This window comes from Mytilus trossulus, chromosome 10 (assembly GCF_036588685.1).
Source record: "Mytilus trossulus isolate FHL-02 chromosome 10, PNRI_Mtr1.1.1.hap1, whole genome shotgun sequence".
Lineage (NCBI taxonomy): Eukaryota > Metazoa > Mollusca > Bivalvia > Mytilida > Mytilidae > Mytilus > Mytilus trossulus.
In genome coordinates this window covers 37,970,745-38,543,617 of record NC_086382.1, presented here as the reverse complement: position 1 = coordinate 38,543,617, position 572,873 = coordinate 37,970,745, and the positions used below count along the sequence as shown (strand labels likewise).

At 32.1% G+C, this 572,873-nt stretch overlaps 10 protein-coding genes and 1 pseudogene across 24 annotated transcripts; 6 read left to right on the top strand and 5 right to left on the bottom strand.

Annotated features, from left to right (window-relative positions):
* Positions 1-35,849: 35,849 nt before the first annotated feature.
* Positions 35,850-97,352, top strand: LOC134687317 (F-actin-monooxygenase MICAL3-like). Of its 9 annotated transcripts, none has more exons than XM_063547509.1 (28): positions 35,850-35,975; positions 56,184-56,454; positions 57,781-57,988; positions 58,579-58,692; positions 61,586-61,687; positions 62,831-63,087; positions 63,835-64,092; positions 65,193-65,398; positions 66,910-67,028; positions 67,748-67,904; positions 68,519-68,715; positions 69,287-69,408; positions 70,545-70,613; positions 71,432-71,653; positions 72,190-72,382; positions 74,180-74,274; positions 75,061-75,139; positions 75,892-76,093; positions 78,012-78,047; positions 79,622-79,827; positions 81,196-84,294; positions 85,755-85,822; positions 86,986-87,190; positions 87,922-88,018; positions 88,912-88,985; positions 91,175-91,240; positions 92,625-92,739; positions 94,273-97,352. In XM_063547509.1, the coding sequence occupies exons 2-28, from the start codon at positions 56,200-56,202 to the stop codon at positions 94,388-94,390; spliced, it is 6,939 nt and encodes a 2,312-aa protein (XP_063403579.1). In that variant the 5' UTR covers positions 35,850-35,975; positions 56,184-56,199; the 3' UTR covers positions 94,391-97,352. The 9 variants fall into 9 exon arrangements, with proteins under 9 accessions (XP_063403579.1, XP_063403575.1, XP_063403581.1 ...); XM_063547505.1 differs by lacking the exon at positions 78,012-78,047 and adding an exon at positions 76,871-76,912; XM_063547511.1 differs by lacking the exons at positions 78,012-78,047; positions 91,175-91,240 and adding exons at positions 76,871-76,912; positions 91,011-91,028.
* A 38,279-nt stretch (positions 97,353-135,631) lies between these two features.
* Positions 135,632-138,244, top strand: LOC134687880 (uncharacterized). The gene is made up of 2 exons (XM_063548339.1): positions 135,632-135,662; positions 136,809-138,244. Exons 1-2 carry the CDS (start codon positions 135,632-135,634, stop codon positions 138,137-138,139), a joined length of 1,362 nt encoding a protein of 453 aa, XP_063404409.1. The 3' UTR covers positions 138,140-138,244.
* Positions 138,245-138,561: 317 nt separating this feature from the next.
* On the top strand, positions 138,562-216,754 carry LOC134687316 (E3 ubiquitin-protein ligase rnf213-alpha-like). The gene is made up of 46 exons (XM_063547504.1): positions 138,562-138,780; positions 144,158-144,516; positions 145,239-145,382; positions 145,797-146,084; positions 147,082-147,662; positions 148,494-148,647; positions 149,265-149,485; positions 149,687-149,839; positions 150,220-150,390; positions 151,753-152,443; positions 152,793-152,970; positions 157,442-157,578; positions 158,368-158,442; positions 161,227-161,333; positions 163,574-163,715; positions 164,819-165,014; positions 167,501-167,744; positions 170,070-170,210; positions 172,450-172,730; positions 172,944-173,112; positions 174,876-175,009; positions 175,527-175,724; positions 177,919-178,041; positions 178,713-178,833; positions 179,221-179,459; positions 181,013-181,081; positions 181,603-181,750; positions 181,932-182,024; positions 184,790-184,960; positions 187,216-187,376; positions 187,697-187,919; positions 189,303-189,473; positions 191,446-191,508; positions 196,061-196,170; positions 197,354-197,491; positions 197,856-198,018; positions 198,801-198,871; positions 200,188-200,320; positions 201,294-201,401; positions 201,818-201,903; positions 203,450-203,647; positions 204,685-204,817; positions 207,684-207,857; positions 209,509-209,645; positions 211,974-212,181; positions 216,443-216,754. The coding sequence occupies exons 2-46, from the start codon at positions 144,192-144,194 to the stop codon at positions 216,575-216,577; spliced, it is 8,106 nt and encodes a 2,701-aa protein (XP_063403574.1). The 5' UTR covers positions 138,562-138,780; positions 144,158-144,191; the 3' UTR covers positions 216,578-216,754.
* A 3,602-nt stretch (positions 216,755-220,356) lies between these two features.
* On the bottom strand, positions 220,357-364,710 carry LOC134687879 (E3 ubiquitin-protein ligase rnf213-alpha-like). The gene is made up of 92 exons (XM_063548337.1): positions 364,680-364,710; positions 360,328-360,694; positions 359,661-359,978; positions 358,462-359,067; positions 357,320-357,732; positions 356,764-356,834; positions 355,866-356,042; positions 354,573-354,769; positions 353,890-354,188; positions 352,647-352,894; positions 352,123-352,353; positions 351,481-351,682; positions 350,952-351,016; positions 345,807-346,098; positions 344,737-344,838; positions 343,464-343,556; positions 342,778-342,964; positions 330,543-330,830; positions 328,754-329,394; positions 327,802-327,955; positions 326,624-326,844; positions 326,115-326,267; positions 325,592-325,759; positions 315,922-316,564; positions 315,164-315,347; positions 314,729-314,865; positions 314,183-314,257; positions 313,795-313,901; positions 313,101-313,242; positions 310,521-310,716; positions 309,690-309,933; positions 308,532-308,678; positions 302,535-302,809; positions 301,463-301,631; positions 300,994-301,133; positions 300,209-300,406; positions 298,694-298,816; positions 298,197-298,317; positions 297,343-297,596; positions 296,454-296,536; positions 292,847-292,980; positions 292,359-292,451; positions 291,613-291,783; positions 290,778-290,938; positions 290,001-290,223; positions 289,180-289,350; positions 287,185-287,247; positions 285,989-286,098; positions 284,714-284,851; positions 283,514-283,676; positions 282,868-282,953; positions 280,139-280,271; positions 279,354-279,461; positions 278,546-278,631; positions 276,329-276,526; positions 275,749-275,875; positions 269,895-270,074; positions 266,711-266,847; positions 263,490-263,697; positions 262,652-263,042; positions 261,341-261,485; positions 259,835-260,175; positions 259,344-259,510; positions 256,973-257,194; positions 255,786-255,997; positions 255,409-255,511; positions 253,755-253,855; positions 253,188-253,367; positions 251,183-251,440; positions 249,178-249,298; positions 248,453-248,724; positions 243,863-243,983; positions 243,031-243,147; positions 241,669-241,776; positions 240,681-240,926; positions 239,715-239,817; positions 238,734-238,768; positions 237,669-237,766; positions 236,643-236,796; positions 235,759-235,942; positions 234,273-234,373; positions 233,758-233,815; positions 232,962-233,146; positions 232,383-232,524; positions 231,733-231,816; positions 230,709-230,901; positions 229,837-230,056; positions 227,519-227,593; positions 226,814-227,011; positions 224,144-224,233; positions 223,435-223,634; positions 220,357-222,692 (listed from the first exon to the last, which is right to left on the bottom strand). The coding sequence occupies exons 2-92, from the start codon at positions 360,656-360,658 to the stop codon at positions 222,497-222,499; spliced, it is 16,806 nt and encodes a 5,601-aa protein (XP_063404407.1). The 5' UTR covers positions 360,659-360,694; positions 364,680-364,710; the 3' UTR covers positions 220,357-222,496.
* A 238-nt stretch (positions 364,711-364,948) lies between these two features.
* LOC134687314 (uncharacterized) lies at positions 364,949-382,879 on the top strand. Of its 2 annotated transcripts, XM_063547502.1 has the most exons (10): positions 364,949-365,108; positions 370,927-371,772; positions 372,142-372,255; positions 372,959-373,111; positions 373,858-374,079; positions 375,027-375,041; positions 376,632-376,744; positions 377,582-377,730; positions 378,392-378,495; positions 379,928-382,879. In XM_063547502.1, the coding sequence occupies exons 2-10, from the start codon at positions 371,025-371,027 to the stop codon at positions 380,728-380,730; spliced, it is 2,421 nt and encodes an 806-aa protein (XP_063403572.1). In that variant the 5' UTR covers positions 364,949-365,108; positions 370,927-371,024; the 3' UTR covers positions 380,731-382,879. The 2 variants fall into 2 exon arrangements, with proteins under 2 accessions (XP_063403572.1, XP_063403573.1); XM_063547503.1 differs by lacking the exon at positions 375,027-375,041 and having other exon boundaries at positions 379,928-382,878.
* A 12,481-nt stretch (positions 382,880-395,360) lies between these two features.
* Positions 395,361-413,922, top strand: LOC134687878 (uncharacterized). Its single transcript, XM_063548336.1, has 7 exons — positions 395,361-395,631; positions 396,848-397,074; positions 398,541-398,748; positions 400,223-402,655; positions 412,119-412,206; positions 413,008-413,083; positions 413,830-413,922. Exons 1-7 carry the CDS (start codon positions 395,361-395,363, stop codon positions 413,920-413,922), a joined length of 3,396 nt encoding a protein of 1,131 aa, XP_063404406.1.
* A 2,499-nt stretch (positions 413,923-416,421) lies between these two features.
* On the bottom strand, positions 416,422-504,116 carry LOC134687313 (transient receptor potential cation channel subfamily M member 8-like). 5 transcript variants are annotated; one of them, XM_063547499.1, is made up of 36 exons: positions 503,974-504,095; positions 496,091-496,189; positions 494,850-495,044; positions 491,060-491,371; positions 488,728-488,910; positions 488,026-488,247; positions 487,201-487,408; positions 486,356-486,370; positions 480,690-480,888; positions 479,314-479,461; positions 478,646-478,739; positions 478,095-478,222; positions 475,742-475,936; positions 472,569-472,724; positions 471,581-471,759; positions 470,694-470,946; positions 468,703-468,796; positions 465,891-465,988; positions 464,405-464,533; positions 463,024-463,167; positions 457,633-457,866; positions 454,669-454,843; positions 452,022-452,078; positions 451,685-451,723; positions 447,131-447,251; positions 443,204-443,414; positions 438,858-438,994; positions 437,996-438,135; positions 434,488-434,606; positions 433,156-433,250; positions 432,080-432,283; positions 424,748-424,782; positions 424,461-424,642; positions 423,818-423,937; positions 421,244-421,540; positions 416,422-419,778 (listed from the first exon to the last, which is right to left on the bottom strand). In XM_063547499.1, exons 2-36 carry the CDS (start codon positions 496,130-496,132, stop codon positions 419,671-419,673), a joined length of 5,268 nt encoding a protein of 1,755 aa, XP_063403569.1. In that variant the 5' UTR covers positions 496,133-496,189; positions 503,974-504,095; the 3' UTR covers positions 416,422-419,670. The 5 variants fall into 5 exon arrangements, with proteins under 5 accessions (XP_063403569.1, XP_063403567.1, XP_063403568.1 ...); XM_063547497.1 differs by lacking the exon at positions 496,091-496,189 and having other exon boundaries at positions 503,974-504,116; XM_063547498.1 differs by lacking the exons at positions 424,748-424,782; positions 496,091-496,189 and having other exon boundaries at positions 424,461-424,677; positions 503,974-504,116.
* A 9,222-nt stretch (positions 504,117-513,338) lies between these two features.
* LOC134687877 (uncharacterized) lies at positions 513,339-513,764 on the bottom strand. Its single transcript, XM_063548335.1, has one exon. It carries the CDS (start codon positions 513,762-513,764, stop codon positions 513,339-513,341), a length of 426 nt encoding a protein of 141 aa, XP_063404405.1.
* An 11,756-nt stretch (positions 513,765-525,520) lies between these two features.
* Positions 525,521-525,937, bottom strand: LOC134687876 (ctenidin-1-like). The gene has a single exon (XM_063548334.1). The coding sequence runs from the start codon at positions 525,935-525,937 to the stop codon at positions 525,521-525,523; it is 417 nt and encodes a 138-aa protein (XP_063404404.1).
* A 19,788-nt stretch (positions 525,938-545,725) lies between these two features.
* LOC134687875 (uncharacterized) lies at positions 545,726-547,356 on the top strand (annotated as a pseudogene).
* An 8,356-nt stretch (positions 547,357-555,712) lies between these two features.
* On the bottom strand, positions 555,713-571,912 carry LOC134687312 (uncharacterized). 2 transcript variants are annotated; one of them, XM_063547495.1, is made up of 8 exons: positions 571,860-571,912; positions 567,710-567,859; positions 565,607-565,772; positions 564,528-564,748; positions 562,382-562,492; positions 560,999-561,125; positions 560,068-560,167; positions 555,713-559,652 (listed from the first exon to the last, which is right to left on the bottom strand). In XM_063547495.1, the coding sequence occupies exons 2-8, from the start codon at positions 567,826-567,828 to the stop codon at positions 559,513-559,515; spliced, it is 984 nt and encodes a 327-aa protein (XP_063403565.1). In that variant the 5' UTR covers positions 567,829-567,859; positions 571,860-571,912; the 3' UTR covers positions 555,713-559,512. The 2 variants fall into 2 exon arrangements, with proteins under 2 accessions (XP_063403565.1, XP_063403566.1); XM_063547496.1 differs by having other exon boundaries at positions 571,832-571,896.
* Positions 571,913-572,873: the final 961 nt, after the last annotated feature.

The window sequence follows — 572,873 nt, the reverse complement described above, 5'->3', positions numbered from 1 at the left end:
ACAAACATGACAGCACTTGATTTGTAAATGCAAATGTACATTACATGTGTCATATTTCTGCATTGTCATAAGAACTATCACGACTATGCAAAGTGCAATATCAGAGTTGCACCAAAACAAATAAAAATATATTTTGATTTCAGTCCTTTTTTCTGAAATTGATAATACAATTGTGGTTACGACCATTAGAACATATCATCAGTCATCTCTGAGAGGTATTCCAAAAGAAAAATCAAAACCAAGAACGTCGTTAGAACTCCAAAGCGAGCCAGGTGTGCATTGACACGAATGGCATTTCAAATTATGGTATCACCTACCATGCAAAGTAACATTCAGTCAAAATGTCGCATTAAGGAATAGGACACAATCGCTAAAAATGAGACGCGTTAACTTAATATAGCTAATTCACTAAGATGAGTTGTCAATGTTATAATGAAAGGAGAAAAATACAATACATTATTATGTATCGAAAGAGAAATAATTTTATCAACAAAATGATCCGTTTACAACGGCTTTAAGGTTATACATGTATTTGGTGACTGGTGTTTTACGAACGATGCAATATTAATAATTACATCGATCTGCATATTTAGCATTCATATTGCCATATATAAACCCAAAGTGAAAAGTATATCATTTTAACAATGTGTGATATCGCAATATTTATGTTCAATGAACAAACCTAACTAACATTTTGATACCGATATCGCTCTTAATATAATGAACACTTTCAAAGAAAAATTGATATGATAAAACACAGCTGTTTAAACAAATTATGCAATTGGTAACTTAAAATGCATTCAAATTGATCTCATATGTTTCAAATAGAAAAAAAAACTTTGTATGCAGTAAATTGATTATACAAAGAAATGTAAAATATGTTACGTCATACAAAGGTAATAATAACAAAATGAAACTAAAGCATACATAATTTAACTTTGGTAAGCTTTATCTTTTTTATATGATCAACTGTAGGGCACGGAATCAATTATTATGTATATAATCAAAACTGTTCACATGAGTGAATTCTCTTTTTTTGGGTCATTCGTTCAATAATTTTCGATACTTTATGTGTTTATCTGTATAAACTTTCTCGTTTCGGTTTGATGACGCTTCTATGATTATGTCTTGGCGATACATATCGTTGTATGATTGAAATTACATGATTTTTGTTGCTTTTTGTCACGGTCATATATTTGTAGGACTTAAATCTATGGTGGGTTAAAAATCTATGGCAGATTCATAATCTTTGGTAAATGTGACGTCATGCAATCTCAAATCTATGGCCAATTGTTTACAACCTAATTTATGGCAAGTTTTGTAATTTCCTTACCTATGGCGGATTTATTTTGTTTCGAAATCTATGGTACATTTTGTGCTAATGGAAAACAATGCAGTACATTTTCGACCACTGATTGTCTTCAGCAAGTACAAGTTAACGGAAGCATGTCTATAAACATTCCATAATGTTCAACCAAAAAAACATCTTAGATGATAAATTCATATACCTTCATACAGACATCAGAATAAAAATAATGTTCTCTGTAAAAAAAAAAGGGGGGGGGTATATGTGCATGGTACCTGTTTAACCTATTCATTAAACCAACTAGTAAGTTTTTAAACAAACAAGAAAGCCGCTTTTTATAAAAAAAAAACAAAAATAAAATTAAAGTAACAAAAAAAAGTGATCGGTTTAGATTTTCAGATAATTTTTATGTCAGCGATATCGTTAATACATCTTTTTTTGTGACGATTTAAATCACCTTTGTATCTGGTCATTTTATCTTTCACTTTATAAGCTGTGCTAGCCATAGACAGTAAACTACAGTAATTACCAAAAATCCTTTTTCTATAATTTGTGGTACTGATAATAGCGGTGACCTTCTTCATCGCGGGCATCTACCGGTATAGCACATTTAGGCCTTATTTGGAATAAAAGTCACATCTTCCTTTAAACCACCGCAAATTGTTATCAGAAGAAATACCTTCATCTTGAATGGTGTTCAAATCTATGGATTCCCCCATCATTAGCGGTGGTGAAGATGTAATATGGTGTTCAATTATGACGTTATATGTTACTCTTTCTCCCAGATCTGCCGTAGATGTGAAGAAACCACAAATCTGCCATAGATTTGAGTTGTTTGTCGTTTGTGACGTCACATTTGCCATAGAATATGAATCTGCCATAGATTTGGAACCCGCCATAGATTTGAGTCCTACATATAAAAAGGGGAATTGTGAATAGGTCAACTATCCACCAAAATTGATAGCGGTTGATGAATATTATGTTATTTCACAGCTATAAGGTTTCAATTCCTCCTTAAAAAAGTTGTCTGTAAAAGAGGGGCAAAAGATACCAGAAGGACTGTCAAACTCATAGATCGAAAATTAACTGACAACGTTATAGATATAGGAAGATGTGGTGCGAGTGCCAATGAGACAACTCTCCATCCAAATAACAATTTAAAAAAAGTATACCATTATAGGTCAATGTACGGCCTTCAACACGGAGCCTTGAACTATAAAGGGCCATAAAATTACTAGTGTTAAACCATTTAAACGGGAAAACACATCCCAGGGATTTAGTATTTTAACGTCATTAACAGTCAGAGAAGACAAGACTTGTGCAATGCCAAAAATAAATGTATCGACAGGTAGTAGGATAGTGAGGAGCGACTTCTATAGAGATAAGAAAATAACGTGTCTGTGTCTCTATACATCTCGCCTCAAAAAATAATAAAATTGAGTTCTGTTTTAATTTGCTAATGACAAAATCGAATGTAAACTATATTCAGAGATCTAATTACAATATTGGTACGATAACCCTTACTTATAAGTTTGTTTAAAGGTTCGATGAGTTTACAAGGATCACATAGTGATTTCCTCGCTTTAAGTACAATATTACCATAAAATTTAGGATGTGAAATACCATTTTTAATAAGTTTTCTACGTGTATAGCCAAATTTACTAATCAAATCTTTGTATTTATGAAAGAATTTAGTAAACGTTTTAAGTAATTTATGGTATCGAAATCCATGACACAACAATTTCCCAGTGATGCATTGATTACGTTCGTTAAAATCTATGACATCAGAACACAGACGGGCAAACCGAACGAGTTGGGATATATAACCACCGTATGGTGGAGCCAAAGGCACATCGCCGTCTAAAAAAGGACAATTAACAATAGGAAATTAAAAATCGTCTCTTTTGTCGTAAATTTTAATGTGAAGTTTCCCGTTTGAAATTGAAATGTCTAAATCTAGAAAAGGACAATTGCTGCTGTTTATGTTAGAGTTAGTTATAGTAAGTTCTTTTGGATAAATTTCTGAAGTATATTTAGAGAACCCTGGATTATTCAACAAAAAATATCATCCAGATAACGGTAGGTATTTCTGAATGTATCAACTAAATATAATAATGATTGGTCTTTACTGAGTTTGGTCATAAACTGAGATTCATAGCAATATAGAAATTTAATAGTACACAGGACACAACATAGAAAATTAAAGACAAAAACTGGGATGATCTCGTGTGTAAAAGGACTTGGCTATCACTTTTTTGTACTTGTTTTGTCATAAAGTTCTTTAATTGTTTCGGATCTGATGCATTCATTCAAATATTTAATTTTCGCAATGATTGTTCTGATGAAAATCAACCAAGAAAGCGCATCAGGCGCATGGGTTTATAAATGCGTTGTTCTCATTTTTTTTCGGTTCAATTGAATTGCCTAATCACTTTATTTCATTTCAACCAATGTTATAACGTAAGTCACAATTTCTTCGTCAATGTCGTATATTTTAGATGCCAAGTTATCAATAAGACGCAATGACAAATGATTCTTATTTGAATATTACCAAATCATATTACAGGGAGAGAATACAAAAGTGTCAGCCATTCTATCATATAAAAAGAGAGGCAGAAATATCCTCAGAGGAGATACCACAGGCATACTCAAACTCAAAATAAGTAGAAAGTCATTTATCATTTAATTTTGAGATTTAGAAATAAACGATGTATACATAACACAATGGGATGTTATTTCAAATATCATACAAAGGACTAAAGTTTTAAGAGGTTTTAAGTGTTATTTGCAGTGCTTTCTACTCTAATATTTAAGCTGTCAAAACACACATGTTCACAGATTTAAAATTGAAAAATGATGCCCGCATGTAATAAACTTTCCAAGGCTATTGAAAGTACAGAATTTTATAAAAGTACACGTATCCCTGTAAAACAAAATACAGGGATTCTTATTTACAAATATACAAATTAAATGAACATAACTATGTTTCAAAACTTTTCGACGTTACTCTGGAACTGGCCGATGGTTTGATCATTTGAAATGGATATACAATGTAAGTTGACAATCACTGTAAATTCAGAAATAAATGCGTCAGACATCATTGCCAAAAAGTAAAATAACAATCAAAACAGAACTCCGAGGAAAAACCCAAACAATAGGTCCGAACCAAATAGAAAAATCAAAAGCTGAAACACATCAAACGAATAGATATCAACTGTTATATTTCTGACTTGATACAGGTATTTCCTTATGAAGAAAATGGGGGATTACACTTGGTTTTATAGTTTGCCAATCTTCCTATTCATATGACAGTCGCATAAAATTTCATCATAATGACAAAAATAATATCTATAACAACAAACAAATGTGTCAACAAAGAAAAAACAAAAAGGGAGCCAATTACCAAGCACATTATATAAGCAAAATCGAAAAGTGAAACACAGATATTTACCCCTGTTAAACATTCAAAATTTATACCCGACATAACATTTTTATTACAGTAATTGCACCTTTTGTAAATGTGTAAATAATTGAATACTGAATAGTCCAATATGTATTGTCAAATCTTTTTTTAATTTTGAACCGGAACTATGCAAACATACATGTATAAAAGTCCAACAAAATTCGTTCATTAACTTTACTTTTTTAGAGTAAATACTGATCAAAACAAAAGCACGTTTTTAAAACAATACGTTAATTAAATGTGTAATTGAATGAACAACTGTTTATATGTGTGACAGAAATTTTCATAAAAGGATTAATGAGTACTTTTAATGAATCAAAACAGTATTTATGTCTCGCTGTTTCTCATTCAATTTACAATTTTCAGTTTACACAAATAAAACGAATTTCAGCTGAACAATTCTAGAAAGGTTGTAAGATAAAGCATCAAGAACATGTTAAAATTTTCCTAAAACAGTATTTGCGGTATCTTTTACTATACACCATTGAAATAAAAAAATATTCCTCACAATTTGTTTTCAAACCGTCATCTGTTGCATTATAAAGGGATAAAAACTGACAATCTAATAATAACTAATGTCATTTAATCTCATTTATTTAATATTAAAACATTTTACTAATACATGGTGTAATATATCATATTAAAACAGAATTTAATGGCGCGACTATTTTAAAAGACAGGCAAAAGATACGAGAGGAAAATTCGAACTCATAATTTGAAAATAAACGGACACCGATATCGCTATTAAAATAAAAGGCAAACAAACAGACAAGCAATAGTTTTCAAAACACATCCGAGAAAAACTAATTGCGTTGCGTTTTAATTGTTATGAAAAACATGTGTTATTCGTAACATCTACTAAATGTTGAGACAGGAATACACTTGTTTTGGAGAAATTGTCACTCTTTAACAATATAATCCTTAACTCATTGATTACATTTTAGTAAATTACAACATTTATCTAATAACTAAGAATTTGATATCCTCATCAGGAACTAGTCCCTTAGTGTCAAACATATTGTTGAGATTTGCAAATAAACATAATACTGAGCGGAACATTACTCAAATGAATAATAGCAACTTTCCAATCATTACGTGTGTGCGTAGTTTTATGTATAAGATATGTTTTTTTAACAATTTTAATAATTTAAAATAACACTAGAAATTTATGTTTTTGTCGATATTGTCAACATCGCAATGTCCAGTTTATGGTGTCATTTTTGTGTTTACATTATTTCTTATCTATATGTTCTGTACCTTTGTGTCAACATCGTTCACATCGACCACAATATGATAAAATTGAGAATGGAAATGGGGAATGTTTCAAAGAGACAACAACCCGACCATAGAAAAAAAAACAACAGCAGAAGGTCACCAACAGGTCTTCAATGCAGCCAGAAATTCCCACATCCGGAGGCGTCCTTCAGCTGGCCCTTAAACAATCACATACTAGTTCAGTTATAATGAACGCCATACTAATTTCCAAATTGTATACAGGAAACTAAAATTAAAATAATACAATGTTGACAATATAGCATAGAATGGAATTATAACAGGGATTATGTAGAAACAGCCATTTAATAACACTACAATGTTATCGCATATGTGTCGTATGTCATTTGCCGAAAATTTTCACAAAATCACAAAATGTGTGTAAAAGCATAATTGTATCAAAGTGGCGTCGATGAATCATTTGTAATGAGACGGATACCAATTACATTATGACGTTAAGAGATCAACGTACAGTCTTCAACAACAGTAGTGTGTCTTGTTACAATGTATGATTAATAATTAATCAATAGAAGGGCCTCCGTAAGTAGTATACAATTTGTTTTCGCAGTTCTAATCATGCATATCAACTTTTGATGAATCGGGATAAGCTACGGCATTATCCACTCCTGAATGACCTCCAAACTAACGACCTAGCGAACATTAAGCGTCTAGTGATCTATACTCAAATATATCTACATGCTGCATATTTCCATTTCCTGTTCCTTTTTATCCGGTTGATATATATAATTACATGCACTATGATTGTTGGGACACGTCGGAATAACTGTTTCTCGGTCTCCAGCAACTTTGTTAATCCATTTTTTTGTAACTGGTTGAACAATCTTTATTTTCTTTGAAATGTTTTTGAACTACGGTACTCCAGCTAAGATCAAAAGGAATATACATCGAAGCCATTTAAATACATTTGTAAACCACACAATGTATTTCAAAATTGAATAAGTTTTAAAAGTTTTAAACAACTTGTATAAAATGTTCCAACGTTGATTTTTTTCGACATTTTAATTCTGTCAAGGTTCCAATATTTTTTTTTATCTGAAAGTATGGTTGAAATGATCATTCAAATAAAAAAATAACCACCCTGTTTTCGTTGTAATGGTTATATCCTATGTGTTTTTATTCGTTGGAGTGTTTTAATTAATTAGCGATAAACAAAATACGGAGCTGAGAGATAATTCAATACTGAAAAGTCCATCAAACTGAAAAAGTCAAACGTTATTAAGTTATGGACCAAGAGAGCCGTGGTGCAGTGGTTAGTGCATCGGACTACTAATACAAAGGTTCCTTGTTCGATTCCTGTTCGGAATGAAAATTTCTGGGACTGAGTTTTCGGCTCTTTCTTTTTATTTACAACGAATGCAAATTGGAAGGATTACAGAAATATACTACTGGAATAATAATTTAAACCACTGTGTCGATGCCACTGCTGGTGGAGATTTATTTCCCCAAGGGTATCACAAGCCAACTAATGAATTGTCATTGATATGGTTATATTTACTAATTTATTGTTAACAATTTTTTTATTTTTTTGAAATACTAAGGCTTTTCTACCTCAGGCACAGATTAACTTATCTATATTTGGCAAAACTTTTAGAAATTTTGATTCTCAATGCTCTTCAACTTCGTACTTTATTTGGCATTTAATTTTTTTTGGATTCGAGCGTCACTGATGAGTCTTTTGTAGACGAAACGCGCGTCTGGCGTATATACTAAATTTAGTCCTGGTATCTATGATGAGTTTATTTAAACCATCAACAGCTAATCGTGAAAGGTTTAATCCGGAAAAATCGTAGAAACAAATGAAGGTAAACGTATTTTGAGGCTAAAATATGGCCTTGTCATAACTGTTTTTTTTATCTAGTGTAAAATACAGACGGCAATATTTAAGAAGCAGTAATTTGAAAATCTATACAAGTACTTACTTGTATTCTACAATTGGTTATTTCAATTTGCTTTATTTGAATGATAATAAGAAAATTAAGCTAGAAATTGTGTTAATCTTTTTTTATTTGAAATGTGAAAGTTGATAAAATAAAGTTTCTATTCCTCATCCGTATTGCATATTTAGAAACATGCAAATCGTTTACAGAAGCAGTTAAAGCTGTATAAACTAGCTTTTCAGTTAACTAAGTGGAAATTGAAATAAAACAATAAAAACGAATACCCTTTTGAAAATCTTGATATTTCAATCACATCAATATCACATATTAGAGAAAATAAAAGCAAATATTTCATACGAATAACGTTGATATGATTTTAGTGTATGTTTTATAACAGTGTTATGAAATAAACAGTGTCTGCTTTATCCCTTACTTCGATGTATTTATTTATAAAAGTATGTTTCCGTTCATTATCATCAGATTGCGTTTTATCTGATATAGTATAAACAAAGATGGTGTTTTATAAACATATACTGTTTTATGTTGTTTTGATATTGGAATCGTTTTATTTTTCTTTTCGAAGTCCATCATCACTACCATCACTTAAATATATAACAAATGATGCCTTGTCGACGATACAGTTTTAATTTTGATTTCATCTGAATACTTATACAATAACTGATGATTTTGATGCAAATATTCACGATTTTCTGGTCGCAAATGAGAATATTTTTTTTTTATATTGGTTGATATGCTTTGAAATAGTTAAAGTCAAGCCCTTTTCACTGATGTTTGTACTTTCCCCCTATGTTGTGCTGTTTCAGATAAGAAGGCGCAAAACATGTGAATTTTCAAGTTTCTGTCAATCCGAAATAATTTGATTAATCAAGTTTACATATACAGCAAGTGCTTTTGATGGTTATGATAACTAGATTGTAGAAAATGTCTTGCTCTAAATACATCTTAAATAACATTTTTCAAAATACCAAAAAGGTGAAAAAGTATGTTTTAACAACATATATATATATATATGTATCACGTGAGTAGTAATATTTGGCGGGTTGATTTCCCAATTAGATCATTCTCTCGTCAACTTCAAACTGGCCAAGATCTAATACAATGTTGATTCATCACTGTTTGCGTTTACTCATTCTCTACTATATAGGAAACGTCAACCAGCAGTGGCAGCAACACAGTGGTCTAAATAGTTATCAAAGGTACAAGGGTTATGTTTTGCTACGCCAGACGCGCGTTTCATCTACATAAGACTCTATGGTGACGCTCAGATCAAAATAGTAAGAAAGCCATAAAATTGAGAGCATTGAGGACCAACATTCCAAACAATTTTGCCAAATACGGCTAAGGTAATCTATGCATTTAAAAACTTTTCAATTATTAGAAGAAGCTTAGTCCGTTACTGTGTGTGTTACATTTTAATGTTGTGTCGTTGTTCTCCTCTTATATTAAATGCGTTTCCCTCAGTTTAAGTTTGTTACCCCAAATTTGTTTTTTCCCATAGATTTACGAGTTTTGAACAGCGGTATACTTCTGTTACCTTTATTTACGTTATCTCGATATCATTTTCAAAAAAAAATTATGTGTATCAATAACAGAATATTTGAAAATACGGTGTTCATCAAACTTCTAGTCTTTTTGGCAATCGACAACTTTAAAATGTGTTTGGAAATTTTTTGCCATTTATAAGTATAGTGTCAACGGAATTGTTACAAAAATAAAACACAGCTGGTTATGTTAATTATGTTATAAGTGCAGGGACGATTTCTTATTATCTAATTCCAATAAATAAAAATAACAGATTTACAGTTTGACGTATACTTGTTACTGTTCCTAAAGCTAAGGTGACGTCAACTGTTTTAAGATAAAAAGATAATTTGAGACGTTGCCGGTCATGTGATCTTCTCAACAATAAGAAACTGAAAATAATATGTTAAAATTAACATGAAATGAAAGACATGTGTCAGGCAGTTGCATTTATTTTGTACAAAATTTTACAAAGCGCTGTTTTCAATTCTGATATTTACGCATTTTTGGAATGCAAGATGCATGATATAACTTTTTTTTAAATTTGAAAGTAAACTTAAAATCAAAACCTCGTGAGAAATTGTATTTCTTACGGGTTCTCGTATAGTTTTGATGCAGCCTCGATGAAAATACGTCTTTAAAATGCAATTTATCTCTGATAAAGAATACAAATTGCATCTAGGTAATCTTGACATCCGATTAAAAATGTATTGGTTACTTCATGCATTTAATTCGCATCACCTCAATCATATGAGGGCGGAAACCATTTAAAGAAAACAAATCAATAAATTACATCTACCTATTATATAAAGTCTTATTTCAATTTCATGAAACTGTTTTTTCTGAAGAACAAGATAAACGATGTTTACTTCACTGAATATTAAATAATTGTTATTTTCACACTAAGCGTGGAAGTTTAAAGTTGTTTTAAGTATTATGTTCTTTGCTGCCTACAATAGCATCAGAACTGTCAAAACACATATGTTCTCAGCTTTACAACTGTGAAAAACGATGCATATACACCTTCGAAGGTTACGTCCTATTATCGGCTTTCATTACGACACACCAATAGAATCTTCTTCGTGTACAACAGAAGTTTTTTTTTGGCAATTCCAATTTTCATTGTCGAAAGACGATGCAATTGTGCTTTGCTATTTTGATGCTGAAAATAAAGACAGTTCTGAAAGTGTTAAATTGTTTGATTGAAACTACAGAAATAATTGTTTAAACTTTATAATTGTACAATTTGAAAACTTTTAATCGGACATTATTTTTATCATTTGATGACGCGTAATTTCAAAGATACATTTTGCTTCTAATGGAGACATGTGAACAGATTAATTCTTATATATTTAATATCGATATGTATCTGTATTTACACCTTTTTCTTTTAAATTAAATTAACGCATTGCTGTGTTTAAAAGATGTGGCAAGTTAAGTTTTCATTTTTATAACCTTTGATTTCGTCAATGAGCAAAGAAACATTGACATATATGTTTTCGTCACTACTATTGGATTGGTTGTATTATCAACCGCCATTAAAACTTAAAAAGGTTCAGAAATAATATGACTGAGATTTTTAACATACTTTTAAGGCACACTGTTTGGATTTTTTTAGGGATAATGAGGTCCATTATATTTTACAATCACTGGGTCAATGCCACTGCTGGTGAGGATTTAATTCTCCGAGGGTATCACAAGCTCAGAAGTCAACATTCCTGTTGTGACATGAAGTATCATTGATATGTTCATAATCATAATTTAACTGTTTACAAAACTTTGCATTTTTTTAAATACGAAGGCTTTTCTACCTCCGGAATAGATTCCATTAGCCATTGTCAACACTTTTAAAAAAAATTATTCCTCAAAGCTCTTAAACTTTGTATTTTATTGAACCTTTTTTCGATTCGAGCGTCACTGATGAGTCTTTCGTAGACGAAGGAAACATGCGTCAGACGCAAATACAACATCTCAACCTAGATATCTATGATGAGTTTACTTATATACTTTAGATCGTTTATTAAAACATCTTGAACATTATTTACATATTTTACACAACATCGTACCTTTGACAGATATGTATCAACATACTTACTTGAACATCATGGTTTTTTACTTTCGATCAGTTTTGTATGTGCACATAGTCCATTTCGCAGATAATCATTGATTCACAGACATTTAAAAAGAGAAAGTGAGTATCTTGTTGATGTTGCATGTAAAAATGGACTACTATTTAATAGAAAAGTTTGGGACATCTTGTGAAAAATAAGAAAAGAGAATGAAACGGGGAATGTGTCGAAGAGATCGAACATCAGAAAACAGCACAACGGTCTACAATATGTAGAAAACATTGGTGGCCTTCGGCTGTTATCTGCTCTTTGGTCAGATTGTTGTCTCTTTGACACATTCTCCATTTCCATTCTCAATTTTATTTACAATATACATCAATAAATGGATAATATTTATCCACAGTGCATCGTATTTCGAAAGATCTTTTGTGAAATGAACCCTTTAACTTTCGATTTTGTAACGAAAACTTATACAGCCATTGAAAATAACGATAAGATTTTATGCTATTTTCGCTAGTTGCGAAGGCACGACTTCATTCCTGATGACCATCTTAATAAAACAGCGGATTTTAGTTTGATTAGCGTTGCTAAATTTTTACCCTTTTCTGAAGTGTTTTGGATTCATGTTCCATTCGTATTTTCTCTCCCTTTTGTTGCCAGTTTTCTTGTCCTGCGTTCTTTTACGTAAATGCACGTGATTATTTAAATCTTAAATGAACTTTATTGTCAACATGTTCGCTCCTCTTGTAGTTATTTTATGGGTTTTTTTAAAACTATGATGTCAATGCATTTTACATTCATTTTTTTCAGCCTATAACCCATAGTGTTTCGTTTACATAAGACTCATCAGTGACTCCCCGATCAAATTAGTAATAAAACCAAACAAGTACAAAGATGAAGAGCATTGAGGACCAAACATTTCAAACAGTTGCTTAACTTCTCACTTGTATGACAGAATGTTTTACTCTTGTTTTTTTATTATTTGAAACGTATGGAATACAATCATTTGTTCTCTTGCAATTTGTCATTGTTTACTTCAAACATGATCATCGTCCTTTTTTTTTAAACGTATTGGAAAAACCATAGACAATGATAATTAATAATATTTCTCTTATTTTAGTGCTATTTTCACGTTTCCTGATTGGCGTGAGAAAAATATTTCTCTTCACTAGTGAAAAATCTGGTCTCGGCAAATTATTAGCCGAATTTTGATTATGACGTCAAAATGTTTTGTTTTCTTCTCAATTTTCCTATAGTCACGTAATGAAAAAGGCGACCTTGCATATAAAGAACACAAGTTTCGGAAAATCTTTAAAAAAGAATTATTAAAGTCATCAGAGAAACAGATTCCGACACTATAACTCGTGTATAACAATATTTTTCCACTCTCGTCAGTTAAATTTCATTATGTAAAATGCTCGACAAGCCTCGAGCTTTAAATAATGAAATTTTACTGTCTCGAGTGGAGTAATATCGTAATACACTCTTTGCAGTGTAGTATATTTCTTTCCTTCTGTATGTTTGTATCATATTATATGGTTCGTTTTCTGTTAACCGAAAACGAACATTTTCCGAATTTTTTTTTTTTTTTTAAATCTTTCTAAATGGTAGTTTATTTTTACATTTATTAAATTTTGAATTATGAATTTCAGATTGGTTTGAGCGAGTGTTGTAAATGTTTCTTTTACACACGGGCTACTGTACATAGTATTTTTCAATATCTGCTTTACAACATTCATGTTATTTCAGAACTAAACATGCATTAAACTTTAAATCATTAAACGCTCATAGAAGTGGCGTATTTTGGAATTAAAAGGGAAGTTCAAATGTTTTAGATTAAACAGACGGAAACAATTACATTTCTTATGTCTAATGGTCTTACAAAATGATGTTATTTGGTATAGTTTCGCTGTTTGCAAGTACAGTTTGACTGATAAAAGGTATTGAAAATGTCAAAACACATGTTTAAGAGAATATTTGATTTTATGAATACAACAGAATACCTAGATAAATTATCATCTTCAACTGTGTGCCATATGCATTTAACTAATGCATATGCATTTTTCTTCTTTCAAACAACAAAAAAACAGATTAAATTTGATTATTATTGATTATGTTTAAACAGCGGAGATGCGATGCCAGTTGCCAAAACAAAACTTGATCAATTGTGTCCTCATATCAATATGTGTTTACTGATAAAAACTTGATGGAGGAAAAGTATTATCGAAACTTACGTATTTTTGTTCTATTGAAGAATTTAGTTAAAAACATCCTGCTTATGAAATTCTAGATATTATTTTTCGGAACTATCCAAGGGAAGCATTTTCAATATTTGAGTAAAAAGCTTGTGATAAATATATAAAGAAACGACGCTTGTAGGGTTGGCAAGATTTTTGATTGACAGAAAGAAACTTTATAGGTCCAAGCTTCAAAATAATAAGCAAAATTAGAACACACTGAATACACAACGTCAAGGTTAAGTTCTTAAAATTATCTTTTAAGTATGATAAAGACAACCATTGTACATACCAATAAATGGCTGTTGTCTTTAAAAGACACAATTGCATCTATAATTGCGATAATTTAAAAAAAAAAAAAAAAAGAAGATACATTTATTTTAAGAAAGGCGAAAGATATCAAAAGGACAATCAAACAAGTAAGTCCATGTACACAATGTTACAATACCAGTTCCTGTTTTATGTTCATTCATTTACACACATTGTTGTTAATATAGTGGAATTAAACTTGAGAATAGAAATGAGAAATGTGTGAAAGAGAAAACAACACGGCCATAGAACAGACATCAGCATAAGGTCACCAATAGATTCTGAAGGCAGCGAGAAACTCCCGCACCCGGAGGCGTCCTTCAGCTGGCCCCTAAATAAAAATATACTAGTTCAGTGATAATAGCCGCCATACTAAACACTGAATTAAAAATCATACAAGACTTACAAAGGTCAGAGGCTGCTGACTTAGGTCAGGCGCAAAAATGCGTCGGGGTTAAACATGCTTTTTAATATCTCAACCCTCCCCCTATACCTCTAGCCAATATAAAAAAAGTAAACGCATAACAATACGCACAGTAAATTTCAGTTGGAGAGAAGTCCGAGTCTGATGTCATTTATGCACCTTTCATACAAATGAGAGGTTTAATTATCTATCAAACCAGGTTTACTCCACCATTTTCTACATGGGAAACTGCATGTACAAAGTCAGTTGTTATCCATTCGTTTGATGTGTTTGTGCTTTTGATTTTGCCATTTGATTAGAGACTTTCTTGTTTGAATTTTCCTCGGTTTTTATGTTATTTTACTTAATGATGAGAACATTTAAAAGATATATATACAATCATCAATGATTGTTTTAATGAGTTTAACCTTCAAAAGACGATTTTATAGACCATTAACTTTTATGATTATCATCCTGAAGAAATATGACTTTGTTTTTCATGGAATAACAATGAGTCTATGCACTTCAACTTTGTATGACCGTGGTCTTATCTTAATGATTTTGTTAACCCTAATAAACGGTTAGCCTTAGCATGTAATATGCTCGTAATTATTATCGCTTATCTTATAATGCTAATTGTGAAAAAGTTTGAATTAAATCGTTTTAATAAACTTACATTGCAGTGACCAAGACTTAAATCATTTATCAATAAACTCATCAAATATACCAGGATTGAAATTTTATATTTACCCCAGACGCGCGTTTCGTCTACAAAAGACTCATCATTGACGCTCAAATCAAAATATGTTCAAAAGCCCAAATAAAATACAAGTATTGAGGACCAAACATTCCTATCGAGAGAGGTAATCATGCATCACAATAAACTCATGATTCGAAATGGTAACAATTTATTTAAAACCGAAGACACATATGAACTCTAATATGTTTAAGAATCTGCTAAACTTTATAAAAAAAAAATAAGACAAATTTTCCTCCTATTAATTCTTTATTTTAAAACAAATATATTGACTTATCAAATGAATTATATTCGTCTTTCGTTTAAGATAATACACCATGGTTATTATTTAAGCTGCGAACTTATAGATTTCGTTTTAGAACTTTCAGAAAACTGCTTTGGTGACCGTGATGAATATTTTACAAAACCTAGTCACATGGCATGTAAAATGTATGTGAGTATTGGTCAAGGAATCAGATGTAAAACAACAAAGTTTCTAGGCGTACTTTTTAGCTTTAAAAATATATTCATCATCATCAATGATCAAAGGTCAAGGTGACTGCAGTAATGTAATTCAGAGACGATAATGAGAGATTTACACTTTACAACCAGCTATGCTTGAAAGTGACTAAGATTGGTCAGTAATCTTATGATTGAGAAACATGGTTTAGTAAAAAATACTACAAATTAAGATGTAAGGGTATGAATATACAGGTTGATTCAAATGCAATACTACAGATTAAAAAATAGGCTGGGCACTTTAAGTTTGGTCAACAAAATTCACATTTTAAGAAAAAATCACACAGATACTCTGCAGGGACTTCGAAAATCAAAACATCAAAAGGTATGTCTGAGACAATCCAACCTGAAATAAGACATTTTGAAAATCAAATCAAAGAAAAGGATTATATGATTAGTTCATTAAGAAAAGAAGCTCACTTGCATTTTGACATATCTCAAATATGTTCTTTTTCCTTTTTCTTTCAGACAAGTCTTGAAAGCTCCGTGGACAATAATAATGGACAGTGTTCTTTGATAGGTCTGTAAGTTTTGTCTTCTATTCAACGAAAACGGTCAGTATATAAAAAAAAGATGTGGTATGATTGCCAATGAGACAACTATCCACAAAAGACCAAAATGACACAAACGTTAACAACTATAGGTCACCGTACGGCCTTCAACAATCAGCAAAGCCCATACCGCATAGTCAGCTATAGAAGGTCCCGATAAGACAATGTAAAACAATTCAAACGAGAAAACTAACGGCCTTATTAATGTAAAAAAAATTTAACGAAAAACAAATATGTAACACATAAACAAACCACTGAATTACAGGATCCTGACTTAGGACAGGCACATACATAAATAATGTGGCGGGGTTAAACATGATAACGGGATTCCAACCCTCCCCCTAACCTGGGACAGTGGTATAACAGTACAACATAAGAACGAACTATAAAAATCAGTTGAAAAGGCTTAACTCATCAGATAGACAAAAAATACAAGTGGACGTGGCCGGGTACTTATACATCCCGACACAAGAAGACACAATGAACAGATCTGAGAGTACTCTGACAGCTAGTTCAAAGCCACTAACATCTTATTGAAAAAATCATGCCTCTAAGACTAAACACTCAATCCGTACACATCCAACATACAATGGATTTAGTGTAAAGACGTCATAAACAGCCAGAGAAAAACATGACCTTGTGCAATGCCAAGTTACAGGTATCGAATATTGTAGATCCATGAAAATGTATATAACATACTAGTAATATTTAGTTAGCTTTTAATCTGCTGATAACAAAATCAATATTTATACCAATAAAAACAATATTCAATGATCTTATTACAGTGTTGAAAAGGTAACCTTTTAGAATAAGTTTATTTAAAGGAGCAACAAGTTTACATGGATCATTTCTAAATTTCCGGGCACGGTTAACAACAGTGTCTGATTTTATTTGTACTTTCTTACAGGTAGTTTATATTTTACATTACGTTTTATACTATAAATTTCATATTTGTTATAAGCAAGATTCGAACATGTAGATTTCACAACAACTTTACGACACAAGAGATAATTTCAGCTTTCCAATTGTGAACTTTCCATTTCTAAGGAGCAACATTCCAGCAGCACTTGCATACGGGGTATATATCTCCCAATTGATACGGTATTCCCGTGCTTGCATTTCCTATCATGATTTTCTTGATAGAGAGTTGTTGCTTACAAGACTGCTATTAACCCAAGAGTTCCAAATGGTGAAATCGAAATCATCCCTTCTTAAATTTTACGGACGCCATCACGAGTTGGTTGACCGTTACGGAATAACCGTTTCACAAAGGATATCGGATATGTTCCTTACGTCGTAACTACAATCCCCTTCCCTTTCATGAATGTGACCTACCGAATTAGACTATTTACCGGATTTGTTATCACATAAACAACACGACGGGTGCCACATTGTGGAGCAGGATCTGCTTACCCTTCCGGAGTAGCTGAGATCACCCCTAGTTTTTGGTGGGGTTCGTGTTATTTATTCTTTATTTTTCTATGTTGTGTCATGTGTACTATTGTTATCTGTTTGCCTTTTTCATTTTTAGCCATGGCGTTGTCAGTTTATTTTCGATTTATGAGTTTGACTGTCCCTTTGGTATCTTTCGTCCCTCTTTCATACACGGGCTTCGTACATAGCATTTTTCAATATCTGCTTTACATCATTCATGTTATCTCAGAATTAAACATGCATTTAACATTCAATTATAAACGCTCATAAAAGTGGCGTATTTGGAAATTGAAATAGAAGTTCAAATGTTTTAGATTAAACAGACGGAAACGATTACATTTGTTAGGTTTTAATGGTCTTCCAAAATGATGTTATTTGGTATATTTTCGCTGTTTGTAAGTATAACATGTCTGGTAAAAGGTATTGAAAATGTCAAGACACATGTTTAAGAGAATAGAATACCTAGATAAATCATCTATTCAAACAGCAGAGATACGATGTCAGTTATCTAGACAAAGATGCAATCAATATGTGTTACTGATAAAAACTTATTTAGGATAAGAATTATTGAAACTGACTATTTTTTTTCTATTGTAGAATATAACTAAAACATTATCAAATTCTATACATTATATTTTCGAAACTATACGAGGGAAGCATTTTCAATATTTTTGTAAACAGTTTGTGACAAATATATAAAGAAGAGACCCTTGATGGGTTGGCAAGCTTTTTGATTGACAGAAGGATTTTTAATAGGTCCAAATTTCGAAAGAATCAGTCAAATCGGAACACACTGAATGCACAACGTCAAGTCTGAGTTTTTAAAATGATTTGTTAGTTGAAGAATGATTAAAACAACAGTGGTGTATACAACTAAATGTATGTTGCCTTTATAAGATACAAATGCATCTATATGTGACAATTAAAAAAAACCAACAGATTCGCTTTGAGAAAGGCAAAACATATCAAAGGGACATTTAAACACATAAGTCAGCAAAAAACTAAAAACGCCATGACTATAGAGAAAAAAAGATAGACTTACTAGCACGATCCACATCAATAAACTGGGGGAAATATCAGGTGCTTCGGGAGTATAGAAGATACTGTTCAAACCAGTAGGTAAAATACTAAAGACATTTTGTATACAGAAGTGCATAAAAACATTCGACATTTTTGTTAATTGGTTCGTTCACGACTGACTCCTTACCTACACAATGGTACAATGCCATTTCCAGCGTTGCGTACTTTTCATTTACACATATTTTTGCCAATGAAGTGGAATCGTATGTACCTATCATACAAGTGGGAGGTATAGCTAGCTATGAAACCAGGTTTAATCCACCATTCTCTACATGACAATGACAATAACAGGAATGTGACAGCTGTTATTCATTCATTTGATGTGTTTGTGCATTTGATTTTGCAATTTGATAAAGGACTTTCTATATAGAAATTTCCTCAAAAGAGTTCGGTATTCTTGTTATTTTACTTGATGAGAACATTTAGAAGATAAAGATAGTCATCATCGATTGCTTTTATGTGTTTAACCTTCAAAAGACGATTTTGTAGACCATATATTTTTATGATCATCATTCTGATGAAATATAACTTTGTTTTTGTGGCATACCAATGATGCCATGCACTTCAACTTTGTATAACCGTGTTCTTATCTTTATTATTTTGTAAAATTTTAGTCGTACCATCTTATATTCTCATGAAGATTATCGCTTATCTTATAATACTTACTACAAATCAGTTTAATTAGATCGTTTTAATAGTGCAGTGATCATTTGTTAATCGAGAGAGGAAATCATGCTTCAAAATAAACTCATATGATTCGAAATGGTAACGATGAATTAAAACCGAGGACACAAATCAACTATAATATGCTTAAGAATCTTTTCAGATAGTACTTCATAATTATTATCCGAGCTGTGGCGTTGTCAAGTTCGGTTTAGAATATTCAGAAAACTGCTTGGATGACTTTGATGACTTTGTTTACAAAATCTAGCCATATGGAATTAGAAATACAAGTTAATTGAAATGCAGTACTAGTGTTACAAATACTAGGCTGAGCATTTTTGAAGAATCACTGGTCAAAATCACTTCAAGTTTGGTCAACCTAATTCACATTTTAGGTTGAAAGCTCACAGATACTCTCTAGGGAGTCAAAAGGTATTTCTGAGCCAATCCAACCTGAAATAAGCCATTTTGAAAACCAAATCAAAGAATGAATTGTTCATTAAGAAAAGAAGTTCAGCAACTTAGTGAATTACAAGATAGAAACCAAAAGAAATATGCAAAATACTTGAAAACACAAAAAATTTACTTCAGAATCAAATCAGTGTTGTCAGTGAAGAAAAAATTTAATGAAATATTGAGATTAAGAATTTCACTCAGACTGGAACAAATACGAAATGACAATGAGAACTTAAAAATTACATTCAAAGAGAAAATCGAGGATAAAGATAAAGCAATTTAGAACCTTCAAAATAAAATACAGTCATTTCTGCATGATAGTGATGGAGAGACATGGAAACAACAAAACTGGTCTCTCAAGATAACAAATTTTCCCAAAACAATAATCAACAAGAAGACTCTGCATCCAAACTTGGTCTAACGACCGATGACCAACACAGCCCTGAATGTCTCCCACAACTGATGAAATACAGCCATCAATCCAACGATATTTAGAAACCGACAAACGTAATTCACACAATGACAAGAATTGTGGGAACATACCGGTATCCTCTTAAACTGAAACCTGCAGTAAACGGTGAATGGTGAACTTTTAAAAAATGAAAAACTTGATACTATTTTCTTTTATGATTCTTTTGGCCCCAGGTAGACATTAAAATATTGTCAGCAGGCTCTGTACAATCAGGTCTCAAACAAACAACATCAAAATAGATGGCGTTATTGAAGCATTAGATGATATTTCTTCTGCAAGATCAATTATAATTCATGTCGGATTTCATAATATCAAATTGAGAGAAGAATAGGCAGAGGAGATCTTCCCAAGATACGGAGAAATGGCAAATAAAGCTTCATGTAAAGCAAAGAGTGTCGTATTCTTTTAAGTAATTCCAACTAAGTACACCTTGCTAAATGAAAAATTCAAACATTGAATGAAATGATAAAATCAAAATTTAGGACAACATCTAAATTACAAAGGGGTGAAAATAAAAATTTCGCAGCCGACAACTGATATGTTATTGAAAATGTATACTCTGACTCGATTCGATTGTCTATCCATCAAGGCACTGGAGTCTTTGCGGGAAATCTGAGGACAGCTATTTTTCCACACCGGCAAGGTAAAAAAACAAGAGAGTGAGTCAGACTGACCTCTTTCAATATAGTACAAACTATAGAGGACGTACTAACTACAATTACAAGCACCGATTCAGGAATAACGGTTACAATTAGAGTTATCAATACAAGAGTGATGACACTAGGAGACCATTGTATAACAATTATTGGTATACACATAATACTAATACAGATATAACACAGATTGAAAAGTTAACTTATACCGGAATGAAGAGATAAAACATCTGAATAAAACTAATCATACAGACATGAAAAGGATAGAGATCTTAGTCAATATCAGATTTTTTTGACTTAGTGACCAGTATTGCATCTGCGTTTGCTAATGTACTTTCAATCATTAGAATTAGTAATGGTGATTTTTTTTAATTGAAGATATGAACATGCTGTTACTTAATTGAGGGTCTTATTCACGAAAGAAAAAATACTTCGAGTCAGGCCATATTTTCTTTTTGCTTAGATGAATAAATTAGAAAATATGTAAATTTTAGATTTTGTAGTAGTCTCTCTCTCAACCATTTATGATATATTTGCTAGTTAAAGAGGAATAACTCTAACTGTTTAATTCGAAAGCTTTTCTTTGAATTTTGCTATAACAACAACGACAACAACAACAATTTTTATTTGTCAATCAAGACGCCCCGAGGAGCAGTACAATTACAGTTTAAATTAAAGTCTACAAATAATTGTGTTGATTTTTTTCATTGAAATTACAATACATGACAGTAAAATTAAAACAATATTATATAAGAGAAGGGAGACAACAAATACAGTATGTATTCTCAAAGATAATGAGTGAGTGAACACAATCAGTACCGTTTTATAATTAGAAGAAGAGCTGGACTACTCATGTGTTTATGCTTAATTTAACTCTTCTAGATTTTATTAAACTATCAATTAATTTAATCATTATGTTATTAACAAATGGATCTTCATTTGACATCAACCATACAAATTTAGATTGGTCATTTAAAGTTTTAAAATTAGTAAATTTAGAGGATAAATCTGAAATAAAACTGGACCTTTCAGTTTTAAGTGATGGACATTGAAGAAGAACATGAATTTCATCCTCAACAATGTCATTATTACATAATTTACAAAATCTTTTATCTGGGGGTATTCCCTTATGTCTTCCCTTTTCTATTTCAAGTTCATGGGCACTAATTCTAAATTTGGTTAACTCATTTAATGTTTTACAATTATTTAACAATAAATATTTTTCAAGGCCTATATTATTTTTAAATAGTCTGTAGGTCCTTAATTTATTTCCTTGCACCATGCCAGGTTTGTCATTATTTAATTGGTTAAGCCAAATTTCATCATATTTAATTCGGAGTTTTTTAATGATAATTGACTTTATATGAGATTTGTGATTTAACAAATTTTCTGGGGTTAAATTAAGATATTTAAATAATGAATAAATGCTTTCCAACCAATTGTCTTTATATGTTTTAGATAAAATTTTAGACTCTTCAAATGCTTCTTTAATGAGAGAGTTATTTTGTTCTGTGAGTCTGAGCCAAAATTTAGCCATATTAAGAATAACCTCAAGAGATAGGGGGTAGCGCCCCAACTCTCCCATCACTGCTAAGTTTGTTGATCTTCTAGGTACCTGTAGAGAATATTTACAAAATTTAATATGTAATTTTTCAATAATTAGATCTTTGCACATTTGGAAAAAATAGTTGTCTCCTTTTGATTGTAACTTATTTGGAGAGAATTGACCCCAAATTTCTGAGCCATATAACAAAATCGGCTTCAGCATGTGGTCAAAAAGATGTAAAAGTGTTTTAATATTAGGTTTAAAATGGGTGAAATATCTTTTTAATTTAAAAAAGGCTTTTAATGCTTTATTATAAAGATTAAACTTAGCATCTGTAAATCTGCCAGATACAGTGAATATCATGCCAAGATAATTATATTTTTTCTCATTATTAATAAGCTGACCATTAAATGTGAATTTTTCCTTTGAAATTCTTCCTGCGTTATTAAAAATTAATACTTTTGTTTTTTTCATGTTAATTTCTAGTCCCCATTTACTACAATAATCCATTAAATTATCTAAACAATTTTGTAATCCAGATGAAGTTTCAGAAATCATAATGAGGTCATCTGCATACATTAAACAGTTAAGGCTTCTGTTGTTTATTAAAACTGGGCAACAGCCAGAATCAAATATTTCAGGTAAATCATTTATAAAAAGTTTAAACAATGTAGGGCTCAGATTATCCCCTTGACGAACACCAATATCTGATGGGAAATTTTCAGTTAGTGTGTTACTATTAGTTTTTACACATAGAGATTTGTTTTTATACATATCTTTAATTACATTATAAAATAAGTCGCTCAATCCGAGCTTTCTCAATTTAAAAAATAATGCTAAATGCCAAACCTTGTCAAAGGCCTTTTTAAAATCAACAAAACAGGTATAGAGGCGTTTATGTCCCTGCTTAGTGTATTTATCAATTAAGGTTTTAAGTACAAACATGTGGTCACTAGTTCTTTTTCCTTTACAAAATCCTATCTGCTCTGGACCAACTATATTTCTTTTAGTTATAAACTTTTCTAATCTGTTATTAAGTATCTTTAAAAAGAGTTTTCCTACGCAACTACCTATCGTGATGCCCCTAAAATTTGAGGGATCATCTTTAGATCCACTTTTATGTAATGGGACTATAAATCCTTTAGCCCATATATCGGGAAATTTTCCTGAAGTTAATACTTTATTAAATATCTTTACAAAACATTTAAGCAGAAATGATTGGCTGCACTTGAGCATCTCATTTATTATTGAGTCAAAGCTGCTTGATTTATTGTTTTTTAGTGATTTAACTGCTTCATTTATCTCTTTTTCTGTAATTTTATAATCCAATTCTGTGAAAATGTTATGCTTTTCTAGTTTATTAAGTGAATCAATTAGTTCTTTATTTACAGGTAAGGAATTTGAATTAAGCTTTTTAAAATAGTGTAACCAATCAGAGTTTGAAATATTAGATGTATCTCCTTTCGTAGAGGATTCATTACTGAGAGACTGTAGTAAGGCCCAATATTGGGATGGATTGTTATCTCTCATGTTGTCTAGTTGTACTACAAGATCTTTACGGAACTGTTTATATTTATTTTTCCTAGTTTTTCTATAAAGTTTTAAAAAACTGAAGAAGTTCCCTCTCACTATGGGGTCATTATTATATTTTTTAAATAACTTTTCCTTGTCATCTAATTGTTTACGCATTTTAATTAAAGAAAAATCAAACCACTTTGGTTGTTTCTTTATAGTTTTAGTATTTGACTTTACAGAGTTAGGGGTTTTTGGTAAAATTTGTTTTAAAGATTTATCAGCTGCCTCACAGATAATATCATTTAGTTTTAAAGTCATATTTTGAGAATCAGAGTCGTCAGACATAAATTTTGATATTTTTTCTTGCATATCATTAGAGGTCAGAGCTGTTTGAAATTTTAATACAGACTCATCATTCCAAATATATTTAGGGGGGGTTATCTGAGAGTGTTCACTCTGAATATCTAGGACAGGAACTTTCATATCTATATTTAACATAATAGACACCTGACTGTGATCAGAAAGATCAGCTAAAAAGTCATGAACTTTAAAAAAAGAAACTTTATCTAATAGTTCCTCTGATACTATAAAGTAGTCAACTACACTGCTCCCCCGAGGATTATGGCAAGTTAATTGCCCAATGAAATCCCCTCTGGTTCTTCCGTTAAGAATTCTAAGCCCTGTCTGCACACATATATCGTTTAATAATTTCCCTCGGGTAGATAAGTGCACGTCTTTACTATGACGGACTGATATATCATAATCAGGGTTATAATTATCATATAAAGGGATAAGATTATCTTGGGAATCATTATCTATAAAGTCAAGTTCCCCAGACCCAGTTCTGGCATTTAAGTCTCCTGCTAAAACATTTTTTCCCAATGTTGAGTACATTGCAATGTCTTTTTCTATAAGATCAAATATATCCTCATTTAAAGAATGGGTGTAAGATGAATTTTCAGGGGGGTCGTAAATAAAACATAAATATATATCTTCTGGGAGATTAAAAAGAGAGCTACTCAACTTTAACCATATGTAGTCATTATTTGAATGCTCAAGAAATTTTACCCCTGATTTAATTTCATTTTTAACTAAAATAGATAACCCTCCTGATCTTTTGTTTGTGCGTTTTGATTTCGGTCGTATCAAATTAACAGATTTAAATCCTGGTAAAGATAGTGAATCCTCAAAGGAGCAGTGTGTTTCCTGTAAACAAATTATATCTTTATTGCTCAGTTCTTTGATGAACCTAGGATCACTGTATTTGTTGTATCCCTTGTGTTTAAAACCGTTGATATTCCAACAAGCTAAGTGTAAACTTCTTTTATATGACATAATGTGATCAATATAAAGGCTAAATTTAAAGGTTAACCCCACCCTGTTCATATTTATAGAATAGATGTATAAATGTATATACAGTTTTAACTAATATAAAACGTATTTTATTGTAGTACAGAAATGAAAACAGTTGATACAATATTAAAGAAACATACATTTGCTAATTGCATTAGCTAATTAGGTTAATATGAACTCTATACTTGTGCATGATGTTTTTAAACACAAAAGTATGTGTATCATATATAGTGTCAAGAAATTCATCCATTACTTTAAAGAATGTAAATAGTTTATTTAAAAATAATAAAAGGAGACAGGTTATGTAAACTAAAAGATGAAAATAAAGTAAAATCACAAAAACACTGAACTCCGAGGAAATTCAATCGGAAAGTCCCTAATCACATGACAAAATCAAATGACAAAACACATCAAACGCATGGACAGCAACTGTCATATTCCTGACTTGGTACGGGCATTTTCAAATGTATTACATGGGCAATGAAAAAAAAAGTTTTGTAACTTTCGGCAACCTGTGCCCAACATCTTGGATAATCGGAATATGCCCGAACTGTCCCAATATCACATAAATGTTGGATATAACTGAGCCAGAGAGTACAATAAGCTCACTATCTGACCAGTTTGGCTTTCTTTTTGTTATTTCCATGGACAAGTTGAGTTTGACTGTCCCTTTGGCATCTTTCGTCCCTCTTCTTTAAGAAAGGATATCTACGTGGAAAGTATTTCGTCCCGTTTTGTTTACATAGGGAGTTACCGCTGTGCATGCTTTAATGAAGTGAAATTGACTCCAAAGCCTTATATACTGCATACATGTGCCTTCGAAATCACAACCTGATAGACTGTATGCATGTGCATACTTTCCAAATAACAATTCGATGTTTAGAATGTATGCATGTGTCTTCGAAATCAGTTGCATGTGCATTTATTATGTCTTCAAAATCACATCAAAATATTTGAAACGGCATACAGGAATAATGTTCCATAATCCCATCCAACTCTCCAGAAACTTTTTTTTTACCAATTATCTCTTTTTAACCATAAAAAAAATATAACCATATGGAAACGCAATTTGTTTTTAAAAAACTATAGAAACGGTACAACGCCGAAAACTAAACCAAACCCAACAAAGAAGTCAGGTCCACCGGAAGCGTCCAAGAACTTGAGTTCCTGTTCCATCAATGTCAAGCATCATACCTGGTTACCAGCTCTCGACAAGTAAACATCAGTTGAAATCATCATACCTGGTTGCCAGCTCTTGACAAATAAACATTAGTGGAAATCATCATACCTGGTTGTCAGCTCTAGACAAATGAACATCAGTGGAAATCATCATACCTGGTTGCCAGCTCTAGACAAATGAACATCAGTGGAAATCATCATACCTGGTTGTCAGCTCTAGACAAATGAACATCAGTGGAAATCATCATACCTGGTTGTCAGCTCTTGACAAATGAACATCAGTGGAAATCATCATACCTGGTTGTCAGCTCTTGACAAATGAACATCAGTGGAAATCATCATACCTGGTTGTCAGCTCTTGACAAATGAACATCAGTGGAAATCATCATACCTGGTTGCCAGCTCTTGACAAATAAACATCAGTGGAAATCGTCATACCTGGTTGCCAGCTCTTGACAAACAAACAGCAGTGAAGTCATCATACCTGGTTGCCAGCTCTCGAAAAATAAACATCAGTGGAAATCATCATTCTTGGTTACCAGGTCTTGACAAATGAACATCAGTGGCAATCATCATACCTGGTTGCCAGCTCTTGACAAATAAACATTAGTGGAAATCATCATACCTGGTTGTCAGCTCTAGACAAATGAACATCAGTGGAAATCATCAAACCTGGTTGTCAGCTCTCGACAAGTAAACATCAGTGGTAATCGTCATACCTGATTACTTGATCTCGACAAGTAAACATCAGTGGTAATCGTCATACCTGATTACCAGCTCTCGTCAAGTAAACATCAATGGAAATCGTCATACCTGGTTGCCAGCTCTTGACAAACAAACAGCAGTGGAGTCATCATACCTGGTTGCCAGCTCTCGACAATTGAACATCAGTGGAAATCATCATTCCTGGTTACCAGGTCTTGACAAATCAACATCAGTGGAAATCATTATACCTGGTTGCCAGCTCTTGACAAATAAACATTAGTGGAAATCATCATACCTGGTTGTCAGCTCTAGACAAATGAACATCAGTGGTAATCATCATACCCCCCATTTGAGGAAAATAACTTTTGTACTATTATAACCAAATAAAATATTCTGAATCTATATTTTCCCCATAACTAAACTTTTAGTGTTAATTTTTTTTAAATATAAGTTTTTTGACGCCACGAAAATCTAAAAAAGAAAGCACGAACAAAATTTGACATAGACAAAAATCCTCCTCCCCCTCATTTGAAGTTAAATATTTCCCTAAATGATGTTATTTGCAAGTATTGCGGTAATGAACATATTAATGTGATATCCTTTTATATTGAAATAAGATGTGATAGTAGTACCAACGAGACAACTCTCCATCCATGTCACAATCTATAAAACAGTTAACAGTATTGTGTCAAAGTACGGCCTTTAACACGGAGTATTGGCTCGCACCGAACAGCAAGCTTTAAAGGGCTCGAAAATGACTAATGTAAATCAATTCAAACAGGAAATTCCGTATAGGAAAACGTGAAAAATATTATTTAGCTTCTTTCCATACACCTGTAGGAAAAGTTATGCGGGAGATTGCCTCGGATTTCAAATAAGAAACAAGTCTGCAAGTGATGGGACGGATATAGTTGAATCACATACGAATGACAACTGTATATTGAAAAATAAGTTATCTATAAAATAGAGAATGGAAATGGGGAATTTGTCAAAGAGACAACAACCCGACCATAGAGCAGACAACAGCCGAAGGCCACCAATGAGTCTTCAATGCAGCGTACGAGAAACGGAAACGTACCGGACAGAACGGATGTCGGGCGTACATCAACGGACGAGTACTGCATAAAACGGACACCTGTCGGAAGCGTACCGGATAAAACGGATGAACAAGATACGGAAAAATAAAGTCGACAATAATAATGCATGTAAATCGCATAAATATTCAAAAAGTTTCTGTGGGACTGGTTTTGATTTGATCTTCAAAATGCAGCAAAAGGGCAGTGTCTGGCCTGAATAAGAGCTGCTTGATAGTGAAGACGTGCCCTTACTCTAAGATCGATTATGAATAATAAGAAATCATGATACTCAAGAAATCTGGCATACCCATAATTGGCATTTCTGACGCAAAATTTTCATTTGGCACTTATCCGTTTCAGATCCTATCATCATCCGTTTTATCCGTTATACATCAGGTAGAAGTCCGTTTCACAATCGTTCAACATCCCTTTTATCCGTTAAACGTCCGGTAGAAGTCTGTTGGTGATTTTGTCTACCTGACCTCCAACGGATATATATATAACAGACAAGTAACGGATACAAAACGGAATTGAAATGGACGGACGTCTCAAGCCTCGGTCACACCTTACCGGATAGCATGAAATAATTGACATTTCTGACGCGAAATTTTCAATTGACATTTATCCGTTTTAGATCCGTTTATCATCCGTTTTATCCGTTATACGTCCGGTAAAAGTCCGTTGGTGAATGTACGTATCTGCCAGACCTATAACGGATGTATAACGGACACCTAGCGGATACAAAACGGAAACGAAACGGACGAGTACCGTACAAAACGTACGCCTACCGGACGTTTAACGGACATTTCATCCGTTGGACGTCCGTTCAAAGTTTTGAACAAGCTCAAAATTTTCCCAAGGACAGAACGGACGTTGACGGATAAAACGACGGACATGTAACGGATGTGGACGGACGCCTAACGAATGTGGACGGACGCCTAACGGATAAGAACTGACTTCTAACGGACATGAACGGATTAAAAAAAAGTTATTCGTTCGGCATCCGTTTGAGCTATTCTTTAAGGTGTTGTCGTTTTCTGAAAAAAAGGAGTCAGGGAATCAGTTGGAATGTTGGTGAATTAGTGATTACCTTTTGCAGAACTTCAATGTAAAATTTACGTCAAACAATAATGATATTATTAGCAGCTTTATCAGCCGGGACAAAAACAAATTCCTTGACTAGTTCTTTTATGGACTTATCCTTTTTTACCTGGGAGGGGGGGGGGGGCTGGTCATTTTGAAATCAAACATACAAAATTTCTTGATCCCCCCTATAATATTTCACTATTTTTATTTAATCCCCCCAGTGAAAAAGATTAAAAAAATTGATCCCCCCTTTATCAAACATGCTCAGTGGATTGAGTCAAAAAAATAATTTGAGGGAAAATTTTCTTGAAATAGGGCAGTTCCATGAGGCCTCTTCCATGAATATAAGTTGGTAGCACAAGCCAGTGTTTTGAGCAAAGTTTTTCTGACTTTTTTTCTAATTTACAGTATTGTCCTTTTAAAGAAAACTTGATCCTAAGCAACTCTAACAAGTAACTTTTTTGAAATAGTAAGAACACATTATTCACTAAGAGGAATCTGTGATATGTCCTCCTCTTGAACACTGCTTAAACATATTAAGTTTTATGTAAGGCCTTATTAAAATGTCAATTGATTCGCTTAACTTTTATATGGAGATAGTTCATGCTTTCAGCTTGAACAATTAAGTTACTCATTAATTGTCACATTTCATTCATAAATGTGTGATGGTGCACGTAGCCTCAAAATTTTGATTTATTAGCCTAAAAGTACAATTTTTGCGGGTTTAAGAGGTATAAATGGACCCAAATTGATCTTGTAATGAACATTAGTGGTGTTCACCATCTCAAAATCATTTTGTATTCAATATTCAACTGTCTGTATGCAAATTCTAAGATGAATATTTAATCATTTATTGGAGAATTTATTACTCTACACTATATTCTTTCATGATGCGGCATGCTTTGTATTTTATACTTAATTTCTCTCAAACTATTAAACCGATTAAAACAAAACTTGGCAGTAATGCTTGATGATTTAGTGATAAAAGTGAGTGAAATACATGTATAACGACTGAACTGCGGAATCATCTGGATTATGAATCCCCTAAATCACCAGATGTCTTACTTAAATTAACTGTAAATGAATGACATGAATGGTGCTAAAACATATTTAGATTTGACTGTTACAATATAAAAAAAGAAGATATGGTATGATTGCCAATGAGACAACTATCCACAAAAGACCAAAATGACACAAACATTAACAAATATAGGTCACCGTACGGCCTTCAACAATGAGCAAAGCCCATACCACATATAGTAAGCTATAAAAGGCCCCGAGAAGACAATGTAAAACACTTCAAACGAGAAAACTAACGGCCTTATTTATGTAAAAAAATGAACGAAAAACAAATATGTAACACATACACAAACGACAACCACTGAATTACAGGCTTCTGACTTGGGACAGGCACATACATAAATAATGTGGCGGGGTTTAACATGTTAGCGGGATCCCAACCCTCCCCCTAACCTGGGACAGTGGTATAACAGTACAACATAAGAACGAACTATAAAAATTAGTTGAAAAAGGCTAAACTCATCAGATAGACAAAAAATAAAAAGTGGACGTAGTCGGGTACTTATACATCCCGACACAAAAAGACACAATGAACAGATCTGAGAGTACTCGCAGTTACCTGACAGCTAGTTCAAAGCCATTAACAACTAATAAAAAAAACATGCCTCTAAGACTTAAGCAATCAATCCGTACACATCCAACATACAACGGATTTAGTGTAAAGACGTCATAAACAGCCAGAGAAAAACATGACCTTGTGCAATGCTAAGTTACAGGTATCGACAGATTGTAGATCCATGAAAATGTATACGTATATAACATACTAGTAATATTCAGTTAGCTTTTAATCTACTGATAACAAAGTCAATATCTATACCAATAAAAACAATATTCAATGATCGTATTACAGTGTTGAATAGGTAACCTTTAAGAATAAGTTTATGTTCTTCTTGACATGTTGTCTCTTGAAGTGTGTGAAATACTTATTTCCATGTGTAAACAATATTGATCCCCCACTTTGAATTTATAAAAAAAATTGAACCCCCCTTTTCCACACACAGAAAAAACTTGATCCCCCCTGTATTTTGACCCCCTCCCTCCCAGATAAATAATGATAAGTCCCTTAGTTTATGTTGGGTACACAAAATAAGGTTTTTATGGTTTTTGTTAAGAGTAAAATGTTCTTTAAAGTGTTTTATACGTATATCAACTACCTTCATTACTAAATTAAAAAGTAATTATTAGTTAATATAAACAGGAATGTGGCCATAATACACGGATGCCCCACCTGCACTAGCATTTTCTATGTGCAGTGGACCGATAAAACCTTAACTGAATGCTGAACAATATCAGCATACAGCCGTGTAAAGTTGAGGTGAATGCATCCAAAGAAACAACCGATCTGGGAATAATAAGATCAGAACAAACATAGATGCTAGATTGGGCATAGTAAGGAGAACACTATACTCTCTTATAAAAACCGGAGTGCAATGGTCGAACGGATTAAACCCGGCAACCCCCTTTAAAATTTATCAGTGGTACGTACTCCCAAGACTGATATATGGCTTGTAACTTTTATCACTGAACAATTCACAGCTGGATAAATTAAATACATTCCATCTAGAGAACTTGAAAGGTTTCAAATCCCTACCTATATCACAACAGCTAACTGTGCAGTATTACTTCTTATTGGGGCAGAACCTCTTATGCGGAAATTCACAAAAAGCAACAAATATTTCTCCATAATGTACTTGTATGTGAAAATAGTACTAATAGCTATAGGGATCTCTCTGAGTGTCAAATCCTCATGAAGATGCATGCAAAATCCAACAAGCTTCTTTAACAAGATCGAAACGCTTCTATCATCATATCAACTGCCATGCAGATATTATACTGCTTTCCAACAATGCTTGCCAACCGAGCTTTTGTGGAAATCTACAATCAAAACATCTATTCGATAGTTCTGGACTCAAAAAATTAAAATCCGATTTTTCGCAAAATTCTTCTTTGGAACACTCAAGTCAAAACTGCTTATCTTTTAGTCCATTCGCCCATCTTGGAGATGTCTACATTTAACTATCTCGGATATAAAGAAAGGGTCTGTAAAAGTACGCCTTATGACTAGAACATATCTCCTACAAGGTATAAAATACAATATTCTGGAAGAAAGAAAGCATACACCAATTTGCAAATGCTGTGGTTTGACATATGAGGATGAGATTCACAGTGTAGATACTATTCTGTACGCTATCCGGAAGTCGCGATTTTCGAAGCGAGAACTTTTTGGATCACATTTTAAATTTGTTGGATATACTATATTAAACGGTAAGATGTTCATCTGTACATTGCTTAATGATTAATTCAGCTGACATCGATATTCACAAATGGTAAAATATAATTAAACTTAGCACATTCATTATTCGTATCTTTCTACATCTACATCTACGACATAGCGGAGCTATGTCGTCACTTGAAAAGGGTACTTCGACCCATCACTCAAGTATGGTTTAACTTTTGACGTCCTCCAACATGACAATAAACTTTCTATATTTACAAATGGTTCCAAAATTGTGCTAGAAATTTATATACAGGTGCAGGTTAAAAACATTTTCTACCAGTATCGACTGTCTGTGTTGCTAGCCACTACAGAGGAGCTTGGTGAGTTTGGTCTTGAATTCCTCACTGCTCTCGATCTCTAATAGTTCATCTGGTAGTTTATTCCAGTCTCTGATGGTCCTAGGGAAAAAGCTGTATTTGTAGATATCTTTATTTGGCCTTATTTGTACATATCTTTTAGTGTTCGGTTGATGGAGTCTCGACGTTCTTCTTGGTTTTATAATGTGCGTTGGAATAGGTATAGCAACTCTTTCATGGATGGCTTTATGAAAGAGTGTTATACGTGCTACTTTTCGTCTTATTTCTAGTGGTGTTAGATTTAATTCTTCTTTGCCTTAATCAAGAGATTTTCAAGTGCATCAATAAGGAAAATCAGTCGGTGAACCTAAAAACAATATTTTTGCACCCTTACTGTACAAATTAACGTCAAAATCAGACTTAATTTACTAAATAACATATATTTTAAGTGGTGGTAAAAGTTTCAGCCAGATCTTCGCAGCCAGAAATTAGAACATTACACTTGTTTGAATTTCTCACTGTACGATCAGTCTCGCTTGTATATTTTGAAACTGTATGATCAGTCTTTATTTCACTGTATTCTAGTGGTGATTTCAAAGTTATTTACGATACATTAGAAGATTGCATTTTTCTAAATAACACAAATATATTTTAATAAATTCACATCCTGAAAACTTATCAAACATGTTTGAGCTTGATAGCGTGTACTCGACTTACTACATTGAGTATAAGGATGTTTCAATGTTGCTGAAATAAGAGGAAGGTTTGTTTGTTTATATAAGTTTCAGAAATGTCCTCCGTTATACTTAAAATTGTACAAACACACAGATTTAATTGTTATATCAAAATGCATGTATTTACAAACATTCGAAGCCGTACTGTCGCCTATAATTGATCACAGTTCCGTCACTTTGTTTTGGATGTAGATCTGTCTCTTTTACACTCAATTGTACACCACTTTGTAAAGCGGTGGTTTATAGTGATAATGAAGACGGTCCGTCTTTCCGTTTGTCCGTTGGACCGGTACAACATGTTTCGCCGCTTTAATTTTGTAAGCGCATCTCCTTATAAACCACTTAATATACATTGGGGTTTCCAGACATTTTTAAATGGAGAGGGGGTCCAATCCAGGAGAAAAGAGGATTCCAAATATATGTTCCCATACAAATGCATTGAAAGTTAAAAAAGAGTTTCAAACCGCCGGATCCCCATTTTCTTGAATCCGTCCCTGGTATAACTATTAATTATTTTTTTCTCGGATTCCGTATCATAAATGATAATATAAAAAAGAAGATGCGGTATGATTGTCAATGAGACAACCGTCCACAAGAGATCAAAATGACACAGACATTAACAGATATAGGTCACCGTATGGCCTTCAACAATGAGCAAAGCCAATACCTCAAAGTCAGCTATAAAAGGCCCCGAAATGACAATGTAAAACAATTCAATCGAGAAAATTTACGGCCTTATTTATAAAAAAAAAGGAATGTATTTCGAATTTTATTAAAAATTCTTTTATGGGGTTTCTTTATATAAGATAAGGACTTGAAAATTGCATTATATGGGGGCACCCATCAGGTATTTTCAACCGTGACCTCCAAAACCAATTGTTAAACTTTTCTAAAATTGCTCCATTTTTAATCAATTAATGTATAATTATGGACCTTCTATTTCGAATTTTTGGTAAAAATATTTTTGATGTTTCTATATCTAAAATACGGACTTTCACGGTCATAACCTTATATTGGGCGTACCTATTTTATATCCACAACTTCCTTCAGGCACTTGTCATAACATGCATTACTTAATGAATCTTTTTCAGATTTCTTATCACTTAATTCAATTGTGCACCTCTTATTTTGATTTTCCGAAAATTTATCAGTTTTATATTTCCATAACAAGGACATTTCCACTACCTCATTGGGTGGTACCCGTTTACTATACGCGCCTTTCAAAAACTTACAATATATTAATAAAACTTCCTCATATTCGTTATTAAATTATGCCCCTGTGCACCTATAATTTAGTTTTTCTGGTGGTTTATTTTTTCCAAAACATGGACTATAGAAGTGGCGGGGTATAATTTCGTTAATACCTAAAGTTTTTAAGGTCAAGGAACAGTAAATGGGCTATGTCGCAGATTTTGCTAAAAAAATTGCATACAACCTTGGCTCGTTGAACTACAACTGAAAATCAAGCTCTTACTCGGATATATATAGCATATAAGTAGATGATTTTAAGATAACAGTGTATATAAAGTGGCTCAGTACTGAACAGTGCCGTCTGGTAATACTTGAACTATTGTTTTCTTTCTTGCATTGTACAAAATATGCTTTCCGATTTTAGGCTTATTCACGCTAAACTTGCAATGTATAAAGTACCCTTTTAGATTTTAAGCTCATTCCCATTTTACTTCTCCTGTATATAGTACTCCTAGATTTGAAATTTAGACTATATATTAATTTAAAATTTAATTTTTCATATTGATACTGTATAAAATTTGAGTGTTCACTTAGATTTTAAATTTATTAGTTTGAATAAGACTAAAGTTTTAAAATCGTGTGACGCGTTTCAATACACATGCACAACTGTATGTGGTGTTCCGTGACTGGAAATATACCCGTGCAATAGAAGAAGTGGATTACGTCCCTTTATCGGAATAAATTCTCAACAGATGTCCCATTTAATTTTCAATGGCTGTGTATCAGAAATGACGAATTTCTTAGTCAACAAGACCTACTCTATTCTTGCGTAACTTGGAATTGAACCAGCATCTTTTTTTAACAGATGAATAGGTAAGGATAGGTTAATGCGTAGGAATTCTTTTGTGTAGCCTTGGACTTGGAAACATATATCTCTTATAAATGCAAGGTAAAATAAAAACAATATTTGCTGAATAATAATAAAATATTGAAGTTACATGCTTACATGTATATATAGTTTGTTTACTGTTCATATTTTAAAAAAAGTAACTTTGAAATGTTCCAAAAAATATCTATATTAATTCACCCACAAATAAAATGCATGGAAATTTAAAAATGGTAAACTAAGATCTGTTTCAGTGTTGGCTTCTTTTGTTTTATGTTTGAATTGTTTCGTCTAAAACATGAACATGATGAAGATTCTGATTGTTGTAGATACTACTAGCTACTACTAGTATAAATAGTATAGGAACAAAAATTAATTGCAGGTTTATTAATTACACACCAATTAATGGTTATTTCTTACTTGTCATATGGCTTGTCACCTGATTGTTGTGTAACAGGTTGTATGTTTACCTTTTACTAGAAGTTAGAACAGTTGATGTCTTTGTTGTATGTTATGAAATTTGAACAATGTATAAAGACTTTCAAAAGAGAGTTAAGATTGTTGGAAGATGTTTTCTGAGTGTCCACATTTCAAAGTCAAAATATACATTGTACAAGCTAAGTGTGTACATTGTAGGTAACCTGAAAGGCTGTATATATTCTGTATATATATAACAAATAATCCTAAGGATATTTTACACATTTGTGTTCAATACACAAATTTCTAGTGTTTATAATGAATGAGTTACACCAGTTGACCAGAGATCAATAAGCATAAACAAGATCATAAATAAAATAGAATAGATTTTGAAACATTTAGACTAAATTGCAGGGGTTAAATATGGGACCACTAAGCCAGAAGCAAGTACAATCTCCATAGGGCCATAAAGACTACTAGCCCCATTGACCAGTATATTTGATTATATTTTCACTTGATAGTATTAATAGTGCAAATTTCATTTTGAGTAGGACCAGCAAATTTATGCTTTAACTGGTTCTATTGGCTATACTTTTAAATTTTGTTACCATGTAAATATTGAAGTAACCCTCTGCTAAATGTACTAATGCATTACAACACATTTAAAAGGAATTTAATCAGAGATTGCAAGAATGAAAGAATGCACATGCATGTCATGCATGTTGCATATTAAATACCTGCATGTAATAAAATACAATAATGTGGGAAGAAATCCAGTGAATTTGTATTTTATGTTTAATCTCAATTCTTCAATCAATTCGGTTTATTTATAAATAACAGTTAGCACAGATTGTAAGAAAATTAAGTCACAAAATTAAGTACAACAATAGACAATAGACAATAGACAATATTTTATTCGCACAAACACATTTACATTTACAACGTAGTCTAAAAAAATGGGTCTTCAAATTTCATTATTGTTTTGATGTTCAGATATTCATACCTAAGTTTGTTAGATGATATAGTGTGATTAGTGGTATTTCCAAGGTGGCTTTGATTTTAGATATAGGAAGATGTGGTGTGAGTGCCAATGAGACAACTCTCCATCCAAATAACAATTTAAAAATTAAACCATTATAGGTTAAAGTACGGCCTTCAACACGGAGCCTTGGCTCACACCGAACAACAAGCTATACAATGCTATAAAGGGCCCCAAAATTACTAGTGTAAAACCATTCAAACAGGAAAACCAACGGTCTAATCTTTATAAACAAAACGAGAAACGAGAAACACATATATATTACATAAACAAACGACAACTACTGTACATCAGATTCCTGACTTAGGACAGGTGCAAACATTTGCAGCGGGATTAAACGTTTTAATGGGCCCAAACCTTCTCCCTTTTTCTGAAACAATAGCATAACATCACAACATAGAAAAACATACGATAAAATATCAATTGGCAGACTTAACTCAATCAAAAAACGTATGATTACACAATGAACGAATAAATTTGATCTGCGATATCTGAATACAAATGCACAGTTAATTAAATATTAGAGACAAACATTCATGACCAATAGTAAATATTGAAAATATTGCCCAGTAGTAAATATTTCTCTATTTTTATACATCATGTACATGTTGGAATGTAGCTAGGAACCCAATAATATGTCTTATTCACAGTTAAATTTACAAGCCATTTAGACGTCAGTATACTTACCAGTAAAAACATATAAATATATGTTGTTTTAACCTTAAATTTTGGTCTACATGGACAGCTGTGGGTTTTAAAAATTTTAAGTGTAAGTTTAAATGAATTTATAAAAACAATATTTATTGTTGGGTTAGAATTGCTCAAGTTATGAAATCCACAGAATGTTAACAGACAGTGCTTCATCTGGACACAATTTGTAAGAATAGGAGAAGTCACATAAAAACGAGATGGAGAACTCTTATATGTGTCTATTTTGTTTTTATTATCAAATGAAATGATTTAGAGGTATACATACATGTACATGTAGGTCATGCATTCAGTTCATTTATATACTATGTACAATGTATATAATTTTTGTTTCAACAGTATAATACAAAAAACGAAAGCCATGATAGTGAAACATCAGGTAAATTAAGATATGTTGTGACTTTGCATTTTGTCTAAATGTGAACTGATAAAGATATATGGTTCAACCTTATTTGGTGTTTTATCAGAAGTGAAGATAACAACGTTAAGACATATTTGAATTTTCACTTGTGGATGTAACAAAATACTTCCTTAAAAAGAATCGTATTGTGTATGACTAAAAAATATAATCAGTGACATTTTTTGTTTCAATGTACCTGTCAGATTATGAGTAGTTGTATAGAGATTGAAAAATACTACTACAAGATACCATAAACTGAGTGAAGTAAAATGATTAAAAGTGTTAAATATATATATATGTACTTAATATGTACAATGTATCATTATACATGTTGAATTGATGATACAAACAGAATCTTTTATCGTTGTTATTCTTATGTTGATTTAGCATGTATAAGGTTGTTGGTTGTCTCTTCTGAATTGTTTCACATTTTGTCATGCCTGAGTCTTTTTAAAAGAACTTACTATACATATTATGTAAATGTACTGTATGGGTTTCATCAGTGAAAGCCATACTGTGCCCTACAGTTGTTTATTTTAATTCATTTGTAGTTTGGTCATTCTTGTACATGTACATGTAGGTACATGTACGTAAGTGATAGGATTTCATTTATTATTATTTTATACCACAATTCCTTATTTAATAATGTGTGAAATATTTGAAAGATTTTTGGGTTTCTGTTGATTTGTTCTTAAGAGCTAGGAAGTTATATCATACATGTATTTACATTTAATTTTACTTGTTTACTTTGAATTTATGATATCATATCTGAACTCAATTGATACATCATTTAAAAATCTTGATGAATCTTTAAATTTGGACTAAATAGTTTTGAAAATAATGGGTTCAAGACTCATAAACTCCCATTAATGAGAACCTTCAATTATAAATGAATAACTGTTATGAATCCTGAATATATATTTGATGCTGACATTTTGATGTACAGTAGTAGGTAAAAATAATGATGTTGACAATTTAATGTACCGTCATTATCCACACATCATGTGTCTTAATACACCCCTATGACTTGTAGGTTCAGTAAACAATAGTGGAAAGTGTAAACATTTTGTCATGATTGGATCTTTAAGAACTTATATTTTTGCTATATTATTGTACATGTACTGTATGGGTTTTGCTCATCAGTGAAGGTTATACTGTTTCCTATAGTTGTTTATTTCACTTCATTTGTACTATACTCATTCTGATAGATAACTGATAGGGTTTCATTTATTAATATTTTATACCACAATTCCTTATTTAATAATGTGTGAAATATTTGAAAGATTTTTGGGTTTCTGTTGATTTGTTCTTAAGAGCTAGGAAGTTATATCATACATGTATTTACATTTAATTTTACTTGTTTACTTTGAATTTATGATATCATATCTGAACTCAATTGATACATCATTTAAAAATCTTGATGAATCTTTAAATTTGGACTAAATAGTTTTGAAAATAATGGGTTCAAGACTCATAAACTCCCATTAATGAGAACCTTCAATTATAAATGAATAACTGTTATGAATCCTGAATATATATTTGATGCTGACATTTTGATGTACAGTAGTAGGTAAAAATAATGTTGTTGACAATTTAATGTACTGTCATTATCCACACATCATGCCCTTCTAAATACACCCCTATGACTAGTAAGTTCAGTAAACAATAGTGGAAAGTGTAAACGATCTACATTGTGTATGTATTATCTAGATTGTGTATCAGTTTCTGTTATGATTGTAATCTATTCATGATCAGTTCATTGCACTGGTATGTTTACATTTTGTTATGGAAATTGAATGAAATTGTAACTAGAAAAAAAGTGTTGAACAAAGGATGATTTCTTGGACACTGAACTTGACAAGTATATTTGATTGAAAGAAATAGAGCATAGTGTCTTACCTGCGAAGATGATGTAATTAAATTTGTAATGTTTTATTGTCTTTCTCAGCATGCATTGGTATTTTTATGGACTATAAATAAGTTCTTACTAATATAAAGCTGGAAGGATTTTATAATATTGTAAATTGAACGTATGCAGATGTAAATTTTGTGAAGCTGGATGTACACGATGTACATATTGACTTTGTTTTGATATATATTCCATGTATTCTGGTATCATTAATCATGTTCATGATTTGAAAGTAAGTTAGATTTTAATTTTGACAAGGAAAAAGTCTTCACAACTGACGGTGATCATTTAAGTGAGTCTGAACCATATTAATGATTAATTTTGGACATGGAATCTGTATTTTTAACAGATTTCTATTGTAAGGAGCATCTGGCCTTTGTTAGTCTTGTATTATTTTTAAGTTTAGTTTCTTGTGTACAATTTGGAGTTTAGTATGGCGTTCATTGTCACTGAACTAGTATATATATTTGTTTAGGGGCCAGCTAAAGGACGATTCTGGGTGTGGTAATTTCTCGCTGCATTGAAGACCTGTTGGTGACCTTCTGCTGTTGTCTGCTCTACCAGGTCGGGTTGTTGTCTCTTTGACACATTCCCCATTTCCATTCTCAATTTTATTCTATTGTAAGTTGTGTTAGACAATTGCTTAGTAATTTATCTGACATGTCAATATTTTTGCAAACTTTTGACCCTGAAATGGAAAGTCTCTACTGTACACACTGTACAAGTTGTGTTTTTTTTTTTTACTGTATTTTTCATATTATTAATAATAAGATTACTGTAGGTGCTTATAGTAGCTATAAGAATGTCTAATGCACAATTTTAATCCCATTTGAATATGAGATTTAATTAGCTACTGACCCTTGTAAATATTGACATTGTTGAATTGACACATAGTAAATGTAAACAAAAATGTTATTTATCAAATAGGGAGATATTTAAATATTGAGTATTCAAAAGAAATATTTTAATGTATTGGCATGAAAACAGTCTTGGTATGATTCAGCTTGGGTGCTGTTTCAACTGTCTTTTAGTGCAAGGATGTCAGAACTTTTGGAATAATGACAAATATTGTAAAGGTTCCATTTATAGAAAAGGTCAAGTTTAGAAAGAATTGTTCCCTTTTGGCCAGCTATTTCATAAACTGGATACATCCTAATATTTGTTTTATTAAATATATTTTTTTGGACTTGTGGTATGAAGTGAATTTTCAGTAAAACAGAATATTGAAGTGCAAATGGAATGAAGTCTTTTATGATATCATGAAAAAGTTGGCAATATGCATATTTTATGATTTGATGATTTACTCATTCATCAATAATCATCTGTTAATTTTCTATCTTCATCATGTTTATGATTGATAGACGATTGTCTGAGGTCATTATCCACTCAGCTGACTGGTTACAGTTGATAAGTGTATGGGTTTTCCTCTCAAAATATTTCAGTAGGCAAAATTAAATTATCAACATATTACACAATACACATAGACTGTTGTTTTCCTTCAGGTCATGTTTTGTTATTATTAGCCTTGGCAATTTCAGTTCATTTTCTTCTCCTTTCAGGGGGGATCCAGCCTTTTAAAAAGCGGGGCTCCCACTATATGTCCCCATTCAAATGCATTGATTGTCCAAAAAAGGGGTTTATAACCCCCTGGATCCCCCCTGCCTAAGATTTCTTATATAATATATACATGTACATGTATATTATGTAGCATAGAAAAGTGTATTTGTATATTATGAAAGTGTATATTATTTCGACTAAACTATCCACATATAAACACAATAACTCACAGTACAGTTTTTGCAATATTTAATATATTTATATTTCACAAATAAATGAAAGTAAAAAAGTATCATGACAAAATTTAGTATCATATGTTTCTTATTCAGTAACCGTTTGCAAGTCTAAACGTACATTAGTGAAACTTGATGAGAGAGAGCCAGCTTAAATAAGTTAAATGCTACTCCAATTTCCTCAACTAAGATTTTATTAATTTTAGAATACACAAATATTATTGTATATACCTTGGTATTGTTTAGTTATGATAGGTAATCAACACCTGTCTGTGTATTGCCTTTTATCTCAATTATACAGGTGATTACACAGGTGACTAGACCTGTAAATGATGGAATATGAATACCTCCTGTTGTGTTTAGGTTTATGATACTCTGGTGTATGACAGTTTGATTATTACTTATGGAAACATAAAACACATGAACATCTTTTTGAAATGGAACATGAGCATTTTAAAAACTTTTGTGCAAGTTTAATCAAGTTTATTATGAAAAGTATTATTGTTGACATTATGAACATTAATTTAATCATCAACTTTTTCCCTGTTTTTTGTTTGTTTGTTGTAGATTTTTTTTGGATTTTTGTTTTGGAGGGGGGAGGTAGTGGTGTTGAACAATCTGAAAGAGCTTTGTGTCCTTATGATTCTTGTTTGAAGTGGTGTAACATAGTTGTATTTCTACTTTGTTATATGTTGCAGTGTCAACAAAATTGTACATTTCATTACAAATGTCCTTCCTGCTGAAAAAAAATGCAATTTTTCTTACATTTTAGTACCCAATATTTGTTCATGTATATTAAATTCATTTTATAAACAATAAATTTTGCCAATTAACTGTAACTGTCAGGGGCATACCTGAAAAGGTTATTGATGCAGTTATTTAAAAAATCTTGTGCATTAAATTTGAAAAATAATTTTGCTACCATTGCTTTTATAAAGAAGTTAATTCACTAGTACATGTACATGTAGTACAAGTAAGTTTTAACTGTTGACAAATTATATTAGTCCAATCTGTATCAATATTACTACCCATACATGTTCAAGTTTATTAATTCACCTTGCATGTAGTAGTTCAAATGTCTTCAGGGTTAGATTGGCCACTCTTTATCTTTATTATATACATTGTAAGTTACAAGTACATGTAATAAGCCTTAAAACACATACACGGTATATATAATAATCAACAGGTGGGTTATATACTAGGTGTAGGAGGGGACGGAATTAGTCACAGGTCAGTTACTATTAATTATAGGTCATAAGATACGACCATAAACACCCATACTTTCCTTTCATATGTAATACCATTTTGAACTCATTATAATGGTACATGCATTTTCAAATTTTCAAAAGACTGCATTTTCATTTTATACTCCAGCGACAAACTGCCTTGTTTTTAAACTGTAGGCGTTACCTATGTAGCATCTCTCATTTCACAAATTAACTAAAACAATAAATCTGTCACCATAATCTGATAACTTGAGATTCTGCTACTGTTGGTATTTTTACTATCTGTATACACTAAATATTTCAAATAAATCTTTCAATTCACAACAATGTTAATGAGTCATCTAGTTTTTCATGTATTCCTTTGTTTGAGTTTATCAATATATAAATATGCAATTTATAAAAGACAATAGAAAATTTCAAATAATATGTAGAAAGTTTATATAGTGTGATACAGTCTATAAGTCATGATTGATTATTAATGAAAAAACAAGAAGAAGAAGAAGAAGAATTCAATGGGAAACAGCAACTATGGTAGGTTGAAATTTTTTTTACTTTTAAATTAAATGTTTATCAAAGTCAAGGTTCAATATTGCTTGGAAAATAGTTTAGAGCTACATCCATAATATTCTAGTGTAATTACAATACTGTAAATCATAACTGAAACAACCAAGAATTGTAACCCTTTCAAATAGAAAACAATTCCATCTTTTAAAGACATGGATTTCTACAATATATAATAAAATTCAATTTCAAAGAATTACTATGCTGTTATATATACAAATCTAAAGAATTTTGCATGTATTATATAGCTGCATGTTATGCCAAAGAATAGTTGATGCAACTAGCTTCAACTTGCTTAAATAAAGACCTGACCCACTGCAATTACTTACAGAAAAGTTTCCATCATGTATTAAAACCGACCGTGTGAGTGCCTTATAAGTGCATCAAGGCCAAAATGCAATTTACACTTTTACCAAAGACAAACCAATATAAAACCTATAGGCACTTAATGATTATACATTTGCAATAGATTTAATTTTTTTAAGGGGGGGGGGGCTTTTACAGCATACACACTTTTCCTTGATGTTCGCAAAAATAGGGAATCATTTTTTATTCTTTACTATTTGTTCTTCCAAGTTGATCCTGATTAGGGAAACTCAAGCAAAATTTATTGTTTTCACTCCTTTTTTTTTTCTTTTCTTAGGTTCACTTTTCTGTACTTGCCTTGAATAAGTTGGGATTTGAAGTAGATGCCTATGGATTGAATATAGATGCTGAAATTTTTTTTCAATTTTTGAAACAAAATCGCACAAATCAAGATTCCAAAATAATAAAGAAACAAAATATACTACGGGAAATTTCAACATTTAAAAATGGCTTGTTTGAAGATGATGGAGTTAAGAAACTTCGTGTAACATCTGTATTTGTACAATGTCAACTGGATTACTTTGAAACAATAGGACATCATGAGGCATCTTTACCCAACTTTATTTCCAAAGGTTGTTTAAGCAAACTCGACGATGGATCTATTCAGATTGAACTGGGATCGGACACATTTATCCAAGATCAAAAATCACTTATCACAATAGAAGAAAATACACTCAAGGAGAAACTGAGACAATGCCAACAGTCAGACAACAAAAAGAGCAGAGCAACAAAACGGAGGTTACTGGACACACCACAGAAAGGGAAAAGTGGCAAAAGGGTACAGACACAATCTACTCCAAGGTACTTTGATTTCATGTCTAAAATATTACAATATTATATTTATTCATTTATTTATTAGGAGTTATATTTAATGTAAGTTAATAGTAAGGCATGAAGCATTTGTCTTTTGAGGAGGCATGGGTTTTTTCAAGGACTATAATGAAAGCAAAAATTGTTTTATGAAGCAAATATTTTTTTCTCTCAAAAATTCTGAATAAAAAAAAGATATTAAAAAAATTGCCAACCACATTACAAGAATTGTAGATGCCTAATTAATATTGCTTTTTATCACTGTAAAAACAATGGCAAAATGTTTTTGATTTTTTATATGTACTTCATGTAAAATCCATCGAAAAGGAACTTTTAAACAGGAAATTCATGATGATTAGTCTTTTGCTATATGAACATGTATAAATGATATATATTGAAGCTGTTAAATGTGAAAATTTCATTATTTTGGAACCATAAACTAGGGACAATTTCACTCCTTCTTTAGACTTTAAATAAACTTGCTAAACTATTTACCATTTGAATGTAATTATCGAAACCATTCAATATTTAGTTGAATAAGAAATATTAATATTTTGATTTATATCTATATAGAGGTTATTTTTTATTTTCAGAAAATTGAAGACTACAGATTAAAACTGAGAAACAAATTAATGCCGTGGACATAATCCTTCTTTGTGTATTTATCATAATTTGACTTGTATTGTGATTTATTTTTCTGTGTAACACTTTAAAACCGAAAATGTAATTATTAAAACATCGTCTGCTACTATAAACATATTGTTTGTGTTACATATGTTATCAGCAATAGAGGTACAGCTTATCTCAGTATGGGTCACATTCCTAGTGCAATTAGAATTGTCAATCAAGAAGGGTGATCATTTTGATCAACAAACCAGAGCTTTGTCGCTGGAGTATTTATGGTTTGTCATTTATTCGGCTCATTGTTATTTCGTTTTAGCCAAGGTGTCTGGGTAATTTAAGTCTTTAGATGAATAAGACCTGTTTGACTTTGTTCAGCTTATTAAGATAATTTAAACCACAAGTTTAATCAAAATAGTTTTGTATGTATACATGATTGTACAGGATGGGTTTTTATATACAATTTAAAGTTAAACTGGCATAGCATTTTCAGATCTTTAAGGTGCGAATCCAAAATATCTGTTGACAAATTAGAATCTCATTAATGCTATTCTGAAGGAATTTTTATATACAAGTAGGTAAACATTTGTAAACATTTGTAAAAAGTATTTTAAGTTGTGTACACATGACTTCATCTATTTAAAGATAAAGATGTTTGAATATTTTTACTCTTGTATTATTAATCAAGTTAAAATTTGCATGTACATGTACTTTGTACATGTATAAAAAAAATAAGTAGTAAGTTTTCATTTAAGGGTATTAAAATGTTTTCCTTCAGATTGATAAATTTAATAAAAAGATGAAGTTTTTTTAATAACTTTGACTACCCACGATGGTGTTGATGGTGTCACACTGTAGGATCTAATAAGTAGAAGTTGATGGATCAATTTATAATGTTTTACCTTGATTAATTCATGTATTTTGATTTATATTATGCAAAGCCAAATACATGTATGTGTCAAAATCTGTTTTGGATGTCAAAATAAAATTATATGTGACCCTTACAACAGCCTTAGCTAGGGGCCTAAATGATGAATACTAACATAATATCAAGTAGTGACACTATTCTGATATCAGCCTAACAAATTGAAATATTTGTTCAGATTTGTTACAGTAGAAAGAATGGAGTTTTTCCATGAAGTCATGAATCTTCTTACTTGCATCTGATACAAACATAGGAGATTCAGTGTTACACTATGTAGCTAGTCTATTGGTTGCATTGTAATACAGTTATAGCTTTTGACTGGAAGTGATAAACCACTTAATTATGATCTTTTTATGAACTGAAAATTAAGCAACTAATCGTTTAATTTTCAATTGAGGTTTGAATAATTGCAATTTATGGAAAATTTGCATTTAGATTATGTATGTGTCAGATAGTAAAATTAAAGTTCTTATGATTGCAATACTTGTTAAACATTATTCACATTATATAGAAACCTGACAATAATTTCTGAATTTACAGTATATTTATAGTACTAGTCTACTGAGAGAAATTTTGAAGTGAATCAACCTTATAATCACCAGCATTCTGATTCACTATGAAAGTTCACTTTCAACAATGATATTGAAGGATTCACCTTGTGTGCACTGTATTTTTGGCCTTTCAAGTAATCTCAAGTTCCATAACCTTGTATCTAGAACATGTAACGTGTGAATATGCAAATATGCTGCAATTAGAACAATGTTAGAGTTTGTTTAAAGAATGATTACATAATATATTGCATACTTATAATTAATCAATGGACTAGGACAATTTCAGAGTTTGTAAAATAGATTCACCTTGGTATTACTGTCTTTACCAATGACAAGGTCCATTATGGTATAGCTGACCAAGATATAATCTCTAAATCTTGTATGTAATCGAAATATATAATAATTGTGCACAAATTTAATGATTATAGGACTGGGACAATTTCAGCAATGGTTTAAAAATGCAGATATTGCACATTATAGTATGTCCCTTTAAGTGAAACATAACTCTAATAGCAGTAAGTCAGTGTCAACCGCCATGAACTTTGCCATTTTAAATCTGTTTTATCTTGATTAGCATTTTAACTTAACACAAAACAAAAACATTGTAAAACATTGAGTAATTATAAACTACATGTACCACATGAGTAGACAGATAACAATCAAAGAATTCTGAACATGTTAAAGATGGCTGTACACTGGTAGAGGGATTTAAACCACATTTTAGGACTATGTATTGGTGCTCTGTTTAAGGCTAGGGTACAGACAAATAGTCGGAAGAAGTTATTTTTATGAGTGCATATAGAAAGAACATATTTGGAGTTGGCTTTGTAACACTTGGCAAGTTATATGCTGGATGTTGAAAATTTAAGCAATGATTTTGTTACTGTAAAAAAAAAATTGCATTGAAAGTGGTTGGAACATTTAGAATTCCTATCTTTCTCTTTTGACATGCTTGAAACACACTTGAGTGGCAATATTTGGGATTTGGGACAGGTATATATGAACAAATGGCAGGGATATCTTAGTTTATCGAGCCTTATTTCAAATATCCCCACTCTAATCCTGATCAGCTGAAAACTAAAATGTCTATAAATGAAAGTACATTTTTGTATAAAAATCAATTAAGAAGGCTTAACTGTATTACAATACTAGCTAGTAAATAATGTTTTCCAGTTTACATTTGGATGAGATGCATACATAGACATTATATAACATTTTAATAACTTGGGCGAGCATATAAGGAAATATTTGTCTTTCTATATATATGCATTCTTATGCATCAAGTATTTGTAAATAAACTTTTAATATACATTTATTTATAAAGTTGTAAGGAAAGATTTAGAGACCCTTTCAAGCAGACAGACTGCATCACAAAAAATATTTGCGTTTTTGCATAATAAGTATGTGTTCGTTGCTATTTTAATTTATAATGTAGACAATACATATAAATAAGGTGGAAAGCTATTACTTCACCCTTTAAATAATAATCCCTTTCTTTGGTTGATAATAAGTACTTGAAAGTCACTCAGCGGTAATATTTCATATTTTTGTTAAAGGATCAGTTTATTGGTTTGGTTTTTTGCCCAAGGAAATTTCATTTTATGATCTACATTTTTAAAATTGATTTGTTTTTTTATAAGCAAGATTGATAATAAAATGTCCCCATAGGGCAGAGATCAAACATTGTTAGTATCAAGAACATATTTCATGTAAAAAGGATCAAGTCTCAAAAGTGCAGTCGTATTGTAGATATATTGATTAAGAGTAAGTTATAAAATATCATTTAGTACAAAAATGTATTGTGATGGAATGTGCATATATATATATATAATCTAGGCTTTAAATGTTTGACTTGGGAAGTGAAAATAAACAGCCCCTTTTCATTCAGTTAATGCATAGGTTTTTGTCTACTTGAAATATGATTGAATTTCAAGTTCATAAAGTTGATGTAGAAGAATTTCAACTTGCTGTATGCAGCAATGAATTGAATTTTTTAGGGCAAGACTTTTTAAAACCGCCATGCATGGCTTATTGTATGCTGTCTGCACAGAATTTACATGGTGATTTAACTGGTACATCTTTCCTTTTTATACGACCGCAAATTTTGAAAAAAATTTCGTCGTATATTGCTATCACGTTGGCGTCGTCGTCGTCGTCGTCGTCGTCGTCGTCGTCGTCCGAATACTTTTAGTTTTCGCACTCTTACTTTAGTAAAAGTGAGTAGAAATCTATGAAATTTTAACACAAGGTTTATGACCATAAAAGGAAGGCTGGTATTGATTTTGGGAGTTTTGGTCCCAACATTTTAGGAATTAGGGGCCAAAAAGGGCCCAAATAAGCATTTTCTTGGTTTTCGCACTATAACTTTAGTTTAAGTTAATAGAAATCTATGAAATTTTGACACAAGGTTTATAACCACAAAATAAAGGTTGGGATTGATTTTGGGAGTTTTATTTTCAACAGTTTAAGAATTAGGGGCCAAAAAAGGGCTTAAATACGCATTATTCTTGGTTTTCGCACAATAACTTTAGTTAAAGTAAATAGAAATCAATGAAATTTAAACACAATGTTTATGACCACAAAAGGAAGGTTGGTATTGATTTTGGGAGTTTCAGTCCCAACAGTTTAGGAATTAGGGGCCAAAAAGGGACCCAAATAAGCATTTTTCTTGGTTTTCGCACCATAGCGTTAGTATAAGTAAATAGAAATCTATGAAATTTAAACACAAGGTTTATGACTATAAAAGGAAGGTTGGTATTGATTTTGGAAGTTTTGGTCCCAACAGTTAAGGAAAAAGGGGCCCAAAGGGTCCAAAATTAAACTTTGTTTGATTTCATCAAAATTGAACAATTGGGGTTCTTTAATATGCCGATTCTAACTGTGTATGTAGATTCTTAATTTTTGGTCCCGTTTTCAAATTGGTCTACATTAAGGTCCAAAGGGTCCAAAATTAAACTTAGTTTGATTTTAACAAAAATTGAAACCTTGGGGTTCTTTGATATGCTGAATCTAAAAATGTACTTAGATTTTTGATTATTGGCCCAGTTTTCAAGTTGGCCCAAATCGGGGTCCAAAATTAAACATTGTTTGATTTCATCAAAAATTGAATAATTGGGGTTCTTTGATATGCCAAATCTAACTGTGTAATATTCTTAATTTTTGGTCCAGTTTTAAAATTGGTCTAAATTAAAGTGCAAAGGGTCCAAAATTAAACTAAGTTTGATTTTAACAAAAATTAAATTCTTGGGCCTCTTTGATATGCTGAATCTAAACATGTACTTAGATTTTTGATTATGGGCCCAGTTTTCAAGTTGCTCCAAATCAGGATCTAAAATTATTATAGTAAGTATTGTGCAATAGCAAGTCTTTTCAATTGCACAGTATTGTGCAATGGCAAGAAATATCTAATTTCACAATATTGTGAAATAGCAATTTTTTTTTTAATTAAGAGTTATCTTTCTTTGTCCAGTATAGTAAGCAAGAAATATCTGCAAGAATTTTTTTTAATTGGAGTTATCTTTCTTTGTCCAGAATCAACTTAATTCTTTGTTATATACAATATACAATGTATATTCACTTTTTACTACCAACTGATAAATTTAAATAATCGTTACCATTCAGTGATAACAAGCAGTGTTTTTACATCATGTATTTAAATGAGTAGTAATTGTTGCAAACTCCATTAGAATATTTTAATTGAAATTAGTTTTGGAATAAGGGAAAGGGGGATGTGAATAAAAAATTGGGTTAAATTTTTCTCATTTGAAATTTCATAAATAAAAAGAAAATTTCTTCAAACATTTTTTTGAAAGGATTAATATTCAACAGCATAGTGAATTGCTCTAAGAGAAAACAAAAAATTTAAGTTCATTTGAATACATTCATTCTGTGTCAGAAACCTATGCTGTGTCAACTATTTAATCACAATCCAAATTTAGAGCGGAATCCAGCTTGAATGTTGTGTCCATACTTGCCCCAACCGTTCAGGGTTCAACCTCTGCGGTCGTATAAAGCTACGCCCTGCGGAGCATCTGGTTGAAATTAAGTTGTGTTCTAATTAGCTTTTGACTTTGGCTTTCCTCTTAAGCCATGTTCATATTTAAGCCGGCAACAATAGATCAATCAAAGAATTAGCAACTTAGTACATATTTTCTAAGGTCAATTAGTATTAAATGGTTGTGGTTTGTATTGACCTGATATAAGCACATGTTGTGTTTACATGTACTTCACTACTTGTTATTATTATAAAAAAAGGTACAGTGTAACATGTGTTATCTGACCCAACTGGGGGACCAGAAAAAAATGTCGGATTAAGACTTTAAGCAGCTTGACCAAATACTCTGTTTTTTTCTGCAAGGATAGGCATATTTTTGAACTTCGAAAATGTGTCGTTTAAAGCAGGAAGTTGGAATACTTCTGAGGTGTTGATGAGGCAGGTTACACTGTAATTGTTCCATCAGGGAAACTGACAATTATACAGTATAAACTGTATTAATAATGTTTACATTATATTATAGGATAGTTTGAGCTAAGATATTCAACAGTTTAGATTTGACTCTACCTGAATAATTTGTTTTCAATTTAATCAAGAGAAATAAGTTATGATATATTAATAACAAGCATGACAAGTGCATTCTTAAACCCTGAATAATTTCACTCTCCTTATAATGACTCTCTCCTACTTGTACCCTTTATAGAGCAGCAGAATATAAAGACTGAATTATTTGGGTTCATATAATTTGGAGTAAGAATAGGTACAAAACTCCTGCAGAACATATATTCCATCTTGTTATATCCCATTTATGGGCATTATTTTTTGCTGTCTGTGTGTTTGTTCGTCGTCTGCCTGTTTGTCCGTCTGTCCTGGTTCAGGTTCAAGTTTTTGGTCGAGATCATTTTTGATGAAGTCTAATCACTTTGAAACTTAGTGCATATGTTCCCTATGATATGATCTATCTAATTGTAATGGCAAATTAGAGTTTTGACCCTAATTTCACACGGTCCTGTGAGTGACTGAACATAGAAAATGAAAGTGTGAGGTTTTTTTTTGTCTATTTTGTCATTTTTTGCTTTTTGCTATGGTCATATTTGTTTCTCTCAGACTTTTGAACTCAAGTTGTTGGTCCCTTTTTTCATCTTCAGCCTCTTTCTCATATTTTTTTTGCTGTTAGGAAATTTGGTACATGTATAATTAAATGTTCCTTGTATTTCACTTGCAGACATCTGGTTTAAATATTGCATTGGTAACAAAATAAAGCAGCTGGCAGCATCAATAAACCTCAGATCTATATTGTCTAATTAACCAAGTGGATTTATATCATCCATTCATACAACATGTACAAATTGTAAGTGAATAGAACATTTTTGTTACCTATGTCTATTTATTCAAAACGATGCAAGTAAACAAATGTATAAAAAAATGTTATGGTTGATTCAAAAGCAAATTAAAATTGATATTCAAATTCATGTTTTCAATCAAAAATTTAATTAGCTCTGATTTTGATTTTTTGGCGTTAGACTCCTGCAGCGAATATATTAAAATATTATATAGACCTTTGTTCATTTTTGAAAGCCATTTGGGAGTCATTTGATAAGCGGTTTGTATTGTTCTAGGTGTCATTTGAATAGCAGAATGCATTGTTCTTGTACACCAACAGACACACATGTGCATGGAGAGAGATATTTATAAACTTTCTTAGAGTGACATGGCAGTTTTATTTCAATTAGATTCATCATCGTGAATTGTGTTGGTATTGCCAGACATAACATATGACACTAAATGAAAGAGACGGGTTAGATAAAACATTTATTAAATCAAATGTGTAGTTTTACAAGGTCTGTATGTTTGCAATATGTGTGGAAACATATGTTGGTGTTATCTGTGAAATTACAAGGAAGTGTGTGGGGGAATTAAACCTTGTATTAACCTTCCAGAGACAAAACAGCTGTAGAAAGGTACAAAGTATGGGGTAACTTCCTGGCTTCCTTGTATAAAAATAACTTTTTGTTGTTGAATCATACATGTATCTATTTCTGCATTTGATTTCAAACTTTGTCATTTCAATTTTTTTTTATCTCTGCCAATTATTGGATTTGTCATGATGCGTCATTTGGCTGATTTTTTGGCAAATGTCATTTATTGTAAAATGTTTGGTTTTTATACGCCCGCAAATTTTGAAAAAATTTTCGTCGTATATTGCTATCACGTTGGCGTCGTCGTCGTCGTCATCCGAATACTTTTAGTTTTCGCACTCTAACTTTAGTAAAATAGATTAGAAATCTATGAAATTTTAACACAAGGTTTATGACCATAAAAGGAAGGCTGGTATTGATTTTGGGAGTTTTGGTCCCAACATTTTAGGAATTAGGGGCCAAAAAGGGCCCAAATAAGCATTTTCTTGGTTTTCGCACTATAACTTTAGTTTAAGATAATAGAAATCTATGAAATTTTGACACAAGGTTTATGACCACAAAAGAAAGGTTGGGATTGATTTTGGGAGTTTTGGTTTCAACAGTTTAGGAATTAGGGGCCAAAAAAGGGCCCAAATAAGCATTATTCTTGGTTTTCGCACAATAACTTTAGTTAAAGTAAATAGAAATCAATGAAATTTAAACACAATGTTTATGACCACAAAAGGAAGGTTGGTATTGATTTTTGGGAGTTTCGGTCCCAACAGTTTAGGAATTAGGGGCCTAAAAGGGACCCAAATAAGCATTTTTCTTGGTTTTCGCACCATAGCGTTAATATAAGTAAATAGAAATCTATGAAATTTAAACACAAGGTTTATGACTATAAAAGGAAGGTTGGTATTGATTTTGGGAGTTTTGGTCCCAACAGTTAAGGAAAAAGGGGCCCAAAGGGTCCAAAATTAAACTTTGTTTGATTTCATCAAAATTGAATAATTGGGGTTCTTTAAATATGCCAAATCTAACTGTGTATGTAGATTCTTAATTTTTGGTCCCGTTTTCAAATTGGTCTACATTAAGGTCCAAAGGGTCCAAAATTAAACTTAGTTTGATTTTAACAAAAATTGAAACCTTGGGGTTCTTTGATATGCTGAATCTAAAAATGTACTTAGATTTTTGATTATTGGCCCAGTTTTCAAGTTGGCCCAAATCGAGGTCCAAAATTAAACATTGTTTGATTTCATCAAAAATTGAATAATTGGGGTTCTTTGATATGCCAAATCTAATTGTGTATGTAGATTCTTAATTTTTGGTCCAGTTTTAAAATTGGTCTAAATTAAAGTGCAAAGGGTCCAAAATTAAACTAAGTTTGATTTTAACAAAAATTAGATTCTTGGGCCTCTTTCATATGCTGAATCTAAACATGTACTTAGATTTTTGATTATGGGCCCAATTTTCAAGTTGGTCCAAATCAGGATCTAAAATTATTATATTAAGTATTGTGCAATAGCAAGTCTTTTCAATTGCACAGTATTGTGCAATGGCAAGAAATATCTAATTTCACAATATTGTGAAATAGCAAATTTTTTTTTAATTAAGAGTTATCTTTCTTTGTCCAGTATAGTAAGCAAGAAATATCTGCAAGAATTTTTTTTAATTGGAGTTATCTTTCTTTGTCCAGAATCAACTTAAATCTTTGTTATATACAATATACAATGTATATTCACTTTTTACTACCAACTGATAAATTTAAATAATCTTTACCATTCAGTGATAACAAGCAGTTTTTTTACATCTTAATATTTTATGATGTATTTAAATGAGTAGTAATTGTTGCAAACTCCATTAGAATATTTTAATTGAAATTAGTTTTGGAATAAGGGAAAGGGGGATGTGAATAAAAAATTGGGTTCAATTTTTCTCATTTGAAATTTCATAAATAAAAAGAAAATTTCTTCAAACATTTTTTGGAGAGGATTAATATTCAACAGCATAGTGAATTGCTCTAAGAGAAAACAAAAAATTTAAGTTCATTTGAATACATTCATTCTGTGTCAGAAACCTATGCTGTGTCAACTATTTAATCACAATCCAAATTTAGAGCGGAATCCAGCTTGTTCTCATTTGAAATTTCTTAAATAAAAAGAAAATTTCTTCAAACATTTTTTTGAGAGGATTAATATTCAACAGCATAGTGAATTGCTCTAAGAGAAAACAAAAATTTTAAGTTCATTAGAACACATTCATTCTGTGTCAGAAACCTATGCTGTGTCAACTACTTAATCACAATCCAAATTTAGAGCTGAATCCAGCTTGAATGTTGTGTCCATACTTGCCCCAACTGTTCAGGGTTCAACCTCTGCGGTTGTATAAAGCTACGCCCTGCGGAGCATCTGGTTATAAGATTTGAACTTTGAAACATGAGGAATTATGCAAATTAATACAAATGAATTAGAGATTTACAAAAATTGAAAATGAACATTGAACTGTTTTACAGTTTTCCTGAAACTTATTTTTTACAAAATAACACCAACAAAAACAAAACTTATAGTGAAAATAACTGTCTTATTCCTGAGTGATAGTTGAGGCAATACTGTAAATTCAAAAATGAATGCGAGGTTTTTATTATTGCGAAAAATGCTATTGAGTTGTAAACGCAATAAGTTAAACTCACAGTTTGAAATATTTTATATGAATTTAACAGGATTTTTCTCAAAATCGTAAAAAAATAAAAATGGCATTTAAGTCTAAAATGACAAAATCGCAATAATAAATGCACACAATAATTTCTGAATTTACAGTACCTGAATTACCAATTAACACATTGACAGATTTAATAGAGGTTCAGGTTACAAAAACATGGTATACAAAAACTATACATACATGTACATAATCATGATAATCATTTGAGAACTAGTGTATGTTTATCAACAAATTATTTGTATTTTTATCTTTTTATTTGCAGGTAACAGACATGCAGTATGAATGGAGGTGAGCCTGCCACGTTGGCTTGGCAGTTTGAAAACTTTACCAAGGCAGGCACGTGTAAATCTGTATTATCTACATTCCATGACCTCTGTGAGGCAGCAGGACTTAAACATGACACACACGCCAACTTTTATCGTAGACTAAAATCTAAGATCAACTACTGGAAGGCTCAGAATATCTGGGTTAAACTTGACAAGCATGCTTCCAGGAAGGAATACCGTAGAGGCGAGGCCTGTGCTAATACAAATGTAAGTTGATGATGCTTAAAATGTATGGAAACCAGTAAGGACTTCTTTCTCCATAATTTTTTTTTTTATTTACAAATGGCATGTTTTTCAGAAAGAAAATGATTTTTTACAGCATTTTGGTAAACTTGAATTAATTATTAAATTGTTTGCAATAAAATACTGTGTTTTTTTTATGTCAAATAAAATCTTGCGCTTAACCATATTTATATGTGAAATAAACCCTGTTTGATCTCCTCTTCAGTTACATAAAAAAATGAGAACTTGTAGAAAAACTTAGATGTGCAACTGTAACATACATTTGTAGATGACTTTTCTTTACACAAGGGGAAACCTTGAGAATACTCTCTACATTAATTTTGTTTTCTTATTAATGAAATATTCCTTAAAAGGCTGCTCAAAAGTGAGCTCAGAAAATACTTTTATCACTATTATGACTTTGTACCTGAGACTCATTTTTTGTTCATTTAAAAAATTTATGACAACAATTTTAGCAAACATGCCAAATTTGGTCTTCAGAGTAAAAATGGACAATGTATTTTACATTAGAACATTCTTAAATGGCTAATAAAAATTGATATATTTATTGATAAACATAATGATAATAGTACTTTTCATGCCACACCTACGATAGTAAAAGGCATTATGTTTTCTGGTCTGTGCCTCCGTTCGTCTGTGCGTTCGTTCGCTTCAGGTTAAATTTTTTGGTCAAGGTAGTTTTTGATGAAGCTGAAGTCCAATCAACTTGAAACTTAATACACATGTTCCCCATGATATGATCTTTCTAATTTTAATGCCAAATTATATTTTTGACCCCAATTTCATGATCCACTGAACATAGAAAATGATAGTGCGAAGTTCAGGTTAAAGTTTTTGGTCAAGGTAGTTTTTGATGAAGTTAAAGTCACATCAACTTGAAACTTAGTATACATGTTCCCCATGATATGATCTTTCTAATTTTAATTCCAAATTAAAGTTTTGACCCCAATTTCACGGTCCACTGAACATAGAAAATGATATTGCGAGTGGGGCATCCGTGTAATATGGACACATTCTTGTTTTATGCTATTTGTGCTTTTCCACAGTGGTCAGCTTGTATCTTTAGGTGAAAGGAGCCAAAGAGCCCAGAGAGAACCACCAACCTTCAGTAGGAAAACTAACAAGCCTAGTCAATTAAGTTTGGAGTGCACCTGTCCTAAGCTGGATTTAAACTCACAACCTCAGTGTTGACTGGCTAGTCATAGTCAGTAGTTTGACTACTTTAAATAGACAACTCTGCCACCGAGCCCCCTTTTCCTTTAATGAAAAATAATCTATCTTCTTTTACAGGTGTTGGTAATAGGGGCCGGACCCTGCGGACTAAGAACTGCTATAGAATTAGTATTACTTGGAGCTAGAGTAGTAGTGGTAGAAAAACGAGACAGTTTCTCACGGAACAATGTACTCCATCTCTGGCCATTCCTTATCACTGATCTCAAAAATCTTGGGGCCAAAAAGTTTTTTGGAAAATTTTGTGCTGGTGCCATAGACCATATCAGTAAGTAATGTTTTGTTTTATGTGTGAAATGCAAAATGACTAAAATACTGAACTATGATGTAAATTCAAAACAGAAAGTCTCTAATCAAATTGCAAACACATCAAACAAATGGATGACAACTGTCATATTCCTTGGAAAAGACATTTGTGTATGCAGAAAATGGTGGATGAAACCTGGTTTTATAGCTGGCTAAACCTCTCTCTTGTATGACAGTTGCATAAAATTCCCTTATATTTACAATGATTTGAGAACAAAACAAACAGACATTTTAAGTAAAAATGTAAAAAAAATGTGCATCAGTATTCTTGTTTCTAACATCCAAGATTTTGAGGATTATTTTAGTAAGATTAGTGTAAATTGATAATATTTTGATTTTGCAGTGATTTTATATTAGAATTTAGTGAATTGATACATTGAAAGTAATTTATATTTATGTATTATTTCTACACACAAAATGTTTGAATGTTTCACTTGTCTTTCCAAGTATACCTTTATTATTAGGAAAAATATTACTACCACTATTTCATATTTTTATGACAAAACTAAGTATAATACATATTTTCATTCTGCTGTTTTCCTGAATTTGTAGGCATCAGACAGTTACAATGTATACTGATGAAGGTTGCCCTCCTCCTTGGAGTAGAGATTCATGTAAACACATCATTTGATGGCTTGATAGAGCCACCCTCAGATCAATCTCACAGTAAGTATATGACAGAAAATCTAAGGATATAGGACATTAGGTTATCAACCATGAAACGTTTTAAACCAATCACATCATTTTGATGTATGGATTTTGAAAATATTACCCAGAATGCATTAGATTCTGAATAGGCGAATTACTGATCTTCATCTCAAAGTCTCTGAGTAACATACAATATTCACTGGTAAAAGTGTTTTACATCTACATCTATAGTTATTGAGGTATTTAAATCTCAAAACTAACTTTGCTTTCCAAATTTTAGAATTTGTGCTTTCAAAAATAGCTGAATAATATATTTCTTATTAGATAACAATATTGGAAAAAGTTTCTACAGAGTTTTGGACCAATTTGCCTTTCCAGCGATATCAATAGAAATGATAGAACAAATAAATAATAAATTGAGGATAAAGATATTAAAATACGCAAACTTTAGAGAATTGGAGCATGAGTGTTTCCATGGATAATCAGCTGTGAAATTTTAATCAATTAAACAGATTAATCGAACAGCATGCTTCAATTGAATTTTTGATTACTATCGTTTTTTTTAATCATTTATACAAACAATGTAAGAATTTAGTAACACACTTTTGTTATGTAATACTAGTGAATATCATATGAAAAGTATTGAAAAAGAATTACTCAAGTGTACAGATGCATAATTGCAAATTTCTACAAACCAAAAAAATGTGATTATGTACAAAATTGATATTGTAAAGGTTCATTCAATGGTACTGTTCAGAATACTGCTGGAGTTACGATGTGGTGTTTCCCTACCAAAAGTTTGTGGTTTTCTCTGGGCACTCTGGCTTCCTCCACCAATAAAAACAGTAAATATATATAAGAAGGAAACATTAAACAGTAGGAATGTATTCTTTCTATATTACAAAATTACAAAAGTTGATTAAGCCCCAACAAGTACCGTCTTGAAGATTGGAAATATTAATGTAAAAGATAATAGTATAAACATGGACTTCACTCTTTCTTTGAGTAATATTTTCATTTATGGTTGAATCACCAGTCAAACAATCAATCTGTAAATGTGAATAGAGTAAAATGGAAATGATGGCATTAATAAATAGTGAAGTAGTTCTCTTGTGAAGGATAAGATCTGTGTCAAGTCTGTTTTAACACAGGCTTAAATGAAAGGCTTGTAGATCATTTTCATGGTCTATAAGCTATTTTATATTGGATCAATCATATGAGGAAGAAACTATTTCTATTGCACTGGATATACTTTGATATCAATGTTATGTTTAATCTCCATGATCTTGTTAACCCAGTAAGCGTTATAATTCAGATTCAATAAACAGGGAAGAAACTGGTACCCTTATAGCATATATTATTTGGTTTGATAGGATTACATCTTAATTGATTGAATGATAATTGAAGTGACCAGAATTACCTGGTCAGTAATTTCTTCTTTTATTCTAGATTGACCATAAATCATAATTGAAGTGACCAGTATAACCTGGTCAGTAATTTCTTCTTTCACCTCAGATCAATCTTTGTCCAGGTTAATAATTATGTTATTGACCCTATGATCTTTTACTTGGTATTGTTTACATTGAATGGTGATCAGGGTTTGACAACTTTACAATAGTTATTGATTGTTTTTACGGTTGTAAGGTTCAATCCAGTGATGCTGATTTAATGTGCATAATCTGCTTATATACATGCACATGTTTATAAACAGCAGTATTTTTATTGATTGTCAGTTTTTCAAAATGATAGATAAACTGACATACTTATTTTATGAATCATGAAGAAAAAAAATAAATGAAATGTGCATATTCATGAAAAATAAGCAAGTAAAGAAAGATTAAAAAAAAATCTAAAATGTATTTGACAAAAATTCAGTGATAGAAATCAAAAAGGAAAATGCACTAGCTATCAATTAAACAAATTAAATTACATGTATGTAAGGTGTAATTAAATAAAAGCACCCTATTTCATTTTTTGTGATGTATTTTATTATCAATGACCCATTGGACTTTTTCAGAAAATTTGCCATCTCATCAATTAAGGCTGTCAGGAATGCTAATTTTATCAGACCCTTCAAATGATAGTAATTAAAATTCCTAAAAATAGTATTATAAATGATGTCAGATATGAGTATGAAACACTTTATATTTTTCTCAACATTTATCTTAAAATTATTCCATTCCCTTCCATCCTCTACTTTGAAGAGTCTTTATCATTTTGTTTTGTAATTATGCCCCCTCTGACCAGAGGGGACAAAAAGTTTAACACTTGTCCTTCTGTATATGCCGGCCTCAATCAAATGATATGAAACTTATACCAAATGCCTTTTACTACAACAAAAGAAAAAAACAGATATAGTTTTAAATTTGGTGGTGTCACTTTTACCATTCTAGAGTTATGCCCCATTACAAATTGTAAAAAAAATGCCGAATATTGGTTTCCTTTCCATTACTTTCAAACCAACCTTCTGAATCTTATAATCATTGCTCATTTCCACAAAACCCAGGTCAAGTATGGATTTTGTTGGTATGACTTTTACAGTTCTAGAGTTGTGCCCTTTTATAAATTGAAAAAAATATTGAATTTTCCATTTCTGTTCTCTAACTAAAGTTTGCCTCATCTAAATGTTATGAAACTTATACACAATACTAAATACAACTAAACTCAGACCAAGTACCAAATTGGGTAGTATAACTTTTACTGTTCTTAAGTTATGCGCCTTTATAATGTTATAAATGCAAGCCAGGGCATCGTTCCCCATTTAGTTTTTAGATGAAATACTTAGACAACTCCAATCACCTAGGCCCCCTTCCAATATCGATAGATATAAGGGTTGATTGGAAAATATATTTTATGCAAAATCTATATAAAAAAAACCAACAGAGCTGTAATATAATAATTGTATTTGCAGAAACAGGATGGAGGGCTAAAATTACACCAGAAGATAGTCCTGTTGCTGAGTTTGAATTTGATGTGTTAATTGGAGCTGATGGGAAAAGAAATACATTGCAGGGTAAGATTACATTGAGTTTAATTAAAAAAAATATTGTCTTAAGGTGGTACCCATCACTTCCACTAAAATTCATTTGGCTCATTTAATTTTTCATAAAATTTTGTCAAAGTATTTACTTTGACCGTTTAACAAAAATTAAAAAATTTCTAAAATTTTGAACCAACTGTTTTTTCAGAAAAATACACTGCTTATATAACAGTTTGACAAACAACAATTTTGATCATTGAGAAGCTTAATATTTCTTTTACAACACAACGTAATTAAAACGTTTAGCTGACTTTACAGAGTTATCTTCCTGTAGTGTTAGGTACCACCTTAATGTGAATATTTAATTTTCATTGGATACCAATTGTCCTGCATATCATGGTATAGGTGAACCACAAATTTTGAACATTTGACAACCTACAAAATTTTACAGGCATATATATAAACTTTGCAAAACGACATCTAATATCCATGAAAATACTATGAAAATTGGTACCCATGATAAATTAATCCACAGTGCTTTTTACTGTTTATTGACACTTTGACTGGTATGTAAAAAGAAAAAAAAGATTAAAGAGCCTTGGACTCTTGAATGCATGAAAAACCATTAAGTTTTATAGTTTTATCATGGTATAATAAATGAGTTTCATCAGCCCTTTGATGAATGTTGTTGATTTTGAATTTTCAAATATTTGGCCTTGAGTATCATTGAAGATAAATGAATTGTTGAAATTAGATAAGGGGCAATACAATTGATACTGTTTATGTTATAACTAAAGGATGACAAGGATGACTTAATAAGCTTTATTAATAAGGTATAAGCCACTGAAGTATCGGTCAGAAATTGTGGAGTTATTATTTTCTATTTGATACATATTTTCTCAGGTATTGGTAAAACCCCAGTTCATATTTGAAACGAAGAAAAAATATCTCTTAAAATATTTACAGACTTAATCTCAACCACTCACTCAAATAGCCATGAAAATGTAATTATCTTTAAATCCACGAAATTTTGTATCCATGAAAATATTTGAATCCATAATTATGTATTATTATTAAATCGAATTACAGATATTTAGAAAGTGTTCTTAACTTCCAAAATCAATCAGATTTCAATTGAAATATGAACAAAATAATAACATTTGTTGTTTTTATCAGGGTTCAAGAGGAAAGAATTTCGAGGAAAACTTGCCATAGCCATCACAGCCAATTTCATTAACCGTAATTCACAACAAGAGGCCCGTGTAGAGGAAATCAGTGGTGTAGCGTTTATATTTAACCAAAAATTCTTCAAAGATCTGAATGAAAAGACTGGGATTGATCTGGAAAATATTGTTTATTATAAAGATGACACTCATTATTTTGTTATGACTGCTAAAAAATCTAGTCTTCTGGATAAAGGAGTTCTTTTGCAGGTTTGTAACACTTTGTTGTTAAGTAGAAGAAAAAGAAACCTTATCCTCATATTCTGTACACAAGACATACGTTTTACCTTTTTCTGCACATTAAATACATTTGCCTACAAAAGACTCATCATTGATACTTAATTATAAAAAGTTATAAAAAGGAGCTATGCTAATCTATTACTGAAAATCCTTATAATTTCAAACATCCTGTCACATTGTCTTGGCATTATTTACCCAAGTAACATTGTCATCACATTATATACAGTGTCATTGTTTTATTTACATGTGATTCTTTGTAAACATCATTCACTGGTGTCACATTGTAATGGCATTATTATACCCCATGCAATGAAGTTGTGAGGGTATAATGTTTTTGACCCGTCTGTCTGTCTGCCCATCTTGTCATCACAACTTCTCTGAAACCATACAACATAATTTTATGAAACTTTGTAGATAATAAGGATATACATGTACTTTATGTAGAAGTGCATATTGACAGGAAATTATGATTTAATTTTCTTTTCTTATACAATTTTTTTTCTTGCACTTATTTTATTTCTCCAATGACAATTTAGGGATGTGGGGTAGGTGAGACTAAGGTTCTTTAATTTTAAATTTTATGGCATTATTTACCCATGTTACATTGACATGGCATGATTTAACTATGTCACAATGTCATGGCATTATGAACCTCTGTCACAATGCCATGGCTTTAATATTTATCAATGTCACATTATATATTGTTCTGTGTTGTAGGATCACCCAGACACAGCCACACTGTTATCACAACAAAACGTATGTAAAGATAAATTACTAAACTATGCCAAAGAGGCTGCCGATTTCTCCACAAATCATCTTCTTCCTCATTTAGACTATGCCATTAACAACTACGGACAACCAGATGTGGCCATGTTTGACTTCACATCTATGTTTGCTGCTGTTAATGCCTGCAGGGCTGTTAAAAGAAATGGTCATACTTTACTCAGTTGTCTTGTGGGGGATAGCTTGTTAGAGGTTTGTACAAATAAAAGTTTATGCTATACAGTGGCTGATCCAGGGGGAGGGTCCTGGGGGTTGGAACCCCCTTTTTTTGGGCGATCAATGCATTTGAATGGGGACAATTAGTTGGAACCCCCCCTTTTTCAAATGGCTGGATCTGCCACTGCTATACTTGTTCTATTGATCTTACATACATTATATCTATCATGTTCAGATTTGATATAAAGTAAGGTGTGGTAAATTTGAAATTGTTTAAATGTTATTTGGAAGATTTGCAAAATGTATCTGTTCCTATAAAACAATATTCAAGATTAAACAATTGCATAGATCACCTCACTTGGGTAAACAACAGCAAAGAGAACAAATCAAACTTAGATGAAATTGAGAAAGAAAATGGAGAATTTGTCAAAGAGTCAAAAACCCAACCAAAGAGCAGAAAACAGATTAAGGCCATCAACATAGCAAGAAAATCCAAATAGATAGTTTAATTAAGTCCAGTAGTTAATTATTATCTTTGCATAGTGAAAATAAATTTTTCATGTGATGATTTGAATTTTTAACCAAATTTTTGTGACACAAAGGTTGGTTTTTGATTTAGGAAGTATGGGCAGTAGACCAATGTTGTCCATGCATTTACTCATCCACCTTTCAACCACAGCTTTTAAAATTTTAATATGTTGTTACTGACAACAAAATGGAGGTCAAGTTGAATAATGATGATTTTGAAGTTTACCATTCCAGAGTTACTGTTCTTGAAAGATTGTAAAAATTGTGTTTCCTGTCGTGTTTGTGCATTTACTCATAACCTGTTCAACAAAAGCGATTTTGACGATTTTCACTTTCACTGTTCAGCAGTTATGGTTCTTGTGATATTGAAAAATGCCAGGACTCAAATAAATGTTTATAAATCTGGTTTGCCATCGCTCTGACAGCCTCTTGTGATTCAATGATTTCATAATGGTCCCACATTCCTCAACTATTGCAACCACATAACATGTGTCTTAAACACAATCATTTTAAGTTGAACATAAACATCAGTCCCCTTTTAAATGTATAATATACATCTATGCACAGTACAGTCACATGAAGCGAACCATTTTCTATTTCTATTTCAGCCTTTTTGGCCTACAGGTTCAGGTTGTGCTCGAGGTTTTTTGGGAGGATTTGATTCAGCATGGATGGTAAAGAACTGGGCCTCTGGGAAGATGACACCATTACAAGTCATTGCAGAGAGAGAAAGTATTTACCAAGTGTTATCTCAAACTACTCCAGAAAATCTAAATAAAAATTACAGCGAATATGGCTTAGATCCCAATACAAGGTAAATTAATAAATCTCAACAATTATCTTTGCAATCATATTTTTCCTCTAAACACTAACAATATGTTAGTAAACTGCTATACAAATTTCAGCAGAAATATACAGTCGACTCTCGTTATCTCAAAATCAGCCGGACCGGAGAAATATTTCGAGATACACATAGTTCGACTCAAACGAAAACCGGAAGTTTGACTGAACAAGGGACAGAACTCTTGCCTAGCATGGTAAAGCTAAAATAAATCAGGGTGAATATGGGAAGGGGATCGATATTCTGGTATCAGATCGATGTATTTGTATGTCATGCTCTTTCGTTATTATAATAACATTGTTTTACTTATTCAATTGTTTCAATTACAATTGTTTCCTATGGCTTTTATCCGAGAGAGTAATTTCCAATTGATAGTTTTGTTATTCAGGTCGTTTAAAGTTTACAAAATTGTTTATTCTCGGATACAAAAGACTTTAAAAAATTTTAATTCCTCTTCATTTTTTTTTTTTAAATCACTCTTTCTTTTAATAAAAGAAAATACAACAAGATTAAAGACGCCGATTGAGTAATTTTTAGGTGATCATCAACGGAAGTCATCAACCTTACTTTATACACACCCAAGCTCATTAGTGTAAATGACAATTAATTGTTTTGTAAACATTTTAAATACTTTTTCATGAACATAAACAATGTATCACTCATTATTTATAAAAATTCTATATAAGATAATCTTAGGTAAACACTCGTGGAAACAGCATAATGTCATAAATCAATACAGTGGTCAGTTACTGGAAATTTAATTACACGTGTATTGTCAGATTAACTCTTCAATCCATTTAAATGCTGGAGGTCATGTTTTGACATATGTGTATTAGTTCGAGATAAATAATGAATTTTGAATGGTTTTGTTAACCTTGGGATTGTAAATTTAGTTTGACTCAACCGAAATTTCGACACATCCAATTTCGACTCATCAGGAGTCGAATTACATACGTTTATATGGAACAAAGTTTGGGACCACGTGAAAACTTCGACTCATCCGAAATTTGAGTCAACCGAGTTCGAGACAACGAGAGTTAACTGTACATACATATGTATTGTTCATCTAAAAGGCACTTTAATAATAGGATAACCACCTAAAGAAACAATCTTATAGACCTGCATCCATTTACACAATATTTAACTGAAACCCACAATTGGAAATTCAATTTGCCTTCACTTGGTCCTGTTTATGTCTTTATGGAACATCCCCTAATCCAACCTGATAATCTAGAGTTCTAAAGAAAAGAATATGGTATTCATACATGAAAGGTTTCCAAGATATATACAACAAATATTTATAGAAATTACATATTTTATTATTCTGTCTTAATTTATTCCAATTAAAGTATCAAATTTTCTTTATTTTAAGGCTTTGGCACTTTCTGTACTTTCACCCATTGATATTAGATTACAAGGTCCTGAAAAATAGAGTATACACATAGTTGGTTCACAGTTCTCATTGTATATAAATTTCCTTGTAGATATTCCAATATGAACTTTAGGACAGTGTTACCACAACAAGTAAGGCATTTGTATGACACAGGAGATGGTACTTACAGTGATGAAATCATAGAGGTGCCTGCTAAACGACCAAGAAATGGTGAGAAATTATTCAATCAATTTGATCCATTTTAGAAAAGATATTAGATATAAGAAGATGTAGTGTAAGTGCTAATCAGACAATTTTCCGTCCAAGTCACAATTTGTAAAAGAAAAACCATTATAAGTCAATGAACAGTCTTTAACAGGGAGCCTTCAACTCAGAGCCTTGGCTCACACTGAACAGTAAAGTGTAAAGTATTTTGGATATGAAAATGTCAACCAGAAATATTTAGTCCCATAACTGTATTTTAACAAAACACAATCTCCCGATAAATTCGTTTTCCTGAAAAAATAATGTCTCAAGACGCTGAAGACAAAATAAATGGTGCATCCTTTTGTGACAGATAAAATCAACATTGAAATCTATTAAAAAGATTTTAATGCCCCCCACCTACGATAGTAGAGGGGCATTATGTTTTCTGGTCTGCGCGTCCGTTCGTCCGTCCGTTCATCCGTCCGTCTGTTCGTTCGTCCATCTGTTACACTTCAGGTTAAAGTTTTTGGTCATGGTAGTTTATGATGAAGTTGAAGTCCAATCAACTTGAAACTTAGCATACATGTTCCCTTTGATAAGATCATTCTAATTTTAATGCCAAATTAAGTAATTTATTCCAATTTCACGGTCCAGTAAACATAGAAAATGATAGTGCGAGTGGGGCATCCATGTACTGTGGACACATTCTTGTTTTCACATTGATAAATTGTTTTATGTTTTAGATGAGTATATTGACAGTTATTCATTGTTACGCTGGTCTCAGAGAGTATTGAACAACAGTGTGTCGTACAGAAATGTACACATCATCGATCTGACGGCATCCTGGAGAAGTGGACTGGCTCTTTGTGCTCTTATACATTACTTTAAACCTGATCTCATGTAAGTTATACATTACTTTAAACCTGATCTCATGTAAGTTAAATAAAAATGGCACATGGGTTAATGCATTTGCAACACAAACTACATAAAAAGACACCCTGATTGAAGTAAAATCCTGTACTCATGTTTTATTACAAGTATCTGAAAACACTCTATTTTACCTTCTGTTCTGGTAATTCTAATACATCAGCCAATCAAATTTTAACCTCCAAATTTTTGTGGAAATGAAAAGAAATGTTTAGACGACACCAAACCAACAATCACATATGATAAACAAATATTTCTATGTTAATGAGATACACATTTCTGAGCAATGGTATTGTATACAAACCTGTTATGTGTGTTTGTTATGGATAGAACAGTAACCAAAATTTTTTCTCATAATGATTAAAGTATTGACTAAATTATTTTTCGAATCGATTGATAAAATATTAGTCATTCCTTGTTATAACTCTAAATTCAGATTTTAAAGAGTAAATCATGAATAAAGAGATAATGACATCATGGTAAATTGAAACAAGTATGTCTTAGTATGTGCTGAGCATAGACAAAAAAAATCAGCCAATCGGAAGATGTGTAACATCCAAAATTTAATATCAGAAATATATTTTCAGAGATTTCCAATCATTATTATCTAATGAACCAATCCAGAATAACCAGTTAGCATTCAGTGTGGCAGAATCTTCACTTGGTATAAAACCTATGATGACACCCCAGGAGATGGTCAACTGTTCCCTTCCTGACAAACTAACCATGGTCTCTTATCTGTCTCAATTCTATCATAAATTCAAGAAAGAAAGACTTGCAAATGGTAGGTATTGAAAATAGATAGATATAAGAAGAAGTTGTAGTATGATTGCCAATGAGACAACTCTCCATCCAAGTCACAATTTGTAAAAGTAAAAAAAATTTACAAACAAAGCAAGCAAGCCAACCATAGTCTTTTTCCTCCCGCATTAGGAAATTAGCTCTAACAATTTAAAAGTAGTGTTCTGATTTGACAAGATACAAGTAACACTTGACTCAAGTTCATGCAAGTCAAGTTAACAATTATTTATAGAGATAATTGATCAATGTGTACCTCATTTTTGGCAACTCAATGGATTGCCTCTAAAGTCTTCAAACTAAATTAATTTGACTTTAAAATTGTATTTATATATTTGAGTGTGTTTCAAGCTTGTTAAAATCAGGATAATGGTTTTCATAATTTTATGTATTGAAGCTCAATGAAAGATCTAAATGATATATTTTATATTAATTTAGAAAGGTGTATACATTGTTTTTATTTACATTGTTTAATAGTGCATAGAAGATGACAATTGAAAAATAATTATGTTATGCAAATTGATTATATCTATAATTTTTTTTGTATTTTATTTTAGCTGAATCTGCCAGTACTGTGTTGTTGAGAGATGAGCCACAGAAATCCCACAAGTCTCCTCTAAGTAGGCTGTCCATACTACAAAAACTTAGGAATAGCACAAAGTTTCACAGATCAAAAAAGGTATTGTATACAGGGGGTCTCATTGGGGGGTTCTGATGTACACTATGTACGTAAGCAATTCCCAGGTCCCGCTAGACCTCATTTCCCGTTTTCACGACACAATAATTTGACATTCATGTGTCACGCTTACAAAAAAATCGACTATCCCGCGTCACGCTTAGACCCCAATGAGACCCATTATAGACAGGAATTTATATAGAGATTTGTATGATGTGCATAATTCTTAGAATTCAGCTACTGTAAATTTAGAAATTAGTATGTGCATTTATTATTGTGATTTTGCAAATTTAGACATGTAAGAGTAAAATGCGATTTTAATTTTGCGATATTGTGATATATCCTGTTGAAAAATTCAAAATTCGAACTTCAATTATTGCGATTATAACCCCGTGCCAATTTTTTCGCAATAACGAAAACATGGCAATAATTTCTGAATTTACAGTATTCAAAAGGTATAAAGGAAAAGTAGGACTTAGAATGTAATAACCCATGTAAATTTGAGAAGAAAAAAATGAAACATTATTTCATCAGTGCTGAAATAATGCAAAGTTATTTTTTCTATTCAGCTAAAAAAAAATCACTGAAAAAGTATAAAGTGGGTCTCATTGGGGTCTAAGCGTGATGCGGGATTGCCGTTTTTTTGTAAGCGAGACACGTGAAAATCAAATTATTGTGTCGGGAAAACGGGAAATGAGGTCTAGCGGGACCCGGGAAACGACAAAAGAATGAGAATTGCTTACGTACATAGTGTAAGCGGGATACTGGAATCTGATAAAACAGTAATTATATATAAGCGGGATACGGGATCGGAACCCCCCACTGAGACCCCCTTTAAATGCATTATTTTGGTTCAAGTTTATCAATGCTGCATACAAAAGGTGCTAAATTCATTAATTAAAATAGCATAACTTTATGATGCTGTGAATCTAAGATATCATTGTTTGGAAGAAAAATGATACCTGTAAAATATTTTAATTTTCATGCTTTTCTAAGTTGTAAATAGATATTTTGTGAAGTAGATTTTATACTAATTTACTAATACATGTATCTAATTCCCTCTTTCAAATAACTTGACCACCTACAGTACACAGAGTAGTGAGGATTTTCTTAGCTAATAATATGTTCTTTTATTCCAGAGAAAAGATAAAGATGAAGACAAAGTCATTGAATCTTCACTGTCCAAACGAAAACACAAATCACCTGAGGTAAGTGGTCTCCCCTTAATAATTTGTATGACCCTCAAAGCAGACAATTATTAGATGACATTTTCTTGGATTAAGGAAAACTTACATGTTAGTGACATTTAATTTTGTGGTTTTGCCAAAGTCTGTATACTACAAGACTATAAAAAAAGTTGGCATTCGTTGAATATTTAATTTTGTGGTTCAAATGTAAACATGAAATGCTTGAAAATTGGAATCCAACAAATAATAATGAATCCAAAGTAGTATTTTTCCAGAATTTATGAGGGATAAATTGTTTAAGATTATAAAGAATTCTATTTATTTTAAATAACTCTAAAAGCAGACAATTTTTATTTGGACTTATTTTAATAGAAAATAAGAGACACATGATTATGAATGTATTTAATTTATTTTTATATGTTTCTCCAAAAAGTACTTAAAACCACTAATTTAGTAAGTTATAAATAAAAACTTTTTTTTTTGTCAGCATAGTTCTAAATATTTGTACAAAATATGAATAAAAAATTGATATACATATAAATTTGTGATAGAGATACACATATACAAACTGTAAAAGGGGCTGTTACCAAATTGATCATATTGCAGAATGGGAGGCATTCAAGTTAAATATGTGTGGTGGCATTCTATTTTTTAGGTTTTTTGTAAAAAATAAATATTTAAGAAAGATGAAATTCATTTCTTTTTGTACAAAATATAGAAGTAAAATGAAATTCTATTTTCATGGGTGGTTGGGGTCTTCAAAAAGGGCCTTCCATGACCCTGATGCACTTTATAATTCAGGATCAGCTACAAAAAAATCAAGTCATTCTACTTTTCAGCATTTTGAGAAGACTGAAGTAGAGTTAACCAAATTTAACAAACTGCCAATGGAGGAGATTGCCAATAAACTTGACATGAATCAGAAGTTCAAGGACATCAGTAATCAAAATAAGATTGACATTGAAGGCAATGTCAAGGTTAGTGCCATGGCAGAAATATTGGCATCCAAATTCCAGAGTCAAGCAGAGCAAGCAGTAAACCAAACACCGGTCAAGAAACTGGTAAGTTTGTTTTTAGGGATTTAAGGGATTCCAGTCTTTACTTATAAGGAGGAGTATTATAAAGAAAAGTGCTGCTATGAAAAGAAAAACAAAGTCAGAATAACAGGTGACATTTCCAATGCTTAAATAGTATGAATGTAAACAAGGAACCAGATAGCGGTTTTCATGGTTAACAGACAATGTTAATTTCAAAGAAAAGATTGAAAATACAAAAGGGAGTATTAAGAGTCAAAGCAAAACTACTAAAATCATGAAAAAAAAACAAAAAAATGTCTACTAAACACTTCTTTGAAAAACTAAACAATAAGCAACACAAACCTCACCAAAAATCTAGGTGGGATCTAATTTGCTCAGAAAGGGTAAAGTTAGCAGATCCTGGTCTACATGTGGTGTCCATAATGTTGATCGGGGTGTGGTTGTTGAAAAATCTTTAAAAGTTTCCTTAAACTCTCCATGTTGATCATTTTACTTAAGCTCTCATTAAAATGTTTTATGAAATGTATTTACAAATGAAATTTTAAAATTTACTTAAACAGAAGACTCCAGGTGTATTACTAGCAGCAACCCCAGTAAGTGAGACCTGTTTCTTCTGTAAGAAACGTGTGTACCTTATGGAGAGGATGAGTGCTGAGGGTCTATTCTTCCACCGAGGATGTCTCAAGTGTGATTACTGTGACGTGGGATTACGCTTGAATAATTATAGTGCTGATAAACTGCCAAGTGGGGAAGGTAATTACTGTAAATTCAGGAATTATTTTGAAGTTTTTATTATTGCGAAAAAGGCGACATGGTTATAATCCTAAAAATTTAGATTCTCATTTTTATGCCCCACCTACGATAGTAGAGGGGCATTATGTTTTCTGGTCTGTGCCTCCATTCCTCTGTTCGTCCATTCCTCTGTTCGTCCATCCGTTCGTCCGTCTTTCCCGCTTCAGGTTTAAGTTTTTGGTCAAGGTAGTTTTTGATGAAGTTGAAGTCCAATCGACTTCAAACTTGGTACACAGTACACATGTTCCCTATGATATGATCTTTCTAATTTAAATGCCAAATTAGAGATTTTACCCCAATTTCACGGTCCACTGAACATAGAAAATGCAAGTGGGGCATTCGTGTACTGAGGACACATTCTTGTTTTTTTTAAATTACGAATTAAACAGGATTTTTCTAATAATTGCAAAAATTTAAATCGCATTTTAGTGTAAAATGACAAAATCACAATAATAAATGCATTCAATAAATTCTGAAATCACAGTACTCATATGACTTTCCTTATACTTGTAGATGTTATTTAGTTTGTAATGCAATCACAGTCTTATTACTTGTACAAATGTTTTATGAAATGATATTAATTAAGTGTGTAATTTCTGTCTTAAATGATGATTCTTTGACTGAAATATCCTTATAAATTTAAGAGATTAGTGTTATGATTACCAATGAGATAAGTATCCACCAGAGAAATCCACCAACTAATGGGTCCCATATTGCCTTTATCAATAAGGAAAACTTATTCTGTATCATAAGCTATAATAGGCCCTGGTATGACAAATGTGAAAAAATTCAAGACGGAAAAACAACAGCTATAAATGTGCTAAAAACAATATTAAAAAAAACATATATTGCATTCTATAAGGTTGCATTTCTGTAAATATTGACCATGCAATTTCCAAAAGGAACTTCTTTTACGGCTAATACTGTACCACTTTTACTATAAAGTTTTGAAAAAAATCTTATCATAGAATTGAAAGTTCATATGCACCACAATTTTTTTCAAAGGTCAAAATATAGGGCTGTGCCGCATATTTTTAACATTTATATGCCCTGAACTTTTCAGAGTTTAAACTAACACTAATTTTCTTAACTACCCCTACCTCGAATGAAAGGTTCCTACAGATTTCAATGTAAACAGTATGCACATGTTTATGTATTGGTAACATTCGCAAGTTATGTCTCTGTGAGATGGAACACAGAAAGCATAACTGGGAACCAGTATGTAAACAAAATTAATTTTCTATGAATATTCAAGATCTTCCCAAAAGAGGCGTGTTTTGAGAAACAGCTGTATTTTCAAAGTGCAACCTATAACCAACAACAGGCACTGAATGCTAGACACCTCATTTGAGATATGCAAAAAATAAATCTTTAAGGATTAAACAAGTTTATACAAATATTTTTTTTGTGTACTTTATAGCTTGCTGTTTGGTGTGAGCCAAGGCTTTGTGATGAATACCCTACCTTGACCTTTTATGGTTTACTTTTATAAATTGTATCTTGGATGGAGAGTTGTCTCATTGACACTCATACCACATCTTTCTATATCTATGATTGTTTGTGCTTAGCCCTCTTCTACATTGTGATAATGGTGTGATAACACAACTTATGAACAACAGTAAAAATCTGTTTAACAGAAATGGCTTGACTCATTAGAACAGCCACACTTAATAAAAAAACTGAATTATTATACAATAAAACCAATGTCATAAGATCTATGGAAGAAGTCTGTATATAAAGAATATGACTATTTTTCAGTGAAGTTTTTCTGCTTCCGGCATTCCAGGTTAGAAATGAGATTTTCTAAATTCAAAAGAAAACGAGGATACAATGAAGAAGAGGAGCAGATCAAGGTACATAGTTAGAATTTTATGCAGCACTCTACCTACAATAGTAGAGGGGCATTATGTTTTCTGGTCTGTGCATCCATTTGTTTGTTCGTCTGTATGTCTATCCTGCTTCATGTTAAAGTTTTTAATGAAGTTGAAGTCCAATCAACTTAAATCTTAGTACACATGTTCCCTATGATATGATCTTCCTAATATTCATGTTAAATTAGAGTTTTGACTCGAATTTCATGGTCCACTGAACATACAAAATGATAGTGTGAGTGGGGCATCCATGTACATGTACTATGGACACATTCTTATTTCCAGTTAAAAAATGTAATTATTTTCTTTTTTATATTTGTATCAAAATAAAATTTGCTTTCATCGCTATTAAACACAGAAAAAATAGTATGAGGTATCAAACATTCCAAAAGTCAATGCTGTGAATCTACTGACCTAACAAATTATAACAATTACCAAAAACTGTAAATTCAGAAATTATTGCTTGCATTTATTCTGGCGATTTTTCAAGAATTCACAAAGATATGAGATTAATTATTGCGATTACAGGAAAAGCTACATGCAGATGTATGCATCAGATATCAGAATGTGAGTTCTAATTGTTGTGATGCTCTACCAATCGCACTATTCTATTATTCTACCAATTAGTGACCGCCTTCAACAAATTGAAGATTATGTCATAGGACCGGAGGAAACTTACAACAAGACATAGATTTTTCTATGGTGGGGTTGTTGTCTCTTTGACACATTCCCCATTTCCATTCTCAATTTTATTATGTATGATTACAGGAAAATATTCCAAAGGTTGTCCTTGATGCTGGTCCATCACCAAAGCCTGAAAGGAGAACATCTCCCAAAAAAATTCCAAGTAAGTCACTCAATGTGTTTATGATCTAAAATGAATTTGTTTAGATAACAATTTTACGTAATTTGTTAATCATGTTTTCTAACTTTAAAATATCTTCTTATCTGAGAAAAGAAAAAAAATAAAAGAAAAAAAATGAATTTGTTTTTATTGATATTCAGTCCATCAATATCAAGACATACTAAGTACTACTTTAATATTACCATGATAAAAAGTATTTTTTTGTTGCACTGACTAAGTTTTAATGAAATATGTTTCAAAAGGAAAAGACAACAATGAAATTTGTCTATACTCCAATATGAAATGATTCATCCACAGTGTCAGAATACAGAGTTCAGAAATGTGTTAAGAAAGACAGAGATAGGAAGAGTATAGATTGTGATAGGAAAAATAGATAAAAATATTGACATGGTATCTTCAAAAACCAAGAGATACTGCTATTAAGATTAAGTTCAACAAATTTAAAAGGCAACAGCAGGTTATATAAATGCTATGTTCAAATTTCTTAAATCATTAAAGAAGATATATGAAGAATCTCAAGAACTTCAAAATGTGTCTACAAGGAAAGGGTCGCCTACTATACATGCATCAGCTACTTTACAAAATGACACTCCATCAAAATGTCAATTAGGAATTGGTAAAATTACAAATTTGATGATATTTCATTTCTTTTTAAGTGCCATTAACCCTCCATCAAAATGTCAATTAGGAATTGGTAAAATTATAAATTTGATGATATTTTACTTCTTTTTAAGCGCCATTAACCCCTCCGTTATCCCCACCTGATGATGAGCCAAAACCAAAGAAGACACCAGAGCGTATAGAGTTTGAGAACAGTATAGATGGTCTACAGGAGGAGTCTGAGGAGGAGCTTACAGAACACAATCTGAGGGCGTCCATGTCATCCGACGCCTTACTTCTAGACATGGACGATGACCTCAGTGACTCAGATTTAGAGTATGTATAAATGAATACTCTTGTGGCAGAGCTTACTTTTAATCTGTATTCACCTCATGTGGTTTTATTCTGAGTTGAAATTTATGTTATGGACTTGATATTTGATATTGATACTTGAATTGATACAGGATAATTTGGGATTTGTATTTAAAATGTCAAATAATTGTTTAAAAAAGGGGGGACTGGTACTAATAGAAATCTGGTACAAGTAGAAATGTGTTTTTTTATGGAAACACTCTTTGCAAAAGAAAAGTAGGAAAGTGGACTCTTTTGGTCTATGAAATAAATTTAAAGGATGCATGTTAAATTTAAATATGTACTTTATATATAATATATATTATAAAATATAGACAGTAAAATAATTATGCATCAGTCGACTATTCCCAAAATGAGACTTTTCTTTAATAATGATTTTTAAGTCCTAAGATGTACATGTTTTAAAAAAGTTTATTGGCCTTCTAAATCTTCTCTAGAATTTTAGTCTTTGTATTTTAAAGCTAGACATTACAGAAATCTTGGAAAATAGCACTATTTGCATAATGGAAAATTCAACACATGTTTTGGGGGATTTCATTGGTAAAATGTAAAACCATAAATTTAATTGCTCTATTAAACTCAAATAGTTAAACTTGTATTAAAAAGTGTTTAAAACTGAGAAACCATGTATGTACGAAAATAAAGGTTTTCTGAAACTTGGTACCCACTGCAATAAATGAATCCAAAATAGATCAGGTATTAAAATGATATGACCAGTAATAATTTGCATTGTATTTTCAGTGATTTAATAGATTATGAGATGGCTCACACGCTGAGTCAATGGTAGGCTTTGAATGCCAGTGTGTTAAATTAGTTCTTGCTACATTGTACCTGGTTGATATTTGTTGATTTGTGTAGCCTAGATTTCTACCTCACCAACGATCTGCACACGTTGTGTATCCGTAGAAACACTTAAATATGATATTGTTCATTATTTATGTTTGTTCCTGCATATAGATTTTATGTTAAATATTGATCCCTTTAGTTAGTTGGTTTTAGAAACAAGAAAGATGGGTTTCAATTGACACAATTTTATCAAGAGTTACTTCCCTTTTGATGCCTAAATGCACATGTACAATATCTTTATACATCAGCCAAGTTCAACTAGTTATACAGGACATGAAGACTTAAGAAAAATATGGTATTTTTTATTTCTTTTAGCCTTGCACTATAGAGAAATAACTTAAAATCAAATTTATGTCATATAGAAACCCATCTGTAAGAAAAACACACCGTTCAGACATACTTGTAGAAAAAATAGTTTTCGTGTCTTTTAATATAAGTCGTTGTTTCTATATTAAGTTCTCTTTAAGCATGTTTGTTTGTTTGTTTGTTTGTTTGTTTTACTTGGTTTTTTTTCTTGAATGTTCACAGCCTGTATTGTCATATATGTCGAATTTGGTCATAATGAAATATTCATTTATATTGCAATAAATCAGTCAATCAGCTAAATTTACTTCAAGAAAATCATCAGTAAACTTGAAAAAAATGAGAGAAAAAAAGGAAAATTGCAACAAATTTATTTGCAATTTGCATATTTTAGATCAAAAGTATATTCAGTCTTTATATGCAGGCTGTGATATGCAATATCCTTGTATTTTTGTGCAATTTTTAGAAAAAAATTATTTGTTTCAGGAAATACAACAAAAAGAGAAGGTAGAAGTGATCTGTTGTTCTCAGAAAATATAATGAATTTATTTTGATTTACAGCCAGTTTCTAGTTTGAACCTTCTAAACTTGTTTTCAATGTTTTATTAAAGTTGCTACTGATAAAAAAAAATTGACTGAGAACAGCAGAAATGCACAACTGATTTACCTCCATGTGAATCCCTACACACCCTAAGCTCCTCATTAAGTAATGGAGTGAATTTTTATTTTTCAGAATGAGATCATCATTAAAAACTTTACTTATGTTTATGTAAAGTATAAATTATTGCTATCTATCAATTAATTAAATCATTTGTAGCAGGGCTAAATGTAGAAACTAAAATTAAAGGAAAGGGCACAGTACTTCAATACTAATAGTTTTCACCCAAGAGCCTTTCAGCAGATGTTATTGGAAATAATTTAAAAAAAAAAAAAAAGTTTTTCAAATGGAAAAATTGCATAGTCAGTGTGTTTGGATATACGCCTGAGCCGGCTTATGGTTACCCATAGGTACGCAGGTTTGATATTTTATACTGAGGAGGCCTATGGTTACCCATAGGTACCTATGGTTTGATATTTTATACATAACCATAGGCCGCCTCAGGCGTATATCCAAACACACCCAGTATGGATGGTGGACAGGCATCCACAGCTGTTTCAATTCAAAAACTTCAGAAATGTTTAAAGCAATACTTCTGTAATTTTAATATGTTATTTCTAATAACAAACTAAAGGTGAAGTTCAATGAAAAAAGTTAAAAAGTTAAAAATTTGTTTACATGAAATCTACAGGGAGAACACTGACTAACATAATTAATTTATTTCAGTAGCTATATAATTCTTCATAATTTAATATCTGATCATTGCATATATAATAGTATCTAAAATTGCTGTTATTTATTGGAATTCTAAGCACTGAACCTAAAAGTTTAGGATTTAATACCGCTCAGTAAATCATTGCCATTACACACAATTTTACACAATCTTAGATTATAGTTATGTGCCCCTTGCTGCAATTAAGCCCATGTAGCGTTCAACCACCAGTATTACCTATGTCAACAGATTTTTATTTATTTAATAATTCTCTTTTAATTTTGCAATTTATTTTCTTTTGGTGGACAATATGAAACTGTATGTCATAAAGCCATTGTTTGATCTTCCAAATTGTTGCGTTTTTTGTTTTGTTTTCACAGTTAAAGTTCTAAAATTGAATACATAAATTAACCACTTTCTGTCATTAAGTCATTTAATGCACATATTTGCTTTTCTATCATTGCACTACAATTTTAACCTATCTTAGACTGGAATACATTTTGTACATTGAAATTGACTAAATAATATAAAAAGTAACAACTAGACAAATCAGAATGCAGACAACACAATGATTTTTTTTATAAAGTTTGAAAAAAATGGACGAAAAATTGAAAATTTCAGTAGTTATGGTCCTTGTTTGGTTGTTGCATGTGATATAAATGTAAGGGCTATGTGGTACAAAATTCATTACTAACTGAAATGTTTAATATATTAAGAAAAGTTCTAGTATTTTATACAAAGTATCCATTTAAAATGTCTGCCATTAGTTTGTGATTGTTTAAGTTATCAGTTTTTGTATGATTTGTTCCTTGTATACAAAGTTTGGAAATCACATTGAAGCCCTAAGAATATACAGATTGCAGAAAAGATGTTAATTTACTGTTGTCTTGTTTGTATATTATCCATTATAAGCAGAATTTGAATTTTTGTTATTTTTATTGTATTTTTCAGCACATTATAAACATGTTTAAATGTATTTATTATTGAAATCAATTGAAATGAACAAATAGAATGAATTCAAACTATTTTTCAGGCCAAGCGATGATGAAGAATTGAATGAGGTTCTCAATGAGACCGTGGGACACAGTAAAGATCTGACTTTAGAGGAAGCATTACAGGTCGTGGAAACATTGAAAAGAAAGTCACATGAGAATCTATTGGACGCTCTGAAACTTGAAAGTCAGATACAGTATGAAAAGATGAACAAACCACCAGAGGAGGAAGAAGAATCAGATGCTGGTATGTGTAAAGGGTAAAAATGAGGACAGTCAGTCAGTGTTTTCCCTACAAATGCTTTGAAGGATGGTGGGATTGGCTGAATGGATGGTGGGCATGAATTTTGAAGGATGGGGACTTGTATAGAGTAATAAAGAATTTCAAGATTTGAAGGATGGGGGTCTAAATTAATGCATGGGAGTACCACCATGCATAAACCCTCTAGGGAAAACACTGAGTCTAAAGTCAGATAGATGGATAAATATTATCAGATCGAAATCTAAAAAGGGTCTACAGCTAATTTTCTAATGCATGTGGAGTAAGACTTTGGTTAGCTTGCTTCCTTAGTTTGTATATCTTTACAACAATATTTGGGATGACATCCAATCTAATTAAAATAAAATATATATATAGGTTTAACAATGCCTATCTATATTGATTGCAGATGTCAATCTTTATAACAAAGCTTGAGTATTTTATACAAACAAAGCAAGAAATTAAACCAAAGTCTTACTCTATAAGCATTAGGAAATAAGCTCAAAGACAACAAAATATTGAATTTTGTTTAAGGTGGTACCCAACACCTTAACTTAAAATAATTTGGCTCGTTTATTTTTCTTAAACATTTTGACAAAGTATTTACTTTGACCCTTTGACAAAAATATAAAAACTTTAAAAAATTTGAACCAACCGTTTAATCAGAAAAAATACACTGGTTATATAGCAGTTTGACAACCACTTATTTTGATCATTAAGAAGCTTAATATTTCCTTTACAAAGCAACGTAATTAACACGTTATGCTGATTTCACAGAGTTATATCCCTGTAATGTTAGGTACCACCTTAAGGAGTTGTATTAAGGTGACAATCATTGAAATGTCCTATATTTTACATTGTTCGTCAATACAGTTCACATATTTTGAACTTGTGTGCATATGTTTAAAGAATATAAGAAAAACACAGAGAGTTTTTTTTCTCAGGAAATGAATACATGTTTCATTTGATGAAGGGGGTACCTTCAGCCACAAAATTTTACCCCAACATCACTTTAAAAGAATTTGTGCATCGAATACCATACACAAATAGATATATCAAAACAGAAAAAATAAACAATCAAACAGGTATTATAAGATAAGAAGATAAACAAAACAAAAAGCAAACAGAATGAAAATTAGATTTCTAACCAAGTGTACTACAAATTAAATGGAGAGAGTATTACGATTATTTTTTATTTATTGCTGTATTCAATTAGTGAGAAAAAACTCAAATTTGAAGTTCAATATTAAGTGACAAGATTTCAACAGGGGTAAATTCCATTCTCACCTGTCTATTTCCATTTAGATCAAATAGCCCTAGCCTGAAAAAGTAATCATTTCTTGAAATGAATTTTAGATTCTGATACAGATGAACAGGATGATTCTACAAGTGAAACTGAAAAGGAAACTGACCCCAGTAAGGAGAGTGAACCTAGTCAACACAATGGTAAATTATCTCTGGTTATCAATCAGGAGAAAAGTCCATCAGCAATGAAATCAGCCAGAGCAAACTTCTTTAATACCCCACCAGAACCAGTCCGATTAGACCCTTTTAAAATGTTCCCTGACATGGGAAATAAAACGAAAGAATTGAAAGAAGTGAAGAAATCCACATCAGAAGAAGAGGAAGAATTTGTAGAAGAAGAAATAATAGAAATTGAAGAATGGGAAGAAATCGCTGATGAAGCAGAAAAGGTAATCAAAAATGTTAATGGAGAACTGAGTGAAGAAGATGAGGGAGAAAATGTTGACGAAGATCAAGATGAAAATCAGGAGGAAAATGTGGACGAGGATCTGGAAGAAAATGTAGATGAAAATAAGCAAGATACTGGTGACGAGTTTGAAGAAGTGTTTGAAAGTGACAATGAGAATATGTCTGATGGTGAAAATGATAGAACTGCCGTTCAGAATGAAATGGAGAAATTATTGGCAGATCTTGATCATAAATCATCTGTCAGTAGTAATGAACATATATTAAAAACCGACAGTTCGTCAGTTTGTGACGAAGAGTTGGTGATGTCTGACGATAATAGATATGTGATGTCAGAGGATAATCATGCTGATATTGAATGTGAAGAAGAGGATCGTATCTCCAGAAATAATTCAAAAAGGACAAGCAGCAATGGTAGTTCTAAAAATACAACGCAGGCTGTCTTAGAAAGTGTAAGAAATATGGGAAGTTCTGATGAAAATAAAGACTTTGCAGGTATTGACGATAGATTTGTGACATGTTCTAGAGGCAGGGGTAGAAATCAAACCCCTGGTAAGAAACAATATAGGAATTCAATAGGATCTGATTCAAGCTTTACAATCTCAACTCCAAGTAATTCTGCTCATTCCTCATTAACTTCCCTTTCTGAAGACAATAGAAAATATGGCGGAGACGATGAGCGGGAGGATGATACCCCAGATAATGATTTGGACGATGATATTTTCCGTCAGTATCAAGTTACGATAAGTCAGAAACTTGATGATGACGATGAAGAAGAATACTCAGAGGAAGTGACTCCTTGTGTACTTGATAATTTAGATGATACATTAAATGCCGAAAAGGAAATTGAAATGGATAATGAGCCGAAAGATGTGGATAAAAGTATTTATGAAACCCCAAATGCAAGTGTTACTAGTGATACGTTTGTATCTGCTGGGAATTCAATTAATATGAATAATAATTATGAAAAGTCTCCAACATTGGAATCTAAAGAATCAGAAAGTTGTGAAAAATGTATCAGTGATGAAAGTGTACTCAGTTCTGAAAAAAATAGTGATACTATAAACCATGTGACTTCTCAGAAAAGAGTTATCTCCCCTCAGATCAGTAGTGATGGTAGTGAAATAGGCACTGAACAAAATGGTGTGAGCAATCAGAAAAAATTAATAGCCCCATTGATTAATAGTGATGGTTCTATCTGGAGGCCTTTACCCAAATTACCAGACCATTTAAATACACAACAGAAAAAGGAACAAATTTACGATAATGCAAGTCCCCGTAAAAGTTCCACTTCTCCAAAAATTTCAAAGAGTAAGAAATTGCTTCAAAGACAAAAGAAACTTCCATTAGATTCAGAAGAACAATCAAATAATGTAAAAAGTTCTGAAAGAAAATTGATTACAATCGATAAAAGTTTAGAGGATTTTAAAATTCCTTCTGCTGTGACGGAACATACGAAATCAGTTGGTGTTTTTTACAATGATGTTGAATATTCCGGTATTGAAAGTAAGGAGAAAAATTTATCTGTTAATGAAGGGAGAAAACTGCCAGATATTAGCAATCTAAAGAGCAGAATTACTCCCCCTGGATTCCAAAGTGAGTTCATGAGGAAACGTCTTGGATCTCCAACATCGTTAGGATCAAAGACGCCATCTAGTCCAGAACCTTCAAAATCTGTTTCAACAAGTACAAATACCCCTCGTGTTCTTTCAGATACCCCTGATATTATAAAAGATGTAAATATGAAGAAAACCAAAATCTCAGTTGACAAAACAAAATTAACGGCATTTAATAGTATTGAAGATAGTTCAAGTCAGAATGAAGAAGGTGCAAGGAAAAAAATAGGTGTTGATGTCAGTCTTAAAAATATTAGTCCCCCCGTTGTGTCAGTGGAACCAAAAAATATTGACGATATTCCATTTGCCGATGATAGTGAAGATGACTATTTAGAGGAAAAAGATCAATTTTACACTCCGAAGACATCTGTAAAAACAAAACCTGATAATAAGATCGAAATACAAAATAAGGATGTTCGTAAACGTATCTTGCCTGTTCCGCCAACACCAAGTACACCGAATGCCGATCATATCAGGGAACTTAAAAAGGAAGAAATAAGTAAAGCTAGAGAAAATGCTAGAATTAAAGCTAGGTTGAAAAGTGATGAGGAATTAGGATTATCAGACATAAATTATACCCCTATATCTGCTAAGAAAATTCAACGCAAGTTGCGCAAGGAATTAAGTACTGGGACTTCAAATACCCCCAGTACAAGTGACATGGTTACAGATAGCGAAGAAAACAAAAAAGTTGGAATCTTACATTCGACACCTAATAATTCTGTCTTTAAAACACCGAAAACAAAAGACAAGAAAAAGAAAAAGAAACAATCTTTAGATATTGTAGAAAGTGGACTATCAAAAGAATCTGATACCGAAACTCCTTCAAAATCTACAAAGAAAAAGAAATCCTTATTACAAATTCTTAAACCCAATAAATCTCCTGAACACAAAGAATTAAAGGAAAAAAATCGTTCATCTTCTACTGACACACTGGAAGAAAAATCGGCAAAGAAAAAGAAAAAGACTCCAAAATCAGAGAAGAAGAAGAAACGACAAAAGTCTACAGATATAGTAGAAATGAAAGATTTACCAACTGTGTTTTCTGAAAAAGTTAAACTTCGGCAGAATGGGTCTCAAAAACGTCCATCTTTATTGCAGAGAAGATCTATGCCACCAAGAGCTGATTGTAAGTTATTGTTTTAGATAAACTAGTCCAGCGATAATTGATTTGGTAGGAGTTTTATTGGCATGATTGGGGAGCACTTAAAATGAAGTGTTAAATTAATGAATCCATTAAATTAATCTGGATTATTTTTAATTTTTGGCTTAATTTCATTTTTGCAAATAGGATGGGTTGTGATTGTTTCATTTCTTTTAATTACATGTGATTTTATGATTTGGTTTGCCACATTTCATGAATGTGTTCATTTTTATAAATCTTCTGTTTACAAAACCAAATATTTTCTTATCCCAGGCATAAATTACCTTAGCTGTATTTTTGGAATTATAGATCCTCAATGTTCTTCAACTTTGTAATTGTTTGCCTTTTGGAATATTTTGATATGAGTTTCACTTATAAATCTTATGTAGACGAAAATCGTGTCTGGCGTACTAAATTATAATCTTGGTACCTTTGATAACTATGTATGCTTTCTGGTGTTTTCCGCTTATATTTCATTCCTTTTTTCATACAAAATATTGCATTTGTTTGATTGGAAGAAAGGTCGGGGTTGAAGTCATAAAACTTTGCTCAGAGCACAAAAATCATGCTTGATACATGAAATTCAGTATTTTAATTGATTGATTCTTGAGTCTTGAGTACAAAAAGCGTGCTTCGAAAGTTTTATGACCGCAAAGCCTGATTAGCCATTAGAAGTGAAAATATTATTTTTTTTAAACGCAGTCCTCATTTTGTAAATGAAAAACATTTTTGAAGTTTTCTAAAAAAAAATTATCAAACTGATTAACATGAACATTGTATTATTGATTTGTAACATATATAAAAGATCAGATATTGATCAATATAAACATGCTTAACTAGTTTGTATTACAAATATAAATGACATATATTTAAGTCTACATAAACATGATATAATATGTGATTATCTTTTTGCATGCGTGATCAAAGATTTACAATAGAAAGTAGATACTTGTAACTGATACATCTTTAAAGAGATTTTTATAGATTATTCTATTGTGAAGTAAATATCTAGGTTTCTTAATTATTGTACATGTACTTATTTGTAAGTAAAGGAATAAAAACAAATATGTCAGATAAAAAGAAAAGAACTGATTTAGAATTGAAAGGCGAAAAGAAAAAAGGTATTTTTCAAAATTGTTAAATGACCTTTATTTATAATGTTTTCTTTGGAGAAAAATTACAAACTATATTTTACCAAAGTAAGTAATAAGGATAGTATTGATTTATAAATAGGAATCATTAAATCATTTTATTAAACATGTCCATTTTGTACTAATTTGATATTTATGTACATGGATATATTGCTTAAAATTGCAATAAATAATTACACACAAAAATTTCTGAATTTATATGAACAGTTATGATATAAGTTGTTGTTTAAACCAAACTCACATTGTTATATATGCTGCTTTTAGCAAATTAAAAAATATTGTGTATGTTTACAGTTGATGAGTTCTCAGATTCAGATGAAAGTCATTTGTCAGCAGATGCCTCACTTAATAGAAGATCTAAGGTATGCATAATGCTGAAATGTATACACATAAACATTAAAAATATCAACTGATAAAGGGCACTAAAAAATTAATTGTGTGATTATTTTAAGAAAAATTATCTTACCTCCTATACATTTCTATCAATATCTTTGGTTAAAAGCTACAGGAGACAGTGTATATTTCATATGTGGATGGTTAGTATTGGTGTTACGTTCTTTAAAGAAACAATATGACGTTGAGAAAAAAACTGAATTGATTCTACCAACAGAAATAGATGAAGTATCAAAATAAATGCAGAAAACACAATTTTAGGGGCCAGCTGAAGGACGCCTCCGGGTGCGGGAATTTCTTGCTACATTGAAGACCTGTTGGTGACCTTCTGCTGTTGTCTGTTCTATGGTTGGGTTGTTGTCTCTTTGACACATTCCCCATTTCCATTCTCAATTTTAAATTGTTGTTATTGGAATTTGTTTTTCTTACAGATCAATAGAAGAAGGTTCTTTAAACTGAAGACTTGTTCACTTTGATAGGCTATTCATGATTATCTGCATTTGGCAAAACCTTTCAGAAATGTGGGCCCTCAAATTGGCCTCAATACTGTATTTGGCAAAACCTGTCAGAAATGTGGGCCCTCAATACTGTATTTGACAAAATCTTTCAGAAATGTGGGCTCTCAAATTGGCCTCAATTCTTTTCAACTTTGTACTTTTGGGGGCTTTTTTAGCTTTTGATTTGAGTGTCACTGAAGAGTATTTTAAAGATGATACGTGTGTCTGGCATACAAAATTCCTGGTATCTATGATGATTTTGTTTCTTCATAGTTTTCTGCCACAGGTAAAGAAAATCAAATCATAACGAGATTCAAATTAATAAAAACATGTATTATTTGAAGCAATACTGTAAACCAACTAAATTTCGCTCGCGATTTATTTTTGTGACTTTCACGAGTAGAAAAATAACACAAAATTACATCGTGGCGAAAAGGAATAACTTGTATATTTACCTATATTACTACATAAAGTAAATAAGAAAATCATGAAATAAAATCACCGCGAAGTTGACTAGCTGGGTATAAAAGCGAAATAAAGTATTCGCGAAAATAAGTTGGTTTACAGTAACTGGTCTTAATGTAACAATATAGCAATAAGTATATTGAACTAAAATGAACAATTTACCATTTCAGAGAAATTTAACAGAGGATGAACTGAATATAAAGATTGCTCGCCGTGTTCAATCAGCAGCTCGTAAACAGTTGAAGCAGAAAGAACAGAAGAGATTGAGGATAGCACAGGAGATACAAAGACAACTAGAAGAGGTGGATGTTAAACAAAAGGAGTTAGAGGAGAGGGGAGTTGTTGTGGAGAAAGCTCTAAGGGGAGAAGGAGAAGGTATTTATGCCATTAAACTGGAAATAAATACTATCAGAGTATAGGGTGTACCTTATTTGATATATTTTCTGGTATTCTTTAATTATGAAGAAAGGCACCTAAAATACTTGATATCAAAGTTAAAAATTGAGAATGGAAATGGGGAATTTGTCAAAGAGACAACAACCCGACCAAAGAGCAGACAACAGCCTGCTGATTGTCTGATTTGTATGATGGATTGATTGATTATAGGTTGCTGAATATTCAGAAAAAACAAAAACATCCCTGTCTGATTTTAATGAATACTATCAAAGAGTGTTTAAATAAGACACAAATTAAGGCTTAGTATTACTGCTTGCAATGATACTTGTATTGGAACTCTAAAATAGGTAACGTTACAACAAGCGGTAGCAGTTACACCTTGTGTGCAATCTGGAACAATACAGTATTGATTTAAGGTGGTACCCAACACTTTCACTAAAATTAATTTGGCTCGTTTAATTTTCACAAAATTTTGATAAAGTATTTACTTTAACCCTTTGACAAAAATTTGAAAGAAGAAAAAAAATATTGAATCAACCATTTAATCAGAAAAATTACAATGGTTGTATAGCAGTTTACCAAACACTTATTTTGATCATAGAGAAGCTTAATATTCGTTAAATAACGTAACGTAATTAAATCATTTAGCTGATTTTACAGAGTTACCTGTAGTGTTTGGTACCACCTTAAACTTCTAGTTCTATTTCCAGATGCAGGACGAGATGAGGCAGGATTGATGCAGGAATGGTTTAATCTGGTATATGAGAAAAATGCTTTAGTCAGATATGAATCTGAACTTATGGTCAAGTAAGTCCATATCCTATATATAGTAGAGATAGAGATACTTCAATAACAGGGGTTAAGAGTTGGGCAAATTTAATTGCATTTATATTTAGTTGACCATTAGTAGAGAAAAAAACAATTGCACATTTTATATTGTTTGGCTTGTGACAAGTTAAGAGTCGACATGATTTCAACACCACATTCAATTTTTCTTTTTATGCCCCACCTACTATAGTAGAGGGGCATTATGTTTTCTGGTCTGTGCCTCTGTTTGTTCGTCCGTCTGTGCGTCCGTTTGAAGAAGTTGAAGTCCAATCAACTTGAAACTTAGTACACATGTTCCCAATGACATGATCTTTCTAATTTTAATGTCAAATTATAGTTTTGACCCCAATTTTATGGTCCACTGAACATAGAAAATGATAGTGCGAAGTTCAGGTTAAAGTTCTTGGTCAAGGTAGTTTTTGATGAAGTTAAAGTTACATCAACTTGAAACTTATTACACATGTTCCCTATGATATGATCTTTCTAATTATAATTCCAAATTATAATTTTGACCCCAATTTCACGGTCCACTGAACATAGAAAATGATAGTGCGAGTGGGGCATCTGTGTACTATGGACACATTCTTGTTTTCTTTTTGTGAAAGAAAAAAAATCAAGGGAGATAATAAATTAAAAAAAATGATTTTAGATGAAATTATGAGTTATGTCCCTTGGAAATATTAAATATAATGGAATTCACATTGGATTTGCTCTGAATCCTTCATTTCTCAAGATATTAATTCCAAGTTAAGAAAAAACACAAAAGTGTTTTTATTTGTTTTTTCATTTTGCCTTGTATAAATAAAATATGTGTAAAAACATTGGAACTCTGTTCTTTGATACAATTGTAAAGTATGACTTAACTATTGTAGTGCCCAATACATGGAGCTAGAAGACAGACATGGCCGATTAGAACAAGAACTTAGAGAAAGAATGGCTATCAACAGTAAGTTTTATTTTCAACTATTAATTTGCATTATTTGAATGTACAAATAGTCACTTGCATGGAAGATTGCATTTTTGAATCTTTAATTTTCAAATTTTGGTAACTTTCTTCGTTCCATTTAAAATCTTATCTGGACAGTTATTTTGATGGTAACAATCAATAATGAAGAATTTTCTAATTTTTAAAGGCCGAAAACTTACTGAGATAATAGAGAAGGATATGGATGGCATCTTGTGCATGATTTACTAACATTCGTATGACTAAAATGTCTTATGATGAGATTTGCTTTTCATCATCAGTGCATCATAAATTGTTTAGCATCACAGAATCAGCTTGTATTCTTGCCACACACATAAAAAACTTTAGGTGTTCATTTTATGTAGAGAAAATTAAAACCCCAAACTGAGACTTAATTTACAAATTTATCACTGTGAACAAAAGAAGATGTGGTATGTACAATGAGACATCAACCTAAGATGTAGACATCTAGAGGTCAAATATATTGTAACTTTGATATTAGTAGGGAGTAGATGCATATAGGCAATAAACAGATAGAATATGACGTAAAATTTAACATCTACTTGAACATGTTACTTGTAGATATGAAAAGTATATAAAAAATTATTAGATCAAATGTATGAATCCGTCAAAAATTTAATGCCAAATAAAGTATATATTTAATTGTGTTTCATAGGTATTTTAAAATTACAAGTTCAGGATTGTCCATTGTCAGAAATGTTTAGAAAATGTGCCGTATATGGTAAAGTTTCCCACACTTACACATTAAGGGCATTGGTTATTTTGGCTTGGTATTTGGTTTCATTCTGGTCTCCCAGTTTGCACAAAACAATGGTTCTTGGCAAGCACTATTTCTACATTTTATTATAAAAACATGTATTTGTATATTTTTTTATTCTATAACTCAGTTGAAAATCGGCTCAATTTCTTATATTGGGAGTCAAATCTATGTGTGGGAAATATCCATGTTTTTCGGCACATTAATTTTTTTTAATGAGAATTTTTAAACAAATTCCATTTTGTTTTTAGTTAAATTACTTCTGAAAGGTAGTTTATCTTCACAGATAATGTTTTTTTTATGTGTGGGTGACAATTCACAGTGTTCTCATTTCACTATGTCTCATCACCCTTATGTTCTATAACTGAATCCTTAGTCATGCAGGGTTGGAAAAGAGGTACGAAAAAATACCATACACCAGATTATGATGACAATGTTTCACGAGTTTTTTTTTTCACAATTTTTGAGTGCATTTTGATGCAAAGAAATTTTTCCCCCTGATTGTCAATAAAGTTTGCCCTTTCAAAGCATGTCTACTGTGGATTCTTTTATTTTTGTAAAGCTAACTTTCTTGGATGGTATCGTTGATATTTGATTTTGCCAGATTTTGCCATAAACTTGAAAGAAATTTTCAATTTGTTTAACATACAAATTCATGGTTTTCCTGTATTGAGGTATACAAAGAAAATTGGTATCCAACAAATAATGATGAATCCACAGTATTTCAAAAAAATTAATAGCTCAAAGCTAATTTCAGAAAGAAAAAAAAAAAATGTTTTTTCATTGAAAAAATGTGACAAGATAGATATTGATTTTGAAATTAGAAAAACATAATTTGTATGCAACAATTCCTGAAAAACGAATTCTCTAATCTCGCATTTGTGTCCATTGTTCAACAATTGTGTGTGTAGTATAAAGACCTGCAAAGGATTCAGTCATGCATTTATACATGTGGAAAGGGTTATATATATATATATATGGTAATAGGGTCATCTTTTGAGTGATGATTTATAATGAGCACATGTTGTTGTATTGATGAGTGATTGCACTTTGATACTAAGGAAAACATACATCAATCATAAAAATTGTAAAATCATATATATTTCCTGTTAGATTTATGTTCCCACTTTATCCTACTTGTTTGTTTATCAGTGAATTGTCACCATGTTCAACTACTCGTGATGTGTATTGTGTAGTTATGTGTTCTGTTTCCTTGTTATTTCCTTAAGGATCCAGGTTATTGTACGGTATGTTCATTTGAGCATATGCTAGATGCCTTAAGCTTTTTGTTGTCATTATTGGTGCAATGGTTTGCTAAATATTGCTGTATAAAATTTTGAATTATTTTCTACAATTCAATAAAAATTGCTTAAAATGTGCAAATTTAATTCAGAAACAGGTCGTAGAAGTAACCGATTCTCGACGAGCGAGATGACCGAGGTTTATTTACCTCGGAAATGTGAGTTCTCACTTCCTGCTTTGCTCCATTTTATTTCCAAATTTTTTCCAAGTTTTTTCCAACAGTTAACATTAGATTTACTTACAATTTTTTTCCTTATAAACCTATATTTTTTCTGTTTGATGGCAGTGGGACATGGGATACCATGGGTTGTTTCAATTGATTTTTGGTGTAAGTCATAAATACTGAGATTTTGAACTATTTATAGACAGGATTTAAAGACGACAGATATCAAAAGTTTATACTCGTAATAAATAAATCATATTCCAGACATTTATATTTTTAATAACAGAAATGGTTAAACATTCATACTTCTTTAAACATACAGTATTAAAAGTAGAAAAAGATTTTCTAATAGTATATATTTTAAAGCAATTTAATATCTTTTTTCCAATTAATAATATATACAGCTATCAGCTTGTGTGCTCGTAGAAAAAAAATCATTCTTTTATAAGTAGATGTTTTTACCTATCCTCTTATCTGTTCTTTCATGGGAGATACATTTATGAAGACTAGCGAGCACATTTATTCTACTCATCTTACAAACTATTCATAGTAATTCATGTGAAAAAATTCCAAAAAGTTTTGTACCTGCTTTGATACACAACAAAGTATACTCCAACATGACTGATTGAAATTTGTTCATGCTTAAAAATATTCAGTAAACTCAATTTTAAGTAAGAAATTCCTGATTATCATTCTAGATAAGGGTGGTGGGGGGACCAATTATTTGAGTTGCACAAAATGATTCTGTAGATTCTTATCGGTCTCCTTTCAATTGTATTTTGATTTATCATATATTTAACTTTAACTGTTTAATCCCAGCATTGTTATCAAAAATCACTAATTATTATATATTGAAAAAATTCAATGTATAAACAATAGATTGGGAAACAATCTATTCCTGAAAACTACAAAATTTTTCATTTGTCAGGGGTTTTTTTAATTTGGAAATCAGTCATGTTACTTACCAGTTAATAGATAGAGAAAATAATGAACACATACATATATCAATTTCACACAGTCACAACATAAACACTGGTGTGTAAATTTTATTTTCAATGCTGCTTTCACAGTAACATTTATTTACCTGCGGTACGCACACTCAATTTGCATCTAACTAATTCTTTATTTTCTGATCATTTTATTATAATATGGTAGACATCTTTTTTATTTTCAATTTTCAGAAAAAGTCAAGATTTATGATTATAAATTTATTGTCTTTTAACTTTATGTTTATGATAAAGATAAAGTATACTATAATATTAATTTAAAGATAGCAGTACTAAATCTCATCACTTGACTTATTCTGTATGGTAGAAGTTTTATTTATTTTTATTTTTTGCTTGTGCATGTCTTTTTTATGGCTAACATTAATTTACAGATGAGCAAAAGACCCCTGAACAGGCAGCAGAGGAGAAACGAATCCTTGATGAATTGCTAGAGGTTGTTGAAGAGAAAAATAACCTTGTTAAAATGATCGAAGAAGATAGAGTCAGGTATTCAAAAAAGAAAATCTAATTTATGTGTTGTGGCGGAAATAAAAAAAAAGAAACTGATGCCAACTGTCTGGAGGGTGCAAAACACTCGGAATGTTATATTAAGATTACATTAACGCTATATGATAGGTCCTTAAATAACCTGATTTATGTGTTGAGGCGGAAATAAAAAATGAAACTGATGCTTCCTGTTTGGAGGGCAGAATGCTATATTATGATTGCATTAACGCTATATAATGGGTCCTTAAATAACCTGGTTTATGAGACCGAAGGGGTATTAAAACTCAACTGACAACCCCATGGCAAAAAGTAAAGTATAAAGAATAACCAACAGCAATCCACAAAATGCACCATAGAAAACTAAAGATTAAGCAACACAAATCCCACCAAAAACAGAGGTGTTCACCGGTGCTCTGGAAGAGTTACTAGATTCTGCCTCACATGTGACACCCTTTGTGTTGTTCTTGATTGTATATTAGGGATAAGTCTCATTCTATGATGTCACATGCAAGGGGGACAGAATTGTCATTATTATTTAAATGGTTTTAATAGTATATAAGGATAGTTTTGAACTAATCATTTAATATAAAATCAGTAATTTTGCAGTATAGCAATACATAGTTTTATTAACTGCATGGATTTAAATGTTAGGATTATCAAAGTTTCATAATCAGTTTAGAAATTACCTGAATGTATATAGATTTTTCCTATTATAAGAAAAACTTGCATGATTAGTTAAAGATTAATAATAATATACTTAAGAGGGTTCAGAACAACTAAGGATTTTTTTCAACATAAAAACTGTGTGTCAAACTGCTATATAAATCCTGTAAATCGAGTGGTTCAAATTTCTAGAAATCTTCATATTTTTGCAAATAGGTCAAAGCAAATATTTTGAAAATTAAACTAACCAAATCTACTAAAATGCTGGGTAGCCCCTGAAGTATAAACTTTACAAAGAAGGTACAATCCGCTCCTCTTGTTGTACTTCAAAGATGTAAGAAGTGCTCTTAAATCTGAAAACATGGCATATTTGGAGGATTCAGTTTTTTTCAAGGATCCAGTTTTAATTCTTTCTTGAATAATACACCTTATCCCTATTTGTCCGCCATTAATGGATATCACACAGATTCCCATAACATGTTGACGTCATAAAACAAATATCTGACCCCACAATGGAAAAGTGATTGTTGTATGACGTTTAAAGTTCAAGCGTCCGGTCAGCTGGGAATAGCAATGGTTGATTGATAAGTCACACTCTTTATACCTTTTATTTTACTGGTATAAATTTAGACATTCTTCTGTGGGCTATATTAATGTCATTTGGTAATAATAGAAATTTGCCTGTTTAAATGTTCACATAATTGGAAGTTGTACTTAACAATGTACTTACGTGTAATTGAACAAATCTAGAATTTAAAAATGATACTATATGTCTAAACAGCATAAGTTAAGGAACAAAATAAGCTACAACATTAAATATAACTTTTATTTTGTTTTAACTTATAACATGTCACATTTTCCTTTTTCCAGAGAGCGAGAAGAAGACCGAGACTTAATGGTCATGATGCGTGCCAAAGGTTTTGATTTGGATCCCATAGATCATACACGACACTTGAAGAATTCATGTGGATTCCCACTATCATGTTAACAAACTATTTCATATGATTTGTACTAAAACCATAAATATCTGCAGTGTAAGACTTCTGGCCATCTGAAGGGATATGTTCATTTGACAGTACTTTGCATTCAAAAGAAAGTTCTGTAAGTTGTGGTTTCGATAAAAATGAGGACCAATTATTTTGCATAATAGAAAGGAAGGGAGTTTCACAAAAAGCATCAAGTGTTGATTTAGTAAAATGAGAGGTTTCTTTTTCACCAAAAAAAATTTAACTTATTTCATTTTCTGGTCAAAATTTGAAGGTAAGGCTGATGTTCTTGGTAAATGTTTAGAAATTGATCTCTGTGTGTGGTTGATAACTGATGTTAATTAATTAAAAAATGCAAACAAGATTTTTATTAGACAAGACACCTCGAGGTATCTGAATATAGTTTTAAAAAATACTTGTAGTATAGATAGGACAATAATTAACAACTGGTACATATAACATGTATAAGCACCTTAAAGTGATAGGACTTTAGATCTTAAAGAACTTTCTAACAAGAATCATTGTGAAATTGTGAGTTCATTTATGTGTAAAGAAGTGATTCATATTTATTTTCTGAGTTTGTTGATGATTTGATTGTACAAATCCTCATCAAAACCTTCTGTGAAGGTACCAATATGTGCAATGTCTCATACAATGTAAATAATCATTATAGGTGTGTGTATGTGTGTGCTAATGTGTAGTGTGCATGGGAGATAACTCTGTCATTCAATGAGTTGTTGAAAGTAGGTTACACCCATTAGAAAAATAGCAAATAAAGCTAAGGTGGCAGTTTTGTTGCTTTTTACAAACATTTATAGAATGTTTTCATAGGGTCACAATTTTTCATACCAATTAGATATTGGATTTAAATACTTATTTATTTGTAGGTCATCTTGAGGGGAAATATAATATGTAGAAGCAATTTATGCATTTAAAAATATTATTTTTAACCCAAAATTGTTCATATTTTTCAACTTTTCACCATGATTTAATCACTGCCATTTTAATCTGTCAAAGATGGATTTTAAGTTTATATCAGTAATAAAAGGTTGGCTCAGATTTGATACACAAACCAGTTTTCATGGTTGATGTTAAACATAATAATACGATTTTGTTTATCATGGGTTTAATACACGCTTTAATACTTCTTTGATTTACACAAACAGTAATTGCTTTACTTAAAAAAATATAGAAATTGTTGGATTTGCAAGTTTTAATCTGATGAATAATTTAAAAGACTTAACATAGATATTACAAAGATTTGATATTAATAAATGATATGGAAGTAAACCAGTGTTACAAAAAAACTGCTATTAACTCAAAAAAATTATAACATATGAAGCTGAATGGTTGAAATGCTTTTAGCTACAAGTATAAAGTCAAAGGTACCATAAAAATACCTGCCAAGAAGAGAAATTTTTCATGTTAATTCAGAATTTGTTATTTGCTACAGTTTTTTGCTGTGATTTTGAAGATATATATCTTGGTTGTTTATTTTAAAATATTATGCAACATATCTTGTTAAGAAAAACAACATGGAGTTGTGTGATATACCTGTTTTGTTAAAAAAAACAAAAAACATTACATTTGTTTTTGGACTTTTACGATGATAAAATGAAACAAATTAAATTAAAGGATTTTTACATTACATTATGATCCTCATGTGACAACAAGATTATTTAGTTTACACATCATGATTTTGTCTTCATTCAGAGACTCAAATTAAGTACAGCTTAATTTTAAAAGGACAACATGCTTAAAAGGTCAAGGTTTCAAAATTCTATTATTCAAGTTTTTGCCAATATTATCAAATGAGATTTATAATATGGACTTAAAATGCATTACATGTATAGGAAAGCAATTCAGATATGGTCATAAAATATTGTAATCAAGATTTATTTACAAAAGTGTACTGTACTTTGAAAGCATCGGGAAAATGTTTCTCATTCTGAAAGCAATAATGCAGATTTTTGCTATAAGTTAATTTGACGTTTAGTGGTTGCAATTTTCAGTGTATGATTTGATATGCAAATACAAAAAAAACATGTTCATAGATATAAGAAGATGTAGTAAGAGTGCCAATATTCATGTGTATCAAGTATTGAATATTTTTATATCAGTTTCAAGAACAAATTTCAATAAGCAATAGATCAAATGAGTATATTCCATGACACATAATGAGGTGACAATGTTCAGTTATAATTTTTGTTATACAGACAAGTTGCCCACAAAAATATTCAAAAGGGTTGATTATTTGTTGTCAAAGATAAACAAAAGCATCTAAGTGGTATAAATATAAAGGTAGTTGGATGGCCAGACACAAAAAAGATTTACATAAATTGATATTTAGAATATAGATAATAAAGATAGGAAAACACATTTATTATATTTATGTGGGAACAAAAAGAAAATCACATATTCAGAAGTATTAGTTTTTTTCTTCTAGTATATCATTATTAAGGTAAACTTTAATAGTTTTTGGTTCGAGGGACTAAAATTTCTGCATTTAACTGGGGACTACAAAAGTCCTTATCACTAATTTTAAAATGTATATGTATTAAAGGTAGTGTAGTCTATGCACACATTGAGATTACACCTGATTTTAGTGTTCAGTATGTGTTTAATTAATACGATGAATAAAAATGTACAAATTATGTGAATTTTATTTTTTTCAGACCATAGTATCAAATACTAGCATTCTTTAAGATTCACATATAACTTGTATAATTTTTATTTATTTCAACGATATTTGTCATCATCATGAATAAAAACAAGTAACTACTTGACTTTCATGTAAGACCATTAATTTATTTTGTATACTTTTTAGGACTTATCATTTGTACTATTCTTTTACACATATGTCTAGTCACATTATATTTTGGTTGTACAGCGCTTGCATATTTATTATGTATATAGCTATCAGGGTTGTGAAGAATGGCCATTAAAATAATGAAAATTATTAAAAATTATCTTATTTCATTATGCCCATTTTATCTCAATTTATATCGCCTCTGTTATCTTGTAGAAGCTTTTAGCCTTAAATGCCAATGGTTGTTAATTTAAATTCTGGCCAGGTCAAACCAAAACATGAAACTTAGTATTTGTGTTTCTCTGCTAAGAACGCCAAGACTGGTCAGTTGTGAGTTGGAAAGGCTGTAACCTTATGAAGTAGGACATTTATGTTATTTTACTTTTATCTAATCATACACAAAACGTAACATGAATACACATGGACATTTCATTTGGTTGAAGAGTATACCAGAGTTGGAGAGACTGTTACCTTGTGAAGAAGGACATTAAAATCTGGCTCAAATAGTCAATCCAGTACAAAACTGGGTTCATATTGATATCAAATTATCATTTTCCTGTCCTGAATATGCTTTTAATTTGCCACTGGATGTTAAATATCCATCCATTTTGATTCATATATCCATTACATTTTGACATCATGTTATATAGGCTAACTGGATCCCTGTATGTAAAACATCCATCCACCTTGATTCTTATATCCATTACCTTTTGACATCATGTAATATAGGTTAACTGGATCCCTGTATGTATGAACTGAAAAAGTTATTGTGGCTGTTTGATATTTCATGCATACATCTTTACTATTAGTCTTCTACCGACTGAAGTTGAAGGGGACTTTAGGTTTGCTCTCAGTTCTTCTGTCTCTCTGTCTCTCCGTCCGTCAGTCCGGCAAATCAATTTTCGTTCCTTTTTAGCTCACCTGGCCCTAAGGGCCAAGTGAGCTTTTCTCATCACTTGGTGTCCTTTGTCCGTCTCCGTCTTCGTCTGTCGTTGTTTACTTTTACAAAAATCTTCTCCTCTGAAACTACTGGTATCTAGTTTTAAAAATGTGTCCGGTGACCCGGCCACAATCATCATTGGGGTATTTAGTTTAAAAAATGTGTCCGGTGACCCGGCAAACCATCCAAGATGGCCGCCATGGCTAAAAATAGAACATAGGGGAGAAAATGCAGTTTTTGGCTTATAACTCAAAAACCAAAGCATTTAGAGCAAATCTGACTGGGGTAAAATTGTTACTCAGGTCAAGGTCTATCTGCCCTGAAATTTTCAGATGAATCAGACAACCCGTTGTTAGGTTGCTGCCCCTGAATTGGTAATTTTATGGAAATTTTGCTGTTTTTGGTCAATATCTTGAAAATTATTATAGAAAGAGATAAACTGTAAACAGCACTAATGTTCAGCAAAGTAAGATTTACAAATGAGTATTTCGGTCAGTTGACCCCTTTTGGAGTTATTGCCCTTTATAGTCAATTTTTAACCATTTTGTAGATCTTAGTAATCTTTTAGAAAAATCTTCTCTGAAACTAATGGGCCAAATTTAACCAAACTTGGCCACAATCATCATTGGGGTATCTTGTTTGAAAAATGTGTCTGGTGATCGACCAACCATCCAAGATGGCCGCCATGGCTAAAAAAAGAACATAGGGGTAAAATGCAGTTTGGGCTTATAACTCAAAAACCAAAGCATTTAGAGCAAATCTGACAAGGGATAACATTGTTATTCAGGTCAAGATCTATCTGCTCTTAATTTTTCAGATGAATCAGACAAGCTGTTGTTAGGTTGCTGCCCTTGAATTGGTAATTTTAAGGAAATTTAGCTGTTTTTGGTCAATATCTTGAATATTATTATAGATTGAGATAAACTGTAAACAGCAATAATGTTCAGCTGAGTAAGATTTACAAATAAGTTAATATGACCAAAATGGTCAATTGACCTCCTAAGGAGTAATTGCCCTTTATAGTCAATTTTTAACAATTTTCATAAAATAGGTAAATTTTCACTTTCATTTTCCACTGAAACTAACTGCACCAAGTTCATTATAGATACAGATAATTGTAAGCAGCAAGAATGTTTGGTAAGGCCGTAGTTTTTGGGGAAAGACTGCTTCAAGCCGTCAATCCCCTATGGGGTTGACCAGAATGACACTCCCTCACATCATTCATTTTGTTTTTATACATGTTATATTGTGGAAAACCCCCCAACAAATCTTACTTAGATTGAAGAGAAGGCGACCCGGAAATGAATAGTTTGACTTTAAACACTTTTTTACACATTTCCCTTCTGTTTTTCACGAAATTATCGTATCTTGAACTCCCATTTACACTATTTACGTTTATTTTACAATTCGGAAAAATTAGTATTACGAGATATTCTAAATATATCCAACCTACATTGTATTTTATAGTGACGTCATTCTTGGAAGAAGCAGGGATATCCTTCATCAGTTCACTAGTTATTTAAATCATTCTTAGAGATCGTGCACTAATTACAAATTTGTATTTGTTAAAACTAAACATAATATTGTTTACTGTAGATGATTTAAACATCAACATACAATACTTTAATTTGTAGGTCATCAACTTTCAAAATAAACAAAGATCGCGGGGTTACATGAGACAGGGGAAAGAAACGATTTTATTACTTTTTTCGGGTCTCACTAATCAGACACAAAAAGCGTCAAAAAGCGACAAGAAGCGTCAAAAAGACTATTTAGCGACAAGAAAAAAATATTCTTCTTGTCGCTAAAATTCTTCTTGTCGCTAATTAGTGAGACCACTTTTTTCTGTAAAAATTCTGAGAATCTTCCTCCAATTCAGGAGCACCTCAATTGATGAGTAATTATCCACTAAAATAAAAGTTAATGTATTTATACACTTCAAATGTGACATTTCATTTGATTAGTAGTCTTCTATTAAAACTAAATTTTTGTGTACCTACATTTCATCATTGTAATGTTTAAAAAAAAATATTTTTAAATTGCATTTTGTAGTTTAAACATATTTATTATTTACAAATATTTCAAAAGTAAGATTTGGAAACAAGCTTCACACAGTTTACATCAATCATATTGTTTTTTTATTAGTATCCGTTTCCCTGTGATGAGAGTTGTAACTCGGAACTTTAACAATGGAAATTTAAAACTGAATAGATTTTTCAGTCCACACTTTCTAAAGAAAAAAACTTAAAAATCCAAGAGTACTGTCACAAAAAATGGAAAATGGCCCTAGCCTGCAGTTCAGTGGTACACAATCAATATTTCAAAAAATTTTGTAGTTGTTGTGAAATGACAGAATTCAGTTGAGTTTTAGATAATTAGCTATCAACTTTAATCAAATGTTTAGATTTAGAAGATGCAGATCTCTTCCATTGGTCCAAATTGAATCCTAAACTAAGGAAATGAAATTACATAAACAACAATTGATTTCAATATTGTCAACCTTTCTACATGTTCTAGCTGTTCTCTTTTTCATTCTTCATATGAAAACTATCAAAAGATACCCCCCTTTCCAAAAACATAATAAAATAGAAACAAGGGCCGTCCTTCTCCTCAGAGCTATTCAGCTCTTTGATTTTATTTTTAGTTTTACGAACCCTCCTACCCTAATTTTTGCTAAATAGGAAAAAAAAAAAAAAATTCTCCTCCGACCCAGTGTTTTTCATGCAAAAAAAAATAAATTTTAGTTCATAACTGCATGAAAGAATCTAAATTTATGCTCTTGGTGATTTAGTAAGTTGTTGCACATTGATTTTCAATTCAAACCTTGTCAAGAAAAAAAAAATAGTTGTTACACTAGTAGAAAATCTCCTGATGAAATAAAAAATAATAATTTTGAAATTGACGGTTGGTATTAAAAAAAAATCAGCAGCAGCATTTTTTTTTTTTCGTCCTCCTACCCATTGGTTTTGTCAAAAAATTTCGTAAAACTAAAAATATAATAACTATGGCCTAAACTAAGATCTACAAACACATCCCCATCACCAAAACACAATTTTTTCATGAATCCATCTGTGTCCTTTGTTTAATGTTCACATAGACCAAGGTGAGCGACACAGGCTCTTTAGAGCCTCTAGTTTAGCTCACCTGGCCCAAAGGCCCAAGTGAGCTTTTCCCATCACTTTGCATCCCTCGTCCGTCGTCGTTAACTTTTACAAAAATTTTCTCCTATGAAACTACTGGGCCAAATTAAACCTAACTTGGCCAAAATCATCATTGAAGTATCTAGTTTGAAAAATGTGTCCAATGACCCAGCCAACCAACTAAGATGGCCACCACAGCTAAAAATAGAACATAGGGGTAAAATGCAGTTTTTGGCTTATAACTCAAAAACCAAAGCATTTAGAGCAAATCTGACATAAAGGTAAAAGTGTTTATTAGGTGAAGATCTATCTGCCCTGAAATTTTCAGATGAATCAGACAAGCTGTTGTTAGGTTGCTGCCCCTGAATTGATAATTTTAAGGAAATTTTGCTGTTTTGGGTTATTATCTTGAATATTATTATAGATAGAGATAAACTGTAAACAGCAAAAATGTTCAGCAAAGTAAGATCTACAAAAAAATTAACATGACCAAAATAGTCAATTGACCCCCTAAGGATTTGCCCTTTATAGTCAATTTTTAACAATTTTTGTAAATCTAAGTAATCTCTTAGAAAAATAATCTCCTCTGAAATTATTGGTACAAATTAAAACAAACTTGGCAACAATCATCATTGGGGTATCTAGTCTAAAAATTGTGTCTGGTGACCCGGCATACCAACCAAGATGGCTGCATGGCAAAAAATAGGACATAAGGGAAAAATGCCGTTTTTGGCTTATAACTCAAAATCAAAGCATTTAGAGCAAATCTGACCGTGTTAAATTGTTAATCAGGTCAAGATCTATCACCTTTGAAATTTTCTGATGAATCGGACAACCTGTTGTTAGGTTGCTGCCCCTGAATTGATAATTTTAAGGAAATTTTGCTGTTTTGGGTTATTATCTTGAATATTATTGTAGATTGAGATAAACTGTAAACAGCAAAAATGTTCAGCAAAGTAAGATCTACAAAAATGTCAACATGACCAAAATGGTCAATTGACCCTCTAAGGAGTTATTGCCCTTTTTAGTCAATTTTTAACAATTTTTGTAAAATTTGTAAATTTTCACTTACATTTCCACTGAAGCTATTGGGCAAGTTCATTATAGATAGAGATAATTGTAAGCAGCAAGAATGATTAGAAAAGTAAGATCTACAAACACATCCCCATCACCAAAACACAATTTTGTCATAAATCCACCAGTCTCCTTTGTTTAAGGGCATATCCAACAGTTTATTTCTGACGGTGAGAATTTTTTCCCTTTAAGATATTTTATTCTTCAATTGACAGAGAATCAAATTTTGCATAAAAAAATATATGTTGCCGATTTCGTTTTTGCAAAAAATGCTGCTAAAAATTGATAATTTTTGTAATTTTGAAGTAAAAAACGTTTTTTATTCAAAAAAAAAAAATATGACTTTTTAATCAACATAAACTTATATAATTGGGCTCAAATGAAAGCTAAATAATTAAAGATTGTAAGAAAAATCTAACTTTACCATTTAAAGCAATGATTCTTGCTCAAATATAGCTAAAAACGTTATGGATTCCTCAAAAAACGGCAAGAAATGAACATTTGAAATGCACATTTTTGATTTTTTATATTATTTCCAACGGTGTCGATTTGGCCAAAGTGAGATATGTTATTCTTTCAAAAAAATGGAACGTCATAACGTTTTGAAAAATATGTGTCACCGTACTCGTTTTTGAGAAAAATCGAGTAATATAATATTGTTTACTCAATCCCTTCCGTAAGCCTCACAAATTGCGCCAAAAATTAGGACGTTGCGGGAAATAACGTTACATTTCCCGATATTTTTTTAGAGGCAGTGCGAGTGTGGCTGAAAAATGTATACATACACTATGATACTGACTATGACTTGGTTGGAAAGTTGTCTCAATGGCACTCATCTCATATCTTTTTATTTATAATGAACCCGTTTCAGGATGAAATAATGAATCTGTTAGTTTTACTGTTGTGTTTGTTAAAATTGTGAAACCCGCAAAACATGCAAACTGTGGAATTACGACTAGTTCAACAAAAATCAAGGTAAAATCGGGCTTTATTTTTCAAGTAGCAAAAATTCCAAAGTATATATATATTGCCAACATATTTATTATTTTATTTGATATTTCGTATTTATATCTGTCATTCCGGATCAAAACTTCCTTTCGTTTCTAATTTATTTTTCACACCTGGCATTCAATCGGAACTAATCAGGCATATTTCTAGTTGTTCTATGAAAACATAATGGTCATTCAGTTACGGTTGACCTTGCATTAAATTAGATTTCTGCAACTTCTTTAGAAACCTATTATGAAAGTGCTTAAAGTACAAAAACCATCGGACGGTGAATCATGATTAGTAGATTACAAGGAAGTAATTATACTTACAAAGGCCACAATTTACTTCTCCCTATCATCATGGATGTAAAATCTAAGTTGCGGCAATAATCTTTATTTACATCTTTTTAACCTATAAGTGTATACCTGGCCTTGAGTCGAAAACTTTCTAGTCAGTTTTTCGTACTCACACTCCAAAATCAACCAATCATGATGCTGGACTTCATGTTTCGAGCTTGACTTTTGTGCTTCGAGCACTGAGTAAAGTTTTATGACTTGACTTCTGGCTCATAAAAATTTGCTCAGTGCTTGGAGCACAAAATCATGCCCGAAACATGAAATCCAGTTTTTTGATTGGTTAATTCTGGAGTCTTGAGTACAAAAATGGTGCTCTAGACAGGAGAACCGTGGAACATAAGCAGAACACAATTTGACAACTCCGAGGCGGATGGGGAACATGATGGCGAACTGTGGTTTATATTTGACCAATAGTACCACCTAAGTCAACAATAGAGGCTGTTTTGATGCATTGTAGAGTATGAATGGATTGCTCATTGTTGAAGACAGTAATCATTGAAGATAAAGAACAATGAAAAGACCTGCACATTAATAATCTGTACTTTTTCTATGTATTTTGTGCTATTTAGTCCATGTACATTTACTCTATATCCCTTTATTTTCTACCGTATACATGATGTTTTTTTTAAATGTATGTACTGTATATATTCATCCAGTGGAATACTGATAAGTGACGTTAAAATGTAAAAGAAAACGACATTCATGAATAAATGAATGAAATATATTTCAGGGAACACTGTACAATAAAATGTCGAAATCTTAAATCTGCAAAAATAAGGGTCTAGTTGCTAATGCATACAGTTACATAATTTCTTTACAAGAATAACATAGCAAGCTTGTCCACAATTTTACTGTTTTTGGTTATTATCTTGAATACTATTATAGATAGAGATAAACTTTGAACAGCAATAATGTTCAGCAAAGTAAGATTTACAAATGAGTCAACATGACTGAAATGATCAGTTACCCCCTTTAGGAGTTATTGCCCTTTATAGTCAATTTTTAACCATTTTTCGTAAATCTTAGTAATCTTTTACAAAAATCACTCTCTGAAACTACTGGGCCAAATTAAACTAAACTTGGCCACAATCATATTTTGGGTATCTTGTTTAAAAAATGTGTGGCGTGACCCGGCCATCTAACCAAGATGGCCAACACGGCTAAAAATAAAACATAGAGGTAAAATTCAGTTTTTGGTTTATAACTCAAAAACCAAAGCATTTAAAGCAAATCTGACATGAAGTAGTATTGTTTATCAGGTGAAGATCTATCTGCCCTGATATTTTCAGATTAATCGGACAATCCGTTGTTGGATTGCTGCCCCTGAATTGGTAATTCGAAGGAAATTTTGCTGTTTTTGGTTATGATCTTCAATTTTATTTTAGATAGAGATAAAACTGTAAAAAGCAATAAATGTCAGCAAAAAAAGATCTACAAATAAGTCAACATGACCGAAATGGTCAGTTGCCCCCTTTAGGAGTTATTGCCCTTTATTGACAATTTTTAACCATTTTTAGCTCACATGGCCAAGTGAGCTTTTCTCATCACTGGGCGTCCGTCGTCCTTCGTCGTCGTCATCGTCCTTATATATATAATTTATGGATATAAAATCTATGGATGATTCTGATTACACACATAGGCACATATTTGACACAAATAGTAAGCTAAATATTGTAAGAAAGCTATGAAAAGGGGATGGTCCAATTTTTGAGAGCAAATTTTGATATTTTTCCTAACCTCAACAGTTAACTGCTTTGAAGATGGGATTTGCATTGAGTATTTAAAGCAGACTCATTTCAATTGTTGAACGAAATTGTTTTGGATGATGACACCTTTCATCTAACCTTTTCTGGATGTTGTTTTCTGTTGTTTATTATTTATACTCAACTACATGAGTTACAGAAAGACACAGAAATGTGAAACAAATCTGCCTTTACAGAAGGCACTTACAAGAATTAAAAAGTGCAAATTGTTCTTAATTTCTATTTTGCAGATATTTCAATATGTCTACTTTGACTTTTACTATAAACATTGTTTTTTGACTAACGGATTTAATTTAAAAAGAAGTTTTAAAAGTAACTTCTCTTCAGAATATTATTAGTGGTGTCAAAACTTTACATTTAATGTTAGGATTTGGGCTTCCCAATATTAAGTGTAACGTGTATACCACTAACTATAATTTATATGCTCAGATTCAATCACATTAATTTCCAACTTTATGATTTTCTTTTTCTTTAGGTCAATTAGACTAAAAAACATGTGTTATCTATTCATATGCACCGAACATTCATAATGTCAACCATGTAGTGTAGCAAAATGTAAAATAACAAAAATACCGAACTCCAAAGAAATTGTCTGGCGTACTTATGAATTTTTATACGACCGCAAAATTTGAAAAACATTTCGTCGTATATTGCTATCACGTTGGCGTCGTCGTCTGCGTCGTCGTCGTCTGAATACTTTTAGTTTTCGCACTGTAACTTTAGTAAAAGTCAATAGAAATCTATGAAATTTTAACACAAGGTTTATGACCACAAAAGGAAGGTTGGGATTGATTTTGGGAGTTTTGGTCCCAACATTTTAGGAAAAAGGGCCCAAATAAGCATTTTCTTGGTTTTCGCACTATAACTTTAGTGTAAGTTAATAGAAATCTATGAAATGTTGACACAAGGTTTATGACCACAAAAGAAAGGTTGGGATTGATTTTGGGAAATTTGGTTCCAACAATTTAGGAATTAGGGGCCAAAAAATGGCCCAAATAAGCATTATTCTTGGTTTTCGCATAATAAATTTAGTTTTAGTAAATAGAAATCTATGAAATTTAAACACAATGTTTATAACCACAAAAGGAAGGTTGGTATTGATTTTGGGAGTTTTGGTCCCAACAGTTTAGGAATAAAGGGCCAAAAGGGTCCAAAATTAAACTTTGTTTGATTTCATCAAAAATTGACTAATTGGGGTTCTTTGATATGCCGAATCTAACTGTGTATGTAGATTCTTAATTGTTGGTCCCGTTTTCAAATTGGTCTTCATTTAAGGTCCAAAGGGTCCAAAATTAAACTTAGTTTGATTTTAACAAAAACTGAATCCTTGGGGTTCTTTGATATGCTGAATCTAAAAATGTACCTGGATTCTTGATTATTGGCCCAGTTTTCAAGTTGGCCCAAATCGGGGTCCAAAATTAAACTTTGTTTGATTTCATCAAAAATTGAATAATTGGGGTTCTTTGATATGCCAAATCTAACTATGTATGTAGATTCTTAATTTTTGGTCCCGTTTTAAAATTGGTCTACATTAAAGTCCAAAGGGTCCAAAATTAAACTAAGTTTGATTTTAACAAAAATTCTTGGGCCTCTTTGAGATGCTGAATCTATACATGTACTTAGATTTTTGATTATGGGCCCAGTTTTCAAGTTGGTCCAAATCAGGATCCAAAATTATTATATTAAGTATTGTGCAATAGCAAGAAATTTTCGATTGCACAGTTATAAATTCAGCAATAGCAAGAAATCTTCAATTGCACAGTATTGTGCAATAGCAAGAAATCTTCAATTGCACAGTATTGTGCAATAGCAAATAATTTCAATTGCACAGTATTGCACAATAGCAAGAAATATCTAATTGCACAATCACAATATTGTGCAATTGCAAGAAATTCCAATTGGATTTCAATTGGAGTTATCTTTCTTTGTCCAGAATAGTAGTTGAATCAACTTAAATCATTGTTTTATACAATTTACAATGTATATTCACTTTTACTACCAACTGATAGATTAAAACATGTAAAATAATCTTTACCATTCAGTCATTGTCAGTGATAACAAGCACTTTTTTTTATATTTTAATATTTTATGATGTATTTAAATGAGTAGTTATTGTTGCAAACTTCATTAGAAATTTGTATTGAGATCAGTTTTGAAATAAGGGAAAGGGGGATGTGAAAAAAAAATTGGGAGGGGGGGTCAATTTTTTTCATTTCAGATTTCATAAATAAAAGAAAATTTCTTCAAACATTTTTTTGAGAGGATTAATATTCAACAGCATAGTGAATTGCTCAAAGGCAAAAACATTTTTTTAAGTTCATTAGACCACATTCATTCTGTGTCAGAAACCTATGTTGTGTCAACTATTTAATCACAATCCAAATTTAGAGCTGAATCCAGCTTGAATGTTGTGTCCATACTTGCCCCAACCGTTCAGGGTTCAACCTCTGCGGTCGTATAAAGCTGCGCCCTGCGGAGCATCTGGTTTATCCTGGTATCTATGGTGAGTTTATTTGAAACCACTCGGTCGATGCCACTGCTGGTTGAGATTTATTTCCCCGATGGTACCCCTAGCCCAGTAGTCAAAACTTCTGTGTTGACTTGAGTTATCATTGATATGTTCATATATATAAAATAACTGTTTACAAAACTGAATTTTTGAAAACTAAGGCTGTTCTACCTCTGGAATAAATTGCCTTAGCTGTATTTTGCAAAACGTTCAGAAATTTTTGGTCCTCAATGCTCTCCAACTTTGTACTTTATTCGGCCTTTTAAACATTTTTTTATTCGGGCGTCACTGATGAGTCTTTTGTAGACGAAACGCGCGTATAGCGTACTAATAAAATTTAAACCCTGGTATCTATGATGAGTTTATTTATTCAAAACGGAAAGTCCTTTATAAAATGACAACATCAAGGTCTCAACAACATCTAACGAATTGAAAACAACTATCATATTCCTGATTTGATATATTAGTGTAAAGACAAAAAAGTAAGTAAATCAAAATTAGTCTAGCTCGGTATATTCATTTTGTTGATCTATCATTTATGACTTTATGTTCCCCTCAAGTTGTCTTTTAGCTATTTTTGTCGTCTGGTTGCTCTAATTGACATCATAATTATATTTTCAGCAAAAGTAAATGGACAATAAAGAATATGTAATATGTAATAAGTTTCACAAAAATCACCATAAAGAAAACGTAATAAAGCATCCTGCAATCTTTGACAAAATGTGTTGTTTGCCATTAAAAATATTCGTTCGGTTCAAATTGTAAACACGTAGTTGTACATTATGAATTGATAAAAAGATAAAAAAAAAAAAAAAAAAAAACTGACGACGACATAGCTAAAAAGCGAGGTAAACTAAATTTGCGACAGTAAAACTACCGATGGACGTCATTAAAGATTCAAATACAATACAGTTATCTCTTAAATAACAGTAGCTTCGTCTACATATGCATCTTTTGATCTCTAGACGACATCTAAGTTGACATGCATATCAATAGTGTGGTCATTTATAAAATCCTGTTTACCAAACTGAATTTTTCGAAAATGATAAGGATTTTCTTATCCCAGGCAGAGATTACCTTAGCCGTATTTGGCACAACTTTTTGAAATTTGGGATCTTCAATGCTCTTCAACTTCGTACTTTATAAATATTTTGTTATGAGCGTCAATGATGAGTCTTATGTAGACGAAACGCGCGTCTGGTGTACTAAATTATATACTGGTACCTCTGATAACTATCAAACACAAATGGATAACAACTGTAATATTCCTGACTTGGTACAGGCATTTTCTTATGTAGATTAAATCTGGTTTTAAAATGTTTGTCTCGTACTGCATTGCATAATATTAGTAAACTTTATTGAAAGAAGTAATAAGCTAATAATTAATTTCGTCAGTCGCATGCTACTTGTAAATAAATCTCGTCAGTGACATTTGAAACAAAACTGTAGGTCAGCAAAATTCAATTTCGAAAATTAAGAATATTAAAAAAAAAACGTAAATTCCAGAAACAAATTATCGAGAATAATACAAACTGATTGTAAAAGAATCAGTCAATAATAAAATGAGGTTTCTTCTGCTTTTTTATGACTACTTTTTGTTATCTACTATTGGACAATCATCTTCGATGCTTAAATAAGTTATGAAAGGTAGCAGGATTATAATTTCATTATTACGCCAGATGCGCGTTTCGTCTACAAGTTGAACATGTTGAAGAAATTAAAAATCAAGAAAATGTATTTGATAAGATGTTGTTGAATGTTTAGTCAAGACAAAAGAGGCCAAGATAAAAAAAAACACAAAAAAAACCAAGACGAACGCAGGCATACTGATCATTCGATGAATAGTCAGTGGCGGATCCAGAGGGGGGGGGGGGTTCCGGGGGTGCGTACCCCCCCTTTATTTTTGCCAATCAATGCATTTGTATCGGGACATATGTTTTGCACCCCCCCTTTGCCCTGGGTTAGCACCCCCCCCCTTTCGAAAATTCCTGCATCCGCCCCTGATAGTTGTGTAAATAAACTCGACATAGATACCACGATAGAAATTTTATATTGACGCAAGACGCCCGTTCTATTTAGAAAAGACTCATCAGTGCCACTCGAATAAACAAAATGTTAAAAAGGCCAAATAAAGTACGAACTTGATATGCATTGGGGACCAAAAATTCCTAAAAGTTTTGCCAAATTAACTGAGGTAATATATTCCTGAGGTAAAAAAGCCTTTTTATTTCAATAATTCACAGATTAGTTAACAGACAATTTATAATAATGAACATATAATCAATTTAAAGGGGCTTCAGTCTACCATCTTGAAAGTTCTTGCTTACCTAATGGTTGATAATAAAAAATAATATACAAAAATAAAACTTGATCAAGGCTGCTGAAAACTACAAACTATTCTTCAGTTTGCCACGTTTCCTATAAACATGATATTGTCCTTTTTTTTCAAAATGATACAAATGCCGGGGAAGTGAACAAATGTAACTTTGAACAAATAAAATCTCATCTGGTGTTCAGTTATTACATTGTCATGGTATTGAGTAGACGTTGAAGAATGATGAAAAGATTGTATAAAATGAACCACGGTGATAATTTTTCGCGTTAAATGCACATGTTATGTAGACAAAACGCGCGTCTGGCGTGATAAATTATAATCCTTGTACCTTTGATAACTATTTATGATTTATCTTTGTGTTAGATAGCTACAGCTTGAAGTTTGGAAAGTGTCAGAATAAGGGTTATATATGACTGTACTTTTCATGAAACTCTGAGAGTTACAGATTACTACGAAATTTTATCAGGAATTAAAGATCTCGTCGAAATGATTCGGAACCTTAGTAGTTTGTTTTAGAAAAAGATATCAAATAGCAATCTTACCAAATTTGGTCCAACTTCGAATGAACACCTCGACCATCGAATCCATTGTAAACAAACAGAAAAAATGAGAAGTGCCATACATGTATTAAGTGGCATATATCTGATTGACTCCGTATCCAATGTTTGTTTTAGAAAAAGATATCAAAAAGCAATCTTACCAAATTTGGTCCAACTTCGAATGAACACCTCGACCATCGAATCCATTGTAAACAAACAGAAAAAATGAGAAGTGCCATACATGTATAAAGTGGCTTATATCTGATTGATTCCGTATCCAACATAACTTTATGTATGTAGATATAAGGAAATGTAGTACGAGTTCCAATGAGACAACTTTCCATCCAAGTCATAATTTGTAAAAGTAAACCCTTATAGGTCAAAGTCTTCAACACGGAGCCTTGGCGTATGTATGTTTGGGTTTTGTTTGTTTGAGAGAATTGTGTTTTCCTGCTACTAAATATTAATAAATCTATATCAGAATATGAGAAAGAGGAAAATTTTGAAAATCCTTGTGATGTTGGAGTTTCTTACCTTGCAGCAGTAATTTACCGTCAAAATAATATCTTAAGATGTCAGTTTTTAAGAATTTATTATATAGGATTATCTGAAAATCTTGTTGATGAAATAGGCAACAATTTAATCAATTGCACTTGAGCCTTTTTCGGAATGGTGGTATTCTAAACACATAAATAAGGGGATCCAATAATGGGTTGATAAATAAAAATAAGTCTGCAATACCCAAAGCCATTGCCAGATTAGCATCGTTAGGACTGTTAGCTACAGCTAATCCAATAGATACCTTTGGCACCACCGAAACAAGCATGACAAGCACCAGTAAACCTAGGGTCACAGAGGTTTTCCATACTCGGCGTGCACTTGATTGCGTACTTCCAGTAAGCTGTGCAACTCTTTGCGCACTGTTTGCTACTCTATGCCATTGTTGTGGATTGGTCTGTAATACATCGATTGAATCATTGTCGTTATTGGGGTTGTGATCTATGTATGAATTTGTTCTTAATGTGCACTGAAGTTGTGTAGTCACAGTTAGCAGATCCTGTCCAGGTTGTCGCGGAATATTCGTTCCACTAGGATGAACCTGTTTCCATGACTTATATACCCGCAAAATAACCACTATGTAGATAATCAAAATTGCAATTATTATAATCACCAACAGCGGTTGAAAAATATTTAAAACAGTCATTCTGTTCTTTCCAAACATAACAACAGCTAAACATGATTTTGACCAGAAATTTCCAAAAATTGCGTTTACAGGAACAACAAACGCTGAACAAAGAAGATACAAAAGTATTGTTGTAGGAACGATAGCAACTTTTTCACACAGAGTTTGATGTGCTGGGAATGTCGCTAACAGACGCTCCAAACAAATCCATAGAGTCTGCAGTAAAGAAAACAGAAGAGTTGTAGAAAGTAATATTCCACTCAAAAAACAATATGGCGGTAATCCATTTCCTGTCAATGTGAAATAAATCGCTTGGAAACTTGAGGCTGATAACACTAGACCAGTAACAGCATCACTCACGCTCAAAAATATTGTTAGCATGTAAAAGCGCTTTTGTTTCAGTTTTTTTCCCTTTGATAATACCACAAGACAGCATACATTTAATATGAAAATAGTCATGCCTAAAACCAAAAATGCAACAACACTCGCACCCAGATTGCTTTCTTTTGGCGACTTTGTTATTGAAATTGTGGTATTATTCTCCCCTCCAAAATCGTCTGCATCTGTACTCGACATTGAAGGCTATGTTGCAAATCGCCTGTTGGCACTTGCTGTCTCAGTATGTAATAAGTTAACTTTTCAATCTTCTATCTCAAATCGTTAGCAGAACTGACAACTTTTCATTCTGTTGAAATTCTATTGCGCATAAATATATAACATGTATAATATTGATGGTATAAAAGAATATTTTAAAAAAATCAATCGATATTTCATTTGATATCTTAATATTCATCTTATATTCATTCTATTAAAGTTCTTGTATATAACGAGAAATTGTTTTCTCAATTACGGACGTTAACTTTTTTCCTACGCTTTGATCCATAAGGATGTGTTCTTATGAATATGACTTCAAAAAGAGAAAGTACGTTTCACATAATATCATTATCATTATAATCTACGTTGTCAGCGTATTTAAATGTATCTTATCAAACTAAAAATTATATCATAGACTTCCAGCCATTGAATTATAAAAGTGACCACATTGTATTTATAGCTGTTATAGTTCAAGTTAGAAATGAGAATGTTTTTCTCGTTGTTGAAGTCCGTATGGTTTCACTTCATTTGCTTGACGTATCAACTTCATCTGATCTCTGGTGGTTATAAAAAGAACATGTGGTATGATTGTCAATGAGACAACTCTCCACAAGATAACAAGATATCAAAATGACATAGAAATAAACAATTTAGGTCACCGGTTAGTTGTCTTATTGACAATCATTACACATCACCGTATCTTCATATAGATGACTCATATTGTTGAAGATGCTTTTCAGTGTATGAAATCCGTCCTTTGACATTTAAAGGTTTAATTTTACACATTGTGACTTGGACGAAGAGTTGTCCCATTGGCAATCATACCTGTTTCCAAAGTTTGAATTTGTCGAAAAACTAAGGATTTGCTTATCCCAGGAATAGATTACCGTAGCCGTATTTGGCACAACTTTTTGGAATTGTGAGTACTCAATGCTCTTCAACTTTGTACTTGGTTTGGCTTTATATTTTTTTTGTAATTGAGCGCACTGATGAGTCTTATGTAGACGAAACGCGTGTGTGTATTCCTGTTGCCCTTGATAACTATTTATGATTCATATTTGTGTTGGATAGCTACAGCTCGAAGTTTGGAAAGTGTCAGAATAACAACGGCGATACATGATTTTGACCAGAAGTTTACAAAAAACTGCGTTTACAGGAACAATAGACGCTGAACATAGAAGATACAAAAGTATTGTTGTAGGGACGATAGCAACTTTTCACACAGAGTTTGATGTGCTGAGTCTGCAGTAAAGAAAACAGAAGAGTTGTAGAAAGTAATATTTCACTAAAAAATGTATCCTAGTATTTATTGTTTTACATTCCAATCTACAAATGAACTTTGATTACAATGTCACGTGGTAGCCTATCCACAGAGGCCGGATCGTATCAAAGACATAGATAACTACCACAGGCACTTGTCTCAAAAAAAAAATTAACTATATACCTTAATATAACATTAACATATGTTATATTTATAGATTATCGTTGATCATCTCAACGAGATTGATTTTCTCGCTTGAGCTGGTACAGCGAAAGTGAGAAAAGCAATCGAGTTGAGATGACCAATGATAATCTATTTATCGCTATTTTACCTATGACGACGTTGTCAATTTCATGTCAATTTCGTTAGCAACGCCACGTGGCCTCCTTAGTTTCTAGTGATAATTATTCCATATCAAGCGAGAAGCATGATATGAAAATTATCACACAAAAAGATCAAAAGAAAAATGCACAAAATAGCGATAATAAGGTATATAGGAATTTTTTTTTTGAGACAAGTGCCTGTGGAATCAAACCAATTTTCTGATAACATACTGTTACACACATGAACAGCCGTCTTTTCTACGATGACAACTATCGATTTCCAAAAATTGTGTAACAAAAACAACCATGATCAACCATGTCAATTTCAGCATGCATGTTTAGTGAATGTCGAGTCTGAAGCGTAAGACAACTTATACACTCCTGTTGAAAATTGGACAATGTTTTGTTATTTGTTTTTACTGTTGAAATTAGTTGTTATGTTAAAATAGATAATTATTCACCTTGAGCGATGTAATTATTATTGTGGAGCATTAGAGATTCTTTTCTGCGAAGCCGTCTTCAGCTGAATGTGTGATTACTGTATCTGTATCACCACGAAGGGCTGATTTGTTAAATTGCCAGAAAAGGCAATATCACATGTGTTAGTAACTGATGTAAGATGTTCTCCGGTTAAAACATATATAAACATTTATTGTATTATCTTATCTCATTGACTATAAAACATTAAACGACTAGGACAAATACAGATATAAATGTATTCAGAATGAGAAAAACTGACGATTTGAATTTGTTCGATATTATTTGGCTCCTTAACAAGTTACGTGGTATGGTACCTTGCATAAAGGATGTTAATAATAAAATAAAATCAATATTAAAAAAATCAATAGTCCGGCGTTGGCCTTGTTTTTGTAGGAATACCTGTTCTAGGTATGAAAATAGATGATGCGACGTATTTCCATGTACTATAATGGGGGTCTCATTGGGGGGTTCCGATTCCGGATCGCGCTTACTGTTTTGTCAGATTCCCGTATCCCGTTTACACTACATATACGTAAGCGATTCTCATTTTTTTGTCATTTCCCGGGTCCCGCTAACATAATTTACCAATCTTATCGAATGAAAAAAAATATCCAGTCAAATTGGCCCTACCTCTTTCGTAAACTTGCAAATGAATAAATGTAATAAAATAAAACATTTCAAGATCATTCTCTTATAATTCAAAACAATTCTCAACAACCGTCATAAATTACTTATCACCTTACCAAGTATGTTGGTTGTAAAATTTGAATTACTAAAGCTGCCCCTAATAAATGTGTAATAAGTATGACATAACAGGGGGGGGGGGGGTATTAAAAGTATATTTATATTTTATATCCTACTACTATTGAAATTTTATATTGTATTGTGAAGAAGACTTCATAAGTATGATTTACTTGTGTCTAATTCTAATATGACGTCCTGATTGCGATTTGTTAACAAAGCCGTGTTCTAATGAGCACAGAAGCTATTTGTTTGAAACTTGCGAACGGAATTTTTATATTAACGTTATTTCCATCGTTATCCTTTTAAATATTTACAATTACGCAGCTAACATAAACTTTTATAATATTTTTATCAAACAACATATATTTACCCTGCTGGAAGTTTTTAAACTTATCAAATATGAAATGTAATATACAGACTTCTTGGGGAGGAAACGGGAACAGCCAAACATTCTTACGGTATTTTCAAGGGATACGCTTCGACCTATAAATATATTGTATTTGTCATATTAGAATCGAGATAATCCCTTCATGTCATGCTTTATGCTCATGTTAAAATTAGCATAAAGCATGACATGAAGGAATTATTTCTTAATCCATTTTGCATTTAATGATATTTAAGTTAAAACTATATTATTCAGCTTCATGTCTTATGCAATATAAAGACTTTCATTTACATCCACTAGCCAAAATTCAAGTCACCTTTATGTCAAGTCAAAGAAGACAAAAAGAGCTGTTTTTAATATTAAAAAAATCATTTTCTAATATTAGAAAATCATTTTCTTATATTGAAAAATCATTTTCTAATGTAAGAAAATCATTTTCTAATGTAAGAAAATCATTTTCTAATATTAGAAATTCATTTTCTAATATTATTAAAAATTCATTTTTTTAAATTAGAAACTCATTTTCTAATTTTAAGAAATAGTGTTTTTCTTTTTTAATATTAGAAAATAATTTTCTTATGATAAAAAAATATTTTCTAACATAAGAAAATGATTTTCTAATATCAGAAAACAGCTCTTTTTGTCCACTTTGGTTTGCAATACATAGAGAATAATACATGGCAAAATCCGTATCATATGTCGTATGATATTGGTCGAGGGTGATACGGCATGTGATACAGATTTTGCCATGTATTATACGCTTTATCATATATTTCAACAGAAGAGTATTATAGTATATGACCTGTTTTCTTATCCATAGCACTGGGTTACCTTCAGTTCTGCTTTTGTCTTGTTTCAAAGCTTTGAAATAACTGCTCAATTATTTATACGAAGCACCTAGGTTACCTTACAATCTGTTGTTTTGAAAATATTTTGTTTATTATTGTATATATTTAAGTGTTTTGTATTTTTTATAGTTGCATTGAGTGTGCCAAAAAATATGTTCTAAAAGCTTGATGTTCGTGACGTCACATACAATATGAAAACTTGATGTACGTCACGTTACATACCAAACAATGACGTCATTCCAAAAAATTACCTATTTTTAGAAAAAAAAATCTTAAGCAAAAAAAACCCCTAAAAAACTGACTTTAGTTAAAAAAAAAAAAAAAATGAAAAAAGGTATGCGATACGGGTTTTACCATGCGATACGGGGTATGCGATACCGGTTTATCCATGCGATACGGGGTATGCAATACAGGGTAGGTGATACAGACTGGAAAAAAGAACCTTTATTAGATATACAAAATAGCTGTATTTTGTACTAAATATATGATAAAATACAATACAATATGCTTTATTTCAAAAACACTCGGCGTAACACTGACATGTGAAACAAGAGGTAAATTACAAAATACAATCACATACAATTAAAGAAATAAATAAAACAACTTAGAAATAATATATATAGAAAATTACTTTACTTTATATTATAATATTTTAAAACGATTATAATATTTTAGTTAACTTTGAAATGAATAAAGACACATTCAGTTTTAAGTACGTTAATATTAGTCCATGACAGTAGTCCTTTCATTTTTGCTTCACTCGGATATTTCACATGGTACTTTGGAATATGTTGATTTCTGATATTTTTTACTAATAAAGAATTGCATTCAAATAAATAATGGTATTCATTGCCAATTGCATTTAAACACAAATTACATGTGCTCTCTTCTTTTGGAATGTTATACCATCTTCCCAGCTCTACTGGAATTTTTACATTGCAGCCTCTTAATTTTGAAATATATTTACGTTCGAATGGTATTAATTTTAAAGGATAGTTTTCTAAGACATAGATTGTTTTAAAAAGTCCATAACATTCTCCTCTGGATGAGTTGTCAATTTGACTATGCCATTGTTGAATGGATGAATCTTTTAGTTTTTCTGTCAGTACGATTTTTAGTTGATTTATATCTAATGGGGATTGCTGAGTCCAAATATAGCTTAGTCCGGCATTGTCTAGGATCGATTTAATATAATCCCTCCATTTAAAAGTGTGATCATCTTTTAAGGTGAACCTAATTTGATAAAGCATACTGCTCAGTTTAATTTCAGTACCGGTGAGAAGTTTGTTTCAAAAACACACTATTCTACATTTTATTACGGTATATATTGGTGTACGAACAAGTTCTCCATATGTCATAAAATTTGATGTCACAACGATCTAATTTTCAACACATTCCTGCAAAACTGTAGATGGATTTTTCCAACATGTAATTGTTTCCAAATTCCCACATTTCACATCCATATGTCAGAATTGGAAGTACAAGTGCATCAAACAGTTGTTATTGTAAGTATTGAGAGGTTACGTATCTTTGTGTAGAGACTAAATGAGCTTTCTGTGCTTGTTCGCTAAGACGTTATTTCGCTGTTGCAAATGAACCATTGTAATTTAAAAAGGTTAGTCCTAAATATGGATAAGAATCTTGAATTGCAATTGACTGGTTAAATATTTGAAACTTTGGTAATGTTCTTGATTTCCGTTTGCAGAACACAACAAACTTTGTCTTAATTCGATAAGGCCACACCAATTTGATTTCTTGTTCTACGGATTTTTGGACACCAAAATTTGGGGCGAGCGAGCGATTTGAAAATTTAAATAAAAAAATATTTATTTTGCAAATTCTTGAGGCGAAGCTTGAAAAGTAAAGGCGAGCGATTATAATTTTTTTTTGTAAACATAAAATAGTAGGTTTCGACAAAATCAAAACTTGATTTATCACTTGTACTTTGACATTTCTTTAATTTCTGAAGTATTTTTTCCCTGTTCACCAACAAATAATTAAATCTGGTCTATGTATGTGTGACTGACAATGAGACAATTCTCCATCTAAGTCATATTCAGTTTGGGGGCAACCCCTTAATGTTATAAATATCCCTTTTTTCAGGTTTAATGAGTGATCAATATAAGTTATAATATATTTGTTTGTACAAAAGAGCTCATATTTTCTCAAAGAACTAAACATCTATCTCTTATTAAATGGTCAAAACATGTCCAAGAATTTTATAATATTCCTGTACTGTTAACCATGTTAACACATTTACCATGTTTACTTTAACAGTTTTAAAATTAACATTTAACTTCCATCGGGCTTGCCATAGCCATACACCTTTTGCATTTCTTCTTTTATTGCATACACCTTTAAAAATGTATTTGGGTGTATTTATTGTATGATGTGACTGATTCAAAGGAGTAGGTCCGGTAAGGACCCATTTTGGCCTCAAACAGTTTCAGGTTCATCTCACGAAAGATTTTGGACACTTTTTAATCACTTAAGTGTCTATTTCAATTAATGCATTTAGTTCATGTGAATCAGACAACCTGTTGTTTGGTTGCTGCCCCTGAATTGGTAATTTTATGGAAATTTTACTGTTTTTGGTCAATAACTTGAATATTATTATAGATAGAGATAAACTGTAAACAGCAATAATGTTCAGCAAAGTAAGATTTACAAATGAGTATTTCGGTCAGTTGACCCCTTTTGGAGTTATTGTCCTTGATGGTCAATTTTTAACCATTTTGTAGATCTTAGTAATCTTTTAGAAAAATCTTCTTCTCTGAAACTAATGGGCTAAATTTAACCAAACTTGGCCACAATCATCATTGGGGTATCTAGTTTGAAAAATGTGTCTGGTGACCCGACCAACCATCCAAGATGGCCGCCATGGCTAAAAAAAGAACATAGGGGTAAAATGCAGTTTGGGCTTATAACTCAAAAACCAAAGCATTTAGAGCAAATATGACAAGGGATAACATTGTTATTCAGGTCAAGATCTATCTGCTCTAAATTTTTCAGATGAATCAGACAAGCTGTTGTTAGGTTGTTGCCCTTGAATTGGTAATTTTAAGGAAATTTTGCTGTTTTTGGTCAATATCTTTAATATTATTATACGACCGCAAATTTGGAAAAATTTTCGTCGTATATTGCTATCACATTGGCGTCGTCTGCGTCGTCGTCGTCATCGTCGTCGTCGTCGACCAAATACTTTTAGTTTTCGCACTCTAACTTTAGTAAAAGTGAATAGAAATCTATGAAATTTTAACACAAGGTTTATGACCATAAAAGGAAGGTTGGTATTGATTTTGGGAGTTTTGGTCCCAACATTTTAGGAATTAGGGGCCAAAAAAGGGCCCAAATAAGCATTATTCTTGGTTTTCGCACAATAAATTTAGTTTAAGTAAATAGAAATCTATGAAATTTAAACACAATGTTTATAACCACAAAAGGAAGGTTGGTATTGATTTTGGGAGTTTTGGTCCCAACAGTTTAGGAATAAAGGGCCCAAAAGGTCCAAAATTAAACTTTGTTTGATTTCATCAAAAATTGAATAATTGGGGTTCTTTGATATACCGAATCTAACTGTGTATGTAGATTCTTAATTTTTGGTCCCGTTTTCAAATTGGTCTTCATTAAGGTCCAAAGGGTCCAAAATTAAACTTAGTTTGATTTTAACAAACATTGAATCCTTGGGGTTCTTTGATATGCTGAATCTAAAAATGTACTTAGATTTTTTATTATTGGCCCAGTTTTCAAGTTGGCTCAAATCGGGGTCCAAAATTAAACTTTGTTTGATTTCATCAAAAATTGAATAATTGGGGTTCTTTGATATGCCAAATCTAACTATGTATGTAGATTCTTAATTTTTTGTCCCGTTTTAAAATTGGTCTACATTAAAGTCCAAAGGGTCCAAAATTAAACTAAGTTTGATTTTAACAAAAATTAAATTCTTGGGCCTCTTTGAGATGCTGAATCTATACATGTACTTAGATTTTTGATTATGGGCCCAGTTTTCAAGTTGGTCCAAATCAGGATCCAAAATTATTATATTAAGTATTGTGCAATAGCAAGAAATTTTCAATTGCACAGTTATAAATTCAGCAATAGCAAGAAATCTTCAATTGCACAGTATTTTGCAATAGCAAGAAATCTTCAATTGCACAGTATTGTGCAATAGCAAATATTTTCAATTGCACGGTATTGCACAATAGCAAGAAATATCTAATTGCACAATATTGTGCATTTGCAAGAAATTCCAATTGGATTTCAATTGGAGTTATCTTTCTTTGTCCAGAATAGTAGTTGAATCAACTTAAATCATTGTTTTATACAATATACAATGTATATTCACTTTTAATACCAACTGATAGATTAAAACATGTAAAACAATCTTTAACATTCAGTCATTGTCAGTGATAACAAGCACTTTTTTATATTTTAATATTTTATGATGTATTTAAATGAGTAGTTATTGTTGCAAACTTCATTAGAAATTTGTATTGAGATTAGTTTTGAAATAAGGGAAAGGGGGATGTGAAAAAAAAATGGGTGGAGGGGGTGGTCAATTTTTTTCATTTCAGATTTCATAAATAAAAAGAAAATTTCTTCAAACATTTTTTTGAGAGGATTAATATTCAACAGCATAGTGAATTGCTCAAAGGCAATTTTTTTTATTAAGTTAGACCACATTCATTCTGTGTCAGAAACCTATGCTGTGTCAACTATTTAATCACAATCCAAATTTAGAGCTGAATCCAGCTTGAATGTTGTGTCCATACTTGCCCCAACCGTTCAGGTTTCAACCTCTGCGGTCGTATAAAGCTGCGCCCTGCGGAGCATCTGGTTTATCCTGGTATCTATGGTGAGTTTATTTGCAACCACTCGGTCGATGCCACTGCTGGTTGAGATTTATTTCCCCGATGGTACCCCTAGCCCAGTAGTCAAAACTTCTGTGTTGACTTGAGTTATCATTGATATGTTCATATATATAAAATAACTGTTTACAAAACTGAATTTTTGAAAACTAAGGCTGTTCTACCTCTGGAATAAATTGCCTTAGCTGTATTTTGCAAAACGTTCAGAAATTTTTGGTCCTCAATGCTCTCCAACTTCGTACTTTATTCGGCCTTTTAAAAAAAAAATTATTCGGGCGTCACTGATGAGTCTTTTGTAGACGAAACGCGCGTCTGGCGTACTTATAAAATTTAAACCCTGGTATCTATGATGAGTTTATTTATTCAAAACGGAAAGTCCTTTATAAAATGACAACATCAAGGTCTCAACAACATCTAACGAATTGAAAACAACTGTCATATTCCTGATTTGATATATTAGTGTAAAGACAAATAAGTAAGTAAATCAAAATTAGTCTAGCTCAGTATATTCATTTTGTTGATCTATCATTTATGACTTTATGTTCCCCTCAAGTTGTCTTTTAGATATTTTTGTCGTCTGGTTGCTCTAATTGACATCATAATTATATTTTCAGCAAAAGTAAATGGACAATAAAGAATATGTAATAAGTTTCACAAAAATCACCATAAAGAAAACGTAATAAAGCATCCTGCAATCTTTGACAAAATGTGTTGTTTGCCATTAAAAATATTCGTTCGGTTCAAATTGTAAACACGTAGTTGTACATTATGAATTGATAAAAAGATATAAAAAAAAAAAAAAAAAAAAAAACTGACGACGACATAGCTAAAAAGCGAGGTAAACTAAATTTGCGACAGTAAAACTACCGATGGACGTCATTAAAGATTCAAATACAATACAGTTATCTCTTAAATAACAGTAGCTTCGTCTACATATGCATCTTTTGATCTCTAGACGACATCTAAGTTGACATGCATATCAATAGTGTGGTCATTTATAAAATGCCTGTTTACAAAACTGAATTTTTCGAAAATAATAAGGACTTTCTTATCCCAGGCAAAGATTACCTTAGCAGTATTTGGCACAACTTTTTGAAATTTGGGATCTTCAATGCTCTTCAACTTCGTACTTTATAAATATTTTGATATGAGCGTCAATGATGAGTCTTATGTAGACGAAACGCGCGTCTGGTGTACTAAATTATATACTGGTACCTCTGATAACTATCAAACACAAATGGATAACAACTGTAATATTCCTGACTTGGTACAGGCATTTTCTTATGTAGATTAATTCTGGTTTTAAAATGTTTGTCTCGTACTGCATTGCATAATATTAGTAAACTTTATTGAAAGAAGTAATAAGCTAATAATTAATTTCGTCAGTCGCATGCTACTTGTAAATAAATCTCGTCAGTGACATTTGAAACAAAACTGTAGGTCAGCAAAGTTCAATTTCGAAAATTAAGAATATTAAAAAAAAAACGTAAATTCCAGAAACAAATTATCGAGAATAATACAAACTGATTGTAAAAGAATCAGTCAATAATAGGTTTCTTCTGCTTTTTTATGACTACTTTTTGTTATCTACTATTGGACAATCATCTTCGATGCTTTAATAAGTTATGAAAGGTAGCAGGATCATAATTTCATTATTACGCCAGATGCGCGTTTCGTCTACAAGTTGAACATGTTGAAGAAATTAAAAATCAAGAAAATATATTTGATAAGATGTTGATGATTGTTTAGTCAAGACAAAAGAGTCCAAGATAAAAAAAAACAAAAAAACAAGACGAACGCAGGCATAATGATCATTCGATGAATTGTTTTGTAAATAAACTCGACATAGATACCACGATAGAAATTTTATATTTACGCAAGACGCCCGTTCTATTTAGAAAAGACTCATCAGTGCCACTCGAATAAACAAAATGTTAAAAAGGCCAAATAAAGTACGAATTTGATATGCATTGAGGACCAAAAATTCCTAAAAGTTTTGCCAAATTAACTGAGGTAATATATTCCTGAGGTAAAAAAGCCGTTTTATTTCAATAATTCACAGATTAGTTAACAGACAATTTATAATAATGAACATATAATCAATTTAAAGGGGCTTCAGTCTACCATCTTGAAAGTTCTTGCTTACCTAATGGTTGATAATAAAAAATAATATACAAAAATAAAACTTGATCAAGGCTGCTGAAAACTACAAACTATTCTTCAGTTTGCCACGTTTCCTATAAACATGATATTGTCCTTTTTTTTCAAAATGATACAAATGCCGGGGAAGTGAACAAATGTAACTTTGAACAAATAAAATCACATCTGGTGTTCAGTTATTACATTGTCATGGTATTGAGTAGACGTTGAAGAATGATGAAAAGATTGTATAAAATGAACCACGGTGATAATTTTTCGCGTTAAATGCACATGTTATGTAGACAAAACGCGCGTCTGGCGTGATAAATTATAATCCTTGTACCTTTGATAACTATTTATGATTTATCTTTGTGTTAGATAGCTACAGCTTGAAGTTTGGAAAGTGTCAGAATAAGGGTTATATATGACTGTACTTTTCATGAAACTTTGAGAGTTACAGATTACTACGAAATTTTATCAGGAATTAAAGATCTCGTCGAAATGATTCGGAACCTTAGTTTGTTTTAGAAAAAGATATAAAATAGCAATCTTACCAAATTTGGTCCAACTTCGAATGAACACCTCGACCATCGAATCCGTTGTAAACAAACAGAAAAAATGAGAAGTGCCATACATGTATAAAGTGGCATATATCTGATTGACTCCGTATCCAATGTTTGTTTTAGAAAAAGATATCAAAAAGCAATCTTACCAAATTTGGTCCAACTTCGAATGAACACCTCGACCATCGAATCCATTGTAAACAAACAGAAAAAATGAGAAGTGCCATACATGTATAAAGTGGCATATATCTGATTGATTCCGTATCCAACATAACTTTATGTATGTAGATATAAGGAAATGTAGTACGAGTTCCAATGAGACAACTCTCCATCCAAGTCTATTTGTAAAATTAAACCCTTATAGGTCAAAGTCTTCAACACGGAGCCTTGGCGTATGTATGTTTGGGTTTTGTTTGTTTGAGAGAATTGTGTTTTCCTGCTACTAAATATTAATAAATCTATATCAGAATATGACAAAGAGGAAAATTTTGAAAATCCTTGTGATGTTGGAGTTTCTAACCTTGCAGCAGTAATTTACCGTCAAAATGTTATCTTAAGATGTCAGTTTTTAAGAATTTATTATATTGGATTATCTGAAAATCTTGTTGATGAAATAGGCAACAATTTAATCAATTGCACTTGAGCCTTTTTCGGAATGATGGTATTCTAAACACATAAATAAGGGGATCCAATAATGGGTTGATAAATAAAAATAAGTCTGCAATACCCAAAGCGTTTGCCAGATTAGCATCGTTAGGACTGTTAGCTACAGTTAATCCAATAGATACCTTTGGCACCACCGAAACAAGCATGACAAGCACCAGTAAACCTAGGGTCACAGAGGTTTTCCATACTCGGCGTGCACTTGATTGCGTACTTCCAGTAAGCTGTGCAACTCTTTGCGCACTGTTTGCTACTCTATGCCATTGTTGTGGATTGGTCTGTAATACATCGATTGAATCATTGTCGTTATTGGGGTTGTGATCTATGTATGAATTTGTTCTTAATGTGCACTGAAGTTGTGTAGTCACAGTTAGCAGATCCTGTCCAGGTTGTCGCGGAATATTTGTTCCACTAGGATGAACCTGTTTCCATGACTTATATACCCGCAAAATAACCACTATGTAGATAATCAAAATTGCAATTATTATAATCACCAACAGCGGTTGAAAAATATTTAAAACAGTCATTCTGTTCTTTCCAAACATAACAACAGCTAAACATGATTTTGACCAGAAATTTCCAAAAATTGCGTTTACAGGAACAACAAACGCTAAACAAAGAAGATACAAAAGTATTGTTGTAGGAATGATAGCAACTTTTTCACACAGAGTTTGATGTGCTGGGAATGTCGCTAACAGACGCTCCAAACAAATCCATAGAGTCTGCAGTAAAGAAAACAGAAGAGTTGTAGAAAGTAATATTCCACTCAAAAAACAATATGGCGGTAATCCATTTCCTGTCAATGTGAAATAAATCGCTTGGAAACTTGAGGCTGATAACACTAGACCAGTAACAGCATCACTCACGCTCAAAAATATTGTTAGCATGTAAAAGCGCTTTTGTTTCAGTTTTTTTTCCTTTGATAATACCACAAGACAGCATACATTTAATATGAAAATAGTCATGCCTAAAACCAAAAATGCAACAACACTCGCACCCAGATTGCTTTCTTTTGGCGACTTTGTTATTGAAATTGTGGTATTATTCTCCCCTCCAAAATCGTCTGCATCTGTACTCGACATTGAAGGCTATGTTGCAAATCGCCTGTTGGCACTTGCTGTCTCAGTATGTAATAAGTTAACTTTTCAATCTTCTATCTCAAATCGTTAGCAGAACTGACAACTTTTCATTCTGTTGAAATTCTATTGCGCATAAATATATAACATGTATAATATTGATGGTATAAAAGAATATTTTAAAAAAATCAATCGATATTTCATTTGATATCTTAATATTCATCTTATATTCATTCTATTAAAGTTCTTGTATATAACGAGAAATTGTTTTCTCAATTACGGACGTTAACTTTTTTCCTACGCTTTGATCCATAAGGATGTGTTCTTAGGAATATGACTTCAAAAAGAGAAAGTTTCACATAATATCATTATCATTATAATCTACGTTGTCAGCGTATTTAAATGTATCTTATCAAACTAAAAATTATATCATAGACTTCCAGCCATTGAATTATAAAAGTGATCACATTGTATTTATAGCTGTTATAGTTCAAGTTAGAAATGAGAATGTTTTTCTCGTTGTTGAAGTCCGTATGGTTTCACTTCATTTGCTTGACGTATCAACTTCATCTGATCTCTGGTGGTTATAAAAAGAACATGTGGTATGATTGTCAATGAGACAACTCTCAACAAGATAACAAGATATCAAAATGACATAGAAATAAACAATTTAGGTCACCGGTTAGTTGTCTTATTGACAATCATTACACATCACCGTATCTTCATATAGATGACTCATATTGTTGAAGATGCTTTTCAGTGTATGAAATCCGTCCTTTGACCTTTAAAGGTTTAATTTTACACATTGTGACTTGGACGAAGAGTTGTCCCATTGGCAATCATACCTGTTTCCAAAGTTTGAATTTGTCGAAAAACTAAGGATTTGCTTATCCCAGGAATAGATTACCGTAGCCGTATTTGGCACAACTTTTTGGAATTGTGAGTACTCAATGCTCTTCAACTTTGTACTTGGTTTGGCTTTATATTTTTTTATAATTGAGCGTCACTGATGAGTCTTATGTAGACGAAACGCGTGTGTGTATTCCTGTTGCCCTTGATAACTATTTATGATTCATATTTGTGTTGGATAGCTACAGCTCGAAGTTTGGAAAGTGTCAGAATAACAACGGCGATACATGATTTTGACCAGAAGTTTACAAAAAACTGCGTTTACAGGAACAATAGACGCTGAACATAGAAGATACAAAAGTATTGTTGTAGGGACGATAGCAACTTTTCACACAGAGTTTGATGTGCTGAGTCTGCAATAAAGAAAACAGAAGAGTTGTAGAAAGTAATTTTTCACTAAAAAATGCATCCTAGACTTTATTGTTTTACATTGTGAGAGAGCCGTGGTGTAGTGGTTAGTGCATCGGACTACTAACACAAAAAGTTCCTGGTTCGATTCCCGTTTGGGATGAAAACTTCAGGAACTCAATTTTCGGCTCTCCCTTGACACCATTTGCGAGTATGGTCTTGAGGAAACGATGATAGTCCGTCGGACGGGGACGATAAATGGCTGGCCCGTGTTAAGAGAGTGCCACATCTCTTGCACGTTAAAGACACCCTTGTAGATTTCGAAAAAGAGTAGGCTAATGCCGCTACAAGGCAGCACTCGCACCCGCAAAGTGGAAAGGGATTAATATAAGTTGCAAAACTTGTTTCCCAATCCACTATAAATAAATATGTTTAAACTAATTGTTTTACATTCCAATCTACAAATGAACTTTGATTACAATGTCACGTGGTAGCCTATCCACAGAGGCCGGATCGTATCAAAGACATAGATAACTACCACAGGCACTTGTCTAAAAAAAAATTAACTATATACCTTAATATAACATTAACATATGTTATATTAAGGTATATAGGGGAAAAAAATTTGAGACAAGTACCTGTAGCATCAAACCAATTTTCTGATAACATACTGTTACACACATGAACAGCAGTCTTTTCTACGATGACAACTATCGATTTCCAAAACTTGAATGTGTATGATTGTGTAACAAAAACAACCATGATCAACCATGTCAATTTCAGCATGCATGTTTAGTGAATGTCGAGTCTGAAGCGTAGGACAACTTATACACTCCTGTTGAAAATTGGACAATGTTTTGTTATTTGTTTTTACTGTTGAAATTAGTTGTTATGTTAAAATAGATAATTATTCACCTTGAGCGATGTAATTATTATTGTGGAGCATTAGAGATTCTTTTCTGCGAAGCCGTCTTCAGCTGAATGTGTGATTACTGTATCTGTATCACCACGAAGGGCTGATTTGTTAAATTGCCAGAAAAAGCAATATCACATGTGTTAGAAACTGATGTAATATGTTCTCCGGTTAAAACATATATAAACATTTATTATATTATCTTATCTCTTTGACTATAATAAAACATTAAACGACTAGGACAAATACAGATATAAATGTATTCAGAATGAGAAAAACACGATTTGAATTTGTTCGATATTATTTGGCTCCTTAACAGGTTACGTGGTATGGTACCTTGCATAAAGGATGTTAATAATAAAATAAAATCAATATTAAAAAAATCAATAGTCCGTTGGCCTTGTTTTGTATGAATACCTGTTCTAGTTATGAAAATAGATGATGCGACGTATTTCCATGTACTATAATGGGGGTCTCATTGGGGGTTCCGATTCCGGATCGCGCTTACTGTTTTGCCAGATTCCCGTATCCCGTTTACACTACATATACGTAAGCGATTCTCATTTTTTTGTCATTTTCCGGGTCCCGCTAGACCTCTATTCCCGTTTGACTTTCACGTGTCACGCTTACAAAAAATCGGCAAGCTGGCGTCACGCTTAGTCTCCAATGAGACCCACTATAATTAGCATCCATCGGGCTATTTAAAACATGATTTACCAATCTTATCGAATGAAAAAAAATCCAGTCAAATTGGCCCTACCTCTTTCGTAAACTTGCAAATGAATAAATGTAATAAAATAAAACATTTCAAGATCATTCTCTTATAATTCAAAACAATTCTCAACAACCGTCACAAATTACTTATCACCTTACCAAGTATGTTGGTTGTAAAATTTGAATTACTAAAGCTGCCCCTAATAAATGTGTAATAAGTATGACATAACAGGGGGGGGGTATTAAAAGTATATTTATATTTTATATCCTACTACTATTGAAATTTTATATTGTATTGTGAAGAAGAATTCATAAGTATGATTTACTTGTGTCTAATTCTAATATGACGTCCTGATTACGATTTGTTAACAAAGCCGTGTTCTAATGAGCACAGAAGCTATATGTTTGAAACATTCGAACGGACTTTTTATATTAACGTTATTTCCATCGTTATCCTTTTTAAAAATATTTACAAGTAAGCAGCTAACACAAACTTTTATTATATATTTTTTATCAAACAACATATATTTACCCTGCTGGAAGTTTTTAAACTTATCAAATATGAAATGTAATATACAGACTTCTTGGGGAGGAAACGGGAACAGCCAAACATTCTTACGGTATTTTCAAGGGGTACGCTTCGCAGACCTATAGAGAATAATACATGGCAAAATCCGTATCATATGTCGTATCATCCCGAGACATCAATATCAGCCCGAGGGCCTTTAGGCCCGAGGGATGATATTGGTCGAGGGTGATACGGCATGTGATACGGATTTTGCCATGTATTATACGCTTTATCATATATTTCAACAGAAGAGTATTATAGTATATGAACTGTTTTCTGATCCGTAGCACTGGGTTTCCTTCAGTTCTGCTTTTGTCTTGTTTCAAAGCTTTAAAATAACTGCTCAATTATTTATACGAAGCACCTAGGTTACCTTACAATCTGTTGTTTTGAAAATATTTTGTTTATTATTGTATATATTGAAGTGTTTTGTATTTTTTATAGTTGCATTGAGTGTGCCAAAAAATATGTTGTAAAAACTTGATGTTCGTGACGTCACATACAATATGAAAACTTGATGTACGTGAAGTTACATACCAAACAATGACGTCATTCCAAAAAATTATCTATTTTTAGAAGAAAAAAATTCTTTAGCAAAAAAAAAAACCACTAAAAAACTGACTTCAGTTAACATGTGTTAGAAAAAAAAAAAAAAAAAAAAGTATGCGATACGGGTTTTACCATCCGATACGGGGTATGCGATACGAGTTTAGCCATGCGATACGGGGTATGCGATACAGGGAAGGTGATACAGACTGGAAAAAAGAACCTTTATTAGATATACAAAATAGCTGTATTTTGTACTAAATATATGATAAATAAATATATTGTATTTGTCATATTAGAATCGAAATAATCCCTTCATGTCATGCTTTATGCTCATGTTAAAATGAGCATAAAGCATGACATGAAGGAATTATTTCTTAATCCATTTTGCATTTAATGATATTTAAGTTAAAACTATATTATTCAGCTTCATGTCTTATGCAATATAAAGACTTGCATTTACATCCACTAGCCAAAATTCAAGTCACCTTTATGGCAAGTCAAAGAAGACAAAAAGAGCTATTTTTAATATTAAAAAATCATTTTCTAATATTGAAAAATCATTTTCTAATATTGAAAAATCATTTTCTAATGTAAGAAAATCATTTTCTAATGTAAGAAAATCATTTTCTAATATTAGAAATTCATTTTCTAATATTATTAAAAATTCATTTTTTTAAATTAGAAACTCATTTTCTAATTTTAAGAAATAGTGTTTTTCTTTTTTAATATTAGAAAATAATTTTCTTATGATAAAACATTATTTTCTAACATAAGAAAGTGATTTTCTAATATCAGAAAATAGCTCTTTTTGTCCAATTTGGCTTGCAATACAATACAATACAATATGCTTTATTTCAAAAACACTCGGCGTAACACTGACATGTGAAACAAGAGGTAAATTACAAAATACAATCACATACAATTAAAGAAATAAATAAAACAACTTAGAAATAGTATATATAGAAAATTACTTTACTTTATATTATAATATTTTAAAACGATTATAATATTTTAGCTAACTTTGAAATGAATAAAGACACATTCAGTTTTAAGTACGTTAATATTAGTCCATGACAGTAGTCCTTTCATTTTTGCTTCACTCAGATATTTCACATAGTACTTTGGAATATGTTGATTTCTGATATTTTTTTACTAATAAAGAATTGCATTCAAATAAATAATGGTATTCATTGCCAATTGCATTTAAACACAGATTGCATGTGCCCTCTTCTTTTGGAATGTTATACCATCTTCCCAGCTCTACTGGAATTTTTACATTGCAGCCTCTTAATTTTGAAATATATTTACGTTCGAATGGTATTAATTTTAAAAGATAGGTTTCTAAGACATAGATTGTTTTAAAAAGTCAATAAAATTCTCCTCTGGATGAGTTGTCAATTTGACTATGCCAATGTTGAATGAATGAATCTTTTAGTTTTTCTGTCAGTACGATTTTTAGTTGATTTTTGTCTAATGGTGATTGCTGAGTCCAAATATAGCTTAGTCCGGCATTGTCTAGGATCGATTTAATATAATCCCTCCATTTAAAAGTGTGATCATCTTTTAAAGTCATAAGAAACCTCAAATCAAAAAAAAATAATGCATATGTTTTTTATAACTCAATGGATAGTTTTCATTATAAAACTTATGTACATATACTTTTTTCTGAAGAAAATTCTTTAATTTATTCATATTTAGAAGAATAAAATTGAGAATGGAAATGGGGAATGTGTCAAAGAGACAACAACCCGACCAAAATAAAAAAACACAACAGCAGAAGGTCACCAACAGGTCTTCAATGTAGCGAGAAATTCCCGCACCCGGAGGCGTCCTTCAGCTGGCCCCTAAACAAATATATACTAGTTCAGTGATAATGAACGCCATACTAATTTCCAAATTGTACACAAGAAACTAAAATTTAAATAATACTTTATTTTAATTGCTTGCTTCCAGCAACCAATTCCCCCGACATATTTTCCGTATGCAAAGTGACCTCAGTGTGACCTATCTCGTAAAAATCCGGTGATCACAATACGCATGGATGTCCTTAAAATAAACTATTATCTGAATTCACATGTTAAACACGTGCTCTCTTTCCATGCTTTTTTGTTTATTTTTTGTCGATTGTTGACAAACAGGTGACCATCGTTAAACTTCGGCTTCAAAACACGAACTTTAATTAACTGCCATAGTTTCACAACAACACTGACCGATTGAAAAAAAAATTGACGATTATACGAAATTTACACGAAAAAAATGATAAATTCGTGCACAGAAGACTAAGTTTACGATGTATGTATGCATTGGTTCAAGAATTGGAAGAACATAATTTTTCACCGGTCACTCGTTTCTTATGACTTTAAGGTGAACCTAATTTGATAAAGCATACTGCTCAGTCTAATTTCAGTGCCGGTGAAAAGTTTGTTTCCAAAACACACTATTCTACATTTTATTACGGTATATATTGGTGTACGACCAAGTTCTCCATATGTCATAAAATTTGGTGTCACAACGATCTAATTTTCAACACATTCCTGCAAAACTGTAGATGGATTTTTCCAACATGTAATTGTTTCCAAATTCCCACATTTCACATCCATATGTCAGAATTGGAAGTACAAGTGCATCAAACAGTTGCACTTAATTGTAAGTATTGAGAGGTTACGTATCTTTGTGTAGAGACTAAATGAGCTTTCTGTGCTTGTTCGCTAAGACGTTATTTCGCTGTTGCAAATGAACCATTGTAATTTAAAAAGGTTAGTCCTAAATATGGATAAGAATCTTGAATTGCAATTGACTGGTTAAATATTTGAAACTTTGGTAATGTTCTTGATTTCCGTTTGCAGAACACAACAACCTTTGTCTTAATTCGATAAATTAACATTTAACTTCCATCGGGCTTGCCATAGCCATACACCTTTTGCATTTCTTCTTTTATTGCATACACCTTTAAAAATGTATTTGGGGTGTAATTATTGTATCATGTGACTGATTCAAAGGAGTAGGTCCGGTAAGGACCCATTTAGGCCTCAAACAGTTTCAGGTTCATCTTACGAAAGATTTTGGACACTTTTTAATCACTTAAGTGTCTATTTCAATTGATGCATTTAGTTCATGTGAAAGATTTTAACTGATTAAGTCATTACAAACGCTCCGATTCAAGCTTAAATATGAAAAATCCTCGAGGAAAAATCTATCAAATATGCCAAAAAAAACCGTCACTTTTCAGTTTGTTTTTGTCAAAAATAAAAGTGGCCCTATCCGTGTTCATCCTCAACCTTTTTATATATATACTATAAAATTGAGAATGGAAATGGGGAATGTGTCAAAGAGACAACAACCCGACCAAATAAAAAAACACTGAACAGCAGAAGGTCACCAACAGGTCTTCAATGTAGCGAGAAAGTCCCGCAACCGGAGGCGTCCTTCAGCTGGCCCCTAAACAAATATATACTAGTTCAGTGATAATGGACGCCATACTAATTTCCAAATTGTACACAAGAAACTAAAATTAAAATTATACAAGACTAACAAAGGCCAGAGGCTCCTGACTTGGGACAGGCGCAAAAATGCGGCGGGGTTAAACATGTTTGTGAGATCTCAACCCTCCCCTATACCTCTAACCAATGTAGAAAAGTAAACGCATAACAATACGTACATTAAAATTGAGTTCAAGAGAAGTCCGAGTCTGATGTCAGAAGATGTAACCAAAGAAAATAAACAAAATGACAATAATACCGATGATAAATAACAACAGACTACTAGCAGTTAACTGACATGCCAGCTCCAGACTTCAATTAACACTGGTATTAAAGAGATAATAGTAACTGCAATTACGATTATCCCAATATGGCGACGGTAGATATAGGTAAAATTTTTACACTCGTTTTTCTTAAATGTAGCATGTATTTGTCAATAGTTACTCAGCTGCAAGGTTTATCTATACCATTTAATCATATTTGAATCGTAACGGTGCACTGGAATTGTCTAAGCGCTGTGAAAATAGCCGTTGAAAAATTCGGGATGATAATCGTAACTCGGAAAAAAAGATAATCGTAATTATGTATCTAAAAATAAAAAAGATAATCGTAACTGGAAACTGTTTTATTAATATTGACACTAAAAACGTAAATCTGAAAGCATATTATGAAATTATGGCGATGAATTATTTACGAAACGTACCAACATCTTATGACGTTTCTTTTTATGCATATGTAATTAATAGTTCTTATGAAAACAGCTACATACTAGTATATCATACAATTGGAAGGGTGAACAAACTTTAAGAAATTTGGAAATGGGAAAACACGAACTTTGTTAATTTACAGAAATTTCCAAACACTAGGTAAGCCACAAAATATGTGAATGAGCGATGGAAATTATGATACATGATAATAATTGTCAGGCGACACGCATGTGTCACCTTATATCAGATTTCTGATTAAGATAGTAAACAAAAATTAATTTCTGAAGTAAATAGTAAATATAGTTAATATTGTTTAAATTCATTTATTGCAGGTGGTTATATGTGCTATTTCTGCCCCCGGTGATTTAATTCTAGAACATACCCTATTATGTCATAACGAAGTAGGAAAGACATTTAGTATTCGTCAAAAACCGTTTGACGAGAAATAAGGCTACAGTTTTTATGTTACTTCGATCATTTTTCATGGATGATATCATAACTTAAAAGCTATGATGAACAAGGGAAAACTTTGAAAAGTGTTTTACAGTGTCATTTCGGAGTCTTTTATAGCTGACTATGCGGTATGGGCTTTGTTCATTGTTGAAGACCGTACGGTGACCTATATTTGTTAATGATGAGTCCTGTCGGTCTCTTGTGGAAAGTTGTCTCCTTGGCAAACATACCACATCTTCTTATTTATATTGGCTACTTCATGACTGTCACTGAAATTTCAGTATCTCAGATATAAACTTTAAAAAAATCAAATTTAATTTTGAATTATGATAATATGACATCCTTAAAACATTTAATGCTATATAATTACATTAGATGTATGTTTCATTATAATACGTTATTCTGATTGGCTAATTGCACATCACATGTTATTCCGTAAGCAGTTGCATGAGACAATAACATTTCATTCATGATGACACGAGGTCCCACAATAAAGTGCACAGGTGAATTTAAAAATTTAACTTCATGAAAATCGTGTTTTTATAATCCTAGCTAAAAAATGTAATTATAAGTATTGAAGGCTTCTTTTTGTAACTTTATAGGGTTGTAAAAGCGTTGACCGTGCGTACATTTTTAGAATGAAGCGCTTCCGCGCTTCATACAAAATGTACTTCGGTCAACGCTTTTACACCCCCAATAAATTTACAAAAAGAAGCATTCAATTCTTAAATAAGATTAGAGAAAGACTGGCCCTACATGGGATTCTTTGTGTATTATGAAATTAAGTAACGTGGAGTTCATTGACAAACATGGATTTGTGTTCTTTTATAGTTTGGCCAAAAGCCCGAAAATCAAGAAATAAAATTGATGTGGCTTTAAATTTTCTTACAAGAAATACTTATTCAAAGAATGACTGCAAAATTGAGAATAATTGAATAACCCATATTCCGCAAAATAGGAAACAAACTTATTAAAAATTCATAAATACTCGGTATATGAAAAATATGCTGCATACATATGCATGGAAGATATTGTAGAGAAAAATATTGAAGGTACTAAACAAGGAACATTTTTGTATTTGCATGCTTGCCATATAATTCGCACTTTTCTATTAAATTACATTTTAACATTTTTGAAATGCTGAAAGACACATTTATTATGTTTCAGTTACTATTATCCGATTAAGAAAATTACGATTATCAAAGAAGAAAAATACCATAGAGTTACGATTATCATCCCGAATTTTTCAACGGCTATTTTCACAGCGCTTAGACAATTCCAGTGCACCGTTACGATTCAAATATGATGTAATGGTATAGATAAACCTTGCAGCTGAGTAACTATTGACAAAAGCATGCTACATGTAAGAAAAATGAGTGTAAAGATTTTACCTATATCTACCGTCGCCATATTGGGATAATCGTAATTGCAGTTACCATTATCTCTTTAATACCAGTGATTAAACTGACTGAAAGATTATGATTTCATCATATGAACATCAGGAACAATCCTTCCCGTTAGGGGTTTGGTATCATACCATTATAACATACATGAGAAGAACATAACCCGTGTCATGCCAACAACTGTTTTTAGAATAAATGTGTTAAGTTCCGACGCAAAGACCTTATTAGTGACTCAATATTAACGCCAAAATATGCAATCTTTAATGACCTGACAACAGTATCGTAAGTATATCCCTTCTTAATAAGTCTATTCAAAACTCATAAATCCATGACATCTTACAATTTTATACATCTGCTCTATTTTGGGACCAAAAACATGAAAAAGGGGTCTTACTGAACGTACTCCTTTGTATTACAGATTGTTTTATAATTCAAATTAGACTGTTTTATATTTCCCTCGGTTTAAGTTTGTTACCCCGATTTTGTTTTTTGTCCATGGATGTCATGGATTTATGAGTTTTGAACAGCGGTATACTACTGTTGCCTTTATTTATATTATGCATAACCATGGAAGTAATATTACTTCCATGTTCCTTCTAAATATTACTTCCATGGCATAACTAATTTAAGCTCCCTAGAACTCAGTGTGTCATATAGTTACTTTTGCCGAATCAAAATACGTTTTTCTTATCTGATCCTGAGACTACTTTAAGACTATAACACATAGTAGTCTCAGTCTGATCGTAGGCATATGGTACCTAGGGTCATCGTATCTTAGTACTACATTCACTTCAGAGCGAGGTGTTAAACAAGGGGATGTTTTAAGCCCCACACTTTTTAATATTTTTATTGATGATGTTGTAAAAGATTTATTCAATGGTAGCTGTGAACCAGTCAGAGTTGGTGATTTGTCTGTAAATTGTTTATTATATGCTGATGATATTGTATTACTATCAGAAAGCAAAACTGGTTTGCAAGCCAGTCTCAATACTCTTAGTACATATTGCTCAAATTGGAAGCTACAGGTTAATGTTCAAAAATCAAAGGTTTTAGTTTTTAACTCTAATGGTAAAACATATCTAAATGAGTTTTTTTATAATGATAATGTCATACAAACTGTCTCCAAATATTGCTACTTGGGAATAATGTTAAAGTGTAATGACAACTTTAACTTAGCTGTATCCTTACTAATGGAAAAAGCTAGGAAAGCATGTTTTAAGATTAAAAAAACAATTGGATTGGATAATCCTTGTAAACTTTTAGAAAAATTATTTGATTCATTAGTAAGCCCCATATTGCTGTATTGTAGTGAGATTTGGGGTGTTTTTGATAATTCGGGAGACAATTCCATTTTGGAAAAATTCCATATGAAATTCATAAAAGAAATTCTAGGTGTTCATTGTAAAGCAATTAATGCTGCTTGTAGAGCTGAACTTTGCAGGCTACCGTTATGCTCAAAAATATCATTTTCTTGTATTAAGTTTTATGATCATATTTTAAGGTCTGGAAACGCACTTATATCCAAAGTTTTTCTGGCAACTGAAAAAAATAACCCCTGGACAAAGAAACTTTATTCTATTTTTAATAATCTAGGATTTTCAAACCTAGCTGGGGGAAACTTTTCTATTAAACAATATCTACCAAGTATTAAACAACGAGTGATTGATCAGTGCACACAGGATCAATCATCAAAAATTCATGATTCATCAAAACTAAAATTTTACCAACAATTTCATAATTCAAAGCAGCGTAGTTCTTATGTTGATGTTCTAAGTAATAGATTAGAAAGGTCATCTCTGTGTAAAATTAGATTGAGTGCACACAATCTTGCTATTGAAAAGGGGCGATATCTAGGTTTAGCCACCGACGAACGAGTTTGTAATGTATGTAAATCAGGTGAGGTAGAAGATGAAAATCACTTTTTACTGAAATGTGAATTTTTTTCAAACTATAGATTTAACTTTAAAAATAAGATATTAAATATACTTCCTACATGTTGTAGTGAAAATCAGCTAAATATTAATAGTTGTATTAATAGTAATTCTTTAAAAGTCCTGAAAGTGACTAGTTCTTATATACATAAATGTCTGATGTATAGAAACGAGATTTTAGCTTCTTATTTATAACATATTTAAATACTAGTAAATGTATGCTGTATTCATTGTTGTAATGCACTGTAATATGGGCCTTTGCCAATTATTGTAATTGTGTTTGTGCCAATAAAATATTTGTATTTGTATTTGTATAATTTTTTTGTGTCAGATATTCGGAATCCTCTAGTTTTATCCATTAAGTGCCATTAAGTGCCACAAAAAAAATTGCAACTTAACCTCTTCTTTTCTTTTCTTTTCGTAATGTTATAGATTTATTACAAAGTTTGAAAACCCACATTTGAAAATCTTATTAAATTCTTGTTATTTTTTTTTTTATAGTTTTGAAAGAAAAAAGGCGTAAGGCTAAATGTACGAAAAATCTAGAGAGAATCATTCCCGCCAAATTTTCCAATGACCAGCAAAACAAGAAACTTCTTGTTAATATGTACTATCAATTTATTGCAGACTTTTCAAATTTTATTTTTATTTTGAAACAGAGTAGCGATCGTCATAAAATATTGCATAACATTTCCTATTTAGAGAATTGGTTGCAGTTCATGCAGTGAATGTCGCAAAAACGAAAGTAGAAATAAAATTTCTTGAAACATGGGGAAATCAAATCCACCTGTCAGAGGTCAGTGACATCGACATTCACTAAGTGCAGTTTTAAAAAGGTAATGTTCAATTTCCAGGGGCGGATCCAGCCATTTTAAAAAGGGGCTATATGTCCCCATTGAAATGCATCGATAGGCAAAAAAAAAATGGGGGGTCCATGCAACCACAGTCACCCAATGTTTCTATCTATACGAAGGTCGACTATCCATATCTTCTATTTATATGGATAGTCGACCTTCGTATGGATAGAAACAAGTGCCTGTGGGTCCAACCCCCGGAACCAGCCCCTGGAAACACCAATGACCGATTTCGGTTGCAGTTCAGTGAATGTCGCAAAAACGAAAGTAGAAATAAAATTTCTTGAAACATGGGGAAATCAAATCCACCTGTCAGTGGTCAATGACATCGACAGTCACTATAAATTGCATTTTTTAAAAGGTAAAGTTCAATTTTCAGGGGCAGATCCAGCCATTTTCAATAGGGGCTATGTGTCCCCATTCAAATGCATTGATAGGCCAAAAAAAAAGGGGGGCGGGGGTCCAACCCCTGGAACCATCCCCTGGAAACACCAAAGATTTTCATCAGTCGTAAGAAGGCAGTCAAAATTAAGCCTAATTTGAACATTAAAATTTACAGGTAAACATGGTAAGCGTTAACAGTTTTTGTTTTACTAATTACAGAATATCCAATATTGGTCCAAATTAAATAATGAACATTGAAGAGGGGGTGACCATTTTAGCCGATTTTAGCAACGGGAAATTGGGATTGCCTTAATTTTTTAAGATCCGGAATTTTGGATAGAAAAACATCGGGATACGGGAAACCCACGTATTAGCCATGGAAATCAGGATATTTATGTTGAACTATAACGGGATTGACAAAAAACTTTACCCTGGACAGATAAAAGTGCCATTTTCAGTATACTTCATTCAGAATCGCATCTAGAAACAGAGTAGATCCAGATCTTATTGTTATTTTCTGCTCGTTTTTTGAAGTAAAGGTAGCCAGCGCCATATTTAATATCCACTGTACGTGAATGAAATGCTAACTAAAATTCATGATTAATGTCTAAGCTCCTTGGTATTAGTATCGCTCTGTTTAGAGAATCAGTAAACCCAAAGAGTGTGGTAAAGGTTTATTTAGTGCAACGTGTTTTGCCATTATTAATTTACAACCTTCTGTGAAAAAAGTTTGTTCTTCACTGTGAAATTGGTAAAAACAGCAACGTGCCAGCAATTTTTTAATTTTTCGTTCATCGTGAAATTGTAATTTTATTTCGCGTTTGTTCGTGAACATAGCACCTCTTTACAACCCTTCCCAAAAGTTAGACTTAGTATAGATATTTTCAATAAGAGTAAGATCATGTACGTAAGACCTAAAAGAAAACACATGTGTTTCCGGAACCCCTATATATATCTACCCTAATTTTAAGTACCTATAATCTAACTCTACTCTTTTTGGATGTTATGCGGACAAACTCTTATAAAGTCAGAATTTTTCTCCCATTATGAACCAGTCAAAAACTTTTGAAAAAAATAACTATCTTGCTTTCCTACCCATCCTTAATTTAAGGGGGAAGTTACCTGATATTCTGCAATTTGGACAAAACAAATACCCCAACTTGACGTGTTTAAAATGTACGTACTTAATATATTGGTAAAAATGCACAAATTGAATGCAAATAATTACTAACAACATTACTCACAGGGTTTAATTTTCAAAGTTTACCAGGACAGCCTCCTTTAAAAGTTGTGTAAGATGTGTCTATTCGTAACCTTAAATAGTGGAGGACCTCTTTATTAAATAAATGGTGATTTCTTGTTTATCAGGATCAGGATTTTTATCAAAATATGTCCAGGATTTCTGGATTTTCTGATATTAAAACTGGGAAATAGGTATGAGACCCCTTCTAGCCCCCTCATAGAACATGTTTCTAAATCAACGAAAAAAATGGAGAATTCAGTGGCTGATCAGAGGGGGCAGGGTCCCTGGTGATGGACCCCACCCCAAAAAATCATTTTTACAATGCATTTGAATGGAGAAATATAGTTTGAACCCCTCTTTATATTGGGTTGTAAAACCCCCTTTAAAAAATGGCTGGATCCAACTTTGAGAATAATACAGAGTTCAAAAGTATAAAAATTAAAAGGAGAAAAAATAATTATAAGTGCATTTACCATGTGTACATGATGTAATAAAATTCATTATCATATACTTATACTAAATAATTTTTTTTTACTGTATAATAAAAGCAAAAAAATTTACAAAGTACTGTACAAAACAATCATTTGGATACTGGAAAGTATATTGTGTAAAATAATTAGATAAAAACAACAACAAAAAAACCAACAAAAGAATTATATAATAAATGCAATTTTTAAAAGTTTTTAAACATAATTTAGAAAGTTACTTTTAAAAAAGTTGACTTTTCTAAACAGTGTTCATTATGTATATTGTAGAAATATTTTTCTTGTTGATTCGTACATATTAAAATATTTTTCTTCTCTATTGAGGCAAATTATAGAAAGAAAATTTGGAGGGCGACAGCTGTGAACTTTTCACTCCTTGAACTGCTATTTGGGTTCACATAAAGGATAAAAATATGAATCTAGCTGTTATTTTTATGCCTCGTTCACACGGACATTTAATTGGAATTGAATTCAAATCAAATGCGAATTGAATTCGCTTATCACATTCACACACTCTTCTTTTTATACGACCGCAAAATTTGAAAAAAATTTCGTCGTATATTGCTATCACGTTGGCATCTTCGTCTGCGTCTTCTCGTTGTCGTCGTCGTCCGAATACTTTTAGTTTTCGCACTCTAACCTAAGTAAAAGTGAATAGAAATCTATGAAATTTTAACACATGAAGGTTTATGACCACCAAAGGAAAGTTGGGATTGATTTTGGGAGTTTTGGTCCCAACATTTTAGGAATTAGGGGCCAAAAAGGGCCCAAATAAGCATTTTCTTGGTTTTTAACCGGATTTTTGTGACCAAAATGTCGGTTATTAAATTGGGGATGCTCGGCGGGCGGGCGGCAGGGCGGGCGGGCGGCAGGGCGGGCGGTCGGTCGGGCGGGCGGGCGGGCGTCAATCAAATGTTGCCCATGCATTACCTCAAGAACCGTTCAACCAAAGCTTTTAAAATTTGAATATGTTGTTACTGACAACTAAATGAAGGTCAAGTTCAATAATGGCTATTTTGACAGTTCTACCAAAGCTTCCCAAATTTTAATATGTTGTTACTGGTGACAAAATGGAGGTCAAGTTCAATAATGACAATTTTGACTTCTACCGTTCAGGAGTTATGGTTCTTGAAAGATTGAAAAATGGCGTTTCCAGTCGTGTCCGTGCATTTACCCATGAACTGTTCTACCAAAGCTTTCCAAATTTTAATATGTTGTTACTGGTGACAAAATGGAGGTCAAGTTCAATAATGACGATTTAGACTTTTACCGTTCAGGAGTTATGGTTCTTGAAAGATTGAAAATGGTGTTTCGAGTCGTGTCCGTGCATTTTCTCATGAACCATTCAACCAAAGCTTTTCAAATTTTAATATGTTGTTACTGATGACAAAATAGAGGTCAAGTTCAATAATGACGATTTTAACTTTTACGGTTCAGGAGTCATGGTTCTTGAAAGATCGTAAAATGGTGTTTCCATTCACGTTGTTGCATTTACTCACAAACCATTCAATCTAAGCTTTTCAAATTTTAATATGTTGATACTGATGACAAAATAGAGGTCAAATTTGATATTGACAATTGTAACTTTCACCAATCATCAGTAATGGTTCTTGTGATATTGCCAGGACACAAATAAATGCTAATAAATCCGGTTTGCTGTCCTTGTGACAGCCTCTTGTCGCACTATAACTTTAGTTTAAGTCAATAGAAATCTATGAAATGTTGACACAAGGTTTAAATTTTGGAAGCCTTGATGTAGATTCTTAATTTTTGGTCCCGTTTTAAAATTGGTCTACTTTAAAGTCCAAAGGGTCCAAAATTAAACTAAGTTTGATTTTAACAAAAATTGAATTCTTGGGCCTCTTTGATGTGCTGAATCTAAACATATACTTAGATTTTTGATTATGGGCCCAGTTTTCAGGTTGGTCCAAATCAGGATCCAAAATTATTATATTAAGTATTGTGCAATAGCAAGAAATTTTCAATTGCACATTTATAAATTCAGCAATGGCAAGAAATCTTCAATTGCACAGTATTGTGCAATAGCAAGAAATCTTCAATTGCACAGTATTGTGCAATAGCAAATATTTTCAATTGCACAGTATTGCACAATAGCAAGAAATATCTAATTGCACAATATTGTGCAATAGCAAGAAATTCCAATTGGATTGGATTTCAATTGGAGTTATCTTTCTTTGTCCAGAATAGTAGTTGAATCAACTTAAATCATTGTTTTATACAATATACAATGTATATTCACTTTTACTACCAACTGATAGATTAAAACAATCTTTACCATTCAGTCATTGTCAGTGATAACAAGCACTTTTTTAAATTTTAATATTTTATGATGTATTTAAATGAGTAGTTATTGTTGCAAACTTCATTAGAAATTTGAATTGAGATCAGTTTTGAAATAAGGGAAAGGGGGATGTGAAAAAAAAATTGGGGGGGGGGGGGGGGGGTCAATTTTTTTCATTTCAGATTTCATAAATAAAAAGAAAATTTCTTCAAACATATTTTTGAGAGGATTAATATTCAATAGCATAGTGAATTGCTCAAATGCAATTTTTTTTTTAAGTTCAGTAGACCACATTCATTCTGTGTCAGAAACCTATGCTGTGTCAACTATTTAACCACAATCCAAATTTAGAGCTGAATCCAGCTTGATTGTTGTGTCCATACTTGCCCCAACCGTTCAGGGTTCAACCTCTGCAGTCGTATAAAGCTGCGCCCTGCGGAGCATCTGGTTTAATTTGAATTGATTCAAATTGGCTAATTCAAATTATTCAATTCACATTTGAAATACATTATTTGGAATACAAATTCAAAGTTAACATCGTTTGGACAGTAAAGCAAATTTAACGTGCATTACAATTCGGATTAGAATTGATGGTTGGACGTAAAACGTTACGAATGCGAATTAAACTAATTTGAACTAGTTAATGCGAATCAAATTCAAATTACATGTGAACTCAGCATTATATGACATCAAAACTTTTTGTAGTCGTATATTGGTATAGCATCAGCTTCGGCAGTGTGGTCGTCTTCAGCATTGTCCGAAGACAAATGGTTTCTGGATAACTAAATTAGAGTTATCTTTCCTTGTCCAGAATGGTTGTTCCCAGATATTGAAATTTATTTTTGAAAATTGAAGTAAATTTGTATGTAGTTCAAGATTATTTCTCAGAAAAATTGTAGTTGAATCTTTTACCATGCAGTCAAGTATACTTTCTTTATTTTTCAGTTTTGATATAAAAGCATGATGTAAAATCTTTTCGATGAAGTGTAAAAATACAGTTAATGGGAAAATTTGTGGTGAAGAAATTCACCAATCCTCAAAGTTATGTCTGGCTTGTGGTGGTAAAGTAGCCACAGAAGATGATATCACTACTAAAGCTTGTCCTCAATGTTCATCTTTGATAAGAAAAATACAGAAATTCTGTATGGGATGTGGATGGAAAATAGATCCTACCATATTTTTGGCACCTAAAATTTTGTGCACTGGGAAGAATGTGTATGGTAATACATGTGGAGCAGAATTGATACCTGGAGTGAAATTTTGTACAACATGTGACACTGACCAGAGCAAGTTAACTGAACTTGGTAAAATTTTAAATTTAACAGTTGTCATGTTTTTCAATGGAACTGAAAATTATAAATTTTGACTGAAAGTCATATATATAATGAAACATCAAATTTAAAAAAATACATATTCTTGAATGGTTAAGTTTTACTCTAAAGAACTGAATGTGATTTTTTTATATATATATGTTATACATGTGTTATAAAATTGAATGTAAAACAAAAAAAACATGAATTAATGCAATACTTAGTTTAATCAGTACATATACTGTACATGTATGCATGCATTGGTTCAATAATTTTGATAACATTGAAATTTAAGAATCTTATTTATATGACCTTATCAATTTTGTTAATTGAAGTACAAATGTTATTACAATTTTATATACAAAGTGTAAAAAAACCCAAGTAAATTGTATTGCCAAGATATGATCTTTTGATATATTAGAATATTTTTCCAAAATACAGATAATTATTTTGTTTCTAAAAAGTTGAATGATTATCTATATATCTTTGATTTATTTTTATGGTTGAATGGAATTAATGATTTGTTTTCCAGTTTTGTATTGAAACTATGTGGTACATGTAGCATCATATACATTCATCTCATCTCCCTTCCCCATTGTGCAGCCATTATTGGCAATAACACAGCCATCAAATAATCAATGCCTTCCTTTTCCAATTTAATTTACAAGAAGTAAAGCCTTCTTTTTTAGCTGTTTTATGAACCCTTTCAATTTCAGGTGCCAGAAGCTCTAAATCTGTCCCTGTAGAAAGACCAGCAGAATACATTTCGAAAAATAATGAGGGCATGTACACAAGACGATCATCAACAAAGCAGAGTTCAGTATCTCAGTCACCAAGTCTTTTAGACAGTCCAGATCCATGTGAGTTGTGGTTGAAACAAGAAATTATTATCTGTATACTTTTTGGTTTTTATTAAAAAAAAATATTTTAGAGATATTGAGTTTTTTGTAAAAAAGGGGGTGGGGTCACATGTCCCACCTTATCTCAAAAACAATATAATTATGATTATCGCTTAAAACGTTACACACTTCTTAGTTATATCAATCTTAAGATCTGAATACTTTTTGGTGTTAATTCGAAATTTTATTTGGGAGTTATTGAGTTTTTTGTTAAAAAAAGGTGTGCTTCCACATGTTTCGCTGTATCCCAGACACTATTTATGATTATTGCTTAAAACTTGCACACAAGACAAAGGGGCAGCTGTTTATTTCCCCCTGTAATATCAATTCAAGTGTTATGGTATTTTTTCCACATCATAATTTTTATTTTTACAGGCAAATTTTCTGCATATTTGAAAGATGATTTTCTCCCTTTACTGGATAATTCCATAATTATCCTGAAAACTTTGGTTGACAAATTATTAAGTGGAAAAATAATGGTAAAAGACTTGCAAATGATAATGGATAAAAGAGAGAACTTTCAAAGGATTGTACAGGCTCTGAAAGATATGAAATACAAAGCTATAATGATGACATTAAACTTGAGGGAGAAGGAATTGCAAGCTTACATAGAAACTCTAAAAATAGTAAAGGAATTCCTGTCTTATTGCAATTACTGCAAAGGTAAACAATTTTGTATACAAGACTATAAAAATCAATAACCATGCAGGATCAAAAGTTATGATCCTGTCATCATGGTCATTCAGTGTAATGTTTCTATATATATAATACATGTATATCATATTTGTGTTAATTTATTGTTTGTTCTTGCTATATGGGTTTTGCTAATTGTTGAAGGCTGTGTGGTGATGTTTAGTTTCTACATTCTAAGTCATTTGTTCTCTGGTGGAGATCTATCAAGTTGTCTTATTCGTTGGTATTGGCAATCATACTACACCTTTTTTGCCAATCTATATTCAATCTAGTATTTAAGGAATGACTGTAATATTTTTTCTGTCTATGAAGAAATAACAAAAAAAATGTGGTGCACACTGAATAACGCTCGATCAGGTTATTTAACAGTGTGCACCACATTTTTTATGTTATTTAGAATAGACAGAAAAAATATTACAGTCATTTCTTGTATTTTAATTCTAAATTCCATTTTAAATCGTAAAAAAACATGAAAAAACGTTGATGACGTCACAGTCACATGACTAAATTATGTCTATGGGCTCATAACAAAATAACGTCAGCCAATCAGAAGATGCATTACATCCAAAATTAAATTATTGCCATTTGTTTAAAATACACAGATAAACCAAGGTGGTAAATTAACCCTAGAAAATGACATAACATATACAGGTGTACTATGGTTTCATCATTATTGGTGGGGTACAAATTTATGTGGTTTCCAAGGGTATAGTTCAACCACTAATTTAATGGTAAACAAAGTGTAAATTTTCTATAGGCTTGCATGCAGACTTTGGCAAATATATTCAAAATCAAATATTAATGAAAATTACAATATTTCCTAAATCCATGAAAATGGAATTAATTCAAAATATTAGAGGGAAAAATTTGTGATAAAATTATATATACCATTACCTTGATTGATGATAAGATAGCCACAGGCTGGTAAAGTCTTTAAATAAAGAAATTCAATTATTATATTTTACAGCCTATACAGGTGAAATGAAAGAAAAAATAATAAGTTTGGAAAGCTTAGACACATATCCTCTTAAGGACCTTGTTAAAACTGAACAGTTTAATGAAATAACTGATATAGAGAAGCACAGGCCATTTGTCAAAGTCTTTAAACTCAGTCAGGACCAGCTGGATATTCTACCAGATATCATGGAATGCAGCAGAAGTCTTCTTTTTACGAAACTATGGGAAGAAAGAGGGATTGAATTAAAGAAGAAAAAAATAAGAACACTAATTATTCAAGAAGTTTTCAGTGAGGTCTGGGATCCTACTGCAAAACTGTGGAAAACTATTTGCCAGAAATTGAAATCAGGAGATCTGTTATTTTCTGAATTTGACAGGTTCTTCAGAAAAACTGAAATTGCAACTTTGCAAAATGAGCTTATCTTACTGGAAAGGGAAGGAAATACAAGTTGGGTAGATGAAAGACTTTACCAAGTAGAAAATTATCGAAATTTGAAAAGTTGTGAATTTGGCGCTGAAGCAATACTAGAAGTGGTAAAAGCATTTGATTTGAAGGGAGACTTTAATCAAATCATCACAATATGCAAATGTGTAAGTTGTGACAATATGTTAACTGTTGTGAATTAGTTTAGTTTCAGTTAAGTATATTTTATAGTCTATAATTTGGCTTAAGTTTTAGAGATGTTTTTACGTAACAATAGGCCTGCAATGTCTGTAACTTGCCCACATCCTTGTATAACAATGACTGGAAGTAAAGCATATGAAACATTTAAGACCTTCTTGAGTTTATAGCCATTACTCAGCTTTATTATCAACACATTGAAAACATTAACCATGGAAATGAAGTAAATCAGTTTAAGGAAGTTTGCTACTCAATTTCAAAATGAATCACTTTCCAATTAACACTAGTATATATATCGATAAGGGGATTAATTAGGTAAGCAAAAAAGCAAAAAAAAAATGTAGGGGTCAATGTGATTGTTTTCGAGATATTAGCCATAAAAAATTTTGGCGGGAAAATGTTTTCTCTTGATTTTTCATTACTTTATCATTGACAAGTTAAAGTTCTCAAAAACTATTAAAAAATAATAAGATTTTATAAGACTTTTACAAATGTCTTATACATGTAAAAGATTTATATAAATAAAAATGGGGGTCAATAGCAAAAACCTTTAAGGCATTCAATAGATAAAACCAGAGAATTTGGAAAATCTGACAAAAATTCCATAACATGTCAAGCGAATATCCTTAAAACATTGTTTTTGGGAACTATTTTTATAGAACTGTAGGTAATATAATTTCATGAATAAGTGCTGTCAAGTTAGTATCTGTAGTGTGTTTGAGCTTAATGATTTTATAGACTTTTATAAGAGTTGATTTTTTCTGCAGAAATGCACATTTAATAATGCTTTCTCTCTTTAGACCAAAGGAGCTGATACCAATATGAATAAACTTGACCATTCATTTTTGAGAACCTGTTCTGTTCTGAGGGATTTTACAAAAGACAGAGTAGAATGTTTGAAAACATTTATTAGATGTAAACAGTTTGTTTATTGGCTACGAGAATCCATGCCATGTAAGTTGTTGGAAATATGCAAATGTGCTTTTTGCTACATTAAGCATCAGGGTGTATGCTTTCTCACCTTTTAAAAAAATAAGTTTTATGCTAGAATATCAATCAACTAGAATTAGAGGCAAGTAAATTACATTTGCTCTGATGAGGTTTTATAATTGTTTACAGCAAGGATTTTGCATTCTGACATTATACATACCTGCCAATTTTTCAAAATGCCCATTGGGGTTTTGCGGGCAAGATGGCTGTCATAGTCCTAAAGAACCTTCAAGGAGGCCTTCAAATACATTTTAATGTCTTTTCGTCCTCTTCATACTTTTATAAACCAAAAGTCATTGTAAAATTAATTGTTTTGTTTGAATTGTAGACAAAATTGCTATTCAAAATTTCAATTTGGGAGCCTCCATGGGGGGAAATCCCCTAAAAAATAGTGACAGTTTGCAGGTATGATTATATGGTGACAGATTTAACTATGTCCTTCTAATAAACTACATAAGAAGATGTGGTATGGTCAGTGCCAATCAAGTCACAATTTGTAAAATAAAACCATTATTGATCAAAAAACAAATTTACATGTCCTTTAAAAACAGGTTCATTTGGATATCCTAATTTACTTTAAGGTGGACTGAAAGAACTGAAGGTGTTTGTTAACTTGGCCAGTATTTCTGCTGGAGAAGGAGACATGGAGATTGACAAGGTCAACTGTCTTTACTCCGCGACAAATGGATATGCTCCACTGATTTTCAATCTTGATATTCACTGCAATACAAAGAGTTTACTAGATAAATGTCAAGAAGTCTGGAGAGAATTATCAGAAAACCCAGAACTTCCAAGGAAATTGGTATGTCATAACTCGCGCTACATGTGAAATTTACCTTAAAACAACCAACAACCATTTGCATTCACACTATTTTCTAATACTGTAAAATTTATTTAAAGTTTTAATTAATTGCAATGAAAATTGCAAAACTAGTTTGAGATTTACCTGAAACCAGAAATTACAAATATGAAAATAACTAAATAATTCTCTGTGTTTGTTTAGATTGATACCTACAGACAGTTGGCATGGTTACAGACTGTGAAGAGATCTTATGGTTCAGTAGAAGTTAGCTGCCTTCAACAGGCTGAAGCTATAAACACCAAGGGAATTTATCAAGTAGGAAACCTCAAGAAAATTGTAAATCTTAGAAAAACAGTAAGATAACTATACTTATTCAATTTTTTTAAGGGTTAATGGGGTACCTTCATGACAAATAAAGGTAAACATTCTTGCCAAATGATGTTGAGGTTTTTTTTTGGTGCATGATTTAAAAATATACTCTTTCTTTTAGATGAATAAAATACAAACTGATTATAACGAATTACATTAAATTTAAAAAAAAAATAATGGTAACAATAATTATTTGAGACCATGTCATGATTATGATTGGATTTTTTTTAATGGAATCCTACCCCATTTTAGATCGCCTCCGTGTAGGTAAGTCGGTGGTAGGACATTGACAACTATCCTATTAACTTGTTATTTATGTTCTTAAATTGTTGACTTTTTAAAAAAAAATAAAATTGCTTTACTAGAACTTGACAGATGTATTAGAACTAAGGGTTGCAGAAGATGATCAGGAAGGTACAGTAACACAGAGAAAACTCTACAGATATGATCAACTCCGTAACCTTCAGTCCAGACTGATGTTAATGGCCCACAAGGCAGAGAGTGGATTCAAGAATGAAGTGGATAGATTTTATGTGGTAAAGTCATTTTCATAGGAATAAAAGAAGGTATATGGTATATGTCAATACGATATCAACCACATGTCATAAAAAAACTATGAGAACATTAAGACACAAATGTTCATTGAAAAGTAACGAACTGTTTTACATTTTCCTGGATTGATATTGTGCATTTAGTTATATGGGCTAACATGTTTAACCCCGCCACATTATTTATGTATGTGCCTGTCCCAAGTCAGGAGCCTGTAATTCATTAGGTCCGAGAACACAATTAATTCGTAGTGCATTTCTTTTAGAACATAAATGAAAATAAAAAAAATCCCACCTGCGCTTTCTCAAAGAAACTTTTACAGTGTGTTGTACTACTTTTGGGACAAATTATATCAAAATTATAGAAAACTTCATCGCCTCTAACTCAAAATATGGACAGTTTTATGGTTAGGGCGTCTTGAAATCCTTTGACAGCTTCTGAAGTGCTCATTTTCAACCTTTTTCAGCTGGACCAAATCACTACTTTCCTTTAAAATTCTGGACCCAAATATTTTTACAGTGTAGTTTTATCCCCCTACTTGCAATTTGAGACATTAAACTTGGAGAAATAAATTTGGAAGGGGTATAAAAATTAATGGCAAGTAACCCACTGTCAACAGTAGGGACTATATTTGTGAACAATGAAAATCAAGGGACGACAATGGTGGTCTCGGACCAGTGGTTGTTGTTTATTTATGTGTTACATATTTGTTTTTGTTCATTTTTTTACATAAATAAGGCCGTTAATTTTCTCGCTTGAATTGTTTTACATTGTCTTATCGGGGCCTTTTATAGCTGACTACATGCGGTATTGGCTTAGCTCATTGTTGAAGGCCGTACAGTGACCTATAATTGTTAATGTTTGTGTCATTTTGGTCTTTTGTGGATAGTTGTCTCATTGGCAATCATACCACATCTTCTTTTTTATATTTTGGTCTTTCATTATTACAACTTTTCAATTTTTCCAAAATATTTTAATGGGTTGTTGATAACTTTGCTGTATTGTTACAACATGTTAAGTTACAGATGGAGACAGTTTGTTCTAAATTACATTGGCCATGCAACATATTTTTGCAAATTGCTGTAGTGATCATCCATTAAAATCCATTTTCACAAAAAAACCTCAGGAGCATGATCACTGGTATATGATGAAGTCTTAAAATTTTAAGTATGTCTCACAATTAATTTAGAAAAAAAAAGACTTTGTAATTTGAAAGTCTTCAATGATGCAAACCAGCAGTATTTAAATTAACCTACTTCAAATTATGATTTTAACGTCAAGATTATATGATTCATTCTTAAGATGAAATTCTGAAAATCACTATTGGAATTTTTTTTTTATTCTTACAGATTTTGGATGGAGTAGTCAGACTTGGAAATATTTATGCCAAATTAGTAGAAGAAGGATGTGTTCTGTTCTCTCAATGGCATTTTAAGTTTTTGTGTGACCGAGGAAGACTAGCATGTGCATTCATATACTTTGGATATGGAGAGGACAGGCATACATTAAAAGGAAGAGTTGATGAGTCCAGTCAAGATGTCAGCGCTATTATACTCAAAATAGCGAAATTTCTTGAGCAGTGTCATGAAAACTGGCTGAGATACATAGATGAGAAGAGAGAAAAATATTATTGCTTGAATTTCTTCACTATAGATCAAATGGTGATATTGCAACAAGAACTTGTTAAAATTGGCTCCAATCAAGAGCCGTCTGCTCTCATCTATCCACTGTTGTCTGCTGTTAAGCAGGGATGTACAAGAGAAGATCTTGTCAAAGCTATGTCTGCTGCCAAGGATGATGTGGAACAAATGGATAGACAAAGACGAGAAGAAAAAGAAACAAAAGATAGTGATGAGATTATTCAAGGACAAGAAGAAGAAGAAGAAACAAAAGATAGTGACGAGGCAGTAATAGAAAATGTAGAGGAATCAGATGAAATCAAAACCAGGAAATTTATACAGAAAATTGTGACAGCTGGATACAATATGGAGCTAGCAAAAGAAGGTCTGAAAAATGTGGAACCAGATGATATTAATGGGGGTTTGTGTTTTTGTCAAATTTATCAGATATTTTTTTTAAACTTTAATTTCCTGCATGATAATTAAAGAGAGGCAAAATCAAGAGAGATTTTTTTTTTTATCATTTTGAAAGATGTATTTGCTTTTTTGTGGCATTATTAACCCCAGTCAAAGTAAATGACTTGCAAATTTTATTATTAATTGTCATTTAAGTTTTTGTTGATATAACAGAATTTTCTTTTAATAATTTGTCATTTGATTCTAAGTAACTTGCCATTAGCTACAGAAGAAAATTAACAAAGTGAGATCACAGGAAAATTGTATGATGCCATATTTTTGACTAACTTTTGATGCAACAGTTCTATGATTAGGTATAGTTTGGTGCTTGGATCACGAAGAGGAATTCATGGAGGAAGAGGAACCAGTCATCAAGTTTCCTGGTATACCTGAAGAACAGGTTTCCAGTCAATTCACAGAATGTACACAGTCAGTTCAGTCATTGGCTTCATTAACTGGAAGTTTAGTTGATCAACTTGGAGTCGAAACTAAGTAAGTTTTGAAAGCCAGCACATATTGATATTCTAATTATTTTTTGTTACAGTTGATGTAGTGTTTCATCAAGAATTATTTGAAAGATATTAAGACTTTTTATTTACTATTCATATTGTATTTTCATGTAATTCAATGACATCTGCCACATGTTATTCTCAATAATGGATGAAAATGTCAAAGTTAACAGTAAACCAAAGATAAATGAATTTGGAAATTAAAAAAAAAAATGTTAATGTATTGTACAAATTCTTCAGAAAAAAAGTACATTGTACTGAATTAAGATATGAGCTAATTGGGTTGAAATCCACTTAATGCAATTACAAGTATACATGTACATGTATAATACTTTGCTTGATTTTGAGCATTCAAATATGAAATAAAACATCAATTTTGGTTTTGTTTTGAAGGGTTCTTATACCCAAGGGTCCGGAAACGGTCATATATGCCAGTCATGACCGATTTGGAAACTCAGAAGACCGAAATGATTTATTGGGATTTTGGTCTTTTTTTTTTTTTTTACAGAAATAATTTCGGTCATTTCATTACGATCAGGATTTTTCGGTCGCCATTTTGAACTTATTTTCGTTTTCAGGTCATCAAGAAAAATAGATTTGTTTGAGACAAAATAAAATGTTTGCTGATTTGAGTTGTGTTTTAATAAATATTTATCATTAGTTTGTTGTTTATTCTATAATATAAGTGAAAACAATGAACAGGACTCTGTCAAGTCACAGCGTGGGGTAAGTCTGGGTTGAAGCCACTAGGTTTGTTTTCATAGTAATTATCACCACTTGAGGATAGTAATCAATGTCCAGGAAGTTCGAATTCGGCTTGGGTGTCGTTATTGTCTTGATTAAAGCCATAAAGGCGATGTACACAAATCTCACCTGGAAACACCTGTTCAGAAATAAAAACAATATGGCGATTTCCTGTGCATCAAATTTAACGTTTTAACCATTCTGACCTAGTCATTTTGTCATTTTTTTATTCATTAAAGAAGACAAATGACACTGTTGACTAGAGAATCTTTCTATATTTATCCAAATAAAACATTTATAATCCATTTATAGTCGATCAGCTGATTTGGACACTGTTGGTTAAATATAGATTTATGATTACTGAGTTTGCGCATGAAAACTGGGGATCAACATGGGTTAATTGATAATTATCTTACTTGAGAGATTGATTTTACTGTTAACTTTTCGGTCGGGTATGGTAGTTAAAGATATTAAAAGATTTGCAAAAGTGGTAAAGCATATAATTTATAGAAAATGAAGAATTAAAAAAAAAATGTTTTAAAAAAGAATTAAAAATAAATAATGTAATTTACATTTGAAGCCATACAGCCTATTTTAAGAAATATCTCAGCGAATGAACAATCTAGATTTTTTTTGTTTTTTTTGCACTTCCGATTTTTTGAAACCATTCTACTCACAGAATGTAATGGGCGTTATCCTTTCTTTTGTTTTCTCTCCTAACTTCCGATTTTTACCCGCGGGTGAAGCCATACATCTTCACTGTCAATTGTTTAATATTTTTTTTTGCTGGTATAAAACCTTTGAATATTAAATATAAACTCATAACCAAATCCAACCATGAATAAGCGTAAAAGAGACTCGTCAGATGAAAACCAGAAACCTGCCAAAAATGCAAGATCTTTCAATGCCAAATGGTTGCAGTTGTTTGCATGGCTTACCTTTGACAGTATACGTAATGCTATGTTCTGCACCATATGCCAGAAACACAAAAAGAAAAACAATTTTGTATATCCCGGGGCCTCCAACTTCAGAAAGTCCAGTTTAGTAGACCATGCAAGTTCCAATGATCATGTTCAAGCCTTAAAGTCTGATGAAGCAGCCAAAGACAACAAACTTAAGACGTTGGTAGAGAAGGTTTACGAGAAAACAGATGATGCCATGACAACACTGTTTAGAAATGCTTACTACATTGCCAAAGAAAACTTACCCATCGACAAGTACCAGTCTATGAATGTGCTGTCCAAGATGAATGGGGCACCTATAACAACGACAATGTACCAAGAAGATACGACTTGCTCTGAATTCATCAAAATTGATTCATCCCAGATTGAGCAGACAGTTTTGCAAGATGTAAAAGACAGTCCAGCGTTCTCCATAATGATAGACGAGTCCACTGACCTATCTACACAGAAACACTTAATATTGTATCTCAACTATTTGAAAGATGCCAAACTTACCATCACCTACTCAAAACTGATAAACCTGACTGCCTGCGACAGTGTAGCCATAACCAGCCAAATTATAGCCTACCTACAAGCAAATGATGTTGACCTTTCTAAGATGTACGGCATGGGATCCGATGGTGCAGCTGTCATGATCGGTAAACACACAGGTGTATCCCAGCTCCTAAAAGAGAACAGTCCATATCTGATAGAGATGCATTGTGTTGCTCATCGACTAGCACTAGCATGTGTAGACCTATCCAAAGAGATCCCAGAAATAAAGTTTGTTGAGAGCATCATCAAAACAGTATACACCTATTTTAAGAGGTCACCTTCCAACCTGTCTGAGCCTCGTACCTGGCAAACCATCCTAGATGATCCACAGCTGAATCCATTAGATGTACACAAGGTCAGATGGTTGTCCATGGGCCATGCATTAGACAACTTGAGAAGATCCCTAGTTTCCATCGTCCATATGGTATCAGACCAAGGTGACAGTGATATTGTTGCCAGTTCCATGGTCCATCACATGACATCATACAAGTTACTGTTCCTGCTCCACTTCCTGAGTGACATCTTCAGCAAGATTAACATCCTTAGTAAGGCACTACAACAGAGAGAGCTGTCTTACAGCACTGTCCGACTGCAAGTTGACGGGTTCCTGACTGCCTTATCAGCCGAGTACCTCACTGATGAACCATCTTTTGGGCCACTTCTCTCCCAGTTCATCCTAACAACAAGTGAACAAGAGAACTTCAAAGGTATCGACTTCAGCCGCTCACCAAGAGATGCCACCCTTCCTGACAAAGTTGTCCATCTGGTATCAACTCTTACTGACAACATAAAAGACAGATTTCCAGACTCTAAGATTTTTGAAGCCTTTACTATATTTGAACCAGCCTCATTTCCAGTCAACATTTCAGACTTACCCAACTACGGTACCAGTCAACTGTCCACACTGACTAGCCATTACACCAATTTCGACGAAGACTCCACCTTACAAGAATGGAGTACTATCAAGTATATCATTTTCAACAACTTTAGACATCTGAGCCCTGCTGAGCTACTAACAGAAGTGACTCCAATGAAAGAACAATTCGTTAACATTGTGAACTTAATTGTGATCGCCAGTGTCCTACCAGTTTCTAGTGTAGAGTGTGAGCGTGGGTTTTCTAGGCAAAACCTCATAAAGACAAAGCTCCGATGCAAGACCAGCAACGACACTTTAGATCAGCTGATGCGCATAGGATTAGTGGGTGTTCCTGTAGAAGACTTTGACCCAAAACTAGCACTCCGTCAATGGCAGTCTAACCGCCAAAGACAAGTATACCAAAGTAATAAACAGAATGCTTTCTCAAAGCTTATGAACATTAGATAGACTAGTATTAACTCTGTGTACATGTATTTATGTGTTACCGTTGATAGACTCACTGCTAATATCGTGTATTGATTATTTATAGACTGTCATTCGTAGAGTATTACAATGTAAATGTTTTCATTGAATTGTTGTTATTGCTTACAAACTATCATTCAGATAAATTATTTATTTATTTAAAATCATGAATTTTGATATTAAATTCAATTGTTATCACTATACCAGACTTGAGTTATTTATTCACAGAAAAGTTTCCCCTTTTTGATCCTCGAATCGTAAACCAGGTGAATACACATTTATCTTGTTGTGTATTTAAAAGTAATCAATTACACTCATCCAAACAGCAACAATTTGAACAACATAAACGATATATCTACATACAATAAGAAACATAACACAGTTTATTTATTGGTTTATATAACTTTATTTCAAAATGATGAAACATGCCGCAATTACTCCTCTAGTAATTTATGCAAATTTATAGGGTTATGCATATGACCTCAGAGATGCAATACACAACAAAAAACGTCTCCTCGAGTAGTTTGTACATCAAATACATCACTGTTACTGATAGTCAAGGTACAGTTACACTTGTTTGAACTAATATTTCACAGAAAAGGTCTTTACTTGTTCTTGTGCAAGACTTGTCACCCTCAGAAACATGCATTATTGTGCATCATGATAATCATGATAATATTACATCACAAAAAAAAATGACCGAAATGACATGGAAAAATTTCCGGATCCTTGCTTATACCACAATTTTCATACATGAACAGAAAAAATCAAATCGAAAAAGATCAACAATTGTATTTATTTTTATTTGTATAAGGTTGCTTTTTATCTGGCAATGCTCATATTTAAAAAACAATGTATTTGTTCTTTATTGGCAGAGAAAATAATGTAGAAATATTAATCAAAGCTCTGGAAAGTCTGTGGGACACATTTCTTACCTCCATATCATCTAGTGTATCAGACTATCTCAGTGTAGAACATCTAGGGATGATTCTAAATAGACTCAAAGAACAAGGTTAACTTAGTGTAGAACATCTAGGGATGATTCTGAATAGACTCAATGAACAAGGTAAAATCTGGCTTATTAATACTTATTTTACCCTATTGGCTTATAGTTTAAATTATCTTTATTTATTGCAATCAAATTTTTGAAATACTGTATTTGAAGTTTACCAAAATAAAACCAATCATATGAAGAACATGGTATGCATGTTACACATCATGATTTATGGACAAAAGAGGGAGAGTCAAACTCATAGATAGAAAATAAACTGACAACGCCATGGCCAAAAATGAAAAGACAAACAGGCAAATAATAGTACAGAAGACACAACATAGAAAACTAAAGACTAAGCAACACGAACCCCACCAAAAATTTAGGGTGATCTCAGGTGCTCCGGAAGGGTAAGCAGATCCTGCTACCCGTCGTGTTACTTATGTTATAACAGATCAAGACAAGATATGCATGTTACACATCATGGTTTATTTTGATGATTTCTTTGTACATTACTATACAGATATTTTAAGCCAAAAGCAATTTTGGTAATACTTATATTAAATATTAGTTAGGTCTACATGTCTATCTGACAGGATTTATTTTATCTTGACTTCATTGCCTTCAATCTTTGAGAATGTTAAGTTTATTTGATACCTTCATCTTAAAGACTTTCAGCATTAATTTAATTATGATCACTAAAGCAGGCAAGACTTTTCATTGAAGTGATAATATATGTGGCTTGTGAAAAACGTCTCAGTAAATATACTGTTTTTGTTGGTCTTAAATACTTTTTCCATTTCTTTACAGAAACATTTGAAGTTGACAGGTCATTTTTACCATGTTTTAAAATGGGAGAGCCAAACATGATTATTTGTCATCAGCGTAAGTTTTTGTCATGTAACAACATATTTGATATTGCTCAACTGAGTATGTTACATTGTATTATATTTCTTATTCAAATACTTAGATAAGTAGCAACAAAAGAAAAGATCTTAAAAGTCATGTAACTTATTTTTTTTCTTTTAAAACATAAATAAATAATGGTGCCAAAATAATCAACTCAGAAATAGAGTTAAGATTTTATTATTTACACAAATGCCAACTTTTAAACTGAATTATTGTATATAGTATTTTCGTTAACCTAAGTCTCACTTTAGACTTACTTGTCTCCCCTGTGACTAAACCATGATGAAACGTCACAGAGGCAAGACATTAAAATTTAACATTCAGTTTTCTCCCTCTGAAAAACATTTTGGACACAAGCTTAAAACCTTAAGCCAAAGCTTCATCATAAAAAAAATTTGAAAAAAAAAGTTAAATATGTGCTACTGCTACATGTATATCATGTTTTAGGTTTTTGGCAGTCAGTTTTAGGCTTTTAACCTGACAGGAGCAATAGATGCCAAGAAAGAGGGTTCTGCATAATCCATTAGTTTTTTTTGGTGGAAGAAGACTTCAAGTCTTCTGAAGGCCTATGGTGCCGACTTTAAAATCATTGAACCTCCGTATGCCGCATTTGTTTCTGTGTATTACAATTTCATAACAACTTCTGATTCCTGACACCGATTTTTACACAGGATTTAGCATCTGAATCATTTAATTTGTAATTTAGGATTAAAAAACAATCACGATCGTAAATTTATATGTACCCTTTTATTTATGTAAATTATTAGATTTCATCACATCTACATGAACGTTATTTGTTTACTTGTAACCGGATGTTTTTACTGTAGATATTTGTAGTATGCATGCATGAATTTGGTATAGGGGCAACTCGCCCTTTTTCTGTTCGTCCTGAGTTCTTTTGCCCATATAGTACGTTCGCCCTGTGTTCATTCTCTTAATTTACTCTTATTAAGGACGTTTTATCATAAGTCCTTGCATTTATTAAAAAAATATTAATATTAAGGGTATCATTATAAAACTCTATAACATGATTTAGTGAAAATCATATAAGCCTTATTTCGTTTCCAAGGTAAGACAGTCGTGTTCAGCCAATCAAATTCTGTGTTTATCATGATCAATTAACAAGCCAATCAAAAATGTTTTTTTCTGAAAATTCTAACATGCTAAATTTTGAACTGGTGTTTTCATCTAGTTGTAAAAAATCGTGAACATGACATGTGAATTTTCATCTGCAAGCAGGTTCTTACACAGCTTAAGGGTAAAAGCATGGCTGATTAACAAAATTCAATAATGCAGAACTACCATAAAGATAATAAATAATTTATTGACATAATACTTGTTGTAACATATTTTATTTTTGTATTCAATTAAATCATTTAAAGGACAATGTACTATTCTTTTTTCACAAAGACCAACAAACTTGTTGGAACATATCCCCCCCCCCCCCCCCCCCCCCCCGTTTCCCCATTATGAGTGGTGTCCCTTAAATGAGGGACTGTCCCTAAAACAAGGGATAATTTTACCATTTTTAAGATTTTTTAACTGACAGTGGGAAAATTCTTTATATTTGGAACAACTTTTCTGAATGAGGGGTCAAATTAATAAAGAAGATATAAGTTTAGAAACATCACAAAATTCTTTTGACATGTTTTGACCATTTAATTCTTGATAGATGCATAGTTCTTTGGGAAAAGTTTCATCAAATAATATGAATATAAAGGTGCTCATTTTATACAGTGGGTTGTAATGTTCTTCCAATGAGGGTTACCCCTCATTTGGAGTGTTGTTCCCAACCTGTTAAAGGTCCATCTTTGTGCATTATTCAAAATTGGAAATTTAAACAAGCATCTAATATTCTTACACAAGAAAATAAACCCTGGTCTTCTAGCTACATTTTCATCTTTTCTACAGATTCAATAACTAGAATCATGCAAACAGACTCGCAGATCGTGCAAAATACTTCCCTAAAAATTAAAACCTTTAAAGTTGTTGATGTGCACTAAAAAAACCCATAGGAACTTTCAAAAGTTGGCTGGTATGTAACAAGTCTTACTATTTTTATGCCCCATTTATGGGCATTATGTTTTCTGGTCTGTCCGTCCGTCCTTCTTCTGGTTCAAGTTTATGGTCGAGGTAGTTTTTGATGAAGTTGAAATCCAATCAACTTGAAACTTAGTACACATGTGTTCCTTATGATATGATCTTTCTAATTTTACTGCCATATTAAAGATTTTACCTAATTTTCACAGTCCACTGAACATAGAAAATGATTGTACGGATGGGAAATCCATGTACTTATGACACCTTCTTGTTTGAAGAAAAAAAATATGTCATAAAAATAATGGAACAAAGCAGGCTGGGTTAGTGGGGCTGCTTTTATGGTAGTTCAAGTAACCTTTTATTCACCTTCTTCCACCTCAGAGCTAGCAGCTCTTTGATTTGTAGATTTGTTTATGCCCCACCTACGAAAGGAAGAGCGGCATTATGTTTTCTGGTCTGTGCTTCGTTCGTCTGTTCGTTCGTCCGTCTGTCTCGCTTCAGGGTTAAGTTTTTGGTCAAAGTAGTTTTTGATGAAGTTGAAGTCCAATCAACTTGAAACTTAGTATACATGTTCCCTTTGATAAGATCATTCAAATTTTAATGCCTAATTAGAGAATTTATTCCTATTTCACGGTCCACTAATCATAGAAAATGATAGTGCGAGTGGGGCATCCGTGTACTGTGGACACATTCTTGTTTAACTTAAGATATTGATTGTAGGTGAGATATACAACACAGTAATATCAGTCTATAGTTTTGAAGATAGTCGACCATTGCCACAGTCAGATGAAGTGTTACTCTGTACACCACAAACAACACTGGATATGGTAAAATGATTAACAAATAGAAATCATAATAAAAAAATAATGATAATTATTACAGCTTAAGAAACTTTGTTAATTTCCATGCTTATTGTATGATTTGTTGGTGTTTTTAACTTTCATTTAGTTTAAAAGTTTAAAATCATTTCACCAAAGGTAAAACAGATTAAAAATGTGTGCTTAATTTATTAAGGTTTTTTTAAATCAGCAATCTGTGACATCTGTTGAGCCTGCAACTTTTATTGCAGAACGCTTTATATTTTATAAGTGTAATCCCTGGATTCTTCATACTTTTGACCACTTTTGGTATGTAAAGTGTGCATTTGTGAATAGTGGGCGCCCCCTTTGTCTCCCAAGAAACTCTCTATGATGAACACATACAAAAACAGTAAGTTATGACAACAAGGAACATAGAGGCTTATTTAACAGACAACACAAGCTTTATTGTGTCTTTATTAAGGCATGGCAAACTTCCGGATTGCAAAACTGATGGACAACTTTACACGATAAGCGTAACAACAAAGATATAAAATGTATTATATTTGAATAAAACATGACAAATCAAGAACAATACGATACATATTACAAATATAACATGTAAAACCTATAAACTATAGAGGTTTCAGCAAAAATATTCCGTACTCTTCTCTTTACTTGGAAATTACTTTGTCACAGTTTGGACCTAAAAAAAAGACTGAAAAAATGTTTGTAGTCATGTATAACATGCACCCCTCTTACACGATACATGACCAATGGTATAAATGTGCACATTATACATACCAAAAGATGGCTCATGTTACGAACTTTCCGTCAGTCACATGTCCTTGACCTCATTTTTATGGTTCAGTGACTACTTGGAAAAAGTTCAAGTCAGATTGTTGGTAATGTTAAATTCTCTCTTATTATAAGTAATAGGATAATTATATTTTGTATGTGTGTACCTTGCAAGGTCCTCATGCCGTCAGACAGTTTTCACTTGACCTCCACCTCATTTTATGGATCAGTGAACAAGGTTAAAATTTGGTGGTCAAGTCCATATCTCATACTATAAGCAATATATCTAATATATTTGATGTATGGAAGGCCTGTAAGGTGTACATGTCCAACTGGCAGGTGTCATCTGACCTTGACCTCATTTTCATGGTTAAGTGGTTATAGAACTTTAAGTTTTTGTGTTTTGGTCTGTTTTCTTATAATATATGCAATAGGTCTACTATATTTAGTGTATGGAATGATTGTAAGGTGTACATGTCCAACTGGCAGGTGTCATCTGACCTTGACCTCATTTTCATGGTTCAGTTGTTATAGTTAAGTTTTTGTGTTTTGGTCTGTTTTCTTATAATATATGCAATAGGTCTACTATATTTGGTGTATGGAAAAGTGAACATGTCTCATGATGTCTGCATTGCATGGTTCATCTGACCTTGACCTCATTTTCATTGGTTAATTGATTAATGTTTAGTTTTTTTGGTTAATTTTGAGTTTATGTGACAGTTGTAATAAAGATTTATATTTAGGACTATCAACATAATATCAATGATTAGTAAAGAAGGCGAGACATTTCAGTGTGTGAACTCTTATTGTCATAGACCCAACATTTCAAATGCAATTTGAAAATAAAATGAAAATAATTCACATTTACACAAATATTTACTTGGTTATACAACTACAAAACATTGGCAGGATGCAAATTTGATACTCATGATTTAAGCAATAATTTAAAGTTCTTTGAATTATGTGTATTTTAGACTATTGCCCTTATTTATTTGCAACCAATTGTAAGCAACCTTTTGTTGTTTGCATCTGTTTGCAGTCAATTTTTTGGGCATGTATTATAAATTTATCCCGTTCAGTTAAAATTTTACACACTTATTTTTTTAATTTTTTTTAGAATTCTTGAAATTGAAATAGAGGATACAAACCATATTTTGAAAATTGGGAAATTATTGTGAGGTTTACATTAATGGGAATAATATGGGACTGAGCTAGTATTGCAATGATAACTAGCATTCTAATATCTGATGCATATACAAAATTGCAATTAAAAATATTGCTTTGTTGTCCATTCTTAAAAAAATGTAGTAAATGTAGTAAATAATTTCTGAATTTACAGTATTGAATTCAAAATAACTGAATGGTGTTATCTTCAAATGAAAAAAAAAAATCTAATACTTTCCTACTGATGAAAATGTAAGTTTAAACATGTCAATGAAGTAGAATTGTTTTTATCTAAAACTTTTCTGTAGCTGGAAATATTCTGGAGAAGAGCCTTGTTTGCAGATAACCGTAAAGTCTATTGTTTAGTAAATGCTGATCTCCTGGATTATGAAGTCAGTGAGAAGGGAGAGAAATCTTTGGAGAGACACATGAAACAGGCTGATAGTAAAGGTAAAATATGCTGCATGTAAATCATTGGTTGTTGTTGGTTGCTTTTCTATGCCTCTTTTTTTTTTAATGGTTTTGTCATAAACCAGGGTGTTTTAAACCAGGCTGTTTGTATTAAATGCTTAAGACCAGAAGGGCCAAGTGAGGTATTCTCATCATTTCGCGCCAATCCTCTGTCTTTGTTGTCCGTTATTGTCGTAATTAACTTTTTACATTACTTCTTCTAGAGAATCACTGAATAGATTGGAACCAAACATGAATGTTCTTTATGACAAGCTGACCAAGTGCTGTTACTTAAAAGACAATCCATCATCCAGCGGGGGACTTAGCTTAACAAAGGACCCTGTGGGAAATACAAACAAATGTCTTCTTTAAGAGAACCACTGAATAGAATGAAACCAAACATGGCATGACTTTTCCTTTTGAGGTACTCACCAAGTGTTGTTACGTAAAAGATGATCCATCATCCAAGATGGCGGCCAGAGGGGGACTTAGTTTAAGATAGGACCCTATGGTATCCATACAAATGTCTTCTTTTAGAAAACTACTGAATGGAATGAAACAAAACATGACATAAATGGACCTTATGAAGTGCTGACCAAGTGTTGTTACATTGAAGCTTTTCCACATCCACGTTTATCATAGGACCCTAAGAGAAATACATACAAATGTCTTCTATTAGAGAATCCCTAAATGGAATGAAACCAAACATGGCATGAATGATCCTTATGAGGTGCTGACCAAGTTTTGTTACTTTGAAGCCAATCTATCATCCAAGATGGCTGCCAGTGGGGGACTTAGTTTAACAAGGACCCTATGGTAAATACATACAAATGGCTTCTTACAGAGAACCACTGAATGGAAAGAATCAAACATTGCATAAATGTTCATATGCTGACGAAGTGTAGCTACTTGTTGCAGATTTACTGTTGGCCACCAGGATATTTTATCAAATTACGGGATCAATATTAAACCAAATTTGGCCTCTTTCATTATTTGGGTATCTGTTGGGATTTTTATCTATTTTTACATGATTTCCAAAATCAAAGTAGAGACAGGTGAATGACTAATGCTATTGAGAGCCTCTAATTTAACTGTTATTGTAGGAAGAAGATATAGACTGGTTGTGATATGTTGCAGTCAAAATGAAGATAGGTCGAGGATAGTGACAGCCCTTGATAAGTATCGTAGACCACAACTTTTTACAGATGGTGCTACTATCAGGAAATATCTCTTTACAAAGCTGAAAGTTGAATCATCATCTACTGGAATAACCCCTGCGTCAGCTGCTGATTTTGAAAGGTAGATAAATGCTGAAATATTTTGTCATGTTTAAACATTTGTCAAATATGTAAACTGAATTTTGTTCATAAGTATATTGTTAATTCAGGTCTGTTTAAAAAATGCTGACAGCAGATTGGTAAATTATATTAAAATTCCAGAAACAGAAAGGATAGAAACTTCAAAATTCATTGTCTCTGTTTTTTAATAGTGTACTCTCTAAAATTGGGAAAGGAAATGGGGAATGTGTCAAAGCGATAACAACTCAACCATAGAGCAGCCGAAGGCCATAAATGGGTCTTCAATGTAGTGAGAAACTCCTGCACTCGGAGGTGATATGATTGTTTGTCTTACAAAAAGAATAGAGTTTGAATGAGATTAATTTTACATTACACACAAGAAGAGAGCATGGTGACCTTTCTTAAAAGTTTTAATGCCTTTAATGAGAATTCATTGTCCAACACACTTTGTATAATTGTCTGCTTTAAAAACAATTTGTACCAGAATCATCAACAAAAGAACCTAAAACTACATTAGTGTCCTTATATTGCTGGGTCTTCCAAGTGCTCCACGAACCTCTTTCAAAATAGTTAACATCTATTTTATCAGCAATCAAAGCCGGGCTCCTTTATTGTGAAACTGCCTTTTATAGAGGTGGCGTGAATTAGATGTGAATACTTAAAAATTCTAAAGATCTTTAAGAGTACTAACAATCTAAGTCTCTCTCATCTTGCAATAGTATTAAAACATTTGACTTTTCTACACTTTACACAGGTGTTCCCCATTCCAATCTAAAAGACAAATTGCAAGAGTTGGTATTACTTTGTTTCCTTAAAAAGAATGGCAAACCTAGATACAAATATCTTGTCTTGGGGAGAGATCAATTCTACTTTGAAAAGAATCACTCTGATTCTAACCAAAAGTTCTCTGAAGCAGCCAAGGCTCTGTGTTGAAGGCCGTACATTGACCTATAATGGTTAACTTTTTTAAATTGTTATTTAGATGGAGAGTTATCTCATTGGCACTCACACCACATCTTCCTATATCTATTATCAAGATGCTTGATTTCTTGATTGACAACATATTTGTTAAGTTTGGAGGATGAGTTTTTCAACTGACTGTTTGAATACAATGGGAAACAATTGTGCCCCTCTTTTTGCTATCTTGTTTCCTTATTATAATGAGGCTGACTTCATACAGGAAGTTTTTAGAAAGAAAGATAAGAAGCAAGCAATATCCTTTAACTTTATGTTCTGCTTTATAAATGATGTTCTCTCACTGAATAATACAAAATTTGATGACTATTTTGAACGAATAGATCCCATCAAACTGGAGATAAAGGATACTACAGATACAGCTAAATCTGCCTCATATCTTGACTTACACAGGGGTACTGGAAGGTCCAGGACCTTTGACACTCCAAACTGAAAGGTCTACAACCTAAATTCCAGGTCCTACTTTTAGTTGAAATATTTCCAAACTCAGTAAGATACAAAACTGATGTTGACATGCTTTTTCTTTCATTTTAGAATTGTATCTTTTGGTTTTCAATTCTAATGTTTATATTTCATCATCATTGATGTGTTTTGTCCACTGTCAAGAAGTATTATTTTTTCCTTGTATTTGATCGGCAAACCCGGAATTACCCTTATCCTCCCCGGAATCTGATCCGGTATTGTTATATTTTTTATGGCATCCATTGTTTTTCAACGTTGTTTGTGTCAGTCAGATACAATTTTACTCGGATTTACACATTACTGGTTGTGGATTTTCAGTATTAACCTAGCGATTGAACAAAATGAACATCACTGTCATGAAAAATTTTGGTTAAAAAAGTCGGCAAAGTTATTTTTTATTTTCTTTCAAATCTAAGGTTAGTCGGGAGAAACCAAAATGAAGGTCCAATTGCAAAAATGGAAGGTTGCGGACCTTGGACCACTGCTAATTTGAACCCCTGCTTACATCTAGAAATTGACAATGAGGGTTGGTTGAAAACAAGACTTTACGACAAAAGAGATGATTTCAGCTTCCCAATTGTGAACTTTCCATATCTATGTAGCAACATTCCATCAGCGCCTGCATACCGAGTATATATATCTCACCAATTAATATAATATTCTTAGGGTTGTATTTCCTATCACGATTTCCTAGATAGAGGATTGCTAGTCACAAGGAAGCTATTAAACCAATAGTTCCAAATAGTGAAGTAGAAATCATCCCTTTGTAATTTTACGGACACCATCACGAGTTGGTTGACCGTTATGGAATAACTGTTTCACAGATGATATAAGATATGTTCCTTATGTTGTAACTACAATACTCTTTCCTTTTTCATGTATATGACCTACCAAATTAGACTATTTATCGGATTTGTAATAACATGAGCAACACCACAGGTGCCACATGTGGAGCAGGATCTGCTTACCCTTCCTATCTATGAGTTTGACTCTCCCTCTGGTATGTTTTGTCCCTCTTGTAATAAACCTTATTTAAGTAACTAATTGTAGATCCAGTGTAAGAGTTGTAAAATCATGGAGGGCAGGAGTTGGCAAGTCCTTGTACAAGAAAAGAATGGTAACAGATTTGTACAAACTTATAACTAACATTACCAGACGTAGAGCCAGTGATATTACCATCCCTTTACATGAGAAAACTATCAATGTTGATGATATAATGGACATTTTGTTGGAGGAGACATTAACTCCACAATGTCATGAACCTAGGATATTCCACATAGATATTTCACATGTTGTAAGTTGCTGTTTATTTTGATATTGTTGTTTTTTATGAAAATAAAAAGTATTGCTTACGAAAGAAATGGAATTCCTTTTTATATGTATTTCAAACAAAAAATGTGTCTTCAAATTAGCCTTTAGGAAATTAATTTGTTCCTCATTAATTATTTCAATTCATTGTTCACCTGTATCCACAAAAATTAGTAATCATATAGACTATATATAACTAAGTTGTAATGAATCTACAGTATTAATCTTTAAAGGGGCTCGCGGGTCGAAATCATTTTTTTCTATTTAATATAAGATTTCGCTATATTTTTTTCTATAAATGAACTTTATCTTATACCTAATAGAAAAATGAAATAAAAAAATGGGGTCACTGTTCATTTACACTCACAATCTGCCTTCAAAAAAAGCATACATTTTTTTGTTATATCCTTTTTAGCTCACCTGGCATAGCTATGTGAGCTTATGCCATCACTTGGCGTTCGTCATTGTCCGTCGTCTGTCGTCGTAAACTATTTCAAGAATCTTCTCCTCTGAAACTACTAGGCCAAATACTTCCAAACTTTAACTGAATGTTCCTTAGGGTATCTAGTTTATAAATTGTATCCGAAGTTTTGATCTATTAACAAACATGGTTGCCATTGCTAAAAATAGAACATAGGGGTCAAATGCAGTTTTTGCCTTATATCTCAAAAAGGAAAGCATTTAGAGCAAATCTGACATGGGGTTAATATGTTCATTAGGTCAAGATCTATCAGCCCTGAAATTTTCAGATGAATCAAACAACCTATTGTTGGGTTGCTGCCACTAAATTGGTAATTTTAAGGAAATTTTGCAGTTTTTGGTCATTATCTTGAATATTATTATAGATAAAGATAAACTGTAAACAGCAAAAATGATCAGCAAAAAAAGATCTACAAATAAGTTAATATGACCAAAATTGTCAATTGACCCCTTAAGGGGTTATTGTCATTTAATGACAATTTTTCACAATTTGTTCATCATATTTGCTAACTTTAAAAAATCTTCTCCTCTAAAACTACTCAACCAAATTCAACTTAACTTCAACTGAATGGTCAGTAGGGTGTATAAAATAAAGTTTGTGCTTTATTTTCTATTTTGTCAAAAAACATGGCCGTCATGGCTAAAAATAGAACACAGGTTAAAATGCAGTTTTTGGCTTATATCTCAAAAACTCCAGCATTTAGAGAAAATAAGACAAGAAGTTTAAGTATTTATTAGGTCAAGGTCTACCTGTCCTGAAATTTTTAGCCCAATCGGGTAACTGGTTTTGCAGGTATAATGCCCCTGAAATGATGATTTTAAAGAAATTTTGCAGTTTTTGGTTATTATCTTGAATATTATTATAGATACAGATAAACTGTTAATAGCAAAAATGTTAAGCAAAGTAAGATATACAAATAAGTCAATTTGACCAAAATTGCCAATTGACCCCTTAAGGAGTTATTGCCCTTTAAAGACTTTTTTCACAATTTGTTCATCATGTTGACTTACTTTAAAAAATCTTCTCCTTTGAAACTGCTGTATCAATTTCAGCCAAATAATAGGCTAAATGAGTTTCAGAGTATCTAGTATAAATTTTATATTTTATTTCCTTGTATGTCAAGAAACATAGCTCCTATGGCTAAAATAGAACATAGGAGAAAATGATTTTTTTTTTTGCTTTTGAAGAAAATAGAACGATTCAATGAACATTTAAATAAATTGAAAAGCCAAAATAATCATTGATGAGAGATTTAACCAAAAAAATTAAGGTGAGCGATTCAGGCTCTCGAGAGCCTCTTGTTTTCTGTTGAATTCATAGGAGAAATAGCAGTAATATTGAAAAAAGAATTTAATTACAGAAATCACTAAAATTTTACAAATATTTAATTTATGTACAGCTTATCTTCGAAAACAACAATAAAAAATATAGGTCACCGAAGAGTTAAAAAAAAATCAATTTTAATGCAAAAAAATGGCATTTTTTGCACCAAAGGGAGATAATTTGGAGCTTTTTCAATGATAACTACATTTTAAAAGTCACCTGGGGCCAACACATATTGATTTTTTAGAATGATTTTTGTACCATATGATAAAGTAACAACTTCTTAAGGTAATTAAAAAATTTGTAATGAAAAATATTTGTTTTTCTAAAATTTTTATACCCGTGAAGCCTCCTTAAATCAACATGCATAAACATTAATACTCATAACAATAAAGAAAATAGAAATAGCATAAAAGGACACATCTGGGGTTGTTAATATTCATGTGAAGCAATATTTTGCAGCAATAAATATTGCAAAATTACACAATACATGTACTATCATTTTAGGTACAAGAAGGAGTCGATGCCTTTCTGTTCCAGTTGTTAGTTCTTGGGTGTCTAGGTCACAGTTCAGGAAATGTCTGGAGAAGATCTGAACTTGATTATTATATCATTGAATCAATGCCATTACTAGCTAGAGATGAGGAGGTGAGATTTGAAACAAATCGACTGGTAAATGAAGGAGTGCATGAGATGTTTATATGTAAATGTCAGTCTGGAAAGTATCATCTAACCTTGACCTCGTTTTCATTCATGGTTGTTGGTCAATGATAAGTTTTTTTATAGGACTGCAAAAAATTGTATCACATTGTCGCCAGCATCGGCATCGTCATCGGCCAAAAACAGGCATTTTTTTAAGTTTAGGGACAATTACTTATGTTTAACTGATGGATCTCTCTGACATTGTACCACAAGGTTCCAAATAATGAAGGGAAGGCTTGGTGTCAGTTTGGGGTTGATATCCTGGAACATTTAGAAATAAGAGGCCAAAAAAGGGCCAAAAAGAGGCATTTTTCTCATTTACAGACAATAACTTGTGTTTAAGTGTATGGATCTCTCTGGAATATTCTACAAGGTTTCTTACTTGGAAAGGCTGGACTTGCGGTTTGGGGTTCTTGCTCCAAATAGGGTTTCAATATGTGAGGGGCCAAAAAAGGGGGCAAATAAGCATTTTTGTAGTTTTCAGTCAATAACTTGTGTTTAAGTGTATAAATCTCTCTGAAATTATACCACAAGTTTACATACTACAAAGGGATGGTTATATGGGGGAATACATCAAACCATTAAGCAATTAAGGGCAAAAAGGGGGTGAAACAAGTTTTTTTTCTGGTTTAAGGACAATTTAGACAAGTTAAAAGCAGTGTAAAGGAGGAAATCGAATTCCAATTCAAATTCAAAGAATACTGTTATATATATGTTTGATTACTTGATTACCTCCCTTTACACTGCTTGAACATTATGTTAAAAGAAGTGATAATTGTCTTGAGATGTGTAGCTGTAAATTTATTTTTAGAAATTACAATTAATTAATATTGCCATGGCTGTAAGATATTTTATATTTTAAAACTTTATGTTAAATGAGAAGTTATTGCTGCCAACTTAATTAGGAATTGGAATCGAGATTATTTTTGGAATAAAGGATTAGGGGAGGTGAAAAAGATGGGGAGGGGTGAGGGATACAAATTTTCTCATTTCAGATTTCAGAAATAAAGAAGAATTTTTCTTCAGATATTTTGTTTGAGGTGATTTATATTCAACAGGATTGTGTATCACTTTGAGTCCGGCGTCCTGGTCCGTTGTACGTCGTTGTTAACTTTTACAAAAATCTTCTCCTTAACCAGTTAAACTTCAGCAAAGTAAGATTTACAAATAAGTCAACATGACTGAAATGGTCAGTTGACCCCCTAAGGAGTTATTGGCCTTTATAGTCAATTTTAACCATTTTTCGTAAATCTAAGTAATCTTTTACAAAAATCTTCTCCTCTGAAAATACTGGGCTAAATTAATCCCAACTTGGCCACAATCATCATTGGGGTATTAAGTTTAAAAATGTGTCTGGTGACCCGGTCAATCAACCTAGATGGCCGCCACAGCTAAAAATAGAACATAGGGGTTAAACTCAGTTTTTGGCTTATAACTCAAAAACCAAAGAAGTTAGAGCAAATCTGACAGGGGGTTAAATCGTTTATCAGGTGAAAATCTATCTGCCCTCACAACTTCAGATGAATTGGACAACCTGTTGGGTTGCTGCACCTGAATTGGAACTTTTAAGGAAATTTGCTGTTTTTAGTTTATTCACATAGACCAAGGGGAGTGACACAGGCTCTTTAGAGCCTCTAGTTTTTATTGTTCATGTTATTTTTTTGTGTTTGTTCTATATTTCAAACACTGTAATCAATAGAGATCAAATATATTTATAGTTTATGAAATGAAAGTAAGGTGTACATGTCTGTCCGGTGTAGTTTATATGAGCAAGACCTGTTTGCTCATTGTTTATCGATTACATTTTTTGGTGTATGAAATAATTGTAGGTTGAATGTGTCTATCTGACAAGATTTATTTGACCTTGACCTATTTGCCATGGGCCTATGTAAGTGTTATGTTCATGTGATACTTGAAAATAAATCTTTATCTTAAGACTTTGGAGGTTGACTAAAAAATAGCCAGCATAGCGAAATTGGTTTAACTAGTTAAGGGGACAAGACAATGCTTTAAAAAAAGTAATTTCTTTTATGAAGTCCCTGAAAATAAGTGAGAAATCATACATAATTCTTTGTTAATAGCCAAGCTGGCCAGACATTTTAATGTGTGCATATTGAATAGAAATATTCTGACAATTTAAGAATGAATATAGTTGCAATGCTATCTGTATGTTTGATGATTTTAGGGAGGAAAACTGAGATGTTTACATCATTGTTTAGATATTTTACCGCATGTGACCTGCAGATCACCACATGAAAGTTTTGAGATTTTAAGTAACATCAGACGTCCAACACACTACACAGATCTAGACCATGATAGACTGTTTGATGGTATAGAATTGAAGAGTCCTACATTCCAGAGACCATATCAGTATCTTAAAAGGCTTGATACAAATTGTAGACTTCATGATGTAAATGCTCAAATACCAGAAGGGGATAAGACACAGTGTCTGAATACATTACTTAAGTATGTCTAATGCCAAACATTTTTTTCTTTCTGGAAGTTACAGATTTTTAGTTAGTTTCATGGAAAATCAAAACTTACAACTATATATTGACAAAAAAATGGAAAACCATGAAATCAAATATACACAAAAATGAAGTTTTCCTCAATCCACGACAATTGGTACCCAAAAAAATAAATTAAATCATAGTATTTTATATTAATCATTTTTTCTAGGCACTGTGGTATCAGAGATCCGTCATGGTCAGAGTTGTATCATTTTGTCAGCTTTCTAAATAAACAATTACAAGATTTTGAAGTGTCTGCTTTCTGTAGTTTAGCAGCAGCAGAGGACTTACCAGGTTTTTCCAAGTTTGTACTCCATCTTCTGATACAAATGTCTAGGGTAAGATAAAAAGTAAAATCACAAAAAATACTGAGCTCTGAGGAAAATTCAATCAGAAAGTCCGTAATCACATGGCAAAATGAAATGACAAAACTCATCAAACAAATGGACAACAACTGTCATATTCCTGACTTGGTATAGGCATTTTCAAATGTAGAAAATGATGGATTGCACCTGGTTTTATACCTCTCACTTGCATAACAATCGCATCAAATTCGGTTATATTTACAATGATGCATGAACAAAACAGACATGATAAATACAATAGTCAAAATATTGGTACAGCAGTCATCAATGTATTACTATCTCAAAACAAACCATCATTTACAAAAAAACACACAAAAGCATCTATCAAATTAAAAAACACATTCATTGCTTCAAAGAAGTGTTTTCTTTGAAGTATCTCACAAAACAAGAAAATAGCTGTTGAAATAGAAAATAACTAGTTGTCAACCGTTAACCGGTTAATCGGTCGAACGACCGAATACCGAATACCAAAAACACTAACCGGTTAACCGGACTTTTTTCAATTTCGATAGATTTGATAAAAACTTGTGTTGAATATCAAATCATTAAATAGTTATGTTTTGTTTAAAATTTGTCTTGTTAATTAGTTTGACAGATCAATTGTCCAGTATATTGATTGCTATTGTTAATCCTTAAAACATAAAATTAATTAGAGTTTGGGGCAGGATCTTCAAGAAACCTAATTAGTCAACATGTTTTTTTAACAGTAATTTTAAATCAGTAATGAGATTTAATTTTACTAATTACACTATTATTTCGTTTTAGACCTAATATTGTGTAAATCTTTATTTAAATGTGCAACCTCCGTAGTGCAAGGGTTAGTTTTACTTTAAATTCAAAAATTGTGAAATGCAAACCAATGTGAATGTTCTCAATGTATACGTGAAAGTATGAGTACCATGCTTAAAGAAAAAAGCAAACACAGTGAAAAAACAGGTCGTAAAGCATGTACAATGACCTATAGTTGTTAATTTCTGTGTCATTTTGGTCTCTTGTGAAGAATTGTCTCATTGGCAATCATACCACATCTTCTTTTTTCTTATATAATTTATCATTTCAAATTGAAACACACCCCACTATTTTCGGAGACAACAAGAGAAAAGGAAAGAATAATAGGTTACAGACATATGACATATTCAATTCTACGAGATAAAAGAATTTTTTTATGATTTTTAATCTGAAGTTGGTACAAACGCCATAGTTGATACAATGTATTTAATTATTAAAAGTCAAACTTTGCCAGGAATTCTCACAGACAAGCCTTATAATGCTAGAGGAAAAACTTCAATTCTAAAAGCGTATTTATGACTTGGATGAAAGGTTGTCAAATTGACACTCATACCACATCTTATATCTATGTGTAGGGTTCTATTGATAAGGCTTTCAAACACCAACTTAAATTACCGGTTAACCGGTTAATCGGTCGAACGATTATCTGAGAAACCGGTTAGGCAAAAGTGTACGATTTGACGACACCTAAAATAACATTTTAATTTCTTTCTTAGCAATTTTTATATAGTAGTGCACTTAGAAATGTATTTTCAACTTAATTTAAAAAATTCAATTTGCGAAATTGGTTTAACTAGGTAAAGGGACAAGAAAATGCTCTAAAAAAAGTAATTTCTTTTATTAGGTCCCTGAAAATAAGTGAGAAATCATACATAAAGTTTTGTTGATAGCATTTTTCTTTGAAATCCTTGTTGATAAATATTACTTGTATAACTTTTTGTTTACAGGATTTTTCTACCCGGTCTTTGATAATGAGTGAGGAATCCCCATTACAACTGCTACAGATAAGTGAAGAGGACCAAAAAAAGGAGGGAGAGGACGTTATACAGATGTACCAGATGAGGAGAAATTGGGAAACCAGGTAAAGTATCAGTAAGAGTATATTTTACAGCACAAATTTGGTGTTTATTTGATTTTGAAGTCAATTTTATCTATTTCGAATCATTGCATGTTTTATCATCTGTGTTGACATCCGACAGCTGAAATATTGACAGAGTACAGAAGATTTACTTTATTTTGAATAAAGTTAACAAAGGCTTTTGACAATTAGATTTTAGAATTAAAACTTTCTATATAGTTGTGTATTAAAAATGTTTGAATGATCATGAAATTATTGCAATTTCATGAAAGTTTTATAAAATATAAAAATGGTATCATATTTAAAAAGCAAATTATATAATCTCTTCAATAAATTGCAATTACAGTTTTGCACAAATTTCAAATGGTAACGAAGGGCTCCACTATGATACAAGGTGAATGAATATGTATAACATATGTTAATCTTGTGACTTTATTTTTACTAGAAATTGCTTTGAGGCTTTATACAATAAATGCTGAAATAAATCCATGCACTTTTAGATTGAATTTATGTCTTTCAGTCATTACCCTTACCTGTTTTTCAACCCAGACCAGCATTGCATGACTTTCTTTGGATTTAACATAGATAGAAGAACAGGAAACCTGGTTGATGTACAGAGGAATACCATTGTTGAACCAGAAATTATACACCAGTATTTGTTTGATGCTCTTGTCAAAAATGGAGTCAATCTTACTGAAAACTTTGATGCTCTCCCAAGGTAAAATTTAAGAAGTTGAAATTGTTGATGTTAACGTCTCTTGATATGCATAATTCATTTCAGGTATGCATTATTGATAGCCTTTTCCTTAATTCCTCTGCCTATATTAAATACTTGCATGCTGGCCTGTTTTAAAGCATTTGTCGTAAATTATGGCAGGTTATATATAAAAACAAAATCACAAAAATCTCCTCTTCTCTTTCTGTTAATTACAGCTCAACAAAAATGAGGATATAAATCAGAAAAATATTCCTGTTGATACTATCTTTTGATTGTAAGAAGCTTCTGTCCAAGTTTGGTAAAAATCAAGGATATTGTCAAGCCGGCAACTTTTGTTGCAGAAAGCTTGACATAGGGATAGTGACCTGGCGGCGTCGGTGGCGTTAGCTAACTTAATACTTAAAAGCTTTATATTTTAGAAGGTGGAAGACCTGGCTGCTTCATACTTTGAATATAGATGCCTCATGTTACGAAGTTTCCGTCAGTCACATGTCAAATGTCCTTGACCTCATTTTCATGGTTCAGTGACCACTTGAAAAAAAAGTTCAGTTTTTTGTAATGTTGAATTCTCTCTTATTATAAGTAATAGGATAATTATATTTGGTATGTGTGTACCTTGCAAGGTCCTCATGCCGGTCAGACAGTTTTCACTTGACCTCGACCTCATTTCATGGATCAGTGAACAAGGTTAAGTTTTGGTGGTCAAGTCCATATCTCAGATACTATAAGCAATAGGGCTAGTATATTCAGTGTATGGAAGGACTGTAAGATGTACATGTCCAACTTGCAGGTGTCTGACCTTGACCTCATTTTCATGGTTCAGTGGTTATAGTTAAGTTTTTGTGTTTTGGTCTGTTTTTCTCATACTTTATGCAATAGATCTACTATATTTGTTGTATGGAATAATTGTAAGGTGTACATGTACATGTCTAGCCGGCAGATGTCATCTGACCTTGACCTCATTTTCATGGTTGAGTGGTCAAAGTTAAGTTTTTAGGTTTTGGTCTTTTTATCTAATACTTTATGCCATAGGTCAACTATAGTTGGTGTATGGATATTTTAACAGCATTGTTAGCTGTACATATCTGCCTGGCATGGTTCATCTGACCTTGACCTCATTTTCATGGTTCATTGGTCTTTGTTTAGTTAATGTTAAGTTTATGTGATAGTTTTTAATAAAGCTTTATACTTAACATAATATCAATGATTAGTAAAGAAGGGAGACATTTCAGCGTGTGCACTCTTGTTTTAAGAATCTAATAAATGTTTAAAAAATTTAACTGCAGACTGAATGTAATGTTTACTGGAAGAAAACAAAATTTTCTTCTAGATACTAGCTTTTAATCATAAACAAGCTTCTTTTGAAGTTTGGTACAAATCCAAAATAGTATAAGAAAGTTATTAAAAATTTTAAAAATTTTAACCTAAGAGTGAATGTGTTGTTTCCTGGCAGAAACTCTAAGTAAAAGACGGAAAAATGGATTTATTGTTTTACAAAATTTACTTCTGGATACTATCTTATGATCATGAACAAGCTTTTGTCCAAGTTTTGGTAGAAATCCAGGATAGTTTAAGAATGTTAATAAAATTTCAAAAACATAAACCACAAAGTGAATATTTGTGGACGCCGCTGCTGCTGCTGACAGAATGTAGGATCGCTTAGTCTCGCCTTTTAGACTAAAGTTGAAGGCTCGACAATAAAGATATGTGGTATTGCCAATTAGACAAAAATCACTCAAAGTTCAAATGAAGAGGATGCAAACAAGTATAGGCAACTGTACAGCCTTCAATAATGAGAAAAACCCATACCATGGGGTCGGCTATTAAAGGCCCAGACAAAGCAGAAGAAATATGAAACTATTCAATTGAGAAAACAATCAGCATAATTTATAACAAAACAGTTTATGAAAAACAAATATGACAGACATGAACAAACAGCAACCACTTAACTACAGGCTCATGACATGGGACAGGCACATGAAGAATATTGTAGCGGGGTTAAACATGTTTGTGGGTGCTTTACTTACCCCCTAATCTAATACAGTGGTGTAACAGTACAACATAAGAACAAACTAGTTGGATACAAAAAGAAATACATCTAACAATAACACCTACCAGTAAGTGGACATGAACACCATGTTTTTTGTGTTGATTTGTCGAGTTAAAATATTCCTTTATTAATTTTCAATTTTAGACTTGAAAAAATCAAAAAAATGTGTTATGTAATGGGAATAGAAAATATACATGATCCTGATGAAACCTACGAGTTGACCACAGATAATGTGAAAAAGATACTAGCTATTTATATGAGATTCAGGTAATATGACTTAGAGTTTTATATGTAAAAACAAAATCTTTCTACTCTACTGTTTGAATTTTTTAAGTTCCAGTTAAAGTTTTTTGGTTGAGGTAGTTTTTGATAAAGTTGAAGTCCAATCATCTTTAAACTTAGTACACATGTTCTTTATATTATGACCTTTTTAATTGTAATGCCAAATTAAAGATTTAACCCCTTTTTCATGGTCCACTAAACATAGAAAATGATAGTGTGGATGGGGCATCCATGTAGTGGGGACACGTTCTTGTTTCTGCTGTCAATGGGAGTCATTGCTATGTTTCTAGATATTTTTCATTTATATATCATTTAATTACTGTATCTGATGCATAAACAAGGAATTATATGAATCTTTACAAATTTCAATTTCTGGAAAATTGGCTAAAAAATGATTAAGACTAAACCAATTAAATAGGGTTAGCCATGCATGCACAGCAAACCTTTATTTTACTTTCACTGATGTTTCATTACTAACTTTACCTAAATAAACCCAACATAGCCATGGCTAACCTGATTTATTTTGGTTAGCTTTCATCATACATTTCTTTTCAATTTTCCAGAATGAAATATGATTCCAGATTCAAATAATTCCTTGTTAATACTACTTTACATCATCCAGTTTTACTTCCTGTTACCAATGTTACTTATTTTAGATGTGATATACCAGTTATTATTATGGGAGAGACTGGCTGTGGTAAAACTCGCCTGATCACGTTCATGTGCAAATTACAGCAACCCCCAGGTGTTAATGTGAAAAACATGATATTGACGAAGGTATAATTATTAAGATTTTTATATAAAGAAGTTGTTCTTGAATTATAAAGATATTGTACTTAGTTTTGCATTTGGGAAAACAATTGAGTAATTTTAACAACAAATTTTGAATATTAAGTTTACCATTGTTGAAGATTCACAGAGACTCTGTTTAGTGATACAGGCTCTAAATCTAGTATTTTGAAACAATGCTTTGTTCATACCAATGATGATTCTTCATTGGTTTTGAATTCATATACTTTAAGAATGAAATGCTTGCAGTTAAACTTGAACAGTCTTTAAATGCTATATATTACAAAGGAGGTAGTAAGTAGTACGTAGCTTTGATCATTTATTTGAACAGCTGATAAAAAAAACTTGTTGATTAAAAATCAATAAACATTTCAGGTTTATGGAGGCACAAAAGCTTCAGATATTATCATGAAAGTAAGAAAGGCAGAAGAAATGGCAAGAAAGAATGCAGCAGATTACCCATTCATGGACACTGTATTATTCTTTGATGAAGCTAACACTACAGAAGCTATTGGTGTGATCAAAGAAATAATGTGTGATAAAACCCTAGGAGGAAAACCAATCAAACTGCATGAAAAACTGAAAATTGTGGCTGCATGTAATCCATATAGAAAGTAAGTGGGAAAGATTGCGTACTCAAACCAATTTTTAGGGCTCAAAATATTAAGTGTGCTTTTACTTTGTTATTGTCTGTATAAAACTGACTATATAAAAAAGAAGAAGATGTGGTATGATTGCCAATGAGACAACTATCCACTATCCACAAAAGACCAAAATGACACAAACATTAACAATTATAGGTCACCGTACGGCCTTCAACAATGAGCAAAGCCTTGACGGAGTCAAAAAGCAAGACATAGGTATGCTGTTTCCGGCGTCGGCGACGGCGTCAACAATGTATTAGTTTGTGATTAGCTCAGTTTTATGGGGAACCACTAGTGGTATGTCAATGATAATTGGTATACAGATGTATTACCATTGCCACATCTCATTGCCATGGAGATTATTTGGCTCCGCCCCCTCAGTCATGGTCTATTGACTTTGAATGGTTTGCTTACTTTACTTGTATTAGTTTGTGATTAGGTCAGTTTATGGAGATCCACTTGTTGTACATCAATGATAATTGGTATGCAGATGTATTAGCATTGTCACATCTCATTGCCATGGAGATTATTTGGCTCCGCCCCCTCAGTCATGGTCTATTAACTTGTGTAAGATGTTAAGGTATTGCTATTTTGATTTCAACATTTTCATAATCAAAATTACAAAAAGGCGAGACATATCTCTGTGATAACAGTTTATTTACAAATATTTTACATTTAAAAAATAAAAAGCCTAATAAGAAGAATCCTTCACTGTGATACTGTTATGTGGTCAAGAAAAACCTTAACATATGCTTTATTTATAGCGTTCTACAAAATTTTATCACCGTAAAAGCATAAGAATATTGCAAATTAAATTCAGCAGTACTAATTTATCATAGACATCTATCTACAAAGTAAATCTCTAGATTGCAGCTTCCAAATAAAAAGTAAAACTTAATTTAAAAACTGCAAAGGAAAGGTTTGTTTTTTTTAACATTTTTATTGAATTTGAGACCAAGTTAAAAAAAGAGGGACAAAAGATACCAAAGGGACAGTCAAACTCATAAATCTAAAACAAACTGACAACGCCATGGCTAAAAATGAAAAAGACAAACAGAAAAACAATAGTACATATGACACAACATAGAAAACTAAAGAATAAACAACATGAACCCCACCAAAAACTAGGGGTGATCTCAGGTGCTTCGGAAGGGTAAGCAGATCCTGCTCAACATGTGGCACCTGTCGTGTTGCTAATGTGATTACAAATCCGGTAGATTAATACCAGATACAATTACTGTAAACCAACTTATTTTTGTGGATACGTTATTTCGCGTTTAGTCCTATGTAGCCCATTTTGCGGCGATTAAATTTTGCGATTATCAAAATTACCTGAGGAAGTTAATTAAGAAATAATCCAAGTGTTAGATATTCGCAACAATTTATATTCGCGATTTTTTTTTACTTGCGAAAGTCGCAATAATAAATTGCTTGCGGAAAATAAGTTGGTTTACAGTATACCGAACCCGGCAAATACAAGTGAAGTTCTAATTAAACTGAAGTTCTATACTTTTAATTTTCAGACATTCTGATGATATGATAAAGAAACAAAAGGAGGCAGGACTTGATTATCATTTTAGTGACAGGGAGACCAGAAATATACATTATTATTTATAAATGTATTTATAAATCTTGTCTATATTTTAGATGGAAACATATTACAGTGAGTTGCCTAAAAGTGTTACTGTAAAACTTTACCTATAGCTCAACCTGTTTCAAAAATTGACAACACAATAGGGACATTTAAATTGACCAGTTGGTATTGTTAGATTTAAATCTACCTTCATGCTACCTGTAAAGATTTTTATTCACTTACCCAAAGTTTCAGCATGCTTTTTTTCTGAACTTTTTCTTACCTAGGATTATTCTATTGAGAGATTTTTATTGGAGGTTTAGCGCTATAAAACCAGGTTTAATCCACCATTTTCTACATTTGAAAATGCCTGTACCAAGTCAGGAATATAACAGTTGTTGTCCATTTGTTTTTGATGTGTTTTGTCATTTGATAATGCCATGTGATTTAGGGACTTTCTAATTTGATTTTCCCCTCAGTTCAGTATTTTTGTGATTTTACTTTTTACTATCAGTAATGAAGAGTATGTATAGTAATTTTGACATTGTTTTCAGGCCATGTTCCAATGAGACACTTGGTTTACAGAGTCCAGTCCTTACCACAGAGTATGTTGCCTTTAGTCTGGGACTTTGGACAGCTGAATACCACTGTAGAAGAAATGTACATCAGACAAATGGTCCTCAGATATGTATGTATTTCTAGTGGGTCTAATTTGGGTGAAAGCATGATTTGATGATTTTTTGTATTTGTGACATGTGAAAAGCCCAATTACTGTGAAAACGTGAAACAAAGTTGGCATGACGCATGAAATTACTAGCACTATTATTATAATGATAAGTAGGATATGATTTGATTTCTGCTATTTTCAGATAAAGAATGGCCAATTGCCAACATTACAAGGATTGGATACAACTGTCAGTAAAATACTGACTGTATCACAGGACTTCATGAGAGACCAAAAGGTAAATTACATGATATACATTTATAGATACAGTCGATTCTACTTAAGGGCATACGATACAGTTTTGATCCTGTATTTACAAGTTCATGAAAATTTGCATACAGGCTATTTTTTACCTGATTAAATCAAATATGTAATAAAATATATACCTTCATGTGCTACTTTTTGAGTAAAATGAGGTCGAAATTTTGTATATTTGCTCGAAATTCAGATTTGTGGCCGTAATTTCTTTTTCGAAAGAAAGACATAACTTTTTTGTTATAAAAGATAAAAACATATTTTTTTTGGTTAAATAATCGTTAATTTCTGTATTTTATAAATATCTTTAAAAAATATGCAATTTTTTATTCAGAAATAACTCATATTTATCAAATGTTCATAAATTGAGGAAAAAACGTAATTTTTTACTGCATGTTTATCACAATTAAAAAAAGTCCTCTATTTACAGTTTTATAAAATTTGGGTCACATAATCTCCCTGCAAAATGGAATCAAATGCAGTTTTGAAAAATAGGGGTCCATGAACTCGTTTTCAAATTAAATCAGTTTGAATGATAAAAATCAGTCGAAAAATGCATCTTTTCCCGATATGTCACCGTTTGACGTCGCGAAATTAACAAATTACGTTAGCAACGTCATTACCTTCCCTGTAACTGTATCGTATGCCCTTTATTGCATACCGCTTAATAGCATAATTCACAAAACAACTTCCAATTCATCTAATGTTAAATTGTCTAGATATATGATAGCTTTAAAAGGGGCCTTTCAGTTTTGGCATTAGAAAATAACCGCTGTCAAGATATACTCAGTTAAAACTGACAAGATTTTTTACAGGAAATGTCAATTTGGCGAGTATATTTTGGGGGATTGCATCCTTATTTTCGTTATTATTTCATATTTACTTTTCTTGTTATTTAAATAAAGTTTTAAAGCAGTTTCTTTCGGGTTTATATGATGGAATTTGATTTAAAAATAAACCGATGTCTACACAGGTAATGTTTCCCTGATCTATTTTAAGCCTTGAGGTCATAAAAATGTCAAACAGATAATTGTTGTAAAATCACTGACCATTCTATCTCAAAGGGTGTTAATAATTGATCGGATTTCAACAATTGTGCATAGATTACATTAGGGGTGAATTTTAAAAACAATTACTCCTATTTAGAAAACAACAACTCCTGTTAATAATTATCGATCATTATCCAATGTGAACTTTCGTAATTGGACTTAGGGTGATCTGTATTAATGTTAAATATTTTAGGGCATTTAGTATGTGGTTCAAGAATTTTATACATCAATCATTTATTTTTAATATTTTATGAAAAGAGAATTTACTTCTAATTATTATATATTTTCTCACTCGTGTCCAGCAAATAACCTGTTCAGGGCCCCATTACTGCTTTGCATATACGATAATAACGAGGTTAAACTAACAGTGTTACTTCACTGCAAAAGGCAAAGGCAATTCAATACACATCTATTGTTAAATGATTATAAACTGAAGTTTTGTTTAACAGTTTATTTTAATCAAAGCGTAATAATGCTTATGTTGTACTGTTATACCACTGTCCCAGGTTAGGGGAGGGTTGGGATCCTGCTACCATGTTTAACCCTGCCACATTTTATGTATGTGCCTGTCCCAAGTCAGGAGCCTGTAATTCAGTGGTTGTCGTTTGTTTATGTGTAACATATTTGTTTTTCATTCATTTTTTTACTAAATAAGGCCATTAGTTTTCTCGTTTGAATTGTTTTACATTTTCTTATCGGGGTCTTTTATAGCTAACTATGCGAATAGTTTTTGATAGAATAAATCAACATTCAGTATGTTGTATGTAGATAATTTATATACGTTCATCTTTCTTTAGGGATTTCCTTTACTGATCTGTTCTATCGATGATTTGACTCTGTAATTTGGCATTTCAGATATAAGAATAATCAATTTTATTGCATAATTTTGTCTGACAAATAGGCTATGCAAATAACCGGAATGTACTGTATACAATTATACAAACTTACATAGGGGGGACCAACCATCAAGGAAATATAACAATCGGAATCTTGAATAAAAATTCTGTCAATTTCTTTTTCCAAACCAATGAAAACATATTGTTTTTCTCTCAAAGTCTGCTTGTTGGCTTTTACAACATAGCTCCATCTAAACCTTTTTTTTATGCCCAATTTATGGGCATTACATTTTTTGGTCCGTGTGTCTGTCCGTTCGTCCTTCTGTTTCATCTGTCTGTTAGTTCCTCCTTCCGTCTGTCCCACTTCAGATTAAGTTTTTGGTCGAGGTAGTTTTTGATGAAGTTGAAGTCATCTGCGTACTAGGGACACCTTCTTGTTTATTTATGTCATAGAAAGTTAAACAAGGTTGATTAACTACTCATGCGTCTAGCTATCAAACCATCTCTAGGTTAATCCAATTAAAAGACCATTAGTAGAAAACTTTTGTCAAACATTTCTTGGCCTTTATGGAAAAGAATGATTTCATTTTTTATATAGAGATTTGAACTATGTGTATGATTTATCTTTTCTTCTATTGAGGGCAATGATCAGTCATGCTTCACTATACATTGATATCTGTAAATGTTCATAAACAATGTTATTTTAGAATGAGTTTTCTGTAGATTCATTTATTTTCGTGGGTACCAACGAATATTAATGAATCCACAGTAGTTTTGTCAGTTTACGAGATGTAGAGAGAGTTCTACAGGTGATGAGTTGGTTCTACAATAGTAGATGTTCATGATTATATAATTTATTTCAGGATGAGTGTAGTTTTGTAAGTTTACGAGATGTAGAGAGAGTTCTACAGGTGATGAGTTGGTTCTACAGTCAGTCACAAGATGATGACGCTTTGTTCCAAAGGATGAGAGACAATTCAGAAGATTCAGAAACTGATTCTGAAAAAGAAAGCATGGAATTGGGACATGTACAGGTATAATTCAGAATAAAAATGTTCCCCATTTACAAAATATTCTTTTGATGGCCCCGCAAGGAAGTTGTAGGTGCCATATAGTTTTACCCTCTTCCGTAATTCCATCCTTCGTAATTCCGTCATTCCACAACACACCATTATACAGAGTTTTTTTCTAAACGCCTTCAGATATTGGGCTGATTTTTGGTATGTGTGTTAACCATGATGAGTTACAGATCAAGTTTTATTTTCAATTTGCTCCACTAATTTTTGCCGAAATTACAGGCTTTGGACTTGAGAAATTGTTGAAAATCACAGTTATACAGACTTTTTTTCTAAACGCCTTCATATATGGAGCTGATTTTTGATATGTAACTAATGTAAGGTAACTATGACGAGTTACAGATTAAGTTTAAGTTTTGTTCTGCTCCACTAATTTTGCTGAAATTAAGGGCTTTGGATTTGAGAAATTGTTGAAAATTGCAGTTGTACGGACTTTTTTTCTAAACGCTTTCAGATATAAGGCTGATTTTTGGTAAGCAAGTTAACCATGATGAGTTACAGATCAAGTAAAAGTTTCGTTCTGCTCCCCTTATTGTTGACGAAATTACAGGCTTTGCTTTGAGAAATTGTTGAAAATCACAGTTATACAGACTTTTTTTCTAAACGCCTTCATATATGGAGCTGACTTTTGGTATGTAACTAATGTCAGGTAACTATGACGAGTTACAGATTAAGTTTAAGTTTTGTTCCGCTCCACTAATTTTGCTGAAATTAAGGGCTTTGGATTTGAGAAATTGTTGAAAATTGCAGTTGTATGGACTTTTTTTCTAAACACTTTCAGATATAAGGCTGATTTTTGGTAAGCAAGTTAACCATGATGAGTTACAGATCAAGTAAAAGTTTCGTTCTGCTCCCCTTATTTTTGACGAAATTACAGGCTTTGCTTTGAGAAATTGTTGAAAATCACAGTTATACAGACTTTTTTTCTAAACGCCTTCATATATGGAGCTGACTTTTGGTATGTAACTAATGTCAGGTAACTATGACGAGTTACAGATTAAGTTTAAGTTTCGTTCCGCTCCACTATAAATTTTGCTGAAATTAAGGGCTTTGGATTTGAGAAATTGTTGAAAATTGCAGTTGTATGGACTTTTTTTCTAAACGCTTTCAGATATAAGGCTGATTTTTGGTAAGCAAGTTAACCATGATGAGTTACAGATCAAGTTAAAGTTCGTTCTGCTCCCCTTATTTTTGACGAAATTACAGGCTTTGCTTTGAGAAATTGTTGAAAATCACAGTTATACAGACTTTTTTTTCTAAAAGCCATCAGATATTGGTCTGATTTTTGTTATGTGAGTTAACCATGATGAGTTATAGGTCAAGCTTAAGGTTCGTTCCGCTCTTCTAATTTTCGCTGAAATTATGGGCTTTCGACTTTGATAAATTATTGAAAACCACAGTTATACAGATTTTTTCTCTATTCCCCTCCAGATTTTGATCTGATTTTTGATATTTGAGGCTACCATCATGTTTGTGTCCTCATGTTTATATTGAATTTGCAGATTTTTCAACATTTTGGGAGGGGGACATTGGTGTCGCTTTGACACATCTAGTTTGAATTTAAAATTTCTTGCAGGATTCATTTTACTCTTGCAAAAAACTATGAAAAGATTATACTATTCTCTTGAGTGCTTTAAATTCATTTATTGAAAGTTGTGTAACAGTAATTTTGATTTGTACATATGATTTATGTAAATTTCTCTGTATAATAGAAACATGTCTTGCAGTCCATAATTTTAAGGATCTGCTAAACATGTTTTTGAGGTCAAAAACCCAGAAACATACATATATAGCAAAGGAGACAAGGTATGATTGCCAATGAAATAACTATCCATAGCTGAAAGGACAAAGATGCTTACAATTGCAGGTCATCATATGACCTGCAAGTACTTTACAAGTACAAGTGTGTTGTCATTTATTGTTTGAAGACTATTGCAGACTCTTGTTTAATCCTAATGAAAATACTGTAAATTCTGAAATATTGTGAAGTTCTAAAAATTCTGGAAATGCAATAGTATTTGTTTCTCAATAATGAAAACTCATATTCATAATTTCCTTAGTAGTTTTCAGCGGCACACAATTTTTGTAATTGAATAAATTAGATTTCACAATTCTATCAATAATAAATGCCTGCATCAATTTCTAAATTTACAATTATAGATACAATATTTATTTAGATAGAAGTTTTAAATGAAAATGGAATACTGTTTTAGCATATGGATGATGTCACAAGGTCAATGGTACTTGCCCTTGGAGTTTGTTACCATGCCTGTTTGAAGAACAGAGAGGAATACAGGGATACAGTGTCCAAGTATTTTATACAGCCTTTACATTTAGTTGGTGGTGCTGATGGCATCCAAGATGAAATATCCAGGTTTGTATGTAAAGAAAAGACACATCATAGCCTTTTATAGCTGACTATGCGGTATGGACTTTGCTCTGTGTTGAAGGCTGTATGTTGACCTATAGTTGTTAATGTCTGTGTCATTTTGGTCTCTTGTGGACAGATGTCTCATTGGCAATCTTACCACATCTTCTTTTTTTATAGTATCCATGCATTTTCTGTGTTTGTCTTTATTTAAAAAATTAAATGCCATAAGGGTGTCCCTCTTTATAAAGTGTTCTCATTAAAATTCATTCACTTTATAATGTACATTTGCAAATATAATTAAAAAAGAGTCAATCTATTTATAGATGCCAATCAGTATTTCTGGACAGTGTAGAATTAGCTCCAAACATAGCAAGTAACCAAGCCTTGAAAGAGAATGTTTTCATGATGATAGTTTGTATAGAATTAAGGATTCCTATGTTCCTGGTTGGTAAACCTGGTAGTTCTAAATCACTGGCAAAGACAATAGTAGCTGATGCCATGCGGGGAAATGCTGCACATAATGATCTTTTCAAGAGTTTTAAACAGGTAATTGGTATTGTAAATTTATCTCGATATTTTAGGTTATTTTGAATCATTTTGCAAAGTATGTTTCATATGATGAGTTGGTATACTGTGGATTCATTTATATTTTGATGGGTACCAAGTTATGTGGATTGACAAAATGTTTTGTGGATATTTGATTTCATCAATTTTGATAAAGTCTGCATACATTTCAAAAGAAAATTTGTTAATTAAAACATATTTATTTGTAGTGGATTGGAAAACAAGTTTTGCAACATATATTAATCCCTTTCCAATTTGTGGATGCAAGTGCTGCTTTGTAGCAGCATAAGCCTGCTCTTTTTTCGAAATCTACAAGGGTGTCTTTAACGTGCAAGAGATAAGGCTTTCTCTTAACACAGGTCAGCAATTTATCGTCCCCTTCCGACGGACTTTCATCGTTTCCTCAAGACCATACTCGCAAAGGGTGTCAAGGGAAAGCCAAAAATTGAGTTCTTGAAATTTTCATTTTAAACAGGAGTCGAACCAGGAACCTTTGTGTTAGTATTCTGAAGCACTAACCACTACACCACGGCTCTCAAAATTTGTTATTTGTCACTGAACATTTCAATTTGTGGTTCCCCTGCAAACATGAAAATCACCATATGCATTGTTATTCAATGAAGTAGTCAGTGTTTTTGTTTATTGACTTATTTTTATATGGAAAGCCAAATGTAATAGCACTGAATGTTTAGTATAATATTTCCTTAAAAAAAGTGAGGTTATACTGTTTTATTTCTGTCTGTCGGTCCGTCCGACTGTCAGTCAGTTTGTCTGTTTGTCCCATAGAATATATTTTGTCGCAACCTGACCTCAGGCACTACATCACAAGGATTTTTGAAATTTGATTTCAGGTTTTATATGAGTCAGCAGTACAGTGTGATGTGTTTTCAGATTCTTCACTCTACTTCTGTTAATCATAAACACTTACATCATTTTACACATGAGAAGCCAAGTTGAACATTTTCGTCACATTTTTCTCAGGTGACAATACAAGCCAGGATGTCTGAAATTTGGTTTTAAGCTAGGTTTATATAAGTCAGCTATACCATGTGGAATATTATACTGGATACAGCTGATTGAAATAAAGAATCATTAAAGCTTAGGAAAATAGCTACTTGTAATTATACTTTCCATTTGAAAACTGAAAATGTCCTTTCCATTTGAAAACTGTGAAAAAGTCTGCAAGTTACATACATCTGTATGAATCATGTAGGATATCATATATTTTTTTTTATAGAAATTATGATTAGTACTTGAATAAAAAAGTAAAAGCATAATTTGCAGTGGTTAATTGAATTAGTTGAATTAAAAAGGGTATGAGGCTTGACAGTACAACATATGAGAAAATATCTTACACTTTTTTAGAATCAGATGGTCTCCATCCAGTGTAGTTCTCTAACATCACCAGAAGGTATTGTAGGGACATTCAGACAGTGTGCATACTATCAGAAAGATAAAAATCTAGACAGATTTGTGTCAGTTTTAGTACTGGATAACATTGATCTAGCTGAAGATTCTCCTAGGATGCCTTTGACGGTAGATATTAATTATTTTGCGATTTATAGCTCTCTGAATACCAATAAAGATGTGTTTTACAACTTTTCAATAATGATTTTGTAATATATATTTTTATTCAGATTTTAAATACTGATAATTGATATAACTTATTTTTATTTCTAGAACAAAACAAATCTCTCATTCTGATATTTCTAAAATATCAAATTTTCAGGATTATTTTATCTTGATAAAACTATTAGTGAAAATAAACTACTGGCAAAAGTTTTATTTGTACTTTTTCACTCACCAGAGCTTATAAGCCCTGTAAGCCATTGCCACCACTTGTCATCTGTTGTTGTTAACTTTCAAGATCTTTTCCTCTGTAACTACTGAACCAATTTCAACAAATTTCAAGTATATTCTCTGTTTGCTTTTTTCCTTCATTCATAAAAACATGACCACCATGGCTTTATATAGGACAGAAAGGTAAAATGCATTTATTGTTTTACATCTTGAAAATCTGATGAAGATAAAATATTTGTTGCTTTGTATCTTATTTTTGGCAGGTGAGAAATAGAGACCCCTCTGTGTCTCTTGTTCTCAATAATTCCTTTTTTAGCTCACCTGGCCTAAAAGGCCAAGTGAGCTTTTCTCATCACTTGGCGTCCGGCGTCTGTCATCGTCCGTCGTCCAGAGTCGTAAACTTTTACAAAAATCTTCTCCTCTGAAACTACTGAGCCAAATTAAAGCAAACTTGGCCACAATCATCATTGATGTATCTAGTTTAAAAATTGTGTTTTTTAACCCGGGCAAACAACCAAGATGGCTGCCACAGCTAAAAATAGAACATGGAGGTTAAATGCAGTTTTGGGTTATTACTCAAAAATCAAAGCATTCAGAGCAAATCTGACATTGAGTAAAATTGTTTATCTGGTCAAGATCTATCTGCCCTGTATGAATGGGACAACCCGTTGTTGGGTTGCTGCCCCTGAATTGGTAATTTAAGGAAATTTTGCTGTTTTTGGATATTATCTTGAATATTATTATGGAAAGAGATAAACTGTAAACAGCAAAAATGTTCAGCAAAGTAAGATTTACAAATAAGTCAACAGGACCAAAATGGTCAGTTGACCCATTTAGGAGTTATTTCCCTTTATAGTCAAATTTTAACCATTTTTCGTAAATCTTAGTGAACTTTTACAAAAATCTTCTCCTCTGAAACTACTGGACCAAATTTTACCAAACATAGCCAGAATCATTATTAGGCTTTCTAGTTTAAAAAATTGTGTTTTGTGACCGGGCAAACCAACCAAGATGGCCGCTACGGCTAAAAATAGAACATAGGGGTAAAATGCAGTTTTTGGCTTATTACTCAAAAACCAAAGCATTTAGAGCAAATCTGACAATGGGTAAAATTGTTTATCTGGTCAAGATCTGTCTGCCCTAAAATTTTTAGATGAATTGGACAATTCGTTGTTAGGTTGCTGCCCCTAAATTGGTAATTTTAAGGAAATTTTTCTGTTTTGGGTTATTATCTTGAATATTATTATAGATAGAGATAAACTGTATACAGCAATAATGTACAGCAATTTAAGACTAAAAAATAAGTCAAAATGACCAAAATGGTCAATTGACCCCCTAAGAAGTTATTGTCCTTTATAATCAATTTTTAACAATTTTCATAAAATTTGTAAACTTTTACTAACATTTTCCACTGAAACTACACGGACAAGTTCATTATAGATAGAGATAATTGTAAGCAGCAAGAATGTTCAGTGAAGTAAGATGTACAAACACATCACAATCACCTAAACACAATTTTGTCATGAACTGTCTGCTTCCTTTGTTTAATTCACATATACCAAGGTGAGCAACACAGGCTCTTTAGAGCCTCTAGTAATTAAATACTGAACAATCTTACTGCATTAATTATAAGATCCTGCATCACAGTAAAAGACATGAGTACTCTGCAGAAGAAAAAAAACATTGTCACCATTTGCTTGTTTTGCAGACATTACTTTCCTTGCTAGAAGATGGTTGTCCTGACGATGAAGAACCAAGAGATTATAAAAAGGTAGGAATCTATTCCTTAAAAGGCAGAACTATGACTTAAATAATAGAAATAAAATGTGTATTTTTAGAAATTACCATACTTTTCAAGATTTTTTTTTATTGAAGGTAATGTAATAATGCATCATGTATGAATCTGTTAAAAATAGGTACAGCTACAAATGTTCAATAAAGAATAACACAAAAAATTAAAATGTCAATTGTTCTTGAACAATTGAGAGGTCTTTCCTTTTGTAATGTAAAATACATGTTCCAATAGACGTAGAATGTATTGAAAAGCTTTAAAACACACTCAAAATCCTTTAAATAAGGTCAAAAACACATAATTTGCTATATGGGACATGACCTTGACCTTTTGACCTTTGTCAAGGGCATTAGTCCTAAATGTCATTGCTGAAGACCCCATGGGTCTAGGACCTTTGGTTATATAGTAAAAGCTGATTTTGTCTTTTCAGAAACCTAAAACAGGCTTTATGCCCCTTAAAAAAAGGTCAAATCTGTTCGGTCAAAGTGTAACAAAGTTGCGCCGTAATGACCCAAACATTTTCAACTATTTAAAACCTCTGTAAGTATAATGGTTTCTGAGATTATCCCATAACAAGGTGTTAGGTCAAAGGTCAAGGTCAACATACAAATTTGACCTTGAAGTATTTTTGAAAGATACATGAATTGATTATTAATGTTGAAGATCCTAGGTGTCTACAACTTACGGTTTCTGAGTTTTGGTGGCCAACCGACACTTTAATTTTCATAGGGGCATAACTCTACTAATGAGTCATTGAATCTTTTCGATCCAAATGTAACAAAGAACCGGGGTCTGGTCCTGAACAAAATTTACCCTTCATTTTTTTTCTACCTATTACGGTTACGGTGTTGGAACGATAACAAGGTTTTTGGGTTTCTGAGGAATTACTCCGAAACCGACAAAATATTTCGTCTTACAGGGTGAGTTCCGGATAGGTATTCATGACACAGATACAAAGTCTGAACATGAAAGTGACACGTCTTACGGTTAACACGGATAAATTTGTCAAAGTTTGGCGGAAGAATAATAATAAACAGAAGAAATACAGTAAGGTTTTTCCCTTTTGTAAAAGGAAAAGACCTTTTAATAACAAATTTAACTATGCTTAGCAAAATTAAGTTCAAAGTTTATTAAAAAATTCCGAAAATTGCAAAATGAAATCAATCTTTACCCTTAAGGCTCACAAGCTCTTTGATTTTTAGTAAAGTATAAAAGATAAAGAAATGAAATTTCATATGAATAAAAATTTGAAATATTTGAAACTAAGACATTTTAGATCTTATTTGCAGGTTAATTTTATTGGTATTTCCAACTGGGCTTTAGACCCTGCCAAGATGAACAGAGGTATTGTGGTTCAGAGAGATGTTCCTGATATTACTGATTCACAGTGTAGATACTATTCTGTACACTATCCGGAAGTCGCGATTTTCGAAGCGAGGATTTCAAACTGGCTAACAGAACGGTTTTGTTTTGGTGCTTTTTCTCATCATTTGTTTACTCCTATATCTATAAAGTGCTTTGCACATCTTAAATGTATGTATAGCATCATACATATGAGTAACTGTAACAAAAACATGCAGTAGAATATAAAATATACGTGTGCATCACACCAACTTCATAGAAAAAAGTGAAATCGATTGACAATTTTGCTCTCGTAGTTCAAAGCAAATAATCTTTTATTGCAAATATTTGCATCAGTTTACAGTTAAATATGTACTGTTTCAATATTCCTATCGTATTTAAGTAGAATGTTCGTATTTCAAATACAAAATATGATTTCCTTAAGGATCCCAAAATAAATTACTGTACGATCAGTCTAAAACTGACTGTATTCTAGTAGCGATTTCAGATTTTTTGTCTGTATGACCAGTCGTGATTTTGAAGAAAAAAACAACAACAAATGGAAGTTTTTAACGACCTTGACTGAAAAACAACGGCAATTTGAAGGTGAATACGTGTCTATGTGAAATTATGATTGTGTCCCTGGAACTATAACGTGTAATTTCTTTCATCAGACAATACAAATATATTTCTGATGATTTTTGTAGACGGCAAAATAATTATATTTTTGTTCCATCAGTCTTACTTATAATCAAATGCCTAAAAAGCAATTAATGATTCGCTTGTGGACTTTGTATTAGTGTGTCATGTTTTGGAATAAAATAAACCACCAGACTGAAACTAAATTATAGGTGCACAGGGGCATCATTTAATAACGAATATGAGGAAGTTTTATTAATACTAGTATATGGTAAGTTTTTGAAAGTTGCGTATAGTAAACCACCCAATAAGGTAGTGGAAAAGTCCTTATCATGGAAATAAAAAACTGATGATTTTTCGAAAAACCAAATAAGAGGTACACAATTGAATTAAATGATAAGGAATCTGAAAAAGATTCATTAAGTTATAACACTTGTCTGAAGGAAGTTGTGGATATAAAATAGGTATGCCCAATATAAGGTTATGACAAAGTCCGTATTTAAGATATAGAAACATCAAAAATATTTTTACCAAAAATTTGAAATAGAACCTCCATAATACATTAATTGATTAAAAATGGAGCAATTTTAGAAAAGTTTAACAATTGGTTTTGAGGGTCATGGTTGGAAATACCTGATGGGTGCCCCCATATAATGCAATGTTCAAGTCTGTATCTTATATAAAGAAACCCCATAAAAGATTTTTAATAAAATTCGAAATACATTCCTTTTTTTATATAAATAAGGCCGTTAATTTTCTCGTTTGAATTGCTTTACATTGTCATTTCGGTGGCTTTTATAGCTGACTTTATGGTATTGGCTTTGCTTATTGTTGAAGGCCATATGGTGACCTATATTTGTTAAAGTCTGTGTCATTTTGATCTCTTGTGGACGGTTGTCTCATTGGCAATCATACAGATCTTCTTTTTTATATTATAATTTATGATACGGCATCCGAGAAAAAAATAATTAATAGTTATACCAGTGAAGGATTCAATAAAATTGGGTTCCGGCGGTTTGAAACTCTTTTTTTAACTTTCAATGCATTTGTATGGGAACATATATTTAGAATCCTCTTTTCTCCTGGATTGGACCCCCTCTCCATTTAAAAATGTCTGGAAACCCCAATGTATATTAAGTGGTTTATGAGGAGATGCGCTTGCAAAACCGGCGAAACATGTTGTTCCGGTCCAACGGACGAACGGAAAGACGGACTTTATTATTACTATAAACCATCGCTTTACAAAGTGGTGTACAATTGAGTGTGAAAGAGACAGATCTACATCCAAAACAAAGGAACTGTGATCAATTATAGGCTACATTACAGCCTCAAATGTTTGTAAATACATGCATTTTTATCTAACAATTAAATCTGTGTGTTTGTACAATTTTAAGTATAACGGAGGACATTTCTGAAACTTATATAAAAAAACAAACCTTCTTCTTATTTCAGCCACATTCAAACATCCTTATACTTAATGTAGTAAGTCGAGTACACCCTATCAAGCTAAAACATGTTTGAAAAGTTTACAGGATGTGAATTTATTAAAATATATTTGTGTTATTTAGAAAAATGCCATCTTCTAATGTATCGTAAATAACTTTGAAATCACTACTAGAATACAGTGAAATAAAGACTGATCATACAGTTTCAAAATATACAAGCAAGACTGATCGTACAGTGCGAAATTCGAACAAGTGTAATTTTCTTATTTCTGGCTTCAAAGATCTGGCTGAAACTTTTACCACCACTTAAAATATACTTTATTTAGTAAATTAAGTCTGGATTTTACGTTAATTTGTACAGTAAGGGTGCAAAAAGATTGTTTTTAGGTTCACCGACTGATTTTCCTTAGTGATGCACTTGAAAATCTCTTGATTAAGGCAAAGATACGAATAATGAATGTGCTAAATTTAATTATAAACCATTTGTGAATATCAGTTTCAGCTGAATTAATCATTAAGCAATGTACAGATGAACATCTTACCGTTTAATATAGTATATCCGACAAATTTAAAATGTGATCCAAAAAGTTCTCACTTCGAAAATCGCGACTTCCGGAAAGCGTACAGAATAGTATCTACACTGTGTGATTTGTATATTATTTACAGGTTGCCTTTATTGGTATATCCAACTGGGCTTTAGACCCTGCCAAGATGAACAGAGGTATTGTGGTTCAGAGAGAGGTTCCAGATATTACTGATTTGTATATTATTTACAGGTTGCCTTTATTGGTATATCCAACTGGGCTTTAGACCCTGCCAAGATGAACAGAGGTATTGTGGTTCAGAGAGAGGTTCCAGATATTACTGATTTGTACATTATTTACAGGTTGCCTTTATTGGTATATCCAACTGGACTTTAGACCCTGCCAAGATGAACAGAGGTATTGTGGTTCAGAGAGAGGTTCCTGATATTACTGATTTGTATATTATTTACAGGTTGCCTTTATTGGTATATCCAACTGGGCTTTAGACCCTGCCAAGATGAACAGAGGTATTGTGGTTCAGAGAGAGGTTCCTGACATTACTGATTTGTATATTATTTGTAGGTTGCTTTTATTGGTATATCTAACTGGGCTTTAGATCCTGCCAAGATGAACAGAGGTATTGTGGTTCAGAGAGAGGTTCCTGATGTCAAAGAACTTACAGAGAGTGCAGAGTAAGCAAATTTTATAATGAAATTAAAGAAAAACATTAGGGTGTTATTCATGACTTAAAATCTGTATATGAAAAATCAAATGATCAGGGCTATATTGCTGTTATTCATGTGTGTACCTTGTCCTTAATTCTCATGTAGGATGCTATGAAATTCTGCTACTTTCTGTCATAGGTGGCATGTAAGAATCAACATTGAAATGATATTAAGGTTTGTCAATCTTTACTTAAGTTATGAGGATCTGATATTATTTTATTTTTTGCCCTTAGTCCTTTGGTCCACCCAATTTTGTTCAAATATTCTTTGAATTATTATTTTTGCACAGAAATTCTTTGAAACAAATGCTCAGAATGATGAGATCTAATAGCTCTTGTATAGATGCATCAAAACTGTCGGATGACTTCTTACAGGAGTTATTGCCCTTAAATGAGGGGGGGGGGTCTTAAATAACAAATTTTACATATTTTTTCTTCAGTTTTGCCTATTAGTATCATCTTGAAAAATACAAAAGATAAATAAAAAGTAATAGAAAAAATTATTAACAAGACAAGATCTTCAAATTAGTCAAGTTTTACAGAAATCATTAGTAAACTTTTCATACAAGTGATTTCCCTTAAGGAGTATTAGAGTATGAATAAAACAAATGAAAAAAAACGTTCATACTTGGACAAAATGTAGTTTTTAAATTGTTATTTGGATGGAGAGTTGTCTCATTGGCACTCACACCACATCTTCCTATATCTATATACATGTTAATTGAGATATGTCTTAAACTATAATAAACATGATAGGTTACCAAGCATTTTCTCATAGTACAGGTTGTGTCAAAATGACAGCTTTTGTATGGATTATACATGTACAGGATAAAACATTATTATGTGATCATTAGAAGCTAGACTAAATGATAGAATTGTAAAATGAAATACAAGAAGATAGCTATTTATTTTGAATAATGTAAGGATATACACCTTAGAGGAATTCAGATAATTGTTAAGTTTGAGTGATATCAAATATTCTTAAAATCACTCTTTTTGCACTGTAAAATTTTGTTAAAATTGTTAGAAACAAAAGTTTAAATAACTCAACTTGAATTTTGAAAGGAAGTTTGGTTTACAAAGACTTATTAATGGTTATTAGAAGGTTTCACTGTAAAATAAACATAATCCATATATTTTTCTATTTTCAGAGGAATCTGTTCGGCAAATAAGACGGTCTTAAGATTAATCAAACCCATGATACCACTAATGGCTGAATCTTACTTAGATCTATGCAAGGAAGCATTAACAAAGTCGAGGGAATTCTTTGGACTCGAAGATTTTTATTGGTAAATATGAAAATACATCTCTTTTAAAAAAACAACCTGGAATTTATATAACAGTATTTGTTTCAAACATAATAAATTGTAAGATATATTTGTTTTAACATGACCTGATATAATGCCATTGCTTATAGGAAAGTTCCCAAGAGAACTACCGTCTTTTGGGGTGTATATTGCGCATTTGTGTAAAGAGGCATTTCTTGTCATTGGTCAAACAAAGCCAATCTACCTGCTTTTAAACTGTTGCGAACAAAAGGGAAAATATTGAAAAAGAAAAGGTCATATTGATTCACAATCTAAGAAATAAACTTTTAAATTACCATTATGTTTGATAAGAGAGTCTCTTCCTTAAAACTAATTTCTTTTACAGTTTGCTGAAGATGCTGTATGCCTTTGTGTCAGCGTCAAGAAAGAAACCAACATGGCATCAACTTGAACATTGTATTCTGAGAAACTTTAGTGGACTAGAAAATGTAAAACCTGTTGAAATCTTCTATAATAGTCTGTCAAATTTAGTGGACAAGAATGAACAGGTATAATTCCAGTCAGAATAAAAAGAATAAATGTGCCTGCATGTGTTCTGTTCATCATGATCTCTTTGTATCTAGTTCAAATAAATATCGAAAAACTTAGTCAATGGGGAAAATACCACGCTGAATTTATCAACTTATAATTTACAATCACACAGAACTTATACAAGCAATCGGACTTCACATTAGTCATCAACCTCCAGTCAAAACGAAATCCTGATGAATAAACCGGCTCACTGTTCAACCTGGCCCTTTTTTTTAGTCCTATAGCCAGCTGATTTATACAGGCTTTTACTCCTTGAAAACTATAATCTAAATAGAGAAATTTTAGATAGTAAAAATATTTAGCGAGACAAGATCCATTAATAAATAATTCAACATGACTGAAATCATGAATTAACTCCTTAAATCCCTGTAAGTAGGATCTTTACCCTCTTTTCAAAGAATTTTGAATCTCATAGAGCAAATGTGACATTGAGTAAACATGTTCATCAGGTTTATATCTATCTGCTCTGAGATTTTCTGATAAATCAGACAACAGTTGTGGGGTTGCTGCCCCTGAATTGGTAATTTTAAGGAAATTTTGCAGTTTATGATTATTATTTTAAATTTGATTATATTATCTAATTATATCTAATAATCTATAGGTATCTAATACTATTAATTATGATTTTAACCTTATTTTACATGATTTCCAAATCAACAGTAGATAAGGGTGAGCAACACAGGCTATTGAGAGCCTCTAGTTTGAGTATTTGCATGTATTCTGAATATTTCTTTCACAGAGTAAAGATGACCCAGATTGCACATCACCAGGTTTGATACAGGCATGTCTAACTGGAGAAAAATACTATAGGTCAGTGCAACCAAAACAAGTGAGATAATAAACCAAAAGGTTAAAACAAACTACCAAAAGATACAACATCAAAAGGTAGAAACAAACAACCAAAAGATGCAAGGTCAGTACAAACTACCTAGGAAGATAAAAACTCCAATTGGCCAGGACAAACAAGTAACAAGTCTGATAAGGTCAGGATGAACTTCCTCATGAGGTAACAACTTTGATAGGTCAGTAAAAACAACCAAGGGAAATAACCATTTCAATAGGTCAGGAAAACAACCAATGGAGGTAAGTATATAGGTCAGACCAAACTACCAAGGGAGATAACAAGTGCAATAGGTTAGAACACACACACAGGGGAGATAACAAATCTAAAAGATCAGAAAACATGACCATGGGAAGGTACCATAACAATTCCTAAAGGTCAGAACAAACAATCAATTCAGACTTTTGTTTTATTGAATCTAATTTGAACTAAAGTTCCAGATAACTTAACTTCTTGTATTATTATACTTTTTAGTATGAATTTTCATAAACTGGTTTATTTGATAGAAATGTTGGTTAATTTCATCCTGAACTGTGACTGGGGTATAGAATAGTGGCCAGTTTCCAATTGAACCCTTGCCAAAGCAAACATCTACACCTGTCTAGCAGGATACATAAATTCTAGTTGTCTGGTCACAATGTAAATGTTAAATATGATGCCTTGTGTAGAGAGTAACATGGTCTCTGCTAGTTGGAAAACTCTTTGATCAACTTTCTAATGGTGTTTAGTTGGCCTTTCGGGGTACAAAATTCTATCCACCAAACCATTGTTTTCTCGCAGCAGTTCAAATTTCACTACTTTCTTCCAAGTTGTCCAATCTTTCAAAAGTATTAAATTACTTAACAACTAAATTTTTTAACTTTATTAGGGTGTAAAACATTAGGGAAATAAATGTATAATACCAATTAAACTTTCTTTTCCTATGCATTGTTGTGACTTTGTCAATGTGCAGCCATGAATGTTGAAATATTATTGAAAGATATTATGTTACCGGTATATTGGAATGCTTTCAGACAATCAAAAGTACATTCGTGTCATGAATAAAATTGAGAATGGAAATGGGGAATGTGTCACAGAGACAACAACCCGACCAAATAAAAAACAACAGCAGAAGGTCACCAACAGGTCCTCAACGTAGCGAGAAATTCCCGCACCCGGAGGCGTCCTTCAACTGGCCCATACATGAAACATACATGAAATGTAATTATTTATTGTTAATGGTTTCTGCCAGTCCTCAATATTAATAATAGCTGCTGGTAAGCAATAAACAATCAATATATTTCAGTGAGAGTAGATACCTGTTACTTCTGACAGAGAATTATGGAGCACTGACTGTTTTACAACAGAAAATCTTCACAATGGACAATACTGTTGTTATCTTTGGAAGTAGTTTTCCCAGTGACCAGGAATATACCCAGGTAAAAAAATACCCCTTGATTGAGGAAGCCATGAGCTAGTTATTTCCTAATTGATTGTGTGGAAATCATTTTTATATTTAACATAGATCAAGTCATACTATGAGAAATCTAAGGAAATATCTCTTGAAACAAGCTGTTTCCTTTGAACAGCAATTAAAAACATATATCTTGGTTTCTATATTTTTCTTTAAAAGAATTCAATTTTCGATCATTAAGGAGGCTTGCGGCTATAAGATTTTCAGAAAAAAATTATACATTTGTTTTTCATTACAAATTTTATTAATTACCTTAAGTAATTGTTACTTTATCATATGGTACAAAAATATTCCAAAAATCAATTCATGTTGGCTCAAGGTGACTTTTAAAATGTAGATATCATTAAAAAAAACTCCAAATTATTGCCCTTTGGTACAAAAATGCCATTTTTTTGCATTAAAATTTAAATATCTTTTTTAACTCATCGGTGACCTTTATTTTTTAGTGTTGATTTAAAAAAAGCCAGTACAATAACTGAATTATTTTATTAATTTAAATGATTTCTGTAATTTAGTTGTTTTTTTTTTATTTCAATATTACTGCTTTTTCTCCTATTAGTTCAACAGAAAAAAAAGGACATAATCAAATTTGTGTGCTTTTTTTGAAGGCAGATTGTGAACATAAATAAATGGTGAACCCATTTCTTTATTTCATTTTTCTATTGAGTATAAGATAAAGTTCATTTATAGAAAAATAAAGCAAAATCTTATATTAAATAAAAAAAAATGATTTAGACCCGCGAGCCCCCTTAAGTGGGTTTAGAAAAACAAAAAAATTAAAAGATCTGTAAATGAAATTCTAATTTTCTTAAGGAGTGTATGCAAACATTTGTAAAACTCAAAATAAAATATCCATTATTTTACTTCAAAACACAATAATTGCTATGCATGATAAATAATAAATCCTTTTTTGATTTTGATACATATTTTTTTCTAAGGTGGTCAGAAACCTAAACAGAATAAAAGTTTGTATGGAAACTGGTTGCACTGTAATTCTGTTGAATCTGGAAAACCTTTATGAAAGTCTTTATAATGCTCTGAATCAGGTATGCCATATTATATATCAACTTTACAAAATATTTTGAAGCTTTTAATTTAGGCATTTATTCAGTTTTGTTATGTTATTTTGAAAATTTCGTATTTGTGTGGATATAAATTTTGAATCAGAAGGCATCCAATGGATAAGGTGTAAAGAAATAATAAGTCTCCTTAGAAAAGCATGGTTCTAAGTGCAATGGCAAAATATAAGTAAAGGTATGATTCGACATGACTGGGCATGTAATATGGGCACTGTTAAATGGAATTTGCAAAAACTGGTCTTTAGATTGAACACTAGGTGACTATAAGGATGAATTTTGATTATTTTACAAAGTTAGCATTAACACATTATTAATGTCAAATGACAGAATTATATATTACTTATCAATCCATGAATTGTAAATTATCTGAATTTTTGTTACAGAATTATGTTTGGTTTGGCGGAGAAAGTTATGTAGATATAGGATTTGGTTCACACATAGTTAAATGCAGAGTTTGTAGAACATTCAGGTAAAAAACCTGAAAAGTAGCAAGCATTTTGATTTTTATGCTACCTAAAATAGGGTGTGCAACAAATGTTTTTCTACTTTGCCTTTTTTGACTATCTAGCTGACAAAAATAGTTTCTAGATTAAAATCTTGAGACTTAAAATTTCTACATTTTAGCCATCCGTCGTCATCAGTCATTGTTGTTGTGATCAATAGCCTGGTGTAAACTATTTCAAACAGCTTCTCCTCTGAAACTGCTGAACCAATTCCAAATAAACTTAAGCTGAATGATTCTTAGAGTATCTAAAGTAAAGTTTGTGTTTTATTTTCTGCTTCATCAAAAAACATGGCTGCCATATCTCAAAATAGAACATAGGGGTAACATGCAGTTTTTGGCCTACATTTCAAAAATCAAAGCAGTTAGAGCAAATCTGACACAGTAAGAGTGTTCATAAGGTAACATTCTGTCAGCCCTAAAATTTTCAGATGAATCTAATAACCCATTGTTGGGTTTCTGCCATTAAATTGGTAATTTAAGGAAGTTTTGCAGTTTTTGGTTATTATTTTGAATAGTATTAATGATAAAGATAAGCTGTAAACAGCAAATATGTTCAGCAAAGTAAGATCTACAAATAACTGCATATGATCAAAATTGTCAACTGACCCCTTAAAGAGTTATTGCCCTTTAAGGACAATTTTACACAATTTGTTTATCTTATTTTTTACTTTAAAATATCCTTAGAGTATCTAGAATAAAATTTGTGTTTTATTTTCTGTTTCTTTAAAAAAAACATGGCTATTTGCGTATACAGATTAATCAATGTTGATGTAAAGCATCTTCAAGTCAACTTCAGTTAATCACCTTTTGAAAACCTAACAAACTTTTTAACTTGCTTTTGAAGAAAATATGACAAAAAACTGCATTTTCAAACACTTATTAATATACTTTACACCAAAATAATAAACTACGATGAAATTGGACACTTAAACTCTTAAATGAAAGATAAATGCCAAAAAATCAAGGTGAGCGATTCAGGCTTTTGAGAGCCTCTTGTTTTAATGAAATTATATCAAGCTTTTCATTTCTTTTTTAATACATTATTTTAACATTGTCACAGATATAGCTGTTTTATATTATTTTAAAATAAAATATGCATGCCTTACAATTGTTTGAAGCCAATCAAAATTATGGATTCTAGTTATGTAACATGCATATAATGTAATAATTGCTCAATAATTAGCAAACTGTTTTACATCTTCAAGGAACTACAATAAAACAGGACCAGGAAGTGTCAAACCTATATGAAACTACTTATAACAGTTCTGCTCAATTATAGACTCTGAGTCAAGATCTAGTTAGCATCCAAGAAGGTCTCTTAAAACCAAACAAATGAGATTTGAATGGACATTTTACAACTAAAAGATCAACACTTTTCCATAATTATTAAATTGTATTGGTATGGAGCGAAAAGGGGGTAGGCACAAGTTCAAACATTGTTCAATATAATCAGCCAAGTCTTAATCTTGAGATCTCAGTTTTCTTATGATCTCAGTTATTATTTTTTCAGATTGATAATAATTGCAGAGAAACAGATTGTTTATGATAAATTTCCTTTACCTTTAATTAATCGACTTGAAAAACATTTCTTGTCACTGAAGAACATGCTGACACCAGCACAGTTGGAGTTAGCAGACAAACTACAGGCATGGGCACAACATTTTTGTGAGGTTAAAGTTCCTAAATACTTGAGAAATTTGAGAGATAAGTGAGTTAAAGTTTTAAGTTTCAACTCTGCTATACTGTGGAGTTGTTTATTATTATTCATAATACATTAAAGTGAACCACACATTTAATATTCAACAAAATACAAATATCTGCTTATATGTAGAACTTGTCAAAATTATGAGTACATCATCATGTAACCTTAAAAAATAACAATGTTACTGTAACATCAGAAACTTTTGTGGAGGATTTAATTTTGTTTATTATGTGGAAAAAATATATCCACGAAATTAAAACCTCCACGAAAATTTAACCTAGATATAATATCATTTCAATTTACTGAAAACCATGAAATTAGATTCTCATGAAATTTTAAAAAAAAAGAGTCAAAACCATAAAAGTTTAACCCGACAAAAACTAATGTTTCTACAGTATATAAGTGTTGTTTATATTTTTATATGTTTTGCTTTTGTTTAGCAGAAATATATGCCAAAACCTTAATTTTATATTACGCATTACAAATGTGTTGATTTTTGTGATTGGATAACAACACAGAAATGTCAGTATATATTCATGAAACTGCTAAGGTATATACATTATTTTTATCCCCAATTGGAACCTCAAAAGCAACATCATAACACCTGTTGCTATGTGACATAGTCGAAAGCTAAACACTAAAGAATGTCAAAGCCTCACACAGCGCATATAATGATCAATGTGCAGTCGTCAATAATAATACATTTTCTAAAATATAGTCACTCAATTAACACTTCAAATACATAAATTTAATGTTTAAAAAGTGTTATAAATTATCGCTTACACAATAAAAACTAGTTTCATAGCAAATTACAAAAATCCAAATCCATCATAAATGCAAAACATATTAGGATGGGTTTTTCATTAAAAAAAAATTAAAAAAAAATAACAAACACATACAAACTCAAGACATGAAATCTAAATACTCAGCTCTTGGGATATAAAATGTATTGTTCTAACATGTTTGGACATAAACAGCATTTTAATGTATATTTGTGAAAAAAAATTCTTGCTTATTTTGATTTTAATATATTTTGAATTTAGAAAGGACTTAAGAAAGATAGGAGATGCTTTTATGGGATACCATGCTGACACTTGTGCTGCCATTATACTACTCGCGTACTTCTGTCAGGACAAAAGATGTAGTGATAAAGCTATGTCACAAATTGAGAATGAGGTAGGATACATATGATTAAGAAATATATTTAACACTTAAAATGTTTACAATTCATTATCCAAAGGCTTAAACCACTGTTCTAAACTGGTTATTCTGTTTATTTCTGTTCATCTGTGACACATTTTTATGCCCCACCTACGATAGTAGAGGGGCATTATGTTTTCTGGTCTGTGCGTCTGTTCGTCCGTCTGTCCCGCTTCAGGTTAAAGTTTTTGGTCAAACTTCAAACTTAGTACACATGTTCCCTATGATATGATCTTTCTAATTTTAATGCCAAATTAGAGTTTTTATTTTAATGTCACAGTCCACTGAACATAGAAAATGAAAGTGCGAGTGGGGCATTCGTGTACTGAGGACACATTCTTGTTCTCCATATTACAAGTTGAACTTATAGCTTCATGAAACTGGGAACCAACTTAATAATTTTTAGGGAGCAATTTATTTTTGCAACTTTTTGCACAAATTTAAATCGTCTTATATTTGTTTAACTTGGATCTATCCTAATTTAATCACCACTGGTAATAAAATCTCAAAAATAAATGGTCCTGAAAAAGACTAGATAGACCTAAACCAGGGCTTCCAAAAAATATTTGAGCCAGCCGGACATTTTATATCTGATCCCGATTTTAATCCCTTATAAAGACTCACTCACAAGAGGCAATTATGGTAATCAAATGGCCATTCAAATGATTGACATTAGATTAAAAAAAATTGATTTTAAACTTTACTTTGATATGAATTTGATGTTCAGATGTAAACTGTTAAATTGCAGTGCATTATTCAAAGTGTGCATATCAGCCTGCTCATATTTGCCGCATACTCTTTACTTGTGCAAAATGACATTACTTTAATAGATAGATAGAGATAATTGTAAGCAGCAAGAATGTTCAGTAAAGTAAGATGTACATACACATCACAATCACCTAAACACAATTTTGTCATGATCGAACTGTCTGCTTCCTTTGTTTAATTCACATATACCAAGGTGAGCAACACAGGCTCTTTAGAGCCTCTAGTTTTTCATTCTAGATGATTATTAGAACTTAATACATTATTCTAAAGCTTATAATTTATTAAAAAATCATACATACAAGAAGGGGAGATACATTTTCCATGCTTGCTTAAAAGAAATATCTTTGCTTGGTATAAGTGCTCTGAAGTCTTTACCAACAAAATGTCACTCAAAATACTTATTGACACATTATAACTAGACCATATTTAGCTTGAATGCTTTAATGATTTGTAATTATAACATGTGTATATAAGGGAAATGTAGATTTTCCATGGTAAAAAGGGGGAGGGGGTCAAAATACCATGGCAAAGTAAAATTTTCAAAATATCTTTTCCAGCAAGTTAAATATACATACAAACTACTTATTGGTGTATTCTAACAACATAAAAGAGTTAGAATTGCCAGATTTTTTAAAATTAAAAGTCTAGAGTATGGGGGGGGGGGGGGGGGGGGGGGTGGTGGTGTTGACTTGACAATGGTAAAACATGGACCATAAACAGATATGTAAAATCTGTGTACGTTTACAAAGCACGATTGAGTGAAGAAGAATTGTTTTAATTAAAGGTCTAGAGTAGAGGGTTCAATATACCGCAGGGGGGTCAAAATACCATGGCAAAGTAAATTTTCAAAATATCTTTTCTAGCAAGTTTAATACATACAAACTACTTGTATTCTAACTTCATAAAAGAGTTAGAATTGCCAGAATTTTTTTAATTGAAGGTCTAGAGTAGGGGGATCAATATACTGCAAGGGGGGGGGGGCAATTACCATGGCAAAACAAAATGTTCAAAATATCTTTTCCAGCAAGTTTAAAACATACAAACTACTTATTGGTGTATTTTAACTACATAAAAGAGTTAGAATTGCCAGATTTTTTTAAATTAAAAGTCTAGAGTATGGGGGAGGGGGGGTGTTGACTTGACAATGGTAAAACATGGACCATAAACGGATATGTAAAATCAGTGTACGTTTACAAAGCACGATTGAGTGAAGAAGCTCTTTCCACGTTATTTCTTCAACAAAATACTTGAAAGGTATCAATGATAATTTTAGCATTTTTGAAGAAATGTAGAATGCAATTTAAATTTCCCACCTGTGCACATGTGTTGTAGTTCATACAACGTAGTTCTGACGATTTTTCATTTAAAACCTTTTTAGATTTTTCATCAAATCATGTTGATAAACTAATTTCTAAGAATTTAATCTTTTGGACTAAATCTATTAGATAAAAACTGCTGAAATGTACGAAAATAATTGTGAATAGACCGATGAATTTATACGATGTCCTGTGCTGAAAATAGTTTACCTGTCACCTGAACAGGTAGATTTCAGCTGTCCAACAACTAATTAACCTTGATTAAAATTAGAAAGCATTGAAGTAGGGGTTGTCTTGATTGGAATTAATCATCATGTCACTTTTATGACCGGAAATGTGTGGTTTTTAAAGGCAAACAGTTGGGTCATAAAGATCGTGAATTATATTAAAATGACTGGAAAGGCCTTGAAAACGAAATGCGAAATAAAGTTGCAAAAATAATATGGTTTACAGTGTATGGCTCAACTTCATCTAGTTATGCCATGCCAAGAGATTTGAGTTCAGTTCCTTCAATGTTCTCTGAAAGAATTTAATAAAAGTTTTGTAAAATGACAAAAATAGCTGACTTTAAAATTCTCCAAATATACAAAGATTACATTTATTAAGATATAAACATCACTTCAGACACATAAAATATTATTTTCTCTGTAAAACTGATGTATCCACATCTAAATAAGGACAATAATTGCTATTTAGATAAGATTTATTTTTCAAGTTATTTTCCTTTATACGCTTATATCATATCTAACATATTTCAGATTCTTCGTGATGCCCAATCTATACTTTTATGGTGTGCCACTCCTGCAGCAGTTTGGCAACTTGATGATAAACCAGTGTTCAATACATATTTCACAGAACAACATCATGACAGTCTAGCTAATTATCTCCATTATAAGATGGTGACTGTCAACAAAGGCAGTATATATGCACAGGTAGATATACAAGTGTTTGTTTGATTCTGCTCATTATGACAAAAAAAAGCTCATCAGATATTAGATTATTTTCAAACTTTCAGAAAATGACTATCTTTGTTTAATTACAAAAATATGCTAATTATATGCAAATCAGTAGTACTTTGATGTTGGTACTTTCTAATCATCAAAAGACCAAGATCTTCTTAAATATTCATAAAATTAAAATATGATGAGGACTGTGACCACAAATCATCTATCCCACAGGAAAAAACTTGATTTCTTAGGAAAGATGCATACACTTAAACTTACTATTGCTTGTGTGATCCGTAGGGGACACAGGATCACCCAAATGTTAGGCTGGAAGGAAAACACCTGTTTCGAAGGCAAGTCTACTGAAAACCAACCACAACAAATATTTTGATTTTTGTAAAGAAATTGTATATAAACTGTTGAGAATGCTTTTAGGAAGAGCTATATTAAGTTTCCAAATGGGTATTTCAGACCTGCCAACTATCCCGATTTTCGCGGTATCATCCCGATTTTTACCCCTCAACCCGAATCCCGATATCGGGATCGTAAAATTAGTCAAAATCCCGATTTTCAACAAATATACTCGAAAAAGATATTGTTTACCGATTTTGAAGTTTTTCTGATAAATTTTTAAAAATCAATCATGTTACCTGGGGACATATTATGACAAGTTAATGAACCTACGCTAATCAACAGTCACAACAGGTGTCATAATTAGTGGTTGTATGTAATCAGATTACCTAATGGGTCGTAACGGTCCTCAAAATTAATTTGTATACACAAATTTGGTCAAACAGCCTTTCAATTTTAATCAATTTATCATACAAGCACAATTTGCAACATTTGCCGTAGTTCCACAGCAAAATCATAAGTAATTGAAAGATAAGAATTGTAATGAACTCTCAAGAAAACATCGTTTATCTTGAAATCTGTTTTATTTTTGAAACCAGACACATCGTGTGTCTGTTGATTTAAAATCAATGCCATGTTGTATACACTTCTACTGTGTTACTGTATAAGCCTCCGCCGGTAAGAGCACCTCTGAATACAAAGAAAGATAACTCAAATTTTATCCATTTTCTCATTTTTTATAAGACCAGTAAGCCTGACTAAATCAAAATATGTCTTCATCCTTCTTACTTTAGGACATGTGGTTTTAGGTGTTTTGAGTCAAAGTTCATAGATGAGAAGGTCTATGGAGGTGGAAAAAAGGGGGAATCTCTACTCTGAATCCTTTATTTTAATGCCATTTTCTCAGTTATTTTGTCAATTTTATAATTTCAGTACAAGAATCATGCAAATAAAAGAAATCAAGGCCTACCAGCTAATCATTAGTATACCAAAAGAAAAAAGAAGAGAACTTAGACTATTTTAGGAGTAAAAAACAATGCTCACAGAAAAGTCGCTAAGATTGTAACCCTTAAAATTCTTGTCGCGCGCTAAATCCCCCATGGAGATTTTCAAAAGTTGGCAGGTCTGGTATTTCTTTTTTCAGGGTTACTTTAAATTTTCCTTGTAGTCTCTGCTTAAATCAAAGTGTTCAGATTTTGAAGATCCTTACTATCATAAATCTGATATCACAAAGGTATAAAACATGTTAAAAAAACCAAAATTAAGTGATGTTTTGTTAATATTTCAGATAACAACAAATTCTAAACTTATGTCAACAGCAGACCTAGAGATCCTGTGCAGATTTATACCCATACAGAAACAGAATGTAACATTATTGACCCTACAGTCTTTTGACACAGAACAACAGTTCAACAGAAAAATCAAGTACAAATTGCTTTCAAAATTTTATGATTTTTCAATATTTAACAAGGGATAATAAATTTTAAGACTCATTAACAGTAGTCTTTATATTGATCTGTTCTGAAGTTTACAGGATGTATTATGGTATACTGTTGGTTATCTGTTGTCAACATGTTGGACAATATTTTTAAAATGTTTCACTTAGTGCAGCCTGATACGACTGCAGAGGTCGAACCCTGAACAGTTGGGGCAAATTTGGACACAATATTCAATATTGATACTGACTTTTGATTATGATCAAATTTTTGACACAATAAAGATATCTGACACAAAATAAGCGGGATCATCCAAATCTATTGCAAAATACTGTGCAACTGAAGATTTCTTCTTGAAACTTTTCAAAAATTTGAATTTTGAACAATTTTGAGAAAAAAAATATGAACCCCTTAAAAAAACTGCTCCTAAAGCTGTTTGAACCCCCATTGGAGCAATTACCTCCAAACTCAATTCCAGCCTTTCCTTTGTAGTATGGAACCTTGTAGTACAATGTTAGAGAGATCAATACACTGAAACACAAATTATTGTCTGGAAACTACAAAAATGCTTGTTTTTGGCCCTTAATTCCTCAACTGTTGGCACCATAACCCCCAAAATGAATACCAACTTTGTACTTGTAGTATTAAACATTGTGGTACAATTTCAAAACAATCGAAATACTTATACACACAAGTTATTATCCTGCAACTAAAAAAATGATTGTTTTTAGCCCCGTTTTGGGCTGCCTTTGTGGCCCATAATTCCAAAACAACTGGGACCATCATCCCCAAAATCAGAACCAACCTTTCTTTTGTGGTATTGAACCTTCTGAAAACATTTTATAGAGATCCTCTTAGTTATTGTCTGGAAACCAAATGTGTCTTTGGACTAAGATGCAGATGTGGCAGACGACGATGTCATCATAGCATTATACAAACCCCAAAAAAATATTTATGGTCGTATAAATTATAACATTTTAATCAATTTGTATGAAACTTTGATGAATTGTTTATATCTATTGACATGAGCACTTTTTCAATTTTTATTAATTTTAGCAGTGGTGAAATGTTAGACACCTACTTTCTATTTGTTACTACTTTGTATCACAATTGGAGTATGCTTACAATTGGCATAATGCCTACAATCTTGTTTGTTTTTATGCTGCACCTGCAAAAGTAGATGGGGATTATGTGTTCTGGTCTGCCTCCATTCGTCTGTTCATCCTTTGATCTGTTTATTCTTCAGGTAAAAGTTTTTGGTCAACAAGGTAGTTTTTGATGCAGTTGAAAACCAATCAACTTGAACACATAGATGTGGTGTGAGTGCCAATGAGACAACTCTCCATCCAAATAACAATTTAAAAAGTAAACCATTATAGGTTACATGTTCACTTTGATATGATCTTTCTAATTTAAATGCATACATGTATTAGATTTTTGACCCCAATTTCATGGTTCACTGAACAAAGAAAATGATAGTATGAGTTTCAGGTTTAACTATCACTTGATTTATTTCACTTGACTGGGCAGGGTTTAACCTGTTTGCTTATTTAAGACCAGTCCATCTATAGGTGTATAGGGATAAACTCATCGATGAAGTGTCCAGTTATCCCATATTGTATAAGCACACTCAGTTCATTTGTATATCCGTTTGGTGACACTGATAGGTGATTAGAAATCAATTATAATTATAACGGCCATCACCCTTATTTCACACATCTTGAAATAGATTGTACTTATGCAAATTTAAACGTAAGCTCCATCAGATCATTTGAAATAACATTGGTAATATTTGCTTAAAGTTTTTTGGTCAAGGTAATTTTTAATGATATTGAAGTCCAATCAACTTGAAACTTCATACACATGTTCACTATGATATCATCATTCTTATTCAAATTCCAAATTGGATTTTAGACCCCAATTTCATGCATGGTCAACTGAACACGGAAAATGATAGTGCGAGTGCAGCATTCCTGTATGGACACATTCTTGTTTTGTTTTGTTTTATATTTTCCTTGTAAGAGAATTAAATTAAAAAATTAATGGTGATCCAGAACATTTTATAAGGGGGAGACCAGCTGACTGACCTAAGGTTGGCCCCCCTCCAGTTACGCTTCAGTGATTCCCTATATAATCAACAATTTGTTTCCCACGAAAAGGGTCCCTCCATGGATTCGTCTATGATAATGCAAGTAAACAAATAAATATATGCACATCGTTCTTCTATCAAATACCAGTAGATGTATTGCACACAATTTGAAAAGGGTTTGTTGTATAACACTTGCAGTCAGACTTAAAGATTATTCTGTACTTTCAGATATTTTTTTGACCAAACCACAACATCTGATAGCTTATTGATAGTACAGTGTGATTGTGTGGACCAGAATGCTGACCTGATTGCCCTAGCTAGGTACATGGTTGAGGGAGAGCTACAACAAGATAGAGAGGAACGGCAGTATGCCATCAATGTGGTATTCCTGATTCAACTTCCAGGTATAGCTGGAGGCTGTTTTACTGGATTTCAGGTTAGAGTTTCAATATCTATACTATTAAATGAGAAGATCTCAATTTGTGTGACACTTCTCCTCTTTCTGCAAAAAATTAATCATCATCCCTCTATGTCCTATAGGTATTATGCATAGTCGCATTTGTCATCCATTCTTATGATAATTCAGTTAGGGTTATTTTGGGAGAAAACTTAAACTAGAGGCTCCAAAGAGCCTGTGTCGCTCACCTTGGTCTATGTGAATATTAAACAAAGGAAGCAGATGGATTCATGACAAAATTGTGTTTTGGTGATGGTGATGTGTTTGTAAATCTTACTTTACTAGTCTTGCTGCTTACATTTATCTCTATCTATAATGAACTTGGCCCAGTAGTTTCAGTGGAAAATGTTAATAAAAATTTACAAATTTTATGAAAATTGTTAAAAATTGACTATAAAGGACAATAACTCCTTAGGGGGTCAATTGACAATTTCCGTCGTGTTGACTTATTTGTAAATCTTACTTTGCTGAACATAATTGCTGTTTACAGTTTATCTCTATCTATAATAAAATTTAAGATAATAACCAAAAACAGCAAAATTTCCTTAAAATTACCGATTCAGGGGCAGCAACCCAACAATGGGTTGACCGATTCATCTGAAAATTATAGGGCAGATAGATCTTGATCTGATTAATAATTTAACCCCGTGTTGGATTTGCTCTAAATGCTTTGGTTTTTGAGTTATAAGCCAAAAACTGCATTTTACCCCTATGTTCTATTTTTAGCTGTGGCGGCCATCTTGATTTGATAGTCGGGTCACCGGACACATTTTTAAAACAAGATACCCCAAAGATGATGATTGCCAAGTCTGGATTAATTTGGCCCAGTAGTTTCAGAGGAGAAGATTTTTGTAAAAGATAACTAAGATTTACGAAAAATGGTTAAAAATTGACTATAAAGGGCAATAACTCCTAAACAGGTCAACTGACCATTTCGGTCATGTTGACTTATTTGTAAATCCTACTTTACTAAACATTATTGCTGTTTACAGTTTATCTCTATCTATAATAATATTCAAGATAATAACCAAAAACTGCAAAATTTCCACAAAATTACCAATTCAGGGGCAGCAACCCAACAACGGGTTGACCGATTCATCTGAAAATTTCAGGGCAGATAGATCTTGACCTGATAAACATTTTTACCCCATGTCAGATTTCCTCTAAATGCTTTGGTTTTTGAGTTATAAGCCAAAAACTGCAGTTTACCCCTATGTTCTATTTTTTGCCGTGGCGGCCATCTTGGTTGGATGACTGGGTCACGCCACACATTTTTTAAACTAGATACCCCAATGATGATTGTGGCCAAGTTTGGTTCAATTTGGCCCAGTAGTTTCAGAGGAGAAGATTTTTGTAAAAGATAACTAAGATTTACGAAAAATGGTTAAAAATTGACTATAAAGGGCAATAACTCCTAAACGGGTCAACTGACCATTTCGGTCATGTTGACTTATTTGTAAATCCTACTTTACTAAACATTATTGCTGTTTACAGTTTATCTCTATCTATAATAATATTCAAGATAACAACCAAAAACTGCAAAATTTCCACAAAATTACCAATTCAGGGGCAGCAACCCAACAACGGGTTGACCGATTCATCTGAAAATTTCAGGGCAGATAGATCTTGACCTGATAAACATTTTAACCCCATGTCAGATTTCCTCTAAATGCTTTGGTTTTTGAGTTATAAGCCAAAAACTGCAGTTTACCCCTATGTTCTATTTTTAGCCGTGGTGGCCATCTTGGTTGGTTGACCGGGTCACGCCACACATTTTTTAAACTAGATACCCCAATGATGATTGTGGCCAAGTTTGGTTCAATTTGGCCCAGTAGTTTCAGAGGAGAAGATTTTTGTAAAAGATAACTAAGATTTACGAAAAATGGTTAAAAATTGACTATAAAGGGCAATAACTCCTAAACGGGTCAACTGACCATTTCGGTCATGTTGACTTATTTGTAAATCCTACTTTACTAAACATTATTGCTGTTTACAGTTTATCTCTATCTATAATAATATTCAAGATAACAACCAAAAACTGCATAATTTCCACAAAATTACCAATTCAGGGGCAGCAACCCAACAACGGGTTGACCGATTCATCTGAAAATTTCAGGGCAGATAGATCTTGACCTGATAAACATTTTTACCCCATGTCAGATTTCCTCTAAATGCTTTGGTTTTTGAGTTATTAGCCAAAAACTGCAGTTTACCCCTATGTTCTATTTTTAGCCGAGGCGGCCATCTTGGTTGGTTGACCGGGTCACGCCACACATTTTTTAAACTAGATACCCCAATGATGATTGTGGCCAAGTTTGGTTCAATTTGGCCCAGTAGTTTCAGAGGAGAAGATTTTTGTAAAAGTTAACGACGACGGACGACGACGGACGACGACGGACGACGGACGACGACGACGACGACGGACGCCGGACGCCAAGTGATGAGAAAAGCTCACTTGGCCCTTCGGGCCAGGTGAGCTAAAAATGTGTCCGGATATTGTTTCTGTCATCCAACTGACTTTTAGTCAATGACTTCCAATCTTTCAATAGGTATGTTTTAGATCAGCGCAGTCCTAATACATAGAAGGATGGCTAATGCACCATATACAAATATACACCTGCACCCACTAAAAACTCATAATAACACACAAAGGAACATGCCAATAATCCACCAATTCATGCATATACATGTATATATATGCATGTTTATATATCAATATAAACGAGTCTATATCAATATATATATATATATACATAGGCAAGATTTCCCATTTTTAACTTTAAATCATAATTTTCATAACTATTTGGGGAAAGGACAATTATTTTCGTGTTATGATTATACTCCTAATAATATATAGAGACTCTATATGATATAGCAGTGAACACTGTGGAGAAGCAACTTGGAATTGATAGTTAATAGCAAATATAATATACGTATGGTCATGAAAGGCAGAAATCAAGGAATTCAATAGAAAACCAAAAAATAAGGGATTTTTGAAAAAGGGGGAGGGCTTAACATAATTGTCCTGTCTCCAAGTACTTATGACATTTCAGTGAGGAATCCAGAACTTTTTCATAAATGGCGCCAATTGACTGCCTAAGAGGGGGCCCTGCACAAGCTTTTTTAAGTCATGCTTCAATGATTCCCTATAAAAAAAAATGGAAAAGGGGTGGGGCATGCACCCTGAAAATCCCTTTGCAGTTTTGCTACCTTTTCTGAAATTCTCCAGAAAATATTTAAAAAAAAATCATCCTACAACACTCTACATACTTTCAACCAAGCTCTAAATACTGGCGATTTCGCTGGTGTGTTCTTGTTAGTGTCAAAACAAGAAGGGTAAATTTAGTTAAGACAGCAACCAAACATTACAACAAAACCAAACATTAAGAGGTCAAATAAGGTCTTAATTGCTTACTTCTTTTATATGCTTGATTTGGAACAGTTTGTCAGTATCTGATCTTTTTCTAATGTTTTACTCTAAAACAAAAAAACAAAAAAGAAGATAGATAGATACCGACACAGGGACAGTATGACCAACAAAGCAGACTACTCAATAAAAGGACATAGTGAAAATATAGATTATTGTAATTTGTCAAAGATGGGGTAATTATGGTTAAAAAAAAGACAAAATATTCCAAGAAACTAAAATTAAGAAATAATTCTTTTATGCCATGCTGTATGCTCATTTTAACAAGGGTAGGCATTATATTTGTTAATATCTTAATACTGAGCGTTAGGGAGGTATTTAATGTTTACAAATATAATGCCTACCCATGTTAAAATGAGCATAGAGCATGACATGATAGAATTATTACAATTCTAATGGGAATATTTTGAACTTTTGTACTTCAAAGCGGACCTATAGCAGACACTATAAATTCTCCATTTTCATTTGATGAACAAAAACGTCATACAAAAATCAGCAGTTGATCAATAAAAAAGTACAGTAACATTTAAACTTACTTTTGGAATGTTTTTATTAATTTCCGAGCGTGCAACGCCAACAAAAATGTCCATTTTTGATCTCTGGCGTTGTTCAAAATTCATCTGACGTTGCAATTTCAATTGTGACGTCAATCATGTGCAGCCCATGTTCTATTTGAATAAGAACATGGGTTTGTACCTAAAGCTAAAGAAGAACATCATATTAGAACCAAAATTAACTGTTTTAAAGGTAACATTTTTTCAAATCTTGTTTGGATATTAACAATTTGATAAAACATTTGATATTTTTTCTTAGTGTGGATTTTGGCATTCTGTTCACATAGATGATATTCATCCTGCTCATGAGGATATACCCTCCGTAGCTAATTCCAATCAGAACTGCAACGCTGAAAGAAACATTTATTATTTAAGAAAAGACTTAAAAAATTGATTTTAGCATACCTTTCCTACAAGGCTGGCATATGCTTAAAAAGATATTAACAGACACCAGTAGTAAAGGCAACCAAGTCAGCTCGTACTTTTTAGACTGTGCAGTTTTCCAAAACCAGTACATTTAAAAGTTTTGAGAGAGTGTTTTAGTTTATATTATATCACAATGTAACATGTAAAGTGCTATAGGTAAAATTGTAATACATAATTTATTTTAAAACTAGTATTATTGTTTGTATTTTTTTCATCTATTTATTAAATGATTTTATTCCATACATTTTAATTTTGATAGAGAAATCAACATTTGATTGGTTGAAACTTTCACACATGATGGCGAACAAATCTTCATATTCACCACTGAGTATCATTTTCCCCTCTGAATTGTCAAGACTAAATCATGTGACGTTACACACTGTTTATGTAAATAACGTCTAACTTCGTATTATGCCACACCTACAATAGTATAGGGGCATTATGTTTTCTAGTCTGTGTGTCCGTTCGTCTGTTGGTTGTACATTTCGTCTGTCCGTCCGTCCGTCCATTAGTCCCTCTTCAGGTTAAAGTTTTTGGTCAAGGTAGTTTTTGGAAAGTTTGCTATAGCTTGCTATTGCTACTTTCCTTAGGCGTTGACAAATTATCGCAATATATTCTGCTCCGAGATAGTGTAGTACTAGTGTTTGAGTTCTGATTCTTGGAAGATTTTTTTTTTAATTTTGGGTAACTACTGTTTTGACTGAAAAGATTACAAGCTTGAATAAAAAAGAAATTAATGTTCACCGACGATTCAGATAAATTTAACTTCATTTTAAAAAATTTCACAAACACTAGTTCGTGGATCTGCCATACTCTGAAGAGAAAATCACAAGAAATCTATGTGAGATTGCGTTTTCATTCATTCATGAATATTTCATGAATGAACATTTTCTTGCTCTACTTTTACCTGATTATTATATGTGCATACGTAAACGTGGTAAAATCCCGAGCCCGAGTGTATCGAAAGAATTGGGAATGACTGATTAAATAGTTAAACAGTTTTTTTTGCAAGTGGGTCATCCTGCCTTTTTTTTTTAACTCAAAACTCCTGTCCTGCCTATTTTTTTCAAATTTCATCCTAGTCCTTTTTACTCCTTTTCATTTAGGTTTATCTTTACAAATGCACCGTATATATGGACACACCTTTGATAACTATTTTAAAGAAATTTTGCTAATAAGGAGATTAGAAAAGTTGAAGATGGGGCATACATTCTACATGGTATTATTTCTTCTTCTGGGGGTCAAACTTTATCCAAGAAAATGTCGACCTATAAACTACAGAAACAATAAAAATTCTCCGTATGACTTTGGTTGGCTAAAAGGCAACAAGGGTCTGATGCCAATTATATTTACTGGTATGTCATCCGACTTTCTTCTTGATTTGATCTGTTCCTGCATAGGTATAGGCCAGGGGTTGAGATTTAAAAAAACATGTTTAACCCTACCGCTTTTTTTTCGCCTGTCCCATTAGTCAGGAGCCTCTTGCCTTTGTTAGTCTTGTATGATTTTTTATTTTAATTTCTTGTGTTTATTTTGAAGTTTAATATGACATCCATTATCCCTTCAAATTAGTATACTTTTTTGTGTAGGGGCCAGCTGAAGAACGCCTCTGGGTGTGGGAGTTTCTCGCTGCATTGACGACTCATTGGTGGTCTTCAGCCGTTGCCTGCTTTTTGATCTGGTTAATTTGTTGTTTCTTTGACACATTCCTCATGTCCATTCCCAATTTTAAAATCAATCTGTAGTAGATCAAGTGTCTGCTTTGAGCAATACTTTTGCTGTACTGATATATGCCCATGCCAAGAAAGTGGTATTTGTATGAATATATTGACCAATAAGAATGATGAGATTACAAGTTAGCTATTATATTGCGATATCGCAATATTCCGACATCTAAATGATTAAACATCCCATGGGTCCGATGTTTCGATCATTTAATTATACGATAACGGAATATTAACATTAGAAAGACAAATAAAAGGTTCAATATTAGTATAAATTTGTCCTCTATTTAAATTGGTGAAACAAGTTACCAAAAAAGTTATACTTAGTTCCAAAATAGCTGAACGTCATCACTAGCGTAATTAAAAGTACAAACTACTTTGTCAAGTGTTGATTGATTAATTAGATATCTCAAGATACACAGTGGTTGACCAAAGTAAAATCAAACACAGTTTGACGTACAATGAGTGATCATATTTTCCTTGTAATGTTTTATATCAAAATTGTCTTCTAGTAGTTGTTGATATAAATATACTAGTAGCACTTATTTAGTACTCTTATCATATCTGATTTAGTGATGTAAGTGAAATTGCAGTGTGATCTAGACTCAACATTATTTTACTACAATAATAATAAAAACAAATGTGCCCAATGGTTCTTTGATCTTGAGGCTGTTGGCAGGCTTTCAAACTAATAGGAGACCAAACATCTCCTCAATTTTAATGTACAGTTCATCATGGGACTTTTCTATGAAATAAAAAATATGTCATATGTTTTATTTTCCCCTTGCTTCAAATATTTTGTTTCAGATTATTTATATTAAATTTGCAGATATGTGTATGTAAATATGTGCATTCAGTTGATATAGAGGTATTATAAGATTTAAATAATGCAAGGACGACTACAGATACATTTGTTTGACTTAATGGTTGATTTTCAGACTCCGAGAGAAAACGTTATGTAACATGCGTTACTGTTAAAATCAACCAAAATGAAAGAAATTATTTATTTTTCCAATAGTAATACAGTATTCCTATAGTATAATTTCGTTTTTGCATTTGTTTTGACTCGATTTTTCTACTGGAAGTATCCCTGAATTGAAATTGCACCCATGACCTTTGACCCCAATTTAAAAAAAAAAATGCACCATAATTTCTTTTGACGACTGGGATATTTAGAAAGTACGCATTCTTAGCTTTCCAGTGATACATAATTTAGTCGTATGTTAGGTAGGTGCATTAAAAATGTACATTTGGCTCTCATATCACTATAAATGAACAAAAATTATAAGAACAATGTTACATCATGCAAGACCAGAAGTGCTGACTACCTTACTTGACTGGATGACATGCTGAGTTGCTCTATGAAATGCCAGCTCACAAGGTAACAGTCCACAGAATGACAAATCAACATACTCAGACACAATTCTGACGTCTTAGTAGTAAATTTATAATTTCTTTCTTTGAACATATAAAATGCAGTAGAGTCTTCAAGCAAATTTAATTTATTTAATTTGATTGCTCCAGACTTTGATCTTATCAACAACTGTCCAATTCTCATATTAAGCAGACTAACACAAGACCACTGTAGAGGTTACAAATAACTAGATGATTAATTGAGTATTGTTGCTTAACGTCCAGTGGGAAATATTTCATGAATGTTCAGGACGAAATGAATAGCAAAGTGACACTAAAATCCTTACTGTTTATTTTTTTTAAAGCTCAGCATTATTTAATACAGTTCAATTAATCACTCATGTACTGTTAACAAACATAACAACTCAACATATATAAAACAAATCATAAGAAAACAAATTACAACATGATCTCAAAATCAATTAAACATGAATCAATAAACTATAAACTACTATAAATTCAGAAATTATTGTTTTTATTATTGTGAAAAATGTAACACGTTTATAGTCACAATAATTTAAACTTGTATTTTCAAATTTATTATATGAATTAAACAGGATTTTTCACAATATGGTAAAAATTAAAATTGCATTTTTTTAATAGTCCAGAAATTATTTCATGCATAATCATGACAATATGTCATGCATGAGTAAATAATGTTCGACATTTTCAATTTTGATTTAATAGTACATTTTTACTGTAAATTCTGAAATTAATCATTATGTGAATTTTTAATGCATGCTAAAAATGTGAAAGGATGTGACATTGCAATAATTCCTTTTACAGGAATCCAAATAATTATTCTTACATTGTTGTTGGCTTAAGCTTGCAAGAATTACTTTACACAGATTAAATTCTTAGTTAAGGATAATAAAATCCCTGCCACAGTAATTTTATGCATAAAAGTTATTTACCCAAAAAATAATGGACATTACAGCAGACCACTGCAACCACAACCACTAACATGAGACTCCTCCTAACCCCTAACAACAGACTCTCCTCAACTCCTTACAACAATGTCTTCTCAACCCTTAACAACAGACTCCACCCAACCCCTTACAACTGACTCCTCCCACAAAATACACTTACAAAGATAAACAATAATATTTGACCTAGGTAATATTACTAAAGGTATAGGCACAAAATATGGTATGGTTAAAATAGATTAATACGTCTATTTGGATTATATGTTATTAGAGTAAAACATCATTTATATATGTTTCACAGAAGGTCGAGGGTATTTTAATCTCAGAATACTTTAATGGGACGGAAACAAAGAAATGATTATCTAAGGAAGCAAAAAATATTTGAAGGAGACAGAAAAAGACATTATTCAAGATTTTTTTTTCTAGTGCTACATTACATTCTGTAAAAAGATGTTAGTCTAGAAAAGACAGAAAATTAACAATATTATTGCCCCTTGTCATAGAAATTGAAAGGGAAATACTTAATCAAATAATATTTCAGTATCTTTATCATATAGTGAGTAAAAACAAACATTTTAATAAAGGCAGGGAAAAATCACTAAAAAATAAAGCTATCTGTATTTAAGGATGTTGCTTTACAAATTTCAACTGGATTATAATTTAAGAAACAATATTATAATGATTGCAATGCATGTACAAACAAAAGTCACAACTATTTTATATAAAAATCAATTATAACAATAAATCAAATATACTTTTCTAAAATAAGACATGAAAATTTACAGAATGAGTATAACTAATACTGTCTATATGTATTGCACAAACTTATGAAAGACAATTATTTATGATACAGGCTGAGAGAAAAAAATGTGTTACACAAAATAAATAAATTCTTGCCAACAATCAGATCAATGCATGATAAGCCAAACAATTCAAAATTATCAAGACTACAACTTGATTTACAATTTCTTTATCTCTATTGATCCTCTAAAGAAGGGAAAATGATGGCACTATTTTCTCTATATACATAAAGAATATTGCACTTAATAAGTTGTCAGTATTCAAATTTCAAAATGAAATAAGTAATGTTCCACACATTTTTTTTGGTCATATATATCACATCACAACAGTGAATATGTGATACATATTATGCATTATATATCACATTTTTAAGTACATGTATTAGTCTAAAATTTGTATACATAGCAACCCCAATATTATATTTCTAAGTAGTTCAAACACATTGCTTGGACAATATTTAAACTTGATTACCACTACATATTTGAAATTTGTGTTTACATAAATGTGTCCACAACTTAATCACATGCACTTTACATATGTTCAGCATATGACATATATGATTCAAATATGTGCCATGTAAAACAATTGTGTGGTAGACATTTGTCACATGTTTTGATTTTTAAAAGTATAAAGGCATCATACATAATAGCTAGGTTTGATTCGATCATACGAAAAATAAGGTAATAACAAGAAGGCAGGCAAAAAACATAAATCAAAGAAAGAACAAGATCAAAATACCATGGCCAAAAAAATAAAATACTTAAATATGAACAATAGTCTTCAAATCATTCTGCAGAAGAAATAAATAAAGCTTAAACTTTAAACACACAATAAAACTAATTGCAAGCTCAGGTATATGGTTAAAAGGTTTCATGATAGAACTCAAACAGTGCAAATCCATAATTAAATCCCGATGAAAATACAAACAAAAACAATTAAAAGTTTTTAGTAAAACAGTTTTTCTCGTATAACTTAAACTGTTCTATAGCACACTATTTTTTATCTATTTCAGCAGCATGATATCTAACGTCTTTGTCTTTGTTTACTTGTAAACACTTTATTAATTAGATTCCAGACTTCTATAGACTGTGCTGTCAGTATCCTGTTGGGATCCTCTGATGGTAACTGACCAATGGCTGTCATTAGAGTACCATCTATTGTTAGGTCCTCTTCTTCATATGGGCAAGCATCAAGATATCCAAACAAAGTATCACGTAAACTGGAAGACACATAAATTTATTATTCCTATTGGATTCATCTCTCATTTTAAACAATCAAAATACAGATTGTACAGCAAAATTACCATTCTTTTTTATTTATTTGAGGTCACAATGCCCTGCTTAGTTTGAAAATATAGTCACTGCTAAATTTTGGTATACACTTTTGGCTGAGATTATATTCATTTATGCAAATCTTTAGGTAGTGTGTAACTGTGTAAAGTTTCATAATTTCTGCATATACATAAAAAAAACAAGTTGTGGTATGATTGCCAATGAGACAAATCTCCACAAGAGACCAAATGACACAGAAATTAACAACTATTGGTCACAGTACAGTCTTCAACAATGAGCAAAGCCCATACTGATAGTCAGCTATAAAAGGCCCCAAAATGACAATGTAAAACAATTGAAATGAGAAAAGTAACGACCTTATTTGTATAAGAAAAATGAATGAAATACAAATATGTAACACATAAACTAGCGACAACCACTGAATTGCAGGCTCCTACCTTCGGACAGGCACATACATACAGAATGTGGTGGGGTTAAACATGTTTGTGGGATCCCAACACTCCTCCTTACATTGTTGTTTTAAAGGAACTATGCTGACAAGGCATTTGAACTGATTAACATACTGACAGAGCAATTTATATATCTTCCCTCCCCACAACTTTGTTTGTTGGGGGCAATATAAAATACAGATGACAAGCTATTACTTGAAAAATTATACATTATTCTTACCATATTTTAGACATATCAACATAATCTTCATCATCCATATTCTGTGGGACATCTATTTTAAGAACAATACACTCAAATAATAACTCAACCAAAACATCAATCTGTTCTAGAGGAAGTTTGTTTAAAATATCTTCTATGATGCCGATATGTTCTTCTGTTAATGCATTCTTGAAATTCTCTGATATTCCTTCAAATGCTTTCTGAAAACAAGAATTAATTTGATGAAGGTTGAAATTATTTATCTTAACCATACCATTTAATTATCTGTTACAAAAGAGTTCAAATTCTTTACTCCTGTTGCTTTGCAATTTTGACTCGGAGAAAATGAAAAATACTGATTCTTTGTTAATTGCATTGTTCATATTTTTAATGTTATATTTTTTTTTAGTTCTGGTCTTAAATGGTTTTAATTCAACTTGCACTTTAAAATATCTATGCTGTTGTCTAGGTTTCATAAAATAGACACTGCTAAAAAAAACAAATGAAAAACAAATGTTATGCATATTACATTAATGTAACACTCTCTCTCAACAGTCAAATTCCCAAATTATTTTTAAATCAGGCTATAAGTAATTTGTTTGTTACTTTCATATTGATGTATACCAACCAGTACCATCATCTCTTTTTATTTATACTGCATCTTTTCTTTTCTTAGATTGCATTTATAACATATTCATGAATAATTTCACAGGGATCTTTTGATACTAACCTTATCATATTTAGCTAAGCATTTAGCTCTTTCCATTGCGAATGTTATCCAGAGTGACATGGTATTCTTACATCTTGTGGCTTGGTGTGCCTAGAAAAATTTAAATGGAAAGAGGAAATTTTCTTAAAACAATTTATAAACTTCATAATATGTATTTGCAGCTATCTAAATATTCACCTCAGTGAAATTTCTTGCTTTAAACTGTGTCAGTGAATTTCTTGATTTCTATTTAGGATTCTCTAATAAAAAATGTATGGTTTTGATAAACTGTCAAAATGGTAAACAGAGGTGGATTTTATATCACCTTTCTTCTTTCCTAAGATCAGCTCATTCATCATACTGTGTAGCGGGTTTTTTCCTGGGGTGCAAATTTTCACTTATTTATGTGGATAGAACAAAATTACCAATTTAAAACGGCACATGCAAAGGTATTGATAAAAGTTTTGAATCTGACAAAATAATAACAGCCAAAATATTTCATATACCTTATTCAATGAAAATCGTAAAATTTTACACCCGGAAAATAACCTGATATACGATATATTGCAGTCCTTAGGGAGCTACCATTTGATTTTTATGGGGGGGCTAGGATGAAATTTGAAAAAAATAGGCAGGACAGGAGTTTTGAGTAAAAAAACTAGAGGCTCTAAAGAGCCTGTGTCGCTCACCTTGGTATATGTGAATATTCAACAAAGGACACAGATGGATTCGTGACAAAATTGTGTTTTGGTGATGGTGATGTGCTTGTAGATCTAATCATCTAACTTTACTGAACATTCTTGCTGCGTACATATATCACCATCTATAATGATTGGCCCAGTAGTTTCAGTTGAAAGTGTTGGTAAAAATTTACAAATTTTATGAAAATTGTTAAAAAATTGACTATCGATTTGTCTGAAATTTTCAGGGCAGATAGATCATGACATGATAAACAATTTAACCCCATGCCAGTTTTGCTCTTAATGCTTTTGTTTTTGAGTTATAAGACAAAAACTGCATTTTACCCCATGTTCTATTTTTAGCCATGGTCGCCATCTTGGTTGGTTTGACGGGTCAACGGACACAATTTTTAAACTAGATACCCCAATGATGATTGTGGCCAAGTTTGGTTAAATTTGGCCCAGTAGTTTCAGAGGAGAAGATTTTTATAAAAGATTAATAAGATTTACGAAAAATGGTTAAAAATTGACTATAAAGGGCAATAACTCCTAAAGGGGTCATTTGACCATTTCGGTCATGTTGACTTATTTGTAAATCTTATTTTGCTGAACATTATTGCTGTTTACAGTTTATCTCTATCTATAATATTATTCAAGATAATAACCAAAAACAGCAAAATTTCCATAAAATTACCAATTTAGGGGTAGCAACCCAACAACAGGTTGTTCTATTCATCTGAAATTTTCAGAGCAGATAGATCTTGACCTTATAAACAATTTTACCCCATGTCAGAATTGCTCTAAATGCTTTGGTTTTTGAGTTATAAGCCAAAAACTGCATTTTACCCCTATGTTCTATTTTTAGCCATGGCGGCCATCTTGGTTGGTTGACCGGGTCACCGGACACAATTTTTAAACTAGATACCCCAATGATGATTGTGGCCAAGTTTGGTTTAATTTGGCCCAGTAGTTTCAGAGGAGAAGATTTTTATAAAAGATTAATAAGATTTACGAAAAATGGTTAAAAATTGACTATAAAGGGCAATAACTCCTAAAGGGGTCATTTGACCATTTCGGTCATGTTGACTTATTTGTAAATCTTATTTTGCTGAACATTATTGCTGTTACAGTTTATCTCTATCTATAATATTATTCAAGATAATAACCAAAAACAGCAAAATTTCCTTAAAATTACCAATTTAGGGGTAGCAACCCAACAACAGGTTGTTCTATTCATCTGAAATTTTCAGAGCAGATAGATCTTGACCTTATAAACAATTTTACCCCATGTCAGAATTGCTCTAAATGCTTTGGTTTTTGAGTTATAAGCCAAAAACTGCATTTTACCCCTATGTTCTATTTTTAGCCATGGCGGCCATCTTGGTTGGTTGACCGGGTCACCGGACACAATTTTTAAACTAGATACCCCAATGATGATTGTGGCCAAGTTTGATTTAATTTGGCCCAGTAGTTTCAGAGGAGAAGATTTTTGTAAAAGTTAACGCCGGACGACGACGACGACGGACGACGACGCCGGACGCCGGACGCAAAGTGATGAGAAAAGCTCACTTGGCCCTTTGGGCCAGGTGAGCTAAAAAGGCAGGATGAGACACTCACAAAAAAAAAGTCAAGATAAACTAAAAAAAAAAGGCAGGACCGAACAGAGTGAAAAATAAAAAGGCAGGACAGTGATTACAGCTAAAAAAAAAGGCAGGACAAAATTTTTCATCCTAGCCCCCCCATAAAAATCAAATGGTAGCTCCCTTAGTTTTAAATGTCTGCTTTAGATTCTCTAGGTAGACTCATTTAGTATCAAATCCTATTGCAGTAACAGTAAATTGTTTTGTTGTATGACATCTGTTAAACTTCATGATGTACATAGCAAAATGTATCAGTACTTAATCAATATCAGCCCTCCTGCAGTATATCCTTCAACTGATATTGTTGGATATTTAAATTCATAAAACATCTTATACGATTTTCTGAAATTTAAAGATATCTTAAAACCTACCTTAGGACTAGGGAATGGATTTTCTATCTTTAATGTATTTGTCATGAAGTCACTCAAAGAACTTTCTGGATCTGATCCCACCGACTTCAGGAAGCTGATGGCTATATCTAACTTGTCCATACTCTCACATAAATCAGGGAAGGATTTAAGACGTAGCTCTCCACAAATCTGGCTCTGAACTGCTGGATTTAATCTTTCCTATTTAAAAAAAAAAATATTGTTGTCTATGAATTAAACTGTAATATTACTTGATTGGAATGTAATTAGTCAGCTTTTCTAAAAATTCCACGAACATGACATTTGTTCATCGAAAATCATAAAATTCTAGTTGTCCAAAACAAAACTACCCCCACTTTCTATGATCAACATTGTTGTTAAATGTCCAGTGGCAAATTTTTCTTGCATATCAGGATAAGGACATGTAATTTTATAAGAATTTGCACGCTGCTTTGTACAAGCCCAAAATACTGAGCTGGATTTTTATATGCTAGTTAATGGGGAAGACAAGTCACCCTAACCCAACACATTATTCTAACTCCTACCTGGTTTCAAGTCTTTGGTAGTGTTCATAAATGTTGAATGCTTTTGGTGACGCAGTAAATACCAATAATGAAGTCTTCAGTTTGACAATGTTGGGGACAAAACCCATAACTGCCTACACCTGAGGTGATCATGCTTCCACAAGACCACTGAGATAGTACTTACCTGCTTTACTCTCAGACATAAACTTTTGAAGACCACAGCATTAGTAGATTCTGATCTGTAGGTGATGGTCTCTATCTGTAAATACAAAGATCAAGTAACTTTAATTTTAACTACCAGTACTGTAGATTAACAAGATTAACATGATTTATTTATTTTCAATGGTACATTTTTTTCTTTTGGATTAAGAAAAAATTGTATTTTTGGAGATATTAAGATTCATGATTTTGCTAAAGTCTTTGGGGATATTATTTAAAAAAACACATACAAATTTGTACAAAATCCTCAAAATCATGTTTTCATTCTCAACTCTCAACAACAAGCTTTATGATTTATTCCTAAATTTTATATTTTTCATGAGATATTCTCATTTTGAACAGTTTCCTAAATTTGATATTTTTCATGAGATATTCTTAGTTTGAACAGTACAAGTAAAATGTTCAATTGAAGGGGGAGATAATAAAAACCAATTGCTTCTTTTTTTTGTTGCTATTTTGAAAACAAAAATACAAAAAAGAATAATTTCTTTTTTCTTCCATTTCCTGAAATAGATAGATCCAAATCAAATAATCTTCTTGCTTTATACAATTTAATTCTGAATCAATTCTGTACTTGACATACATGTGATGGACTGTGAAACTCAGATCAGGAGATTTGGAAATTTTGGTCAGGAGATTAGGACTCAGATCAGGAGGTTTTTTATCGACATAAATTTTGTCGTAAATGTAACCATATGAAGTAGAAATTGTGTTTTTTCTACAAATTGTAAGATGTTTAAAGTACCCTTATTGCCTTTCTATTTGAATAAAATAAAATATTAAGAAGAATTTGTTTCCTGTTCAGTTTTGTTTTGTTTTTGATCGACATAAATTTTGTCGTAAATGTAACCATATGAAGTAGAAATTGTGTTTTTTCTACAAATTGTAATATGTTTAAAGTACCCTTATTGCCTTTCTATTTGAATAAAATAAAATATTAAGAAGAATTTGTTTCCTGTTCAGTTTTGTTTTGTTTTTGATAAATGATTGTTCACTGCTTGCAAATAAATCATTATATTTATCTATCTTATCTGTATAGATTTTTATTCATGTCTCCATCTCCTTATCATTGGTAAATGTAAAGACAAATTAGAAAGAAATAAGCTCTACATGTTTGTTTGCAACATCATAAATTAAATAAAAAAATAACAAATACTAACAGTAGTTAAGCATTATGAAAGTCTTATTTGTAGAAAACTTAAAAAACACATTGTAAAATGTTTTGCTATTTCTAGATTACACAAGAAAATCTTATTAATTCTACAATTCTCAAACCCAAGGTTTTATAATCCCAATAAAACTAACTAGAAATTTATTAGTCTAAATGTACATATTGTATATTCTAACCACATAAGTGATAAACAGATTTATAATATACACTTCAATTTAATCCTTGAAAGGAGGTCTGGATTGCTAAAATAATTTATAAATTTATATTTTTTATTTGTCCCAAAACATTTAAATTCATTTAATCAACATCCGTTTATGATTATTTGATTAAAATATTAATCATTTATAGTCTTTTTACAATTTACATTTTTAAAAGCAAAATAACTGAAAACAGGATAAAACAAAGGGAAGTAACAAAAATGTATTTCAATATTCCCAATACATCGTTTTTATAACACAACGGCAGTTAGCCAGAGGTAAACATTGTTGATTACCAGTATGTTTGACACCCCAGCTGTCAAGTGAAGCCAGTTAATTATACATCTTCTTTGATGTACAGGTAAAATTTAACACAGGTGTCAATTACACCCGTACAGTAGTAAGAAATGATCAAATATGGCGTCTGAAAATTTTCATTCATGAAATATTTCAGACACGGGAGTTTTTTCTCCTGAACGGGAGGACGGGAGGAGACCCCTGAAAACGGGAGTTTTGTACTCCCGTCGGGAGGTTCACATGTATGACTTGATTTTCTATAGTATGCTTTTCTCAAGTCTGTGAGACCATTCCAAGGGAGATAATTAAACAAGAGTAAACTGCAAATCTATAATCTATATTTGCAATAGAAATTTAAAAAATTATATTTCTCAAAAATAAATTTGGTAACCCATACTTTTTAAATCAAATTTGAATATAAAAACAGATATGGTTATTACATTAAAATGCAAACATAAGAATTAAAAGGCTAGTTTTATATTTAACATGGATTGCATTCTCTTTCTGCAAAATTTAAGCCAGAACTAACACATTTCAATCTTAGAACATTCTGTTAATCATCACAAGTAAAACTACACATAAGCCACATTTTTCTAAAAATAGAATACACAATATTACCTCATTAATGTTGTTTATGATAGACTTTGAGAAAAGGAATCTATCCATGAGTTGTCTCTCTAGGTTGGTAAAGTTGTATTCCACTTTGGTTCCCTGACCCACTTCAAACGAGTAGTTACAATTGGCTAATACCATTGGCAACAAATCTCTATCTGGATGATAGCTGACTAGATGTGCTGCTGATATGTCTCTCACATGGACCTTGGGTAGACTTTCTTCTCTGAAATATATATCTTTCTCTTAAGGGTGACCTCTTTAGCCAAAATTTAATAATATTTTAAAATTTGAAATTTTTAAGAAATATTTTTTTGAGTGTTTCACACCCTTTTTGTTTTTAGATTTGCTCCATTTTAATTCAAAGAAAATGTACCATAGGCTATTTGCAACCTGATCAATGACGGCACCCAAAGAGATGACAAACTGTAGCATAGCATTTAGGTTTCAAAGAAGTACATATCTAGATCCTTAACAAAAGATTTTAAATGGCAACAAATGTGTAGAGTGGGGTGCTCATTTTCGCCATAACTTTCCATTTTTTCTGCAGTTTATGTTCAGGCCTTTATGTTTTTGAAGTATACTGATATTTACATATGAAGATAAAATCAAAAACAAAATATTCTTAGCTTGAAAAGGTGTTTCTTTGCAAGTTTTTCGGTCCTTTGCAGTAAGTGCAGAAATTTTGTCTAAGTTTAAAAAAAAATCATATTTGTTATCATAATATAATTTACCAGCATATTTCTTCCATTTCACCTATCCTTTAAAGTTTTTACACCTCAAAACTTTAAAACAGCTAAACTGTGTCCCCGTCGAATATGAGCGCCCCACTCTAATCAATTTACCATATCATTTATTGTATTCAAAACTCTACATACTTGATTTTAAATCTAGCACAATACTCTTGTAGAAACAGATTCTGTTTCTTCAGTAGGAAAAATAGCAGAACATATGAACAGAGGCCAGCATCCCTGTATGTTGGTATGAGGTGTGATATGGCAGTCTTCTCTGTAATGTCTGTTCTACAGTGTGCCTTATCCACTGTTACTATACTCTCATTGGCTGGACATGCTTAAAACAAGAAAACGAAAACTAGCTTATATGAAAAATGGATGTGCTATTACAAAGCACTACATAAAGGTATGGGTGGGGTTTACATTGATTAAAGGGCAAAACTGATAAATATATAAAATACTGGGGCGGTTAATTATGAAGAATAAACAATTGGTTTTATATAATTGAAATAAAGAATGGGAAAAAATGACTGAAAAGATTAGGGATATTGAAATGAATTGTATGTTTTACTTCATGTTTAAAGATGGGATACAATTTAAATAAAGCATCATTTCAATTCTTATTTTTTTGTGCACAAAAAAGTCATCATGTTGTAAAATGCCAATTGTCATACACATATCATGTGGCATGAATTTAAGGAAAATTTTCTATCAAGTCATGAAATCTTAAGTTTTTAATTTTTCAATTTAACAACGATCAGTCTCTTGCTTAAGATCAAAAGACTCATTTTTAAAAAGAATAGTACACAGATGACCCACTCACACTCATTTTCTATGTCCAGTGGACCATAAATTGAGGTAAAAAAATTTGGCATTATAATTAGAAAGATCATATCATAGGGAACATGTGTAGTAAGTTTCAAATTGATTGGAATTCAACTTCATTAAAAACTACCTCAACCAAAAACTTTAACCCAAAGTGGGACAGACAGAGGGACAAATGAACAGAATGCAGGGGGGAGGGGGGGATTGTTGTAACTAACCAAGTAGTTTCCCATTAAATGGGTATTCTTTACTCTACAGTTTGATCTTTTGGGGTATTAGGTGTTTTTTTCATAAATCATCAAAGTTTCAACAATTTATACCTTATTATAATTTCATTTCTTACCATAAGTTTCAAGAGATTCCCTTACACAGTTCCAAGCTTTTGAAAAGTCTTCCAACAAATGATTAAATTCTTTTAGTCTTCTCTCTGAAAGATAAAACATCGATATATAAAGAAAACATACAGTTTGAAATAAGTTAAATTAGTCTAGTTCCTAAAATTTTAAAATAATTTGACTACAAAAGATCAGAAAATTCTGAATAAATTCAATATTTTTCCGCTATTGCAGAAGAGGTCAACATTGGTAAAAGACTTAATTCTAAAGCAATTTTTATGTTATATTTTTTTTCATTGGCCAAAATTTCTGTCAAATCCACAGCTGACCAATTGTATCAAAGGAGTGACCTGCCATTTTGAATTGATTGGATCAATAACTGCTCGATTTGTACAATATAATTAAAAATAAAACAGCACCTACTTCAAAATTGCCTTGAGATGTGATTTATTTTATTTAAAATTAATACATTATTTAAAGCTCCAACATATTATTTCTTTTTGTAATGCATAAGAATCGGAATAACAGTACTGTAGCAATAATGTTGTCAATATCAAATTTAATTTGACAAGTAGACTTCACCAGTAAAACTGTGTTTATGACGGCTAAATCGCCAATTGACTGTTCATTTATAGTACTGTAATTCCTTAATTCTCACCTTGTCTCATCTGTAATCTAACATCAGATATTGTGAGTGTTGTAGCTTCAGCTCTGTCTAGTTTTCTGCTGTATTTCTGTATCAACATTTTCTGCAGTCTAATTATGCTTGGTACAAATCTAACAGCTCGCAAATGGTGTTCCTAAAAGCAGAACATGATAAAATTTAGTCAATTACTGAGATAAACAGATGGAAAAATATATTAAGAACATCAATGAAATTACAGTCAAAAACTCATCTCAACTAATTATCATTTAATTGATCATGGTTAAACTGTTAATTGGATTCTTAACACATCAAGGCACACTGAAACCATATTTTTCAGCATAATAGCAATAAAAGTCTGCACAGAGTCCTTTTCAGCAGAGAGTTATAATTCACAAAACGGTTTAGTCTTATCTTTTCATGTACATTTATCCTATTATGAATCTTAAAGAAGACTGAGTTATAACTTAGAAAACGATGAAATGCTAATGTGTATGTTTTTTTAAGAATTCTTTCCTTCAAATGACTGCTATTAATTCCATTTGAGTAGATTGAGTTATAGTTTACAAATGATTTATTGATAATTGATCATACTTCTTTAAGGAAAAGTCTAAGAACTGGTAACTTTTGTTTTGTAGTATCAAGATTCTGTCTAAGGTGGTTGACTGTTATCATAGCTCTATATCTCCATACAGCTGGAATATCATGTAACATAACTATGTCCTGTGCTTCTTGTGGTCGGTCTGTCTCATACAGAATCTGTAGCAATGGATCTGCTCCTAAAACATACAATTTCAATGTATTGGTATCCTTCTTTTTCATAAAGTGAACCTTTACAACCAATTGGTTTAGGAAGGTGTATATCAAAAACATCATTTGATCAATGCTATGGCAAGAACTCATCTATTTGTAAAATTAACTAACTGAAATTTATTTGTCTGAAAGTGACAGAATTTTTTCATCTATCCCAAGTTAGTCATTGTCAGTCTTGTATGTTTTTAAACATTTTAGATCACATATATGTTTCTGAGTTTGACTTCCATTTTCACTGAACTAGTACACTTTTTTGTAAAGGGGTCAGCTGAAGTCCCCCTCTGGATGTTTGCTCTTTGTTTGGGTTGTCGACTCTTTGACACATTCCTTATTTCCATTCTCAATTTTATGCTTTTAGCTTAACAATTTTGTATATGCTCTTCGAAGTTATTGAGTTCTGAAATGAAAATTGATCAGCCTTTACTTATTTTCCACTTTTAATAATAACATTGTCTCAACAAAAAGTAATTTTTAAATAGTTCTTGATAGAAAGACTTGCCACATAATAACAAAAAAGTTCACACCACAATTGTTTCTGGTGACCAGAAAATTTCTGTTGTACTGTAAGTAATCTTACCTAGTCTTTGATCTTGCAATATCCCATCATTACATTTTTTCAAAATATTTTCCATATCCTATAATCAAATTACAAAACATTATAATTCTTTAATCTAAAATGTTTCAATCTCCGAAATAAGAAAAACCACATAATGAATACACAATCACTTTTCTGTACATCTAAATGTTAAAAATAGAATATCTACACCTTTTAATAAAAAATATGTTAAACTAATAGTTGAGACTATTCATCAAAGTTGACATAAGATAATTTTGGCTGTCAATTAAAGTCCTTTTGATCATATAACTCTACAACTGTTCCTTTTTTTTATTTTTTTGGCTTTCAAATATTTTACTTTTGAGCATTTCTGATGAACGTAAATCCAGAAAAGTACTTCCGACCCCTACAATATACAAAATATTGTTTTTAGTTTTTATTGAACTCTGAATGTCATTTCTGGTTTTAATTGTACTGTTTGTTTGTAGCCACATTGATATATAGGACACATATTCTTATAAGTCTATAAGTCATACCTGTAGTATAGGCAAAATGTATCTTTTGGCAAAGTCATCTTCCCATTGTGTTCTGGAATCTTTGTCCTTTAATCCACGAACTTTAGCAGGATAATCTTCACCTGTAATAATCAGAAATTAGTCTGCTTTAGGTCTTGTATAAATAGTAATGTTACCCTAAAATAAAACCTGCACAAAAAGGTTGCCCTCTAGATCTTAACCATGGAAATTTTACCTTTAAAGAGAGACATTGTTTGAATTGAGGGACCAAAAGTCAATGGTATTACTCCAGCGTGAATAGATGAGGTTGTCCTGATAAGACATGCTTTTTGAAAAGAAGGAGGTGATCTCTGTATGAAAATATTTGTACAAAAACGATAAGGTTGGTGTCTAGCAAATGATATGGTAAGAGGTCTTCATGCAAATCCATTTGTGTTTCATGTATACCTATAACAGCTAAATTGTGATTGTTTTTATCTATAACAGCTTAAGCAAGTATGACTATATTGATTGATTGATTGTTGGTTGCTTTACGCCGCATTAGCACAAAAAGGCTATATCGCGGCGAGAGCTAATTCGACAAGTATGACTATAAAAAAAGAAGAAATGGTATGATTGCCAATGAGACAACTGTCCACAAGAGACCAAAATGACACAGACATTAACAACTATAGCCAATACTGTTTAATAATTTAACAGCCAGTTTGTGTGACTGTTCATACCTATAACATTAAGTAATTGTGACTATTCATACCTATAACAGCCAGTAAGTGTGATTATTCATCCTATAACAGCTAAAGTAAGTGAGACTGTTCATATCTATAACAGCTTAAGGACATATGACTGCTCATGCCTATAACGACTAAAGTGGGACAGTTTATACCTGTAACAGCCAGTAACAATGACTGTTTATACCTATAACAACTTAGGTTACTATGACTGTTCATACCTATTTAAACTAAAGTGTGACTGTACATGTTCATTACTATAACAGCTACCGTGTGACTGTTCATACCTACAACAGCTCAAGTGTGACTGTGAATACCTAGAACAGCTAAAGAGTGACTGTGAATACCTAGAACAGCTAAAGAGTGACTGTTAATACCTATACCAGCTAAAGAGTGGCTATTCATATCTACAACAGCTCAAATGTGACTGTTCATACCTAGAACAGCTAAATTAAGTGTGATTGTATCAAAATACCTATACCTCCAAAAGTGTGATTGGTCATACATATAACAACTAATATGTGACTGTTCATACAAATAACAGCAAAAGTGTAACTGTTCATACTTACAACAACTAAATGTGACTGTTCATTCCTACAACAGCCTTTAACAGCTCAAGTATGACAGTTCATACAGCTAAAATGTGGTTTTTCATACTGATAACAGCTAAAGGGCAACTTCATATTTACCTTTAACAATTTATGTATGACTGTTCTTACCTATTACAGCTAAAGTATGACTGTTCTTACCTATTACAGCTAAAGTATGACTGTTCTTACCTATTACAGCTAAAGTGTGACTGTTCATTATTTGAGCTAGGAGAAAATGAATTAAAGCCAAGATCTCATCTCTATTCTTTCCTAGAATATTCTGAATAGAGGTCAGGTCCAGATCTATGTGTTCAAGTATAAATAGTGGAACATCTCCTTGCTGTATGGTAGGTTTTATTGTCTGCATAGCTGCCTGGATTAAAAAAAACACAACTAGTAGACACAAATTTAATATTACACCCAATAATGTCTCAATCATAAACATCAAACTTGACCTCCATTTTGTCAACCGTGACAATATTTTAAAATTTGAAAAGCTTTGGTTGATTGGTTCATTCGTAAATGCAACGACGTGACGGGAAACGCTATTTTTCAATCTTTCAAGAACTACAACTCCTAAACAGGAAAAGTGAAAATCGACATTATTAAACTTGACCTCCATTTTGTTATCAGTAAAAACATATTTAAATTTGAAAAGCTTTGGTTGAAAGGTTCATCATACAGCTAATGCATTGACAGGACTGGAAACACCATTTTTCAATCTTTCAAGACCCATAACTCCTGAACGGTAAAAGTAAAAATAATTTTTATTTTACTTGACCTCCATTTTGTTATCAGTAACAACATATTTAAATTTTCAAAGCTTTGGTTGAACGGTTCATGAGTTAATGCACTGACAACACTTGGCTGCTGCCTGCCTGATGCCGGTCGTTCATCCTCAAATCAATAAATGAATTTTATTTCATAAATCCGGTTAAAAAATTGGTGTTCTGGGGCAAAATATGTAAACAAGGAGTCAAAAAATATGATGCAAATTCCAAAACATCATTAAAGGGTTTTATACAGCAAATTTTGTAACATTTATATCAGATTGATTTCCATAATAACTTTACCTGTTCATTGACATTAGCGCCTATATACATTGACATGTGGGTTAACAGTCTAAGAACAGCACATGAAGCTCTGTTTAACTTTCTTTCTGGTGCCCTTAATGGACCAAGTCTGGCTGCTGGGCCTAAAACATGACCTTTTTCAGTTCTGTCAACACTGAAAAAAATATAAAAATCAATTTGTCAATTATATGATGGTATCAATGTATAAGAGATTTAAATAAATGGATAAATGGGGAATGTGTCCATAGGGACACAGACTGTTCTACTGTCCACACACACATTTACTCCACTTTAAATGAGGGATAATTTAAACCAGTTTCACCCCAGTTTAAGGTGTTCACACTACCTAAATTTAACTAATTTGAGTTTAAAAAGGCATAGTGTGAACAGGGTATTGGAGCTATGAACATTGCATTATATAAAGCATTGATAATAGTTGATGTAATTGTTAAAAATTAATTTTTCAAAATTGGAGTTATCTTCCTTTGTCCATAATTGTAGTTGACTAAAATATTTTTTTTCAAAATTGGAGTTAGCTTCCTTTGTCCATAATTGTAGTTGATTTAACATTTTTTCATTTGTAAAGGGGCATAACTTAACAAAATGGTTAATGTGATGCCACCAAATTTCAAACTTGATCTGTGTTTTGTGTTAATAAGAATTTTGTATAAGTTTCTTAACATTTGTTTGAAGCAAACTAAAGTAAGAGAACAGAAACAAACTGATGTGATTACAGGCGGAAAAGGTTTAAACTGAAGGCCCCCTCTGATAGGGTGGAGGGCATAAAAATACAGTATCTTCAATTTTGTGCATGTTTTTTTTTATCTCTTTAATAATTTCTGAATACATTTAAAAGTTTTTGATCAAATTTCCAAGGTATTGTCAACTGAATTGACATTTTTGTTAGGAAATAAGGTGTAATATGCATTCTTCAATTGATTAAAATGATAATGTTATAATACTTGTCAAAAATGTGCAGGTATTTCTTATCATATGTTTGTACAATGGCATGTTACATACACTTACCCAGCATCTAATTCATTTCCAGGTCTAAGGTTGTATCCTTGGCCACCAATCTCTCTACCACACTCTTTACAGACACCAACATAAGCTGGGTTGCCACACTAAAATGTACATTTAAAAACATTTGAACACAGACTTATTCAGAAGGGTTAAAGTTACGATACTGTTGTTGTGTCATTAAAGATGGCATATTTTGGTATTAATATTGATTCCCTCATATGGTCTCTGCATTGGAACAGATTCTGAATTTTTTAAAACAGAGTTTTACTGTACGTATAACTGTGCATTTGTTTTTCTACTTTGGCTAGAGGTAAAGGGTGAGGGTCGAGGACTCCCTAAACATGTTTTATCCTGCAACATTTTTGCACCTGTCCCAAGTCAGAAGCCTCTGGCCTTTGTAAGTCTTGTCTGATTTTTAATTTAAGTTCATTTATGTGTCTTTCTATGTTGTCCTGTTACATTTGTCACAGATAAAGGTGAATTCAAAATGCCACCCCTAGACAACTTTCCCTATGTCAAGCTTTCTGCGACAAAAGACACAGGCTCGACAAAAAATAAAATCTTATGATTACGTAGGTTCACTGACTCAGACATACTTACTGTGTGTAAAATTACAAAAAGAAATATCTTAGTTAAGGATGTTCTCTTGTCATGTTTCCAGATTTTTGTCAGATTTTCGGAATCCTCCAGATTTATCCATTTGAATACCTTTACAATTTTTGCCCATTGACCCCCATTTTTCTCTTTATAAATCTTTTACATGTACAATTATAAGCCATCAGTAAAAGACTTATAAAGTCTTTGTTAATTTTTAATAGTTTTTGAGAACTTAAACTTGTCAATGATAAAGCTATAAAAAATCAAGAGATAACCTTTTCCCGCCAAAATTTCAATGGCTAATATCTAGAAAACAAGCACATTGATCTATACGTCTTTTTAATGCTTTTTTTGTTCCTTTTTTAATCCCCTATCAATATATACTATTGTTATGAAAAGCTTGGTTTTTTTAAAACTGAGAGGCAAACCTCCTTCAGAAACTCTATGATTTAAATATTACAATCTACTTACATTTCCTATGATGTAAGGGTGACCATTAGGACATCCTAAAATTAAATAAGAAATAAATAAGTATCCTGCCAACTCAAAAATTATTTCAACAAAATCAACATTCTTATTGAAGAAATAATAAAAAAACAGACTTGACATTATAATTGTTAAAATTCTGGTTTCTTTTTTAAAAATTAATTTGGCTTGTTTAATATTCTAAAAATTAAGACAAAATTACAGTTTTACTTTTACCCTTTGACAAAAATATAAAAATTTAAAAAAACAAAACATTTCAATTCTAATAAATCCATGTAGCAGTTTTTCACACACACTAATTTTTGTCACAGAAAAGCTCTAAATTTCCTTAACAATAGACCATGTTTATCTATCTGTATATCTTCTGCCAATTAAGGCACACCTCCTGGTACCCGGAGTACGGTGTATGATAAATGTTATACAGAATATCCTCCACCAATATTTACAGTAGATCCATAAGAATTATTTACACTGATAAAAGTTCTTTATCCACACATAAAACACATATGTATGATTTAAAATCTAAAATTTATAATTTAAAATTGAATTTTAGATATATATTGCATAAAGGTGATCTGACAACACTATTGAAATGATTAATGTTTAATGCCACCTTTTCGATTCTTCTTCTTAGGCATTATGTTCAGTAATTCATATCGCTTATGGTGCAATTTGTATATAAGATGCCTACACAATGGTTCTAAATGAATGTTAATGATTAAAACATTCAGCTGATTTTCACAGAGTTATCTCCTCGTAGTGTTATGTACCACCTTACTTTCCCCTTTCCTATCAATACTGATCGTGCAAGGACTGTATAGCCAATTAAGGTCCTTAAAAATGTCCATTGTCATCTTTCCTATCAATGCTGTTGAATTGATCTAACTAACTATTAATGGGTGGTGATATTTTCTGCTCAGTTTAGCTTGTTTATGGTATTAAACCAATTAATAAAACAAAACTTACTGTAAAACACTGGATTTTCATTCACATTACCCTTTCTAGCTGCTAGAACTGCTTCTTTTATCTCTAAAAGTTCATCTTGAGGCATTGTAGGTAAATATGAGGACTGAAAAAGACATTTAAATCATACATGTTTCATTGCTTGACACCAAAAGAGGGAAGATTTATCATCATCAAATAATTCAATGAAAACCAAATTAAACTGCACAAATATTCCTGATCATTTAAAATAAACAAATACTTTGTCTGCTATTCTTAGTAGTCAAGTTGATGAGATATTTTTTTTAATGTTTACAGACACTTCTAGGTATCACACAATTTAGGCATTTTGAATCTGTGTCAAAGTCGCTTTAAGTATGTCTGTCATAGTAACAATTTAGTTTGACTTTTTGTTCACATTGGATTGTATATATAATTACCATATTTTTCCTTTAGGTGAATAACACAACCAGAGTCAACTTGTGAAGCCTAATTTGTTTAACAATCTTCTACTTTTCTGAATGGGCCCATGTTTCCAGAACCTCATTTTCTGTTTGTTTGTAATGTAGTCCTGCCACTTAGTGTTGTCATTTTAGTGATAATTTTTTTAAACATTGCCATATAAATGGGAGGTTTGGCTAGCCATAAATCTAAGTTCGACTGACCATTTTTTTCTTTGAATATTCTGTACAAGTCAGGGATATGACAGTTGTTATCAAATAGTCAGTTTAAATGTATGTTAGTTTGTATTTGTAGCATTTCAGTGTTTCTTTTGTCCTGCTGCCATCCTTTTAAAGTTCATGTGTTTCCCTCAGTTTAAGTTTGTAACCCTGATCTGTTTTCTCTCAACTGCTTCATGACTTTTGAAGAACAGTATACTTCTGTTCCCTTTATTTGGCACCAGATAAATTTAAAAAAACACTAACAAAAATAAGTTAAGATACACTGAAGATAACTCTAAAGATAGATACCAGTATTTAAGATACTTACAACCATTTTCTGAGGTTTGCGAGCAATATTGACCAATGGTGTCAGCAGTGTGTGTTTCCCTGGAATTTCTGTCATCAATACAAAATAGTGGGTTAGAAGACAGGATATGTTCTGCTCGGCCAGAGGCATTCTGGGTACTATGTTTCCTGGCAATCTCCATATAGCATTCTGTAGTATTCTTTGTGGAACTTCTTTGTGTATTATTAAAGCATGGTTCATTATGAATTCACCTAGAAATTCTTTGCCCTAAAAAGAAAAAAAAGTGTTTACATTCATAATAATTACATTAGATGTATGCTTCATTATAATACTCTATTCTGATTGGATATTCTGCAATCTTAGGTTAATCCTTAATCAACTGCATTACACAACAAAAAATATCATTCATGATGACACAAGGTCCAGCAATAAAGTGCACAGGTAAATTAAATAAAAACTTGATAAAAATCGTGTTTTCATGATATTAGCTAAAAAATGTAATTATAAGTATTGAAGGCTTCTTTTATAAACTTCATAGGGTTGTAAAAGTATTGACAGTGCGCACATTTTAGTGAGAGTTCATAGTCGATGTTTAATAAAAACCATTAATAAAGTACTGTAAATTCAGATATATTTCTTATGTTTTTTGTTTATAACAGAAAAATGAAAAAAGATATGTTTGGCAAATTTTAAGGTACAAAGATATGAAAATTTCACTTCTAATTCTGATAAACTTATTAAACTGTATTAATCAACAGTAGCATTTCAAGGGGAGGGGGTCTCTGAGTTGGAACCTCCTTTTTTTTTTGGACGATCAATGCATTTTAATGGGTACATATATTTGGAATCCTGCCTTTTTCCTAGATGGGAAACACACTTTTAAAAATGGCTATTTCCACTCCTGATCAATCCCTCATGTGTGTCATTTATCAGTCAAATAATGAGAGCAAAAGGAACAGTGGTAGGTATTTCCATATTTATAGAAACTAACACACTGTCTGTTACTAACCTTGTCTGTGAACTTTTGTGGTTGACCTCCATACACATTGTTCATAGAGATCTCTCTGTGTAAAGCTAACAACAACCTTATTCTGGTCTGCCATTCTTCCTTTGGTCTCTGAAATAATACAACACGAGTGCACAAATCAAAATCTGAACTTTTTTTTTTAAGTAGTAACTGAGCCATGAAAATGAGGTCAATGACAATAGAAATATAACAGACTGAAACTTCATAACTTAAGGCATCTATATACAAAGTATGAAGCATCCAGGTCACTTTCTTTATTATAAAGCTAATGCCGCCACTGCCACTTGATAACTATTCCTATTCCTATTTGCCCCAAAGTTGGTCCTCATGTGCAAAAAGCGTAAATTTTGACGTTATTTTGTTCTTTTTCTCGACTTGGAAGTCCAAGGGATGCTAATAAATGCATCCAACTGTAGTTTACATGTAGAGTGGACCCCAGTGAACACATTTATTACAACAGTTGTTAGGTAGGAGTGAAACTGATCTGGGTATATCAGTTTAAAGAAGGTCATTTGCACCAAAATACAAAAAAAACCAATTTTTCCCAATTTTGAACTTTAACTGGACTTTCAAATGGAAGATGTCGTTTCCTTGGCATATTTTGATAACAAACACAATCAGTTAGTTATATGCCTTTGGGTTTACACTATTTGTCATAATTTCAGTCCTCATTACTCCATGTTTTAGACCTTGAATGTAACCCTACCCCTCCAAAAAAAACAATTTTGTCCGATTTCTATTTTCAAAGTTCGTATTTGAGCTCAAAATGAACATTAAAAGTGAGAACCATGACAATCAATAGTGTTAGATTGAGGAATCATGCATACACTTCAAATTTAAAGGCATTATGATGACCTCGAAATGTATGTAGTCCCATTGGTGCCATATAATGGTGGTCTTGGTTCGGATGTAATATTAAGGCCCTACATGGTAAGGGTTAATACATAATACGTTTTGGAATGCTGGTCAGTAGTAACTTGGGGACACTAGCATGTCTAGGTTTTTAACCGATCAGAAATGGGGTTTCCAAGTAACTGCCCTATGTGCTTCTCGTTTACTAATAGTTTTACGTAATCATATATATTATAATTAACCAATGAGATTCATAGGTAATTTTTAATTTATCAATCAGCACTTAATTAGCACGGCTTTTGTTTTAAGCACACAGGCTAAACTATTTATGAGGCAATGCTTGCCTGCAGAATCCATTTTAATTTTTCTGGGAAAAGATTTTCTTCTCATTCTTCAACACCAGATATTGTGGAAACATTTTTTTACTAATAAGTTGATTTCTTATATAATTTTGAAAAAAATGTTAAGCTCTATCCAGGACAAGATTAATACCTGTAATAGTTGTTGCAGTTTTTCAGCATCTTCATTCAATACTGTAGTAACAATGGTTTCTCTCAACTCTTTGTATTCATCACCAGTTACGATATATCTGTCATGGCATTCTTCAACCTGTGAATTGATAGATCAAAAGGTTAAAAATACATACCAAAATTCTGTTATTAGTTTCAAAATACATTAACCATAAAGTTGATAATTTCCATATTGTTGGAAATGGAAATATAGATTCTTACACTGCAACAAGTGTATTACGATATTTCTCCACTCGAGACAGTTAAATTTTATTATTTAAAGCGAAAGGCTTGCCGAGCCATTAAATCATAAAATTTTACTGTCGAGAGTGGAGAAATATCGTAATACACGAGTTATAGTGTCGGAACCTGTTTCTCTAATGCTTTTTATCGTTCTTTTTCAAAGATTTTCAGAAAATTGTGCTCTTTATATGCGACATCATCAGGCAAGGTCGCCTTTTTTCATGACGTCACTATAGGAAAATTGAGAAGAAAAAAAAACATTTTGACGTCATAATCAAATTTTCGACTAATCATTTGCCGAGAACAGATTTTTTCACTAGTGAGGAGAAATATTTTTCTCACACCGGTCAGGAAATGTGAAAATAGCACAAAAATTAGAGAAACAACCTTCTGTGTCTACAAAAAAAATAAAAAAATCTCCACAACTAAATGTCTCAACAGCAGACATTACATTTTGTAAAGATTTTATCAGCTATCAATTTAACAAGTACCACTTGTTACTTGTTACATTGACAACCTGAAAGCCTTTGACTTAACAGAAAAATTGTCATTTTGAAACTTCTAGTAGGTACCTTTTTTTCCTTCAGCTCTGGGAGACGAACCCATCTTAGGAAGCTGGCATCACTTTTGCCCAATACAGTCTGGTAACTGTCTATACCATAGCATCTACACAACTGCTTTACAAAGTATCGTCTGAAAATCAAATTTTGATGTAAAAATTAAAATATGTACGTACCTAAGCAATAGTAGCTGACATCATGCCCTACTAACCAGGGCTTCCAAAATTTTTCTGAGCCAGCCGGACATTTTATATCTGATCCGAATTTTAATTCCTAAGACAAAAGTCACAAAAGGCAATTATGGTAATCAGATGGCCATCCCAATGATTGACATCAAATTAAAATTGATATTAAACTTTACTTTGATATGAATTTGATGTTCTGACATAAACTGTTAAAATTGGCATTGCATCATTCAAAGTGTGCACATCAGCGTGCTCATATCTGCATTAGACTCTTTATTTGTGCAAAATGAAGTTGTCTAGAACTTTACTTTCGTTTTTATAAAGTCACATTTTTCAAAACCGGATGTTGACTTGACAATGGTAAAACATGGATCATAAACAGATACGTAAAATCCGTGTACGTTAACATAGAACTACTGAGCGAAGAAGCTCTTTCTACGTTATTTCTTCAACAAAATACTTGAAATGAACGTTAGATACAGGTATCAATGATACTTTTAGAATTTTTGAAGAAATGTAGGATGCATAATTGAATTTCCCACCTGTGCACATGCGCACACGTGTTCTTGTTCATACAACGTAGTGCTGACGATTTTTCATTTAAAACCTTTTTAAATGATTTATCAAATCATGTTTATAAATGTATTTATTATATATTTTAAATGAATTAGATACAAGCTGCTGAAATGTACGAAAATAATTGTGAATGGACCGATTAATTTATACGATGTCCGGTACTGAAAATAGTTTACCTGCCACCTGAACAGGTAGTTTTCAGCTGTCCAACAACTAATTAGCCTTGATTAAAATTAGAAAGTATTTAAGTAGGGGTTGTTTTGATAGTAATTAATCATCATGTCACTTTTATGACCGGAAATGTATAGCTGTTAAAGGCAAAATGTTGGGTCAAAAAGATCGTGAATTTATATGTTAAAATGACCGAAAAAGCCTTTGAAACTAAAAAGTATATGACCGTTTCATGCTTTGCCCAGCCGGTCTTTTACCGGACATTATACAAATGAATGGCATATATGACCGTTTTGGAAGCCTTGCTACTAACATTAGTGATTTTAGATTTTAGTTGGTGAAGCAATATATTTTACTTCAAATTTTGTTTCCAAAGTTAAAATTTTAAACTTTTTAGATCCAAAGCAATGTTATATAACTTCCTTCTTCTAAGTAAAAAGTCAATTTGATAAACAATCTTTTTGAAACTATATGCTATGGTCAGGCAAAATGCCAAATTAGACTCACAAAAAGGCAAACAATTTAATACTGTTGCTCAGGGCTACATTGTCAATTTGTCGTTTTTCACCCTTTCTATCATACTACAATTTACAAATCAAAAAGAAAACAAGAAAATATATGGTCAATGTGCCATTCTACCACTATCACAAATTTGATATTCAGTAAACAAAAATCTGGGTTAAACTCTTGTTTGGTCTATATCTAACCAGGTGCTCCACAGGGCACAGCTTTATATGACCGCATAGGTCGAACCCTGAACATTTGGGGTAAGTATGGACACAACATTCAAACTTGGTACAGCTCTGAATTTGGATTGTGATAAAATTTTGACATAATTTGATTTTCTGACGCAAAACAAAATGTCAAGACCTTACAAATATATTGCGAAATATTGTGCAATTAAAGATTTCGTCTACAAACTTTTTAACAGTTCAGAAGTTAGGGAAATTTTGGGTAAAAAATTGAAAACTGCTACCCCCTCCTCTTTTTTTTGCAATAAGTTTAAAACCTGACATTTCTTTATACATAATTTACAAAAAGTGTAAGGAAGGTAAATCAGAACATATCCAACATTGTATGTTAAATATTTTTGAATTACCTCCCTTCCACTGCTTTTAAATTGTCTTAATTGTCCATGTTTTTCCCCTTATTTGGCCCTTTTGCCCCTGATTCTAAACAATGTTGAGCGATAACCCCCAAAGTCAATACTAACCATCCCTTCATGATATGGAGACTTCCCAAGTCAAACTGAACTGCTATTATTAGCTGTTTTTTAGCTGTTATTTGCCAGTTCTTCATATTTTTAGCAGTCCTTTAGCTGTTCTAAGCATTCAATCTAACAGCAGTTTGAAAAACTGCCACATTTCACCATTTCTTAGCATTCGGATTAGCATTCGTCTTAGCATTCATCTTAACATTCGACTTAGCATTCCTCTTAGCATTCCTCTTAGCAGTCGGGACGACAGTTATGACAGCAGTTCGATAGCAGTTGACCTATTAATCTTTGTTATAAAAATGCTTGGATCTGGCTATGTTTTCAGCTTGAAGTTAAACATTTATTTGAAGATAATTTGATCATTTTCAAATGTGCATTTTGGCTCCATGATGTGTGGAAATACTTGCTAGTGAAAAACTGTATTTTTGTCATTTATAAGCTTAATTTTGGATGAATTGAATACTTTTACACACCTGCAGTACAGTAAGTTGAAAGTTACAGTTAATGCTTGTGTATATTCTGACATAACTTTGTTGGGGGAAACAGAAATCATACAGAAAGCCCACAAAAAGGGGGGTTGTTGTTTACTTAAATAGAATATCTGATGTTGACAGGATTGTATTAGAATACTAGCATATATATATTTACAGTTCAAGATGTTATTTGAAAAAAATAGATATGATTATTTTAATCTATTATTTTGTTAAAAAACAAATCTAATCATATTCAAGAGTTGAAAAAAGGGGGAGGGAATTCATAGGTAAACCTAGACTGCAAATAGCTGATTGGTTAAAATAGTCCAAACAATCCATTTAATGAAATTAATTTATAATATATAATTTTACTTTAGTTTGTTTCAGAAAAAGAAACATAAAATTGGCTCATTTAATTTTTAATAAAATTTTGACAAAGTATTAACTTTGACCCTTTAACAAAAATATAAAAATTTCAAAAATTTTGTCAGAAAAATTACACTGGTTATATAGCAGTTTGGTAAACACCAATTTTGATCATTGAGAAGTTTAATATTCCCTTTACAACACAATGTAATTAAAACGTTAAGCTGATTTTACAGAGTTATCTCCCTGTAGTGTTAGGTACCACCTTAATAGAATAAAAACAGTACATTTGGCATGTTTGGTAATAGAATAATGATAACAATGAAATAACTTCTTATTTGAAAATCACTTAGTCAAGGTAGTGATAAGCCTCTTAGCAGTAATAGCTCTTAAATAAGTTGCTTTTTAAAAAGTTTTGATAATTAAAGTGCATTTTTAATTGTTCCTATATCATTACGGCCACTTATATAATTGATAAAGGGTCTAAGACCAGCTAAAGTAAGTGCTACTCTTTTTTTTTTTTTTACATTCCCTTAAAATTAAGTCTGTTATTAGATTGTATAGTTACTGCTCTAATTACAAATATAAGTTTAAGTACAACTTTTTGAAATTTCACATAAGACTTACAGTAAAATATTAGAATTGTGATAATTTTGGCTTTCATATCTTGTACACTGTATATATTGATTACCAGTATTCATGCGTCGCCTTGTATTGCAACTTTTGGCAGATCTGATAGCATTCCACAGCAGTTATTAGCAGTTTATAAAACCATATTAGGATGTAAAACTTAGCAGTTGGCATGAATATTCATTATTGACAGCTGTTATTATAGCAGTTCTAATGAATATTTATTATTTGATAGCTGTTATTATAGCAGTTCTCATGAATATTCAGATCTCATTTAAATTTTTCGTTAAAAATAACTGCCAAAGAACTGTGAAGGCTAAATAAACTGCTAAGAAACAGCTATGGAATGCTATTGGAATGCCTTTATGCAAATTAATCATTGCCTTATATTTGGTAACTGTGAATGCTAATAAACTGCCAAATAACTGCTGTCAAGTGGGAACTGTGAATGCTAATTAACTGCTAAAGAACTACAGTTCACTTTGACTTGGGTAATGTGGTATCATTTCCATGAGATTCCAAGTTATTGTTTGAAAACTACAAAATTGCTTATTTTGGGCCCACTTTTTGTCCCCTTATTCCTAAACTATTTGGATCATAAACCCCCAAATCAATACCAACCTTCCTTTAGTGGTATTGAACCTTCTGTTACAAAATATAGAGATAAATTCACTTAAACAAAAGTTATTGTCTGGAAACAAAATGCGTCTTTGGATGAAGACAACGATGCAGACCACATGATACCATTATATGACGCAAAAATTTTTATTGCGATAATATGAAAAGTTCACTTCATAATTAAGATGTTAAATATTTTTTCAAGTTGAGACAACGAGCTACCTTAAACAAAAACTTTAACCTGATATGAAACAAATGGACAGACAAACACAGACTGGAAAACATAAAACTATCCTACCCAGGGCTTAGACAGAAAATCATGTAACAGGATCAAACTATATTTGTTTCTAATTGGTGAATATATTACCTTGGCCATGGTGATCCACATTCTTCACACAGCTTTGCTGCTGCATCAAACAACCTTCTGATATCTGGTTCTAGCCTGTTCTTCTGTCCCGTCCCAAACAAATTGTAAATGTACTTAGCCACAACAGTCAGGCAAAATCGAACTTTTGAAATATGGTCTATTTTTTCTAATGTTTGTACGTCCTGTGCTATATTTGGTATAGCCTCCCTTAACATTTTGGTTACTGTAGCAACTTCATCTTCTCTGTTCACATATTGTTGATGTAAGGAATCCTGGAAAATAAAGTAAAACCATGTGACTGATGTAAAGATGGATTATTCTTATGAGAAATGATGCTAACAGACTTAGAATTGTTTTACATGTCATTTTTAGGGCCTTTTTTAGCTGACTATGCAGCATTGGCTTTGCCCATTGTTAAAGGCCATACAGTGACCTATAATTGTTAATTGCTGTGTCTATTGGTCTCTTGTGGAGAGTGGTCTCAATCATACCACATCTTCTTTTTATATTCAAATAGTTTTTGATTAAAATTTTTACCAAACTGACCACCCACATGAAAAGTAGTTGTCGCACTAGTGAAATTCTCACTGGACCCAAGATATAATATAAGCAATAATAAACAATTAAAATAAGAATGCCTGTACCAAGTCAGTAATATGACAGCTGTTTTCCATTTGTTTGATGTATTTGAGCTTTTGATTGGACTTTTTGGTTTTTCTAATTACCTCCATACATTGTAGAACCAATTGACAAAGCTCAATCAGATGATGTGGATCTCCAGTAGTTCTGACTAATTCACTGGCATGGTCAAAGTATCTTGACAAATTCCTTTCAATTTCATGTCCACTGAAATGGATGAAAAAATAGCATTGTTCAAATGTATAAAGTACATATCAAACAATACAAATCATTTTGTTCTAAATCAGAGCAAAGAATATACATAATGAAACAGACTTTAAAAATTCTTAAACAGAGCAAATTTATACATAACATATAGATCTGTGGTGACGACTCATTTATGGCCTTGGACTGTTTTTTGCTTATTGGTTGGGTTGTTGTCTTTTTGAGACATTCCCTGTTTTTTTCCTCTATTCTATTTTTAAACATAGATTATAAATTAAAATGATTTTGACCTCCTGAACACTACACTCTAGCTATCTGGTGGAAATGTTCAGCATGGAATCTCATATTATGGATGTTTGCCAGTCGTTTGCTATTTAAATTGAAGAACCTTAGTGAGCACGCTCACATACCCCACGTCCCCACAATGTCATTGGAGAAATTAAATAAGTGTAAGGAAAAAAATTGTATAAGAAAAAATATTGAATAATAATTTCCTGTCAATATCCACATCTACATGCATAGTATGTCCTTATTATTTACAAAATTTCATGAAATTCTGTTGTGTGGTTTCAGAGGAGTTGAGATGACAAACTGTTGCAGAAGTACATTGAAGCAAATAAGTTCAAAGGGGCGTAACTCCTAGAAAAAAAAAAATGAATCAAAATTTGTTGTCGAAATGCACATCTACGTAGTATGTCCTTATTATCTACAAAGTTTCATGAAATTCTGTTGTGTGGTTTGAGAGGAGTTGAGATGACAAACTGTTGAAGTAGTACCTTAAAGCAAATAAGTTCAAACAGGTGTAACTCCTAGAAAAAAAATTGAATCGCAATTTCCCGTCAACATGCACAAATACATAGTATGTCCTTATTATCTGAAAAGGTTTTGTGAAATTCTGTTGTGTGGTTTGAGAGGAGTTTCGATGACAAACTGTTGCAGTAGTACATTAAAGTAAAAAAGTTCAAAGATGCGTAACTCATAGAAAAAAAATTGAATCACAATTTCCCGTCAACATGCACAAATACATAGTATGTCCTTATTATCTGAAAAGGTTTTGTGAAATTCTGTGGTGTGGTTTGAGAGGAGTTTCCATGACAAACTGTTGCAGTAGTACATTAAAGTAAAAAAGTTCAAAGGGTCGTAACTCATAGAAAAAAAAATGAATCGCAATTTCCCGTCGATATGCACAACTACATAGTATGTCCTTATTAACTGAAAAGGTTTCATGAAATTCTGTTGAGTAGTTTCAGAGGAGTTGCGATGACAAACTGTTGCAGTATTATATTAAAGTAAATAAGTTCAAAGGGGTGTAACTCCTAAAAAAAAATTGAATCGCAATTTCCCGTCAACATGCACAACTACATAGTATGTCCTTATTATCTGAAAAGGTTTCGTGAAATTCTGTTGTGTGGTTTGAGAGGAGTTATGATGACAAACTGTTGCAGTAGTACGTTAAAGTAAATAAGTTCAAAGGGGCGTAACTCCTGGAAAAAAAATTGAATCGCAATTTCCCGTCAATATGCACAACTACATAGTATGTCCTTATTATCTGAAAAGGTTTCGTGAAATTCTGTTGAGTGGTTTGAGAGGAGTTAAGATGACAAGAAACAGGACTGACGGACGGAAGGACGAACTGACAGACGGACGGACGGGTCAAAAACATTATACCCTCCGCAACTCGTTGCGTGGGGTATAATTAAAATAACAACATTTTCACACATGGCATTGCTAACAACAGATATTGCGTAATTCATTCAAATTGTACATATATTAGTGATCATATGAGAGAAAACAACACTTTCCTTTTTTTAGATGTTTAAATGCTGAAAAAACCTACATGTATGTAAATACAGATTGAGTAATTTTCAAGAGAAGTAAAGAAATTACCTCGTTTGCATCAATTGTTGCAGAAGGAATGACCTTACAACAGGTGTAGGGTCAATGGAGTCATCAAATATTGTCAACTCTTTAGACACGACTCTCTCTACTTTCTTTTTCCCAACATGTCCAATGATGTAGGATAGAAGTTTCTCTATGACTTCCTGTGATGGTGGTGTTCCTTCAGCAAAACAAAGCTGTGATACGACCTCCATGAAGAAACTGTTACATCGTCTTCTATAGTCTTGATATTTTCTAACTTCACCACTGCAATATTGTTATTTTGATACATTAAACTAGCAATTAATCAAGAAATAGGTCTATAGGCTAAACTATAAAATTGTTTGCATGGAAATATAAATTCACAAAAGAATACCCTTGTCCCTTTCCCTTCAAATTCAATTGTTTCCTCTTTATCAAGATAAATTGAGATTATAATATTCCATGAAGTACATCCTTAGTTCAGTGTACTAAGACTTTTCATCAATATCTGTCATGACGTTTGACATTATCTGAAGTAACTTGAAGTCAATCATCCCCCCTTTACATATTAGACAGTGATCATATTCCTATATATAATGTTCATCAATATCATAAAAACAAATTCTGTTTACATAGGTTTATACAGCTGTACACAGGAATGCTTTGAGCATTATACATTTATGGCTGCCATAAAATATATTCATTGATTTATCAAAATAAACAAGAGGCTCTCAAGAGCCTGATTTGCTCACCTGAAACGTTTTGCTTAAACCTTTCACAATTATTATTTTTGCTTTAAAACGCCATTTAAATGTTGATCATATTGATTATTTGTAGATCTAACTTTGCCAAACATTTCTACTGTTTACAGTTCATCTTTATATTCAATAATATTCAAGATAATAACCAAAAACTGCAAAATTTCCTTAAAATTACCAATTTAGTGGCAGCAACCCAACAATGGATTGTTAAATTCGTCTGAAAATTTCAGGGCTGATAGATCATGACCTATTGAACATTTTTACCCCATAACAAATTTGCTCTTAATGCTTTAGTTTTTAAGATATAAGCCAAAAACTGCATTTGACCCCTATGTTCTATTTTTAGCCACAGCTGCCATGTTTATTGATGGATCAGAACTTCGGATACAATTCAAAAAGTAGATACCCCAACGAACATTCATTTTAAGTTTGAGAGTATTTGGCCCAGTTGTTTCAGAGGAGAAGATTTTTTAATTTAAGCAAGTTTGATGAACAAATAGAGCAAATTTGTCTTTAAAGGGCAATAACTCCTTAAGGGGTCAATTGACATTATTGGTCATGTTAACTTTTTTGTAGATCTTACTTTGCTGATCATTTTTGCTTTTACAGTTTATCTTTTATCTATAATAATATTCAAGATAATGACCAAAAACTGCAAAATTTCCTTAAAATTACCAATTAAGTGGCAGCAACCCAACAATGGGTTGTTTGATTCATCTGAAAATTTCAGGGCTGATAGATATTGACATAATGAACATTTTTACCCCATCTCAGATTTGTTCTAAATGCTTTGGTTTTTGAGATATAAGCCAAAAACTGCATTTGACCCCTATGTTCTATTTTAAGTAACGGCCGCCATGTTTGTTGATAGATCAAAACTTCGGATACAATTTATAAACTAGATACCCTAAGGAACATTCAGTTAAAGTTTGGAAGTATTTGGACTAGTAGTTTTAGAGGAGAAGATTCTTGAAATAGTTTACGACGACAGACGACGACGACAGACGACGGACGACGACGGACACCAAGTGATGGCATAAGCTCACAAGGCTATGCCAGGTGAGCTAAAAAGCATAGAAAACTTTAATTCATGGTCTTGTCCCGAAATGTTTACATTTTATGGAGATTAATTTTCCACGTTCTAGAATGTGAAAGTATCATTCTTGTCAGTTTTTGGAAAAGGTCTATCTCAGAAATTAAAACCAAGAAAAATATGTGTTTTACTAGTTTTCATGAAATACAATACTTAATATTCTAATAAACTAAATCACCTCTTTTGAGCTTTGTTTGGGTCAAGATCTTTTGGGAATTCTTTCTGACAATTAGGACATACAAAATCCTTCAGAGTAATGCAATCCTGCAAACATTTCCTGCAGATGACATGCTCACATGGCAGTCTGACAGGTGGTCCTTGTATGGGGTTTTCACATCCAACACATATTACTTGTTGACTAAAAAAAAGGACAGAATAAATTAAACAAGCATTAACAGATTTTCTTGAAAGTGGTAAGTTCAATTCTATAAAGATCAAATGCTATCTTAAAAATGTTGTCAAATAATTTATCTAATTTATTTGAATGCTCTGAAATCAATTGTCTCTCAAAAACTCAACATTATATAGAACATTGTAAGGTTCAGATTCGTTAACTTTTTTTCTAATAAAAAATACTTATTTTACTACAAGTAGCTCAAGCCACATTGCCTAACATTTTCCTCTGGTGAAATGACTTTTAAGCTTTTCAAAGAAATGTTTTATAAAGCTAACATATATGCAAACTTTTTGGAACTTTACCATGTAAAAGGAAAATATGTTGATTCAGTTATACACAATTGCTTACCCAAAACACTGTGTAACAACATCTTTATTACAAGTTTTGATAAATTTTTCAACTTTTTCAAGTGACTGAACTTCTTTCATATTTGCCCCTTCTCTCAATGTCTGAAAAGCAATTAATACAGTATGGAATTAGAAAGGGTATATCATACTTCAGTTGTATCCTAGAGGAACTTCAGCTATTTTCTACAAGAAACTATTTATTTCCTACAAAAAACGTCTTTTATTTCCTACAGGAAACTAGTTATTTCCTATAAAAAAGTTATGCTATTTCCTACAGGAAACTAGTTATTTCCTACTGGAAACTAGTTACTTCCTACAGAAAACATCAGTTATTTCCTACAGGAAACTTCTGCTATTTTCTACAGGAAACTTCTGCTATTTTCTACAGGAAACTAATTATTGCCTTCATGAAACTTTAGATATTTCCTACAGAAAACTTCAGTTATTTCCTACAGAAACCAAGTTATTTCCTACCGAAAACTTCAGTTAATTCCTACAGGAAACTTCAGTTAATTCCTACAGAAAACTTCAGCTATTTTCTACAGGAAAATAGTTATTTCCTACAGAAAACCAGTTATTTCCTACAAAAAACTTCAGTTAATTCCTACAGAAAACCAGTTATTTCCTACAAAAAACTTCAGTTAATTCCTACAGGAAACTTCAGTTAATTCCTACAGGAAACTTCAGTTAATTCCTACAGGAAACTTCAGTTAATTCCTACAGAAAACTTCAGCTATTTTCTACAGAAAAATAGTTATTTCCTACAGAAAACTTCAGTTATTTCCTACAGAAAACTTCAGTTAATTCCTACAGGAAACTTCAGTTTATTCCTACAGGAAACTTCAGCTTTTTTCTACAGGAAAATAGTTATTTCCTACAGAAAACCAGTTATTTCCTACAAAAAACTTCAGTTTATTCCTACAGGAAACTTCAAGTAATTCCTACAGGAAACTTCAGTTAATTCCTACAGAAAACTTCAGTTAATTCCTACAGGAAACTTCAGTTAATTCCTACAGAAAACTTCAGCTATTTTTTACAGTACCAGTTTATCTTCTAACATTCAAATTTATGTATAATGTACTTTATGAATGACTCTTTTTGAGTGAAGGAGGCCTATTTATAATGCAAAGTATCTAAAATACTTCCAATATGTACAACAAAACTCTTAGATACATTTCACTGTAAAAAATGTTCTTGCATTTTTTTGTCCTGTATTTCTGTCAGATTAGTGTTGTCAATATAACCAAATTTTAAAACATTGCCATATTAGTGGGATGTTTCGCTAGCCACAAAATTTATTTAAAATGTCCTGTACCAAGTGAGGAATATGACAGTTGCTAACAAATAGATCATTTCTAGGTATGCTGCATTTGTTTTTGTTGCACTTCAGTGTTTCTGTTGTTCTTTTGTTTTCCTCGTATTGTTGATGTGTTTTCCCTCTTGTAACCCGTTTTTGTTTTCTCTAAATCCATCTATGACTTTTAAACAGTGGTATACTACTGTTGCATTTATTTAGAACACATAACCATAATTTTATTTTTTTGTTTTTTGGCAAACTAGAAAAATCGGCAGTAAATTTACTGTAAAAAGCTAAAAAAAATATTACTTCAGTAAAACTTGTTAACCAACTAATGTCACTTTACAGCAATACTCACCACCCACAATGGCATACATCTTCTGATCTCAACTTCTTCTTTACCAGCCGTACAAACATGTTCTATAAATAGCTTTACAACAACTGCTCTAGTCCATTGGTATCTACAGAAGTTGTATTTGTAAAAGACAACATATAGTTATAAGTAAATATCACTAGTAAGTTTCGAAGAATATATTTTACAATGACATTCCCCATATACGCTCAATTATTCAATAAGACTATTGTAGGCGAACATTTTTATGGCAGCAAAATTTAAAAAATTATAACAGCTATTTCTCAATGCACACATTCTTAAGCAATACGTTTGAAAATCTGAACATGTGTTCAAATCATGTATCAGTTCCTTATATAAAAGTTCACAACTTAAAAATCTACCTTGCATTTTCTATTCCTTTTTGACATCTCTCACCATACTGAAATTCCTTGTTTTCTATATCATGACTAAAATGTCCAAAAATTCTTTCCACAACTGGTCTATAATCACAGACTTGTCGTAACCATTTGGTTCTAGGTTCAGGTTTGTTCAGTGCTTCTTTATTGGGTTCTAGGTTATTAACTAACAGATGCAAGGCTAGTATATCAAGTGTCTGGAAGGAAAAATAATCAAATTAATTTAAAGTTGTACAATTTTTTTAAATTCTTTAAATATACTGCAGATTTGTTATTATTATTTGGACATCATCATTATTTGAATACAAATTTTGAAGAATTTTGTTGGCAAGGATGAACCAAAAATAAAAATGTCCCAAAAAGAGTTAATTTTCAATAGGAAATACAATGTACCCAGGAAAGCAATATTTCATCTCAATTCATGAAAATTAATTAATCCAAAGTTTTTGGTTTTACATAGCTGGAAACTGAAAACAAAACCTTTGGCACTCAGTTTACTCCAATAAACATGAGACCATCAAAGTAGTTTTAAAAATGACTTCTGTGACAAAAAGAATGCATGTGTCTTAGTGTAAAGCCTAGCCCCAATAGTCAGTCAAAGTTTGGGAAAAAAAGAAAAACAGGAGCCTGTAATTCTGTGGTTGTCGTATGTTTATGTGTTTTTCGTTCATTTTTTTACATAAATCAGCCGTTAGTTTTCTCGTTTAAAATGTTTTACATTGTATTATCGGGGCCTTTTAAAGCTGACTATGCGGTATGGGCTTTGTTCATTGTTGAAGGCCGTACGGTGTACTATAGTTGTTAATGTTTGTGTCATTTTGGTCTTTTGTGGATAGTTGTCTCATTGGCAATCATACCACATCTTCTTTTTTATACTAACATATTCAAAACTCTGACCCTAACCAGTTATGTAAACTAGTTCAGCAAAATGAATGCCTCACTTTAAACATCTAAACATACAAAACTAATGCACTAAAATTAAGAAAATATACAATACTGACAAAATGCTAAAGATTCCGACTTGGGACAGGTGCAAAAATGTGTAGTAGTTGTATTCTAACACAAATTAAGAGTTATCATTAAATGATATCATTCTTAAAATAAAATAACCTAAAAGTTTTTACATCAAAAAGCTAAAAAGGAATCAATTATATATAATCAAACAAACTTACCTTTTCCTCATCTGTAACAAGATAAAAGTTGGATGATTCCTGCTGGAAATCTAGAATTTTCTGACTGCATCCTGGCCATATGTGTACTATGTTAGCAAAGTTCTTAAATCTCATATCATTCAGAATATAGGTCATGTGACATCCTAACAAAGAGGGTAATAATCTTCCATATTCTCCTCTTACAAGATGTCTGCAGCCTGTTATCACACTTTCACATAAAAGCTGAAAAATAAATTTAGAATTGAAGCAAAAAAATTAGTAATGAATGAGTCATAAATTCCTAAAGAATGTGGAGCATGAATCCCATTTAATAATTTTGTGATATATTTTTTGTAAGACATGGCACTAAACATTTTACTTATGATTCATCTCAAAGACTGAAATCAAAAGTAGAATGGTAAATGGAACTTATTAGACCCCCATCATACAATGTATCCTGCAACATACTAAACTTTGCCTGCCAAACAGGTCTGGACAACACTTTGAGTCAAAAAAGGCAGTGTATTTGGATTTATACTATTTTAAAAATAGCACTTTCACAGTAAAAATTTCACTTTTTTTATATTAATATGTGAAATTTAATTCTTAAGAAATTCTCTTGTCACTTTTTCTATAAGCTAAATTTTGACAGCATAATTTATGTAAAGATCCAGGCCCTGACGTCATAAAATTCCAAGTACGATTATTGTACTCAAGACTTGGAATTTTTAACCAATCAAAATTCTGGATATGATTTTTCAAGAAAAACTAGAGGCTCTAAAGAGCCTGTGTCGCTCACCTTGGTCTATGTGCATATTAAACAAAGGACACAAATGGATTCATGACAAAATTGTATTTTGGTGATGGTGATGTGTTTGAAGTTCTTACTTTACTGAACGATTTTGCTTCTTACAATTATATCTATCATGAACTTTGCCCATTAGTAACAGAGAACTATATTTGGTAAAAATTTACATAAATTTACCAAATTAATGAAAATTGTTAAAAATTGACTATAAAGGGCAATAACTCCTAAAGGGGTCAACTGACCATTTTGGTCATGCTGACTTATTTGTAGATCTTACTTTGCTGAACATTATTGCTGTTTACAATTTATCTCTATCTATAATAATATTCAAGATAATAACCAAAAACAGCAAAATTTCCTCAAAATTACCAATTCAGGGGCAGCAACCCAACAACCGATTGACCGATTCATCTGAAAATTTCAGGGCAGATAGTTCTTGACCTGATAAACATTTTTATCCCATGTCAGATTTCCTCAAAATGCTTTGGTTTTTGAGTTATAAGCCAAAAACTGCATTTTACCCCTATGTTCTATTTTTAGCGGTGGCGGCCATCTTGGTTGGTTGACCAGGTCACGCCACACATTTTTTAAACTAGATACCCCAAAGATGATTGTGGCCAAGTTTGGATTAATTTGGCCAAGTAGTTTCAGAGGAGAAGATTTTTGTAAAAGATTACTTTAATTTTCGAAAAATGGTTAAAAATTGACTATAAAGGGCAATAACTCCTAAACGGGTCAACTGACCATTTTGGTCATGCTGACTTATTTGTAGATCTTACTTTGCTGAACATTATTGCTGTTTACAGTTTATCTCTATCTATAATAATATTCAAGATAATAACCAAAAACAGCAAAATTTCTTCAAAATTACCAATTCAGGGGCAGCAACCCAACAACCGATTGACCGATTCATCTGAAAATTTCAGGGCAGATAGATCTTGACCTGATAAACATTTTTATCCCTTGTCAGATTTGCTCTTTATGCTTTGGTTTTTGAGTTATAAGCCAAAAACTGCATTTTACCCCTATGTTCTATTTTTAGCCGTGGCGGCCATCTTGGTTGGTTGACCGGGTCACGCCACACATTTTTTAAACTAGATACCCCAATGATGATTGTGGCCAAGTTTGGTTTGATTTGGCCCAGTAGTTTCAGAGGAGAAGATTTTTGTAAAAGTTAACGACGACGGACGACGACGGACGACGACGGACGACGGACGACGACGACGACGACGGACGCCGGACGCCAAGTGATGAGAAAAGCTCACTTGGCCCTTCGGGCCAGGTGAGCTAAAAATTGGACACAAGTTTTGAGTAAAGTTAGTGACTAGGAGCCCAAAAGTCACATATGTCATGGCTATATAACATAACCAAGTAAAGGAAAAACACTGTTAGGCCGCAACATTGAAGTTAAACTTTTCCCAGAACTAATAAAATGAGAATGGAAATGGGGAATGTGTCAAAGAGACAACAACCCGATCATAGAACAGACAACAGCAGAAGGCCACTAATGCAGCCAGAAACTCCCACACCAGGAGGCTTTCTTAACCTGGCCCCTAAAAGATGTTTCAAATTTAAATATTTTACCTGACATTCAGAATTCGTTTGTACAGGATGAATCATGTAGACAAAGTCTCTGATGTAACATTGCAGTACTTCAAGGATGTAGGTACCCTCTACACCTGACAAAAGTTCACCTAGTGGTAAGGACTTGAAGATTTCTGATGCTTTCATAACCACATCAAAATGGCTTTCTGTAGAATAAAAATAAAAATTCAACATTCATATTTTTTTAAAGTTTTTTTCTATTTGGATTGAATTTAAAAAAAAACACCAGTGTATTCATCTGAAGAGAATTTATATTCACAGTATAAAAACCACATAAAATCTAAAGAAAAGGCTAACGATGGTACTCACCAATTTCATGTAAAATTGTGGTAAAGTATTTGAGGTTCAAATTGGATTTTCTATATAGTTGTAATATTTAACTCTTCCTTTTGAAATACGGAATGTCACAATGACTGACTTTTGGGTCCCTGAATATGAAATTTAACTGTTTTTTTTTCAAAAAAAATTACCTGTGCTTTCTTTTGTTTCAATTGATTTTCTCAAGATATCTTCAATTTGTCCAAAAATCAGCCAAGAAAATGGCATGACAGCTGGGAAAGGTTTCCCATCTTTAGAAGTAGTTTTAACTGCTACTTCTTGCAGTTCATGTTGTCTTGTAGGGGAAACAATCCATGAATATTTCAATTGAGTCAGTTCAGGATTATTAAAAATGTCAACCCACATGTGGACGTGCCAACTATCGGTTGGATTATTGGTAAGTATATCCATATTTCTGTTTGTATCTATGAAGGCAATGATTCCAGCCAATATTGGAATAACTTTAGATTCTAAGCACTGAACTGCAAACTTCCTGTAAAACAAATTTTGCATGATTAAAATGAAACATAGTTCATGAAAAATAAGTTTAATATTAAAACTATTCATTATTCTGAAGGAGGAGATTAAAATCAAAGATTTAAAGTAAATTGCCTGTATTGGTAGGATAAAGAAGATGTTGTAGGGAGAAAATGTGAAGTCATTGCTGGTACAATGTGAAGAGGGTGGTAAAGGATAATTTTCATGCAACATGTTTTGCCATTTTTATTCACGTGCAGTCATGAAATAGGTTCGTTATTCACCATCTTTCATGAAATCAGTAAAAAGAATAAAGTGTTAGACATTTTTAATTGTTCATTCATCGAGAAATAGCAATTTTATTTTGCATTCTTCCATGCAGATACCCCTCCCCCTTTAGCTCCTCTGTGAACTGTTGTTTGGAATAAGAACTGGCTAAAACTTAAACATAGCAGTATCAAATTAGGTAACTATGTTTTGTCACACTAACAAAATGCTGACTTTTAATACAGGAAGTGAAAACATTTCCATCATGTATAAACTTGCCAGCCAAAAGATGAGAGAGTTGAATATCTGGAAATCTCACAATATCTCGCGACATGCAACATATGTCCATACAGTGTAATTTTGTGTTTTTTAAAGACAATTAAATGTGGTTAATTACTTTTTCCTACTTTACTGTTATCATCTTTCTATAATCTACACAATTTATTTTTTTCAAGACATGCTGGTTATCTTTATTTTTTCAAAGTGCCATTCGTTTGATCTAAGTTCTTAACATTGGTAAGAATTTCGATTATGACGTCAAGTTTTCCTGCTTTCCATTAAATTTCCTATTGTGACATCAAGAAAATAGTCAACCATGCCTGATGATGTCACATAGAAAGAACACATTCTTTTGCAGATCATTCAAAAGGAAGGATTGAATTTGTCTGCATATATGTCCATTAAAAATCATTAAAGAAACAGATCCAACCACCAAATCTTGTGCAGTACAATGTTTATCCAACCTCATCAGTTAAAATTTTAGATATTCAACTCATGAGTGGATTAATAGCGTATCACACTCGATTCAGTGGTAGAATCTATATTCAACAGCTTCAAAATTACTTTTCATATCAGATTTATACACATAGCTAGGATATTATCATCCAGACATATTTTCATAAGACAATACACACCTGAATGTACCAGCCCTGTTGATATTCTCAGGTCTAGAGGCTTCTGTTGATAACCAGTTTGTAATTACAGCCCCAATACTTTCTTCCTTCTCTCTCAAGATACTACTTAAATGTTTGGCTATTCCAGACATTACAGTTACCTCCCCTGTAAAACAAAAGTCAAAACATTGATCTTAAAGTTAATTAGATAATTAAACAATACTCATGTAGACCACTGTGACTCATTTATATAAAACATTCATTTATTTTCATGGGTATCAATTTTCATGGATTTAAGAAAACCATATTTTTGTAAAAATTTGATTTCATGGTATAGCCAAAGTGTACATACAAGCTATAAAAAAGAGAGAACTTGCAAACATACAATGAATCTTGCAATTTCAACTTAAAGGAGAGCTATTTGTTGGGCTTAAGGTAGCACAATACAAAGATTTTATAACACCAACTCCCAAGCTTTAAAATGCTGTAACTTTCTTAATAATGCTTGAAAATTTATAAAAGTGGTAGTTTTGGATAGCTAACAGAATACTCTTTCAAATAATGCAATGTTAGTATTATGCAACAATTATGTAACCAATTATAATGTTAACTGTGTCTAACATATTTTGCAACAAATTTCCACTTTCAAATGAAATTAGCTTCTGCATAGGTATCCCTAGAGGGTTGATTTTATTATATGTTGTTCCTATGGCCATTATCTTCAAAAGGGTGTCTCAGATTTCAGATAGAATGTATAGAACAAATTTTACACCTAATTAAACATTATCTTCTTTTATGTGGTTAGGATGTTTACACTTATTTGAGATTTATGAGAGAATGGAATACCGTAGAGAAAATCTGAGACACTCTTTTGAAGCCCATGATGTGTTGATTAAGATTTCGTTAAAATTTTCTGTATAGTTAAAGAGATGACAGAGCTAAATTTATTCAAGTGAACCTACCCAGATTTTGCCACTAATTACATAATAATTAATTACATAATGATTGCATAATAAAGATATTACATTCATTTAAAAGATTAATCTTTTATCTATCTATATATACCTCTTTTATTATTTTCTATGCATTCATAAGAAAGTTACAGCATTTCAAAGGTTAGTGATTGGAAGTAAAAAAATCTTTGTATTGTGCTACCTTAAGAGGAAATTAGAGATCAGAATTATGTTTTTCTTCAAAACTTTATATTGCGTCTTTTAAACCAGATCCAAGCTAAAATTATCAATTTTTTCTATCTGTAGACAAAGTTTTATCTTACTATCATGGTCTGATTGTATTTTAATAATAAAATTTGTAGAGGCTAAATTATCTAACCTGCTTCATGTTTCAAACAGTTGTGTATTATCTTCAATCGATCTATAGCTCTGGAGGAATCTGACATAGGATCTTTAACATTACCCAAAGCTGGTTGTAAACATTTCATGATCAAATTATCAATTTTAAAATGTCTTTTGAATTTCTGTCCTTTTTCATTTGCCTTTACTTCTAACTGAATATCCATTAAATCAACTTCATCTTCGTTTGTTTCCATTCTTTCCATCATTTGTTCATTCGTTTCTTCTTCTACTTCCATATCGTCCTCTGGTCTAGTTTTTGTGGAGGCCAACAAAGCACTGACTGACGTCCCATGCATGTCAGCAACAGAGGGTATATCTTCGGGAGCAGGATGAATATCATCTATGTGCACAGAATGCCAAAGCCCACACTGTTCCAAAACAAATACATGTCATTTATATAGTTGCAAGTGAATATACCATGACAGATTATCATAAAATTGAAAATCATACTAGATATCTAGAAAATATTTTCTCAAATTTCTATGTTTGAAAATTTTGCTCTTTTTACAATACATATACCTCACTTTGAATTATTCAAATAATCTATATTATGACTATTGTTACAACCTTGAGCAGTCAGTTTGGTTAGTAAAACGGTCCCTGTGTAGGTTGTTGTCTCTTGTAGTTTTATTTTCAAAGTAATTTATTTGAAAATAATAAAGTGTGGCAAATCAACGAAATAAATGACAAATTTAGACCTTATTTTCCCCTAAATGTTTGGTGATGTTGTGATGTTTGATTTGCTATCTCAATGACATATAACCATCTTGGATTAATACTCATGACATTAACCCATCTCATACTTATAATCTAACCTGGAATCCAGTAAAACACCCTCCAGCTATACCTGGAAGCTGAATCAGGAATACAACGTGGATGGCATAATGTCGTTCCTCCCTAATCTGTTGTAGCTCTCCCTGTACAGTGTATCTAGCACAAGCAATCAGGTCAGCATTCTGGTCCCCACAATCACATTGCACTATCAATAAGCTATCAGATGTTGTAGTGTGGTCAAAAAAAGATCTGAAATTATGAAGTAACTATCTTAAATATAACTGCTGATGCAATTCAAGAATAGCTTTCAAATACAGTGGATTCATTATTTTTCCAAATTTCAAAGACTTGGGGGATGTTGGTGCACCACAAATCAAAATGTTTAAAATTATTATTCAACAACAGGACAAGTTAATATAAGAGATGCAAACCTGCCAAGTTTTCAAAATGCCCATGGGGGTTTTAGGTGCAAGATAGCTGCCATACTCCTAAAACTAGAGGCTCCAAAGAGCCTGTGTCGCTCACCTTGGTCTATGTGAATATTAAACAAAGGAAGCAGATGGATTCATGACAAAATTGTGTTTTGGTGATGGTGATGTGTTTGTAAATCTTACTTTACTAGTCTTGCTGCTTACATTTATCTCTATCTATAATGAACTTGGTAGTTTCAGTGGAAAATGTTAATAAAAATTTACAAATTTTATGAAAATTGTTAAAAATTGACTATAAAGGACAATAACTCCTTAGGGGGTCAATTGACAATTTCGGTCATGTTGACTTATTTGTAAATCTTACTTTGCTGAACATAATTGCTGTTTACAGTTTATCTCTATCTATAATAAAATTTAAGATAATAACCAAAAACAGCAAAATTTCCTTAAAATTACCGATTCAGGGGCAGCAACCCAACAATGGGTTGTCAGATTCATCTGAAAATTATAGGGCAGATAGATCTTGATCTGATTAATAATTTTACCCCGTGTTGGATTTGCTCTAAATGCTTTGGTTTTTGAGTTATAAGCCAAAAACTGCATTTTACCCCTATGTTCTATTTTTAGCTGTGGCGGCCATCTTGATTTGATAGTCGGGTCACCGGACACATTTTTAAAACTAGATACCCCAAAGATGATTATTGCCAAGTCTGGATTAATTTGGCCCATTAGTTTCAGAGGAGAAGACTTTTGTAAAAGATAACTAAGATTTACGAAAAATGGTTAAAAATTGACTATAAAGGGCAATAACTCCTAAACGGGTCAACTGACCATTTCGGTCATGTTGACTTATTCGTAAATCCTACTTTACTAAATATTATTGCTGTTTACAGTTTATCTCTATCTATAATAATATTCAAGATAATAACCAAAAACTGCAAAATTTCCACAAAATTACCAATTCAGGGGCAGCAACCCAACAACGGGTTGACCGATTCATCTGAAAATTTCAGGGCAGATAGATCTTGACCTGATAAACATTTTTATCCCATGTCAGATTTCCTCTAAATGCTTTGGTTTTTGAGTTATAAGCCAAAAACTGCATTTTACCCCTATGTTCTATTTTTAGCCGTGGCGGCCATCTTGGTTGGTTGTCCGGGTCATCAACACATTTTTTAAACTAGATACCCCAATGATGATTGTGGCCAAGTTTGGTTCAATTTGGCCCAGTAGTTTCAGAGGAGAAGATTTTTGTAAAAGATAACTAAGATTTACGAAAAATGGTTAAAAATTGACTATAAAGGGCAATAACTCCTAAACGGGTCAACTGACCATTTCGGTCATGTTGACTTATTCGTAAATCCTACTTTACTTAACATTATTGCTGTTTACAGTTTATCTCTATCTATAATAATATTCAAGATAATAACCAAAAACTGCAAAATTTCCACAAAATTACCAATTCAGGGGCAGCAACCCAACAACGGGTTGACCGATTCATCTGAAAATTTCAGGGCAGATGGATCTTGACCTGATAAACATTTTTATCCCATGTCAGATTTCCTCTAAATGCTTTGGTTTTTGAGTTATAAGCCAAAAACTGCATTTTAACCCTATGTTCTATTTTTAGCCGTGGCGGCCATCTTGGTTGGTTGACCGGGTCACGCCACACATTTTTTAAACTAGATACCCCAATGATGATTGTGGCCAAGTTTGGTTCAATTTGGCCCAGTAGTTTCAGAGGAGAAGATTTTTGTAAAAGATAACTAAGATTTACGAAAAATGGTTAAAAATTGACAATAAAGGGCAATAACTCCTAAACGGGTCAACTGACCATTTCGGTCATGTGACTTATTTGTAAATCCTACTTTACTTAACATTATTGCTGTTTACAGTTTATCTCTATCTATAATAATATTCAAGATAATAACCAAAAACTGCAAAATTTCCACAAAATTACCAATTCAGGGGCAGCAACCCAACAACGGGTTGACCGATTCATCTGAAAATTTCAGGGCAGATAGATCTTGACCTGATAAACATTTTTACCCCATGTCAGATTTCCTCTAAATGCTTTCGTTTTTGAGTTATAAGCCAAAAACTGCATTTTACCCCTATGTTCTATTTTTAGCCGTGGCGGCCATCTTGGTTGGTTGACCGGGTCACGCCACACATTTTTTAAACTAGATACCCCAATGATGATTGTGGCCAAGTTTGGTTCAATTTGGCCCAGTAGTTTCAGAGGAGAAGATTTTTGTAAAAGTTAACGACGACGGACGACGGACGACGGACGCCGGACGCAAAGTGATGGGAAAAGCTCACTTGGCCCTTCGGGCCAGGTGAGCTAAAAACTTCAAGGGGGCCTTCAAATACAGTGCTATGTTGTTTTTTGGCTTCTTCATACTTTTATTAGCCTCAATTCATTGTATAATTGTTTTGTTAAAGTTGTGGACATAATTGCTCTTTACAAAAAATAGTTTGGGAGCCTCCATTGGGGAAATCCCCCCAAAACAGTGACAGTTGGCAGGTGTGGAGATGCTGCTGTGGAAAATATATTGATGAGCCTAAATTCAACCTTATAATCCTGTTCTTCCTTGAAAGAATTAATAAGAGGTACCATATGAGAATCAGTTTTTTAACCAATGGATTTTGCATGTTGTTTTATTTCCTTTTAATCATAGTTTCTGTTAAAATTGTAGGAAATAGTATGCCTTAAATTATGGTTTTTGAAAAATCTTGTAGAGAATTTCAACAAGAAATAGTTAAAATGCAACAATGTTGATATATGTTTTATAGAGAGCATATAAATGTTGCAAAAGCAAATTGCATACTTGATTTTTCTGCTAAACTGTTGCTCTGTATCAAAAGACTGCAGAGTCAGCAAAGTTACATTTTGTTTCTGTATGGGTATAAATCTGCACAGGATCTCTATGTCTGCTGTAGCTAATAGCTTGGAATTTGTTGTAATCTAAAAATACATAATTTGTTATTTTGATTAAACAGAAAATGATTTGGAATTAGCATTCTGTGAGTATAGTATGGCAATACATAGTCCCCTAACAGTTAAAATTTATTGTTTTGGAACAAAAGTCTAACTTGATCTATAACGATATAACAAATATAAAGTCAAAATCTTAAGTATGAGGAAAAAAGTCTTGAAAACTGATTATCTGAGTGAATTTTCTAAGTTCAAGGACAAAAACTCTACTCAAAATCATCAGACCAGAACAAAAATCTATCTTGATCTGTACCTTGTCATGATAAAACTATATACCAATTCTCAAATCAATATCTTCTAGCATGACCAAACTAGAGGCTCTAAAGAGCCTGTGTCGCTCACCTTGGTCTATGTGCATATTAAACAAAGGACACAAATGGATTCATGACAAAATTGTATTTTGGTGATGGTGATGTGTTTGAAGTTCCTACTTTACTGAACGATTTTGCTTCTTACAATTATATCTATCATGAACTTTGCCCATTAGTAACAGAGAACTATATTTGGTAAAAATTTACATAAATTTACCAAATTAATGAAAATTGTTAAAAATTGACTATAAAGGGCAATAACTCCTTAAGGGGTCAATTGACCATTTAGGTCATGTTGACTTATTTGTAGATCTTACTTTGCTGAACATTATTGCTGTTTACAGTTTATCGCTATCTATAATAGTATTCAAGATAACCAAAAACGGCAAAATTTCTTTAAAAATTACCAATTGGAGGGCAGCAACCCAACAACCAGTTGTCCAATTCATCTGAAAAATTCAGGGCAGATAGATATTGACTTGATTAACAATTTAACTTCTTGTCAGATTTGCTCTAGATGCTTTGGTTTCATAGTTATAAGCAAAAAACTGCATTTTACCCCTATGTTCTATTTTTAGGCGTGGCGGCCATCTTGGTTGAATGGCCAGGTCATCGGACACATTTTTCAAACTAGATACCCCAAAGATGATTGTGGCCTAGTAGTTTCAGTGGAGATTTTGTAAAAGATTACTTAGATTTATGAAAAATGGTTAAAGATTGACTATAAAGGGCAATAACTCCTAAAGGGGTCAACTGACCATTTTGGTCATGTTGACTTATTTGTAGATCTTACTTTGCTGAACATTATTGCTGTTTACAATTTATCTCTATCTATAATAATATTCAAGATAATAACCAAAAACAGCAAAATTTCCTCAAAATTACCAATTCAGGGGCAGCAACCCAACAACCGATTGACCGATTCATCTGAAAATTTCAGGGCAGATAGTTCTTGACCTGATAAACATTTTTATCCCATGTCAGATTTTCTCAAAATATTTTGGTTTTTGAGTTATAAGTCAAAAACTGCATTTTACCCCTATGTTCTATTTTTAGCGGTGGTGGCCACCTTGGTTGGTTGACCAGGTCACGCCACACATTTTTTAAACTAGATACCCCAAAGATGATTGTGGCCAAGTTTGGATTAATTTGGCCCAGTAGTTTCAGAGGAGAAGATTTTTGTAAAAGATTACTTTAATTTACGAAAAATGGTTAAAAATTGACTATAAAGGGCAATAACTCCTAAACGGGTCAACTGACCATTTTGGTCATGTTGACTTATTTGTAGATCTTACTTTGCTGAACATTATTGCTGTTTACAGTTTATCTCTATCTATAATAATATTCAAGATAATAACCAAAAACAGCAAAATTTCCTCAAAATTACCAATTCAGGGGCAGCAACCCAACAACCGATTGACCGATTCCTCTGAAAATTTCAGGGCAGATAGATCTTGACCTGATAAACATTTTTACCCCATGTCAGATTTCCTCAAAATGCTTTGGTTTTTGAGTTATAAGCCAAAAACTGCATTTTACCCCTTTGTTCTATTTTTAGCGGTGGCGGCCATCTTGGTTGGTTGACCAGGTCACGCCACACATTTTTTAAACTAGATACCCCAAAGATGATTGTGGCCAAGTTTGGATTAATTTGGCCAAGTAGTTTCAGAGGAGAAGATTTTTGTAAAAGATTACTTTAATTAACGAAAAATGGTTAAAAATTGACTATAAAGGGCAATAACTCCTAAATGGGTCAACTGACCATTTTGGTCATGTTGACTTATTTGTAGATCGTACTTTGCTGAACATTATTGCTGTTTACAGTTTATCTCTAACTATAATAATATTCAAGATAATAACCAAAAACAGCAAAATTTCTTCAAAATTACCAATTCAGGGGCAGCAACCCAACAACCAATTGACCGATTCATCTGAAAATTTCAGGGCAGATAGATCTTGACCTGATAAACATTTTTACCCCATGTCAGATTTGCTCTAAATGCTTTGGTTTTTGAGTTATAAGCCAAAAACTGCATTTTACCTCTATGTTCTACTTTTAGCCGTGGCGGCCATTTTGGTTGGTTGACCGGGTCACGCCACACATTTTTTAAACTAGATACCCCAATGATGATTGTGGCCAAGTTTGGTTTGATTTGGCCCAGTAGTTTCAGAGGAGAAGATTTTTGTAAAAGTTAACGACGACGGACGACGACGACGACGGACGCCAAGTGATGAGAAAAGCTCACTTGGCCCTTCGGGCCAGGTGAGCTAAAAAGAGGGGACTGATTTGCTGGACTGACGGATGGACAGGCAGACAGACTGAATACAAACCTAAAGTCCCCTTCTACCTTGTTGGTAGGGGACTAATAAAACAGGACTTTAAGTGATGAAAAATATATATATAGAATAATAGGTAGTTTCTTTTTTGATACTGACTATCTCATGTGGAATATCTAGACAAGCCTGTTAGGGCGAGTTAAGCTATTCCACATGATAGTCAGTATCAAATACGAAACTACCTATTATTCTGTTTATCGGTAATTATGACGTCACACAATGTATTGCCTAATATTTTCAGTGATACAGCCAGTACATTGATACTCGAAAATATTAGGCAGTAAGATCAAAGGGAAAATATACGAATTACCGAAATAAAGGTATATCATACAGTGAGATAGTCAATATGTTCTGTTAAAATAATCTTACCTGCACATGAATATTATGTTTCTGTTGTTGTACAATCTTATACTGGAGGTAATCTGCCAAACTTTCATGGTGTTGTTCTAAAAAGTAGGTCTTAAAAATCTCTCCATGTTTGTCACCTAGCTGAAAAACTGCTGCAGGGGTTGCACACCACAATAATATTGACTGAGCTTCTCTAAGTATCTATAAATAATTTAATTTTGGATGTAACACGTCTTCTGATTGGCTGACGTTATTTTGTTGAGCCCATAGACATAATTTAGTCATGTGACCGCGACGTCATCAACGTTTTTTCAAGGTTTTCTACTGTTTTAAATGGAATTTAGAATTAAATTACAAGAAATGACTGTAATATTTTTTCTGTCTATTCTAAATTACATAAAAATGTGGTGCACATTGTTAAATACCCCGCTAGTGTAGTTTATAATGAAAGAGAATTTCATCATTAAATTTGATTAAATTTTACTGTTTTTTAGAATTTCTTAATATTACTTTCAGCCTTTCTTTATATCTTTTTTTTTTGTAAAGGAAAACAGCTGTACATGACAAATGAAAATCAGGTCAAGCCTAATTCAATATGTCCCACACAGATGATCTTCTACAAATGTACATATTTGCCAGTCCTCTTTTCTTATTAAGGTAGTTGTTATTTGTCTGTGAGGAAATTTAATAAAGTAGCTATTTTAAACTGAAATTTACAGTTTGTTCTTATATTGTGCTAAGCACTCACAAACATGTTTTAACCATTCCTATTCATTTGTGACTGTCTAAAACCAAGGTCCTGTAATTCAGTACTAGTCATCAGTTACTGTCTGTCATATTTGTTTTTATTTATCTTTTTTATAATATAAACTGTTATCACAGAGATATGTCTCGCCTTTTTGAAATTTTGATTATGCAAATGTTGATATTAAAATAAACAATACTTTAACATCTTCCACAAGTTATGAAAATATTCAGTCATTGAAACATGACTGAGTTGCATGACTGAGTTGAAACATGACTGAGTTGCATGACTGAGTTGCATGGCTAAACAATCTCCAATTAAATGAGATGTGCAACTGCATACCAAATATCATCATGACCATTGATTTATTATAACTCATTCCCAAATCTAAATACAAACATTAACTAGTCAACTATAGAAAATTTTCAAAGTCAAAAAGAGGGGTGGGGCTATATAATCTCCACGGAAACGATGCTTGCAAATGCCAATAAATTTGCATATTGAATATCATTGACTTAACATTAGCATGCAGTTCATCTTAAACAGATCTAATCACAAAATAATACATGTAAATGACGATAAGTTTCAGTCATTAGACTGTGAATGAGGGGTGCGGCTAATTAAGTATTCTCTATGGAAATGAGATGTGCCAATGCTTATACAACTGAATACCAATTAATAGTGGCCTACCACTTATAGTTCCCCTTGAATTCACCTAATCACTAACTAATACATAATAATTCAGAAAATGTGAAAGTCAATAGACCATGACTAAGAGGGCAGGGCCAAATTATCTCTATGGGAATGAGGTATGCCAATGCTAACACAACTACATACCACATATCATTGACCTACCACTTGTGGTTCCCCATAAACTGACCTAATCACAAACTAATACATGTAACTAAGCAAAAGTTTTGAAGTCAATAGACCATGACTGAGGGGGCAGGGCCAAATAATCTCCATGGATATGAGATGTGCCAATGCTTTTACAACTGCATACCAAATATAATTGACCTACCACTTGTGGTTGACCATAATTTAGACCTAATCACAAACTAATACATTGTTGTTGCCGACGCCGCTGATGCCGGAAACAGCATACCTATGATATCTCTCACTTTTTGACTCCGTCAAGGCGAAACAAAAACCAACTGTTAATTTTTTTGTATTATCTGTTTCAAATTCTATCATATCAAGGACTTCTGGCTGCATATACTTTTGCTTTATTGTTGGAGGCCATACTGTGAAGTTATTTGGTCCATTAGTCTCATTAGCACTCATATCATAACCAGATGCTCCGCAGGGCGCAGCTTTATACGACCGCAGAGGTTGAACCCTGAACGGTTGGGGCAAGTATGGACACAACATTCAAGCTAGATTCAGTTCTAAATTTGGATTGTGATTAAATAGTTGACACAGCATAGGTTTCTGAAACAGAATGAATGTGGTCTAATGAACTTAAAATTTTTGTTTTGCCTTTGAGCAATTCACTATGCATTTGAATATTAATCCTTTCAAAAAAACAATTGAAGAAATTTTCTATCTTTTTATTTATGAAATTTCAAATGAGAAAAATTGAACTCCCTCCCCCCTCAATTTCTTCTCACATCCCCCTTTCCTTTCTTCCAAAACCGATCTCAATTCAAATTTCCAATGGAGTTTGCAACACTAATTACTCATTTAAATACATCATAAAATATTTAAATGTAAAAAGGGCTTGTTATCAATAAATGGTAAAGATTGTTTTAATTTATCAGTTGGCAGTAAAAGTGAATATACATTGTATATTGTATAAAACAATGATTTAAGTTGATTCAACTACTATTATGGACAAAGAAAGATAACTCCAATTGATTTCCCACATTGTATATGGTCCGAGAACACAATTAATTCGTAGTGCATTTCTTTTAGAACATAAATGAAAATAAAAAAAATCCCACCTGCGCTTTCTCAAAGAAACTTTTACAGTGTGTTGTACTACTTTTGGGACAAATTATATCAAAATTATAGAAAACTTCATCGCCTCTAACTCAAAATATGGACAATTTTATGTTTAGGGCGTCTTGAAATCTTTTGACAGCTTCCGAAGTGCTCATTTTCAACCTTTTTCAGCTGGACCAAATTACTACTTTCCTTTAAAATTCTGGACCCAAATTTTTTTACAGTGTAATTTTATCCCCCTACTTGCAATTTGAGGCATTAAACATGGAGTAATAAATTTGGAAGAGGTATAAAAATTAATGGCAAGTAACCCACTGTCAACACTAGGGACTATATTTGTGAACAACGAAAATCAAGGGACGACAATGGTGGTCTCGGACCTAATAGGGTATAAAGAGTTGACAAATCTTAAAAAGACTTGGTATGACCAAAGCTTAATGAATTATAACACTGCTTACAAAGTTTCATGACAATAGGATGTATATTATAGACATTAAGTAAAATTCTATACTCCTCTTTGCGTGTAAAATTTTGACGTTAAAATTGAAAAATTTCAACTATCAACATTTGGGGCTTTAAAAATTCAAATATTGCAAAAAAATACTTTTTAAATGACTCAATATATAACTTATCATGTACTTAAAGCAATAGAGTACTCATTTGATTTATAAGACTTGGCATAATTATTCAAAAGTCAAATTTATATGAGCCTGCGCCTAAAAATTGAGGTTTTTCAATGAAGGGGGGCCTTACATGAAGATGTAATATTTTCCACCAATTTTAAATTTGTGAAGCTTTTTGGTTATAAATAATCCTTACATATGTATTGAAAGTACTTTAAATGGAAAGAAAAGTTACAAATAACATATCATATTAGTTTAAAAGGGTCATGGGCCAACTAAGAGTGGAAAAAATTTAGGGTCAATTTAGGCCGTGCCACATATTTACATTAAAAAATGCATATCGAGACTATAAGAAATAAAAATTTGTGTCTTTTTTATCATTTCTATACTCATGTGACATGATACAACAAATCTGAGCACAAAAAGACTCTTGCAATTAACTTTTCTTACAAGCAGTATGGGCTGATACAAAGATTTTTGCCTTTTTAGGGAAAAACTTGCATGCAATTTATTCTCAACAGGCTTATATTTAAACCACTTGCTATCCTACAGAAGAAAAGAAAGATAGTATGTGAAATGGAACAGGTACAATAGACATTGTAAAGTGCATTTGATACAAATTTAGAGAGGTCTTCAATATGGACATCAAATTTTATGTACCAAGCTCCCCACTATTGACTTCATCCAAACAAGGCGTTAGACAAGGGTCATTTATATAACACATTTTGCACATTTTGTCTGAGATAAACTTCTTTTCTGTAGATTCAGAGTTCATAAATAAGTAAAAGAAGTAGATAAAGGCATAGAAACACAAATATTGACACATGAAAACCTGCCAGATAGAAAGTCAGGATGCCATTTATGCATCAATATTGAAAAAGTTATAAAATGCCTATTTTGACCATAAAATGCCAAAATTGGTTATTTTTGCAGAAATTCTATAAAATAAAAGTTTAAATCCTTTAGTTTCATGCTATTTGACAAGTTGACACCATCAAATAATTTAGGGAAGTTGCCAGAGTACAAATTCTATATTTACAGATTTCACCTCTTAGGTCCGAGAACACAATTAATTCGTAGTGCATTTCTTTTAGAACATAAATGAAAATAAAAAAAATCCCACCTGCGCTTTCTCAAAGAAACTTTTACAGTGTGTTGTACTACTTTTGGGACAAATTATATCAAAATTATAGAAAACTTCATCGCCTCTAACTCAAAATATGGACAATTTTATGTTTAGGGCGTCTTGAAATCTTTTGACAGCTTCCGAAGTGCTCATTTTCAACCTTTTTCAGCTGGACCAAATTACTACTTTCCTTTAAAATTCTGGACCCAAATTTTTTTACAGTGTAATTTTATCCCCCTACTTGCAATTTGAGGCATTAAACATGGAGTAATAAATTTGGAAGAGGTATAAAAATTAATGGCAAGTAACCCACTGTCAACACTAGGGACTATATTTGTGAACAACGAAAATCAAGGGACGACAATGGTGGTCTCGGACCATATTGTATAAAACAATGATTTAAGTTGATTCAACTACTATTCTGGGCAAAGAAAGATAACTCCAATTGATTTCTTGCTATTGCACAATATTGTGCAATTAGATATTTCTTGCTATTGCGCAATACTGTGCAATGGAAAACACTTGCTATTGCACAATACTGTGCAATTGAAGATTTCTTGCTATTGCGCAATACTGTGCAATTGAAAATTTCTTGTTATTGCTGAGTACTGTGCAATTGAAAATTTCTTGCTATTGCACAATACTTAATATATTATTTTGGATTCTGATTTGGACCAATTTAAAAACTGGGTCCATAATCAAAAATCTAAGTGCATGTTTGGATTCAGCATATCAAAGAACCCCAAGAATTCAATTTTTGTAAAAATCAAACTAAGTTTAATTTTGGACTCTTTGGACTTTAATGTAGACCAATTTGCAAACAGGACCAACAATTAAGAATCTTCATACACAGCTAGATTTGGCATATCAAAGAACCCTATTTTTTCAATTTTTGATGAAATCGAACAAAGTTAATTTTGGACCCCGATTTGGACCAACTTGAAAACTGGGCCAATAATCGAAAATCTAAGTACATTTTTAGATTCAACATATCAAAGAACCCCAAGGATTCAATTTTTGTCAAAATCAAACTAAAAAATCTTTACCAACCTTCCTTTTGTGGTCATAAACCTTGTGTTTAAATTTTATTTTTTTCTATTTACTTAAACTAAAGTTATTGGTCAAAAACCAAGAATAATGCTTATTTGGGCCCTTTTTTGGTCCCTAATTCCTAAACTGTTGGAACCAAAACTCCCAAAATCAATCCCAACCTTCCTTTAGTGGTCATAAACCTTGTGTTTAAATTTCATAGATTTCTATTCACTTTTTCTAAAGATACAGTGCGAAAACTAAAAGTATTCGGACAACGACGACGACAACAACGACGCAGACGACAACGCCAACGTGATAGCAATATACGATGATTTTTTTTTCAAATTTTGCGGTCGTATAAAAATAATTGTTGCCTTAGCACAAAGAATATGAATATTTCTATACCTCCTCTTTAATCTGTAATATAGCTTCATCATTACATCTTTTCTCCTGACAGACATGAAGTATAATGGCGGCACAAGTGTCAGCATGGTATCCCATAAAAGCATCTCCTATCTTTCTTATGTCCTTCCTAGAATCAAAACAAGCAAGATATTTTCTCAAAGAGGAAAAAAACCCATTAATAATGCTTTGGTCTTAATTTAGGCCCAATAATATTTGGACTGCTTTTTTGCACATGTAAATTTGTATCATTCCCTCTGATAAATTCATAGCCACAGCTATTGCTTAAAACAATAATAATTTGTAATGAAAAAAAATAAATGAACAAATCAAAATTGACAATAGCAGAAAAAGCAAAATTTTAATGAGTTATGCTTGTGTGAAAGAAAATCGTGTTTAAATGGTAACTTGATGATGTGGTTTTGACAAATTCTTCATAAAGGCAAATATATAGGAAACTTGTACTATGGTGAATGTTAAAATTAATGGATCACAAATGCCTATGAATTTCATGACAACTAGTTCAAACTAATAATATTGTCTTCAAAGTAAAGCAGATTTATAAAATAACACTTTGACTTACTTGTCTCTCATATTTCTCATGTATGCAGGAACTTTAACCTCACAAAAATGTTGTGCCCATGCCTGTAGCTTGTCTGCTAACTCAAGCTGTGCTGGTGTCAGCATGTTCTTCAGTGACAAGAAATGTTTTTCAAGTCGATTGATCAATGGTATAGGAAATTTATCATACACTATCTGTTTCTCAGCAACTACTATCAATCTGTAAATAAATATAATGAGTTTAAATCATTACTTCACTTTCAAAACAAAAATAAAGTTAAAGGAATACATTTTTTTTTATCAAAGCCTGATTGATGCTTTTTAAAGCAATCCTGAATATCAACTAGAGGCTCTTAAGAGGCTGTGTTGCTCACCTTGGTGACAGGTCTATGTGCATATTAAACAAATAACACAGATGGAGTCATGACAAAATTGTGTTTTGGTGATGGTGATGTGTTTGTAGATCTTACTTTGTGGACAAGTTTGGTTAAATTTGGCCTAGTCGTTTCAGAGGACAAGATTTTTTGATGGATGACGACGACGGACGCCAAGTGATGAGAAAAGCTCACTTGAGCTAAAAATGAGGTATTATTTCTTCAACAGCAAATTCTTATCTATAGATATCAATCCAGGTTTAATTCCCCATTTTTTTGCATGAGGAAAAGCCTATACAAAGTCTGGAAATTAGTTGTTTTCCATTGGTTTAATGTGTTTGAGATTATGATTTTGCCAATTGATAAGTGACTTTTCGTTTCTACTTTTCCTTGAAGTTTGGTATTTTCTTATTCTATTTTTATTATTTTCATTCCTGTCAGGAATGTTTTATTAATGCCATGAAGATTTTTATAAAGTACTCAACCCTTAAAACCATAAAGAGACAAATTTTGCTAAAAGCTTAGTGTTCAAGGGAAATAACTCCTGAATTGTATCAGTAATAATTAATTGAACTGAACCTGTTTTTACAACCCAATGTAGTAGTTTAGGGATCTCCATGGCCTGTTTAACGATGGCGCCCCGCCATCGTTCAAATGTCTTGCGCCATCGTCAAATGACTTGCGCCATCGTTCAATTGTCTTCCGCCATCGTTCAAAACTGTGGTTGTTTTATAGCCTGACGCAATTTTTGTAGCAATTATAATCAAATGCTTGTAATTGCATAACCCTCAGGCTTTTTTTATAGTATAATCCAATGGCAATACAGTTCTAACGCCTGAGGGATATCCCGATTAAGATCGCTAATCACTTGTACCTGAGCTTGTACAGGTAGATTAACAAACCAGACAGGAGAATATTATTCGAAGATAGACGATTCATTTGTTGAATTATTTAACTGAGTTTCCGCAAATGCTTATGATAATTCAGAATAAATAAATTAAATCTAATATACATCCTTGGCTTCAACAAGTCGAACACGTGCATTTATTTTGACTTACGCAATCAGCATCCCCCTTTTTAAGAAGTACAAAATAGCACGTAAAACAGTAAGTATTATTTCATCGCAAATAACTCAAGTACTGCTGTATTGTAACGATAATATAGAATTACTTTAAAAGTTAAAACTATAAACTTTTAATATTTCCTGTAAAGAAATATCGTATCGTAATTCCGAATTCATTTCGTAGTTAACAATGAAATTGATACATCCGCGTTTCTGGTTTCTATTCAGACTCGAAAGATGCATGTTGCATAGCACCGATTTGCTAAATAAAGTCATTAAAAACCATTTCATTTGACAGAGTTTGCTTTACAAATCTTTTTTAACCTTTTACATATAAACCCGTAGGACTCGTTTTTTCGTTGCTGCAAATCAGCCATACCGGTAATGGTTTCATGACTTCTGAATTTGACAGTGTTGGTGAAAAATAAGCTCCACATGATTTTTAAAACCCAAAAATAGCAAGAGAACTACATGGTGACCTCCATGATAGCTATTGGTCATTCTCGACTAAGGGAAAGGGAGGGGGCATGAAGGCTTGTACTTTGAAGAGTTACAAACAGCAATTATTGAAAATATATATATACTTCTATAAATACATATAATTTAAATAAGCAATGAATTTGCATGTTCACCTATCCTTATGTGGAGGAATGAAATACTTTCGATCGCGCTACACTGTACGGCTTAGATACTGTTTATGATGGTTAAAGTTCCTCCATGGTTCAATTTTCATCCATGGAGATCCCTGCAGCATAGTAAAAATTTTTATCTTACAATTATTTGTGTGATAATTTTCAATTACCTGAATTTCTTATGTACTCTGCATTTAACCCTATGTGAACCAAGTCCTAAATCTACATATCTTTCTCCTCCAAACAAAACATAATACTGAAATTAAACAGATCAGATAATTCAATATAAATGAATGGACAATTTATTATCTTTCAGATAAATTATACTTTTCAACACATTCATTTTTGAAATGCAATACATATTATTACTGGTTTATTTTGCTTATTTCTATGTTGATATTGAATTTGAAAACAAAATCATCTCAGTGGAAAATGTGAATATATAACTTATGAGAGCCCAGGTGTCCGTGGGGTCTAGTGGGACGGCTGCAGTGCAGGCGATTTGGTGTCACGATATCACAGTAGCATGGGTTCGAATCCCGGCGAGGGAAGAACCAAAAATTTGCGAAAGCAAATTTACAGATCTAACATTGTTGGGTTGATGTTTAGACGAGTTGTATATACATTATGTACACAGCCATGTATCACCATCATTGATGGCGATCCGATGGATACATCTGTTGTAGGGTTGTCACTGACTCAGACGTACTTATAACTTATGATATATATATTAACTGTGCCTATATCAAATTTTCAGTCATGTCTTCAAGTCATGCCTCTACTCATGTCATAGCATTGCACAAAGACATTGTTTTTTTCAGACTGCAAATGATGTCATCACACAAAAGCTATTGGATGTTTCCTGATTGATATTTTATTTCTACATAAATTTAAAATTTGCATCAACAACTACTGACAGGATACCCATTTCAAAGCCTCCTACATGTATTTGGAAAGTTGATATATAATATGGCATACCTGGTTCAGAGCATCATACAGACTTTCATATAGGTTTTCCAGATTCAAAAGAATGACAGTGCTTCCAGTTTCCATACACACTTTTATTCTGTTTATATTTCTGCACACCTGCGATAAAATAATTTATCATATACTTAAGACTAAATAACATATGATTTTTTACTAAATGATAATAGCATTAAATTTACATAAATTCCATATTTTTCTAATTGGTGCTTAGCAGGCTGATATGAAAAGTTTATCACATGCTTCAATTGTTATCACTAGCCTTTCCGTAACGTTATCGCATGGCATTTTGGTGATACTTGGCATATTCTGGAAAATACACCTCAATGCTACGTTTTCAGTGAAAAATAGTGTACATAACAATTATTCAGATACTGAAAAGTATATTGTGTAAAATAATAATAATAATAAACAAAATTAATAAACAAACAAATTATTAAATAAATGCATTTTTTAAAGTTTCAAACATAATTTAGTAAGTTACTTTGAAAAGGTTGACCTTTCCTAACAGTCTTCATAATGTATATTGTTGATTATTTTTTTTGTCAATTCATTCATATTAAAATCTGTTTTTTTTCTCTGTTGAGGTATATGGTAGAAAAATTTCATATCAAAAGTAATAAATTTTGAGGCCGACGTCCGTGGACTTTTTACTCTTTGAACTTCTATTTGGGAACTACGTAAAAGGATCAATATATGAATCTGTTATTTTTCTCCATTGTTGAAGCATATGATAAAAAGATCATAACATGTCATGGTGAGCTCATTTTCATATATACCTGTGTATATTCCTGGTCACTGGGAAAGCTACTTCCAAAGATAACAACAGCATTATCCATTGTGAAGATTTTCTGTTGTAGAACAGTCAGTGCTCCATAGTTCTCTGTAAGCAGCAACAGGTATCTACTCTCACTAAAATATATTGATATGTCAATCAAGTACTGTAAATTTAGTAATTATTGTGTGTATTTATTATTGCAATTTTAAGATGACAGACCATAATGTGAGAATAATTTTTAGGACTGCAGGAAAAGCTACATACAATATGTCAGATTTTAGAATGTGACTTCTGACTATTGAAATCCTCACACAATAACATTATTGGCTATATTTTCTGAATTTACAGTACATAAATATAAACTAGAGGCTCTAAAGAGCCTGTGTCGCTCACCTTGGTCTATGTGCATATTAAACAAAGGACACAAATGGATTCATGACAAAATTGTATTTTGGTGATGGTGATGTGTTTGAAGTTCTTACTTTACTGAACGATTTTGCTTCTTACAATTATATCTATCATGAACTTTGCCCATTAGTAACAGAGAACTATATTTGGTAAACATTTACATAAATTTACCAAATTAATGAAAATTGTTAAAAATTTACTATAAAGGGCAAAAACTCCTTAAGGGGTCAGTTGACCATTTAGGTCATGTTGACTTATTTGTAGATCTTACTTTGCTGAACATTATTGCTGTTTACAGTTTATCGCTATCTATAATAGTATTCAAGATAACCAAAAACGGCAAAATTTCTTTAAAAATTACCAATTGGAGGGCAGCAACCCAACAACCAGTTGTCCAATTCATCTGAAAAATTCAGGGCAGATAGATATTGACTTGATTAACAATTTAACTTCTTGTCAGATTTGCTCTAGATGCTTTGGTTTCATAGTTATAAGCAAAAAACTGCATTTTACCCCTATGTTCTATTTTTAGCCGTGGCGGCCATCTTGGTTGAATGGCCAGGTCATCGGACACATTTTTCAAACTAGATACCCCAAAGATGATTGTGGCCTAGTAGTTTCAGTGGAGATTTTGTAAAAGATTACTTAGATTTATGAAAAATGGTTAAAGATTGACTATAAAGGGCAATAACTCCTAAAGGGGTCAACTGACCATTTTGGTCATGTTGACTTATTTGTAGATCTTACTTTGCTGAACATTATTGCTGTTTACAATTTATCTCTATCTATAATAATATTCAAGATAATAACCAAAAACAGCAAAATTATCTCAAAATTACCAGTTCAGGGGCAGCAACCCAACAACCGATTGACCGATTCATCTGAAAATTTCAGGGCAGATAGTTCTTGACCTGATAAACATTTTTATCCGTGTCAGATTTCCTCAAAATGCTTTGGTTTTTGAGTTATAAGCCAAAAACTGCATTTTACCCCTATGTTCTATTTTTAGCGGTGGCGGCCATCTTGGTTGGTTGACCAGGTCACGCCACACATTTTTTAAACTAGATACCCCAAAGATGATTGTGGCCAAGTTTGGATTAATTTGGCCCAGTAGTTTCAAAGGAGAAGATTTTTGTAAAAGATTACTTTAATTTACGAAAAATGGTTAAAAATTGACTATAAAGGGCAATAACTCCTAAACGGGTCAACTAACCATTTTGGTCATGTTGACTTATTTGTAGATCTTACTTTGCTGAACATTATTGCTGTTTACAGTTTATCTCTATCTATAATAATATTCAAGATAATAACCAAAAACAGCAAAATTTCCTCAAAATTACCAATTCAGGGGCAGCAACCCAACAAACGATTGACCGATTCATCTGAAAATTTCAGGGCAGATAGATCTTGACCTGATTAACATTTTTACCCCATGTCAGATTTCCTCAAAATGCTTTGGTTTTTGAGTTATAAGCCAAAAACTGCATTTTACCCCTTTGTTCTATTTTTAGCCGTGGGGGCCATCTTGGTTGGTTGACCAGGTCACGCCACACATTTTTTAAACTAGATACCCCAAAGATGATTGTGGCCAAGTTTGGATTAATTTGGCCAAGTAGTTTCAGAGGAGAAGATTTTTGTAAAAGATTACTTTAATTAACGAAAAATGGTTAAAAATTGACTATAAAGGGCAATAACTCCTAAACGGGTCAACTGACCATTTTGGTCATGTTGACTTATTTGTAGATCTTACTTTGCTGAACATTATTGCTGTTAACAGTTTATCTCTAACTATAATAATATTCAAGATAATAACCAAAAACAGCAAAATTTCTTCAAAATTACCAATTCAGGGGCAGCAACCCAACAACCGATTGACCGATTCATCTGAAAATTTCAGGGCAGATAGATCTTGACCTGATAAACATTTTTACCCCATGTCAGATTTCCTCAAAATGCTTTGGTTTTTGAGATATAAGCCAAAAACTGCATTTTACCCCTATGTTCTATTTTTAGCCGTGGCGGCCATCTTGGTTGGTTGACCGGGTCACGCCACACATTTTTTAAACTAGATACCCCAATGATGAATGTGGCCAAGTTTTGTTTGATTTGGCCCAGTAGTTTCAGAGGAGAAGATTTTTGTAAAAGTTAACGACGACGGACGGACGACGACGACGACGGACGACGGACGCCGGACGCCAAGTGATGAGAAAAGCTCACTTGGCCCTTCGGGCCAGGTGAGCTAAAAAATTAGTTATGAACATTGTAAAACAAAAATTTAATTAATTCAAACTTTTGTTACCTCCCTTAGTTGTGAGTACTGACCTATTGGATTTGTTATCTCCCTTATCTCCAGTTAAACAAGCCTGTATCATTCCTGATGATGTACAATCTGGGTCCTCTTCTCTCTTCTGTGAAAAGAAACATACAGAATTATTACTAGTATTGATTAACTGTTGACATAGGTATATGTCTCTCCATTTTTGTAATACACCTTATCGGTATTTGTCCGCCATTACTGGTAATCACACAGGTTCATGTAAAATTTTGACGTCACAATCCAAAATATCTGACGCCACAATGGAAAAGTGATTGTTGTATGCATCAAAAGTTCAAGCGGCCAGGTCAGCCGGGATTAGCGATAAGGTGTATTTAGATAGTGTTTGAGATGCAAATGATGAAATTTGAATGTCAATCTGTTAAACAAGTACACTATCCAAAACATTTCAAGTCAATAGACTTGATATGGGACCAAATAATCTACCTACCAATGCTAATACAACTGCATACCAAATATCATTGAATTACCCAGGTGGACCTATCACTAGTAGTTTTCATTTTAATGGCATACTCACAAACTAATACTGCAAAGCTGACACCATCATGGAAACAGCATGCCTGAGCAGTCTTTTTTTTAATTAAGGGGCAGGACATTAAATTAGAGATCACTTTTTCATGACCAATTTATTACCTGTTCAGTCTTGTCCACTAAATGTGACAGACTATTATAGAAGATTTCGACTGGTTTCACATCTTCCAGTCCTCCAAAGTTCCTCAAAATACAATGTTCAAGTTGAGGCCATGTTGGTTTCTTTCTTGAGGTAGACACAAAAGCATACAGCATCTTCAGCAAACTATAACAAATATAATCAGTTCAACATAATAGACTCTCTCATCAAACATGGATCAAATTTTCTTTCCAACATTGTAAAGCAATAATTTTTTTTCTATTTCAGTAGTGTGCCAAACAATACATTTAGTTTACTTGAGGCCTAAATTAAAATATTGTTTGTTTCCCCAATCCCGACCCTGCCAAGCCAGGTGTGGGTAGGTAGGTAGGAAAATAATTTTATTTTTCCGAAAAGCTTGAACATTATCAGACGATGCGGCAAGCCTGAAAATCCAAAATGAATAAAAAAATATTTGACTTAGTTTTGACAATTAAATTTTATGAGTAGCACCAATTTTGCAGGGTCGAGTCGGGATTGGGGAAAAAACAATATTTTATTTTAGGCCTTAAGGCAGATTCATTGTGTACCTCCATCTTGGATTGTACAATCACAGTACACAATCAGTCTAGATCTTTCCAAAATCTGCAAATTTGGAGCCAGTTGCAATTTATAGGTTAGACTCTTTATTTATTGAAAGAAAAGTTGATGATTTGTTGCATTTTTTAAAATGTTTATAGAAATACCAAATAATTGTGTTTTTAGAATCATTTTTCAACTTGGCCATTTTAGTAAAAAAAAAAATATACTGAAGCGATAGGGAAATTTTAATTTTCAACTTTTCCAGGCACTTTGGCTTCCTCCAGCAATAAAAACTGGCTGCCACACAATAGCCTAAATGCGGTGCTTAAAATTGGCGTTTAAACACCAAAAATCAAATCAAATCAATTTTTTTAGTTGTAGCAAGAAAACAATTTCGGTGACATCAATTTTTATTCTTATTTTCGTTAAGTATATTATTAAACCTATCTTTTCATATTTTATTTCAAAATTCTCTCATAGATTTCCTTTTATGTGCAAAGATATTTTTTAATGAACAACCATCCTCATTTCATACAATTATATATGGTATAATTAATTATTATAAGCAAGAATGTACATGCTAATCAACTTTGGAAACAATTTGTATAAAATTAATTATAACCTTGGAACAAAATTTTTACCTGTAAAAATCTCTCAGTCCAAAGAATTCCCTCATCTTTGTTGATGCCTCTTTAAATAGATCTAAATAAGAAACAGCCATTATTGGTATCATGGGTCTGATTAGTTTCAAGACCTTCTTACTGGTTGAGCAGATTCCCCTGAAAATAGTAAAATTCATTGATGATTATGTTTTCTTTTATAGTGAAACCTTTTACCAGTAAATACCAAACTTTCATTTAAATTCAAGACATAATAATTCAACCTTTTATAAAATTTTAAGGTTTTATATTTTGATGTGTTATGTTGTGTTTCTGCTGTTTCTCGTTAATTTCATCACTTCTTTCTTTGACATTGATTGTGTCTGTTTTATTGATTTCCCTTTTAATGAGGTTTGCTACTCAGTTTCAAAATAACAAGCTTTTCATAACACTACTATAAACTGATAGGGGATTAACAAAGGAACCAAAATGCAAAAAAAATATATAAAGATCAATGTGCTTGTTTTCGAGATATTAGCCATTGAAATTTTGGCAAAAAAATGTTCTCCCTTGATTTTTCATAGCTTTATCATTGACAAGTTAAAATTCTCAAAAACTATTAAAAAAATAACAAAGATTTTACAAGACTTTTACAGATGGCTTATAATTAAAGATGTAAAAGATTTATAAAAAGAAAAATGGGGGTCAATAGGCAATTTTTTTTAAGGCAATGACATGGTTAAAACCAGAGGATTCTGAAAATCTGACCAAAACCGCAAAACATGACAAGCGAACATCCTTAAGGGGGCTCCTGGGTATAAATCAATTTTTTTTCTAATATAGGATTTTACTATATTTTTTTATAAATAAACTTTATCATATACTTTAAAGAAAAATGAAATAAAAAAAATGGGGCACCGTTTATTTAGGCTCACAATCTGCTTCCGGAAGAAGCATACATTTTTGTTAATGTCCATTTTTTCTGTTGAACTAATAGGTTAAATAAAGATAATATCGAAATAAAAAAATAACCAAATTACAGAAATTGCTTAAATTTTACAATAATTTAGTTTATGTACAGCTTATTTGAAAACATTATAAAAAATATAGGTCATTGATGAGTTAAAAAAGATATTTCAAATTCAATGCCAAAAGATGGCATTTTTGCACCAAAGGGAGATAATTTGGAGCTTTTCAATGAAAAAACATTTTAAATAAAGGTTTATTTTTTGCTGAAATTTTTGTACCCACGAGCCACCTTAAGTTAGAAATTAACACAACATATCCCTTCTTTTTTTGTCATAAAAAATTACTTACTCAGCACTTTCTGTAAGTTCTTTGACATCCGGAACCTCTCTCTGAACCAGGATACCTCTGTTCATCTTGGCAGGGTCTAAAGCCCAGTTAGATATACCAATAAACGCAACCTGTAAATAATATACAAATCAGTAATATCTGGAACCCTCTCTCTGAACTAGTATACCTCTGTTCATCTTGGCAGGGTGTAAAGCCCAGTTGGATATACCAATAAAAGCAACCTGCAAACAATAAGCACATGCCTGTTTCAAACATCTTCAATTATAGGCAGTGTTCTCCCCAGATATTTCACATAGCATCCTGGTCAACAAGGAAATTTGAAATACCATCTTGTTTCTAAAAAAGCATCACATCCAATCGTCATCCATAACACAATCTTACAATCAATTCAGATAGCATCACATTCAGAAATATAGCATCACATTACCATCATGCTAAAAGGCCCTCGAGAGAACACTGTTTAGGTTATGTAACAAAGTTACATTTTCATTCTTTAACAATAAACTGTGAGCTACTACTCCCTGCTGAAATATTTCAGCAAACAAGAAGTTGAATCTGAAAATGCATCACACAGTATAGCTGACTTATATAAACCCTGAAACCAAATTTCAGACATCCTTGTATTGTAGTTCTTCAGAAAAAATGTAATGAAAATTTTCAACTTGGCTATGATGTGTAAAATGATACAAGTGTTTAATAAACAAGAAGTTGTTGAGTGATGAATTTGAAAACGTATCACATGTTATAGCTAACTTATATAAACCCTGAAACCAAATTTCAGAAATCCTTGTATTGCAGTTCCTGAGAAAAAGCAATGAAAATATTCATGGGATGGACGAACTGACACATGGAAGGACAGACAGAGGTAAATCAGTATACCCTCATTTTTTTAAAGTGTGGGTATAATAATTATATGAGTTCTTATCTTAAAATCAAGTACCTGTGTTTAACTGTTTTCCCATCTTAAGTATTTTTAATTAGTGTAATTCAATACAGTATAGTGGGTTATTTTTGCGGGATGTAAATTTTTGCTTATTTTCGCAGAAAGAACAAAATTGTCAAAATTAATTTCGCCAAACTAAAGGTGTACATGCAAAGGTATTGATAAAAGTTTTGAATCCGCCAAAATAATATCCACCAAATTTTTCGTAAGCCTTATTCATGAAATATACCGCTATATGGTAAAAGATTCCTACCTTTTTATATTTTTCAGGTTCTTCATCATCAGGACAACCATCTTCTAGCAAAGGATGCAACGTCTGCAAACAAATGAATGGTAAAAATTATGCACTGTGCCATAACCAGAAGGTTTCTTCTTTACCATCAACTAACATTGTTGCTTCAAGAAAAGCATTTATGACAATTTTCATAATGCAATATTCACGTCTATAGAAAACAAGAGGCTCTCAAGAGCCTGAATCGCTCTCCTTAATTTTTTGGTTAAATCTCTCATCAATGATTTTTTTGGTTTTTCAATTTATTTAAATGTTCTTTGAATCGTCCTATTTTCTTCAAAAGCAAAAAAAAAAAATCATTTTCTCCTATGTTCTATTTTAGCCATAGGAGCTATGTTTCTTGACATACAAGGGAATAAAATATAAAATTTATACAAGATACTCTGAAACTCATTTCTCATTTAGCCTAAGTTTTGCTGAAATTGATACAGCAGTTTCAAAGGAGAAGATTTTTTAAAGTAAGTCAACATGATGAACAAATTGTGAAAAAAATCTTTAAAGGGCAATAACTCCTTAAGGGGTCAATTGACAATTTTGGTCAAATTGATTTATTTGTAGATCTTACTTTGCTTAACATTTTTGCTATTAACAGTTTATCTGTATCTTTAATAATATTCAAGATAATAACCAAAAACTGCAAAATTTCTTTAAAATCATCAATTCTGGGGCATTATACCTGAAAAACCAGTTTCCCAATTCGGCTGAAAATTTCAGGACAGGTAGAACTTGACCTAATAAATACTTTAACTTCTGTCTTATTTGCTCTAAATGCTGGAGTTTTTGAAATATAAGCCAAAAACTGCATTTTAACCTGTGTTCTATTTTTAGCCATGACGGCCATGTTTTTTGACGAAATAGAAAATAAAGCACAAATTTTATTTTATACACCCTACTGATCATTCAGTTGAAGTTTGGTTGAATTTGGTTGAGTAGTTTTAGAGGAGAAGATTTTTTAAAGTTAGCAAATATGATGAACAAATTGTGAAAAGTTGTCATTAAAGGACAATAACCCCTTAAGGGGTCAATTGACAATTGTGATCATATTACCTTATTTGTAGATCTTACTTTGCTGATCATTTTTGCTGTTTACAGTTTATCTTTATCTATTATAATATTCAAGATAATGACCAAAAACTGCAAAATTTCCTTAAAATTACCAATAAAGGGGCAGCAACCCAACAAAGGGTTGTTTGCTTCATCTGAAAATTTCAGGGCTGATAGATCTTGACCTAGTGAACATTTTTACCCCATGTCAGATTTGCTCTAAATGCTTTTGTTTTTGAGATATAAGCCAAAAACTGCATTTGACCCCTATGTTCTATTTTTAGCAATGGCGACCATGTTTGTTGATAGATCAAAACTTCGGATACAATTTATAAACTAGATACCCTAAGGAACATTCAGTTAAAGTTTGGAAGTATTTGGCCAAGTAGTTTAAGAGGAGAAGATTCTTAAAATATTTTACGACGACCGACGAGGACGACAGACGACGGACGCCTGACGACGCCAGACGCCAAGTGATGGCATAAGCACACATGGCCCTTTGGGCCAGGTGAGCTAATAAAATTGAGAATGGAAATGGGGAATGTGAGAAAGAGACAACAACCCGACCATAGAACAGACAACAGCAGAAGGTCACCAATAGGTCTTCAATGCAGCGAGAAACTCCCGCACCCAGAGGCATCCTTCAGCAGGCCCCTAAACAAATATCTATACTAGTACAGTGATAAAGGACGTCATACTTAACTCCAAATTATACACAAGAAATCAAAATTGAAAATCATACAAGACTAACAAAGGCCAGTGGCTCCCGAATTGGGACTGACACAAAAATGTGACAGGGTTAAAAAAACACATGTATACATAACAAAATGATTTTTGCAAAATAGCCAACCAACATTTTTTATCCTTTTCTTTTATTATAGCTTTAAATCACATGATAACTTATATCTGTACCTTCAGTGGCATCCTAGGAGAATCTTCAGCCAAACCAATTTCATCCAGTACAACAATAGACACAAATCTGTCTAAATTTTTATCTTTCTGATAGGCTGCACACTGTCTGAATGTCCCTACAATACCCTCAGGTACTGATAGAGGACTGCACTGGAAGGACACCATTTGAACCTAAGATAAAAGACAAATTTCAAATCATTCAAAGGTGATGTTTGATTTAATCCCTTAAACTGTTATTATAATTATACAATATATTCATCATTTATTACAGGGGTACTAATTTTTGAAGATTTTGCAGTAAAGAGTGACCCTTAAACATTTTAAATGTTCAAGGAAGTAAAATTTTTCAATAGGCTTGTGTGCGGCACTATCAAACTTCTTCTGGTAATTGATAAAAAAAAAAAGGCAAAATATTGTTATTCTAAATTGTCCTTGTAGTGTAGTTTCTGAGAAAACATGTGAAGAAAGTTTTTAACTTGGATGTCATGTGAAAAAAATGATGCAAGTGTTGGGTAAACAGGAAGTTGTTGAGTCATGTGATGTGAAAATGCATCACATGGTATGGCTGACTTATATAAACTCTGAATCAAAATTTCAGAAATTCTGCTGTATAGCCAGTCAAGGTCATTAAAAACTTCCATTTGTTTGTTTGTCAGAAATTCTTGTAAAGTCAAAGCTCCTGTGAACAATGTGTTGAAAAATATTCATGGGACAGACAATTTCTCTCCACGTTTTTAAAGATGGGGTACAATAAGAATTTGTTTGAAGGGATTATTCCTGGAATTGGTTTTTGGATCATTTTCAATACAATTACAATATACCTGTTTGTAGCTCTTGAAAAGATCATTATGTGCAGCATTTCCTTGCATGGCATCAGCTACTATTGTCTTGGCCAGTGATTTAGAACTGCCTGGCTTGCCAACCAAGAACATAGGGATCCTTAGTTCTATACAAACTATCATCATAAAAACGTTCTCTTTCAAGGCTTGGTTCTTCGCTATGTTTGGAGCCAATTCTACACTGTCCAAAAATACTGCTTGGCATCTATAAATTGATTGATATTTTTAAATCCTTTTTGCAAATGTACATATATCGTGCATTTACTACACTTTGCAATACCTGGTCCTGTAAATGGTGTTTTTTCTGGGAAATATCTTTATGTCGCAAGGTCCAATATGACATGTGTATCCCCAAATGACCCCTGGTCAACCAGGGCAGATCATTCATAAAATCAAAACTTCAATCTTGCGGTTACTGGGTAATAGACATTGGACATATGGATTTTCTAAATAACTTTTATAGATATGAACATTGGAAATAAGGATTAACATTCTAAGAATAGTATAATAAGAAATACAAACCAAGGGTTAACTAGGGTATAAAAATATAACTAGCAACTCTCTGAAGGGTCCCTAGGTGGACTAATATAAAATTTCTGCCCATATCCAATACACTCTTATTTTTCAGTCTAAACTTCCTGCCCTCCATTCTGGTTAATTTTTCTAATGCATTATTTGTGATTTTGTACATGACCTAAATATGCACGAAACAATTTCAAGCAGAGGTTAATTCAGATAGCTACAATCAATCATATATACCTTGATATTTCCTCTTCAATGCCATCAGCACCACCTACTAAACGTAAAGGCTGTGTAAAATATTGTGCAACTGTTTCCCTGTATTCCTCTCTATTCTTCAAACAAGCATGGTAACAAACTCCTAGGGCAAGTACCAGTGACCTAGTGACATCATCCATATGCTGAAAAGGTACTTCACATTTATTATCACATCTATGTATTTCTAAGCATGATCTTTATTTTCATTTGGAATTTTATTTTGGAGGAATGTTTTGTAAAGAATTATAATCATAATTTCAGGACATTTTTCCATGTTAAAAGAAACAGCAGGAAAAAACCAATTATGTATTATAAAAAAATATCATTGCATAATTATCAATACATGTATGTGCATCTTAAAACAGTCTTCATGCTATGAAAGTCAAAATGACAACTAGAACCTGTTGTGAGCCTTTGTTAGTCTTGTATGATTTTTAATTTTAGTATCTTGTTTATAATTAGGAGTTTAGTATGACGTTCATTATCACTGTACTAGTATACATATTTTAAAGGGGCCAGCTGAAGGACGCATCTGGGTGTGGGTGTTTCTCGCTTCATTGAAGACCCTTTGGTGGCCTTCGACTGTTGTCTGCTCTATGGTCGGGTTGTTGTCGCTTTAACACATTCCCCATTTCCTTTCTCAAATTTATCTTGACCTTTGAAATAATCCGCCGCTGATTCACTAACCCTATGTCGAGCTTTTTGCAACAAAAGTTGCAGGCTCAACAAAAATCATACAAGACTAACAAAGGCCAGAGACTTCTGACTCGGAACAGGGTCAAATTGTGGTGGGGTTAAACATGTTTTTCAACTTTACCTGTACATGTCCTAGTTCCATGCTTTCGTCTTCAGATTCTGTTTCAGAATCTTCTGAATCATCTCTCATCCTCTGGAACAAAGCGTCATCATCCTGAGACTGACTGAAGAACCAACTCATCACCTGTAGAACTCTCTCTACATCTCGTAAACTTACAAAACTACACTCATCCTAAAATACATTTGTTTTAAAAAATTAACTAGAAATTAAATGGTAAAGAAAACCTACTGAAGAGAAAATTTGAAAGGTATAAAAATACCAAATTTAATGGTGACAAGAATATGTCCAATGTACACAGATGCCCCATCCACACTATCATTTTCTACCTGAAAATGTGGACAAACCTCGAATTTGGCATTACAATTAGAAAGATCATATCATAGGGAACATGTTGATTGGACCTGAACTTCATCAAAAACTGCCTAAACCAAATATGTTAACCTGAAGCGGGACAGATGAATGGAATAATGAACGAACAAACAAACAAATGAACAAATGGATGGACAGACCAGAAAACATAATGTCCATAAATGGGGCATAAAAAGATCAATACTGTGTCTAGACCTATTGCTGCATGCAATTGATTGAGGTAACAATATGTACAAATAGGTTGCACAGACAGGCAGGCAATACTTCTTTCTTGATTTGAAAAAAAAACCCAAAAGTTGGCGGAATTTTTAATCAAGATTCTGATAATAAAATGTCTATTGACAACAAATCCTACGTTATTTTGTTATGTAATTTACCTTTTGTTCTCTCATGAAGTCCTGTGATACAGTCAGTATCTTACTGACAGTTGTATCCAATCCTTGTAATGTGGGCAATTGGCCATTCTTTATCTGAAAATTGCAAAAATACAGAAATATAATTTTTATTACAAATTATAGCAAAATGACAATAGATTTTAGAACAATTCTTCTCAGTCTTAATGGTGTGGAAATGTAACATAAAGCCCGACTTTGAAATAAAGATTATTCATTTACTTAAATACTGGCGCACAACTTCAAGAAGAACAGTTTTAAGGTAAAAAAACAACAAAAAACAACAACAACAAAAAATAAAATATTAAGGTCCTTAGATATTTTAAAATTGAAGTTCAGATGTAGAAAAAAACTAAAATGTGATATCACTGTTTTTAACAATGAAAAAAAAACTGAAGATATATAAATCTGAGCCCTTTTATTTTAAAAATTTGTGTTGATTTATAACATTCAAAATTCCTAGAAATACATACATATCTGAGGACCATTTGTCTGATGTACATTTCTTCTACAGTAGTATTCAGCTGTCCAAAGTCCCAGACTAACGGTAACATACTTTGTGGTAAGGACTGGACTCTGTAAACCAAGTGTCTCATTGGAACATGGCCTGAAAATTGCAGCAGGATTACTATATATACATTCTTTTCATCAATGATAGTAAAAGCATTGACACATGAAAATTTATCATTGAAATAGCAGATGACTTTGTCATAAAATACCTGAATTTCAAGTAAGTTTGCTTTTAATACATAACCTATTAAGGGACGACATCAAAAGATCAATGTAAGATAAAAAATTAAAAAAAATTAATTCAAATAGTTTGGGGTGGGGGTTTGAACTGCTGCAAGATGTGGTTATCCGACATTGATTTTTACATATATCTATATGGGTCAATCAATTTTTTCCCAAATTAAGTTTAGAGTGGGGGGTGGTCAGTGAAAAAACTAAGTGAATTAAGTTTTTTATCCTTCATTGAACTTGTGATGTCGTCCCTAAATGAGACCTTTAAAAGATTTTTAACTTGTGGGCCCTCATATATAAATGTTTACTATGTTCCATTTTTTTTGCTAGTAACAGCAAATCTAATATTTTCATAGGTTAAATTGAGAATGGAAATGGGGAATGTGTCAAAGAGACAACAACCAGACCATAGAAAAAACAACAGCAGAAGGTCGCCAATAGGTCTTCAATGTAGCGAGAAATTCCCGCACCCGAAGATGTCCTTCAGCTGGCCCCTAAACAAATATATACTAGTTCAGTGATAATAACGCCATACTTATTTCCAAATTGTACACAAGAAACTAAAATAAAAATAATACAAGACTAACAAAGGCCAGAGGCTGCTGACTTGGGAAAGGCACAAAAATGCTGCGGGGTTAAACATGTTTATGAGATCTCAACCCTCCCCCTATAACTGTATATTTTAGTGTAAGTATGATATTTGTCAAACTTTTTATGACTGCAAGGCCTAACCAATTTAATTAGTTATCCTATGAAAGGTTTATGATTTTTTATTTCCTCTCAATTTTTTTTATCAATGAAAATCATTACAAAGCACACATGAATATTGTACAGCAATAATAAGAAAAATCCATAAATTGTGCAAATGTTTATCCACATGCAAAGCATAATTCAATATTCTGAACTAACATAACATGTTCATTGTAACACATTTGCATGTAAAGTATAGACTAAATAGATAATTAGTAGTGTTGTCAAATAATACAGTTTTGCCTAACAAGTCAAGGCCGTAGTGCATGTCCTTTTAAAGTGAGGCATTTTGCCGAGCGGACGGAGGCGAACATTTTTTGGGCCCTTTTTTATTGGGGGGTTCGGATGCATGAAACAGAAGAAGCTTATTTCAGCATTACTATCTATGATAAAAAATTAAAAAAAATATATAACAGAAATGCGGTTTTTTTTTATTAGCTAGCCTAGTAAGTAACAAAACAAGTTTCAATATTAAAGTTAATCTCTGTTGGTCAACCAAAACTTTCCGATTCTCCTGTGACCTGTACTATTAAAAAGCTTCAACACATGTTCTGATGTATATATATATATATTATATATCATGTACTGTAGTACGCCGCTAGATTAAAACTGACATAGAAAGGTAACACATGGCCAGCGAAAGCTCTTTTTTTGAGAGCCCAGGTGGTCGTGTGGTCTAGCGGGACGGCTGCAGTGCAGGCGATTTGGTGTCACGATATCACAGTAGCATGGGTTCGAATCCCGGCGAGGGAAGAACCAAAAATTTGCGAAAGCAAATTTACAGATCTAACATTGTTGGGTTGATGTTTAGATCAATTAGGATACATTTATTATACATAATCATTAACCATAAGAATAGGTACGGAGAAGACTAGACCAACATTGTTACTTAATCAGATGTTTGACGTTCTAATGTCACAAGTGATCACAAGTTATCTGTAAACATCTAAACATTCCGCTGGAAGACATGTCAACCTACCTGGACACATTATTCTACCAATTTTTAAGTCATTGGTCTGACCTACCGTTTCGGGGTTTGAACCCATGGCCTACCACAATAGAATCAATGGAACATGCTAGCATACAACCAGACAATGCTAATAATAATAATAAAAAAAAGAAACACGAAAAAAATATTTTCAAATAATACCAAAAATATATTTCATATTTTTATTAAAGATAAATAAAAATCATGAATTGCCTTATACATTAAAGACTTCCATATAAAAGGCGCTTCATGATTTTGTTTAAATCAATTATAAATAATCATTATAATTTTTGGTCAATGAATTATTTTATCGATTTGCATTTGCAGCATGTTTGTTGTTCAGTGTGTTAACATTGGTAGATTCAAAAATAAACCAAGAGGTCCGAGTACACAGTTATTTCGTAGTGCATTTCTTTTAGACAATAAATGGGAATAAAAAAATTCCCACATGCGCTTTCTCAATAATATTTTTACAGTGTTTTGTACTACTCTTGGGACGAATTATATCAAAATTATAGAAAACTTCATCAGCTCTAACTCAAAATATGGACAATTGTATGTAAAGGGGGTCTTGAAATCTTTTGACAGCTTCCGAAATACTCATTTTTAACCTTTTTCAACTGGACCAAACCACTACTTTACATTAAAATTCATGAATCAAACTTTTTAACGGTGTAATTTTATCCCCCTTCTTGCTATTTGAGGTATAAAACATAAATAAATAAATTTGGAAGGGGTTTTAAAAAAATTGACAGGTAACACACTGTCCACACTAGGGACTATATTCGTGGACTACGAAAATCAAGGGACGATAACTGTGTACTCGGACCAAGAAAGTTATAAGCCAGCATACTTATTGGGGGGTGTTTATACTCATGAGTTTCCCTTTTCGTCTTTTCTTCTCTTTAAAGAACCCGTCTTCAACCAGTTTTGTAACGACATAAATAAGATTTGTTTCAAATTTTGTATTTTGATTTGTAATCGGGACACTTATTTTTTTACCGTCACCGCTATGGTAAAATAATTATATTCAAAATCGCTGCTGCAGATTGGAAACACTGTATGTAGTGTGCCGGTAGACAGTTTGAAACTCGAAACTCACATATTGATAATGTCAAATACATGAAATTTAAAAAAAATGGCACTTCTAAAGTTTGATCGTCGTTTCAAAAGTGAGACATTTGCCTCCATTACGCTACGGCCCTGCCAGTTACTCAAATAATCATTTGACCGGTAGTTTACAATGATGTTTGAAGGTCTTATCTATAGAACCCTTCAAATGTATGTCTTTATTATGCGATGAATTGAAGTTTGTCCTTTTTTATTATAAGACTTGTCAGCTGGGTTTCCTTGAGAAGTTTGACTTTAAATTAATCAATATACCATATCTTCTATGGAGTTTGTAATAACTTCAGATTGAATATTATAGATGATCAAGCCTGTTAATCGTACCATTAATTATACATTAATAACTTTCAGGTAAATTCTGCATTTCACAATTTTTGAGTTGGCATTTTGTTGACAAAGCCTTGCACGATGGATGATGCAAATTTAGATGTAGTCTACCATTGACAACACTTATAATTAGTAATGATGTATACCTAGTTTATCTGAGGTCTCCCTGGCACTGACATGATAACCAAGTCCTGCTTGCTCTAATCTCTTTATCAGGTCATCAGAATGTCTGAAAAATGATTATTATTAATTTATTTGAGTGTTAAGTCTTTCATCTGAATACATTTTTATTGTATTTCTATATATCATATTCATAATACTGTAAACATGACACCCATAGGGCAAAATACAGACTTTAAGTACAATTGCAATTTCATATAGAAAACAAGCTTTCTCCGATTATAATCCCTTACTGATAAAAAAAATCATTGTTTTGGAACATCATTCTCCCTAAATCTATAAATTATCATTGTATATAAAACTATATAACAAATATCAAGTCAATATCTTCAAGCATGACGAAAACAAGAATGTGTCCACAGTACACGGATGCCCCACTCGCACTATCATTTTCTATGTTTACTGGACCGTGAAATTGGAATAAATTCTCTAATTTGGCATTAAAATTAGAATGATCTTATCAAAGGGAACATGTATACTAAGTTTCAAGTTGATTGGACTTCAACTTCATCAAAAACTACCTTGACCAAAAACTTTAACCTGAAGTGTAACAGACGGACGAAAGAACGGACAAACGGACACACAGACCAGAAAACATAATGCCCCTCTACTATCGTAGGTGGGGCATAAAAAAGTGTTGAAAACTGATAATTTGAGTAGTCCAAGTACCATAACTCTGCACAAAATCAGCATTTAAACTCGGGAACTGTAACTTGTAATGAAAAATTTCAAAGAATGACAAAAAAAAAGTGTAGAAAACTATCTGACAAGAGTTCAACCCTAAAGTCCCCATTCGACTAATCACTTATGCACTATAATATTTAATTAATAGTGTTCAAGAACTCTTCCACTTACTTTCTGTATGGATTACATGCAGCCACAATTTTGAGTTTTTCATGCAGTTTGATTGGTTTTCCTCCTAAAGTTTTATCACACATAATTTCCTTGATCACACCAATAGCTTCTGTAGTGTTAGCTTCATCAAAGAATAATACTGTGTCCATGTTACGATAATCAGTGTTTACAAATTCTGCTGCATTTAGCCTGGCAATTTCTTCTGCTTTTCTTACTTTCTTGATAATATCTGATGCTTTTGTTCCTCCATGCACCTGTAATGTTTTATTGATTTGAATTTTTGACAAAAATATTTTTTTATAAGAAGGTATAATGGTCTGATCAAAATAATTACTTAATCATAACAGATCAACCAGTTTTAATAAGACATTGCAGATAGATATATAGCAATAAAATACAATTTGATTTGAAGACAACAATCTGTGTGAAGAACATATTATCCTACCCAGACCAATATTTTTCTTCTTCCCATAAAAGCTGCATGCTTATTGGAGAAGTAGATAATGCTAATTTTTTTAAAGTGTTTGGCTTGTTCCAGCTTGAATGAAATTTAATACTTCCTGCAGTTGAGGAAATTTTTATATTGTTTATTCAATAACTAAATATATGCACCTGTCCTAATTCAGGAACCTGATGTTCAGTGGTTGTCGTTTGTTGATGGGGATTTTCATTTTTTATTTAGATTAGACTGTTGTATCCTGTTTGAATGGTTTTACACTAATCATGTTTAGGGCCTTTATAGCTTGCTTGGTTTTCATGTTGAAGACCTAAAATAGTTTACTTCACAAATTGTGACATGGATAGAGAGTTGTCTCATTGGCACTCATACCACATCTTCTTATATCAATATTAACCTTCATCAATATCATGTTTTCCACATTAACACCTGGAGGTTGCTGTAATTTGCACATGAACTTGATCAGGCGAGTTTTACCACAGCCAGTCTCTCCCATAATAATAACTGGTATATCACATCTGAAAATAAATATGAAAATATATTTTTGAAAACATTATTATAAGTAGGATATCAAATTTCATGGCTTCCGTTGGTAAAACTGAAACAGAAATCTAAATGTTCAACAAAAGTACATATTTTCTAAGGCTTTTATGCAGACTCTGGCAAAACCACTAAATCAAATATCCACAAAATAATCTAATTTTAACTAAATCCATGAAAAAAATATTGGAACCCTAAAATATGAAATGAAATCACAGTAACACATGTACATGCACATATAGTTTAGCACAAAATTTTAACAGTGTAGTATGATCTAAAAAAGTATCAAAAGGCTTATGATAATTCAAATAATGGATTAAGTTTTTTTAAATTAAAAGCAATATCCAAAATTACCTGAATCTCATATAAATAGCCAGTATTTTCTTCACATTATCTGTGGTCAACTCATAGGTTTCATCTGGATCGTGTATGATATCAAGTCCCATTACGTTGCACAACTTTGTGATTTTCTCTAGTCTAAAATTGAAAAATAAAGGAATATTTCAAGCAAGACAAAAAAGAGTATAAGAAAAAAAATAATCCATGTCTTTTATATAAGGCATTTAATCGTCACTTTAGAAGCTGTTTATGATATTTATATTTTTCACATACCTACCAACTTTTCAAAATGCCTATGTGGGCTTTACATGCAAGATGGCTCTCATAGTCCCACAAAACCTTCAAATATATTTTAATGGTGTTTTTTTTGGCTTATTCATACTTTGACATGCCTATAGCAATTGTGAAATTAATTATTTTGTTTAAAATTGTGAGCATAAAATTGCTCTTATAAACTTCCATTTAAAAAATATCATTAACTGTTTGAACATAAATCAGGCTGTAATTTTTCTTGTCTAAATTGGATTACATTCGTCATTTTGGGGCCTTTTATAGCTTACAATGCGGCATGGGTTTTGCTCATTGATAATGGCCATACAATAACCTAATTTTTAAACTTTTACATAATACTATCTCTGGTGGAGAGTTGTATCATTTGAAATCCAAACAAATATTCTTATTTTCATATAAACTTATACATAATTTGACAAAAAGTTTAAACAAGTGAAATAGTAGTCAGGCCATTCAAGATTGCTTTTTTGGCTTTAATATTAATTCACTTATAGGTTCTTTGCATCGGAACTAAACACCTTTATTCAAAAACCTGTCTAGTCCTTAATATGCATGAAATATTTGCCACTGGACGTTAAGCAATCAATCTTTAACCTGTTGTTGGCATGAAACAGGTTATGTTCTTCTCATATGTTTCAAGATGGTATAATATTAAACCCCTGACAGGAGGGATTGTGTCTGATGTTCGTATGATGAAGACGTAATCGTTCAATCAGTTTAATTGAGGTCTGGAGCTGGCATGTCAGTAATTGCTAGTAGTATGTTGTTATTTATGTATTATTGTCCTTTTGTTTATTTTCTTTTGTTTCATATTCTGACATTGTACTTGGACTTTACTGTGCATATTGTTTTTTCTACATTAGGCTAATAGCTAGAGGTATAGGGGGATGGTTGAGATCTCAAAAAAACTGTTTAACCTCGACACAATTTTGTCAGGAGCCCGTCTTTTGTTTGTCTTGTATATTTTTAATTTTAGTTTCTTGTGTATAATTCAGAGAGTAGTATGATGTCCATTATCACTGAACTGGTATACATTTTTGTTTGGGGGCCAGCTGAAGGATGCCTACAGATGCAGGAGTTTCTCGTTACATTGAAGACCCATTGGTGGCCTTCGGCTGTTGTCTGCTCTATGGTCAGGTTGTTGTCTCTTTGACACATTCCCCATTTCCATTCTCAATTTTAATTTTACTTGAATTGTTAAAAGACTTTAATTTTAACATTTTTAATTGTAAATTTTACCTTGGGAGAGCATCAAAATTTTCAGCAAGGTTGACTGTATTTCTGACAAGAGCATCAAACAAATTGTTCTCCATAATTCCTGGTTCTAAAACGGTATTTGTCTGTACATCAACCAGGTTTCCTGTTCTTCTATCTATGTTAAATCCTAAGAAAGTCATACTATTCTGGTCTGGGTTGAAAAACAGGTAGGGATGAGGACTGAAACAAATTATAAAATATTGAATTATATGGATACTGTAAACCAATGTGTATAAAGATTTATTTAATTAATTAACTTAATTCTATTTATCAATTTTAGTAAACCAATTTGATTAAAATAAAGATCCTGTGTCCATGATTTACCTAAAAATGCTCAATTCTACTTTCTGTTTTAAAAAACATTTTGAAATCCTCTGGCATTATAATTCACTTCTTCAAAAATTTGTAAGCTGACATTTCATTGGCTGATGCTTGAACAGAAAATAGAACCAAGTGTTGTCAGATCCTTGTAACAATGATTGGACATAGGATGCGTACTTAAAGCAGACTGACTGAATACCAAATTAACTTTCATGGGCAAATCATTTTTATAGTTATTGCTTGCTGAAAACATTAAATAACGTGAAAATAAATCATTACAAATTTGTTTAACTTGTTTCTTTTGTTAGACTTATACATCACAATTTTATAAAACTGTAAAAAAATATCATCAGGACAGCTCTCAAGCTGTAAACGAAAAAAAAGGCACATGGAAAAAAGTTGGATTACACTATCTTAATTTAGACTCAATGAATGATAAACATTACCTAGTTTCCCAAGTTCTCCTCATCTGATACAGCTGTATAACATCCTCTCCCTCCTTGTCTTGATCCTCTTCACTCATCTGTCTCTGTAGCAGTTGTAATGGAGATTCCTCACTCATTATCAATGATCTGGTAGAAAAATCCTGTAAACAAAATACTTCATCTGTAAGATTTCTCACTTTTTATGAAGGATTTCATGAAAAATCTGGTCAACAAACATTATTTCTCCACAATTTTCACTTATTATCAGCAACTTCATGGAATATTGTATTCAGAAATCACTTTAAATTTATAGAATATTTTCTTGTCACCCATGTTTAACCAATTTTGCAGATTGGATTTTTCAAAATTTGCTATGAAAGTATGTTTTTGAAGTGCATAACTATAAACTCATTAGTGAGAAAGCTCTTTTATAAATTTTACATTTTATTCAACAGTTTTATTTGTGTACAGAGAGAAAAACACCACTTACCCTTGACATTTGAATGAGGAATCTGAGTACAAACTTGGCAAATCCTGGTAAGTCCTCACCAGCTGCTAAGCTACAGAAAGCTGACACTTCAAAGTCTTGTAACTGTTTGTTCAGAAAGCTGACAAAATGATACAACTCTGACCATGATGGATCTCTGATTCCACAGTGTCTAGAAAATGATTAATAAATAAGTTTATTGTAGTTTGTGTGTATTTTTTGTAACATAAAGTACTGCAATTAAGAGGAATCCACTTTCTTTAATAGTTTTACTTCACCCATAAAAAAATTTGCAGTTAGAGAACTAATACAGAAAGTTCAACAACTTTTCCATTTGTTAAGGGGCATCACTCAAATCCAAATGTGATCTGTGTTTTGTTTAGTTAAGTTTAAACATATTTATTTATAGTGGATTGGGGAACAAGTTGTTTCAACTTATATTAATCCCTTTCCACTTTGCTGGTGCAAGTGCTGCCTTGTAGCAGCATTAGCCTGCCCTTTTTCAAAATCTACAAAGGTGTCTTTGATGTGCAAGAAATATGGCTCTATCTTAACACTGGTCAGCCTTTTATCATCCCCTTCCAAGTGACTAGCATTGTTTCCTCAAGACCATACTCGCAAATGATGTCAAGGCAGATCTGAAATTTCAGTCCCTCAAATTTTCTCCCCAGAGCAGGATATGAACCAGGAACCTTTGTGATAGTAGTCTGATGCACTAACAACTACATCACAGCTCTGTGTTTTCTGATTGTAAGTATTGTGTATATGTTTCATAACCTTTGGTTGAGATGGTTCTCTTAACAAATGGAAAAGAGAATGGAAACCAATTTTAGGATGTACGGACGTATAAACATACAGACAAACAAGGGTAACACTCAATACCCCCTGGGCTACAGGGGAGATAAAATTAATACCTTAATACGTCTATGTTTGTGTATAAAACTAAAAAAATCTGTTAAGTTTGTGACAATAACATTGGATTTTTTTTTTTTAAAAGAACCAAAGGTATTTCTTTTTATTTGCTATAAATTCTTCAATTAAAACTTTTCCTGAAGACAAATAAAAGCAGACATACTTAAGTAATGTATTCAGACACTGTTTCTTATCCCCATCAGGTATCTGAGAATTTACATCATCAAGTCTACAATTAGTGTCTAGCCTTTTAAGATACTGATATGGTCTTTGGAATGTAGGACTCTTGAATTCTATACCATCAAACAGTCTATCATGGTCTGTGTAGTCTGCAGGACGTCTGATGTTACTTAAAATCTCAAAACTTTCCTGTGGAGATCTGCAGGTCACATGTGGTAAAATGTCCAAGCAATGGTGTAGGCATCTCAGTTTTCCACCCTGAAATCAACAAAAAATATCTTTAGTTCTGTATCCATGTTCTTTTTAAATTCTTTGAACGTCTCCCTGGAGCATGCAACTTAATAATTCCTTTTTGTTCACATTACTTCAAAACATTACCATTAGGAACCATTTTTACATGGAAATAATTCACGGATCATTTTTCCTTCAAATGTCATGTTAAAGTCTATGAAATAATAATATATCATACCATGTAATCACTATATTAAAACTAATGAAATCTTTTGAAAGCAAGAGAAAACAGTAAAAATTTAATAAAACAAGAATGTGTCCCCAGGACACGGATGCCCCATCCACACTTTGTTCAGTGGACCATGAAAATGGGATAAAATCTCTAATTTGGCATTAAAATTAGAAAGATCATATCATAAGGAACAAGTTTCAAGTTGATTGGACTTCAACTTCATCAAAAACTACCTTGACCAGAAACTTTAACCTGAAGCTGGATGAACGCATGGACGAACGGCCAAACGAATGGATGAATGAACAGACACATAAGACCAGAAAACATAATGCCAATAAAAAGGGCATAAAATAAAATTGAGAATGGAAATGGGGAATGTGTCAAAGAGACAACAACCCGACCAAAATAAAAAAAACACAACAGCAGAAGGTCACCAACAGGTCTTCAATGTAGCGAGAAATTCCCGCACCCGGAGGCGTCCTTCAGCTTGCCCCTAAACAAATATATACTAGTTCAGTGATAATGAACGCCATACTAATTTCCAAATTGTACACAAGAAACTAAAATTTAAATAATACAAGACTAACAAATGCCAGAGGCTCCTGACTTGGGACAGGCGCAAAAATGCGGCGGGGTTAAACATGTTTGTGAGATCTCAACCCTCCCCCTATACCTCTAACCAGTGTAGAAAAGTAAAAGCATAACAATACGCACATTAAAATTCAGTACAAGAGAAGTCCGAGTCTGATGTCAGAAGATGTAACCAAAGAAAATAAACAAAATGACAATAATACATAAATAACAACAGACTACTAGCAGTTAACTGACATGCCAGCTCCAGACTTCAATTAAACTGACTGAAAGATTATGATTTCATCATATGAACATCAGGCACAATCCTTCCCGTAAGGGGTTTAGTATCATACCATCATAACATATATGAGAAGAACATAACCCGTGTCATGCCAACAACTGTTTTTAGAATAAATGTGTTTAGTTCCGACGCAAAGACCTTATCAGTGACTCAATATTAACGCCAAAATATGCAATCTTTAATGACTTGACAACAGTATCGTAATTATATCCCTTCTTAATAAGTCTATTCAAAGGTTTTGTAAGTTTATGAGGTGAATACTGACACCTTTGTGCTTTATAAAGAATATTTCCATAAAAAATTGGATGTGAAATACCTGAACGTATAAAAAGTCTGCATGTTGAGCTATATTTACGAATGATGTCTTTATACCGATGATAAAATTTAGTAAATGTTTTGACTAGTTTGTGATATCGAAAACCCTGGTGTAATAATTTTTCAGTAATACATAAATTTCTCTCGTTAAAATCTAAAACATTGTTACATACACGAGCGAATCGTACAAGTTGAGATATATAAACACCGTAAGATGTTGACAAGGGAACGTCACCATCTAAAAACGGATAATTAACGATAGGAAATGAAAAATCATCCCTTTTATCATAAATTTTAGTATTCAGCTTTCCGTTAGTGATATAGATATCAAGATCGAGGAAAGGGCAGTGGTCATTGTTAGTATTAGCTTTATTTAAAGTAAGTTCACCAGGATAAATTTCATTAATATACATACTGAAGTCGTCATTATTGAGAGCCAAAATATCATCCAAATATCTAAAAGTATTATTAAATTTGTTTATCAGATGTTGTTTTGATGGGTCTTTGCTTATTTTTGTCATAAATTGTAACTCGTAACAATACAAAAAGAGGTCCGCAATAAGTGGTGCACAGTTAGTCCCCATTGGAATTCCGATAATCTGACGATATACGGAATCCCCAAAGCGAACAAAAATGTTATCTAGTAAAAATTCCAGGGCATATATAGTATCAAAGCATGTCCAATTAACATAGTTTTTTTGTTTATTGCTACTAAAAAATGACCTAAAAGAGTTTGAACATATATATTCACATTCTGATTTTTTGAATGCCCATTTAATTAGGTGTGTGAATTTTTTCTTAATGAGAATGTGAGGCAATGTGGTATACAGGGTAGAAAAATCAAAACTTTGAACAGATTCAAAATCACCAATATATGCATGCAATTTATCAAGTACTTCCAACGAGTTCTTGACACTCCAAAAGTAATTTATTCCACTATTTTCGAAGGCCTTATTTGAACAATTTATTATAAGGTTTTTAATTGTACCAAGTGTGCTGGTGAGAATAATAGACAATTTAGTAGTTGAACAATGGCTTGAAGACGAAATAAATCTATATTTGTAAGGGGTTTTGTGTAGCTTCGGAAGCCAATACATAATTGGGACTTTCATTGTATTTGGCTCTGCTTGTAAAGCGGTGGCTAAAAGTTTATGTTTGTTACAGATTTCGTTTTCTGAAAATGGAGTCAGTTGGAATGTTGGTGAATTGGTGATTTCCTTTTTCAGAACCTCAATGTAAAATTTACGTCAAACAATAATAATATTATTAGCAGCTTTATCGGCCGGGACAAAAACAAATTCCTTGGTTAGTTCTTTTAGTTTATGTTTGATACGAGAAATAGGTTTATTGTGGTTATTGTTAATAGTAAAATGTTCTTTAAAATGTTGAATACGTATATCAACTATCTTCATTACTGAATTAAAAAAAGAGTCCAAAGATTTTTTGTCAGCTTTTTCCCGTTTTATCCATTTCATACAGTAAGTATGGAGTGAGTCGTAGATGATATTACGACACTCATTCCAATTAATAATTGACGGGGGACGATATTTAGGTCCTTTACTGAGAAATGATTTTAACTCTCGGTCTTGAACGATGTTAAGATCTCCTGTTATAACATGGGAAATGGGTCCATAAATATATTCGGAATTACTGCAATTACATGAAGTAGGTGTATTTTCACTGATATTAACATCTTTACACAATTGACTATAATTAAACACAAATTTCCGGGTAGATTTCTTGTAAATATAACAAATAAGAGGTAGTTCAGTATTGTCAAAATATCCAGGAATTTGTTCTTTAACAGAATGGTCGTTAAATATACCGGCAATATTTACAAAATCAAAGCCTTTATTGACATACTTAATTTTAATAAAATGTTTTTTATGATCTTCAGGGCGATCAATTTTGGGAAATAATTTAGAATAACAATATGCCATAATAATTTGAACAATTTCATACTTAGGACTGCTATATGAAATTGTGTTGCAATCCTCCAAAATTTTATTTAACTTATTAACCGGTAACGAACAGAGTTTTGTTAACAGATAATGTCTGCCGTTGTTTTTTGAAATAGAAATTAGGTCTGAAATATTGGTATGATTGGCCCGAAATTTTCTTTGATTGCGATTTGTTCTACAACCGTGAGAACGGTTTTTACGAACAGTTTTAGAAACAATATCCAAAATGTTAACGGAATTGGTTCTAGATATATTACCAATTCCCATGATATTATCATTTAGACCGAGAGGGTAAACTGTCTGTAATTTTTTAATCCAATTTAATTCAATTATTTTCCGTGATCGTACAAACTTTGAATGCGATTCACCAGGCTGCTTATTTACTACTTCTAAAGGTTGAACTGCTAAATATTTAAAAGGATGGTTGTGCTTCTTAAGGTGTTGGTAAATGATACTTTTGAATTTATTAGGTCTTTTAAAACGATACAGATGTTCTTGAGTGCGTTTTGATAAATATCTTCCAGTTTCTCCTACGTACTGAATACCACATCCCGGTTTGTTTCATGTGAGTAAATAAATAATACTGTTTGTTTTTCAAGTAATATCAGTTTCAAAATTTAAAGAAAATGTGCGACCATTAAACGTGGACCTTACCGTATTGTTGGTGGAAAGACGGGGACATGTAAGTCATTTTTTGGAATGACACTTATCGATAGAAGGGTAACCACGATTTTTATTGTTAAAAATGTTAGCGATGGTAGTATTTTTAGATAACCGATTTTGAAGATTGAGACGTGTAGATACCCTTTGAACAAGTTTATTATTAAGTATTTTTCCGTTTCGTAGCTTCACAATTGTTTTGTTAGTGAATTACATAATAAAGGAGCAAAGATTGGCGTCCAGAATATGAACCAGTATACAATAATTAAGTTAAGTAAAAGTGATAAATTTGTTCGGCTGAAAATGTCAAACGCTATCAGTATTAATTACCCGAAAAAGATAGTGTATATCAGGGTAGGACTGATGGCTGACCAATTAGTAGAATGGGGCTGAATATTGAAATACTACTTTTTGATAAACATTCCTAAAGTAATGAACTAGAGCAGTTCTCGCTCGGACACACACTCCATAATCTAGTATATTATTAGAGCATAAACCTGAAGCACGGGTAAAAATCTACTATTGTGAATCAAAGAAATTTTAACCGGGCAAATTAGTAACCTCCCAATCCAACTGCATTCTACTACACCATTGAACTATCAAATATATATATAGTCTGTATATATGGAACAGCATACCTGTGCATCCATATCTCTAGCTAGTAATGTCATTGATTCAATTATATAATGATAGTTCAGATCTTCTCCAGACATTTCCTGAACTGTGACCTAAACAGCTGAGAACTAATAACTTACTTGTACACCCTTATATCTAGCTAGTAACGGCATTGATTCAATGATATAATAATCAAGTTCAGATCTTCTGCAGACATTTCCTGTACTGTGACCTAGACACCAGAGAACTAACAACTTACTTGTACACCCATATCTCTAGCTAGTAATGGCATTGATTCAATAATATAATAATCAAGTTCAGATCTCCTCCAGACATTTCCTGTACTGTGACCTAGATACCAGAGAACTTACAACTTACTTGTACATCCATATCTCTAGCTAGTAATGGCATTGATTCAATAATATAATAATCCAGTTCAGATCTCCTCCAGACATTTCCTGTACTGTGACCTAGACACCCGAGAACTAACAACTTACTTGTACACCCATATCTCTAGCTAGTAATGGCATTGATTCAATAATATAATAATCAAGTTCAGATCTCCTCCAGACATTTCCTGTACTGTGACCTAGATACCAGAGAACTTACAACTTACTTGTACATCCATATCTCTAGCTAGTAATGGCATTGATTCAATAATATAATAATCCAGTTCAGATCTCCTCCAGACATTTCCTGTACTGTGACCTAGACACCCAAGAACTAACAACTTACTTGTACATCCATATCTCTAGCTAGTAATGGCATTGATTCGATAATATAATAATCAAGTTCGGATCTCCTCCAGACATTTCCTGTACTGTGAACTAGACACCTGAGAACTAACAACTTACTTGAACACCCGTATCTCTAGCTAGTAAAGGCATTGATTCAATAATATAATAATCCAGTTCAGATCTCCTCCAGACATTTCCTGTACTGTGACCTAGACACCCGAGAACTAACAACTTACTTGTACATCCATATCTCTAGCTAGTAATGGCATTGATTCAAAAATATAATAATCCAGTTCAGATCTCCTCCAGACATTTCCTGTACTGTGACCTAGACATCTGAGAACTATCAACTTACTTGTACATCCATATCTCTAGCTAGTAATGGCATTGATTCGATAATATAATAATCAAGTTCGGATCTTCTCCAGACATTTCCTGTACTGTGACCTAGACATCCAAGAACTAACAACTGGAACAGAAAAGCATCAACTCCTTCTTGTACCTAAAATGTAAATAATTGTGCAAGAAATTTCAGTTCCATGGAAATACATATTAAGATTTCATAAAAAATAAAGGTATGGATGAGTAAAATTAGGATATAATTGATGCAAGCTATACTTTATTGTAGTTTTAACACTGGTAGGCATTATATTTGTGATTATTTTTGCCAGAGCAATAGTGATGGCTAATTTAACACGAATATAATGACTACTCATGTTAAAACTACAATAAAGTATAGCTTGCATCAATAATTTCTATTCTGAATAGGACAATTAAGGTAATTTCTATATCAGATAAGTAAAAGTGTTTATGTAGACTCTTAGATGAAGCTCCCATTTTTGTTTGTAAAGAACCAAACAGCTGGCACTGTGATTTTTCAGAGGGAGGAGTTTGAACAGCCAGCATTAATGGTTGTCGTATCTAGGTCAAAAATGTCAATTTTGGAATGCAACACATTACAGTCATAATAAATAAATTAGCAACATCATGTGCACATTTTAAAAGTTTGAAAGTGTTTTAAAGTTTGGGAAATATATTAAGTGCATGATAATTTGTTAAAATTCATTATTCTAAAGAAGTCAATATACGCATGTGCAAACAAATTTTAATGGATTTAGAGCATTGTTTGTTCACAAAGCGAAAGAAGCACGTCATATAAGAATCATGTATAACAACTGTGCCAATGCATTACATGGATTTCCCAGTGAAATAAAACCCACATGTGAAATAATCTTGATACAAGATAAAGTTACTTACATTTCTACTTTAATTTCATAAAAAAGCCCTTTACCAATGTCATAAAAAACAATAACTAACCAAAGATTTCAAATATAAAAAAAAAGATTCAAGTTGTGACCGACCAACACTGATAATTAGCTCATGTGTTCTGCACATTCATGAGCTCATGTGTTGTTTGGTCACTTGTTGAATATTTTTCTATTTGAATTCTTTGATTAGTTATTCTATAAATATTTTCATCATAATAATAATATCAGAAAAAATGGTGACTTACAACGTGTGAAATATCTATGTGGAATATCCTTGGTTCATGACATCGTGGTGCCAATGTCTCCTCCAACAAAATGTCCATTATATCATCAACATTGATAGTTTTCTCATGTAAAGGTATAGTAACATTACTGGCTTTACGTCTGGTAATGTTAGTTATAAGTTTGTACAAATCTGTCACCATTCTCTTCTTGTACAAGGACTTGCCAACTCCCGCCCTCCATGATTTCACAACTCTTACACTGCATCTACAATAAGTTAATCAAATGACACTAAGTTAGATGATTCCTGATGCAAAGTAATACAGAAGAAACTAAGTAAGTATGCGACATAGTGAATTATCATATAACATTATTGACAGTTATTACCAATTTAAAATCATTTTTTTGGTTTTCAGAAAGGCCACCAGGCCTTTTCATTATGGCAAAATTAATTTAAAAAAATTTGGAAATGTAACATCATTTAGGTTTTTATCATGGAAGAAGATTTGAGACAATATTGTATACAATAAAAATATGAAAATGTGATATGATTGCAAATCAAACAACTATTTATCAAAGTTCAAATGAAGTGGAAATGGAAAATGTTCATATATTAGCAGGGATAGGACATTTATCGGGACTCCAGGAACGGGTGTTTATAAGCTCGGAATTTCAGGATTGACCCTTTCGGGATCCGGGAATTCTTTATTCAAATTTCGGGACCTCAGGATTATGTTGTTTTTATGCCCAGGATTTTGGGATTTCGTGTTTTTAAGCCCGGGATTTCGGGATCAGGACCCCTCCTACCCACCCTCATATATGAAAACATATTTAGTTATTGAAGATTTATTTACCTTTCAAAGTCAACAGCGGATGCAGGTCTTATTCCAGTAGATGACCTTTCAACTTTTAGTTTAGTCAGGAGATATTTCCTGATAGTTGCGCCATCTGTAGGAAGTTGTGGTCTACGATATTTATCGAGGGCAGCAACTATTCTCGACCTATCTTCATTTTCACTGCTACATATCACAACCAGTCTATAGTTCCTTCCTACAATAACAATTAAAGAGAACATGCATCATAACAGCCACTGTCAGGGTAAACAATCATAAAACACCATAGCAACAACAAAAGTTCATCAAATTCAGACATTTTGAATTCACAGATGATCTTCAACAATGAAGATTAGTGATCTCTGTATCATTTGACAAGTCCAAACTATTTTTTTCTTGACAACTTGTAAAGAATTCAACAGAAAAGACAGAAAATTGTTGAAAAAGTTCTTTTCTTTTTTTAATTTTAGATTTAAACCAGATGCTTCGCAGGGCGTAGCTTTATACGACCGCAGAGGTTGAACCCTGAACGGTTGGGGCAAGTATGGACACAACATTCAAGCTGGATTCAGCTCTAAATTTGGATTGTGATTAAATAGTTGACACAGCATAGGTTTCTGACACAGAATGAATGTGTTCTAATGAACTTAATTTTTTTGTTTTCTCTTAGAGCAATTCACTATGCTGTTCAATATTAATCCTCTCAAAATAATGTTTGAAGAAATTTTCTTTTTATTTATGAAATTTCAAATGAGAAAAATTGAACCCAATTTTTTAATCACATCCCCCTTTCCCTTATTCCAAAACTAATCTCAATTAAAATATTCTAATGGAGTTTGCAACAATAACTACTCATTTAAATACATCATAAAATAAACTGTAAATAAAATGTAAAAAAACTGCTTGTTATCACTGAATGGTAAAGATTATTTAAATTTATCAGTTGGTAGTAAAAAGTGAATATACATTGTATATTGTATATAACAAAGATTTAAGTTGATTCTGGACAAAGGAAGATAACTCCAATTAAAAAAAATTCTTGCAATAAGATATTTCTTGCTTACTATTTTGGACAAAGAAAGATAACTCTAATTAAAAAAAAATTGCTATTTCACAATATTGTGAAATTAGATATGTCTTGCCATTGCACAATACTGTGCAATTGAAAAGACTTGCTATTCCACAATACTTAATATAATAATTTTAGATCCTGATTTGGACCAGCTTGAAAACTGGGCCCATAATCAAAAATCTAAGTACATGTTTAGATTTAGCATATCAAAGAGGCCCAAGAATTTAATTTTTGTTAAAATCAAACTTAGTTTAATTTTGGACTCTTTGGACCTTAATGTAGGCCAATTTGAAAACGGGACTAAAAATGAAGAATCTACATACACAGTTAGATTTGGCATCTCAAAGAACCCCATTTATTCAATTTTTGATGAAATCAAAAAAGTTTAATTTTGGACCCCGGTTTGGGCCAACATGAAAACTGGGCCAATAATAAAAAATCTAAGTTCATTTTTAGATTCAGCATATCAAAGAACCCCAAGGATTCAATTTTTGTTAAAATCAAACTAAGTTTAATTTTGGACCCTTTGGACCTTAATGTAGACCAATTTGAAAACGGGACCAAAAGTTAAGAATCTACATACACAGTTAGATTCGGCATATCAAAGAACCCCAATTATTCAATTTTGAAGAAATCAAACAAAGTTTAATTTTGGACCCTTTGGGCCCCTTTTTCCTAAACTGTTGGGACCAAAACTCCCAAAATCAATACCAACTTTCCTTTTATGGTCATTAACCTTGTGTTTAAATTTCATAGATTTCTATTTACTTATACTAACGTTATGGTGCGAAAACCAAGAAAAATGCTTATTTGGGTCCCTTTTTGGCCTCTAATTCCTAAACTGTTGGGACCTAAACTCCCAAAATCAATAACAATCTTTCTTTTGTGGTCATAAACATAATGTTTAAGTTTCATTGATTTCTATTTACTTAAACTAAAGTTATTGTGCGAAAAACCCAGAATAATGCTTATTTGGGCCCTTTTTTGGCCCCTAATTCCTAAACTGTTAAAACCAAAACTCCCAAAATCAATCCCAACCTTTCTTTTGTGGTCATCAACCTTGTGTCAAAATTTCATAGATTTCTATTAACTTAAACTAAAGTTATAGTGCGAAAACCAAGAAAATGCTTATTTGGGCCCTTTTTGGCCCCTAATTCCTAAAATGTTGGGACCAAAACTCCCAAAATCAATACCAACCTTCCTTTTATGGTCATAAACCTTGTGTTAAAATTTCATAGATTTCTATTCACTTTTACTAAAGTTAGAGTGCGAAAACTAAAAGTATTCGGACGACGACGACGACGACGCCAACGTGATAGCAATATACGACGAAAATTTTTTCAAAATTTGCGGTCGTATAAAAATTGCACAATATTAAATTGTTTGGGATGATCAACACAATGAACAGAAATTGGTATAGCCAATGAATAACATTTTCATTAAAGCTATTTTGAAATCTTATCAACCTTTTTTTCACTTAAAAAGATTACTTCAAAATAGAATTTTGTTGGACATTAAGCATATTTTACCTTTACTATCAGCCTGTTTCATATGTCTTTCCAAAGATTTCTCTCCCTTGTCACTAACTTCATAATCTAGAAGATCAGCATTTACTAAACAATAGACTTTACTGTCGTCTGCAAACAGGGATTTTCTCCAGAATATTTCCAGCTACAAAAAGTTTTGAATAAAAATCATATTTCATTGGTATGTTTTGTTTCATTTTCATCAGAAAGACCATATAAAATTTCTAAGATATCAAAAATAGTATCATTCAGTGATAATGAATTCTGTTTGATATTCATAATCTATTTCAACTCAAATACAGTTGGCCTACCTTATCCCACACCTGATATTCAAACATCCTGCTTAATCCTGCTTAATCCGACATTTTTTTCTAGTCCCCAGTGTGTCGGATTAGGCTAGTTACACTGTATGTTTATTATCTAATATGTTCCATTTTTAGCTATATCAGTAATACTGGTCAGCAGGCATGGTCAAATGACACATATTCTAAACTATATCATACAATGTTGATTGATGATTCAAAGTAGTTTCAAAGGAGAAGATTTTTGAAAATTTAATGGAGGACAAGTGGCCCAGGTGGGCATACAAATGAAAAAGATAAACAGTACATAACACATTAGCCTTAGCCTTGAATGCCAAGCAACCTTACAAAAAAAAAAAATTCATTATTATAATTTTTTCCTATGATCAAATTACCATATCCAGTGTAGTTTGTGGTGTACAGAGTAACACCTCATCTGACTGTGGCAGTGGTCGGTCATCTTCATGGCTGTAGACTGATATTACTGTGTTGTATATATCACCTACAAATATATCTTTGATAGAATAAAAAACAAAAAACAAAACCAAATTTTTAACGATTCTTCAAAGCATATGTGTTGTCTGTTATTTCTTTTAAAAGTGTAAAATTAACAGTTAAAAACAATAAAAACATACATATCAGATGTGGTAAAACAACCATCAATCTGTGTGGATGAGTCTTCATCTTTTCATTGTTAACTTTCATCAAAGTTTTCAAATAAAATCACAATATACCATGTTCAGTTGAACAATAATAAATCAAATGTTACTTAAAGAAACTTACGTTGACGACAAATAATCAAGTTTGGTTCTCCCATATTGAAACAAGGTAAATATGACCTGTCAACTTCAAATGTTTCTGAAATTAAAAAGAACACATATACAAGTGTAAATATATTGGTTTCCGATACAGTTGTTGTGACATTGATAACACTAAGTCAACTGAGCAGACCATACATAAATAAGGATTTTGAGAAGGGATTTAGAAAAGATTAAATTATAAAACAAGAAATAAAAAATAAATTCAACACAAGTGCTTTTTTAGAAGTTCTTTATCTTGGGTTGTGCTGGAAGGTTTTAACTCACATGCTTGATAGTCTCTACTTTTCACTTGATAAGACATGTTATAAATTTCTTTTCATATATGTCTAAAAAGAGTTGTGAGATATACAGCAAAGCAACGCTAACAGCAACAAATTGACAAAATGAACCAAAATGATGTGTAATGTTCTAACCATGATAACGTTTTGTTCCTTAGAAACATTATTCAATAATTTTATAACAATATAAGATCATATACCATAAGTTTTCTTAATAAGCCTAAGTTTACCTTGTTCTTTGAGTCTATTAAGAATCATCCCTAGATGTTCTACACTAAGGTAGTCTGATACACTAGATGAAATGGATGTAAGAAATGTGTCCCAAAGACTTTCCAGAGCTTTGATTAATATTTCTACATTATTTTCTCTGCAAATAAAAAATAAAAAAATATCACTCTAAACTGCTTTAACAGTGGAAATATACTTTTAAGAAAAATAGTGCAGTATTGTCAAAAAATATCTTATATTTCCAAATTTATTCATTCATCCATTATAAAGTATAACATGCAATTTAAAAAACATGTAATGAAATACATGAAAATTTAATTGCAAATACATATTGTTTACCTTATACTTTTAAAAAAAAAAAATTTATACAATTCTTATACAATTGAAATAGTATTTTCAAGATTAAAAATTATATTTTTGGCTCTCCAAAAAATTACCCAGTTCCCATTCCCAGGTGATGGACTAGACTTCCTGTTCTGGATGCCAATGACTGCTCTGACTGGGTCCATCCTGTAAATCTACTGAAGGCCTGCTCCTCTGGTAAACCAGGAGATTTTCTGCCTGGTTCATCTACATCCATGGCTTGGAAATCATCCTCGTTATCCATGCACCAAACAATACCTATAAATTACAGAATTGCTGCCAATCAAACATTAGTTTTAAATATGGGGTCATATAATTCATGTAGCTGAATATGTTTATTTTTTCTGAACTTTTATTGCAAAATGTCATGTAACCTATAAAAACAGACAAAAGTAAAATTGAAGATTTTTTTTATCGAAAGAAAAAATGACAGTCATATAATGAAGCTATTGAAAATTTTACACACCCTTTAACGGTATGAAATTTCCTATTGAAAAGTCTGTGCCAACACAAAAATGACAGGTGTACTTTGTAAAGAGCTTTAAAATTTCAGTAATGTAGAAATACAGTATAGATAAATTTGAATGATAAATAATGTTATAATTAATAAGCATATAATTTTAAACAATTGTGACTTGAATAGAGTGTTGTCTCATTGAAACTCATACCCATGTTCATCTTTTTATATCTATATTTATCTAGATGAAGAAAATAATCTATGGTGTGCATGCCAGGTGCTTTATATCTTGATTGATTTGCATTCATCATGAGCACTTGACCCTAAAATACAGTTTTTCAAATAAAAACTGATAAATTTTACAAAAACACAAACCTCCATCAACATCATCTGGTCCCACATTTTTCAGAGCTTCTTTTGCTAGCTCCATATTGTATCCTGCTGTTATCATTTCATGTAAAAATTTACTGGTTTTGATTTCATCTGGTTCTTCAACTTCTACCATAACTTCTTCTTCACTTTCTTTTGTTTCTTCTTCTTCTTGTCTTCTTCTATCCATATGTTCCACATCCTCTTTGGCAGCAGACATAGCTTTCACAAGATCTTCTCTTGTACATCCCTGTTTAACAGCAGACAACAGTGGATAAATGAGAGCAGACGGCTCATGATTGGAGCCAATTTTAACAAGTTCTTGTTGCAATATCACCATCTGATCAATTGTGAAGAAATTCAAGCAATAATATTTTTCTCTCTTCTCATCTATGTATCTCAGCCAGTTTTCATGACACTGCTCAAGAAATTTCGCTATTTTGGGTATAATAGCACTAACATCTTGACTGGACTCATCAACTCTTCCTTTTAATGTTTGTCTGTCCTCTCCATATCCAAAGTATATGAAAGCACATGCATGTCTTCCTCGGTCGCAGAGAAATTTTACATGCCACTGAGAGAACAAAACGCAGCCTTCTTCTACTAGTTTGGCATAAATATTTCCAAGTCGGACTACACCATCCAAAATCTGTAAGTAAAATTTATATTTTTATAACCCTTTCTGAAATTTATCTTAAAAATCATTTCTCATGATTTAATAATCATAATTTGAAATAGGTCTTTTCACCTTGATGAAGCTAATTTCATTCAAAATCATAGTTTAAATTAATTGAGAGATCACCTATTTGTTAAAGTCTTATCATTTCTGTGTCATTTGGTCTTTTGTGGATAGTTGTCTCATTGGCAATCATACCACATCTTCTTTTTTATATTATCAGTTATTTTTCCTAAAAGTTTAGTGTGTGTGAAATTGTCTACTTCACAATGAAAACCTAAGATCACAGTATAGAAACAATATTCTAAAGTCCAGGGGCAGTAATTCAATTCAAATCAAACTTGAATGAAAACATTTTCTATCTGAATCTTATCGTTATATACCAATAAGACAAAATTATATCCTGGCACATAAACAGCTATTGTATTCAACTTTTGATATCTGGAATTTCAAAATAGAAAAAGGTCAGATAAATAATTTTAAACTAAAAACCTGTCAACCTATGACAAAGGCTTAACAAATCTGGATTTTAGGCATTTCATGAACAGTAAATATCTATAGATGTATTGGTTGGTTTTAGACTTTTAAATTAACAGTTTTAAATATCTGATGTCTTTAGGTTTAGTTGTTGAATATTTGTTTCATTGATGTTTACCTGGCTCGAGAACACAGTTATTTTGTAGTGCATTTCTTTTAGACAATACATTCAAATTGAATCAAAGCGCTGTAACCACTGTAGGCAGTTAACCAAAAACCAAGACAAACATAATTATGAAAACTGTGGCAATGTTGCTTCAACTTTTTTTTAAAGATTTAAAAGAACAAACATTAAACATTCATATATAATTGTGCATTTATGTTCATTTAATGAACTAAACATTAAGGCAAATAATTCATATTTTATCAAGGTTTTCAATAGCAACGCACATGACCACGAATGGTCATGAGTCTTTCATGAGTCAGCAGTGGTACAAATTTGCAATGATTGCGGTTCTTCTAGTTGAGCGTAATTGTTCGTATTAGTTGACTGTTGGTAGTTCAAGTTAACTTTAGTACGAGCTTGTAAAAGTATGAATAGACTTGCGTCCCTGGAAAGAAAACTGAGTTTGTGTTTTACAGTACAAAAGTTATGAGACACAAATCAGACAAATGTTTACTACTACAGGGATCAATGGTGAGGTCTGACTGACCTGTCCATAGTAAATGTAAATGACTCCCACCTTCACCCCAAGTCCATGATGTCTAAGTTTGGAATAAAATGACAGGTGTAAGGGTCTAGCAAAGTGATATGCATATGTGTCGCTATGAGATTGACCTTGTATGTCATTCAATCTTTTTGAAATGAAAAACAGGAATGATAAAATTGAGAATGGAAATGGGGAATGTGTCAAAGAGACAACAACCTGATCAAATAAAAAAACAACAGCAGAAGGTCACCACCAGGTCTTTAATGTAGTGAGAAATTCCCGCACCCGTTGGCGTCCTTCAGCTGGCCCCTAAACAAATATATACTAGTTCAGTGATAATGAACGCCATACTAATTTCCAAATTGTACACAAGAAACTAAAATTAAAAAAATACAAGACTAACAAAGGCCAGAGGCTCCTGACTTGGGACAGGCACAAAAATTAATATGGTTTAAAGGCGTTGGTATCTAAATCTTTTACAAGTTCTCAAAATACACACAAGAGGGTGTGGGGTGACCCTAGGGACAACCCCTACTTTTCATTTGATTTTTTATATTGTCCCATACATGAATATATATGGTTTATTGGTGGGGATCTCGACTATTAACAAGTTTTCAAACAGGAGGGGTTGGGGACCCCAGTGACTTCCCCTATATTTCATTTGATTTGTTATAATGTCCAATACATGAATATATGTGGTTGAGGGGTGGGGATCTCATCTGTTGCTAAGTATCAAACAGGAGTGGGTAGGGTGACCCTATGGACTCTCCCTATATTTCATTTGATTAGTTCTCATACATGAATATATATGGTTTAATTTAAAGGTGGGGATCTTGACGGTTTCCAATTTCACAATCAGATGACTGCAGGGACTCCCCCTATATTTTATTTAACTTAGAGTTGGGGGTCCCAACTGTTTCAAAGTTCTTAAACATGAGGGGTAGGGTGACCACAGGGACTTCCCCTATATTTCATTTGATTTGTTACATAGTCTATCTGTCGATACCTGTTACTTGGCATTGCACACGGTCATGTTCTTCTCTGGCTGTTTATAACGTCTTTACACTAAATCAATTGTATGTTGGATGTGTACGGATTGAGTGTTTAGTCTTAGAGGCATGATTTTTTTATTAGTTGTCAGTGGCTTTGAACTAGCTGTCAGATAACTGTGAGTTCTCTCAGATCTGTTCATTGTGTCTTTTTGTGTCGGGATGTATAAGTACCCTGCCACGTCCACTTGTATTTTTTTGTCTGTCTGATGAGATAAACCTTTTTCAACTGATTTTATAGTTCGTTCTTATAACACTGGCCCAGGTTAGGGGGATGGTTGGGATCCCGCTAACATGTTTAATCCCGCCACATTATTTATGTATGTGCCTGTCCCAAGGCAGGAGCCTGTAATTCAGTGGTTGTCGTTTGTTTATGTGTTACATATTTGTTTTTCGTTCATTTTTTACATAAATGAGGCCGTTAGTTTTCTCGTTTGAATTATTTTACATTATCTTATCGGGGCCTTTTTTAGCTGGCTATGCGGTAAGGTCTTTGCTCATTGTTGAAGGCCGTACGGTGACCTATAGTTGTTAATGTTTGTGTCATTTTGGTCTTTTGTCAGTAGTTGTCTCATTGGCAATCATACCATATCTTCATTTTTATATTATACATGAGTATATATGGTTAAGGGGTGATGATCTCGAATTTTTCCAAATTCTCAAACATGAAGGTGTACAGTGACCATAGAGACCCCCTTATAATTTATTTGATTTGTAATATTGTCCCATACATAAATATATATTGTTTAAGATTGTGGATCTTGACCGTTATAAATTCTCAAACAGAAAGGGGTAGAATCATTTCATATGATTTGTTATATTGTCCCATACATGAATAGATATTGTTTAGGGGTGGGGATCTTGACCTTTACCAAGTTTTGGTCATTTTGGTTTCTTGTGGATAGTTGTCTCATTGGCAATCATACCACTTCTTTTTTTTATATACGAAACTTCCAGCTATTTTAACTGACCTATCAAAATTGAGAAGAAAAAATACCCCTTGAAATTGCAGTAATATGTTTAACTTGAAAAGCATTTAACATGCATTACCAACATTTATCACTGATAAAAAAAAATTATACTGTTACCAGGAACATATATATTGTTAGATAAACTGTTCCCAGTTGTAACTTGTATTGGATTTTGACATTAAAATTGGTGTACAAAATATTTTCTGCTTTTTCTTTCTTTAAAACAATTTTGGTTTTCAATTCTAGTGTTTATATTTATTTACCATGCATAGCTGTATTTTGTCATCTGTCTGGATTTTTTTAGTTGAAAGCCCCAAAACCTGGGATTACCCTTATCCGCTTCCGGAATCAGATCCGATATTGTAATCTCGCGGCAGCCATTTTATTTACAATGTTGTTTTTAACAGAAAGTGAGATATGATTTTACTCGGATTTACACATTATTTATCAGCGATTTTCTGTATAAAGCTAGCAGTTGAACAAATTGAACATCGCTGTCATGAATAGTAATAATGAAAATAAGTTTGAGATTGTTTTTTTAGGAAACTTTGGTAAAAATGTTTGCAAAGTTATTTTTTTATTTTCTTTCAAGGTCCGTCGGGGGTAGCACAAGCACTTGTTTCTATCCATTGGAAGACCCACTATCAACATACATTTACGAGTAGGTCACAGACCACGGACCAGAGCTAATTTGGACCCCTGCGTCCAAATTAAAAAGATACGAAAATTTCGTCTACTAATTCAAAATTGCCGCCAACAGCGTGATTAGTTGAACTTATATACGTAGTTGACTACGTATATTGACGACTAACAATATTCCTACGAGTTTTGCAATTTCGGAAATCTTAACTACTTGTCTTTAGAGATTTTTGGCGATTAAATATTTCATACATTTGTTCTTTGACATCTTAGCCAAAAGCTCAGCGGATAACAAACTACATAAGGATTCCTAATGTGCTCTACTTCCTAACTTCAAAACTTTTGGGAAAATCGAATATCATTTAAGATTTTTCTGGTCATATTTTTTGTAATCTAGAATGAAAAGTATGAAAAAACTGTCCAATAAGTTATAAATAATATATTAGCCAGCTAGATGATAACAATGGCACGTATTTCAGCATTTATTGGATAGTACACAAATCCAGGGTGATCTGTTTTCACTCATGAAAAATACTAACATTATTCCTGGGTATAAGACAGATCATTCTGCTATAACTTTCACCTTTTCTGCCAGTTTAGCAAAGCGGGGAAAGGGATATTGGAAATTTAACTCCCAACTGTTGCGAGATTTAGACTATATCAAAAAAGTTAAAACATGTATAAATGAGAGTATTTTAGAATATTATGAATCAGGCAACATAGATGATCTGTTAAATGTTAAACTCTCATGCAATGATCAAGTATTTTTTGAGTTGATAAAAATGAAAATTAGATCTTTGTCTATTGGTTACAGTATTCAAAAAGCTAGAGAGGAAAAAGCTGCAACACTTTTACTGGAAAATGACATTCAAAGTTTGGAAAATCATATGAACATATCTCCTGATGGTCAAATTCATGCAGCTTTAAACCAGAAAAAGTTAGAATTAGAAAATATAAGAGAAAGAAAAATTGAAGGTGTTTTTTTAAGATCCCACGCTAACTGGCAAGAGAATGGGGAAAAGTGTTCAGAGTTTTTTTGTAAATTGGAAAAGAAAAATTTTATTAAAAAAACGATAACTGAGCTCATAGATGAAAATGGAAAACATATATCAGATCAATCTAGAGTTTTACAAGAAGAAATGAATTTTTATAAAACATTATACTCAAGTAAAAATCTGGAATGTGATGATGATTCCTTTTTCAAGCACAATGTTAAACTCACAGAAGAAGAGAAGGATTTGTGTGAGGGTAATATTTCTTTTAAAGAATGTGCAGAATCTCTAAAATCTATGTCAAATGGAAAGAGTCCAGGCTCAGATGGGTATACTGTAGAATTTTACAAAGTCTTTTGGCGAGATATTGGACCTTTTCTTTTTAGATCATTATATTTTGGCTATGAAAATGGGGAATTTTCTAAATTTCAGTATCAAAGTGTCATTACGTGTATTCCAAAAGAAGATAAAGATAGACGTTATCTAGCTAATTGGCGCCCAATTAGCCTTATGAATACTGACACCAAGATTGCTTCTGCCGTTATTGCTAATAGAATAAAACCTGTTTTACCATCTATTATCAGTGACTGTCAGAAAGGCTTTATTAAAGATAGATTTATGGGTGAGAATACACGTCTATTGTATGATTTGATGCACTATTTGGAAAAGCATAACAAAACTGGTCTTTTACTACTAGTAGATTTTGAAAAGGCTTTTGACTCTATTGAATGGTCTTTTTTGAAAAAAGCATTGAAGAGTTTCAATTTTGGGCCATCTATATGCAGATGGTTTGAAGTATTTTATTTGAAAGCATCAAGTTGTGTTATAAATAATGGCCATCTTTCAAGCTTCTTTAATTTGGAGAGAAGCTGTAGACAAGGTGACCCCCTCTCCCCTTATCTTTTTATTATAGGTGTTGAGTTACTTTCTATGAAAATAAGGTCAAACCCCAAAATAAAGGGAACTTTTGTTCATGAAAATGAATCCCTTTTGAGTCAATATGCTGATGACACTTTCCTTGTTTTGGATGGAACTGAAACATCTTTGAGGGAGACTTTAAATTGTTTCGACTCATTCCAAAAAGTATCTGGGTTAAAAATTAATTCTTCTAAAACTAAAGCTGTGTGGGTTGGGAATAAAAAGTATTCAGATCTGATTCTCTGTCCTGATTTAAAACTTCAGTGGTGCTATTCAAATTTTAAACTTTTGGGAATTGAATTCTCTTTAGATCTTGATAGTATGCCAGAAATTAATTTCTCCAAAAAGATAAAGGAAGTGTCAGGCATTCTTAAGAGTTGGCAACATAGAAAATTAACCCTAATGGGAAAGATTACTGTTATCAAGACTTTGGCACTTCCAAAATTAATTCACCTGTTGACTGCACTACCCAACTTGCCAGAATCAAAATTAAATGAGTTGAATACTTTATTCTTTCAATTCATATGGAATGGAAAACCTGATCGAATTAGACGAAGTACTTTAATCGGAGATATTCCACAAGGAGGTTTAAATATGATTAATATACATTATTTTAATATATACCTTAAGATTGGCTGGATAAAGAGGTTTTCATCCAATTTATATGGTAGTTGGCAATCATTATTATTAAAAAACATTGAACAGTATGGTGGAGAAAGGGTATTGCATTTTCAAAAGGAGAAACTCAGAGAAATCTCTGATAGTCTTAGCAATCCTTTTTGGAAGGATGTATTTTTTAGCTTTCATGTAGCAAGGCCTGCTACCAATATTTCTGTTCAAGATATTTTGTCATTAGATATTTTAAATTTTGCACCTCTAGTAGATTTTCCGTATTTTATTCAGTGGCATAGAAGGGGAGTGCAGTCTTTGTTTGACCTTATTAACTTAGAGACTAAGGACTTTTGTAATTTTGATCAGATAGGACCAAGACTTCAAACAAATAATTTTTTAAAGTATTATGGTCTCATTGCTAACATTCCAAAGTATATGAGAGAATATATTAAAGAAAAGATTGCTCATGTAAATTTTGAAACTTTTAACTGTATTGATATTTTTTTGGAAAGATTATTGTGTAACAAAAAGGCAAAGTTTGTATACAAAGATCTTGTTGACAGAAATGTGCAACTGCCAACAGAAAAGTTCTTACAATGGGAGGAATCACTAGGTATTGAAATTGCAGATTGGTCAGAATATTATGTTATTTTAAGAAAATCATGTAAAGACACTTATTTAAGAACTTATCAATATAAATTTTTACATAGAATAATTGCAACTAACACTTTCTTATATAAAGTTAAACTTAAAGATTCAAAGCTTTGTACTTTTTGTAAGGTTTCTGATGAAACCATGGAGCATTTATTCTATGAATGTCCAATAACACATTTTATATGGCAAACTTTTTCACAAAAACTGAAAAGATATTTTGTGAACTTTACATTATCTAAGAAGCACATTTTTCTTGGTCTTCAAAATGAGAGTTTACTGTTGAATTTGATTATTATTATTGCAAAGAACTATATATACAAATGTAAATTGTATGAAAAGAAACCAAGTATTATAGGGTTATTAGCAAAAATAAGAAAATATCAGGAAAATGAACATTATATAGCAAAGAAAAATGGTACCACACCTTATTTTCAAAAATTCTGGGCCCCATTAGATTACATTTTTACTGATTAGTCACCATTACTTTTGATTCAAATCATATAAAATAAAAAATGAAACTTACAGTTCATAAAGAGCAGATCTTTACAAAGATAACATTTTTCTTTGCAATACACAAGTTGATTTATGTTATGTTAATGCAAGTGCGAGAGTGTGTGTATGTGTGTGTGATTATTTCTTTTCCACTTTTTATTATAATGTTAATATTTAAATAATATATATTCACATTAAAAAAAAAAAAAAAAAAAAAAAAATGTTTACAGTGGGTTAGCTTTCATTAGTCTTCACTATCTATAGATTAAAAACTTTTGGTTATATTTATAATTTAGAATCATCATTGAAGGTGGAGCACGATTGCGCAGTTAATTAATTCTATAAATGTGCCATTTGTATGCAAGAGTGACATTCCGTTGTATTATGTGCCAATTCGAAAAAGTTATGCGAGTATTCTCTCCCCTTAACAGGTTCATTATTTTATAAATAAGTTTACATTTCTGATATAATTTTGAATAATTACAAAATGTATACATTCAATATATTTCAGTTTTTGTTATTGTTGTATCAAAAACATTGATGTACGAATATAATTTCATTAATTTGAAACGTTTAAAAATATTACATACCAATATAAAGAACCCTTCATCATTTTTGAAAAAGACTATGAATGAAAATCGCATGAATTATCTGCTCTTGATGATAGATTGATTGGCAAATGAACATGCGTTATCTTATAGTAATCACAGAAACTGACCAGCGAGCAATTATTAATTGTAGCTTATTCAACCTTTAAACAATTGTCCACTACTAACGAATGTTACTTTATACAAATATAACATTATAAGGACTAAGTTAGCTAAATCTACCAATTTTATTAGATATTATGATTTTTTATTGCAATAGATTATATAAATATGCTATTACATTGCGTTATTGTTACATGAAAAAACGGCAATGTACTATGAGACTAGTAATATGTACTAAATAATAAAAGTTGAAAACATTTATTTTAGATTTACAATACATACAATTATTTTATACAAAAAAAAAAAAAAAAAAAAAAAAAAAAAAATCCAGGGTGCTCGCATAAGGCAGCTTAACTGCCTAAAAAAATGCCCCTGCTCTTTGTCAAAAAGATTTTTACAGTGTAGTGTACTACCTGTGAGACAAATAATATCAAAATTATAGAAACTTCTACCAGCTCTAACTCAAAATATTGACAATTCTGTGTTAAAGGGGTGTAAAATTCAGTTTGACAGCTTCAAAAGTGATGAAATTTGACCTTTTTGAACTGGACCAAATCACTACTTAACATAAAGATTCAGCAATTTTGTTGACATGTAATTACACCCCCCTTCTTAATATTTCATGCATTTAATTTTAAGAAATAAATTGAGAAAGTGTATCAAATAAAACGTGCAAGTTATGCACTTTAAACTAGGGACTATATTTGTAGACAACAAAAACTAAAGGATGATTACTGTGTCCTTGGACCACCTTATTCATATCAAAATTATGTTACCTCCATAAATCTATCCACATCATCTTTTCCTTTCTCTGCTTTCCCAGCTACTAACATAAGTCTGGACTGAAGGTCATGAAGTTGATCATATCTGTAGAGCTTTCTCTGAGCAACATTGCCTTCAAGATCATCTTCAGCAACTCTAAGTTCCAATACTTCATTCAAGTTCTAATCAAGTGATAAAAGTAAATGCATCAAATATGGAGAAAAATTAATCAAACATTTTTTGAACAGATGTACAACTGGAGCAACCTACTTTCCTACCCAACACCAAACAACCCTAAATCAATAACTTAATTAAATGTCAAAGGGCTCTAACTCCTTCAAATCATCATTGCAATATCTAGCACACTATTCACTAAAATCAAATAAAAAAATATATATTACACAAAAATAAGCTGTGAAAAATTTGCCAATGAAGTAATTACACAAATTTCACAAGTAACAAAACTGTCCTATTTCTCAAATGGTTTCTGAATGATATGAATGTATATGAAACATAAAATAATGTATCAAAACTTACAGTTTTTCGAAGATTTTCAATTTTCTTCAAATTGCCAACTTGATAAATTCCTTTGGTGTTTATAGCTTCAGCCTGTTGAAGGGAGCTAACTTCTACTGAACCATGAGATTGTTTTACTGTCTGTAACCATGCCAACTGTCTATTGGTGTCAATCTGCACAAAAAGATTGCATAGTAGAGTGGTTGTTACATTTTCAAGCTAATATCATTTTTTCTTAACAGTTCTCATATCATAATCAGATTTGAAACAGTAAGTCCAAATTGAATTTTTCAAAAGTATTGAAAAAGTTAAGAAAAGAAACAATATAAATGCTGGAGTAACGGTTTATTCTTTTTTCATTTTTGTACATAAATGAGGCAGAATTTTTCTGGTATTATTATTTTTTTAATTTGTAATTTTGAGGCCCTTTCTAGCCATATAGTTATTTAACTTCTATGTCATTTGGTCTCTGGTAGAGATTTGTCTCCTTGTCAATCATTCCACATCTTCTTACTTTTATATAAACATACCAATTTCTTTGGAAGTGTTGGGTTTGCTAACAATTCTTTCCAGACTTCTTGACACTTATTCAGGAAGATCTTTGTATTGCAGTCTTTCTCCAAATTGAATATCAGTGGAGCATACCCAGTTGTTGCTGAGTGGAGACAGTTGACCTTGTCAATCTCCATGTCTCCTTCTCCAGCAGAAATACTGGCCAAGTCAACAAACACCTTTAATTCTTTCAGCCCAGCTGTAAAAATTGATATCAACATCCATGCAAGAAATAAAATTTCATTTCACAATAATTTAATTTTGGATGTAACGCTTCTTCTGATTGGCTGACGTTATTTTGTTATCAGTGTATAGACATAATTTAGTCATGTGACTGTGACGTCATCAACGTTTTATCATGGTTTTCTACGGTTTAAAATGGAATTTAGAATTAAATTATAAGAAATGACTGAATTATTTTTCTGTCTATTCGAAATAACATAAAAAATGTGGTGCACACTGTTAAAAACTTGCTACGTGCTATTCAGTGTGCACCGAATTTTTTATGTTATTTCTTCATAGACAGGAAAATATTACAGTCATTCCTTAAATAACTTTGAATTAATCTCTTACAAGAAAAAAAAATCATGATACATTTAATCTTTTTTACTTCTAAATAATACTTTCTTGTAACAAACAAAGCAGTATGCAGTTTGATTAACAGTTCTAATGTAAACATAAGCATAGCAGACAATATTACTTTGGAGTAATTTATTTTCATGGGCACCAATTTTCCTTGAGAAAAAAAAATGTGTACACACTGATATTTCTGTATCTGTATGAGAATGTTGTCGATACCAATACTGGCTTTGATAAAACGGTATTTGAATTCATAGATTTATCAAAGTTTGGTTTGTCTAAATACAAATCAAAAGAAAACTGCTACTTCGTTTAAATTTTAAATGTGTGGTTTAGTTTTACTCATGAAATCAATGAAATCCACTTGGTATACATATTCTAAATAAATGTTATACTGAAAATGTAAAGGGTTATTTTTTATGCATATCTCATGGAAATGAATTCTCGAGTTAAGAAATATTTCACTTTGAAAAACTTAAATATGAAGATTTAAAGTTTTAATTTTGCTGAATTTATGGGTCAGTAGACTATTAAGACATTCTGTATTTGTATACACTAAGAATTCAAGATAACATACATGGCATAGTTTTTCTCAACCAATCAACAAGTTGTTTACATCTGATAAATGTTTTTAAACATTCAGCTCTGTCTGTTGTAACTTCCCTCAGGACAGAGCAGGTTTTCAGTAATGATCTGTCAAGCTTGTTCATACTAGTGTCAGCTCCCTTTGTCTAAAATGAAAAGAAGGAAATAAACACAAGGCATACCACCAATCTTTAGAAAATCTGCATGAGGTTAAGGGCATGACAACAGTTTTGAAGGTAACTAATTGATCAGTGTTTTGTATGCACATTTTCTAACTCTAGAATAGTGTCAGGTCTCGTCTTTATCATATGGAATACTCACACAATGTGTTAAAAGCCTTTTTTCTTCTTTTGACTTACATGATTTTGTTTTTAGTTTATTGAAAGTAGCAAAATGATTAAATAACTGAGTGCTGATATTTTCCATATATAAATAGTATACATGTGAGAGCAAAACAGACAGAGGGAAAGACTAATGAATGGACAGGCTTACTCAGTATTTCGATGTCCCCGACAGTGTGTTGTACTGGGACGAAAATGATAACAATATAAGAATCAGGTGATATAATTGTAATGTCTAGATAATGACCATTAAACATAGCACTACGTCTCAAACTATTACTAGGTGAGCACACTTTATTGACTTGAATTAAAATTTATATTTAACAGTCTAATCTAACTCATAGCAATGAAAATGTTTTGTGAACAATTCTTTTGTTTTAATTGCATAATGCTTGCTTTACAGTCTTGAGTTGCTTATCATCTGCTCATACACTGATGATACTGAAGACCTGGTAGTTGTTTGAGCAAATTATGTTTACTAAAATAAAAGAAGAATGTTTCTCAGGATACACAAATGCCCCAGCTGAAACTTGAGTTTTGTCATGCAAATGGGATGGACAGTGAAACAGAAGGAAAGGGTAACACTCAACACACCTACTTTACCATATTAAAAATCTGTGATGTATTTAAAGAGTAGTATGGCTTATCATATATAATGCTCACATATTTGCAAATCTCCATAATTTGACGGAAGTCTCCCTTTAGATCAAAAGCTTTTACTACTTCCAATATGGCCTCTGCACCAAATTCACAACTTTTCAGATTTCTGTATTTTTCTATCTGGTCAATTCTTTCTTCAACCCATTTTGTATTTCCTTCTCTATCAAGAAGCATTAGTTCACATCTTAAATTGTCTATTTCAGTCTTCTTGAAAAACCTTTCAAATTCAGAAAATAATAAATCCCCTCTTTTTAACTGCTGACAGATAGTTTGCCAATGATTAGCAGTTGGTTCCCATACATCACTTAAAACTTCTTCAATATTCAATTTTCTTCCTAATTTTTTCTTCAACTCAATACCTCTTTCTTCCCATAGCTTTGTAAAAAGAAGTCCTATGCTGCATTCCACAATGTCTGGTAGTACATCAAGCTGATCCTGACTAAGTTTAAAGATCTTAACAAATGGCCTGTGTTTCTCTAGATCTGCTATTTCATCAAATGACATAGTATTAACAAGGTAGTTCAGAGGATATGTCCCTAAATTCTCCAAATCTCTGATTTGTTTCTCCATTTCAAATGTATCAGCTGGAATAAAGGATAGTTATATCTGCAATTCTTTTTTAATTGGTCATAATGCAGTGAAGGTTATTATTAATGGATTTATTGTTGTTTAACTAAAATGACTCACTTTCAAGCTGAATTAAGTCTGAATAACTTTATGTTAAGTTTTTGAGTAAAAAGGCACAGTTTTCAAAACAGTACACTCCATAAAATCAACCATTATTAATTACTTACTAGAACACACCCGGGATATGGCGGGTCCATGACTGAATTAAAGTATATGGCTATGCGTAAGCCTTATTTTAGTATTGGTATATTCATCTGATAAAATCATGCCCATTATAAGATACACGGTTTTCTTCTGCTTTCAAATCTTTCTGTTTAATACGTCGACCTGGAACTTATTGATAATATTAATTATTTGGAAAACAAAAGGTCCTGACATGGAGTATTTTTTTATCAACAGCATTGTCCTATATTAGTTATAAAGTTGAATTCTTTGATTCGCTGTTTAAAGTCATGTCGGGTAACAAATTGAAAACTGTATTTTAAGTCCATATTTTTAGTATTTGTATTGTCATCTTAGAAAGTCTTACTAATTGAAATACTACAAAAGGGAACAATTTGACAATGATTGAATTTAGTAGTGTCAACCCTGTGATTATGACCCGTGTATATGGCAAAATCCTAAATACACCGTTTAGTGGTGCGCCTGTCAGATGCAGAACGTACAGATAAGGTAGTAGGTAACAGGTGAATATACTATTGGTATCGTATCGGAACTTGTTAATTATTGGCAATATTGATTATGTGGAAAACAAAGGGTCTGAAGTGGTGCAATTTTTAATCTACACCATTGTCCTATATTAGCTTTAAATAAAGTTGAATTCTTTGAAATGTCGTTTTTACCCCATGACAACCTGACAAATTGGACTTCGTTATTTTAGTACTATAGATAGTTCCAATAAAATACAGTTGAATAAGGTCAAAGTCTCAAATTGTCTGGTTACAATATTTGTGATTAAATTTTGCAGAAAAGTTAATAATTTTCTTATGTTAAGCAAATGTTTCTATCTTGATCATTTGTAAAAAAAACATGATTGTTTACAGGGAAGAATAAATCATGGAAAAGTCTTGAAAAAAAAGGAATTCAGTAAGATTATTATTTTTACCTTTGCAATGGATGCTGTAATTCAGGAATTCTTTAACAGTCTTAAGAACTTTAGCATAAGTCTGGAACTCTTTTTCTCTTAGATTCAGGGTTAACATTGTAACGTTGACCTTCTCATCTTTCATAGATTGAACAACTTTTTGAAAGTTCTCTCTTTTCTCCAATATTATCTGCAGATCTTTTATCATAATACTACCACAAAGTAACTGAGCAACTGTGTTCTTCAATATCTTGATTGATTCATCAAGTAACTTTAGGCAATCACTTTTCAAATGCTTTGAAAATTTGTCTGAAACATAATTAGAAAACATTTAAGATTCATTAGCCAAGTAACTAAAACTTGTTTAGAAATATCAACAGGGAACAGTGGCCAAAACCTCTTATACTTCAATAATAAATTTTCAATTCAATCTGTCTTTTTTAAATTTGCCGTTACACTGTATGACATGATAATTTTTGTTCAACATAATCATGAGTAAATAAACTCATCATGATTAAGAGACCATCAAATTATTTACTTCACAACTTCTGGTCCTTAAAGGTTGCCTAATTTTATAAAGTTACAGATAAAAAATTAAGTCATAACTTCATACAGACGATATATTATGTTATAAACTAGAGGCTCCAAAGAGCTTGTGTCGCTCACCTTGGTCTATGTGAATATTAAACAAAGGATGCATTTGAATTCATGACAAAATTGTGTTTTGGTGATGGCGATGTGTTTGTACATCTTACTTTACTGAACATTCTTCTGCTTACAATTATTTCTATCTATATTGAAATTGGCCTAAAAGTTTTAGTCGAAAAATGTTAGTTAAAATTTACAAATTTTATGAAAATTTTTAAAAATGCACTATAAAGGACAATAACTCCAAAAGGGGTCAACTGACCATTTTGGTCATGTTGACTTATTTGTAGATCTTATTTTGCTGAACATTATTGCTCTATCTATAACAATATTCAAGATAATAACCAAAAACAGCAAAATTTCCCTAAAATTACCAATTCAGGGGCAGCAACCCAAAAAGGGGTTGTCAGATTCATCTGAAAATTTCATGGAAGATTGATCTTGACCTGATGAACCATTTTACTCCCTGTCAGATTTGCTCTAAATGCTTTGGTTTTTGAGTTATAAGCCAAAAACTGCATTTTACCCCTATGTTCTATTTTTATCCATGGCGGCCATGTTGGTTGGTTGGCCAGGTCATGCCACACATTTTTTAAACTAGATACCCTAATGATGATTGCGGCCATGTTTGGTTTAATTTTGGCCTTATAGTTTCAGAGGAGAAGATTTTTGTAAAACATAACTAAGATTTACGAAAAATGGTAAAAAATTGACTATAAAGGGCAATAACTCCTAAACGGGTCAACTGACCATTTCGGTCATGTTGACTTATTTGTAAATCTTACTTTGCTGAACATTATTGCTGTTTACAGTTTATCTCTATCTATAATAATATTCAAGATAATAACCAAAAAACAGCAAAATTTCCTTAAAATTACTAACTCAGGGGCAGCAACCCAACAATGGGTTGTCAGATTCATCTGAAAATTTCAGGGCAGATAGATCTTGACCTGATTAACAATTTTACCCCTGTCAGATTTGCTCTAAATGCTTTGGTTTTTGAGTTATAAGCCAAAAACTGCATTTTACCCCTATGTTCTATTTTTAGCCATGGCGGCCATCTTAGTTGGTTGGGCGGGTCACCGGACACAAGTTTTGAACTAGATACCCCAATGATGATTGTGGCCAAGTTTGGTTTAATTTGGCCCAGCAGTTTCAGAGGAGAAGATTTTTGTAAAAGTTAACGACGCGGGACGCCGGACGCCGGACGCCAAGTGATGAGAAAAGCTCACTTGGCCCTTCGGGCCAGTTGAGCTAAAAATACAACTTCTATGTGACTGTCATACAAGAAATGGTTTTAGCTAGCCATTAAACCAGGTTTAATCCACTATTTTCTACATAGGAAAATACCTGTACCAAGTTATAAATATGACAGTTGTTATCATTTGATGTGTTTGAAGTTTTGATTTGGGACTGCTTGTTTTGAATTTATTTTCCTTCAAGTTCGGTATTTTTGTTATTTCACTTTATACAAATGGACTGACGGACAATGACTTATTGTATACACATGGAAAAAAGTATCGCAACACCTTGATTTTTTAAAACTTGAAAAATCAGCCTCTTATTTTGGATGGAATATGATAAAATATTTGTAAAATAATATGTTAACATAGTTGATGATAACATTGACATTAAAACGAAAACAAAAATGTTTTTTATCTAACCATAATTTTAATCAAAGAGCAGAATGCTCTGAGGGATACGATTGCCATAGTTTTCATTGACACATGTATAGCAGTTCTGCCAAATTTTCATTAAACAAATGCATGAGATTTGGCCAAAATTCAAAAGATCAAAGAGGAAAGAAATAGATCCAAGAATACTGTTGCAAAAAAAGCATGAACATGCGCGAGTCTCAAGCATTTTTGGCCGGTAACCCTGGTACAGCTGGATAGTATTATTCTCTAAACTAATTCAACTGCACATGCAAAATGTAACAATCTGAATAGTCACTCAACTTAAAGAATAGCCAATCCCCGTTACAAGTGTATGAGCCATTTACTTATTGTGTTTTATCGAATTATAGTTATCCTGTACCATTGTAAACTCGTACCATTAAAAAAAAAAAAAAAACTCGAACCATTGCTAACTCGTACCAACTTATTTAAATGCATTCAAATGGTGTTAAATGATGAATATACATGATATACGTTACTTTCACCCAATACCTCTTAAGTCTGTAAAATGTATATAATTTGAAAGTACAATGACCAATTTGTAGCTTATGTTCCTTGTATATTGGATAGAAAATACTGTGGCAGATGTAGATAATTCTTATTCATATTTCGCCTTCGGTCTCAAGTAATGAATTAGCTTAACTTCTCTTTGAGGGGTGAAGCTTACATATAATATCTCTGTTTAAAGAAACAAACTATAGTATAATACCTGACCAGACCATATAGCTGGCCAGTGACCTTGACCCTAGTATATAAGCACCTGTTCCATAATAACTTGTCATTATTTTTCTTGAGGGTGGAAGTGGACACTTCACGTAAGTTCTTTTTAGTTATTTTATTTTTATCTTAAATTTGGGAGAAAGTTCTTAAAGTTACATTAACTTGGCTACGAAGTACGACAAGTTCTAATGTTATTTTGTTATTTACAAATAATAATTCCTCAATTGTCTACGATGTATGACAAGTGTTGATGGAAATGAATTTAAAAATTTCTTGTCTACGATGTATGACAAGTGTTCATGGGAATTTAATTAAATATTTTATTGTCTACGATGTATGACAATTTTATATTTTCATTAAGTTTTTGCATTAGTACGATGTATGGCACATGTGTTACTTAATTCATACTCCTGTTTGTTAAACAGGTAGATATTTAAAAGTATTTTTATTCACCTGAAGGTCGTGAGTACTCTTCACAATTTACACGTGTTTTACCTGCACAGGTACACATTTTTGTATTACAATTGCTGAATTTGTTTATGCAAATGTATTGTTTTTGCAAGATGTTTAGAATGATGTTTACACTTACTAGGGTGATGGTTATGATTTTCATCACCTCTGGAATGTTTTAGAAATTAAAGATGATAAATTTAATAGGAAATCAAGAGGTATTTTGAATAAATCCTCTTCTTAAACAGTTATAAAACCTAGTAGTTTTATAATCGGTCATAATGGCATATGGCAATTGGAAATAATTGACAAAGCAACAGAACCTGTAAAAAGTAAGTTTTAAAATGTAGTGCTACTTGTATAACTTCAAAATCTACTTGATTTGTGAATGTTTCTCACGAAAGTGCTGTTGAGATTTAAGATAGGCATGTATATTGATACATTTACTCATTATTGTTAATGTAGTAAAGAACCTGTATGAATCATGAGGTTTGAGACAGTTTCACTGCCTTCAACTCTAGCAGAGTTTGTAGAGAAACCTGCTGCTTTATTTGAATTTTGCCATTAGAGGCTTACTTTTATTAAGATTTATTTCTAATTCTTGATCTGATCTACTGAAATGATACGGTGTATGTACCTCTTTTTGGAGTTTGTGCCATGGCTGATGATAGTCCAGCCGGAGTTGAATTTGATACGTCTTTTGATCCTGCATTAAGGTTTTCAGAAGCCTTTAAAGCTTCTTTTAGTGAGATTAATGGTCCATTATCTCATCCTGTTTGTTGAACAGTTTAATCATGATTTTGATAAAATCAGGAAAATATAAAGTTCATAGAGGAAATAATACTATCACACTGAGAACTGTGACAATCCTAGTGTGTCTAGGATAAATAAAAAATTGAAATGGCATTGCTTAGACAGGCCCACTCTGTGGTTTCAAATATGCAGGAAACCCAGAGATACTTTCTTAAGGGGTTGATCATCACCCCTATTGTTGAGTTGGCTATTTCTTGTTGTAAGAATGAGCCATTGGATCTTGATAATACAAGAATTTTATTGTAAAATTCTATTTGTTTGTTTGACCATGGGTTTATGCTCAGAAATATTTAGATGATAAAACTTTTTTGTAATTCTGTTGTGATAGTTGCTTTTTCACATTTTCTAGTTATGATTGCAAAAAGCAAACTTGTGTTTATACAAAGATTCTAAAGCAAATTATAGATGCCTTGGAAGAGGTTCTAGGTCTAACAATTAATTTACTCCCAGCTGTTATGGGAAAGGCAATATCAGTTTTTTAACTGCAGATGCTCTGTTGGTCAACTAGTGTACTATACTAGTAGGCAATTCCCTTCATTGAGAGGGAGAGGTTTCCAAAAAGGGAACAGAGAATTTCGAAGAGGTCACTTTTCTCAACCAGTTGCTATATATACAGTAGATAACTTAAATATTATGATTTGGAAAGTGTTTCTAATGATCTATTGATATTAGATATATTAAGAAATGATTATAAAATTATTCTTAATGATGTACCACAAGGTTTATCATTTTTGAATTAAATACATTTCACCTTTCATAAGGATGAATTATTTTCATAAGTCCAAAAATTGATAGCTAAGGGAGCTGTTTAAGAGGTTGATCGATCAATGGAAAATCAGTTTTTTTCCTATATTTTCTTAGTTCCTAAGAAAGATTGGTCTTCAAGGCCTGTATCTATTTGAAAAATTCAAACAAACTTAGTTTGTGGCTAATCAGCATTTGGAGCAGGACCATTTATCTTTTGTTTAGATGTAATTTTTTTTAGAATAATTATCTATATATATATAGAGAGAGAGCTAACATCTATAGATCTCACAGATGCATATTTAAGTATCATTTATGATTATATCACAATTTCCTGATTCATGTGGAAAAGACATTGATATGATATTCATGTTTTTTGTTTTGGATTGGCTTCTGCATCAAGAGTTTTTACTAAGGTTTTAAAACCTGTCTTATGTATTTATGAAATAATGTCACTTGAAGTATATACATGCTATAGTTTATACATTGATGGTTCTTTTATTATGGATCAGAGTTTAGATGATTGTATTGTGAATACAGAAGAAGTGGTGCAAATGCTTGATAAGCTGTGCTTCGGAATAAATTTTGAGAAGTTGGTACTCATTCCTTGGAAGCACATTGTTTTCCTTTGTCTCATTATTGATACTGAGCTATTTAAGTTTTTTCTGACAGATGAGAAATGGTAAAATTATCTCCCTTGGGAAATTTTTCTTAAATAGAATTGTGTAACTGTATTTTAGATGATTTACATCATATATTGGTCTTGTGACGAATGCTTTTAATGCAGTATCTGTGGGAATGTTACATTGCAGAAACATGACGAGAAATAATGTTGAAACACTGTATAGTTGTTAGTGTTTATTATCATCAATAGGTGACATTTTTTAACGTTTTTAAATCAGAAATCAAAAATTTGATTTATAGACCCATCCAAATATTAGTTTTTGAATTGAACCAGATTCCTCTGACAAAAGAAGGATTTGGGATCCAAATTTGAAGAAAATGTTTCTGTTGGTAGAATTTATTGGAGCTTCTTTAAGAGTATGCACTCATTTAATATAGATTTCATAGTATTGTTGGCTATATTTTTCTTTTGGAGAAAAAGTTTTAGTCACAGAGAGTTATACAATCAGAAAATACTATTTCAGTAGCTTTTATTATGCAATAGGAGGTTTTAAACCTCTTTGTCACTTAACATACTTACTACAAATATTTCATTATTTGGGCTTGGTGTTCAAGAAAGAACATTTTTATCACAGCTCTTTATATTCCTGGTAAGAAAATTTTTGATGCTTATCATATGTCTAAAAAATTTACAGATTCAAAAGGATGGCAATTGAAAGAAGATGTATTTGTTTTGTTATTATTACATTTTCATTTTCAAATCTGTAGATAATTACTTCATTGTCTTTAGACCAACAAGCTCCTTTCAGAGATGTTTGTATTTTTCATGATCAGAATTAAGACCTTATATTTTCCCATCTTTTTCATTGTTGGGGATAATTATAAAGAAAATTATTTGTGATAAAGTTCAGAAGGCTTTTGGTTATCCTTTTTGGCTTGCTCAGAGTTGGTTTTCTTTGCTAAGACCAATTTTAATTTATTTGCCAGTTAAACTGCTAAGCATAAAAATTAGTAACAATGTTGTATACTGAAGATAATGTCTTTCCGTCAGGAAGAGACTTAATTTAACTGTATATTGTAAAAAATATAAGTGAACCAACACCTGAAGGGTTGATTGTGCAGTAGGGTAAAAACATGTGTATTATACTCAGAAATCACTTTAATATAAACAGGAGATTTAGAATCATTTGTAAAATATAATTTACACTTCATCTTGGAGACCTTGCATCTATAATCAAGCATTATCAATATTTTTTGAGAAATTTCCTTATTTGGTGTGATCAATTCCTTATCACCATCTAAAAAGGATGTTATTGATTATTGAAATTTTTGTAAACACAAGCTTTTCATATTCAGCATGTTTAATGTGAATTTTCCTTGTTCTATGTTGAAACAGACTTTATCCTTTAAGAAAAAGATGTTACTTAATTTGTTTGTTTACTACATGTATTTGTGTAAGGTTGCTTAAACCTGAATCTGCAATTGAAGAGTTAGATACTCTTTCATTTGGGAGATGAATTTAGTGCTATCTTTTTTAGGTTCTTAATATTCATTGGAGTATTTAACATTGATGATTGTCTTTTATACTTGTGTCTTTATTTACCTTGACTACATGTACTTCTGCCTTAAAGTACTATCTTTATCAGCTGTAGATTTACATTCTATGTCTTTCATTCAGAGACATGGCACTTTATTTTTTCATATACATGAGTTTTTGAAAAATACTAGATCTGTTAGTTAGTTTACCTAATGAGGTGATCAAAGGTTTTGATAAACCAAAACTTTGTGTTGTTAAGACAGTGATTTATCAAGTTTTGTGTACAAAATAGGTGAGAGAATTCATCTAAGTCTTTTCGTAAAGTTTAGATAGTTAGAGAAAGTTCTAATTTTATCTGAGGTTTTAAGGTTTACTCATTTAGAGGAACCTCTTTTTAAGTGCTTTTTGCTTCAGGATGTTCTATTAAGGACATTATGGCAACAGTTTTGTTTGGACATATGGTAAAACTTTTTCAAGTTCTATCACAGGAAAGTAAATAGTATCAGTACTAAAACACAAATACAATTCAGTTGTAGCTACTGGATGATCTTGTGATTTTTATCCTTTATTAAATGTTGGCATTTATATAAAAATTGTTTTTAGTTTGTGTCTACACTTTAAACAAGCTAATTCATTACTTGAGACCGAAGGCGAAATATGAATAAGAATGTTCCTTCATCCAAGCATATCTTGGATGTGCAGGATGAAGGTCATTCTTAGAATATGAGCCTGAGGCTCGAAAGTAATTAATTCCCACCCTAGGGATTATCAGTCAGACCCACCCTTTTCCACTGGGTTTTATATTTGGTCGACACAAACTTGCTTTAAATTATGACAAGTTATTATGGAACAGGTGCTTATATACTAGGGTCAAGGTCACTGGCCAGCTATATGGTCTGGTCAGGTATTATACTATAGTTTGTTTCTTTAAACAGAGATATTATATGTAAGCTTCACCCCTCAAAGAGAAGTTAAGCTAATTCATTACTTTCGAGCCTCAGGCTCATATTCTAAGAATGACCTTCATCCTGCACATCCAAGATATGCTTGGATGAAGGAACATTAAGGTATATACAGTTTCACCCGAAGAAAATTTTTCATGAATAATAAAATCTTAGCAGTTAGTCAAAATGATTGCCAAAATTATTTTTACTGTCTATAAATAAATGTAACAATGAAATTTAACTGATTCCTGTTAAGGGGGTCCGCATTTTCCCCGCAAAAAAAGCACATGGCTTTCAACAATTGTAAACATAGCCTTCAATTTGTGATCATGGATTACAGCTTTAATTAACTTAAATTGGATATATACATATTCAACATGTTCAATTTTAATAAGGTACAGTTAAAGCAATGTTTTAACTTTCCTCTGGATTAAGTTCTACAGTGGCGGATCCAGAACTTTTCCTAAGGGGGAGCCCGCTGACTGACCTAAGAGGGGGCCCGCTCCAGTCATGCTTCAATGATTCCCTTTATTATCAACCAATTTTTTTCCACAAAAAAAGGGGGGGCTGGATCCGCCTATGTTCTAGTTTGAAAGATCAGTTAAAACATTAATGCTTTAAAACATTCTTTATTTTTGTCTAAGTTTTCATTTAACTCCTGTGTAAAATTCAAGTAATTCAACTTTATTTCTATTAAGTTTACAAACAGAAACCCATAAAACATCATATTTTTTATATATTTTTCTGAATGTTACGACTTCCCAGTAGTACAAGTTAACTTTTTTGGTTCCAATGCCGTGGTACGAGTAAACTTGCTTCCGTATCTTATCACCGTAATTCTAGGAGGAACCCTAAACTGGACCCCTATCATATTGTGTTCACTTATCGCTACACTGACCTTCGGTGCGAAGCTATATATAGAACGGCGGACCAGTTTAGGAGGAACCCCATTTCTTACTCTTTAATTATTGAAGTTCCTTTGGGTCAGAGGGCATGACTCCTTTCCGTACACACTCCTCTGTTTACATTGAGATCGTTCTTAATATAATACGACGTTTACCGGCATTAACGAGTTAATTCTTCTTGACGAATACTTCGAAAAGGGAGACAACTCGAAACGATAACATGGAAGATTCCATTTCTGCTGAAGGTGTGTTATAGGTAATTTTTACGATGAAACATTTATTTTAATTTAAATTATGCATGTGATTTAAAATTATGCAACAACAATAGCCCTCCATATGCAGACAGACATAGAAAGAATCCCATGAGTTTCAAATTAATCAATGAAGCGGGGAATCACTCAATCTGATACCCCTTGAAATCAGGAAAACTACACGCATGTGGGGTCTCACTAATTAGCGACAAAAAGCGCCAAGAAGCGACAAGAAGAAAAATAATAAGTGACAAAAAGCAACAAGAAGCTATTTAGCGATAAGAATACATTTTGTTATCAAATACATTAAAATATTTTTTAGGATTATATTGAAAGATGAAGAAATAAAAAAAAAATCGATGAAGAGATTGTGTACTTTTTATTATCATATTGATAGATGTAGAAATTAAACATGTGTAAGAGCAAAGGAAATGTAAACGCTATAAAATGAAAATAAAAACAAAGATTTGTCACCTTCCTTTTGAAGGATTTAATAAAACAAAAACATGAAATATTATTTCCTTCCTAACTGTACAATTAATTTTTCCTGATAGGACCAACATTAGCTGTGGCTTCACTCTAAGGTAATACACAATTAAGAGCAACAAATGAGATTAACTAGGTGCGTGTCCTTTGTTTTATTGCAACAATAACATCCATTAACACCTTCATCAATTACACGCACCAGAATATAAAATTATTGTACCGAATAGTGAACACCTGTTGAAAACTCAAGATTGTCATCAGTTTCCTTTAATCTTCAATCTATATGCATAAACATATCGTTATATGAGACAATACACTAAATAAAATGATGAAAAATATTCACATTTTAATTATGTTTTCCTCTTGTTTGATTTCAGTTCTTAATTTGTATTTCACAATTTGTGTATGAATTTTCTGGACAATTATGCACAAATAATGCATTTTGCAAGTTGATTATATATTGTACAAAAATGGTTTTAAAAACAAATAAAAAGACAAAATATACTTCCTGTGATACCTTATAAAATATCATGTAAATAAATGTAGCAACTGAATTAGATTTACAAGTTTCATTCCCCCCCCCCCCCCCCCCCCCTATCAAAATTAACTTTCCTGTCGTTGAATTGTTTTCTTTTGCATATTTTTTTAATATTTATTTCGAATAAGTAATATAAATAAAAAAAAATGTTTTCTTGTCGCTAAATAGTTTCTTGTTGCTAATATTATTATTCTTGTCGCTTCTTGGCGCTTTTTGTCTCTACAATTCTTTTTGTCTCTTTTTGTCACTTAATTAGTGAGACCACGCATGGACATTAATACATAAACAAACCGCGACTTGCGATTTGGAACAAGAACGTTTATTAAATGATATGATGAATGGTTCTCCATTTCTTTATGAGAGTACAGTATCAAATATCAGTTTCATAACGGTAAAATATAGAAATACTCCACTTCAGTTCTTGTGACAGAAATAGAATTATCGATCGGCTTTCAGAGATCTCTCGCAAGTTATCAAAATTTGGGAATTCCCTCTGACGTGTTTCTAAATTTATAAAAACACTAAATATAAATACTGTTTAATTCTGATTTTCCGTATTGTTAAAAACACGCATATAAGTCAAGGAAAATATCATACATGAAGACTATGAGTAAAACATTACAGGAAAGTTGTTTATGTTCAATTGTTTTGCTTGTTTTTACCTTTTAAAGCAAGACAATCATAAGAATCTGAGATGTTGCCGAATGTTTAGAATAAAACGAATGACGTGAGGGAGTGTGTCATAGGGTCAATGGTAAAAGTCTACAGATTGCTTGACAGCAATCGTATCCCAATAACAAAATGAAGTGTTTTTTGTACAAAAAAATGCATTTACAACTTTTAATGTAGTCGAATTTTACAATGTCAGACATTTCAAAATTAATCTTTAGATGATTGTTCACATCATGGTTTATTGTTATACCCCAAATAATTAGTACTTTGTGAGCAGACTCCATTTAAACGGATAACCACCTCTTAATGTTTCCTGATTCCTGCCATAAGTTGACTAATTTGTTGCGAAGATAGCAGCAACCATTCCTGACGAAGAACATTGTTTATTTCATGATGTGTTTGAACTTGGGTGTCCTTTTGCACACTTTATGCCAAAAAGTGTCCCATATATGCTCAATATAGTACAAATCTGGGCTACCATTGAAGGAAGATAAACCAAATTCCATTGGAACAATGAATCTTCCTCACGATGCTAATTCCAAACTTTGGCGAGCTCTGTACTACATTGGATATGAGCAACTGTGTGTCTGATCGTACGCAAAGGTCCCCTAAATGGTCTTATTGCAGGATAACCAGTAGCAATGAGTCGATCTAGAAACAGTTCTTGTTTAAAGGCTCCTGTATGGCCACCACTCTCTTTTTTGGATTGTCTTGTTTGCAATGGGTTTCCTTCTGGCCAACCTTCATTATGCTTGATTTTCCCTAGCAGATGTTATAGAGGGTTTTCTTGATCTCGGAAGGTCTTTAACATCGTTTTTTGCCTGATTTTTAATCTCAAAACAACTTATAGTGGACTGGTAATGACCAACAATATGTGCAATTGTCACAGTGACATATTATTCAATATTGATGAGATTTAAATAATGTTTAACTAGCTCTATTTCAACAAATTATATCACAAAATAATAAAAAGCGTTTTTTTAATTTGAATTTCAATTTGGTGTTGTAATACTTTTTTCCATGTGTATGGTATACACCCCACTTCATGAGGGGCTATAAAATGACATTTCATCATTCTTTTCTGCAACATTATACAATTATTATTTCAGCAGCTTAAAGAGAAAATCCTTTGCAGATTCCTAATTAACTAATGTCATCAATGTGCAAAGCATCATCAGTTATGAGCTCATTATGACCTTCCTATCAATAATTTGTAATTTTTTTTTTAGCTTTAATAGAAAAACTTACAATACATTTCAATAAACGTTGGAAAAGGAGCCCAAGTTATTGCATGCTCTAAAGTCTGATGAGGGTTTCTGTTCTGACTTTGGTCCCAATTTCTCTCCAGAACATTGTTGATCAAATCTCCAAACCTCATTACCACTCTGTCTTCACTCATGATCTTCATATCAAAATTTCTGCAGTTCTGTATAGCCTGAATGTAAGCAAATTTTTACAAGGAAATATAAGTGAGAATGGAAATGGGGAATGTGTCAAAGAGACAACAACCCGACCAAAGAGCAGAAAACAGCTGAAGACCAATGATAATTCTTCAATACAGTGAGAAAATCCTCCACCCAGAGGCTTGCTTCAGATGGACTCTAAACAAAAATGTGTACTAGTTCAGTGATAATGGACTTCATACTTAACTCCAAAAAATATAAAAGAAACTAAAATTTAAAATCATACAAGACTAACAAAGCAGGTTTACATCATTTTTAGACCTTTGTAAAGGGTCAACAAAATATGAATTAAATAGTTTTTTTTATCTTCAAATATATCAGAAACAGAAAGGTCTTGAACAATATATAGATTTATAGTGTTAGTACATATTCAACAATTATTTAACAAATTTGATAAAAATCTACCTAAAAGTAAATACCTACATAGATTAATAATCATTTAATAAGGATCGATGTTACTTCACCACATACCTTAAGAGCAACTTCACTTAAAATTGCCTGCACAGCACTCTCAAATGCTTCATTGTGAAGTAGGTAAATCTTCACCAATTCATCATCAGAACCCTGTTAACAAAAACATTGTTAAGATCCAGAAATTGTCATTTATAATTTTCAAGAGAAGAAACTAAGTGGAACACAAAATAAATTAAATGGTTATAATTATCAGGTAAAACTGAATTTTACAACCAAACACACTTCCTTGGATTATTGATGCAGTTGCATTGATTGAAGATACATTCCTATTTACAAAAGGGTTTTTAGATATTGGTTTAATACAGATAAATCTTAGTGGTTCTAACTACCCTTTTAATATAAGTTAGAATAGTATGTTATAAATGTAATTTTTAAGAATTTTTGAAAATAATAAGTGCTAGGTACCACAACATGGAAAAACAAATGAGTAATAAAATTACAAGTAAAACCTTTATAATAAAGTATGTGGATTTTTTGTAAACCTTGCGTGATTAGACACAAGATCTCAATATTGCATAATTAATAATTAGCTAAAATTCAATATTCAACTATTTATTTTTCTTTAACAGTAACTTAAATGCCATTTGCAAATCTATATCTGAGTTTACAATGAGGGTGGTAAAGACATGTGAAATAAAAATCGCAAAAACGTTGCAAGAAAATTAAAAATCGGGAAAAACAAAGCATGAGAAATAAAATCGTAAATATTAAGAAAAAAAGTAGCAGCAGTTATTACTCAGCCGTTCTTGGAGATCATGTAGACATTGTAAATAAGCATAAAGACCTTGTGGTCACCTTAAAGCATCTGCTACTTTTATCTGTTTTGAAAAAAATATTATTATGATAGACTTTAGTACATGTATAGCATACATATACAATAGAAAGTAGAATGGTAACAATACACATCAATTTCTATATTACACAAGTTTCAAAAGGTACTATAACTCACTGACTTTAAGTTAGTTCCAATTTACTTTTTCATCAAATGCGGAACAATGCAAGAACAAGAAATTAAGAGCACCAACACGAAACACGGAAAATAAAAAAGGGGAAATACGAAGCACGAACCAAACACGAGAAAACGAGAAATAAAACACAAAAACACGTGATATAAAAAGGCCAAAAACGTTGCACGAAAATAACCCTTTATCACCCTCTACAATGTATTTGTAAGGAAAATAATTTTATTTTACACTTCTGTCCACAACACATCTATCCATAATTCAAAACAAGGTTATTATATGTATCTTGTACTTCCAAATTACTTTACCTTTAATTGCATTTCCAGCTGAAAATGTTCCTCCACATGCTTGAAGTAGTCATCCCTAATAGGACCTTTAGGTATATTGAATTTTAAAGCAGCATTCCAACGCTACAAAAATTAAATCCAGTAGAATCTTAAAATATAATAAAACTATGAAAACATATCAGGTAAACATTTAATTTAAGTTAATAAACAGGTGGGCAGTGTTACATGAACAAAACCAAAGCATGTTTTTCTTAGTTTAGTTACAAGAAATACTTTTTCCCTGTTTGAATGGTTTTCAACTCTTAATTTTTAAGGCTCTTTATAGATTGCTGTTTGGAGTGAGCCAAGGCTCCATATTGAAGATCCTACTATGACCTATAATGGTTTACTTTTAAAAATTGTGACTTGGATGGAGAGTTATCTCATTAGCACTCATACCACATCTTCTTACGGTATATCAAATTATTCTAGAAAACAAAACAAATCCAAAAGATTTGGTAATTGTTGCATACATAAAATATCACATGGGTTTTACATGAAAGCATAACAGAAATAATAAATAGTAAAGGAAAATGAATGTTGTTTTAATATTTCAATTTCATTATAAATGTTTCCAATGCGTCCTGTGTGGCATATTTTTTTTTCTAAATTCACGAAATATATCATGAAGTCAAAAATGAACCAAGTCCCTTTTACTTCAAATCAAACTGCGACATTGATTAGGCATATTGTTACAGAACTTCTCATTACATTAATTATGCAATTTTTAATATGACTATAATTTGAATGAAAACAATGATAGATCACTTTATATGTATTTTGAGAGATATGGTGCGACATGTAAAAAACACACCCTTGTTTTAATTATAAAAGTCCGGTAACTCAAAAAGTTAAAATAAATTTATTTTCACTAAAAAGTATACAGATCGTTTGACCATCATAATAAACAGCTATATTAAGTTTCATGAAATTTGGATAAGTGGTTCTCAAGTTACAGTGCAACATCTGGACGTCAGACAGACAGACATTTGTATACCATAATACGTCCTGTCAAAGTTTTGACGGGCGAATAAAAACTAAATTTTATTTACCTCAAGATATGCTAGTTCCTCTTTGTAAAATGGTGCTTTTGACATCCAGTCACAAAAATCAAATCTAAATTCTGCAAAAAATGCCATATGATCCTCTTTGGATATTTTTTTATCTTTGATTTCTTTCCTCTTGAAATCAGCATCTGTTTGTGTTTTGTCGTACAAATCTAAAGTCACCAGAAATGCTTCCATCATAATCATTCTTGTTGGTTTGGTCCCATATTTAAATCTAAAATTTTCCCTCACAATATCTGCTGATATCTTTAATGACCTCCAAGCATCAATGAAAGTTCTGAAATAAAGAAGTTTGTAAATTATTGTCCAACCTGCAACCTATATATAAGTCAATGACATGTGTTGCCCTGCATTATTTGCAACAACTGGCTGAGGTTTCAGCGAGTGACATGTTGTAATGCAAAATATTTGAACTTTCTTGATGCAGCCCAAATTGCATTCATGCCCTTCATCGAGGACAACCTAATATTATTAAGCAATTATGTGTTCTCCTCCAAAATATGCATGTAAAAAATGTGACTGAATCTTGGTGTCAAAATAAATCTTTTTTTACCTCCTAATCAATCAAACAAACAATATCAATTTACATCATTTTATCAATCGTGTAAAGGGGGAAGCATAAGCAGTTTAGCATGATTGCTTCCGGTATTTTCAAGTTTCAAGTTCTTTGAACACAATGTATTGTGAAATCTTTCCTTTGCAATTGATAAACATCCAAATTACAATTATAAACTTACATCCCAATTTTGGTAAAATATTTTTTACTTTTTTTATTTGCTTACATAATTTGTACCGGTATGCAGTTCATTATATATTCTTCCATTTCAAAAGACCACATAGATCTTTTCATAATAATTGATGCTTTTTTGCAGGATAACCGATTACTCAATGGAAATTAATCTTAAACTGTATACATTTTGTTTTCCTTGTTAGGAGACAGCCATATTGTTTAGTTTGTTACTAAACTTACTCAAGCAGATTGGTATGTTTAAGGGGGCTCGCGTGTATAAATCAAAATTTTTATTTAATATAGGATTTTGCTATATTTTTCTATAAACGACCTTTTTCTTATACTTAATAGAAAAATGAAATAAAAAAATAGGGTCACTGTTTATCTACGCTCCAAATTTGCCTTCGAAAGAAGCATACTTTTTTGTTAATGTCCTTTTTTTCTGTTGAACTAATAAGAGAAATACTGGTAATTTCGAAATAAAAAAAGAACTAAATTACAGAAAATCCTTTAGATTTTACAATTAGTTAGTTTATGTACAGCTTATTCGAAAACAACAATAATCAAAGAGCTGATAGCTCTGAAGTGGAAGAAGGTGAATAAAAGGTAACTTGAATTACCATAAAAGCAGCCCCACTAACCCAGGCTGCTTTTTTCCATTATCGTTATGGTGTACTTTTTTTTTCTTCAAACAAGAAAAGGTGATAAGTACATGAATTTCCCATCTGTACAATCATTTTCTATGTTCAGTGGACTATGAAAATTAGGTAAAATCTTTAATTTGGCAGTAAAATTAAGAAGATCATATCATAAGGAACACATGTGTACTAAGTTTCAAGTTGATTGGATTTCAACTTCATCAAAAACTACCTCGACCATAAACTTTATAACCAGAAGCAGGACGGACAGACAGACTAGAAAACATAATGCCCATAAATAGAGCATAAAAATAGTAAGACTTGTTACATACCCGCCAACTTTTGAAAGTTCCCATATGGGTTTTTACTGCACAACAACAATTTTAAAGGTTACAATTTTTAGAAAAGTATTTTGCACGATCTGGATTGTCTAGAAAAAGTGTCATCTTTGTATGATGAACTTACATGCCTTTTTCTTAAGTCTGTTTGCATGATTCTAGTTATTAAATCGGTAGAAAAGATATACATGTAGCTAGCAGACCAGGGTTTATTTTCTAGAGTAAAAATATTAGATGCTTGTTGAAATTTCCAATTTTGAATTATGCACAAAGATGGACCTTTAACAGGTTGGGAACAACACTCCAAATGAGGGGTAACCTTACTGGAAGATCATTACAACCCACTGTAAAAATGAGCACAAAAAAAGTCATTTATATTCATATTATTTGATGAAACTTTTCCCCAAGAACTAAGCATCTATTAAGTACTGAATGGTCAACACATGTCAAAAGAATTTTCTGTTGTTTCTAAACTTATATCTTCTTTATTAATTTGACCCCTCGTTTAGAAAGATTGTTCCAAATATAATGAATTTTCCCACTTTTGAGTTTAATAAAAATCTTAAAAATGTTCTTTATTTTTTTCAACAGTAAAATGACCCCTTGTTTAAGGGATAGTCCCTCATTTAAAGGACACCACTCATAATTTATGGTCCCAACCTGAATACAAAAATAAAATATGTTACAACCAGTATTATGTCAATAAATTGTCAATAAATTAGTGAAAAAAAATACTATTTACTATCTTTATCATGTTTATGGTAGTACAGTAGACTCCTGCCAATGGGATACCCAAATTGTCAGCTAAAAATATCTGATTACCCTATATATTCAATTAGACGTCGGATGAATGTATATTCATTGAATATTCTACAATAATAAGTAGATCTATTGCTTAATATGTGAAAGGGCTGGAGGATTGATTGAGTGATTTTTATCAATAACATCATCACGATGTTTGCGAAAAAAATTATCAGCTTTTTATGTAGCTAATGATTAAGGAGTAGGTCCGGTAAGACCCCTTTTTGGCCCCAAAATATAACAGTTTTACCAAATTGTTAAAATGTAAACTTTTAGTTATTTATTGGACAGTTGAATGCTTCTTCTACATAAATATGAGCTGTTTTTGACAATACAATGCACATATATCGGGTTGTAGCACCATTAAGTCATGCTAAATTACTGAAATCTTCAAAATTCTATCATTTTAGTTAAATTTTAGACGGTTTCCGTGTAAAACGAAAGTGGCCGTATTCGTGGTCATCCCTAATATTGAAATGTAAATTGTATTTTATGATAATACATAACATAACATAAAGGTTGTGGATGAACACGGATGCGGCCACTTTCATTTTTGACAAAAACCATCTGTAAAGTGACGTTTTTTTTAATATTTGAGATTTTTCATATTTGAGCTTGAATCAGATCGTTTTTGATGACTAAATTAGTTAAAATCTTTCACAAAAACTAATTGAATCAAGTGAAATAGACATTTAAGTGTTTAAAAAGTAGTCAAAATCTTTCGTCAGATGAAACTGAAATTTGAGGCCAAAACGAGTCCTTACCGGACCTACTCCTTTGTTTCCACTTGCAGTTTTTAAATCCTATATTTATTAAAATCAATCAAATGTCCTGAAGTATTTATGTTAATTATTATCTTCCATCCATAGTTTGTCTTTACTTGTTTAGTAAACAAATTATTTACATTTTCACACAGGTAAACTAATTTGGCTATAAATAGATCAAAGCATGTCTGTATAGAATCTCTAATCTAAAATCGTAATTGTTTTAATTTTATTTCTTTGAATAATCAAATTTAAATTTATGAAAATATTCATGATTGATAAAATAGTGTTGCTTAAAGTTTACGCTTTCAGAAATTATTTATGTTTAGGTCATGGTTCTAAAGGCTTCTTCACATAGTTGTAAACAAACCAATATGGCCGCAACACGTGATTACCTTTGCACATGTGAAAACAATATTTCTGACAAAAGTCAGATTTCTCTTGTCAAAGGGGATTTATATTTCTATTGCAATAAATTATTCAGAAGAAGGTACATTCAATTTCAATTATATTTCTTTTTCTATGAGCATTTAGAGTTTAATCAAATTCTCCAAACAGCAACGTGCTCTTGTCAACTGAGTCTTGAATAATTTTATAAATGAATTCAAACCATTTGAAGTAGAAGGGCATCTAATTCACATGACAAAGAAAAACAATGAATAAAGACAACAATTAAATAAGAAATAGATCCTTTTTATTTATAAAAAAACAAAATCTTCTTGTCTACAGGATTGCAAATTCGTAACTTCAAGGGCGAACTTGTTAACAGGGCGAGTTGTCCCGATACCAAATTCACGCATGCGTAATACAAATATCTACAGTAAAAACATCCGGTTACAAGTAAACAAATAACGTTCATGTGGATGAGATGAAATCTAATAATTTACATAAATAAAAGGGTCATATTTACGATAGTGATTGTTTTTCAATCCTAATTTACAAATTAAATGATTCAGATGCTTAATCATGTGTTAAAATCGGTTTCAGGAATCTTAAGTTGTTATGAAATTGTAATACACAGAAACGAATGCAGCATACAGAGGCTCAATGGTCAGCCCCTAAGGTCTTCAGAAGACTTGACGTCTTCTTCCACCAAAAACAAGTGAAACTGCGAGCTACTGCTCACTGATGATACCCCTGCCGCAAGTGGATAATATTAATAGTGTAAAAATATGCAAGTGTTCGGTAAACAGGAAGTTGTCGAGTGATGAATCTGAAAACGCATCACACAGTATTGCTGACTGATATAAATCCTGAAACCAAATTTCAGAAATCCTTGTATTGTAGTTCCTGAGAAAAATGTGACGAAAATTTTCAACTTGGCTATCATGTGTAAAATCATACAAGTGTTCGATAAACAGGAAGTCAATGAATGATGAATCTGAAAACGCACGGTATGGCTGACATATATAAATGTTGATACCAAATTACAAAAAGGGTGGATGTGTAGTTCCTGAGAAAAATGTGACGAAAGTTTCATGGGACGGACTGACTGACGGACGGACCGACAGACAGAGGTAAAACAGTATACCCCCCTTTTGTGAAAGCGGGGGTATAAATATAGGTTACCGATGAGTTAAAAAAGATATTTCTATTTCAAAGCCAAAAAATTGCATTTTTGCACCAAAGGGAGATAATTTGGAGCTTTTTTAATGATATCAACATTTTAAAAGTCACCTGGGGCTAACAAGAATTAATTTTTTGGAATAATGTTTGAATCATATGATAAAGTAACAACTACTTAAGGTAATAAATAAAATTTGTAAAGAAAAATGAAAGTTAAATTTTTTTCGGAAAATCTTGTACCCGCGAGCCTCCTTAAGTGAATTATAACGACTATACATGAACTATAAACATACATTGCTTTAGTCTCATCTGCCGTATTTTGAATTATAACTTGTTTGAACAGCTCTGTTAAAATTTTCTACAAGAAAGAAATGAAAGAAGTTAACAGTGAAAATCAAATATGACAAAATAAAGAAAGAATTACTTTTTAAATACAATGTAGATATTTTTTTCCTTTGGACAAAAAAATATACTTTAATTGTGATCAAATTTCAATATGATATCTCAAGTATTTCTATAACATTTAACAATTTTCTATTTCAGGAAATACAGCATACAAATAATGCTTTAAAAATTTTAATTGAAAATGCAGATGTTCATTTCTGTGAAATCTCAAATTTTGCAATATTAAAATTATGACAAATATGTCTGAAATCACAGCAAAAAATAAAAATCAATAGACATAATTTTATGAACACTTTTCTTTAGAGGTGTTTGAACATCATAAACTACTGTTGCCACAAATTTGAACATTATTATCAAATTAGTTTATTCTAAAAGGAATAGAAAAGGGACGTAATAACTATTTTACACAAAAATTACATCTCTTGTCTCTGTTGTCCAACTTGTTGAAGTCATTTTTGCATAGTATGATATCGCTGCTAAAATTATGTCAGATTGAAAGCATCCACTCCTAGCAATGTCTGGTATCTGTTCTAACTTCAATGTAGTCATAAACGACCTTGGCAAAAGGTAATCCATTGTGAAATAAGGATTAAGAGCCTTTAGGACCATAGCTGGTGAGCTGAAAATATAGCAATCAGAAATTAGGCCGACATTAGAGAAAAAAGTATTCACTAAAAGATATGATACTAAAGCCTGGCCTTTAAACATTGTATCTATTTTCAAAGGGTTTGTCCATCTTATTGTAAATGAAATAAAAAATATCCCATTATCTGCTATATCTGTTATATATTTGTGTTAGTATGTTATTAATCAAAATTTTATTCAAATCGGTGAACATGAATTTGAAAGCCTTTAGCCTCAGATAGTTCAAAAAGTAATTTTCTTAGGATGCCGAGTCTGATTTTTAAGCTAGTATATATGTAAATTGTCCAGTAGATCTTGTTACAGTATCACATAATATGTTCCTGGAACCCTGATCAGCAATCATTGCAAGTTATATCAAGGGAACAATTAATTTTTACTGTACTACTCGTTATTTTTTATTTCAATGTATCATACCTTTCCCAAGGCACTGATTTTGCTTTAAAATAATCAATATCATTCTTGTATTCAACAGTTCCCCACCATTCTGGCCTAACATCATTATGATTCACTTTGGTTGGAGTTTGTTCAAATGGAATACATTTGCCTTGCAAGAAATGTATCACTGGTATACAGTATGTCCATAAAGGATTAGAGGTTGAGGCAGCAATACGCCTTGATAGATTCAGTACTCCTTCAGCGGCAATTCTGAAAAAAAGGTTAATTGATATCTGTTGTTATTTTTCTATCAAATTTTTCCCATTGTATATCTCTATTACATTTTTATATTTGGCTTTTGGGTGAGCAAAAGTAACAGGCTTGATTACTATGTAGCAGTCAAATTGTTTTTGCCTAATCAATGGCATATTATTTACTTTGAAATTTCTAAAAATCTTTTCCAGGAATGGCATAGTGCTTTTTAGCCAACATAAGGTATTGGTTTACTTTAACAAACTAATGTTTATAATTCAAATGAAATTCTAAGTTTCAGTTAAACTTACTTCATTGTGTTTGGAAAAAATGACTGCAGTCCTTCAAGATTGTATGGGTGCTGTTTCTGGAAATCAATCAAGGGCAGTAACACTTCACATAAAACATTTGTTCCCCAATTTTCCAAGTTTATGTTATATTCTGTTGACAGATATGCAATAGTTATACCAGTTACTAAATTCAATAGCTTTGCCTCATTTTCAAGACCTTCCCTGTTTCGAAGCACAACAAGAATCCTAAGGAGTGATGGTTGCAGTATCTGAAAAAAAACACATTAAAAAGTAGTTTAATTATTTAAATTCCTAGAACAAGATTTCAATTTGATTTACTCTTATATATATTTGTCTCCAACCTATATCATGTATATGCGGCAAAATCAAAATTAAAAACCATCTCAAAGTTTTAAGTAATACAATTTTATCATGCAATCAAACCATTTACTAAACAAAACATGGGTACTTATAAAATGATGTGATAGATAAAAAGTATGCATATGTAGTCTCTCAGTGCTTGAGCAAAAGGTATCATTTGAATACTGTTTACTTTACCATTTCATTATGGGTCCCCTTCCCTACTACTTTAAATATACTGCACACCCAATATCATGGAATTATTACAAGCAATTATTATATATTAGTCTTAATCAAACTTTTATGTAATATGTGACACAGCTATTGAAACCTTCACATCCAAACATACCCACCCTCTGTCTCATAAATTAGAACACACATAAGTCTAGCACTCTATGCCACATGAAAAGTCAGTCAAAACTAGACAAAGTGATGCCCCTGCACTCCACTCTGAAGTTACTGTATTATAACAAAGTCAATGAGAGACTTAATTTGAGATATTATTGTGACTGGGAGATACAAATAATGCCCCTGCAGATGCAAAGTTTTATTTTTAAGTACACAAAGTTGAGCATGTTAGCACATAGGTTTATGGTTCACCGTAGGAGGACCTCTTATAAAAGTAAATACTCCAAAAAAAGACAAAGTTAAACTATCTCCCAAAAGAGCAAATATAAATCAAAATCAAAACCCTGACCACATGAACACCTTCAACATATGTTCAAACAGCCAGAAAAGTGAAACTTCCTAGCATGCAAACTGTAGGAGTTATGCGGAATAACTATATACACATAATTGGACGGACAGAAAGATGGAAGGATAGACAGATAGACAGGGTAAAACAATATGACCCCCATCTTTCAGTTGCAGGGGCATAAAAATAGATCGTAAATTAACTACTTACAGTTGCTACCACTTTGTCAAAGTCTGAACCATGCCACAAACCAGCTAATCTGCAATATGTTTCTCTCAATCCATCAACAACAAAGTTGACATGGTTTATAATTTCTTCTCCATTGATTCCATCAGCACTGAGAGATGTAATTTGCCAGTGGGGTAGGAATGTCAAACTGGCATGCTCAGCATCTCTGTATAAAATCTTCTTGTATTCATCCCCAATAAAGAATTCTTTAAACTGCTGTAGTAGTCCTTTATTCTTTGTTGGATTGTCTCTCACTACTCCATCATATCTGTGATATACACCTAAAATATGAAAAAGAAGTTGAACTGTGAGCTATTGCTAACTAATGACAACCCCTCTGTAAGTGTTTAGTAAACAAGTTATTTAAAAGTGTTAGATGTAAAAAAAAAAAAAAACAACAAAAAAAAAACACATCACATAATATTCCAAATTTAAAAACTTAGATTTGTAGTTCCAGAGAAAAAAGTGACTTCAATTTCATATATGACCAGTATAAATATAGGTTATTATATGTAATACTAAAGTGATTATATAATCATATGACTTAAAATGGAACCACCCCTGTCAATGACAAATCAGTATAAAGCAATTATTTTGAAAGAGGAAATACTTGAAAATGAAAGGTGAATGATCACACAAATGATGTCTTTGACTAAAGTACTTACCTTTTTTCAAATCCTTGCCGTTTATATTTAAAGTTCTATACAATGAATTTCCTGAGAGTCCACCAGAGTAATAAACAAACTCCCATGTTTCAGTCTGTCCATGTGTAATGACATAATTGTAGTTTTGTCTACGGTACACTTGTCCCTTTGGCATAGCAACAACCCCAGAAAATTCAACAGAATCATCCTTTAAGACTCTGAAATTTGATACAGTCAAAAATTAACATCAGGATTAAGGAATGAATTAAATTATCAATTGATTGATTACCATTTAATATTCTGCTGCATTTCAAAATATGAAAAAATACAAATAAATGGGATGCCTTTGATTGCATATGACTTTATAAAAGGACATAGTTCAAGAACTGCAACAGTGATGCCATCAACATTCAACCTGATCTGTGTTTGATGGTTATAACACTATGTTGAGGATTTCTAAAGTTGAAGTGCAGAAACAGCAAATTTAACAATTTTTTCCATTCTTAAGTGACGCCAATTCTATCTGAGTTTGGAGGTAATAAGCATTGTTTTTAAGTTTCATAACATTTGGCATTGAGTGGTAATAAAAAAAATCTATTTAGATAAAATCTGGCCACAGACCACAATTAATTCCTCTATCATTTCTTTATAACATTTGGCATCATTAAAAAAATTGCACCGTGCACTTTTGTCAAATTTTTTTGTGTGTGTAATGTATAGTCCTAGTCCAAATATATATTCAAAATTCAGAGAGATTGAACCAATCACTTTTACAAATTTAGCCAATACACATTGATACCCCTTTTGAAAAGTCAAGAGATGTTCCGAAAACTGTCATATTACCTTTTTGCACTTGGCCTAATCACACATTCCATATCAAAATCAGTTTAAATACAACATCCAAAAAATTATTTCACCTCTCTTCTTTCATTTCTACCCAAAAAAATCTAAGAAATGAGTGAGGAAGGGAAAGAAAAAAAATAAGGAAAAATACACTCTAATTAAAAGGAACTATATTCGTGGACAACGAAAAAGCAGGGTCATTAATTGTGGTCTTGGGCCATCTACTAGTTGGCTTGTTGTGACACTGAAGTTGTCTCCCTTTTTTTTGCAATGTACAAGCTGTAAAAATGTGAATTTTGAGTGGACTTTTCCACCACCTTCCCTATTGGTTCAAGGTTGTAAAGAAAAGCAGTTTCCCACAGTATCATAGATAATTATTTTACATTGTACCTTTGTGGCTGTTAATAAAACAACTTTAACTGCATTTAATATTTTTTTTAAATAAAAAGAGAATTACTATAAAACTTTTACCTGAGACCTTTCATTTGATATTTTCTTGATTTCCATCCACCAAGTGTTGTATCTTCAAAAACAACAAATAATTTGTCTCTCTCAAAACTTGATATTAAGTTTGCAGCAACAATACAATGAAAGTAAATATCTACAAACTGTTTCCCTTTCTGGTTTGACCCTTTGCCTGATGTAGCACTGCAATGAAAATAAGAAAGTAGTAATCATTATACTGTAGATTCATATAATATTAATTGTATTTTATGAAACTCATACACAATGGTTATGAAGAACATCAACACCAAGTTGATAACGCAACATCATTTTCCAGACATGTTTATGGCGTCAACGTCAACTGCTAATCAAATTGCAGAATGCTATTGCGTACAGATTCATGCCATAAATGTTTCCCTTCAACTGAATTGCCAAAGAATCAACTGAAGGAAAACCTTTTAAGCCCTCAAGTTCCAACCGCATAATTGCCCAAACCAATTAATGGGTTGAACAAGGGAGAGCACAAATTTGAATGTTCCAATGAATTACAAATTTTCTATATGAATGTATTCAGACTTCGCCAAAACCATGAAATCAAATATCCAAATAATGAGTTTTCCTTAATACACAAAAATTAGAACCAACGAAAATAGTATAATAATGATTCTATAAGGTGAAGAGTGAGATATCAGAAGATGAAAATAGCTTTAATGTAAATTGAGTGGAAAGATGCATGAGGGTGTATCATATAGACTTTTTTTTAAATACAATATATTTTTTCAAGAATTTTAGCTATTTCTGCAAATTTCAAGAGCATTTATTTTGTGTGGAATTGACACGATTAATCTAGGTAGAGTGGTAACCATGCTTTTATTTGCATAGCCTCATTTATACTAATGGAATTAAAATAATTTAAATGCCTTACTTGTTAGCAGTCACACTGGCATATGATTGCCCTGATGCTTGTGTGCTGGTTGAAGCAGTTTCTGTTGATTTCTGAAAATTAAAACAAAAGCTTTTTTTAAACGCATTTTACTTGAAAATGTTGACCTACTAGACTGAATAAAAAATGTTATAAAATCTGAGGTCAAGTTCAATGTATCAAACTTACAAAGGGATATGGAATTTATAAACAGGAAGCATGCTGCAGATACATTTTTATTCATGTTTCCACACAATAAAGTTAAGATATTGCTAATAAAAGTATCTGAAAAATGGAAATAACAACAAAACTTGACATTAACTCCCTGAATCATAACAATCAGATCAAGGTCAGATTAACTCTGCATGAGGGACATGCAAACCTAATATTTAAGTCAAAACAGTTTTTGGGTCTACTACATAATGAAATTTCTGTTATTCCAAAGTGAATTGATAAAAAATTATATGCTGTAAAGCCAATCAGAAGACGTGTTACATCCAGAATTAAACTATATTGAAATAAAAATGATCTTACCATCTTACCCCGAGTTATGTCTTACTTGAATTTTTTCTGCAACAGTAGACTTATTTGTTTGATTTTTTCTATCTTTATCACCCACTCTGGTTTCTTCATTTGCTGCTAACTGTTTCATTTCCTCATCTTTCTCCTCTTTAGACTGTGTTTTACCTTTCTTTTCTTTTTTGTCTTGTTTCTTTGAAATGTCAGATGTCCCATCAGTTTCAGCCTTGTTTTTCTCTTCTTTACGCTTTTTTCTGTCTCTCTTCTTTTCTTCCTCCAATTTTCTTCGTTTCCTCCCCTTCTTCTTATGTTTTGATTTGACAGATGGATCTGGTTTTGTGTCTTCTTCTTCTTCTCCTTCTCCTATGTCTTCTTTGTCTGCATCTTCTTCTTCTTCTTCTCCATCTTCATCATCATCACTACTGGAAGAATCAGGAAGTGGGGAATTCTTCCCTAAAATTTATTGGTAAACAGATGTTAACATGGTTAATGAACTAAAATTGGTACACATTTAAATTCTTTTGAAAATATTCAAACTGAACATTAGTGTAACCTCTTTAAAGCTTTTCTTATACTTCATAGTACACATTTCTAATTCTTTCAAAAATATAATATCAGAAAAATATATAGGTTGTTTTTTTTGGCTTTGGTTAGCTCTTTACATGTCAAACAAGAAATTATTTGAATCTGGAATCATTTTGAATTCTGGAAAATAGATAAGAGATATATTATGAAAACTAAACAATAAATGAAAATTTTTCAAGAATTCAAGATAACTCCAGATTCAAATAATTGGTTGTTTTAGCTATGGTATGCATGTTATTGATGTTATCTACGAATGAATATAAAATTATTTGATATATTTGCTATTTACATATAATTTTTTGTCATAAAATTTGAGGAATTACGTTTTTTGTTTTACGTTTGTAATTTAATAGAACTTAATGAACAAGGAAATGAAAAACTAATATGGTTATGCTCAATTCGCATTATATTCTAATAGAATATGAAAGCAGTTACAACAATTGACATGCTGGTGTAAAGATAATGTTAAGAAATGTTTAGAAAAACACAAGATTGTAAATGTGAAAATTATGGACGTAAATAGGAAACCCTATGAACTAATATTTGTTGTGTCTTATTAGAGACAATGTAAATGTTTAACTTTAAAATCATACATACAGTCTTTTTCATCTTCTGAAGCTGGTGGTTTGGCATCTCCAGTTTCATCAACATTTTCTGAAACCACTGAGTCTGGAGGAACATTTCCATTCTTGACATCTTGGTCCTGTTGATGTTCAGATCCTGTTGCTTGTGTTTTAACTTTCTCTGGACTTCTAACATTGACATTCTTCTCAAAAGTTTGAGCTAGCTGCTGTACTTTATTTTTTGCACCTGCATTACCCATACTATTAGCTACAAAACTATGAGGAGGAATTTCTTCATTCACAGGGGGAGTTGTAACTAGTTTTTCTGTTTCATTGGTTTCAGTTTTTGTCAAACCAGTTTCTGATACTGGGACTTCCATTGGCTCATCAGAAGTTATTGGATTACCTGATTCTGACAAAGAAGGTCCTAGAGTTGGACATTCTGGTTGAGTAGATTGGTCATTCATGTTATCCTCAGATGTATGGTCACTTTTAGGAGTTGTTTTTTCTTTAGTTTGAGTTTCATCAGTTTCCATTGCTTCAGATTGTTGATTGTTCTTGTCCAAATTGTTAACTGGTGACTCTGAAGGCTCATTTGAAGCACTAGCTGGAAGCTGTGATCCAGCTTCTTTGGTATTTTCTACAATAAACATATTTATTGATATTTTTATTCAATTCATCTCATAAAGTACATCATAAACACCCTTAAACTTGAATAATTATAGCAGTATTTTCAAAGCAAAAATATGATAGTATATAAATCCAAGGACAGTTTGTTGTTTTGCCAGAATATCATTTACCATAAAATACTGAAAATAGACAGATTTAAAATGTTTTAATATTGATTCACTTTACTTCATGTCCTTTGAATATATATCTATTAAGCTATACATTTGTAATACATGTGAGATGCTTTTAAAGTGTAAACAAATTACTGCAATTTTAAAGGGGTATTTTTTTCTCAATTTTGTAGGGTCAATTAAAGTAGCTGGAAGTGGCTTACTTTATTTGCACAAATAATGCAACTATATTATATAACACCTGAATGCAAGCATATGATATATAAGTGGCGATATAAAACGTTTTCAGACATCAGCATGATCTGTTCTTAAAAAGAGAATGATGTAGCCATACTGATTCAAACATGTTTGAGCAGGTGCACACTCAATGAAAATTTACCCCTTTATTATCACTTAAATGAATAGCAAATCATATTGTAAAATTCCTTCTTACCCTCATTCCTGACTGTATCACCTTGACCCTCCTCATTCTGTACTGCCATTTCTCTGTCATCAAGACATTCTGACAATCCAGGTTGAGGACCACCAGCCACTCTCTGCATGTCACTATCCACTGTGTCCTCTTCTGTTGAATCTGGCATGGAAGATAACATACCGGGAGGTTTCCATGCATCAGGACTATCTGATCGACTTGATGACCCAGATCCTGAACTTTGTTGTGGGGAGCGTCTTGTGTTTGGGAGATAATGTACCCTTGAACAGTCTTCTGTTTGTCTTTCTACAGGAACAGATTCAGATTCACTTTTTGCAGCTAAAATCAAATTGATTTTATAAAATACTTAAAAATGATTGGTAATGAAAGATAGATAACTGTTTGATGGCTGAGTTTCATTTCCATGTCAGCACAGTGTGGTAGTCAGATGAGATAATGTCACCATAGTCACGTCAAAATATACAAAAATAAATCATTTAACATACAAATATGTCATAAGCTATCTGCAATTTACAACATTTAAACATTATTCAACCCAAGAATAAACTTATGTAAAAAAAATTCAGAAGTTAACATTGTGGCAATAACTGGCAATACAATATTCAAAGTCTGAACCTCTAATTAACTGCTAAAATATTAAATACAGGGACTGTCAATACATTTTTACCTGTATTTTGTTCATTTAACTTGCTCTGGTCATTGCCACATTCTGGACAAAATTTAACTCCAGGAATCAATTCTGCTCCACATGTATTTCCATCATCATCTTTCCCAGCGCAAAAAATTTTAGGTGCCAAAAATATGCTGGGATCTATCCTCCATCCACATCCAGAACAGAATTTCTGTCTCTTTGTTATTAAAGATGAACAATGAGGACAAGCTTTAGTAGTGGTGTCATCTTCTCTGGCTACTTTACCACCACATGCCAGACAAAACTTTGAAGACTGAGGGATTTCTTCTCCACAAATTCCCCCATCAACATTGTTTTTACACTTCATTGTAAATGGTTTTAAATCATGCCTTTATTTTTAATACTGAAAAAAAACAAAAAAAAACATAATTCTTTTTAAAATTGTCAGCAGTGAAAATGACTCCATGTAGCATTTATTGGACCCTTTTGATATTCCCCTATTTAAATAGTTTGGGTTTTTTTATCTTAAGATAGTCTTTTATCATCCTGTAAATTTTCCAGGTTGAAAAGCAATGTAGAGTTGATATTAATCATGATAATATTATGAAAAAATTTGTAAGGGTTCCGCGGAACACAGTGTCTCGCCTATTTTTGCTGTAAATCTCAGGCTTAACAACAATGAGGAAAAAAATCAATAAAAATATTCCTCTTGTTACTATTTTATGATTGTAAGAAAATCTAAGTCCATTTAAAACTAAATTACAGAAAAAACGGAGTAATCTTTTTACAAACTTTACTTCTGGATACAATCTTATGATCATAAATAAGCTTCTGTCCAAGTTTTGTACAAACCAAGGATAGTTTAAGAAAGTTATTAAAATTTTAAAAACTTTAACCACAGAGTGAATGTAATGGTTCCCCGCAGAAAAACTAAGTCCATTTAAAAGTAAAATATGGAAAAATGGATTTAATTATTTACAAAATTTACTTCTGGATACTATCTTATGATCATAAACAAGCTTCTGTCCAAGTTTGGTACAAACCCAGGATAGTTTAAGAAAGTTATTAAAATTCTAAAAAATTTAACTACAGAGTGAATTTAATGTTTCCCCGCAGAAAAATCTAAGTCCATTTATAAGTAAAATACAGAAAAAATGGAATTTTATTTTTACAAAATTTACTTCGGGATATTATCTTATGATCATAAACAAGCTTCTGTCCAAGTTTGGTACAAACCCAGGATAGTTGGAGTAAGTTATTAAAATTCTAAAAACTTTAACCACAGAGTGAATGTTTTGTTTCCCCGCAGAAAAAACTAAGTCCATTTATAGTAAAATACGGAAAAAATGGAATTTTATTTTTACAAAATTTACTTCTGGATACTATCTTATGATCATAAACAAGCTTCTGTCCAAGTTTGGTAGAAATCCAGTATAGTTGAAGAAAGTTATTAAAATTTCAAAAACTTTAACCACAGAGTGAATATTTGTTGACGCCGCCGACGACGCCGACGGAAAGTAGGATCGCTTAGTCTCGCTTTTACGTCTAAAGTCGAAGGCTCGACAAAAAAGAAACTGGTATCCAAAAACATGTATGTAAACAACAATAACATGAACTAGCAACTAATGGTGCAGATATAGCCTTACATGACACCAGACCAATAGTCCATTTGCCAATTACCGATTTGATTCTGTTATTACACACTTTTTAAACAAATTACTTCCCTTTGTCAATCATAGGCTGGTTCCATACGGGACAAAATTGGCTTTAGCCAATGCAAAGCATGACGAATTGAAAGTGACGTTACAGCTGTTTAACTCATTTTTCCCGAAAAATAATTTCTGATGTCAAAAGTATATAGTTTAACAACAAATTAATGTTATTTAAAGATTTGAAAACCTTATAAATTTATCACATTACTCACAAGTAGATTTGCACTTTCTGCTAGCTTTCCATTGTAAATAAAAATTTATGTCCCCCATCATGCTCACAAGGGAGACAAATTTTTTAGGGATCTCTAATTACAGGGTCAATTACGGGAATTGGCAAATAGCCTATTAAGCATAAAATGTAGATAGGTCTCATCAGTTTTATTAGTAAACCATGACATGAAGTAAAAGTTGAGTATGCTACAAAAAAATTGCACTTGGTATTAATGACAGCAAGTAAGTGAAATATGCCTAATATTGGAGTAACATTTAGATGAATCAAAAGTACAATCTTCAATAAATAAAAAAATAAAAACATCAAACATCAACCTTCAGGGGCCGATCCAGCCATTCAAAATGGGGAGGGTCCCAACCCAGGATAAAGGGGGGTTCCAACCATACTTGTATGTCCCCATTCAAATGCATTGATTGTCAAAAAAAGGTTATCAGGTCCGTTTGCAACCAATACACTTTCGCACCCTACACGTTGGCACCCAAGGTCCGTTCGCACTCTACACGTTCGTGTCTGATTTTAATTTATATTCCAGTTGAATAATTTGAAAATCATGATTTTGTTTTAAATTGCTTTGGTGTAAATACTGATTGTATTTATAGCTTGGTACGAGTAAAACATTGAAGATTTTAAATGAAAAGCACAAAAGATAATTGTTTTAACAGCTCGGTCCCTTTCATCTAAAACATTGAAACAATATACAGTCAGGGGACTTACTTAAACAAGTGATTTTCTAAATCAGTGATTCAAGTAACATTATTTCCATAAAGGTTGGAAGTTAGAGTTGTCTTTCTTTAAAAAACACCTATCTAAGAAGTACAAATTAATCATAAAAATATAGAATACTAATGATCCAGGGACTAATCATGTTTCTAAACTTATCAGAACCAACATCTGTGTTGTCTAGGATGACCAGGTCATTTCAGGTGATCTGAATCTAGGATAATGACATAAAAATCACTTGTTTACGTATCAGACCTCAATTTCCTTCCCAAAAATCACTTCTTTAAGTATCATTCTTTTAATAATCCCCACTAATTTCAACACCCCCGAACAGTGGAATTTTTATCGCGAACAGTAGAATTTTATTACATAATCTTGAAAGATGAAACCTTGAACTTCACAAAGAAAAAACTCCCACTGCTGTGAAAAATCTTTTAAGAAAGTATCAGTTTATTATGTAAAGCCATTATTATAGCATTTTTTCAATTGAAATAGAATTTTCAGCTAAATTATAGCATCAAAGGCATAAACCTTGCTACTTAAAAGAAGCAAAAAGTTTATATTTTTTAATTTTACTAATTAAAAGATATTATTTAAATCTATGTGTTTTAAATTTTGAAAAAAAATACAAAATCCCAATTTGTGACAAAAGCTTGAATTTGTTACTCAAATAAGTGATTTAAAAATCACTTATTTCAGTAAGTCCCCTGACTGATATAGCATTACACTATTATAACCAAAACATGATAAAATTTATTCAACACACAAAAAAAAACGTAGTCAGAATCTCACTATATTTTGAAACAGGTCAATGAAACATAGTTGTAGCAATACACTAACCAAAACATGATTAAGAGTTATTCAACACAAAATAAAACGTTGGACAGAATCCCACTTTATTTAAAAAGGATTTTTTTTTTTAACAATACACTATCCAAAACATGATTAAAATTTATTCAACACAAAAAAAAAGATGTTGTCTCACATTATTTTCAGACAATGACAACAAATATACTAAAAGAATACACTAATGCCAAAACTTGATTACAAAGTTATTAAACACAAAACCAATATTAAAATTGGGCATGATCATGCACAGGGGCTTGTTTAGTGGGTCAGACAAGGTTTAACTGTCAATGGCGATCGCTATCCTATGAAATAATAGGATAGCGATCGCCATTTTAGTGGGTCAGACTTAACAAGCCCCTGTGGATCATGTAGTGTGCGAACTGACTTTGGGTGGGAACATGTAGAGTGCGAAAGTGAAAAGGGGCAAACTTATAGGGTGCAAACGTGAATGGGCAAAACTGACTCGGATTCCCAAAAAGGGGGTTCTAACAATAGGCAAATGCCAATACAATTAGATGACATGAATATTATGCCTATGTTATTTAGTTTACATAATAATTTCCTTATTACGTTTTAATATTAAAATGAACATACCTTTTTTTAAAGTGCATAGTTTTTTAAGAACAATTGTGTATCGATTTCAATGTTACAAATTCCTGACAAGTGGATTTTCAAGAAATGTTACTTCTACTTTCGTTTTTGTGACAACTGTCAACTGGAAAGTTTCGTTGAAGACGTCACAGATTACGTACTTATACTTTCTTTTTAATACAAAATGTTAGACTGATTAATAAAATGATAACGTGTTGCACTGTCAATGACATCATGTTCTTACTGAATTATTACAAGAAAACACTTTTTTTCTAAAGGTTTACCTTCGAAACCATTCTAAGAAATTCCAAAGGCGGTAAAAGTGAATTGCTAGTAGGCGGCTATATATCCCGACCTCGTAAGAAAACCTTTAAGAAGAAAATCTCAACAAAATAAGTAATTTGTGATTGTCCGAATAATAATTTGATATTTTTATAATTAGTAGATCTATTCAAATGGTACCAAAAAAGATAATTGTGTCTAAAAATATACAATATATCATGGTGTGAGTCCGGAAATGTGAAACATAACTAGGGAAGACCATAGACGAAACGAAAGTAGAAAGTTTGATAAAAATAAAACGAAAGAAGGAAAATATGAAAGTAAAACCTGGTCAACATGGTCATTATTTTCTTCCTGAAAGTGTCAACAACCTGGTTAAATCAATGACTCAATGTTCTGCTTATTCACTTTACATATGACATGTAAAATTGGTAAATTAGTACTCTAAATATTTGCATAAAATTTTCAATTGAAATTTGAAGCTCATTCAAAAGATTTTTTTTATTAAGAAATTAACATGATTAAGTTGACCAATAATAAATTGAGTTCACTGATTAATGTCTTTGTAAATTTTGCAAATAGGCATTTTCTATATTTTACCGTTTTGACTGACAAATCAACAGATACATAATAAATAGAAAATATATGGTGTTTATATATCTCAACTTGTACGATTCGCTTGTGTATGTAACAATGTTTTAGATTTTAATGAGAGAAATTTATGTATAACTGAAAAATTATTACACCAGGGTTTTTGATATCACAAACTAGTCAAAACATTTACTAAATTTTATCGTATAAGGACATCATTCGTAAATATAGCTCAACATGCAGACTTTTTATACGTTTAGGTATTTCACATCCAATTTTTTGTGGAAATATTCTTTATAAAGCACAAAAATGTCGGTATTCACTGCAGAAACTAACAAAACCTTTAAATAGACTTATAAAAAAGGGATATCAGGGGTGTAGCTACCCGGAGGCACGACAGCACGTGCATCCACGTTGTTGTCACAAAAAAAAACAAAAAAAACCAGTGGAATCAGACAGCGTGATGCATGGAGACTGTTAGCGTTGATGTCTTTTCCGTCTATCCTAGATATTAGTTTGACGTAACCTAGATACAAGTGTTGAAGAAGCTGTTCATGCAGAAAAAGATACTAGTAGTAGCTCCGCAGTTGCGTGCACATTGATTCGGCATGCAAAATATATGGGTTTTTTTATTGAATGTTAAAGGAAACACCTATGTTGTCCTTTTTTTTAATTGATGAAATATCATTAAATAACGACATTTGGTTTCAAAATATTTTTTTTTTTGAGATTATAACAATATCGGAAAGTAACTTGTATCTTTTACAAGATTTGAATTTGAAATACTCAGCTAAGATATGTAGTTTTGGGGCACATTTTACAGTGAACAGTTCATCAGTTTGCAGTTTAGAATGAGATGTACCAATCGACAATAGAATTATCCGATCCCTTCGATATCGTTGAAAATATGCCGAGGTGATGTGGTTGACAGACTACCAGAGCCAATCATCATGATGATCCTGCAACCGTGCTGCAACCATGCCAAAACAGTATTGGAAAGTCTAATTACTTTTTGCGTTCATAGACCATATGATAAGGGAACTGGAAAGTGGAGTCGCGTCAAGTTATCAGAAAATCGCCTCTTGCGCTGTATATGCTTCATTGTTTTGTAGGAAATAACACAAACGAACAAATCTTCAGACATACGAAACTGACCTCTGGCATGTAATTTTGAAGAATTCAATTTGGAGTTCGCTCGATGCCGAACAAGTACATCTCGCAAGTGCTACCATGCCATGATGGCCCTGAGATCTATCAGTCACGGTACTACGTACGTAATTGAAAACAAATGTACGATCAACAATAAACAACGACATTTACATAGCATTACTGCATATTCATCGGGATTTCAGTGAGAATGTCGACAAAGTAATAGAGAAGTTTGTTTCTGCCCAGACCCGAAGAGCAGATTTTGGACAATTTTGAGTAAATTCTGTATCTCAAATATGTGTTGTTTATGTATTACTACTGATATTCAGAAGATTTATTAATAGTTTTACATTCATAAATTTTTATCTATATATAGCTCCTCTTTTGACCATCCTATGACTGAAAACAGAAAAAGAACATTTTTCTGCATAATAGGGTCCCAAATTTTTTTGGCCACGCTCGCTCGGCAGTCATGCTTCCACATAGTTTCTTTCTAGCTAAACCCCTGGATATAGTTACGATACTGTTGTCAGGTCATTTAAGATTGTATATTTTAGCGTTTATATTGATTCACTTATAGGGTCTTTGCATCGGAACTAAACACATTTATTCAAAAACCAGTTGTTGGCATCACGGGTTATGTTCTTCTCATATATGTTATGATGGTATGATACTAAACACCTAACAGAAAGGATTGTGCCTGATATTCATATGATGAAATCATAATCTTTCAATCAGTTTAATTGAAGTCTGGAGCTGGCATGTCAGTTAACTGCTAGTAGTCTGTTGTTATTTATGTATAATTGTCATTTTGTTTATTTGCTTTCGTTACATCTTCTGACATCAGACTCAGATTTCTCTTGAATTGAATTTTAAATGTACATATTGTTGTGCGTTTACTTTTCTGCATTGGCTAGAGGTATAGGGGGAGGGTTGAGATCTCGTAAACATGTTTAACCCCGCCACATTTTTGCGCCTGTCCCAAGTCAGGAGCCTCTGGTCTTTGTTAATCTTGTATTATTTCAGTTTTAGTTTCTTGTGTACAATTTGGAAATTAGTATGGCGTTCATTATCACTGAACTAGTATATATTTGTTTAGGGGCCAGCTGAAGGACGCCTCTGGGTGCGGGAATTTCTCTTTACATTGAAAACCTGTTGTGACCTTCTGCTGTTGTTTTTTCTATGGTCGGGTTGTTGTCTCTTTGATATATTCCCCATTTCCATTCTCAATTTTATATATGTTATATTAGACATTAAGAAAAAAAGCAGACAAAAACGTTGCATTATACACTCCGGGTCCCAACAAAAACTTAATGTTGAGCATTATATCTCAAACAAAATAGACAATTCACTCCAGTAACCATGATGCATTGCACTGTGTATAAAAGACTGTTTGAACTTTGCAAATTCAGGAATCATACTAAATAACCAAGGATTTGTCTTAAATAGTTTTGATATAATAAACATATGATAAATCAGTGCAAGAAAAGTTTTGTGAATGTACACATAGTCCAGTCAAACTAAGATTTAACCTCAAACTAATTGCAACAGAAAATGTTTTAGTTCTTATCAATAGCATTATGCCCTTTATATACACAGAAAAAAGTCCCATAAAATCTAACTTGAGGAAAACTCAAAATGAGCATTTTCAATATCCTATGGAAATTTATATTGAAAGGGGAGATAACTCTTGCAAAAATGAGTCTTTTTGGGTCAGTTTTTGGTTGTTTGTCTTGAAATTTTTGGAAAGTATAATACTTTGATGGGGTTATAAGTTTGTATTTGACTAAATTATATCTGTATATTATATATTTTCAGCAACTTACTTATCTATAGAAACTTTAAACCACAAAAAAAAGAATACATGCTTAATTATTTTCATTAAAGGAGAAGGGGCAATAAGGCCCTTATTTGGCCCAAAATTTATTGCAAATTCAAAAGTTATCATACATATTTTTAAATTACTAAAAACTTGACTAAGGTATAAGGTAATAAGAAAAACAAAACAAATTTGACATCGAACAAGTAACAATGGCAACGAATCATGACCTTATTTGCATATTTTGTTAAATTTCGTGATTTTCCTTGTTTTTTCATCAAATTTTAAGTATATTTTAGATAGAAAAAGTATGTGTGCACCCAAGAAACAACTTAATATTTGGTGAGATTATGCCAATAGTTATAATAAAGCTTCAGTTAAATTATTTTGTTGTTTCTTGGCTGCGCAGGATGTTTCCTCAAATGAAATAATGATGGAAAACTGCATAAATTCTGTATTTTTTAGTATTTTTGTGAAAACAATACACATTATGACATAAGTGTGACGTCATCAGATAAAAACCTTTCTGTTTTTAATTTATATTTCTTGACCCTATGCATTTCTAAACATTATGTGTCAATTTGAAATGGTTATTAAACATTTTATTTTCTTGGGCCAAAACTAGGCCTTAATGCCCCTACTCCTTTGAGATTCTTTACCTTGACATGTTGAAATATTCAATAAATGGTCAACTAATGAATTACAAAATTTAGATTTATAGCTTGATAAAAGATATAAAAACACCTTTAGAGTTGTTTGTTATACTCTAAAGACTGCTAAAAAATCAAGAATCAATACATTCTGATGAATAGAAGCGGTAAAGTTATAATTTTGTATTAATTTTTATTGATATTTTTGCCTTTTTTACAAGAGTTATCTCCCTTTTCAATCAAATTTCCATAGGAATATAAATGGTGATTTTTTTAGTCTTCCTTTAGTTAGATTTTATGGGATTTTTTTCTGTGTATATTTGGGGTATAATGCTAAATATAAAAACTCAAAAATTTTCTGTTGCAATTACTTTCAGGTTAGGGTAAAATTCATGATGCTGAGAAACTTTTAGAATATTGTCGGATGATAGCATTTATTTTTGCAAAGACCATCATAGACCGTCACAATGACCTTTATTCTAAGCTTTAATGAAAGTAAACTGTTAGTGAAGATCTTCTTGAATCTACAACTGCAAATCATTTTAAGCCATATATATGTTACAGTGAATTTGTATAATCAGTGATTATGTAGAATCCCTGAAATTTTCAGGGATTATGTAGAATCCCTGGCTAGTTTAGTGATTATGTAGAATCTCTGAAATTTTTAGGGATTATGTAAATTCACTAGAAAAAATGTCAGGGATTCTACATAATAACTGAAATGAAGAAATATTTTTATTTTTAAAGAAAATGAATAAAAGTACAATAATTTATTCTATAAAATCACATAAACATCATAATAAAGTAACAAAAATTGTGAAATGTTAAGCACAATATATCAAAATGATAAACCAATTTTTTTTAAAAGTAGTTAGGCACACTATATTAAAATGTTAAACACAATATATTAAAATTATATGCTTCACATCTGTTTTTACCACAATATCCACATTTCAAAAATCCTTTTCCTGCACATATCAAATCAGATTAACACCACGCCTAAGAGAAATAAAAAGTTCAATAAAAACATCCGAAGGTACACCCCCCCCCCCCCCACCCCCACCCCCAAAAAATAAAAAAAAATGAATAAATAGGAATTTGCAACCTTGAACTGGTTCGAGCAAGAAAGATACCATTGTTTTATGGGCAGGAAATATCCTTCTTCAGACTTTTTTTAGCAATGGATATTATGTTTTTTTGGGTTTCCCTTTTCTTTTTTATCCTGTCGAATTGCTATGAAAATATGCAAGCTTCCTCTCAAAGTTTGTTCAATTTGTCAATCCCAAGTTCTGTCTGTTTTTTCTATACTTTGTCACAGTTTGAATTTCTTGCAAATTGTTCTTTGAACAAAAAAAACCCACACAAAACAGTTGTTCCATAATCTACTTCACCATTTGCTTTACATGTATCACAAATAGCATGCTTGTGGATTTACAAATAGAGCATGCATATCCATTTGATGCTGGCTTTTCTAATAAACAAACAATACATGTAAAGCTATCGTTATAAAGGGAAGGTTAATATTATTAATTTTGAAGTCTTCAACTATATCTCGAAACCTTGTGTTGGTTTTAACTTTTAGATCATCCTCTGTCATGTCTGTGTTTAAAAGCAAATTATTTCATCTGGCAAGGAAAATGAAAGAAACTAAAAATTATAATTTGTCTATATTAATTTTGTTTATCAAACAAAAGACCATTAAATTATTCATAATCCCTGAAATCATATAAGGGAATTTGTAGAATAATTATTACAATGTTCAGTGATTATGTAAAATCACTGGTCATTTTCAGGGATTATATATAATTACTAATGATTTTAGTGATTCTACATATTCCCTGAAAAATCAGGGATTCTACATAATCCCTGATTATACAAATTCACTGTAACATATATATATATGTAAATGATCTTTTACAACTGCAGGTTTCATTATGTCACCAAACTTACATATATGACTGTTAATGGCATTTATTGGCCCCTATTTCAACATGTTTCCGAAATTTAATCTATAATTATGATCTTGCATATTTTTTCCAGGTGGTCACTGTTGAAAAATATTGACCATTAAAATGATACGAACAAAACATTGGAAGATTGTTATCAGATGACTTGGTTGAGTAAACTTGTATTCACCAATGGAATTGGAATGTCCTTTTGTTGGCAGAAGAGCACATTTTGAAGCTTTGATAGAAAGATGGCAGGATTTAAGATGTGTCGGAGTGTATGGGATGAGATCTATAGGCAAATCACGATTTGTGAAACAGTTATTACATTTTATATCAAAACACTTCAATGACAATGATTACACAGCTGCATGGGTGGATCTCAGAAATCTTCAGTCACTCAGACAAATTTTTCTCAATTTATTTGAAAAATGTGAAATACATCAATCTATAGATGGAGATGATGATGAACTCTACCAGGCCATTTTAACTTATCTTTCAAAAACAAACAGAACATTTTTCATCATATTCGACAATGCTGAGGATGCAATTGATTCCGATTTCAATCCTGATTTTATTAATCTCATAAAAGATATCTCAGATCAAAGTGCAAAGGTCAAAGTGTTAATAACATCAACTTCTCATTTGCAAGGTCATGACTTTTGCCATGGTGATGTATACCAGTATGTTGAGTTACTTCCCCTGTCAATGCAGGAATCAAGAGAGTTATTGCATATGTCAGCCCCATCTGTTGACTTTGGAATTTACCTTGATAAAATAGTAGAGCTTTGTGAGGGTCTTCCTCTTGCTTTGTTGTTGACTGGTTCTGAGCTAGAGCAGAATGATGGGTTGTTGGAGCCATGTGATATGGTGGAACTACTGAACAAGTGTCGTCTGAAAGTTCTTAGTCAAGATTTATATCCAATCCAAGAGAGAATTGGTGAGTAGAGAAATATTTGGATAGAATTTAATGAATTTTGAATCCTTGAAATGTTTTTATGATTAAAACAAAATTTTACTGTAGGTGGTATATACTAGATCATACTAGTTAAGATATTGTGCTCAACTTCAATGTGACAGTAAACTTAATAACAATGCTATGAAAAACAACACCAAAAGACACTTGACGCCACAATATGTGAAACTCTGAATGGCACAGAATCTTAGAAAAAAAATCAATTTAACACATATATGTTAGATATTAAAATCCCTATTGCCCAGATGAAGTAACTTGCTTTTATACATGTTATATACCTTAATTAGTTTAACTAATTTTATTCAATATTATATATATTTTTTTTAATTTTAGCTCCAATGTACAGACAGTTCTTAAACAGATTATCCACAATACTAAAAGAGAAGCTTGGAATACTCAGTTACATTCCAGGGACATTCTCTGCACAACAGGCAGCAAGGTTGTTGGGTAGGTTGAGGTTTACTGAGCAACATTTTAAAGCTGTTCAAATTTTGTTTCTTGATTAGGGTAAGTGTTTATTTAAAGTTCTTTGAAAGATATATATAAATAGTAATTTACATGAGACAAAATTTGACTAAAAACAGCTTTAAAACATATTGAAACAATAAAGGACTAAATTACAGAAATCACTTAAATTTTACAATAATTTTTAGTTTAGGTTAAGTACAGCTTTTTTTTTTAATTTAAAAAAAAATATAGCTTATTGATGATTAAAAAAATATTTCAATTTTAATGCAAAAATGACCCAATAGAGATAATTTGGAGCTTTTTCAATGATATATACATCAGGGGCCAAACAATTTTTTTTGGTTGATTTTTGTACCATATGCTAAAGTAACAACTAATGCAGAAATAAATAAAATTTGCTAAATTTTTGTACCCTCGAGCCTCCTTAAAGTGTAACAAATACTACCGTTGTTCAATTACACAATGTATAGCTAAAATATTATTTTTATCTGCTTGAGAAAAAAAACAGCATTTGTTGGCATTAAACCTAGAGGTTTTACACCTAGAAAAGAGGGATGATGACCAGCTTAATTTTCATAGAATTTACAAGATAAAAAATGAAATCCAAAGAGAGGGGGTTGCTAAACCTGTAATTCCCTATGGATTTGACATTATATATTAAAACTGTAATTAATCATTTCAGATGAGGAGAGTGACGACATTACCATGACAGAAACACTGATTCCTATTGTACAACGCCATGTGGTACAGTATGACAAACCTACAAAGAGATTTGATATACATGGTATATTGAGAGACTGTATTTCAGAGTTCTTGAAAATACAAAATCTACCAGGTATGCATGCTCCTCTGAAATATTAATGCAAGCTGTTATCTTTTTTTAATGAATTGTTAGTGAGTGAGAGATTTCACTGTGCCAACATCCATCTATATATCCCCTTTATATATGCATGATAAGAGTAATGGCTTCAAAAAATTGAACTACTTCGTAAGAAGTTATAGTTTTTCTCACAGTTTAACCAAACATTCTGCACCTGCTATTTTAGTTTTTAATTGGATGGTTTTTTTTTTTACTTTCCAATGCTAAACTATGTTATGGTTATAGCTACTTCTGCATATGTATATGGGGACAGAGGCAACACACATCTTCCTTGGAGGACTCTTTAAATTTCATTATTATTTGAAGAGGTAGTAATTAATTTTTATGTATTTTTTTGTATATGAATTTTATCAAAGACAAATTTTGTATTTTCTACATCCATCACCTCTTAAAAAAATAAGCCAAATTCATAAAACAAAATCTAAATTATCCAAAGGCTGCTTTAGATTAAAAATATAATTTATTAAGGGATTTAACGTTGTACATAGTTAAACAATGTTTGAACTTAGTTATTATGGGGTTCCCTTTTAAAAACAAAGTTGTTCAATATTCAAAGTGAATCAATATATGTAGAGACTATATAAGCAATACAGAATCTTGAAACCTAGTCAGAATTCTGAAAACCTATATTCAGAATTCTGAAATTGTAGTCAGAATTCGGAAAATCTATACATGTAGGTTAAAAAGTGATGATTTTTCAGAAATAAGGAAAAGATACTGCAAAATGTTTGCTGAGCTTATGCATGACATTTGTGATAAGATGGAGACTTCACAGTATGCAGAGGCCCTGAGTATGTATAATATGGAACAGCAGAACTTTCAAAAGCTGATGACAGATGTAATGTACACCACTGAGGACACTTACCCAGTATATGTAGATCTGGCCACAACAGCCTTCCCTACTATGACTAGATTTGTTGGAGGTTGGTAGATTTAGTTTTATCATTTGAATTTTTAAGAAATTTATTATCTTATATGATTTCAGATTTTGTGTCATCTTTGAACTTAATGTGGTCTCTTAACTTTCGATTCAAATTTCACTGATGAGTTATTTGTTGACGAAACTTGTTTGACATAGTGACTGGCATATATAATTATAAGCCTTGTATCTTTCATGAGTTTTATTATAATATGTGTATGTTGTTTTCCTTGCCTACCTGAGTCAGTTAACAATGTTCAGATGTACGGTATTTTTGTTGAGCCTTTGACTTTTGCAAGACATAGCCATCCTACATTGCGTCAGCATTTTCCACAAATATTCACTCTGTGATTAAAGTTTTTGAAATTTTATTAACTTTCTTCTAGTAGAAGGTAATTTTGTTAAACTTTTGTACCTGTTTTCTCGTATTTTACTCATACATGGACTTAACTTTTCATCCATTTAATATTACATACAGTCTGCTGTTAAAGTTTTTAAAACATTAGATTCATAAATTATCCTGAATTTTTTACCAAACTTGGACAGAAGCTTCTTACAATCAAAAGATAGTATTGAGAGGAATATTTTAATGTTTTTTTCCCTAATTTTTTGTTGAGCCTGAGATTAACAGCAAAAGAAGGCGAGACACTGGGTTCGGCAGAACCCTTAGGAATTTTGTTTCTATAAAAGTCTTTTTAAAGTATAAAGATCAAAATATATATCACTGTGACTTGGTTGTGTGTGTTGCTGTCCATCTTCTGCAGTTTATTAAAGATTCTAACCAAATTGCGAAAATGGGATTTTCTCAATGTTGAATTAAAGGCTGTACAATGGCCATAATTGCTTACTACAACTTTAATTTAACTTTGGTTGATATTTTTCTCATAAGCAATCATACAACATCTCATTTTTATATGGATAAAGTTCAAGATTATAAGCAATTCATTACAGACAACAAGTCCTTGTGTAAGTACAAATTGCAATAACAATGTTGTGAAAAGCTTTAAACTAAGATGTATACACATATATATACAATGTACCACTGAGTTACAATTTAATACTTATTTTCAGTGTCTTAAGTTTTTCTTGCACATATATGTCAATTACATGCAAGAAAAATTAACATTTTGTTTTAAGCAATATTTATGTTTTGCTTTTGTATTGACTTGCTTTAAGGTGGTACCTAACACTACAGGGAGATAACTCTGTAAAATCAGCTAAATGTTTAAGTAACGTTGTGTTGTTAAGGGAAAATTAAGCTTTTCAGAGATCAAAATAAGTTTTTGTCAAACTGCTATATAACCAGTGTAATTTTTCTGATAAAACGGTTGGTTCAAAAAGATACTTTTTCCAAATTTTAAGAAGATTAAACAAGCCAAATTAATTTGAGTTAAAGTGTTGGGTACCACCTTAAACATTTAATCGTTATGTTGTGTGCTTATAAATAGTTTAACAATTCAAAATTTTCAGATTGTGCATCTTGATTGCCTCTGAAATTGACTTTGAAATATATTTTATTCTCTATTAGTTTTGGCCTGTTATCTATTTCTTGCATGAAAAGATATTTCCTGTATCAAACAGCTACATGGAGTTTAATACAAAAGTGGAATACAAAAATTGTGTTAAGTTGATAGGCTTATCCAGCATGAAACAATATTGGGACATTTCCAGTGGCTGTTTTTTTGTCATGGATGATGTTCAAAGGTATAATCAGCAATGTGGATTTCCTCCATGGCAATGATTTTTCAATAATGTTCAAACACTCACACTTGTATTTTATATTGAAATTTGATAACTTTACTTGATATCAAGTGATGTCTTATTCTTTCTCATTATTAAACCTTTAAATTGAAGAAGTTTTAACAGTTGTTGTTTTAAAGGACTGAAATAAAAAAATCTATAACAGGAGGTTCAATGGGATTTATCACGATTTAAGTATTTCAGCAGTGACGGATCCAGGGTGAGGGTTCATGGGGTTGGAACCTTCCATTTTTTTTCGACGATCAATGTATTTGAATTGGAACATATTGATGGAACCCCCACCTATTGTATTTCGGATTGGGAACCCCATTTTGAAAATGGCTGGTCTGCCCCTGTATTTCAGTCTTATTCAGTACAAAGTTAAGTTGTGTCACCCTTTTGGAATGAGAAGATCAAACCTCAGCAGTTTAATTAGATTATTTTTTTTATTAACAGTACACATTTTGCTTGACTTATTCTACCATGTAAAGTATCTATAAAGCACACATATACATATAATATGCATTTACTTTCACAGAATATACAAGTAACAATTAAGTATAATAATAATTGGTTCCCATTTTACTGACATTTAAAAAAAAAATGTTTCTGCTTGTGTTTCAAACACTTTCATACAAGCAGTTAATATTGTTTTCCAATTTTAGTCAGTAATTAGTTTTGTTAACAGACATTTTAGTGTTAACTTCAATACCATTTGAAGGTTGTCTCATTGGCAATCATACCACATCTTCTTATTTTTATATCAAGTATGTTTTTCTTTATAATACATATAAAATAGTTCATTCATTTCTACAGTGGATACCTTTACCTTCATAGAGAAAGTTCTACAATTAACCAGAAGTAATAAAGAAGAATTAGATGAGGCATTTGTCAGTGTGACCTATGGTAGTGTTCTTACTAATCTAAAGGTTAGTCTCAGATGATCATTGATTTAGAGTCAGGAACCTCTTTAATAATGGCCTTAAATCATGCCTTGATTTTGGAAATTTAAAGAATTAGGTATTGATAGCAGATCTTTTATAATTTCTGCTTGATTAATTTTTAACTTGAGACTGTTTAGCGTGTTTAGAGATTGACATAATGCATATTATGGAATACTGTTTGATGCCATCAAAATTTCTTCTAGATATTATAATATCTATTTGTGTCATATGGTTGCTGTTTTGTACACATGCAAAAAAAAAATGTCTTCTAAATTATCTGATGACTTCCCTGTATACCATCTGGTAATACTGGTATGGGGGTTGGGGGGTTGGATTGGTCCTGATCCCTAAATCCTGGGCTTAAAACACCAAATCCTGAGGTCCATGATTTAAATAAATTTAAATCCAGACATCCCAAAATTCAAAAAAAAGAATTTCGAGATCCTGAAAGGGTCAATCCTGAAATCCTGACCTTAAAAACACCCTATCCTGGAGTCATGATAAAGGTCCTATCCCCCCCCCCGATGGTATCTACTTAAGGGAAATCTACCAGCACAAAACATAGGAGGTGTTGGTTTAGTAGCCCTTTATCTTTCATTAATTATTTTTATAAATAGTCACATCTTAGAATATCTGATAAAAATATCAGTAACAAGCTTAAGAAAATAAAGTAAATAATTGATAAATAACCTATGTTTTTCATCAGCTACTAACATTTAAAATCTTTTGTGTCATGAATGGCTGAACCTTTTTGGGGATTTCATAAGTTAGATAAATTTACTGCAAACCTACTTATTTTCTTAATATATGATTCTTTTATAGGGAGATTTTCTTGAAGGAGAAAAAAGTTACAATTATTCCATATCTGTGATGGCTAAGTATAATGTGTCTACCTGTTTGATGAAGATAAGAGCTCACCAGGGTCTGGGATGGAATCTTGGATGTCAGGGGAAATCAGCAGATGCACTGAGGTAACTTTAAACTTCAATATAGGTTTGATTTAAAGAAAATGTGACATACTTAAAACTTGAAATTTAATAATAATACTGTCATTTCTAAATTAAAACCCCATTACATTCAATTAGCATTAGAGACAATCTTAGATATAAGTTGGGAAAAAAAGTTACTTTAAAGGTCCATGTATCCTTTACATTACTGGAAAATAAACAATACCTTTATAGTAGACCTCAATTCAATACGTTGGATTGGTCATGATTCAAGGTAGTTAGTAGGCTTTTATTCCCTGCCTTTTTGTGATGGCATTATCTTAAAAATTTAATATATAGGAGTTTTGATGCATTTTTATAATTTGAAAGTTTTTACCTAATATTTTACTTCGTCAATAGAAAAAACTTATAATGCCTTTTGATAGTAATATACATGTATGCATACTGTGGTTTCATTATTATTCGTGGGATACCAACTTTCGTGGATTCCCTTGGTACAGGGGAATCAAGAAATTAAATGTTCAACGATGACAAATTTTATGTAGACGCATGCAGACTTTGTCAAAACCATGAAATTTAATATCCATGAATATGTAAGTTTTCCTTAATCCACTAAAAATGGTACCCACAAAAATAAATGAATCCACAGTACTATAGTAATTTATTGGAATAATTTTGTTTACAGTACCCTGAAGAAAGCTTTTCAATATGAAACAGAACTTGGTATGGAGAATGAAGAACTAATTCTACAAACTTTACAGTGTCTGGCTCTCTTTAACACATTTGCAGGTGAGGATTTAATTAATTTATTGAATTGCAGATGGTCAAATCTGTTAAGGCCATTGATTATAAAAAAGAAGATGTGGCATGATTGCCAATGAGGCAACTCTCTAAAAATGACAACAGAAATTAACAGCTATAGGTCACCATGCATACAATACATCTTTCAACAATCAGCAAAGCCCATTTTATGATATAGTTAATGATAATGTTAAACATCGTTTCTTAATGTACAGTGGCAAATATCACATGCATATATGGACAAGAAACTGTTATTGAGATATGAATATGAACCTTACTTTAAACTGTACCATTATGCTGAGTCTGAATTTTAACTTGCAGGTTTGTAAGGTAATAGGCTGCATGAAGACATGTCATCCTTCCTGACACATTATTTTAGCCAACCTAGATCATGCAACCCAACAATGTATTCCAGTGGAATTACAGTGGTAAAATTTTCCAATATCATTATTCCACTGGAATTGCAGTGGTAAAATTTTCAAATGTCATTTCAGAGGAATCACCAATCAAATTCCACTGGAATTTTTAGTTTTATATGATTAACCAGTGGAATTCCAATGGGTCACTGCAAACCAGTGGAATTACAGTGGATTCAACTGGTATTTCACTGGAATTCCATTGATATTTTCTATGGGGCTGTCTTTGGTCTTTCTTCGAAATGATGTGTGCTTTAGAAGTAGCAAAAAACAATTTTAGATTTGGTTTGATCTGGATTGGGATAAGGCTGAATATGATTAAACAGAATTCTAATGCAATTAGTTTGTAACGATAATTTTCATTGGACGTTGATACATATTTTGAGGGGTTAGATTCCACATTCTACCAGTCCGTAACTAAGAAAGCCACCATTTTGAATTCTGGGATATGTAATTTCTCAAAATATAAACAAGATATTCACATTTTGAGCCTCAAAATCTTCTTTTAGTCTATATTGAAATCATTCTCAAGCGTACGAAAAGTAAAAATATGTTTAGTATTCATGTTTGACATCCAGAGTAAACACATGACGTCACATTGTTTAGATGCTAAAGACAATGCAACAGTTTCGCGGACTTTTTCATTTATGCCATTTTTAAGCCAAACTATTTATTAAATGACATTTATTTTAATATGTGGCATTAGAATGGAGATAACTGTATTGTATTTTAAGCTTGGCCTTTGTAAAACTTGATTTTACTGTCGCAAATATCCGTTTACCTATCTCCGCTCCGCGTCGCTAGGTAAACTCAATTTGCGACAGTAAAATCTACGTTTTACGAAGGCCAAGCTTAAAATACAGTACAGTTATCTCCTAAATCTTGTGTTACTGCAATGGCAGCAATCATACAATAAAAGTGTTTAATATTTGACTTTTAGAGTTAAGACATGGCTTTTAGAGATTCATTATTTTGAAAATTAAAAAAACATTTTAACATTTCAGGATTTTTGGATGAAGGAGAGTTTTACCATTTGAAAGTCCTGAAGAAGAGAAGAGCTCTTTACGGCACAGATGAAAACCCTTCCATTGGAGCATGCTTCAATAATATGGGAATTTTATACAAACAAAGGGGAGATCATTCCAAAGCTTTGGAGTATTATCAGGCAGGACTTGATATTAAAAGAAAAACAAAAGCAACAGACAAAGCAATAGTCATATCAATGAACAATGTAGCCAGTACTTTGTCTGAGCTTGGTCGCCATGATGAAGGTATTGACATTTTAAACGAAGCATTTGATATTGTAAATAAGTACCCTGGTTTCCTGTCTGATTGCCGTGATCTCTCCAATGATACAATGGGACTAGTTTATTTACACAAAAAAGATTTTTATAATGCGATTAAATATTTTAATAGAGGATTGAAAGGGAGGCTAGAATCGTCACCAAATCATATTTGTGTATTGGAAGAAAAAACAAGATTGGCCGAAGCTTATGTTGGACTGGGACAATATAGTGTCGCACAAACTGATTTAGTAGAAACTTTAAAGTGCAAAGAGGGTTTCATTAAACAAATGCCACAGAATACCTTTATATACGATTCTTATAAAATATTAATGGAAGTTTCACATCACCTTGGTGACAAGAAAAGTATGGAGTCTTACTTTACAAATTGTAAAGTTGAGATATACAGGCTAACTGACTTCTTTGAAGATTTAGGTAATTTGACTAGAGCAAAAGAAATGGCAGATAATCTAAAAATAGTACAAAAAATATATCATGATTTTATGAGAGGAAGGAGAGGTTAAAATTGCATATGTGTTTAAAAATCCATATTTATCATTGTAGAGGAAACTGTATATTAAATTATTTTATCTTTTATTTTTTAAAGTTTAAAGCATTCTTATTGACTTCTGTGCAATTTTATTTCTTTTTTTAATTTTCAATATTCTTGTTATGTTTTGATTTAAGGTAAGATCCCAGTTATACATATTCACGAAGATTTATATTCACAACATTTTTCTACAAAAAATAATCATTAAAGATTGCAAAATACATTGAATCATTACAAAAAAGTTACTTGTACCATACACTGACTGTATACAAAGGGTAAAGGGCTTCATTACTTATACACAAACTGTATTATTTGTGTATCTTAATTTAAAGTGGTGTACTTTAGATTTTGCTTTAATCATATGACATACATGAATTATACTATATTTTCTGATCAACATTAGCATGACTGTTGAAGTGTTCTTAATAATTCAAACCATAGTGTGTTAACAATGAGCTTTGCCTATTCCAACATTCTTTTGACCAATGAGCTCTGACTTATTCCAAGATTAATGTGATCTATTAGCTGTTTTATTCATTCTACCATTTGTGTGAACTATGAGATTTTGTATTCATTCTATCATAGTGTGTTAACAATGAGATGTTCTTAAACATTTCAGGATTAGTGTGAACATTGACCTGCTCTTATTAATACTACCATCTGTATGACCAATTATTTGTTCTTATCCATTCCACTATTTGTGTTACCAATGATCTTTTCTCATTTATTCCATTATTTTTGTGACCAATAAATGAGTCTTATTAATTGGCCGTTTCAGAATCTAATGCATCCTGGGTAATATTTTCAAAAGTGTACACCAAAACGCCCTGATTGGTTTAAAATGTCATAAACAATGGAAATTTAACCAATAATGTGAATTTATTTTCATTTTGGGGTACGAACAATGAAATTACCCATGATGCTTAAAATTCTGAAACGACCAATTTGACCATCTGTGTTTCCAACGAGCTATTATTATTGCTTCTGTGTTACAAATGAGCTGTTTAAATTTATTCCAGCATTTGTGGCACAAATGATCTATTCTCTGTCATTCCATCATCTGTGTAACCAATGAACCGGTCTTATTAATTCTATCCTTTGTATGACCACAGTTGTTCTCATAGATTCCATTAATAATGTGAACAATGAATTGTTCTTATTCTTATTCATTCCACCATCTCTGTAATGAATTAGCTATTCTTATCTTTTCCTTCATTTGTGTGAACCATGAGCTGATCTTATTCATTCTACCATTTTTGTGAAGCATGAAATTTTCTTATTTATTCTACTTTTTGTGTGAGCATTGATCTGTTATTTTTCATTCTTCCATTTGTCTGACCAATGACCTGTTCCTATGCATTCTAAGCATTATGTGACCAAACAAGTGTTCTTATTTATCAAAAGCATAATTAACCTATCAAGTGTTCTTATTTAACCAAATCATAGTATGATCTATAAAATTGCTAATTTATCAGTAGCAGAGTGTGACCAATGATTTGCTAATTTATTTAACTAGATGTGACCATTCAAATTTGCGTAATTCATCTCAATGTGACCATTCAAATTTGAATATTTATCTCAAGCATAATATGAATAATAAAATTTGCATAATTAATCCCAAAGTGACCATTCAAATTTGAATATTTATCTGAAGCATAATACGAGTAATAAAATTTGCATAATTAATCCCAATGTGACCATTCAAATTTGAATATTTGTCTCAAGCATAAAATGACTAATAAAATTTGCATATTCATCCTATGCTTATTTTTACTATCAATGTTGCCTAATTATCAGAAGAATAGTGTGATCAGATAATCATTACTTGTATACATCCTTAAGCATAGCACAACTCCTGAAATTTGCTTATTTATAACCCAACCATAAAAAGTAACCAATGAATGTTGCTAATTTATCAAAGTATTTTGTGACCATGTAATTTTGCTTATTTATCTATTAGCATACCTGGCTTTTTGATTCCAAGCAGTGTGTGACCAATACATTTTGCTTATATCCCAAGCAGTGTGTGACCAATACATTTTGCTTATATCTCAAGCATAGTGTGACCAATACATTTTGCTTATATCCCAAGCATAGTTTGACCAACATATTTTGCTTATATCCGAAGCATAGTGTGACCAATACATTTTGTTTATATCACAAGCATAGTGTGACCAATACATTTTGCTTATTTCCCAAGCAAAGTGTGACCAATACATTTTGCTTATTTCCCAAGCATAGTGTGGCCAATACATTTTGCATATATCCCAAACATAGTGTGGCCAATACATTTTGCTTATATCCCAAGCATAGTGTGACCAATACATTTAGCTTATATCCCAAGCAGTGTGTGACCAATACAGTTTGCTTATATCACAAGCAGTGTGTGACAAAAAAAAATTGCATACATTCATCCAATGCATAGTGTGACAATTAAAGTTGTGTATTTATTGAAACATTGTGTGACCAATGAAATCTGCTTATTTTTTATCCATAAAATAGCACGATCAATGAAATTTGCTTTTTTATCCCAAGCATAGCATGACCAATGCAATTTGCTTATTTATCTCAAGCATAGAGTGGCCAATAACATGTATTGCTTTGAGGTTTGACTGCATTTTTTTTTAAATTCTTTCCATAAACAATATGTTTTAAAGGAGATTATCATATATCATTTCTCTGGGCACGCTGACTTCCTTAACCAATAAAAAACCAATAAAAACTGACTGCCATGAAATAGCCTAAGTGTGGTGCTTAAAAGTGACGTTAAATCACCAAAAATCAAAAAATCAAATCAAATCATATATCATACCTTCCTTATTCATTTTATTCCATTAACATTCTACTTCATTGTATTCTTTTGTATATTTCCATTGCTTGATGTTAATCAGGAAATGCTGTAATATTACTCTTGCTAGTTTCATTCTTTTTTAAATGAGTTTTATGTGCATCTCTCTAAAAATTAGTGATTACAATTCTTTACTAATAAAAGGTTTTATCATTGAAGTTGAAATCCACTTCAAAAACTATATATAAATTTATGTTTTCAATCATAACAACTTGGTAATCATGGCAATCTTTTAAATTCCTAACTCACTATTTTTTATAGTAAATATATTTTTAGAAGTATAAAAAAATCAAAATCGGATTAAATATTAGAAAGACTGAGGACAAAATAGCATAATAATGACACACTATACAATGTTGTAAATCTGTTATATTATTTCTGATAACTATCTTTAAAAAATATATGATTCAAATTATATTTTATTATATTTTTTTAACATTTTTATTTAATATATATCTTTATTGTTAATTCTGTGATATATAATTTGTTTTAGTATACTGTTATCTATGACCTTGTAACTTAATAAAAGAAGGTGCTGTTGAAAATTATGTTTTTGCAATAAATCATTTGAGCTATGCTGTTTAAAACACATTGAAGAGAGCTCACTAGTGGAATTTTTCATGTCAAAAGATTACTATTAATCTATAATCTAATAGAATCTGGAATGACACCAGCAAATTCATAAGAGGGGTTGAATGTAGATTTTTAATCCGAAAATATAATTTTTGACACAAAAGCATGCTCAGCGCTTCTTTTAACCAATTATATCTTCGCCCCTCTTGCTTATATATCCAAAAGCATAGCATGACTTATGAAATTAGCTGATTTATCTCAAGCATAGTGTGACCAATGAAAAGTTGCTAATTTATCCAAGGCATAGCATGACCTCTGGAATTTACGCATTTATCGCAAGCATAATGTGACGAATGACGTACACACCAATTACACAATAACACTAGACATCAAGATGGTACAATGTACTAGCAAATTCTGGGGAGGGGATGGGAATAAGCCTTTTGATCGAAAAAATAGAATTTTTTGGCCATAAAATACGCTCAGCGGGTTTTGTTTTTACCATCTTGGGCAATTACATACACCCTCTTCCCTTCTTCGTCCAACTTTTGCCTCCAACCCTGGATAAGGTGTATCATCTTTACCATTGCCTAGTTTCAGAAAGTACAAACCACAGTCTTAAAATTCGACCCGCAGTTTTAACTTTGAATTGAAGAGTAAAGATCGATATGAACAAAGGGAGAATGGCTGTATATATCAATTACAAAACACGCTATAAACATCAGAAATCAAAGCATGTATATTTCGCCATTCGAGGTAATTCGTAAACAAGTATGTTAGTTGATCCTGAAATTATTTTTTTTCCGTTTCAAAATAACCTACTTATTTTTATTTTATGACAAAATGTAAATACAAAATTAATATAAAAAAAAGGGGGAATGAGATGTAAAACAAAATCAGAAAGACAACTTTGACCTTTGACAAAATGCCACAGGCACTTGTTTCTATCCATTGGAAGACCCACTATCCAAGTATATACTCGTAAATATACGTTGATAGTGGGTCTTCCAATGGATAAAAACAAGTGCCTGTGCAAAATGCCGTTAAATAAAAAAACGTACACATGCAGGTAAATAAAAATAATTTTGTAGTCAGGAGTACTGTAATATGTATTCTGCCAATGTAGGCACACCTCTTCCGAGTAATGGAGTTCCCAACGTGAATAGAAATATCTTCCACCAATATCACAGTACACTATTTACATTGTACATCATATTCTTGACGACAAAATTGGGCTTAATGTCAATATAGGCAGCATCAACTCATTAAATACTTTAAAATCTAAAATATTTATCTAAAGATATCACTGTTTAAGAGTAGACAACCAATCGTCACTAAGGATTCATATAATGTTATTATCTACTTTCTCTTCTTTTTCTTTATATCATCTAATTGCAACAGTCTATACCTTTCATAATGGAGATTGTAACATAATCGTCTACATTTGACGTTAACACGTTAATAAAAAAATGTGGTAAAGATTCTTCTGTTTCATTACACAGTTTGCATATAGACAGTTCTGTATTATTTATAAACTTGGCTCATAACTGTTTGCAGAATGTAACTCCCAGTAGCTATTTTCAATTTTGTAGGAATTCTAATAATTTCCCTTGAATTCATAGTATTTGTATTTGCTATAGGATGACAACGTCCTGGTTTATATATCAATGATAAATATTTTAAACTGGTATAAAGTTTTGCTTGATTCAGTATCTTCTCAATCCAGAATTTTTGAACTTTGAAAGTTCAAGGGGAATGGAAATATTTTTTACAAAATAAATAAATTTGTTGTTCATAGTACGAGAACAAAAGTGAAAATTGTCGTCATACTAAATACTTATCAAAGGTGGTATATATTCAAAATAGTGAGATGAGATACAACACAATAAGTAAACATTAATAAACAAAAATGCATTACAAATGGTATCAACAGTTTAAATTGACACGAAAATACGATTTGAGAGAACTCGCAGTTACTGAAAGCTAGCTAGTTAAAAGTCAAAAAACAATTAATAATAAAAAAAACATTCAGATACTAAATTCAGCTAAACCACATCCCAGTGATTTAGTGTTTTAACCTCATGGACAGTCAAAGAAGACATGACTTGTGCAATGCCAAAATAAAAGTATCGGCAGGCAGTAGGATAGTTAGGATTTAACATTTTAATGAATATATATAATGTTATATATACAACTCGTCTAAACATCAACCCAACAATGTTAGATCTGTAAATTATATATATAGATAAAGTAAACTCTATATAGAAAATTAACCTGGATGTGTATTTACACATCCCCAAAAAATATTTGAAAATGTTTATAAAAATAACAAGCAGATGCTTTAAGATTGCCAATGAGACAACTAACTACATCAGAAAAGTCGTCTAATCTGCAATATTTAGGATTGTGTCCTATTTTGGATTGTGACATTTTGGGTAAGTGTGGATTCACATGACAGGTGTTGCATGCAAAATAGAAGACGATTACTATAAATCTGTCGACGCACCCGCTTCGCTCTTTTTTCAGTTCATGCAATTCCCTCAGATTTTGTTTGTAACTAGATTTGTCTTCTTTATTAATGAGATTTGCACATCGGTTATAAACAAAGGTTGTCTTAACTTCCCTCAATTTCACATTCATGAGGTATTTTTTTAAATGAGTTATGTTCACTGCATAATGCGCCTGGCTAACTGTACGAGATATACACACGCTAAGTTATGCTGCTGCATTCACCAAACAGTTGCAAAACCACATGCTTATATACGCAAAGTCATGAATGCTGCTGGGTTCATCAAGCAATTTTAAAAATGTGCTTATACCCGGAAAAAAACGCGGCTTAATTTGTCTAAAACTGTGCATGTAAATGTTTGCTGAACTTGGCATACTTTGTTAAAATTTCATGCCATATGCACGCTGCATGATTCGACTGGTTTACTGTACGAATGCACAGAACATGTACATGTACATTAACTCGTCACATATTTGTACTTCAGACGCGTGTTTCGTCTAAAAATACTCAATTATAGACTCTGGTTTAAAAAGTTTAAAAAGGAAAAATAAAGTACGATGTTTAAGGAGACGGGTCGGAGAGCAGTGAAAACCAATGATTCCGAAAAATTCAAAGTTTTGTAAACACTTAATTCATAATTATGACTATATCGATGAAAACTCATGTAAAAACAGAAACACGGTAAAGTTATGAGACAGGGTTTATAAAAAAAAGTTTTAATAGGTATCAGAGAAATACCGAACTCCAAATCAACCATAGGAACAATCGCGCGGCTATCCAATATCAAATTGTATTTACAATAAAATACAACATTCATGACTGCAGTTGCTACCCATGGCAACATCACGAAAATCGCACAAGAAAACAAACCAATTTAAAAGCTTGATATAACTCATAATTTCATGGTTGTAGAATTTAAATGTGATTGTAAGAATTGAAAGGGTTTTTTTTAATAATATTTATAGGGTTGTAAAAGCGTTGCTCGTGCACATATTGTAAGCTTCCGTTTTTCATACAAAGTGTTTCGGTCAACGCTTTCACATTTCAATTAAAATACAAAAAGAAGCACTCAATTCTTAAAAGATGTGTTTGTGTAGTTTTTTCCCTTGTTTTGTTTACATAGTGTTGTTGGTTTTTCTTTGACGTGAGAGATCTGAATGTCCTTTGGTATCTTCCGACTATCAAATGTTAAAAGATATCCTAAAATATAACAACACTTATACTAAAGTGATTTAAACGATGACAAAAAATGAGAGAATATTTTCATGCGCGCAGTTTTAGATATATACTGTAAGTTATTTGATTACCCTATTGTAGAGTTACATAATATTTAACGTATATTTAAGCATCCAATGTCTGATATCAAATACGATTAATTGACACCTCAGCAAAAATAAGCTCACATTTTCATAGCATTAAACTAAATAAATTAGTGTCAAAAACTTTTCTAAATCGCAATGTCATTAATTGTAACAAAATTCTGAGACTTATTATAAAGTGCAAAATGAAGGTAGAAAGATGACTACATATCACTAATAATTTATTCAAAGATATAATTATTTCTACATATCACTAATAATTTATTCAAAGATATAATTATTTCAATTTTGTAGTCATATGATACGTTTGAATTGCAACACACATTGTTTTTATTATGGAAGAGTCTCCCGGACTCTTTTATATATATAATATGAAGACGAGACACAGACGAGGATCTATTTGAATCTTTATACTGAATGCCGACTCTTGAAGTAAATATTAAACTTGGCGAGTCGAAAAATCTGTGTGGAAAAGTCTAAATGCACTTTGTTTTCTTTTTTGTTATTTATTGTCGAGCCTTCGACTTAAGTCGAAAAAGCGAGACTAAGCGATCCTACTTTCCGTCGGCGTCGTCGTCGGCGGCGTCCACAAATATTCACTCTGTGGTTAAAGTTTTTGAAATTTTAATAACTTTCTTAAACTACACTGGATTTCTACCAAACTTGGACAGAAGCTTGTGTATGATCATAAGATAGTATCAAGAAGAAAAGTGGTAAAAATAAAATTCCATTTTTTCCGTATTTTACTTATAAATGGACTTAGTTTTTTCTGCGGGGAAACATTACATTCACTCTGTGGTTAAAGTTTTTAGAATTTTAATAACTTTCTTTAACTATCCTTTGTTTGAACCAAACTTGGACAAAAGCTTGTTTATGATCATAAGATAGTATCCATAAGTAAATTTTGTAAAAACATAAATCCATTATTTCCGTATTTTACTTTTAAATGGACTTAGTTTTTCTACAGAGAAACATAACATTTACTCTGTGGTTAAAGTTTTTAAAAATTTAATAACTTTCTTAAACTAGCTGGGTTTGTACCAAACTTAGACCGAAGCTTATTTATGATCATAAGATAGTATCCAGAAGTAAATTTTGTTAAAAGATATTTCCATTTTTTCTGTATTTGACTTTTAAAGAGACTTACATTTTCTTCCAGTTAACATAACATACAGTCTGCAGTTTAAGTTTTCAAAACATTAATTCGATTCATTAACTATCCTACATTTTTACCAAACTTGGACAGATGCTTCTTACAATCAAAAGGAATATTTTTATTGATTTTTTTCCTCCTTTATGTTGAGCCTGCGATTTACAGCAAAAGTAGGCGAGACACTGGGTTCTGTTGTAGGTGCTTTTAAAACCTTTTTTTTTTTTTTTTTGTTGTTGTCAATCTTGATTTTGGTTTTTGTTTTCATATGACCGAAAAATTGGGTCACATAATGGTATTCCACACACGATGCCGACAGAGCTGTACACTTCTTTAATTCGAGGAAGAACGTCCTATTACAAAAGAGTCAACAAACATACCAATATAATTAAATCATGATGAACACGCTATTTCACTGTCCTTTAAATTAGTCACTCAGCAGCGGGGACAGAACCTCAATCGATAAGATATTAAACGAAGAAAGAATTTTGCGTGTTGTGCATGCATAGCAGGAGACGCTTACCATGTCGACACACCCGGTCGAGCCTTCTTTTTTAGTTCTTTCGTTTTCCTAAGTTGTTGTTTGTTACCTTGTTTTATCTTCTTAATTGATTTATTAACAATTTTTAAATACTGTTGCCTTGACTTTTACCGAAATATCGTTTCAATACGATCAGGTCGTTTTACCCCAGGTAAAGAATGCCTTAGTCTTATTGGGCACAAATTTTCGAGGTTTCTTGTGTGGACGAAACGCGCGTCTGCCGTACCGAATAATAAGCCTGTTTTTTTTATTAGTTTTTACAACCACTTTGTCGATACCATTGCAAGTGGACGTTTAACCTGCCCTGTAGTCAGCAGTTTTGTGCTGTCTAAATTTATCATTGACAGCTCATTTTCTGTAAATTTACTATTTATACAATATTAAAATATTAAAAAAAGATTTTTCTTCCCCCAGAGAAGGATGGTCTGAGGTGTATTTTGCACAACTTTTCTGAGTTTTCGGTTATCAATGCTCTTAATCTTCCTAGTATTTGATTTGGCTTTTCAAATGTTTTGATTCAAGCGTTACTGATGAATCTTGTGTGGACGAGACGCGTGTCTGGCGTACTAAATTATAAGTCTGGTATATTTGATGAATTTTTTATGCGCATGTGTTTTATTTTTACTTTGCTTGCAGCAGCTAAAAAAAATCGAAAATTTAACCAGCGTAAATTTTCCAAAATAACTAGTAATACTGCATAAACGTTTCATGCATTATACTGTTACTTATGGAGTATAGTGTGTGAACACTTTTCAACCTAAATATTGAACAAAATAAAATACAACCAGTCTTTTGTGTTATTGCGAACCCTATTGAACCTTTCCATAGATTCACCTGATAGTTACCTGTCCATTTAAACTTTTGGCAGTTCTATTGTCCCATTGAACAAATACAACAGGCATTGTTCCCTGTATAGTTTATTCACTCAGACCTTTAAATTTATTCCAAGAGAAATCTATCACTCATTGATTAATCTACCAGAGTAAAAAGTTTATCTGCTAAACTGATAGAAATTACATGTTTCACATTAAAAAAAATGCCTGTGATTTCGTGTTTATTAATCATTTATAATATTTTTTTCAATCTGGTCAAAAAAGATAATAACTTAATCATAAAAAGTTTGTTTTAAAAAAAAAAAGTATTGTTCGTATGAAAATTTGCATCTTTTAGTTTTTGTTTAGATTGTTTAGTTATAGAATACTTTTAAGAAGGCCTTAATATATAAAAATCACCATTTTTAGGTTTTTTTTATCAATAATTTTTTAGAAAAAGGAATAATGTTGATTTGTTTCAGAAATCAACTTTTATTAATGTCTGAATCAGTGTTTACACTCAACAGTTTGAAAATATAATACATTCAAACTCATACACAGTTTTAATATTAATAGTCAACATGTTATTTCCATCAATTAAGCAGATATTTTTTTTGCTCATGTAAATTAATCAATGAGTGATAGATTTCTCTTACAAGAAATTTAAAGGTCTGAGTGAATAAACTATACAGAGAACAATACCTGTTGTATTTGTTAGATAGGACAATAGAACTGCCAAAAGTTTAAATGGACAGGTAACTATCAGGTGAATCTATGGAAAGATTCAATTGGGTTCGCAATAATAGGTAAATTATAGAATATCTTTAGTTACCGGAGATCTATATTTTCATTACAACTAAATAGGATAATCATAACTGTTGACATGTTCACACTCTATTTTTCTGACACACAAATTACAAGCAATAGCTCTGCACAAACCATTAGGCAATAAATGAGATTCGGCTTCTGTATCGTAGACCTCTTTTATCTCCCAAAGATGCTTAAAATTCTTTTATTTTTGAGTTTTAAGTAAAGAAGCTGTAAAGGTTCTGAATTTTAACGTCTTGATTTGGAGCTAAAGTTACACGTGTCTTCCGCAGCAAAAATCGGATAACTTTGAATCAATGACTTGATAAATAATAACCATGCAATTTTTGCAGGATCATGGAGAGGTCGAACACATATCAAACTAGACTCTTACTGCGTCTGTCTTCTGCTGCAGTTGAAGAACTGCAAAATAATGAACTGTAAATATATTTTGATGGTTTTTGTTAGCGAATATATGAATTGGTAGCCATGTATCAATTCGATGACGTCAAATGAACACTAAATATTACCAATAAGCAAAAGGTTCCATCTCCAAGATGAAATTTTAAGTATTCAAAAATGTATTCAAAGTTTTCGCAGTTTTTGTATTTGTCTAACCAAGTCGGCAATGAAGAGAGCGATTTATTAGAAATATGCAGTAAGATAATTGGGGATACACTTCATTACCTTGTTTGTCCGTCAGTCCGCCTATTCGGAACTTTCGTTACATATACATTTTGTATCTAACCGTCTGTAAACTAATTTATTTAAAATTTGGTCTGAATATTACACAAAATGAGGGTAGAATTGAGTTGAACCGTGTTTAGCAGTTGAAATATACTTCGCAGTCATTGCGTGCAGCTTTTCATTTTTGTTTGAAAACATTTTGTTAAACATTGTTACCAAATCTATATGCAACAAAAGTAAGATATATGTTTTAAGTGTTATATTACAATTTTTAAGTTATGAAAGACGGACTACAGTTGGGATTTTTAATGACTCTAGTATTTCAATGATTTCATGATGATATAATAAGAAATGGAAATTTAAATATTTAAAAATTCTAAAATAGTTTTACAAAATATTGACTTTCAACTTGTATTCTTTCTTTGCATTAATTTTTTATTATATATGTATATATACATTACATAGGTACAGCGATAACAAATACAACAATAAATATTCAAGACATCATGAAATTGCGTCAGAGGATAACATGTGACTGCAGATCAAGGAATTTAACATTCATACCGACGTATTGTCTGCCAAACGCTATTATTTATATACATTAAAGGTAAGGAAACATTTACTTAACATATACGGCTGAAATATCTGGATAATATTCTAATATAACTTCAATCCACAAATAAGTTTTGAAAATTTAATACTGAGTTTATTCAATAATCTAATGAAAATATTTAAAAAAAAATTATTTGCACCACTTAGGGGTCTTCGAGTTATTTAAGCATCGCATGAGTTACTTTCAAAGTACTAAAGGTATTCTTAGTCAAAAACAATTATAATAACAAGGGTGTTTAGTCTTGATGGCTCGTCGAATCAAACAATTACGGATACATTTTCGGCCATGTATAATCTTACTTACTCCCAAAGTGATCATCAATTTGATATTGTTTCAAAAATGTACGTTTCGTTTCTTCAAAAGGACGCCATTAAAAATAAGTATCAAAGACAGTTTACTGGTCGTCGAAATTGATACTTTATCACATTTATGATTTCTTTCTAGTAATGTTATTCCAAATCATAATTTCTATAAATTAAGGCAATATTAGTTTACCGACTTGCAAATCTTATGAATCAATTAAAAAGACATATCATAATTAATATGGTCATAATCATAAATTAGCTGTTTTAAATACTAAGGAGTTTCTACCTCAAGGAAAGATAACCGTAGCTGTATTTGGTAAAAACTTTTGGAATTGGGTCCTCAATGCTCTTCAATTTCGAACTTTATTTGCTCTTGAATCCTGGTATCTGTGATGAGTTTATCTTGTCAAATACTTAAACCATTGAATACATTGTCATCTATATTGACTAATGGATGAATAGATTTCAGCAAATTTTTGACTCTATTGGGAATACGTTATAACAAATGATTTATATGCATTTGTGTTAAAAACTATCTCTAACTAGAATTGCTATACTGACGATCGATGCACCGCCGATCAGAAAATGAAGTACAAACAATTTTCATATTACCGTGCTTATCTAGTAACCTTTGGGGTATCACAATAGCAATGGCTAAAACAGTTTATCATATTGCAGTTTGAATTCTTCTCCCACAAACTGATCAACTGGTAAATTATTTTAACAAATTACTCAAGTGAAAGGTTGTAAGTATGAAGTGAGTGCTGTGAAATAAAAATGTATTACTTACTATCCTGCTCCAGTATGTTGATGTCTTTGTCATGAATTTCAAACAAAATAATGACTTACTATAATATGAGTCACTGATTTAGAAGGTCTATTTTTGACATGAAAACTTCTATCATAAATAGATTTTATAAATAGTTCAAACCATTGTTTTGTTGGTCAGTTTTTTATAGCTTTGTTTTCTAAGAGGAAGTTACGATGTAATTGTGATTTGGATACTATTTTCTATAATAATTACTGATCTGCTGGCATTAAAGGGAAATCATTTTTATTGAGTTATTGCATATTAAAATTTTAATTAATGATACCAGGTTATGATTTTGCCTACAAAAGATTCATCAATATGACTTGAATAAAAAAATTGAAATGCCAAACTAGTACGAAGTTGGAGAGCATTGAGGACACAAAATTACGAAAGATTTTGCCCAAAACTGCTCATTAGTTATCTTATCCTCGGTTGTAGAAAATCATTAGAACTTTGAACAATTCAAAGTTTTGCAAAACAGTTAATTTTTAATTTAACCATATCAATAAAAATTCATGTCAAAATAGAATTGCTGACTACTAGGCTGGTGATACCTTCTTAATTCACAGAGGAATTTGTATGATTTATAGATCTTAGATGTGTTCCATATAAATAGGTTTTTAACAACTTTTATTTCAAAATTTTAATCATCTTAAAAATAAATTTCAGTGTTCTTTTCGGAACAGAGGAAAATAGTTAATAAATAATCATGGAAATAATGTTACAAACAAATTACTTATAAAATGCAGGAAGTTGATATAAATTTGTCAGACAGAACAAAGTTTTGCTGATTTTATGGTAGTGTATATTATTTCCCTTTAATAGCAGATTCGTATTTGTTTTAGAAAAAAATATATCCAAATTACAATTTCGCTCTAACTTGCTGTTGGAAAACAGACTTAAAAAACAATGTTTTGAACTATTTATTTATAAAATCTATTTATGATAGAAGATTTTAGACCTTCTAAATCAGTGACTCAAATTAAAGTAAGTCATTATTTTGTTTAAAATTCATGACAAAGACCTCAACTAACTGGAGCTGAATTAATTGCATTGTAAGTGCACTCACGTGTACAATTCTTGCCAGATTTTTATGAAACTTATAATATAGGTTAACATTAGCAAAGTCTCGGATAAGTTTGAAAATCAGTGACGATCAATTATTTTTGTAAGAGTTATGCCACTAGGAAATATTAATTGTATACAAAGTGCATTGTAATTGCTCTCACGCGTACAACTCTTGCCCGATTTTATATCAAACTTAAATCATAGGTTTATATAAGCAATGTCCTTGGATAGATAAAGTATGTGTTACACAGAGGACCATGGAAATCTGTTCTTTTGTTATTATTATTACTAATAGTTTTATTATTATTTTTATTATTAAACTACATAGATACATATAGATTTATCCATTCATTCATTACGTATATTATTTTATGTCGAATTAAATGCTGAAATTAATTCATTTTAATTGAAGCATATACTTAGATAATATTGTACAAATTATTTTTATTACACTTCTAACAGGTGACTTACTGGTGTTGGCAAAGATGAAAAACGGAGTTTGTGACTGAATACAGTGGATCAAATATATTCCACAGAATTTCAAAATTATCCTAAATAATCATGACCTCGATTTCACAACTTACAGAAGAAGAAAGAAACTTCACCAAATTTGTCTTGCTGAACTTTAAAGTATCACCTGATATTGCCAGACGATTCTTTGACGGAGTAATTCGGCCAACACAATTGGCTAAAATTGTCAATAGTAATATACATGCAATCATCAATTTACAAAAATCAAAACGAATTAATGTGACTCAGTTGAAAATACTAAGAGATGTTCCTGGAACGGTATGGCCATCATATCTTCCTCCGATGCCCATGGGAACAAAAGGTTAATACTTATAATAGAGTTAGTTGTTCTACAACAATAACTTTAATAACACATTATAAATTGCTTGCGTCCGAGGCGATTTTGACTGAGGGAGTAAATTGTGAAATAAAACAGTAGGTCATAATGTGTACGGACACCGTCACGAATTTAATGACCGATACGATTGCCGGTGTCTAACTAGCGACATGCTTTCACGATCTGTATATAATAGTTAAGTCCTCAGATCTGTAATTCTACCGATTGTGTTCTATTACCGATTTTAACATTTTAACGATTGTGTTCTATTCCCGATTGTAACATTTTGACGATTGTGTTCTATTCCCGATTTTAACATTTTAACGATTGTGTTCTATTCCCGATTGTAACATATTAACGATTGTGTTCTATTCCCGATTGTAACATTTTAACGATTGTGTTCTATACCCGATTGTAACATTTTAACGATTGTGTTCTATTCCCGATTTTAACATTTTAACGATTGTGTTCTATTCCCGATTGTAACATTTTAACGATTGTGTTCTATTCCCGATTGTAACATTTTGACTGAATGTTGATTCGGACTATCGGTGATGCATGCATAGCAGGTAATGCATACCCTGTTTTTAGAGTTCATGCGATTTACTCACCTTTAGATCAATACCTTTAGCTGTCTCTTCTTGCGATTTACGAGATATAAGGATCGGTAAACTACTGTTGCTTTAATATCCCCCTTAGTATACGATTATGGAGTCGATTAAAGGACTAACTAGTTTTGTTTGACCAGAAGACCAAATGGTTATATATTTTTGTTGTTTTGTTAACGCATTTTATATAAAATATACAAAAGTTATAAATCGACAGTTTAGAATAATTAGGGCATCAGTTGTGGGAGTCTTAGACATTTATGAACTATCTGCTTACAGAACCAAAATGTATGTATCTTTAAGACGCGTATTGGCTTAACTTCCGAAAGAATTCTGGTTTTGGTTCAAAATGTACTCATTCCATTATAATAACTTCTCAAAATTAGCGCCAAAGTCGTTTAATGATCAGGCCTACATTTTCCAAAATACTACACAATACTATTTTAACCCCAGAGTAGTCACATGAAGTTATGATACCGTATACTTCAGTGAAGATTGTAGAATTTTATAAAATGACACTAATGTCAAATAAAGTTTTGGATCAATGACCCTACCTTTAAGTCTTTTCGTATTTGTTTGCTTTTCTTTTACAGCTACATCTTCCATGGACTTTGATATATCACTAATGGTATGTCTGCTGCGTAATCTAGGAGGTTTATTAACACCCTCCAATGGTTGGGATCACCTTCCACATCCGAACGATATGTTACCTGGAGCTCACTTGGCAACACTGAAGTGGTACAGAAATCAGTTGGCTCATGCAACAGTTACTTCTATGGATACACATGAATTTACAGACAAATGGGTTTGTGTGGAAAAGGTATTTTATTTATAAGCAGAAATCATACAACACAAAGAAAAAAACAAATATTTTACAAAGTTCTTTTATTCACTTTCTGATATATTAATGATGTACAGTCATTCAAAACCCTACTTTCACTGAGTTTTTGTATCTCGCATATCCAACTGAGATTAAGGACATTACCCAAACTAAAAGATCTGTTTCATGTCTTGATCTTTTCCTCATTATTGACAGAGATATGGAGATGGATCTCTAAAATCTATGACAAACGTGATTATTTCAACTTTCCTATCGTCAACCCATTTCTTAGTAGTGAGCATTTCCACTGCCCAATCGTATGACGTTTATATATCTCAATTGATCTTTACGCGCGTGTGTGTACGGGGTTCATGTTTAGGGATGTGCTATTCCCTATTGTGACATTTTAACTGAGAGAAGATTTGTATGGCAGGTGGTAATGCATGTATAACAAGATTTAGTTCCCCTAGTTCTTGTGTTCTAAATTGATTGGTCTTCTTAATCGATTAAGAGATTTGAACATCGGTATGAACACTGTTGTTGCTTTAGACAACAACAAACATAGAGAATGCTTTTCAATAGAGTTGCCATTTCGTTAACAAATAACCCGTCCACAGTGGCGGCTCTGATTTTCACATCACCATTATGACAAAAATATGGATAATGCAACATGAAAACTAAAAAAATATATAAGTGTTGTCTTCAAAATTTGTATGCTCTTTCTACGTTTATTGACCTAAGAAGAAACAGAAACAATTATCAACAATACAAGGTCAACAATTAAAAATATTTTGACAATGCATTATATTGTAGTGTATAATGTAAGATAGTGCTCATTCTTGAAGATGCAAATAGAACAAGCATTCTGTGAGTATTGCATAGCAATACATAGTCCCCTACCGGTTAAAAACCTACCACTAAATTCTTTAAACAATTTACTAAAGAACAGGAAAAAAATCCAAAATGTCATTTATCTTAATAAAATGTCTTTTACAAATCTTTTTAAAAAATGAGTTATTTCCCTTTGAACAGAAATCTAGTAATTAATAAGTATTTCATCAAAAATTTAAATCTAGGGAAAAGGGCTTTAACTGAACAAGGAGAAAAGCTAAAATCGTGAAAATCGAATTTGACCTGTAACTTGTCATGATAAAACAATAAACCAAATATTAAATCAATATCTTCAAGCATGAAGAAAAAAAGTCTGGAAAACTGATTTGCCGGTCTGACGGATGGACAGACGGACAGACGGACGGACGGACAGACAGACGGACAGACGGACAGACGGACAGACAGACGGACAGAATGCAAACCTAAACTTATAAGGGCTTTTGAATAGACTCTAGTTTTAAATGTATTAAATATTTTCAAATGAATACACAAAAACACTGATAAAATGTTTAAAACTGTATGCCCCTTTGCTTATTAGCGTATCATTTATTACTTAAATAATCCTCTCATTGAAGGCATTGACATCTTTAAATAATGGTCAAAGACCACATGAAGTGACCGATATCTTAGATCTTGATCTTGACGGAGAAATAGCAAAAACAGTTGCAAATGCAGAACTGAATCAGATTAAAAAGGAATACCTTGATTGTGAAAAAGAAAAGGAACAGATAGAAAGTGATTTCTCCTTTTACAGAGAAGGGAATCTTCCTAAAAACATCGCAGGTTTGTGCAATTTTTAATGAATTTTCATGCATTATTTTAAAAACATTGCACTGACAATGAAACTAATTCATAAATACAACCAACCAAGAGATAATTTGAGCCTTGATCACTTTATTTCTGTAAATGAGTTACAAATGCCCCGAAGCACATTTATCAGCTGGAAAGAATTTGTGATTAAAACTGACTAAAAGTTAAATTTTGAAACAAACAAAAAAATCAAAAAAAGATGAAATTTATTGGTGCAGTAGCATTGGTACCGTGAACGTTATTATGAGAATATAAAATAACTTCAAAATACTAAAACAGACAAAAAATGAAAACAATTCTAGAAAGAAACAACTGTTTTGAAATTGAATAAAACCCAAATCTTAGGCTTATATTCTTTCAAAAACTGATATAATTAAAAAAAAAAAAAAAAGGAATTAAGTTTAGCTTTTGAGTATATTCTAAGCTGTCAAAGTCATTGTATTTGAACATTTCCATGACATTATGAAGTAGTATTTAATATTAAGGAGTGGACTAAAATATTGGCTGTAAAATAAAATTTAGTTGTAACTAAAGTTTTGAATTTATTGATTTGAACTGGAAATAAACAAAATTATACTTCCTCGCTAAAGTATTACATGCTTTACAATCATACTCACAATCAGGAAACATTTCTTACTATTTCATTGTACTGTCACCTAATGTATAAAACAAAATCATTTATTTTTTTCAAAATTATAAGAAAGTCCTTATATCACTAAAACATTTACACCTCCATAAATGAAATGCAAAACAAGGAAGTTATGCATTATTTAAAAACATTGCACTGACAATGAAACTAATTCTTAAATACAACTAATCAAGAGATCATCTGAGCCTTGAGCACTTAACAATATTCTAAGTTTGTAAAATAATGATAATCCCTTCTTCGTGATAAGTACTCGCTAACGCTTGTACTTAATCATGAAGAAAGGGATTATCATTGTCTTAAATGTACTTATACCTGGTTGGTTGCTTCATCGTTAGTTTTATATGTTGTATTTTGTAAATTGTTGATTGTCTTTTCGTAGTGTATCGTTTTTTACAATAGCATTGTCAATTTTTCTTTGAATAATAAGCCCTACTATCTCTTTGATATCTTACGTTTCTCTGTCGATTAAAGGTTGTATATGATAAAATATCTTGATACATTTGTTCTTCTATAATCTGGATAAATGTAGAACGCAAGATCAACGATAACAAAACGTTAGTTGAAATATTTGTTATTTCGTCTCTGAATATACAAAAGAAAGATAATGTATTAATTTAAGACGAAAGCTAAAGACAAGGAAATTATAAATCTTCAAATAAGTAAATAAAAAAAAAGGTTGTTTGATTTTGTCTGCAAAAAAACCATCTATACAATGAATTACAAGTTGGATCTACTCAATCAGTTAGAGTTAGTTTCTTTTATTTCTTTTATTTACTGATGATATCTAACTATTTACAGAAACGAATGTAACTTTGTTAGATGCATGGCGGATAGAGGACAACATCTTTTACGAAACAAAGGGATCAAAACTTGTTTATGCCAAAGTTAAGGATTTTGGTTGTATTTTGGTGACATCAAATTCAGGATTAGGCAAGACGGCCATCATCCGTCACATCGCATTGAAACTGCATTCAGAAGGATTTGAAATTGTTCCCGTAGAGTCCCCTGAGGATATTATCAAATACAAAACAAAACAAAAACAAGTTTTCCTTATTGATGATGTCCTTGGAAAATACGATTTAAGTCTGACACTGTTGGAGAAATGGGAAAGAATAAACGAAAAGCTGACTAGATGCTTAGGGTCTGAATTAGGTTCAAACAAAGTTTTATGTACAACGAGATTACAAATAGCACTCAACACAAGATTTACGAATGCTTCGACAATTTTAAACCAGGTAATCGTTAATTTAGAGGAAGGGTCTAGTGCACTCTCAAAGGAGGAAAAACGAAGAATATTATTAAAACACCTAAACCGAAGTAGCAAAGAGAAGGAAATGAAACCAGAAGAAATTGAAATTCTGTGTCAAACAAAATATGCATTTCCGCTTCTTTGCAAATTAGTTTCAACTAATGAGGAAAGATTCAGAAACAGAATCGCATTCTTTAGGCAACCCATATCCCTCTTGAATGAGGAACTTAATAAAATGAGTAACGAAAATAAGAGTCTGTATTGCTCATTGGTGCTATGTATGTTGTATAATGGTACATTAAGTAGAAGTATATTTGACTTTGACTTGCGTAAATGTGATGAGAAAATCTACAAAATAATGCAACATTGCGGGCTGCAAAGAAACACGCCTAAGAAAGAACTTTGGGATAGCGTTCTATGTGCTGTAGGATCTTATTTCACCCAGGAGAGTGACAATATCCGGTTTATTCACGATGCTTTGGAAGAGACTGTTGGTCATCATTTCTGTTCGTTTAATCCAAAAGTAATGTTTTCAGAGTGTGATATCTTGTTTATAAGAGATCGAGTCCGAGTTCATTCCAATAAAAATGGAAATGAAAATAAGGATGAAAATATTGTGATTATTCAGGAAGATGACCTGAATAAGGATCATCTTAAACCATTATATAATAGACTATTTAAAGAATTGAAAAGTGGAAGATTTTCAAGTCTGTTGATGAGCCACCTTTTTAAGAATAGAAACTTCATCTGTATATTTGGAACTATTATTGACAATAGTGGAAGAATGCGTTTACATACTTTGTTGATAAAGGTATGTTCTGAAAGGTTACAAAGAGACCAGTCAATCCTCGAAAAGGCTATAGAGTGTTTTTCCAGTTATAGGGACCAGTCAGCTGTAGGAAGAAAGGTAGAAAAAATATTTTCATCCAACAAAGAATTTCAAGATAACAGTGATGCAATTAGTCGAAATGTAGAGGCAATATGGTCCAGAAGTACACTCATGTACTGGATTGTAGCTTTTGGCTGTTATGAGTTCTTTCATTATGTATGGAACAAGATTACTACTTTAGAGCGTAAATGGTTACTGACTAGAGATATTTTTTACCAACCCTCAGTAAAGTCATTCTTTCCCCTAGCTGTTCTAGGCGGTAGCATAGATATTGTTACAGAATTAATTTCTTCTGGTGCCGATGTTAACTGCTTTTCGGAATTTTGGGAAACATCTTTATATATAGCAGTTAGGACGGGTCAATATGATATGGCTCACTTACTGGTGAGAAATGGAGCAAAGGTAAACCTGAGAGGATGGTATGCAGTAAAGACTCCAGTTTTGGTTACAGGAAGCAAAAACAGATTTACTAGTTTGCTACTTCAGTATGATTTAAACCAGACCGAACTCCATATTGCAGTACGACAAAACGAATTAAAAAAGTTGAGATCAAATATTACATCAGAGAATATTGATTCTAGAACTGAGAGTGGATGGACAGCTCTTCATTATGCTGTAATATTGAATAACGTAGAGGCTGTTATGACTTTATTCCAGGAAGTATTGTTCCAAGACGATGATTCTCATTTTGACTCTAACTTTGTTCAAGATAACGAAGGAGAAATAATGAACAGAAAGCCGACACCAAAAGTAAACATAGTTGACAATAACGGACTTACTGCTGTCCATCTAGCAGTTATAAACAATAATATCAAAATACTATCCCTTCTGCTTCGTAATAAAGCTAAAGTGGTGGTTAGTGATGATTTCGATAGAACCCCTTTACATTACACGAAGAGTGATCGTGTAACAAAATTATTGCTTTCGCGTGGATTTCAGAACAACTGTTTAGGCAATAATCGAAGCACCGAAGATGGGAATTTGTATAACAGAAAACCTCTGTCAGCTTTCAGGACCGTATTTTCTAATATTACTCTACATACTAGACTCGGAGTTATATGTCGGGACTTTGTAAACACGCCAGACAAGGAGGGTAATACACCCTTACATTCTGTTATAAAGAGGTGCCTTTCAATTTCAAAAAAGGAGAGCAGTCATTGTATAGAAGAATTGCTAAATAATGGGGCTGATCCTTATTTATGTAATGAAAGTGGCCTTTCAGCATTTGAGTTCATCGATTTAAATTCTGATTCAGTCAAATATTTAAACTACAGTGAAACGTATATGCAATCAATAGAAAAGACTCATGCCGTATTTGCTTTTGTCATGTTAATCTTAATTGCACCGACTATTGGTCTATCAATATATCTTTCCATTGTGATAAGTCAAGAAAGCCAAAATGCAGTTTATTGCATTGGCCAAGTCGCAGAATTTGGTAATATTATCTTGGTGCCGGTGAAGAGAGTCAACTTTGTTATATGGTTTACTATGGTACTTGCTTTGTCATCATCAATTATGTTTAAAACGACATTTTCGGTTTTCGTAAGGCGTTTCTTTCAAATTTTAGTATTAATAGGATGGTGCGGTTTCATATTAATAGGTGAATTTTTCTACATACAATTTATTTATAAGTTCATGTATGTGGCTTTTTTCTATGCTATTGTATTTATCCTGCTTATACAAGGAACGTCAAATTTAAATACTGTAGTATCAATCCATAGGCCATCTTGGACAGGACTGATTGGTTTTGGATGTTTACCCCTGATAATTTCATTAATTGTAGAAGTTTTTCTGAATGTTGATATTATTGTAAATTCTAGAGAATCTCTTATCCACAGTCAGTTTTATACCATCCGAAATATTAATATCCTGAACATTACAGCTTCAAATTGTACTGAATTTAGTTCGAAAAATATCACATGTATGCATATGAGTTCATCATATAATGATACTTATACTAATGGTATAGATTTCTCTGTACAATGTCGTACTGATCCAAATATTTCAAGTTTTAATGGTACACTTACAGTGAACTCAGATTATACAGACTCAGAAATAAGCTTTATATTCTTATTTTGTCTAAATTTTTGTTTACATGCAATATTTTTCTATTGTTTTCTCCACTGTATATTCATTTTTGTCCAAAAAATGTTCAGAAGGATTTTTAAAAAACCAGTACTGTTTTTAAATGGAGTTGCAATATGTAGTCACATCAATATATCATTTTTCATTGCAGGTTATGTATATTTTTCAATGAATAAGTAGTGGATTTTAATTTTCAGACAATGAATGTTTTAGATATTACTAAAAAAAGTATCAAATGAATAAACGAGTAAAGAATATTGTAAAAGCTGCGTTACTAAATCAATCTATGAATAAACAGGTTTCCGATCTGGAAAAGAGACAACAGATGTACCCTAAACGGGTTAAATGATAAAAGTATACATACCAGTAGAGTTTTACCGAAATGACAATTCTCAATTATACTCTAAATCACAAACTAAAAAAAACACGTAATTCATGGAGGTTTTTAAAAAATTAAGTTATTATGTCTCTATGTATCATTCCATTAATATTAGTTTGATTAAATAAAGATAAGTCAATTATTATTTATGAGGGTCTGTTTGACATGTAATGCTAAATTATGCACCATGTTTAAAATAGCGTAATTCTCCCGAATAATACCAACTTACTCTTCTCTATGACCATTTTTCTTATTTTTTGTAAGCACTGTTTAATGTGTTTTTATACCACAGTTAGTATTTAATTTAAATTTAGTAACTTAATCATGTTAAATCTGTATATATTTATATAATTTTATAATGTACGTACATGTTGTTTGTATTCTTAGCTTTGTATGAACACATTTAGAATGATAATTTTGGCGCAGTTTTATTGACCATGTTGCTATCTGAATAAATGGTGTGCTATATTTTTTTTTATTGAAAAAGTGCTATTTGAAAATATTGGACAGAACGTTCATATAGTACGATTAAGATAAATTTCGAATCTTTTGAAAGTCTGTAATGATATCAATCATTTGTATTTACTTTAATGTGCTTATTCAATGGGCTTTGAGGTGTCACAATAGCACTGGCTGAATTGCAGAAATCTTTGACCCTTCAATATGTTTGCCGTAAGATTGCAGAAAACTTTGACCATTCTATATGTTTGCCAGAACATTGCAGGAATTACACAATATTGACTTGGCATACCTAGTTGGTACTTCCTGGATGCTAACAAACAGGTGTATTGATAACACGAAGCGATATACTTATTCTTAGAAGTTAACCAATAAAGATCAACGTGCGGTCTTGTTTTAAGCTCCACCCTTATGAAACGGAATTGTTTGCCGCAAACTTGCAGCATACTTGCTGCTAGCTTGCGACAAACAAAAAGTTTGCAGGAACACAGAAAATATTTTTTGCAGATGTTTGCCGCTAGCTGAAAACTTCTGGCAAACATTGCTGCAAGGTTTGCGGTGAGTTTGCAGAAACATCAATGTTTGCCGTAAGATTGCCAGAAAGTTTAAAATAATAAAAAATGTTTGCCGCAAGATTGCAGAAATCTTTGACACTTCAATATGTTTGCCGTAAGATTGCAGAAAACTTTGACCATTCTATATGTTTGCCAGAACATTGCAGGAATTACACAATATTGACTTGGCATACCTAGTTGGTACTTCCTGGATGCTAACAAACAGGTGTATTGATAACACGAAGCGATATACTTATTCTTAGAAGTTAACCAATAAAGATCAACGTGCGGTCTTGTTTTAAGCTCCACCCTTATGAAACGGAATTGTTTGCCGCAAACTTGCAGCATACTTGCTGCTAGCTTGCGACAAACAAAAAGTTTGCAGGAACACAGAAAATATTGTTTGCAGATGTTTGCCGCTAGCTGAAAACTTCTGGCAAACATTGTTGCAAGGTTTGCGGCGAGTTTGCAGAAACATCAATGTTTGCCGTAAGATTGCCAGAAAGTTTAAAATAATAAAAAATGTTTGCCGCAAGATTGCAGAAATCTTTGACACTTCAATATGTTTGCCGTAAGATTGCAGAAAACTTTGACCATTCTATATGTTTGCCAGAACATTGCAGGAATTACACAATATTGACTTGGCATGCCTAGTTGGCACTTCCTGGATGCTAACAATTTGAAACTGTGGCTAGGTCAATCTTGGTTGTGTTTTGAAATGCAAGGAGGCATTTTGGTTCAATAATACGGGATAATCATTGTGTAATTAAAGTACAAATGATTAATAGAACTTCATGCTTTAATGAAATAATTAATATTATCATCATACATAATAAAGTAAGCAACTATATAAACATGTATGTGTGATTGAAAAACTTAAGCTATCATAAGTTTTAATTTGTAACTGATGTACTGCACCTTCATGGTCATGTTTATTAAGATTCTGTAATGCAATTATTACCTACCTTTATAGTCTCAAAATGCATTTGAGATTTTACCTTGTTCATTTTTTAAAACAGGTATATTATGTCATTTGAGAATGACTTCTGCCCCTCTTTCAAAACTCAAATGCATGTATGTATTTCCTTAAATCTCATGGGTTTGCAAGAATTCTTTCAATGAATGTTTGTATAAAGACAGGAATTGACTTTGTAAAATAGTTGCTGTGTAATTTGAAAGAGATGAATTGAATGTGTCTTCACACATGACATTAGTATATGTGTAGTTCCTGCAAGTGTGCCGCAAGTTTGCAACAAACACGTGCCGCAAGCTTGCAGCAAACAATTGCCGCTAGCTTGCGGCAAATTTAATTTGCATAATTATGTTCGCAGCAAGCTTGCCACAAACTTCATTTGCATGGTGAAATGGTTGCGGCAAGTTTGCAGCAAACGTTTGCTGCAAGCTTGCGGCAAATGTTTGCCGCAGGGCTTTTTTTTGGTAAGGGTGCAGTTGCCACAATTGATAACTGGATGATATCTTGTTTTCAGTTACTGTATATGATTTTGGTCAATATCATTTTGATGTTTAAATTGTTTTGGCAGTATTTGTCAGTCTGACATTTGTCGTATGGCATTTTCATGCCCAAGTGGTCAGGTTAGGTTTATATCGTGAGGTCACCATAAATATAACAGTTCAACAGTATTTGGTATATAGATTGATTGCGTATATGTAGAGAACAGGTATGGTGTATCAATTCTTGACAAAAAATCACATGAAAAAAGCAGAGGAACAGCACTTTTATTGCCATTAACAAACAGTTTGCATAGTTTTAAGGGAGATAACTCAAATAAAGAAATGAGATTCTTTTGAACTGGGTTTCTTATCTCCCTAACTCATCAAATGTTCATTTTTCAAAATAAGACAACTCAGATTGATAATTTTGTTGATTGTCGATAGATGTTGCGATGGTTTAAATGTGATAACTGATTATTCAGTGGCAATATTGTAACATCTAATATTGATTGTATCAGGTTCTGGATGGAGGACCTTGATATCTGTTTTCTTTCACATTTTAGCCAATTTTTCTTTTAATATAAATCTTTATAATTGGGGTTCGTGTTGTTTATTCTTTAGTTTTCTATGTTGTGTCATGTGTACTATTGTTTTTCTGTTTGTCTTTTTCATTTTTAGCCATGGCGTTGTCAGTTTGTTTTAGATTTACGAGAAAAACATATTATTCTTTCTTTTTTAATATAACCGTAGAACTAGTTGATCATGTTACAGTTGTTTGATGGATTTTGAAACTTATTGTGGCCTCTCAATGCGAAATAGGAATAGCAATATTTTGTACCTTAAAATCTTCTTAATAAATTCTTACGGCATATGTTTAACTCCTTTTTCGAATTATCCTTTTTTTCTTAATATTGTTATTTACTTGTACTTGTACTTCTCAGTCATAGTTTTGTCTACCTCTAAAAATATGTTGCACTATATTTGTATCACGTCCATACATATTTACAAAATAATTCTTAATTCTTAACAAACTGGTAAGTTTGAAATAGATAAGTCACAAAGGACATTGGACTGTTTTAAACATATGAAATATAATCAACAGGAAAGATATGCAGTGTCACTTGACGCTTAATTACTTATTTCTTAAATTTGTATGAAATATAAAACTGAGGTGTTCCCTGTAAAAACAGCTGTTGTTATATATATAGTATATCAGGATATTATATCAGTAAATGACCAACAGTTTCTCACTTAGATTTAAAATCCCCAATTCTGATTTATCTAGGTAAATATCTTTCATTAAAGGGCAAACTGACACGCACGCAAAAATATATAAACTTCATGTTACCAGATATATTATAATGAAATATCATCTTTTATAAAAAAAATATTCAGGAGATCAGTGAATAAACTCCTTATATCAAAACATCAGGCTAAATAATTTGTACACAAGACACAAATGTCTACAAAAGACTCGGCAGTGACGCTCGATAAAAAAATTATTAATTAAAAGGCCAATATGTTGAAGAGAATTGAAGACCAAAAATTCCGGAAAGTTTGCTAAATATAGCTAATGTAATCTATTTCTGGCCAGGGGTGGGGGATCTTCGTATTTCAAAATATTAAAATCCGTTAATTCATAACTATGACCATAGTAATACCAATGATAATGCATGTCAGCATAGCATTTCCCATGTATTTAAATGCTGTGAAAGCAGGATTGTAAGTATTACTAACCCTATGTAGGTTTTTTTTAAAATTACACTGTCTATTAAAACTGTGTCTGGTACTTTATAATAAAGTATATTTGCGAAAAATAATAATCAATACATCAATGGAGTGTTTGGCACTCCCAAATAAAGGCAACAGTAGTATACCGCTGTTCGAAATTCATTACTCGATAGAAAAAAAACAAATCCGGGTAGCAAACTTAAACTGAAATATAAGAGAACTACGACACAACAGAAACACAACATTAAAATGTAACAAACACAAAAACGAACTATAATATAACAATGGCCATTTTCCTTACTTGGTACAGGGCATTTGAAAATAAAAATAGTATGTTGAACCTGGTTTTGTGGCAGGCAATATTCAAAATTAATTATTTGTTAAATTTGTTTGAAATATAAAACTGAGGTGTTCCCTGTTAAACAGCTGTTGTTATATATAGTATATTAGGATGTTGTTCCAGTAAATGACCAACAGTTTCTCACTTATATTTAAAATCCCCAATTCTGATTTATCTAGGTCAATATCATTCATTAAGGGCATACGATACAGTTTTGATCCTGTATTTACAAGTTCGTGAAAATTTGCATATAGGCTATTTTTTACCTGTTTAAATCAAATATGTTATAAAAAATATACCTTCATGTGCTACTTTTTGAGTAAAATGAGGTCGAAATTTTGTATATTTGCTCAAAATTCAGATTTGTGGACGTAATTTCTTTTTCGAAAGAAAGACATAACTTTTTTGTTATAAAAGATAAACACAAATTGTTTTTTGTTAAATAATCGGTAATTTCTGTATTTTATAAGTATCCTAAAAAAATTATGCATTTTTCATTCAGAAATAACTCATATTTATCAAATGTTCATGAATTGAGGAAAATACGTCATTTTTTGCTGCATGTTTATCAAAATAAAAAAAATTCCTCTATTTACAGTTTTATAAAATTTGGGTCACATAATCTCCCTGCAAAATGAAACAAATTGCTGTTTTGAAAAATAGGGGTCCATAAACTCGTTTTCAAATTAAATCAGTTTGAATGATAAAAATCAGTCGAAAAATGCATCTTTTCCCGATAAGTCACCGTTTGACGTCGCGAAAATAACATTTTACGTTAGCAACGTCATTACCTCCCCTGTAACTGTATCGTATGCCCTTAAAGGGCACACTAGCAGGCACGCAAAAAATAAATAAACTTATATCTACTAATAATTACATTAGATGTAAGTTTCATTATAATACGTTATTCTGATTGGCTAACATGTTATTCCGTAAACAATTGCATCAGACAATAACATTTATCATGCATGATGACACGAGGTCCCACAAAAAAGTGCACAGGTGAATTAAATAAAACTGGATAAAAATCGTGTTTTCATGATTTTAGCTAAAAAAATGTAATTATAAGTATTGAATACTTCTTTTTGAAACTTTATAGGGTTGTAAAAGCGTTGACCGTGCGTACATTTTTAGAATGAAGCGCTTCCGCGCTTCATACAAAATGTACTTCGGTCAACGCTTTTACCACCCAATAAATTTACAAAAAGAAGCATTCAATTCTTAAATGAAATATCATCTTTTTCACAACTGTGTTATAATTAAGAATGTAAAAAAAAAGACTTCTTAAATACACTCATCAGGTTTAACTATATGTACACCAGACACTTGTTTTGTCTTCAAAAGACTCTACAGTGAAAAAAAAATAAGTACGATATGTTGAAGAGTATTGAGAACCAAATATTCCGGAAGGTTTGCAAAATACAGCTTAGGTAATCTGTGTCTGCCCAAGGGTGGTGGATCCAAAACATTCAAAACCGTTAATTTATAAGTATGACTATGGTAATATTAATGATGCATGTCATATTTATTATACTTCTGTATTTACATGATGTTGTAACCAGTATTGTTAATAACCCAATGTATTTTTTTAAATACACTGTCTATCAAAACTTTGTTTAGTACTTTATAGTTTGTTCGTCACAAAAGTCTATTTGCGAAAAAAAAAGTACATCACTGGAGTGTTTGGCTCGCTTAAGCATTGACTAATGAGGACTCAACACTACCCACATCATCTAATCCTACGCAAATAAGACATCTACTGCCTTTGATATGTAACAGACTATACATACAGTTGTTGTCGTGTTTGATGTGTTTGAGCTTTAGATTTTGTTATTTAATTAAGGACTTTTCGATTTGAATTTTCCTCGGAGTTCAGTATTTTTGTGATTTTACTATTGCTGACTATACCATTTAGACTGTATGGACATTTTCAAATCAATACAATCTACGTGAAATTTCTCGAGCTCAGTTGAAATGTAACAAATCTTTGAATGTATGATCTGCGCCTTTGTACCTTGATCCCGTAACGATAAACTGAGATTTGCCTGTGGGTTTTGCTGCATGTGTGTTTGTTAATCCCGCGGTAGCTAGAGGTATAAGTGGAGGGTTGTAATTGCACGCAACATGCTTGACCTATTTGCGTGTTCGCATCTCTCCCAGATTAGGAACCTCTAGTCTTTGATAGTCGTGTGTTGTTTTTTATAATCATTTATTCATTTGTATGTTTCAGGGTGTAGTACGGCGCCCATTTTGCTGAACTTATACTCATTCTTGTTTAGGGGCCAGCTGAAACCAGTATTTTGATTCAGGATTTTCTCGTTGTGTAACATACCCATTTATGGCCTTTGGTTGTGTTCTGTTCTTTTGTCAGGTTGTTGTCTCTTTGACACTTTTAGCGTTTTCATTCTCATTTCTATCTATGATTCGATGGACTGATTGTTCCTTATAGTAGTTAATATTCATTTATCCAGCTGTTGAAATAGTCATTTCCGATAATAACATCTATATCAAAGGCTTTGATTGGAGTTTTTCCAATTAATATTATTTGATATAGAATTGCTGTCAGGAAAAATATCATTCTTTCGTTTTTTTCGTTCATCCATTCATATGTTCGTTCGTTCGTTTGTTCCGTTCGTTTCGCTTGGTTCGTTCTTTCGCTCATTTCTTTCGTACTTTCGTTCGTTCGTTCGTTCGTTCGTTCGTTCGTTCGTTCGTTCGTTCGTTCGTTCGTTCGTTCGTTCGTACATAAATAAATAAATAAATGAAGAAATGAAAAAATTAAGAAATGAAGAAGTGAAGAAAGAAAAATGAGAACTCATTGTACTCTCTGTACACATTTCATCATTTACTTGCCAACGTCAAAGTTGTAACTTTTCTGTTAAAAGTTTTTACCCAATGATATTTGGTTCCTTCCATAAGAAAAAAAAACAAGTCACCGAAACCTTAGAAACCCATATTATTTTTATACACCTATATAATGGATTATGTGTCAAAACTTTATAATGGCCGAAATATATACAAGGTTATATATCAGGAAGCATTGCTGCAGCTAACTTCCTGAGGTGGAGCAGGTGAGGTTGTTTCTTTTTAAAACTTCTCAAAATTAAATTCTTGCAGAAGGGAGGCAGTATACGTTTAATTTTTGTTATCCCCGTTCAACAAGATTTTACAGAAAGCAGGAACAGAATAAGGACCAAAAGATTAGCGCACAATTGTGGACATTTGTCTCATTAAAAATCAAAACTACATCTCCAACTGAAAAAAACCTAAAAAAAAACCATGGGCAATATATTAAGAAAATGTATGATGAGCAAATATAAAATGAATTATAAGATTGCTGAAAAAACGACATTAGTATATGTATGTTTTTGAAAAGTAATCATGCATTTAATCCAAACCTGGTATACATAATTGAGTGTATATTTCACAGTTGATATATTAAGCGTAGATTTGAATTTTATTAATCTAAACGTTGTTTAGTTTCTTATTAAGTTTTCTCTCTCCTTATCTGTGAAATTTTATCGAGGCATTTGCCAAAATATATTTGTATTTGTAGTCAAATTGGCAACACAAAGCATTCAAGTGCAGAAGGTCGAAAAAGAGGAAGAAGAGGGAGTGGAACAAGTTAGATACAGATTAAAGAGGTAACAATAATAGTATTTGTAATGAATTATCTCTCAAAAACAAACCCCTCACACAATGTTAAACCGTCTTGATGAATCATGACATTCCCAATTTAATGTTGGTCTTAAGAAGGCAATCAACATGATCAAGGTACATTTTTATATTATTGTATAAAAAGCATTAAAATGAAAAATGGGTTATGAAAATAAATCTCGTGCATTTAACTTTTCGCGGTGCATTTAAGGTTTCACTTAATTTTTAACGCAAAACTAACAGGATTCATTTTCATATTTATAATTTTATTTTGAAATTTTCGTTGTTAATTATATTATAAACTAGTAGATTTTTTCTATTTGGATAACCCCTTTTCTATCCAAATTCATTACACAAAATAATTGTCTATTAAATGTTTTTTTCTGCCTTTATTTATCACTTTTTTGTTTGTGACAAAAATAACATACCTATAATTAGGATAGTTCTAGTATTGAATATTGATAGCACGAAGACAACTTCGGAAATTCGAGTAAAGCTGAAAATTGATAAAACTCACACATACGATACTTTAAATAGAAAACGTTTACTGATAAAACTTGTTGAATCATGCATTGCCTCGAAAAAGACTGATATGGTTGTATTTATGCCTTGTATTTAATTTCATTTCTTGATTTAGTATTTTTTTACCACATAATATGAAATGATTTTTTTACGCAAAACCATAGTTTTTCTGTTTTGTAATTTACCCGGCTTTTTTTGACGAAAAGACAAATAGTCGACACCCATATAATATATATGCAAAATAGATAGAAACTTTTATCGTTTAGATCAAGCAATGATTCCAAAGGATCAAATGATTCAAATTCAAGTAACAGAACTAGTGAAAGAAAATCTAAACTGTTTGTAAGTTTCACAGTTTATCATGATATCCTTATTACTATTCCCTTCTAAATAAATGCAACAGTAGTATACCGCTGTTCGAAACTCGTAAACTGATAGAATAAAACAACTCAGGGTTACAAACCAACACTGAGGGAAACGCATCAAATGTAAGAGAAGAACAACGACACTGTGACAACAGAAACACAGCATTAAAATGTAACACACACAGAAACGGACTTCTAAAACACAGCATCAAAAACACAAACACAAAAAGAATACAAATGCCGATCAATAATTCAACCTGGGGCTTCAAAACACCGCATTATTAAGTTATTGAAAATGCCAAACTTCAGTAATTTGGACAATGAACTATGCATCTTCAAAAATAAGCGTTTTCACTAATTTTTTTTATTGCTGAAAACATAAGGTAAGATCTTCTGATGTTTGAATTCTCAATATCAAATCTTTGAACAAAAGAATTTTAGATTGCAATCATAACAAATAAAATAATACATCTGTGATTATTATGCATTTTATGTTTCTGTCATCATTTCTCTACTTGTAAAAAAACTAAAATACGTACGTGTATAATTAAGACATTTTCAAATTTGAATATTTGAGAGAACAAAGAAGACTTCATAAACCTGTTACAACTAGATTATTTAAAATCGCTATGATTAAAGCTCCAATGATAAAACATCACAAGATATACTATCAAAATCAATTTTATACAGACTCAAATCACATTACTTTGTTTCCTATGATAGGGCACGAGCTCAAAACAGAGCGAGATTCGAAAGGATACATGTGTAGCTGCTCTGGACATTGGAACTACATTCTCAGGGTATGCCACAGATTAAAACAAAGATCCCTTGAACATCAAAACATTCAACTGGATATCACGTTTTGATGACCACGTGACGTATAAGATGCCACCAGGCTTTTTACTTCGACCAGACGGTACTTTCCCTAGTTTCGGATACGACGCTGAATACAATTATATGAACCCTCCGACAGGGGAACATAAGTTATGCTTCTACTTCAAGTCATTCAAGATGATGCTGTATAAATCGCCTGTAAATATATTTATCGCTATTTTGTGCATTTTTCCTTTGATCCTTTTTTGTGATAATTTCCATATCATGCTTCTCGCTTGAGATGGAAAAATTATCGCTAGAAACTAAGGAGGCCACGTGGCGTTGCTAACGAAATTGACATTGAAATTGACAACGTCGTCATAGGTAAAATAGCGATAAACAGATTATCATTGGTCATCTCAACTCGATTGCTTTTCTCACTTTCGCTGTACCGTCTCAAGCGAGAACATCAATCTCTTTGAGATAATCAACGATAATCTATAAATATTGCCTTAATATTTCTGACTACACCTCCTCGCTCTTATTATAAGTTTTAAAAGTATCTTTATCTTTAATGTCACCCGCAAAAATAATTACATTATTGTTTATCTTTTTCCATTCATCGATCAGTTGTGTTAATTAAAATTGTTGTGTTTAAAGTCAGTCATCAATATATGTCCAAGACATTGACTTTATCATTTTTAACGTCCGTATCACAATATCTGTATATGTGTCCGTACCAAGTATTTGTAAAACACGTTTATTTTGGAGGTTCGAATTTCAGATACATGTAATCAATACATTAACTGTTTATTTTAATTGTGACCTCATAGTCTACGGCTATAACATAATGAAAAAAAAGTTAATGATTTCAACTTCCTAATTCTATGTAGCAACATTCCATCAGCAACTGAATAAGGAGTATATATCTCCTAGTTGATCATTATTCCAGCGCATGCATTTCCTGTCATCATTACCTTGATAGAGGTTGCATGCTCATGCAGAAACCAGAGTTTAAGCTGTGAAGTTTAAAGTATCCCTTCAAACATTTTAAGGTCACTAGTTAGTTAACTGTTATGGAATATGTTTCACAGATGACAACGGATACGATATAATCGTTGCAACCACAATCCTGTCCTCCTTAGCTTGAATGAGTCCTACAGAATTACCGGATTTGTACTTAAATGAGCATCAAGACAGGTACTACATGTGAAGCAGGATATGTGTATCCTTTTAGAGTACCTGAGATTACCACTGGGTTTTTGGTGGGGCTCGTGTTGTTTAGTCTTATGTTTTTATGTTGTTTTTTGTTTATAGTTGTTAGTCTGTTGGTCTCTGCTTTTTTTATCATGGAGTTGGTTATTTTTTTTTACTTTTTACTTTTTAGTTAGTATGTCCCTTTAGTATATTTTGTGTTGGAAGACTACAGTATGGTTTACACAATCATTGACGGTCAACATCTAGATGTCATTGCTGTTTTTGTTTATTATTTCAATGTTTTATCATAGACCTCATATAAATTAAAATAAAGACAAAACAAGAATGTGTCCATAGTACATAAATGACCCACTTGAAATTTCGTTTTCTATGTTCAGTGGACAAATCTCTCATCCGGCATTAGTATTAAACAAGAATGTGTCCAAAGTACACGGATGCCCCACTTGCACTATCCTTTTCCATGTTCCATGGACCGGGAAATTGGGTAATAATCTAATTTGGCATTAAAATAAGAAAGATTATACTATAGGGAACATATGCACTAAGTTTCAAGTTGATTGGACTTCAATTTTATCAAAAACAACCTTGACCAAAAACTTTAACCTGAAATTCCCATATCATAAGCGATCATATCATATCATAAGCGACAAGTGTATTAAGTTTCAAGTTGATTGGACTTCAGCTTCATCAAAAACTACCTTGACCAAAAACTTTAACCTGGTAACGAACGGACACACAGACTGAATAAAGGAGGAACGAACGGAGCCACAGACCAGAAAACATAATGCCCCTCTACTATCGTAGGTGGGGCATAAAAATCATATATAATAGGAAAAATGTGTACTTCATTTCAGGTTGATTGGACTTCAACTTCCTCAAAACTCCTTTGACCAAAAACTTAAACCTGCTCACTTGCACTATTATTTTTATGTTCAGTGGACTGTGAAATTGGTGTCAAAACTCAAATTCAGCGATATAATTAGAAAGATCAAACTTACACACAGACCGAAAAACATAATGCCACTATATTTGAGTCATAAAATATTTGGATAATAAAATTATGCATCTAAAATTCATGAGACAATGGTATCTAAACTAGCCATTGGATATTTTTCTATGGAGTGTTAAGTTGATAGTCATTTGTCTGTTGCATTTTTATTCAATTGGCCATGCAGCATTTCTTTCTTCAAATTTTGTTTTATTGCTGCCTCTCCCTTTCTTTTTCAGTATCTTCTTCCCTTTTTTGACAGTTCAAAAATAACAAAATAAAAGCTTCATGTAATAAACAAACAATGGTGATGGTTTTATTTCTATATAAAAATAGCAAGGATAACAAATAACATATATAATATAAAATTATATCCATGATTTGGAATTCAATCACATCAATCATTACCTTTGTTCATTCATTTTTAACCAATGCATCTATCAAGTAAAAGTCAAACATCTTAAAACTTTAGGAAGATCACTAACTCTTAAAAATGCTTTTCATAAAAGGACATGATATAAATTATCTTATCAATACAGAACATAAACAGAACATACCCTTAACAAAATACTAACAAGACTAAAAGAAAAAAGCTAAAAGAAAATGATAAAATTCAAAGAAAACACATGTTATATCTGTACTAACAAGAGACATCAGGCTTGCAAACTCTCCTACAGCTAATTTCCTAATGCATGCAGACCAAGACTTTGACTAGCTTGCTTGCTTAGTTTGTAAATTGTGCAATTGTAATTGGGATACCGTGCAATCAAATTTGAATATAATATTTACATGTTAAAATATGCCTATATATATTGTTTGAAGATGTCAATCTTAATTACAAAGCTTGAATAAACATTTATACAAACAGAGTAAGCAACCATACCAAAGTTTTACTCTACATGCATTAGGAAGTAAGCTTTATTGCATTGGAAATTTAAAAAAAGACAGGTATTGAATGTACTTTTACAATCCCTAATTATATAACATTAACCTCCAAAAAGATATTATCATTATTATTACGGCATATAAGTATATATGCATTTTCTGTAAATTCAGAAATTATTGCATGCATCCATTTTTGAAATTTTTGAAAACTGGGCAAAAAAGTGAGATTAATTATTGTGCTAGAAAGGAAGATCTGCAAACAGATGTATCTGTCAGGTATACAAGTTCTTATTATTGCTATTCTAACCCAGTCACATTAATCGCATCAATAAATACCTGGCACTTATTTCTGAAATTATAGTACTTATATTGGTAAAAACCCCATGGAGATTGTGAAAAGTTGGCAGGTATGAACGAAATCAGATTTACTTTAAAACACTCTTAAAATAGTTATACATGAATGGAAATATATAAACAAACAACTATGTGCACTTTTTGTACAGTTATTTATAGTCCAAGGACTTATGATATTGTATGTCAGAATGATTAACAAACTATGTGTAAGCCAAGGTTTCAATGAAACTGGATAATGAAATACATCATAAAAACAAATTATAAATAAGAGTGGACACAGATAAAAGTCTTGCCTGTTTAACGGAAATAGTTTTTGTTTGTTTTTTTGAAAGTTATTAAGATCAAGGTCTATAAACTATTATTGAAATAAAATTGTCCTATTACTAATTAATATAAAGCTAGATAAATCCTGATGATTACAAAAATAAATAAAAAAATTTGTAAAAAGCTGGTTATTTGTCTACCACTCAAACTCAGTTCAAGAACAATGGAAAAATAACAAACACAAACCCACACTCAAGATGTGTGTATATTTAATATGAATCATAGGCAACACAAAAAAATGAGATCAACCCTAATTTGACATTTAGACTTGGAAGTATCAATTTATTACTATTAGCATGATTAGGAACACTAATTTGTTGCATGTACTACTTTTGAACACTAGTTTGTTACTATTTTTGGACACTACTTAGTAACAGTTTTTGAACACATGTCATAAACAATATTTTATACAATTTTTTCCTAAATAAATTGAAATTATTTTTATAATCAGTCAAGACAATGTCAAATCAATAATTATCATAAAAACACACCAATTTCTCATTTCTTTTACTTTTATTCTTTTTTCGTTACTAGGTTACTTTTAACAGCTTCACAAGCAAAACTTTCTAGGTAAAACATTGTATCTGAGGTTGTATATATTGTTGGTTTCAAAAGGGAAAAGAAAAGCACATAAGTGACTTTCACCTTCAGTTATGTCTGAAGTCTCATACATGATTAATGATAAAATTTTATAATACAGGCAAAGTGAAAGAATTCCAATTTTTGTGATACACTAGCTTTACAATTGCAACTATATCAAATGTTTAGCTCTTCAAAACTATGGTTTAAAAATTGTCAAAAATGATATTAAAAAAATTGTCAATTTTACAAAGTTCATCAGAAACAAAATGCAGGCTTTATACTTCACAAAGACATTACACTAGCAATAATCGATCAGTATATTGTGAATTCATTATTATTCGTTGAATACCCATATTAGTGGATTTCATGGTTACAGGTGAACCATGAAATAAAATGTTAAACAAATGACAAATTCACTAGAAATAGGCTTGTATGCAGACCTCCGCAAAACCATGAAATCAAATATCCACAAACATACAAGTTTTCCTTTATTAAGAAAATACACAAGGGGTAACAACTTCAAAAACACAACATCTGTGTCTGAGAAAATTATTTTGAATTGTCTTGTTTAATAGGCTAGGCTAAAAAAAATGGTCGTGAAAAATATATAATGTCTAAAACTAAGAGATCCTGTTAATAAACTACAACTGTGTTTCACACTACACTAATTTCATACCAGCACCTTCATTATTAAGTAGTAAGCAATCATCAATCAATAAAGAATCATTTACATAATCTTTAAAAACATTATTAACAGTATAGCATATTAAAAAAATGTATTTACAACTAATTATGCACAAAAAACTAACAAATTATGCAAAAAAAAACAACTAACAAATTTTGCATACAAAAAACAAAAAACAAATTTTGCACACAAAAATAAAACTAAAAAAAAGTAGGCATAAAAACATTAAGTTATCAATATTGAAGAAAATCTAACAATTATGCTTAAAACAAATGCTTTATAAAATATTATGCTAAAACTTTCAAAACTACCTTTGCATTGTTGTTGCAAAAGCGTTTGATGAATTACTGGCAATAAACATACACCACTTTCTGTCTTGATATGGTGACTGAGTTAAAATTAGCAATTCAGAGTTTTGAAAGGGGGGCTTTTTTAAATTATAAAATAAATAGAAAACAATAAAATGAAATGATTACAAGGACAAGTAGGAAAAGGGGAAGGTATTCCAGGCCTTATTTCAGATTAAAAAACAATGAGAAGAATGGAGAAGTTGCAGTTGTTGTGACTCCTATCCTCCATTTTCCTGTATAGTGATACTGATACACTAATGAAATCATCTATGAAACATGTTCTTTCATAGAAAATCCCCTTGAACTTAAAAATATAATAAATTGAGACAGCAATAATCATTTATACACATAGAAGTCATGATTCATTAATAATAAGCATCTTGAATTTTAGCAGCTTCCTGAACAATTACACCTTCATTTCCAAATATCTTCACATTGGGCGATACTTCTTTCCATGTTACTCTGGAAGTTTCCTGTAAAGACAAGTAAAACATTTCTGATTTAAAAAGACTCTAGTTTTTAATGCAAAGACACTTTTCCTCCCATTTTTTTTTTATTGTTTGGCTAGACACAAGTTTTACAACTTGGAAATGTCTCCTCCAAACCCTTTACCATGATTAATATGCAGGGTCCTTATAAGACCTAAATTATCCAATAAATATAAATATAAAAATAAGGAGATGTGGTAAGATTGCCAATGAGACAGCTATTTACCAAAGTTCAAATGAAGTGGATGTAAGCAATTATAGGCAACCATACGGCCTTCAACAATGAGAATAAACAGCTGTGCCATTAGTGCATGATACGCCCGTCGTCTTGTGTGCAATAATCATAAATAGTTTCTGAGATACGGCGTGACATGTGAAAACCCACCTTTTTTTAACAAAAAACTCAAAAACTCTAAACTAAAATTTTGAATCATCACCAAAAAGTATACAGATCTTAAGATAAATATAACTAAAAAGTGTGTAAAGTTTTAAGATATAATCATTAATTGTTTTTGAGATACAGTGCGACATGTGAACCCCCCCCCCCCCCCTCTTTTTTTACACAAAAAAATAAATATTTCAAAAATAAAATTTTGAATGATCACCAAAAATTATACAGATCTTTAGGTTCATATAACTAAGAAGTGTATTAAGTTTTAAGCAATTATCATAAATCATTTTTGAGATGTGGCGTGACATTTGAGAAAAAAAACCACCCCCCTGTTTAAGTTACAAAGTCCCGTAACTCAAAAAGTTTTAATCTTATTTTCACCAAAAAGTATACAGATCCTTTGACCATCATAAGGAACAACTATATTAAGTTTCATGAAATTTGGATGAGTCGTTCTCAAGTTACGGTGCAACATGTTTACGCTGGACAGACAGACGGACAGACAGATAGGCGGTTATTTGTATACCATAATATGTCCCGTCAAAATTTTGATGGGCGTATAAAAACCCATACTTTTTTTTCTTTTGCTGATTGCTGATTATTTATAGACTACAATAAAAAAAAAATCAAGAAATGAAATCACAGGAGATATACCAGTTACTTTATATAAAAGTAAATCATTTTAAAACCTGTTCATTTATATCTAATAACCAATATAACCAATTATATAAATGAACAAGAATGTGTCCATATTACAAGGATGCCCAACTCGCACTATCATTTTACATGTTCAGAGGACCGTGAAATTGGGGTCAATACTTTAATTTGGAATTAAAATTAGAAAGATCATATCATAGGGAACATGTGTACTAAGTTTCAAGTTGATTGGACTTCAACTTCATCAAAAACTACCTTGACCAAAAATTTTAACCTGAAGCGGGATGAACGGACAAACGAACGAATGGATGGACGAACAAACGAACGCAGAGACCAGAAAACATAATGCTCCTCTACTATCATAGGTGGGTCATAAAAATGGAAACAATTACTAATCATTACCTCAGGCAATTTTACATCAAATGTATCAGATGAATCGTAGTGAAAATTCCAAACTTCTGCTTCTACCCAGGCACTGTCTGTATTTCTCGGGTCATCAATATATCCTTTGTACAACATAGTAGCACTAAATCCAGAGGAATCAATATCTGTCCGTAAGCTTGTCTTTGATCCAGCACGTGAAGTGGCATAACTTGCTACACATGGCTGGGATAGAGATCTTATGGGAAAATTAATTGAAGATCTAGATGCTATATTTCCTATACTGCCTAAATTAGGAGCAGCAAACTGGGAAAAGTACTAAAAGGAAAGAAAACATATGTTAAATACACTCATACCATTTACAAATGACAAGGATTGTTATAAATAAAAGAGGATACGATAAAGAATGGAAACAGGGAATGTGTCAAAGAGATTTGCACGTGTTCCATCGAGCCCAGTGTCTCACCTTCTTTACAGAATGTATGATCGCTTAAGACTCACTTTTGCAACAAAAGTCTCAGGCTCAACAAAAAATGGGGAAAAAAGATTAAAAATGTTCCTCTAGATACTATCTTTTGGTTGTAAGAAGCTTCTGTCCAAGTTTGGTAAAAATACAGGAATGTTTATGAATCTAATAAATATTTAAAAAATTTTAACTGCAGATCTAGACTGTATGTAATGTTAACTGGAAGAAAAACTAAGTAAATTATTCGATAAACAGGACTTTTTTTTACAAAATTTACTTCTGAATACTATCTTATGATTATAAACATTATACTTCTGTCCAAGTTTGGAAGAAATCCAGGATATTTTAAGAAAGTAATTAAAAACTTAAACCACAGAGTGAATGTTATGTTAACTGGCAGTAAAACTAAATCCATTTCTAAGTAATAAACATATACCCAGATTGATTTTTTTACAAAATTTACTTCTGGATACTATCTTATGATCATAAACAAGCTTCTGTCCAAGTTTGGTAGAAATCCAGATTTGTTTAAGAAAGTGTTTAAAAAATGTCCAAAACTTTAACCACAGAGTGAATAGTTGTGGACCCCACCACTGCTAGCCACGACAGAGGAATGTAGGATCATTATTTCTTGCTTTTGCGACAAAAGTCACAGGCTTGACAAAAGCAGAATATAGCTCAGACACCCAATGTGTCAATAAGGGACGACATCAAAAGTTATATGTAGGATAAAAAACTTAATTCAAATAGTTTTTTCACCGAACCCCCCCACCCCCCTCTTAACTTAATTTGGAAAAAATTGATTTACCTATATGGATATATGTAAAATCAATTTTGGATTAACAAAACTTGCAGCAATGTTGACCCCCCCAAAACTATTTGATTTAAGTTTTTTATCCTACATCGATCTTTTGATGTCGTCCCTAATGCAGTGAGAAAATTCAGCTCCCTGAGGTGGGCTTCAGCTGGCCGTAAAACAATAAACAAGTTACACATTATAGATGAAACAATAAACCTCAACATTCAAATGAACCAAAATTAAATAAATTGGGAATGTGTCTTAAGTTTGACCTAACCAAAATGGCCCAATGTCTCAGAAAAATAGAGCCTCAGAAGTTCTAAGGATGCCTAAAATTTATCATAAAAGAGTCTACATTGATTTAGTAACTACCAGGGGTTGAAATTAGCACTGGTCTGGTGGGAAGAGACAAGTAGAATGTGTGTGGGACCAGTAGATTTTGTCAACTGATGGTCCAGCTGATCAGTAGAAATTTGTCAATAAAAATCCCTGATTGCATCGCAATCTAGGTTGGTAAACAAAACAATTCACCTGCGAAAACAATTACACGGTACTGGGGGATACTAAGTATTACAATTGTTCAATTTAATTACAGCATATTTCAGTGAGTGTGTAGCTAATGGTAATATCTTTGGTTAGCTTGCTTGTTAGCTGAACCGTGAAGTCATTGTTAGGTAAGGTAAACTTCCCTCCTTTAATAGTAGACTAGCCCAACAGATAACCAATATATCTCTCTGTAGGATTAAGCTACTTTAAAAAGAGGGTATTATACCTAACCTAACAATGACTTCATGGTTCAGCTAACAAGCAAGCTAACCAAAGATATTAGTCCATAGCAACATACTGACTGAAATCTGTTGTAATATCTTGGAATGAGTTAAACTGCTGGACAAAAAAAAAAAAAAAAGTGAAATTCAAAAGGAAGGTTAGAATAAGTTTATGAAACTGACAAAAGGAAATGTATATATCAAAAATCCTTGGAAAAAGATTGGGAATGGTTATATTATATAGTCGATCGCAATGTAATATATTGTATATCATGTGAAAAATTTGCAGTGACAGACCTAGATAAGAAATGTATCTTTGAAACGAGATATTCAAATTTTAAGTTAGATTCTGTACTTGCTAATGAACAATCAGAACAGCACAAAAAATCTATGAGTATAAAGGAGAGGTGAATATCATGAAAATAAAAGTAAACATCTCTCATTTATATTAGTGTTTGTCAAATGAATTTCATTTTTGCAGGACCAGTAGATTTGGAGCAGGAGCAGTAGATTTTCTGTCCACTGGGCAGGCTGGCCAGTACACAAAAAAACTTTGACCGTACCTGAATAAGATCTCCTTGGTCAAAGTTTGGTTTACATTCAAATGTATGTTCATCCAACACTTCTACAGCAAAAGCTTCCACTAAAGTACTGTATGGGGAAATCAAACCATGCAGAGCTCCCTGAAATAAAACACAATTTTAGTTTACAATACAGGCACATTTAAAACAAACAAAAGGATCTAAAATGTAATTCATTTAACTAGACTGGTATATTTTATATCTTGAAGCTAGCTATGATAAAAAAAAACACAAAAAACTCATACATCATTGTGAAGTTGTATTGGATTACTGAAAAGTGGGATATAGTACTGTGGATTCATATGTTTTCCCTGGTACCAATCGTTTTGGATTAAATAAAACTTGCATTTTTGTGGATATAAACTGATAAAACATTTGTTATATGTTGAACATTTGAATTCTTGGTTCACCTGTAACAAAGAACTACTTGAAAATTGGTACCCATGTAAAATGCAAGTCCTTAGTTCATCATTCAAAAAATAAAAATATGGTTTTATCGCATTCATTAATCAACTTTTAAAATGTATAAATGAAACTCCTGAGGATTCCCAACTGGAACATTTTTTTCCCCTTAATTAATCCTCTTAGTAAAACAAAAAGATATTTCCCATCAATTAAACCATACCCCAGGTAAACCAAAACAGCTGTCTTCACTTTCGTCATTTTTCTTGACAGCTATAAATTCCAATACTTTCTTTCCTTCTACATAGAGATACCCCTGAGGTTGACCTTCAAGTGTATCAATCCTCCTCCATCGTGTACACACAGCCAAGATCTCATGGTTTGGACCCCAACGCCATAACACACCTTTACCTCTCAGACCAGTTCTTCCCATTGGATTCCTATAATATCAAGCAGAAATATAAAGACAAGACCTTTCATTTATGGACTGTTAACAACGCCATAACACACCTTTCCCTCTCAGACCAGTTCTTCCCATTGGATTCCTATAATATCAAGCAGAAATATAAAGACAAGACCTTTCATTTATGGACTGTTAACAACGCCATAACACACCTTTCCCTCTCAGACCAGTTCTTCCTATTGGATTCCTATAATATCAAGCAGAAATATTATTACAAGACTTTTTATTTATGGACTGTTAACTAGCACCAGTTCTTCCTATTGGATTCCTATAATATCAAGCAGAAATATAAAGACAAGACCTTTTATTTATGGACTGTTAACTAGCACCAGTTCTTCCTATTAGATTCTTATAATATCAAGCAGAAATAAAAAGACAAGACCTTTTATTTATGGACTGTTAACTAGCACCAGTTCTTCCTATTGGATTCCTATAATATCAAGCAGAAATATAAAGACAAGACCTTTTATTTATGGACTGTTAACTAGCACCAGTTCTTCCTATTGGATTCCTATAATATCAAGCAGAAATATAAAGACAAGACCTTTTATTTATGGACTGTTAACTAGCTGTTAGGAATGTGGTATTTTAGAGACATTTAATTTGATTTTATTTGATTTAAACATTTTTTATTCATAAAGGTTTAGAAGAAACACTTATCTTACTTAGTGGAATAAATGAAGTAATGTTGAAGCGAAACAAGAATGTGTCCATAGTACAAAATGCCCCATCAACGCTATCATTTTCTATGTTCAGTGGACCTTGAAATTGGGGTAAATAATCTAATTTAGCATAAAAATTAGAAAGATCATATCATAGGGAACATGTGTACTAAGTTTCAAGTTGATTGGACTTCAACTTCATCAAAAACTACCTCGACCAAAAACTTTAACCTGATGCAGGACTGACAGACGGACAAAAGAATGGATTGACGAATGGACGGACGGACGCAGACCAGAAAACATAATGCCCATAACTGGGGCATAATAAAAATGGAAAGTAGGACATGGTATGGTAAAGGATTTATTCATGAAGAAAAGGAGATGAGGTGAGACAGCACACCACCTACAAAAGTATCCGTAAGTCATTCAGAGTCAATAATAAAGGTGTTGAAAAAAGCAAAACTAGAGGCTCTAAAGTGCCTGTGTCGCTCACCTTGGTCTATGTGCATATGAAACAAATGACACAGATGGATTCATGACAAAATTGTGTTTTTATGATATTGATGTTTTTGTATATCTTACTTTCATAAACATTCTTGCTGCTTACAATTATATCTATCTATAATGAACTTGGCCCAATAGTAAAAGAGGAAAATAATTTAAAAATCTTTACAGAATTTATGAAAATTGTTAAAAATTGACTATAAAGGGCAATAATTCCTTAAGTGGTCAATTGACCATTTTGGTAATGTTTGACTTATTTGTAGGTCTTACTTTGCTATACATTATTGCTGTTTACAGTTTATCTCTATCTATGATAATATTGAAGATAATAACCAAAAGCTGCAAAATTTTCTAAAATCTGTGTTCCTACATCTAGTTATCTCCCCTTTAATTCAATTCTGTAGATTATCTCCCCTTTACCACTTACAAAGGAACTCCAAGTGGATTATAGAGCAGCTTTGGACATCTTAAAAGAATTACTACTGAGATATCAAAGAACTCATTCAATTATTATCGCCGGCGATTTTAATGCTTCATTTCATAGATATTACAAGGACACCCAAGATGAACTATTTAAAAACTTTTGTAAGGACAATCAAATAGTGCTACCATCTAACTACCCTACAGACCATACGTACCATCAGGGTGATTCAAAATCACAGATAGACTACATTTTAACAAAATCTAGAGAGAATGATGATGAGTCAACTGAATATATGCAGGTGAAAATCCTAAAAGAAGGCCATAACACATCAGACCATTATCCTGTCTCCGCTGATTTTTCTGTTAGTTTACAGACTGCTCAAAAACAACTGAGTGGAGATATTGTGACTAAGATTAATTGGGAAAAGGTTGATAAAACAAGTTATGAACAATATTTGAAGGAGGAACTAAAAGATAGAAAATATCTGAACATGAGAACACCTTACGGTATTGAACAAGCTACAAACCAGCTAATATCTGGTCTAACTAACGCTTAAAATTTGAGCTATCCCCGAAGGAAATCCAAATTTAGTAGAAAAAAGAAGATCAGCTGGTCTCCACAACTTGCTAAAGCTGTAGGTCTGTCAAAAAAGGCATTTTATCTGTGGAAAAAGGTTGGTTCACCTCCGTCGAAAAATAATATTTACAACTTAAAGAGACTAGAGACAAAACGTTCGGTCAGATCGATACAAAGACAACAAACCGCTGACAAAAGAATTAAACTACATGAAGAAATTATGATGGCTTCAGATAGGGACAAGAATCTGTTTTTTCGACTTATTAAAACTCAACGGTCTTCTTCTTCTCATTTCACACACACCCTTAGAACTGAAGAAAAAGAAGCATCAACTCCAAATGTGATAAATAATGTCTTTAAAGAACACTTTGAAAAATTAGCCAAAACCAATTCAAATCCTTCTTTCAACTCTGGTCATGATAATCTTGTCAAGCTAGACATGGAAACCATTGTCAACATCTGTGAAAACCAAGAAATAACAATTCAACCTGTTACTTCAACAGAAATCACCAAGCGTATTTCGATATTAAAAAGAAAAAATTTGTAAGGGTTCCGCGGAACCCAGTGTCTCGCCTACTTTTGCTGTAAATTGCGGGCTCAACAAAAATGAGGAAAAAAATCAATAAAAATTTTCCTCTTGATACCATCTTATGATTGTAAGAAGCTTCTGTCTAAGTTTGGTAAAAAACTAGGATAATCAATAAATCTAATGAATGTTTTGAAAACTTTAACTGCAAACTGTATGTAATGTTAACTTAAAGAAAATCTAAGTCCATTTAAAAATAAAATACAGAAAAAATGGAGTTATCTTTTTACAAAATTTACTTCTGGATACTATTTTATGATCATAAATAAGCTTCTGTCTAAGTTTAGTACACACCCAGGATAGTTTAAGAAAGTTATTAAAATTTTAAAAACTTTAACCACAGAGTGAATGTAATGTTTCCCCACAGAAAAACTAAGTCCATTTAAAAGTAAAATACAGAAAAAATGGAATTTTATTTTTACAAAATTTACTTCTGGATACTCTCTTATGATCTTAAACAAGCTTCTGTCCAATTTTGGTACAAACCCAGGATAGTTTAAGAAAGTTATTAAAATTCTAAAAACTTTACCCACAGAGTGAATGTTATGTTTCCCTGCAGAAAAAACTAAGTCTATTTATAAGTAAAATATGGAAAAAATGGAATTTTATTTTTACAAAATTTACTTCTGGATACTATCTTATGATCATAAACAAGCTTCTGTCCAAGTTTGGTAGAAATCCAGTATAGTTTAAGAAAGTTATTAAAATTTCAAAAACTTTAACCACAGAGTGAATATTTGTTGACGCCGCCGACGACACCAACTACGACGGAATGTAGGATCACTTAGTCTCGCTTTTTCGACTAAAGTCGAAGGCTCGACAAAAAGGCTGGGGATGTAGAAGGCTTAACTGCAGAACATCTAATTTATGGTGGAACAGAGTTGACTAAATTCCTGGTAACCTTAATTAACAGTATATTCTATACAAAGCATGTACCTGAAGTCATCAAAAAAGGTCTTCTGACCCCTGTCCACAAAAAAGACAAAGACCCTACTATTCCATCCAATTATAGATGCATCACAGTCATTTCCATCATTTGTAAGATTTTGGAGCTTTGTATTAGAGCCAGAATTGAGGGTACACTAAATAAACATCAAAACAAGCTTCAGAAAGGTTTCACTAAAGGTGCATCCTCTATTAATATTGCTCTTCTCATCTCTGAAGCAATTAATGAAGCCAAAGATAACAAGAGTGCACACACTGAAATGTCTCGCCTTCTTTACTAATCATTGATATTATGTTCATAGTCCTAAATATAAAGCTTTATTACAACTGTCACATAAACTTAACATTAATCAAGATAGCTAAACAAAGACCAATGAACCATGTAAATGAGGTCAAGGTCAGATGAACCATGCCAGGCAGACATTTACACCTATCAATGCTTCCATACAACAAATATAGTTGACCTATTACTTAAAGTTTAAGAAAAATAGACCAAAACACAAAAACTTAACACTGTGCAATGAACCGTGAAATTGAGGTCATGGTCAAATAAAACCTGCGGGATTGACATTAAGATCATAATATATTTCAGTACACCAAATATAGTTGACCTTTGGCATATAATATTATATAAAAAGACATAAAACTTAAAAAATTAACTTTTGACCACTGAACCATGAAAATGAGGTCAAGGTCAGATGGCATCTACCCGCTAGACATGTACACCTTACAATCATTCCATACAACAAATATAGTAGACCTATTGCATAAAGTATGAGAAAAACAGACCAAAACACAAAAACTTAACTATAACCACTGAACCATAAAAATGAGGTCAAGGTCAGGTGACACCTGCCAGTTGGACATGCACACCTTACAGTCCTTCTTTACACCAAATATCCTACCCCTATTGCTTATAGTATCTGAGATATGGACTTGACCACCAAAACTTAACCTTGTTCACTGATCCATGAAATGAGGTCGAGGTCAAGTGAAAACTGTCTGACGGGCATGAGGACCTTGCAAGGTACGCACATACCAAATATAGTTATCCTATTACTTAAAATAAGAGAGAATTCAACATTACAAAAATTCTTAACTTTTTTTTCAAGTGGTCACTGAACCATGAAAATGAGGTCAAGGACATTGGACATGTGACTGACGGAAATTTCGTAACATGAGGCATCTATATACAAAGTATGAAGCATCCAGGTCTTTCACCTTCTAAAATATAAACCTTTTAAGAAGTGAGCTAACACCGCCGCCGCCGTAGCCGCCGCCATAGCCGCCGCCGGATCACTATCCCTATGTCGAGCTTTCTGCAACAAAAGTTGCAGGCTCGACAAAAATGAGTGTCTTATTCTAATAACTCTGGATGCAGAAAAAGCTTTTGACGTGGTAGACCATATACACCTATTTTGGAAATTATATCATCAAGGAATTAATGGTGCTTCATGGTTACTAATTAAGGAACTATATAACAAGACAACTACACAAGTTTTAAAAATCTCAAGGATACATCTCGGAAACATTTGTAAATGAGCAGGGAGTCAAACAAGGAGGAATTCTCTCTGCCAATTTTTACAAGACCTATAATAAAAATATCCTTGATACTCTTGAATCCACAAACATAGGAATTAAAATTGGAACCAATTATGTGGGTTGCCCAACGTGCGCAGATGACATAATGCTATGTGCTGGTTCAGAACATGATGCCTCAACCCAACTCTGCATCATTGAAAACTGTACCAAAAACGATCGGGTAAAGATAAACAGCAAAAAAACTGAAATTCTAATGATTAACAAGAAGAATAAAGATATAAGTCTTCAACTTTTTAATTAAAAAATAGACGAAAAGCAAAACATCAAACATTTAGGAATTGAAAGACAAGAGAAAAATAATCCAAATGTAGAGAAAAGAATCTCTGCTGCAAGAGCTACAATGTATTCACTATTAGATGCTGGATTACATGGAATAAATGGTATAAATCCTCTATTATCTTATAAGTTATGGCGGACTTACGTTATACCAAGAATGCTCTATGGAATTGAAATTCTCAACATTACTAAAACTGATATCCAAAAATTAGAAGCTTTTCAGAAAAAATCATTTAAGCAAATTCTATCTTTACCACAAAGAACTGCAGATGCTGCTATCTATATCTTGCTCGGAGCCGAATCCATTGAGCAACTCGTACATAAAGCTGTCATTTCCTTATTTCTAAGAATATCGAAAGATCCCAACTCAATCGAGTGTGAAATTGGAATTAGACAGCTAGCTACAAAAGATGATAAATCAAATAGTTGGTACATAAATGTGGACAAAACTCTCAAATCTTATGATCTTCCATCCGCACATGAGATTATACTAAATCCGGAGAAAAATTGGAAAAGATTGACTCATGATGTCATAGACCAAACCTGGAAAAATAGATGGACCGAAACTGCTAGAAGTAAATCAACGCTCAAATATATGGAAGTAAACAATTGGAACTTTAAAAAACCAAACTTCTGTTGGAGCAGTGTCAGAGATCATAAAAGAGATGTTAGCAAAGGGATAATAAAATCCAGGATACTTACAGGAACTTACAAAACCCAAAGTATTACCAACCGATTTGACGTTACAAAATCTGCAGAATGCAAATTATGCATGGTAGGACCTGAAGATTATAAACATTTTCTAATCAAGTGTGAAAGTCTGAGTTCTGTGAGAAAAATTCATCACAATAGTCTGAAATCCCTACTAGAGGATAATCAAATCCCCTATTGCAGTATAATTGATTCTGATGAGGATCTTCTCGAATTCTTGATTGACTGTTCTAGGGACGAACTTATAACTGTGTCTCAGCAGAGAGATTTAGAACGAACCTGCAAAGACTGGATCTATGCATTGCATGCTAAAAGAACCCAACTTTTGGAAAGCAAATGAACAATCAGTTGAGTTCTGAGTTTAACTTGCAAGTGGCTGTCAGTCGTGGGAATGTAACATATAAGAAGTATTAAACTACTATCTCTATATACTTAATCAAATACTAGGTGATATAGCTGAGTACTTCATAGTTAAACCATAACTAGAGAATATGAATGTTAATTACCCCTGTAAATAATCTTGTAGATCCAAATTGTATTGACAAATTTTACTGTTTTACTTATAACTAATTTTTACAAGTTTCTTTTTATTCGTATCCTTTACCATTTAAGATTTTAAATACATATATATAATTTAATTATGAAACCATATGCTAGCCCATAAAATTTAACCCATTACTAATACGGATTAGTAGTTCCTTTCAATTTCCTTTGTTAAGAGAAAGTTAAACAACTGATAAGATATTATTTTTATCCATTTTAAAATTTTAAGATGTATAGTGTACATACAAGTTCCTGTTTTTAACTAATTCTTAGTTTCATCCTATTCTAACTCTGTTACTATTATTTTAAATTTTAACTAGTAGATAAGATTTTAAATAACGCAATTTTAAAAATAAACAAAATTTTTAAATGCGGTGACCCTGCAGATAGGGTGGACTTCCTGAAGAAGAAGAAGAAGAAGATCAATTTTATATCTACAGATCTGATTATCCAACATCACCCAAGATCTTCTATCATACATCTGTGTTCCTACATATAGTTATCTCCCCTTTAATTTAATTCTGTAGATTATCTCCCCTTTACCACTTACAAAGGAACTCCAAGTGGATCAATTTTATATCTACAGATCTGATTATCCAGCATCACCCAAGACCTTCTATCATACATCTGTGTTCCTACATCTAGTTTCGATGTCACAATCTTGTTCCACACAATATTAATGGAAGGTAAGGGAGGTAATTCTGCTCTTTCTTCCTCTGACAACAGGTTACGTGCTTGTCGCTGTTGTTTGATGCTACAAAAGATAAATAAATAACACTGCTGTTGTGATGTATGAGTAAGTAATTTGTTAGGAAAGATATTAATTTTCAAAAAGCAATATAAACCTACAATTGAAGTTAAGAATTGTATGCAACTTTCCCAACCGCAAAACATTTTTTTTTTAAAACATTAACTTTTTTTGTGTAATATTATTTATGATATGGCTAAAGGTTTTTGTTTTCAGTAATAAAAAAACAAAATGTATGCTGAGAATTCTAGATAAGGAAAATGAAAGACATTAAATATATAAACAAATCTGAGATAATATACTACATTCATTTAACAGAATATCCTGATTGAAATTACACACATTCTATTATATTGATGAATTATGCGAGTGAAATAACAGTGGTGGATCCAGAACTTTTTATAAAGAGGGGATATGGGGTGGGGGGGCTGACTGCCATAAGAGGGGGCCCACTACAGTCATGCATCAGTGATTCCCTATATATAAGCAACAAAATTGTTCCCACAAAAGAGGTGAAAGGCCCCCCTGGATCCGCCTATGTATCTGCTTTTCATCAAGTATCTTTTACAGCTATTCTATAAAAGCATGCAAAGCAAACATTTGATTACCTTGATTGCTTTATTTGTTTGGATGTTTGTAAACAAAAGGTAGGTAGTCTGTTTACTATATACTGGAATTTGATTGGACAATAAACATTAACTTCATTGAATGTCAATTTTTATTGTCCAATCACATCCTTGTAATGTATATATAAAACAGACTGAAACTCCGCCTACCTATTGTTTGCAAACATCCAAGCAAATATAGCAAGCAAGTTGATCAAAGGTTTGCTTTGCATGCTTTTAAAAAAGAGCTGTAAAAGACTTTATAATACTTACAGTATAATATCTTCATCCACATACAGTCTTTCATCTTCACTGAATGAATCTCTTTGCTTTGTGTATATTTTGGCATCATAAACTTCATATGGTTGCTTTAATTTGAAACAGTGAAACTCACACATTTAAATGTCATATAGTTTAAACATATTTTATTGTTCAAAACAAATGGATTAGACACAAGTTTTTCAACTTAGTTCCGTCTTTTCCATAATAGACATGAATATACATAATATTTATATAGCACATTACATAAATTTGTAAAAAATCAGTCCAAAGGGAAAACGCCTACTGATATTAGTGTGTCATGAATAACAAAATTCTGTTCTTTGTTTCTTCAGTAATTTAATGTTTCTAAAGCAACAGGTTTGGTTTTGTAACACTTGTATGATTTTTTTTTCTTGGTCATCTACCATAAGATCATAAAATAAAATATCTTTGGTTCAAAATTTCAAAATATTAACATATATATAATTAAATTTTGGATGTAACGCATCTTCTGATTGGCTGACGTTGTTTTGTTTATCAGCTCATAGACATAATTTAGTCATGTGACAGTGACATCATCAATGTTTTTTCATGGTATTCCCTCGGGTGTAGGATGGAATTTAGAATTAAATTATAAGAAATAACTGTAATATTTTATCTGTCTATTCGAAATAACATAAAACATGTGGTGCACACTATAAAATAACTGCTACGTTATTCAGTGTGCACCACATTTTTTATGTTATTTCTTCATAGTCAGAGAAAATATTACAGTTATTCCTTAAATAAACAATCCCTTACGGTTTAAAAGGTATAATACTTAAGAAAAGTTGATTAAAAAAGTTAGGTAGTGTGAGCTTGATTTTTAAGAGACAACCAAATGAAAAACAGAAAGTTTTCGTTGTGATGAAGGTGTCATTATTTTCATATGCAATAAATGTTATGAATTTACCCCTACAGAATGAAACTTGATTGAACACAAACATTTTTGGGGATTAAAACTGCCAAATACCAACATGTTTCAGAGTTAAAATTATCATGTTAATGGCACTGCTTCATATAGTTATTTGTCTTGAAGTTATGAACTTCAGTGAATTCATTTATTTTTCGTGGGTACCAATTTTTGTGGATTGTAAAAATCTTACATGTTCATGGATATCTAATTTCATGGTTTGTGGATGTCTGCATACCATCCTATAGAATATTTGAAATTTGTTATTCAACAAATTATGATGAATCTACTACAGTACTCCCTGATTTTTACTTTTCTTTGATTTCTATTATCAAACTCTTTAGCAAAATAATATTGTTTCTATGTTGCACTGGTAACCTTACAAATCTTACCTCCCAAGGAACATATTTATCAAAGACAGGGAATCTGGCAACAGTGGTTCCTGGGTAAGGTGATTGTCTGGCAGCCACATGAACAAGTAGACCTTTTACTGTAGACACTCCAAGTACATCTGTCATAATAAAATACACATAAACACATGGACAAGTAGACCTTTTACTGTAGACACTCCAAGTACATCTGTAGAAATAAAATACACATTAACACATGAACAAGTAGACCTTTTACTGTAGACACTCCAAGTACATCTGTTGAAATAAAATACACATAAACACATGGACAAGTAGATCTTTTACTGTAGACACTCCAAGTACATCTGTTGATATAAAATACACATAAACACATGGACACGTAGACCTTTAACTGTAGACACTCCAAGTACATCTGTTGAAAAAAAATACACATAAACACATGGACAAGTAGACATTTTACTGTAGACACTCCAAGTACATCTGTTGATATAAAATACACATAAACACATGGACACGTAGACCTTTAACTGCAGACACTCCAAGTACATCTGTTGAAATAAAATACACATAAACACATGGACAAGTAGACCTTTTACTGTAGACACTCCAAGTACATCTGTTGAAATAAAATACACATAAACACATGGACAAGTAGACCTTTTACTGTAGACACTCCAAGTACATCTGTTGAAATAAAATACACATAAACACATGGACAAGTAGACCTTTTACTGTAGACACTCCAAGTACATCTGTAGACACTCCAAGTACATCTTTATCTTTCGTCAGACGCAACCTAAAAATTAGTTCAAAATTAGTGAAGGAAAGAGCATATCAAACTATAGTAAGACCAAAACTCGAATACTGTTGTACCGTTTGGGACCCATACACATCAGAAAATATATACAGACTGGAACAAGTGCAAAGAAGAGCTGTATGATATACATGCAACAGATTTCACAACACCAGCAGTGTATCTGATATGCTTCAAAATCTGAAATGGCAAACTCTACAAGAACGAAGGCTTAAAACCAGATTACAAATGTTCCACAAAGTAATAAATAACGAAATTGCTATACCATCACAAGATATTCTGATAAAAAGCCAGTCCAAAACAAGATCTACTCATCAATTAACATTCAGACAGCTCCAATGCAATAAAGACAGTTTTAAATTCTCATTCTTCAGCCAAACAATCAAAGACTGGAATAAACTACCACCTGAAATTTCAAACAAAACTTCAACAGACAACTTTAAGGATGCACTTACCCATGAAGTACTCCTTAAAACCTTTTCTCACTTAAACTAAATGTACCTATTGTTTTTATCTTAATTTAAAAAAAAAAAAAAAAAAAAAATGTAAAAATTAAAAGTTCAATAGAAATTGTAAATCTTAAAAATAAAGAAAAATTGAAATTAATTTTAAAAAGCAACCTCAATCAGGCATGCGCCAGAATGTAATCTTCAAAATGTTGATGGTATTCTGTAACTAAAGAAGAAGACATCTGTTGAAATAAAATACACATAAACACATGGACAAGTAGACCTTTTACCGTAGACACTCCCAAGTACATCTGTTGAAATAAAATACACATAAACACATGGACAAGTAGAACTTTTACTGTAGACACTCCAAGTACATCTGTTGAAATAAAATACACATAAACACATGGACAAGTAGACCTTTTACTGTAGACACTCCCAAGTACATCTGTTGAAATAAAATACACATAAACACATGGACAAGTAGACCTTTTACCGTAGACACTCCCAAGTACATCTGTTGAAATAAAATACACATAAACACATGGACAAGTAGAACTTTTACTGTAGACACTCCAAGTACATCTGTTGAAATAAAATACACATAAACACATGGACAAGTAGAACTTTTACTGTAGACACTCCAAGTACATCTGTTGAAATAAAATACACATAAACACATGGACAAGTAGACCTTTTACTGTAGACACTCCAAGTACATCTGTTGAGATAAAAATACACATAAACACATGGACAAGTAGACCTTTTACTGTAGACACTCCAAGTACATCTGTTGAGATAAAATACACATAAACACATGGACAAGTAGACCTTTTACTGTAGACACTCCAAGTACATCTGTTGAGATAAAATACACATAAACACATGGACAAGTAGACCTTTTACTGTAGACACTCCAAGTACATCTGTTGAAATAAAATACACATAAACACATGGACAAGTAGACCTTTTACTGTAGACACTCCAAGTACATCTGTTGAAATAAAATACACATAAACACATGGACAAGTAGACCTTTTACTGTAGACACTCCAAGTACATCTGTTGAAATAAAATACACATAAACACATGGAAAAGTAGACCTTTTACTGTAAACACTCCAAGTACATCTTGAAATAAAATACACATATACTGATAAAAGGTATGCATGTCTCAACTACAAGTGACATATTTCATAGTGTCTAAAAATACATACCACAATGGGCATTAGATCTATAAATTCAGATTGTGTCCTGTTGTAAATATGACCATTTTTTTGTGGGGGGGCTATGGAAATACCATTTTCTAATTCCAATTAAACATGGGCTGCATGCAATTGACATTAAAATTGAAAATGCTACCTCAGTTGTATTTTGAAAAAAAATAGATATCTGTGTTGGTTTCTAGCTAGGAAATAAACTAAAATCTTTCTTAATGTAAGTTTACATATATCTGCTCATTTTTTATTCCTAACGTTTTGGCTACCTAAAATACACAATTTAAACCTCACTTACACCAGGTACAAAGATACTGACAAATATAATGCCTTCCCATGTAAAATGAGCATAGAGCATGGCATGAAAGAATTATTTCTTAATTTCCTATTGTGACTTTTTGACTGAATTTGGATTCACTTATACATGGATGACAACATGAGATACAGTTTTTATCTTGATTTGTATAGCAGTATTGGATATACGAGTTTAGAACACTTGTATACTTTGATTGCCTGTTATAAACCATACCCCATTTCTTCCCTGGCTAACCTTAGATATACACATGTATGAAAGAAGGTGTAGGGTATATGTCAATGTGACAGAAACCTAAGAACACATTACAGACATTTGGAGGTTGATGTACAATTTTTTAATAATATACAAGTTTGCCTTAACAATTTTAAGAATCTTTAAAAGATCTGTTATGATCAACAAATTTTAATAAAAGTCATTTTTTTAAATTAGTCAGCAAAAACCAGACTCCTGTTTTCTATGTAATGTTTGGTGAACAGTTGTTTCAAATTGTTTGTCTGTTCATTTCTTTTTCTTTTCGCCATAGTGGATTTATTTTCTTTGAGATTTGTTCTTTCTTTGAATAAAATTGAGAATGGAAATAGGGAATGCGTCAAAAAAACAACAACCCGACCATAGAACAAACAACAGCAGAAGGTGACCAATAGCAATGCAGCGAGAACCTCACCTTGAGGCATCCTTCATCTGGCCCCATAAAAAATATAACATCTTATAATACCCCTCCCTTTTTTTTTTACCTGACTTGTCCAGTTTATGTGAGATATTCTCTAGATACATCCTACTGGATTGAATCATTCTCTCTAATTCAAATATTCTATCTGTCATTCTCTTGATAGTCTTCTTTTGGAATCTCAAATCATCCTGCATATTCTGTAATCTGTCAACACATGAAGGAAATAGGTAAACAATTTATAAATTGTCTGATATGATTTATTTTTGCAAAACATATCATAATGCAGTGTGGCAATGAAATAAAAACAACACAATAATTTCTTAATGTACAGTAATCTACTCACAGTGGAAGATCTAGGGGGAGAGTTCCGAGGTTGGAACTCCCCCTTTTTTTGGACGATCAATGCATTTGAATGGGGGCATATAGTTGGAAGCCTCTCTTTGTCCTGTGTTGAGACCCCCCCCCCCCCCCCCCTCTTTTAAAATGGCTGGATCCGTCCCTGCCTCATGTGAATAATTGACAGTCATCCCGTCTTGGTAGGGACAAATTCCATGACTGTTTCCCCAACTTCTTTTTTGAAGTTCTGTCTTGGTTAGGACAAACTCCTAGACTCTGTGTTTTAAAGTTTTATATAAGAAGAGACAAGTTCCCTGAATCAGATCCCTGACTTTCTTTTAACCGGTTTTTCCACAAACTTTCTACTGTAAATTCAGAAATTATTGCATGCATTTATTATTGTGATTTTTCATAAATGGACAAGAATACGAGTAAAATTTTAGAAATTTTAGAAAAATCTACATACAAATCTATGTTTTTTTTTTTTATCTAAATGAGTTCTTATAATTGGGATCATCTTGTCGCATTATTTGCATTAATAAAAACCTCGCAATAATTTCTGAATTTACAGTATATAATAATGTACTTACATTTCAGCTTGTACCTTTGGTATATCTTCCATTTGAAGTTTTTCCTCCTTTGCATTAACATAATCATGGGAGCATTTCTTCCAGTAATTATAATCCTCCGACCTTTTGGTCTTTTTATGACTCTCTGATTTCTTCGTCTGAAATAATTATGAAAATTAATCAGCCTATAAGCAAACGGTATGTGATGTGCACTTTGTGTGAAAAAAACCTAAGAATGTGTCCATAGTACACAGATGGTCCACTCGCACTACCATGATGAACGGACAGACGGATGGACGAACGAACGAATTGAATCATAGACCAGAAAACATTATGCCTATAAATGTGGCATAAAAATTAGTCCGCCTATTAGCAAACAGTATGTTATGTGCACTTTGTGAGAGAAAAAAAAATGGAGAAAAAATTCACATTGTATATTGTGGAGCTTTACACCATTACCTATGAATTTTGACACGAAAATATTTCAGTCAAAGGCAAAATGACTTCACGCTGCCTCATATTTACTTTTAAACTAATACTGATTTTATATGACTTTTAAGTTTTTATCCTTTTTAAGGTGGTATGGGTGTCTTCCTCCATCTTGGATCGTAAAAAAACAGAGAACCAAAGGTCCAGATTTTCCATCAAATTCGCAAAAACTGATGCAGGAATGCAGATATTTAATGTGAATTTTCAGTTATAAGAATCAATTTATAAGAATCTATAATACTAAAATTACGAGGTCCAATTTGTCAGCCGTCATCACGTGAAAACGACGAATCAAAGAATTCAACTTTATATACAACTTATATAGTACAAAGGTGTAGATTAAAAATTACACCACTCCAGGCCCTTTTGTTTTCCACGTAATTAATATTGCCAATAATTAAGAAGTTCTGGGTCAAGTCCGATACCGATACCAATAGTATAATCACCTGTTACTTATTACCTTATCTGTACGTTCCGCATCTGACAGGGGCACCAACAAACAGTGTATGCAGGATTAATATGCTATATACACGGGTCATAATTACAGGGTTGACACTACTAAATTGTCAAATTGTTACCGATTATAGTATTTTAATCAGTAAGACTTTCTAAGATAACAATACCAATACTAAAAATCTGGACTAAAAATAAGGCGTTTACATAGGTACAGTTTTCAATTTGTTAGCGGGCATGAGTGATGTAAAACAGTGAATCAAAGAATTCAACTTAATTTATAATTAATATAAGACAATGCTGTTGATTAAAAAATACTCCATTCCAGGACCTTTTGTCACACAGTTTTCCAAATAATTAGTATTTATCATGACCAATAATTGATAAGTTCCAGTTCGACGAGTTCAAACAGAAAGATTTGAAAGCAGAGAAAACTGTGTATCTTATAATCCGCATGATTTTATCAGATGACAATACTAATACTAAAGCAAGGCTTGCGCATAGTTATATACTTAAGTCACGGACCCGCGATGTCACGGGTGTGTTCTAGTAGAACTTATAAATATTAAGATTTTTGCAAATGTTTACTATTTTTGGTTGTTTTTAGTTTTTTTAAAATTGGCATTATAAGGGGAGGTAACTCTAAAACAGTGCATTTTCTGAAGGATTCTACATGGAATTTTCCTATTTTAGCTGGAAAAAATGTACGGTGACCCTATTTTTTCTTTTGATATTCTCAAAGCAGTGTCCGAAAGCTATCTTGTCCTGGAGTATTTAACAATGCTATCATTTTGTTTAGTTTCTAATCACAAAATGGTGTTTTTTCCTGAATAATCCATACAAAATGTGTCATTTTGTCCCGTCCTGTAGCTTGAGAAAATGCGCAGTGACCTATCATTTTTATTATATTTTTCGACATGTATCAATAGATACTACGTTTTGGCAAAGTATGAACAAATTCTATCATTTTTATTTTAGACTCCCATACCACCTTAAATCAAATCAGACCTCACCTTAGGGTTTGGAAGTTTTATTCAGTCAATTCTAAATTTTGTTTTTATTTACAGCTGATTTTAATGAGTGTGTAGGCAAAGTTAATATCTTTGGTTAGCTTGCTTGCTAGCTGAACCGTGAATTTATTGTTAGGTTAGATAAACTACCCTCCTTTAAAAGTAGACTATTCTGACAGATAACCAATCTACCTGTCTGTAGGACAAGGCTACTTCGGAAGGAAGGTAACCAAAGAATTTACCTTTAGCTACACACTCATTGAAATCGGCTGTAAATAAAAACATAATTTAGTTTTGACTAAATAAAACTTACAAGCCCTCAGGTGAGGTCTGATTTAATTGAAATCAGCTGTAAACCTCAATTAAATAAGAGTTAAGTAACTGATGTCTGATCTATAAAAAAAAATCCAAATTACAAGTTACCGTATTCGGCCGTGTATTGTCCGCATTTGTGTATAGTCCGCACCCCTTCTTCATCCCCAAATATCGAGGAAAAAGTGTAGTTCGCTTGTATAGTCCGCGGCAACTTTTGACAAGATCGGGTCCGCGAACAATGACGGAAAATGCCAAATTTGCGGTATTTTTTTTAAATTTTTTTTTTGCCGAGATCGGCAATATAGTAAGTATTGTTGTTAAAGAGATGTCAGTTAAAACTTATGATAAGTTTCTGAATGGGATCTTTAAAGATATATTTTTAATCTTTGTTAAAGATTGCAACACACTAATCATTGTGGTTAAAAGATTGATGATGAATATAAAGTTATGATCAGTTTGTAAAAGAGGACTTAAAAGATATGTATTTAATCTATTTTAAAAGTCTTCAAAAGATTCTATTTAATTGCTTAATTAAATCGTCTTACAGACTATCATTCTTTACTAATTAATTTAAAGTCCCAAACAATGAAAGTAAGAACTGTATTCATGTAATAAATGTTAATTAATTCAATCATGTACATTTAACTATCGGCTTATCACTTTTGATATCATTGTAAGTGGTAGCTCATTATGTTATAACTCTTTAATCTTATCATTTCTTTTATTGATTTGAGGAACTGCCTCAGGTTATTGAATTACATTCATCACTTGTCAAAAGTTGACATGGTTAATTAATAGCTTTCAACACACACCCGTAAACTCATTCATGAAAGACGATACACCTGCACAATATGACCTTTCACCTGGAAATATAGTTTCGTATACAAAATTCCACTTCTTTTGGGTTTACACTTTCAGTATTAATGGTTACAATTTACAATTAAAAAATGTCAGGTCTTGATTCATTTACGTCGATAAGTTAAGAGTTGAACACAAAAAGTCGGAATACGAAAATATTTGATACTTTAATCACACACTTTCAAAATGGCGCTTCGTTGTTTACCTGTTACACACACAAATAATATTAAACAGAATCGATCTTGGGAAGATTTCACTAGGTTTCAACTTGACTATTACGGTTTTACCATTGAAGGGTTCATCTTTCATTGATATTCAGGATTCAGGTACACTGTTTAGATGTAATGACACAAATTTGACCAAATCCGAAATAAAGCGGACATTCGATCAAAGGCTGAATTTTATGCAAATTAATAAGTCATCACGGTTAAATAGTTTATTTTATTTAAAAAAATACAAAGAGTAGTCAAGAATACAGTTGGATTGTTTATTTTATTTCTAAATAATACAAAGAGTTGTCGAGAATACATTATAACATTAACAACACATGATGTTTCTGTTTCTTGGCCAAACCTCGTTCAACATCGTATCCGAACTCTGGAAAAAAAAGGTCATGAAATCCTATAGTACTGCATAGTCTGCACCCCTTCCATCAATTTCATTACCAGGGTAAAAAACCGCGGACTATACACCCCTTTATACGCAACAATAACTTTCAAAACAGAAGAAAAATCTAATAACTTATAAAAAGTCGTAACCATAGAAGGGACATATTCAACCCTCCCAATTTCTGTATGTGCATGTCCCAAGTCAGGAGCCTGTAATTGAGTGGTTTTCGTTTGTTGTTGTTTATCATAATTGAATTTCCTTCATTGGTTTTTACACAAATCTGGCCAGGATTTTTTTTCGTTTGAATTGTTTTACATTTGTCATTTAGAGGCCTTTTAGAGCTGACTATGTGGTATGGGTTTACCTCATTGTTGTAGGCCATAAATGATATATAGTGATTCAAGGTCGTTAAAAAAACTTCCATCATCAGTATATCTACAGTAAGCTATAATGCTTGACCAGTTGATCAGTTTGTAGATGTGAACTGCAATTCAGTGAAACTTTTTAGCAATTGGTATTGTGGAAGGACCAAGCCTTTCAACTATACACAGTAAATGGTTGTGAAAGAGGGGTGAGAGATACCAGAGGGACAGTCTAACTCATAGATTGAAAATAAACTGACTGTGACCCTACCTTATGCAGTTTTTCACATGTACAAAAGTCAGAACATTTCTTCATGCAGCCTTTTAAAAGTCGATGTATAAAAGTTAGAAAAATAAAGAGGTAGTTGATGATGGTAAATGGTGGTGGAAAACATAGTCTGTCCTCAAAATCCATAATTATCATGTATCGTTGGAACTTCCAGATCTCAGCAGCTTCAAGGTCTACCTTGGTTATCGTGAGACTGAAAAACAAAACAAAACATTAGAAATTGGAATGTGTATCAATAGCTAGATATTAAAACTAAATAAAATATATATACCTTTTGATTACTCCTGCATGATGTCACACCTTTACATTGAATATTCAATTTTGAGGTAAAAAGATATATAAATAAAAAAAAACTAGAGGCTTTTAAGAACCTGTGTCGCTCACCTTGGTCTATGTGACTATTAAACAAAGGAAGCAGATGGATTCATGACAAAATTGTATTTTGGTGATGGTGATGTGTTTGTACATCTTACTTTACTGAACATCCTTGCTGCTTACAATTATCTCTATCTATAATGAACTTGGTCCAGTAGTTTCAGTGGAAAATGTTAGTAAAAATTTACAAATTTTATAAAAATTGTTGAAAATTGACTATAAAGGACAATAACTCCTTAGGGGGTCAATTGACCATTTCGGTCATGTTGACTTATTTGTAAATCTTACTTTGCTGAACATTATTGCTGTTTACAGTTTATCTCTATCTATAATAATATTCAAGACAATAACCAAAAACAGCAAAATTTCCTTAAAATTACCAATTCAGGGGCAGCAACCCAACAACGGGTTGTCCGATTCATCTGAAAATTTCGGGGCAGATAGAAATTGACCTGATAAACAATTTAACCCCATGTCAGATTTGCTCTAAACGCTTTGGTTTTTGAGTTATAAGCCAAAAACTGCATTTTACCCCTATGTTCTATTTTTAGCCATGGCGGCCATCTTGGTTGGTTGGCCGGGTCACTGGACACATTTTTTAAACTAGATACCCCAAAGATAATTGTGGCCAAGTTTGGATAAATTTGGCCCAGTAGTTTCAGAGGAGAAGATTTTTGTAAAAGATTATTAAGATTTACGAAAAATGGTTAAAAATTGACTATAAAGGGCAATAACTCCTAAAGGGGTCAACTGACTATTTCGGTCATGTTGACTTATTTGTAAATCTTACTTTGCTGAACATAATGGCTGTTTACAGTTTATCTCTATCTATAATAATCTACCAGATAATAACCAAAAACAGCAAAATTTCCTTAAAATTACCAATTCAGGGGCAGCAACCCAACAACGGGTTGTCAGATTCATCTGAAAATTTCAGGGTAGATAGATCTTGACCTGATAAACAATTTTATCCCTGTCAGATTTGCTCTAAATGCTTTGGTTTTTAAGTTATAAGCCAAAAACTGCATTTTACCCCTATGTTCTATTTTTAGCCGTGGCGGCCATCTTGGTTGGTTGGCCGGGTCACTGGACACATTTTTTAAACTAGATACCCCAAAGATAATTGTGGCCAAGTTTGGATAAATTTGGCCCAGTAGTTTCAGAGGAGAAGATTTTTGTAAAAGATTATTAAGATTTTCGAAAAATGGTTAAAAATTGACTATAAAGGGCAATAACTCCTATATGAGTCAACTGACCATTTCGGTCATGTTGACTTATTTGTAAATTTTACTTTGCTGAACATTATTGCTGTTTACAGTTTATTTCTATCTATAATAATTTTCAAGATAATAACTAAAAACAGTAAAATTTCCTTAAAATTACCAATTCAGGGGCAGGAACCCAACAACGAGTTATCTGATTTATCTGAAAATTTCAGGGCAGATAGATCTTGACCTGATAAACAATTTAACCCCGTCAGATTTGCTCTAAATGCTTTGTTTTTTGAGTAATAAGCCAAAAACTGCATTTTACCCCTATGTTCTATTTTTAGCCATGGCGGCCATCTTGGTTGGTTGGCCGGGTCACCGGACACATTTTTTAAACTAGATACCCCAATGATGATTGTGGCCAAGTTTGGTTCAATTTTGCCCAGTAGTTTCAGAGGAGAAGATTTTTGTAAAAGTTAACGCAGGACGACGACGGACGCCAAGTGATGGGAAAAGCTCACTTGGCCCTTCCGGCCAGGTGAGCTAAAAATGAAAAAAAAAAAAAAAAAAGATCTTGAATAAACAATACAAACAATATTAAAAAAAAAAATTTAATTTTTAAAAAATCGAAAAAAATGTCTATAGCTGTGTTTTATTCACATTTTTTTACCAACTACATATTTTCGGTTTAAAAGTGCAGACAATACAGGACCAAATATGGTACTGTAGGATAATAAATGTGTATCAATAGTAAACCATGCCTGTTGGTATTATTACAATTATCAATGTTTTAAAACAAGGCATAGTACCAGTAATAATAAATACATGTTTATATTCACAACAAAAAGTGTTTGAGAATTGGTGTTCATAAACTGAACTAGAGGCTCTAAAGAGCCTGTGTCGCTCACCTTGGTCTATGTGCATATTAAACAAAGGACACAAATGGATTCATGACAAAATTGTATTTTGGTGATGGTGATGTGTTTGAAATTCTTACTTTACTGAACGAGTTTGCTTCTTACAATTATATCTATCATGAACTTTGCCCATTAGTAACAGAGAACTATATTTGGTAAAAATTTACATAAATTTACCAAATTAATGAAAATTGTTAAAAATTGACTATAAAGGGCAATAACTCCTTAAGGGGTCAATTGACCATTTAGGTCATGTTGACTTATTTGTAGATCTTACTTTGCTGAACATTATTGCTGTTTACAGTTTATCGCTATCTATAATAGTAATCAAGATAACCAAAAACGGCAAAATTTCTTTAAAAATTACCAATTGGAGGGCAGCAACCCAACAACCAGTTGTCAAATTCATCTGAAAAATTCAGGGCAGATAGATATTGACTTGATTAACAATTTAACTTCTTGTCAGATTTGCTCTAGATGCTTTGGTTTCATAGTTATAAGCAAAAAACTGCATTTTACACCTATGTTCTATTTTTAGCCGTGGCAGCCATCTTGGTTGAATGGCCAGGTCATCGGACACATTTTTCAAACTAGATACCCCAAAGATGATTGTGGCCTAGTAGTTTCAGTGGAGATTTTGTAAAAGATTACTTAGATTTATGAACTAGAGGCTCCAAAGAGCCTGTGTCGCTCACCTTGGTCTATGTGAATATTAAACAAAGGAAGCAGATGGATTCATGACAAAATTGTGTTTTGGTGATGGTGATGTGTTTGTAAATCTTACTTTACTAGTCTTGCTGCTTACATTTATCTCTATCTGTAATGAACTTGGCCCAGTAGTTTCAGTGGAAAATGTTAATAAAAATTTACAAATTTTATGAAAATTGTTAAAAATTGACTATAAAGGATAATAACTCCTTAGGGGGTCAATTGACAATTTCGGTCATGTTGACTTATTTGTAAATCTTACTATGCTGAACATAATTGCTGTTTACAGTTTATCTCTATCTATAATAAAATTTAAGATAATAACCAAAAACAGCAAAATTTCCTTAAAATTACCGATTCAGGGGCAGCAATCCAACAATGCCAGGTGAGCTTAAAATGTATTTGTTATCAGGTCAACATTAGATAAATTGATAATATGGAATCACATATCAATTTACCTTGGCCTACTTCAATTCATCCAATTCAGGTTAGTAGAGTCTGTTGAGTTTGATGTGATGTGGAACAACGTGCTTCATCAAATTCATGATGTTAGGCCTTTGAACGGAGAAAACGAACATATAATAGCTGAAGTAATCTGCCTTCATTTCAAAGGTGTATAATATAAATTTCCCTGTGTTCTTTATACAAATTAATAATAAATTATAATAAATTATAAGATTAAAATTTCTGGTCATACTTACGCAAACATTGCAAACAGCAGTGTGACTAAGACAAGTTTACAAATCAATAAATACTGTATGGTAATGATATAACCACCCAAACTTGACATAGGACACTTTTGGATGGGTTCCACAAGTGGTTCTACAAGTAAATTATCAAATTATATCATAACTCACAATAAATTTTCTATTACTGCAAAAAGTAAAATCACAAAAAAACTGGACTCGAAATTCGAATGAAAATTCAAAATGAAAAGTCCCTAATCAGATGGCAAAATCAAAAGCTCAAACACATCAAAAGAATGGACAACTGTCATATTCCAGACTTGGTACATTGTTTCATTTAGGCAGAACTTATATTTAATACATGCTCGTGAGGTTTTATTTGTTCCTTTGTTGTAGGTTTTTTCATGTTTATAGTGGTTTTGTATCATGAACTGATACATCATATCTTTTCTTTTCTTTTTTTATCTAAATTATTTTCCGATGAACTTAGAAACAATAGATAGCTTCCACTTATGCTGTGTTTTTCTTTTTGTGTCTAATTCTTTAATTTTCCTAAGTAATGGAATAACATGTTGAAGCGATCTTTTTCACCATATTTAATTAAAATTATCAAATATTTTTAAATGACATTATGATGATTTAATAATGTTGCAGAGGTAATTTTTGCCAAAGTTTCATTTTTTTCCAGATTATTTTAAACAAAGCAAATGTTGTTTTCAGCTGTCCAAACAAGCTATTTTATATGCATGAACCTATGTAAATTGAGAAGACGTTGATACATTTAAACCTTTATATACTTTTACATAATGAATTAAATCAAAGTGCTGGATAGCACCTGTGGAAAGTTTGCAACGGTAGATTGTAATATTTCAAATAGATAGTGTGTAGATTGCATGGTTACCTTTTTTTCCTACTTAAAAAAGAAAAAACTTTATCAAGAAATAATTGTAACAGGATGCTGCAAAACAAAGCTCTCAAAATAAGTCATTCCCACGGGTCGCTTGACATTAAGCAAAGTCCAATACAAATTGGTCCGGTCTGGTAAAGTGATATTCATGATTTGGGGGTGGGGATCTAGACAGTTTACAAGTTCTCAAACAGGCAGGAGGTAGGGTAAGAGTGACCCTAGGGGACTAGCTTTTTATTTCATCTGATTTGTTTTATTATTCCGTACAAGAATATATGTTGTTTCAGTGTGGGGATTTCAACAGTTTTCAAGTTTTCGAAAAGGGGGTGGATCTTGACTGTTTACAAGTTCTCAAAACAGGATGGGGTGGGGTTACACCAAGGGACTTAATTATATTTCACTTTATTCGTTTTATTGTCCAATACAAGAATATTTATGATTAAGGGTTGGGGATCTCAACCGTTTACAAGTTCCCAAACATGAGGGGTTGGGGATGACTCAGAGGTACTCCCACTATATTTCATTGGTTTTGTTTTGTTGCCCCAAAAAATAGAATATATATGGTTTAGGGGTGACCATCTCGACCGTATAAGTTTTCAAAAAGAAGTTGTTTGGGTCACCCCTGTGGACTTCTTCTATATTTCATTTTGATTTATTTTATTTTCTCATACAAAAATATATATGGTTTGTGGGTGGGGATCTCAGCCGTTTACAAGTTCTCAAACAACAAGGGGATGGGAGTGACCCCTATGGACTCGCCTTCTTTTGAATTTGATTTGTTTTGTTGCCCTATACAAAAATAGATATGGTTTAGGGGTGGGGATCTCGACCGTTTACAAGTTCTCAGACATGAGGGGGGTGGGGGCTGACCCAAAGGGACTCCCACTTTATTTTATTGCATTTGTTTTGTTGCCCTATACAAAAATATATATGGTTTAGGGGTGGGGATCTCGACCGTTTACAAGTTCTCAGTCATGAGGGGGTGGGGCTGACCCAAAGGGACACCCACTTTATTTCATTTGATTTGTTTTGTTGTCCTATACAAAAATATATATGGTTTAGGGGTGGGGATCTCGACCATTTACAAGTTCCCAAACATGAGGGGTTGGGGCTGACCCAAAGGGACACCCACTTTATTTCATTTGATTTGTTTTGTTGCCACATACAAAAATATATATGGTTTATGGGTGGGGTGACTGACCCCTCTGGAGTTCCTCTATATTTCATTTGATTTATTTCATTGTCCCATACAATAATATATATGGTATATGGGTGGAGATCTCAACTGTTAATAAGTTCTCAAAAAACCAGGGGGTGAGAGTGACCCCAGGGGACTCGCCTTTTATTTCATCTGATTTGTTTTATTGTAACGTATAAAGAACATATAATGTTTAGGAGTGGGATCTGACTGTTTTTAAGTATTCAAACATGAGGGGTTAGATGGGGTGACACCATGGACTCAACCTTAATTTAATTAATTTGATTTGTTTTATGGTCCTGTGATCATTACTGAAAACCATGTGTGTCTGTCACTTACTGTTTTTTTCAAGTTTATAATTTATTATTGTTATTGAAAATTAAAAAAAAAATCCCTTAGGGTTCTTTAGTAAATTCCTCCCTTCTGTTGGCCCCTCAAAATACAACTAAATAGACCCCAAGGAGAAAAATAATAAGAACTGAGCAAAACTTTGTTTAGGAGTCTTAATAGCAATTAGTATAATTACGATTTTTGTTATAGTCCGATTTCTAATGCCGAATATGTAAAAGGCCGAGTTTATTATAGTCCGAGTTTGTTGTGGGCCGACATCAGATGAGATACCATGATACTTCCAATACTCTCGGGCTTTTACATATTGAATAGAAATTTGTAAAAATCGTAGTATAAAGCGACGAAAAATGTTCATTCATGAAATATTTTAAACACGCTATTAATTTTCTCTTCAACCGGAGGAAGGTAGGAAACCTTTGAAACCGGGATTGTAGTACTCCTGTTTGGAGGCACACATATATGGATCTGACGCATGTCTGAAGAATACCGATAAAATCATAACGTAAAAACTGCTGTCTCATGTGTGTATTGATTTTACTTTCCGCGTAGCGCAGATCCACGAAGAAGTGTTTGTTCGTCTTTCAAATGAAGTTGAACTATTTGATTTATCGATGAAAATTCAGTACATTTTTTATTCAATCTGTATGCTATTAAAATAGAAGAGCTCAAAATTTCAAAAGCATCTTTCTATTATTAGTTTTCAAACACCAGTACTACATTATCTAGAAGTAGGACACACTTCCTAAAGTAAATTAGGCTGTCTCTTTTCCGGTTAGGCCGATGCCTTAAAGTTTATTGCTATAGCAAGCTATAGCAAACTTTCCAAAAACAAGAGTGCACACGCTGAAATGTCTCGCCTTCTTTACTAATCATTGATATTATGTTGATAGTCCTAAGTATAAAGCTTTATTTCAACTGTCACATAAACTTAACATTAACCAAAATATCTAAACAAAGACCAATGAACCATGAAAATGAGGTCAAGGTCAGATGAACCATGCCAGGAAGACATGTACAGCTAACAATGCTTCCATACAACAAATATAGTTGACCTATTACTTATAGTTTAAGAAAAATACACCAAAACACCAAAACTTATCACTGTGCAATGAACCGTGAAATTGTGATCATGGTCAAATAAAACCTGCGGGACTGACATAGATCATAAAATATTTCCACACACCAAATATAGTTGACCTTTGGCATATAATATTAGATAAAAAGGCCAAAACTCAAAAACTTAACTTTGACCACTGAACCATGAAAATGGGGTCAAGGTCAGACGACATCTGCCCGCGAGACAGGTACACCTTACAATCATTCCATACAACAAATATAGTAGACCTATTGCAAAAAGTATGAGAAAAACAGACCAAAACACAAAAACTTAACTATAACCACTGAACCATGAAAATGAGGTCAAGGTCAGATGACACCTGCCAGTTGGACATGCACACCTTACAGTCCTTCCATACACCGAATATACTAGCCCTATTGCTTATAGTATCTGAGATATGGACTTGACCACCAAAACTTAACCTTGTTCACTAATCAATGAAATGAGGTCGAGGTCAAGTGAAAACTGTCTGACTAGCATGAGGACCTTGCAAGGTACGCACATACCAAATATAGTTATCCTATTATTTATAATAAGAGAGAATTCAATATTACAAAAAATCTGAACTTTTTTTTCAAGTGGTCACTGAACCATGAAAATGCGGTCAAGGACATTGGACATGTGACTGACAGAAACTTCGTAACATGAGGCATCTATATACAAAGTATGAAGCATCCAGGTCTTCCACCTTCTAAAATATAAAGCTTTTAAGAAGTTAGCTAACGCCGCCGCCGTCGTAGCCGCCGCCACCAGATCACTATCACTATGGCGAGCTTTCTGCAACAAAAGTTGCAGGCTCGACAAAAAATGGCAATGACCACAAAATTTACTATATCTTTTTGAGTACTCTGTGTGATGTTGATGTTTTACAATTCATATTTTATACTTACAAGTAAAATTTCAAATTGTAAGGGAAATACTCAAAAGCTAGCTTTTCAATAATTTAATTTACAATTTAAATTATCAATCACAACATATAAGAAACAGTTTGCTTACCAGGCTTGTACATGTGAGAACCTCTGAAGTGGAAGGCATCTGAAAAAGAAAGTTATACATAAGTTTATATTAATCCATTTTTTTTTGTATCAACATTATCATAATAATTTATTAAAAAAAATCATTTGAGGCATAACAAATATTGCATACAAACTTATTCAACTCTGACACACTGTAAAATTATCTTGGTAATAAATATCAAAACTCACTTATTTTTTATTTTTTTTTTATCTTATTCTGGTTTCAAACATGTCAAAAAAATTTGATTATGTAAATATATTTAGACATGAAATCCAATGAGTTCAATATAAGAATATATCATTAAAAGTTCTCTTACCAGTTGCACAGTAGCTAGTTGTCAAATTGGCATAATGTGGACTACAATCTGGATCTCCTGTAAATAAATATATGCCATTAAATATATGTACAAGGTTTCATAATAATAAAGAAAATAATCTTATAGACATCAAGTACCCCACACTCAAGTACAAAATAAATAAATTATATAAACTTATAAAAAGTTTACAAAACAACACCAATATAAAACAAGAGGCTCTCAAGAGCCTGAATCGCTCACCTTAATTTTTTTGGTTAAATCTCTCATCAATGATTATTTTGGCTTTTCAATTTATTTAAATGTTCTTTGAATCGTCCTATTTTCTTCAAAAGCAAAAAAAAAAATCATTTTCTCCTATGTTCTATTTTAGCCATAGGAGCTATGTTTCTTGACAAACAAGGAAATAAAATGTATACTAGATACTCTGAAACTCATTTAGCCTAAGTTTGGCTGAAATTGATACAGCAGTTTCAAAGGAGAAGCTTTTTTAAAGTAAGTCAACATGATGAACAAATTGTGAAAAAAGTCTTTAAAGGGCAATAACTCCTTAAGGGGTCAATTGACAATTTTGGTCAAATTGACTTATTTGTAGATCTTACTTTGCTTAAAATTTTTGCTATTAACAGTTTATCTGTATCTATAATAATATTCAAGATAATAACCAAAAACTGCAAAATTTCTTTAAAATCATCAATTTAGGGGCATCATACCTGAAAAACCAGTTACCCAATTCGGCTGAAAATTTCAGGACAGGTAGACCTTCACCTAATAAATACTTTAACTTCTTGTCTTATTTGCTCTAAATGCTGGAGTTTTTGAGATATAAGCCAAAAACTGCATTTTACCCTGTGTTCTATTTTTAGCCATGACAGCCATGTTTTTTGACGAAATAGAAACTAAAACACAAACTTTATTTTATACACCCTTCTGATCATTCAGTTGAAGTTTGGTTGAATTTGGTTGAGTAGTTTTAGAGGAGAAGATTTTTTTTAAAGTTAGCAAATATGATGAACAAATTGTGAAAAATTGTCATTAAAGGACAACAACCCCTTAAGGGGTCAATTGACAATTTTTATCATATAAACTTAAATGTAGATCTTACTTTGCTGATCATTTTTGCTGTTTACAGTTTATCTTTATCTATAATAATATTCAAGATAATGACCAAAAACTGCAAAATTTCCTTAAAATTAACAATTAAGTGGCAGCAACCCAACAATGGGTTGTTTCATTCATCTGAAAATTTCAGGGCTGATAGATCTTGACCTAATAAACATTTTTACCCCATGTCAGATTTGCTCTAAATGCTTTCGTTTTTTGAGATATAAGCCAAAAACTGCATTTTAACCCCATGTTCTATTTTTAGCCATAGGCGGCCATGTTTTTTCACAAAATGGAAAATAAAACACATTCTTTATTCTAGATACCCTAAGGATCATTCAGCTAAAGTTTGGTTGTAATTGGTTCAGTAGTTTCAGAGGAGAAGATCTTTGAAATAGTTTACGACGACGACGACAGACGCCAAGTGATGGCAAAAGCTCACATTTCCTTTTAGGAAAAGTGAGCTAAAACTAGAGGCTCTAAAGAGCCTGTGTCGCTCACCTTGGTATATGTGAATTAAACAAAGGAAGCAGACAGTTCATGACAAAATTGTGTTTAGGTGATTGTGATGTGTTTGTACATCTTACTTTACTGAACATTCTTGCTGTTTACAATTATCTCTATCTATAATGAACTTGTCCGTGTAGTTTCAGTGGAAAATGTTAGTAAAAATTTACAAATTTTATGAAAATTGTTAAAAATTGATTATAAAGGACAATAACTTCTGAGGGGGTCAATTGACCATTTTGGTCATTTTGACTTATTTTTGAGTCTTAAATTGCTGTACATCATTGCTGTTTACAGTTTATCTCTATCTATAATAATATTCAAGATAATAACCAAAAACAGTAAAATTTCCTTAAAATTACCAATTTAGGGGCAGCAACCCAACAATGGGTTGTCTGATTCATCTAAAAATTTTAAGGCAGATAGATCTTGACCAGATAAACAATTTAACCCCATGTCAGATTTGCTCTAAATGCTTTGGTTTTTGAGTTATAAGCCAAAAACTGCATTTTACCCCTATGTTCTATTTTTAGCCATGGCGGCCATCTTGGTTGGTTGGCTGGGTAACCAAAAACAAATTTTAAACTAGATACATCAATGATGATTGTGGCCAAGTTTGGTTTAATTTGGCCCAGTAGTTTCAGAGGAAAAGATTTTTGTAAAAATTAACGACGACGGACTACGACTACGACGACGACGGACGACGGATGCCGGACGCCAAGTGATGAGAAAAGCTCACTTGGCCTTTTGGCCAGGTGAGCTAAAAAGGAAACATTAAATGTATCTATATATACATACTATTATAGAAGCTAATCTATATATATTATTTGGGCTCTGTTGGATATTAAATGTCTTATTGTCAATCATACCATATCTTTTTATTTTTATATCAATAAAAAAAAATAACAATATGTTGCTGTCACTGCTGATTCCTTCATTATATAATAAACAGCAGGACAAAGCCTTATTTCCACAATTTTGTGTTGAGGCAAGACAAAACAAGGCAATAAATCCAGATATTATTTTCAATTTATATTACCATCCAAGTCATGAATCTGTGTAAGGAACATAGCAAACAGAGGCCTGGTCAGAACCCTCTTCATCAATTCAACTCCTAGTGGGAAGTTTGGATACAGAATTGCCTGTATGGTTACACCACCTGATATCATGAAAATCAGGAACATTCTTACGAAAGACACAAAGTCAACTCTTATCTGAAAATAAAAAGTGTAAAATAGTTTTAACACATTCACAAATAATGATAAATGAAAATGATTTTTATCCCATCAACTTCAACATATAACAATGCTTCCTACAATCACTGAAGTCTTTTTTTTTTGTAAAACAAAATTTGAAGTAATTTTTTGTATTGTATTTATAAACCATTGAAGACAACACTGAACTTGTAAAAGGCACAAATGAATGTTGCTGGATTGGATATTGAAGGGGTCTTATACAAGGCTTCCAAAATTTCCTGACGACAGCCGGACATTTTACAAAGAAATATTTTTGACGGTCAATGATCAGCTAGATACTTAAATGTAACTGAGAGGATGCATAAGATATATGTGTCTAAGTAATTAGAAGTGTTATATGCAATAAAATTATTAAAACCTTTTTTGTTTTCTTCATTCTAAAAATACAAAAAATATTATCCTCGGTATCGTGTCATTTTTCTGTGTTTATCATAATACAGGAACAATAATTGCATCAATCAGCTTCACATGCTTCAGTACCTGACTTTTCTCATGTTTTTGTTTAAATATCTTCTCTCTGAGTACTTTACACGTTGTTAATTAAGGCCATCTTATTTGAAACTGTTGATGACAACTGGCTTTTATTGTAGTACAACTTGATACACCTGATACTTTTCTGTTTGTGTATTGATTACCTGACCACGTGACTTTTACAACTGATTTATAGATAACACTGAGGAGTCCCAATGAAGGATATTGTTTTAAACCATGTAAAATCTACTGAACAGAGGACAGAGATAGCACTTTTCTTTGTACACGTTTGCCCATGACGGTAGATTTACAAAGTTCAATTTCAGACAAATTCTTTATAAGATTTGGAGATTGTCATTATTGGATATTATTTTTTATGATTTCAATTGTAAAAACATTTTTTTAATATAAAAACAAGAATAGAGAACGCCCCTCTTATTCATAGGACATGTCAGCTTGGTATACCCAAGCGAAGCTATTCTTGGTGTTTTTAATATATATTTCAAATAATGTTCCCCTTTAGAGTACCCCAGTATTTAACACGATGTACAGTGTTAAATAAATAATACATATCTGATATCATACTTATTCATTTATAAATATACTTATTTGAAGAATAACTTTTAAATATCAGGAAACTTTGTTAAACATGTTAAACTGAATGCTCATTTAAAATAATATCTATAAAGCGTAATTAAATAGGATGTTGTTCCGTACACGCTTACATATTTGACCTCGTTACCTGATCACCTTTATGCACATTGTTATGCATCATTAGTTCTATTGATAAAGACAAGCTAAGAACACCTTATCAAAGGTAACAAACCTGTAATCAGTGAATGATTTATGGCTTCAATATAACTTATTGAGGGATAATTGTTTGACAGCTTGTTGTTATTTAAATAAAAGAAAACATGTTTTTTCTACTTTTTATTGATGTACACAAGCTAAAGACCAAGCCGTACATTTGCGTACCCAGAGAATTAGACTAACTGAGACACTTTAAAGTATCTTAAATATGCTGCATCTGTTGTAAAAAACCCAATTATGACCGAAATATCTTTGTGAAATAGAATGCCCAAGCGGACATGTCCAAAACCCAAACGGACATTTTTAATGATCGATAGTTGCTCAAATTTGAAATGATCGTTTTATAAAAAATGCCTTGAATAAAAAAAAGTGGCAAACCAATTCTATTTGACCGTTTGAGGCTGAGAGCACCCCGACTTTTTATGAAAGTTTCGGTCATGTCCGGAATATATGACCGTTTTGGAAGCCTTGGTCTTATATATGAACAAGAATGTGTCCCCAGAACACAGATGCCCCATCCGCACTATAATTTTCTATGTTCAGTGGACCGTGAAAATGGAGGGAAATCTCTAATTTGGCATTAAAATTAGAAAGATCATATCATAGGGAACATGTGTATTATGTTTCAAGTTGATTGGACTTCAACTTCATCAAAAACTACCTCGACCAAAAAATTGAACCTGAAGCGGGACGAACAGACACACAGACTATAAAACATAATGCCCATAAATGGGGCATAAAAAGAATTATGAAGGACTAACGATGAGAAATGTAAATCACTTGATATTAATTCGTCTAACCTAATTTCAATGAAATTATAACAGAGCTTAAATGGTAAATTAATTTTTACCATTGAAATTAAAAATCTATAAACAGGAGAAAGAAAATAACAAAAATACCAAACTCCAAGGAAAATTCAAAACAAAAAGTCTGTATTCAAATTTCCAAAATCTAAAGCTCAAACACATCAACGAATGAATTTTATTTGACAACTGTCATATTTCTGACTTGGTACAGGCATTTTCTGTAGTAGAAAATGGTAGATTGAACCTCATTTTACAGCTGGCTAAACCTCTCACTTGTATGACAGTTACATAAAATGGAGCTGATAACAAGTGATATCCAATTTTCACGAGAATGTAAAACATGTCTCTCTTATAGAAATTATTGTTTTCCTTACAAAACATTTTTGAAGTGATGGAAACCCAGACTACTCTTCAACACCAGAAATTTTCCAAGGTTTTTATAATATTCGCTTTTGTATGAAATCAAATTTGACAAAAAGAATATATTTCAGGTGAAACATGTGTTTTGAATATTATCATAGATTCACAAATCTCGGTTGTTAAGGGGGAAATGTGAACTTTGAAAGTCACCATTGACCTAATAAATAGCCAATCGAAATGTTGCTATTTCACAACTTATGGCTTTAATTGGGTAGTATATGTATCAAAAGATATTCTTACCATTCTGTTCATCCTAACAAGCATAGGTCCAAGAGTTGGACTCATAGGCAAATATACATGTGGTAATCGATAGAAAAAGAAGATCAAGCCCGTGCTAAGTACAGCCTTGGAAACGTAGATATCGGAATAATTGATCCACTGTGGCATAATCCTCAGAAACAGGTAGAACACGATAAAAATAAACATAAGTAATATTTCTATACAGCTCCACATTGATAACGTGCTTTTATGTCTCTGAAAAGAAAAGAAAAAATCCAATTGAAGATGTGCTGACTACTTTGTGTTTTAGAGGTTAATAATACATAAGGCCAAAAAAAAATATACGTCTGTTTTCTGTTCCCGACCGACCCTGAATTTTTTCTTTAAATTCCAGAAATAATCGTTTCCAGTCCGGTAAAAGTCCTTCCGGTCTGATCCAGATCCATATCTTACTATGCCCAAACAATAAAAATGGCTGCTCCCAGCACAAATGTGCTACAATTAAGGTTTAAAAAATGTCGGCACTTGGAGGAGAAGTCAATTATAGCTTTTTTAAAGAGATTAACTCATTTTGGGGTACAGGACCCTAACCAAACATGACGTGTCAGACCACCAATTACTCCCTCCAATTTAGAACGTATGTGAAAGTAGGCATACTCGGACAAAAATAGTGCATTTGATGTCATTGTTTACTTAAACTAACCAACAAATTTGCAGAAATGAAACTTTTGGTGAAAGGGAGATATATTTAGACCATTTTGAGCCAAAATTTACTTGTCTATGACTTTGCATTAACAATTCAAGATTAATGCGCTACATAGTACACTAATTTAAGATTTCCAGAAAACCGGGAGTTATTTTGGTAGTACCTGTGTTTTCAAGATCAGAAATTTCTAATAAGACTTTAAACATTGGTTGAAAATTGGCATGTAGAAAGGTGATACATGTACAATTCAGGATATACCTGGTTTCCTTGAAGTTAAACTTATGGTAAAATATTTAGAAAGCTGTGAAAATTGCAAAATTTGGTTGAACAGATAGGGATTTTAATTGGTGGTCTGACACCTTCAGGTGAAATGCGGTGAAACCCCAAATTCAGAAAGCAATTGATTTTTATGTCTTAACTGATCATATGAAATGATAATAGTCACATTTCAATCTTTTTTGGGGCAAAAAGTCACATATTGCAAATTTAGAGCCTGAAACCTGAATTTGTGCTATTTTTAGCTTTTCCACCCTGACAATATGCTTTCATGTAAAAAAAAATGTCCTAAATTGTTATAAATGCACAGTAAGTTGTTTCTGTGGTGTTAAACATTAAAACATAGTTTTTTTAATACCAAAACAAGTTGTTGTCATCAAGAATTAATGAAATTATTTGATTTTTATCCCTTATATCATTGCGTCATACCATGTATTTGGCAGATAACATAGCCTGATGTAAACATTGCATAAACTCACAAAAATCCTATTATTATCTCAAATGAAAGTTTTATACTTTAAATTGTATCAACTGATAGTAAATAATCAAAGAGCTGAATAGCTCTGAGGGGTAAGACGGCCCTTGTTTCTATTTAATTATTTTTTTGGCAAGGGGGGGGGGGGGGGGGGGGTTATCTTTTGATAGTCTTCAAATAAAGAATGAAAAAGAGAACAGCTAGAACCTGTAGAAAGGTTGGCAATATTGAAATCAATTATTGTTTATGTAATTTCATTTCCTTAGTTTAGGATTCAATTTGGACCAATGGAAGAGATCTGCATCTTCTAAATCTACACATTTGATTAAAGTTGATAGTTAATTATCTAAAATTTAACTGAATTCTGTCATTTCACAGCAACTACAATATTTTTTGAAATCTTGATTGTGTACCACTGAACTGCAGGCTAGGGCCATTTTCCATTTTTTGTGGCAGTACTCTTGGATTTTAAAGTTTTTTCTCAAGAAAGTGTGGACTGAAAAATCTATTCAGTTTTGAAATTTCCATTGATAAGTTCCCAGTTACAACTCTCATAACAGGGAAAACGGTACTAATAAAAAAAAATATGATTGTTGTAAACTGTGTGAAGCTTGTTTCCAAATCCTAAATTTAAAATATTTGTAAATTTTATGAATAAATAGGCTTAAACTACAAAATGCAACATTTTTAAAATATTTTTTTTACCATTACAATGATTATGTTGGTACACAAAAATTTAGTTTTAATGGAAGACTACTAATCCAATGAAATGTCACATTTTAAGTGTTTAAATACATTAACTTTTATTTTAGTGGATAATTACTCGTCAATTGAGGTGCTCCTGGATTTGAGGAAGATTCTCAAAACAGAATTTTGACAGAAAAAATTAATAAAATCGTTTCTCTCCCCTGTCTCATGTAACACCACAATGTTACTTTGAAAGTTGTTGACCTACAAATTAAAGTATTGCATGTTGATGTTTGAATCATCTACAGCAAACATTATTATGTTTAGATTTAACAAATTCCAATTTGTAATTAGTGCACGATCTCTGAGAATGATTTAAATAACCAGTGAAGGATATCCTTGCTTCTGCCTAGTGTGGCATTCCAAGAATGACGTCACTATAAATACGGATGCCCCACTCGCACTATCATTTTGCATGTTCAGTGGACCGTGAAAATGGGTAAAAAATATAATTAGGCATTAAAATTAGAAAGATCATATCATAGGGAACATGTGTACTAAGTTTCAAGTTGATTGGACTTCAGCTTCATCAAAAACTACCTTGACCAAAAACTTTAACCTGAAACTCGCACTTTCATTTTCTATGTTCAGTGGACCGTGAAATTGGGATCAAAAGTTTAATTTGGTTTTAAAATTAGAAAGATCATATCATAAGGAACATGTGTACTAAGTTTTAAGTTGATTAGACTTCAGTTCATCAAAAACTACCTTGACCAAAAACTTTAACCTGAAGCGGGACAGACGGACGAACGAAACGGACGGACCGACGAACGAACGGACGAACCCACAGACCAGAAAACATAATGCCCCTCTACTATCATAGGTGGGGCATAAAAAATCAACAAAACTGATCTTGATATTGAAAGTTTATGTTTCTGTAGTCCAAAATGAATTTTTCAAGAATTTTCTATCAAAGTCATACATTACAGTCAGTTTAAATTGAGCTGTGAAATTTGTAATATAAGTCACATTATGCTCAGATAGGGTGTTTTTAACTACAAATTAACTAAGGATTAAGAATAAAGCAAAACAAAGATTTCTGAGCAATTTTTTGGCTCTTTAGGTGTCAGACCACCAATTACTCCCTCCAATTTAGAACGTATGTGAAAGAAGGCCTACTCGGACAATAAACAGCTGCGCCATGAGCGCATGAAAAGCCCGACGTCTTGTGTGGAAGTTTTATGCAATAATCATAAATAGTTTCTGAGGAAGTTTTAAGCAATAACCATTTATTGTTTTTGAGACACGGCGGGACATGTGAAACCCCCCCACCCTGTTTTTTTTTACAAATATCACTAAAATAAAATTTTGAATCAAACCAAAAAGTATACAGATCTTTAAATTAGTATAACAAAGAAGTGTGTACAGTTTCAAGCAATAATCATAAATTGTTTTTGAGATACGGCGCGACATGTAAAAAAAACAACCTCCCCTTTTTAACAAAATACTCAATAACTCAACAATAAAATTTTGAGTCATCACCAAAAAGTATACAGATCTTAAGATTAATATAACAAGGAAGTGTGTAAAGTTTTAAGCAATCATCATAAATCGTTTTTGAGATACGGCACGACATGTAAAAAAAACCTCCCCCTTTTTTACAAAATACTCAATAACTCAAAAATGAAATTTTGCATCATCACCAAAAAGTATACAGATATAAAGATTAATATAACAAAGAAGTGTGTAAAGTTTTAAGCAGAAATCATAAATAGTTTTTGAGATATGGCGCGACATGTAAAAAAAACCTCCCCCTTTTTTACAAAATACTCAAAAACTCAAAAATGAAATTTTGAATCATCACCAAAAAGTATACAGATATTAAGATTAATATAACTAAGAAGTGTGTTAAGTTTTAAGCAATAATCAAGAAATGTTTTTGAGATACGGTGCGACATGTGAAAAAAAACACACCCCTGTTTTAGTTACAAAGTGCCGTAACTCAAAAAGTTTAAATCTTATTTTCACCAAAAAGTATACCGATCATTTGACCATCATAAGAAACAACTCTATTAAGTTTCATGAAATTTGGATAAGTCGTTCTCAAGTTACGGTGCGACATGTTTACGCCGGACAGACAGACAGACGGACGGACACCGGACATTTGTATACCATAATGTGTCCCGTCAAAATTTTGACGGGCGTATAAAAAATCGTGCATTTGATGTCATTGTTTACCTAAACTAACCAACAAATTTGCAGAAATGAAACTTTTGGTGAAAGGGAGATATATTTAGACCATTTTGAGCCAAAATTTACTTTTCTATGACTTTGCATTAACAATTCAGGATTAATGTGCTACATAGTACACTAATTTAAGATTTCCAGAAAACCGGGAGTTATTTTGGTAGTACCTGTGTTTTCAAGATCAGAAATTTCTAATAAGACTTTAAACATTGGTTGAAAATTGGCATGTAGAAAGGTGATACATGTACAATTCAGGATATACCTGGATTCCTTGAAGTTAAACTTAAGGTAAAATATTTAGAAAGGTGTGAAAATTGCAAAATTTGGTTGACCAGATTGGGATTTTTAATTGGTGGTCTGACACCTGAACTGACTGCAAATCTGACAGGGAGTGCAAAAAAAAAAAAAAACTCAAATTGTTGGTGTGCTGACTACTTTCAGTTTCAAAGGTTGATGCCTTAGGAAAAGTTTTCAAACATATTGCAATCTTTCAGAAAAGTGTTAAAAGATGACATAAAAATTGTCAAAAATCTTTTCCATTTTCTTAAAGACTATGAATACATTTTTCATTCTTACTATATCTAAAAAGAAATAATTTTTAATACATAATATTGAATATACATTGCTCTTGATACTGTTTCACAAAGTAATTGTAAAACTTTTAATTAAGTATAGTATTGTGTACATCTTAAAGTAAACAATTCTACAAATCAAATTATTCTGTAAAGTACAGAGATTTGTATCCCATCGGTCAAAAACTCAACTAAGTACTCATATGTGCAACCTTTAGAAAGACATGTTTATAGTTTCTATACTCAACAAAATCATTGGAAAAAAAGGTAATTTCCCCCCCCCCCTCCCTTAAATTGAACCAGAAGTAAGCTTCAGCCTTCATTTTACTTCTTTTAGATGCTCTTACTTGACCAAGTACAAGAATGTGGTACAAGAGTAGGTAACCTTTTGAAAATTTATATTCTTAGGAGTCAATAGTGGGTAATATGAAAAATAGCCTATTCATTACCTGATGCTTGACATATGTATGTCTTATTAATTCTGTAAGCATAATAAGAGTCCAGACCCACACAACCGTATCTAGATAAAGATTTCCACAGGTTGGCCACAGTACTGCTAGGCTGAATATACCCAAATATATGAAATAAAACATCTGAAAATAAAAAAAGACTTCAGATGTTACATTGTTTTAATGATTAAAATGTTATTCATCAAACGTTGGCATGGTTTATTGTTTTTTAGCCATTGTTTTGAAAGATTATATTTCAAAAATGATAGTTTTTTTTGTAATATAAAAGTGCGTTTTTCATTGAAAATATAAATACCATGGTAACTTTGATGATTAAACCTTTATTGTGGATTTATTGTTTTTCCTTGGATAACAAATTTTGGTAGATTGCGTAGGTACAGGTGGACCACGATTTTTAAATGTTGAAAGATATACAAATTGTCCATATGCTTGTATGCAGACTTTACAGATGGAACTTTTTAACAACCTTGACTGGCTATACAGCCCTTGCACAGTCGGAAGAATTTAGCAAAACCATGATGTTAAATATCCACAAAAGTGTAAGTTTTGAAATTGGAACCCACGAAAATAATAAAATCAACAGTAACTTATTCACTAAACTCCACTAGATTCATGTTTTACCTTACTTTTTGAAAACCCTCTTTTGGTTTCTTATAGCTTCTTGTTTCATCTCATCTGGGTGGTTTTTTTTTTATCTTAGACCTCAAACCTATTTAGTTTAACACTTTTAAAACTGCTATTTCTCGTCAGATGTCAATTTGTCTTCATTTCATATAAGCCTCAGTGGCCAGTATAAAACAAGAATAAATGGTATAATTGCTGATGAGACAAATAACAACCAGTGAGTATTTGGGATTTCAAAATATTCAAGTGGCTTAAGCAGTGGACTTATCTGAACTAATCCTTTTGATCTTTCTAGCATTTTTCAAGTTCTATGACTAAACCATTTAAAAGAATGTGTCCATAGTACATTGATGCCCAACTTGCACTATCATTTTCTATGTTCAGTGGACTGTGAAATTGGGGTCTAAAATCTAATTTGGCATTAAAATAAGAAAGATCATAGCATAGGGAACATGTGTACTAATTTTCAAGTTGATTAGACTTCAACTTCATCAAAAATTACATTGACTAAAAACTTTAACCTGAAGTAGGAAAACAGACAGATGGACAAACAGACCAAAAACATAATGCCTCTAGGTGGGACATACAAATGTTTTTCAAAATGATATTTTTGTCTGGGGAATGGAATTTATTAATTATAAAATTTTATTTTTTGTACAACATCCTATGTAGTTTAAACACATTTTGAAAGTCTTAAATGTTTGTTAAATACATAATTTTTTCTACTGTAACTAACCTGTGTTATCCAAAATTTGGTAATAGGTGCAGTCCATAATAAATTCATTTGTTTCCATACTGGCAATTTTCTGTGCCTCTTTGCTTTTAAAGCACCACTAATTTTGTGCTTCAATGACTTTCGTTTCATCTGCAAATATGTAGTCAATGTACAAATAATCATCTTATTTTTAGAACTGATAGATATAATACATTAATAGTATTTAGTCTTCATAAAATAAGGATAGGACTGTTCCAATAATTGCTGTAAAAACCTTTCCTCCCGAATAACGAATGGACAAACAAACGGAAGAATGAACGGACAGACGCACAGACCAGAAAACATAATGACATACAATTTTTAAGAATACAGAATAACAGAATAAGTTAACCACATGCCCCCCCCCCCCAAAAAAAAAAATCAACAAAAAACAATAAACAGCTGCGCCATGAGCGCATGATACGCCCGTCGTCTTGTGTGAAAGTTTAATGCAATGATCATAAATAATTTCTGAGAAAGTTTTAAGCAATAACCATTTATTGTTTTTGAAATACGGAGGGACATATGAACCCCCCCCCCCCCCCCCCCCCTCTTTTTTTTCAAAAAAACTAAATATCACTAAAATAAAATTTTGAATCAAAACCAAAAAGTATACAGATCTTAAGATTAATGTAACAAAGAAGTGTGTAAAGTTTTAAGCAATAATCATAAATAGATTTTGAGATACGGTGTGACATGTAAAAATACCCTCCCTCTTTTTTACAAAATACTTAATAACTGAAAAATGAAATTTTAAATCATCACCAAAAAGTATACAGATCTTTAGATTAATATAACAAAGAAGTGTGTAAAGTTTTAAGCAATAATCATAAATAGTTTTTGAGAAACGGTGCGACATGTAAAAATACCCTCCCTCTTTTTTACAAAATACTAAATAACTGAAAAATGAAATTTTAAATCATCACCAAAAAGTATACAGATCTTAAGATTAATATAACAAAGAAGTGTGTAAAGTTTTAAGCAATAATCATAAATCGTTTTTGAGATACGGCGCGACATGTAAAGTAAAAAAACCCTCCCCCTTTTTTACAAAATACTCAATAACTCAAAAATGAAATTTTGAATCATCACCAAAAAGTATACAGATCTTAAAATTTATATAACTAAGAAGTGTTTAAAGTTTTAAGCAATAATCAAAAATAGTTTTTGATATACAGTGCGACATGTTTTAGTTACAAAGTGCCCTAACTCAAAAAGTTTTAATCTTATTTTCAACAAAAAGTATACAGATCATTTGACCATCATAAGAAACAACTATAATAAGTTTCATGAAATTTGGATAAGTCGTTCTCAAGTTACGGCGCGACATGTTTATGCCGGACAGACAGACAGACGGACACCGGACATTTGTATAACATAATATGACCGTCAAAATTTTGACGGGCGTATAAAATAAAACAGTGAAGTCCCCATTGTGTTTTAATATGATTCAAAAATGGTCACTTACACCATTTAATTCTTTCACCAGTCCTGATCTAGTAAATGGTAAAATTGGATCTTCATCAGATGACGAGCTTGACATATCATCTTCTACCAGGAACAAATCTTCAAAAGAAACACAAATGTTGCTCTTAAGATGGTACATAACACAACAGGGAAGTAAGTAACACTGTGTCAATAATGGCCCTAAAAATTTGTTGTAATTTGTTCATTAAACGTAGCAAAAAAGTGTGGAAAACTGATTATTTGCATGAATTTTCTTAATCTGAGTACAGTTACTCTGCAAAAAAAAGGCATCCTATAGGATGCATTAACTAGAGGCTCTAAAGAGCCTGTGTCGCTCACCTTGGTCTATGTTCATATTAAACAAAGGACACAAATGGATTCATGACAAAATTTTGTATTTTGGTGATGGTGATGTGTTTGAAGTTCTTACTTTACTGAACGATTTTGCTTCTTACAATTATATCTATAATGAACTTTGCCCATTAGTAACAGAGAACTATATTTGGTAAAAATTTACATAAATTTACCAAATTAATGAAAATTGTTAAAAATTGACTATAAAGGGCAATAACTCCTTAAGGGGTCAATTGACCATTTAGGTCATGTTGACTTATTTGTAGATCTTACTTTGCTGAACATTATTGCTGTTTACAGTTTATCGCTATCTATAATAGTATTCAAGATAACCAAAAACAGCAAAATTTCTTTAAAAATTACCAATTGGAGGGCAGCAACCCAACAACCAGTTGTCCAATTCATCTGAAAAAGGACAGATAGATATTGACTTGATTAACAATTTAACTTCTTGTCAGATTTGCTCTAAATGCTTTGGTTTCATAGTTATAAACCCAAAACTGCATTTTCCCCCTATGTTCTATTTTTAGCCGTGGCGGCCATCTTGGTTGAATGGCCAGGTCATCGGACACATTTTTCAACCTAGATACCCCAAAGATGATTGTGGCCTAGTAGTTTCAGTGGAGATTTTTGTAAAAGATTACTTAGATTTACGAAAAATGGTTAAAAATTGACTATAAAGGGCAATAACTCCTAAAGGGGTCAACTGACATTTCGGTCATGTTGATTTATTTGTAAATCTAACTTTGCTGAACATTATTGATGTTTACAGTTAATCTCTATCTATAATAATATTCAAGATAATAACCAAAAACAGCAAAATTTCCTCAAAATTACCAATTCAGGGGCAGCAACCCAACAACCTATTGACCGATTCATCTGAAAATTTCAGGGCAGATAGATCTTGACCTGATAAACATTTTTATCCCATGTCAGATTTCCTCAAAATGCTTTGGTTTTTGAGTTATAAGCCAAAAACTGCATTTTACCCCTATGTTCTATTTTTAGCCGTGGCGGCCATAGATACCCCAAAGATGATTGTGGCCAAGTTTGGATTAACTTGGCCCAGTAGTTTCAGAGAAGAAGATTTTTGTAAAAGATTACTTTAATTTACGAAAAATGGTTAAAAATTGACTATAAAGGGTAATAACTCCTAAACGGGTCAACTGACCATTTTGGTCATGTTGAATTATTTGTAGATCTTACTTTGCTGAACATTATTGGTGTTTACAGTTTATCTCTATCTATAATAATATTCAAGATAATAACCAAAAACAGCAAAATTTCCTCAAAATTACCAATTCAGGGGCAGCAACCCAACAACCTATTGACCGATTCATCTGAAAATTTCAGGGCAGATAGATCTTGACCTGATAAACATTTTTATTCCGTCAGATTTCCTCAAAATGCTTTGGTTTTTGAGTAATAAGCCAAAAACTGAATTTTACCCCTATGTTCTATTTTTAGCCGTGGCGGCCATCTTGTTTGGTTGACCAAGTCACGCCACACATTTTTTAAACTAGATACCCCAAAGATGATTGTGGCCAAGTTTGGATTAATTTGGCCCAGTAGTTTCAGAGAAGAAGATTTTTGTAAAAGATTACTTTAATTTACGAAAAATGGTTAAAAATTGACTATAAAGGGCAATAACTCCTAAACTGGTCAACTGACCATTTTGGTCATGTTGACTTATTTGTAGATCTTACTTTGCTGAACATTATTGCTGTGTACAGTTTATCTTTATCTATAATAATATTCAAGATAATAACCAAAAACAGCAAAATTTCCTCAAAATTACCAATTCAGGGGCAGCAACCCAACAACCGATTGACCGATTCATCTGAAAATTTCAGGGCAGATAGATCTTGACCTGATAAACATTTTAACCCCATGTCAGATTTGCTCTAAATGCTTTGGTTTTTGAGTTATAAGCCAAAAACTGCATTTTACCCCTATGTTCTATTTTTAGCCGTGGCGGCCATCTTGGTTGGTTGACCGGGTCAAGCCACACATTTTTTAAACTAGATACCCCACTGATGATTGTGGCCAAGTTTGGTTTGATTTGGCCCAGTAGTTTCAGAGGAGAAGATTTTTGTAAAAGCTAACGCCGGACGACGGACGACGGACGCCGGACGCAAAGTGATGAGAAAAGCTCACTTGGCCCTTTGGGCCAGGTGAGCTAATAAAAACAGTGCAATAATTTGTGAATTCATATTATTTTACTTACTTATTTTCTTAGATATTTTTTTTGCAATTAGCCCTTTCTAGCCAACTTTGCGCTGATATATTTTCAGGATTTTTTTATTTTGTAGATGTATTTACAAATTGAAAGATAAAAGTTTTATATATACACATGAAGATATATATTCACGTTATTTTTCTACTCATAAGTCACAAAAATATGTTAGTTTACTGTAAAAGTTTTTAGCATTTCCTGATTCTACTTCTTAAAATTTTACCGTTCATTGTAAGTCCTTTGTTCTTATAACCAGCAGATCTTCCAAACACAATCCAAAAGAACATTGGGAAGAAGAAAAAAACACTCGACAAAATCTGAAAAATAAAATATCCTTAGAGCTGTTCCAGAATAAATGTATAGAGGAGGGGAATCAGAAGGCACTTTTTATTTGACCCCACCATGTATAATTATTTAATCGATATTTCCTTTATATGTTCATGCAAGCTTTTTTAAATAACCACCACCCATCAAATTTTAACAAGAGGCTGTCACAACGACAGCAAACCGGATTTATTAACATTTATTTGTGTCCTGGCAATATCACAAGAACCATTACTGATGATTGGTGAAAGTGAAAATTGTCAATATCAAATTTGACCTCTATTTTGTCATCAGTATCAACATATTAAAATTTGAAAAGCTTAGATTGAATGGTTCGTGAGTAAATGCAACAACATGAATGGAAACACCATTTTACGATCTTTCAAGAACCATAACTCCTGAACGGCCATCGCCATTATTGAACTAGACCTTCATTTAGTTGTCAGTAATAACATATTAAAATTTTAAAAGCTTTGGTTGAACGGTTCATGAGTTAATGCACGGACAACATTTGATTGCCGCCCGCCCGACCGACCGACCACCCGGCCGCCGAGCATCCCCAAATCAATAACCGACATTTTTGTCACAAAAATCCCGTTAATAAAAGTGCCTTCCGACCCCCCCCCCCCCCCCTTTTACAATTAATTCTGAAAAAAAACCTTAGTATGCATAAGCATTGAGAATGAACAACTGTCATATTTTACATTTGTCATTTCATTCCTTTTATATGTTACTGTGTTGTATGGGTTTTGCTTATTGCTGAAGGCCATAGTGACCTATAGTTGTTAACTTCTACATCATTTGTTCTCATAGGCAATAATACAATATCTCTTTATTTATTAACTTCTCTTTGACAAATTCAGTTATTGATAGCTGATAAACATGCAGCAGTGAATATTTTATTCATATTCAAGACCATCAGAAATTAACAATCATTTTATGTTTGATTGTGTTACAATACAGCTGGCCTACACAAAGCAATGAATCAGATCAGACGACTAGAGCTTGATGTATTGTACAGAAATCTAAAAACCTTATGTGTTCTAAAATCAATGCAAGTCAAAAATCAATGCTGTGAAAGCAGGATGAAAATGTGACCAGGTCTTTTGACATAAAGGTTAAATAGTGTTTGGCAGATACAAGATTCTTTCGCAAGTATTGCTATAAATTACTGTGGATTCATTTATTTTCGTGGGTATCAATTTTCGTGGATTGCTGAAAACTTGCATATTCGTGGATATTTGATTTCGTGGTTTTCCTAATCTCTGTATAAAAAACCTATGGAATATATGATATTCGTTGGAGATTTGAATTCGTGGTTAACCTGTAACCACGAAACCAACGAAAATTGGTATCCAACGAATATTAATGAATCCACAGTAGTTTATTTTCAACTGTAGTGCCAGTAGAGAAAAAATTTACTAAGTTCAGGTTATTTTGTGATGATTTTCTTATTGCAAATAAATTTCAACAGGATAGGTCTTACAAAAAAAATATTTTTCAAATTTGAAAGCATTATTTAGATGTATCATTTTCTGAAATAGAAATAGTTTATCTTGCAGTTTTTGTCTATTTCTCAACTTTCATTATACATGCATGTGAAAATTACTGAATTAACAGTATTTTGTTATACTGAGGATTCATTATAACTCTTGAGATACTCATTTTCATGGATTTCATGGGGATAGATGAATAATGAATTTCAAATTTTCAGAGGACTTGTATGTAGACTTTGGCAAAACCATGAAATCAAATATTCATGCTAGTCCAAAATATTTTCCTCGATCCAGGAAAATTGGTATCCACACAAGTACACACAGGTAATATACTAGGACCGTTTTTGTTATAAGTATATTTGAATGATCTGCAAGTTAGCATTGATCAGTATACCTTGAACCAGTACGGCAGTCTGCAAATTCCCCAGTCCAATTCTTTCACTTGGATAGAACCAAACAATTTTCTTGTTAACCACTTCTGACAACATGGATGTGCAATGAAGCTTCCATAGCTAGCATCATAGGCAATTTCTATAGCACTCTTATTGTTAAAATCTGGTAATGGTTTACTAAGCATAGCATATGCTTGTGCACTAACATCGCTGTAGCTTATATCTAACACTCCTAGAGCCATCATTCCAAATTCTCTTAAAACAAATTAACTAGATTAATGTCTTATGTTATGTGTAAGGTTTCTTTGGAGAATTTTGTGTTTATATTTCTTTTTAAATAATTCACATTTTGTTTTTAAAACTTGTGAGTGAAACAGAGTTTGATATATTTTATATACACCTGATTCTGGTTCAACATTGTATATGGTCCTCTAAATGTTTGTTTTTTTTTGTAACTCAAATTTAGATTTAGAGCTTAAATATATTAGGCCAAAACAAATATATGTCGTGGTCTGGTAAATAAAAAGCAGGTGCACATTGTTAATACAGGTGTAATCTTTCTGCAGAAAACTGTAGGAGATGATGACATTAAAAACATGAAATCCATACTACATAGTGTATATAACTTGTAAGGGCTGTTCCAAAAATAAATAAATTTATGGGGGAAGAAAGGCAATTTTTATTTGACCCCACCATGCATACATTTTAAATTGGATATTTCATTTAAATGTTCAAGCAATCTTTTTTAAGTAACCACCACCCATCAAATTTTGATAAAAGTGCCTTCCTTCCCCCCATACAATTAATTTTGGAAAAGCCCTAAGACATGTAAGGCTAATTTATAACAGGTATTTTGAATACATCAGTTGTCATGGTAATTTATACATACTTTGCACAGGTCTCCATTTCAGTCCGTTGATACAGTTCCATAGAACATTTTGACAGTTCTCTGTACATGTTACTACAGATGAGAGCCACAGGAATTGGTTCATCACATCTATACCACAGAACTTTCGCTAGTTTAGGTCGACTAAACAAAACAGCCCATATAATGAGACAATTAATAGCCTGTAATATAAAGTTATAACATATGTTACAACAGAAAGCACTCATATTTTAACCAATTTTATTCATCTGCCATTGGCTATAAAAATACTGGTAAAATTCGGTACCCAGTAAGGGTTGTTCCAGAATTAACTGCAAGGGGGCATGAGAGGCACTATTTTAAGACTCTGATCACTCATAAAATAAAAATTTTAATTTTGCTTTTAATTCTTACACAAATTCTAATGAAAATGCAACCACTCATATTTAATTAATTTCATCCTCCCATTCGATAAATTTTGGAACCACACCAACCTTACCTTTGATTTACTTGAACTCAACAAGAGCAGTAGCTCATAATATGCAAATAAAGCTCAATGAAATATGAAGTGTATCTGTATTTTGGTAGATTGCATAGATTGAAGTATTTACACCACATGCAATTTACCTGTTCACAAGTTTATTTGCTAGTGGTCATCAGTTTCAAATATCAAAACCAAACTGCTTCTTTTTTCATTTTTGCAATTGTTAAATGTAAATTATCTCCTAAATTTCATAAGCTTGTTAACATTATCTGAATACTCAGATGCATTTTGATAAAAAGTTGTATAATTATTTCTAGCAGAATCTCAGAATTTTATTTATTTTTATATTTTTATATTTTAAACTTTTACCTTCCCATCTTAATTTTTTTTTATCGATATATAAAAAAAGAAGATGTGGCATGATTGCCAATGAGACAACATTCCACAAGAGATCTAAATGAAACAGTAATTAACAACTATAGGCAGTACAACCTTCAACAATGAGCAAAGCCATTATATGCATCTTACCTTTCTTTCAGCAACTACTGGATCCAACACATAAAGTTCCACAGAGTTCATAGATAATTCATAAGGCTGAACAAAGTCCTTTATTCCTGACAACTTGGCTACAAGTTTGTTTAAATCATTCACTAAAAAATCCTGTGGTAAAGGCTGATCTGGAATCTATAAAAAAAATAGTACAATGTGTTACACTGCCGTCTATAAGGGCTAATTTCCTAATGCATGTAGATTAAGGCTTTGGTTGACTTGCTAGCTTTGTTTGTATAAAGGTTTGCCCAAGTGTTGTAACTAAGATTGGCATCTGAAAACAATATAGCTAAGCAAAGTTAAATCTGTATAAATCTTATTTAGATTTGATTGGACATTATCAAATAATCAAAATCAACCCTTAAACAAACTAGATATCATTGAGATGGGAGCCATCTCTGTGGGCCCCGCTGTCAATAACGTGGGGTAAATAAGTTGTATGGATAATCTGATATGAAGCATTATTTGAAGTTATTACATAGTCTCATGTGTGAATTTAATCTAAGATTTTAAGTTAAAACTGATAAATATTCTCAACTTACTTTCATAGTTTAATAGTGATATGACTGCATGATGTGAACTCATTGTTGACTACTCTAAGGTGACTTCTGGATGTATGGATTGATATTTGAACAAAATGTTTAAGTGCTGCCCAATTGATATTTGTCACATATTTTTAGAATTATGCCTTCAATATATTATGACCCACCAAGTATAAAGTATGAAATATTTACGGTTCTCGAGAGGTAGAGCGGACACAATTTGTTAAGAGCAACGAACGGATGGACAGACCAACGGACTGACCTTTGACCTAAGATGCATACATTATGACACATTCTCTGGTGTTGGTTAATATATATGTTAAGTTGAAAATGTTTGTCAGGTATAAAGTATGAAATAATAACAGCTGTCCTCTCAAAATATAGTGTGGATCAAATTTGTTAGCGATGGACAGACCAACAGACAGACAGACCTTTGACCTAGGAAGTGGTACATACATCATGACACACCCTCTGGTGTTGGTTAAAATGGATGTCAAGTATAATATTTAAAATCATAACGGTTCTCAAGATATAGAGCTGACACAATCTTCACAACAGGACACGGGGTTTTCAACTGAAACCAAAGTTTTTTTTATGTTGACCTTTGACCTAGGAAGTTGTACATACATCATGACACGCCCTCTGGTGGTGGTTAAAATGGATGTCATGTATAAACTTTGAAATCATAACGGTTATCTAAATATGGAGCGAACACGATCTTCACCACAGTACACAGGGTTGTCAACTAAAACCAAAGTTTTTGACCTTCACCTTTGACCTAGGAAGTTGTACATACATCAAGACACACCCTCTGGTGTTGGTTAAAATGGATGTCAAGTATAAACTTTGAAATCATAACGGTTATCTAGATATGGAGCGGACACGATCTTCACCAAAGGACACAGGGTTGTCAACTGAAACTAAAGTTTTTGACCTTGAACTTTGACCTAGGAAGTTGTACATACATCATGACACACCCTCTGGTGTTGGTTAAAATGGATGTCAAGTATAAACTTTGAAATCATAAGGGTTCCCAAGATATAGAGCGGACACGGTCTTCACCAAAGGACACAGGGTTGTCAACTGAAACTAAAGTTTTTGACCTTGACCTTTGACCTTGGAAGTTGTACATACATCATGACACACCCTCTGGTGTTGGTTAAAATGGATGTCAAGTATAAACTTTGAAATCATAAGGGTTCTCAAGATATAGAGAGGACACGGTCTTCACCAAAGGACACAGGGTTGTCAACTAAAACTAAAGTTTTTGACCTTGACCTTTGACCTAGGAAGTTGTACATACATCATGACACACCCTCTGGTGTTGGTTAAAATGGATGTCAAGCATAAACTTTGAAATCATAACGGTTCTCAAGATATAGAGCGGACACGATCTTCACCACAGGACACAGGGTTGTCAACTAAAACCAAAGTTTTTTGCCTTGACCTTTGACCTAGGAAGTTTTACATACATCATGACACACCCTCAGGTGTTGGTTGAAATGGATGTCAAGTATAAACTTTGAAATCATAACGGTTCGCAAGATATAGAGCGGACATGATCTTCACCACAGGACACAGGGTTGTCAACTGAAACCAAAGTTTTTTACCTTGACCTTTGACCTAGGAAGTTTTACATACATCATGACACACCCTCTGGTGTTGGTTAAAATGGATGTCAAGTATAAACTTTGAAATCATAACGGTTCTCAAGATATAGAGCGGACACGATCTTCACCACAGGACACAGGGTTGTCAACTGAAACCAAAGTTTTTGGCCTTGACCTTTGACCTAGGAAGTTTTACATACATCATGACACACCTTCTGGTGTTGGTTAAAATGGATGTCAAGTATAAACTTTGAAATCATAACGGTTCTCAAGATATAGAGCGGACACAAAGTTAAAGTGTTACGGACGGACAGACAGACGGACGGACAGAAGGACAGACGGACGGACAGACTGATCACTATAGGGCGACCCGCCTTAGTCGGCGGGGCCCTAACAAAGCAAGCCAACCAAAGTCTTAATCTACATGCATTAGGAAATTAGCTCTAAACAATACTGTAAACTTAGAAATTATTGTGAGGTTTTAATTAAGTGAATAATGCGACTGGGTTAGTATCGCAATAACAAGAACTAACATTTTGATAACTGAAACATAGACCTTTAAGCAGATTTTTACAAAATAGCAAAATTTGTAATAATTAAACTCAAATTTTTGTCCATTCTTGAATAATTGCAACAATAAATGTCCTAATATCTTATTAAAAATAAGACAAAATAGGCTAAAAAAATGAAAAGATTTATGATAAAAAAAATGTTAAGAATAAAAATATTTAGGACATCCCACCTTCTCAGGGCTGATCCAGAAAATACTATGTCCCCCCCAGGGAAAGCAAGTCTTTTTTAATATTATGTGGGTGGTTGTATTTGAAATACCAAAATGCATAGGGAGTGAGGTTAGGGTTAATAAAGTGCCTTCCATGAGGGGATATAGTACTTTCTGGAACAGCCTTCCATGAGGGGATATAGTACTTTCTGGAACAGCCCTCATCCATCCAGACCTTCTTGCATACACTAAAATAAATCAGCTGTAATAGTCTCTTACTATATGAGTCTTTCCAAGTACTCCTTCCAGACAAACTGTTGTAAAGAATTCTGAATCTTCAGCCTTATCAAATAAATACTTAAGATGCTTATGGTTCAAGTATTTGTGAATTAAGAATCCTTGATCTAAAAATAGAGATACAAATTCTTCCCTCTCAGTCTTCATAAGGGACTTCTCAAATAATGTCTTGTCAACCTGAAATAATAAAATATATTGTCATTTCAAATCATTCACAATAGTAATTGTAATCAAAATAAGGAAAGCTTGTACAAACTTAGTTGAAATAAGTTATTATTGATGGAAAATATAATTTTTCTACATACCATGTGGTAAAGAGTAAAATTTAGTGTGAAACAGGTGCCACATATGGAGCAGTATATGGTCACCCATCAGAAGCACCTGAGATCACCCCTAGTTTTCATGGGGTTCATGTTGCTAAGTCTTAGTTATCTATGTTGTACTTTGTATATTGTTGTTGGTCTTGGATTCTGTTTCAGTTTTTGCTGTGGCATTGTCAATTCAGGTTTTGCTGTGGCATTGTCAATTCAGGTTTTGCCGTGGCATTGTCAATTCAGTTTTAGTCTTAGAGCTTGGTTATCCCTTTTGTATTTTTTGTTTCAGTTTTTGCCATGGCATTGTCAATTCAGTTTTAGCCTTAGAGTTTGGTTATCCCTTTTGTATCTTTTGTTTCAGTTTTTGCCATGGCATTGTCAATTCAGTTTTAGCCTTAGAGCTTGGTTATCCCTTTTGTATCTTTTGTTTCAGTTTTTGCCATGGCATTGTCAATTCAGTTTTAGTCTTAGAGCTTGGTTATCCCTTTTGTATCTTTTGTTTCAGTTTTTGCCATGGCATTGTCAATTCAGTTTTAGCCTTAGAGTTTGGTTATCCCTTTTGTATCTTTTGTTTCAGTTTTTGCCATGGCATTGTCAATTCAGTTTTAGCCTTAGAGTTTGGTTATCCCTTTTGTATCTTTTGTTTCAGTTTTTGCCATGGCATTGTCAATTCAGTTTTAGCCTTAGAGTTTGGTTATCCCTTTTGTATCTTTTGTTTCAGTTTTTGCCATGGCATTGTCAATTCAGTTTTAGCCTTAGAGCTTGGTTATCCCTTTCGTATCTTTTGCTTCTCTTATTTTAATTGGTTTTTTTTTCTTTATCTCAATTCATATGAGAAAAATTTTAATGGTTTTTAAGGAGAACAATCTCATCAATAAATAACAATCCTAATAGAGATTATGACCAAGTTTAGTAACAAATAGCTTCTTAGAAGATTCGGGAAATATTCTAACAATATCTGATGGACAGAAGCCAAATGCATCAAAATAGGAGGGTTTTGTGAATCACTGCATATCCCCATCAAAGAGAAAAGGATATATAAAGTAATGGCATGGTTATTTATAAAACAAGAATGTTTCCCCAGTACAGGGATGCCCCATCCGCACTATCATTTTCCATGTTAAGTGGACTGTGAAAATGGAGGAAAATCTCTAATTTGGCATTAAAATTAGAAAGATCATATTATAGGGAACATGTTTACTAAGTTTCAAGTTGATTGGACTTTAACTTCATCAAAAACTACCTCAACCAAAAACTTTAAACTGAAGTAGAACAGATGGACAAACAGACGGATGAACGAACAAACAGATGAACAAACGAACAGAGAGACGCACAGACTAGAAAACATAATGCCCATAAATGGAGCACAAAAACTGTAGACACAGATATATGGCTTGCCTGTCTGCATAAAATTCGGAAAAAAAGACAATTTGGTAGACAGCAACAGTCTTTATTAATTCAAAGTTGCTGGACCATGAACAGGCCCTGAAAAGTTTCAACAAACTCAGATCTACATTCAGTGATTTAACTTTATAGAAAATATTGTAAGCAATTGTTGACACCTATGACAACGTCGTAGGAAAAGCAATCTCTTTTTAAGAATTCCTTTACTGCGGATTCATTTATTTTTCGTGGGTTCCAATTTTCATGGATTCAGGAAAACTTGCATATTCATGGATATTTAAAATGTTTTAGTAAAGTCTGCACATATTTCTTTAGAAAATTTGTAATTCTTTGATCATTTAAATGTGTGGTTCCCCCTGTACCCACCTGAAAATTAGTATCCAACGAATATTTATGAATCCACAGTATGTGACACTGCATGTTTATGAAAATAGAAAACATTGTTTAAAATGCCATATGATAGTTATTTGTTCCTAACTATAACTGGTTGTTAAGCAGTGGCTGCATTCTAAATATCAATCCTTATTCTAATGTATTTGTTAGCTCTTTCATACCTTTATTTAGCTTTTTCATACTTTAATTTAGCTTTTTCATACTTTAATTTAGCTTTTTCATACCTTAATTCTAGAGAAATCTCTTGATGAAAATATCTCTGACTGAGCTAAATCTGGTCTGTTCCAGTCGAGCAACAGAGTTAAGTCTTTGTAGGCTCTTTCTCTCCACCTAGAGTTACTCTTTATTTCACCTACAAGTACCATTCAAATTATCTAACACAATGAGAAATGCTTTTAGATATTCCAAATAGTCTCAATCGAGTAACTTAAATAATCTGCTCCAAAAATTTGTAAGATTTTCACACAATTCTTTTTCATTGTTACAAAAAAAATGACTTGAGCATTATTTTTTCAAAAAAGTGGAAACACAGAGGCTGGAACCGAGTTGATTTATAGAGAGAAATAGCTAACACTGATATAATTGTAACATTAAAACATCCTCATGTTGCAAGCTGCAGCACACCCTCAGTGCGGGATTTTTTGTTGTATACATTGAAGACCCATTGGTGGTCTTTGGCTGTTGTGCTCTATGGTCGGGTTGTTATCTCTTTGACACATTCCCCATTTCTTTTCTCAATTTCATCATGCAGGAGGTTAACAAATATTCTACTTACTTTTGAATAAAGCTTTCAGTATATACTTGTCTAGATCAGCTAAGTTAGCATCCCAACCCTGGGTATTGAGAATTGTCACAAATGTTCTCTCATCCTGAAACAAGGGTAAGCAGGTGTTATATATATATTCCTATTATGGTGACTTGAGTAACACCAGTATCACTCAGATTACAATTCTTCCTTGACAGGTAAGTTTGGAATTGAAGGGTCAGTTTATCCCATTCATACAATAGAAGTTCCTTTGGTTTCAACGAAAAATTAGTATCCACGAAAAAAATAACCTGTAGATTAAAGATGTTAATAAATAAACTCATCATAAATACCAGGATTAAATTTTGTATTTACCCCAGACGTGCGTTTCCTCTACAAAAGACATATCATTTTAATTGATATGAAAGTTCTTATCTACGAGGAAACATGTGGTGTCTTGAAAGTCTTTTTGGAAAATGTCATCTGTGATGCTGTCACATACACTGAGATTAAAACTATTAAAAGAATGAACTAAAAAGATGGCATACAACCAAATCATATTGTACATCACATCCAGTTGTATACATTTGTAGAAAAATAATTCTACATTTGTAGGAAAATAATCCTACATTTCATACTTCCACCTCTACCAAATATAAATTAACCCATATTTGAGAGCAAAACTTGAATAAGCTTACTTCTGTGGCCAAGGACACACATTCTAGAATTTTGTCTCTCAGTACATTCTTTGCAAAATCATTTTCTTTGAAGGTGTTAGGAAATGTATGGACAATCATCTTCAGCAATTCTGGTTTTAAATGATGTTCTTCATAATCACCATCAGGTCTGGAAAATAAATAACCTCAAAATAGATGGACGAATTTGAAGGAATAAATATATAATGTTCAGTAGTTGTTGTTTGTTGTTGTGGTTCATAAGTGTTTCTCATTTCTCAATTTTTTTTACACATTAGACTGTTGGTTTGCCAGTTTTAAACTAGTAACTATTGGGGCTCGTTATAGCTGGCTGTTTGGTGTGAGCCATGGCTCTGTGTTGAAAACAGTACTTTGACCTATAATGGTTTACTTTTACAAATTATAACTTGGATGGAGAGTTGTCGCATTGGCACTTATATACCACATCTCCTTATATCTACAACAAAAGATCAGCTTTCCAACGTCCCTGGGTTATATCAAATTTCCAAGGGATATAGTTGACGTAAATCTTCATAAAATTTCATCAGTATCTATCAAGAATTGAACACTTGAAAGCACTTGCAATGCAATTCTATAGAGTCAACATTTCTAATGGACATAAATTCTGTAAATAATAATTGATTAACACTGATTTTCTAAGGAATTCCACTCTGTTTATATAAAACTTAGACATTTCCTTCCAATACTACAAGATTTGAAGGCTTGATAGTGCTTACAATACAATTTTTCATTAAATTTATAATTCCAAGGGGCATCACTCCTGATTTTAACCTGTCTCAAGACACTGGTTATGAAAACCATATAAATAAATAGTTTCATAAAAATCTGGCAAGACTTGTTCACACGAGAGTTTACAAGACAAAATGGACAACTAGTGTGTTCATATTGAAGCATATCTTTACACATTCTCACAAATTTACTACCAGCACATCTGCAAATATGATAAGCAAAGACAATCACATAATACATCCCCCTTTCTATAAGCATTTAATTCTGGAACACAGGCCTGTAGCCAGGAATTTCCAAGGGGGGGTTTGTTGGACTCACAAACTGGACTTTAACAGTCACAATTCGAACAGAACATTGACTTTAACAGTGCTTATTTGTTTTCAAGGGGGGGTCGTCTGAACCCCCAAACCCCCCGGGCTACAGGTATAGAACAGGTCTTATAAATAATTAATGAACTATCTGCAGACCTTTCTTGTGATTCTTCTATTGCACAAGCCAGGAGGTCTGCACATTTGCAAATAAGTTAAAGAAAAGAAAATCACATAATACATGCCCCTTCCCCTCCCCCCCCCCCCCCCCCAATTTTTTTTTCAATTCTGAAATAGCTCTATTATGAAAAATTAATGGACCTTTCTTGTGATTCTTCTATTGCGTAAGCCAGGAGGTCAGCACATCCACCACTTCCTTTGACCACAACAATCGGCATTTTATTCCTTAGATAAAAGAGAACTAGATCTATCCCTCTTGGCGATCCCTGTATGACAAGTCCAATCACTGGAATAGGCTGTGTTGTTGGCTCAATTATTTCTGAGGTCTCATCATCAGAACCTGTCCAAAATTATTACTTGAATTAAAATTTAACAAAGACTACTGTATTCGGCTGTGTATAGTACGCGGCTATGTATAATATGCACCCTTTTCATCCTCCAAAATTGTGTACCGTTAAAATCGTTAAGTAAGCCGCAGGTTTTATTCTCTGACTCTGTCCCTGTGTGTTATACTCAGGTGCGCTTTATGTATGTATTTTTTTCTGTTTTCGGGACGAGCGTGAAAAAAAAAATATCTGGATAAATTGTGTACAAGTATTTAAGACTACAGTTGGCTATTTAAAAAAAACATACTGTGAAAGTACTTTTATTCGTGGGGTACCAATTTTGTGGTTTTCGTGGATGACTTTATCCACAAAATTTAAGTGCCCAACGAAATAAAACAACCATTGTCCAAATCAACATGATCAAGTCATGTAAAGATCCCCATGAAGGTTTGACTACTGATACGATGTAGAAAATATGTTGAATAACCTCGAATCTGAGAATACTTTAATAGCAGTCACAGAACTACAACTGCATGCAGGATTATACCCATTTGATCTTTAATAACCTAAACTGTACAACTTTTGATCTTTTAATTCTCATAAAAATATTTTTTTCGATGAAAGTTAGATTTCCGGTATTGATATGCTAGTATGATAGTGCTCATTTATATTCTCATAGTTCTCGTACATATGGTAAATAATAATTTCAAGCTGGGCTTGATTTTAATTTGAATTATTTGACAATTCAAGATACGTTTAAAGCATTTGTTTATGATACTGATTTCTGTAGGTGACATGTTTATGGCCTAATTAACACCTTTGATGGTCCTTAATTATAAATCTGTTGCTCACTTTATCTTGGGTTAATTAGTGTTGACATTACGATTACTCGGGTCATTGTTTACTTTGCAATTTCCTTCAATCGAATCCAGAATATTTGTAACGTTCGTTTCTAAAGGCTTAAATTTTTCAATTTTGTTTTTTAGAATACTAAAATCCACGAATTTAAAAACCCACAAACATGTAAAAATTGCTCAAACCACGAAAATTGATACCCACGAATTAAAGTACTTTCACAGTAGTACAAACATGTACTTTATACTGTGGATTCATTATTTTAAATAGTGTGTACAAATTTTCATAGATTGTGGAAATGTGAAAATATCTTGCATGATTGATATTTGATTTTGTCAAAGTCTGCAATTTGCAAACTAACCAATAGCAAATGTGTATACTACCTTAAACATTTAAAGGAGTAGGTTCATTAAGACCCCTTTTTGGCCCAAAATATGGCAATTTTACAAAATTGTTATAATGTAAACTTTTAGTTATTTATTGGATAGTAGTATGTTTCTGCTACATAAATATGGGCTGTTTTTGTCAATACAATCCACATTTATTGGGTACTAGCACCATTAAGTCATGCTAAATTACTGAAATCTTAACAATTCCAGCATTTTACTTAAAGTTTAGACGATTTCCGTGTAAAACGAAAGTGGCCGCATCCGTGTTCATCCAAAATATTGAAATGGAAGTTGTATTTTATGATTATACATAACATGTATAAAGATTGAGGATGAACATGGATGCAGCCACTTTCGTTTTTGACAAAAACCATCTGAAAAGTGACATTTATTAGTATGTTTGGTAGATTTTTCATATTTGAGCTTGAATTGGATCGTTTTTAATGACTTAATAAGTTAAAATCTTTCACATAAATTAATTGAATTATATGAAATAGACACTTAAGTGTTTAAAAAGTGGTCAAAATCTTTCGTCAGATGAAACTGAAATTTGAGGCCAAAATCGGTCCTTACTGGACCTACTCCTTTATGGTTCGCCTATACCAACAAAATACATGAAATTGGTATCCCACAAATAATATTAAATCCACAATAATAATTATAAAACAACCATATCTGATAGTGATCTATATTCACAAAGAATAATATTATAATGAATTTTAATTGCTCCAGTTTAGGTTTGAACAAAACAAGAAATATCTCTGCTACATGAGCTTTATTTGAAACAAAATCAAGTATTCTATAGTGATAATTTTTTAATAATTTTGCTATAGTCTTACAAACAGAAATAAAACTTCTATGGTGATTAAGAGACAGTCAGTTTTAAATAACTTTTTACATGTTAAAACAATTTGGTGGCAGTTAAGGAAGTTAGTTTGCTGCTCAATTTCAAAATAAATAACTTTCCATAAAACTAGTATATATTGTTAGGGAATTAATTAAGGAATAAAAAAAGCAAAAAAAAATAAAGGGGTCAATGTGCTTGTTTACGAGATATTAGTCATTGTTATTTGGTCGGGAAAATGTTCTCTTTTGACTTTTCATTGACCAGTTAAATTTCTCAAAGACTATTAAAAAATAAATAAGATTTTATAAGACTTTTACAAATGAGATAAACAAATTATAATTAAACATGTAAAAGATTTATAAAAAGAAAAATTCCAAAATCTGACAAAATTCCAAAACGTGACAAGCAAACAGCCTTAATTCAGGAGAAAAATCATTTCCCCATAGCCTAGGCATGCATAATTTGAAAAGGACAATAAAAAAACAATAATAAAAGTCCTGACACACATGTCAGTTTTTATTTGTATTCAAGTACACTTATCTTAATTGATATATATAACTACTTAAATTATAATTGCTGTTACATGTAATATGAATTATTTATAATATTAGTATGATTTTTTAAGAGTTATATACATGCGTCATATATTTCATATATAATTTACTTATAAATTGTGTGTATTACTCATGTGTATAAACTAGATGTTCCATCTTTAAATTAAGTTTTGTTAATATAAAGTGTTGCAGAATTTATTGGACAGGGATAGAAGACACTCAAATTACCAATAATGGGTGGTTGCATTTTCCTTACAATTATATGTAAAAAGAACATTCTTGGAGAAATTCAGTTTGGAACCACAACATCATAACTTTATTTTGTGATTTTTTTCCTTTAGTATGGGTATCATTTTAAAATTTATAATTGATGCTTTGATATTTATAAAAAAATAAAATGAAAATACAAACTAGAGGCTCTAAAGAGCCTGTGTCGCTCACCTTGGTCTATGTTAATATTAAACATTGTACACAGATGGATTCATGACAAAATTGTGTTTTGGTGATGGTGATGGGTTTGTAGATCTTACTTTACTAAACATTTTTGCTGCTTACAATTATATCTATCTATAACAGTAGTTTCTGTGGAAAATGTTGTGAAAATCTTCATATTTTGTGAAAATTGTTAAAAATTGACTATGAAGGGCAATAACTCCTTAGGGGGTAACTTGATAATTTTGGTCATGTTGACTTATTTTTAGTTCTTACTTTGCTGTACATTATTGCTGTTTACAGTTTCTCTCTATCTATAATAATATTCAAGATAATATGAAAAAAACAGCAAAATTTCGTCAAAAATACCAATTCAGGGGCAGCAACCTAACAACCGATGATCCAATTCATCTGAAAATACCAGGGCAGAAAAGATCTTGACCTGATCAACAATTTTACTTCCTGTTAGATTTGCTCTTAATGCTTTGGTTTTTGAGTTATAAGCCAAAAACTGCATGTTACCCCCATGTTCTATTTTAGCCATGGCGGCCATCTTGGTTGGTTGGCCGAGTTACTGGACACATTTTTTAAACTAGATACCCCAATGATGATTGTGGCTAAGTTTCAATTAATTTGGCCCAGTAGTTTCAGAGGAGAAGATTTTTCTAAAAGATTACTAAGATTTACGAAAAATGGTTAAAAATTGACTATAAAGGGCCATAACTCCTGATTTGGTCATGTTGACTTATTTGTAGATCTTACTTTGCTGAACATTATTGCTGTTTACAGTTTATCTCTATCTATAATAATATTCAAGATAATAACCAAAAACAGTAAAATTTCCTTAAAATTACCAATTCAGGGGCAGCAACCTAACAACAGAATGTCCCATTCATCTGAAAATTTCAGGGCAGATAGATCTTAACCTGATAAACAATTTAACCCCATGTCAGATTGCTCTAAATGCTTTGGTTTTTGAGTTATAAGCCCAAAACTGCATTTTACCCCTATGTTCTATTTTTAGCCATGGCGGCCATCTTGGTTGATTGGCCGGGTCACCGGACACAATTTTTAAACTAGATACCCTAATGATGATAGTGGCCAAGTTTGGTTAAATTTGGCCCAGTAGTTTCAGAGGAGAAGATTTTTGTAAAAGTTAACGCCGGATGCAGGACGACGACGGACGACGGACGCAAAGTGATGAGAAAAGCTCACTTGGCCCTTTGGGCCAGGTGAGCTAAAAAAGTTGTAATACTGTGCAATATAGGTAGTTAAACTTGAGGTCAACTAAAACTAGTTTCTGTTAATTAAAGTGTATCAGAAATTATAGAACCAATATATGCATAAATATAATCTAAACTAAGGAACCCTACATCCCTAATGCATGCAAATGAACAAAACTTAGTTTTCTGTGCATGTTTTTTAACATCAATTGAGTACTGGTACAAACCCTAAACTTAAAAAGTTATTTTCTTCTGCACTTGCAATGGTATTGCAGAATTTATTACAAGTGGTGTCTTGGTTAAGGATAATACATAGAAAAAAGCTATCAGCAATTAAGAAAACAGGGGGACAAAAATTATACAGCAGTACAACTGTTAAGATTTATGGTTTTCTGTTAAAAGTAAATCTAAGCACAAATGTTTTATAGTAAAACTTAGTAATTCCAATATATATAAAACAACTTCACCCTTTTTGCTTAATTTAAAGTATCAAATGGCCACAACCTATTATATGATTCCCTTAATAAGCAACAAATTTTTCCTAAAAAATGGGGGATGGGGCCTGGGCACCCGGGGTTCCCTGAAATCTGCCTCTGTACTGTCAATATTTTTGTCGAAAAAGCCTATTGTCCCTTTTCTCTCAAATTGATTTTAACGTTATTTTACACATGAAATAATATATGGGATTTGATCTGTCAAGAAGAGAGATAATGCACAATGTCATATAAACTTTTTTTTTTAACGTTGCCTTGTAATCAATGATTAAAGATTATCAATGGTTTTTCAAGCTTGAGAATGTTTCTCAGCTATATATCATCTCAGGGCAGACTCATTTGATGAAATTTTAGCCCAGTAACTCCATCTCATTTTATGAACAATTGATTATCCATATTACACTAACCAATCATATCTTACAAGTGAGAGGTTTAGCTAGCTATAAAACCAGATTTGATCCATCATTTTCTTCATAGAACTTTATTAGGGAAAATACTTGTCATCAAATTTTATTATTAGTACACCCTGTATATTATCAAAACATAATGTTAATTTTTATTTGTATGTTACCGACACCTAAAAATTAAATGAAATTACTGAAAAAAAGACTACAGTATCACCCAGTGGTATATATATTTTTTTAGTAAGAAAATTACACCATTTCTATAACAAGTCAATGTACTTACTCATGGACCTAGCGTCTGGAATGAATTTTCAGAATAATCTTTACTGGTATATTTTTGTTAAAGGGTCAAAGTAAATACATAGTCAAAATTTTATGAAAATTAAACGAGCCAAATTATTTTAGTGAAAGTGTTGGGTACCACCTTAAGATGTCTCTTAATACAGGTTAAAATGTAACTAAAAGGAGTCATGTCCGTACATATTTCAGCCTGTGTACAACAAGTAACTTTAAAAATTTGTGCCACTTTAATTATTGGTATCATACAATAATCACTTTCCTTTTGTTACTTCATATATTTTCTCTAGCTACTTAAAAATTTATAAGGCTGTTCAATAAAACAGATTTTTAAGCATCAAATGGATAGCAGTTGTCCTTTCTTACAAGATATATTTTCCAAATTTTAACATAAAATTTATGTAACATCCTCAAAGTATTGGTAAAACATTCTAGAAAGTTTTACATCTCTAGGTTGAAAACTATACAAGATGATTACATGAAATGGTTACCCTTCATTGACTATTTTGCTAAAAGTTAATCCAAGTGTAACCATTTTGAAAATCTGAAAAATTTACCAACCATGTACAATTTATGAGAGAAGAATTGCACAACTTCAAAATATACACAGTTTTCTAGAAAATGTTGTATTTTGAAAGTTGTAGGAAGAGTTTATTACAACTTCGGCTTTTCCTCATCTGTTTCCCCTTTCCAACCGCCTGCATGCAATTCACAATAGCATCTGACAGCTTTATTGACAATTGTGGAAATCTTACCAAAAAGAGGTTTAGTTAAGTGCCATGTCAGAACGTAACTTTATACAGAAATAAATTTTATATCAGAATATCATACCAAAACTTAAAAGCCGTTTATAACGTCTAGGTCTTCCAAGCTGACATTGTAACTGCCTCTCAAAATTAAAGCGGAATTCAACGTATTGCACCTTTTCTTTATCATCTGGCGTCTCAGTTTCTACCACGATAAAATGGGTGTGGTCAGGATTGAGTTCATATATGTCTTTCTTAAATTTACATCCTTCGTTGGTTACATTGATACAATCCTGAAATATAAAACAGAGCAATCTGGTCATGCCTTATGTTTTCTTCAATATAATGCATTACTGGGGATTTTTTATTATTCATTAGATACCATTTTTTGTGGATTTCATTTTGAAACAACTTTTTAGCTGGTCTACAGGCCTGTTGCATGGTAAAACTTCTGAACCAATCCAATATACACTCATTTTCAAGATCCCAGTCTAAATTCCCTCTTCTTGCTCAGGCAGCCTCTTTGAAGGAGCTACTTATCTTATCAATGTATTGTTAATTTAATCTCTTCCTGAAAAAGCATGTACGGTAGTATTTATAACTTAACAAACCAATCTATCCAAAAATTGATCACTACAAGGAGACCAACCAGCCAGTTGTGAACTGATAAAAGCACAAACGATTTAGGGGAAAATAGTGTAAATATAGTTTTTCAAAACGAAAAATGATAAAATATTTAAAAATTCACAATCTGATACACATAAAGGATTTTGAAAAAGGGGGTGCCATAACTAGACAAAGTTTGGAGTGGAAATGGTAGAAACTATAAATGTATTTCCATAAAGGAGGAGGGGCAAGATACCCTCTCCCCCCCTAATTCTACCTCTGATAATAAAGTGTCTTCACTTACAGAACCATCCAGTAGATGTTGATAAGAAATTTTATGTTTTGGCATGACACCTATCATAGTCAGTTTGTGGAACTTTTTTACCGCATCAGGTCTGAGCTGACTCAAATTATATCTACTGTTAGCTCTCAGAATATTCTCCTCTTTTACAGCCTCGCCGATCATACTTGAGACTCCATCATCATTTCCATTTGTAATTACCCACATTTCTGTTCTATTGGCTGCCTAAAAAAGTCATGTAAAAGGGGAAACTAAATTTTCATAATGATATCAGTATAATAAAAAGAAATATACATTATCATAGGCGTAAACACTTGAAGCTATGCAGTATTTATTTTTGAGTATAATTATCATACTTTAACACAGAATTTGACTTATCAAAATGATGGACTTGCTGTTCAAGTACAAATTTTGTACTCCTGAGTATTTCATAGTTTGCCGGTTATACTCAATTCAAAACTTTGCATCAATTAAATTTTCCTACTTCTTTTTTAAATATAGCTGAAAATCTCCATTACAGTTAGTACAAACTTTGCTCGTTGTTGAAGGCTGTACAGTGACCTATAGTTGTTAATTTCTGTGTCGTTTAGTCTCGAGTGGAGAGTTGTCTCATTGGCAATCATACCACATCTTTTTTTTTAAATATAAAGAACCATGTTATTCATCTACAATGTTAAATTGCCTCCTCTATTTTTTACTCTTTACCCTTATGATTCCTTTCTTAAATTGGTCCTTCATTCGAGGATTCTTCCAAACTTTGAAATGATGTACACCTGAGATGATGGATAAAACAATCTTAGGACTTCTCATGTTCCAAAACTTATCCATGAAAAACGTCAGATCATATGGAGCAGAGTCCCATGGAACACAAACGTAATGCTTCTTTAACTGTAAAGTAAAAAAATATCAGTGAAATTGATATAATTGGCATAATGGCCTGTTGTATAAATTGATAAATGATGGTGTTGGTGTGAAATTTTATACTTCTTTGAAAAATATGTATAGTTTATCCCAGTCTGCACTGAAGATTGGCAATGAACACTCTTTGTTTTTTCCAATAATTAGAGGTGTAAGACAAGGGGACAGTTTAAGTCCTACTTTGTTTAATTGTTATATAAATAATTTACATTCAATTTTTGATGTAAATTGTAACCCTCCAGTTCTTGATACTTCAAGTATCCAAACTCTCAGCTATGCAGATGATTTAGTGTTACTGTCCGAGACACACCAGGGGCTTCAAAACGCATTAGATAAACTAAATAAATATTGCACTAAATGGCAGTTGAGTGTTAATACAAACAAGACTAAAATCCTAGTTTTCAGAATATTTATAAACAATCCCCACCCCTCTTGTTTAATAATAAATTTTTGACTGAAGTTAAGGACTTTAAATTTCTAGGGAATATTATTAACTATAGGGGAAATTTTACAAAAACTACTGAAGAGCTGTCTAAAAAAGGCATTAAAGTTTTATTTTTATTGAGAAAATATATGTCCAATTTTAATTTTGTTCCCACTAATTTGTCATGTAAATTATTTGATACTCTTATAAGACCTTTTTTGACATACAACTCTGAGATTTGGTTTATGTATAATTTTCAGTCAGCTTATAGGGCATCTAATAGAGCTGCAGTAAATAATACATTTTGTGATACTCTTGCATTAGCAGAAAAATATCCCTTTGAGAAGGTTCATTCTAAATTTTGTAAAGCAGTATAAGGACTGAAAAAGACAGTCACTAACATAGGTGCTAGATCAGAATTAGGTAGATTTACTGTGAACTCCTATATAAAAACTCAAACACTCATGTATTTTTATAGAATAAATTGTAATGATATTAATCCCCTGGTTAAAGAATCTCTACAAACAAACATAAATTTACATTCAGAAGGAATTTATTCTTGGTACTCTTTTGCAGATAAAATTTTTAAAGAAATGAAAATAAACCCAGAAAATTACTTTAATAATAATGTACCTTTTAAACAATCAAAAAACATGTTAAAATGTAATATAAAAAAGTGTGTTTCAGAGAAATATGAAAAAAATACTTTAATTAAACTTTCAAAAATGGATTCCTCATCCAAACTTTGTCTTTATGGGAAATTAAAAAATAATTGTCAGTCTGAGGAATATTTAAATTGCAATAATTTTATACATATGAAGTTACTCTCAAAATTTAGACTAAGTGATCATTCCCTAGGCATTGAATTAGGAAGGTACAGAAACATTCCAAGAGCACAAAGATTATGTAAAAAATGTGAAGTCCTAGATGATGAATATCATTTCTTTTTGTATTGTGACATTAACATATCTTTGCGTTCTAATCTTTTTGCTCATATATATCTAAAAGACTATGTACCATTATTTCAGCATCTTGATGCATTCAATAAACTTAAACACATTCTAAACCCCATCCCTGAACTTGTTTGTCATATTGGAGTCTTCATTAAACAGTCTTTAGAACTGAGGGAGTCAAGACCCGTGTCAGGCAAGGTAATGATGGTGTTTTTTACATACATTTATAATTGAACTCTAATGTTCTATTATTCCATATATTGTATTGTATTATTTTGTATTTCATTGTATTACATTGTATTTCATTGTATTGCATTGTATAGTTTAACATTATTGTTTCATTGTATTGTTTGACCCTCATGGGTGTAATTTTGCAATAAAGATATATATATTAATAATGTTAAACTACTGCATCTGAGTACAACACGATAATTCTCCACTCGAGATAGTAGTTAAATTAAAAAAAATAAAAATTTACATCATAATTAAATTTTAATTTACCTATGAAGAACTGAGATGATACAAACCACCCATTGATTAAAAATGCGAATCAACTCAAAAGACAGATTAATGGTTAAAATCCTTATTAGTGGACAACTGAAGTCTGAAATAATTCTTTTGGTTCAAACAAAAAAAAGTTTTAGACTTTTTCAAGAAAGATATGATCTATTAACTTCAAGATTTGTAAAAAATTTGTAACCATTCAAAAACTTTTAATCAATTTCTGAATTCATTTTTTTACCTCAACACCCTCCTCTCGTTTTCCGGCAAATCTGATATTACCACATGGGAATGGTGTATTCTGGTAAGTAGCACTATCTTGTGTGTCGACAGAAATTTCCCCCATAGATTTAACAGTTCTTTGAACATCATCGTAATGGTCTGGCAAGAAAAATGATGACCTTGAGGACGAGTTCGATAATTTCCCATCATGCTTGTCTTCCTCGGCAAAATGTATTGAGCTGACATTGCCGGTATGTTGCGATGAAGAATGAGAGTTATGAGACGACTGTCTTCCATGTACAACGCTTGTTTGACGTTGATTAAACAATTGCTGAAAAATAGAAAAATGTATGAAAAATTAACTGAAAACAAAAAGTGTTTGGGTGAATTTACTTGTTCAATAGACTTTTTTCATAATACCGACTTTTGACTCCAGGTTATAATATTTTCAACAGGTTATGGTACCTCATCTATGTTCTGACTTCCTGGTACTGGTTCAAGTAAGAGCAACAAAAAGAAGTAAAATCAAACCTAAATTCTGTGCACTTTCGGAGGAAAGTTAACTGTTTTACAATTATTTTGTCGTACATGTACAAGGAAAACATAAAACAGTTTATTTCCTTTTTAAATGTATCAATTAAAAGCTTGATTTACTTCTTTACATTGCTCTTGGTTGGATGAATACAAGGTTGTTCAACCAGAGAGAAGGTTACCTGCTGAAAAAATATATAAACTCCTAAGTCAAGTCGATGATTATAAAACAAGAGTCTATGCGGGAACTTCTGTCTTCTGTCTCCTTATAGTTTAGGCTCCCGGGAATTTGAATTGTTCACATTACAAAAATGTTATTTTCTTGTTTTGTCTTGCTAACCCCTTTTTAAAAATAACAAAATGAAAATAAAACAAGGAAAAGTATTCATTTCTAAGAAACCATGACCAGCTCCCAATATCCATTTTCCATGTTCATAAAAAAGTGAAATATTGATAAAAAGCTTAATTAAAAATGTTCATCTAATGAACACAAGTTCTAAATCTCAAGATGACGTCACAAAAAAACTAACCTAGACCAAAATTTAACATAAAACAAGTTATCAAATTTTTATGTGCAGTGAACCCTATAATCTGGAAAACCCATAATTTGGCATTGGTATCAAAAAGTTATTTGGATATATTTTTCTATTGATAATTTTTGCCAAAAATTAAACCCACAGAAGTAGACAAAATTTGTCATCGAAGAGCACGATCTATGAGTAATTAACTGACTATTTAGATCATGTTGTCTTACTTTCTTCTCTCTATCACTTGGTCAGTTTTGCTCTTTAAAGTTTCATTCTATCTGTTATAGTTTTCAAGATTTAAATACATGTCAATAAATGCACCAAAAATATGGGCAAAATTCAGCATTGCAAAGCAATGGCTTCTATTAGTATTAAATAAAGAATTAACTGATGATTTTAGCTTTCAACCTTTTGTGTTGATACTGTCTTGCTAATAATTTTCACTGTTTTGACTGTTTACTTGTAGATTTTTTTGGCTGATCATTTTAGCTGTCAAGTTTCTCTTTGTCTGCTTTACTTTAATGAAATAAATGTCCTTAAAGGGCAGTTACAGCTATAGGGTATAGGGAGTGAACTGACAACTTGTCTTATTTGTAGATTACATTTTCTGTTCAAGGTTTCTATCTTCATATTCAGGGATATTCATTTCTGTATTTTTTAAATTTTCTATAACACTTTACTTCTTTTTTTTCTAATTTTTCACCCAATTTTTATCTATTTTCTGTATTTGATCACCACTTTTTTTGGTATCATTTTCTTGTCCCATTTTTTCTGGTCCTTACTTACTGGTCCTTCCTTTTCTTCCATAACCCCACAAAAAACATCCTATATAATAGTTTAAACAAGAAAAATTAAAAATGCAAACATGTGTTATACAAGAGGCTCCAAAGAGCCTGGATCGCTTACCTGGTTAAAAATAAGCCATTTGGATATTTATCGTATATTCCTTCATTGCAAAAGAGGGACAAAAGATACCAAAGGGACAGTCAAACTCATAAATCTAAAATAAACTGACAACGCCATGGCTAAAAATAAAAAAGACAAACAGACAAACAATAGTACACATGACGCAACATAGAAAACTAAAGAACCTGAATCCGTTGCAATATATATATATGTATATATATATATACAAGATAAACCAACTCTCAAGGACAATAACTTTTATAAGCAGTCAAAACACAATTTCTGCTAAGGTGATTTCTTTATAAATCTTACTTTGCTCAACACTTTTGCATAGTACAATTTCTTTCTACCTGTTATAGTTTCTGCAAAAAGCACAATGAATAGGTAAAATGTGTCTTTCAAGGGCAATATATCCACTAAGAGACAAATGTGTCCATAGAACACTGATGAGTGATGACCCACTTGCACTATTGATTTCTATATTCAGTGGACCGTGAAATTGGGGTCAAAACTTTAGTTTTGTATTAAAATAAGAAAAATCGCTTCATAGGGAACATGTGTACTAAGTTTCGAGTTGATTGGACTTCAAACTTGACCAAAAACTTAAACCTGAATGACAAAAAAATTTAAGCTGAAGCAGGAAATATGAATGAACAGATAAACGAAAGGACACACAGACCAAAGCTATAATGTCCCTACTCCCTGGGTGGGCAAAAAAACTGCATGTTCTATTTTTATTAACAGCAGCCAAGTTTGGTTATCAATTAAATTACAGGGTCATAACTTTAAAGTAGATACACTAGGAGACATCAATTAAAAGGTTTGTAACATTTGGACAAACAGAGGAGATTATTTTTTTTTCCAATTTCTACAACGACAAACACCAAGTGATGGCAAAAAGTCACATGGATATTTAGTCCAGGTGATTTTATAAATGTAGGTCAAATAAAAATTCAATCTAATGATTATATAAAGTGAAAGATTATAGCTGAAAAGGAAAAAAAAAAGTCATTTCAGGGCAAAAACTTCTTTAAATATTATTATTTCTAAATCAAATTATAAATATAATGGATTGATTATTTTGAATTGCATATTGTATACCATTGATACTGTGGATTCATTCATTTTCGTAGGTACCAATTTTCATGGACTCGAAATCTTGCATTTTTGTGGATATTTCATTTCTTGGTTTTGCTAAAGTCTGCATAGCAGCCTATGTAAATCTTTATTCGTTCAACATTTGATTTCATGGTTCACTTAATCTACAAAACCCACGAAAATTGGTATCCTACAAATTATGCTGAATCCACAGTAATTGACTGTTGAAATGTGTCAAAGTCTCAAATTCGTCAGACCAAAAAAAAATTATATGTCTGTTTAAGGTAACATACTTAAAAATAAAATAGGATAGGTAGGTCCGTACTTCCATTTTAATTTATTATTTCATTTTTTGTGACATTATTTTGAGTCATGCGGTTTCGTCTTGTCGAGGTCTGAGTTAAACATTAACCTGTATTTTAAATGATTGGATTATTTCCTTTTGTTAATAGTTGGAAAAAAAATGGCGGCAAATGTTTATTTCATCACGAGTCACGGTTTTCCTTAAGACAGCTGTCATATTCCCAATTGTGAACATTGGGCTGTATCAGGTAATTGATTTATATTATTGGAAACACTATTTTCACTTTTGACATGGATTCAGTTTATTTTTCACTTTACGATGGAAATATAAAAATGACTTAGGGTTGGCGGTCAAAAGTAGGGTAGGTCAGGTAACCGTAAACAGACATATATTTTTTTATTGCCTCATTTAAATTAGACAAAAAGCCCAATAATATAAAACACCTGTAATGCTGCAACATGCGGACTTGTGACATTACTATCTATAGACGGACTTGATGCTCCAGATATAGAATGTGGATTTCTAACACTTGAGAAGGTCTGCAGTGAAGGGCTAGTCCCAGAATTACTAGACGGCGATCCAATCAACGGAGTGTTGGGAGTACTGGGTAATAACTCAAATTCTTCATCTTTCTCATTCTGAAACAAAAGAATGATATATATATATGCAAATTTAAATCACAAAAATACTGAACTGAGAGGAAAATTCAAAAAGGAAGGTCCCTTATCAAGTGGCAAAATCAAAATCTCAGACACATCAAATGAATGGATAACAACTGTCATATTCCTAACTTGGTACAGGCATTTTTTTTATTTGAAAAATGGTGGATTAAACCAGGTTTTATAGCTAGCTAAACCTATTACTTATTTGACAGTCACATCAAATTCCATCATAATGACAATGATGTGTAAACAAAACAAACAAACGTATCAAGTAAAAATGTCGAAATAGGGATACAGTCAGCATTGTGTAATAATCTCTCAAAGGGGCTGGATTTAAATATATTGAATTTCTTGATAATCTTATCAGGGTTCTAACTAAGATTTTTTTGGATTGCAGGAACTCGTAATTTTTTGCAATGGTGAGTCCAACAGTGTGAAATGTCAAAGATTTCTTGCTATGTATATATATTATTTATTATTTCAGTACAGTCTCCATTACAAAATACAGCAAGGAAATATGATATCAAATTAAAATTACTTTGTTATAAAATGATGATAGTTGTGCTCATTTGACAAACATTTTACAGTTTTACTAACTTTATGCATCTTTGGACTCACTAGTTAGAGTATGACTATCAATATTCAAATATAACTGACTTACCTGTACTTACAACTTAAATATAAATAGTTATACAATTTATATTTATTATATTCTATATTATGCATAACTTCTTGTCTTGTCTTAAATCTGTACATGTGTTATTCAATTCTGTTGAGCAGTTTTTAAGGAGTTTTGGATTAAAGAAACTCAGAGAAAGTAGAGATGTATAAGTCCATGTTGTAATTTTAGAATTAAAAAAATCACCAGTATTTCAAAATTTGAAATAGCATGTGCATAATTTTACTTCTTGTTGAAGATTCTGTGCAAGTTTGGTTGAATTCTGTCAAGAAGTTAAAAAAAAAATCTGACATCGACAAAGCAAAGTACATTCACCACAAGACAAAAGAAGTGACCATTATACTTTTTTGAAATGATGAGTCCCAGCTTGTTCTGACCAGTCCATAGTCCAGTTCTTCAAATAGTTGTAATAGGAACGGTCTTAATTATCTACCTGTTTGTCCTGGAATGGAATTTGAAGGATATTTTATAAAACTAGATTTATAGTCAGGTTAATATAGTACATGTATATATATGTATATCTCACTTCCTATAGATTTATGGCGATATCATTGATTAAAGACTACACACGGTGACTATATATATTTGATATACAGTGTCTTAAAAAAGTATGGGGTTAGGATTGGCTAAGGACATGTGGTGACTACATATATTTGATGTCTATTCTAGGATGTCCTAAAAAAAGTATGGAGTTAGTTACCATATAACTTTTGAAGGTTAGTTACCATGTGGGGTTAGTTAGTAAGTTACCATATAGGGTTAGTTACCATATGAGGTTAGTAAGGATTTATACTTCCCTTTCAAAACAAAAAAGAATCTGAAATCTGAAAGAGTTCCACAGATGAAGAAATTGTAATGAATGATTGAAATAAATTCATAAATTCAAATAAGATCTTGGGTTTTCTGTAAAGAAACTTAAAAATAGATTAGCAAGAAACAAAAGGTTTGACTTACAAATCCATGGTTTTTCTATTCTATTTATACCAACTGTCTTATTCACATGAACACAATCAAATCTATTCTTGCAACAGTCCTTATATCGACTTTCTTGCTAGCTAAATCGCTAAATTTAGATATGCATGCATGTCAACTGCAATGCTGTGACAATGACCAATAACAATCATGTACTGCTCAACAGTAAAGCTCCAGATCAATCATAGTCAAAAACTTTGTCATCTCAAGAAACAAGTAAGTCCAACATCTCTACATTGATATTAAACAAACAGTCTAAGAAATCATTTGTAAAATATAACAAATTAGTACTTATGTATTTGTGAAGTCTGCTACTTTAATATATACTTATACCCTATATGAAACATTTCCAGGGGCACCTACACCAAAATACCTGTGTGGAACATGTAAACATGCAGTCACATGGAAAACTGAAGCTGTTAGCTATGACAGCTGTGGACAGTTGTACCACATGAATCAGTCTTCAGGCTGAGTGGCAGCTCTGGCTTGTAAAATTGCTCTTGGGCCTGTCAAAATCATATCTACAGCCAACAGAATCTAACTGAAAATTTTCAAAAATTTAGCTCCAGGCCTGTAGATTTAACAGTTCATCACGAAGACTGCATCAATACACCTTATTGCTATTTGTCCGCCATTACTGAAGATCACACAGGTTCCCTTTAAAATTTGAAGTCATAAAATGAAATATTTGACGCCACAATGGACTGTGATCGGTGAAGTCACTTAAAAGTTGCAACAAGGAAGAATGTACTGTACTTTTCTTGTATCTTTTTCATAAATACTTTTTGATTGTTGTTTGCGTCAAAAGTGCAAGAGGCCGGATCAGTGGTGATTAGCGATAAGGTGTATTGGCCAACAAATAAATCACTCCATGTACAAAATATGAGGACATAGTAACATCTTTTGGGAATGTATCAACTGTGGTATTTTAATTTTTATAACTTTAAAAGTGTCTGTTTGCGATGAGCCAACGTACTGAGTGAGTCATCAATGTGCTAATGGATCATTGTACAATGTAGATGTAGATCTATGTAGATGACCTCACAATGCTTATACATGTTCATCATACTATAAATACAGATTATATTACAGCCCATTCCCTTTTACATCACAAGAATGTAATCTTCAAAATGTTGATGGTATTCTGTAACTAAAGAAGATTCTAATATGACGTGCTTCAGACTCAGAGATATACATAATAATGGATGTTACAATATACCTCCCACGTAAATCCACATGTATTTGAACCTACATTGCAAACACTTTGCCAAATTTATTGTATTACTAATTTTAATTAAACAAAAAAAATTACAAAACTTTTATTCTTATTCAGCATACCTGCCAACTTTTGAAAATGCCCATGGGGGTTTTATCGCGCGACAACAATTTCAAAGTTTAAAATTCTTTGCGACGACTATTTTGCGCGTGCTGTTTTGTAGTCTAGAAAAAGTGTCATATTTGCATGATTTGTAAGATGAGCTTACATCCCTTTTTTTTTTTAAAGTTTATTTGAATGATTCTAGTTATTATATCAGCAGAAAATATGAACATGTAGCTGTAAGACCAGGAATTATTTTCATGTGTAAGGATACTAAATAGTTGTTGACTTTTCCAATCTAAAATTATACACAAAGAAGGACCTTTATCAGGTTGGGAACAACACATAGGGATCCCCCCTCAATGTTAGACATTAAAAACCACTTTTAAAGTACAAATGAGCACACATTCATATGCATATTACATGTACATTTTGTATTTGAAGAAACTTTTCCCAAAGAACTATTCATCTTATGACCTATCTGGTATTATATGGTCAACACATGTCCAAGAATTTTGATATGTTCTTGGCCTTATATCTTCTTTATTATTCAAAATAATAGGACTCTTCATTTAGAAAAGCTGTTCCAAATATAATGTCAGAATTTAAAGTTAATAAATCTACATTTTTCTATTTTATTTTTTTACAACAGTGACCCCTTGACTAAGGGTATTCCCTCATTTAAGGGGTTCCTCATGTTGATGTGGGTGTGGGGGTCCATGTGAAAAATAATGAATAGTACATTATACTTTAAATGATTGAATACATAAATGAAATTATGTAACAGCAAGTGTATATGTAATGTCAATAAATTAGTGAATAAACTACTATTTATTATATTCATGGTAGTACTGCATCATTGAAGTTTGTCAATCAGCCATGTTTTTATTCTTATTCTGTGTAAGAACCTCCTTGCTGTTGAAAAATCATTTGCCATGTTCACGTTTTTACATCAACAAACAGTGGAATACAACACAAGTTCAATATCTAGCATGTTAAAACAATCTTGAGAGAAAACGTTTTTGATTGGCTGATTAATTTGATCATGAGAAACACACAATTTGATTGGCTGAACACGATTTTCCTCCATTAGACACAGTTCAAAATCGGGAACAACAATATTTTTCGTGTAGATTTTCACCAAATCGTGTTTTAGAGGGTTTTTCAGGAACACGATCGTGCAATCGTGACTAAGGGTCAAAATCGTGTAGTACACGCCTAAATCGTGAAAGTTGGCAGGTATGATTCAGATGCATAATAAAAAGATGATTAATGTATTGCAACTAGTTTTGTTTATTTCCTAAATATAGTAACACTGTATATTTTGTGCAATGTCAATTTCATCATGGAACACTTTCTCTACAATGAGGGGTTCATTAAGGGATGCAAACAAGCTTGATATTTATGTTACGATTTAAAAAAAAATATCAATATACTAATTTAAGTTGCAGTATAAAAACAAAATGGTGTTAGTGGTGTTTGTTCCACAGGGTAATGTTATGCGTCTAGTGCGGTAGATCTATTTATATGGTTCTTATCGCCGCTGGCTAGCATATTTTATGTGAAAAGAAAGCCGAGTGCGTAAGTCTTTCCTGCCAGTATACAGCCTCTACATTACCAAGACTCCAGCAGTATCCTCCTCGTTGGTAACACTGGTAACTGACATCTTTCGAAGTCAGGCTGAACTGCTTGGGGATCTCGGAGCAGCAAGGGCCCTAGAGATGCAGTGTGTAGGCCCATCGATGTGTGGACATGCCCTTGCACTCATCAACCTTGCTCCAGCTATGGGTAAATAGTTGGCTAGATAGGGAGTCATAAGCCCAGTAAGGCAACCTATCTAAGTGAGACAACTCTAACAAAACCGGACAGATCATGATTCGTAAGCCTTGGTTTGGCAACTGATCTAGAGGACTGGAACCTTAACACGAAATCCACTGGCCCTCCAGGTTGGAGGTTGAGCACAAGACCAACTATCTCGTCTCATAAAAAAAATGCAGTTACGGAAACAAGGACAAGAAAAAATTTAACTCATCTCGTATTAAGATCAGAGTACCAGCAGACATCTGCAAGTATGAATGATGTCAGTGAAAGCCTAATGGAAGCTGACAACATGAAAAGTATTTTGAGCACGAGAACAAAACTAAAAATTGGATGTTGGAACGTAAGAACAATGTATGAAACAGGAAAACAAGCGCAAGTCATCAGAGAAATGAGAGCATACAAACTCCACCTGCTAGGTATAAGTGAATGTCGATGGACTGGATGTGGTAAAAAATCTACAAGTACAGGTGAAACAATTGTGTATTCTGGTAGAAAAGACGAAAAACATCAAGCAGGAGTAGCAATTATAATGAGCAGAAACGTAACAAAGGCCATGATAGAGTATGCCCCTGTAAACGAAAGAATAATAAGAGCTCGCTTCCAAGCAAGGCAGGGAAAACTAACCATCATTCAATGCTATGCTCCAACAAATGAAGCAGAGGATGATGTGAAAACTGATTTCTATCTAGCTCTACAATCTGAGATAGAAAAAGTACCAAAACATGATGTTACAATAGTGATGGGTGATTTGAACGCCAAAGTTGGAAATGATAACACCGGGAATGAAAGAGTAATGGGAAAATATGGGTGTGGCAAGATCAATGACAATGGAGAACGTTTAGTGGACTTATGTGGTGCTAATAACTTAGTAATAGGGGGTACTATCTTCCCTCATAGAGATATACATAAGCTGACATGGACTTCTCCAAATGGTAGAGACAAAAACCAAATAGACCATATTATCATCAATGGAAAGTGGAAAAGATCGCTGCAAGATGTACGCGTTATGAGGGGTGCAGATGTTGCTAGTGACCACCATCTAGTAATTGCAAACATCAAACTGAAACTTAAAAAGTTGTCTACTGATGTAAACGTGTCAAGGAAATTTGATGTTGGTAAATTACAAGATCCAAAAATCCAGCAAGAGTTTAAACTGGAAATAAAGAACAGATTTCAGCTATTAGACAACCTAGCAACTGACAACACAATCACAATATCAGTCAATGATGAATGGCAGCACATACATGAAATCTACACTCAAGCCAGTAAAAAGGTACTAGGATTCAAAAGACAAGTACACAAAGAATGGATAACACCTGAAACTTGGAATTTGATAGATGAAAGGAAAGAAGTGAACAACAAAATTTGCCAAACACGTTCTGAGAGAATTAAGGAAAAGCTAAGAACAAAGTATACAGAATGCAACAAGAAGGTAAAAACAGCAACAAGAAAGAACAAGAGAGATTTTATGGAAGACCTAGCAAAAGAAGCAGAAAGAGCAGCTTCAAATCAGAGAATGGGACAGATTTACCAAGTAACTAAACAACTAAGTGGTAAAAATGCCAAGATAAATATGCCTATTAAAGACAAAAACAACAATATGCTAACAACAGAACGAGACCAATATCTGAGATGGAAGGAACATTTTCAAGAGGTTCTTAATCGAAAAGATCCAGATAATATAGCAATTATTCCTGAGGCATCATTAGACCTTGAAATAGATACTGATCCACCTTCAAAACAAGAAATACAGAAAGCCATTAAAAGCTTGAAAAACAAAAAGGCACCTGGCATGGACCAACTGAATGCAGAACTTTTTAAGATAGATCCAGTTCTGGCAGCGGATACTTTACATTCAGTATTCCAGAAAATATGGGAACAAGCTATTATCCCTAACAGTTGGTCTGAAGGCAACATCATTACAATACCAAAATCAGGAGACCTAACTAACTGCAACAACTGGAGAGGAATCACCTTACTATCCATTCCAAGTAAGGTCTTCTGCATAATTTTGATTTCAAGAATAACAGAGGCTGTGGATAAGAAACTACGACAAGAACAAGCTGGTTTCAGAAAAGGTAGAGGCTGCATCGACCACATATTTGTCCTACATAACATCTTGGAACAGTGTCATGAGTGGCAGAGGAAACTACTGGTAAATTTTGTAGACTTTGAGAAAGCGTTTGACAGCTTACACCGGGAAAGTCTTTGGGAAATTCTGAGAAACTATGGTATACCAAGTAAGATAGTGCAACTCATCAAGCAGTTCTATACAAATTTCTCATGTACCATCAACTCTGAAGCTGACTCTACTTTCCTCGTAAAATCTGGAGTAAGACAGGGATGTGTTATGTCATCTGTGCTGTTTATAATTGCTATTGACTGGGTAATGAGAACAACCCTAGCAGAAAGAAACACCGGACTGAGATGGACACTTTGTACTACGCTTGAGGACACAGACTATGCTGATGATTTAGCTCTTTTATCCCATACCGAAGACCATATGCAGGAGAAGACCAAAAAGCTAGAAGAAACAGCTAAAATGATTGGACTTAAGATCAATGCCAAAAAGACAAAGCTAATGTACCTCAATACAGAGAAACATCCTGCCATATTTGTAGAAGGGAAACAGCTTGAAACAGTAGAGTCATTTAATTACCTAGGCAGTTGTATAACAACAGAAGGTGGTGCTGAGAGAGACATAAAGATCAGAATAGGAAAAGCTAGATCTGCATTCATTAGATTAGGCAACATCTGGAAAACAACAGCCTTTTCAAAGAAGACCAAGCTCAGACTATATAACAGCTGTGTACTCTCAGTACTTCTATATGGCTCAGAGTGCTGGAGAATGACTGACAAAGACATCAATAAACTATCCAGCTTCCATAACACATGTCTACGAAAGATAATGAAAATATTCTGGCCAGACAAAATCTCCAACAAAGACCTTCATGAGATGACGAATACCAAAGACATGGAGACTTTGCTCATACAAAAAAGATGGAGGTGGCTTGGTCATGTTATACGCAAACCATCTGATGACATGACCAAGGTAGCCCTTAGATGGACACCTGAGGGGAAGAGAAAGAGAGGCCGACCTAAAACAACATGGAGACGCACTGTAGAAAATGAGCTAAAGGAAAGAGGATATACCTGGGGTACAGTTGAAAGAACAGCAAACAACAGAGAAGAGTGGAGGAAACTTGTCCTTGCCCTATGTGCCACTAGGCATAGCAAGGACTAAGTAAGTAAGTAAGTATAAAAACAATTAATATTTAGTCAATATCACAAAAATAAAAACTTTTTTGTAACCAACGAAGTTCGTATAATATTGTATTAAAATGGAATTCTGGGGTTTTCTATTCTATTGCCTTTGATTCAGCGAGTCAACATGGCAGCTCCTTCTTTACGGAATGTCAATTTTGGATTTGACGGTAGCTTACGAGAAAACATGTAAATTAAAAATCGGAAATATTGGGTTTGAGAATTAAACATATTTTTTCTAGCGGTTATTAACAAAATAATTAATGCAAGTTAAAGATGTATGAGAATATTTGAGCTTTATCTAACAAGGAGTAAAAAAGGACAGCTCCACACTCGGCATACCAACCCTCGCTTCAGTATTTAAATTAACTAATTTGTCCTATTAGAATCGAAATAATTCATGGAAGCCATAGATTTGTTGTAAATTTACACATGGCCTGGGCCGTGATATTCGTTAATTTTATCCCTCGCTAACGCTCAGGATAAAATTCGAATATCACGGCCCAGGCCATGTGTAAATTTCCCACAAATCTATGGCTTCCATGAATTATTTCTTAAATAACATTACAGTTGATTATTCAATTCATTGACTGGCATATAAGTTATAACTTTTGGAGTCAGGTACAAATAAAAACAAAGGGCAGTTTATCTAAGTTTACTATTCTATTATTGTATGATTAAGAGCAAGAAAATGTTAAAGAATACTCACTTAAATCAACACAAAACTAAACAAAAAACTTATATAAAAAAAACATAGAATTAATTCAGAGTCCATTCGCTATGGACCGATACAACAGAAAAACAACTCTGTATTCCAACTATTCTGCAATAATTTCAGGTACATAAACTACCTCAAACGAATGTGACACGTGCAGTTTCAAGTTTCTCTTTCTCCTTTCATCCATTTCATCTCTTTATTTCTGTATTTCTTTGATCATTGTGGCCTGCAGACGACTTGTAATTTCGACTGGTAACATTGTCTTTATAGATCGAAAACCAGTCGGTCTGACTAGTTAGCGACAAGATGGATTTGAGCGACAAGAAGCGTTGAGATATAAATAGGCACTGGCTACGGTTACATGGGAATGTAACAATAATAAAAATATTATTGTTACATTGGACACTAATTGCCTGAATGCAAAGCTGGGTAAGGAACCGATTTATTACGAATGTAACAATAATTATTGAGGCTACGGTTACATTGCGTTATTGTTACATGAAAACAGCAATATACGCTGGATTTATTAAATTTAAATCTTCTATAGTTTTGTTGCTTAATTCTTTCATATGTACCCAATAATACTTATGATAATGACAAATAATTAGTATTATTGCATAGCAATATAATATTTCCCATAGAAAGTAACCAAAAGTTAGCGTGCAATAAATTCTTATATTGCACTAGTGCAATAAATCTTTAAAATTCATGACGTCATCAACGTTAAAATCTTAGTTTAAACCAATTTTTGCTTTCAAATATCATATTGCTATACAATAAAAGGGTTATTGCATGAATATTGGGGAATATTGTCCCTCGTAGAACATATATTGCACTCACAAGCTCGTGCAATATAAAATTCTACTCGGGACAATATTCCCCAATATTCATGCAATAACCCTATATTATTATTCAACAAATTGTGTTTGAATAGTTTTACGTATTAATGGTTTTGGTGTTCTTTAAGATACTGTCCCAAGTCAGGAGCCTCTGGCCTTTGTAAGTCTTATATGATTTTTAATATTAGTTTCTTGTGTATAATTCGGACTTAAGTATAGCGTCCATTATCACTGAACTAGTATACATATTTTTCATAGTAAGGGGCTTGCTACAGGACGTCTCCGGGTGCGGGAGTTTCTCACTACATTGAAGACCCATCGGTGGCTTTCGACTGTTGTCTGCTCAGCCTCTATGGTCGGGTTGTTGTCGCTTTTAAGTTGACAGGGTCACACATTCCCCATTTCCATTCTCAATTTTACTTTAGATAAGTAGTGCCGCCAAAGGCGAAAAATATAGTTCAATGGGTTGTTGTTGGGAACTCGGGCTGAGAAGAGTGCCCACTTCTCAGTATCAAACTGCACACCTACTCTCATAGCTGTCATTATACTTTGAACAAAGGATGAAGAGATTCCTATTACCAACTTAGTTTTGGGTGATAAAAAAAATAATACTTTGGATGGATATGTAGAAACTGTCATTGTAAATAAAAAAAATAAAGAAATTGTATGTATTGTAAATATAAAATAAATTTCGTCAACTTTTATTATTTAGTACGTATAGTCCCATCGTAGACTACGTTTTTCATGTAACAATAACGCAATGTAATTGTAGCCTCAATAATTATTGTTACATTCGTAATTAATTAGTTCCTTACCCAACTTTGCATTCCGAAAATTAGTCTCCAATGTAACAATAATATTTTTATTATTGTTACATTTCCATGTAACCGTAGCCAGTGCCAAATAAATATTGGTGTCGGGTGCGTTCGACCAAATAACATGTGCGCCTTGTGTATGTCCGTCTGTAGAGTCCGCTCGCACTGAGTCCGTGCGCCCAGGCCCCTGTGTTCGTAAGTCGTACGTGTACCATAATAGTTTGATTTTTATGTTTCGTTTTCAATGTAACTTGAAATACAATTTTGCTTTACCTAATATCAAGGACGTATATGTTATACGTCCTTGCTAATATGAATACCTATGGATCTTCAGAACGCTGGCACTGTTGCACCAATATATTCAGGCTCTACTTCATCGTTATATTTGTTCGTTTCTCACTTCCGGATAGGATTTCGTATTCTGCTTCAAAATCATACATTAATGGTTGGTTGGCCCAAAATGTATCTAATCTGTTTTTGAAAGTGTTTAAAGTTTTTGCTGAAATAACTTCTTCAGGGAGGCTGTGCCATATGTTCACTGCTCTGTTGGTGAAAAAAATACTTCCTGAGATCCAGACGATTTCGTTGTTTCATAAGTTTCATTGAGTGGCCTCTTGTTGTTTTTGTTGTGTTGTGCATCTCTAGCAGACCATTTGTGACTCTAGTGTCGTATAACCCGGTCAATAATTTGTACGTCTCTATCATGTCATCTCGAAATGACGGAAACGGATGGTTGGAAACTTGGGTTTTCGTAAGCGGTCTTCGTATGGCAAGTGTCTCATTGTAGGCAGCATTTTGATTGCTCTCTTTTCAAGTGCACATTCTCAATACTAGTATTATGTCAGCCTTCCTGTAGGGTGATCATATACTGTTTGCGTACTCCAGATTTGGGCTTACAAGTGCATTGAATAATAATGTAAATGTGCGATTGACTAGGTGGACAAAGGAACGGCGAGTAAGGCCTACGATCTGATTAGCTTTATTGACTTGGTTTTGGATATGTTTTGCAAATGTCAGATTCGTGTCAATAATTACACCAATATCTTTTTCTGATTCAACATTTTCAAGGTTAGTGCGTCCGCCTTTATACTTTTTCATAGTGTAGTTTGGGTGTTCATGTGTTGTATTCGAATTCCTTCCACTAATGGGTAGAACTTTACACTTGTCTGGGTGGAATTTCAATAGCCAAGTTTTGCTCCAATCAAATAGGATGTCGAGGTCTTCCTGTATAAGGTTTTGATCGCTCTGATCGACTATTTCTCAAATAGTTTGGTATCGTCTGCAAACATGAATACATCGGATATAACATTGTTTGGCAAGTCGTTATTAAAAAGAACGAACAAAATTGGTCCTAATACAGAGCCTTGTGAAATTCCACTGGTTACGTTCCTCCAACTTGATCTTGACCCATTGACCTGTACGCGCTGTTGTCTATTACTGAGGAAACTTCTTATTAAGCTTGAAGTTTGCTCACTGATACCAGAGACATGTGTATATATGTCTCTGCTGATACCAAGCTGATTGTGCTTTAATTCGGTCTGGTTTGCATATGTAAGTTACTGTAATCAAATAGTTAATTGCTTTGCTAGATTGTACAGGAACCGCTTATATTTTAATTAAGATGGTGAAAATGGATAATTGACATTACGAAATGAAAGTCGCCTTTTTTATCGTAAATTTTGGTATTAAGTTACCCGTTAGGGACGACATCAAAAGTTCAATGTAGGATAAAAAAAACTTAATTCAGATAGTTTTTTTAATGACCCCCCTACCCCCCTCTTAACTTAACTTGGGAAAAATTGATTGACCCATATGGATATATGTAAAATCGATGTAGGATAAAAAAAACAAAAAAACTTGCAGCAGGTTTAACCCCCCCCCCCCCCCCCCCCCCCCCCCCCCCCCCCCCCCCCCCCCCCAAACTATTTGAATTAAGTTTTTTATCCTTCATTGATCTTTTGATGTCGTCCCTTAAAGATATATAAGGGCGTTTTTCAATAAAAACGTATTTTCTTGTCCCAGGCACTTTAAAAAAATGTTTTTGATCTTTGCAGAGACATATAGTACAATTAGAGTATTTTTAATACTTTGATAAAGACTCTATTACCAAAAAAAATCTCGCGAGGTTTAAATCTGGCCGTGTGATATCACGGGATTTCGCCGAGTTGCCATTCTCTTGTATTATATGTCTCTGATCTTTGCAAATAATTTTTTGTGCAATCAGTACATTGAATTAGACTTGCCATTTTTAAGCAAAGAAACAGTTTATTTTTAGAGGGATTGATAAGATATTGACTCAGTCCTGAATGGTTCAAAACAACCAAAATGGCATGTCCCTAGACCGCCTGTTTAACATTCATACTCTAAAATATCGCAAAAAAATGAAGAAATAAATGTTATTTTTACTCTACATAAGTTCTTTAATAATTCAAAAGTATGTTCAGAGCCAACATATTTTAATAAACAGCTTTCAAAATAGGATTTTTAGTTTCAGAAAGTGTATCCCTCACAAAATGTCCACTACAAAACGAAGTCATTAAAATTTGCCAATAAACAGTTTTATACAATCAATGTAATTTTTGTTTGCAAAATATATAAGCATTAGGGTCTTACAAAAGAAGTGATGCTTTTATAACGGCAATTAAATTGTTGGTAAGAAAAATTATCAGTGTACAGCTTAATAAATGCTTTGATGAATACAATCAGTCTTGCTACTATTGCAATATAGGGATTGGGGGGGGGGGGGGGGGGGGGTATAAAACATGCGAAACGGTCCCCTACGAAACAAGTATGGAAGAAAAACGTTTCGTAGTGGACACTACCACTACCATGTAGTCTTTTTTTAGTCTTTTTTCAATTATATTCGTGCAAAACAATTTACAAGGGTTAGTTTCATGTAATTTTTATTATGTTTCTATTATTATATAATAGGGTTGATGACAACTACGAAACTTTTTGTCCACTACGAAACGGTTTTGTCCACTACGAAACGGTTTTGTCCACTACGAAACGGTTTTGTCCACTACGAAACACATCAAATGACCACTACGTAACATGAGTTGTACCTTCATATGTGAAGTACTGTCTAATCTTTATCGATAAAAATGGTTTTCCAAATCAGAAAAAAATGAGATTTTTCTAGTATTTAAAGTAAACAAACTGGATTGTCTACAGGAAATATTTAAAATTGCAAAAAATATGTGTGTTTAGAAGAAGTTTCGTACGGGACAAAAGTCCCCTACGAAACAGTACACAAATTATGAAAATAATATCATTTTAAAGAATATTTAAGATTGCACTTTTTGTTTACAAACAGGTCTATAATAGAGGTATTCAAAATAACTCTTGAAATTAAATTTTAGAAAAGTTGATTTTCCATTTTTTTTGTCTGAAAGTTACGCTTTTATTGAAAAACGCCCATATAGCAAGACTCATTAGGAAAAGGCAGTGCTCATTGTTAGTATTAGTTTTATTCAAGTTAGTTCAGCCTGGGACTACTGTACCAGTTAATATAATAGTCCCAGGTTCAACAGGACAATTCGCTTGAAGTCAGATACATTATTTAAAGAAAGCCAGCATATCATCCAAATATCTATAGAAGTGTTATTGATTTTTTCAAATAGTCTATTGAAACAATAGATTTACAAATAAACGGTTCATTCATTTTTTTTACATAAATAAGGCTGTTAGTTTTCTCGTTTGGATTGTTTTACATTGTCTTATCGGAGCCTTTTAGAGCTGACTATGCGGTATGGGCTTTGCTCATTGTTGAAGGCCGTACGGTGACCTATAATTGGTAATGTCTGTGTCATTTTGGTCTTTTGTGGATAGTTGTCTCATTGGCAATCATACCACATCTTCTTTTTTATATGTTAACATAAAGATATGTATTGTCTATTTTGCTATTTTGATCGAGAATTTGTATAGTAAAAAAAAATCATAAATTTGATAGTAAAATGCAAATGCTGAAATTAGAATAGCAAAGCTTTAACAATACATGCAAGTTTATTGACTTACATTATATGTACACTATGTAAATTATTGTTTTTAATAGATTAGACCGTTGGTTTTCCCGTTCGAATGGTTTTACAAATACTAATGTTTGGGACCCTTTATTGCTTGCTGTTCGGTGTGAACCAAGGCTCTGGGTTGAAGGCCGTACCTTGACCTATAATGGTTTACTTTTATAAATTGTTATTTGAATTGAGATTGTCTCATTGGCACTCAAACCACATCTTCCTATATCTATAAAGTCAATAAATCATACGACTGAGTTGTTTTGGACCAGAAAAAACTTCATGGAAATGAGATGTTTAGATGCTAATACAACTGCATACCAAATATCAATGACCTACCACTATTCGGGTTCCCCATACACTGACATACTCACAAGCTAATAAATTATTGACGCTGCCGCCGCCACCGCCGCCTCCGCCGCCGATGCTGTAAACAGTATCCATAAAATGCGCTTTTTGCTGACTCCGCGGCGAGACATAACTGTCAAATTATAGCATATTATTATATATGTTGACTTCTTAAGTTTCCAAAAAGTGTCACAAAAAATTGATCTAAATGTTGCACCGATTTTCTATAAATGATTGGGCATCAGTGGCAGAGTGGTCTAGATAATAGAACTACTGTATATCTAGCATGTAAACCGAGGTTGTGAGTTCAAATCCCGCATTTGGAAGGTACGCTCAACTCCTATCTTAATTGACCAGGATTGTGAATTTTCCTACCGAATGTAATGTTATTGTTATTTTCTGTGTATTCCGGCTTCCGCCACCAGCTTAGACAACTGATTGGTACAGAAATTTAAATACTAGTATTAGAAAATAAATATAAAGTGCATGCAACATGCATTATTTGTGTCTCACTATCCAGGAAATATAGACATATTATGAGATATATCTGAACTGCATGAACATAATGAAATTAAAGACGAAGACAGAAACATGAATAAATACTAAAATTCTATTATCAAAGTGTTCTTGTCGCTAAAGTGTTCTTCTCGTCGCTTCTTGACACGTTTTGTCTCTAGTTTATGGGACCAGTAACCAGTTTACTAAAATCGGAAACGAACCCGGATTAACCAGTTATGTCGAGTTTACTGAACGGTCATGCAGTTCAAATGCAGATTTTTACTATCAGTCTAATTAAAAAAAGAATTATACTGTAATAATTGTGTTATATAGGCCAGAGTGATGTAATACTACATATAAGGGTCTCGATGGGTGATCATGCCACCTTAGGGCCGAGATTTTTTTTCAGTTTATAATATTCTAACTTCGTTATTCTTTAATATTCTAAACTTGCTATTTTTCTCTATTCTTTAATATTCTAAAGTGTTTTTCTCTATTCTTTATGAATTACGCCTGCTACTATTCTTTATTCTTTATATTTAAGTATTTTTCTATTCTTTAATATTCTCAAGTATTTTTCTCTATTCTTTAATATTCTAAAGTATTTTTCTCTATTCTTTATGAATTACGCCTGCTACTATTCTTTATTTTTTATATTTCAACACCCTTTTATTTTCTACTCTTTAGATTGTTGTCCTATTTTTCTCTTATTTATTTGTTAAGCCATTCATTCTATACGTTTTGTCCATTCTGCAAACTCCATCCAGAACCGGCTCAGAAACTTGTGATCAATAATACATCGACTGATTATAGAGGTGTTAAATTCTGATACAGGAATACCAGTTGACATTTATTAATTATGCAAAAATAGACAAAGGCAAATTTAAATTTGTATATCTTCATAATTTGCATGGATGTGCTATATTCATGCTATATACAGTAGAAAAAGCTTAAAATATAAAAACAAATTAACAGCACCATACATCTTTGCTATGAATGTTCGTATCAAACATATTGCATATTCTAGCAACACAAGTTCAGTTCAAACGTCAATACATTTGTTTTGTTGTTCAAAATGAAACTATAAACTTGTTTTTGTTCAAATATATAAGCAAATGATGAAACTACGTACATCATTTACTGATTCAGTTTATCACTTGAATATGTTTTCCATTTAACGAGGAAAAGAAATCCATCTTCAAATCCATCTTTCCAAATTGGACAAATTCAGTGTTATAAATGCGTTCGAAATACCTACAATTTCTATTATATTAATGTGGTATTGATAATTCTAATCTTTACCATTCTTTCCAATTGGAATTTTCACACAAGAAGTGTATATTAGAGAGAGAACAAATAACTAAATATGCCTAGAAATCATATGCAACCTAAATGTATATCAGTGGTGGATCCAGGAAGGGGGAGTTCAGGCATTGGACCCCCCTTTTTTTTAATTTAAATCAATGATTTTGAATGGGGATATGGTTTGACCCCGGCCCTTTATCATGGGTTGGAACCCCCTTCTCAAAATGTCTTGATCCGCCCCTGTATATTACTCAAATTGTGGTCATTTTTGCCACCCCTTTGTTTCTTCTAGAAAACCGCTTTAGTGTTAATAACCAACAAACAAGGTTTCTCATTTGAATTGTTTTACATTTGTACGGGGCCTTTCATAGCTGACTATGCAATTTGGACTTTGCTCATTGTTAAAGGCCTTACGGTGACCTATGGCAGTTAATTTATGTGTCATTTGGTCTCTTTGTCAATCATACGTACCACATATCGGCAAGTTCTTTTTTATATTAAATTTTTAGCAATCTTATTTCTTCAAAGCCAAATAAATATTCTACAATGGTAACAGGATAAGGACAGATTGCACCACCTATCCAAAAAATGATTGAAGTTTATTTTTGTATGACATCATTAAGATTGTATTTTTGTACATGTGTATATGGTTAAATAGTAAAATATACTGATTAACTAGGTAAGCAACACATATTTTGATTTATAACTTTCAATAAAAAATTCCCATATATTTTAAGATTAATCGTTTAGCCGGGCACATTAATTTTTTCTTTGCTTATACTATGATAAATGTTTGCTTTATAGTTTAGCCTATAGAGTTGGGTTCTTTTATATAGAATTAAAAAGTATTTGTTACTTAACTCTTGTTACATCGTATATATATATATTGATTTGCGCTGAGACTACTATGTGTTATAGTAGTCTCAGATTTGCGTAATAATTAAGATGTTGGTTTAAACTGGTTAGTTTTATTCAAATTTGTTATTTCCGTATTCATAAAGGAAAAGAGTTAGACGTAGAATTAGACCCCGATATAAAATAATTCCTCACCGGAGAATTGATAAAAAAAACGTAAAATGTGTAAGGTGCAGAATTACAATTTTATGTTGCAATCAGTTACAAGTTGATGATATTTGATAGTTAAATTTAACCAGCCGGTTGACTCATTCTTCTCTATTCTCAAAGCTTAAAACTATATCTGGTCCAGATAAAGCCATGATATTTTTATTGTCCAATGATGTTGACTACTCGAAACTGACTCGGCCACCGAAAGATTTATTATTGCAGAGCCTAGGTGGTCAAGTGATCTGGCGCGTCATAGTTTTTCTTATTGGGTATCTTCGTAATAGTGACTCACTTCAACAAAAACAAACAAGGACGATGTGATGAAACATCTCAACTCGAACGCACCAATAGCAAACCATATGTTTTTTTAATTGAACAATTCAACTGTTTACTGGCTTTGTGCTTTTAGCTCATGGTTGTTTAATTACATGTAGATAAAAACTTAACTAGCAAAATAAAATTTGTACGTTAATTTTTGTTTCAGTTTATATTAAACACAAAACTCAGTGGTCGGCTATATCTTTATTGCAGTATATATACAGAAAAATATAAGTGGATTACAATTCGGATTCATGTCCGTTGTACATTTCGAGAAAACATATCTTTATATCTTTAATAACCACCTTTCTTGCCATATCCGTAACCATAATTGCCACCATGATTACCACCATAATTGCCACCTCCAAGTGCAACAAGTCCACCACCATTATAGCCACCATTATAGCCACCATAGCCATATCCGCCGCTGTATCCACCAAAATCTCCAATAAGTCCTCCGCCATATCCTAAACCATCAAATCCTAAACTATATCCGCCATATCCTCCACCGTTTCCGCCATATCCTCCATCGTATCCGCCTAACCAGCCACCGTGTCCGCCTAACCAACCACCACCATTTCCGGCACCATACCAGCCACCATATCCTCCATCCCCGCCACCATTTCCATATCCTCCACAACCTTTACCATAACAACGATGACTAATCGGATGTGCACAGACGGCAGACAAAAGGAATACAAGAGCAATGGCGACGTTCATATTTTTAGCTAAAAATATTACACAAAATGAGTAATGAAAGTGTTATATAGACAACAGTAAATTTATTATTATGACTTTTTCTCCGATTCTAAAATACTTTTATTGTAGATACTGACATAAAATTAATAATTGACTTATTTGTCTAGTGCTGGGCATAGTGCAATACAATTTGGTGCCACAGTAAAAATACTCAGAATAGAAATTTAATAGATTTTATTCCTGAACTTTTTTTGGAAACATCCCATCCAAAACTCGTAGATTTTAATTAAGCACTAATTAATGAAAGTGTTATAAAGACAGCAGTAAATTATGACTCTTTTTCCGATTTAAGAATACTATTATTGTAGATACCGGTGCATATACATAAAATTAATAATTATCTTATTTGGCAATGTGACGTTCAGTGCATTTTACTGTACCGTCACTACCACGTGAATCATGTTCATTGAACAGATTGTTTAAGCATAGTTTTCTCAATACGTTTGCTAGTTATTGTTTATAAATTAAAAAAAGTGCCAAAACCGGCAATAGTATCACAGCCTAAAAATTGTCCATTGAGTAAAAGTTAAGCTTTAACAAAATAAACTGACATAAAAATAAAAAAAAAAAATCGTTTTTTTCGCGATTTATAAGCATTAAATGCTACACAATTGTTGTTCTCCACTTAGATCTATACAGTCAATAATACTCAAGACAATTACAAGTTGGCAATTACAGCAAACTAACTTGAGTGTAAGTCTTTGGTTAGCTTGCTAGCTGAACCGTGAAGTCATTATTAAGTTTGGTAAACTACCCTCCTTTAAAAGTAAACTAGTCCGACATATAACCAATCTATATGTCTGTGGGACTAGACTAACTTCCAAAGGAGGGTAGTATACATAACATAATAATTATTTTGTAGTTCAGCTAGCAAGCAATCTAGAAAAAGACATTACCTTTACCTACACACTCAGTAATTTTGCTGTAATCAGTCTTGAGAATTTATAGAAAAAGTTAACCCACAGCAGATGGAGGAAATTTGAATGTCATTGATCATCAATTTGATGATGTAAGGGTCATATGTAGATGACAAATTTTGGATTGGCAAAAAAAAACACAAAAAAACTCGAATATGTATATACACCTCCGAAGATTTTTAAAATGCTTGTGAATTTTAACAGGTATATTATATACAAAGTTTAAGAAAACCAACATTTCACCCTCTTAAATCTAAATGTATGTAAAAAAAAAAGGGGGGACCTTCTTTGACAAAATTTACTGAAACTAACCAACAATTAGCAGAAGTGAAACTTTTGTTATAAGAGAAATTTAATGGGAAAGTGCAGGGAGAAATTTGTGAGCTCTGATTACAATTTACAGTCAGTCAGGAATATGGCAGAATCAATTCATCCCTTTTAAAAATCACGTTCTAGAAAATTTCCTATCTTGCCTTTTATAAATTTGAAAGCAATTAGGGTACGCTTCTTATTCATGAATATTTCTTATCATTAATAAAACCCAAACAATCATTGAAAAAGGATTTCACTGATATATAAAACAGAAGTGTAGAGGTTCTAGATATAAGAGGATGGGGCATGTAAGGGTCCTTCATTTCTGAATTCTTAGGCTTTTTGTGCCATTTTTTTTTATTTTAAAAGTTCGCCCATTATTCTCTATTCTTTATCTTGTTGGTTAATTTTTCTCATTCATTTATTTTTTGCCAATAATTTTTTCAATCTTTACTTATTTTCCATTATTCTCTATCCTTTATAATTTGTCCTTTATTCTGTATTCTTCATAATTGTTCATTATTCTCTATATTTTTTATATTTTAGCAAAAATTTTCACTTTTCTTTATATATCATCCCTTTATTTTCTCTTTTCGTTATTTTTGTGTCGACTTTTCTCTTTTCTTCCTTCTTTTACTCCCATTTCTTTTTTTGTAATTAAAACCTTATTATTATTATTAGCTACAACTCTTTTGCAATGAAAGATTGAGGATAAAACATAGAATCTTAATCAAAATAAATAAATATTTAACTTACCTTTCTGAGACTATTTAAATGTGTACAGATACAGTATTTCAAGCGGTTTATATACTATAGCGTGCACCACAAGATGGAGATTAATATGGTCAATTTGTCAAACAATGAAATTGTACATTAAGATTTACGATTTTTATTCTGTCATTATTTTAATTTTATACTTTTATTGATGGAAAAAAATCTTATAAAAATTAGACCGCTCGTTAAAACATAATTTATCAAAATTATTTACAGTATAATTCCATTACATACTATAATATTAGCAAGTATTTGGTTCTATTTCAAACCTCAATCAAGAACATTGACTGATGACGGCGTTACATTTTTTGCACCAAGAAAAGCTTTTTATTTTAAGATTGATATTTGTACCTCGATACGTAAGGATTCTAACTCAGTATGCACATGTTTCATTGTCATATAAAAACTGAAAGTTTTATTTGTATTTCGCTTTGGCCTTTATATATTGTATATCAATACTCTTTTTATATTTGATGGAGGACTGAAAAGAATAAACGTGTGGTTACAATTGATCACCAAAAGTGCTGAGTATAGAATTAAATGCATATACATACAGGACAAGGACATTGCAGTATGATAATGAACCTTGCTGTGTACTAAATGACAGCGAAGCTGGATTTTTGACGCACTAGTTCACAAGGTAACAGTCCATAGGGAATTTTGTCAACTAATCAAGACACTTAAGTCTGACTACAAACCGACCACTGGCTGACAGACTACATGCTCTTGCACCCTCATGCTGTAGCGGAGAAGCATCAACATTGGTTTAACCAGCCGGTGTTCGAACTACAAACTTTATCACTCGAGGCAACCAAGCTAACATTAAACTACATCACTCGAGGCAACCATGCTAACATGAGACTTGCAAGTCGGCAACCGTATTTAAAAAGACAAAAAATGTGATTACTACACATACATGCCATTTAAACACGAGTGACTGGACTTGGCACATTCGCCATTGAATATCTATATAACCCATTTACACTTTTTTGTTCAAGGCAAAATTTAATGAAATGTCATGGAACATCATCAATAATATTACAAGATGATCTGTATTGTTTTCAATTATAGCAATAGCATAATACTTCGTAATGATTGAATTTAATAAACATTTATATAATATATATGACCAATTAGTGAAGCTGTAATTTCATTGTCTTTGTGGTTGGGTTTTCCCCATATGCTACCTGTTTGTTTCGCATCTTCTAAGTGTTTACCTATTCAAACGTGTTTTTTCTTATAGTTATTATTATTTTTCAATGTGTAAAGTTTCCAATACAACACACTTAATGTGTCCATCTTCTGAAAGAAAAAAACATTCAGATGGTGATCTATCTTCATCTTTACAGCTAATTTCCTAGTACATGTAGAGCAAGACTTTAGTTAGCTTTCTTGTTTTGTTTTTATATTGTACAATCATTAGGATAACACCCAATTAAATTCAAATATTATATATACAGGTTAAACTATTCCTATATAAATTGTTTAAAGATGTCAATTTTATTTACAAAGCTTTTATAAACAATTATACAAACAAAGCAAGCTAGCCAACCAAAGTTTTGCTTTACCTGCATTAGGAAATTAGCTGTAACGAATTCTAGTCTTAGTTGCTACCTGTAAAAGCAAGAAAATTGATGTAGCCTACATATGTAGTTTCATTTGTATTCCCATGTATATCTACATTATCCATATATAAACCTTTGAATAGTTTACGAAATAAAGGCAACAGTAGTATACCGCTGTTCAAAACTCATAAATCCATGGACAAAAAACAAAATCGGGGTAACAAACTAAAACCGAGGGAAACGCATTAAAAAATAAGAGGAGAACAACGACACAACACACACAGAAACGGACCAAGCATCAGACAAAATACAACGAGAATAACAAATATAACATCAAAACCAAATACATGAATTTGGGATAGACAAGTACCGTGCCACGTCTTATCTTAATATCTCAAAAATAAGAGAAAACAAACGACACAACGTTAAAATGCAACACACACAGAAACGAACAATAATATAACAATGGCCATCTTCCTGACTTGGTACAGGACATTTTTAAAGGGGAATAGAAATGGTGGGTTGAACCTGGTTTTGTGGCATGCCAAACCTCGCACTTTAATGGCAAAGTCAAATATAACATTGAAATGACAACATAATATTACAGGACTACAATACAAATAAATAGGAGAACATATTAGACAAAGAAACACATGATTAATAGATAACAAAAAGCATCAGGTTTAAAATTCAATGCGCAAAAAACGCGCCTCGTCCACACAAGACTCACCAGTGACGCCCAGATATAAAAGATCGAAAGTGAAAAAAGTACAAAGTTGTACAGCACTGAAGATCAAAAGTTGAAAAAGGTTGTGCCAAATACGGCGTTGTTTTTATGCTTGGGATAAGAACGAAAGTGATGTATCATCTAAAACAATGGGCAATCTTGAATGCAATTGGAGTGAGCTTTTATATCCCTCACTGTACCATTTACAGTAAGCCTTTGTATCCTTCACTGTAACATTTATAGTAAGCTTTTGTATCCTTCACTGTAACATTTATAGTAAACTTTTGTCGACCTCACTGTAACATTTGCAATGAGCTTTTGTTGTTTTCATTGTTATATTTTCAGTAAGCTTTTCGAGAACTCCCTTGATTCCGAAATTTACAAAAAATACGGCCAAGTGACCAATTTACACTTTATTTTAAGAACCCTAGAAAAGGTAGTTGATAAGAGAATAGATGTTCATTTGGACTACAACTCATTGTGTGAACCACTTCAGGCATCATATACAGACCACACCATTCAACATAAACTGCGAGAGTACATCATGATATGAAATGCGGCTTTAGATAAACACACATCAGTAGTATTGGTGCTATTGGACCTTTCCGCTGCATTCGATGTCATAGATCACAGAACGTCTGTCATTTGCATATGGCATACCTGGTTGCGCTCTAGAATGGATTAAGTCGTATTTGACGAATATACATCAGCGTGTGGTGATTGGAAAAACTACATCGAAGAAATTTCATCTAACATTCGCTGTTTCATGCTAGGCCCGAAATTGTAAGTTGTCTTTTCTCGAAGCCAATAGGTCAACTATGCCGTCGTCATGGCATGAAATATCACTGCTAAGCGGACGATACACAAGTGTACATGGTTATCAAGCCGCTAGACAACTGTGAGAACTATTTTTCAAAATTTGAACTATGTCTTTCCTACATTAGTTCATGGATGTCAACAAATATGTTAAAACTTATCATATTCACACCGAAACATCTGAAGGCTAGTGTACCAAATCTCCAAATCAAAGTCGGCAATACTGTTATAAGTAGTTTATCCTGCGTGAAAACCCTAGGTGGACGTTTTGATCAACATCTTACGATGGAACGGCAAGTTTTTGCCATAGTAAAATCCTGTCATTTTCACATCAGTAATATTAGACGCATTAGCAGATTCATAACAACAACTGCTTGCAAGACAGTAGTGAACAGTCTAGTAACATTCAGACTTGATTATGAAAATATTCTGCTGAACGGTATCAACAGGACTACATAGTACGGGGCGCCGAATGTGACAAAAGTGAGTCTTGTTAAAAAAAAAAGAGTTCAGTTTAACATAATTTGTAGCATACTACAAATTTAAAATTTTGTCATACAAAATTATCTTTCAATGGTCAAAAGTTACTTTTGTCATGACAAAATTAAGTTTTGTAACACAGACTTTACTTTTGTTACCTAATTTGAAAATTGGGCAACAAAAGTCATTTTTGTATGCAAATTAGTTTAGTTTGGATTCTGTGAACTAATTTACATACAAAATCGACTTTTTTGACACAAAATTGAATTTTGACAAAATCGAATTTTGTCTCGCATGACCAAATTCATTTTTGTAACACATATTTTACTTTTGTTTATACAAAATTGAATTTTGTCCATAGACAAAATTGACAAAATCGATTTTGTCTTACAAAATAAAATTTTGTCTCTCAAAATTAACAAAATTGACTTTTGTCGCACTAAAGTCAATTTTGTCTCAAAAAATTGAATCTGATCTCACACAATTGACTTTTGTGTTTTAATTTCCATATCAGGTAACAAAAGTCAGTTTTATATGCAAATAAGTTTTTATTTGCATACCTTTTTGACAAAATACTTTTGTCATGACAAAAATGAATTTTGACTACAAAAATGAATTTTGACTACAAAAATTAATTTTGTCATCACAATATTGAAGTCCTCATAAAACAAGTTTGTATCACATAGTTTTGTAAGACAAAAATGATTTTGTTATGACAGAATTGAATTTTATACAAAACCACAAGAGTCCCATTCAGCTCCCCGTACATGGAACATATTACAAACAGTACAAAATACAGCAGCTCGTCTGATAACCAGGACAAGAAAACATGAACATATTACACCGATTATTGCTGATTTACATTGATTTCCCGTCCAATATAGACCACAATACAACTGTCTGACTTATGTGTACTGCGCTTTGAATGACATTGGCCCTGCTTACATTCAGGAATTAGTCAATCTACACGTGCCAATCCGATCTTTAAGTTTAGGCTCCACAAAAATACTTACCGTTCCAAAAGTGAGGAGGAAGACGTAGGCGAAAGACAATTTGATTGGGCAGCGGCATCTCTATGGAACTATCTCCGAACAGTTTCAGACAATCCAAGTCCATAGAGTGTTTTAAATTACAGCTAAAAACTAATTTTTATCGCATTGCTGTTTTATTAGATTGAATTCTTTTCCCTTAAACGGGCCTTACTTTTTTTATTAACTTTAAATGCAACTTTTTGTATTTCGTTTTAGAATTTTTGCTTGTTTAGCATGCATTTAGCCCATACCGTTAATTTTTAATTCTTTGTTTTAACATGTATTTTCGTATTGACCTTTTATTTTATGGTAGGCATTTTTCATTTCAGTATTTGAATGTATGTTTTATGATTTTTCATTGATTTGTTTTAATTACCATGCAAATTTACAGCGCCTTAGAGTAACTTTGATTTTTTATATAGGGCGCTTTTATAATTTTTCATTATTAACATATGCTTTGAGCTTTAGTAGACCTCTCTGTAATATGTACCGTGGACTTCTGTAGACCTGACTGTAACATATGCAGTGAGATTTTGTAGATCTCGAAGTAACACATGCGGTGAGTATTTGTACAACTCACTGTAACATATGCAGTGATCTTTTGTAGACCTCGCTGTAACATTTGTAGTGACCTTTTACACCGTGTAGAACGCCACATGCGGGGTGTCGGCTATGTTTCGAAGCGAAAAAAGATTATCAAAGTAAGTTCAAGTATCAAAATATCTTTATTTAGAATTCTTAGTACCATATAATGTACTGCACGGAAGGAACTGAAACACAGTCTATTTCCTGCAAGAAAAATCAGTTGGTTTTCAGTGCTCTGTTTTCTCAAACACCTCTCCCTAGATTTCCGTGTTGCAGATTTTGAGGCTTCATATGCAAATTTCTGGATAAAAAACTACTTTAGACGACTTCCCCTGCATCATTTATATAGAATTGAATTCCTTTTATGAAATTTAATCAAATACCAGCTTCATACTTTAAATTATTTGGTTTTAAAACTAAGTTTTTCATTAAAATATAAAGTGTCGCTCGGGGTGTCAGATTTTGCATCTCAAGGGGTAGAGGCTTCCAATAAAAAACGAAAAGATGTATATCGGTCTTTATCTGATACTTTCTAATTCAAACACATCTGCTGTATTATGATAACTATGATAACAAATAAAAAACTGAAAGTACTTCATTTTGCCTGTGTTTTAGTCATATAAGATATGTGCTTTTAATTTCATAGATAGTAAATATTGACTCAAAATATTTGGTTTTGAAGCTAGAAAATAATTCCTTTTCCTTTCCAGTTACTATCATAGTCAGATAAAGTCACTGATGTGGCTCAATGCACCGAAACATGGAGGAAAATCATAGAGCAGACCTTCAAAATCTGCAACCCGGAAAACTAGGGAGAGGTGTTTGAGAAAACAGAGCACTGAAAACCAACTGATTTTGCTTGCAGGAAATAGACTGTGTTTCAGTTCCTTCCGTGCAGTACATTATATGGTACTAAGAATTCTAAATAAAGATATTTTGATACTTGAACTTACTTTGATAATCTTTCTTCGCTTCGAAATTGCCACCACGTACGTGTCAAACATAGCCGACACCCCGCATGTGGCGTTCTACACGGTGTTATATAGGCCTCAAAGTTACACACGAAGTGAACTTTTTGAGACCTCACTGAAACAAATGCAGTGAATTTTGTATACCGCACTGTAATATTTGTAAAAAGCTTTTGTATACCTTCCTGTAACATATGCGGTGACCTTTTGTACACCTCACTATGACATTTGCAGTCTTTTGGAGAAACAGTCTGTTTCATACGCAAAAAACGGAAGAGGCAGAGGTAAGTAACATTGAAGTTTTATTTTAATAAAACTGTCATGCACGCTATAATACTTCTTGCTTTTTTGTATAAAGCATAAAACAGGATAAGACCATACACCTACTTCGAGTCCTTTTTTAGGAAAATTCGTCAGGAATACTATCTTAAAAGTATCAGTTAATCTTAAAATAGTTCTGGTATTAGTGTTCTCACAGCTAGTTTAAATCCAACAACAACTAGCAAATAAATCATGCATCTAAGACTAAATTATCATTCAGTACACATCCATGTGTAAAGTGTAAAGCCGTCATAAACAGTCAGAAAACAACATAACCTTGTGAAATGCCAATATTCATGGTTTTGTTAAGTATGAAAAGTAGAAATTTCTTCAGAGCATGAACGAAGTGTTAAAAAGGAATTATAAGCGAAACGTCACGTCCCTGACAATGAGTTTAACTGTGCTGAGAACCACCTCCGGATGGGAGATTTTCACGCTGCGCCGAAGACCCATTGGTTGGCTTCGGCTGTCGTCTGAACTTTAATCGGGTTGTTGTCTTTATGACATGTTCCCCATTTTCATTCTTAATTTTATTATTTCTGTGTGTTTGATGATTCTACATTAGTTTAAACATATTTATTTAAAAAATATGGGAAACAAGTTATTGCAACTTATCAATCCCTTTCCACTTTGCGGGTGCGAGTGCTGCCTTGTAGCGGTATTAGCCTGCTCTTATTCAAAATCTACAAGGGTGTCTTTAACGTGCAAGAGATATGACTCGCACTGGCCAGACCCTTATCGTCTGCTCCCGTCCCATATCATCGTTTCCTCAAGACCATACTCGCAAAGGGTTTCAAGGGAGAGCCGAAAATTTAGTCCCTGAAATTTCCATCCCGGAACGGAAATTGAATCTACATTATCTAGGGATATAGGGAGGGTAGATATCACACACAACATGTATAAAAGCGCTGCATTAAGAGTTTGCACCTGTCCAAATACAGGAGCCTCTAGCCTTTACTGGTCTTGTATGTTTTCTTCATTTTCTTGTTCATTTATATGTTTCAGGGTATCACCAGCCCATTAGTCAACATTTCGGTGTTGTCATGAATATCAATAATGTGGTCATTTTTATAAATTTCCTGTCTACAAAACTTTGAATTTTTCGAAAAACTAAGGATTTTCTTATCCCAGGCATAGGTTACCTTAGCTGTATATGGCACAACTTTTGGGAATTTTGGATCCTCAATGCTCTTCAACTTTGTAATTGTTTAGCTTTATAAATAGTTTGATATGAGCGTCACTGATGAGTCTTATGTAGACGAAACGCGCGTCTGGCGTACTAAATTGTAATCCTGGTACCTTTGATAATTATATATTCAGAGTTTAGTTTGACATCCACGATCGCTGAGCTAATACACATTTTCGTTTAGGGGCCAGATGAAGACCTCCTTTGGGTGCGTGATGTTCTCTTTGTGTTCGATGCATGATGGACTGTTTTCTGCTCTAAGGTTGTGTTGTTGTCTTTTTGAAAAAATTGCCAGTTTCTATTCTAAATATTATTTGGAAAATAAAGTTCACACGGTCAAAGTTCTTTGAGTGTTGAACATTTTTCGACCCAAAGGACACTGTCATAATGACATGTCAATTACATATTTTAATCCCCTAGGGTATCACAAGCCCAGTAGTCAGCATTTATGTGTTGACATGAATGATAATTGATATGGCCATAATTATGAATAAACTGCTTATAAAACTTTACTTTTTTGAAATACTAAGTCTATTCCACCTCAACAATAGATTGTTTTAGCTGTATTTGGCAAATTTTTATGAAATTTTGGTCCTCAAGGCTCTTTAACTTCGTACTTTATTTGAACCTTTTAACTCTTTTGATTTGAGCGTCACTGGTGACTCTTTTGTAGACGAAACGCACATTTGGCCAAAATACAAACTTTCAATCCAGGTGTCTATGACGAATGTGTTGGTATTTGGTATGCAATTAGAACTAGTTGAACTGAATCTTAATTTTCGAAATAAGGCAGTTTGTAAATTTATAAATAGTTCGTAAAAAGAGCATTAATTTCGCGTATGTTTGTTTTTCTCTAAAAATCTACAGGATTTAGAATAAAAAATATGTTTTACATGTAATAAATTAAACATTTCTTTATTAAAAATATATGCTAGTTGTAATTGGATTCGTCTTTCAAAGGAAACCAAATAGTCCCGATTTGAATAGTGACAAAGGGTAAAACTACAAAATAATCGTTTCTTTTTATGTTTTTTTTTCATTTATTGTCCTGAAAACAACAAAAGCAAGCACGATGACCTAAAATTTCCATATTTTCATTTCACAATTATTTTATTTTGCACTTAAAGGGGCACTAGCTGTCAAATTCATGGTCACCAATTTGACTCAAATTCTCATATTTGATTAATAACAATGTAAAACATTTATCCAATCTATCAAACGTTTAAAATAAACAGTTTACAGAGCATGGGGTAGATGATATGTAGGTTCGTTTCGTGTGTATTTAAATCCAGACGCCATCTAATTAAATATCGATTTGACCTCAGATGACCATATAAGCGATGTAAACACAGATAAAGATATGCATAGGTTAAACCAGCACGTGCAATTGGATTTTTATAGGTCTGCTTGATTTGAATTTATAGATTAAAAATATAAGTGTCTCATTGTTTTTAACCGTATAAGAATGATTTATGTGGATCGAATTAGTAATCAAATGATTAACCGTAGTTTCACTTTCATTGTTGACATTATTTTTCTTTAAATAACCAGTTCACGTACAATGCATGCGTTGTCAGTCTCTAGCTAGGGTGTTAAATTAAGTTCACATGAATACCGGTTAGAATGATGATGACGTTTTCACTTGCAAGTGAATCAGTCAAAAATTATGTATAATCGCTTATTTCAACAAAATTAAAGCAAATTGATTGCTAAAATCAAATTATTATTTCATTATTCCAATTTAATTAATGATTAATCTAAAAAAAATATATACTTTATTTTTTATATATATCGTAGCTAGTGCTCCTTTAAATTATTAATCCTACATACCTAGTCTTTGTGATATAAAGATAAATCTTAAGAAGCAAAACACAATGTGTACGTTATCTTTTGTTACAATTTAAATTACTAGTAAACAGAAAACGCAGTTGCCAGCTATATCTTTATTGCAGTATATATACAAACATATATATGTGGATTACGATTTAATTTCATGTCTGTTGTACCATTTCGAGAAAAGATAATCTGTATATCTTTAATAATCACTTTTTTTGCCACCATATCCGCCACCATGATTGCCACCATATCCGCCGTTTCCAAGTACAACAAGTCCACCACCATTATAGCCACCATTATAGCCACCATAGCCATATCCGCCGCTGTATCCATCAAAATCTCCAATAAGTCCTCCGCCATATCCTAAACCATCAAATCCTAAACCATATCCGCCATATCCTCCACCGTTTCCGCCATATCCTCCATCGTATCCGCCTAACCAGCCACCGTGTCCGCCTAACCAACCACCACCATTTCCGGCACCATACCAGCCACCATATCCTCCATCCCCGCCACCATTTCCATATCCTCCACAACCTTTACCATAACAACGATGTCTAATTGGATGTGCGCAGACGGCAGACAAAAGGAAAAGAAGAGCAATGGCGACGTTCATTTTTACGGCTAAAATATTGCAAAAATGATTGATGAAAGTGTTGTATAGACAGCAGTAAATTATGACTTTTTCTCATATTTTATATTATCAATTTTATAGGTAAAGTTTTGTACATGAAATTATAAATTGACTTAAATCATTTGTCAATGCGACGACGTTCTTTGCATTTTACTACCACACGGGTATCATGTTCATTGAAGGGAGTGTAATTTACTCAATACATTAGATTGTTACTGTTCATGAATTAAAATAGAGATAGGGCCAAAGCCACCTGAATTCTTTAATCTTTATTTGAATTCATGGTATCACAACCCAAAAAGTGTACTTTGAATAACTAGCAAAATAAATTGGAAAAAAAATCATGTTTCTTACGAATTATTAGTATGAATAAACTCATCATAGATGCCATGACTAAAGTTTGGATTTACGCCTAATTCGCTTTTCGTCTATAAAAGACATACAGTGATGCTCGAATAAAAAAACTTTAAAAAGGCAAAATGAAGAACCAAGTTGAAGAGCATTAAGGACGAAAATTTGTTTTGCCAAATACAGCTTAGGTAATCTATTCCTGAAGTAGAAAAGCCGTTTAGAGAAAAGAGTACAGGCAAGTGTCAGAATCAATTATCCCTTCATAAATCACGTTCTAGAAAATTTCTTACTTTTACTTTTTTTTCAATTTGAAAGCAATATTAACACTCGTATTCATGAATATTTCTTATTATTAACAAAAACCAAACAAACAATGATCGAAAAAGGATTTCACTGATATATAGAACTGGAACGAAGTGGGTCTGATTATGAATCCTTCATTTCTGACTTTTTTTTTATCTTCTTAGGCCATTTTTCTCTATTTTTGTATTTATAATGTTTATAATGCATTATTCTCTACTCTGTAAAATCACAAAAATACTGAACTCAGAGGAAAATCAATACGGAAAGTCCATAATCACATGGCAAAATCAAACAACAAAACGCATCAAAAACGAATAGACAAGAACTGTCATATTCCTGATTTGGTACAGGCATTTTCAAATGTAGAAAATGGTGGATTAAACCTGGTTATATAGCGCTAACCCTCTCTCTTTAAACCCGCATCTAGACATAAGCCTATATCACGGAAATTAAGATTAAGTTAAGTCCTTTAAGTAATGTTGTGTACTCGTCTTAAAGTCTGGAAGTATGGAAAAACAACACAGTTTGAAAATTGATTAGGAAGTCTAAACATTTAACCCTAAAAAAACCCAGAAGAAATAGCTCCTTCTAATGAAATTTGAAAAATCCCGTGAAAAGATAATGAAAGAATGATAAATGTAGGTTTACTGTCATGGAATTGTCAGTCAAAACTTCGACCTTACTAAGTATATGAGGCCCTGGATCGGGTGTTATTTATTTTTTCTTAAATGTGTAGACCAATTTCCGTATTCTTTATAATTTGTCAATTATTTTCTATTCTTTATCGTTTATCCATTTCTCATTTTTTATAATTTTTCCATTATTCTCTATTTTTTATAATTTGTCCATTATTCTTTTTTTTATAATTTGTCCATTATTCTCTATTTTTATAATTTGTCCATTATTCTCTATTCTTTATAATTTGTCCATTATTCTCTATTTTTATAATTTTTCCATTATTCTCTATTTTTTATAATTTGTCCATTATTCTCTATTCTTCATGATTTGTCCATTATTCTCTATTTTTATATTTTTTCCATTATTCTCTATTTTTATGATTTGTCCATTATTCTCTATTTTTATAATTTGTCCATTATTTTCTATTTTTATAATTTGTCCATTATTCTCTACTTTTATAATTTGTCCATTATTTTCTATTTTTATAATTTGTCCATTATTCTCTATTTTTATAATTTTTCCATTATTCTCAATTTTTTATAATTTTTCCATTATTCTCAATTTTTTATAATTTTTCCATTATTTCTAAAATTTTTATAATTTTTCCATTAATCTCTATTTTTTTTTATTTTTCCATTATTTTCTTTTCTTTATAATTTATCCATTTTCTCTCTTTTTTATAATTTTTCCATTATTCTCTTTTTTTATAATTTGTCCATTATTCTCTATTTTCATAATTTGTGCATTATTCTCTATTTTTTATAATTTGTCCATTATTCTCTTTTCTTCATAATTTGACCATTATTCCCTATTTTTTATAACTTGATCATTATTCTCTAATCTTTACTAGTTGTCCATTATTCTCTATTTTTATAAATTAGCCTTTTGTTCTGTATTCTGAATTATTTATTTATTGATCATTATTCTCTAATCTTTACTAGTTGTTCATTATTCTCTATTCTTCATAAATTAGCCTTTTGTTCTGTATTCTGTATTATTTATTTATTGTCCATTATTCTATATACTTTATATTTTAGCACTTTATTTTCTCTTTTCTTCATCTTTTGCCCTACTTTTCTCTATTCTTCCCATTTGTTAATTAGAAATTAAACCTTATTATAAATAGCTACAACTCTTTTGAAACAAAGGATTGAAAATGAAACATAAAATTCTAAATAAAATTAATGATATTAAACTTACCTTTTTGAGACTATTTAAATTTGTACAGATTCTGTGTTTCAATCGGTTTATATACTATAGCTTGCACCGCATGATGGAGATTAATATGATCAATTCGTCAAACAATAAAAATTGTACATCAAAATTTACGATTTTCATTCTTTCATTATTTTAATTTTGATACTTTTAATGATGAAAAAACATGCAATAAGAATAAGACCGCTTGTAAAAACATCATTTATCAAGGTTATTTACAACATATTTTCATTGTACATGTATAATATAAGTAAGGATTGGGTTCTATTTCAAACCGTAATCAAGAACATTGACAGATGACCGCAGTGCACTTTTTGCTACAAGAAAAGCTTTGTGTTAAATTAATTATAAGATTGATATTTATACCTCGATATGTTACTCAGCAGGCACAAAACGTTGTATCAACGTGATTTTTTTTAGATTGGTATTTATATCTCGATATGTAATATGGTTCTAACTCTTGATAACGCTTAAGAATGCTCGTGTTTCTTTGTCATATAAAAACTGAAAGTTTATTTCCATTTTGTTTTAACTTTATATATCGTATATTAGAACTCTTTTTTATATGATAGAGTACTGAAAAGAATAAACGTGTGGTAACAATTGATCACCACAAGTGGTGAATATAGAATTAAATGCATATACAGGACAAGGACTTGTTAGTGTAGTATGATTATGAGCCTTGCTGTGTACCAAATGACACGCGGAGCTAGGTTTTTAAAATGTTTAACGCGCTAGATCACAAGGTAAAAGTCGTTCACCAAACCTAGACACATTTGTCGGACTCCAAGCCGAACACTGGCAGGCTGTGCTCTTGCTACTGAATGCCGAGTGCATACATGCTTAGCGGGAAAACATTAACTTTGGTTTGACTTGGCAAGTGTTTGAATTAAGAATTTAAAGAAGATCGAATTGTGGAATCGACAATTTGAACATATTCGTGATCATTTGAAGACGCGGAAAATTCATAACAATTATATAAATCATCATGACATCTGTGAAACTTTCAAAGGGATAACTTTTACATAATTTGGAACCCATGATGCAAATAAATTTAAACAGTTAATTTATAATTATGACAATATCAACGATAACTCATGTCAACACAAAAGTGCTGACTACTTGCTGATGATACAACTCATCATAGATACCAGGATTGAAATGTTTAATTGCGCTAGAAGCACGTTTCGTCTACTAATAATTCACCAGTAGCTCTCTAATAAAAAAAAAGTTAATAAGACCTAATTAGGTACGAAAGTTGTGCCATTTATTAATTATATTTATGACTATATCAATAATAAGTCTTGTTAACACAGAAGTGCTGACTATTGGGCTGGTGAAACCCTCGGGAGAATAAAAACTCCACCAGCAGTAGCATCGCCCAGTGGTTTTAAAAAACAACTCATCACAGATACCAGGATTGAAATGTTAATTGACGTCAGACTTCATCTTTGACGCATTCTTATTAAAGTTGCTACGTGTAAAAGCAAGGAAAGTCATGTGTTCCAAATTTGTATACTAGTAGTTTCATTTGTATTTCCATGTATATTTGCATATATCGCAACCTTTAAGTAGTTTACCAAAGTGAAATATTAATCTAAAACCATTGCTAAGGACAACCTTAACTGAACTTGCAGTGAGCTTCTGTATCCATTACTGCCGTGAGCTTCAAAGTAACGGATGCTGTGGGAATTTGTAATTCTCACGATGACATATGCAGTAAACTTTTGTAAACCTCATTGCAAACTTTGCAGTAGGCATTCGTAGACCTCCATGTAACACATGCTTTGAGCTTTAGTAGACCTCTCTGTGATACTAACAGTGCGCTTTTGTGGACACCCCTGTAGCATTTGCAGTTAACTTTTGAAGACCTCACTGTAACATTTGCAGTGACTTATAAAGATCACACTATAAAATATGCTTTGGACGTTTGTAAACCTCAAAGTAACACATGCAGTGTATTTGTAGACCTCACGGTAACAAATGCAGTGTGCCTTTGAAAACTTCACTGTAATAGTTATCAAAGGTACCAGGATTATAATTAGGTACGCCAGACGCAAGTTTCGTCTACATACGACTCATCAGTGGCGCTCATCAAAATATTTATAAAGCCAAACAAGTACAAAGTTGAAGAGCATTGAGGACCCTGAATTTCAAAAAGGTGTGCCAAATACGGCTAAGGTAATCTATGCCTGGGATAAGGAAATCCTTAGTTTTTCAAAAGTATTCAAAGTTTTGTAAACAGGAAAGTTGAAAAAATGACCACATTATTGATATTCATGTAAACACCGAAGTGTTGACTACATAGCAGGTGATACTCGGGGACGAAACGTCCACCAGCAGTGGCATCGACCTAGTGATTTAAATAGTTATCAAAGGTACCAGGATTATAATTCGGTACGTCAGACGCGCGTTTCGTCTACATAAGACTCATCAGTGACGCTCATCAAAATATAGTAAAGTAACACATGCTGTCAGCTTTTGTAGACCTTATTTTAACATATGCAGTGAACTTTTGTAGACATCATTTTAACATATGCAGTGAACTTTTGAAGACCTCATTGTAATATATGAAGCATTGTTTTACAATAAATGTGTGTATCATAAACCTGTCTGACTTATGTACTATGAGTTCTAAAATGACGCTTGTTTTCCTTTTTAAACAAAATTGTGCTCTTATTCCAAACGAGCACGGATTGCACATTCTTGATGTCTTAATCAAATTGACAACATCAGTTGTATTTTGAATGATGCCAAAGATCTTAACTGACATTTTGCATATGTAAGTTTTTAGTATTATAATTTCCAAGTTCTGATCATGTATCTAGATTCCGAAACACTTTCAAACAAATATAATATTTTAGTACCTACAAAGCAAAATAACACGTTCTTTTTTAATAAAACTGACATGCAGGGTATAAATCTCCTTCCATTTTTGTGTTAAGAATCAAAAAGGTTGAGACCGTACACCCACTGCAAGTCCTATCTTTTTAGAAAATTCTTCACTATTACTAAATTTAAATTTAGAATATCAGTTACAGCCGATTTCAATAAATATGTAGCTAAAGTTAATAACTTTGCTTAGCTTGCTTGCTAGCTGAACCGTGAAGCCATTGCAAGTGTATGTAAACTATCCGCTTTTCGAAGTAGTCTAGTCCTACAGACATATAGATTGGTTATCTGTCGGACTAATCTACTCTTGAAGGAGGATAATTTACCTAACCTAAAAATGACTTCATGTATTAGCTTGCAAGCAAGCTAACCAAAGATAATACCATTAGTAACATACTCATTGAAATAGGCTGTAATTAAAAAACATATCGTGCATTCAGTTGCCTTTAATTTCTAACATTTTGATGCGAGTAAAACATTATTACCTTTAAATAATCGATCATTCTATCTAGCAAAATCTTGAGACTTTTCTCGACAAGGCAGGTCTTTCAAAAACACCCGCGAACAAAATTTGCTGATCTATCGCGCATACGTTTATATTCTATGTTCTTTGATAGCGTCTTTATAATTTACAAATGGGATGGTTTCAATTTTGCAAATTTGAACTATTGGTTTAATAGATTCTTGTTGAGAAGCGATAGGAAATGAAGGCGCTGAAATGTTGTATCAACAGGGATATATATATATATATATACTCTATATGCAGGCGCTGTTGGAATGTTGCTACATAGAGATAGAAATTTTACAATAGGAATCTAATAAATCTCTTTCGTCTTAACTTTTATTTCAGCTGACCCATATTGTCAATTTCTAGTCAAGATCTGACACAGAGACTTATCTGTTATATCCTTTATCTAAGGTTCAATAGGATAGATATTTTCACCATAGTCTACATAATTCTAATTACGCGGTATTTAGTGAGGGAACATAGTTTCGAACAGCGGTAAACTACTGTTGCCTTTATTTAATAACTGAAAGTGAAGTTAAAGGTTAATGCCAACACCTTTCCTTTTTCCTATGAAGCTCCAGTCTGAATCTAGCCTCATATCAATGAAGAAATAAGTCGCACAAGATAACGAGTGGAAGCTCCTGTTTGATTTAATATACATTGTGAATGTTAATTGTTAATAAATAATCTTTAGTAGATCATTGTGGGCAAGTTTGGTTCCAATTGACCAAGTAGTTTCAGAGAAGAAAGTAAACGGACGACGACGGATATGAAGTGATCGCAATAGGTGAGAATAAATATACCCGCAATCATGCAGAAATTATTTATCTACCCACTCTATAAATGATAATGAGATCCGCGTATTCCGCTTAGAACCGAGCGAAGACTGTATAGCAAGTCAAGGCCGCTAAACACTTCCATCATATTTCGCTTACAGTTGAAAGTATAGGCAACAGTAGTATAATGGTGTTCAGTTCAAAAGTCATCAATCGATTGACAGAAACAAAATGCAGGGAAATAGTATGTGTACAGCAACTATTTTTTATATAGCAAATTGTGGGACACTGCAGAAGATGGTATACATTTTGTAATTGGGAAAGTCAGTACAATAATGACCTAAAGAAGTTAATAAGGAATTCAAAGCATGCACTCAAATCCGACATGACTGATTATTCATGTATTCAAGTAATCTACGAAACAGACTCCTCCCTGGAAATGGATTGTCTTCTACAGGATTTGAAAAGTTTAGGTGGCAATGTTTCTATACCCCCTTTCTGGTGTCTTTATAATGAAATGGCTCCTCAGATATATTTACTAACTCTTATTATTTTCACTTTACAATGATTCTGTACATGCTAAAAAAAAAAAAGTAAAAAAACTCCGAGGAAAATTCAAAAAGGAAAGTCCCACATCAAATGGCAAAATCAAAAGTTCAAACACATCAAACGAATGGATAACAACTGTCATATTCCTGACTTGGTACAGGCATTTTCTTTTGAAGAAAATGGTGGATTGAACCTGATTTTATAGCTAGCTAAACCTCTCACTTGTATGACAGTCGCATTAAATTCCATTACATTGTCAACGATGCGTGAACAAAACAGACATACACAATGGGTAAAAATGCCATAAATAGGGGAACAGCAGTCAACATTGTACACGTGTTATCATCTTAATCTTAATATACGTCTTTCTCTTTTTCCAAACATTCTGGTGTATGCTAAACTTTATAAATCTTCTCATCTTACGCAAAATATCAGCATGGTATTATATGTCCCTATGGTTCAATACAGCTCTTTTAGAATACTATCGATGTTCATTCGAGTAAAATATAACGATTCATGAAAAGACGTCGATCGATGTGTTTCCCTTATTTTAGTTCTGTATAACGTACCATGAAAATTATAAAAGTTTATTTCATGGAATATACACTATATTGCACTTGATGTATAAATACGGTTATTAGACAGCAGAACAAATACGACAAACATACTATACTGAATACACATTTTTATATACTAGTATAAGGAATACAACCGATGATCATTAGAGTTATGAGAATATATTAGAATAAATAAAATAAAAATGCGAATGGATCTTAAATTAAAATAAATATGATTTTAATCTCACCATATTTATACGAATGTAACCTTTTCTTTCCACTCAATAGATGTTTTTTTTTATCCCGATAAATCCAACAGCAACGATCTATTCAGTCCATTTATAAATCCAAGAACACAATTTTGAATCTAGTTGCAACAGCATAAGTCGAATTAAATTAATTGAGAAACTGCGTAAAGTAAGGAAGTTGTGTCTTTTTAACTAGCTAAAATATTTTTCTATACTAGTATATATAATATCGCAATACAGAGGATACAGGGATGGACTTAGTTTGGAACACGATTCACAAATTGAAATTAAAAAGGTTTGTAGGGGGTCCTCCATATCTATATTTTACAATTTATCTCTTTTTCTATTCAGTTTTACAATTATTTTCCTTATATTTCAGCACCACATTATTCTCTATCCTTTATCTTTTCACACTTCATTTTTTAATGTTTGCACTTCATTATGTATTATTAACCTCACCAAGACCCTCGACTATAGTCTCACAAAGAATTTTACAACACAAAAAACATTAAATATGTAACTCTATTTGGATCGCACCTGTCAAACAAAATATCTATAATTTATAATAAAAAAGCGTTTACGCGGTCAGAGAATTCTTACATCAACATTTATATTTACAATTAGAATGAAATTTAATACTTTGCATGCATGACTATGAATTTGACTGTCCCTCTGGTATTTTTCGCCCCTCTTCTAGTATGAAACTCCCAAGCATAGTATCAGAGTCAAGGGTCAACATTCATGTATTCTATAAGTATTTCTTCTTCAAATTTTCTCTTTTGTTTATTTTTTGTCCATTATTTCCAAATCATAATATTTTAGCACTATATAATCATCTATTCTTAGGCATCACAAAATGTACAACAAACGAGAAAACCAGGGACTGGATTTATGAACAAATAAATAGACGAAATATGATATATATACAGCAAAAAAACAACAACAACGTAAAGGCTCCTATCATGGGACAGGCACACATAAAATATAAAGGGATCAAACATGTTGGCGTTCAACCCGAGCAGTAGACAGACATTTTCTGTCTACTATGTCCATATATCACCCTTCCCATATCTTTTTTTTTCATTTTGACCTTTTTATTTAAAAAAATAATCATATTAAAAAAATTAAACAATCCAAACTATAACAAATGAAATGTCAAAAATAAACACGAATAGACAGATTATTCAGTCTACTCTCGCATTCCCATTAACCTGATACAGGCAGCTGTTTAACTGAACTTTGATAATTTTCATACACACACCCATGAAAGACACTCTCATCTACATGTATGTTGGAAATATTAATTTCTGTGGTTCAGTTCAAGCTCAAAGAATATTTCGTTTCCCAACAGTTTACAAAAAGTTCAATGTTACATGGAATATTATACACGTATTGACTGGATGTGAGGATAATAGCAAGTTTGTTGTCCCTGAGGTACCAACTATTGCTCGAGGCAAAGCCGAGAGCAATAGTTGGTATGCGAAGGGACAACAAACTTGCTATTACCCGCACACCCAGTCAGTAGGTGTTTTATTATACTGAACAACACAGCCATTAAGTATTTTATACTTCTACCAAATAACTAATTTTCTAAAAGTGTATACATATCATCTGAAAGAAAACAAACATGTCACATAACTTTATCTGCACATGATGAGCTATACTTTGTTTTATAATTCGTTTTGTATTAATAAATATTTCATTAATTTCAATCAAGACTAGAAATACTTGTGTTTAACTTTCTGTACTTATAAAATTCTAGCTAAAATTTACCAAACGCAAATTCACTTTTAATATACGAAGAGCGAACTCATATTAAGAATAAGGTAATATATTTTAGATCTTTAAAAAATTCCCTGTGAAGATTTTTCTTTTACTTTTTTATAATTGCTTCTTATAAGTGAAATTACAATCAACACAAACAGATTCCATCGTTTACAATATTAGCGGGAGTTTGACGTTGCAAAGCATACGTAACCAAGCAGAGTAGTCAATGACATCATTATCGTCCAATGAAAAATAAGCATGAAAAAGTACGGGAAAGATGATTATGAAACTATTCACCGGGGCAATAGTCTTTGAAACTATTGACCGGCAAATGGTTCTGTGGAATGAAATAGCACAACTATTTCATTACTTTTTATATAGAAAAAACACACTGAAGTATAATAATGTTATTTAGGATGTATCATAGAAGTAGAATAGATCTGAACAAATTCAAAAAAACAAAACAGTTGTGTTTGAAACATATATTTTTGAACCTAAAAAATCAAAGTTTGAAAGTGTACCTTCAAATGTATTTACTCTTATCTAAAATGAAGAATGTTTGTTAAACACAACCATCTTTATCACTAGCGGAAATAGTTAATCGAGGAACCAGGATTTTAATTTAATACGCCAGATCAGATCAAAATAGTTAGAAAACCAAACAAGTACAAAGTTGAAGAACATTGAAAACCCGAAATTCCAAAAGAATTGTGCCAAATACGGCTAAGGTACGTTTTTCGAGAAAAAAAGTTTTGTCAACAGGACATTTATCAAAATGACCACATAATTGATATTCATGTCAACATCGAAGTGATCCGGCAATCCAACTTCCTCCGCCAATAAAAACTGACAGCCACGAAATAACCCCGGGCAAAAGCGGTGATTAAAAGTGGCGTTAAAACACCAAAAAATCAAATTAAATCATTTTATTTTCAAAGATATCAATTCAAAAGTATGACACAATTATCTAAACATAGGGAGACAAAATGATCGCCTTTTTATAACCTCGTTCTAATTTTGTTCTTTTAACACAATTATGACACTGGTTTGTATAACGAATCTTGATGCATTATAATACAAGGTTTCTAATTATATACATATAAAAAATATTTATTATTTAGCTTTTTTAATTAGTTTTTGAAACATTATCATTCTATGGAATCCAAAACCTTGAGGTAATTAAAGACCTGTAATTATATTATCCTTGTTTTACTTAAAATGATTCAACAATCAGTTTGACATATTGTTCAAAAATGTTTGTCACCATTTAGATAATATCTTTTGCTATTTTATTCATTAGGGTCGTATAATTATCATTGTTTAGGCCCTCATACACTCAATCTTATTCATATTTGAAATTTTCCTCACAAGATTGAATGCACTTCGTCATTTCTAGGTCATTAAACTAAATATAGACGGTAAAACATCCCGGTGGGTTGAACTGAAAATTTGAATTTGGAAATTTTTGAAATTTATATTTAATTTCAAAGGATGCTTAAGCTTGTTTCGAACACATGCAAAATCTGCCATTGCATTCATCACTTCAAATAGAAATTAGCCGGTAAAACCATATGATCGAAAACGATGTTAACACTGTAAACCATCAATAGTATAGGGTCAAGCAACATTTTCGAAATGATTAGTTCATGTAAGCGTTAATTTTGTTACTGGTACTGGATTTTAGTGATATCTGGCCTCAAACATTAAACCGGTCATGAACTGTATGTTTGTGAATTATGTTTGCGGTTATCTTGACATGCATTGTGACATGTTATCCTATTCATTTTATGTGAGAAAATTATAGCAGTTTTATGAGAAAAGTATTGCATTCCTAAATTTTTCATATCAAAATCACATCGCTATTATATTAAAAAAATATATAGTCAAATATCGCATTAATATACTAAAATATAGCAGTATCATTGATTTATAGGTGATTTTGGTGTAGCAAACAATTGAATTCATCTTAATCGTATTCCTCGGGATTTGCTACATGATGTTTATTGAATGTGTACATCTACAAATGATAAATCGTGCATTTATTTTTCATTTGATCAACAATTCAATTGTCTCGTATAAATACACCTTGCTTGTTATTATATTACACAATTCGTACAAGTTATACAGCAGATGTAGGTCGTATCAAATGTCAACCTGTTTAAAGAAAATAGACATAACTTTAAACCGAGAAATCTACCTTTTCTATTCTTCATACAAATGTTAACATTCGTCAAAAACTTCACATTATGCAACTCGTTCATATAAGACAATATCAATATTTGATATAAGAAAACGTTTATATCGATTCGCTTCTTCCATAAACTGCTGGTGTTCTAAATTAATTCAGATTTTTTTTCTAACATTACTATTGCTAATTATTCCCATATATGATTTTAAGGGTAAATTCGATGATCATTTGAAATCTGAATAAGCACGAGTGGCAAAAAAGGTCATTGTGAGGTATTGCACTCCCTTTGCGTTTGTCGTCTGTTAAATTTTTCAAAATGCTTCTCTTGTTTGGATATATTTACGCAAGTGCAATCGAACTTGGCTCAAATCATCCTTCAAGTATCTTGTTTAAAAAATGTCCAATTGAATCCACCGACCAATCAACATGCCTGACATCGTTTATAAACGAGAATGGTAATATACAAATGTTGTCTATTATCTTAAAACTGTTATGAGAAGAGTATATCTAAAAAGCTTCAGAATGCCAATTTCGGAATACAAAAATGACATGCAGTCTTCTTATATGAGTTAAAACCCATTAAAGAGGATTTTAACCAATTGTTAGGCTTTTTTCTCTTATTATGTTAGTCAAATCCGAAATGACGATTTATGTTCTAAATGCTTCGAATATTTAGTTAAAATCATGATTGAAAGGTATACAGCTTATATAATCGGCAAAATGAGTCAACTGACATTTTTAATCATTTGACTCATTACAGGAAATGTTGTTCTTTAAGGATTAAATCTTTCTGCAAAATATTCATATGAATAATGTTATATGAATTGACCTTGGAACAGTTAAATTGATCAGTAACACAAAATCTTTAAATAAATTTAATTGTTGAAATTATGAATCATTTGGCTGCCCGTACTAAATCCAAATGTAATAACATTATAACCTATTAACTTAAACAAAATATAATCGAAAACACTATATACATCAAAAGTTGGCAGTACGATTTTGGTCCACACAGTTCCATTCTACACACATATTTGTGGTGCATTGTATCTATTTTGTGACAAAATGATCGGTGACCAATATAATCTACATAAAATCTCCAATTGAATCAGCCTAAATAAAGTAACTTAAATATGTGTTGATTGAACTTTCTTTCTAAAAAATATCCAAACTGTCTGGCCTAAATGAATAAGATATATCAAGTTTATTACGTCACCTTAGATTATAAATAAAACAGTATCGAGCAAATGTATAATGTAACTTTACTCTTACGCATCATCAGATACTTATTTTGATTATGTTTTATCCATGATGAATTATGCGAAAGTTCACAAAAACTTATTTAAACTACAAGATATGAACAACTTTTTATTCTCTGCGCTTAGTTTGTTACAATTAAAATGGGATGTTGATAGTGTAGTATTTATTGTCACAGAATCATATGGGAACTAGTATATTGAATTGGCATTTTTTAAAATCAAACTTTAAGTTGCATCTTTATTTTTCGCTTAGTGATATCATTATTATATAAAAAAAAAGATAAAGGAGTAGGTTCAGTAAGACCCCTTTTTGGCCCCAAAGTATAGCAGTTTTACAAAATTGTAAAAATGTTATCTTTTAGCTATTTATTGGAAAGTAGAATGCTTCATCTACACAAATATGGGTTGTTTTTGACAAAACAATGCACACATATCGGGTACTAACATCATCAAGTACTTTAATAATGCTAAATTAGTGAAATCTTCACAATTTTAGCATTTTAATTAAATTTTAGACGGCTTCCGTCTTAAATGAAAGTGGACGCATTCGTGTTCATTCATTATATTGAAATGTAGGTTGTATTTGATGATTATACATAACATATATATAAAGGTTTATGATAAACACGGATGCGGCCACTTTTATTTTTGACAAAAAACATCTGAAAAGTGACGATATTTTGCATATTTGATAGATTTTTCATATTTAAGCTTGAATCGGAGCGTTTTTAATGACTTAATCAGTCAAAATCTTCCACATAAACTAATCGAATCAATTGAAATACACACTTTTATGTGTTTTAAAAGTGTCCAAAATCTTTCGTTAGATGAACCTAAAAAATTGAGACCAAAACCGGACCTGCTCCTTTAAAATAGTCAAAGCTGTTTAAATCCTTGACACCAATCTATTGTTGTTTTTTCTTTAGACACAGACAAAATGACACAGATAAGGGAAGTATATTATGGTAATTGTTGAAATGTACGTATTGGATTTCTAAGATCGTATTTAAATTTTAAATGTATATTACTTTATCAAATAAAAATGCAATAAAAGCAGATAATTTTATTTCTCAAGTGATATTTACAAATATACACAAACTAGACCATTTCGAGTGACTTAAAATTCTGATCTTGATCCTTATTGTATTCTTTATCTCCTCTTTTAATTTGGCATTCACCAGTAAAATGATATTTTAACACAAATAATCGAGAGGTTAAAACAGAACAAGCAAAACCCAGCAACATGCTTAAATATCTTTCAGCTCACTATTCATCAAATTGGAACAGCAAGCTCGTGCAACGTGTTAAACAGCGCAGAAAAAAGTTCCTCAATAATAGTGCAATAAAGGCAACAGCAGTAAACTGCTGTTCGATAGACATACAACTTATATTATTGATCACTCCAGTTTTTGGTAGGGTTCGAGTTGTCCAGTCTTAAGCTTTCTATGTGTGTGATTTTGTCTTATGTTTGACTTTTGGTCGTTTTTCGTTTTCTGTCATGTCATTTTCAGTTCAAGTTATGTTTTTAGATAATCCTTTGAATTTCAAATGTGTGTATTGTTATGCATTTACTTTTCTACATTGGCTAGAGGTATAGGGGGAGGGTTGAGATCTCATAAACATGTTTAACCCCGCCGCATTTTTTGTGCCTGTCCCAAGTTAAGAGCCTCTGGCCTTTGTTAGTCTTGTATTATTTTAAATTTAGTTTCTTGTGTACAATTTGGAAATTAGTATGGCGTTCATTATCAATGAACTAGTATATATTTGTTTAAGGGCCAGCTGAAGGACGCCTCCGGGTGAAGGAATTTCTCGCTACATTGAAAACCTATTGGTGATCTTCTGCTGTTGTTTTTTCTTTGGTTGGGTTGTTGTCTCTTTGACACATTCCCCATTTTGTCTCTCAATTTTTTCTCCGCCTGCCTTTTATTGCCTTTTATTGCAAACTAATATTGGTTATGTCCTGCATAAATATGTGTTGTTCTTCTACATATGCTTGTTAACATTTTTACTGCCAAAGCTTTTTTCTCTTTACGAATGATATGTTAGCCTTTGTTTTTTATTGCCTCATGTGACCTGCATAATAAGATATGATTTTCCGAAAATCGTATAGAAAATAAAATATGTTTGGCGGTACATTAATCATATAACGCGATTTCTGATTTTTACTTGTGGTATAATATACTTTGGAATTCATGACAAAAAAATTCTAAAAATGTCTGTTACATATTTAATTAGCTTAATTAAACAAGCAATGAAATATGGACTTAATGAACAGAAATCTCAATGTTTTTATAACATTTAAAAATATCAACCTATGAACCGCCAAAGATTTAACTTCCGCATTGTATACCAAACTGTTTTATAGAAGTCAAACTTCCTTGTTTTTCATATAGAAAAAGTAACTTAGAGAAAACCATCGTGCAACAGAAAAGAAATACACGAATAATTTTCGTAAAGAATCGAGATTTGTTATATAGGTCTGTTTCCTTTTTCGTGCGCAAGTAAAAAATGCACCAATTGGTAAGTTTCATATTTATCTATCATTTTGGAAAATAATACGTTAAGTTCTTTTTTTTAAATAATATTAATATATCATGCTAAAATTACATTCTATTTTGCTGCGTTTTGTTATTACAGAGATTTGTTTGATGCGTTTGAGCTTTTGATTTTGCCATTTGATTTTAAAAAAACACATCTTTTTGTTTTTCCTCGGAGTTCAGTATTTTTTTATTTTACTTTTTCGGTATAATAGCAAATAACTCTAAGATATCTAAATATACTGTAAATACGTGTATTGTAATCCCCATTTATTCATGTCTACTCGAATGAAGCGCATGCAATTGTTGTTCAGTATAACCCGATTCATTGTTTCCATGGCTGTTAAATTATTTCGGATTACTAATTATGAATTACTTTTCGCGTTAGTTCAGAAAGCTTGAGGTGTTTTTTCAGTTATCATTAGGCCTGTTCTCCATTTTTCTTTAAGTTTTTATTTGATTACAACATAAAATATGATATAGTTAGGAAATATAAATGGATAAAATATAATTAAAATTTAAAAAAATCATTAAAGAAAATGTACCAATAAATTGACAGAAATACAATATAATCCATATTCTATTACACTAAAAACACCGATTTGTATATAATATTTACTGTGGGCTACTTCGATTCGCAGTCAGGTCAACATTTACATTTGATGTACGTAATAAGATAACGGAACCCCTCTTTCAGACCAGGGTAGAATATCTTGAATGCATTTTGTACAAACCAGTTTTCGTCCTCGAGGGTATCACCAGTCCAGTAGTCAGCACTTTGGTGTTGACATGTATATAAATTATATGGTCATTTTTATAAAGTACTTGTTTACAAAACTTTAATTTTTTTAAACACTAAGGATTTTCTTATCCCAGGCATATTTTACCTTAGCCGTTTGTTATGTAATTTTCGGTCCTCAATGCTCTACAACTTTGCACTTGTTTGGTTTTATAAATATTTTGATCTGAGCGTCACTGATGATTCTTATGTAGACGAAACGCGCGTCTGGCGTATTAAGGGCATACGATACAGTTTTGATCCTGTATTTACAAGTCCATAAAAATTTGCATATAGGCTATTTTTTACCCGATTAAATCAAATATGTAATAAAAAATGTACCTTCATGTGCTACTTTTTGAGTAAAATGAGGTCGAAATTTTGTATATTTGTTCAAAATTCAGATTTGTGGCCGTAACTTCTTTTTCGAAAGAAAGACATAACTTTTTTTGTTATAAAAGATAAACACAAATTGTTTTTTGTTAAATAATCGATAATTTCTGAATTTTATAAATATCCTAAAAAAATATGCAATTTCATATTCAGAAATAACTCAGTTTTATCAAATGTTCATGAATTGAGGAAAAAACGTCATTTTTTACTGCATGTTTATCAAAATTAAAAAAAAATCCTCTATTTACAGTTTTATAAAATTTAGGTCACACAATCTCCCTGCAAAATGACACAAAATGCCGTTTTGAAAAATAGGGGTCCATGAACTCGTTTTCAAATTAAATCAGTTTGAATGATGAAAATCAGTCGAAAAATGCATCTTTTCTCGATATGTCACAGTTTGACGTCGCGAAAATAACAAATTACGTTAGCAACGTCATTACCTTCCCTGTAACTGTATCGTATGCCATTAAATTATAATTCTGGTACCTCTGATAACTTTTTACAACTGCATTGATAATTTCACACATACAAATAGTAAAACCATAAACATAGGGAACGATCAATACCGTAAAAATATTGAAGGGGATTTTAAAATGCATCAAAGATTAAACGGAGTAATTGATAACGAAAGAGATTGTTCTATACTAAGTTGTGACAGTGGTTTTTTTTTATATCCATTTTGAAATTAATGATATTTTATTCTGAGATGTATGTCAATATCTATCTTTTATTAGGTTGTCTTATCTTTTTAGATTCTTTTTGTTCATATAATTTCAAATATGGTTACATTTTTTCATACCTGGCTTTCGAATGTGAAGGTTTAAGCAATCTAGATGAAGGTAAATCCAGATAAGCTTTTCGGACGCATGACATTTTTAAGTTGTTCTTTTCATTTTGAATCATAAATATTAAAAATATTATTGCAGATTACTAAAATATATGATATTATCATCTTGGAGTACCAAATTACTCCTGGTTTAATGAATCATGCCATAAAATATTATACGAAACTGTAAATAATGTTGAACATTTAAACACAAAATACAAATAACTCTTAATTTTGATTAAATGACGTCTAATAAACCATATGGACCTCTTCAGATCTGTTTGAACCTCAGCTATTCCTCGATCGATATATAAAATTGAGAATGGAAATGGGGAATGTGTCAAAGAGACAACAACCCGACCAAAATAAAAAAACAACAGCAGAAGGTCACCAACAGGTATTCAATGTAGCGAGAAATTCCCGCACCCGGAGGCGTCCTTCAGCTGGCCCCTTATGTATGTTTGGAGATGATCGCTGCGTTTATAATTGTAGTATAACTTCCAACCGAAATTAATTATATGTTGATCATTGAAACTGTGTATTTTTGTCTAATAATTGATTTTAGATTCGCTAATTATTGTTCACCCTTTTGCCACTTAAGTTGGTATGGGATAGCTTAAATCCTATTATGTCATTATTTGCAATCGTATGCTGTTACTTTTTGACTCGTTCCGTTTAATTATATAAATTTCTAAAATATGCGTCATAAAAATAAGTCACTTTTTCTTGGGTGTCGTTAATGGTTATAACGAGATGGATTTGCTTGATTTCCAAATAATTAAAACATAATTTTGTAATCAGTTTAATTGTCTAGAGCTGGCAGGTCAATAACTGCTAGTAGTCCCTTGTTGATTTATGTATCATTGTCATTTTGCTAAGTTTTTTCTTTTACGTATTCTAACATTGGCCTCGGACTCCTTTTAAACTGAGTTTAACTGTCAGTATTGATGTTTGTTTTTGTTTAATCTATATTGCCTAGATGTATAGGGGGAGGGCTGAGATTTCATTAAACATGTTAAACCCCGATGCATGTATGTGCCTGTCCTAAATCAGGAGCCTCAAGTCTAAGTCAGTCTTGTACTTTTTTTTATTTTTTATTTTGTTCATTTATTTGATTCAGAGTTTAGTGTGACGGTCATATTCGCAGAACTGTAACTCATTTTTCTTTAGGGACCAGCTGAATCCCGAGTCCAGGTGCGATATTTTCTCGCTGTGTTGAAGACCCTTTGGTGGCCTTTGGCTGTTGTTGTTTTGTTTATTTTTGCTCTTTTGTCGATTTGTTGTCTCTTTTGACACATTCCCTGTTCCCATTCTCAATTTGTTATTGCCAAAAATATTCAATCAGTTTGTACTTACAGAGAAAGAGGAGGAAATATCGACGTTCCTCGATTTTTTAATGTTTAAAATTTTACATAGTCCGACATTATTTAAATTGTTTATTTAAATTGTCAATTAAATGAAGAAAAAAATAACAAATCACCACTTGAAACTTTTGGTTTGATAATTTCCTTGTATTAAAAAAAAATTAATTTAACAAGGGACTTATGATTGGAAACAAGTATGCTTTGTGCATTTTTTGTATTATTATTTTTTTTAACTATGAGCAATCATGGTTCGAGTGTCTGCAATAGTTCTCTATGTTAATTATTCTGAGTTTAAAAAAACACTAGAAGTTATAGGTTTCTGATATTGACTCTGTGTAAATTTTGTACTAAGTTTAGGTCACTTTTCCTTGTTTTTGTCATATCCTTGTTATGTAATGATATAAAAACATTCTTTATTTCAGAAGTATATTGGAGATATAAGAAAAGATTTAATCGATAAACTGGAAGAAACAGCAAAACCAAATGAGAATGTAGAATGTAGAATGGCACAAGAGTATAGTAAGAGGTATCAACGAGTCTGCAAAATTCTTTACTAATCTGTGTGAACGCTGTGAAATTGTACTGCAGATGGAACCAGACTGCGTTCCAAAACGGATGATGGTGACTTCGATTTCATGGTGTCCTCTCGCATTCGTATATCTTCAGAAATGATTGAGCAACATTCTACAGTCCCATGTTTTGTTAAAATCATTGGAAAACAACTAAATCCTTGTCCCAGGGTTATCGATGGAAATTTACCAACAAGTATTCTAAAAGAAATAAACCGTGATTTCTTCCCAATATCCAAGTTATTTATAGATTTGATAAGTCCGTCTGTGTATTATTCGTCTGGAAATGGTTATATACACTCCAAGACAGAAGAATCAAGGTTAGGAATCTCATCAACAAATATTCGAACTAGTCCTCCAAACTTTCAATTCAGTTCGGTCTATAATCGACTGCCTTTTAACCTGAGGGTAAAATTATTTTTCTTGAAGCTACGATATAGATATGCCTTTTCAAGGCTTAGGTTAGTTGTTGAAGAAATTGAAAGAAAGCGAACTGATAGACTGAAGAGTGGAATTGTTTTTCAGATGGTCGCAGGCTCGAATAATTCAGACAATCACATGTGTCGGACAACCAATCAAGATAGCTTTATTGGAACAAAATTCAAATACGATAGTTCCAGTATTTCAAGTAACTGATCCAGAGAAATATCTCGAAAAGTGGCAGAATAGATCCACAAAATGGGCATCTAAAGAAAATGTAGATCAATTTTTTGGAATGCCAGTGTACTTAGCTGCCAAACAAGCATTGGAAGCAAGTCGGGAGGATGTAGACTTTTGTTTTAGTTTTTGTAAGATGGAAATTGCATTAGTACAGAACTTTACACCATTACAAAAATCTACATTTCTTTTGCTTAAAGCTATCCAAAAAGGTTACTTGTCGGAATACGCGGAAATTCTAACAACATATCATTGGAAAACAGCCTATTTTTTATATTGTGAAAATCATGAATTTGATGAATTAAAAAGAGACGACACGGAAGTATGCCCCTTTGACGAAGTATCGCGTGTTTTGTGTTTCATGAAGGATTGTTTAGATTTACGAACACTTGATCATTATTTTATTGAAGGCTGTAATTTGTTTATAAGTATTCCAATTGAAAAGTTAAAGTGTATTGCTGAAAAAATTTCCCAACTCCAAGACACTGACAGTATAATATGTTCAGTGAATATGTTTTGGGAATTCGGTGCCAAGCAAGAAATCCCTGACGAAATTGTAGACCAGAAAACTCAGGAGAAGTCTAAAATAAAACTAGTAATTGCTATCGAGGAGGCACTTAAAACGCTTAACAAAAACAGATCTCGAACTGAGAAGGCAAAAGATGCCTTTCTCTATGAATTGTCAATGAAAACAAACTAATGATCAATATTGCAACAATAAAAGTCGCTGGACCATGACTTAGGGGCATACCTTTAATTATATGTCCAACTGATAATAAAGCACCGGTAAATAATAGATAATCGATTTATCCCAATTATCTCCTATCAAAATGACAAAAGCAAAAAAACAAACGTTACAATTATCCTCTGACTTTGCCACTGTAAAGCAGTACCTATGTTACGAATGCTTTCCGCATCTTTCGTCGCAGTCGAGATAACAATGAAAACTCTTGTAAAATAAAAATAAAAAGCAGCAGTTTTCTATCAAATTCGAGTTGTGATCAAGTATGTCCCCATATTGAGCACAACACAGCGAGTATGCAAGCATGAAAATTTTTACATACAATTTGTATCATTTACTGATATATGTACTTACAAAAGCTACACGACGGGTGCCACATATGGACTAGGATCTCCCTACCCTTTCAGAGCATCTGAAATCCCCGTATGCTTTGTAGGGGTTTGTGTTGCTCAGTCTAGTTTAATGTGTTTTTATATTGGTGGTTGTCTTTTGATCGTTTATTTCGTAATATTGTCATTTATATCTTCTCATAGTTCATGTATCTCTTTGATATCAATAGCCTCTTCTTCACAAATTTGACCTTAAACAGGTCATGAAGAATTTGTTAGTTCTATGCTTGGTTATTTGCCCAAGTCGAATTTACATGAACGTAAATGCTTGTTTGAATTTCAAAATTTTTGGCTTAGAATGTGGCCTTTATGAATACTTTTCCTTCTGAATCAGTGGTCTCTCCATATAGAATTTCACTGTGTATAAAAAGTATAATCACAAAAATATCGAATTCCAAGGAAAATTAAATCTAAAGCCTCTAAAGAGCCTGTGTCCCTCACCTTGGTGTATGTGAATATTAAACAAGTGATGCAGATGGATTCATCACAAAATTGTGTTTTGATGATGGTGATGTGTCTGTACATCTTACTTTACTGAACATTCTTGCAGCTTACAATTATCTCTATCTATAATGAACTTGGCCCAGTAGTTTCAGTGGAAAATTGTTAAAAATTGACCTTAAAGGACAATTACTCCTTCGGGGGTCAATTGACCATTTTGGTCATGTTGACTTATTTGTAAATCTTACTTTGCTGAACATTATTGCTGTTTACAGTTTATCTCTATCTATAATAATATTCTAGATAATAACCAAAAAAAGCAAAATTTCCGTAAAATAACCAATTCGGGGACAGCAACCTAACAACGGGTTGTCCGATTTATCTGAAAATTTTAGAGCAGATAGATCTTGACCTGATAAATAATTTTACTCCATGTCAGATTTTCTCTTAATGCTTTGGTTTTTGAGTTATAAGCCAAAAACTGCATTTCACCCCTATGTTCCATCTTTAGTCATGGCGGCCATCTTGGTTGGTTGGCAGGGTCACCGGACACATTTTTTTAAACTAGATATTCCAAAGATGATTGTGGCCAAGTTTGGATTGATTTGGCCCAGTAGTTTCAGAGGAGAAGATTTTTGTAAAAGATAAATAAGATTTACGAAAAAATGGTTAAAAATTGACTATAAAGGGCAATAACTCCTAACTTATTTGTAAATCTGACTTTGCTGAACATTATTGCTGTTTACAGTTTATCTCTATCTATAATAATATTCTAGATAATAACAAAAAACAGTAAAATTTCCTTAAAATTACCAATTCAGAGGTAGCAACCCAAGAATAGATTGTCAGATTCATCTAAGAATTTCAGGGCAGATTGATCTTGACCTGACTAACAAGTTTATCCCATGTCAGTTTTGCTCTAAATGCTTTTGTTTTTGAGTTGTAAGCCAAAAACTGTATTTTACCCCTATGTTCTACTTTTAGCCATGGCGGCCATCTTGGTTGGTTGGCAGGGTCACAAGACACATTTTTTAAACTAAATACCCCAATAATGATTGTGGCCAAGTTTGGTTTAATTTAGCCCAGTAGTTTCAGAGGAGAAGATTTGTGTAAAAGTTAACGACGACGACGAACGCCGGAGCCAAGTGATGAGAAAAGCTCACTTGGCCTTTTAGGTCAGGTGAGCTAACAAGAGGCTCTCAAGAGCCTGAATCGCTCACCTGAATTCTTTTGGTTAAATCTCTCATCAATGATTATTTTGGCTTTTCAAATTATTTAAATGTTTTTTGGATCGTCCTATTTTCTTCAAAAGCCAAAAAAAAAAACATTTTCTCCTATGTTCTATTTTAGCCATAGTAGCTATGTTTCTTGACATACAAGGAAATAAAATATAAAATTTATACTAAATACTCTGAAACTCATTTAGCCTAAGTTTGGCTGAAATTGATATAGCAGTTTCAAAGGAGAAGATTTTTTAAAGTAAGTCAACATGATGAACAAATTGCGAAAAAAGTCCTTAAAGGGCAATAACTCCTTAAGGGGTCAATTGACAATTTTGGTCAAATTGACTTAAGGTGGTACCTAACACTACAGGGAGATAACTCTGTAATGTCAGCTAAACCTTTTAATTACGTTGTGTTGTACAAGGAATATTCAGCTTCTCAATGATCAAAGTTGGTGTTTGTCAAACTGCTATATAACCAGTGTATTTTTTCTGACAAAACGGTTGGTTCAAAATTTTTGATATTTTTATATTTTTGTTAAAGGGTCAAAGTAAATACTTTGACAAAATTTTATGAAAATTAAACGAGCCAAATTAATTTCAGTGAAACTGTTGGGTACCACCTTAATTGAAGATCTTACTTTGCTGAACATCATTGCTGTTTACAGTTTATTTCTATCTATAATTATATTCAAGATAATAAACAAAAACAGCAAAATTTCCTTAAAATTATCAATTCAGGGGCAGCAACCCAACAACAGGTTGTCTGATTCATCTGAAAATTTCAGGGCAGATACATTGTAGATCTTGACCTGTTAAACAATATTACCCCATGTCAGATTTGCTCTAAATGCTTTGGTTTTTGAGTTATAAGCCAAAAACTGCATTCGACCCCTATGTTCTATTTTTAGCAATGGCGACCATGTTTGTTGATAGATCATAACTTCGGATACAATTTACAAACTATATACCCTAAGGAACATTCAGTGAAAGTTTGGAAGTATTTGGCCCAGTAGTTTCAGAGGAGAAGAATTTTGTAAAAGATTTTTAAGATTTACGAAAAATGGTTAAAAATTGACTATAAAGGGCAATAACTCCTTAAGGGGTCAACTGACCATTTCCGTCATTTGACTTATTTGTAAATCTTACTTTGCTGAACATTATTGCTGTTTACATTTTACCTCTATCTATAATAATATTCAAGATAATAACCAACCAGATGCTCCGCAGGGCGTAGCTTTATACGACCGCAGAGGTTGAACCCTGAAAGGTTGGGGCAAGTATGGACACAACATTCAAGCTGGATTCAGCTCTAAATTTGGATTGTGATTAAATAGTTGACACAGCATAGGTTTCTGACACAGAATGAATGTGTTCTAATGAAATTAAAAATTTTGTTTTCTCTTAGAGCAATTCACTATGCTGTTGAATATTATTCCTCTCAAAAAAATGTTTGAAGAAATTTTCTTTTTATTTATGAAATTTCAAATGAGAAAATTGAACCCAATTTTTTTAATCACATCCCCCTTTCCCTTATTCCAAAACTAATCTCAATTAAAATTTCTAATGGAGTTTGCAACAATTACTACTCATTTAAATACATCATAAAATATTAAGATGTAAAAAAACTGCTTGTTATCACTGAATGGTAAAGATTATTTTAATTTATCAGTTGGTAGTAAAAAGTGAATATACATTGTATTGCATATTGTATATATAACAAAGATTTAAGTTGATTCTGGACAAAGAAAGATAACTCCAAATAAAATAAATAGTTGACACAGCATAGGTTTCTGACACAGAATGAATGTTTTCAAATGAACTTAAAATTTTTGTTTTCTCTTAGAGCAATTCACTATGCTGTTGAATATTAATCCTCTCAAAAAAAAGTTTGAAGAAATTTTCTTTTTATTTATGAAATTTCAAATGAGAAAAAATGAACCCAATTTTTTAATCACATCCCCCTTTCCCTTATTCCAAAACTAATTTCAATTAAAATATTCTAATGGAGTTTGCAACAATTACTACTCATTTAAAAACATCATAAAATATTAAGATGTAAAAAAACTGCTTGTTATCAATGAATGGTAAAGATTATTTAAATTTATCAGTTGGTAGTAAAAAGTGAATTAACATTGTATATTGTATATAACAAAGATTTAAGTTGATTCTGGACAAAGAAAGATAACTCCAATTAAAAAAAATTGGGTTCAGTTGAAAACTGGGCCAATAATCAAAAATCTAAGTACATTTTTAGATTCAGCATATCAAAGAACCCCAAGGTTTCAATTTTTGATAAAATCAAACTAAGTTTAATTTTGGACCCTTTGGACCTTAATGTAGACCAATTTGAAAACGGGACCAAAAATTAAGAATCTACATACACAGTTAGATTCGGCATATTAAAGAACCCCAATTATTCAATTTTGATGAAATCAAACAAAGTTTAATTTTGGACCCTTTGGGCCCCTTTTTCCTTAACTGTTGGGACCAAAACTCCCAAAATCAATACCAACCTTCCTTTTATAGTCATAAACCTTGTGTTTAAATTTCATAGATTTCTATTTACTTATACTAACGCTATGGTGCGAAAACCAAGAAAAATGCTTATTTGGGTTCCTTTTTGGCCCCTAATTCCTAAACTGTTGGGACCGAAACTCCCAAAATCAATACCAACCTTCCTTTTGTGGTCATAAACATTGTGTTTAAATTTCATTGATTTCTATTTACTTTAACTAAAGTTATTGTGCGAAAACCAAGAATAATGCTTATTTGGGCCCTTTTGTGGCCCCTAATTCCTAAACTGTTGAAACCAAAACTCCCAAAATCAATCCCAACCTTTCTTTTGTGGTCATAAACCTTGTGTCAAAATTTCATAGATTTCTATTAACTTAAACTAAAGTTATAGTGCGAAAACCAAGAAAATGCTTATTTGGGCCCTTTTTGCCCCTAATTCCTAAAATGTTGGGACCAAAACTCCCAAAATCAATACCAGCCTTCCTTTTATAGTCATAAACCTTGTGTTAAAATTTCATAGATTTCTATTTACTTTTACTAAAGTTAGAGTGCGAAAACTAAAAGTATTCGGACGACGACGACGACAACGACGACGACAACGACGACGACGCCAACGTGATAGCAATATACGACGAAAATTTTTTCAAAATTTGCGGTCGTATAAAAAATCAATACCAACCTTCCATTTATAGTCATAAACCTTGTGTTTAAATTTCATAGATTTCTATTTACTTATACTAACGCTATGGTGCGAAAACCAAGAAAAATGCTTATTTGGGTCCCTTTTTGGCCCCTAATTCCTAAACTGTTGGGACCGAAACTCCCAAAATCAATACCAACCTTCCTTTTGTGGTCATAAACATTATGTTTAAATTTCATTGATTTCTATTTACTTTAACTAAAGTTATTGTGCGAAAACCAAGAATAATGCTTATTTGGGCCCTTTTGTGGCCCCTAATTCCTAAACTGTTGAAACCAAAACTCCCAAAATCAATCCCAACCTTTCTTTTGTGGTCATAAACCTTGTGTCAAAATTTCATAGATTTCTATTAACTTAAACTAAAGTTATAGTGCGAAAACCAAGAAAATGCTTATTTGGGCCCTTTTTGGCCCCTAATTCCTAAAATGTTGGGACCAAAACTCCCAAAATCAATACCAGCCTTCCTATTATAGTCATAAACCTTGTGTTAAAATTTCATAGATTTCTATTTACTTTTACTAGAGTGCGAAAACTAAAAGTATTCGGAAGACGACGACGACAACGACGACGACGACGACGACGCCAACGTGATAGCAATATACGACGAAATTTTTTTCAAAATTTGCGGTCGTATAAAAAATCAATACCAACCTTCCATTTATAGTCATAAACCTTGTGTTTAAATTTCATAGATTTCTATTTACTTATACTAACGCTATGGTGCGAAAACCAAGAAAAATGCTTATTTGGGTCCCTTTTTGGCCCCTAATTCCTAAACTGTTGGGACCGAAACTCCCAAAATCAATACCAACCTTCCTTTTGTGGTCATAAACATTATGTTTAAATTTCATTGATTTCTATTTACTTTAACTAAAGTTATTGTGCGAAAACCAAGAATAATGCTTATTTGGGCCCTTTTGTGGCCCCTAATTCCTAAACTGTTGAAACCAAAACTCCCAAAATCAATCCCAACCTTTCTTTTGTGGTCATAAACCTTGTGTCAAAATTTCATAGATTTCTATTAACTTAAACTAAAGTTATAGTGCGAAAACCAAGAAAATGCTTATTTGGGCCCTTTTTGGCCCCTAATTCCTAAAATGTTGGGACCAAAACTCCCAAAATCAATACCAGCCTTCCTATTATAGTCATAAACCTTGTGTTAAAATTTCATAGATTTCTATTTACTTTTACTAGAGTGCGAAAACTAAAAGTATTCGGAAGACGACGACGACAACGACGACGACGACGACGACGCCAACGTGATAGCAATATACGACGAAAATTTTTTCAAAATTTGCGGTCGTATAAAAACAGCAAAATTTCCTTAAAATTATCAATTCAGGGGCAGCAACCCAACAACAGGTTGTCTGATTCATCTGAATATTTCAGGGCAGATAGATCTTGACCTGATAAACAATATAGCCCCAGGTCAGATTTGCTCTAAATGCTTTGGTTTTTGAGTTATAAGCCAAAAACTGCATTTGACCCCTATGTTCTATTTTTAGCAATGACGACCATGTCTGTTGATAGATCATAACTTTGGATACAATTTACAAACAAGATACCCTAAGGAACATTCATTTAAAGTTTGAAAGTATTTTGCCCAGTAGTTTCAGAGGAGAAGATTTTTGTAAAAGATTACTAAGATTTACGAAAAATGGTTAAAAATTGACTATAAAGGGCAATAACTCCTAAAGGGGTCAACTGACCATTTCCGTCATGCTGACTTATTTGTAAATCTTACTTTGCTGAACATTATTCCTGTTTACAGTTTATCTCTATCTATAATAATATTCAAGATAATAACCAAAAACAGCAAAATTTCCTTAAAATTACCAATTCAGGGGCAGCAACCCAAGAATAGATTGTCAGATTCATCTGAAAATTTCAGGGCAGATAGATCTTGACCTGATAAACAATATTACCCCATGTCAGATTTGCTCTAAATGCTTTGGTTTTTGAGTTATAAGCCAAAAACTGCATTTGACCCCTATGTTCTATTTTTAGCAATGGCGACCATGTTTGTTGATAGATCAAAACTTCGGATAAAATTTATAAATTAGATACCCTAAGGAACATTCAGTTAAAGTTTGAAAGTATTTGGCCCAGTAGTTTCAGAGGAGAAGATTCTTGAAATAGTTTACGACGACAGACGACGGACGACGACGGACGCCAAGTGATGGCATAAGCTCACTTGTCCCTTCGGGACAGGTGAGCTAAAAAGGAAAGTCCCTAATCAAATGACAAAACCAAAAGCTCAAACACATCAAACGAATGAACAATACAACTGCCATAATCCTGACTTGGTACATGCATTTTATCAAGTACAAAATGGGGGAATAAACCTGGTTTAATAGCTCAACCTCTCACTCGTATGAAAGACAAAAATTTCATTATATTGACAATGGTGTGTGAACAAAACAAAGACATTATAGGTAAAAGGAGGTACTAGTATGTTATATTTCCTATTCTGAAAAGAGATCTTGAGAGTGATTTTAAAAAATTGACTTAAATGTGAGGATTTAATATTTGGTAATGGTAAAGTTAAACCATCTTCATTCCTAACAAAAAACAACAAAAAAAAACCAACCAGGTATTCTATTGATTTAATAATCTCACATCTTCCAAGAGTAAGTATGGTTATCAAATCATGTATAAGTACTGAAACATGCAATGAAATACGTTAACTGGGAAATCATTCTTATATTCATCTGTAACCAAATGTTACAACTCAATAAAAAAAAAAATCATTTTCACAGACATTTTCATACATATAATTTAAAATTTGGCAATATCCAAAGTATCCATAAATTTGAACATTAAAGGAAAATCATTTTTTAACTTTTATTATGAACAATCATGGACCATTGAAACAAATAATGACTGTAAAAATACAGTATAGGTTGTCAAACAGAACTGGGCATAAACTGTAAACCTATTCAAACAAAATATTGTATCAGTACAATCAATAAATACTCTTCAGTAATTTTAAATACCAAATATCATTCAAACTATTCATTATTCAATAATGATTTTAAGGTCACTTATGAGTCATTCTTAGACGAAATGCTGGTCTGGCTTTCCCCTCTTTTATCCTGGTATCTAAGAAACCAGTTCATTGGCAAGAGCTGCTCACCCTTCCAGAATACCTTAAATTCTTTGAGAGATTCATGTTAATCAATGTTAAGATATACAATAAAATCTCTTGTGTGAAGACTTGTCTCATTGGTAATCATTATATATTTTTTAGTGGATGGTTTTTTTCATGACATTTGTTGTTGTCTTCTTTCTTTTCAAATGGAGTTTGATTGACTCTTTAAGACCCTCCCTAGATACAATATAACAGTTTTATTATTGTCACTTCTTGCAGTTTTACAATATATATGATATTGGCTTTAATAATACAATGTATTGTGATTTTTACAAATAAAATAATGATTATTACATCTTATTTTCACCTAATTGGACATGGCTAAAAATAGCTTCATGTACAGTTCTATCTTTGTAATGGGTTACCTAGAAATTTGCATGCATTTTTGATTTCACATATTGTACAGCAAACAAAAACATGAATTCTAATTATGAATAATGCAATCACAGAATTTCAAATGCCAATTCTTATTTAGCTGAACCAGGTGTATTACAATTATCTTTGGTCATACAAGTGGGAAGTATGGCTAGCTATAAAACCAGATTTTTCCCACTATTTTCTTTAAAAATTCTTGTACAAAGTCAGGAAAAATACAGTCCATTTCCATCCCTTCAGTTGGTTACTATATATAGATAAAGGTTTAATTTTATCATTATGTTTTTTTAGATTTTCACCTTTTTTAATTTACCTTATAGTTTGATAGTTTTGTTAGTTCTTTATTTCAGCCATGTTTAATCGGGTAAAGTTGATGATGTAATTAAAAATAATGAGTGATGATAACCTTAAAAACATACTGTAAATTCAGAAATTATTGCAATGTTTTTATTATTGTGGAAAATGCAACAGCATTTTAATCACAATAATATGAACTCGCAATTCAAAATTTTTAGTTTATGAATTAAACAGGATTTTTCTCAATATCACAAAAAATATAATCGCAATTTAATTTAAAATAACAAAATCGCAATAATAAATGCATGCAATTATTTCTGAACTTACAGTATACAAGCAGCAAATCAATAACATTCAACCATTATAACAAATTCATTCCTTTTGCAAACATTCACATTCATATATTAAGCTTACAATATTAATCATATAAACAAATAAAAATTTAACATATATATGTAATATATAGAGATTCTACGTGTACTACATTTAACACATAAATGTTGACAAATACTGTGGATTCACTTATTTTATGGGGGATGTAATTTTTCATGCATTTGGTGGTATAAGAGACAATAAAATCAATTGTTCCACATGGTATAAATTTTCTGCATACTATGTTTCTGTATCTAGTTAAATTGATATCCTTGTAAATAAATGAATCAACAGTACTACAATTTCTGATATTTTACAATCATTTAGATGACATCTCATTTACACTGTGGTCTGACATATATAAATACAATATTCAGATATAATTCACATTTAACATTTAACTTCTTAACAAATATTAGCTTTTTCAAAAAGCTTCAAATTTATGAACATATTTGTAGCTCAGCGACCGTGACAAAAAGAACATTTTGATTAAAATTGATCCTTGAGGCCTCATTTACAATCCATTGCACAAAATGATCTTAAATAAGTTGAGCTCAATATGTTTATTTTACTTCATTGCTTTGATGGATACTGTAAACAAATGACATATATACTAATCATTTCTTTTATTAATATATCAAAACCTTTTATTTTATTAAATCTAGTTATCTGCCACGCAGAAAAATAATTCACTTTCTTAATTGAAATCTTTTATCTTTTATAATTTCAATTTGGAAGCTTTTGCAGTTTAGCATTAAATAGAAGAAGTTTGGAGGTCTAAAGCTAATATGTTTTTAAAATACACAATTCAAACAAAGTGCTTATAAGCACTGAATGGTAAACATTGCTTCAATTTTTCAGAGGGAAGTAAAATTAAATATTGCATTGGTTGTAGTTGTTTTAAGAGCAATTCTAAACAAAGGAAGATAACTCCAATTCTTTTAAAGATGACTTTAAAAATGCTTTAGAACAGATATTAGATTCCTGTAACTTGCAAAATGTAATTTTTTTGACAAGTGTAACATCATTTTGTGTCTTGAATGTCTGAGCGTATATTATATCGTTAAATTTCTGGAAATATTCATGGATAGGATGTATAGAAGTTAGAATGTGATGATCAATACTCTATGTTTTGTGTATCAAAAAGGTAGTGATGAGCCTTGGAAGATTTGGCTATCAAGTCAGTCCTATAAGGTTTTGAATGCATTTCGTGCAATCTTTAACTCAAAATAAAAAAGACTAATATCTGTTAGACAACTGTTAAGTGATTTTTTAAAGGATGTTACTTAAAAGGTTTTTGTATAAATTTTTTATTGTCATATTCAAAATGCACAAAATATGGTGCTCATTATTTCTGCATACTTATTTCTTTAAAGTCATTGCTGTGCAAAGCAGAAAACTAGTTATCCTCTATGTATGAAAAATTCATACAAAAATTTCCATACATAAATAACAAACAATTCTAGATTAACATTTTGCATGAATATACATGACCATGAGATTCGTAAATGTAAACAAATCATTAGCTAAAGAGTTCTGAATTTGTTGCATATTGGCATATTCAATACACTTAAAATTGAGAATAAACAATTGAGGTATTAAACTTTTTACAAACAAATATGGTAAAATACTTAACATTAAATGATGGTCTCAAGCAATCCGATAAGTACAGTTCCTTTCTTTATCTCATAAAATACATGGTACATTTATTTTACCAAATGCTTTCATTCAGGAAATCCTTTAATGATGTCCTGACTGCTAAGGGCCGACATCAAAAGTTCAATGTAGGATAAAAAAAATTAATCCATATAGTTTTTTCATTGACCCTGTACCCCCCTCTTAACTTAATTTGGGAAAAATTGGTTGACCAATTAAAGGATATATATAAAATCTATGTCAATTAAAAACAAAACTTGCAGCAATTTTAACCCCCAACCCCCAAACCATTTTTTATCTTTCATTGATTTTTTTATGTCTCCCTAAGGTTCCCATATTGAAAGTAAAAATGATAAAAGATACATGATTTGTTTTTTTTCCCTGATCACAGAAATGTTCTTAAGAGTTTGTTCTTATGTTGTGCTTTTCCACCACTGTCACAGGTTAGCACTCACAAAAATGTTTCAAGTTGGGAGCCTACATTACAGTGATTGCCATTTGTTCATGTTTGTGATATTTGTGAAATAATTTGGCTGTTGATGTTCTTGTTCAGTTTCACAAGTTGTGCCCTTTTTATTGTGGATTCATTATTATTCGTTGGATACCAATTTTAGTGGATGAAGTGGGTACAAGGAAACTACGAATTTAAATGTCCAACAGATCATAATTTTGCTGTATGATTATATGTAGACTTTTGGGAAACCACCAAATCAAATATCCACAAAAATGTAAGTTTTCCTCAACACATGAAAATTGGTACCCAAGAAAATAAGCGAATCCACAGTATACAGTATTGTTTTTTCTCATGGTTGAAGGCAATGCAGTCACTTCCTTTAGTTTCTGGTAGAGAGTTGTCTGATTTGCAATCATATCATATCTCCTTAATTTTATAACGATAGACCATTTGTATTTTTTTCTTTGGCATTTTTTCTAATGATCACAGAAATCCATATTGACAAATATAATATTTTAAGAGTAAAAAAAATGGTCATAATTTCATTTCATAAACACCTTATAAATAGAAGTATATGAAACGGATTTCATCATATCATAGCATACTGTAAATTCAGAAATTATTATGAGTTTTTTTATTTTAAAAATGCGACAGAGTTGAAAACGAAATAACTTCAACTCGCATTTCAAACTTTTTAAAATGAACAGGATTTTTCTCAAAATCATATGTCTTATCAGCAAAATTGTAATAATAAATGCACGCAAAAGTTTCTGAATTTACATTATCCAATAAAAGTAATTTTAAAATTAAAACCTAATGTTTATCATTCTAAAAAGTCTACAACTTCATCCAATTCTCTCTGTCTAGCCTGTTTATGGGCCCATCTAGCTTCCATCAGTTGAGGTGAGAGTTTAAACTTATCATGATATATAGCATTGCCACAATCTGGACATATCTTACCAGCTGTAAAATAAAATTGATTGAATTTAAAATTTATACATGAACTAACAGAGCACAAACCATCATATCTTTTATTTTGTTAGTTTTTATATTGTACTGTCAAAATAAATTACTAAATGACCTTTATTCCCATAATAACTTGTGATTTTAATTGTATTTTTCACACTGTCAATACAAGATGCAAAATTAACATTATTGCCAAAGGACAAGTTACGATAAGGCCTGTTTTTGGCCCCCCTATTTCCTCCTCATTTTTCAAATTCTGTTTTGGAAAGCTACTTATTATGTTAAAATATTAAAAAAGACACAACAGAAAAACAACATGAAAATGTAACACACACAGAAACAAACTATAATATAACAATGGCCATGTTCATTGTATGGCAATATTATTAACAGAGTTATCTTCCCTACTTACTGAAAGGTGGCGTTTTAACATATTTGTACAAGCAAATAAAGTGGAATAAATGACCACAATACAACTTCTCCATTCTTCTTCTTTTATCTGTCACCGGTTGCTAAAAAACAAAGGAGCTCTTTATCTTCAATATCACATGATATAGATGATGCCCGAGCATGGGGTTTGAAATTCTGATAAATTTTAGATTCAGTCTGATGTTTAAAACACATTTAGAATTGTGTCAGAAAGACATAAATATATGATAGTATATGAACAAACAATCTATAAAATATAAAGTTTTAGCTGGAAGGCTGTAACAGTCAGCTGGACAAAATATGTGACCCACACACAGCTTATCATCTTAATTAGATATAGGAAGATGTGGTGTGAGTGCCAATGAGACAACTCTCCATAAGACTTACAGAAAATTGTTGAGAATCCTAATCCTTATATCATGTTCTGCCTTAGTATATACCAACACCTTGAATAATGTTTAATTTCTAGCTCAAAAATTGTAGGTAGCTGGTGAACATAATACATGTAATATCAAGTGTATGTTCTGTCTTTTGTAGACTTCACTCAATTTTCAGAGAGTTTAAATGAAACGTGAGAGTGGTGTATCAAATTATAAATCTGGTGTTTTTGATGAGTTTTGACAGACAGGGGTAAAGTTAAATTGCAGACTCCCATCTACCCCCTTGGATAGATAATTAATTGCGCCATTTTCAGTAGGCAATGTCACAATTTGAGAAATTGAATCAAACTTCATATTTATTACTCAAGACTTCTATTCATTTATACCCTCCTCCCATGATACTATGGTATTAAATTTTCCCCCATGGTGATATTTGAATTGAGTTTGAGGTTTCTATGGAAAAAAGTGCTTTTTCAAAATTCCATGGTGCAATTAATAAATTATTAGGAGTATATTGCATTACTGAAAACTTACCAATGGATTTGGTGGAAAAACTCTTTCTTTACATAGAGGGCAGCACATCACAGGAAATTTCTTTATTGATTCTACTAAGAATTTAACAACTGGTAAAACTGATGGCTGAGGTTCAAATGGCGGATCCCTGAGAAAACAATTATTTTGTGTATGAATTTGTATTACCTTTGTTATATTCCATCTAAATTCTGACTGGATATTTGCACAAATGGACGAGAGTTTCTTTTCATGATGCGTGCATATTCATTAGCAGTTGACATTGAGATAAATTTCTGTACAAAATTCAAGAAAATACCCAAATTACAGAATATTTCTCCTGCAATTGCTTTAGATTGGTTTATATTTTGTCTTTCTTTTTTTTTTTTAATTGTTTTACATTTTGCCATTTCTCCATTGAATTGTTTCACACTTTTTCAAGGTATTTTGCCTTTTATTGTTTAAATTACTGTATGGGATTTGCTCATCATTTAAGGCTGTAAAGAGGTCTATAGTTCCATACATCTACATCATTTCAACTACAATGGATGTCTCATTGGGGATCATACTACCACCTCCATACTTTTATGTATAACAGACCAATAGACCACTTTCGAGTTCATCAGTCACCAGAAAATACTCGTCAATTATGAGCGCCTTTATAACGTCATTTACCAGATAGAGTTGATCGCCTGTATCCCTGCATTATTAACGTTCATCAAGCGTCTTAGTGATCATCATTTTGCAGGATAAACTAGAAACACTGTTTGTTTTGTAAGTACTTAAGCACAATTCCCTAATGACAGCAGTGCTGCTTGTCATTTTGAGAATTTAATTTGCTGAATAATTTGTGCAATATAGTATTATAGTTTTCCAACCACTAGCTCAACATTAGAACGGAAGTGACGATGCCCCTAAACGCAGGAATGATGTTCACTAAAACCAGAGTTTTTGACAGAAATGTATCTAACTCAAAAGTTGTCTATTTTAAGTGATTTCCTTCACCAGAAAAGTTTGTCAATTAAGCATGTCTTGTTTTTGACAGAAATGCAACAATCTTGATATAAATAAATATGCAAATCTTCTTGGATTATATGAAGGTTTAACTAAAATTCTCTCTAAACAAAAATTTTAAATCTTTGGTTAGAAGTGCAATAGATTAATTTCAGACAGCCAAGATGAATCAAAGAAATATATAATGGCATACAATCTTCTTAATTAAAACATTGTGAATCAACAGTTTTACAAAAACATATTAAGATGAAATCTTTTTTGGTGTCAACACAAGTAATTTAAGAATGAAAAAATGCCAAACTTCATCAGAAATACAAAAAAAAATCATAGGCTTATATTTTCAGTGACAATACATGTACATTCAGAAATTAATTCTAATTGACTTATACTTACTTTGGTTTTTTCTTTATAGGAGGTTGCACACATTTTCTGGCTATTTCTGTTGCTTGTGATATAAAATTTACTTTTAATATTTCTGGAAAATTATGATCTTCTAATTCAATTCTAAAATATAAATAGTTTTTTTTATTAAAGTAACTAAAAATAAAGAAAAAATAAAATTATAAACAACTTATTTAAGGTATAGGGGGGGGGTTGAGATCTCACAAACATGTTTAACCCCGCTGCATTTTTGCGCCTGTCCCAAGTCAGGAGCCTCTGGCCTTTGTTAGTCTTGTATTATTTTAATTTTAGTTTCTTGTGTACAATTTGGAAATTAGTATGGCGTTCATTATCACTGAACTAGTATATATTTGTTTAGGGGCCAGCTGAAGGACGCCTCCGGGTGCAGGAATTTCTCGCTACATTGAAGACCTGTTGGTGACCTTCTGCTGTTGTTATTTTATTTGGTTGGGTTGTTGTCTCTTTGACACATTCCCCATTTCCATTCTCAATTTTATTTTCACATTTAACCATAGCCTACATTTGTTTCTGATATTGCTACCATTTTTCTCTAGATAATAAACTTTGTAGCTGATTTTTTTTAAAGAGAACTAAAAGAAGATCCAAATTCAATAGACTTATTTCATATTACCAACTTTTGACTCCAGATTTTATAATTTTTCAACAGGTTACCTTTCCGGTGGTAAGACATCCAGGTACTCAGTCAAGTAAGAGCAACCAAAATCAGTAAAATCAAACATATAATTGGTGTAATTTGATGGTCAAGTCTACTGTTTTACGATATATATTTTGTTGTTTAAAGAAAATATTAAGCAGTTAATTTTCACCCCAAAAAATTGTACCATTTGAAAGCTTGATTTAACTCTTTTACATTGCTCTTACTTGACTTGGTACCAGGATGTCCACAGTGTAGGTAACCAGTCGAAAAAAATATAAACTTTGGAGCCAAAAGTCGGTAACATGAAAATAGTCTATTGATTCATAATGTTTTATATTCAAGTTTTTTATTCTCACAAACATCACATATAAATGCTCACAAAAATCAGTTTACAACTTTCATTTGTAGACAAAGATATATTCTTATACAGTTTGAAAACAATCTAGGATGTTAGTTAGGCTGCCAGTTTTATATTAAGCCTTTAACTATCTCGCTGTTTAAACTTGACATTAAGGGCCCTTTAAAGCTGAGTATGCAGTATGTGCTTTCCTGATGGTTTAAGGCCATACAGTGACCAATAGATATTAATTTCTGTATCATTTGGTTTCTTGTGGAGAGTTGTATCGTTGGCAACCATACCATATTATCTATTTTAATAGTACTAGAACACACCCATGATATCGCAGGTCTGTGACTGAATTAAAGTATATAACTATGCAGTAAGCCTTATTTTGGTATTGGTGTTGGCATCTGATAAAGTCATGCCCATTATTAGATACACAGTTTTCTCTGCTTTCAAATCTTACTGTTTGAACCCGTCGACCTGAAACTTATCAATTATTGGTAATATTCAGTTCCTGGAATTGAGTATTTTTTTTAAATCAACAGTATCGTCCAATAAAGTTGAATTCCTTGATTCGCTGTTTTACGTCATGCCCGCTAACAAATTGAAACTGTACCTATACACCTTTTTTTAAGTTTAGATTTTTAGTATTCATATTTTTATCTTAGAAAGTCTTACTGATTAAAATACTACAATCATACAATAGGGAACAATTTGACAATTATTCAATTTAGTAGTGTCAACCCTGTGATTATGACTCGTATATATAGCAAAATCAAATACACTGTTTGGTGGTGCGCCTGTCAGATGCAGAACGTACAGATAAGGTAATAGGAAACAGGTGATCATACTATTGGTATCGGTATTGGATTCGACTCGGAACTTGTTAATTTTTGGCAATATTACTTATGTGGAAAACAAAAGGGTCTGGAGTGGTGTAATTTTTAATCTACACCATTGTCCTATATTAGCTATATATAAAGTTGAATTCTAAGTTTGATGCATAAAGAACATGACAAAATGATTCTGCAGACAAACTATAAAGGGTAAGTATGTTTGTAGTACAATGTTCAAAATTTGATAAAAACTCACATACTTTAATTTCCGAGTGTTGAAACAACTTATATAAAACTTACTTGACTTGTTTTATAGGATATTCTTCAGGCACTACTAAGACAAATTGCATGAAATATTGTTCTTGAGATATCCTATAGACAACTTTTGATGTTGCTTGTTTTAATACGACAGTGTCATCTGATGTTAGTAATTTCTTTTTCACAGATAATATTTCTTCACTACAAACACATAATGGGTTTTCTATTAAAAATTCCTTCACAAAGTTGATCATTAACATCACCTAAAAATATAAAACAACATAAAAACTCTATTCCATCAAAACAGCCTCAAATCTAATTTGGCTATTCTGAAAATTATTAAATAAACTTTTTTACCCTCCGATAAACATACATGACACTGCCCCATTGGGAACTCTCTGATGTCTTCATAGTTACTATTACCTGATGAAATGAATAAGACTTATTACTGAGTTTATACCAACATTAGCAACATGGCTGGTGCAACATGTAGAGCTGGATCAAGGAGATACCGATTCATCCCCTGTTTTTCACATGCTTCGTGTTGCTCAATTTTTAGTTTTCTATGTTGTGATTTGAGTACTATTGTTTGTCTTTTGTTGTTTTTCTTTTTTCTCCATGACATTGTCAGTTTATTTATTACTTATGAGTTTGAATGACCCTTTGGAATCTTTTAACATTTTCCTTCAGGTCAGGCTATTAACAGTTTCGTGTTCAACCATGTTCAACCATGTACAGCCTTTAACTTCGTATTTTAATGTTTAAAAATAAATTAAAGTCTTATACATGTGCATGCATGTGTGCAATTGCAGAACATTGATTTCTATCAAATGCAGCTAAAATATTGAATAATGCATTAGATAAAGCTAAAACTGCTATTGTCATATTACAAGCTTTCTTTCAGAATTCAATATAACAGTGGATTCATTGTAATTCCTGGGATACTTTTTTTTCATGGAATTCAACAAAGTGCACATTTTCTATAGTCTTGTATTCAGTCTTTGGCAAAACCATGGACTCAAATATCCACTGAAATGTAAGGTTTCCTCTATCCACAAAAAATTAGTAACATTGAAAAACAAATGTCTGATTCCACAGTATCATGTTCTAATTTGATATACCTGTTTTTGACCGAGCCATTTTTTTGATTCCTCTTCACAAATTTTTGTTATTTTATCACAGACTTTTTCAGGCAATGTTTTACTCTTTAATTCTATTACTATAGGTTCTTGTGGGTATTCTGCTGGGAACTGCATACATGTTGTTATTGTTCTAAGACCTTGTAATCTGAAACATGTAATTTCTATGAGTACAAGGAACGATAACTGTAAATTAGTAATGATTGCGATGTTTTTATAAATGCAAATAATATGATTTATCGTCCTTCCCTATGTCTATATCAACCTGCTCTGTTGCTCAGTAATTCTTGTATCAAGACTTCAAAACAAGACCAGGCATTATCAGTGACGTCACATTGACAATGTCAGAGTTTAAGTCATCAGCAACGTCACAATGCGAGAGGAGACTTTATCAAGCTTGCTTTCGTCAAGTGTACAACTAACTGTCTTATGGAGAGGATACAAGACCAGTAGTGGGACGATAAAGAGATAATCAGGTTTTCTTTGTATAGATATCGGAAAATATCAGCCGCTTGACACAATGTGCAACTTTGTAGCTCTTTCGCTACGCTCGCTCGCCAAAAAAGGTTCACATTGTGGCTTGCGGCTGATATTTTACGATATCAATGTGTAGAAAACCCGATAATTTATACACATTGTACATTTGTTGTAGTATCAATTTGGACCATACGCGTATGGTCATGACTATATGGGTATATACTCATATGGTCCGACCATACGCGTATGGTCGGGGGTAATTAACACTCTGTAACAGTTTACTTTTTACTACTTCTAAATTCTTCATACATACTGTATGAAGAATTTAATAAAAAGATCACATCACATAGTTAATTTTATTATTATATTATATTAAAAAGATAAACTAAATAAAAATAAGTAGATTCACATAGTTAATTTTACTTAATTGTCAAATTTAGAGTAAACTCATTTTATACTGATGGTCATTACCGATTTGTTATAACAAGTGAATGGCAATATATCGACTAAAAAAATAAATACCGACAATTTATTAATGAACTGTTACATTAGAAGTCACTGGAAAATAACATAGTTTTTTTAAGTTGTCTTGTGAATATTGTGTATTGCAGTCATTTTACGATATTTGAGATCTAGAGCTAGCTTCCAAAAAAAACCCGTAGATATCAGAATGGCAAAAGACCTCGGTATCACTGTATGCAGCTGTAAAAAGGCTAGCTTTTCACTCGCAAACAAAAGGTGTTAATAAAATGTATCGTGCACAAATCTCTTGTAAATGCAAAAAAGCTATGATACCATTTGAAAGTGAATGTCACACAAAACCTTCATGCAAGAATGTAACAAGCGATGAAAACTAACTATCTATGACATCAATACTTAATTTTTACGTAGCTTTTGGATTATAAGATTAATAAATTGTCATGTAACCATCCCGGTTTTTTTTTTTGTATTATTGAAACGTTTATAATGTAATGTAAAAAAAAAACTATATGGTCCAAATACTCATATGGTCAGGCCCGTTAATAACCAAACGAGTATTATACTCATATGGTCCGACCATACGCGTACGGTCCGACCATACGCGTATGGTTGGACCATAAGAGTATACGCATATGGTCATGACCATACGCGTATGCTCCAAATACTCATATGGTCCGGAACATAAACAAATGATTGTAACTCAGGTTTTTTGTTAGAATTTGGAGTACTAAGTAATAAAAAAACTCTTATAATTTTCAAATCAATTAGGAGAGCTACAAATCATTGCCATTTCCTATGTCAAAACTTCTGCCAAAAATGATTCATTTTGTATGAACTTCTTTTCTTCTGACAGTCTCCTTGTGCTTATGCACATAAAATTTGGTATTTGTCAGTCCTGTATTAATCTTTGCAAAATATCATAAGTCTATAGGTGATTTAAATCTTGTCAAAGAGTATGCCTACTTGTCTGACTGAGAGAACCATGAGGTCACCAAAATAGGTCAATTTCTTGTGAACTTGTGTATAGATATGGCTTCAATTGGCATTCATGGATGTTTACTGATATTCTCTTTATCTATAATTTACTTTTATCAACTACTGTAACTAATGAACTAAAAAGATATCTACCTGATAGTTGCTCTAACAATATTGCGTACAGCAGCTTCTAAAGTTACTCCTTCAATATTTGGTGCCTTCTGTTGAACTTGTGCTAGTTCTGACGAAATTATTTCTTCAACATCAGCCATTTTAACTGTTTTGATATTCAGACCATGAAATCTGGAAAAGATGTAAATATCATAACAGGTTTAACCCTGTTACATTCTGTATGTGCCTGTCCCAAGCCAGGAGACTGTAATTCAGTGGTTGTTGTTTGTTGCAACTTGCAGTATGTTACATGTAAATTTGTATTTCAACATACTTTGTTTTTTTTAAAATCAGGCAAATTAGTTTTCTCGCTTCAAATGTGTTTATATTTGTTATGTTGGGGTCTTTTATAACTGACTATGCAGTGTGGTTTTTACTCATTGTTAAAGAACATACAGTGACCTATAGTTATTAACTTCTATGTAATTTGGTGTCTTGGGGAGAGTTGTCTCAATCTCAATTATCCAATATCTTTTTATTTTCATATATAGTATAATAGAAACATATATATATCACAAAGTTTCTACAAATATTATAAACAGGTGCCATTTTGTACTAAGAAATGTTTATTAAAAAAATATATTTTTTACCACTAGAATTCAATTAGTTATCCCTAATACATTTATATGAGAGGTTATTCCCAACCTATTACATGTATAGTAATTGTTGACTTTAATTTGGCCTTTTCATAATCTACATTGTAAAAGACTATGGGTAATCTCATTGTTCATACATCAAAATGAAAATAACATTACATCATTGGTTGAATTTCTATTGTTTATCGTGTTTTAAACCTTTCACAACGTTTTGGTGTACGCTTTTGGAAACATTTCCCAGAATGCATTAGATTCTGAAACAGCAAATTGAATTGACTTTAGATACAGAATACAGATAAATCAACATGCCGCTTGATTGCTTTTCATGTAGAAACTACAAGATACCTGTATGATGGTTGTAATGGGGTTACATTCAAGTAAAATATTAAACGATAAAATATCTTGCCAAATGACGTTAATAGTAATGTACACTTTCTATAAGACGATGAAAAAATCAACTAATTTAACAAACCACCTTAAATAATCTCCAGTTTTAGACCTCTGACTAATCACAATGAGGATATTTTTATCTGTGTAAAATTTTAACCAATATGACGACTGAGGATAACAGGCATTACCACCCTCTTGTACTATACTTCAGGGACTTTCCATACTAATGGGACTCGTCTCTATTGATTTTAACTGATTACTAAGCCACCTGTTTAAAGCTTCCACCCAACATAACCTTAGTTTTGTATCTCTGATATACGATGCTAGTAGTCATTTGCGTATTTCACAGTTCATTGTAATTATATAATTGTTATTAGTTGTTAATATAAAATCTGATTAATAGCCATTTACGATGAAAGAATAATGAATTGTTAAACTTAGACGTATCGTTTTAAAGATCATCTCAGTTGTGTGAATTGGTTTCCATATCAAACAAGACGCGGGTACTGAAAATTCAACGAACAAATACCTCAAAGTTCAAAGATCAATATTTAAAAAACGATGCTGGAAATCTTTTAAAAACAACATTTTGCAATGACAAAATGAATAAAATTTCATAAAAACTATTTTTTGTTAAAACCTGAATAAATAGTTATAAAGAACACATCGTAAATGTGAAATGATTTTCTACAAAGTCATGTGACATCAGCTACGGCCCAGATCATTTTGATAATTTGTATAGACATTGTAATAACCTCTTTTTGTATTGTTATGAGTTACAATTTATGACAAAAATAAGCAAAGACCCATCAAAACAACATCTGATAAACAAATTTAATAATACTTTTAGATATTTGGATGATATTTTGGCTCTCAATAATGACGACTTCAGTATGTATATTAATGAAATTTATCCTGCTGAACTTACTTTAAATAAAGCTAATACTAACAATGACCACTGCCCTTTCCTCGATCTTGAAATCTATATCACTAACGGAAAGCTGAATACTAAAATTTATGATAAAAGGGATGATTTTTCATTTCCTATCATTAATTATCTGTTTTTAGATGGTGACGTTCCCTTGTCACCATCTTACTGTGTTTATATATCTCAACTTGTACGATTCGCTCATGTATGTAACAATGTTTTAGATTTTAAGAGAGAAATTTATGTATTACTGAAAAATCATTACACCAGGGTTTTCGATATCACAAACTAGTCAAAACATTTACTAAATTTTATCATCGGTATAAAGACATCATTCGTAAATATAGCTCAACATGCAGACTTCTTATACGTTCAGGTATTTCACATCCAATTTTTTATGGAAATATTCTTTATAAAGCACAAAGGTGTCAGTATTCACCTCAGAAACTTACAAAACCTTTGAATAGACTTATTAAGAAGGGATATAATTACGATACTGTTGTCAAGTCATCAAAGATTGCATATTTTGGTGTTAATATTGAGTCACTGATAAGGTCTTTGCGTCGGAACTAAACACATTTATTCTAAAAACAGTTGTTGGCATGACACGGGTTATGTTCTTCTCATATATATTATGATGGTATGATACTAAACCCCTAACGGGAAGGATTGTACCTAATGTTCATATGATGAAATCATAATCTTTCAGTCAGTTTAATTGAAGTCTGGAGCTGGCATGTCAGTTAACTGCTAGTAGTCTGTTGTTAATATTTATGTATTATTGCCATTTTGTTTATTTTCTTTGGTTACATCTTCTGACATCAGACTCGGACTTCTCTTGAACTGAATTTAAATGTGTGTATTGTTATGCGTTTACTTTTCTACATTGGTTAGAGGTAAAGGGGGAGGGTTGAGATCTCACAAACATGTTTAACCCCACCGCATTCTTGCGCCTGTCCCAAGTCAGGAGCCTCTGGCCTTTGTTAGTCTTGTATTATTTTAATTTTAGTTTCTTGTGTACAATTTGGAAATTAGTATGGCATTCATTATCATTGAACTAGTATATATTTGTTTAGGGGCCAGCTGAAGGACACCTCCGGGTGCGGGAATTTCTCGCTACATTGAAGACCTGTTGGTGACCTTCTGCTGTTGTTTTTTTATTTGGTCGGGTTGTTGTCTCTTTGACACATTCCCCATTTCCATTCTCAATTTTATATTGTAATAACTTATGAGTGACCAGTCCAGTTAGTATAGAAAGTCCCTGTATAGGCTAAAGCTCACACTGTAACATACATGTACAAACATTAATCAAAACAGTACTAAACATACTCTCTAGAGTCATGATAGTGTCATGTCTCCTAAAGAAAATGAAGTTTTCGATTTTGTATCTCCATTACAGAATATGATACAAGAAAAGTTGTATGTGTGTATGCATGTGAATAGATCCCTTCATTTATGTAGCACCTGAGTGGTATCGGGACCGTTCGCCCTGATTACATGTTCGCCCTAGGTTCGTTCGAACTGAGTTTGTTCGCCCTTGTCTTTGATGGATTAATAATAAAAATAACTAGACATTAGTGATCAATGTACAGCAGTGTGACTGTGTTTTTGGTATTTGTTTTACTAATAGTAATTCAATTTAATAGTGAATGTACAGGAACTTATAACCTAGTCCTAGTATCAGCTAGCTATAAACAACATGATACATCGTAAATATTTAGCCAAATTGTAGACTGACTTCAACACATTCAGTTATATACACACAACGCAACACTATATACTAAAAAATAAAATCAGGGCGAACGGACTTGGGGCGAACAGGTTTTAAGGCGAACCAGAATCAGGGCGGACGGACCCGGAATCCACCTGAGTGACCCCTTGAGAAGTGTGAGGGTATAGTTGAATCTGTGTACACTCCCTTTTGGGAGTATTGGAGATGTGTCATTATCTTATTTACAACAATCTTCACCCAAACCAAAGGAGTGTTAAGAAACCGGTCAGGATCTGTAATTATGGTTTATATTCGAACCCAACGTGAGCCTTCTCCCAGTTCTTCCCCCTTTTTCATTTCATGCTGGTACAACTGTTCTGTTTATTTCTCATATTTGTCGTGAATGATAAAAAGTGGAATGATATTTACACTATACTGGTATGGAAAACATATATCTTTAAATAGTTAATTGAGTATACTTATGTGAAATATGTTCCTTTTTTGTACCTTCACACTGATATTTCTCAACACAAACCTCGTAATGTCAAGGTCAGAAATTGATATACAGCTTTGTTTATTATCGTTATGTTATTATTGCTTGAAGAAAATTTAATTCTTATTACAAATTATTTTGATATTGCTTGTTAATCATAATATGCTAATAAAATATTTTATTTTGTACACCAACATATTTTTTGTTAGTGTATATCATTTCATTTCCTATAGTCTGTTTCTTTTTTTATCGCGACGTTTCGCAGAATACCAGTTGCGGTTGAAAGCGAAAAAAAATAATAAAACAACAAGGATTAGCTTGGGTCTCGATTGTTTTACATTATTATTAACCGGATTTAATATTTATTAAGTCAATTGCTAAGTGTCATTCAGTGACTTGTTTGTTTTAAAAATAGATAGATACTTTAGCTACATCAAAGAAATAACTGGAAATAATGATTAAACAATTAAAAAACATGAAAAAACACGAGTAGGTCTACTTTGAAAAACATCATCTTTCCTTTTTGAAGAGTTAGCTTATCTTGTTTTATACCTGAATTAAAACAATCCTCCTTTGATAAATGTTCTCAAGTATCCAAAATCTAAACAATGAAACAGAGACATATAAAACAATATATGTCTCTGAATGAACATACTTATTTTATATGTTATAATGTTTTCAACGTGTGTGCATGTTGTGAACCATCATGTTTTATATTTCCAATTATCACAAATTTCTTTGTACCAATAAAAATATTTGCATAATATTAAAAAGTATTTTCCATTTGTTTCAAGGGCCTTAAATTACGTTTGTTTGAAGGGACAATATTATTTTTTTCTCTTTATTACAAAAAACACAAAACATGGCCAAAACGACTACACAAAGTATGGCATTATCAGAGACATATCTGACCAAGGATTTGTATAGTCTAACTATACAAATCCTTGATCTGACCTTATTCAACTTTGAACGAAAAAAGTATATTAACAAAAATACCGAACTCAGAGGAAAATTCAAAATGGAAAGTC

Coding starts and splice junctions, on each gene's coding strand:
- LOC134687317 (XM_063547505.1), top strand. CDS start 56,200: ATGAATGGAGGTGAGCCTGCCACGTTGGCTTGGCAGTTTGAAAACTTT. Junction 67,905..68,518: donor TACTTTAAACCTGATCTCAT/GTAAGTTATACA, acceptor ATATATTTTCAG/AGATTTCCAATCATTATTAT. Junction 74,275..75,060: donor AAGAAGAGGAGCAGATCAAG/GTACATAGTTAG, acceptor GTATGATTACAG/GAAAATATTCCAAAGGTTGT.
- LOC134687880 (XM_063548339.1), top strand. CDS start 135,632: ATGGAAGATATTGTAGAGAAAAATATTGAAG. Junction 135,663..136,808: donor TGTAGAGAAAAATATTGAAG/GTACTAAACAAG, acceptor CATTCACTTCAG/AGCGAGGTGTTAAACAAGGG.
- LOC134687316 (XM_063547504.1), top strand. CDS start 144,192: ATGAAGTGTAAAAATACAGTTAATGGGAAAATTTGTGGTGAAGAAATT. Junction 145,383..145,796: donor TTTAGACAGTCCAGATCCAT/GTGAGTTGTGGT, acceptor TTATTTTTACAG/GCAAATTTTCTGCATATTTG. Junction 170,211..172,449: donor TACTAGCTAGAGATGAGGAG/GTGAGATTTGAA, acceptor TGATGATTTTAG/GGAGGAAAACTGAGATGTTT.
- LOC134687879 (XM_063548337.1), bottom strand. CDS start 360,658: ATGAAGTGTAAAAACAATGTTGATGGGGGAATTTGTGGAGAAGAAATC. Junction 290,224..290,777: donor ATTGAAGAGGAAATATCAAG/GTATATATGATT, acceptor ATCAATTTATAG/ATGCCAAGCAGTATTTTTGG. Junction 263,043..263,489: donor GGTGTTTTACTGGATTCCAG/GTTAGATTATAA, acceptor GTTTTGGAACAG/TGTGGGCTTTGGCATTCTGT.
- LOC134687314 (XM_063547502.1), top strand. CDS start 371,025: ATGGAATTGGAATGTCCTTTTGTTGGCAGAAGAGCACATTTTGAAGCT. Junction 376,745..377,581: donor GTGTTCTTACTAATCTAAAG/GTTAGTCTCAGA, acceptor ATTCTTTTATAG/GGAGATTTTCTTGAAGGAGA. Junction 377,731..378,391: donor AAATCAGCAGATGCACTGAG/GTAACTTTAAAC, acceptor TTTTGTTTACAG/TACCCTGAAGAAAGCTTTTC.
- LOC134687878 (XM_063548336.1), top strand. CDS start 395,361: ATGACCTCGATTTCACAACTTACAGAAGAAGAAAGAAACTTCACCAAA. Junction 398,749..400,222: donor TCTTCCTAAAAACATCGCAG/GTTTGTGCAATT, acceptor AACTATTTACAG/AAACGAATGTAACTTTGTTA. Junction 402,656..412,118: donor AAACACGCCAGACAAGGAGG/GTAATACACCCT, acceptor TTGTATTTGTAG/TCAAATTGGCAACACAAAGC.
- LOC134687313 (XM_063547497.1), bottom strand. CDS start 504,027: ATGGATGAAAGGAGAAAGAGAAACTTGAAACTGCACGTGTCACATTCG. Junction 470,947..471,580: donor GAAATGGAGACCTGTGCAAA/GTATGTATAAAT, acceptor ATTTGTTTTAAG/AGAATTTGGAATGATGGCTC. Junction 454,844..457,632: donor TTGTTAGGATGAACAGAATG/GTAAGAATATCT, acceptor TTTTATTTTCAG/ATAAGAGTTGACTTTGTGTC.
- LOC134687877 (XM_063548335.1), bottom strand. CDS start 513,764: ATGAACGTCGCCATTGCTCTTGTATTCCTTTTGTCTGCCGTCTGTGCA.
- LOC134687876 (XM_063548334.1), bottom strand. CDS start 525,937: ATGAACGTCGCCATTGCTCTTCTTTTCCTTTTGTCTGCCGTCTGCGCA.
- LOC134687312 (XM_063547495.1), bottom strand. CDS start 567,828: ATGGCTGATGTTGAAGAAATAATTTCGTCAGAACTAGCACAAGTTCAA. Junction 562,493..564,527: donor TATCCTATAAAACAAGTCAA/GTAAGTTTTATA, acceptor TTTATATTTTAG/AATTGAATTAGAAGATCATA. Junction 559,653..560,067: donor TGTTAAAACGCCACCTTTCA/GTAAGTAGGGAA, acceptor TTTATTTTACAG/CTGGTAAGATATGTCCAGAT.